We start from the raw sequence: 576,716 nt of genomic DNA, 5'->3' as shown, positions 1-576,716 counted from the left end.
TATCCAATGATGTCTTCTGCTGGCGTGAAGCAGTACCACATTGTTTGTTGTAACTGATACCATAGGCTCTATGGGCTGAAGGCAGTATTGCATATTGCTTTGGTGCGCTTTTATGAGAGACATTAATATATCGTTTGTTCACTGTAGATGAACAAAGTTTTAACGCTTGGAACATGTTGCACTAAGTTAAATACAATACGAAATCAGTAAATGTGACTGATTGCAGATGAAATACAAATAAATATTCCGATACACACTACTCTCTGTTTTTATGTCAGTGAAAAATGGCATAGTAATTTTTGCAACAAAAATAAAATTAGACGGAGGACAATATTATTTTCAGGCAGAGTCCCAAACGTATGAAGACAAGACCAGTTTTTAAGCTAGTCTAGTACTATTACGGTCCTTAATGCGTTTGGAGACGTCATGTTAACTGCTACTCCGCATCTGAACAGGCAGCTGCTGATCACTTTCTCGTTATCTCTTCCTTTCATATTACCTTCCATGATTTTAGTTTTCGGATATAGAGTTGTGTTATAATACCTTAGTACATTGTCCAGTCACATTAACGCGACAACCTGTCAAAAGCATAAATAATCACCTTTCGCAACGCAAACCACTGTGGAAGTTGCAGCAAGGGAGTCAACGAGGTTCTGGTAGGTACTGATAGGGATGTGGCGCCATGTCACGAGCAGCTGCGGTAGGTTTCTCGCTTGAGGATCCACAGTGCGAACAGCCTGATATAGGGGGTGTTGTCGTAGGTTCTCGATTGTGTTTAAATCAGTGGAGTTTGTGAAGTACTGAAAACTTACCATGGTAGTCTCCGAATCAAGCACTTATTCTGCCAGTTCTGTGAAACGTTTCATTGTCCTACTGGTAGGTGCTAGATGCCATTTTGTGGAGGAAAAACACATTGCATGTGGAGGTGGTCCCCAAGGTCAGATGCATACTTTTGTTGATCCATTCTGCCTTCCAGATTGACAAAATCACCCAATGGACCTTTGCAGGATGTTTGCCATCTGTCTGATGAAGCATAATACGTTCTTCAACCGAAAAGGTCACTGAGCCGTAGTAAAAATAGCTGTTTTGAAAAGCGCACCGCAGCGCGTAGTGTAAAGCAGTCGCTATGAGCTCCGCAGAGGGTCAGTCTGTCAGTCTCGTGGAGTCTGGTCAGTCGGTCAGTGGCTCCGTCTGGGAGTCGAGGCGAGTCTAGTCAGTTGGTCAGCCGGCTCAGTGTGGGACTGTCAGTGTCTGTCTGTCGTCGGAGTGCGAGTATGTCTGTCGTTAGGATCAAACTTTAAGTCAGATAATGAGAGTCTTGCCACTCCGCCAGTAACAGAACTCAACTAGTGGTCACCCGGTCGGGGCTGAGTTCCTGCATCTGAGTATGCGGGTTAGGCCACAAGTCTGCTCGAGTTGCTCGGGCAACGGTCATTGGCAGTTGGATTGGTCGGTTGGTTGGTCGCGCACTGAGACACGAGATGACTTGTCCGCCTTGAGCGTCGGCGCATGTAAGGTCCCCACGTGAGTCCAGTGAGCAATGCCGTATTGGAAGGGGTAGTGGCTTCGCGGTTCACAAGAGAGCAACAGGAGCGGAACCACAACATCGGGCTGGCCGGGGCGAGCTGCCACGCCGTGCGACGGGAGATCGGCGCGCCTTCCTGAATCCGTTGAAGCGGCTGGCAGCGGACGGTACGGGAGAGCGTAGGGGGTGCTGCACCAGTTCTTCGCCAGCAATCACAGTTTATTAGAAGTTAAGTAACTGGAGATATGTTGTTTCATTTACTTGTTAAATTCTACTTGTTTTCTTGGTGAGGTCACCAGCCGCTTTGTTTTGGGGTCGTCCCACCATTCTTCTCCGTTTTCCCACCCGCGGGAAGGTGGTTACTGTGAATTGGGTGGACCGTTTTTCCTTTGTGGAGATGGGGAGGCTTAGAGCAATCGGGGTTCGGATTGTTTAGTAATTCCCCCCCCCCCCCTGTCAATCTGCAATACGTTAATAGTTGCCTCTGTCATGTTTGTTGGATACGGTGTTAACGAAATATGTTTTTATCTTACCTATCACCTTGCGAGGCGGTATATGTGTGTAATGTAGAGCATGTTGTACACTTTACGTAAGTCTGAATTTCATGGGTTTTATTGAAATAGTCATTTTTATAAAGTTGCCACCCTTCCACCGTAAGACCTCTTTCAAAAACAAATTGCGCTTTTGGTGGAAAATAAGTTCTTAGTGTGAGTGTTTGTACCATTTCCATCCCTCTTAGCCGGCCGGAGAGGCCGTGCGGTTCTAGGCGCTACAGTCTGGAACCGAGCGACGGCTACGGTCGCAGTTTCAAAAATGGTTCAAATGGCTCTGAGCACTATGGGACTTAACATTTGAAGTCATCAGTCCCCTAGAACTTAGAACTACTTAAACCTAACTAACCTAAGGACATCACACACATCCATGCCCGAGGCAGGATTCGAACCTGCGACCGTAGCAGTCGCGCGGCTCCGGACTGAGCGCCTAGAACCGCTAGACCACCGCGGCCGGCGTCGCAGGTTCGAATCCTGCCTCGGGCATGGATGTGTGTGATGTCCTTAGGTTAGTTAGGTTTAATTAGTTCTAAGTTCTAGGCGACTGATGACCTCAGATGTTAAGTCGCATAGTGCTCAGAGCCATTTGAACCATACCTCTTACCGGGTGCAAAGTTAATGTGTTCGTGTGTGTTGTTAAAAATTTTAGTTTAAAGTAATCTAGTGTGTTGCAGATTTGCACCAGTGTAGTTTTTCAGAGGTCGTTGTGAGCGGTCGAGGGTGCTTATAAATTTTGCATAGAAATTTTAAATCTATTTTTGAAAAGGCTTTTATGAATAAAATTTCCATTGGTTGAAATTTAATTAGTTTCCATCCGTTACTCCTTGGTAACTACTTCCACGCTCCCATAGTTTGTTAATGTTCTTGGTGAATCGCTAGTAAATAATGTAAATTACATAAGGAAAGATTCTGTAAGTAAATTTTCACGGTTCAGTCACATCACCCTCAGTGTACGTCCAGCTGTGGAGGTCGAACACCGGCGGTGGTCGCTTCAGTGTGACTGGACTTTGTATATGGATCATTTACATAACATTTGACAAGTAACTGGTATCTCCAGACCATCGTTGGTGTGAACATGAAATATCAATTGTCGAAGTAATCGGTAATTGCCGCACAGGTCCCAGACTTGGTAGCCGATGAACAGCAGCCCGCGTGGGTGCATGAAGCAGGTGCTTGCTGCGAAGGCCCTTTCTTAGTAACGTTTGCTGAGCGGTCGTTAAGCAGACACAGTTGTTAAGCCTTTGGTTCATTCGGGCGCTCAGTTGCCCAACTTGTATTCACATTTATACATCTCCACAGCCATCGTTCAGAATAGCGCTATTTTGAAAGTCTCTTCGCATTTGCTGTCGGATCCTAAAATCAAATCGATTCGATATTTTGGCGATACATCTGGTCGCCATCTTCTGGAGAATGCTGCTTCTGCTGATGAGTCCCGCTGAGAACAGACACCGGGCTGCAAATCGAAGTCATATGTAGGCCACCGTACAGTACACGGCGCGTACCACGGTTGCTGCCCTCCAAGACCGGGAAGGGGCGCTGCCCTTAGCAGAACACTGGCGGCAACAATATATCGCACTCAGGGCCACGCAGAAGAACGTTTTGTTTTGATGCGGGATAGTTGTGGATTCCACGTCCTGCTAAGAGGAAACCCATTGTCTCTGTTAATGTAACTATCCGCCCACATTATTTCAGTTCCTCTTTATAGAAACTGTTCTTAAAACCGGAAGTGTTAGCAACTATCCCAGTTTCGTCAAAATTCACATAAGCAGTGCTCTGCTACTGCTGATTTATCCGGCTGTTGTAGCCCCGTGTGGCGCTGAAGTTCCACACACCTGCCATGAACTTTGCGAATCGAACTGCCGATGTAAGCCTTCCCACATTGATAAGGAATTTAGTATACACCAGCTTTCCGAAGCCCCGAATCATCTTTCCCAGAGCCGAGTAGTGCCCTAATCTTATAAGGTGGACGGAACACACTCTTAATGTTAAAATTACTTAAAATCTTTCCAATCTTAAACTATATGCTTCCAGCATAATGCAGAAAGGCCACCGATCTATTCTCCTCTGCATGCACCTCCAGTGATGGTCCAGAGTCCATAGCCCGCTGAATCTGCTTCTCAGAGTATCCCATTTTTCTTAAAAACAGCCATTAAATGCGCTAGTTCTTGGGTTAAGCTGTTCGCCTCGGAAATGACATAAGTTCTGCGCACCAAATTCCTAAGGACGCCACTGCGTTGGTGTGGTGGATGACAACTCTTAGAATGCAGATAGCGATCTGTGTGCGTCGGAATTCGGTGAACACTATGTTCCAAAGTACCACCTGCTTTTTATAAGCCATAACGTCTAAAAATGGGAGCATCCCATATGAAATCTGGCTATGGCTAGACAGAGCGGATCAGGTTATGAATGTGGAAAGGGGCCAAGATCAGTTACTGTTAGTCACACCGAACACACAAACATTATTTCTCCAAAGACACTTAATGACACATGCCCTTAAAAGGATTCAAAAACAATATAACTGAAGGCCCGAACACAATTTACTAAAATTGATTTAAACAATACACACGGCTGAATGCTTTATGTTGAAAATATTTGACGTAAAGGCTCGGCCGAAAGCCAGTTACCGAAAACTAAGACAAACTAAATTAATACACGGCTGAAGGCCTCGCACAGTACTTGAGACTAAAAGAAAATCACAATCCAAAACAACAGAACAGTGGTGCTCAGAAGTGTTCCAACGGTCGGCCTGGGTGGGTAGCTGTAACATAAGTCTGGGTAAGATAGGCAGCCAAAAGTAGTACTAAACAATCGGTAGGCCACTCGACCCAGGGACGGCTGAAGGACTGACCAACAACCTAATCAATCCCCTTCCGCCCGACCAACGGAAAACATCAGCGAGGACGAAGATACCAGCAGCAGTACGTCTTCAAAACTGGTGTTTAAATACAGCCAAGGCACAATAACCACTCAAAAATATAAACTAACACCAAGGCTGTCGAACTACACGCCATGCCGGACTCTGTCCCAACCGACCGACTGACAACTCCTGCGCACAGGCAGCATTAACATAACAGCTCAGTCGAAATTACACACGCTAGACACAGTTGTACGAAAACACTTCCACAAGAACTTATACAATCCTAAAAGCAATCACTGTGGAACAACAAGGAGAAACCACAAAACCACAAGCCGACACACACAGAAATTCCGTAAGTGGTCGGCGACCAAATACACGTCGTCCAATGAGACGACCGATCGAATGACCAACCAAGGTCGTCTCCACTCAAGTTATGTGTGTCGGCAACGGTCGGGCGAGTCATGGCTGTCCGGAGCTCACTGCAGCTCCATCGCGACTCCCTTCATGTCCGTTCGGAACTCGGAGACACGGCGACCCGGGCACACTGGCTGGGACCCAGCCATGCAGAGGGAACACTTGCCCGTTGACTACCCGACACCTCTGCACAAGGAAGGAAGCGACCCACGTTCGGGAAGATGACCAACTGACGAAGCCTAGAAACTGTCAAAAGACCAAATACACGTCTCCCGATGAGACGACTGACCGAACGACCAACCAACTTTTGTTCCCGCTCCAGTCTCCTTCCGTCGGACAGTACATGTGTGTCGCCAGAGGTCGGCGACTACTAACTGTCCGTACCTCACAGGCGCTCCGTCCCCGACTACTGCTTCGTCCCCGACTGAATTCCCGACAGACGACGACCCAGAAATACTAACGGCCGCTCCAGAGGTAGTACGACAGTGCACTTATCGATAAGCGGTGCTACTGCCACTCACGGGTAAGCAAACCAACAACTTAGTGACGCCAAAAATAATTTAATAAGAAAGAGGCGACTCAACCATAAAAAAAAGGTGACGAGCAATAAACGGGATGACTGCGAGCCGCGCACGGATCACCATCGCTTTCGACCTCCATGGTAAATTTAATGCGGGGATGAAGACAGTTGAAGTGGTCCTAAAATCTATTAAGAGCATCACGTTCATGTGGCCAGACGAAAAGGGTGTCATCCATATAACTCCAGAAGTACGTTGGTTGCAAAGCCGAAGTCCTCAGTGCCATATCCTCGAAGTCCTCCATAAATAAACTGGCTACTCTGGGTGATAAAGCACTACCCATAGCCACTCCGTCATTCTGTTCAAAAATGTTATCGTTAAATAAAATGTACGTGGATGTCAGCAGATGACGACAAAACTTCACCAACACTTCATCCAGTTTTTCACTAATCAAACCAATGGACTCTTCCAGAGGGACTCATGTAAACAGAGATACCACATCAAAACTCACTAATAGATCTGATGGGCCCAGCCTCAAAGATTTCAATCGTCGAATAAAATCCACTGAATTGGAAATACGGTGTTCACACTTGTCAGCATATGGACTGAGACCAAATGATAAATACTTCGCCAGGTTAGAAGTGGGTGTACCCAGATTACTAACAATAGGGCGTAGAGGAACCCCTTCATTATACAACTTAGGCATTTTGCCATCCACGGTATCCTTTAACCACGGCGGCTAGCGAATTGTTTATAAACTTAGCCGTGTCGGAAATTCTTCCATCCTTGTCCCATTGCCAATGATCATGCCCTTCTGGACAAAAGATAAATTGCTTTGTTTCCATATTACCACAGCGGAAGAACTGTTCTTCGCGTCTCCCGACACACTTTACGAGTATATACCATCCATTGCTATTGCCGTCGCCTACCATCTCTGGGTGGTTATTGCATGTATACGTGGAACAACGGGGTTGTTCGCTTTAACGTGACTGGACCGTTTATATACCTCATTTAAATAACATTTGCTATCGCCAGGCCATCGATGATGTAAACATGAAATACCAATTTTCAACGTAAATGTGCTTTTCACATAATGCTAATCACTGACATCAGTTACCAAAATCGTTAAAGGAAAATTATACGGACTTCTATAATGTGAAATACATCTTTCACTTATAGATGAAAAAAGGAAAAAAATGAGAAGAGCCGTTGGTCCACTGGCGCTGGCGAAGTCACATCGAGGCTAGACTTGGAAATGTGAGTACAGTATTTGAGAAAACTGCGTTTCTTCCTAAAAGACTGCCGCTTACCGTGGCGAGAAAGTTTGTGCACTCTGCTATGACCCAGAGAGCTGTACTGGACAGAGCACACGTTTTTGGCATGGCCACCCTAGCCAGAAGGGTCTTGTGAGCAGGAATCAGACGAATAACGATATGTAGTAATTGCTGTAGATTTCTATGTGAGGATGAGGGATCTGTAAATCTACCGTTAACGGTGTACTGGGGCCGCAGGAAGAACACACTAAAGACTACAGTCGAGATCAGTTAGGAGATTCTTTTGCCTTCAGCCACTTAAGAATAACCAATAGTTTTTCCCCCATAAAGATATTCATAAATTTACATGGAGTGCTAGGAGTATTACATCTGTAATAGCCTGTTATTACAAATAAGAAAGAGGTCCAATTAACAGAAGACACCAGAGGTTACTGAGGGTATAATGTTACTACTGAAAATTTTTCTGGTAACATCAAAACTAAGAATCTCACTGTATAGCAATAAAAATGCACACATCAAAAAAAGTACTGAATCACCTCGATTCCAAGAGTTCAGGAACCTGTACAGAAAACTGAAATAGAGACCAACATAAACATCATTTCACCCTTTGTATTTCTCATGAAAACTACACATTGCATGTTCTACCACTATACAGCGAAACCTCTAGAGCTGGTGGGCCAGATTGCTATACACACCGGTACCTCTAATGCCCAGTTGCACGTCCTCTAGCACTGATGCATACCTGTATTCGTCGTGGTACAGCATCCATAAGTTCAGCAAGGAATTGTTCGTCCAGATTGTCCCACTTCTCAACGGCGTTCCATGACGGTCCTTTTCAATCTATCCCAGACATGTTCGATAGAGTTCATGTCTGGAGAACATGCTGGCCACTCCAGCCGAGCGATGCCGTAATCCTTAAGGAACTCATTCACAAGATATGCACCTTGGGGGCGCGAATTGTCGTCCTCGAAGAAGAATGCCTCGCTAATATGCTGCCGATATCGTTGCACTATCGGTCGGAGGATGGCATTAATGTATCGTACAGCCATTACGGCACCTTCCATGACCACCAGCGGCGTACGTCGGCCCCAGATAATGCCACCCAAAAACATAAGGTAACTTCCACCTAGCTGCACTCACTGTACAGTGTGTCTAAGGTTCATGTCTGGAGAACATGCTGGCCACTCCAGCCGAGCGATGTCGTTATCCTTAAGGAACTCATTCACAAGATATGCACCTTGGGGGCGCGAATTGTCGTCCTCGAAGAAGAATGCCTCGCTAATTAATATGCTGTCGATATCGTTGCACTATCGGTCGGAGGATGGCATTAATGTATCGTACAGCCATTACGGCACCTTCCATGACCACCAGCGGCGTACGTCGGCCCCACATAATGCCACCCAAAAACATCAGGTAACCTCCACCTAGCTGCACTCACTGTACAGTGTGTCTAACGCTTTCAGCTTGACCGGGTTGCCTCCAAACAGGTATTCGACGATTGTCTGGTTGAAGGCATATGCGACACTCATCGGTGAAGAGAACGTTATGCCAATCCTGAGCGGTCCATTTGGCATGTTGTTTGGCCCATCGTTACCACACTGCATGGTGTCGTGGGTTCAAAGATGGACCTCGTTATGGACGTCGAGAGTGAAGTTGAGTATCATGCAGCCTATTGTGCACAGTTTGAGTCGCAACACGAGGTCCTGTGGCTGCACTAAAAGCATTATTCATAATGGTGGCTTTGCTGTCAGAGTTTCTCCGAGCCGTAATCCGTAGGTAACGGCCATTCACTGCCGTAGTAGCCCTTGGGCGTCCTGAGCGAGGCATCTGATCGACAGTTCCTGTCTCTCTGTATCTCCTTCATGTCCGAAAACATCGCTTTGGTTCAATCTGAGACGCCTGGACTCTTCCCTTGTTGAGAATCCTTCCTGGCACAAAGCAACAATGCGAACGCGATCGAACCGCGGTATTAACCGTCTAGGCATGGTTGACCTACAGACAAACTAGCCGTGCACCTCCTTCCTGATGGAATGACTGGAACTGATCGGCTATCTGACCCCCTCTGTCTATTAGGCGCCCTTCATGCATGGTTAATTACAACTTTGGGGAGGTTTAGTAACATCTCTGAACAATCAAAGGGACTTTATCTGTGATACAATATACACTGTTAACCTCCCCAGGAGTTCTGGAACTGGGGTGATGGAAAACAATTTATGTATGTACAATCAACGGGGGAAACATGAAAAGAAGTTTACAGAATACGATGTTGTTGTTGTGGTCTTCAGTCCTGAGACTGGTTTGATGCTGCTCTCCATGCTACTCTATCCTGTGCAAGCCTCTTCATCTCCCAGTAACTACTGCAACCTACATCCTTCTGAATCTGCATAGTGTATTCATCTCTTGGTCTCCCCCTACGATTTTTACCCTCCACGCTGCCCTCCAATACTAAACTGGTAATCCCTTGATGCCTCAGAACATGTCGTACCAACCGATCCCTTCTTCTTGTCAAGTTGTGCCACAAACTTCTCTTCTTCCCAATTCTATTCAATACCTCCTCATTAATTATGTGATCTATCCATCTAATCTTCAGCATTCTTCTGTAGCACCACATCTCGAAAGCTTCTATTCTCTTCTTGTCCAAACTATTTATCGTCCATGTTTCACTTCCATACATGGCTACACTCCATACAAATACTTTCAGAAACGTCTTCCTGACACTTAAATCTACAGTCGATGTTAACAAATTTCTCTTCTTCAGAAACGCTTTCCTTGCCATTGCCAGTCTACTTTTTATATCCTCTCTACTTCGACCATCATCAGTTATTTTGCTCCCCAAATAGCAAAACTCCTTTTAATACCTTAAGTGTCTCATTTCCTAATCTAATTCCCTCAGCATCACCCGGCTTTATTCGACTACATTCGATTATCCTCCTTTTGCTTTTGTTGATGATCATCTTATACCCTCATTTGAAGGCACTGTCCATTCCGTTCAACTGCTCTTCCATTTCCTTTGCTGTCTCTGAGAGAATTACAAAGTCATCGGCCAACCTCAAAGTATTTATTTCTTCTCCATGGATTTTAATTCCTACTCCGAACTTTTCTTTTGTTTCTTTACTGCTTGCTCAATACACAGATTGAATAGCATCGGGGAGAGGCTACAACCCTGTCTCACTCCCTTCCCGACCACTGCCTCCCTTTCATGTCCCTCGACTCTTATAAATGCTAACTGATTTCTGTACAAATTGTAAATAGCCTTTCGCTCCCTGTATTTTACCCTTGCCACCTTCAGAATTTGAAAGAGAGTATCCAGTGAACATTGTGAAAAGGTTTTTTCTAAGTCTACAAATACTAGAAACGTAGGTTTGCCTTTCCTTAATCTTTCTTCTAAGATACGTCATAGGGTCAGTATTGCCTCACGTGTTCCAACATTTCTACGGAATCCAAAGTGATCTTCCCCGAGGTTAGCTTCTACCGGTTTTTCCATTGGTCTGTAAGGAATTCGCGTTAGTATTTTGCAGCTAAGACTTATTAAACTGATAGTTCGGTAATTTTCACATCTGTCAACACTTGCTCTCTTTGGGATTCGAATTATTATATTCTTCTTGAAGTCAAAGGGAATTTCGCCTGTCTCATACATCTTGCTCACCAGATGGTAGAGTTTTGTCAGGACTGGCTCTCCCAAGGCTATCAGTAGTTCTAATGTAATGTTGTCTACTCCCAGGGGTTTTGTTTCGACTCAGGTCTTTCAGTGTTCTGTCAAACTCTTCACGCAGTATCGTATTTCCCATTGCATCTTAATCAACATCCTCTTACATTTCCATAATATTGTCCTCAAGAACATTGCCCCTGTATAGACCCTCTATATACTCCTTCCACCTTTCTGCTTCCCCTTCTTTGCTTAGTACAGGGTTTCCATCTGAGCACTGAAAGAAATAGTAAAAACAATAAACGTAACCGCTGGTGATGCTTTGGGGAAAAAGAAGGAAGATAAAAAGAGAAGGAGACTCCCAATCTGGAACAAGGATCTACCAGGCATCGTAAAATGTAACAAACAGTCCAACCTGACATATCTGCGATCGAAGAAACAAGAGGGAAATATAGATTATAAACGGCAGACAGCAGTGGTCAGAAGAGAGACAAGAAAAATAAAACAACGAAACTGGAACCAGAATGAGATTTTCACTCTGCAGTGAGTATGCGCTGATATGAAACTTCCTGGAAGATTAAAACTTTGTGCCGGACCGAAACTCGAAATCGGGACCTTTGCTTTTTGCGGGCAAGTGCTCTACCAACTGAGCTACCCAAGCACGACTCAGGCCCCGTCCTCACACCTATACTTCTGCCAGCAGAAGCTTCTGCAATGTTTGGAAGGTAGGAGACGAGGTACTGGCTGTGAGGACGGGGCGTGAGTCGTGCTTGGTCAGCTCAGTTGGTAGAGCACTAACCCGCGAAAGGCAAAGGTCCCGAGTTCGAGTCTCGGTCCGGCACACAGTTTTAATCCGCCAGGAAGTTTCAACGAAACTGGAACATTTTCCGAGTGAAATGGGCCACGATGTACACGGGAAAATATTAAAGCCTATAAAATAGTGAACCCTATCGATAAAGATGAAGGAGATGTGGTTCAAATTAAATCCATTTCATAAAAAAGTGTGGCAGGATTATTTCCTGAATCTATGGGTAGGTGATGAGCAAAATATGAAAGTTTCTTTTAGTGACGAGAATATTGATATTACACCAATGGAAGAACTCAGAGTCACAGACAGCAAAAACAGGAAATTTCCAGGGGAAGAATAACTCAATGTGGAATGGTTTCAATGTGGTTCGAAATCATAATGCATCAGATTACTGAATTTTGTGAATACCTGTTGGAAACAGAGTGACATACCAGAAGACTGGCAAACGGCATTGTAATTTCATTATTTAAAAAAGTTTCTTAAGGAAGAACAGAACGGGTTTCGGATCGGAAGATCTGGCTTAGGCATTTTCCAGTCGGTCAAATTACTGGAAAACACAGAGAATACAATCATTCCGCGTACCTAGCCTTTATTGGCTATGAGAAGATTTAGACAAAATAAACGGTGTTAAATTAAGGGAAATTTTAGATGAGAATGGTATACCCAAGCATCTACTAAATGTAATTAAAATATGTAATGGCAGCATAACGTTGCGCACCATTGTAAGCTTAGTAATAAAGGTATAAATACACTTCAGTCTGCAGGTGATCAAATAATCTTAGCATACTCAGAAGATAATTTAGATAGAGACATATCTAGAGGTGAACCTAAGAGAATGGCATTCCATGGTAAGGAACATTTAAGAGCAAAAATAATATTTGATGGTAAACCACTGTAACAAATATAGACCTTGAAATATCTGGAATATGAGAACTCATATATTAGAAGCGATGACCAAGAATACAAAATTGCAAAAGTTTCAGCAGGTGATAGATGCTACAAATCGTACGTACCTCAAGAAAGTTAGAAAAGAGACAGTAGTAAAATACTTTAATGTGACGGCAGTACCAGGTCTAATGAATGGACCACAGATGTGCCAGTCAAGGGATGAGGATTGAAGCAATAGGGATGAGACTCCTAAGGCCTCTAGATAGTTACAAACTGATGGATTGGATAAGAAGTACCGAAGTAAGGAATGAACTTAGTATTAAGAGAATACTTCAGAAAATAGAAGAAGACAGAAACACTTGGCACAAACACATCCCAAGGATATTAGAAGAACAAATACCTAAATTAATATACAAACAGACACCTCAAAGGAAAAGGGATATTGGGTGTCCAAAGAGTAGATGGAAGGACCAGCTATATTACACTTGAAAGTGGCTCAGAAAAGGCTGCCTAAACCATATCTGGGTATGGTGACGGTGAGTGCTGTATTTAAAAACGCCACCAGTCTCCACTAGAAAGGTAAGAGACACCTCAGACCTCAACGCACGAATTAAACGGGTCACCTACGGCCGATTTCTAAAGAGGAAACGGTGTGTGCCAACTCACAACCCCCGGAGCCAAAACACAAACAAACTAACTGTTGAGGGCGCACGCCACTCGCTACCGCATTTGTTCCCAACCTGTTCCGCTGGCGGTCGGAGGAAGTTTAATATCGAACACGGTAATCAATAGGTCCTCTCCCTTTGTGGGCGAGGACGAGAGGCAGGAAGGGAATAAAACGCCGCAGCCATCACCCCCACCCCCGCCGCCATCACCCCTGCCCCAGCTACAGTTAGCTGGCCGCGGGGCTAAGGTCTAACAGCGAGCAGTAAGTAATAACGGCAGCGTGGCGGGGAGGCTCTATGGCAGCGCGTGGTCGATGCCGTGTTGCGATATTAAAACCTGTAGCAGCCGCTTGTTGCCCGCTTCCGCTGCTGCGGCCGCACCCCGCGCCTGCAGCTATGCAGCCCGCGCTGCGGCACAGCCGTGTGGCCTGCAGCTCCGGCGCACGCGGCGTAGCTCCTAAATGAGAAGAAACGGCTCCCTAAACGAGGTGGGTGCGTGGGCGTCGGCCTGGCGCTATATTCACACAGTTAAACTCCCAGGCGTCCCGCCGACCCGTTCATCATGCCACCAGCTGGGCGCCTGCTGTAGTCGGCAATATTGCTTAACGAGATTTAGGGCACTGGTGCGACGCGATGGGATATAAAGGCGCGCCGCATAGGCGGCACCTCTCTAGCAAAATTCGAGAGTGATTCACTCAATTTCCATGGCCCTGCACGTGATACACGCATTTGGCAGGAAAGAACTAAAATTTGTGCTCTGGAGTGCTTGATGCGTGACGTGTGAAAGCTCGTATGGAAACGGTGCGCCTCCATGAGCTAAACAAATGCATTACGCGCGCGACAGGTACACAATAGTTGCTGATCGGTTCATTGGGCTGTGGGATGACGTCATTTTCGCTTCGTGCTAACTGTCAAAGAGCGCTCAGCTTGATGCAGTAATAATATGATTTAAGCCAACGCTCGGATTTTCGAAATTCAGTGTAATGCTGTGACAGTTCCAAGCTGGTGGCCCTACGCGACTCGATACTCTTCAGCTGGAAGTTATTACACGGAGCAGCCCTTACTAGTGTTCAGTACTTGTCACTTTTATGATAATAATCGGCACTAGTTTTCATTTTTCTATTCCTTCCAGTGTCCACTGATGTTTCTGTACTACTGATAACCATATGATACACTCCTTGACGGTTGTTACATGTGCAGAGCAATTGACTTGACGGACAGTTTAGAAAAGAATCTTCCACTAAATACAGAAATTCAACGAAATCCGTGTACTGGCCAAGGAGCCAGGGATGGTGAAGGGCTGGATGTGAGGGGCCAATGAATCTCAGCTTAGCATCATACCTTACATTCAGTTACAATCGCTTTGTACGTAAACATTTAAAAGAAGTAATTGCATTTAGTGATTGTTCTACTGTCGTGTAGTCATAACGCAATGGGTAAACGCACACTTTACATTTCTTTATGTTAAGGGTCAATTCCCATTCCTCCACCAAACGTAGATCCTCTGCTTGCCTTCCTGCATTTCGCCACAATTTTGTAACATTGTGACTTCTCTGTATAAAACAGCACAATCTGCAAAGAGCCTCATGGGACATCCAAGACTATCAACTAATCATTTATGTACTTGGTGGATATTATTAATGTATCATCGTTTCGAAGACGTTTCCTCCAAACCTAATATGCCAAATTACCTCCAGGTTTCTTTAGCACCTTAAAAGTGAAATTCGGCGCAAACCGAAAGATACGTATTGCATCATTTTGCCCGATCTACATATCCTCCAAATTTTATGCGCCTGTTCGACGACCACACTCGAAAATGAGAATGATCTGTTATTTTTTCCAGTCATTAGCAAGAATTCGCTCCGCAGCGTGGCTTGCGCCCAGCGTGAGAAAAAGAGTCCACATCTCAACGGCCAATAACTACTAATCGTAGCACACACTCTTATAGACAATGGACAACAGCAAATCCCCACTTGATTCGCCACATTAATCTATTACTCTAGTGTTTCGCACTCCTTCCGCCACAGGAGACCGGAAGCATTGTGTTTTTCTTTTTTGATTTACGACGTAATGTCAATCACAGTATAGCACTCAAGACAAAAAATGTCTCTGGACACAAAAAAAAAAAAAAAAAACAGTACAGGTCGAAGAAGACCACCGTTACCATTGTCGAAATGTTGTTTCATCAGTGATTCACGATTGTGATTTGAAGTATGATGCCGTACAACAATCAGAATACTTTCATGTTAACTGACTATGGCAGCAGCAACCAAGGCAATTATTTAATTCTTACTCTAGCTATTCATACATAAATTAATGTCCACCACCGCGGTTCCTGTTTGTGTACTCGGATTAGTCTCAGGAACTACTGTTGGGATTTTAAATCGATTTTCACAAATAGATTGTTTCACAAGAATGTTTGAGATTATAACTAATATATATGTTGTGAAATTTGGCTGAACTGTGACGAACTGAAGTCCCCCGCAGCTGTGCTAAAGATGCCATTGCCAACTAGTGGCAAATTGCAGAAATCCTGTTAATCGTCAATACCTTTTATAAATGAGGTACCTGCCACATTTTTCTAGCTGCCTGTGGAGGATAATATGAGAAACTACTGTAAGGATGCAAAAATAAAACAGTCTCACGAAATACTGCATGTCTGCTCCTCCTAAACCACTGCTTCGATTAACCTATTATCCGTAAACGAGCACTGTAGGATGAAAGCTATCTAACTACTGTCCGGGTGGAAGTGAAAATGTCTTGACATAGGAGCACAGCTCAGGAACGTCTGCCACCCTTTTAACCTTTATATTTACACAGTTTGAACCGAGCTATCAAGGAGTCATGAATACTTAAAGTCGCGCGGGATTAGCCGAGCGGTCTAACGCTCTGCAGTCATGGACTGTGCGGCTGGTCCCAGCGGAGGTTTGAGTCCTCCCTCGACCATGGGTGTGTGTGTTTGTCCTTAGGATATTTAGGTTAAGTCATGTGTAAGCTAAGGGACTGATGACCTTAGCAGTTAAGTCCCATGAGATTTTACACACATCTGAACATTTTTTTCAATACTTAAAATCAATAAGCATAACAGGAAATGGACTCGCATTCTGGAGGACGACGGTTCAATCCCGCGTCCGGCCGTCCTGATTTACGTTTTCCGTGATTTCCCTAAAAATCGCTGCAGGCAAATACCGGGATGGTTCCTTTCAAAGGGCACGGCCGACTTCCTTCCCCGTCCTTCCCTAATCCGATGAGACCGATGACCTCGCTGTCTGGTCTCCTTCTCCAAACAACCAACCAACCAACAATAACAGGAAAGGCGTTAATCTGAGTTGTTCCTCTATGTTGAATTTAGCGGTTGTGGAAGACTTCCATTATAGCTGTTCGGAAGACAGTTTAGTCGTTGCCTCTAATCAAGGACGCAGCTGTTCGAATGCTTATATACAGTTACACAATACAACTGGTACAGTCAAAAGCTTACACTGTAAAATAGTCATAAGACACAACTTGTTAACTCAAGCGAACATTGTGGAGAAACAGTCCTGAAAATAGAGTGAATACCGAAGAAGAAAATTGATTTCATTTCAGTGTATCTCCTCTAATCATCATAAGCCCTTTAACCAATAGCTTAAACCAGTAAGATTTTTAAACCAGTTTTGAAGCGGAAATGATACATGCATTTATAATGGAAGTAGGAAAACTTCTATTGATAGCTGTCGCATACAGTTTAGCTTAAAAATCTCTTTCAGTGGCACAACAGGGATTGCAACAGGTAGCATAGGGGCTATAACCATTTCCAAGATTAATCATCATAATATGAGCTATGATTTATAAAGAAACAACATAACTATTTAAAGAAAGTAATACTGAACGTGACTGTGTGTAATAACATCTGGGTCGTCTAAAGAATTAACCTTCAGTTATACTGTTAATACGAGGATGCATATGCGATGCTCGCCCCGCAGCCAAGTGACATAGGCGACATGCTTAAATTAACCTATCTCACTTATCGGCGGCTGGCTTGCTGCAGGCGTATGTGGCGTTGAATCATTGCGCAAGGAGCCGCGCTGACCGATATTTGCTTCGCTCCGCTAGATCTCAGTTGTAGCACGTAAATCACCAATCGATACTGGATTCGCGAATCTACACTGCAATCAGAACAGATTAACTCTCTGAAGGTAGTAGTATGCAGACCTTGACCACTACATCTGACAGGCTTACAGCAAATCGAATCAGTATAGCCACTGCCTCACTTGCAGATTTGCGCTTTAACTGCGCCAAGAGCAACTGACACTCAGAATATCAGTCTTACGTCACTGGGGCTTCGGAATCTCACTGACTACCCTCCTACCCCCCCCGCCCACCTTCTCATAGAGACTGCGAGAGAGAGCGTTTACCCACCGGCAACACTGTGTCAGTTGCGCCACCACCAAGCCACTAAGCAGGAGCTGCCACTCACGTAGGCCGTGATAGCGTGCAGAAATGATCAAAATCGATCTATCGTACTCGATGCTGTACCAGAAGGGTTCATCGTCCCCCCTCTGGAACTACTTTCTCTCGCTTCCCAGTGCCTTAACTTGGTTCATGAGAATAAAACTTTGTTTGCCCGTAGCCATATTCGCAACTACTAACGTAAGTGGGATAAGTGTCTCAGCTATGCGAAAGTTTCCGATAAATCCCGGAGCAGTTTACACGTGATGTTATCTGTAGCCCTTTCTGCATCTTTAAAAATTTTAAAGAGGGCAAGTCACCAGTTTTAGAACAGGTAGGACGCTCCTTGGTTGTACCTTTCTGCTTCTGACAGTGTGTTAATTTCCGTCTAATGGTGGAAGGATCCAACCTCTCGGGACGGGGGGAGGAAATCTTTTACTGCCCACAATTATGAAATGGAAGAAAGAGAATTAACTCTACAGACTGAGATCTAGTTCACTGGAGTAGTTTTTGTGTGCTTCATTTACAGCTGTACTGAATTCAGTTTAGCCAACTAAGTGATACATCTGTTTATTTTCAGTTATACTATGATAAATAATAAGAGCAGCCAGCCTTAATACTGTGATTGAGTTCGTCTCAAAGAAAGGCTGTGGATAGTAGGAAATTGTGGTGACGTGGTTAACCGCATTTTGGAAACAAAATTGTCTACACTCCATGGAAGTAAAGGCAAACGCATTAGCGCTGACCAGAATCCCTTGCTGGCCAAAACGTGCAAATGTACACTGCTAACTATAAATCGTGATGCCTGCAGTGATATCCTTACTGGTAATAAGCCAAGAATGCGACGGAAAGCATCAACAACCACAAATAGATATTTATTTCCATTTCTGGTACGTGGTAACTGCCCCAAACAATCCACAGATAACTTATCAACTGGCTTCTCATGCCGGTAAGACAGCAACAACCATTGTCAGATATTAGAATACGGCCTAGCACTTTTACAGTCCTGACACCTTTGTACCAACTTACGGATGTCAGAATGAAGAGAGGATTGGGTCCGGGTTAAATCCTTAACTTTCGATATCGTCTTAAAAATACCAATACCCCCCCCCCCCCCAGCCTTCCACCTTGCAGACGAACTAATGAAAATATCGAGATACCAGGTTTGATGGGGGACGTGTCTTTGACCTACCAACTCCAGTACTACGATGAAAAGGCATCTCTTATTGAAACTGAAACCTGGTAATTCTCCGCTCTGAGTAAGCTGTTGGAAAATGCTATTACTTTTGCGATACTCAACCTGTTTCTCAGCCAAATGCGAAACCAATTCAGTAAACTTACTAAAGGCCATGTTACACTCACCACTCATTATCATTGAATATTCCATCGAGGGAATCAGCCAGTTGATTAAAACAGAATACTGAAATCTGAAATCCAGGAAGCCCACCTCGCCATATAGCCAGTTTTTCGTGGCCTAGCTAACACCCAATTAAGGTCTCGATGATTGATTTCAAGTAACAGCGATCGATGTTCAAAACACAACCGAAATTATTCCATAGCGTAAAGCACTGCCATGGCCTCCAACTCAGAAGCAAAAGAATTATCTTTTGATAAGGCTCTGGATCCACTTGCCACAGGATGGCGTTCACCAGCACTCTTCTCCAGTAACACAGCTGCGACCCCCAAGTTAGAGACGTCTGTTTGGACTATAAGGTTTTTGTCAAAGTTGGAGATTGATAACATTCATGTCATACTAATGGCCATTTTAAGATATCACATGATGCTTGCTGACTATCTGTCCCCTGAAAGGGGAAGCCTTTACGACGAATGATGTTCAGTGGAGCTGCTAATTGTGCAAATTCAGGAATAAACTTCTGGGAGAAATTAATCAGTCTTATGACTCATATTATCCCTCTAAAATTCTTGGGCTGAGAAAAATATCTAATAGCACAAGTTCATTCTGTATCCACATTGACTCCACTTGCTGAAATTACATGCCCCAACAACGAAATCTCTGGATGTTATAAATTCAATTTACTAAAGGTAATAGTAAGGCTAGCTTCTTTAAGCCTGCCCAACATATGACGCAAATGCTCAAAATGCTCCTCAAACGGCTGACTATACACCATATCGGCGAAATATTTATATACAAAGCGAAATTTAATCTCATCTAACACAAAATCCAAAAATCTGGAGAGAGCAGCAACACTAACGTAAGCGCTGAAAGGAACGAGGTTAAATTTAAACAAATTATAATCAGTACAAAACGCTGTCAGCTGTTTAGAGTCTTTGGGAAGGAGTCTGTGGTGGTACACTTGGTATAGGTCTAACACAGTCAAAAAATGTGCCCCAAAAAACCGCGTATAGCATTCGTGCAGATCAAGAAGAGACACCGATTGTGTAGCGCTCTGTAGTCGACAACAGGCCTGTAACCTTCATCCCTAGATTTGGGAACAAGAAACAAGAGCGGCACGTATGGAAACGTTCATGATCTGAAGACACCATCTTAAAAAAGTCCATAGATATTCTTTCTCATCACCTCCTTCAAGTGTGGAGTAATCTATAAGGGTGGTGACGAACATGGAGGATGAATCTGAGATTGAAGGCGATTATTAACACCTAAACGCTCAGTAAGAACATTGGAAAATTCCTCCAATTACTGCAAATGTCTTTTTGGTTCTCCCCTTTCTAAACTATAATCATCAAAATAGGTTCACTAGCTTAAACGTAATTAGCCCCAAAACTAGGATTATTACAAACATGATGCCTCTGGTTTGGCCTGTACCTAAATCAAAATATCCAATACACAGTTTGCCTTAACAAGAAAATTACAGGTCAAAATGACATCCATGAACAAAGTGTTTACCAACCAAAACTTAATGGTCCACGAAACACCAAGGATTTTAATATGAGTACTAAAAGGACCAAGAACAGGAACAGAGTCGCCACTGATTAAGTGGCTCTTTTGCTGAACTGGATTTAATACTGAAAACTTACAAATGACTTTATATTACAAAAAGACTGCAACTTCATAGACAACAATTACTGCTCAGGTTTCACAGTGCACAAACTGGCCCTCAGTTAATTAAGGTGGACACACATGGCAATGAACCTTGAACCATGGCACCAATGCTGTTACACCTTGATGGCATATGGCGCACACACGACATTGAGGTAGATAGGTTTCCCAGAGAAAGAGATCCTCGAACGATCCTCTGCATGTATGCCCTAGTACATATTTTTAAAATCATGTTATTCACAGTATTGAAATCCTTAAGAAACTTAGCTATTCATGCTCTGGCCGCCCACTTCAGACATCGTAGCGCCTACTGCGTTGGCATCCCACGTCACGTCCAACCAACACTGGTTGCTTGCATCACTGAGCGTATATCATCAGGAATACCTACGTCGTCTGTGTTGTCAACACAAATATTTACTGGCGGTCATAACACAACACAACACCAGGTCTCCACCAACGGCCTCCAGGGACTGCTAACCGTTCGCGGAGCCTGGAGAACAGCTGCACCAGATGTTTCAGTTATCCCAGGAACTACTTTGATATACGAGGCATGCTGTCGCAAATAGTTCCGGCAGATACATCCACCACATGGGCGAAGGGCAGTTCGAAACACCGCTTGGAAGTATACAGAGCTGCCACTCCTGCAGCCACGGCCAGACGCCTCTTCTAGCTGGCCGATCTCTTGCAGATAGACTTCATATAGTCGACGAACATCTTGACACCGTAGAATTGTTTGATTGTGATCTCTCCCCGTGAAGAGTCGGGTCTTTTCTATTATTGTTAGTTACTGTATATTTGCGACGACCCGCAGTTGGGATCGAGCCTGTTGTTCTTCAGGAGACTGTATTATTGTTTCGTTTCAATGAGTCCAACAGATTGTTTTCGGACTTGTGTTTTCCGAATTTCAATTCTGCTAGCGCAGATACTCCAATTCCAATACTCCAACATAGTTGACAAAGGTCATCGTCAGCGACTGAACAAGAAAATAATATTGGTTAGTCAGCCCCCTTCTCATTTGCTCTGAAAGTATCTCTTCAATAATTGTGTCAAGCTATTATTGCAATGTTCAAGGTTCTTGAATAAAACTGCTAATCATTCGAACTAGCCACCGTTGAGGCAATGGACAAATCATTTTTAAAATAACAACATGAGCAACCTGAAAAATATTAACATGAATCATTAATACATCAAGCAACTACAGAGTTTCTGTAGTATCCACCCTAGTCTCAATAAGGTGATCAAAACCCTCTAAAATTGTTAATACCTGATACGACATTTCACTAAACGATTTCCTCAACATAGTTAGTTTACTATTCAATAACATGTCAACCTGGCTCCCAGAGTCCGACGATCATGCTACCTCGCCTGTTCCATCTTCCTACTGAAGCACATTTCCTTTTTGTTCAAAGGAAATATTTTTTTCTGATAACCGGGTTACTAATTTTTTATCAGGACTAACATTAGCTATTACCATGTCTCCAATCCCATTACAGAGAGGATTAAGATGAGTCTGAGTATGGTACAATTGAGAATGTGACAGGACATAATATTGAAGCAATTTCAATGTTACCCCTAGTATAGACGTGGAGCCTGTCATTTATAGTATAAATTTTTAATGTAGTAAACTTCACAATTAACAGCAGAGATAGTTGAACATTAATACTTTACATGAGCTGTAACAACTCCAGCACGCTGTCTTGAAAACTTGAAATCATTAAGTACAGGAAAAACGTAAATTTGAGTTATTTCACAATGTTAAATTTAACAGTTACAAACGACTTCATCGTAGCAGTTCGGAAGCCAGTTCGCTTGTGGAAGGGTTGGAAGTGTATGGAGGATGTGGTGACTGTAGTCACGACTCCAGAGAGTACCGCACCACAATCGATAAGTCGCGCTCGAAGCACTAGGTTGGCAGTACGAAATATACCGAGGTCCGTCAGGGGCCGCACTGCCAATCCATGGGCATCGCGTGCTTGGATAGCGATTGGTCGATGCCTTGTTAATTACCAGAGCGCGGAGCTGCGGCGGACACTTCTCTTCAGTACGCCGAGTCGTGTACAGTGTCCAGCTACAGGCCATACGCAGTTTCGCCATCTCCGAACCTTGGGCTCTGTAGGCATCATTCAGAGGGACCATGACAGGAGGTTTATATTTTAGAGTACTTGCAATAATTTCATTCGTCTAAGTGTGTTGGACATTTCATAAGAAGAATCATCATTTAAGTTGAATATTTCTTCATGTTTAGTAAATATCATTTTAATACTAATTGTTGGGAATCGTTTTTACTGAAGATGATCCACGCCGTCCTCCTGCATTTCTACTCGAGGATGTGTGAGATTTACCTAACAAGTCTTATGCAGCGTAATTGAAGTAATCTTGGCAACATGTAGGCCACACGGTTTTCATTTTATTAACCTATAAATCTTTATGTTGGAATTGTAGGTCGGAATAATACATTTTTGTGAGTCATCGGCCATCCGAATGGTCTAAGGCAGTCCGCCCAGACTTCCTCTGCTGCGCTAACCTCTTCATCTCAGAGTAGCACTTGCACTACCTGCAGCCCATTATTTGTTGTGTATATTCAAATCTCTGTCTTCAGCTCCAGTTTGTACCCTGTAGAAACACAGAGGTTATTGCCTGATTCTTTAATACAATTCCTGTCTTTATATTCCTTCTTCTTTTCAGTTCATTCCATGCTTTCTGTCCATCGACGATTCCATACCTTATCACTCTACCTGACTTTAAAAATTCTTCTCAAGCACCAAAACTGAAACTCTTCGATTTTCTGCTTTCCCGGATTTCCCAATATCGATGAAAAAATAAAATGAGTGTGGCATTATTGGCTGGGAGACCCCATCTGCGGAAATTTGGCCACTGGGTTGCAAGGTGACACCACATTGGGCGACTTGCGTGTCGGTGTGGATGAATGATGCTGAGGACAACCACAGCACCCTGTCCACGAGCGGAGAAAATCTCCAACACGGGAATCGAACCCGGGCCGGCCGCATGGTAGAAAAACACGTTACCACACTGCAAAGGAGACAGACTCCATATATCTATGATTCTGTACCCATGTTACTGGGCTCGAAACGTACATTCTCTAAAACATCATCCTCAAATTAAGGCCAATGTTCGATACAAGCATAGTTATGTTAGAAACGCCCTGTATGCCTGTGGTAGTCAGCTCTCTATGTCCTCTTTGCTTTGTCCGATATGTTTCCTAGGTATCAGAATAATTTGTCTACATCCGTAATCTAATCTGATATTTTCTGCTACATATCATTACCTTTGTCTTTTTTTTCTGTTATACTCTCAATTCATAGTGCATACTCATTACTCATTTCATTCCATCGAACAGATCCTGTATTTCTTCTTCACATTCACTAAGGATATGAGTGTCATCAATGAAGCTATCATTGATATCCTTTCACCCTGAATTTTAATCCCGCTCTTGAACATTTCATCTCTTTCCCTCATTGATTCCTCGATGAATAGACTGAACAGTAGGCGTGAAAGGCAGCATTCTCATACCCTTCTTAATTCGAGCATTTCGTTCTCGGTTGTCCAGTCTTATTGTTCTCTCTTGGTTCCTATACATATTGTACATACCGGCGTTCCCTATAGTTTACTCTTATTTTTCTCAGAATTTTGAACTTCTTGCACTATTTTATACCATCGAATGCTTTTTCCAAATCGATGAATGCTATATGCTATGAGCGTGTCTTGATTTATTTTCAGTCCTACTTCCATTGCCAAGTACTACATGAAAACTGCCTCACTGGTGCCTTTATCTCTCCTAATGCCTAAATGATCGTTGTCTAACACATCCACAGTTTTCTTTTCCACTCATCTGTATATCATTCCTGACAACAGCTTGGATTCATGAGCTATCAAGCTGATTGTGCAGTACTTTTCGCACTTGCCTACCGTTACTGTCTTTTGAATTATGTGGGTGATATTTTTCAGATAGTCTGGTGGTTCGCCGCCAGTCTCGGTTTTAAACACCAACATCAGTAGTCGTCTGGTTGTCAATCCCCACAACGGTCTTAGATATTCCAATGGACTGTTATCTATCCCTTCTGGCTTATTTGATCTCAAGTCTTCTGAAGCTCTTTTAAATTATGACTCTACTACTGGATCTGCTATGTCTTCCCTACTGACGACGCTTCCTTCCTCTAACACGTCATCAGATAAGTCTTCCCTCGCCTAGGCTTTCGATTTACTCCTTTCACCTATCCACTCTCTCCTTGTGTTTAACAGCGGTATTCCTATTACACTCTTAATGTTACCACCCTTCCTCTTAATTTCAACTAACGTTGCTTTGACAATAAGGCCTATGTATGCTGAGTCAGTCCATCAGACCATCATTTTTTATTCCATGTCTTCACATCTTCCCTGCAACCATTTCGCCTAGGCTGCCGGGTATTTTTCCCTTATTTAATTTCTAAGGAAGTTGTATTGCTGCATTCCTGTCTTTCCCTGAACGTTTTTGTACTTCCTTCTTTCGTCATCAACTGAAGTATTTCATCTGTTGACCAAGTGTTCTTCAAATTTACCTACTTTGTACCTATGCTAGTATGGCCAACATCTATGACTACGCTCTTAGAGATGTCCACTCCTTTTGGAATAAGCTACCTGTTTTTACCACAGTGTCCACATCCTTAACGATCTTCAAGCACGTCTCCTCATTACGCCACTCTCCCACTTCGTTCCACAAAAATTCTTTCAGAGGATTCTCTTAACCTTCAGCCTACTCTTCATAATTCTTAAATTGTTATTGGAGTCTATATCTGCCCCTGGATACACCTTACAATCCACTATCAGATATTGGATGCTCTGTTTGACCATAATGTAACCCAGCTTAAATCTTCCCGTGTCTCCGTTTCTTTTCGAAGTAAATTTTCTCTTTTTGTGATTCTTGTACATATTATTCCCTATTCCCATATGAACTTTGTTGCAAACAAACTCAGTACTTTTCCTCTCTCATTCCTGTTGCCCAGCCGATAACCTCCCATAATCGTTTCCTCTATTCCTTCCCCTACAACAGCGCTCACATCCCCCAAGGTTAAATCAATTAAAAATGAAATAAATAGGAATATCACGGCAACCCAGGCTAAATGGCTGCAGGAAAGATGTAAGGAAAGCGCCGAGGATATTATTGCTGGAAGGACTGTCTCAGCATATACAAAAGTCAAACATCCTTTGATGAAATTAAAAACATGGGTGATCTTAAGAGTGTAATGGAAAATCCACTGTTAAACACAGAGGAAAAGGTGGTTAGCAGGAAAGAGTAGGCTGAAGTGTATGAGGGGGAGAAGTTTTCTGATGTCGTGATAGACCAAGGAATAGGAGTTGAAAAGGAGCACATACGGGATCCAGCATTAGATTCAGAATTCAAAAGAGCTCTGGAATACTTCGAACCAATAAGGCAGAAGGGACATAGAGCATTCCATCGGAATTTCTAAAATTGTTGGAGGAAGTGGGAACCAAATGTCTATTCAGGCTGGTGTGTAAAATCTATGAAACAGGCGACACACCTACTTAATTTCTGTAAGGCTCAAACCTCGCATTTCAGAAAAAGGAAGAGCAGGTAAGTGTGCATCCTCGCAACTGGCGAGCATAGTATACAGAAGAACGAAAAAGAAAATTTAAGATCTTTTAAATGACCATCAAGTTTGGCTTTAGGAAAGGTTAAGGCATCAGAAAGACAGTTCCGACCTCGTGCTTATTACTAGAAGCATAAGTGAAGAAAAATCATGACATGGCAATAGGATTTCTCGGCCTAGGAAAAGCGCTCGGGAATGTAAAATGATGCAAAATGTTCGAAATTATGAGACAAATAAGAGTAAGCTACAAGGAAGGACGGGTGGTATACAATACATATAAGAACCAAGAAGGAATAATAGCACTGGAATAGCAAAAACGAAGTGCTCGTATTCAAGTGTAAGGTAGGAATGCAGTCTCCAACATATGCATCGATGAAGGAATGGTGCAAGTAAAAGAAAGGTTCAAGCGTTTGATAAAAATTGAGGGAGAAAACATATCAATGATTACACTAACTTTTGACATTGTTGTCGACAGTGAAAGTCAATAAGAATTATAGGATCGGCTGAATGTAATGAACAGCCTAGGGTGTACAGTATATGGATTGAGAGTAATCGGAAAAAGACAAAAGTAATGAGAATTAGCAGAAATGACAATAGAGAGACACTTAGTATCAGAATTGTAGGCCACGAAGCAGATTAAGTTAAGAATTTCTGATACCTTGGAAGCATATTAACCCGTGCCGGACGCTGCTAGGACGACGTATAAAGGACGAAGAGGCTTTCCTGACCGAAAGCAGTCCACTGGCACCAAACATTGGCCTCAGGTTGAGGAAGAAGCTTCTCTGTATGTACGTTTGGAACACGGCATTGTGAATCGCGGACAGTGGGAAAATCGAAGCAGAAGCGAGTGAAAGCGTTTTATATGTGGTGCTACAGAAGAAAGTTGAAGTGTGGGGGAAAAGGAAGAGGGACTGACAAAGAATGAGAACGTTCTCCGCACCATTGGCATAGAAAGGAACGCGTGGCAAAGAATGACTCGGTGCTGGAGGGAACTGCAGAGGTGAAAATTGCAGAAGAAGACAGATTCGGAAATACATCCAGCAAAAAACTGGGCAGGTTGTCAGCAGGTGCTACTCTGAGATGAAGAGGTTGGCATCTGCATCTACGTCTACATGGATACTCCGCAAATCACATTTAAGTGCCTGGCAGAGGTCTCATCGAACCACATTCACAAATCTCTATCATCCCAATCTCGTATAGAATGCGGTAAGAACGAGCACCTGTATCTTCCCGTACCAGCACAAATTTCCCTTATTTTATCATGGTGAGCGTCACTCCCTAGGTAGATCGACATCAACAAAATATTTTCGCATTCGGAGGAGAAAGTTGGTGACAATAATTTCGTGAGAAGATTCCATCCAACGAAAACCGCTTTTGTTTTAATGATGTCCACCCCAAATCCTGTGTCATTTCAGTGACACTCTCTCCCATATTTACATCTACATCTACATCTACATTTATACTCCTCAAGCCACCGAACGGTGTGTGGCGGAGGGAACTTTACGTGCCACTGTCATTACCTCCCTTATCTGTTCCAGTCGCGTATGGTTCGCCGGAAGAATGACTGCCGGAAAGCCTCCGTGCGCGCTCGAATCTCTCTAGTTTTACATCCATGATCTCCTCTGGAGGTATAAGTAGGAGGAAGCAATATATTCGATACCTCATCCAGAAATGCACCCTCTCGAAACCTGGACAGCAAGCTACATCGGAGTGCAGAGCGCCCCTCTTGCAGAGTCTGCCACTTGAGTTTGCTAAACATCTCCGTAACGCTAACAAACTTACCAAATAACCCTGTGACGAAACGCGCCGCTCTTCTTTGGATCTTCTCATTCTCCTCCGTCAACCCGATCTGGTACGGATCCCACACTGATGAGCAATAGTCAAGTATAGGTCGAACGAGTGTTTTGTCAGCCACCTCGTTTGTTGATGGACTACATTTTCTAAGGAGTCTCTCAGTGAATCTCAACCTGGTACCCGCCTTACCAACAATTAATTTTATATGATCATTCCACTTCAAATCGTTCGGCACGCATACTCCCAAATATTTTACAAAAGTAACTGCTACCAGTGTTTGTTCCGCTATCATACAATCATACAATAAAGGCTCCTTCCTTATATCTATTCGCAATACACTACATTTGTCTATGTTAAGGGTCAGTTGCCACTCCCTGCACCAAGTGCCTATCCGCTGCAAATCTTCCTGCATTTCGCTACAATTTTCTAATGCTGCAACTTCTCTGTATACTACAGCATCATCCGCGAAAAGCCGTATGGAAGTTCCGACACTATCTATACATAATAGTAAGAAGTGAAATAAGGTAGTAAGTGATACAACAAACAACTTCCACTAAGTTCGTAATAGCAACCGTGCGCCTATTACTTCGTGGAAGCAAGCAGTCGGATAACTATCTACGAAGCAATACATGTGAACATTCCCATACCAACCTTCCCTGCAAAAGTAACATTCGTCAGGTGACTGTGTCACACCTGATTCCTTGTGATTCGTAGTGTCCACTCAACGTCACGAAGTACTTGCTCGAATTCCTCAAGGTCGAACAACAAATAAATAACAATAAAGGCATGGTCCTTTCAAACGAGAAGGACCAAACGCCCAACAATTGTTAAGGAATACTATTGGTCACGAGTAAACCGTCTCACCCGAAGGACTTAAGTTTGTCACAGTGATCAGCTGCAGAGCTTGTACCCATAAACCAAAATTGGTTGTAGCAAGTTGTCTCAGAGTATAGTAAATGCAAGCATTGTGATTCACTTAGCAGTCAAATATATGGTAAGGAAGTAAAAGAGCTGAGTAATCTGGTACCTGTCAAGCTATTCGCAGCAGAACTAAGGTACCAAACAGGAGAGATGAGAAATACCATAGAGATCAGAAACAGAGAGAATGCGATTCCGATTTTGAGGGCTGTATACTTTAGAAACCAAGGTGCTACTCTTACGTCAGTGCCATAATGGCCACTCTCCTTCCCTCTATAATTCTGCGAATATGACGAGTGAGATAACGGAGGCGCTGGCGTCGCTTCCTACTCGTCGACTGGATACTGTACTATAGCGTGCAATTGTGTGTCATCAGCGGCGAGTTTTATGTAACATCTAAAATTCTCTCGTTGCCATGATGAAATTTGCACCTTTTTCTCAGGTCAACGCAGTTTGCAACGATTCACCTCACAATCATGGTAAGACAGTCGTAATTTCGAGGGAGTCCTGAAACAGTGTTTTACTGAACGAAAGACAGAAGATATGGCAGGTTAGTAGCTGAGAAAAAGCTCGTTCTCGGTATCAAAGTAAATGTCTAATTTCTACACTTGTGATGTTGCCAACTCGGTCGGATTTCCATTTCATCATCAATATCACTTAAAACATTACATCGTTCAATTGAAATAAATTTTTATTTGCTTGTAAATTTTTATAGATAGTAAACTATCGCATATTAAAAGCGCACAAGTTGTGATTCAGTGGCAGTCATGGGTTTGGACACCTTAGCCCGATCCATACGGTTCGTGGCCGTTTCAAGAGGGTGATCCAGGCACCCGTATCTGTTGAAGTTGATGTGTAGGCTGCACTACCTCATCCGACTATGGTTACGAATCGAGTAAAGTCCCCTGCAGATGCTCTCAGAAACGTGGTAATTCCTCTAGTTACTTCCGCTACTGCCGATAAAAGAGCTTCTTCGCAAACCGACGTGTGGATGGATGATGCACGTAAAATAACATACAGTACAGTGACTGTATTCATTATTAGTGAAACGTGGTATATGGTGGACAGAGCACTGTTTACCACGCTATTTTCCAGTGAGGAACAAACAGTAGTTAAATTCCTATCGGACGTTGTTCGCAGTTTCAAGTCCTTGCCAATTTCTGAGGATATAATGAAGTCAACATCTTCCGTAACAGTTTGGGTTCTAATATAGTGGCAGCTCTTGACGACCTCGCTAGATTTCCTTGTACCTGTCGTTGTCTTAGTACTTCTCTCAAAAATACTTCGCAGTAGGAACTTTTACCATCGTAGCCAGAACTAACTCGTTAGGAGAGAAAATAAATTCCTGAAAAGCGCTAGTCATATATTGTAAGAGAGTACTTCCTTTATAGAGGCTCAGAAAAACACTCAAACAACATTGCTAGACGTGGCGGTTTCAGTAGGAGGTATTCTGATCGAGGTGGGGCAGCTGCTCCAACAAACAGAGTAGACTTCGGAATGTAAACGAACAGACCCTAAACGAGCTTATCATGTTCCTCAGCCCAATCAAAAAAGCTAGTTGTGATCTGTAATGAGACATCTATCAAACGCTCCATTTGGTCCTTCTCTGGCGAAGTAAACTTCTGAATGATCACTTGGCTCTATTGAATTAGATAGTGATGCCATGTCAGTACCTAATGCAAGATACAGAAGTTACATGGGCGGAATGAAAAAAGACTTAAATTCACTTTTACCACAATATCACAACATTTGTTTGTTTCCTTGTAGTGATCTTTTGATGCTCAGCACTAAAGACAGAGACAAGTTTTTCAGAGAGGTCTGTGAGAAGTGTGTAAACATCCCAGGTGAGTGAACAACTATATACACCTTTTATTCTACGTCTTTAAAATGACTGTGACGGAATGTAGCTATAAATTGCACATCCGTTCTATCTAGCTACTGGTGGTTTATACGAACGCACATCAAGTCCATCAAGAACACTGACTTCTTTAAAATTCCAAAGGTGTGTGCGAAGTCTGGACCATAATTTAATTCTATTTTATGAGCTTGCAGTCTTAGGCTGTAATGAGAACTCTGCGGAGCAGAGTTTAGTGTTTGTTTATTCTCCTCGTTATATTGTGTACACATTTCAACTCAGTCGGCCGCAGTCGGAAAGTCTTCTTTTTTGTCGTGGTCTTTTTGCACTTTCTCATTTGATGTATGGATTAGCACGGGGCAATAGCCGTGGCGCGGTACGTTTGTATCGTGACAGATTTCCAGAATGAAGGTGTCCCGACAGGAAGACGTTCGAAGCAATTGATCGGCGTCTTAGGGAGAACAGAACATTCCAGCCTATGACTCGCGACTGGGGAAGACCTAGAACGACGAGGCAATTCTTCCTGCAGTTGACGATAACCCTAATGTCAGCGTCAGAGAAGTTGTTGCTGTACAAGTTAACGTTCACCACGTCACTGTATGGAGAGTGCTACGGGAGAACCAGTTGTTTCCGTACCATGTACAGCGTGTGCAGGCACTATCAGCAGCTGATTGGCCTCCACGGGTACCCTTCTGCGAATGGTTCATCCAACAATGTGTCAATCCTCATTTCAGTGCAAATGTTCTCTTTACTGATGAGGCTTCATTCCAACGTAATCAAATTGTAAATTTTCACAGTCAACATGTGTGGGCTCACGAGAATCCGCACGTAATTATGCAATCACGTCATCAACACAGATTTTCTGTGAACGTTTGGGCAGGCATTGTTGGTTATGTCTTGATTGGGCCCCATGTTCTTCCACCTACGCTCAATGGAGCACGTTATCATGATTTCATACGGGATACTCTACTTGTGCTGCTAGAACATGTGCCTTTACAAGTACGACACATGTGGTTCATGCACGATGGAGCTCCTGCACATTTCAGTCGAAATGTTCGTACGAGTCTCAACAACAGATTCGGTGACCGATGGATTGGTAGAGGCGGACCAATTCCATGGCCTCCGCGCTCTCCTGACCTCAACTCTCTTGACTTTCATTTATGGGGGCATTTGAAAGCTCTTGTCTACGCAACCCCGGTACCAAATGAAGAGACTCTTCGTGCTCGTATTGAGGACGGCTGTGATACAATACGCCATTCTCCAGGGCTGCATCAGCGCATCAGGGATTCCATCCGACGGAGGGTGGATGCATGTATCCTCGCTAACGGAGGACAATTTGAACATTTCCTGTAACAAAGTGTTTGAAGTCACGCTGGTACATTCTGTTGCTGTGTGTTTCCATTCCATGATTAATGTGATTTGAATAGAAGTAATAAAATGAGCTCTAACATGGAACGTAAGCGTTTCAGGACACATGTCCACATAATATATTTTCTTTCTTTGTGTGTGAGGAACGTTTCCTGAAAGTTTGGCCGTACTTTTTGTAACACCCTGTATACATAGTAGGGGGCCAGTGAAGTGAAACGGAAAGAAGAAAAGTATTTCTGGTCAGATGAGTATAGGGTAATATCAACTGCAGCAGAAAATGGTATAGCGTGAATAGGATTCGTCATGAACAGGGAGGCAGGGCAGAGAGTATGTTACAGTGAACAGTTCAGTGATAGGGTTGTTCTTACCAGGATGTACAGCAAACCAACACCGACAACAATAGGTGAGGTATACATGTCGACGTCGCAAGCTGAAGACGAATTCATAGAGAACTTGATTGCAGTTATAGGGGAAGGAGTAGAAGAAAAGGTTACAGGAGTATCTGAGCTTGTGGCAAGGAATGAGAGAGGGGAAAGTCTAATTGAGTTCTGTAATAAATTTCAACAAGTAATAGCGAATACTCTGTCCAAGAATCACCAAAGGAGGAGATGAAAAAGGCCGGTTGATATAGGAAGGCTTCAGCTAGATCACATCATAATCAGACAGAGATTCCGAAATCAGATACTTGACCTTTAAGGCGTACTCAGGAGTAGATATAGACTCAGATCACAATGTAGTAGTGATGAAGAGTAGGCTGATGTTTACTGCATTAATCAGGAAGAAACAATACGATAAAAACTGGGATACGGAAGTACTAAGGAATGACGAGATACTCTTGAAGTTCTCTAAGGTTTTAGATACAGCAATAAGCAATAGTAAGTAGGCAATACGGTTGAAGAGGAATTCACATCTCTACAGATGGCCATTACAATAGTTGGAAAGAAAAACATAGGTATAATCAAGGTAACTGCGAAGAAACCATAGGTAACAGAAGATATACTTCAGTTGGTCGATGAAAGGAGAAAGCACGAAATTGTTCGAGGAAATTCGGGGATACAGAAATACAGGTCGGTGAGGAATGAAATAAATAAAAAGTGCGGGAAAGGCAAGACGAAATGGCTGCATGAAAAATGTAAAGAAAGCGAAAAAGAAATGATTCTCTGAAGGACAGACTCAGCATACACGAAAGTCAAAACAACCTTCGGTGTCATTAAAAGCAAAGGTGGTAACATCAAGAGTGCCTTGGGAATTCCACTGCTAAATGCAGAGGAGAGAATACTCTGGAGGCCTCGATGAGGGAAAGATTTGTCTGATGTCGCAGGTGAAGAAACAGGAGTCGATTTGGAAGAGAAAGGGATGCACTATTAGAACCATAATTTCAAAGAGCTTTGGAGGACTTAATGTCAAATGAGTCAGAAGGGATATGTAATATTCCATCAGAATTTCTAAAGTCATTGTGGGAAGTCGCAACAAAACGACTATTCACATTGGTGTGTAGAATGTTTGGTATGAGTCTGGTGACATACCTTCTGATTTCCGGAAAAATATCATCCACACAATTCCGAAGACTGCAAGAACTGACAGGTGCGACAATTGTCGCACAATCAGATTAACAGCTTATACATTCAAGTTGCTGACAAGAGTAATACACAGAAGAATGTCAAAGAAAATTGAGGATCTGTTAATGGCGATCATTTTGGCTTTAGGAAGAGTAAAGGCGTCAGAGAGGCAGTTCTGACGTTGCGGTTGATAATGGGAACAAGACTAAGGAAAAATCAAGACACTTTCATAGGATTTGTCGACCTCGAAATGGCGTTCGACAATGTAAAATGGTGCAAGATGTTTGAAATTCTGTGAGAAATAGGGGTAAGCTGTAGGGAAAGACGGGTAATACACAATATGTACAAAGGGCAAGAGCGAATAATAAGAGTGGAAGACGAAGAACGATGTACTCGGATTAAAAAGGTGTAAGACAAGTTATGAGTCTTTCGCCCCTAATGGTCAATCGGTACAACGAATAAGCATTGATGGAAATGAAAGAACGGTTTAGTAGTGGAAACAAAATTCATTGTGAAAAGATATCAATGACACGATTCGCTGATGGCATTGTTATCCTGAATGAAATTCAAGAAGAAGAATTACATGATATGCCGAATGGAATGAACAGTGTAATGAGTACAGAATATGTATTGAGAGTAAATCGAAGAAAGACGAAAGTGATGAGAGGTAGCATAAATGAGAACAGAGAGGAACTTAACATCAGAGTTGATGGTCACGAAATAGGTGAAGTTAAAGAAGTCTTCTACATAGGCAGCAAAATAACCAATGACGGACGGAGCAAGGAGGACATCAAAGTCAGACTAGCACTGGCATTAAGGGCATTCCTGGCCACGAGAGGTCTACTAGTATCAAACATAGGCGTTAATTTGAGGAAGAAATTTCTGAGAATTTAGGTTTGGAGCACAGCATTGTATGGTACTGAAACATGGACTGTAGGAAATCCGAAACGGAAGAGAATCTAAGCATCTGAGGTGTGATGCTTTAGAAGAATGTTGGAAATCAGGTGAACTGACAGGGTAAGGAATGAGGAGGTCATGCGCTGGACCGGAGAGGAAAGGAATATGTGGAAAGTACTGACAAGGAGAATGGACACTATGACAGGACTTCTATTAGGACATGAGAGAATTCCTTCCGTGGTACTGGAAGGAGCTGTAGAGGGCAAAAACTGTAAAGGAAGGTAGAGATTGGGAAACATCTAGCAAATAGCTGAGGACGTAGGTTGCAATTGCTATTCTGATGTTGGTACAAGATAGAAATGAGTGGCGGGGTGCATCAAACCTCTCCATTAAGGCTGATTGCATGGCAATGGTAAAAGTCAAACATTAGACGCGTTTCGGAATTTATCCATCAGCAGATATCCAGGAGCGATTACCGCACGTAGATGTGACGTTCCAAGTTATAAGTGAAACAAACATTTCAAGTTTGACTTCGGGTAACAAATGACAAAAGAAATACTTTTTTCCGTATGATGTAATTACAAATTAACAATTTTAGGATATTTTGCCTTTACTTGTACTGTGAAGCAAAGTTTCATTATTATAGATTGGAGAGAAGTACGATTTAGCTTTTTGATGATTGAGTTTGCGAGTAACAAAACATGAGACCTAAATGGCCGTATGTTTGACTCCATTGACTTGGAAGCTTCAGTTCTATACCACCAAGGGACGTGAGCCTTAATATGTCACACAAAGTTTGAACTTAATACGTCCACCCATTCCCGAGGACAAGAGTCGGGCAGACAGACGTACGGACAGTTGGCGACCCTATTAAGGTTCCGTTCCTACCGATTGAAGCACGGAACTGTAAACATAAATATTTCTAGGCTAGTGTCTGTTTCGGAAAATTTACTTTGTTTCTTTTCGCCAATGATATTTCGATTATTTTGCAGTATATTTTTGTAGTTGCTGACATGGTAGACAGTAAGTTTCCTGAATGAGATTTTCACTCTGAAGCGGAGTGTGCACTGATATGGAACTTCCTGGCAGATTAAAACTGTGTGCGCCGACCGAGACTCGAACTCGGGACCTTTGCCTTCCGCGGGCAAGTGCTGCACCATCTGAGCTACCGAAGCACGACTCCGCTGCAGAGTGAAAATCTCATTCTGGAAACATCCCCCAGGCTGTGGCTAAGCCATGTCCACCGAGGGGTGGCGCAGTGGTTAGATACTGGAATCGTATTCGGGAGGACGACGGTTCAACCCCGCGTCCGGCCATCCTGATTTAGGTTTTCCGGGATATCCCTAAATCACTCCAGGCAAATGCCGGGATGGTTCCTCTGAAAGGGTATGGCCGACTTCCTTCCCAATCCTTCCCTAATCCGATGAGACCGATGACCACGCTGTCTGGTCTCCTTCCCCAAACCAACCGACCAACCAACCTAAGCCATGTCTCAGCAGTATCCTTTCTTTCAGGAGTGCTGGTTCTGCAAGGTTCGCAGGAGCGCTTCTGTAAAGTTTGGAAGGTAGGAGACGAGATACTGGCAGAAGTAAAGCTGTGAGGGCCGGGCCTGAGTCGTGCTTCGGTAGCACAGATGGTAGAGCAGTTGTCCGCGAAAGGCAAAGGTTCCGAGTTCGAGTCTCGGTCGGTGCACACAGTTTTAATCTGCCAGGAAGTTTCAGAAAATTTCCTATTTTGAAATGTTTCTCAGCTCCTGAGTCAGAACTGGTACTTTTGTCAATAAATCATCAATTCCTGCACAGGTAGTAGGGGCTTCGATGCGCTTTTATCTATACATCCATAAAACGTAAAAGAAAAGCATGAGTATACAGCATACTGTATCTCACGTACCCAAAAGACGCTTTTGTTGTCCTTTGCCCTGATCCATGAGACACTGCTTCAATCTTTTTAAGTAATGCAAGACATGTTGGAAAATTATGTGCAGGTAAATGAAGAAGACTGTTTTAGAGAACAAAAAAAAAGCTTTATCTGCAGTAATTATTTCAAAAAGTCACAGGACCATATTGATCCTGTACAGATGTAGTTCTGGACCGTTTAGAGTTTACACAAAATCGTGAATTTATGGTCAACCGTACTGTGGGCAGTTAAGCTGCCTTTCACTACCTCTTTTTACATCAACAATAACGATGAAAAAGGAAGGAAGAATAAAGTTGCAACGTCCCATCGACTGCGAGGTGATTAGAGAGGGAGTACAAGCTCGGATCACGAAAGGATAGGGAAGGAAATCGGCAGTCCCCTTTTTTCAAAGGAGCAGTCCCGGCATTTGATGGAGCGATTTAGGGAAATCATGGAAAACCTAATTATTGATGGTCGGACGGGTCTTTTTTGTCTTCCTCCCGAATGCAAGTCCACTATGTTAACCACCGCGCCACATCGGTAATAGACCAGAGTTCAGATACAATGATAATACCTAGCTGGTCACCAGTTTGATACATGGAGATTATTTCATCTCATAGTACTACATCGAACAGTTTTGACAGCATAACCTCGTAAACATTTTTCGAAACAAATGATGGCTAACTGAAAACCTCAGCTGCCGACAGGTGTTGTCGATATACCTCGATGTGGACAGCTGAAAATGTGTGCCCTGACCGGGACTCGAAACCGGGATCTCCTGCTTACATGGCAGACGCTCTATCCATTACATTTTAAAATTATGAAAAAATATTTATTGTTTTTATGAACTGGTCTACTAGATTCCAAGAATGTTTTAAATTTTTCAGTTAAAATTAATCCATAAATTTAATTCACAGACAATGAGACTTTTCCCACCGAAGATCGTATTCAGTATTCGCAGGTTCAGGGCCTTACTTACGCATCAGTATATCTTTAAAAAGTATATTGAGAATAAAAGGATACAACAATATGCATTTTTATAATTTTTTTGTGTTGGTCATAAAGTCGGTGGCAGACGTTATTGAAACGAGTTGATATTGCTAATAGTGTATTAAAAGTTGTTGTCCGCTTCTATACCCTGATTACACGTCAGAACTTCTTTAAGAAGTAAGCTGTTAAAACAACTCAACAACAAGTAACGAATTTTATTTCCTTGCATTTCTTTTAGCGTGCGCACAAAAGGGCCCCCCTCCACCTTGTTAATGCGCGTTTTGGAATATGCCTTGGTATTGCTAGAGGTAAGTCATAAATCATGATAGGAGATATTACCTGCATATCCATCTACATAGCCATTACGTTACAAACCAGACGATGACAGCTGCATCTGTCGAAAGCGGTTGTAAAAATTAAAAAGAATTTACGCGATCTTACCTACAGAAAGTTTTTTAACAAGTGTATTATGTATAGATTCAAATTTGGAAATCTGAAACGTCTGTATTACCGAAGCAAGAATCATGTGTACATGTTTCGATTTTACTGATATCAAAGAGATAGTGCTATATAAAATATTACTTGAGCCTGCACCAACACGACAAACACAAAATTTCGTTGATATGAACGTCATGTCTGAGCCTGCTCAAGGGTTCCCTTCTCTACTCGTATTTTGTCATCTTTGAGCCTGCTCAAGGGTTTCCTTCTCCACTCGTATTTATGAAAGTATACGTCTTCCCTTGAGGAATATATTTTGCAGCAAGAATAGTTTTCTCCGCGCGGCACACGATAGCCTACGGCTGGTTCGCGTCTGCCCCAGCTCCTGACGCGGCAGGCTGCCTCCTAAGAGGCTTTGCGCTGCGCCTAGTTCGCGCTCCGCCAAACGCGGGACGTATTGCCACGCCTAAGACGGCGCGCCGCCCAGTAACGACGTTTATACCGCGCCGGCAGGCGGCGCGGCGGGCTGGCAAGCGCCGGCCTTGTTATCGGCGGAAGCGGAGCGGGGGCGACGGCGGTGGGGGCGGCGGCGGCTCAGGGATTCCCTTTGTCCGGTGCGTCGCCGCCCCCACTGCCAGTAATGAGGAGCCGCCAGCGCCCGGCTGCGCCTCGTTACTCGTACAGCCGCGACGCCGACGCCGCCTCCGATGCCGCCGCTGCCACCGCCGCTGTCGCCCGTGGCGCTCCTCTCTCCGGTAGCGGCGGTGGCGCTGGCGAGCCAGAAAACTGAGCGCTAATAGCGCGCGCCGTGCCTGATTGATGAGGGTCCGAGTGGCCGCCGGGAAGAGGCCGCACTGCCAGGCCCTGTCTGCGCACCGAGACACGTAAAGGCGGTCGGGTCTGCGGACACTGTTCTCTCTGACAGATTAGTTGCTCTGACGGGCCATACTGTTCAAACGCTGCCAGCACTGTCCGCTTTCTACACAATGAGACAGCCACATCAAGCGGAAGCTCAGGACCTATCAGAGACCAAAATAGTCCACTTTCAGTTGAGAATCTTGTAACCTCCCCTTACTTATCGACTTATCCTGGTTGCGATATACAATATGACCGTGGATCGCGTGTATACCTAATGGAATTTTTCTAATTGTATAAGGCTATCTTTCCCGATAAGTAGCGGGAATGTGTACAACCGATCTTTCTGATAGAAAATGCTACTAAAAATAAAAAAGTAATTACACTGAACAGGGTTACAATTTGGAAAAATGGAAGTTATTTTGTGCATTCACTCACGAACAACACTGGACAGAAAAGGGGTACCACTGATCATGAATCCAAAATAATCAAAACATCCACGGGTGTACTGCCGGTCTACAGTGTCCAATGGGCACAATATTTCGGCGATCATACATGTCGCCATCATCAGGTGAACTGACGGATCTCTGGTGCCGGCACGTTCACAGGAGCTCAGTCCGTCAGTTCACCTGATGATGGCGACATGTATGATCGCCGAAATATTGTGCCCGTGGGACACTGTAGACCGGCAGTACACCCGTCGATATTTTGATTATCAAATACGCCGGGAGGAACTTAAGAATCACATGAATCCAAAAGTTACACTATTGAACGGAAAGGAAATAATTACGGTCGCCGTACCACTAGGGCGATTTACATCCAAAATCCAGTACAAGATGATGGGAAAGAAAAACATTTATTATTAAACACTGAAGTGACAACTGATGTTGTCACTTTTTTGACACCTATTTTAAGTGAGTATTTAATGATAAAGAAAACTGAGAATTCACTTTTACGTTAAGTTTTTCATTAAATATTGAAAAGGCAGTCGAGTAGTGATGGGAAAATATCCACTTTAACTGTATGTTAGTACTGAATTTCGTTACGTGAACAATGACTTTCAGAGACCTCAACATAACATCATCAAAGAAATTTAGAGAAAGGCAAGCACTCTTTACTTACCAGTTACTTAATTTTCAAATTGGACTTCATATTATTTTCTGAACAACTGAGACTTTTTTTACTGACTTGAACAGAATTATTTCTATAGAATACGTACCAAACCAAACAGCCATGAGCTCCGAGCTATATATAAAATAAATAAAACTTCCGCACTCTTAATTTGTGCATTTTCTTTAGATTTGAGTTTTTGCAGTGATAGAAACTCAAACTTCGTTTAGCATATAAGGAAAATAGGGAACAAGGACCCTGCTTGGTAACAATTTATGTCGGCAATGAGGACACAATCGCCCTGAATTTAACTGATCATTATTTAAATAAAGTTCATTAATCAAATCACTCTCAGTTGTGCTGCTGGGTTAGCCGTTAATACTTTCTATCAATGAACAGTATTACTTCAGTGCTGTGCGTGCGATGAAACTCGGAGCCGACGACTAATCTGTCTTGCTGAAACAGCTGCTGTTGTTGAAGAAAGTACCAACAAGTGGGGCCACGGCTAATTACAGGGACGGGCAATCGTAATTAATACAGCTTCATCCGCCCGTCCACTGTCCTTCCTCCTGCTTCTAGTCATCTGGCCGGCGCGCGTACATAATGCCGCCGAAATGGTGCTCTCTACTGCGAGAGCATTAACAACACACATCCGCACACTACAAGCGCTGGAACCCGTCTCTCCTCTCTCCGATCGCTCTGCACAACAACTCCCTACCCAGAGATTTTACAACGCACAAGCATTGCTATTATCGTTGCTAGTCGATGCAAATAACTATTCCTTTGGCTTTTTCCCAGAACTTATAAGTTTCACAGTAAAACACAGATAAATACAATGAAACGTCAACAGACTTCTACCTAAACGTATACATACAGTGAAACAGTGTCCTCACTTATTAAAAGAAAGCATTTAAATTACAAATATTTACATAAAATTAAAAAAAATATATATCGGTAGCAGGTGCCATGCATCAAGAATTTTCGGTGTTACAAGCTGTAGATCCAAATGTCTCCGAATGTCACACAAACAACCGCTTGTGAAAAAATACCATCGTCCAAGGCAAGGTGACACAGATCATTATTGGAAACAGTTGGTTAATTACAGTTTCGGCCCATGGAGAAACCGCTCCTATCGCCATCGTGTTCTCTGATTACATCACTCCATCCCTATTGCTCCACCACACCCAGACCAAAGTTGTTGTTTTACGGAGTGGATAATTCAATCCGCAACGGAGTGTGCAGTGTTTTGTAACTTTATCGTATCCTAAAATAGAAGAGTCCCTGAGTTGCAGCCGCGATGGTGTCTGTGAGTGCAAGCCACACCACTATGGGACATGTAGTGCAGCAGTCGTAGGCACCTGCCCGCGTCCACGCAGCCACATGCATGTACTCTTCAGTGTTCGCATTGCAGCTCGTCTCCATAACTACTATAAAGCTAGTGCATGTGTTCTAACGGTGTAGTGCAAACAGCCTGGCGCACCGCGGCGAGTCGGTGGGCTCAGTCTGCATTTGTCAGTTGGAGCACAAGTTCTCCAAGGCGCCTTAAAAGCGAACCTCTGCAGACAGCGCTCAAGGCAGGCAGGCGGGACGTGTTGGTTGCTGCAGTGGGACGCCATTGTACACATTGATAGGCGATGAATGCAAAGCTAATGAAGTGTCCTTTACTAAAAGGTTTAACATAGCCAAACTACGTACACCTGTGAGAACGAATATCCACACAGCTTGATAACAGAAATTTCAGTCCTTGACAGTACCTATCAGCTACAGTTGCACAGACACTGAAGTGGTGTGCATCACGAAGGATTAGTACCGGCACAAATCCACAAGGCTGGGAGCTCTTACACTGTCCACTGATGACATGCAATCTCCCACTACCCCATGGTCTCAACAGACAATACACTTCTGGGCGCGAATCGTGCAGTGCAGGGCCCTTACAACTACCTGACGGAACTGCAGCGTCACACAGAGGCCGTCGCGAGGGGAGGATTACAACTTGGCTGGCAGCAGCAGCAGCACGCATCGGATACGTGTCAAAGACTCATAGTGGCTGTCGGCTGGTTGGAGCCCAGAGTGTAACTGGCGGGGACGGATCGCCATCCTAAATATGCCTGTGTGGAAGAGAGTATGCACAGTGTGTCGTGGACACATGACTGCTGTACTACGACCTGCGATCTGATGTTGATTGTGCCTGCAGACGTAGTGGCGGCTACCGGAGGCTTGATGGTAAAGAATCCTCCAAGGTGAGGCAGGGTCCTTACTGGCATGCTGAGCACATCCATTAGCCCTGCACACACCCATATTCCCCTTAAAACAGATGATGTCACCATCTGAGAGAAGAGTAGCACCCAAGAGAGGAGGTGCAACACAGATTCCAACGCAGTCTCAACAGTACAGTTAGCCAACGTAACCAACAATTTGCTGAATACTGTAACACAACTTTGTATCCTACAAGCACTGAACACAACCAATACTTCCCTAATATACTGAAGCAGCAAAGAAATTGTAAGAGGAAAGCATGTTAAAATACAGAGATATATAAACAGGCAGAGTACGGCGCTGAAGTCAGCAACGCCTAAATAACACAACAACTGTCTGGCGCAGTTGTTAGATCGGTTACTGTTGCTACAATGGCAGATTATTGAGATTCAAGTGAGTTTGAATGTGGTACTATAGTCAGCGCACAATCGATGAAACACAGCATCTCCGAGGTAGCGATGAAATGGGGACTTACCCGCACGACCATTTCACGAGTGTAACGTGAATATCAGCAATCCGGTGAAACATCAAATCTCCGACATCTCTGGGGCGGAAGGAAGATTCTGCAACAACGGGACCAACGATGACTGAAGAGAATCGTTCAACGTGACAAAAGTGCAAACCTTCCGCAAATTGCTGCAGATTTCAATGCTGAGCCATCAACAAGCGTCGGCGCTAGTATCATTCAACGAAACATAAGCCGCAGGCTCTCTCGTGTACCCTTCACGACTGCACAACAAAAGTTTATCGCATCGCCCGGGCCCGTCAACACTGACAGTGGACTGTTCATTACTGGAAACATGTTGCCTGGTCGGACGAGTCTCGTTTCAAATTGTATCGAGTGGATGGACGTGTACTGTGATGGAGAAAACCTCATAAATCCATGGACACTGTATGTCAGCAGGGGACTATTCAAGTTGGTGGAGGGTGTGTAATGGTGTGGGGCGTGTGCAGTTGCAGTGATATGGGACTCCTGATAAGTCGAGATACTACTCTGACAGGTAACACCTAAGTAAGTATTCTGTCTGACCACCTGAATCTATTCATGCCCATTGTGGATTCCGACGATCTTGGGCAAATCCAGTAGGACAATGCGACATCCCACACGTCCAGAATTGCTATAGATTGGCTCTTCTGAATTTAAACACTTTCGCCGGCTACTAAACTCCCCAGACATGAGCATAGTTGAGCATATCTGACATGCCTTGCACCCCCCCCCCCCCGTACTCTTATGGGTTTATAAAAGCCTCAGAGGATTCATGGTGTCAGTTCCCTCCAGAAATACTTAAGACATTAGTCGAGTCCATGCCACGTCGTGTTGCGGCACTTCCGCGTGCTCGCGGGGGCCCTACACTCTATTAGGTAGGTGTACCAGTTTCTTTGGCTCATCATTGTAAGAGGCCCAAAATTGATATGAACATCTGACAAAAATGTAGAATACAGCTAACAAGACAATGATATCAACAACAAAAATAAACAGTGTCCACATAGAGCAGTGGCAAATGGCTATCGCAGGCGATAGCGAGGAGACGGCGGGTAAGTAGGACTTGCTGCAAAATTTCCATGAAAGCGCCACCCAAGGCCCAGAAGAACAAACGAAACGGTCTTCAGCGCAAGTGAGAACGGTGACCAGTAGCAGGGCCAGCAGCGTCAACTTGGATAGCCGTAGTGGCACCAGCTGGACGGCCTGGCTGCCCCAGGGGCAGCCATGGACGTAACAATGATGGAGACGGTGGCTGCGAGAGCGCCAGGCGTGATAAGGCCAGCGACGAATGCACTGAATTAAGAGTTGTCATCAGTGTCAACAAGGCTGGGAACAACTGTAGGACTGGCTGTGAAAAGGCTAGAGATGACTGGACTAAACAGACGAGGGGTCGGCCATAGTCGTCGATAGGGCAGGATTTCATAGGAGGGCAGGCTGTAACAGGGCTGGGAATGACTGGAGTGACGAGAGGGCTAACGTCGTCGTCGACAGTGCTGACGGAGACAGGAGGGCTCGCCGTGTCGGGACCAGTGACGACCTCACTGACGAGAGAGCTGACGTATTTGCCAGCAAGGCTGGCAATGAGCGAAGGCTAATAATGAAATAAACGCAGTCTCGGTTACGTTTTCAGATTTTTATTCGTTAGCAACCGGTTTCGGCCCTTTTCCTCTGACCGTCTTCAGTCTTTTCCCTGCCGCTATGGTTGCTGGTTATGGTAGATGGAGCGAGTTTATAAAAGTAAGGATGTAGCTCCTTCTTCGGATCTCGATCCGTCTGCTGCCACCAGCATTCATAATGGCGGGGAAAAGTGAGTAGATGGTCTAAGGAAAGGGCCGAAACCGGTTGCTAACGAATCAAAATCAGAAAACGCGATCGAGAGTGTTTTTATTTGATCCTTAGGATTTCATACCCATCGAGGAGGGCTGGCAGTAACAGGGTTGGCGACGAATGTGGTGACCAGAGGGCTCACGTCGTGGTCGGTGGTGTTGGCGAAGACAGCAGGGCAGGTCGTATCAGGGCCTGCGAAGACATGAGTGACGCTGAGAAGGTCTGCGTCTGAAGCCATCGCAAGCAAGGGCCATGCAGGGATCGAAGGCCTGCTGCCGCAAATCTCTGCGGAAATGAAACTAAGCGGTGCATTGCAACCAGATTGAAAGTGAACCAGCTTGCGACACGTACAATTCTTGGATGCCCAGTCTCAACGCTGTACATAAACACGCTCGCCTCAACACTGTGGGAAGTCTGTCCATAACTGATCAAAATAGAGTAACCGTTTAACGTAGCCGGAAACAACTGTCATTACGAAAACATGTATCTAATCGTTCCACCAATAAGTTAAAGCATATGTCCTGGGGACAAGAGTCTTGGGAAAACTGACAACGCAAACAAATATGTGTACCTGCACCTGTAATAAGGAGAGTACTGTAGTGCATATCTTGTAAACAGCATGCTATAAAGCCCGTTTCCAACTCTCTCCGGTACGTAGCTTAATCCTCTTTCTGGCCGTCGAACACACAACAAATCGGCGCAAGTATGGGACCGCCGTGCTGAGATGCGGCTTTCATAGCTAAACCTGAGTAAGCTCAGTTGCGCTCTGCAACGTTTGAAAATGTACTGACCCTGTAACTGAAAGGCTTGAGTCAAAGAGTGCTCTGACGTTTGGGCAAACGTGATAATTCAAACAAACACTCAAGTATTATCCGAAAATACTCTTCCATTGTGCATGGAACCGCTACTGTTGCAGAAATAAGAAAATTTATCAAATATCCATAGGAAATAATGCAGATCAAGAGCATCAGACAAGAGAATCCACACTTATACATCACTTGAATGCGCTCCCTGAACTACACAGAAAGTCGAAATATGTCGAGAAAATGGCTTCATTAAATTTCATACACTGAGAAACTCGAACACCATCAAGGGGAACTTCAGACGAGCGCATACCGAAATCGAGATAACGTACCATAGAAGACAGACTGTGACAATATAGTAAGTGTGCAGCAAAACATACTAGTACACGCTCAGATTTCTACTGATTATAAAAACACTTCAGCGATTAAGAAACCCTGCTCCAAGAAAAAGAAACTTAATACAGAGAGAAAGGTGAACACACGCTCGAATCTTTCTCGTTGCCATTTTACCTGTCCTTTACTGGCAGTACTGAGGGAGGCACTTCGCATTAACAATTGTTTATTAACATAGCTAAACTAGGCACATTATCTGAGAACGAATACCCTCTCCATTCGATAACAGAAATGTCAGTTCTTGACGTGCCTATCAGGTACAAACTAAACGAAATGTATAGATGTTGAAGTGGCAGTAGTAACACCACAGCCCCATGAGGCCGAGAGCTCGCAGGCAGCCTGTTCATGTGTAGCAAGGTGGCGTCCTGACACGGTCCCATGACCTGATGAAATCGTGGGCAGTCACATCCAGAACCTGTGGAGTGGTGCCCTCCGGAGTGGTTGACGGCAGTGCAGCGTCATACGGAGCTCACAACGAGGACGAAGCATCAGCTTGGCGGTCAGCGACAGCAGCAGGTGTTGGATCCGTATCGGACACTCGTAGTGGCCGTTGGTTGGCTAGAGCCCGGAGTGGATTTGGCCTTTGAAGGGCAGAGTACCTACATAAGTGGTCAATTCGAGGTCCACCTGAAAAAAATCAGGTGGTGGGTCGTTACAAATAAGAAGGAGAAGAAAGTCCTAATCACTGAGCTAGTTACAGTTCGAGCCTAGCGCTAAGAAAGTGTTTGGTACATGTATAAGTGATTGTGCATTGATAACAATGTTTATTATTGCCTGGTGAACGGTTCTTAATTTGTGACTGTTTCTCATTATGTTATCAGATTCTCATTAATTTTTACTTCAGCTCTGAGGATTAAGTTTCTTCTTACATGCTCTCTGTGTAATCTGCAGTAGTCCGTTCATTCGATTTTAGTATGTGCGTTTCTATGCATTTCCATTTTTAATGAGAAATGCCTTTTATAGTGGGAGCTATCCCGTATGGCCAGTTACTGATTACAATTATCAAGTTGGTAAATTCTTTAAATGTCGGCTTGGCATGAGATTGTCTCCTTGTTCTTATTATTAATATTCATTGTATATATTCAGTACTGCCTTTAAACATAAAAGAGTTGTTTCTTTGTCGTAAATATTTTCTTGGTCTAGTACTTCCACTCGAAGCCCTTCACTCTCAACGTTTCACATACCTTTCGGAACTAATACTAATGAGTAAAAATACACCGCGGAGAAACTGCTTAGCCACGGAATGGATATCACACTTTGCAGTGCAGTTTACGTTGAGTGTAAACTCCCTGGCAGACTAAACCCATGTATCGGAATGGGACTCAGGCAGGTATTTTGCCTTTCTCCGAAAATGGTCTCAGCGACTCTTATTAGATGTACGATGGTAACATGGTTCCAGTATGGTAGGTGCACTTAAAATGCCACAAAAAATTCTAAGATGAAGGAGATAACGGGCCTGTATGATTAAAAATCGAACATTCAGGAAATATTCCACTTGTCTTGTGTGAAGACGCTGATGGAAAGTACATCAATATGGCGAGACGAGGAACTAGGGCTGACCGTAATAGAACGCTAGTGATTGGGGAATTACATCGAACACTTTAAGTAGTAATGGAGTTTTGCTACTTGGGGAGCAAAATAACTGATGATGGTCGAAGTAGAGAGGATATAAAATGTAGACAGGCAATGGCAAGGAAAATGTTTCTGAAGAAGAGAAATCTGATAACATCGAGTATAGATTTAACTGTTAGGAAGTCGTTTCTGAAAGTATTTGTATGGAGTGTAGCCATATATGGAAGTGAAACATGAACGATAAATAGTTTGGACAAGAAGAGAGTAGACGCTTCCGAAATGTGGTGCTACAGAACCAAAGATTGTAATGTAGCTCTTATTAATTTGGTACTGCTATAGCTAGGATGTACTATAGATTCAATCTTTGACATGGCGTTGTCTTTGACTTTAGCCTTCAGTGTTTTGCCTGATAACATCTGTCAGTGTGTGGTTTTGCCTCTTAACGAAAACCATTGTACACAGATATTATCGTAAAAAATTTTTACTACTATGGTAGGCTCAAAAGACGAAATTACTCTTATTATGGTATAACATTCCAGCCGTTCATGGAAGTAAGTGATGCATTATTTAAGCTAATATTTAGGAAAACTGCGTACTCTCTGTTGATTCGATTTACTCATTGTAGGATTAGGCTTTATAGTGACCGTTTGGCCGAAACGAGTAGCGAAGCGAATTGTGCAAAATAAAGGACAGATGAAGATTCACCATGAATTTTAACGATTAGGGAATTCCCGATCCCGCAGAATCTTAAGGAAGTGGCAACCGTCATTGGTATCGTCCACTTCTTCAGAAAACTCGATTCCAGATTTGCGCAGAAAGCCGCATTCCTCAACTAGTTTAGGAAGGAAGGACATAACTTTGAGTGGGGTGAGCCACACAAAACTGTTTTAAAATGTCTTACGCACTGTTGCGTGCCCAAGTTTTGGTAAATTAGAATTTATTGTCTAGACTAATGCTTTGCTGTGACAGTGTTATACTGAAAGAAGACTAAGGTGTTAGGTATCCTATATAATATGGATCTCGTGGGTTATCACTGCTTCAGGAAAAGTATCGTGCACATTAGCTAGAGGCTCTGGCTGTATTATTTTCGAGCGACAAACTCTACTTTTAATTTAGTATACACAATTTTATCTCGAAACCAATAATAAGGCCTTGAGTTTTGACACACGCAAGGTGCTCAGGTAGGTTAGCAACATAGGCTACTCGAACATCTACTTTCCAGTTTGATGCCAAGAGTGTAAGAGGCATGGACAGTGTTATTACCGATGTAGTAAGTAGAATATTTTCGATTGGTGCTGAGGGAGACGGAAGTAAGGAAATTTGTGAGCAGCTGTCGAATTCTGAAATTGTTAACCCAGTTTTGGGGGAGTTTCTAACTCCGTTTAAAGGTATGAGAAGATGTCAGGAAAGAGATGGAACTTTGAAAAAGATAAGGGTGAGATTGGCGATTGGGAAAGATGTTAAGCCATATTCACTGAAGGGCAGATTTAGTTCAAATGGTTCAAATGGCTCTGAGCACTATGGGACTTAACATCTGTGGTCATCAGTCCCCAAGAACTTAAAACTACTTAAACCTAACTAACCTAAGGACATCACACACATCCATGCCCGAGGCAGGATTCGAACTTGCGACCGTAGCGGTCGTGCGGTTCCAGACTGAAGCGCCTAGAACCACTGGGCCACACCGGCCGGCGCGGATTTTGTATTGTAAGGCAAAGAGTGACCATTGCCCTAAGATAGTGGATCCCAGCAAACTTATTCTGATGTGTTTTGCATGCTATCATCAATTCCCGATGGTTGAACGTTTGGGTGTGTACAAAGCACGTGCCAAGATCTGTGACGAGTTTATTAGGTAGGACATGAAGTCTGCCATGACGAGCACGGTGCAGGCTCGCACAGTGTTTGGTACCTTGGATCCATATCAGCCTCAGCATCAGATAATGCTACAGCGTTCACTTCTACACTTTTCAACCGGTTTTTTTTTTTTTTTTTTTTTTTTTTTTTTGGCTACAGGTGAGGTATTATACCACCAATCTGGACTATCTGTATCTGTCACTTGATGAGAGGATGAATTAGATTCCTTTTGTTGTATTATATGTGTGCCACCTTTGCGAGCAGCTCCAATAAGATTAAACCTGTGACTCCAAGTGTAGCTTCCTGTATATCTCTTGTAGATTGCGAATATCGTTTATAACTTCCCCTACCTCGAAAGTTAGTCCCACTGTGCAGTGATGACTACACAATAATACATCTGGCTGCTTGTGAAACAGCCCTCTGGAGTTAAGTGGTTGTTGAGATATGCATTGTCCACTTCTCTGGTGTCGAGTAGCAGCGTCACAAATACAGTTATTCTTTGGGGTGTCCCTGATTTTACGCCACCTAGTGGGAAGACATGCCTGTCAATTTCCTTACCTTCTCCAAAAGAGCGTCCACGTAACTAAAAGAACTAATGTCTCGCACTAATATCGTGTTAACCCCTAAACTAATGTACAGGTATAACACCTCCGAAGCAAAGAAGGAAAAATGTGGAAAAATATACTCTAACCTAGTTTCTCGATATTGGGGTCGCACGGTGTCATGTTCACAGCACTAGTGTGCGTTAGCAAATTATCGTTAACCTTCCGCTGTATTTTGCTATGCTAAGACGTTGTTACTGGATTTTTGGTAAAGGATCTACTGCACTACTGAATGGCTTCACTCTACTACATTGTACGATGGAAGTAATTAGCTAATTGGATCTTCACAATAACAGGAGGGGTCGTCCCCATAACTTGATATGGACAGTCAGATTTCATTAAAAATTTCTTCGTTTTCATTTTTGGCATATATGGGATGGTGTTGTTGTTGTTGTTGTTGTGATCTTCAGTCCTGAGACTGATTTGATGCTGCTCTCCATGCTACTCTATCCTGTGCAAGCTTCTTCATTTCTCAGTACCTATTGCTACCTACAAGCTTCTGAATCTGCTTAGTGTATTCATCCCTTAGTCTCCCTCTACGATTTTTCCCCTCCACTCTACCCTCTAATACTAATTTGGCGATCCCTTGATGCCTCAGAACATGTCCTACCAAACGATCCCTTCTTCTAGTCAAGTTGTGCCATAACTTACTCTTCTCCCCCATTCCATTCAATACCTCGTCGTTAGTTATGTGATCTACCCATCTAATCTTCAGCATTCTTCTGTAGCACCACATTTCGGAAGCTTCTACTCTCTTCTTGTCCAAACTATTTATCGTTCATGCTCCCCAAGTAGCAAAACTCCATTACTACTTTAAGTGTCTCATTTCCAAATCTAATTCCCTCAGCATCACCCGACTTAATTCGACATCATTCCATTATCCTCGTTTAGCTTTTGTTTATGTTCATTTTATATCCTCCTTTCAAGACACTGTCCATTCCGTTCAACTGCTCTTCCAAGTCCTTTGCTGTCTCTGACGGAATTGTAATGTCATCGAGGAACCTCAAAGTTTTTATTTCTTCTCCATGGATTTTAACACCTACTCCGAACTTTTCTTTTGTTTCCTTTACTGCTTGCTCAATATACAGATTGAATAACATCGGGGAGAGGTTACAACCCAGCCTCACTCCCTCCCCAGTCACAGATTCCCTATCATGCCCCTCGACTCTTATAACCGCCATCTGGTTTCTGTACAACTTGTAAATAGCCTTACTCTCCCAGTATTTTACCCCTGCCACCATCAGAATTTGAAAGAGAGTATTCCAGTCAACATTGTCAAAAGCTTTCTCTAAGTCCACAAATGCTAGAAACGTAGGTTTGCCTTTCCTTAATCTATCTTCTAAGGTACGTCGTAGGGTCAGTATTGCCTCACGTGTTCCAATATTTCAATGGAATCCAACCTGATCTTCCGGGAGATTGGCTTCTACCAGTTTTTCCATTCGTCTGTAAAGAATTCACGTTAGTATTTTGCAGCTGTGACTTATTAAACTGATAGTTCGGTAATTTTCACTTCTATAAACACCTGCTTTCTTTGCGATCGGAATTATTATATTCTTCTTGAAGTCTGAGGGTATTTCGCCTGTCTCATACATATTGCTCACCAGATAGTAGAGTTCTGTCAGGACTGGCTCTCCCAAGACTGTCAGTAGTTCTGTCTCATACATCTTGCTCACCACATGGTAGAGTTTTGTCAGGACAGGCTCTCCCAAGGCTATCAGTAGTTCTAATGTAACGTTATCTACTCCTGGGGCCTTGTTTCGACTCAGGCCTATCAGTGCTCTGTCAAACTCTTCATGCAGTATCATATCGCCTTTTTTTATCTTCATCTTCATCCTCTTCCATTTCCATAATATTGTCCTCAAGTACATGGCACTTGAATATACCCTCTATATACTCCTTCCACCTTTTTGCTTTCAGTACTTTCCTTAGAACTGGGTTCCCATCTGAGCCCATGCTAGTCATAGAAATGGTTCTCTTTTCTCCAAATGTCTCTTTAATTTTCCTGAAGGCAGTATCTGTCTTACCCCTAGTGAGATATGCTTCTACATACTTACATTTGTCCTCTATGCATCCCTGCTTAGCCATTTTGCACTTCCTGTTGATCTCATTTTTGAGACGTTTGTATTCCTTTTTGCCTTTTTCATTTACTGCATTTTTATATTTTCCGCTTTCATCAATTAAATTCAATATTTCTTCCGTTCCGCAAGGATTTCTACTAGCCCTCGTCTTTTTACCCACTTGATACTCTGATGCCTTCACTACTTCATTCCTAAGAGTTACCCAATCTTCTTCTACTGTACTTCTTTCCCTCATTCCTGTCAATTGTTCCCTTATTCTCTCCATGAATCTCTGTACAACCTCTGGTTTAGCCAGTTTTTCCAGGACCCATCTCCTCAAATTCCCACCTTTTACAGTTTCTTCAGTGTTAATCCACAACTTACAATGTCTACCAATGTCTTACAATTTAAAACCTGGTTCCTAAATCTCTCCCTTACCATTATAAAATCTATCTGATACCTTCTAGTATCTCCAGGCTTCTTCCATGTACACAACCTTCTTTCATGATTCTTGAACCAAGTATTAGCTGTGAATAAGTTATGCTGTGTGCAGAATTCTACCAGGTGGCTGCCTATTTCATTTCTTACCCCAATCCATATTTACCTACTACGTGTCCATCTCGCCCTTTTCCTATTATCGAATTCCAGTCACCCATGACTATTGAATTTACGTCTCCCTTCACTATCTGAATAATTTCACTTATTTAATCATACATTTCTTCAATTTCTTCGTCATCTGCAGAGCTAGTTGGCATCTAAACTTGTACTACTGTAGTAGGCGTGGGCTTCGTGTCTATCTTGGCCAGAATAAGGCGTACATTATGCTGTTTGTAGTAGATTGCCCGCCCTCCTATTTTTTTATTCATTATTAAACCGACTCCTGCATTACCCCTATTTGATTTTGTATTTATAATCCTGTATTCGCCTGACCAGAAGTCTTGTTCCTCCTGCCACCGAACTTCACTAATTCCCACTATATCCAACTTTTTACCTATCCATTACCTTTTTAAATTCTCTAACCTACCTGCTCGATTAAGGGATCTGACATTCCACGCTCCGATCCGTAGAACCCCAGTTTCCTTTTTCTTGATAACGACGTCATCCTGAGTAGTCCCCTCCGGGATATTTTACCCAAGAGGATGCCATAATCATTTAACCATACAGTAAAGCTGCGTGCCTTCGGGAAAAATTGCGGCTGTAGTTTCCCCTTGTTCTCAGCCGTTCGCAGTACCAACACAGCAAGGCCGTTTTGGTTAGTGTTACAAGGCCAGAGCAGTCAACCATCCAGACTGTTTCCCCTGTAACTACTGAAAAGGCTGCTGCCCCTCGTCAGGAACCACACGTTTGTCTGGCCTCTCAACAGATACCTCTCCGTTCTGGTAGCACCTACTGTACGGCTATCTGTATCGTTGAGGCACGCAAGCCTCCCCACCAACGGAATGGTCCTTAGTTCACGGATGGCGGGGGGGAAAGGTGGGCGGGGGGGAGGAAAGGTAAACAATACATATTGGCCAACTCTGAAACGTAGAAACTGACTTGCTCACTATCCCAGTCTTTCTTGTCTTTCCTCTGCTTTTGTATTGGCTCGTCGAACCCTGTGCTATACTTCACATATTCTTTTCCCAAATTTCATCATTGGCTCAACGTAGGATCCTAACTTCGGTGTTAGTGCGTCGAAGGGAGATGGCGTTTTTCTTACACAGACCACCTCACAGGATAAGAGACCAGTACTTGTAAACTTCAGGATTGTATGCACTGGCAGCTAAAGCAAAGTGTGTTTCCTAGACTGTGTGTTGGATGTTGGCATACTATTTCACCATCTACCGTACTGCCTGGTGAACGTTCCACATATCTGTTTGATTGTGGCTGAAGTCGGCTCGTCAGTAACTTGTGAAGATAACATACATGGCATAGCCGTTTCATCAAATACATGAAGTTTGTATCATGATCAGTTAGTAATGTTCCCAACAAACCAAAATTATTCGCTAATGAGTAGCAATCATAGAAGCTTCGTGGTCAGCAATTGCTGCCATGGATATAAATCTAGAAAAATGGGCAATGATTGTTAATACTAATGTACTACGTAAAATTTCTGTGGAATGGGCCTAAAAATATCGATCTCTGTTACTTGGAAAGGTGACCTTTGAAAAGAAATATTTCTATGCCTGTGGTCTAGCTATCTATTTCCTTTTCCCACTTTTTCCAAATGGTTGCAATATTGCAGCTTTGCACCTCACAATCTCTACATTTCTAAACATTGTACCTGGACTGTGAACAACTACGTAATCAAACTTACTCATCTTCAGCGTCTGATTGTTTAATCTGCTTGATGGATCCTTTTAGATCAAAATCCCCTTTAAAGAAACGTTATCTGTCAGTACTTCGAATTTCTACCCATATAATTAACATCTACAATATGTGATCTGAAAGAGCACCACTAATATTTCCTTCTCAGTGGGAGGGTAATTGTGTTCTGACCTTTTTAACTGTCAATAAGCTTACACCACAGGATACTATTTCCACAAATATCCCAATTCAAAACACAACTGAGATCTGTATTGCTTGCATAGTATGAAAGGATTAATTCCTTGTCAACATCTGGAAACGTCAGTGCCGGGTGTCTGATTAATGCATTCTTTAATGCCTGAAAGGCACACTCCCACACTGTCGACCACTCATGAGGAATCCATTTTCTTAGTAAATGATTTTATCGCTCAGCAGTTTTAGCCAAATCTTTTATACTTTTTTGGTAATTATTACAAATCCACAACAAACATTGTAACTTTTTGGTTGTTTATGGAATTAAAAATTCAGAAAATGCCAATAAAAAATGGGGATCAGGTTGTAGACCCTCCTCACTAAAGACATGGCCCAAGTACTTGACCTGAGACTATATAAAATTACGTTTGTCAACACTTAGTGTAAGACAGGCTGCTCAATACTTCATAGGTGATGGCCTAAATGTAAAACTCCATCTAGCAATGTTTTAAACGTGGTGCATTTTTAAGCCTCAATGGCATCCGGAAATCTTGAAAATGCCCCATAGGACCGAAAAAGCTGTTTTAAACATGTCTTCTAGCACTGTCTCTAACTGGTGTTTCGAGGTACACAAATCCACTGTAGAGAAGTACTTGTATTTGCCCAAATTGTCAGGTGCGCCTTTGACATTCGGTATCGGATAGACATTGGTGGTAATTTGGAAAGTCCGATATCTGTAGCTGCACCATCACTGATATTTCTTTGCGACATCCATTGACGTTTTTTGGACCTGGACCACAGGTGTCCCCCATGGGCTATCACTGGTTTCAATAATACCCTCTGCCAGTTCATGGTTGATAAATTCATCCATGAGTGGTTCTAAATGCTTTGGTTTAACATATGGCTTGTTATAAACTATTGGTATGCGATGCCGGTTAATGGAATTTGCAGGTAATGTACCCTGTGTATTAAAAATCCTTAAACTATAACAACAGTTTTTCCATAACATGCCAGTCACTGCCTTGCAAATGACTTACTACATTTCGTAACACAGGTTCATTAACGATATGCTTGTGATTGTGATATCCTGTTCGTTTAAAGTAAAGGGCGCCCAACATTTGTCATTACAGGCCACATAACTTACGAAATGATGAGCATGGTTTGCACCAACATTCTGTACAATATTTGCAAGTTAAAACAAAAGCTCTGGGAGACAACGCGAAAAATAAGTTTAGCATTCTGTGCTAATCATGGATGAGCTACAGACAGGTTCACAAGAAACATGCACAACCAATATGCTTACTTGCTAAAAAGTTGTCAGAGAAGACGGCATTAGCAAAACAATCGGCATGTGAGATCTAATTTGTACATATCTGCAGCACACAAACTATGCAGCAGTAAACGTTAGTGAGATTTGCAGAACTGACGTTTGGATTTCAAGATAAAATCAGAGATGAAAGACAAGGCTCTTCATTCCCTGTAATTTCTAGTTCATTTCATTCGTGTGCGATGTGACTGAACAGTCTGACTCTACTGGCACAAATTTTAGAACTTAAACTTTCAGAAGTACACTCCTGGAAATTGAAATAAGAACACCGTGACTTCATTGTCCCAGGAAGGGGAAACTTTATTGACACATTCCTGGGGTCAGATACATCACATGATCACACTGACAGAACCACAGGCACATAGACACAGGCAACAGAGCATGCACAATGTCGGCACTAGTACAGTGTATGTCCACCTTTCGCAGCAATGCAGGCTACTATTCTCCCATGGAGACGATCGTAGAGATGCTGGATGTAGTCCTGTGGAACGGCTTGCCATGCCATTTCCACCTGGCGCCTCAGTTGGACCAGCGTTCGTGCTGGACGTGCAGACCGCGTGAGACGACGCTTCATCCAGTCCCAAACATTCTCAACGGGGGACAGATCCGGAGATCTTGCTGGCCAGGGTAGTTGACTTACACCTTCTAGAGCACGTTGGGTGGCACGGGATACATGCGGACGTTCATTGTCCTGTTGGAACAGCAAGTTCCCTTGCCGGTCTAGGAATGGTAGAACGATGGGTTCGATGACGGTTTGGATGTACCGTGCACTATTCAGTGTCCCCTCGACGATCACCAGTGGTGTACGGCCAGTGTAGGAGATCGCTCCCCACACCATGATGCCGGGTGTTGGCCCTGTGTGCCTCGGTCGTATGCAGTCCTGATTGTGGCGCTCACCTGCACGGCGCCAAACACGCATACGACCATCATTGGCACCAAGGTAGAAGCGACTCTCATCGCTGAAGACGACACGTCTCCATTCGTCCCTCCATTCACGCCTGTCGCGACACCACTGGAGGCGGGCTGCACGATGTTGGGGCGTGAGTGGAAGACGGCCTAACGGTGTGCGGGACCGTAGCCCAGCTTCATGGAGACGGTTGCGAATGGTCCTCGCCGATACCCCAGGAGCAACAGTGTCCCTAATTTGCTGGGAAGTGGCGGTGCGGTCCCCTACGGCACTGCGTAGGATCCTACGGTCTTGGCGTGCATCCGTGCGTCGCTGCGGTCCGGTCCCAGGTCGACGGGCACGTGCACCTTCCGCCGACCACTGGCGACAACATCGATGTACTGTGGAGACCTCACGCCCCACGTGTTGAGCAATTCGGCGGTACGTCCACCCGGCCTCCCGCATGCCCACTATACGCCCTCGCTCAATGTCCGTCAACTGCACATACGGTTCACGTCCACGCTGTCGCGGCATGCTACCAGTGTTAAAGACTGCGATGGAGCTCCGTATGCCACGGCAAACTGGCTGACACTGACGGCGGCGGTGCACAAATGCTGCGCAGCTAGCGCCATTCGACGGCCAACACCGCGGTTCCTGGTGTGTCCGCTGTGCCGTGCGTGTGATCATTGCTTGTACAGCCCTTTCGCAGTGTCCGGAGCAAGTATGGTGGGTCTGACACACCGGTGTCAATGTGTTCTTTTTTCCATTTCCAGGAGTGTATATCTCAAGTAGTAAGCATTAAAGAAAAGAGCGAAATAATACAAGGAGAGTGGGAAGACGATTTCAGTTTGGAAGCTATGTTTTATGTCAATAAGTAAAACCTTAGTGGAAAGTTGCCAACAAATAATAAAATATTCTACAATTCAAATCAATATTCATATTAATAGCGAACAGGTACGTAAGCCCCGTAAACCTAAGGCGACTGCGGCCACCCCTCAGGCAAGTAACATTAAAACAACCTGAAAACGGCAGTTAGTCTAAAACAGCTACACACAAAATTTTACTGATCAGTTACTTATTTGCGGTTAACGGTCAAACGAAGTGTATAACAGTTATTTTCATTTTCCAAGTGACCCAAAAATTTTAAAAGACACGGAAACTACTTTAGCACGTGTTTATTGCTACAGTAAAAATACTTATTTAAAATAAACTCCAAAAGGTACAACTGCACTATTTAAGAACACACAATAAAATTTCGCTTAAAACCTTAAGTACTGAATAACAGATACGAAATTTCATAGCTAAATATTACTGTGCTTTTTCTCTAAGGCAGTTTACGAGAATAAAGACAACCCCTCCTTAGGAAATGTGTTCAAATTACAAAACTCAGTTCTTGCTATTTTACCAACCGGCGCTACATGCGCCCCTGAAAATTAGTAAAAAAAACAGGCATCATCCATTCCTCTCTGTAGGATTACAGCAACGAATGCTCACCATAAAATCCAATTATGTAAGAAACTCCTTGGCTTTGTTTCCCACATAGTTTTCATCCACCGCGAAATCAGGTGGAAATTTCAAAGGATCAGCATCTCCTTCCGTGACGCGGCAGTGTTGTGATTCCGGTACTACAGAACCTGGCTAGTACCTAGCGTTTACTTCTACGCTTCGCTCAAGCTCAGATGCACATTTCGATCCAGGGCACTTTTCTTCCTTTTTTGAGTTTCGATTCGTCCCGAAGGGGGGCGGGCTGGCAGCTGCTTAGTAAGCCGCTCTTCAGCCTACGGAATTTTTAAAATATAAGAAGAAGATAATAAACAATAAAAGCAGGCGATAAAAACGGTGACTTAAATTGTAAAATGGCGGAAAACTATGGAAGTTAAAACATACAACAAAGGATTGGCGGTGCTAATAAAATACACAAGAAGCAGACAGGTAAAATAGTAGACACACAATTTAAAAAAAAACACGGCTTCAGTCTGGTTTATGTTCGCAAGAGATATAAACAAAATTACACCCAGCGACAGTATGATTTCTGCTCACAACACTTCAGAAAAGACGCACAACACTCAACACTCACTTAAAACACTGCACCAAAAAGTTGGCACAAGGATGACACACCGCAGCCAAGTGCAGATTGGGGGGGGGGGGGCTGTGGACCTGGACAGATGAGGGGAAACAAGACTTGAGGAGAAGAAAACCGAAGTGCGGGGAGGAGCTGACAGAGGGAGAGGACTCATTAAGGGGGGCAGGGCAGACACGAGAGGGAGTGGGGTAAGGTAGAGGAGGTGAATGCAAAAGGACTCTGGGGAGAGATGGGAGTCAAAGAGAGTGTAGGCGGACAAGAGGGAAAAAACAGGGTGGGAGGGGGAAAAAGGAGCCCAGGGGAAGAACAGAGGAAGGGAGGGATAATTGGAGGGAGAGAGGACATCATTCAGGAGGTGGAGTAGATGGAAGCCACCTTGGGAATGGAGATGAAGGGTGTTGAGGTGGTGGGTAGGGGGGACACAACGGTGAGGGTGCGGCAGAGGGCAGGGTTTGGAAAGGAGAGGAGCAACCCCATGGGATGAGGGGCTCAAGTCGGCGGGAGGTGTAGAGGATGTGGATATGTTCGAGGAAAAGGAGCAGATGGGGAAATGGAATCAGGTTTTAGAGGATCCGTGTGGGGGGAGGGGGAGGCGAATATGGAAAACGAGGTGGAGTGCATGGTGCTCAAGGATCTGGAGGGACTTACAGGATTTTGGGGGGGGGGGGAGCTATCCAGGCAGGACTGGCGTAACAGAGAATGGGGCAGATTAAGGATTTCTAGGTGTGGAGAATGGTAGAGGGGTTCATCGCCTATGACTGACCAGAGAGGAGTCGCAGGCGCCTGTGGGCTTTGGATTCGATAGAGCAGAGATGAGGGATTCAGGTGAGGTGACGGTCAACGGTGAGGCCATGGTAGCTGAGGGTGGGGAGGGCCCAGACACAACTCTCCTTTATTTCGAAGAGCACACAGCGTCAGGAACATATAGTTAAACCAGTATGACTCTTATATCGTCAGCTATATTGGGAGCTCTTCTTACAAACTGAGCTGTCAGTCAAAGAGCCGACTGCCGACGCAGTTCACCCATACTCGTAGATGCAAGCCAAAAACCAACTGTCACGAAACCATCTCTTCTTCCGTTCTTCAAGGCTTCACGCTATCTCTCCTGCCATCTAGGAGAGAGGCAAAACACGTGCGATGGCGATAACGTCACTGAAATTGATAGAGACCGTCTCACTAATGTCTGAAAGTGTGAATTAGCACAAGAATGAAAACGGGAAGATGTACTACAAACATCAGTAGCCTGCCAGCGCCAGAGGACACAGCAAGAAAATCCGAGCGTGTCTCGCCTGCCTGAAACACTATGTTCTCTCAACAGAACTTTCTGAAAATCCGGTACTTCCGAAAAAACAGCTTTCTTAGTTCGCAAGTCATTTTCTGCTTCCATCAAACACTATTTGATGTAGCTGATATTGGCCAATAGTTTTCCTCGGCCTGCTATCGTGTGCACCACTTTGTAACTAGAACAGCACATTCATTTCCAGAAAAGTCCCCGAGAAGCGAGCAGTCAGGTGATCTCCGCACTTATGAAGATCTCTCGGTGTTCTGATCATAGTATTTACCTTTGTGTTGTATCCTTATGTCTGCTGTTAAAAACTACGAGTTTTTAACAAGCAAATTTAGGTAGCATTGATGGGTCACATGGACTAACTCCACTGGCCCGATCTGGTCCTATAATATTTCCTGTGGGAAGTCTGTACCCACGGATACGCAAAGTAATTTCTCTGCTCCTGGTGGTACATTGTCGTGAGAACCAATTTTCATCATGCATGTGAGCAATGTAGTTGACAACAACCGTGACTGGTGTCTCTTTTGACATTGACTTGTTTGCAGTAAACTAAGTTCCTCAAATCTCGGACTGATTTTGGCATGATGCTTGGTTAGGATATCAAGCGCAAGAATCATAGAATGCCTTTGCCCCACTTGAGGCAACACGTCCACATGCTCAGATAAAGTCTTCGTCCCAACCTAAACTTTATTTGTGTTGTCCCCAACGAATCTGTGTAATTGTTACCCTGCACGTAATCTACACTGACAGAAAAATATCGCAACAACAAAAAAATTCGGGAATACATGTGTCTACATAACTCATTTAAGTGATTGGTGTTACAAGATCACAAGTTAATGAAACAACGGGAATTCCAATGGCAAATGTGAAATGCTGGTACATTAATAACCGGTGTAACCGCCAGAATGTTGAATGCGAACATGCAAACGTTCATGCATCGTGTTCTGTAACAGCCAGATGTCAGTTTGTGGAATAGAGTTGCATGCCTGTTAAACTTGGTAGGTCAGTGCAGGGACCGTTAATGCTGGTTGTGGATGATGCTGAAGTTGCCATCCGATTATCTTTCATATGTGCTCGATTGGAGACATATATCTTGATCGAGCAGGCCAAGGCAACTTGCCGAAACTATGTAGAGCCTGTTGGGTTACAGCAGCATTATGTGGGCGAGCGTTATCCTTCGTAAACACTCCACAGAATGCTGTTCATTAAAGGCAGGTCGGATCAAAAAATTAAAGTCTAGTTTTGCAGTCAGTTTCCTTGCATAATCACGAAAGACCTCCTGCTGTCAAACGAAATCGCAACCCAGACCATAACTGCAGGAGTAGGTACATGTGTCTAGGTTGGCTGCAGGCCCTCGAATGCTCTTCTTCTAACAGACACACGGCCATCACTGGCCCCAAGGCAGAACCAGATTTCATCAGAAAACACAACAGACCTCTATCCTGCCCTCCAATGAACTCACACTAGACATCACTGACGTCACAAACGGCGCTGGTTTGAGGTCAGTGGATTGCACGCTACTAGGAGTCTGGATCGGAATTGTATTTGAAGTAACAGATCTGTAACCGTTCGTTGTCTCACTGTGATGGCAACTGCTGCTAAAATTGTAGCTGCAGATAAAATATGATGCGTCAGGCCCATAACCCGAACACGACGGTCTTCCCTCCTGGCAGCTCCACGTGGTCGTCTGGAGCTCCTGGCGACCGTATGTTTTCGTGGAAACCGCCGTCACTAATCATGGACCGTGGCTACGTTTCTGCCAAGCCCTTCTGCAGTATCGCAGATGGGATATACAGTTTCTCATACCCCTATTACGTGACCTCGTTCAAACTCAGTCAGGTGTTGATGACCACGTCTTCGTCGCCTTATAGGCGTTCTTGACTAACATCTGGTCATGTCCAATGTCAAAGGTAACTAACGCTCAAGACTGTTACAGCATTTATTTAAAGCAAACCTAAAATGCATCCTATACTGGCGCTACTCTTATGCGACTGGCGCGAGACATGAATAGTCAACATCTTCCAGATATAAAAACGTGCCTACCAACTTTCATTTATGTCTCGCAACACCTTCTTCGTGTTTTGATTTTTTCCGTCAGTGTAATATTAGGAACTCCTAGGCTCTTCCCATACAAGTGATCTGAATCTACTACAGCAACCGTTACATGCGCCCCTGTATCCATGAACAACCTTTCTTCACTGCCATCAACAAAACCCCACGAGTAGCATTTCGTCTGTGCATCTAACGGTGCAGTCTCACATTTCATTGTGAACGTCTTCCACAACTGACCTGCTCCCGTTCGTGTTTAACGAACACTTCTCCACGAAACTAATTCCTCGTTTCTTGGCCCAATATTCCCAAGCTTTGTGACGCACTTGCCGACGTTCGTATTACTTTGGCTGATGACATTCTCTGGAGGTATCCATCACTCACACATTTGTGCCACATCATTGTCAAAACAAACACACGATGTTCCGACGTTCAGCACAAAATTTCATCGCTAGATCTACCTCCTCTAAGTAACTATCTGCTCTAACAGACACAGTCAATTTCTTAAGATTCTTCATTCTAAGCCTATGCGACTCTTCAACAGGAATACAAAAAAAAAAAAGCACATGGAGATACTTATTATCAGCTTATTAGTATAACTGCATTCATTTCTTGATTTAGTGTCAGGTAATAGGTCTGAAAACTGAGTATTTGGATTATATCTCAGAATGACTCGATTGATTCATTGTGCTTCTGAGTTAACGTGTTTAACTTTTACCTTAAAAATCTAGTACTGTTCTGATTGAGATATCTCTACCATAAACCCTGAGCTAATCGTTCAGATGTTGTGCAATCAGCAAGGATTCGTGGTAGTGGACATACGCTTTGCCTTCCCCAGTCACTCTCAAATTTTTCATATGATCGGTTGTTTCGGCAGACTATCCACACAGCTTGGCAGAATCAAAAACGTCCACTTTTCACAATCCAATACCAAATGACCACAACGTCGGTGGCTAATATATCTGACTGTCATAGCCTTGGTGCACCGCAATTTGTGGTCGAGAAAGATGCCAAAATGCATACCTGAAAGGCGTGAAATAAACTTCGTGACAATATGTCTGAACTCTGACAGCTCAGGAAGTTTTCAGTGCTGTATGACACTTACTAGTAGATTAAAATGAGCATGCCTGGGATTTGCCATGTCCAACAACTCATAGAATATTACATAAAGGCCAGCTGTAAGGTGAATAATTAATTCTCACTCACCACCCGTCATGAAGTGCAGGTGGCAAGATGAGTGAATCTGAGTGCAGCGATGTGAAAGTGATGACCATTTGTAACGATACTGCGCATTGGGAAGACCACGTGTAGATACCAGTTCTGGCGGTGGCTGGAATCAAGAGGCCCACCACTTATGATGTGGTAGGCCAGCTGCAATGATCGCACCTCAGTTCACGAGGTCAGTGGACGTCGAGGTTGGACTGGCAAAGTTGTGATGTTGCAAGAGTCGGTGGCCAAGCTCTGAGGGCTGGTGAGAGTTTCAGAATTATGCCCAATGGTGTCAGTGAAACTGTGGTATCTGTAATAGCATTTTATTACTATAGTGAATATTTTCTTCTCCGGTGAGCAGAAAAGCGCCGAGCTTTTCGCTCAAGCATCGCGAAGGAACGCTAGACACAGCACTCTGGTGGCGCACGTAGCTTGTCGCGAGTCAGGCACACTGCCCGACAGAGATGCGACAATGGGCCTCTGAGTACATGATGGCTTCAACAAAGACAGATGCGCGTTTCGACTTGTGCCCAGTGCATCTCCCGGATATCGTCCGTTGTGAAGGTAAATGTCACCTGCTATTACTCCATATTCTAGACTTTGCAGAATGACGCCCTGGGTACCATCATTTTGTTTCGTTAGCGCTTCTTGATAAAGTGCTACTTGCTGTGTAGCAATAACCTATGACCTTGAGAAATTGTAGGGCACTCACTTCTGATTCGGTGTCATGCCGCTGATTTAAGCGACTGCAGTAAAGGATCACGTCGACGGTGGGACGAGGGAAGCGTGTTTTCTCGGTGGAACCAGATTGGATACAAGTCCAGATGATCTAATTCCACTATCTTATTGAGCAGGCAGTTTGATTGGCGCTGGTCGGGAGGCAGCCGCGTCCAGGTAGACTGCCAAGAAATCACTGCTGCAAAGGTCAGCGCATTGTAGACTGGCAATAAAGCAGAGGGTGGGCTGTTATTAGGCAGGAAGCCGACAAAACAACTGCGAGCGTTCTGAGAATTTCCATGGGACAGGTCACTGGTGTCCAGATGTCCAGACTCTGTTACAAAACATATTTGTGAAAACACAAGGGTTTTAGCGAGTTTATGGCCATTCTTTGAAACTTTGAAATGGACATAACAGGGCAGATAACAAGCTTTTTATGGAGGGGTGTGGTTCCATCCTGGTCAAGTAGTTAGCAAAAGACATGGAGTAAACACGTAGGAAAGACGCCTCGAAGCTGAATCTTTTTTTCTTTTCTCCCAATTAACTTTCAAGTCTCTGATTGGTCAACTGGGTCCGAGCTTCGAAGGCAGTGCTCCATCTCGTGCTAAAGTGGGGGAAGTCTAAGATGTAAATACGCTTTTGGCTACCGAGCTGGGGAGGAAAGCGGACAGAAAGAAAAGATCACTCTTTTACTGGTGCTTTGCTAGCAATGAACTGCAGGTCTCTACCTAAACGGTGAGACTTGTGTCCTTTGCTTAGTGTGCCACTTAAATCCTGTGCCAGTCACCTTCTGAACCGTCAGAGGTACTGCTTCTAGTATCATGCACACGAGTGATGCGTGGGTGTACGTATTTGTCTTGAATCAGCCATCTAAACATTTAACATACTCCGGCACGCATAGTCGTGGCATGGAGTCAAATTGGTTTGACAGACCAGCAAACGGGTCCACCTGCGCACTGGAAACCAGAGGCTTCAGGGAAAGTACCTGCGTTCCGCATTAACCGAATGCGAGACCGCATACTTGCAATTTTCAGACGCACACTGTTAATAACAGATTGCGGCCGTCCATGACTTCAGTCGCCGAAGGCATCGTGGTGTGCCGCCCTGACCAGCAGGAGGGTAAATTTTTCGCTGCTATGGCGTATGGCTCCAATATATGTTTCTCAGGACCCTGTTCTTTCGAATGACTTTTTTTTTTGGACTGAAGGTGAACTCTTCCGCAAACTGCTGCAGATTTCAATGCTGGGCCATCAACAAATGTCAGTGTGCAAACCATTCAACGAGACATCGTCGATATGGGATTTCGGAGACGAAGTCCCAGGCGTGTACCCTTGAAGACTTCACAACACAAAGTTTTAAAGCTCGCCTGGGCCCATCAACACTGACACTGGACTGTTGATGACGGGAAACATGTTGCCTGGTCGGACGATCCACGTTACAAATTGTATCTAGAGGATGGGCGTGCACAGGTATGGAGACAACCTTATGAATCCATGGAACCTGAATGTCGATAGGGGACTGTTCAGACTGATGGAGGCTCTCTAGTGGTGTGAGGCGTATGCATTTGGAGTGATATGGGACCCGTGATATGTCTAGATATGACTCTGACAGGTAACACGTACGTACGCAAGCATCCTGTCTTGTCACCTGCATCCATTCATTTCCATTGTGCAATCCGACACACTCAGGCAATTCCATCAGGACAATTCGATACCGCACACTTCCGCAATTTCTACAGAGTTGCTCCAGGAACACTTTTCTGAATTTAAACACTTTCGCTGGCTACCAAACTCCCCAGACACGAACATTATTGAGCACGTCTGGGGTGCCTTGCAGGTGAGATCTCCACCCCTCGTACTCTTACGGATCTATTGACAGCCCGGCAGGATTCATGGTGTCAGTTGCCTCTAGCATTTCTTCAGACATTAGTCGAGTCCTTACGACATACTGTTGGGGCACTTCTGCGTGCTGGCAGAGGCCCTACGCGAGGTATACCAGTTTCTTTGGCACTTCAGTGTATTATTACAATTTGTTGAAACTATTTTGACAATTTTGAAGTATTCACATTTATTAGAGTCTGTTCTTCCTTCCTTAAGAACACAACTTGAAGACTATTGCCGTCTTCCTCATTCTTAAATCATCATCTGTTAGGGCATTAATCTGGCCTTGATACTTTGGGTGTGCCGTTGTCTACTTGTTCATTAAGTCCTCCTGTTATTTCAGTTTAGTAGTGAGTACATTCCTGCAAGTCACTAGCGTCCACATACCGTGCTATCGTCGCAGAGCTGGTGAAGCTCCCCGTCGGTGACGTCTGGGAGGATGCGTTCGCTTCCACCCTCTCCTAGAGACACGAAGGAGTTACGACTTCCCGTTTCTGACTGCTGCTAATGGATCCCTGTTCTTTCCCAGCCCTTCAAGCGATACTGCTACCCAACATAAAAATCTGCGTGGAACAGAGCTCTCTTTGTCTCGACATAATTTAGTCGAAGTTGCGTGGAGCGGCGGCGTGGTTTGAGGCGCCATGTCACGCATTGCTTGGCCCCTCCCGCCGGAAGTTCGATTCCTCCCTCGGGCACGGATGTGTGTTATTCTTAGCGTATAGTAGTTTAAGTAGTGTGTAAGTCTAGGGACCGATGACCTTAGCTGTTTGGTCCCTTGAGAATTCACACACATTTGAACATTTGAAGTTGCAGGTTTACGAACAACGATTGACAGTGCATGTAACGTTTTGAACACTTGTGTTTGCTCACATGCCAAAGGCAGTTCACCATATGGCAGGAGTCGCGTTCCGGCAACCACGAAATCTGCGCGTTTTCGATATTTTGAACATCTAAGTCCAAAGTTTTCCGTATATAGAACTGACTTCCTTGTAAGAGTGTAGATACTGTGATAATGAATAGCACAGCAGACAGTTTAGTTGAAGAAGAATGGATGTATCTAAAAAGTATAATCACAGAAGTTCATCATAGGAACATATGTACAATGATGAGATACACGAAGGAACTTGTGGTAACGGAAGAAATACTTCAATTAGTCGACGAGAGAAGAAGTTAGAAAAAAGTTCAAAGCAAGACTGGAGTATCTTATCAATGAAATAAATAGGAGATCCAGGGAAACTCCCAGAATTGCAGGTACTCATCACAGGGAAACGCACATATTTTGCATGAAGAATCTCTCCACTAAGAGACTAAAGGTATTTGGTGTGGTTTGTTGGGCATACTCATAATTGGTCCCCTGTTTTTCAGTTACGTCTTACACAGTGCCAGATATTTAGAGATCTTTCACTCTTTCTATGCACAGTTAACAGAGAATCTGTATGCAGTATTTCAACAAAATAGAGCAACCTCTCACACATTCAACTAAATATGGCTATTTTCACCAACGTGTTTCCTGAAGACAGACTTGTCAGCAGAGGCCTCTCACCCCAAAAAGATCCCTTGACTTAACCCCGTGTTATTTTTGTTTATGGGGCACACTAAAAAGCAAAATATATGGCGAGAATCCTTGCACGATAAACGGTAATAAATGGAAAATTACGTACTAAAGAAATTATCAGCATCACGCCTGCAGAATTACAGCATGTTTCTGGTAACATCAAACTATGGGATTCCTGAATTCATCGTTAAAGAAGAGCGTAAGGTGCACCAGTTTTGTGTGGGACACCCTATACATGGACAATATGCATAGGTACACTGAGAATAATGTTACTGATCTAAATAATAGTACTAAGTCATACACGAAACTCTCATCACATATTTATATATGTAAGACCGTGAAATGATTAAAAATAGATTCGAAAGAAGGAAAATAATGAAAATATGCGTAGTTTTCGTAATATTTCCTACGGGATATCAAATAAGTGACGAGGCCATATAAACAGATGGAGTGGAAACAGAAAACTTACAGAAAGAGAGATGTTCGCAAACGGAGGACAGAGAGGGGTGAGAAGCAGCCAGAGAGAGGGAAAGGTGGGGGGGAGGCGGAGTAGCAGATTGACAGAGAGGGAGGCGAGAAGAAAATGAACACATAGAGAGGAGGAGATGGATAGAGAGAGGGGAGAAAAAAATGGCCAGAGAGAGGGGTGGACAGAGGATATGAATAGGAAAAGGAGGCAGAAGGAGATGTGACACTCGCTGACAAGGGCGAAGTCACAGGTATACAGCTCGTATTGAAATAAAAATCTTGTAAAAATCATATTAAATTAATCTTGCTTGTGTCTCAATTTCATTTTTACTAAAATAGCAAAACACTAAACATTAAACATGTTATCAATATTAGATAGGTATAATACTATTCTACTTCAGGTATTAACAAGTGGAAAGACACTGAATCAAAACTAAATTCAACACATGTTTCTCATATCATCTAATCAACCTGTTTAAATTGATTTGAAAAATATGACGCAAACGATACTAAAAAGCAGAAAATAATTACTTACATAAAATTAAGTTTTTAATATACCACGCTTTTTAATAGAACCTGAAAATATAAGATCATTTCTTCTCGCTCCTACAGATTCCTTACCCCTTACAGAAATTCCTGAGAACCTCTGGTTGTTAATTTTTGATAACTAGGAAAACACCTGTAAAATTTAAAACTAAGATTGTTGATCGCATGCAGTATTTAACAGCAATGATGCTAGCTCTTCATGCACCACACCTCCGTTACGTTCACATTCGTCTTCCGGCTAATTTACTGTACAGTATGTACAGCTAGGCGGTGGCTCTGACATTCGTTGCAGCAGACATGCAACGGAATTTTACAAAATTAAAAATAAAAGGAATTTTTTTCCACTTGTAACTCCTCTTTACCACCACACAGAAACCATTTAAGATTCATTAACTGCCTTTATGAATATTAATTAAATACCGTAGGGAAAATTCCACTTGTTCCATTCCGAAACATGTCCCGACAACCAGGACAGGGTAAAATCTTGAAAAGAGGAAGCGGTCTCAGCATCCGTTTCGAGAATTGTGTTACTGAGTTTCCAACCGTTCCAGAGCGATCGTCGTCAGATCGGCAAGGTTCCCCCGGCAGCTGGCAGCAGACGTGGCGCCGCCACGTGACAGAGTGCCGGCAGTCACGTCACGTGATGCGGGCGCGCGATAACGCGCAGCTGTTTTGCGCCGGCCACCGCCGCCGGCACTGGCTTCGTTAATATTCCAGCTGTTTACGTGCTTTCATGACCTCCCGCCGATATTAATGACCTTTCGCCTCCGGCCGACATGGACCGCCCGCCGGCCGCCGCCGGGACAGCACGACACGCCCGGCAGATAACTTCGCCTTTGGCAAGAGCTCGCGCGCCGCGGAATAACAAACAGGCCCGACTTATCGTCATCTGCCGAGCGTCGAGACACAAGAAGCTGGACGCTTCATAGTATCTCATTTACATTTGCCTTCTGGCGACAGTATTGCATTGCAATACAGATCAACACCGTAGTCCACTGAAGAGCCAAAGAAACTGGTACATCTAACTAATACCGACGAGGTCCCACGGGAGCACGCAGAAGTGCCGCAATATGACGTGTCTTGCGCTGTACTAATGTCTGAAGTAGTGCAGGATGGAACTGATACTATGAATCCTGCAGGGCTGTCCATAAATCCGTAAGACATCTTCTGTACAACACGTCGCAAGGAATCCCAGATATGTTCATTAATGTTCATGTCTAGGGAGTATGGTGGGCAGTGGAAATGCTTAAACTCAGAAGAGTGTTCGTGGATCCACTCTGTAGCAATTCTGGACGTTTGGGGTTTCACATTGTCTTGCTGGGATTGCTCAAGTCCGTCGGAATTCATAATGGAAATGAATGGATGCAGGTGATCAGACAGAACGTTTACGTACGTGTCACCCGGCAGAGTCGTATCTACAAGTATCAAGGGTCCAATATCACTCATATGTTTCTAATCACCAACAGTCCAATGTCGGCGTTGACGGTCCCAGGACAGGCGTAAAGATTGGTGTCATGCAGTCATCAAGAGTACACAATTGGGCCTTCGGCTCTGAAACCTCATATCGATGATGAATCGTTGAATGGTTCGCACGCTGACACTTGTTGATTGCCCAGCAGTGAAATATGCAGCAATTTACATAAGGGTTGCACTTCCGTCACGTTGAACGATTCTCTTCAGTCGTCGTTGGTCCCGTTCTTGCAAGATCTCTTTGTGGCCGCAGCAATGACGGAGATCTGATGTGGTACCGGATTCCTGATATTCACGGTACACTAGTGAAATGGTTGTACGGGAAAACCACACTTCATCGCTACCTCGGAGATGCTGTGCCCTATCGCTCGTGCGCCGACTATAACACCAAGTTCAAACTCACTTAAATCTTATTAACCTGCCATTGTAGTAGCAGTAACTTATCTAACAACTTCACCAAACACGTGTTGTCTTATGTGGGATTTGTCTACCGCAGCGCCGTATTTAGCCTGTTTACATGTCTTTGTATTTGAATAGACATTCCTATACCAGTTTCAGTGTATTTGTGTTCACAGTGACAATAGGTATTATTAAAAGGACAATTAATCAGAAACCCTACTGTAAGAATCGAGCGCTCACTGGTTCTTCGGCGACATGAAACACGGTACCTAGGAATAATCATTGACGAAAGGTGGAACTTCGGGAAACACATTGACACCATAACCCAGAAAGCCCTTCAAACATTAAACAATCTCATCTCCATCAGACACAAAACATTTCATCTCCCCCCTCATCTCATAAAATTATACCACAATGGTATCTTAACATCAATAGTGGGTTACGGCTCGGAAGTCTGGGCACACAGGCTAACGAGCGTTGTGCCCGCCATGACAGTGAGAAGGGTTCAGAGAATTGATAGATCTGTGGGGGGCCTAAAGAACATCCCCTGGGGGAGCCCTATTAGTCCTAATTTGAGAGCAGGCTGCGTGGTTCTGGGTCAAGAAAGGAAACATCAATTGTGGCAAGAACTATGGGAGGCGGATGAAACGGCTTAGAACATTTGAATTTCTTCCAAGCGTTAGGGAACGACTGAAAATGAGATACTTTGAACCCGCTACAGGACTGATCCATTTTCCCACTGGAAATGGGACATACCCGACATATTTATGTCGTTTCGGGAAAAGGGCCACACCCACGTGTGAATGTAGTGAATCAGAGGGTACCCCCGATCATGTGATCTACGAGTGACCCCTTTTCAATGATGTTGCTTCCACATTACGTGACCAGTTACCTGACAGTGACACATACCAACTAATAAGACAAGAAGATAGTTTTCAAACTCTCAGTACAGTAGCAGATGAGGTATGACGAAAAGTGTTAATGGAATACCTGAGGGACATAAATTAACGAAAAATTTGAGACATACTAAATACTGAATACGCGCCCTCCTCCTATATCGCCTGCGCGTGGGTAGGCCGACTTTTAGTCTGGAATCCGCCACGTACAAGACTAGGGGGAGAGGGGAACAATATCACCAATACTAGAAAAAGCACCGGACTTGACTTAGGTTAGAACCAATTAGTAGGACTTAGATTAGGAAATTAGTTATTAGGAACCTGCAGCGAATAACATCTTGGCCTGCACAATGTCAGGGGCACGCCCATCGGGATTAGCTCGATGGGAAAGGCACTAAAATAGGTTTATATATTTCTGACACAACTGTGACGCTGCAGGCAGTAGAGTTTTAGTTAAGAGATTATACATTATATATTAATAATAATAAAAGCATAAATTTAACTGCCCGTTGTCATTAGTTAAAACTGTAGCTCAGAAATTAATGAAACCTCTAATTAGCTACATTTGATATTTTGAACAAATTAGGACCCACTAATCATATAAGGAAGTGGGTTATGTTGTATAATTATTATTATTAGTGATTGAAATAAAAAAATTTTAAAAAAATAGGTAGGCGAGAAGTAACCCACATTAAATTACAAGGCAACGAAATTCATATATAGGAAGTTCTGCTCACAGTGTGTGCTAGAACCGTGCCCGATTGTGAGTACAGGTCCAAATAGAACTTGACAGTTAGGGCACTGCTTTTGCCGGTCGCTTTGTGTAAAGAGATTTTCGGGGGTTGAACAAATATATCGAAGCCGGAAAACAAAAGAAAATAACCAGGCCTAATACAGCTAAACATGCATAATACCGCTCCTGTGTGGTATTCAAAGGAGTCGTGTACCAAGCTTCCTGCAAAATAGAGGCAGGTTCAGCTGACAATTATAGAAGTGGACAGCGATCACGCACCCTTCCCTGCAAAGGATAACACAACGGCTCGATAATACGGAGAGCTGGTGACTGGTTGTCAGGGGATATGCGACGATTCAGCCTGGTGCTCACAAAACCAGGACTGGACGAGGCGAGCTGTGCGAACAGAGGAAGGGGAAAGGGGGGGGGGGAGCGGGGCTGTCGTATTAGAACACAGCATTAGCATTGGGAAGCAAACAATGTACCATGGTAGGGCTCTGATCAGCCATTTTGCCCACATAATACTTGGAAGTAATGCGACATTCCAAAGTAACCCTGAGATTCATGGACTACCACAACACGACTGCCCAAACCTTCACTGAACTCTCGCCGTGTTCTACTCTCTCCATAGTATAGTTACCTTCAGGTAAATGGAGTACCACAATATTGGTGCCCAAATCGTCTTTGAACACCCACCATGTTCTACTCTCTCGACCGGATTCGAAACATTATGAAACAAGAGTCCTCCGACCACATGAATTCCTTCCATTGCTCCATAGTTAAGGATTTTACCATTTCGCAAATAACATTTTTCCGTCTTGTGACGATGTCAATCGTTGCTACAAATTTTATATGTCTACGTTGTTAGTTTCAAGCGGACGTATCAATATGGAGAGATGATCAGTATGATTGAAACTAGTCATCGAATTGAACAAGTAATTGCGACAAGGGGCTGTTTTGGTTTTTATGTATTGTCAAACTTCGGATCGTTGTTATCTTCAAGGTTACCATGTCAACCCTCATTTTGTAATTTTGATATGATCTCACAAATTGTTATAACATTCATTGATGTTCTGTTTTATGTACTATGACTATCATTCATCAGTTGCACGATTTATTGTGGCAGCTAGTCACCTAATTTTCATTTCGTTATCAAAGTCAAATAGCATTTCAAAACTGGTGCCGGCCAGAGTGGCCGTGCGGTTCTAGGCGCTACAGTCTGGAGCCGAGTTACCGCTATGGTCACAGGTTCGAATCCTGCCTCGGGCATGGATGTGTGTCATGTCCTTAGGTTAGTTGGGTTTCATTAGTTCTAAGTTCTAGGCGACTGATGACCTCAGAAGTTAATTCGCATAGTGCTCAGAGCCATTTTGATCAAAACTGGTTATTGGATCATGAATTTATTTATAACAAGACACAGTTTCACTAAATCTAGGCTTGAAGATTCCACTTGTTTTAATAGTCATTTCACTAAATGAATAACCTCTTTCCTATGCTCTCGTAATACCTAGGGCGAGCCATCAAAATCTACTAACTGAAGGGAAAAGCGCTCTTGAAACTGGAAACTTAGAACATTTTCATCAGAGACATGCAATAAATGTCCGATGACATTAAACTCTGATTCAACGAACAGAAATCAAAAGCAATGCTCATCATCAGATGATATGCGCCTTCAAATATTGGCGTTTAGCTTAAGAACAAAGAACTTGAATAATGAATCATTTAAAACACTTGGACGCATAATCGGTAGTATATTTACATTCAAGAAATATATTAAAAACATGCAGATTGATGTACGGGTTTAATTAGCAAAACAAGAGCACCAAAATTAATAGTTCAATGATAAAGCAATTTAAATATAGTGAAAACATACAGGACGATATCCAATGAAGCGCTTAACAGGCCTCATGCTCGCAACTATTCTGATTCGAGAATGACGTAGTCAAGTCTGAAGACGCCGGGCAGAATATAGCCATCGCCTTAGAGTACAGACACTGGCTTCACCCTGCAGACATTTATCGTTTCACTGAAATATGAAGGAAAGAAGTACTTCTCTGTTGAATCGTACACGTATGAATGCAAAATAGACGATGGAATGGGCTCAGAAATAGCTATATCTATCAACAAAAGCTTACTGATCAATTACAACTCAAACTCTATAAGGAATTCTGAAACAGCCGAGTATAATAATTTGCCATTATAAATACGCTTGAGTCGATAACCAGTCTAACGACTATTGGCAGAGTTGTAGCGATCCACACCAAAGGCAAGATAACATTGAGTGCGTTATGAATTCGGAGGAATCATAACTTCTTGCTTGTAGGAATACGATCCAGAATTACAATATTACAGAAGCACAACTATCAGGTAGATTGCCGTTGGGTTCACTCTCATGCGGGTGTATGGGTGAATGAACTAGCAGATAACGTAGCTGTGGGAGTAGTCGATCAATAGTAATAGGAAACTAAATAGAAGTACAATAAAGGAAGAGGGATATTGACTGGCAACGAACTAATGGGGGAAACATGAAATAGTATTTTACTACAATCTGCCAAAGCTTAACGATTAAGCTACCACTAGCAACCAGTTTTACAGCCAAGTTATCAAACCGCTGGAAACTGGGAGCCTGTTATAAACGGTTGAAAATAACTGAAGACGCACAATGCGCATGTAATGGAGGACACGACACTATTGGCCAACTGCCTTTCCGGCTGCAACATTTTAACAACAGGGAGTTGACAATCTGAAAATGCAAATAACTGATAAAGGAGGACGATTGTCCATCAGTAAATAAGACTCAGTTCAGAAATTCAAAACTGATTTTTGTAACTATTGTAATTCCATACGATTCTGCGTTGTGTGACTTCGTAAGAGTCCTGAAACACAAGGATGTATACTAGAGCCCAAAAGATTTATACTCCTAACTCTTCCAGTCCTTAACAAACTGGTTTCACAACGGAAGGGGCATGTACCCATACTTCATTATTCATTTAAATTGAACATGTGATAAGCTAATTGGTAATTCTAATTTTGTATTTCGAATAAACCTGATGTAACGATATGACTTTATGAACATTGTTGATCTCAAATTGTGTGGATAGCATTTTATGTTAACTTTCAAACATATAGTGTTGTAATAGGACACTTTTCATGAATAATAATGACAATAATAAAAATTGAAATCTTGCTGTTAACATTCTAGAGCTTTATTCTTCATGACTACATATTTATTTGTCAACATAGTCACCCTGGCGATGAGCATATTTCTCCCAGTGAGAGACCTAATTGTTGATACCGACACTGTAGAGTGTCTGGCGTTGTTCACAGAGCCACAACCTCACTACTGCTTTCATCACTTGATCACTGTCAGACTGAGGTCCTCAAAAATGTTCTTTAACTTTTGGAAACATATGAAAACCGGGTGGGGCAAAGTCGGGACCGTTTCGAGGATTATCGATGGCAGTGTACCCAAAACGTCGGAGTACTGCAGATGTCGCAGCACTCATGTGTGGTCAGGCAACACCATGTTGAAGGAGAGGGTGCTCCACGTGTCGATGAATTCTTGGACTTCGAATATTATTACAGTACGATGTTTCTCACGCACTGACACAGTTACGTCACACATCGCCATGTTACACGCTACAACTCAGAGCCCTCTAGCGTCAGAGCACTGTAAGTATGTAGACATGAAGAATAAAGACATAATTTTAATAAAACGATGGAAAGCCCAGTGTTGAAGGTAACAATATTATGAAAAGGATAGCTGCTACTAACCATATAGAGGAGATGCTGAGCCGCAGATGGACACAACAAGAAGACTGTCAGAAAGTGAGCTTTCGGCGAACAAGGCCTTCGTCATAAACAAACAACAGACACACACATACTCACGCAAACGCAGCTTGCACACACACACACACACACACACGACCAGTCTCTGGCTGCTGAGGCCAGACTCAACAGCCTCAACACCCAAGGACCGTGAGTTGCACTTTCGTGATTTCGTGTGTGTGTGTTGTTAATTTTCGCCGAAAGCTCACTTTCTGACAGTCTTCATCTTGTGCCTATCTGTGACTCAGCATCATATATAGTGAATAACAACTATCCTTTTCGTAATATTATAATGCTAATAATGTCTTTAAGAGTTGTCACGTAAAAAAAATTTGGAGGCATTACATTTCAGCAACCCCTCGTAGCTTAGTCACCGCGAATAATGAAAGACTTTTGTAATAGGTATTAAAATTCGTATCTGTTTTCATTTGTGTTTATGATTTTCCATGTCTATTTGTCTTCAGAAGCAGAGGGAGAGAGAGCTTTCCATATTTTGCAAAGAGTATTTACTTTCTCGCACACATTGTGTCTTCAGCGTTGATCGTAGGTATCACATTAACTGCGTGCCGGTAAGAGAAGAGACGCTGGAACTGATCAAAATCTATGACCACAGGAGAAGTGGTTTGTTTATGTGTCCACACGTAAACAGATATAACGAGCATAGGAGTCTTCAGCTAGGATACTTGTGAAGGAGACGCCGCGTTATGGTCACTCTGCCGCTGTTCTTCAGTGACAGGGCGATATTCACTATATTACACTACGTGGATTTTCCTCTACGTTAGCCATTACAGATTCACTCAGAGAAACCATTTGAGTCACATTTTTATAACTGATTCATGAAATAAATATGTAGTCTTTCCTTCAGTGCTGTTCCCTCTTAGCCTATATGGTCGTCAGACGACAAGTCAGTTATCACGTTAGTTTCCTCTTCTTACGAGTGATATGCCTTGCAATTATTCACTACATATGATTTACGTATGCTAATGCTGTGAACTTGTACGCGTTGCGTGAATTAAAATGCTGTTACAGACCTCTATCTCGTAAACGATTAGGATTTTGTTGTGTTGCAATGTGTGGTTGGCTCTTAACATTTCGAGAATAATATTCATTTCTAGATTTTACATTATTCATCCCACTTGGCTGTTAGTGACCGTCGTCTTACCTCTGAAAGCAGTGCTTAAGGTGTATTGGACCAGATCTACGTCTAGATACAAGAAGTCTTATAGATGAAGGTCAAAAAATGGCTCTGAGCACTATGGGACTTAACTTCTGAGGTCATCAGTCCCCTAGAACTTAATACTACTTAAACCTAACTAACCTAAGTACAGCACAGACATCCATGCCCGAGGCAGGGTTTGAACCTGCGACCGTAGCAGTCGCGCGGTTCCAGACTGTAGCGCCTAGAACCGCTCAGCTACCCCGGTCGGCGATGGAGGTCAACACATCATTCTTAACAGAAAAAATCGACATAGATAGAAGAAATTTCCGGAGTACCCCAAGGAGGTGTGACAGTGCGAGCGGTCACTTGCTTTAACCCCTATGTCCAAGTGATGGTAACTTTTATTATCTTTGCATAAAAAATATTAAGTTCTTAACAATCTTCAAATCGAAGGTAAACCCTTCATTTTTGTATATGAAATTAGTGAATTTACTCATGGTTCTTTGGTTGCCTCTGTCTGCAGTCGCTTTCAGAACTCGAATGAATACGCAAATTAACCACTTCTGTACGACTGAATTTTGAATTGTTGGTGTATCTGGGAGATCAGGTAACTATACTTCGTGGTGGGGCGTGAAGAAAACATCCTTCCTATGAACCCCAGATATAGTACTAGGATGACCTGTACAAAATAGGTGCAAAAACTGTGCACACAAATGTGGGGTTTGTGGAGTTCTTCCGGCGCCATTATCAGTCCTGGGTAAACATTCCTGTAAGGCGTGTTAATACTGAGCTGAAGAGGATGTTCCAAACACTGACAAAATCTCACACAAGTATTGTTCCAGTTGATGCTGCTTGTAGGTGTGGGATACACTACACATGGCCTGCACCTAAGTATGAATGGGAAAGATAAGTTAGCTTCTGTATTAGCAGATTGATTCCTGTGATTAATGGGACCAGGCGGACAGGTTTTTTAGGTTAAGGCCAAAGTCGAGACAGACAACAATCAAGAAAAATAGAATAGAAGAAGCTTCATGTACAATAAATGGGCATAAAGCTAAGAGTAATATCAGTTCACATCATCAAAATATGAGAGGAAAAAAAAAGTAGATGAGCTCTTAGTGTGTTTAGATGATCCCAAAAATAAGAATGAGATTGACATACTTCGTCTGTCTGAACACCACGTAACTGTGGGGTTGGAAAGCGTTAGTATAAATGGATTTAATTTAGCATGTTACACTTGCATATCTAGCATGGATAAAGTAGGAGATGTCATTTACACAAAACAAGGGTATAAGTACAAAACCTTACAAGTAAGCAAATTTTGTGTCAATCAGTACTTTTATGCTTCTGCATGTGAACTACAGTTAAATAATGTAGTTCTGATATTAGCAACAGTGTTCAGGTCCCCTTTTGGAGATTGAAAGTTATTCATAAAAAGTTTGACTTACTGTTATGCTGTCTATCCAAAAAAAAGTTTTTAATCTGTGGTAATTTCGATGTAAGCTTTCAAAGCAATTCTGATAGGGAAAGCGAATTAGAAGTGTTATTAATGACATATAACTTAGTGATCAGTTTCCCTACACATATAGCTAAAGAGAGTAGCAATCTAATAGATAACATATTTGTACAGTAAGATGATGTTAAACTAACTCATGCTTTCCCTGTCATAAATGGATTATCAGATCTTGAGGCAGAACAGATTAACTTCCAAACCTTAGCAGGGTGTAAAGTTCAGTAACCATTAGGTAAAACTGTAAGGCTGCTCATCCAGGTATCTATAAAGCAGTTCAGAGAAAGTTTAAGAAATTTTATTTGGGGAGATGTATATAATGAGCAAAGTGCCAATGATAAATGCAACATACGTCTTGATAAATTTATATCCCTTTTTTAACACTGTTGCGTCAGAAAAATTACTAAATGTGACACCAAACAGTTTTCAAAGGAACCTTGGATCACTACAGGTATTGAAGTGTCTTCATAAAGAAAACGAAAATTGTATGAGGGAGCAAGAATTAGTTAAGACACAGAAGTAATATTATACTACACAAATTACTGTAACATGCTGAGAAAAGTTGTCAGGAAATCAAAACATACGTATGGTAGAGATGAAATTAACAACTCAAGCAATAAAATCAAATCAGTATAGAATGTTGGTAGTAGAGAGACGAGAAATTACCACTGGGGTAGGTAGTATTAGTACTGAAGAGAATGAGACAAACTTAACCAACAGTACACAAGTAGCTACCGTATTTAACCATCATTTCTTAAGTATACGAGAAAAAATTGGTGAGAATAGTTCAAAAGAAAAAGCCAATCAGTATATGGAAGAGTCAGTTTTGAGAAAGCCATTTGTTATTGTGGTCTTCAACCCAGAGAAGGGGTTTGATGCAGCTATCCTGTGCAAACCTCTTCATCTTCAAGTAACTACTGCAACCTACATCCTTTTGAGTCTGCTTAATGTATTCATCTCTTGGACTCCCTCTACGGTTTTTACTCTCCACGATTCCCTCCAATACTACACTACTGGCCATTAAAATTTCCACACCAAGAAAAAATGCAGATGATAAACGGGTATTGATTACACAAATATATCATACTATAACTGACATGTGATTACATTTTCACGCAATTTAGGTGCATAGATCATAAGAAATCAGAACCCAGAACAACCACCTCTGGCCGTAATAACGGCCTTGATACGCCTGGGCATTGAGTCAAACAGAGCTTGGATGGCGTGTACAGGTACGTCTGCCCATGCAGCTTCAACACGATACCACAGTTCATCAAGAGTAGTGACTGGAGTACTGTGACGAGCCAGTTGCTCGGTCACCATTGACCAGACGTTTTCAATTGGAGAGAGATGTGGAGAATGTGCTAGCCAGGGCAGCAGTCGAACATTTTATGTATCCAGAAAGGTACGTACAGGACCTGCAACATATGCGGTCGTGCATTATCCTGCTGAAATGTAGGGTTTCGCAGGGATCGAATGAAGGGTAGGGCCACCGGTCGTAACACATCTGAAATGTAACGTCCACTGTCCAAAGTGCCGTCAACGCGAACAAGAGGTGACCGAGACGTGTAACCAATGGCACCCTTTACCATCACGCCGGGTGATACGCCAGTATGGCGATGACGAATACACGCTTCCAATGTGCGTTCACCGCAAAGTAGCCAAACACAGATGCGACCATCAGGATGCTGTAAACAGAACCAGGATTCATCCGAAAAAAATGACGTTTAGCCATTCGTGAACCTAGGTTCGTCGTTGAGTACACCATCGCAGGCGCTCCTGTCTGTGATGCAGCGTCAAGGGTATCCGCAGCCATGGTCTCCGAGATGACAGTCCATGCTGCTGCAAACGTCGTCGAACTGTTCGTGCAGATGGTTGTTGTCTTGCAAACGTCCTCATCTGTTGACTCAGGCATCGAGACGTGGCTGCACGATCCGCTACAGCCATGCGGATAAGATGCCTGTCATCTCGACTGCTAGTGATACGAGGCCGTCGGGTTCCAGCACGGCGTTCCGTATTACTCTCCTGAATCCACCGATTCCATATTGGATCTCGACGAACGCGAGCAGCAATGTCGCGATACGATGAACCGCAATCGCGATAGTCTACAATCCGACCTTTATCAAAGTCGGAAACGTGATGGTACGCATTTCTCCTCCTGACAAGGGGCATCACAACAACGTTTCACCAGGCAACGCCGATCAACTGCTGTTTGTGTATGAGAAATCGGTTGGAAAATTTCCTCATGTCAGCAAGTGGTAGGTGTCACCACCGGCGCCCACCTTGTGTGAGTGCTCTGAAAAGCTAATCATTTGCATATCACAGCACCTCTACCCGTCGGTTAAATTTCGCGTCAGTAGCACGTTATCTTAGTGGTGTAGCAATTTTAAGGCCAGTAGTGTATTTGGTGATTCCTTAATGCCTCAGAAAGTGTCCTACCAACTGATCCCTTCTTTTAGTCAAGTTGGGCCACAAAGTCCTCTTGTCCCCAATTCTTTTCAGTATCTCCTCATTAGTTACATGATCTACCTGTCTAAACTTCAGCAGCCTTCTGAAGCGCCATATTTCGAAACTTTATTCCCTTCCTGCCCAAGCTATTTATCGTCCACATTTTACTTCAATACAGGGCTACACTACACACAAATACTTTCAGAAAAGAATTCGTGACGCTTAAATCCATACTCGATGTTAACCAATTTCTCCTTTTCAGGGAAGACTTCTTTGCCATTGCAAGCCTACATTTTATATCCTCTCTACTTCGACACACAACAGTTATTTTGCTTCCCAAATAACAAAGCTCATCTATTACTTTCAGTGGCTCATCTCCTAATCGCGTTCCCTCAGCATCACCTGATTTAGTTCGACTATATTCCATTATTCACATTTTGCTTTTGTTGACGTTCATCTTATATCCTCCATTCCGTTCAATAGCTCTTCCAGGTCCTTTGCTGTCTCTGACAAAAGTACAATGTCATAGGCTAGCTCAAAGTTTTTATTTCTTCTCCGTGGATTTTAATTGCTACTCCAAAGTTTTCATTTGTTTCTTTTAGTGGTTGCTCAATATACATACTGAATAACGTTGGGGATAGACCACAACCCTGTCTTACCCCCTTCTCAACCACTGCTTTCCTTTGATGCCCTTCGACTCTTATAACTGTAGTCCGGTTTCTGTACAAATTGTAAATAGACTTTCGCTTCCTGTAATTTACCACTACCACCTTCAGAATTTGAAAGAGAGTATTCCAATCAACATTGTCAAAAGCTTCCTCTAAGTCTACAACCTACCTTTTAAAATAAGTCGTAGTGTCATTATTCCTCGCGTGTTCCAACATTTCTAAGGAATCCAAACTGATCTTCCCCGAGATCAGTTTCTACAAGTTTTTCACTCGCCTGTAAATAATTATTGTCAGTATTTAGCAGCCATAACATAATAAACTCATCGATCGATAATATTCACACCAGTCGATACTTGCTTTCTTTGGGATTGGAATTATTATTTTCTTCTTGAAGTCTGAGTGTATTTCGTCTGTCTCATACATCTTGCTAACCAGATGGTAGAGTTTCGTCAGGACTGGCTTCCCAAGGCTGTCAGTAGTTCTAATGGAATGTTGTCTACTCCCGGGGTCTTTTTTTGACTTAGATCTTTGAGTGCTCTGTCAAATTTTTCGCGCAGTATCTTATCTCCGATATCATCTTCATCTATGTCCTTTCCTATTTCCATAATATTGCCCTCAAGTACATTGCCCTTTTATAGACCCTCTATATACTCCTTCCACCTCTCTGCTTTCCTTTCTTTTTAAGGACAGGTCTTCCATCTGAACTCTTGATATTCATACAGGTGGTTTTCTTTTGTGCTAAGGTCTTTCTAATTTTGCTGTAGGCAATATCTTTCTTATCCCTTGTAACATATGTCTCTACATCCTTACATTTGTCCTCTAGCTGTCATTGCTTAGTCATTTTGCACTTCCTGCCAATCTCATTTTTGAGACGTGTGTACTCCTTTTCACCTGCTTCATTTACTGCATTTTTAATTTTACCCTTTCATCAATTAAATTTAGTATCTCTTCTGTTACCCAAGGATTTCTACTAGCCCTCGTCTTTTTACCTACTTGATCCTCTGTTGTCTTCACTATTTTGTCTCTCAAGGCTACCAATTCTTCCTCTACAGTATTTTCTTCCCCTGTATTTGTCAATCGTTCCCAAATGCTCCCTCTGAACCTCTCTACAATCTCTGGTTCTTTCAGTTTACCTAGGTCCCATCTCCTTACATTCCAACCTTTTTACAGATTCTTCAGTTTTAATTTACAGTTCACAAACAATAAATTGTGGTCGGAGTCCGCATCTCCCCCTGGAAATGTCTTACAATTTAAGACCTATTTCCTAAATCACTGTTTTAACATTGTATAATCTATCTTAAATCTTCCCGTGTCTCCAGGTCTCATCCACGTATACAGCCTTCTTTCATGATTCTTAAACCAAGTGTTTGCTATGATTAAGTTATGCTCCACGCAAAATTCTACCATGCGGCTTCCTCTATTATTCCTTACCCCTATTCCATGTTCGCCTACTACTTTTCCTTCTCTTCTTTTCCTACTGTCGAATTCCAGTCCCCCATGACTATGATATTTTCGTATCCCTTCACTATCTGAATAATTTCCTTTATCGCAGTATAGATTTCTTCAATCTCTTCATCATCTGCGGAGCTAATGTAAACTTTCACTACTGTGGTAGGCGTGGGCTTCGTGTCTATCTTGGCTACAATAATGCGTTCACTACGGTGTTCGACGTAGCTGATCCGAGCTCCTATTTTTTTGTTCATTATTAAACCTACTCCCACATTACCCCAACTTCACTTTGTGTTTATAACCCTGCATTCACCCGAATAATACCCACTCCTAGTCAGATTAATTTTCATCTAAAAACATCTTTTGAAATAAGTAAAATCATCGAATCTTTGAAAAATAAGCGTTCTCTTGGGATAGATGGCATCTCTGACAAGGTATTAAAACAATGTGGAACAGTTACAGCTGATGTTCTGTGTCACATCTGTAATGCATTACTGACGCAAGGTATTTTCACAGACATGTTAAAATATTCCATTGCCAAGCCTCTCTATAAAAAAGGGGACACCACAGATGTCAATAATTACTGTAAAGCATCCTTTCTACAGCATTTTCAAAAATCGTCGAGAAATTAATGTACTCGAGAGTGTTTAGCCATCTCAACAGTAATGTTATACTTAGAAAATCACAGTTTTGATTTCAAAAATGCTGTTCCATTGCGACAGCAATATACTGTTCACTGGCCACATAATAGAGTCTTTAAAATAGTAAAATGCTTCCAATAGGAATATTCTGTGACTTATCCAAAGCGTTAGATTGTGTGAACCATGACATTATGTTACAGAAATTACAATTCTATGGAATAAATGGAACAGCGGATGAGTGATTTGCGTCATATTTACCGAATAGGAAGCAAAAAGTTTCTTTATATGGTTTAAGTGATTTAAGGAAGTTTCCCACTTCATATGACGGGCGAAATTATATTAGGTCTTACACAGGATTCGATCATGTGTCTCCTTCCGTTCTTTATATATGTGAAAGACCTTCCTTCTCATCTGAAACAAGTAGCTATAATGAAACTGTTTTCTGATGATACAAGCATGGTTATTACGCCAGTAAAAGAAACTCCAATAGAAAATGATACAAGTAATGTCTTTGTAAAGGTTATTGATTGATTCTCTGCAAATGGACTTGCTCTGAACTTTGAAAAAAGACAGTAGATGCAATTTTGTACTCCAAGGAGTACAGCTCCTTCAATAAATATACCACATCAACAGAAGTCAGTAGCCAGGGTACAGCATAATACGTTTTTGGGTGTGCATCTTTATGAGAATCTTAACTGGAAAATTTATATTTTGGATCTCCTTAAGCGACTAGATTCAGCAGCTTTTGCAGTCAGAATAACTGCTAATTTTGAGGATATAGAAATTGGCAAGCTGACGTACTTTGCATACTTCCACTCTCTGATGAATAAGGAATAACATTTTTGGGTAACTCACCACTTAGGAAAAAAATATTCGCTGCTCAAATGAAAGTGGTTAGAATAATGTGTGGGGCTCATAGTCGCACTGTAGTCATATGTTTAAAAGGTTAGGAATTCTTACATCAGCCTCACAGTGCATTTACTCTGTAATGAAATTTGTTGTCAGCAACAAGGACCAGTTTAAAAACAAGTGATATACCAGAAGAAAGAAAGACTTATACTATCCTCTACTTAACCTATTTTCGGCACAGAAAACGGTAAAATTTGCTGTTGTTAAACTTTTCGATAAATTACCAGATGAAGTAAAGTGTCTGACAGACAGCAGTAATAGTTTTAAAAGTAAATTGAAATCATATCTCCTTTACAACTCCTTCTATCCCATAGATAATTCTTGAATAGGAATAAATAAATCTATAGGTATAATGTATGCATTTTGCGCCATTTAAGGGAATGGGATACGTAATAAAAATTTTATGCTTTTGTAAATATGAATCCTTGATTCATGAGTGCATTTCTTATGCACTTGACACGTTGCACATTGATCAATGGAACACGTAACCAGCTAGTTAATAAATGAAGAGCGGCGCATTACCTCACAAGATGGTTTAGTGTGCACGCGAGATTTTGACAGTCAAGTATATCCAGTTGCAGACGGTACAATACAGGCGTTGTACGTACATCACACATAGTTTTATTACTAAATTTCGAGAGAGCGCTTTCCGGGAAGAGTGGGACAACATTTCACTTACATTTTACATTCATTTGACGGAATGAGCAAGACGAGAAAACAAGAGAAATTAGGGGCAATACAGAGCCTTACCGAAAATCTTTCTTCCGACACGTCATTCGCGAGTGAAACAGGGAAGGAAGGAATCAGTTAATGGCACCAGAAATAACCTCCACCACATAAAATTCGGTGAATTGTGCAGAATGATGTAGGTGTAGATTTTTATTAATGAGGCCTCGAACCAGTGTAGTTTCTACGAAAAGAAATGCTCTCTCACATTATTGGGTCTTTCTAATGTTTTTAGGTTATGTTTTGAGGAGCCAATTATTTACAGCATGTAAAAATTGTGGAAAACTCATGGTTGCACAGCTATATTAACCAGTTTATTACAGAACCAGTTTCAGTCATTAACAAATTTTCACGTATGTTGTGAAATCGTAATCGGATGTGTGATAACTCTTAAACACTGTCAACCATCGTGACACAACTAGGCACAACTGGAGTTGTGCTCTACCAAAACAATGTTTCGATAGTTTTGGTACACTACAGGAATGATTAGTAATTGGTTGAATTATCGGCAGCGTTGGTAGAATTGGTAGGGAAAGAAACTTATTTGGATGTGTAAGGTAGAAACTGGGACCCAACGATTTCTTTCTCTTTCGTTTCGTTCTTATTTTTTATTTATTTATTTATTGTGCATATTTGGAACGGCACTTCATTCAGTGTAATTTAATGTTATTTTGTGCTCAATAGAAAGTTCCGCCCCATGATCGGAGACAAGAGTTTCCATTTATTATTGATGACGAAGAAATTTGATTATGAATAACGGAAAGATGTTTTATTTAAGTTCGACGAAGTATTGAAGCAAGCACTTCTGTTTCCGGTTTTTTTGTTTTACCTCTTTGTTGAAGAAATTGCGTTTTCTAGCCCTATATCTAAGTCTATATTTCTTTCTTTATTTGTGCTACAACATCCCTCTGTTTCGCGTCATAAATCAACAAGTTTCGAGTAAAACTTGAATCAAACATTGTCCATTTCAATTTTGCTATAAATGCTCACTTTCTAGATCGTTTACTGCTTCCGGTTCTTACGGAAATCTAGCAAGACACTGAATGCCTTTGTAAAGTAACTGAACGTTATGGGATAACTCCCGACAAGTATGCAACACATGTAACGTACATGTAACACTGGAATGGCATCAGACCAAGTCGACTAGGAAAACTACCGTAATTTACGTATAGGTATTACAGCTGCAGTAGTTTTCCAGCTCTAGGCACGCCACCATTTAACTATATTTCAGGAACACATGAACCATCCAGCAGTTCTGTGGTAAGGCAACTGATAATGCTGAATAATATATCAAAAATACAAAACTTATATAATTTTTCTGAAATGGACATATATCGATACTGTCTGTAAGTATGTCAAAAATATGTTCTTATATATTATTAGGGACGGAATTATAGTTTTTCTGTAAACAGGCTAAATTTGCGCGTCCAAAACGTTTTTGTACCTGAAGACCAACAGGCGTAAAGTTTGCGCGGTGGAAACGGCAACACAGTGGAAGCCCACTGTGCCAGCCTCCTGTTCCCGCACTGGTGGCAGTAGGAGACCATCTCACTACCTGTCAAGCGCTAACTAATTTAACCCTAGGATGCGTGGTGCCGAAAACACACATGAATGCATACGCAGGGCCTCCAAGGCCTGCCTAATTTAAAATTTTTCTCTTTTTAATATAATCATTCTTTGGAGTTAAATTTATTTCTGTCAAATTTATTGTCATATTGAAAGATTCCTATGATACTGTAACAGGATCTGGTGGGCCTGATTAACATTTTATTAATAAAAAAACTCTAAGAGTGAATTTTTATGAGTTACATCCATTTACCTACAACATATACAAATAATTTTATTAATTCACTTATAAGTTGTAGTTTACATTTTATAATATTTATTACAACCAGTTTCTTCAATTAAAACATACTCATTATTCACAATATTACGTATATAGTCAATATTTTGACAAAAAGTTATTATTCATTGTTCACATAAAATTGCATTTTTCTTGGTTTTCAACATGTGACAAACAAGAAGCACAAAGAACGCCGCTATGTTCCATACAAATGTTGGTTTTACACTTAATGCATGTCATAGCACTTTCCCTGTGTTTATTATATGGGCAATAATTGCATCTTCACCTTTTTCCTGAAACAGGCAGTTGGTTCGGCAATAGGACATCTTTTTAAACACCTCATCTTTGCATGACATGAACGATTTTCTTTGGAAGATTAGGGATCTGAATACGAAGTTCCATTAGTGGTCTTACCATTTCCTCTGCTAAATCTTATAGGAACTGACGCCTTTTATCACTTCTTCCACTATGGTACGTCAGATGTTGGGCGGAAAATAAAATTTCACTGTTCATTGCTGCGACGTCCATCATATTCATCCATGATGCAAATGGCCATCTTCTTGTATGTCTCTTGCAAGTGTAATAACGAATTTTCTGGTCGATTTGATCTACTCCACCCTTCGTAGAGTTATAGAACTTTATCATATCTGGTTTCTTTTTCATCAATGTTTCTGTCGTGATGCATTGTGCTAATGAGAACTACAGACTTTTCTTTTTGGGAACATAACTCACCATTGTAATGTTACCTCTAAATGCAAACAAAGAGGAATGAATCGCTCTTGAGGCATACGGTTTCATCTCATTAGGAATTTCTGTTTTTTTTTTTTTTTTTTTGTTTGATTGTTCCCACCAATGTAATTTGCTTCGGAAGCATCTCTTCTGAAAGCTGCACACTAGTAAAGAAGTTGTTAACAGTAAAATTTTTTGATGATCCTTCAATGCTTTTAGCAAGATCTTTCACCACATTCAATCCAAGATTTTTCTGAATAGGTTCCTGGGGCTTCCTTCCCGTGTAAGCAATTCCGTCTAAAGCATATGCAGATGTAGCATCACATGGCTAAAATATTTTCCTGCCATACTTGGCTGATTGAGAGGGCATATACTGGGTGAAGCTACATCTTCCACGGAATGGGACCAGCTGTTCGTCAACTGTGAGAGGATAATTGGGAATCATTCTATTTCTACACTTGTCAAGAAATAGTTCCCATACATACCGAACAGCTGCAAGTTTGTCATCTGCATATCGAGCATCACAGGTACGCCTGTCATGAAATCTAATCATTCTCCTTATATCCTCGAATCTATTTACTGACATGGTGGCCTCATATGTAGGATTTGCCTTTACATCCAAGAATAATTCTCTAATAGGGACATCCCAACTCTTCTCAACACCAGAAAGCAGTAAAAGACCAAGAAAACCCTCCAAGCGAAACGTTTTTCCACGTTTTATCACGTAAAGCAGCCACTCTTCTGCCTTCAATATTTGTGCAGTTGATGATTTCCTCTAGTATATCCTTGAAGATGAAATAGTCCCAGGCATCCTTAGCTTTACAGCCTTTCAAACCAAGGGCTGGACCAGGTGCCTTCTTTACGATATAATGGGCAGGCGTACGAAAAGTTGCAGAAGGATCTAATTTCCCAATCGCTCCATTCCGATTAATTTATGGGTGGTCTTCTATACCTTTTTGTGGTGGTTCTTCATTTTCAGACTCTGATGAAGTAATATTATCGGAAGGTCTGTCATCTGCCTCAATATTCACATCTGCAAGTTCATTGGCTGATTCTTCACTACTTGCATCTTCAAAAATATTTCCTTCCTCGCTAGAATCATCTTCTTCAAAGCAATGAGCCACAGCGCTTTGAAAATTAGCAGCATTTGCACGTACTGACTCTCTTTGAAAGAGGCGTGTGTCTCGAACAGCAGCTTGTGCAGCACTAAACGAATCATACTCGTAACAATATGGGCCTTGCAGCAACAAACAAACTACAGTAACAATGAGGCTGACTAGAGCAGCACAGGATAACAATACTATGCAATAATAAAACATTTGATAGCAAAAAGATCAATAATACACCGACATCGCCAATATGCGAAGGTAGTGTGTATTATTTTGTAGCTATACTATTACTACTACAGCTACTGCTGCTGTTGGCACTCCTGTTGCTGGAAATAACACTACAGTTATTGTTGAATTAATAACAGCTCCCAAACAAATGTTGAAGACAATATAGGCTAAAGAACATTTACAAATGTGTGAGGGCTTCTGAAGCCCTGCTTATGCATTCACGGCGTGTGGGTAAACGTATTGAATTATACAAAAAACTTAAAAAGGTCTCTCGTTCAGACTTGATAGGAGGAATGTCACAGAGTTAGTGAAAGAGTACGGGAAAGCAGTTTGAAATGAAACAAAAAATTACAGAAAGTTTTTTTTTTTTTTTTTTTTTTTTTTTTAAATGAACACATACAAGGGCCTCGGAGGCCCTGTATGTGCATGCTATGGTTAAATCGGACTATAGTACGAACAGAGTCAAGACAGAACGTACGAAGAAATAAAACTGAATAATGGTTTAAAATTAACCCGCTATGGAGAACAAGTTGCGACAAACGACGAGGGAGTAGGACAAGGTCGTGTGAGCGACGCCGGCTAACGCCAGCTGTAAAGACTTTCCGACAGCTGACAACAATCGGTCCGTAATTGCCCGTGGCGGCGCTGCGCACGGGAGACGCACCGCGCATGCGCCGTCGGCGTCGCGTGGTAGCAGGCGGCCTCGCGCCTCGCGACAGGAGGGTCAGTATGGGCGCGATCCCCGTCCGGGACATGTCGAGCGGCAGCGGGGTGCGCGCCGCGTGCTGCCTGCTGGCGCTGCTCTCGCCGGCTCTCGTGGGTGAGTAGCGAGCGCGCTGGGGGCACGCGCCGAGCGCTGCGGCCGGCGAGGGAGCCGCCGCCACCAAACGTAGTAAAACTCGGCGGGGCTGCACGATGTTTTCCTACTTGTTAGCACGAAACATCGTGTCTGTATTAAGTGCGCTGTCGAGGTATTTTACGAGGAGAATTAATGTCGTTTTTCTTTCTCTCGACGACGCAAACTCACAGAAACAACAATAACGTTACAATGTGTCTTGTTGTTTTGCAATTTCTTTATCAGGATGCCCAGTCAGTGGACTGTAACAATAATGATTTGGTTTGTTATTCATGGAAAACAGGAGGCAGAAATAATAGGTAATACTGTAATATTACCCTGAAAGTTTTTCACATTTGTCATCTCCTTATATCGCCGACGCGTGTACTCCCAGACACTGGCTACACTGCTTCGCCACATGTAACAGTCACCGCAGAGCACGTGTCTGTGTTATTTACCTGTCAAAACTTACAATACGCAGCTGATATATAAAATCAGTCTCTATTTGCAGCTTTGTACAGCAGTCCTGTAAGTACGACGAAATCTGAGACGACCGTTCCGGTTAAGAAAACAGCGAGAAAGTGAAGCATGAAAACTGATTTGGATACTTCTGACTGAGCTATAAAGGGCTCACAAATGATTCTCTGAAATTAAACTAAGATTCGCTAGTAAGAATAAAATCTCACTAAAGTTCCAGAAGAGGTCGTAATCAAGACAAGGAACTAGTTTGACAACAAACATATTGTTGACATAAGACTGTGCTGATACACATACACACACACACACACACACACACACACACACACACACACACACACACACACACACACGTTATCTTCTTCGACGCAATCGTTTTAATACTCTAATCACTGTCTCGTTGTTCTCCTCTGCACAATCGTTGTTTCTTTACACACAGATAAACGATTATATGTTATAGCCTTCCACTTTCCAAGCACTGGTACATCAACAGGAACGTAACAGTGCAGACAGAGAATGGGCTACACTTACGTATAACAAATTCAAATATCTGTTGGGGAATAAACTGCCACTAAACTCAACTGAGCAAATGAAATTATTATTAACTGATTTCATGAATGGCTGTTATGCAGTTTATTTCAGTACCCATCATTCTTGTTTCCTACTTATCTATGGAAACTGTTTTCTAGGAGCGAACTGTGACCTGCAACCTATCCCTTTGTATAGAATTGTATGAAACGTGACGAAATATTATTATTAGGTAATAGTTTGAAGGAAACATAACGAAACACTCATTTATAGCTTAAGCACATTTGTTTGTATTTACGCTTAAACAATACGTGTTTACATTATCCTATAACAAAAAATAACGTAGCATAGGGTATGCACACAACAGCTGTGATGCATTGCAACAATGGCTCCAAGTGACGACCACTAACGTTGTTTCGTTATGTTTCCTTTCGAATTGTTACCTAATATTTGCACTGCGCCGCGTCTAACTCAATTCCTCAGGCAGAAGTGAGTGAGTTAATCATTCGAATTGAAACCACAGTAGAACGCAGACGGTATGCTTCCGGGTATGGGTTCCTATCGAGAATATTACGTAATCACTCCACTCTACAAGTACTAGAAGTCTGTAACGGGCATTTTCTAACACATTGTGTTTATTGTGTCCTAAACTCTGCTGACAATCGGTCTACATTCGCTTCCATTTACCCTCCATATATCGTTCGCTTCTAACACATTTCGAGCTACGTTCTACACGGAATCTCCCACTTTGTATCAGACTAGAGATTTGCATGTACTGATGATCACGCAGGAATTATCGTGATGATGATGGGTAGAACTAGTAGACTGGTGTTGTTATCTGATTAACGTATAGTTATTTGATTCTGATGGCAGTTATGCCGTAGCCCCAATGGATTCTCTTGAAAATTCCCCTATTTCGTCACCATCTGCGAAGAACATTGTCAGACTCTTTAGATTGGATGCATGGCTTTGTGTTTCGTTCCTCGCTACTGAAGAAAAATATAAATCATTCTGACTTGAAATAGTAGCAGTTTACGTGACGGGTGTTAGTTAAATACACTGATAAAATCTATTACTAATATTCTCGATTAAAAAGTCCTCTGTAGGTATCAAGAAATCACGATACATCAGTATTTTTTTTGTTTGGTATGTATGTGAAAACGCATTTCATAGAAGGATCTGGCAGTCTACACTGACAACAGGCATGGAGCAGGCAGGATGTTTAAAAAAATGATGAAATCCACATTCGTAGCGTACTAGGTGACATCATGGTCGTACTGCATGGTTACATCACCATTTAAACTACGACTTAAGAACGCATTAACCCTTTTGGTTACATCCTTTTTTTGGGGCGTCCTGTTGTCACGTCCTTAATTCTGGAGACTGATTTAGTGACTCCAAAGCCTCTCCAGGGTTGCAGTTGAAGAAGGGGCGGCGGCGGCGGCGGCAGCGGAGGCGGCGGCGGCGCTTCTAAGGTTGTGCGTGACAGAAGTCCAGCTGCGCGACCTTGGTGCGCAACGAGCCAATCAGGCACTTACCGTTGGCCGCTGGCTGCAGCCGCTCGCTCCCTGGTCACGGGAGCCGCCGCTCGCCGGAGAATTCCTCAGGGTCGCGACGTGAGGCCAACAGCGGCTCGTCTGCCGTCAGGCTTCACACACGTGTACACATTTCAAAAACAATTCTTGTTGTGACCTTCACATGATAACTATGTTATTACTAATCCTAAAGCCTATCGAGACTTCCAGGAAATATTAAATAACCACATTTTCGGAAATAACTGGTTTACTCACTATGCGCAAAACCTTCTGCCCAAAGAGAACTGTATTACTATGTTTACTGATGAGAGTATCTCCTTTATTGCTGTACTGAATTACCAGTGTCTGCGTTCGGGCTCTAATCAATTGCTCCAAGCTACTGAGCTACTGAAACACTTCGCGTTAAGCCCGTGAACTACACAGGATGAATAGTATATTTACAATTTTTTGTGCCATGCCCGTAGTACTGTTTTATCTTCAGTATTGGGAAACATGCTCTGCTAGCGACATTAATAAGCTTCATTTCAAAGTAAGAGAAATAGCTTGAAGTTGTTTCTTGAGTTTCTATCAGAGTGTCAAATAATAATGAAAATGGCACGCTCTGGATTAAGGGCACTGGAGTAAGAAGATGTAGATAAGTGGTTCAAAAATGGTTCAAATGCATCTGAGCACTATGGGACTCAACTGCTGTGGTCATAAGTCCCCTAGACCTTAGAACTACTTAAACCTAACTAACCTATGGACATCACACACATCCATGCCCGAGGCAGGATTCGAACCTGCGACCGTAGCGGTCGTGCGGTTCCAGACTATAGCGCCTTTAACCGCTCGGCCACTCCGGCCGGCAAGATATGTGGTCACATTTAAACTGTTAATTTTATGTGTGAGTGGTTCTTCCCTCATGGGGTTCTGCAAAGATACATTTACCTCTCCCCCGCCCCCTCCCCGCCCCCTACCATATTTATGATTCTACTAAATAACGTTGCATCACATGTGAATACATATGGCTGGTTCCATGGTCTGCACATACCTGAACTAAGGAGTACTGAACGAATTCCCAGCAAGATGGAATAAAGTTGATCAGCAATTTTTGTTATTCAGTAGAGCGACAACCAGTCTGAGTTGGAAATTTTTACTTTTTATTAGTTCGGTGACTAGTTTAGTGCTGAGACCTGTTTTCAGATCATCCTAACAGAGTCTAAAATGGCATTTTCGAAGATGTCAGAAATGTGCAATGAGTTACTTGTATGCACTATAAATGTTTACAGCGCATTTCCGACATCTTCGAAAATGTCATTTTAGACTTTGTAATGATGATTTGAAAATTGGTCTAGGCCCGAAACTAGTCGTTGAATGAATAAAAAGTAAAAATTGGCAGCTTCGACTGATTCTTCGTTCTGTTGAAGGAGTTTTTTGTTTATCTACACATTTAAAGAGCTAAGCGTATATTTGACGAGCTACTTCAGGAACACATCGAAGAAGAATTTCAACGGTTGCTACAAAAATTTCTTTCTCCTGTTGAAGGGTGGACTGAAGCAGGCGGATGAAGCTTGGAAATCTGTAACGATGCATTACGACACTTGAAAAATCTGGTACAAGACGGTCTGTGTTTTATATGTCAAGTGTGCAATCTACAGCAATTTTCTTTCGGTAGATCTAACTGAAAAACGAGTTATTATCAAATGTAAGTTCATATAAAATTTCTTCATGTAGTGAGCCAATCGTCATACTTCGTACACGTAGTTCAGTAGTACATACTTACATAGTTTCACATATGGTTTACACTGGTAATCTGCAATACCTACCTCCCGAGATGTCACTGATAGTAGCAGATACATGAAAATAATTAGATAACAGTAGTTGCTTTCGTCTCAGTCCCCGTAGTTGAGTGGTCAGTGCGGCTGCCTGCCAGGCGAAGGACAGAGGTTCGATTCTCAGTACCACCGGATATTTTTCCCCTGTAGAGGGCTGCGACTGGGTGCACTTAGCCCAGCTACAGCAACTGAGGAGCCACTGGACCAATTAGTAGTAGTTGCAAGGTCAAGAAAATCGACAAAGACCGGGAGATTGCTGTGCTGACCGCTGTAATCTGCCGGTCTTTGTCGGCTTTCTTGACCTTGCAACCACTTGTGCTGACCGTGAGTCTCTCCATATCGCATCCAGCAACGACATTGGCAGAGAACTCGCAGTTTCACCCGTCTTTACGTTAGCTGGGGATCTTCGCTGTATCCTCCCAATATATACATATATTCACTTATGAGATTTGTTATTAACAATCCTAACGAATTCAAAACTAATAGCAGTGTACATGGCTACAACACTAGAAGAAAGGATGATCTTCACTACTCAAGGTTAAATCTAACTTTGGCTCTGAATGGGGTAAATTATGCTGCCACAAAAGTGGTCACTTACCTAATAGCATCAGTAGTCTGACAGATAGCCATGTAGCATTTAAAAGGAAATTAAAAGAATTTGTGAATGGTTACTCCTTCTACTTATTTGATGAATTTTTGGAAATAGTAAGTGGGTAATTTCCGCCCCCCCCTCCCCCCACCCAAAAAAATTAAGTGTCATGTAATATTTTGTGTAATGTAATACCTTGAATAGACACCTTTTATTAACCTGACATGTTCCACATGATTACGAAGTGTCCTATTCATGATTTATGGAACATGTAGTAATCTGATCTAATCTTGCTTTGGAGGAGGAAAGCCGGCCGGTGTGGCTGAATGGTTCTAGGCGCTTCAGTCTGGAACCGCGCGACCGCTACGGTCGCAGGTTCGAATACAGCCTCGGGCATGGATGGGTGTGATGTCCTTAGGTTAGTTAGGTTTAAGTAGTTCTAAGTTCTAGGGGACTGATGACCTCAGATGTTAAGTCCCATAGTGCTCAGAGCCATTTGGAGGAGGAAAATTGCTAGTACTCACAAATAAAAATGTGACGTATGGTTTGAAAATATATGACGAAATTTTTGTAAACGCAGTAAATTCGCCTTCTGGGGCCTATGGTTATACGTTCATATTCGTACTGTGGTTTGTGTTAAGTAAATTAACATTATGGACAGAAAATGAACTGCGGTATATATGTACAGCTTAGGTTTTATTCATGTTCAGTAATGAAACACGTCACAAGCACCGTTTGCTTAGTTCTTGTCGGACATCGCTTTATTTGCGTTGTTGACACCAATGTTTTTCCTTCACAAATTCCACAGACTGTAATTTGTGGACCGTACATAAACTGTGTTGTTTATTAGTGTGCAAATTGAAGATAAATGTATGAGAAAACTATTTAGTTAATATGTAAGGAAACGAAATGGTGTATCTTGGAATAATTTTTAATGCTTAATAGATTCGGCTACTTCCCTTCTACGTAACTATTCTGTTTTGGCTTGCGATTATTGGAATTTGTCAGAAGCATGGCAGGCTGTGATACATCTTCAGGTCTTAATTATCCAGATTTGATCTATTACTGTATTGCTTGTATGTCCTCGTGACGTTTTGGAGCGTCATAAACATAAGAAAAAAATTTCTGGTTGTGGGAGCACGTCATGCTGTGAGAAATATATACGTTTCGGGTATTATCACTGGCAGCTTTCATCAGGATATATACTTTGGGTATGTGCTTACTGATTTTTGTGTATTATTACCTCCCTATCCCTCCAGCTGAAGTGACTTCGCGTCCTGTCATGGTATGTGGCGATATATATGACAGTATATTGCACCAGATTACCTTCCGTTAGGAAAGTGGGTGCACTCAGCGACTGTGATATTATGTATAAATTATGGAGCGTAGCAGTCAGTCGTCCTTTTTCTTGCAGGTTTTATTTAGCACATCCAGATTTCGGCTTGTGCCTATCCATTATCAATGCACTATTTTCTAGTCTCGATTCATGTCAGTTCCCTGTTGTTCGGACGTCAGTCAGACTTCTTTGAATATTCAAAGACATGAATCAAGGCTAGAAAGTAGTTCATTGATAATGGCTACTCACTAGACGAAATATGGATTTGCTAAATAAAATCTGCAAAAGAAAAGACGACTGATTGCTACGCTCCATAATTTACAAATTTATGAAACGATATTGCACGTTAATTTTGATGTGTTCTCAGTGAGGAATTCGTGCAAAGTTCCGTCGTGACGTCGTGTTGTTTGGGTGTCATCCGATCACGCCTGACTCCTGTCAGTGCCTCCTGTTGTCTCCACCTCCGCAATCGCGGCCGGGCCTCCGGCCTGCAGTGACTGGTGACCAAGGCGACGAGGCTATAAGAATTTTCACGGTTCATGTTAGTCGGTCGCCAAGTTATCTTCGTATTACCTCTTATTTTTCTCCCAATGATAAGCGGGTAAATCACGGACTTGCTTAAATTACATTTATCCGTCACAATTAGCCGCCCCAACGAAGGCTGCCTGAAATATTAGCCAAAACGTTCGTAATTTTATCATATCGTGATGTGGTCACACTGTCAGAAGAATTTTATTGAAGTACGCTCTGGCCGCCTAAGCTAACGTTTATATCTATACAATTTGGCGCCGCTGATACGGAGAGACGCACAGAAACCCATAGTGCGAGAACCCACCAAGAAACGTGAGTTCATCACATGAAGAACTGATTATAAATTTCCGTCAAGTATTCCGCCGACCTTGCACTTACATGTTAGGATGACTGATTCGCGTGGTCAATCGTTTTTTTTCTCATGGAGTATCCATTAGCTGAACGGCACCCGCGCTAAGTATGGGCTCCGCAACGAACTTGTGACGTCACACTAGTTGCCTTGCACGACACGCGTTCAGAACACTCGGCTACGTCTGGACCCAGGCTAGAAAGCAGTATGTCAATGTTAATCTACTCAATATAGTAATTAACTTTGTCTCAAGTTATCGACAACATGTGTCCATTTAAATGCTCAGTTACGTTCACAATTACAAACACAGTTATGTAGTGTTAAACGGTCTCATACAATAACTCGCTTTCCTCTCGACACGGTTGCTGCAACTCATAAGACCTATAATCTCACGTGCTGTGACCTACGCCAATGTCCGAATATCTAGTTGGCACCTTGAGGTGAATTAGTAATGTGTACAGCTTACACTCATTTTAGGTCGCAAAAACAGGTATTTTGCTGGAGAAGAACGAGCAGATTTTCAGATCTGTTTCTGAGCCGCAAAATAAATTCATATTTAGAGAGACTTCAGAGTTTCTGATCGTCTGGCAGGACTGCATAAGCAGGGTTTGTGATCGAAGATAAAAACCATTCATAAACTAGACTATTGCGTTTCCGAATTTCATAAGAACATTTCCTTGATGGACGTATAAGATAAATATCGACACACGCAATCTTGTGAAAGACTTAGTTGACCGGGCAACCAACATATACCGTTTCCTTCATCATAAATCTCGCACTTACCATCATTCCTCCATTTTGTATAGGATAAGACCGGTAACAAGTTAGAACAATATATTTGTAGTCCTAATGACTACATCTCACACAAAAAAGAAACGCACCTTGCTCTGATGGACGTCTGAGTTATGTCGAGAATTGTTACTGACCACTACAACACAGCTAAATGTGGTCCACATGTTGTTAGCCGATATCACTATTGTGTTAGAAAAAACTGTCGGATGTAATCGCAGCTTTTGTATAACATACAAGTTGTGGATGCCACAGAATTGTGTTAATTACAGTCAGTTGTACGCTTACCGCGTCTTGCTTCTAGAGTCAATGAAACGTGCGAAATAGTTTCGCAGGAGGCCTACGACTGTGACATAAACTTGATGAGACATGCCAGTGCTGAAGAGGTTTCTAGAATAGCTGTGACTCGCTGTTCACATATTTTTATTACTCGAAACGCGTCAAATAAATAAGAATTTTTGGACAGATATCCTAGCAATCTGTTGAGCATACATCTCCTTAAACTCGTATGGTCAGTTTCGAAAGTTTCTGTCTTCTGTTAAAAGATTCTCAGAAATTAGATGGTCTATGACGTTAACAACTTGTTATTGCAGATCCCGTTAAGAGTAATTTTTAAAGTTATTCTGAGCGGTACATAACGAATCATTCGCCTAATGGACGTTTTTTTTGTTTTAGCACACACTGATGTGTATTGATAGAACAGTACTACCAGTGTACGCGGTACATAAAGATTCGTTTATTGGAAGCTGCAATTCTTGTGTCTGTAGGTGAACAGGTTAGACAGCTACTACGTCATTGTAGCTGGGGGTCGGAATATATCTCGCTCCAGGATATCGTAAGGCATCCGGAGGAGTAATAAGCTTCTCTTTTTTGACCAGGACTGGAAATTGAATTCCCTGTTAGAGTAAGAGCTACTCCCTATGAGTGCAGTTATCGAGTTAGCCTCTTTATCGACTAGCTGCGGCTGTCGCTGTCTGTGTTGTTACGCGAACGGAACGAACGGTCAAGCACGGCGGGGCTGGTCTCATTGGTGTGTTTCATTGAATGGCCGCGGTTTGGGTTGACTTGCCGGAACATCTGCTTTAAGGTGATATTAAAGAAACTAACATGCCTAAGCTCAGGTTGGAGTTTTTTCCATAACCAACGTATTCAGTGGAATACTCACAAAGCTGTATTTGCTCTTCCACTAAATTTATTTATGACTTTTTGTGTTTCTTTTTAATTATATTTTCAAAACTATACATGCTTCGTGGGGAAAAACCGTAACGAGGAACAGAAAAATCCTCGAAGCAAAAATACGAGGCGTATTCGGAAAGTAAGATCCGATTAGGCGCGAAATGGAAACCACTGTGAAAATCCGATGGAACTTTGCACAGATGTGTTGGACAGTGTCTTTACTGTGGCTGTCGATCGCTTCATGTCGCTCTTTTCAGTTCAGAACTCAAAGTGATCACGTGTAAATGCCAAAAACAATAGTTCCTCCCACCAAGTATGTGGATCTGATGAGAGATGTCTCCTGAAGCTATGCAGCCTACATAACATAAATGTCATGCGTTTCTTTCTTCAAGAGAATTTTCAGTCGCATTCTGCAGGGGCAATGAAGATCATCATGCAGTGTTTTCCATGTGAAGTGTTTGATCACCCACAATATAGTCCTTAATAGGCTCCCTCCGTTGTTCATCTCTGCTCACATGAACCGGTGACCACGAAGACAACATTTTGGTACAAACAACGGAAGGCAGACTAGCGTAGAGAATTGGTGGAGAGCACAAGCGGCTACTTTCTGTGAAGAGGGTACGAGAAAGTTTGTACAATTCCATGAAAAATGTCTAAACCGGCCAGGCGACTATTTAGAGAGGTAGCTGGAAAGTGTAGCTAACTTGAACGAATTACTGCAGTTTGAAGATCAGATCAGTGATAATATCCTAATAACATAAATAGTAGGCGTGCTCCATTCTAAGTGGGGAGTTCCTTTATCATTTGTCATGAAGTTTATTTGCCTCTTTATCACTTTTCTGCTGTTGAAAACGGTTCATGGAATTTTTCAGAAAGGATTTGTCGCTTGTAACCATAGGAAAGGTCCTGTTTCGCCGGTCAGTGTATGTAAATTTCCTGTTTAATGAAAATGCGAAATTCTGTTTCATAATTTTGCAGCTACTCGAAACAGACACAGCAAACCTGTGAAACATATTATGTGCTTTATTACAGTTCTCTATTGACAAGACTATATATCACAAACCATCCATTCATCAGATTGTGACAGCGGTCACTGACAGCTATACTGACTCAGTGCCTAAAGTTATTACAGTCATCCCTGTATCCTAATCGGTGGTACATGACCTTTCTCATCCAACGTCAGGTAATGGTGCAAAAATATGTAGTCGTTTACGCTGTTGGTATGTGCATCTTGTGGAGAAAACGTCCTGTTGAAACGAAGAGTAGTCCATATAAACAAGGGTGTTGGAGATCGTATCATTCTGTCATGGAAGGTGCCAAATTTAAAATGGTTAATTAGTGATGAACTGTATTCAGAATTACGCCTGTTTGTTGAGTGACGAGTAACAGTCACCACTTCTCGACCTTGGCTGCAGTTCAAAATGGTTCAAATGGCTCTGAGCACTATGCGACTTAACTTCAGAGGTCATCAGTCGCCTAGAACTTATAACTAATTAAACCTAACGAACCTAAGGACATCACATACTCCGATGCCCGAGGCAGGATTCGAACCTGCGACCGTAGCGGTCGCTCGGCTCCAGACTGTAGCGCCCAGAACCGCACGGCCACTACGGCCGGCTTGGCTGCAGTGTGTGCCTCTGCCATGGCACATATGCATATTAAGCTCACACTGAATAGAACTATGTTCTGAACTATTGATAGCTACGATATATTTTCACCGTTTCTGGAACAGGCGGTATTTCTGTATCAAATTATCGTCATGTAATCTTAAATATTCTGGACATAATTCAGTGTCTGAGTAGCATCAAACCATGGGTCGATATTACATGGGCGTTGGTTTACCAATTCAGTACACAGAGAACTTTTAGTGTCCTGGAAGGAACGTAACTGTCACAGTGGCACTATGGCCTAATTCAAGTCTCCGTGAGGTACCTACTAGCCTTTCATAGAACAACGAAATTAAACAAAACGAAATGAAGTTTTTGGGTATGAAGGAGATATTGGCTCAGATAGGAGTAAACGCCGTGGTTTCATCGCAACCGTAGCGATCTTCATGAGAAAAGACTGTATGAAGTCACTATACTTTTCTTCGTGACTAATCACTTTTTTTAAATTTCGTTACTTGATGTTCTACATCAGCTCCTCTATTGTATCTTCCTTCGTTCAATTCCATCTGTTCTCTGAAAATCATAGCTTTCGAAAATTCTTGAAATGAGTCATATAGTTGAATTGTTATTGAATTAAACTGCCCTGAAGAGGACTGACTGTGTAATACGCCTTTTAGCACCAATTCATTGGTCTCCTCTCCGTCCATCTCTTTCAAATCATTCTAACCACGTCTCTATTGCTTCTAGCCATTCATTTGTCAATTAGAGCAGCAATAAATGGTAAAAGTTAAACAACACGACGTCTTGAAGAAGCTACGTTTATTGCACATGCCAAGGTTCAAATGGCTCTTAGCACTATGGGACTTAACATCTGAGTTCATCAGTCCCCTAGAACTTAGCACCACTTAAATCTAACTAGCCTAAGGACATCACACACATCCATACCCGAGGGAGGATTAGAACCTGCGACCATAGCGGTCGCGTGGTTCCAGACTGAAGTGCCTGAAACCGAACAGCCACAGCGGCCGGCGCAGATGCCAAGGGTAAGGAATTAATATGTGATAGGTATAAGCGTACGACGGGGTTCAACTAATATGTAGTCTATTTACAATAAACAAGGACGCTAATGTTCAGTGCAAATTTTATCAGGCTTAACATGGTCAAGAATGTAAAAAGGCTATGTTAATTTTCATATAAACTATATTTGGCTACATCACGAGTTAATAAAATGACATGACTACTTCAGGTTGTGCTATGAATCATCTTCACATCATAAAATATCCTCACAGACCGTGAAACGTCACATGTTACACAATAAAGTGGGGAGTCATTAAAATATTTTAGTGAGTCAGTACTTGATACCACAACATGCAACATTTTACAGTCTATAACGATATTTTACGGTCTGAAGATGGTTGCTAACACAATCGAACCAGGAGGTATTTATTTTGTTTTACTTTGTGTGTCATGTTCCCTAGGAGCACGTTTCTAAGGTCATTGGACGAGTCAGTAGATTAAATTATAAGAGATGAGTAATAACATATTAAATGAAACGTATGTGAATCCTTTTCAGACATCAAGCAGTGAGTTTAAATAAACATTATCAAAAACGTACGACAGGAATTAGCTAATCTCTGTCTTTCTTAATTTTTCGAGGAGGAATGAGCCATGTGCAAACTTTTTAGTTTAGACTTGAAAGTGAGTCGATTACAGCTAAAATATTTTAATTCTTTCGACAGTTTGTTGGAAATGGTTGCAGCAGAATACTGCACGTCTTTCTGAACAACAGTCAAGAAGATGCTTTCCAAATGCGCACTGGATCTATGCCTGTTATTAACTGATAGGAAGCTGCTAACTCTTGGGAACAAGCTGATATTGTTAACAACAAATCCCATTAAAGGAAATATGTATTGAGAGGCCAGTGTCAGGCTTCCCCGAGTGGTGCACAGGGGTCTACAAAAGTTGTTACCTTAGACCACACATTGCTCGAACCGCTCGTTTGTAGGCCAAAAAGCAGTTTTTGATTGAGAAGAGTTACCCCAAAAAATAATATCATCAACCACAAGCGAATGAAAATAAACAAAGTAGACTAATTTTCATGTTAAATATAATGTTTTTCAAATACTCTTCTAATGGTAAAGGAAACAGAGTTTTGTTTTTGAACCAGATCCTCAACATGGGCTTCTCATGATAGGTTACTATACCTGAACGCCTAGGAATCTGAACTCTTCACTCTCATTTATCATATGCCCATTCTGTGTAAACCAAATGTCACTTTTTGTTGAACTGTGAATTAGGCACTATAAAGCTGTATCTTACTGTGATCTGGCATCAATTAATTTTCTCGTGATCCGAACAAATAAAGGTCACGTTGAACGCCAACTGAATTTCGAAAGTATCATATTGCCATGTGCTAAGAAAGAACGTAATTATTTTTGCTAAAATGTATGTAAATTTATTTACCGTGACCCTAGGCAGATATGGTCTTGAAACGATGATTAAATTCCATGTGGATGCCCACAGGACCCTGAGACTAGAAAAAAATAACGAGCACCATTTCGCCGCACAAGCCTATCGTAGAATAAAATTTTGTACTGGTCCGTGCATGCTTCCTTAACGTGTCTTTAAAGATTTAATGGCGGCTTTAAAAGACGAAAGCGTGTTTTAATTAATGGCCGACTCGGTCGCTTAATACATGGAAGGCGGTCCTACTTTTCATACACAGCTTGTCAGAGCCGAGTTTTCAACACTGCAGTCCGTATTTACTTAAGAAGAATCTTTCTCCCCCACGCTGCTCACCTCCAGCGCTCCCTCGCACTCTCCAGCTCCTTCTCTCTTTCCCTCTCTTTTCCTCCTTCCTTGGCGATTTTTATCCGCGAATGGTTCAGATTCACGTTCGCACAGGTAACGGTAAGCGCCTTTTCAGTGGTACATTCGTGCACGGGCGGAGCCAAATTGTCGCTTTTTATGTCGTTTGTGAGATACGTAATTTGCTTAATTGCCGCAATAACTGCGCTTAATGAAGTCTTTAATTATTTAAATTGTAACTCTAAAGCATGTGTTTATTTGCCGGATAAGATTCAGTCCCTCCCACTCTCTCTGCGAACGAAGCATTAAAAATTCATCTTGGGAAGTTTGCTGGTTGATCTTTCTTGTTCTTCTAATAATCTACCTCACGTCTCATCGTATTCACTGGACAGCACATGTTGCAAGGGACACAGAAGTTTTTAGACAGACACTTCGTGTTTGACATAGTATCACATTAAAATGCAAATGTGAAGCGGTTTAGTAGCCTACATTTGTCGTATCTGTCTAGTAAGCGTTCAGTCATACCGCTGCCTGCTTCTCACACCCCTCTACAACGGCCAATGAAATTGTTTAAAGTATGATTTACGGCTATAGGGTTTCGACGTTCTCGGTACCGGACGTGTTAAACTGGTTGTGCTTCATGGAATGTAAATTCATGTTCAAATCGTCGCTGTCGTGCTTAAGTATATTACAACAAGTTTTCGGATACGTGTAGTACGTCTGGAATATGTGTGTGGATAGTTATGTAAACATTATCGGAGTGTGTGTAATGTGTCATAGGGGTTATCGGAAGACGTGAACACGTACGTAGTTGATGAGTTCGTATGAAATATCAGTGTGAGACAAAATGCACGCCAAATGACGATATTTCACGACTCAGTGAACATGCACATCCTTCTTTTCTCGTGTCGCGACGATTGCGCACTCCCTTGTGAGCAGGAACTGAATGCTACTCACTTATTCTGATATCCATGAGGACTGAACATACTCACATACTGCAAAACTGTATAGATCAGGCAGAGATAGAATTGCTTTTAGAACACGGCAACAGTTACCATTAACATATGTATGGTTATGAACTGTGAACAGTGTGGCACATATTTACGTTATTTTTTTCTGTTCTCAGCAGACAAAACATATTACCAGATATTCACATGAGTGATTCCAGAACGTCTCCTGACCTAATCTAGGCATAAGTAAATTACAGGAATTCATGGTGCTGGCAGGAAAGGAGCACATGGCTGAGGGTGTCCCGGCAGAAGAGTTGCAGCATTCGTTGTACTGCGTTTCCTGGCAGAATACTATATTATCTGCCAGTTCGCTTACAGTCTGCTATTGCTTTGGTTGAGTAGGTTTCGGAGACATCTTAGTTCTAAAGCACATCTCTCCTGTGACTAAGACGTAACTTCTCGAATATTACCGTGCTACAGGCTTACATGCTCAAGTTTCGTACCAGTGACAAGATTTTGTACAATCTCAACTGATTTTGTGGAAATTTTTATTATGTATTACTTGGACAATTTGAATTTCGCTATGACTGAATCAGTTTTTCGAAGTCATTCGCAGCTTCCGACAGGAAGTTGAGTGCCTGTGTCCAAGTATGGGTTTTAGTAGAGAAACACAAAAGACAGGGTTGTTTCACTTTTTTCCGATAGCAAAACTGTGTTTGGTCCACAAACACAGTAAGGATACCTTGAGAATGTCAGTCGTAAGAAGTGATCTACTTCATGGAAACCTCCACCCACTCATCGTAGGCTGTACCAGCTGGCTTATTCCGTTGAAATGAAGAATCTTACTTTCTTTTTTCAACTTATTGACGTAGGACGACTCTAACTTATCCCTACATCAGTTTTTACTGGCTCTGAGCACTATGGGACTTAACATCTGTGGTCATTAGTCCCTTAGAACTTAGAACTACTTAAACCTAACTAACCTAAGGCCATCACACACATCCATGCCCGAGGCCGGATTCGAACCTGCGACCGTAGCGGTCACGCGGTTCCAGACTGAAGCGCCTAGATTCGCACGGCCACTCCGGCCGGCCTAAGTTATTATTAATGTTTTTAATAACATCAATGTTCTCAAGATATATTTCACTGTTGAATTCAGTGTTCAGTGTTCAGTCTGTGACTCCGGCTATGTCCATTGTCAGATATGTAGCATTCTGAGAGGGACAACATCAACAAGCTTTCAGTATTTTATCGGCATCCAGACTCTTCTTTCTACATTTTTTTTCTTTGATAGAAATCGATGATGGCTCGAAAGAACATAAAACGAGAAAATCATACATCGTCTTGCCTCATCTGCTCACAGTAGAGCATTGCTCTTGTCAGTGAGCAGTCGACAGTTATCTGTGGCATAGAAAATAGAGCGAACTCTTGCTGGACGCATCTGTCCCTTAGCTGATGTTATCATAAATTATGCATATCCTCTTTCAGTTGTTGCTACACTTTCTACTTTGTACATTACGACAAATGCTTAATATAGCTGTACTGTTCATCGTCTGTATCTTTGATGCTTGTTGCTTGTAGAACAAATTCTCTTTTCCTTTTTTTTAACCTGAGGAAGGAATACGTTCAAATAGTTATTAAAGGGATTATGATAACAAAAAATCTTCTGCAGTAAAACTACTACATTCAAGTTTCACTGCGGAGAAATGGGAAAATTTGGTTAGACAGTGATCAAACGATTCATTTACCTAGAGAAATTATTTATCTCTCATATTTCTCTCTCATATTTCTCATCCGTGTTCCTCCCACGGGTGGTTTTTTAACTTTGAGAATTACCTAATTCAAAGAAATCAGATCATTCTGGCAGTTAAAGAATGGCTATCCTTTATTGCCTTCATGAAAATCCGGACGGAATCGCAGCTGTTTTTGTCTTTCTCAATTTTAAGTTCTCCATAATCGCCTTAACTCGCTCCTTGTAGATTCATTTCCTTTTGACCACAATAACGTATCACACACTAGAAGAGCTAAGCAACTGGTGTTGTTGCAGCCAAGTTTATTCTGTACATGACACACAGAGCCGTTTTTGCATCGGTAGTAGCTATGTCCAGCATCTACTGTGAGGAAGTTTTATCGGAGAACGTTAAGGGGAAACGACACTATGACAGATGTACTCCAAGAAGTAACACATTGTAGAGTATCATGGGCTTACGCCTACTCGTTATGTAACCCACATGACTTCCGCATCATGCTGGCAGCATCCATATTTACGGATAATATTCTAGAGGTGCCAGGACACAGTCGGTCCCCAGATGGCGACCAAAGCACCACCAGACGTCGCCGACGCCATGGGCCTCTTCCTTACGCTAGTCACGTGACAGGATGCAACAACGGATGGTAACCCGGCGCCGAGCGCTGTACATAGGCCTGAGAGACCAGTTCACTGCTAGCGAACTTCCTGGGCTAGGCGCCGAATGGTTACGCATTTTGTCAATCAGGAGCTCATTCCGGAGCCGCCGCTACGCTATCACCGCCGTCCGAATCAGCCTTCTCGTCCAGGATCCTGAAGAAGACGGTGCCTTTACATGGTGGCCAATTCCAGGATTTGCAATAATTCTGTGATTACCTTTAATTTGGTTTTGCCGGACAGAAATTTTTCCTGCGGAAACCTAGACTATAGCTGTTCTCTCCCGGGCCCTGTGTCTACACGAGTGTGTCCAGAGCTTTAATCAAACTTGGTTCTACCTTATAAGTGTCCCGAACCGTTAATTGGGCCTGAAAGCCTGCGCCGAGGTTTCCCAAACCGCGGAGTTCCGACTGGTTACTGAATGCGCCTCCGCAACAGAAGGAACGTAGCGGACACTCACACCCACTTATTACAGCGAGCCGGAAATCCTGTGTTGCGCCTGAAGCAACAACTGTCAGGGAACATCCTCATAGGAAAAATGCACCTGCAACAAGGGGGGAGCGTTGTAGGGAGCCTGGGCCTTCTTTCCATGGGTAATTGCGGCAGTCCCTACGCTACGAGATTCGGACATTTGGACGTAAACTCCACCAACATGTCAACACCTACCTTCTGACACTTGATCAGCATCTCAGGGAAGAAGAAGCAAAAAGAATCAGAAAATAAAATTATTAATAGTGGACTGTATACTATGTCTGGGACGTGGTGTTAAGTCTTGGTTTATTAACGCTGCCTCCTAACGAAGGACACTGTGCTCTGAAGGTAGTTATCAAAATAATACTGGTCACCAAGTATGAGTAAAAAGAAACTTGGTTTGCTGCAAGTTATGTTTTTCACAATATAGGTGATAACGACATGTAAGTGACGTAAATACAGGGCTATTACAAATGATTGAAGCGATTTCATAAATTCACTGTAGCTCCATTCATTGACATATGGTCACGACACACTACAGATACGTAGAAAAAATCATAAAGTTTTGTTCGGCTGAAGCCGCACTTCAGGTTTCCGCCGTCAGAGCGCTCGAGAGCGCAGTGAGACGAAATGGCGACAGGAGCCGAGAGAGCGTGTGTCGTGCTTGAAATGCACTCACATCAGTCAGTCATAGCAGTGCAACGACACTTCAGGACGAAGTTCAACAAAGATCCACCAACTGCTAACTCCATTCGGCGATGGTATGCGCAGTTTAAAGCTTCTGGATGCCTCTGTAAGGGTAAATCAACGGGTCGGCCTGCAGTGAGCGAAGAAACGGTAAAACGCGTGCGGGCAAGTTTCACGCGTAGCCCGCGGAAAATTGGCTCATGCCACAGCTGGAGACCGACAACACCGACTTCATCTTTCAACAGGATGGTGCTCCACCGCAATTCCATCATGATGTTCGGCATTTCTTAAACAGGAGATTGCAAAACCGATGGATCGGTCGTGGTGGAGATCATGATCAGCAATTCATGTCATGGCCTCCACGCTCTCCCGACTTAACCCCATGCGATTTCTTTCTGTGGGGTTATGTGAAAGATTCAGTGTTTAAAACTCCTCTACCAAGAAACGTGCCAGAACTGCGAGCTCGCATCAACGATGCTTTCGAACTCATTGATGGCGACATGCTGCGCCGAGTGTGGGAGGAAGTTGATTATCGGCTTGATGTCTGCCGAATCACTAAAGGGGCACATATCGAACATTTGCGAATGCCTAAAAAACTTTTTGAGTTTTTGTATGTGCGTGCAAAGCATTTTGAAAATATCTCAAATAATAAAGTTATTGTAGAGCTGTGAAGTCGCTTCAATCATTTGTAATAACCCTGTACAAAACAAGTAAAATCTAAAGGAAATACGGAAATTTGCAGATATCCAACTAGAGTTATTTATTGAAATATTGTTAAGACTAATACCAAAGTTCCGCAGGAGAAAACAAGAGGAAGTAGCTTACAGTTACGTATCATCGAAAAAATTAAGGTTACTTAACTATTTTTCTTTGTTTATCAATCGTTTATGCAGTCCTACTCGATTCTGAAATCCTCATGCCACAGTGCAGTGGTATGTCTGTATCTACATACAGACTCTCTCCTTTCCTGTTCCACGCGCAAATATAGTGAGTGATAAGCGGTTGCCTATATTCTCCATAGGAGCCCTAATCTCTCGCATCTTAACTTCGTTGCTCTAACGGGTAATGTAAGTTGTCGACAGTGGAACCGTTCTGCAGTCTGTTTCAAATACCGGTTCTCTAAATGTTCTCAATAATGTTCTGTAAAATAGCGTCGCCTTTCCGTTTCAGTTCCCAAAGTATCTCCGTAATACGTGCGAGTTGTTTGAACCCACCGACAGCAAATCCAACAGTCCACCTCTGAATGGCTTCAATGTCTTCCTTTAATCCAACCTGGTGCCGATGGTGAACATTCTAGCAGCACTCAAGAATAGGTCGCATCAGCGTCCTATATGCGGTCTCCGTCCTAAAATTCTCCCAATAAACCGACTTAACCACTTGCCTTCCCTACCACAGTTCTCACAAGCTCGTTCGATCCCATATCGCGTTACAACTCGGTATTTAATCGAGGTGAAAAACAAAATGGTACGGACTATTTGCATTATTAAGAGGAGGATTGAGCGCGAGGGGGTGAGGGGGGGCGGAATATTGATGTGCACCTGGATAGGTGTGTACTTGCTACGAAACAAACATTCTGACATTGCTTCCTACTGTGTGGAATATACCGATTTGTAGGGTATTGGTAACTTTTTACTGTTTAATGACAGTGCTCAACTAAGACCATTAAGTTACTACATATGCGGTTAGATCACCTAGCGACGCATGCCGAAGAGTGGGAGTAACAAATGCAATAAGTAACACGTTTGAAATATATAACCTTTACAATGGCACATACGGGTAGGGTACAAAGCTCCGGATGTGGAAAGCCAGTGATCCGGACTCTTCAAACAATATAAACAATTTTGTTTCTCAACAAGTTGGCACTTTTAGCACACAACCAAACAATGTCAACTGACATCAACGGCTACTGCCCTAGAAAATTTTAACAGCTATAAAAACCCATCTGTAAAGGTGCAATTGAATCAGTAACTGACAGCCTTTACACATTCAGAGAGCTATAAAGCAAAGGGTTTGGAACAACAACCAAAGATTCTTAAATATTATTTATCTAAAAGAAAAACGCAACTTAAGCACAGGTTGCGTCCTCAATTGTTTACAGGAAAGGGTCATTCATTTAACTAAACAACTTGAATAAAGGAGAAGGCCAATGAGAATTAACAGCAAACCAATGAGATGGTAACGTATTGCTGAATATTGGAACTTCTTTAATCAGCGGTCGATATGCAACCACAGGTAATATTCAAGAACAATAGAGCGTGGCCTAAATTACGTTAAATAAGCCTGGCCAAGTTATAAATGAATTCTACAACACTTGAGAATAGAAAAGAAAACTCACATCAGTTTGTTAGTAGCACATTACGACCAAATTGTGACCTGAATACAAAAATTTTAGTTTAAAATAATTTCTTGTACTAGCAAATGTTTAACAATTGGCAAAGGCAAGTTGTTTACAAGACAAGCCACTAACTAGTGGCGCTTGACGAATACGACATATTCAGTAACACCAGTTAGTATAAAATCCACTGGAGGAATGTTTGCAGTTCATTATTCACAGTAGCTGAATTTAACCCCACAAATTGGAACATTAGCAGGGCACATCTTAACAGGTCATTCCTCAAGGCCGGCAGCTGTGACCGAGCGGTTCTAGGCGCTTCAGTCCGGAACCGCGCTGCTGCTACGGTCGCAGGTTCGAATCCCGCCTCGTGCATGGATGTGTTTGATGTCCTTAGGTTAGTTAGGTTTAAGTAGTTCTAAGTTCAATGGGACTGAAGACCTCAGATGTCTTAACATTTTAGGCAACCGCTTATCACTCACTATATTTGCGCGTGGAACAGGAAAGGAGAGAGTCTGTATGTAGATACAGACATGGCACTGCACTGTGGCATGAGGATTTCATAGTCGACTAGGACTGCATAAACGATTGATAAACAAAGAAAAATAGTTAAGTAACCTTAAGTTTATTACAGGAAATAATAAGAATAAAAAACCGAAAATAGGTTATTCCAGAAGGAGCGGTTTTAACAGTCACATTAAACTGGCGCGGAAAAAAACAATATAACCTAAATCCGGCGGTTTCAGCGATAACCGACTTTCCTGCAGGGACGTTTGGTGGCGCTCTATCAATACGAACGTATCAGTGTCTCACGAACCTGTAATAATGAACTGAAGTCATCGGAAACGTGGCTTCGTCTGCATGAGACCGGTTATCGGCTGATGTAGCGCGAAGCCCTTCAGGTGACGAGGTTCACTCACGCCAGGTAGCTCGCGTTTCCGCGTCCCTGACGGCCGCTCGCGGAACACGCGGCCAGTGCTCGGGGGTGTCGTGCAGCGCGCCTCGGCGACCCCGCATCGATTCCTCGCACGGGTCTGCGCGGCCGGCGGCCGGCGGCGATGGCAGATTGCGCCAAGGACGGCCGTAATTGCCGGCCAAATGCGCCTCTGTTTTCGCATTAGCGCCTCCGCCGCCGCCGCCACCGCCGGCACCGCGCGGCCATTTGCTCCCGGCGCTGGCTCGCTAATTAGGAAACGCGCGGCGGTGTCGTCGAACACGGGCGTCCGGGGTGCGGCCGGCGTGTACTGTGTGTTCTCCATCGCATTACGCGTGTGTACTGAAGAACGATGGCTACCAGCTGCCGACTGAGGCACTCCACTCTGCTACTCGACGCGGATCTCGAAGGCTGCGATTCAAACAAAGCGTTACTATTGTAGAGAGCAGTGAAAATGCTGTCCTAGACAACCCACAGACGACGTAGTGGCATGCGTTCCAAGACACGGGTAGATTTCAATTAGATTAAATCATGAATTCTGACGAGTGGGGACTTAGCCGCCTCTGCACAGGCCTCACAGCAAGCGGCACCAGTGCAAAGCGACAAAAGCACGTTTCACACAATATGTTGGCAGTGATTCTGAAATCAGATATTGGATTGCAAGGCGTAGCCAGTAACGGATATATAAGCAGATCAAAATATAATAGAAGCCTATCATTGCACGATCTATCGCAGGCAGCAAGACATCCGCTACTGTTCTTATCACCCGACCTAACTATCGCAGAGGTTTTTTTCTTCCCTTGGCTCTTGCCTTGGCACTTTTTTTCCTCTGCCCTTCAAACCACTAACTACCCTTCGTTCGACTTCGACCCAACCTTAACCAGGCGTACGCAAACATCGTAGTACCCACATCCTGCTCCACCTCACTTAAGTGAAAACTAACCATTATGCAGAGATGGCAGTAGCCCTATTGAGTTGGCCATGATGCCGGTGTGGGCGTGGAGGGGCTGCACCTCTGTTTACCTCTATTTACTAATAGTCATGAAGGGCAGACTGAAGTCTGAGACAATATTTAAGAAAAAATCAGTCCTCAAAGAATTGAGAAATGGAGGTACTAAGGAATGAGGAGATGCTTTTGAAGTTCAAATGGTTCAAATGGCTCTGAGCACTATGGGACTTAACATCTAAGGTCATCAGTCCCCTAGAACTTAGAACTACTGAAACCTAACTAATCTAAGGACATCACACACATCCATGACCGAGGCAGGATTGGAACCTGCGACCGTAGCGGTCGCGCGGTTCCAGACTGAAGCGCCTAGAACCGCTCGGCCAAACCGGCCGGCCACTTTTGAAGTTCTCTGAGGCAATAGATACTGCGACGAGATTAGGTTAGTAGGCAGTTTAGTTGAAGAGGATTGTTTATCTGTCTAAAGGGTAGTCACAGATGTTGGAAAGGTAACCGTAGGTACAAAGAGGATAGTTGCAATGAAACCATGGGTGACAGAAGAAATACTTCAGCTGGCGATGACAGATGGAACTACAAAGATCTTCTAGGAAATACAAGAAAACAAAAATACAAATCACTTATGAATGAAATAAATAGGGAGTGCAGGGAAGCTAATGCGGAATGGCTGCATGAAAAATGTGAAGATTTCGAAAACGAAATGATTGTCGGAAGGACTGACTCAAGTAGTAAAATCAAAACAACCATCGCTGAAACTAAAAGCAAGGGAGGCAACATTTAACAATGCAGTGGGAACTACACTGTTAAATGCAGAGGAGAGAGCGGATAGGTGGGAAGAATGCATTGAAAACCTCTATAAAGGGGAGGAGTTGTCTAATGATGTGATAGGAGAAGAAACCGGGCTCGATATCGAAAAGAGAGTGGACCAAGTATTACAATCACAATTTAAAACAGCTCTGCAAGACCTAAAATCAAATAAGGCACAAATAACATTCCAACGGAATTGCTAAAATCCTTGGGGGAAGCGGTAACAAAACGACTTATCACGTTGGCGTATATAATGGCGATACACCATCTGTCTTCCGTAAAAACATCGTCCACACCGTTCCGAAGATTGTAAGAGCCGACAAATGCGAGAATCATCGCACAATCAGCTACACAGTTCATGCATCCTTGTTGCTGATAACAGTGATATTCAAAAGAAGAGAAAAGAGAATTGAGGGAAAGTAAAGGCACCAGAGAGGAAAATGTGTTTGATAACGGAAGCAAGACTGAATAACAATAAAGACCATAGGTTTAATCATTTTGGAAAAAGCGTTCGACAGTGTAAAATGGTGCTAGATATTCGAAATTCTGAGAATAATAGGGGTGAACTATAGGGAAAGACAGGTAGTCTACGATACGTACAAGAACCAAGAGGGAGTAATAAGAGTGTTTAAGAGCTCCGATCCGGAAGGGTGTGAGACGGGAATGTAGTCTTTCACCCCTACTTTTCAATCCATAAATCGAAGCAACGAAGGGAATAAGAGAAAAATTTAAGAATATAATTAAAATTCAAGCTGAAAGGATAACAGTGAAAAGATTAGCAAAGGTGAAGAAGATTTACAGGATCTGCCGAATGGAATAAACAGTCTAATGAGTACGAAATATGGATTGAGATTAAGTCGAAGAAGGACGAAAGTAATGAGAAGTAGCAGAAAAGAGTGAGAAACTAAACACCAGGACTGGTGATCAGGAAGTAGATAAAGTTAAGGAATTCTGGTCTTAGGCAGCAAAAAAACACATGACGGTCGGACCAAGACTAGCACTGGCAAAAAGGACATTCCTGGCCAAGAGAAGCCTACTAGTATCAGACATAGGTCTTAATTTGGCGAAGAACTTCTGAGAATGTACATCTGGAGCACAGCATTGTATGGTAGTGAAGCATGGACTATGGGAAAACCAGAACAGAACAGAATCGAAGCATTTGAGATGTGGTGCTACAGAAGAATGTTGAATATTATGTGGACTGATAAGGGATGTGAAGGTTCTCTGTAGAATCCGTGATGTTACGGAATATGTGGAAGACACTGACAAGAAGAAGGGAGAGAACGGTGGACATCAGTTAAGACATCTGAGAATAACTTCCGTGGTCATACTGGCCGCTATAGAGGGTAAAAATTGTAGAGGAAGTCAGAGATTGGAATATATGCAGCAAATAATTGAGGACGCAGCTTGCAAGTGCAACTCCGAGATGAACCTGTCGGCAGAGCAGAGGAATTAATGCTGGACTGCAAGAGTCAGAAGCCAGATGACTCAAAATAAATAAATAAAGTTCTAAACCTTCCTTTTCGGTTCCACTGATATGAAACGAGCTTCAAACGTGGTTCTGAGTAACTGCAAGGCCTTGGCCTCAAATAAGGTAAAGTGCACATATTTCAATAAGATGTCAAATACCCTGTTTGGTGCCGCACTGCCTAGCTCGCTCCGACAACCAGTAGCGAAGGTATTTCTGATATACTTCTGAGATCGCCAGTGTGAGGCGCTCTTAGTGTTGTGAACAATGAACAAATTTGCAACTGCCAAGATCGCTAAAATGATGTATTGACATCTGTGACCGGTTTCGGCAGTTCGTAGCTCTTAAGGTATGCACTTTCTAGCCCATGGTTACTGGACGTTTTTTCTTGCTTCATTCCATAGTACCACCTTCCAAAATATGGAAAGCAATGAGCTTCCAGCACAAAATATTTATTTCACGTTATTTGAGATGAGGTCCTCATAATTCTCAAGGTATGCATTTTAGAACCCATACTTACTAGATTTTTTATTTCAAGTGATCGGGGCTGTCATATTCCCGAATATTCACTACTTCTTCAGGGACACCCTGTGTACATATTAATGAAGTACAAAATGTAGGTGATAAAGAAATTGCATGGAAGATTTTAATCTGTAGGAGGGACATATTAGTGGGACCTTTCATATTCTGCTTTCTACTTCATGCAGCAACTGTTAATTTGCACCAACTGTTAATTCGACGCTGGAATGACCGGTAACTGGAGAAAACAGTATAGGCAAAGAAAGACCAGAGAAAAACATATTACAAATGAAGGCAAGTGTAGCAGTTAAGTGCAGATAAAATGATTAGCGCAAGCAGGAACTATTGTACGACTGCGTGAAAGAGCCTGATAGACTGACAGCTTAAAAAAAATGCACCAATAAATACAGTATGCGAAACCCCACCTGTCCCGTTAAGTAGTCGTATCGCAGTGTATTCCTTCTCAAGAGAACACGAATGGGACGCATCAGTACGTAAAGAGAGTACAACTGACACCGAAACGTACATAGGTCTCTAGCGCTATACGTGACCTTCAAAGTGACGTCTGTAACTGACGTGCATTCCAGTCGGAGTGCTGTCATTGGGTTTCTTTTGACGGAAAGCATCGCAGACACTCATCGGCACTTGCAAAATGTCCACGGAGGTCTGGCTGAGAACAGCGAACTTCATTGGACAGTTATTCCCCATCCACCCTAAAGCCCAGATTTCGCACCTTCTGACTCCCAATTGTTTGGCGCAGAGCACTTCGTGGGAAGCAGTACATGGATGAAGGGGAGATTATTGATGCAGCAAGATGTTGGCTCCGACGTAGATCAGTAGAGTGGTAACATGCGTGCATAAAGGTCCCAGTGATGTGGTGGTAAGGCCCCCGCATTGAACATAAATAATGTTTGATACGTCCCCTTAGAAAAATTATACATGACTGTGTTTAAACTGACACAAATTATTTTTAGCGCAACGCAATCTGACTTTAAAAAATCCCTGCAAAAGAATGGCCCTGACTAACATTAACCTATACCTCTCACAAATCACTTACCTTACCAAAAATCTTCGTTTCTCGAACTACTGCAATACAGCGAGCGCCACTACTGCCAGCTAAATAAATGATTCAAACTACTGAAGGCACTAACTACTGATAGGCATAGTTAGCAAATGAAAGATTTAGATAGAGAACAAACAATGTATTTACCTTACTAGTGTTCGAAAGTCATAATATATATAGCAGTTCATGACATCCAGTCTTACAAATTTCAAAACTCCGCCATTTCTCTCCCCACATCCACCACTGCTGCCGGCTCACCTCCAAGTGCCCAACGCTACGCGCTGTTAACATCCAGCTGCCCAACACTAAAATGGCCGACAACAATGCAAACTAGCCACTGACTGCACACAGCACAGCCAGTGATTTTCATACAGTGCGCTACGTGGCGTTGGTAGGTAGGTCATCAAAGAGCAGACCCACTGTAGTTCTGGTAGAGAGTATGGTATTGGTGAGTCATCAAAGGTGCAGGCCAAGTGCAGTCCTTGTAGAAATAATGGTATTGGTGAGTCATCAAAGATGCAGACCCACTGTAGTCCCTGTAGAGATGGCCAGCAGCCAACTGTTGCGACTGTGTAGGTGCACAATCACCATCGTAGAGTCTTGCGGAGAATATAGCAAGTCCATAAACCACCACTTGTGTATTCACATAGTTTTTGGAATTGTCCTCAGAACCAGCAATGCTGTTAACCAGTCCCTTGCTGACTTATCAACACACGAGCAAACACTATGAGTCCCTACTTCTCACATATTGTCCATATACTATGACCAACAGAAATGTGTGCAGTGAAATGAATGCTTACAAGTTACTTAATTTGTTGAACTGGTGCCAATTACAATATTATAACATGAGAACACAATAACAAAGGTACAAAATATATCATTAAAGAACATAACAATACAGATAACATTTGTGGTAATACGGGCTTTACAAAAGAATTGAACTAATATATATAGATCAGTGTTACAAGAATTATGACATAAGTAAATACATAAAACATCAGAATAACTTTTGAAACATCAACTTTACACATGAGCATTAAAACAAAACAGAATAAATAATGTCTAAGCATATTTACAAGGTAAATAACATATTATCAGAAAAATTCTGCAACATAAATCTTATTAGCTAGACACATACAGACAGGAAAAACACAAATTCACGTAGTGTAATAACACAAAAATACAGGACAGGGTTTGTTTTCAGCGTAACATTTGTTACTGCAGTCCAACCCAAAACTTCATTCCATAGATCTTTCGTCTTATTTCAACATTTGTTTCCACCAAAAAAATCATATCCAAGCATGCTTTCCGTATTTATATGTTCACATATTTCTTACCTCATTATTTATTTTCCATTATCTTACCTCATCATTTATTTCCAAGAAAATCCTACCTAAACCTGTTGTCCCTAAAGCCTACTTTTTTGTTCATATCCTCTTTTAAATACTTTTTTGGCCAAACCATTTTCTTATAGCTTCTCAATGTATTTCTTTCCATTCATCACAACTCGTTCTCTTATATAGACTACCCCATCTTAAGCTAACTTAAATCTACTGAGCTCAGATGCTAAACTAAGGGATGAGGCAATGCAGCAGCACAAAACAATTAACACAAACAGCAATGACAAGAAAAATGCAAATTGGCAAAGCAAGCACCAATATTACAACTAATATATGGCAATGAACAGCAAACAAGAAAAATAAATCAGTAGTAAAACTGTCTTAACAGAGTAATGTAAAGTGAAATTCAGTAGCACTATGCCCGGCAAACAGCAGCAGCAAATGCAATAACTTATATCTAAACATGACATAGCTCAAGCAGAAAAAAATATTACACTAAAGACAACAATGCAGACAAGGGAAATGTATATTCACATCTTAATGTCTATGTAATTAAAGTCGTGCACCACAACTTATTCTACGAGAAATATTACCAAGTAGTTGAAAGGAAAATTATGTATGCAAATCTGTTGAAGGGAAATGATTATTTGCGCTCTTTTTTCTAAGAAAGTACATCATAAACATATTCTTTACTGGGTCTGTAGACAGAAAATAGTGATATTAGTACATCTATTAAATTTTATTTTAACCAATGTTGCAATGCAGCTAGAAACTTGATATTAAACAAAATGAGGATATATGAAGCATCATATGAAACATCACTCACTAGGCAAATGGCGGCCCCAAAGGCTAACAAATTCTCTCAACTAGAAAGACAATAGATGCAAAACGTTTCTCATCATTTCATTAGGCATTTTAGTAAATATCAAAAATTAAGAGCTCCACAGTGCAATCATATGTTTTCAAGTTTGAGCGTGTTGTATTTGGGATTCTTTCTACAAAGAAATGTCAATAGTGAGGATAATGGCCCCCTTTTCTTTTCTCCACCTGTGCCTCTGAAAGGCACACACTAATGGCTTTTTTCCAGGCGACTGTGGCGCAGCTGGGTGCCCACGACTCATTACGTGAAGGTGGTCACTTAATTTTCTTACTGAAATATTTACGACACCAGTTTTTATTATAGTGGCAATCTAACATAAAAAATTTCACAGGTCGAGAATTTGCGTTGCAAATGTGTAGAAACAAAATCCTATAAATATAATAGTGTCCAAAAAATTTTCGGCGGCATTGTGATACATTCACGCATTTACACACATTTCATAACTCTTTAAAGTACGATTCCTGGTTTCAATCATCCTTTTTCACAAGTCAGAGTCCCTAACCACTACTCAATATTCCTTGCCTTATTATAAATATACATGTTTGTCGACACTTCGTCAATATTTCATCATAAGAAATATATAGCATAATCAAATTCCTCATATACGGTGGCATCATCTTATTGATCATAAACATATCTCAACAGCATAAAACACATCATCGTCGTAATAATATCATAACATCTCAGTCAATTCTCAAAATCGTTGTAGCTTCCTCCAATAATTTCAAAACCTAAAAAAAATGTCTCTGCTCGTTTCAATAATGTCATCTACCTCAAACGTAATTTAAAAATCATGATCCCATACCAAATACATCATTCAAAGCTCTCATAGTATCACAAAGGTTCCAAAAAAATATGAACGGTTCACAAAGTACAGACAAAATAAAATTTCATAAGTGTGATGTTATCCAGCTGTGTAATTGCGTAAACATCTCACTGCGTAGTAAAAATATTGTTTGTCTCTCTCAGTTAAATGATCAGATAACTGTGTAATTTATGTGTTAGAGAAATATGGTGCCGATGTGTAAAGTTGTATAAGCAAATACCATATTAGCTGGGGCCCCTTGTGTTTGCCAGACACATGATACACAAAGTAAGCGTGTACCCCCCTGAGGATTAATGTAATTATACCCTCAGGTGTTACAGATTACAGCAATGGAATGAAACGTATCACAAAAAACGTTTATGTCATTATACTTCAAATATCTTTAAAAATAAGTGTTTTAAGTACAAAATTAATCACTCAAATACGTGTACTGTAGCGCTAAATGGTGCGTCTAGTTGTAAGATAATCTCTGTGGAAGTGTCGTAGTTATCGTCCTCTGAAAGCTAAGTTCTGTAGAAGTCAGTGTACTTACCTCATGATACACAAAAGTGAAATGCTTTGCGTATAGATATCTTAGTTATTACGCTTATTGCCGTGATGAAGAAAGTACTGTGCTGTAACGTATTGTTGTGCTACGGAAAAGGCTGTCTCATTGTAGCTATACCACAAAAGTTACTACTAAAACATATTTACTTTCCAGAATAATTCAGAAAAACTGTGCAGATATAAAACAGAAACACCGCAAAAGCAACATTGTAAATTGTCACTCATTAGTAGCGTCGTGATAAAATCGTGTAGCTGTCACATGAACTAACCACCATGTCATCTGGTATCTCACAGAAAGTACTTTAAATCCAGAATGTATTTTCAAGTAAACCAAAATGTTGCATTAAAATCTCATTGGTAGTACTGGTAAGTGTTCTAAGTATGTGTGCCTTATAGTCGTTACGTAATCGTGCAACTAACTAGCAAGAATGTACACACACAATAACACTGTGTCGTCTGTTCACTATAACAATGCATTCGTAATTTCTGTTTAAATAAGTTCTCTTGGTTCTTGACTGGATATTTAACTTCAAACATTGTTGCATGTTAACAGATTCTAAGTCTGACAAAGCATACTAGTAATGTAAAGTGAAAAGTTATATGGCAAAGACAAAGTTAAAAAGCACATTATCTTTCCATAAACGGTTTTACATGTGAAATGTGGTGTAAACCTTTACTCTTCCTAGTACGCAGAGTTTCAACTTCAACGCAATTATCATGTGGTATAAGTCGGATTCTGTAAGGTCGATTGTAAACTAGAAAGAATTTGTGACTCAAGTGTTCCTTCTTATTTGACAATGAATGAGCTTTAATGAGAACTTTCTGACGAATATTTAATTTCTTTGCATTTGCTTTACCGTGTAGTTTTCCCCTTTTGTCTGCTGCAGAATTAATGTTTTTAATAGCCAAATCAATTATGTCTTTGTGTCGAAGTTTACGTGTATTCGGAAAAGGTACGAGCTCTCCGATTCTGTTCGGTGATTCTTCATTCTTCAGTACAAGAATAGGTGGTAAAGCAGTGGAGTCATGAGGCATTTCATTCAGCAGGTTTTGAAATAAGTGTAAATATCTGTCCCAATGCTGATGCTTTCTGTGACAATAAAGTCTGCAAAGCTTATTGATTTCTTTCATAGTCCGTTCAGACGGGTTACAATGTGGTGAGTACAATGAAATAAAAACACGTTTGATTTTATGGTTCCGAAGCATGCGTGAACAAACACCAGATCTGAATTGCGATCCGTTATCTGAAATGACTTTACTAACGTGTCCAACTTCACGTAAGAAATTTTTAGCAAAGGCGTTGGATACAGACTGTCCAGTTGCTTTACGTAACGGAGTGAAAGAATTTTGAAGTAAGTTCAACAGCGACTAGAACGTACGAAAATCCATTCGTTGTTCTGACAAGGGGTCCCAAGAGATCACCAGCAGCAAATTCTTTTAATTTAGAAGGAATGATAGGAAACAACGGTGCACGATGTGAGATAGTAGATGGTTTCGCCTTTTGACAAAGTTTACAAATAAACAAGATTCTTCGAATTCTCTTTCCCATATTGTTAAAATAACAAGTCGTTCGAAGAATATGATAACATTTTCGTAGACCAAAATGCGCGTAGCTGAAATGAATGTACCAAATGAGCTTATTAACAAAATTGTCTGGAATGCAAAGTACCCATAGCTTGTCATCAACTGTGCAGCGTTTGAAGAGTATGTTGTTTATAACCAGATAATAATGGCGAATCTGAGTGTGCGGCTTTTCATGCCATTTACTTTTGATGTCTTTCCAAATCGGATATTTATCTTGTTCATGAGCAATGTCCTTTAAAGATGTGGTGATGAAGTTTTAAAAGGCGACTTTCTGAATGTAAAGAATACTGAAATTTTTCTCGAGGTTGCCTTCTGTGTTACATTTCTCAAGCCCAGCCAGTGCGCGTGACAGTGCGTCCGCAACAATGTTCTCCTTGCCGGGAATGTACAGTATTGTGAAGTGGAATTCTTGCAGAAACAATGCCCAACGTTTTAGCCTGTCATTATTTAATTTTGAAGAGATAAGAAATTGTAATGCTCGATGATCACTGTATCCTTTTACGTGCTTACCAGAAAGAAAGAAACGGAATTTGTTAAATGCCCAACCGATAGCTAAGGCTTCTAATTCAGTAACGGATTATTTTTTTTCAGATTTTGTTAGCACTCGGCTAGCAAAAGCAATGGTTTTCTGAACAGTAGTGTCATTATCTGTGGCTTCTTGAAATAAATGGGCACCAAGACCAACTTTAGAAGAATCCGTGCTAAAGCAGAAATCTTTGGATAGATCTGGATGAGGTAGTATTGGCACGTTACGTAACGATTCTTTCAAAGAATTTAATTCCAACTGTGCTTGTTCGTCCCAGTTCCAAATGGGAATTTTTCCAGTGAGAGAACAAAGTTTTGGTGTAACTAGAATTCACATATTCAGAAAACGACGGTAAAAATTTACGAGACCTAGAAAACTGCAGACTTGCTTTTTTGTGGATGTAACTGGAATGGCTCTGATTGCTTCTAACTTTTAGGGATCCGGCTGAATGCCTTCAGAAGAAATAATATGTCCCAAAAACTTCACCTTTGTCCTACCGAATTCAGACTTTTCCAAGTTAACTGTAATTCCAAATTCTGCAACAATATGTAACACGCTGTTGAGGACGCGATTGTGTTGTTCCCATGAGCCTTCTGCTGTCAGAATATCGTCCACATATAAGGTTATGTGACGTTTTAAGAACTCAGGTAATATGGAATTTAGCCCGAGAATGAATGCTGCCGAAGAAATGTTCAAACCAAAAGAAAGTTTCCGAAATTGATAACAAACGCAGAAACAAAGAAAATCTGTGTATTTTCTACATTCTGGATGAAGTTCGATCTGATAAAAGCTGGATCTGAGATCAATAGAAGACAACACTTTTACACCATTAAAATTTTGAAGAAGTTCTTCCATCGTTTGCGGCCTGTATGTTTCAGGAATGATGATAACATTGATTTGTCTCGAACCTAAGACAAGCCTGATCGATCCATTTTTCTTCTCAACGACATGTAATGGATTGTTGTATGAGCTTACTGCAGAGTGATTGTTAGTGTCTAGTTCCGTAGAAAATTCCGAACTGTTGTCTAACAGAAGGTAAAGCCGATTAATTTCCTCGTCATGATTTGAGAGCCAATCTTCAAATTTCAAAGCTATTGACTTACCTTCTTTCTCTAAACTTATTTCAGCATCGTGAAAGTTTAAGATTGCTTTGTATTCATTGAAAAAGTCTACTCCCAATATAATTTCCATCGACAATAATAAACAATAAGAAAGTTCATAGAGAAGCTGTGGCTTTGACAAAAGAATTCTAAGTTGGTTTGTTCGCGTACTTCTACACTTTTTCCAAAAATTGCACCTTGTAATTTAATCTTACGTAAAGGAAGTGTGGGGCAATCGTTCGATTTGTTGCATTTGCTAAAAACTGTTTCATTAATTACGGAAATGGGACTGCCAGAGTCAAGAACTGCCGTAAATTTTACGTCATTTACTGTAATGTGAGTCACAGGATATGTAATGATGTTATGTTTTACGTCGTGTTCCTGGAGTAAGATGTCCCTAATGTCTTCCATTTTTACGTAATTACTAGCTACGGCACCTGCGTCGTCAGTTTCAGAAGTACGTTTTGTGGCGTCCAGCGGTATGAGTCATTGCCTATTGTCTCTTTTTTGGCGCGCGTCATTATTGGGATTTGGAGACTTAAATTCTACAAATTCACCTTGTCCAGAGGGCCCCACCCTGTTTGAATCCCACCAGTTCTGATGCAATTCAGGTCTGTTCCATACGATCATATCGTCTGTCGTCATGTCGGTAGATTCCATAATTTCTTTCTTGTCGGTCACGTGGTGGAGAATTTCTCCCTGAATCGTAACTGCCCGCTAGACTGTTGTGTCTAAAGTTATTCTGTCTCCCATGATAATAATTATTTTGGTTCCCATATTGTCTGTTTCTCTGATTGTCTCTGTGATAGTCACTACTGTGGAGAGGTGATCTTTCCCTTTAATTATTACTACTCTGCCAACGGTTGTCATACGGGTGGTGTCTGTTTTGGTCACGATTTGTGTTGTGAGAATAGGCTTGTCGTGTCCAGTTATTATTTCTTTCATCGTGGAATTGTGATGGATGTGACCTGTAATAGTTGTGTTCCTGTTTTCGCGTTCTGCGATTGTCTGTGTCAATTTCCAATTCTTGTAACAGTCCCTGAAAAGCTTCAATGTCGTCTTTGTAACGTCCTGCCAAAATAATATGCCGTAAATGTTCAGGCAATTTGATTAAGCGAATGCAGATGAGTTCTGAGGGGCTGTATGGGTTTGAAAGGTACTGATTCTTGTGCAACATGTCTTCAAAATATTTCACAAGACTGGAAAATTCAGATTGTTCCAAATGTTTCATCATTATGATGCTATGTTTTACTCGGTCTTGTGTAGCTTGAGACCAATATGCTGAGAGGAAGGCATGATAAAATTCTCCTTCACTGTGACAATCGTGAATGACCGATCGCATTCTTACAGCTGGTTCATTCTCTAAATAGCCACACACAAATTCTAATCTGTGCTCTAATGACTAGTTGGGAGGAAAACAGTGAGAGAATTGATGAAGCCACGCTTGTGGATGGATGTCGTTGCTTTCAAAAAAAAATTTGTCGCATTACTTCTTGAACGCCCCTCGCATGTAAAATATCTGCATGTTTGTTTCAAAAACAACCTAGTAATTTTCATCACTATAATTTACTCCATACTGACTCTCTTTAGTATGTTACGTAGACACATGGCACCCAAGCTGCTCGGGGCTTCGGAGTAAAGCGCAGGCAGAGCGCAGTAGTGTATCGCTACTAAATGTCTGTCCTCATGAGTGATTGTTTCCCCTCCACTCCGAAAGCAATTGGCCCTGCATGGCTGCCCCGTTGTCCAGAGCTGCAGTGTTTGGTGCATAAAGCGCAAACGAAATAATCTGATCGAACGGCACTCGCTTTACTTCGTTAATTGACTTTGTGTAATGAACTGCGCACGCTACGGATCATTAGTGAAGAGTGATGGTCCATGCCAGGCCGTCCGACTATCGGACTCTGACTACAACGGCGGATACGTTGTGTTTAACGCGACGGCGCGGCGTCTGTGCAGCAGGGCCACTATTTGAAAAACAATAAACTGGTACCCAAGATCGCAGGAATTCTTTGTATTCCATGACTTCAGGTTTCTGCCAAACGGTAGCCGCCATCGTCGGACCTTAGGACACATACAGGTTACAACTTCAAGACAAACAATGGTGATATTAATAGTTGCATATAACACGCAGGCCTTACAAAATTGTCGTAAGTAGCACATAGGCGTCCAAGAGAGATGACATTATAAATGTTAAGTGTCTCCATCATATAAAAGCGCAAACTAGGTATTCTGTGTGTCCTAAGATCCGATGATGGCGGCTTTAGTTCCGCCGAAACCGGTAATCATGGAAACAATAGAATTCCTGCGATCTTGGCTACCATTTCATTGTTTTACAAGCATCTATATCGCTCCCACATGAGCACAATGTGCCTCCTAAAAAATGTTTGTATTTGAGTCGATGGTTCCTGCTTCAAGAGCTTCGCGGTTGTGACGACCTTCTGCGTTCCAATTGAGTCTGTAAGTACTTGGCAGCTCGGGCTGAAGATGTGTGTGTCATTACTTTATGCCGATCTAACACAGCTTGCTACACAGAATCGCTGGACTGACGTTGTGAGAAACACCTTCAGCTGCTGAATTAACCAACTTTAAACAATATCGGTTTTAGTCTACAGACCAGAGTTGTTTCTGCATGTCATAGTGCATTGATGTCGCAGGCTGGTCACAACAGTTAGTAATCTTCTCTATACTTCACACTATTATACTGAGTGGATACATAGTCTTCTTTCAATCTTTCAATCGTAACACAGACACACTCTCTCTCTCTCTCTCTCTCTCTCTCTCTCTCTCTCTCTCTCTCTCTCTTTCTCTCTTTCTCTCTCTCCGTCCGAACAGACCTCCGAGGGCCCAACGGTACCGACCGACGACCGTGCCATCCTCAGCCGATAGGGGTAAGTGGATGCTTATATGGAGAGGCAAGTGGCCAGCATAGCGCTCTCCAGCCCATTGTCAGTTTTCGTGAGCAGAGATGCCACTTCTCAGTTAAGTAGCTCCTCAATTGGCCTCACGAGGGCTGGGTGCAACCCAGCTCGGCTGACTTGAACGGTGATCCATTCAAGTACTAGTCAAGCCCGACGGCGCTTAACTTCCTTGATTTGACGGGAAGACGAGTTACCACTACGGTAAGACCGTGGGCTAATCATAATACTTTTTAAATACGTACTCGTGGTGTTACAGATGTTTCAACCATCATACCACAGTTCATGGGCTTTGGTATCGGTTCAGGACATTGTACACTCCTGGAAATTGAAATAAGAACACCGTGAATTCATTGTCCCAGGAAGGGGTAACTTTATTTACACATTCCTGGGGTCAGATACATCACATGATCACACTGACAGAACCACAGGCACATAGACACAGGCAACAGAGCATGCACAATGTCGGCACTAGTACAGTGTATATCCACCTTTCGCAGCAATGCTATTCTCCCATGGAGACGATCGTAAAGATGCTGGATGTAGTCCTGTGGAACGGCTTGCCATGCCATTTCCACCTGGCGCCTCAGTTGGACCAGCGTTCGTGCTGGACGTGCAGACCGTGTGAGACGACGCTTCATCCAGTCCCAAACATGCTCAATGGGGGACAGATCCGGAGATCTTGCTGGCCAGGGTAGTTGACTTACACCTTCTAGAGCACGTTGGGTGGCACGGGATACATGCGGACGTGCATTGTCCTGTTGGAACAGCAAGTTCCCTTGCCGGTCTAGGAATGGTAGAACGATGGGTTCGATGACGGTTTGGATGTACCGTGCACTATTCAGTGTCCCCTCGACGATCACCAGTGGTGTACGGCCAGTGTAGGAGATCGCTCCCCACAACATGATGCCGGGTGTTGGCCCTGTGTGCCTCGGTCGTATGCAGTCCTGATTGTGGCGCTCACCTGCACGGCGCCAAACACGCATACGACCATCATTGGCACCAAGGCAGAAGCGACTCTCATCGCTGAAGACGACACGTCTCCATTCGTCCCTCCATTCACGCCTGTCGCGACACCACTGGAGGCGGGCTGCACGATGTTGGGGCGTGAGCGGAAGACGGCCTAACGGTGTGCGGGACCGTAGCCCAGCTTCATGGAGACGGTTGCGAATGGTCCTCGCCGATACCCCAGGAGCAACAGTGTCCCTAATTTGCTGGGAAGTGGCGGTGCGGTCCCCTACGGCATTGCGTAGGATCCTACGGTCTTGGCGTGCATCCGTGCGTCGCTGCGGTCCGGTCCCAGGTCGACGGGCACGTGCACCTTCCGCCGACCACTGGCGACAACAGCGATGTACTGTGGAGACCTCACGCCCCACGTGTTGAGCAATTCGGCGGTACGTCCACCCGGCCTCCCGCATGCCCACTATACGCCCTCGCTCAAAGTCCGTCAACTGCACATACGGTTCACGTCCACGCTGTCGCGGCATGGTACCAGTGTTAAAGACTGCGATGGAGCTCCGTATGCCACGGCAAACTGGCTGACACTGACGGCGGCGGTGCACAAATGCTGCGCAGCTAGCGCCATTCGACGGCCAACACCGCGGTTCCTGGTGTGTCCGCTGTGCCGTGCGTGTGATCATTGCTTGTACAGCCCTCTCGCAGTGTCCGGAGCAAGTATGGTGGGTCTGACACACCGGTGTCAATGTGTTCTTTTTTCCATTTCCAGGAGTGTAGTTGCGTAGAGGCACGTAAGACGCCACATTCACATATTGTTATCTAATTTTAAAATTTTGCGTTGAGGAAGGAGAGGTACTCAGCAATCAGTTGCAATCTCATTAGTTTTTATTATTCTTGTAAATTTTACAAAAACAGACATAATGTTTGATAGGATAGCCGCATGTGAAAGTTTGGTCGGGTAACCGAAATATCAGATCTGAAGATGGTTCTAGAGGAACCGAAACCGGTCATAGGAATAAACATTTTGCAATCAAGACGGAATATAAGTACCATTCTTGTAAATCTAGGTATAGGCTGTAAACAGCCATCTTCAGTGCATTTGAACTACAGTTGAACAGACACGCACCACTACATGTCATCGTAGTTCTCACAGGTGTATAGGCGAAAGTAAACCTTATAGCCGAAATCTAGATTTGTAAGAATAATTAAAAACTAATGCGATTGCCACTCATTGCTGTGTGCCTCTCCTTCCTTATAGCGCCTGATCGCTGCGTATAACGGTTCATTATGGAGTTAAAATTGGTTATTTTATGTTGTTTTATGCTAATTCAGGAAGACAGTTGAGTTCCTTCGGACACTCCAGGAAGATTTCTTGCTTACAAACTGTGCTAATGTTCTGCCTGCAAATCTGTCTTCTTGTCAGACTTTGCTGTCTTCGTTCCTTTCTACTTTCCAACAACTTAAAATACTACCTGTTTTCGTTTGTTGCAGGATTAGCGCCTCTGGAATGATGAATAGTAAATATTATTGTTTTATATTGAGAGTTACGTAAATAACTAAGAAAATGGTTGAAATTGCTCTAAGCACTATGAGAATTAACATCTGAGGTCATCAGTCCCCTAGACTTAGAACTACATAATCCTAACTAACCTAAGGACATCACTCACATCCATGACCGACGCAAGATTCGAACCTGCGACCGTAGCTGCAGCGCGATTCCGGACTGAAGCGCCTACAGCCGCTCGGCCACCGCGGCCGGCGTAAATAACTCGTGCAGACTATATAGACCTACCAGCAGCCGATGTTGAGAACGATTCTGTGGTAAAAACCACATTAGAATCGTATTTGGATGATTTCACTTGTAGAACATTGTAGGAGTGTATTTGATTATCCCATACATTAATTAAACTGAAAATGGATACAAAATGAATACACGTAGTGAAAGGCACTCTTTTTTATAAAGCTGAGAGGGAGAAAGAGGTAGAGACAGAGAGGTGCAAACAGTTATAGCTGAAGATCTGCCGAAGCTACAGAGTACTTCAACGGAATCGTAGAATATTTAGTATCCATCCGCTTAACTCCACCGCATCAACAACGTACACACAGATATTCCCGTTGGTATTAGGAGTTTTGATAGCTGTGTTTACAGAGCTCCGTTGTCATTCGAATCATCCACAGCCGCGAAAGGTATAAAAACACAGGTCCGCGTTTGATGAGCGACAGAGTCGCGGGTGTTTTAAACACAAATACCAAATGAGGAAACGAATAGGTCAAACAGACAGAAACGGTTTAATACGAGCACAAAGCAAATATGGGTTGTTATATAAAACCGCAGCGCACATCTCTCCAACAAACGTAACGCTGTGTGCTATCTGACCTCAAAGTTCCGCCTGACAAGTTAACGGGAAACCCTGAAACCAGCCTCTTTGTGTGCATTGCTCTGGGACGTCAAATGACCTTCCGCGTCATCAACCGCCTTTCATATCCGTTTTTCTTACGCTTTTGTCACCACGAGCTGCAATGAAGTTTATGACAACGACGCATTAATTAAAATTATTCGTACAGTATTTATTTGTAGAGCGTTACGAGTGAGTCGATGAAGGTGGCTCGCTACGCAAATACAGCATTCGTAGACGAATGTACGTCGCCGTATGGTTACAATGACGAAAATTAGCTGTTCACACCCAGTTTCATAGGAGGCGTTTAATCAGGCCGATAAAGGATTAATTCGACTATATGCAAACAAGCAAGAAGTACAGAGGTGTGCAAGACTTACAATAGGAAGTTACTTTCCCATGTTGCGTCGCTGCCAAGTAACGTAGCTCGAGGAAACTTGAAACATACGTAGAAAGAACTGCCGCAGTTTTGTACAGTAAAGTGCAATGCAGTAGAAAAGGTAACTGAAAGAAATAGGCAGTGTGAAAGGCCCGCCAAACCCACTGGGCAGAGCAGGTAATAGGATTGTGTAAAGGTCCAACGGTTGAAGTGAGTTTCTGCTTCTAATTGTCATTTACTGTATTTTAGCAACTCTTTCCCGGCTGAGTGCCTCCAACAAGAAATCTTAACAAGATAAAAATCTAATTAAGATAGCAATAAAGTAATTAAAAAAAAACAACATATGCAAAGTGCAGTCCAAATGTCTGAGGGGCACAACTAATTTCCAGAGTTTTAGGATATATTACCATTGACCTTCAAAGGTCGAAGGCCAACAAGAAATCTTAAAAAATCAACAATTCAATTAAGATAGCAATAAAATAATTAAAAACCCAAGAGGCAACATATACAAGGTGCAACACAAATGGCTGAGGGCCACAATCAAATTTCAAAACTTCAGAATATATTACCATAGATCTTTAAAGGCAGATGGCCAGCATGTTTAACAACAAGAAATCTTAAGAAACAACAAGATAAAAATCCAATTAAGATAGGAAATAAATAATTTAAAGTAACAACGTATGCAAGGTGCAATAGCAATGGCTGAGGGCCACAATCAAACTTCAAAATGTCAAAAATATGTTACCATAATCTTAATTTAAAATTTAATTTTCCAAAATTTTAAGAAAACAAATAACCATAAGTCTAAAATTTACAGTAGCTGACAACAGATAATTAAACACCGGTGGCACTCAAAGTCTACAGGGAGGTCGGTCTGCCCTCGTTCACTTACGCGAGACAGGTAGTGAGCCCAACTACAATTGATCCGTCGGAACCCAACCAGGGGACAGCCACGGCCCGACCGAGATAACTACTTGCTTCTGGTCAGTCAGTACATGAGAACTCAAACCGGCAATGTTACAAACGTGATAAACCACAAAGGAGTATGTATAAGCGGTCAAATTACACAACTTCGACGTCCTGGGTGGGTGAACCACTAAGCTCGTAGCGATCGGACAGCTCCACACACGCTGAGACACTGCACAGGGTCCGGCAGCGGACACAGGCGCCTGCACCACACGGAGATGTCTTCCCTGGTCTGCACCGACCGACCGACTGCCTGCTGATCCGTACGCGACTGCTGCTCCGTCGCGACTGCACTGCTGGTGCGTCTCCCACGCACTTCCAGACACACGACGGCGGAAATACTGGCTCGGACCTAACCATGCAGGGGAAACACGCACACTGGCAAAACGACATCACTGCACCAGGAAAGGGTCGACCCAAGTTCCACAAGATAGTAATTGAAGGGACCCCGAAGCGCTCGGAGAACCAGAACACGTCGAGCGATAAGGCGACCGACCACTCAGTGGCAGTACGCCGACAACATTTAAAACAACCAGTCAAAGGATATAACGCGAACTACACACACAACGTGAGAAACACTTGTACGAAAACCTAAACGATACGCAACAGTAACTAAACACACACGTGACAAATCGGGAGTCGATGCGCGCGCACACGCACACGCACACGCGCACACACACACACACACACACACACACACACACACACACACACACACACAGCCGACTCACAAACGATCGACGAGCCAAAACGCGTCGTCCGGTAGGACGACCGTCCGACGATCCACCAGGACCGTGGCCCAGCTCAGGTGGTGCGTGGCGGCAATGATCGGACGAACCATGTCGACGCAGGCCTCGCTGCTACTCCAACCCGACTGCATCAGCGCCGCATTGCTCATAGTCGACTCATGAACAATCGGCGAGTCAAAACGCGTCGTTTGGTAGGGCGACCGACCGACGATCGACCAAGACCATGGCCCGGCTAAAGTAATGCATGGCGGCAATGGTCGGGCGAGCCACGTCAATGCAGACCTCACTCCTTCTCCAACACGACTGCCCCAGTGCCACATTGCCACTCCCCAACTGCCAGATCCGGACTGAGCTCCAGACGCGTTCCAACTGACTGACAGACCCGAACTCGCAATCCGAACTCTCGACACTAACTGCCAATCCGAACTGCGACCAACTCACTTACAACAGACCACGAGCGGGTAGTAATAGCAGTCAAGCAAAGATGCTACGAGAGGGGATATATCGATACGCGCTGCTACCGCCGCTCATGATCAAGCAAAGCAGCAACTCAGTGAAAGTAGTAATTGAAATTAACGTAGTGAGATGTAAGTACGTTAAAAACAGGGTGTAAAATACATGATGGCGGGAACGCGAGCCACGCACGCCTCACAGTGTGTCGAAATGACGCTCTTATTCAAAGATAATAATTACAACGAATGCACCGCTATTTGTGATGGTCCTTTGAACTTTATAAAAGGCGGAAAGTGGTTCTTAATTGGATGTATGACCACTAGGGACGACAGTGCATGCTCTGCAACGTCCTCCCAAGCTTGCCAAAAGTTTAATAAAAAGTTTTTGAGTTAGGGCGTTCTATTCCTCAACCAGCGAGGTTGGCAACTGCCGAAGGGTCGTTATTGCAGGGGCAAGTGTCGCAATACGTCTCAAATACATCCCACGTGTGCTCGACTGGTTTTAGGTCGGGGGAACAGGTAGGCGAGTCCATTCGCCGATAATCCTCTGGTTCCAAGAGCTTTCCACATGCGCTGTTCGATGCGATCGAGCGTTGTCATCCACAAAAATGAATTGATGGCCGAATGAACCACTGAAAAGATGCTTATAGGGAGGAGTACGCTGTTGAACGGTGAGACAATCGTGTTCAGACATTTAGACATCAGTAGGCTACTCTGTACCACCCCACACCATGACACAGACGACAAAAACGATCGAGTTCGACAGTGCTGGACGTATGCCCTTACGACGAGAGGTAGTATCACGAAATGCATCAGGGAACATGATCTTTTGGTGGTCCAAGCGGTTATGATTTCGGGAGGCACAAAGTTGCGTGGGCATACTGATCCAAATCTTTGAACACGGCACACTCACCGTTCAACGTTATTGTGGCGCTGGAATCTTTGGGTATATGCGTCTTTTTAGGGGTGTGTTCGGCTCTGACTTAATTTTTACGGAAGCCAATGCCCGACTGCGCCGAGCAGCACAGGTGAAGGAGCTCCTGGGATGAGATGATATTCACAGAGTGGACTGCCCTGCACGCCCCTCGACTTATATCCCATGGAGCACTGGTGGGATGCGTTAGAGAGACGTATTATAGCACGTCTACAGGCACTAGCCAGCATCTAGCAGTCGTCAGTCGTACTGGTGGATGAATGGAACGCCCGAGAACTCCATCCCAACCTTGCGACCAGCATGGAACGCGTTGTCGTCCGATTTGATCACACACTTTATTAACATGATTTCCTGCCTTTTGTGGTTATACGGACTATCATAAATGGCTGTGACTTCAGTCTACTTATTGTCAAAAAACAAAAGCCATTTCTGTTCGGCCTACTGCATACTTCTTTCAGTCATCCTCTGTACTGTACTGTATTAGTCCTATTTGTGTATGTTCTAAGTTTCATCGAGGTATGTTACGTGACATTGACACATAATGCGAAACTTACGTTCAGTCCTAAGTTCTTTACACTAGTTTTTATACATCCAACCTAATTTTCTCATGTTTCGTCTATAATCTATGAAACTGCACTTACCTCTCTCTTTTACACAGAACATTCGCTTAAACACTTGCTTTGTTATGAGTTATCTACGTCTGTTACACTCTAAATGCTTCAGTATGATCGGCGTGGCTGGTAGCCGTTATGAATACTACCACAGAAAACAACTCATATAATATATCCAGCGATGAATTTAATTATACACTGGATATTGAAAATCCCGAGGGACAACTATACTATACAGACACACGAGCGTCATAAACTCAGTACATTAGGATAAAGGCCTGATATTCGAAAATGCGTATCTAATCAATATGTATTATAAAAGTAATTGTACAATGTGCGAGCGGCTAAAACTCAGAAACCAGTCCCGGTACAAGCAAGGGGGTTATATGCCGTGGTAGCTGTCCTACCTCCATCCATGAATAAAATTCCCGTGTTCACCTGAAGAGCGTGGTTCTGAAGATAAGAGGGCTGGGAAATCTCGCTCTCTAGAAATTTTCTAGAACATTGCAGAAGATTCTAGTGTATTCGAGAACATTCTAGAATATTTTAGAGTATTCCACAACGTTCCAGGATGTTCTGGATTGTTCGGGAATAATCTCAAATATTCGGGAAGATTCCAGAATGTTGGGGAACGTCCCGGAATATTCCGGATCATTGTGGAGTATTTCAGAACACTCTCGAATATTCTACAATGTTCTGGAACATTGTGACCCATTCGAAGCCTTTTTGGTGTGTTCAGAAATTCACCACTGACGGGGCAACCCATTGATAGGGGTTTATAAAGAAAAACTCGTCGTTGGTTCGACGGTCAGTTTCTTATCAATGACGAACCGAAGAACCGAGAAAGTAGTACAATGAGGGAATAAAAACACAGTGATGTCTGATTAGTCAAAGCGATATAGTGGGGGGAATATAAATTGAAAATAAACTGTATACAGTATACTTAGTGTATTTATTAATAAAAAGTTGATTTGGTTCATGTTTTAGACAACGCCCAAACATAAGAGATGAGGATATATTGCCAGTTGTGAACCAAAACGGCGAAAACAAGAAGAACAGCTAAAGAAACGAAACACGAAGAGCGCGAAGCACGGTTCCCAACGAACGAGAATGATCATCGTGAGAATCAGAGAAACCGAAGAACAATCAAATGAACGGATTGAAGAATCAAGAATTGCGACACAATGTAACAATAAAAAATTGTGAACTCAAGCCAGCCATGAAAATATCACCCAACGAGAAGCACGGACGAGGACAAGTAAACAGTACAACATAACAAATGAAGAATTGCACTACGGCCCGATGAATATTACAAACATGTCGTATCCAGAAAAATGGGTAACATCTGCCAATTTTGCAACGCGAAAAAATTCAGTAGCGAAACACAAGGATTCTGTTGCAAGAATGGAAAAAATTCAGTTACCATCACTAGAAGCAACTCCGCACGAAATTTGCGTCACATGACTGGGGCAACTCCTGAATAAAAACACTCCTTCAAAATATAAAAGGATACAACAACTGCTTCCAAATGATTTTTTTCGGTTTCACTTCGATCAAGACTAACAGAGATGAAATCAATCGTTTTTTCCATCTAGGCACAAATCTATCACATGGGATCATTACTACCACAAGCAACACAGCCCATAAATTTCTCCAAATGCATTTCATTGGCAATTAAAATGCAAAAATTGATCAAGGATGCACAAAAATCAGGGGACTGAGGCTAGAAGTACTCGACGATGTGCAGAGCAACTCACACAAACACAATCAACTGGTTCACATACTTAAGACAGCGCTTGACCGAATGATTTCTGATGATTATAAAGCTATAATTCGATCCGACAAAGGACCACCTGGAGAACACGAACGTCGATTTAACACCTACAGATAAATGAAGTCGTCATTCTACTTGTGGACGAAGAAAACACAAACTGTTACATAATTGTACAACGAAGAAGAGGACTATACAGATTGCAGAGACACACTGCGCATATGACGCCTCCAATATCCACCAACATTTCTGCACAGTGGACGGATATCATTTTAATGTGAAACAAATCAAACCTGAGACAGGCGTATAAACCAACAAAAAAGTCACTTCCAACGAGTGTTACGTTTACCGTTTAATGATCGGAGACAACGAAACATGAAATCACATTCTAAACACCCGCAATTGGTTTCAACTGTTCTTGGTAGACATTTACCCAAAAACAGAATCGGAACGGATGCCTTACATACGACTGAATCAGAAGGAACTACGCAATGAAGAATACATCCACCTTCAAGATGCAGTCATAAATGACGGAAGCATTGACGACATGGGAACAATGTCATACAATCGGCATATATAGGAAGTCCGAGACACATATACGAATACACTCAAGACGCAATGACCTACATAAGAAAATATAGACGACGTGACCTGTTCATGACATTCAAATGCAACTCGTCGTGGCCAGAAATCAAAGAACAACTAAGATACGTACAAGCTTCTGTGCACCGACACGACGTAATATCCCGAGTTGCCCGACAAAAACAAATGGGTCTCTCGAAGTCATTACAAAATACCACTTCTTTGGAAACGTTAGATTCTGGATGTACACAATCGAATGGCAAAAACGAGGACTGCCTCGCTCACGGAATCTCATATTGATGCACGACAGAATTCATTTCACGTTTATCGACAGAATCATCCAAGCTGAATTTCCCAGTCTACAGGAAGATCCTGAACTGTACGACGTAGTACTGAAAAACATGATTCACAGGCCGTGCGGGCCGTTACTCCCCAATTCGCAATGTATGAGTGATGGAAAATCTACAAAAAAGTACCTAAAACCATAGTTCGGCGGCATACAAACCTGAGTTGATAGCTATCCCAAATACAGAAGACGATCACGCAAAAACGGCGACTTCACAGTAAAAATACGAACACGAGACACCGACGAACTGGAAATAGATAATGAAGTAGTAGTACCGTATAAAACTATATTCCAAAATATTCCAACCACACATAAACGTAGAATACTGCAATTCAGTGAAATCCATCAAATATGTCCGTAAGGGTGTGAACAAAGCCAGTATTTCAAATAGCCAAAGACAGCGAACAGAAACGACGACATCTTCACGTACCAAATGGGAAGACACATGAACAGTAACGAGGCATCGTGGCAGATGTTAGGTTTTCCCATACAGGCACGCGAACCAACTGTGAACATAAAGCAGTACGTTTGAAGAATAGATAGAGAGTTTACTTCACAAAAGACACCGCCGGAAAAACTGCAAGCGAACCACCTCAGAACACAACATTAACAGCTTTTTACCAGCCGTGCTAAAAGGATTCATTCGCGAAAACATTACAATACATCGACATCCCTACCAATTATACTTGGAACACAACAAGAGAAACCTTTCAGCATCGAAAACGAGGAATTCCAGTAGAATATCTTTCAGCAATCATGAAAAGAGGGGCACTAGGCCGGGTATATACAGTACATCCGAACAATGCCGAATGTTTCTATCTCCGGATGTTGCTACACGAAATACAGAAACCAATAAGTTTCAGTGATCTCTAGACTAATGACGGTTACCTATGCCAGACGTACAGAGAAGCACGCCAACGCTTAGGGCTACTGCAAAACGACAACCACTGGGAATTAACACTATCAGAAGCGTCACTCACAGGCTCAGCACAATAAATGAAAGACTTATTCACCATAATTCTAACTACACGTAACCCATCGAATCCAAAACAGTTACGGAACTTCTTCAAAAAGAGTATTACTGATGACATACTGCTCAAAATCCGACAAGCCCATCCTGAAGTGACCATCTAATTCAATTACGACATCTTCAATGCAACATTCATTTGTCAAGAAGATAAATGCTTAACAATAAACAACGGGAACTTAGTACAACTTGTGAAGGAGGCACAACGAAAAGATGCTATCAGTGTGCAAAATTACAAAGGAAAAAAAGCTGCAATATCAACGAACAACTTTATATCGCTCACAACAAACATCTTCTCACTGACAATCAAAAGGATATTTTACGTTATCATCGACCGGATCGACAATAGCACAGCGAAATTATTTGTTTGGACGCACCAGATGGCACCGTGAATAATTCTAACATTCTACGTGGTGTCTGTTTGTTCTACATCGGTCTCCCTACCACTTTCGCGCAACGACGCTCTGAGCGTGTTTTTTAGGGAATTGACTAGTTTGAACCTGGGACCTGTTGCTGGTAAGGAGACGTCAGACCACACATGACATGTACAATTCAGAAGAGTTCAGTGAGACTAGCGAAGATATAACCAAATACTTAATGATTTCAGCGTCAGCTCCACTGCACTCCATGTTAAAGAATCTTAATACTAACTAAATTTAGTGGAAAGGGTTCAAGGATTTCCTATTTTTAGTTAGGTGGTAAAATAACGTCGAAAAAGCAGTTAAGTTTACCATTGGAAATTTTATTCTAATCACAAAACATTGTTTATAAACTGCACTATTGATAAAAGGAAATGTTTTAATACAGGATGGTAAAAACTAACTGCGTTCAACAAAAATGTGAACGAATATTCCCTGAATGGGTTTCCAAGTTCTGCCAAGTTTCTGCCATATCATATCTATAATCTAGGTTTAAATTAAGTTTCACAAGAGAGAAAACTATCAAAATGGTCTACAGTGACCCTCAAGTATCTTTAATTACTTATCTAACTTACCGTAAATTACAGTGGCTGATGTGGCTTCTCAATAACTATATAACAGAAAAACCATCGCGTTTCAGATTTTTACTTCAAGTAGCAAATGTGAACACCATGAGCTTTAATTGACGATCGACACTAGTATTACGCAAAAAGGGGGTGTAACAGATGACACCTCTGCAGTTCTGAGTCAAGCTTTATGCGCTGTTATGCGGCATCGCGTGCGTTCATTACCTTGTCGGTGTTCGTCAGGGGGCGGCGGACAGCACAGATCCGCTCACCTCGCCGTCTCGGAAGCAACTCTCTCCTAACTTCTCCTTACTACAATTTACCGAAGTTGGTTGAAAAAAACTATCTGGCTGTGTTTTCATTTGACCAATCAGAGTCTCAATGTTAACCTTAAGCTCCACCTACAAAAATTCTGTCTATCCAATGAGAAACGTTATACTTTTCGTGGTGGGGCAATGTTTTTAAAGTTTGCAACGTAACAGAGACGCGAAAAAGTCTCACGCTAAAACTTGCAGCTGGTGTGGTCCTTTTGGTGTTATCGTGAGATCTATACTGTTCTTCTGGAGGGCTCTAGTTTTTAACATGGGCTGGGGGTGGTCCTGACGTAACAGAGACGCGAAAAGGTCTCACGCTAAAACTTGCGTCTGGGGTGTGGTCCTAGCGGTTAGCTGGCGACGTGGGTGTCCGTCCCTTATCGTAGGGCCTTCAGCTTAACACGGTTCTGCTCTCGGCTTCTGTTCTCGTTTCTCCCCTCGGAACTGCGTCTGTCTCACGATGGGAAGGTACGACATGCATTTAGGGATTCTTGTGTTAGTCTGTGTTACTCAATTTGCTCACTCGTTACTCGTATTACTTAGGTTAATTTAATGTCACGATTTATATGTGACATACTACTGGATTTGCTTATCATGTCAGGGTTTTCATGGAAGGTGTTGGATTTGCCTGACACCTTATATAATTAATCCATTCGTGGCGGAAATACGTGCTAAAAACACATCGCACTTAATCTGCCATCATCTGGCATTGCAGCCACACTCCTGGAGAGAGAATAAACTGCCCATTCCACCTTACAACTACTCTCGAATACAGCCGAAAACCTCAAGAGCTTATGGACGGGGTTAACCTCTAAAGCAAGCGAAAACTGTGTTCTAGAACGACTGCACAATGGCACATAAAATACCACTCGAAGCCATGAACAGATCATTACAAGACTTGCGAGGAAACTCGGAAGTAAAAACATAAATGTCATGTGAACAGGGCCTCCCGTCGGGTAGACAGTTCGCCTTGAGCGTCAATGGGGAGTAAATGATGATGATTAGGACAACACAACACCCAGTCCCTGAGCGGAGAAAATCTCCGACCCAGCCGGGAATCGAACCTGGGCCCTTATAACTAACATTCCGTCGCGCTGACCACTCAGCTACCCCGGGATGGTGGACAGCTCTGAAGTGAGGGGTGGGGCTCTATTCAGAGTCTCAGGAGGTTTTCGACGAAGGCTTCCAGTTATTCCGGAGTCCAGCAGGGGAGTTCAATGCATGCTTAAAAACTCACATCTCTGGCCACAAGTACAAATACTGCTACTAACAAAAACATGATAGTTGAATTGTCGAAAAATCAAAGAGCACAATCTGCTCAACAACTTCACAAATAGTCGAAGGCACTTATCCTGCTGACCACACAACTGACTCCTTAGACACAACAGTGATTTCTGCAACATAGCCACTGCCACCGGTAGAACTTTCAGAAGGCAGGTTGTGTAGCAGTGGGGTAGAGGAAGTGGGGATTCACCTGCTGGCTCTCCAATTTAAGACAACAATTGAGATTCTATCAGAACGCATTACTTTTACTGAAGTTTCATGTATCGACGTCATGTAGCCTTACAAAAAAAATTGATAGCAGTGAGATCCGAGAATTGTCCTGGCCAGGGAAATATAACTCACCAACAATGTGGGTATCAGATTTTAAGATGTATACAGACATTAGAAATGAGTTGAGAAGATGCACCATTGTGCTGAAACTCCTCTGGGAACTTCACGGACCCGGCCGAGCGGATCTAGGCGCTTCAGTCTGGAACCGCGCTGCTGTAACGGTCACAGGTTCGAATCCTGCCTCGGGCATGGCTGCGTGTGCTGTCCTTAAGTTAGTTACCTTTAAGTAGTTCTAAGTCTAGCGGATTGATGACCTCAGATGTTAAGTCCCATAGCGCTTCGCGCCATTTGAAAAATTTTTAGAACTTTCAAGGAGAACAACACGTACATTCTCCAGTGATAGTGACAGCAAATCTGGAATGGACATAACGTACTACATTGGAGCGGGATCGCATCAAAAACGTCCGAGTGTGATGAACTTGTACAATTTGTGTTCACAAGTCCGTAAAGAATAATTGTAGATATCGGTAAAGAATAATTGCGGAACATGTGAGACGAGTGCGACGTACAGTCATTTCTACAAGAAAGTGTACGCCATAATTTTAAATGTGACGTCTGCAGCGACATCTCTGGTAGTGGTGTCGAATGTGTTCTCATTGTGCTTTTGCACATTGTATTGATAAACAGTGTGAGAGTTGACTGTTTCGTTTTGTCGGTTACAGCTTAAAGTGAGTGCAAACATCTGAAGAGTCACGAGGCAGTGCAAAAATGTTCAATATCTATCGAAAATGCCTTCTGAGGTCCGTTAAGATGGTATTTGGTTCGTACCAGGCAAACTGGATGCTTCGAGAGGATAATGATCTGCAAAATTGCAGCCGTCTCTGTACAGCGTGGAACAGGACAATGGGATGTAAACGATGGATGGGCCTGCACTGTCTCCGGATATAAATCCGAACGAAAATTTTGCTCGTATGGTAAGATGGAGCTTCAAGGAAAGCTAGTATATACTTTGAAGCTCATATAAAATCAGGACGATATGGAGATCGTTACGGAGAGAATATGGAGAAAATCCCGTGAGAATCATTCCAAAAAGATGCCAAGCTATAAACGATAACGGCGGCGATTGAATTAACTATTAGGTAATTGGGCAGTTAGTAATAACAGATATTTTCATGTACTTATATATTTATAATAGTGTCTTTTATTTCACGCAGAAAAGGCCGTACACTTTCTTGTGGAACTGACTCTATTCTTTTGATCACTCTAGGCGCATACTACCTAAGAAATCCTTTTTAATGTCAGATAGCGAAGAAACAAAACACTTGTTCGTTTTCATAATATCTCATACACTTACGGCAATTGCAACACATAAAAGTGATTAAGAAATGATTAATTGCTTTGTACACATTCAAACAGCTGCTCACCTCTATCGAATATTTATTAAATGTGAGAATCAGTTAAGCCATCAACATAGAAGGATTCTCTTCGGCTACAGTTCCACTGCAACAGGCAAATAAGGAGTCCCCACTAAAACAGTTCGTAGTTTAAGCGGATTCCTACCGAATCAAAATAGTATGCGACTGTTCCATCTTCTGCGCAATTTCTGTTCATTTCTATTCTGTCGTTTGTGCCATTTCCTTTGCCGGACCAGAACGAATCAACAGCACATAGAGACGCGTCCGCCGGCGACCTGTAGTCGCAGCATTCTCCGTATTATGGGCGTCACCGAAATGCTCCAGCCAATAAAATCAGTCGTAAATGCGGATCCAGGGACGAGCACGTTAACTGCCCCTTTCAGCGCTGGCGTCGGAGGAAATATTAACCTCCGTCTACTTCGTACCACAGAGTGCATTCAGAAACCAGGAAAAAGTTTGTCTTTCCCTCACGTGAGTGTTCTGTTCCTCCAGAATTTTACACATCTGACACAGTTTCACATATTGCACCACACTTTTATACTGACCTAAAGCACTTCTAAGAAAGGTAGTGGTAGACAAAAGTTTTGTAAAAAAGCGAACCTAGTCCACTCTAAATAAATGGCAAATGAATTCAAATTCATATTCCGTTTTATGAAAAGAGGAGGAGCAAGACACCCGTTCTTGAAGCCAGTTACGCAATTTTCATCATCAGAATGAAAATGTATACATATAAATGTAAAAAGTGTTGGTCACACTCTTCAAAGGCAAGGAGAGGCGTCAGATATAGTTATAATTAGAGCAATTGAATACATTACGGTTTAACGTCCAGCTGTAAGAGAAGAATAAATTAGAATCAACTAAGGATAGCTCTGACTTATATAAAGTAATTATCCGCGAATTTTCTAGAAGAGATTAACGGAAACGTTGGGAAACAGAAGCCTTTTGGCCTGACGGGAACGAGCACGCCTCTCCTTCAGAATTCAAGTCCAATGCACCAGACTGAGACCCACCTCTCTCCCTTTAATATCACTTAGCATACATTCGTACTTGCAGAAGCCCATCGACCTACAGATATAGTTGATAGCAAATGGTGGACGAAGGTCCAAAATCCAACCCCAAATCGGGGTCAATAGTCTTGAGACAAGACGCTAAATTCAAGAAATAAATCGATACTCCGTAAGTTGTCAACGAACGTTGCGCGATTTAAGGACCTTCTACTTGACACACTTTCGGCGATATGCCAGAAAATAAACGTAAATGTAGATGCCGGAGTGGCCGCTAAAGTCTGGGACCGCGCGACCGGTACGGTCGCAGATTCGAATCCTGCCTCGGGCATGGATGTGTGTGATGTCTTTAGGTTAGTTAGGGTTAAGTAGTTCTAAGTTTTAGGGGACTGATGACCTCAGCAGCTAAGTCCCATAGTGCTCAGAGCCATTTGAACCATTTGTTGTCGACGCTTGTTATGATTGTTGATGGTAACAATGATAGAAGAAAAGAGATAGTGAAACTCGATGCTGGGACGTCTCCTCTCCCTTTCGGGTAGCTGAAAGTAGGTCGTTGTCGTTAACTTGGACGGTATGCTGTCAACTCCGTCACATATCAGAATTTTACGAGACACTACGCAAAGAACGAATAATAGATCCTGCACAATTGTGAAAATTCTGGTGGTGGGACAGCCTACGTCACTACCTCTCCTACCCTTGCCGAGAAATTATAAATGATAGTTTCCGACTATAATTTTCTTCCACAAGACCGAGAGTAAATGCACCAGAAACAATACTAAGTACATGAACCTCGGTGCTCACGACTCATATAGGCCAATATCATGAAGTACAATAGAGATGTCTAAATAATATTTCATAAAAAATGTGTCGGAAACCAAGGAACTAATGATTCGACGTGAATGGAAAAGTATGTTGCGTGTTTTTAGGGTAATACCGATTTGATTGATTACGTATCCAACAGCTCGAGTGGCTCCTTTTCTAAAAGAACTATATGCCAATGCCTGTGGAGGCTCGAGATCACTAGCGTGAAGTTCATCGTGAGCTTTATTGTCCGTGAGTCTTCAAGCAGTCTTTGCGGATGTGTCTTTTCTACTTGCTATCTGCGGTCGCTGTTCTCTGCAAGACATGTATCCAACATCCACTCATCTCATGGCGGATAATTACAAATAAACTAGCGATGTTTCGAGTGCTTCAGTGTGGGGTCTATGAGTTGCAGGACGCTGAATCATTTTAGATGTGTTTATTAATAGATTCTCTCGTGGAGTACATTGCAAAAATAATAGTTCCATTTTCAACGACCAGGTTGAAATATGGCTCTGTAAGCAGCCAATGTGAAATGTTTCCTTTTTTTGACGTCAGTGTGCTGTTTGTCGCTTGAGGACGGGTGTTGATTTCTTTTGTGTAGTGACTGCTGGTGCAAAGGGTTAAGGCGGTTGAAGTTTTCTGTACACGATACAACGGTTATTGGCAAGAAAAGCCGTGTCTGCTGGTGACGTTGTTTTAGCAGAACGCCAGCAATAGCAGCTCAGCACTGCTAGAATATCGCATACAGAAGCAGATGCGTTTCAATTAATGGGCTAAAGAATATGATAAAGAAATTAGAAGAAACATGCGATTAGGTGGTGCAGCAGGGAGAAGGAGGGGGCCCGTTCTCAAGGTGGTTGTTGATGGCGTTGCTTCAGATTCTGCAGTCAGCGCTATCTATTCCTCAGTCTTCGCACACATCTCTTGCCTCCAGTTTATATTCCATTGCTAGTTTAGAAACTGAAGACAGTGGAATACGAAGTACGTGTTCTCTCAATTTTTCTTTGTACTGCATTGCCTTTTGTGTTATTAATTACATCCTTAATTGCTCCTGTATTACTTCCTTTCTAATTTTGTCATCCCAAGTGCTGGCGTTTATAGATCTTAGAAATTTCATTTCTGATGCTGTGTCCAACTGTCCACTCCATATGATGAATTATCGTTATTTCTTTCCTTGTTCCACATGTTCTCTTTATTGTGGCACATGTACACTGCGAAGTATTAGTTTTTATTTTGAATACCCATATCCTGATCGTGTGCTACGTGACATCTTAATATTTAAAATGTGCTACTAGTTCTATCGGTTTATAATTGAGGATTACTTTTGTTCATAATTTGTCAATGCTTAAAGAGGCCATGGTTTTAGGTTTACTTATAGGTAGATAAAAGCTTGCGAGTGTTTTATTTAGTTTATGTAAAGTTATATGTAATTTTTCTTGGCTGTCTTTATCATAAGTTAATCACCTGTGAATAACATTGTGTTAATATGTTTATTCCTCTCAGTATTTACGTCTGACGATGGTCTATGTCTTTTCCGTTCCCTAATCATGTACAGGTAGAGTTGTAAAGCTATCGTAGGATACCGTTCACTATCATATGGAAATGTGGACTACCGTAGTTCTCCTAGCATTAGTCAGTTAATATCGTAACCGCGTTTACTGCTCATTACGCTTGTTTCATACCTGCTGAGCGATTTTTCATTTCTATCTCCTTGTTTATGTATGCTACTGGTATCTCACTAGATTCCTGAAGAGAGCGGAAACATTGATCCGTATAGAAACTGAGTGAGGATGTATAAAAGCCTTCGAAACACTTTCGTTCTACGTAGTGTTCCTGTTAGTCAAGTTTAAACACTGTTCATAGTAAATTTGCAATTACTGGACATTTATCAAGTTTTACTCGAAAACTGTTGATTTTTAACGTCAATTAGAGGGATGTTGCACTAAATGTATAGAAATAAACACAAATTTAACGTATAACGCTAGAAACGGCAATTTACTAAAAAAGGGTAAAAATTTAAAAAACGCAAAGGAGAGGATATAAAACATCACTCCAATACTTCGTCGAGTATGTGTAAAGTATTTTTATGTTATTGAAAACTTCTTTCTTATGAGAAATAACAGGAAACTCTTATCATGATGTGCAAACTACATGGTGAGTACAAAATGTCCGAAAGAACAGATACCATCTCAGTATATATACACTCCTGGAAATTGAAATAAGAACACCGTGAATTCATTGTCCCAGGAAGGGGAAACTTTATTGACACATTACTGGGGTCAGATACATCACATGATCACACTGACAGAACCACAGGCACATAGACACAGGCAACAGAGCATGCACAATGTCGGCACTAGTACAGTGTATATCCACCTTTCGCAGCAATGCAGGCTGATATTCTCCCATGGAGACGACCGTAGAGATGGTGGATGTAGTCCTGTGGAACGGCTTGCCATGCCATTTCCACCTGGCGCCTCAGTTGGACCAGCGTTCGTGCTGGACGTGCAGACCGCGTGAGACGACGCTTCATCCAGTCCCAAACATGCTCAATGGGGGACAGATCCGGAGATCTTGCTGGCCGGGGTAGTTGACTTACACCTTCTAGAGCATGTTGGGTGGCACGGGATACATGGGGACGTGCATTGTCCTGTTGGAACAGCAAGTTCCCTTGCCGGTCTAGGAATGGTAGAACGATGGGTTCGATGACGGTTTGGATGTACCGTGCACTATTCAGTGTCCCCTCGACGATCACCAGTGGTGTACGGCCAGTGTAGGAGATCGCTCCCCACACCATGATGCCGGGTGTTGGCCCTGTGTGCCTCGGTCGTATGCAGTCCTGATTGTGGCGCTCACCTGCACGGCGCCAAACACGCATACGACCATCATTGGCACCAAGGCAGAAGCGACTCTCATCGCTGAACACGACACGTCTCCATTCGTCCCTCCATTCACGCCTGTCGCGACACCACTGGAGGCGGGCTGCACGATGTTGGGGCGTGAGTGGAAGACGGCCTAACGGTGTGCGGGACCGTAGCCCAGCTTCATGGAGACGGTTGCGAATGGTCCTCGCCGATATCCCAGGAGCAACAGTGTCCCTAATTTGCTGGGAAGTGGCGGTGCGGTCCCCTACGGCACTGCGTAGGATCCTACGGTCTTGGCGTGCATCCGTGCGTCGCTGCGGTCCGGTCCCAGGTCGACGGGCACGTGCACCTTCCGCCGACCACTGGCGACAACTTCGATGTACTGTGGAGACCTCACGCTCCACGTGTTGAGCAATTCGGCGGTACGTCCACCCGGCCTCCCACATGTCCACTAGACGCCCTCGCTCAAAGTCCGTTAACTGCACATACGGGTCACGTCCACGCTGTCGCGGCATGCTACCAGTGTTAAAGACTGCGATGGAGCTCTGTATGCCACGGCAAACTGGCTGACACTGACGGCGGCGGTGCACAAATGCTGCGCAGCTAGCGCCATTCGACGGCCAACACCGCGGTTCCTGGTGTGTCCGCTGTGCCGTGCGTGTGATCATTGCTTGTACAGCCCTCTCGCAGTATCCGGAGTAAGTATGGTGGGTCTGACACACCAATGTCAATGTGTTCTTTTTTCCATTTCCAGGAGTGTATAATTATTTAGGTTCACTCACGTTCGTGCACTTAAACGGTACTTGCATTAAAAGTAATTCCTCTGCTTACGTAAAAGCCCAGGATGTACGCGATCAATCAATTTTAATTGGTTATAAAACGTTATTTGTATATTGTATGGACATAAAATGTTCTAACGGCCTTGCCACAGTAGTAAAACCGGTTCCCATCAGATCCCCATAGTTAAGGACTGTCGGGCTGAGCTACCACTTGGATGGGTGACCATCCGGTCTGCCGAGCGCTGTTTGCAAGTGGGGTGCACTCAGCCTTTCGGAGGTCAACCGAGCAGCTAGTTGACTGAGAAGTAGCGGCTCCATTCTCGTAAACTGACATACGGCTGGGTGAGCTGTGTGTGACCTCATGCCCCTCCATATTCGCATCCAGTGACACCTGTGGCCTGATGGTGACACGGCGGCTGATCGGTACCGTTGGTCCGTCCTAGGCCTTTTCGGACGGAAATTTAGAGTATTTACATGAAATACATAATGGACAAACACTGAACGATGTGATTTTCTAATTACGTGCAAAACAAAAAAAGAGAAATAAAAGTCGTCGGTTCCCAGTTTCTTTCTCGTACATTTATTTATATTTCATTCGTTGCCAATACTACCAGTACTACCGGTAATCCTACTGACGTACTGCACAAAAAGTACCGAACTGTAGTTTTCATGGAGCGCAATTGTACACTTCTGGCCATTAAAATTGCTACACCAAGAAGAAATGAACATGATAAACGGGTATTCATTGGACAAATATATTATACTAGAAGTGACATGTGAATACATTTTCACGCAATTTGGGTGCATACATCCTGAGAAATCAGTACCCAGAACAACCACCTCTGGCCGTAATAACGGCCTTGATACGCCTCGCCATTGAGTTAAACAGAGCTTGGATGGCGTGTACAGGTACAGCTGCCCATGCAGCTTCAACACGATACCACAGCTCATCAAGAGTAGTGACTGGAGTATTGTGACAAGCCAGTTGCTCGGCCACCATTGACCAGACGTTTCAAATAGGTCAGAGATCTGGAGAATGTGCTGGGCGGGGCAGCAGTCGAACATTTTCAGAATCCAGAAAGACCCGTACAGGACCTGCAACATGCGGTCGCGGCCGGAGTGGTCGTGCGGTTCTAGGCGCTGCAGTCTGGAACCGAGTGACCACTGCGGTCGCAGGTTGGAATCCTGCGTCGGGCATGAATGTGTGTGCTGTCCTTAGGTTGGTTAGGTTTAATTAGTTCTAAGTTCTAGGCGACTGATGATCTCAGAAGTAAAGTCGCATAGTGCTCAGAGCCATTTGAACATGCAGTCGTGCATTATCCCGCTGAAATGTAGGGTTTCCTCAGGGATCGAATGAAGGGTAGAGCCACGGGTCGTAACACATCTCAAATGTAACGTCTACTGTTCAAAGTGCCGTCAATGCGAACAAGAGGTGACCAAGACGTGTAACCAATGGCACCCCATACCATCACGCTGGGTGATACGCCAGTATGGCGATGACGAACACACGCTTCCAATGTGCGTTCAACGCGATGTCGACAAACACGGATGCGACCATCATGATGCTGTAGACAGAATCTGGATTCATCCGAAAAAATGACGTTTTGCCATTCGTGCACCCAGGTTCGTCGTTGAGTACACCATCGCAAAGTCTCCTGTCTGTGATGCAGCGTCAAGGGTAACGGCAGCCATGGTCTCCGAGCTGAAAGTCCATGCTGCTGCAAACGTTGTCGAACTGTTGGTGCAGATGATTGTTGTCTTGCAAACATCCCCATCTGTTGACTCATGTATCGAGACGTGGCTGCACGATCCGATACAGCCATGCAGATCAGATACCTGTCATCTTGACTGCTAGTGATACAAGGCATTTGGGATCCAGCACTCCGTTCCGTATTAAACTCCTGAATCCGCCGATTCCATATTCTGCTAACAGTCATTGGATCTCGACCAACGCGAGCAGCAATGTCGCGATGTGATAAACCGCAATCGCGATAGCCTACAATCCGACCTTTATCAAAGTCGGAGACGTGATGGTACGCATTTCTCCTCCTTACACGAGGCATCACAACAATGTTTGACCAGGAAACGCCGGTCAACTGCTGTTTGTGTATGAAAAATCGGTTGGAAACTTTCCTCATGTCAGCAAGTTGTAGGAGTCTCCACCGGCGCCAACCTTGTGTGAATATTCTGAAAAGCTAATCATTTCTATGTCACAGCATCTTCTTCCTGTCGGTTAAATTTCGCGTCTGTAGCACGTCATCTTCGTGGCGTACCAATTTTAATGGCCAATATTGTATGTTTAGATGACGTGATCATACACTCCTGGAAATGGAAAAAAGAACACATTGACACCGGTGTGTCAGACCCACCATACTTGCTCCGGACACTGCGAGAGGGCTGAACAAGCAATGATCACACGCACGGCACAGCGGACACACCAGGAACCGCGGTGTTGGCCGTCGAATGGCGCTAGCCGCGCAGCATTTGTGCACCGCCGCCGTCAGTGTCAGCCAGTTTGCCGTGGCATACGGAGCTCCATCGCAGTCTTTAACACTGGTAGCATGCCGCGACAGCGTGGACGTGAACCGTATGTGCAGTTGACGGACTTTGAGCGAGGGCGTATAGTGGGCATGCGGGAGGCCGGGTGGACGTACCGCCGAATTGCTCAACACGTGGGGCGTGAGGTCTCCACAGTACATCGATGTTGTCGCCAGTGGTCGGCGGAAGGTGCACGTGCCCGTCGACCTGGGACCGGACCGCAGCGACGCACGGATGCACGCCAAGACCGTAGGATCCTACGCAGTGCCGTAGGGGACCGCACCGCCACTTCCCAGCAAATTAGGGACACAGATGCTCCTGGGGTATCGGCGAGGACCATTCGCAACCGTCTCCATGAAGCTGGGCTACGGTCCCGCACACCGTTAGGCCGTCTTCCGCTCACGCCCCAACATCGTGCAGCCCGCCTCCAGTGGTGTCGCGACAGGCGTGAATGGAGGGACGAATGGAGACGTGTCGTCTTCAGCGATGAGAGTCGCTTCTGCCTTGGTGCCAATGATGGTCGTATGCGTGTTTGGCGCCGTGCAGGTGAGCGCCACAATCAGGACTGCATACGACCGAGGCACACAGGGCCAACACCCGGCATCATGGTGTGGGGAGCGATCTCCTACACTGGCCGTACACCACTGGTGATCGTCGAGGGGACACTGAATAGTGCACGGTACATCAAAACCGTCATCGAACCCATCGTTCTACCATTCCTAGACCGGCAAGGGAACTTGCTGTTCCAACAGGACAATGCACGTCCGCATGTATCCCGTGCCACCCAACGTGCTCTAGAAGGTGTAAGTCAACTACCCTGGCCAGCAAGATCTCCGGATCTGTCCCCCATTGAGCATGTTTGGGACTGGATGAAGCGTCGTCTCACGCGGTCTGCACGTCCAGCACGAACGCTGGTCCAACTGAGGCGCCAGGTGGAAATGGCATGGCAAGCCGTTCCACAGGACTACATCCAGCATCTCTACGATCGTCTCCATGGGAGAATAGCAGCCTGCATTGCTGCGAAAGGTGGATATACACTGTAGTAGTGCCGACATTGTGCATGCTCTGTTGCCTGTGTCTATGTGCCTGTGGTTCTGTCAGTGTGATCATGTGATGTATCTGACCCCAGGGATGTGTCAATAAAGTTTCCCCTTCCTGGGACAATGAATTCACGGTGTTCTTATTTCAATTTCCAGGAGTGTAGTTGAAGAATAGAAGGTAACAAACAAGTTCGGTACGACCTGACTTTGCGCGTATGTGCTGTGTTTAATGTCCGTATTTGCATTTGCCGGCACATCTTGGTACTGGTTGGCTGTGCGCCACGCCATCTCGGCGGTACATTTCTGCGCGGGGCCGCACGTTGTGCGCGCTGCCTGGGGACGTCATACGGCGGACTAATCCGCTGAATGTCAGCCCACCGGCCGTGCCGGCGTTAGCGGCCACTGAAACAGCGCCCCTGGGCACCTCGCGGACACGCCGGCATTTGTGCATTAATTACGACGCGGATTGCCAGAGGAGCGGCGCAGGCGGCGCCGAACGACACCGTCGCTGACGCCGGCATCGACCCGGCGAGGCTGGCGCGCGGCGCGCAGTTCTCCGCTGTGCGGAGCTCCGGCAGCAGCGGCGGCGTGCCTGCCATTCATAATTCACTCACTTGTTGGGACCGCTGGGCCGGGCCGCCGTAATGAAGCGCTTTCATTTGTTTGCTTCATTTGGGACGCCGGGGGAGCTCGAATTCCTGCGCGCAAGTGGCTGTCTACGCCCGTGGCAGGCGGAACGAGCTACCGCCGCTGCCGCTGCCGCTGCCGCCGCCGTCCGCTTCACAGTACAGGCACATGAATTCCGTCTGGAGCTCTGGAGGGCTACTAAGCGATGCCAAGGCGAGTACACGAGCTGCGGTGCTTGCCTGAAGCTACGTTTACACCAGCGTAAAGAATGTTAATTTCGGTGCTCGGTTTCCTTTCGAATTGTGCTGTCTTCTTCTTCCAGTGGACTCTAGCAATGTATTCAATGCAGAATTGTAGTAGCTAGAAGCTAGCACAGACACGGCATTAACCTTACTCCGCTTACGGGAGTGGACCAGGGAGACGCTCGATTTTGTAATTTATAATACAGGGTGGTTATAATTAAAGCTAAACTTTCAAAACGCTATAGAAGTAACACCACTGGCCAGAATAGCTTCAAATTGCAACGGAATATTATCGGGGAAGGGGGAAAAAGTATGGCAGAAGAGAAAAAAATTGTGAAAATTGATCAATAGATGGCGCTGTATGTGCCAGAATACGTAAATGAAAACACCTGTCATGCCCACGAACCACTGAAGTTGGTGCAAACACGCGGATTTTCCTCCTTTCGCGTCTGCGACGTTCGTCAAGACTGTCTCAATACAGGATCGCGCTCTGCTTGTAAAGCTGTATTATGAGAATGATTACTGTGCTCTGCAGAAGTTCCGGACACTGAAGGGTTTGAAAAAAATGCATATAACAGCCGAATGTCTGGGGAAATGATTCAGAAATTCGAGAGGACGGGTTGTTTCGGTGTGAAACCTGGTAGGACGAAACCTCATGTATTGTTGTATATTTGTCATTTGTGGGCGACCACTATTAATATATGATTCTTACAGCACCATCTATTGCAACATTTTGTAACTATTTGTTTTTCTTCTCCCATACGTTTTTCCCCTTCTCCGATAATATTCCGTTGCAATTTCAAGTCATTCTGACCAGTGGTGTTATTTCTACAATGGTTTGACATTTTAACATTAATTATAATCACACTGTACATCGCAAAAATTCCACATACCACATTCGAAAAGAAACACCGACTCGCCTATTAAAAGATGGTATAATTAAATTAAGACATTAAGAAATTCAGTCGTTGGTAATGAAACATGGACTGTGGGAGGCGAGAACAGGAGACAATCGAAGCATTTGAGATGTGGTGCTACGGACTAATGCTGAAAATTAGGAGGGCTGATAAGGTAAGGAATGAGGAGGTTCTGTGCAGAATCGGAGAGAAAAGATATATGTGGAAAACACTGACAAGGCGGAGGGACAGAATGACAAGACATCCGTTAAGACGTAAGGGAATGACTTCCATGGTACTAGATGAAGCTACAGAGTCCAAAAACTGTAGAGCAAGACAGAGATTGGAATACATACAGCAAATAATTAAGGACGTAAGTTGCAAGTGCTACTCTCAGATGAAGAGGTTGCCACAGGAGAGGGATTCGTGGCGAGCCGCATCAAACCAGTCAAAATAAAAAATAGCCGCCATTGTGCACTGATTCACGTCAACGGAGCAAGATTCGAGGAGGGGTCTCCTGCTTAATAGGTAGAAGCACTGACCGCTACCACATCCGGACAGAGAAGTCACCATAACCTCACGGACTATGCTAGGACGCCTCCCGCCAGACCCAAATGCTCATACCACACACACCTCATGCTGTGCCCCTCCTCATCATCCTCATTACTCGCTGCATCTCGCTTGTTTCCGTAAGAGTTCGAGCTTGGTGAAATTCGTGGTGAACCTTAATCTGTCCTTTATTTTGCACAATGCGCTTCGCTAGTAGATTCGGTCAAATGACTTTTATCAAGCTTAAGCTGGCTTGATATACTAGTATGGTGGGCCCAAAAGAGCAAATTACTCTAATTATGGTATAACTTTCCAGCCGTTCATGCCAGCTTATGTTTAATAATGGTCATTTGACTGAAACTAGTAGCGAAGAGCGTTGTATAAAATGCAGGACAGCTGAAGGTCCACCATGAATTTTAATAATTATTTGGCGATGGAATATCCCCACCTGCAAAAGTACATACGTTCGTGTTTGGTGTGCATCTGCCCTTAAGGGATTTTTGGTCGGCAGACACAGCATGTATAATGTAACTGCATGTACATTTCATGAGTTATAGCTACCGCCAATTAGAAAAATGCTGTTTGGAGCAAAAAAGAAACAAGCGTTTAAAATTTCCGCTTATGTTTTTAGTACTGAAAATAAACGAACATTAAACCGGCAAAATTTGCATCTAACAGTTGGCCTTCTTTGATGAAATTACATCGATGAAGTCGCTTCTCATTACAAATAGAAGCGTTTTTTTTTTTTTTTTGCACGAATGGTATTATTTTTCGAACCATTTCTATCCATACACATACGTTTGTCATTTTCAAGCATTCACGTTTTACTTCGTATAAAAAGTTTGCAAAATGGCAAGCAGAGGCAAGACAACATGTCCTTTAAGACTGCTTACCATACAAAAAATCACGTTACGAAGAGAAACTCGGTTGAGAATAGTGTTTCAGTTTATACTAATTACCTTTGGGATACTAATGGAAAATAACAGGACCCTATTTTGTCGGGGACGGTTACAGTATAACATAGGTTACATTCAAACATTCCAATGCATCAGACAGCCAGCTAGTAAATAGCAGTTTTAACGTATTTTAGCATTTACGGCACACATTATATGAATTAATCTTAAAAACAGATTCTCTAAGGAACACTTTCAGACATTAAAAAATATTCTACTCTAATCAACCACCTTAACACTCAAACACAGGCACTGTCGGCACCCGCTTCCCAATGGGTACTCCGCTTACGGACACTAACATGCTCACGTTTGTGCACACTTGATTATGTTTCATTCAGAAGAACCTTACTGCAGAACTGAAAAAAACTGAGTGATGAGCTGCAAGTACTCAGATAAAAGTAATTCCGTATGGTACACTTTTATTCTCTGAAGCTCCTCGCAGTAGCTGAGGGATTTTCTTTGTAATTTCTTCTTTGTTAGATTATTGTCTCACAACATTTTTCGTGTTCTATTCAATCTCCAGTTTCTTTCGTAGAACAATGTTTCAATCAGAAGTCTGTGACATATATGCTGACTCGTTCCACTACTAAGTAATTTTGCAGTGCACAATATCACGGAAGCTGATTAGTACACAAATAAAAACAAACTATGTGACATACACTGAAGAGCCAGAGAAACTGGTACACCTGCCTCATATCGTGTCGCGCCCCCGGAAGTGGCGCACCACGACGTGGCATGGTCTCGACTAATGTATGAAGCAGTGAAGAAGGGAACTGACCTCATGAATCCTGCAGAGCTGTTCATTAATCAGTAAGAGTATAAGGGGTTGGAGCTCTCTTCTGAACAACACGTTGCTATGCATCCCAGATGTGCTCCATAATGTTCATGTCTGGAGAGTTTGGTGGCCAACGGAAGTGTTTATAAACTCACGAGAGTGTTCCTGGAGCCGCTCTGTAGCAATTCTAGATCTGTGAGCTGTCGCATTGTCCTGCTGGATGTGTCCACGTCCGCCGGAATGCACTATGGACATGACTGGATACAGGTAATCAGACAGGATACTTACGTACGTGTCACCAGTCAGAGTAGGATACAGACGCATCAGGGGTCCCGTATCACACCAACTGCACCGCCCCACATCATTACAGAGTCTCCAACAGCTTGAAGAGTCCCTTCCTTACATGTAGGGTCCATGGATTCACGAGTTTGTCTCCATACCTGTGCACGTCCATCCCCTCGATACAATTTGAAACGAGATTCGTCCGACCAGGCAACATGTTTCCAGTCATGAACAGTCCCAATGTTGGTGTTGACGGGCCCAGGCGAGGCGTAGAGCCTTGTGTCGTGCAGTTATCAAGGGCACACGAGTGGGACATCGGCTCCGAAAGCCAATATCGATTATGTTTGTTGAATGGTTCGCACGCTGACACTTGTTGATGGCCCAGCATTGAAATCTGCAGCAATTTGTGACAGGGTTGTACTTCTGTCACCTTGAAAGATTTTCTTCAGTCATCGTTGGTCCCGTTCTTGCAGGATCTTTTTCTGGACGCAGCAATGTCGGGGATTTGATGTTTTAACGGATTTATGATATTCACGGTACACTCGTGGAATGGTCGTACGGGCAAATCCCCATTTCATCGTTACCTCCGAGATGCTGTGTCCCATTGCTCGTGCGCCGACTATAACACCAAGTTCAAAGTCAAAAGTCTTGATAACCTGCCATTGCAGGAGCAATAAGCGATCGAACAACTGCGGCAGACACTTGTTGCCCTATATAGGCGTTGCCGACCGCAGCGCCGTATTCTGCCTGTTTACATATCTCTCTATTTGGATATTCAAGCCTACACTTGTTTATTTGGCGCTTCAATGGACAGTCACATTCTCGAACAGTGTTGTTGTAGCAATGAAGCAAAAACTTGCTTGAATTACCAGATTTTGCCTTTCGCAAGACTTACAAGTGAGGTATAGAGCGTAACAGACTAAGTTCCACACTCTTTGAATGAATCACTTGCTATGTTAAACGAGCTAAAATAGGGAAAGACTGACTCTTGGGAAAGAATTGTTTGTAATGATGCAAAGTTTTTATGTAGATTTACCAAAGTGGGTGTATAAAAAGTCGCTAATGGAATATGATTTCCATTGGATGGAGTCTCTGGCATTCTACAGGGCCTTGTCTGTTTTTGTGTAATTGATTGGTAGGTTGATTTGCAGGAGGGGACCAAACAGCGAGGTTATCGGTCACATTGGGTTAGGGAAGGATGGGGAAGGAAATCGGCCGTACCCTTTCAAGGGAACCATCCCGGCATTTGCCTGAAGCGATTTAGGGAAATCATGGAAAACGTAAATCAAGATGGTCGGACGTGGGTTTTAACCGTCGTCCTCCCGAATGCGAGTCCAGTGTGCTAACCACTGCGCCACCTTGCTCGGTTTTATAAATTGATGACTACTTCAAATGAAGGCAGAGAACTTCTTTTATGGAGGAACAAGCTGTAAAGGGGGACTTACTAATATGAGATATGAGACGCACGGAATAATTTTACGTCTCTGTACATCCACTGATGACAATGGTAACAATGTTCTCCAGCCGAAGATTAGTTTGAATACCCCACTGCTTTACTAGACATGATCCTAGTGGAGGTCGTACCTCCGGTCTCCCGTACATAGGAAGCGTAAGCGTAAAAAGAGACTGTATTCAGCTACTTTAAGAATTTGTAAACGTTTATCTTCCGTCCTTGTTTGTGGCCTTCTCTCAACGGTAACAACTTAATTACACTAACCCTGTCATTGCACTGCGTGAACAAGTGCATTAGTAAATGTATTGTGCATTTAATTACAATTTAAGTTCCCCTGCTAACTGTGAAACTATAAAGACCTGATTTTCTCCTAAAGATATTTTGCTGAACCTGTCTCTCCTGGCACATATATGTAACATATCTGATTTCATGCTGTCTAAAACCTGTCAGTTTTTGTCTATTTTCACACTTTTGGAATAATTAGAACGTAAAGGCATGGTCGTGCACCTAGGTTTTACGTTTGCTACTTGGTCATCAAAAAGGTGATGGCAAATTTTGTTATACGTGTCTCCTTCTATATGAAGCACGCTCCTTAGTTTGTACTTTAAATGTATAGCTACACTTTAACCTGGTGACGCACTACCACACCACAGTTGTTGACTGGAACATTTTAATTATACAAAGGATGTCAACACAGACGAGTACAAGGCGTGCTTCATAAAGAACACGTAAAGCAAATCAGTACGGCATAATTTGCCTCGCAAATTTCTGATGGGCAAACAACCGCCAAACATATGTGGCTACTTCAAAATGAACAAAACCCTAAATTGCGCAAAGCTGTGAGAATAAACTTCAAATTACGACTAGCAGGTGGCAAGGAGTCATTTGAAAAAGTCATCACAACTGTAGATCCCAGTGCACTGAAAATGACTGAATACGTAGGTTCAAATGGCTCTGAGCACTATGGGACTTAACATCTGAGGTCATCATTCCCGTAGGACTTATAACTACTTAAACCTAACTAACCTAAGGACAACACACACATCTATGCCCGAGGTAGGATTCGAACCTGCGACCATAGCGGTCGCGCGGTTCCAGACTGAAGCGCCTAGAACCGTTCGGCCACAACGGCCGCCGAATACGTAGGAATTATGTTCGAGCCATCAGGATACTGTCAAAGGTTAGAGAAACGAAGCTGAAGCCAATATCCAGTTTGACCAGAGGCTAACGATTTTTGCCAATTATGTACGCCAATGTGTTACTGAAATGACCAGTAGAGGCAAACGGACCACTGAAAGAGCAATAGGTGCACTGAGCATTCTCAGAGGAACTGATTACGAATTTTTATACCTTTTTGAGATGTGGCCTTACGTATTAATAAGATTGGACTGTGATAACAAATCACTGTTTCGAGAGAGCATTGAGTTTACTACCTACTTTGGCAAAATATGATAATAGTTACGTGAAGAAGTATACAACCAATGCCAAATTATATTTTTCATCCTATATCCTAGCAAAATATTTTTGCTGTTGATATTTTGAGAAAGATGAACAGAAGCTAGAGAATAGCTGAATGCGAGGCACGTTCGTCCTTTGCTGAGAAAATGAGATAGAGCTCCTCGAAGTATTTTATGGTCTTGTAAGTAAAACTGAGACAAGTTTCACAAAGAAATGTCCCAGGGATGTGACTGGAACGAACATTTGAAATTGGAATTCTAGAAAACATGAGAATACCTTAAAAACTATGAGCATTTAATCATCTTCGGTACTATGAAGTAAATCTCTTCTACTGCAAATTCTTTGTGTTCTTTATTTTCGGAGCAAGTAATATGGAAAAATACGAGAAAAATTATCTACTAAACATGAGCTTTAAAATGCATAGCTTATGAAGTATGAGCACTAGTTCAGTTGATGAGTTATGTCCTTCATAGCTCTTAAGGGATCCATTTTATTGCCCATACTTGCTGGATATGTCTTTCTTGTTATGCTCCGTAAACCGCTTCTCAAAATAAGTAAGGCAAAGAGCTCGCATTAGAAGAGATTAGTTTCACAGTGTCGTAGGAGAAGAATTTTCATACCTCTTAAGGTACTCTGATCAGCCAGAACATATGGCCACCGACCTACTATTGATATAAAACCGTCCAGGCTATATCAGCGTTACCTGGCAAGGAACGAATGCTAGTCAAACACACATAGTTTGCATGTAGTATCAATGAGCGTGCTGTCCGTGTGTGGAATGGAGAAGCCACGCGGTCTATGTGAATCTGAACGGGGGTAGATTGCGATGGCCCGGAGGCTGGGCACGAGCATTTCGGGAACTGCGCGACTTGTACGGTGTTCGAGGGGTGCTGTGGTGAGTGTCTTCAACAAGTAGTGAAACCAAGGTGAATACACGTCCAGAGGTTGTGGGGTCTAGCTCTCGCCCCTCTCACCGGATGTCGGACGTCGTAGGCTGTGCGGACTGATAGAACAGGACAGCTGTCGAACTGTTGCTGAACTGACAGACTTTAATGCTGGGCAGAGTACAATTGTGTCCGAACACGCAGTGCATCGAACACTCCTTACGATGGGCCTCCGCAGCCGACGACCCATGCATGTGCCAATGTTAACACTACGACATCGGCAACTGCTACTGAATTGGGAACGTGGCCTTCCACACCGGACTTTGGTGCAGTGGCTGAACGTTGCAAGACCAGACATCGTACCTTCTTTATCATGCCGATGGGACAGCGTGAATCCGTCGTCTTCCAGGGGAACAGCTCCTTGACACCTGCATTGGAGGACGAAGACAAACTGGCGGCGTCTCCGTTATGTTCTGGGGAACATTCACGTAGGCATCCATGGGTGCAGTGGAGCTGGTTTGAGGCATGATGACGGCCAAGGAGTATGGTACACCCATTCATCGCGATCATGTTTCCCGACAACAGTAGTATTTTTCGACAAGACAATGCACCATGTCTAAAAATGGGTCAAGTGGCTCTGAGCACTATGGGACTTAACTTCTGAGGTCATCAGTCCCCTAGAACTTAGAACTACTTAAACCTAACTAACCTAAGGAAACCACACACATCCATGACCGAGGCAGGATTCGAACCTGCAACCGTGGCGGTCGCGCGATTCCAAACTGTAGCGCCTAGAACCACTCGGCCACTCCTGCCGGTGTACCATGTCTAAGGTCAGTAGTGTGATGAAATAACTCAAGGAACGCAGTGGCGAGTTCCAGCTGATATGTTGGTCTCGACAACCCGACATATCTGAACCCGATCAAAACATATGGGATATGATTGAACGTGGTGTCAGAGCTCATCGCTCTCCTCTCCCGAATTTACGGAAAGTTGGTGACTTGTGTGTGCAAATGAAGTGCCTGCTCCCCCCAGCGGCCTAATAAGGCCTCATAGCTTCCGTGCCACGATGCTTCGCCATTGTTATCGGTGATAAGTTGGACATACCAGTTATTAAGAAGATGGTCATAAATTTGGGGCTGATCAGGGTATACATTTTTTAGCTCATGTTTGCTAGATTTACACTCCTGGAAATTGAAATAAGAACACCGTGAATTCATTGTCCCAGGAAGGGGAAACTTTATTGACACATTCCTGGGGTCAGATACATCACATGATCACACTGACAGAACCACAGGCACATAGACACAGGCAACAGAGCATGCACAATGTCGGCACTAGTACAGTGTATATCCACCTTTCGCAGCAATGCAGGCTGCTATTCTCCCATGGAGACGATCGTAGAGATGCTGGATGTAGTCCTGTGGAACGGCTTGCCATGCCATTTCCACCTGGCGCCTCAGTTGGACCAGCGTTCGTGCTGGACGTGCAGACCGCGTGAGACGACGCTTCATCCAGTCCCAAACATGCTCAATGGGGGACAGATCCGAAGATCTTGCTGGCCAGGGTAGTTGACTTACACCTTCTAGAGCACGTTGGGTGGCACGGGATACATGTGGACGTGCATTGTCCTGTTGGAACAGCAAGTTCCCTTGCCGGTCTAGGAATGGTAGAACGATGGGTTCGATGACGGTTTGGATGTACCGTGCACTATTCAGTGTCCCCTCGACGATCACCAGTGGTGTACGGCCAGTGTAGGAGATCGCTCCCCACACCATGATGCCGGGTGTTGGCCCTGTGTGCCTCGGTCGTATGCAGTCCTAATTGTGGCGCTCACCTGCACGGCGCCAAACACGCATACGACCATCATTGGCACCAAGGCAGAAGCGACTCTCATCGCTGAAGACGACACGTCTCCATTCGTCACTCCATTCACGCCTGTCGCGACACCACTGGAGGCGGGCTGCACGATGTTGGGGCGTAAGCGGAAGACGGCCTAACGGTGTGCGGGACCGTAGCCCAGCTTCATGGAGACGGTTGCGAATGGTCCTCGCCGATACCCCAGGAGCAACAGTGTCCCTAATTTGCTGGGAAGTGGTGGTGCGGTCCCGTACGGCACTGCGTAGGATCCTACGGTCTTGGTGTGCATCCGTGCGTCGCTGCGGTCCGGTCCCAGGTCGACGGGCACGTGCACCTTCCGCCGACCACTGGCGACAACATCGATGTACTGTGGAGACCTCACGCCCCACGTGTTGAGCAATTCGGCGGTACGTCCACCCGGCCTCCCGCATGCCCACTATACGCCCTCGCTCAAAGTCCGTCAACTGCACATACGGTTCACGTCCACGCTGTCGCGGCATGCTACCAGTGTTAAAGACTGCGATGGAGCTCCGTATGCCACGGCAAACTGGCTGACACTGACGGCGGCGGTGCACAAATGCTGCGCAGCTAGCGCCATTCGACGGCCAACACCGCGGTTCCTGGTGTGTCCGCTGTGCCGTGCGTGTGATCATTGCTTGTACAGCCCTCTCGCAGTGTCCGGAGCAAGTATGGTGGGTCTGACACACCGGTGTCAATGTGTTCTTTTTTCCATTTCCAGGAGTGTATTTGTTTCGAGTGACCGTTCTGTCAAGGGCCGCTCGTCTTCTATTATCGCGAAATCGGGGAGAGAGTGTCATGGATAGGACAAAGCATGTTGGAATGGCATCATCGTTGCGACGAGACCTTTCCACAAAATTTTAATCACCAGCATTCTCATCTGAAGGTGAAAATATTTTATATTTTCAGGAGTTGGTGCCCCATAATTATTATATAACATAAAAATGTCATACTACTGTCTTGAGCTGCCGCTAAAATACTTTATTTATACACAACGAGCTTCAGTTGTTTGACCATAGCCACGTTCATAAAAGCATTCACAGCGTAATGTTAAGCGATATATAAAATCTTTATTATTAGGTGATAAAACCAACAATAACACATTTTCATCATATCGTAATATGAGTTACGTCATCAGTATATAAAAACCGCTCCAGCCTATATATGAGATGAGAGAAATGAGAGCTCAAACAGAAAGATGTAAGAGGTTCCGAAAACTTTCCCGCATCGTAATTTGCGATACTTCTGTCGGGTCTCCTGCCAAAACATTTCGTCATCTCGATACCATATTTCGGTGGTCCAGCTGGACGTCGTCTTCAGGTGCGTAATCCGTCGCATTAACTCTCCGGAACTGAAATCAAACACGCTGCTGCGGCACCTTTTACATCGACCTTACGTCCACCGCGCAAACATAACTGACCTCTAGTGCAAGGCACAACAGCCCACCGGTGGTCAAAGCTCGTGGAAACGATAAATCGGTATCAAACACTACTGGCAGCTTTTGATGACCAAAGCAGACACCGTTTTCTCTTAATGCCAAAACAAAACAGGTCTCCAACTCTTACTTAAAGGATACGCCTTATCTCTGTTTATAACATTGTCAGATGGCTGGATTTCAATGGCTTCTTTCACTACACAGTCCCTATACCGCCACATATTGTCGGCGTATCTCCAGAAACAATTTCGTTTTACTTGTTTCTGGAGATGCATCGACGGTACATGGGAGGCCACACGGGAGGGAATCCCTGGATCGTTTCCTAGATAATTTTAATTGCCTGCATCCCAATATTAAGTTCACGATGGAAGTTGAAAAGGATGTAAAACTTTTGTTTTTAGATATCTTGGTCTGCAAGAGGGATGATGGGTCATTAGAATACAGAACTTACCGTAAGCCCTCGCATACTGACCGATATCTTAATTCATCAAGTTGTCATGACACGTACGAACGCAATGGCGCCCTACATAACATTAGTAAAAAGAGCTTACGCCATCTCAGATGCAGATACTTTGACACAAGAAGTGAGTCATCTGAAAGCTGTGTTCATGCAGATTGTTTATACTGACAATCAGATCAGTTGTGCTCTACAGATTGGAGCTTCACGGTAACCTATAGAGGATAAAGCAAATCAGTGGAATTCCTACCTTTTGCGGGAAGCATATCTTCAAAAGTAGGAAGAATTTTAAAGAAATTGGTATTAAAAGTCTGTTCCATCCGCCAGCTAAGAAAAGAGCTCTGCTGGGCTCAGTGAAGGATGATTTGGGTTTTAGAAAGCCCGGGGTCTACAAGACTCCTTGCCTTTGCGGGAAAGCCTATGTTGGACAAACGATTCGTACAGTCCTGGATCAATGCGTGGGGCATTATCGGTACATGCGTTTATTTCAGCCAGGAAAATCTGCAGTGGCGGAACATTGTCTTACTGAAGGACATTAAACGTTGTACAATGAGACACGTCGAGGTTCTGGGACTGTGTTGGTAAAGACGCCATTTGAATCCGACTATCTGACAATATTATAAACAGAGATATCGGGTATTCTCTAAGTAAGAGGTAGAGACCTGCTTTGTTTTGACATTCAGAAGCAAATGTCATCAAAAGCTGTCAACAGTATTTGATATGGATTTATCGTTTCCGCGAACTTTCTCCACCGGTTCGCGCACGGGCTGTGGACCTACGGTCGGGGTATAAAGGAGCCGCCACGGCGTGTTTGATTTCAGTTCTAGCCAATTAGAGCGACGGGTTACTAACGTGAAGATGACGGCCAGCTGGACCGCAGAAATATTGTGTCCAGATCACGAGATGTTCCAGCTGGAGACCCAATGTTTATATCAGAATGATTTAAGTTTTCATTTTCCTCTGGATCTTTTGGAGAGTGGAAGGGTGGAGAAGTGGCCTGAAGTTCGTTTGAAGACCCTCCGCCAGGCACTTTTCGTGTGAATGACCAGTCATATAGATGCAGATGTGGATCTATGAATATGGACCACTGCTGCTGAGACATGCTATATATCACACGATTTAAAGCAACTTTAGTGTCAGAAAAATCTTTAAATGCAAGCTCTAAGCCACAACTATAAAAATGCATAGATGAATTTGCTGCCAAATATAGCAGAGATATTGATACAAGCCGAGATAGTCAACGAAACAGCTGTTTTCATGTTTCAGGTGAATAACTTCTAACAAAGTGACCACCACCAAGGGGTGGCGAGGGAGGGGGGGGGGGGGAGCGTGGGAGGAAAGGGGGATAGTTTTGTAAATTATGCCAGGAACGTAGGATCGCCTAGATAGATCATGAAAACAAGTTTCTCTAACATTGAACGTTGAGGAATGCTGTTTTAGATAGATGCTATAACATTTCCTGCTATATGAGTACCTGAAACAACTCCCTGTTTCCTGCTGATAATTAATATACACTACTGGCCATTGAAACTGCTACACCACGAAGAAAACGTGCTACAGACGCGAAATTTAACAGACAGGAAGAAGATGCTGTGATATGCAAATGATTACCTTTTCAGAGCATTCACACAAAGTTGGCGCCGGTGGCGACACCTAAAACATGCTGACATGAAAGTTTCCAATCGATTTCTCGTTAACAAAAGCAGTTGACCGGCGTTGTCTGGAGAAACGTTGTTGTGATGCCTCATGTAAGGAGGAGAAATGCGTACCATCACGTTTCCGACTTTGATAAAGGTCGGATTGTAGCCTATCGCGATAGAGGTTTATCTTATCGCGACGTTGCTGCTCGCGTTGTTCAAGATCCAATGACTGTTAGAAGAATATGGAATCGATTGGTTCAGGAGGGTAATACGGAATGTCGTGCTGGATCCCAACGGCCTCGTATAACACGCAGTCGAGACGACAGGCATCTTATCCGCATGGCTGTAACGGATCGTGCAGCCACGTCTGGATCCCTGAGTCAACAGGTGGGCACGTTTGCAAGACAACAACCATCTGCACGAACAGTTCGACGTCGTTTGCAGCAGCATGGGCTATCAGCTCTGAGACCATGGCTGCGGTTACCCTTGACGCTGCATCACAGACAGGAGCACCTGCGGTTGTGTACTCAACGACGAACCTGGGTGCACGAATGGTAAAACGTCATTTTTTCGGATGAATCCAGGTTCTGTTGACAGCATCATGATGGTCGCATCTGTGTTTGTCGACATCGGGGTGAACTCACATAGGAAGCGTGTAATCGTCATCGCCATACTGGTGTGATGGTATGGGATTCCATTGGTTACACGTCTTGGTCACCTCCTGTTTGCATTGACAGCACTTTGAAAAGGTGGAAGTTACATTTGAGATGTGTTACAACCCGAGGCTCTACCCTTCATTCGATCCCTGCGAAACCCTACATTTCAGCACGATAATGGTCGACCGCATGTTCCAGCTCCTGTACAGGCCTTTCTGGATACAGAAAATGTTCAACTGCTGCCCTGGCCATCACATTCTCCGGATATCTCACCAACTGAAAACGTCTGGTCAATGAGGGCCGAGCAACTGGCTCGTCACAATACGCCAGTCACTACACTTGTTGAACTGTGGTATCGTGTTGAAGCTGCATGCGCAGCTGTACCTGCACACGCCATCCAAACTCTGTTTGACTTAATGGCCAGGCGTATGAAGGCTATTATTACGGCCAGGGGTGGTTGTTGTGGGTACTGATTTCTCAGGATCTATGCACCCAAACTGCGTGAAAATGTAATCACATGTAAGTTCTAGTATAATATATTTGTCCAAGGACCACCGGTTTATCATCTGCATTTCTTGTTGGTGCAGCAATTTTAATGGCCTGTAGTGTATCATTGTAGAACACATACATGAGGCGATACGGTGTCACAAAGAATGGAATGACATGCGTGAAGAAATCGGACGTAACATGCTCGAAATTCTAATAGATTTATTGTTTATTAATAACACACTCTTTAGTGAATAAACTTATGGAAATCCCTGACATCTGGCAGTGGTTTTGACAGCTTTCAACTGCGAAATGCAAAAGGCTGTAGGCGGAAACCATAGTCGTTTACAGAGCTAGACGTTTACAAGTCACGTTATAGACGCGGGAAGCACCTGAGCCCATTGCACAGAAACTGTTCGTGATCATGCTTTGTTTTTCATTTTTCATGTTCTTCTTCCTTCTCCCTCATATTGCTTTGCATTACTGTACCACAATGTCAAAGGTATTTTCACGAACACACTGAAATAACGTTTTTTCGATACTTCATTACAAACACAGTTCATTTTTTATTTTCCTTTCTATTAGAAAATTGGCAATGGGCATACCGGCCAATGCCGGTGCCTCAGATAGAAAATAATAAAAAAAGCGCTCTAGCTCAATCAACAGAGAGCGCTGAGCTGTGTAAATGCGACGCAAGAGCGTCCGTAGCTTGGTGACAGGTGCCGACGTGACGAGGTGTGCCGTGCTGCGGCCTTGGACAGACACGACACGCGCCCCGCCCGCCGTTATCTCCGCGGCCGGTCGCAACCCGATACGGCTGCTCGCAGCAGACGCCGCACCACTGTGCCGCCGCCGGCGCTTCACGCACCACTGTGCCGCACATCGCGGCCGTAAAACGTCGAAGCGGCGTGGAGCACTCGCCGAGCCGGAAGCGTCTCCAGTCTGCCTCAGACCGGGAGCGAAAGCAGAAGAATGTGGAGGCCGGCTGGTGCGCCGTCTGGGCACCGGGGGCTTGTCGAATTATGAACGGTGGAATAAATTAAAAGACAACCCTCGCCGCTCAAATCACTTTCCGCGTTAGTTTCACCATCAAATTTCCGAGCTCTCACGTTACTACAAAGCCCAAGGCATGCTTAGCGGTGTTGGTAACATATTTATTACCTGCGTCTTAAAATCATGTCAACAAAACTGTGTCCAACGCTTCTTCCTACAACATTACAGCTTCACTGAAGTAGTAGCGAATATTATAACATGCATCAAACATTTTGGGACGGTGTTGGTACACTACTGGCCATTAAAATTGTTACGCCAAGAAGAAATGCAGATGATAAACGGGTATTCATTCGACAAATATATTATAATAGAATTGACATTTGATTACATTATCACGCAGTTTGGGTGCATAGATCCTGAGAAATCAGTACCCACAACAACTACCTCTGGCCGTAATAAAGGCCTTGATACGCCTGGGCATTGAGTCGAACAGAGTTTTGATAGCATGTACAGGCACAGCTGCCCATGCAGCTTCAACACGATACCACAGTTCATCAAGAGTAGTGACTGGCGTATTGTGACGAGCCAGTTGCTCGGCCACCATGGACCAGACGTTTTCAGTTGATGAGATCTGGAGAATGTGCTGGCCAGGGCAGCCGTCGAACATTTTCTGTATCCAGAAAGGCCCGTACAGGACCAGCAACATGTGGTCGTGCATTATCTTGCTGAAATGTAGGGTTTCGCAGCGATTGAATGAAGGGTGGAACCACGGGTCGTAACACATCTGAAATGTAACATCCACTGTTCAAAGTGCCGTCAGTGCGAACAAGAGGTGACCGAGACGTGTAACCAATGGCACCCCATACCATCACGCCGGGTGATACGCCAGTATGGCGATGACGAATACACGCTTCCAATGTGAGTTCACCGCGATATCGACAAACACGGATGCGTCAATCATGATGCTGTAAACAGAATCTGGATTCATCCGAAAAAGTGACTTTTTGCCGTTCATGCACCCAGGTTCTTCGTTGAGTACACCACCTTAGGCGTTCCTGTCTGTGATGCAGCGCCAAGGGTAACCGCAGCCATGGTCTCCGAGCTGATAGTCCATGCTGCTGCAAACGTCGTCGAACTGTCCCTGCAGATGGTTGTTGTATTGCAAACGTCCCCATCTGTTGCTTCAGGGATCTAGACGGGGCTGCACGATCCGTTACAGCCATGCGGATAAGATGCCTGTCGTCTCGACTGCTAGTGATACGAGGCCGTTGGGATCCAGCACGGCATTCCGTATTACCCTCCTGAACCCATCGATTCCATGTTGTGCTACCAGTAATTGGATCTCGACCAACGCAAGCAGCAATGTCGCGATACGATAAACCGCAGTCGCGATAGGCTACAATCCGACTTTTATGAAAGTCGGAAACGTGATGGTACGCATTTCTCCTCCTTACACGAGACATCACAACAACGTTTCACCAGACAACGCTGGTCAATTGCTGTCTATGTACGAGAAATCGGTTGGAAACTTTCCTCATGTCAGCACGTTGAAGACGTCGCCACCGGCACCAACCTCGTGTGAATGCTCTGAAAAGGTAATCATTTGCATATCACAGCATCTTCTTCCTGGCAGTTAATTTCGCGACTGTGGCACGTCATCTTCGTGGTGTAGCAATTTTAATGGCCAGTAGTGTATAATTATGTAGCTATGTCCAGTGCCATATGTGGACACTGTCCGCAAAATGTGCTGCGATTATAGTTAGCGGAAAAGAAGTAATAAACTTAAATGTCATGCAGAATTTGGCAGTTTTTCATTGCACCTCATGACATGTCACGAAGCGAGGTGACGCAGTGGTTAGCACACTGGATTCGCTTTCGCTATGACGACGGTTCAAAACCGCATCCGGCCTTTCTGATTTAGGTTTTTAGTGATTTCCCTAAACTGCATCAGTCAAATGGCAAAATGGGTCCTTTGAAAGGAAACGGCTGCCTTCCTTGCCCATCCTTCCCTAATACGATGGGACCGCCCCCCCCCCTCTCCCCCAAAGTCAACGAACCAACAAAATATTTCCTGAAATATAACAGCTAGGCAATTCTTACCGCAACAGTGATTGCTACCTGTATGTGTACCAAATTTGGTTGAAGCCAGTCCAATGGTTCAGGAGCAGATGTGGAACATACACATACATATATCCATATTTATAATATGTATGGATTACTGACTTTTCCAGGAGCTAATTTTTCAATTTCTTTATTCTGTTTTCCTTGCTTTCCTTTAATCTGTTACTAGCGTACGGTATTTCAGTCAGTAAAAGCGAAACCCTTATAGGACCACTTCGTTGTCCGTTTGGTAAGACCACTTTTTCTCAGGAACGGGTAAATCTATCAATTTGAAGTTCTTGTTAAATGGCAAGTTCTACGGTCACTTGGTGGTGTAAAAAATTTTAGCTTCCAAGTCAGTGCAATCAAAAGATACGGCCAGTGCGTCCACACACACGAATCGTTCAGTGCCTCTACGTGAGCATAAGGAAGTGGCGATTAGTGAGACATTTATGATTCAAGAGAACTTTGTACGCAAGTGTAAGGACATGAAGAGCGGCAAGTCAATCGTGGCGGGCCGTACCCGTGGACAAACGGCGTGTGAATTTTTTGTATTTGTTGATGTTTTCCGGCGGATAGTTTAAGGTGCCTACAAGCAATGATGTAATACACGAGGCCACCAAACGCGACATTGGAGTAGAGGTCGAAAAAAAGATGCTGACTCGGAGGGACCGGAGAATCGTTTCACGGCTTGTGAATCAAAATCACTTCCAAACCCGACAGGAATTGTCTCAGGCAGCGAATGAAGGTCCATCCGAATCTGTTAGCAGGAGAACAATACGACGGGAATAGAATGCAATGTAATGTACGGAGTCGATCACCTGGAAAGACGTCATTGCCCACAAAGGCACATAAAGATGGCAACAACAAAGTTCATTGTTTGAAAGTATATACTACTGGTTTCCTGAATACTCCCCTACTGCATTACATTTCCACTGGCCTGCAACTCACCTGACTCGAACCTTATGGAAAATCTGCGGGACATGTTGGAACAGTAGGTAAAGCGCCGATATCAGCATCCCCGCAATGTAGTGGAATTGCGAGATCAAATCCTAAGCGAATGTCTTAATCTGGATGCGACGTACCTGCACAGTCATGTGGACTCACTTCGTAATCGAATCCATGCGGTTTTCAAGTCTAGCAGAGGCGATATTACACGGTATCAAAGGATGCTTGTAATGATTTCTCTTGCGGTGACTAATTTTTTCCGGTTACCTTATTGAGACCTACGGTCTCTTAGCTTCTTGGTGAATGCAATCAAAAGATAGGGCCATGTATGTCACATATTTTCAAAATGACCTTATTGAGTTCTTTGGTCTCTTAGCTTCTTAGTGAATGCAATCAAAAGATAGGGCCATGTATGTCAATATTTTCAAAATGACCTTATTGAGTTCTTTGGTCTCTTAGCTTCTTAGTGAATGCAATCAAAAGATAGGGCCATGTATGTCACATATTTTCAAACTCGCAAACTCACCCGTCAAAACCTGTAGATGAACTCTCTATAGACTTTTCTTTTACCAGTCATCTGACCATTTCCCTATGGCCTGCCACGATTTACTCTGCTGTTCCATCTCGCAGTAGCTCTTAGAGATAACATCTTAAGTCATTTGGTGTATACGAGTATATTCTAGGCACTGCTACCCCTATAGCATTTCAGCTTTCTAACAGTCTTGTTAATGCACTGGGCGGTCGCTTAAGTAGTATAGGAACAGGACCAGAACAAACGACATGTGGCACTCCACACTTCAGAATCGCCCTTTCTACATCTATGCCTACACCTAAATCTGTCATTCCGCAGGCCACTTTATCTTGTGTGTGACGGAGGTTGCTTTGTGTATCTCTGTCACTGCCCCCTTTTCCTGCTCCAGTCGCAAATAATTCGCGAGGAGAACGATTGCCACCGCGCGGGATTAGCCGAGCGGTCTAGGGTGCTACAGTCACGGACTGTGCGGCTGGTCCCGGCGGAGGTTCGAGTCCTCCCTCGGGCATGGGTGTGTGTGTTTTTCCTTAGGATAATTTAGGTTAAGTAGTGTGTAAGCTTAGGGACTGATGACCTTAGCAGTTAAGACCCATAAGATTTCACACCTTTTTTTGTTTTTTAAAAATTGCCAGTAGGCGTTTGAAATATCATTCGTCCCTGTAAGTTAGTTCCTCATAGTGGTCGGTCTTTGGCTTTCTGTTGTGAGGGTACGACATTTCTTGTGACACAATTTTTATTTTCGCAGGTACAAATTCTCTTAGGTCAATATTTTACTGATCTGAAGCGAGGAAGTCTGGCAAGCAATGTTACGCGGACGTCGAACTGGGTATGGATGGGAAAGGAAATCTTTCATAAAGGAAACATCCCACTTATCGATTTAGGGAAACATCAAAAAATCTAATTTGAGAATGCCGAAAGGATGTCTGAACCGCCGCCCTCACCTTTGCGAGTACAGTGAATTACCACTGCGCCACCCTGCTCGGGCGATATATCTAAATTCCACCCAAATGTTACTCCAGGCGCACTCAGTCTAACGCCATAGCTCAGTTCCGCTTCTTTAGCCGTACTACAACAAGAGATATGTATTTTAATAGGCGACGTGACGGACGTAATACAGGTGGTGCTGGGAACGATGGAACTTGTTTCTGTATGAACAAAATAGAAGTTCTCACGAGTCCAGCCTTTGTGTTACTGCATATACGCGTACAATTCGAACTGGCTGCCGGGAAAGGAAGGCGGACCTCTTTGTGGACTAGAGGACGCTGGGGAGTGTCGACCCGCTCCCTGGAGCAATAAAGCGGAAGTACGTACTTGCTGTCAGCCGGAAGGAGGGTGCATTATACTGCCGCGAACACAGAACTGCATGCGCAGAGCGAAGGTGCCCCTGAACCGTGAAGGATGCTTGGTAATTGGTGATGTCGACATCTAACAGCACAAGGAGTAGAAATTTAAAACGATCAAGGGAACGGTATTACCTCGTACAATCGGGGACAGGCACTCACCAACAGTATCGTAGACTCTAACAGATTTCCGAACTTGGAGTTATACGCCGCCAACGACCTGGGCAGGAAATACATAAAGTTACCTTGAAGCCGCCGCCATTCTGTAGCCACGTATAATAGGACGTTCGGCCACTGTCACTGAATGGTTTATACATAGTCATTACCAGTGTTTTAATCCATACTGAACATGAGTTATTTAAAATAATTTTAGAAACTAAGAACTGTTTCCATATTATTGTCGAATGCAATGCACTTTCGACACTGTTGAATAAAGCACCGGCGCACAGATTGCTAATCTGCTTCGAAATTCAAAACAAAAGTTTGCTGATCTGCTTCGATAAACTACTGCACGCTTGAGCACCCATTGGTTTATTTCAATCATGGCATTTGGTTAAGATTGCATACGTCGGTCATCTCCGGCATTAAAATCATGTAGTGCTTCCCTTCACTATGCTGCTTACTTTGAATGTCCTCATTCGTCCTCTCCCCATAAGCTAACAGAACATTAGGCTGTACAAGGTTCTAGATCTTTTGTCGTTCCAGAAATAATGCCCACATGGGAGGAAAGACAATTATTATCCTTTCTCTCAACGTTACTGCCGTGACAAAACGGTCCGACATACCTACTGGAACAGTGAAAATCACGTGGCACTCATCGTCTCTTGACTGTACTTTAGACATATATTTGCAAATAATCACAAAAAGCGGTGCAATCTGAATACGGCATCCGCATTCCTGGGGTCAGATACATCACATGATCACACTGACAGAACCACAGGCACATAGACACAGGCAACAGAGCATGCACAATGTCGGCACTAGTACAGTGTATATCCACCTTTCGCAGCAATGCAGGCTGCTATTCTCCCATGGAGACGATCGTAGAGATGCTGTATGTAGTCCTGTGGAACGGCTTGCCATGCCATTTCCACCTGGCGCCTCAGTTGGACCAGCGTTCGTGCTGGACGTGCAGACCGCGTGAGACGACGCTTCATCCAGTCCCAAACATGCTCAATGGGGGACAGATCCGGAGATCTTGCTGGCCAGGGTAGTTGACTTACACCTTCTAGAGCACGTTGGGTGGCACAGGATACATGCGGACGTGCATTGTCCTGTTGGAACAGCAAGTTCTCTTGCCGGTCTAGGAATGGTAGAACGATGGGTTCGATGACGGTTTGGATGTACCGTGCACTATTCAGTGTCCCCTCGACGATCACCAGTGGTGTACGGCCAGTGTAGGAGATCGCTCCCCACACCATGATGTCCTGTGTGCCTCGGTCGTATGCAGTCCTGATTGTGGCGCTCACCTGCACGGCGCCAAACACACATACGACCATCATTGGCACCAAGGCAGAAGCGACTCTCATCGCTGAAGACGACACGTCTCCATTCGTCCCTCCATTCACGCCTGTCGCGACACGACTGGAGGCGGGCTGCACGATGTTGGGGCGTGAGCGGAAGACGGCCTAACGGTGTGCGGGACCGTAGCCCAGCTTCATGGAGACGGTTGCGAATGGTCCTCGCCGATACCCCAGGAGCAACAGTGTCCCTAATTTGCTGGGAAGTGGCGGTGCGGTCCCCTACGGCACTGCGTAGGATCCTACGGTCTTGGCGTGCATCCGTGCGTCGCTGCGGTCCGGTCCCAGGTCGACGGGCACGTGCACCTTCCGCCGACCACTGGCGACAACATCGATGTACTGTGGAGACCTCACGCCCCACGTGTTGAGCAATTCGGCGGTACGTCCACCCGGCCTCCCGCGTGCCCAGTATACGCCCTCGCTCAAAGTCCGTCAACTGCACATACGGTTCACGTCCACGCTGTCGCGGCTTGCTACCAGTGTTAAAGACTGCGATGGAGCTTCGTATGCCACGGCAAACTGGCTGACACTGACGGCGGCGGTGCACAAATGCTGCGCAGCTAGCGCCATTCGACGGCCAACACCGCGGTTCCTGGTGTGTCCGCTGTGCCGTGCGTGTGATCATTGCTTGTACAGCCCTCTCGCAGTGTCCGGAGCAAGTATGGTGGGTCTGACACACCGGTGTCAATGTGTTCTTTTTTCCATTTCCAGGCGTGTAAAACGTTCACAAGTAAAATAAATTTCCATTGTTATTGCAACGAGTCATCAACTGTAAAGAAAAATTTAGACGCCAAATGATCCAAATAGGGGCAAACTAGAAACGGATTAAGGAAACTATCAACATTTTACAGAAATTACCTCGTTTCACAATTAGCTTCTCAGTTGGCATGGGAGATGTGAATCAAGCCGCACGGGATAGCTGCGTGGTCCAAGGCGCCTTGCCAGGGTTCGTGCAGATGGCCCCGTCGGAGGTTCGAGTCCTCTCTCGGGCATGGATGTGTGTGTGTGTTGACCTTAGTTTAAGTTAGTTTAAGTTAGATTAGGTAGTGTGTAGGCCTAGGGACTGATGACCTCATCAGTTCGGTCCCACAGGAACTTGTCACATATTTCCAACTTTCCGTCTGAATCAAGTTCTCTGCTGATGTACCATAAAAATTCTTTACAGCCTGATAGGCAACTTTGAAAGTTCTAGGAACCTAAATAGAAAAAGCTAGTTCTTGCTTTATTTGATAAGGCGCTCGGTTGTCCAACAACTTTCCTAGTCGAGTGCCTCTTGTTTCATGAGAGGGGGGGGAGGGGAGGGGGACGTACTGTAGTGGAAATCAGTATAAAGGCATGGATATTTGTAGAAAAATTAAAATGTTGCCTGGAACAGTTGTGCACAATGTGTATGCAGTAGAATGAAACCCAGTCTACAGACCAATTCAGTAAAATTGTACGGCATTTGACGTCAGTAGTGCAGTATAGAACAACGATTTAGGTAGCAGAGGATGGAATTCAGCATGAAGACAGTCGGCTCTGTACGGAAATGGTGTTTGCGTACTTGCCTTTACTGAAGATAGAAAACAGACACCATTAGTGACAGTGCGCGTTGTGTACATAAACCGCGGTTATTACAGTGCCAGACTGAAAACTGTTATCATCCGACGAAACAAAAAAAATCAGTACATACAACGAAATGGGACACTCATATCGTCGAATTGCCAAGAATCTGAATTGTTCAAGTGCAGTGATTGATGACTTCATTATATTGGGCGCTCGATATCGACTGAACGGAAAATATGGGCAAAGTAGAAAATTATCTGCGGCATGGGAAAGGTTAGTTTTGCGCAGAACAAGGGCCGTAAATCATTATTCTTCTCAAATTATTGCTCATTTACAGTTGTCAGAAACTGTCACAAGTGTCACATGACAAACACCATGTATTGAAGAAGTGACTGCAGAAACCTATTCTAACACCGAAACAAAAACAGGGTAGATTGGAGTTTGCTGAAAAATGTATGTCACGGACTTCAGAATAGCGTACATTAATCTTCAGTAACGAGAAGAAATTCTATTTCGATGGGCACGATGGATTCCAATATTATTGGCATGATTTAAGAACAGATCAGGAGGTAAGACTGAGCAGAAATTTTGATGATAGAAGTGTTACGATTTGGGCGGCTTTCTGCGGTAAAAGTAAGTAACGTGATGCTTGGCTGAACACTGCAATGAACTATAACATGTGCACTGAGATTCCATAGACAGAAGTAATAGAGTGTAAGAGAACCCAGGAGACGAAAATCAGATGTTTAAACAAGGTAATGCATATGTATATAATATATAAGAGACTGTCAGCCTCGATTGCGGTAATGAAACCAACCTTTACCTAGGTTTCAGCGCAGATTATTGAGCTTTCTTCAGAAGATATACCTGAATCTATAGTTTGTCTAAGAGGGTATGGTCTAGAAATAAAACTAAAACAGCCTGAATAGGCGTAGTCACATTTTAAAAATTACCGCAATCGAGGCTGATAGTTTCTTCTATATTAGATTATCACGATTGCTGACCGGGCTGCAATGTTGAAAGTACAAAAAAGCATATGTATATGTTCCTGTTACAACCAAAAGTGGTTTGAAGACAAAGATATATATTTCTTATCCTGGACTGATCGTAGTCTCGACTTGAACCCAGTGGAAATCTTGAGTAATACTTACAAGGCATATTTATCGCAATGGAAGGCCATTTGAGGCCGTTTGTGAGCTGAAATGATCGGCACTAGAAGAGTGGGTGACAATTTCACAACAACAACTACGAATCACTACAAAATCAATGCTAAATATAATTTTTGAGGTAATTAACACTAACGAACGAACTACTAACAATGCACAAACACAACAGGGTATCGAGTGCATTTCTACGAGTTTCCATCCAGGAAATCCAAAAGATTTTTTATGTTGTGAAAGAGACTACACTGAAGACCCAAAGAAACTGGTACCGCGCGGGCCCGCAAAATTTCCGCAACACGACGTGGCAGGGACTCGAATACTGCCTGAAGTAGTGCCGGGGGAAACTCACTCCATGAATCCTGTCCATAAATGCGTAAGAATACGAGGGGGTGGATATCTCCTCTGAACAGTACGTACCAAAGCATCCCAGATATGCACAATAATGTTCATGTCTGTCACCTAGCGGCCAGAGCATGTGTTTAAATTCAGAATAGTGTTCCATGAGCCACTTTGTAACAATTTTGGACGTGTGGGGTGTCGCTTTGTCCTGCTGGAATTTCCCACGTCCGTCGGAATGTACAGTGGACATGGATGGATGCTGGTGATCACACAGCAAGCTTACGTTCGTGACACCTATCAGAGTAGTATCTAGACATATCTCCGGGGTCTCATACGGACCACACCATTACAGAACCCATCAGCTTGAACAGTCCCCTGCTGCATGCAGGGTCCATGGATTCATGAGATTGTCTCCATACCCGTACACGTCCATCCGCTTGATAGTTTTAAACGAGACTCTTCCGACCAGGCAACATATTTCCAGTCATCAACAGCCCAAAGTCGGTTTTAACGGGCCCAGGAGAGGCCTAAAGATTCGTGTCGTGCAGTCAAAAATGGTACACGAATGGGCCTTCAGCTCAGAAAGCCATATCGATGATTTTTCGTTGAACCGTTCGCACGCTGCGACTTGTTGATGGCCCAGCACTGAATCTGTAGCAATTTGCGGAAGGGTGGCAATTCTGTCACATTGAACGATTCTCTTCAGTCGTTATTGGTCCCGTTCTTGCATGAACTTCTCCTGGCCGCATCGATGTCGGAGATTTACCGGATTCCTGATACTCAAGGTAGACTCGTGAAATGGTCGTTAGGGATAATCACCACTTCATCGCTACCAAGGAGATGCAGTGTTCCACCGTTGGTGCTCCGATTATAACACAACGTTCAAACTTCCTTAAATCTTGATAACCTCCCATTGTACCAGCAGTAACCGATCTAACAGCTGCATCAGATACTTGTTGCCTTATATAGGGCCGGCCGCGGTGCTCTAGCGGTTCTAGGCACTCAGTCCGGAACCGCGCGACTGCTACGGTCGCAGGTTCGAATCCTGCCTCGGGCATGGATGTGTGTGATGTCCTTAGGTTAGTTAGGTTTAAGTAGTTCTAAGTTCTAGGGGACTGATGACAACAGATGTTAAGTCCCATAGTGCTCAGAGCCATTTCAACCATTTTGTCTTATATAGCCTGCAAATGGATCTAAGCACTATGGGACTTAACTTCTAAGGTCGTCAGTCCTCTAGAACTTAGAACTACTCAAACCTAACTAACCTTAGGACATCACACACATCCATGCCCGAAGCAGGATTTGAACCTGCGACCGTAGCGGTCGAAGATTTGCTTCTTCCAAAGTATTACGTCCTTTTTCCTTTTCAAAAGGCATAATTGTACTGGTTATGAACCGAAATAAGCACCAAATAAGGATTTTTGTCTGTTTTATGTACAACAACATAAAATGCAAAATACAGAACTAGCACTTAATAGTACGAAAATGTACAGTTTGTACTCAAATTTAAAGTATCGCACTTTCCAATTACACGAAGGAAGGGAAAGTTATATACATTGAAGTTTGAGCCCTAATCATGGGATGTGCATGTTAACCTTACGAGACTGTCCAGCAGAGTGTAACGACACCTTGCGCTTTTATTACCACTGTGCATCTGCTAACAATCAGGCGTCTCTCTGCATATATATGAGTTGTTGGGCCCCACACATATGTCCAATTATGTCTTTTTTTATTTGTACCGAGAAAAGAACTAATATCAATTTATCAGACCTGGATGACGACAGAGCTCTGTGTGCCTCGCAGTAACTAGAAATATCGCTGCGGTGTGGAAATTGCTTCATCCGCAGCGGCAGAACAGTGAACTGTTTAAATGCGGCCGAATTAAAAAAAACAGGAATTACAAGGCACCGGGCGCCGCTTTCGCTCATCGCACGTAATAAACGTCAGCGCGGGAGGTCCATTGCAGTCGGACAAGACGCGTCGGGCAGCGACGCCAGTAGATTAATGAGCACCCAAAGTAATTTAGCACCGAGCACCGGGGGACAAGTTGGCACGCGCGTGTTTTTGGTCGCCCCCGGCGACTCGCCACGTTTTTGCTCGCGTGACGTCTGTGTGCGGGCAGCGGCGGGCGGCCAGAGGTAGAGAGAGCCTTTGTTTGACCACGAGGTGCAGCAGGGCGCGCGCGGCAGGCACCATGCAGGCGCCAGGGCCGACCCAGCGCCGCCTCGCCAGCGATAAAACTCGGCGGGGCGCGTATTTACATCGGCAGCGCCTAATGGATGGCGGGCTTTGTCGCACCTGCGCGCCATTGTGCCGCGCCGCCAGCCGTCCGTCTCCGCGCCTGCTTTAGATGCTAAACACGACGCCAGCGCCAGGGCCCGCTTCCACGCTTTCTCCGGCACCGGCGCGCTACCTTGCGATCGCCGGGAGAGCTTATCGGCGTTGTAAACAATTGCTCTCGTAGAATAGAAAGAACTCCATTAGGTATCATCAAGTGTTCAGGTGGTTCTTAAGCCGGCAGTGGTGTGGCAAGGAATTCTTACGCTAGTCGTTTGTGGAGTGCTGCATACCTCACGTAGTGTTTCATGCACTTATTCTGCGTACTTTAACATTGACATTAGTGGCTTAACCAACCGTGAATTATCACTGTGGGCTAAAGTTATTGAGTATTATTAACGCACAATAATAAAATGGAAATTTATTTAGTCGACCGATGTGACCGAGCGTTTCTAGGTTCTTCAATCCGGAATCGTGCTGCTGCTATGGTCGCAGGTTCGAATCCTGCCTCGGGCATGGATTTGTGTGATGTCATTAGGTTAATCAGGTTTAATTAGTTCTAAGTCTAGGGGACTGATGACCTCAGATGTTAAGTTCAAAATGGCTCTGAGCACTATGGGACTTAACATCTATGGTCATCAGTCCCCTAGAACTTAGAACTACTTAAACCTAACTAACCTAAGGACAGCACATAACACCCAGCCATCAAGCGGCAGAGAAAATCCCTGACCCCGCCGGGAATCGAACCCGGGAACCCGGGCGTGGGAAGCGAGAACGCTACCGCACGACCACGAGATGCGGGCAGATGTTAAGTGCCATAGTGCTTAGAGCCATTTGAACAATTTGAAATTTATTTCTTTATTATTAGCCACATACCAATTATGAATAATGAGTTGGAGAGTAGTGAAATTAATGATTTGTGCCCACAGCTGTTGTACTGAAATAACTGTTGTTGTTGTGGTCTTCAGTCCAGAGACTGGTTTGATGCAGCTCTCCATGCTACTCTATCCTTTGCAAGCTTCTTCATCTCCCAGTACCTACTGCAACCTACATCCTTCTGAATCTGTTTAGTGTATTCATCTCTTGGTCTCCCTCTACGATATTTACCCTCCGAGCTGCCGTCCAGTGCTAAATTGGTGATCCCTTGATGCTTCAGAACATGTCGTACCAACCGCTCCCTTCTTCTAGTCAAGCTTTGCCACGAATTTCTCTTCTCCCCCATTCTATTCAATACCTCCTAATTAGTTATGTGATCTACCCATCTCATCTTAGGCATTAATCTGTAGCACCACATTTCGAAAGTTTCTATTCTCTTCTTGTCTAAACTGTTTATCATCCACGTTTCACTTCCATACATGGCTAAACTACATACAAATACTTTCAGAAACGACTTCCTGACACTGAAATCTATACTCGACGTTAACAAACTTCTCTTCTTCAGAAACGCTTTCCTTGCCATTTCCAGTCTACATTTTATATCCTCTCTACTTCGACCATCAATAGTTATTTTGCTCCCCAAATAGCAAAACTCATTTACTACTTTAACTGTCTCATTTCCTAATCTAATTCCCTCAGCATCACCCGATTTAATTCGACTACATTCCATTATCCTCGTTTTTGCTTTTGTCGATGTTCATTTTATATCCTCCTTTCAAGACACTGTCCATTCCGTTCAACTGCTCTTCCAGGTCCTTAGTTTTAATTCCTACTCCAAATTTTTCTTTTGTTTCCTTTACTGTATCCTCAATGTACAGACAAACATTATAACATCGGGGATAGGCTACAGCCGGCCGGAGTGGCCGTGCAGTTCTAGGAGCAGCAGTCTGGAACCGAGCGACCGCTACGGTCGCAGGTTCGGATCCTGCCTCGGGCATGGATGTGTGTGATGGCCTTAGGTTAGTTAGGTTTAATTAGTTCTAAGTTCTATGCGACTGATGACCTCAGAATTTAAGTCGTATAGTGCTCAGAGCCATTTGAACCATTTGATTTAATAGGCTACAACCCTGTCTCACTCCCTTCCCAACCACTGCTTTCCTTTCGTGCCAAAGGACTCTTATTAACCGGCTTATAGAAACATAAATTTGTAACGAGAGAGAGAGAGATTGACCTCCTCAAGGTCCTTTGCTGTCTCTGAGAGAATTAAAATATCATCCCCGAACCTCAATGTTTTTATTTCTTCTCCGTGCATTTTAATTCCTACTCGGAATTTTTCTTTTGTTTCCTTTACAGCCTTCTCAATATAGAGACAGCTTGAATAACATCGGGGATAAACTTCATTGCTGTCTCACTCCCTTCCCAACCATTGCTTCCCTTTCATGCCCCTCGTCTCTTATAACTGCCATCCGGTTTCTGTACAAATTGTAAGTAGCCTTTCGCTCCCTGTATTTTACCCGTGCCACCTTAAAAATTTGAAAGAGAGTATACCAGTTAACTTTGTCAGAAGAACTGAGGTTACAATCGAAAATATATTTTATGTACAGACAGAACCACAACACACTCATTATAGCAAAAAATATTTTTGCGATTCGTCATTTAATTTTCCTTACTGACACAATTTGCTCCTCCATGTAGTCGTCCGACCTTTATCCAGGTAATATCACTGATTTCTAACCTCATCAACTACGTCATCAGTCTGTAGTCGCATTTGGTCACCTTCAGGCCTGAAAGGATCCAACTATAACAGTATTTGCTCTTAATTATGCAATCAAAAGCCATAAATTACGCAAAATACACACAAAAATGCAGTGAAACAGCTATGTTCACTTTTTCTTCTTGACAGACGAGAGTGTGGCGTTGGGATTTCAGAAACGCCAGCAAGGTCAAACTTGTTTCAGCAGCAACTCACGAGCGTCGGAAGTGATTTTCCGCCCCCCCCCCCCCCCCCACAAACCTTTACTTGATAAATGAAACCATTTCACGTCAATGTGAACATTTTACCTTCCTCGTTGGTTAAGAATTTGTTTCTTATTATTCTGTCTCCTTTGGCATCAATGCATTTACATTCGATTACGTGAAAGAAGTGCCCTGACATATGGAGTGTTCTCGGTACGGCTGCTTCGCGCGGCTACCACAAACAGTCACCCGGATTTGTATATGTCACTGTGACAACGCCTCGATGTTTTCGAGGAGCTATACACGACTGTTACTTTCGCCAGCAGCTGTTTGCACATCGACGCAACAGCATATCCAGCTTTCAGAGCTCTGTATCGGCGTACGAAGCCTCACATTTTTTATTACTGACTGTATTTCGTTTTTTCCATGAAATTACGGAATACTGCCGGATGATGTCCATTTATTGCCGAGATATTTCGGCTGACAACATTTCAGCAATCTTCAGATGAGTGTTTAGGACTGGAGATTGCTTGTTCACATCAAAAATTTCCTACCAGAATTTGGCGCGGAGACGCATGCCCAAAACAGCCACTACATGTGTGACCTCTGTCGAATTTCGCGCGGTATTCGAATACTGTTCCATCTGTGGCATGCAGGAGCATGCGTAATCATGATAATGCATGCGCGATCTCTGTCGGAATGCGGGTCGCAGTTAAATTTGGAATGTCAAATTAATAAAATCGTCCCTAGACGTAAAAGGTTTTCTTCCTCAAGACAGTAAGGAAATGACCTGATTCCACGTCCTATCCAGCAGAAATCCACCATCATTATTAATAAGAACTTCCACTAAACGTACTTCCAACGATACCTTAGTGACCGAATCCGAGAAGGGTCCGCCAAAGCCAAGATCAAGATTCCCGTGACAAGATAATCCATGGAATGACCTTTGGAGAAGCAGTAGTCGGCTATTATTTACTAGGGTGCGACAGGCGAGCGTGTCGATTATGTTCGACGCTCCTTTCACTCACTGTGCGCGTCGTCTGACCAAGTAGGCTTTGGCACAGTAGCAAGGTATTCTGTAGGATTCCAGCCCTCCTCAACACCAGATCGTACTTCTCCGAACGCAGAAGAGCACAGACTTCGTAGGTGGGGGGCAGATTATTTTGACTTAAAAGTTTCCTTAAGATTCTGTCTAATTTAGACTAAATATTGCCGAGATATCGAACTTCAGCTGCTCCTTCTTCTTTTCTTCTTGTGGATGACCATCTTTCTTCTTCCTTAAAGCTTAGTTTAAGTGTTATTAAGTAGTGTGTAAGCCTAGGGACCGATGACCTCAGCAGTTTGGTCCCATAGGAACTTACCACAAATTTCCACATTTCTCTATCGTTACTGATGACGATGAATGGTGTCTTTATGCTCACATAAGGATAAGAAAAAAAAGGTTGATCCCAAATAAAGCAGTAACGCCCCATACGGAGACCAGCATGCATCAACAAATGATAATGTTATGCATCTGATGGAACGTGGTGTACTAAGAATTTCCGACGTATTTTTTTTCCAACCATTACTGCTGACATTTATTGTCAACAACTTGGAGGTCTTGCACATGTAGTCCAGGAACAACAACAAGAAAGACTGCGTGAAATAATGCTGCCCCACCATAACGCCCGCCCGCTATCTGCTCGACTGACAAAAAATACTATACAGGAGTTGGGTTGGGAAGTTAGTCCTCACCCACCTTACTCACCTGATTTTCAACCCTCAGATTTTCACCTTCTGTGTTCTCTATCGAGCAACCTTCAAGGAACACCCACTCCGGAAGAAAATGCGCTCCGATTACAGCTCGACGAATTCGTCTCTTCAAAACCACGTGGTTTCTACAGTCGCTGAATCGAAAAGTTACCTACAGTCACTGAATCGAAATTCTACCTCAGCGTTGGTAGACTGTTGTAAATAGTGAACGAGGATATTTGTAAATAGTGAACGAGGATATATTATTGATGACTAAAATCTCTGTTATGTGCGTCTGTCGTGTTCATTAAACGTATGGAACGACCCTAGGAACATATGCACTGACCCAGTATAACTGTCGTCTCCTTCTCATTTGCGCGTACCTTATAATTTTCTATATCCCTGTCTATTTCGAAGTAAGACGCAGACCTGTTTTTTCTCAGGTTTAGATTTCAGGTGGTTCGTAGTATAATACTCAGTGAAAACCTTTAGTTCTATTGCAAGAACGTATTCAATCTCCCCATACTTTTTACTTGGGTGGCTGAAGCAAGATTGTCTGCATATATGAAGCTTTTTCACGTATTAGAACTCGATAGGCCATTGGTGTACATACTGAAGAGTGTGGAGCACACAACATTTCATTTGGACAAGCCATTCTTAGGATTCTCCAACTCCATAAGTATTCTTCGACTGTACAATAAACTGCTAAGTATTTCTCTGAAGCTTTATATATATATATATATATATATATATATATATATATATATATATATATATATATATATATTGGGCAATGATGTCATCATCCCCAGCTTAAGGCACAGAACTGACACAATACTTCCACTTTTTGCAATGTTCGCTCTGTCTACCTCATATCCTACACCAGACATACATGCTTACTTTCCTATTATCTGATAATCACTTTACTTCATTCAGGGTAAAGCAAGAGACAGTTCTCAAGTATAACTCAAATTATTTCTACTGTGCACATATATACACATGTGTCAATCATGGAGACATAAACTGAAAACAATAAATATCACTTTTTACATTTTCACTTATTCATACACAGCCTAGACAAGTACTCATGTGGACGAAAAATAACTGCCTAGATCCTGGTTTTGATCTGATATGGTTAAAAAAATGTACACATTTCTACATTACCCTCAACAACGACAATCAACTCCTTACACAATCATCCATTCAAGGAAGCCTGGAAACAAAATCAGATTTTCAAATCATTTAGAGACATAAAATTGACAGCTTGCTCGCTGATGTGATATGAGTATCACGTTCAAGTCTCCTAGCGAACAAAACAATGTGACAGAACATTGTGGACGTTCATCCTCGTGAAGGCTATTCAACGAAAATTCGAGTCGGCACCACAGGATCTCAAGACTGACTTCATCTGAATCATGCATTAAGCAAACCGATCTCCAAATCCACAACACACACTTAACCTCACGATATTTCCATGTTGCTAGTCCTTTTAACAGTAACGTACTTTGACCAATAACTAGTCGAATCAGATCATAGACGTCACTTATGGACGAGGGGCGTTTCAAATGTCCGTGCACAAATGGAAACTACTTACGTGTTATGGGGGTGAACCTTTTTTATTTTTCGACATAGTCTCCTTTTAGACTTATACACCTCGTCTAACGCTGTTCTAATTTGTTGATCCATTCCGAATAACAGGCTAGTCTCCTTTTAGACTTATACACCTCGTCTAACGCTGTTCTAATTTGTTGATCCATTCCTAAAAACAGGAATTGTCCAAGTCTGCAAAATAGTTGTAATAAAATTTTTGTTCCGCCAGACATTTATTCAAATTGATTAACAAACGGTAGACTGAGGGAGCCAGGTCTGGAGAATATGGGGGACGTGAAATGAGTTAGATTCCGATTTCCATTAATTTTGCGACCACAACTGCTGAGGTGTGTGCTGATGCATTGTTCTGATGGAAAAGGACTTTCTTCGTTCCAGTGCAATCAGAATGTCCAATAACGATGAATAATATGCACCTGTAGTCGCTTTACATTTTTCTAGATAGTCGATGAGGATTATCCCTTGCGAATCCCAAACGACAGCCATAACCTTTCCGGCCGAAGGAATGGTCAACGTCTTTTTTGGTGCAGTTTCTCCCTAGGTAACGTATTGTTTATATTGTTCTTTGGTCTCAGGAGTATATTAATGTATCCATGTTTCATCCACAGTGACAAAACGACGCTTAAAGTTCTGCGGATTCTTTCTGAATAGCTGCAAACCATCCTTGCAGCACTTCACACGATTCCGTTTTTGGTCAAGCGTAAGCAATCGCGGAACCCATCTTGCGGATAGCTTCCTCATGTCCAAATGTTTATGCAAAATATTATGCACCCGTTCATTCGAGATGCCCTCAGCACCAATAATCTCACGCACCTTAACTCTTCCGTCATCCATCACCATATAATGGATTTTATCAATGATTTCTGGAGTCGTAATCTCCACAGGGCGTACAGAACGTTCAGCATCACTTGTGCGCAGATGGCCACTCCTAAAATTTTCAAACCACTTACAAACTATTCTAATCGAAGGTGCAGGAGCTTCTCTTTAGTCTCCTGAGGTGTATCGCCTTTCATAAACTAATGTGTAATCACCACACGAAATTCTTTTTCGTCCATTTTTTGACAATCGCTCGACTTCCTTGATTCATACGAATGCCAAACACACAGAATTTGACCAATATGGCTGACACTTGGTGTGCGTTCTTTCCAAAGATGTTACTTACTAAAAATGACCTCGATACGCACCGGTGGTGTCTTTTCTCGGACTTTGCACGGACTTTTCAAACGTCCTTCATAAAGAAATACACCCCTTACAATGGTCTGGGTTACAAATGTTATAACACAAACCTTCGTTTAGACTAGAAAACACAGTGAAAACCTTTTATAATCCATACGAGTATACGATTAATCAGATAAGTAATTGAAAGAGAGAGATTTTATCACAAAAAAATCTTCAAACCAAGGTTCCCCCGAAAATTAGAAAATAATATTCTCTAAATGTACATCATTTTCTAATCTCGGTGGAGGTCATTCGTTGGTCTAGGGACATTTCCAAAATGTGGTATCAGATAAGGTCGAAACCTCAGGATGGTCGCCCTTACAGAAGCAATAACACTCAGATTCATATTTCAGGTACCCTTACTCGCCTTTTCCTCCAACAACGCCTCTTGCATATCATCAACACCTAATGAATTTGTGTCAGTTGTTCCTAGGCATTTCATCCACTCATCCAGCTCCTTTACACCCATGTTGTTCTCCCATCGTTGTGGTTGTGGATTACCAGAGTTTTGATATTGCTACAGGTTAGGAGATCTAATCCCACTGATCTCAGCTCACTATATGAAATCTTCTTGTCCAAAGCTATACTCGCTAATGCCCTCAATATCATTCTATTTATACCGATTTTGTTGATACAACTGATAGTGCCCGCAGTCGCAAGATGGAAGGCATTCATTGCACTGCTTTTTTATAAATTCACTGGGGTTTGGTGGAATTTATTTTATGGATACCATGGTCGATTTCCCATATCGTTATCATCACATATATATTCTAATGATTCATGCAACAACTATGTGGACACCACAGTATCCTCTTTGCATCTCCCTACAAGTGTTTGTTGGCAGGTTGCTGACAACCACATGTACCAAATCTGAATTAATTCAGACACACTGAACAGAATGTCCAGAAACTATATTTTTCATAATACAGCTGTGAAGTATTTTAACGGGCAACGAAAGCTCAACGTCATTACGTTCAGTCCATGAATGTTGACCTTTTTTACTCTAACTTGCACATCGTCGTCTGTAAACTCCTTGTAGGTGCTGTATTCAGAATCTATAGAGTGCATTACTGTTCCGGAGTCATCCTCTAGGTACTCACAAGCAAATTCAAAATGGTGGCACAATGACCATTTAGGAGGCAGTGAATAAACAAGCTGCTTCATCCGTGCCTTAGGATTGAGTGTACTATCAAAATGAAAATATTATTTAATAATGAGAGGAGGTAGCCCATCCTCAGGCTGACACCACTGTTTTTGTTTTGTATCTGATAACTAACTGTTAATGTGCACAATATCTGTACCCCACAATATCTGTACCTACGTAATTTGCTTGAGGGATAAGAGAACTTCATTAAGTTTTAAATTTTGCCAGAGTACTTGTTTGAACGCAGGCAACACTGTAGTGTCTCTGTCGCCATTGTTGTGAATTTTATTTATTTATTTTGCGTTCGATATGCCAGATGCCTTACAGCACTATTCACATTCTGCATGGAAAACTTAATTAACATGCAAATGTAACGAAACGCTATTCATTATAAATTTAGTTTTACATACAACAGTACTTATAAACCTATAGTGTATACATGTTGTAATCTGTCAAAAAAATTAACAATTATACACCAGCACTAAAATTACAAAGCCAAGAAATGGCACAGTCCGTGAGTCTACGCAGATCTTCTAGTGAACCGTGCCGTAAACCATGAATTTCACACTCGATTATGAGTTGCATCGTCTGCATTTCGCCGCAGTCACAGTGACGACCGTCCACGTAGCCCCACTTGGCCATCAGCTCGTTGGACCGTTCGTCATCAGTTCTCATTCTGTTGAGTGCCACCCAGATTCTTCTTGTTGTGCATAGTAGTTGGAACGAACAATCGCATGACAGTACTGGACGGTGAGGCTGTTTCCACAAGTATCTAGATGTGAAAAGCTCTGACATATGTATCCAATAGAAAAATACCTGATGTCAGATATGGTGACGATGAAAGAGCAAGAAAATCAAAACAATGGACTAAAGATGAAATGACTGATCTATGACTTAAAGTAGAAAGACGGCGCAACGCCCGAGCCAAATGTGTTGTCTGCTGCGTATATGAGTGCTTGGAAATGGGCTCTAAAGTCAGTTATTGTAACTGCTGCAACATTTTAAATTTATCTTCGCCAGAAAATAACAATTCAGTCCCAAAGAATTCTTTAGGGGATTCTAGTACACTGTACCTACTGCCAAGTAAGTTGCTCTTGGAGGATTCCGTATTGTATGAGTCAGCCAGTTGCGACTCACCCAGAATTCTCAGTTGCCCCACGATCAAGCTAGAAATTTAGGAAAGAAAGTTTGATATTAAGCTCCTTCCAATAACTATATTGTGTTTGTTGACGGTCTGATGCATATTCTATATTGTTACACACATATCGCAGTTAATTCACAGTAATATTAATAAGCCTTTCAGAATTCCTTGCATGTTTCTACAATCTCTATATTGTGGTCGCTTGAATAAATCGATACTCACTCAGCTTAAGTTGCAGTGTGTTATTAACTTCTTTCTCCATGTTAATTAATGACTGCTTTCTCTGTTAATTATACTTTGGCTAGACTGGCAAAATGTTTCAAGCGTCACGAACGCCAGGTCAAGTATGTAACCGGAACGTAATAGCCGATAATGCTATTTGCAAACTGCAGAAACATTCAAATTACTTCCATAAGTAGTAATTTGCAATTCAATGTATTCTGCTCGGAGCTTCAACGTGCTACTCTTTCGGGAAAAATTAGTTTAAATTTATCGTTTCTTCCAACTGTCGAGTGGCCAAGTTCGTTCAATGGCGAAATTTTTCTTCGCTTATTTGTGGTAACTGCTATCAGTATATATGGCTACAGTAATTTCATTAACTGCTGCGCAAGATACACATTCACATTAGTTATGTACCGCGAAACGAATCTACATATACCAAGGACAAATGAAAGATATCGTCAGTAAAATATAAAATCTTTTGATTCCACGAGGGCACACTTCGATAGGGTGAAATTCGTTTAAAGGCGTGCTATTTTACACTCCAGTAATTCCTAGTTGAACGTAATACAGTAGTAAAATAAAGATTTTAACTAAATTATCCACTAAATGCATTTTAAATTGCAGCTAGTGATAAGAAGATCCAAATGAATGCACGACATTTAAAGCGCGGGGTGAATTTTTAATAATTTTGTCCTACCTTACGAAGTCACCGAAAGGAACCAGGCGCTAATATCACCATGCCCCTGAACAGATTCCATAAATACCGAATGTTCATCGCTTCAGATGTTCCTGTGATTCATTGCATTAACCATACAGAAATTTATTCTTAAATTCTCATAAAAATGGGGCCTTAGAAAGGCGTGTAAAAGTGTATCGTGACAAACTGAATATACATAGATCAAAGACTGTATTCTTTTTTTCGAATGGGATTTTCGCAGTTGTCACACATAACGCAACTTTAAACGTGTAGAAATGTACACGCACATTCTCAATATACATTAACTGGCTTCTTGTTGTTTTGTGGTCTTTAGTCCAGAGACTGATTTGATGCAGCTCTCCATGCTACTCTATCCTGTGCAAGCTTCTTCATCTCTGCAACCTGCATCCCTCTGAATCTGCTTAGTGTATTCACCCCTTGGTATCCCTCTACGATTTTTACCCCCTATGCTTCCATTCAATAGAAAATTGGTGATCCCTTGACGCTCCAGAAAGCTTACTACAAACAGATCCCTTCTTCTAGTCAAGTTTTGCCACTAATTACTCTTCTACTCAATTCGAATTAGTTACGTGATCAACCCAACAAATGTTTAGTATTCTTCTGTAGCACCACATTTCGAAAGCTTCTATCCTCTTCCTGTCTAAATTATTTATCGTATAGCTACACTCCATACAGATAATTTCAGAAAGGACTTCCTGACACTTCGATCTATCCACGATGTTAACAAATTTCTCTTCTTCAGAAACGCTTTCCTTGCCATTGTCAGTCTAGATTTTCTATCGTCTCTACTTCGACCATCATCAGTTATTTTGCTTCCCAAATAGCAAAACTCATTTACTACTTTAAGTCTCTCATTTCCTAATCTAATTCCCTCAGCATCACCTGATTTAATTTGACTACATTCCATTATCTTCGTTTTGCTTTTATTGGTGTTCGTCTTAGATCCTCCTTTCAAGACACTGTCCTTCCCGTTCAACTGCTCTTCCAGGTCCTTTGCTGTCTCCGACAGAATTACAAAGTCGTCGGCAAACACCAAAGCTTTTATTTGTACTCCATGGATTTTAATTCCTAATCCTAATTTTTCTTTTGTTTCTTTTACTGCTCTTTCAGTATACAGACCGATTAAATAACATCAGGGATAGGCTACAACACTGTCTCACTTCCTTCTCAACCACTGCTTCCCTTTCATGCCCCTGGGCTCGTATTAACCGGGTTATAGAAACATAAATTTGTAACGAGAGACAGAAATTGATACTTTCTGGATACAAGATACTAAACATTTGCATAATTTATAAGATCGTAATACTTTACGTTGGAGACATTACTTAAACTCCCGTTTTCCGGGAAATATGAACAACGTACTTGTGAACCACGATGGCACAGACCTAGAACATTTGCAGTAAAATAATATTTTGCTTCGTATTAGGCCCTTTGATAGTATTAATTTCAATCTAATGCTTCGTATTAGGTCCTTTGATAGGATTAAATTTAATCTAACGTTTTCTGCAGACACTAAAGCAAGCTGACTCATACAGTAATAAACCGGCACAATAACGTTATATGTAAACATACAAGATACACTGCAGAGTCAAAATAGATTCTGGTTACCTCTTATCGGAAAATGAAACTATCAGAAATCAATTTCTGTTGTTTCTGAAATCTGAAGAACAGAGATGGGAACGCAGCTTCAGTAAGGTGTCATGTAAGTGTTTCCTATCTGATCACTGAACATAACTTTAAATATAGATGGCAACATAATCAAGTGTCGAAAAGTTGTTGGTAATAGACAACAAATCATTTCTTGAATTTCAAACTGTACACTTGAATTCGGTTGTTGACTTTTTTATCAGAATACTTGGTAGTGTTGTTTCCAGAAAGCCGGTAGTTATCTTCAGAATAATATATTTTAACACTGGTGGTACGTGCAATCCAGTGTGGTAACATTTGACAACTAAGCAAAAGGATACGGTTTTCACCGTGAGTCACTGAGTCGCTGGTAATATTCACGCTGCATGCAGACGCATCTTCAGGAAGCACACTAGGTTATATGCGGATATAGGTCGAAATAGCCACCTGAAGGTGAAATTTACATGTACCTGTTTTAATATCTTTGAATCCCAGGAGTTGAATTTTCCGATATATCAGTTTAATTCCGTTTAGTTTCTAATTTTTTAATATTTCAGATGGAGAACTTGTGGCATTCGTTTCTCCACTTACGGTTCTGAATTAAATGCAGTGCATCAATATTCCCTGGTATGTGACACACGTTAACATATAATGTACATTTTCTCAGCCACTCACGTGACTGCTGTGCTGCTGCGTATTTTACCATCACCATTACATTTCGCACTGTTGGCGGCGAAATATACAGAAATATAGTTGTAGTATATATAAATAATTTCGTTTGTCTTTCGTTACAGTGATAAAAAACGAAAGGAATCTGAAGGTACAAGACATTCAGAATTTATATACTTTGCTTTCAGTCATATCTCTGTAAATCGAAACAAGTTTTGGAATTAAGATTAAGCTTATCCATTATGAATATCTTAGAATTCGTGACTGTTAACTGAATGTGAATACACAAAACTGCAACTAGTCATTTTTTGAATAGTTATTGATCATTCCATCAACCGGTTTTCGAATATTTTCAGGTTCATCATTAGATGCTTTTCTGAAAGTTACAACACTATTTCTAGCATAATGCTAGATGATGAGTTAAGGCGGTATGGGTAGCTTTTTTCTGTTAGTATCCATCTGTCTTCTGCCAGTTTGAGCGCTAGTGGGTAGTACATCACTTCACACACTTTTATACAATCTCTATGCATGATGGCGAAACTTTGTCAGCTTCCAGCATGCTGCCCATACTGTTGCAAGTCAGCATCCACTATTATGCTAGAAATAGTGATGTACAGTCGCGGACAAAACGAGCGAGACCCCTCGCCTTTTCGTTATGCTGATCCGCACAGCCTTAAAGTCTGCTACACAGCATAACAGGCAAGGCGACGAAGTGCTACCAATGTACTATGCACAGGTGTGAAATTGACGAACTATCCAAACTTTGTCAGACTGTTTTCAGTCATTTGTAAGACTATACGAGGGTTGGAACTTCAATAGTGGCAACTGTTTATTCACAACCGATACAAAAGAGTTACATGTTTGCACCTGTTACTGTCTTTCAAAGTAGTCACCAGCGTTGTGTAGAACCCGTTGCCGTTACTCGCAAATAACAGTATTTTGTTATTACGATAAACATACAGAATGATTTTCACATAAGCGGTGACATACAGGTAGAAAATTCATGTTTTAGAGTCCAGAGGGCTCTATGCAACAGAAACAGCAGATCGTTTTGCCATTTTCATTGCGAAATTGCCGGCTTATTCAAGTCTGGGGTAATAATAGAGGGGTGTTTGCCTGGGTTGTCTGTTAGCATAGTGAAAGGTGTTTGCTACAGCAAGGGAGGTCTGGTTTGTTTTCGGTGCTAATCTCGATACAGGCAGATAGACTATCAGTAAAGCAATTTTAAGAAATTCTCGCGCCCGCAGTAAGTTTTATTGCTACATTTATTTTGTACTGGCGCCCTGTGGATGTCAATATGAAACTGTTGTAGAATTTCATATTTGTTACTGCCTTCCTTTTTCTGATTCTGTCAATAACTGAATTGACTTACGTGTGGCACTGAACGATTTTTAACTGAATTTCGTTATGAATCTTCACGCATCGCTACAGTTGCACACTTTCATGGTAGTTCAGCAACGGTAATACACTATGACTGGTCTGAAAGTTGACACAAACCGTTTCGCGGCCGAATGCGCGTAATATTTTGCTAATTCGTAACGATCTGGGGTTCTTTGTCTTACTAGAACAGTTTTGTTACCTCGATAAGATGAAATTCATTTTTATTAGTACAGTTCATACTAATTAGCGTTTCTTCTTTCATTTATATCTTATATTTACGTGTTGTGATTAACAAACTAATCAGCATCAATATAGTCTTACACATGATTGAAAACAGTCTGACAGAGTTCGGATAGTTTGTCAGTTTCACGCGTGTGCGTAGCACTTCGTTGCCTTGCCTGTTACACTGTGTAGAAGACTTTAAAGTTGTGCGGATCAGCATTACGAAAAGGCGAGGGGTCTCGCTCGTTTTGTCCACGACTGTACCTTCGAGAAGAACAAAAAATGGTTCAAATGAGAACTATGGGACTGAACATCTGAGGTCATCAGTCACCTAGAACTACTTAAACCTAACTAACCCAAGGACATCAGACACATCCATGCCCGAGGCAGGATTCGAACCTGCGACAGTAGCAGTCGTGCGGTTCCAGACTGAAGTGACTAGAAACGCTCGGCCACATCGGCCGGCTCGAGAAAAACATCTGTAGATGAACCTGAAAAGGTTCGAAAACCGGTTCGTGGAATAATAAAGGAATAATAAATAACTGTTCAAAAAATGACTGACTGAGATTTTGGTATCATCTTAACTAAACCTCTAACAGAGTTTACAGACTCCTAGAATTCGCGAAAATCACTGATGTTTTCTTACACTGACAGAGAGTCCGCACGACAGCCCTTTGGGAAAATACTGGAGGAGACCGTTTATTCGGTATGGTTTCTTTCGCGTTTTCATTATTGTCTTTAGTATTTTCTTTACCTTTACAAACGTTATTTCAGAACGGCAGTTAGGAAGAAATGTAGAAAATTACTTACTGTCAAGTAAGCCGTGACAGGTTCCAGGAAGAGATCTTAAGGCGAGTTTTTTGTCGCACGATGGAAGTGAATTTTAAATGATGGATCATCCCAGGGAGGCAGAAAGTTCCCGATAAGGCCTGCCGGAGCATTTGACATGACGGACCAAGTTTTCCTTCGGAGAAGCGGCGCCGGCAGAATGGATGGGATCATAACGAGGTTACCGCCTGTAACGCAGTTTAAAATAATTCTGATGACGCTCTGGCGGTTAAGCGAGGCTTCCCGGCCGGCCCGGTGCGGATATTGCTTCCGCGATAAGAAACAGCCAACTCCCCGGCTCCATTCAGCCCCGAGGGGCCATCTCCATGAAAGCCAGCAGTGCCTTCCACGCTGCACTCTTTGATGTTTTTACACAGCATCCCGTGGGAACCACTATAATGATCAGGATGTATTTTATTTATTTCTTTTTTCTTCAGCGGCTGAGTTACTCAGAGATCACTCCCTGAGGGTAAAATTTGGCTTGATAGTTTTATCATTCAGTTTCGTGTGATTCGCAATGCGTGTCAATTTTTATGGCATTGGGTGACTAATTGGAAAGTTAAGTAACTCTATTACCTAGGCAACAAAACCACCCATGAAAAACGAAGCAGGGAGGACATACGAAACAGAGTAGCACTGACAGGTAGGGGGTTCCTGGCCAGAGATGTCAATTAGTATCAAGTGTGGGTCTCCTCTGGTGAAGAAATTGCTGTGAATGTACGTTTAGAGCACAGCATTTTTTGGTAATGAAACATGGACTGGAGGAAAATTGGAAAAGAAGAGAATCGAGGCATTTGAGATGTGATGCTACAGAAGAATGTTGAAAATGAGGTGGACTGATAGGCTAAGGAAGAAGGGAGTTCTCAACGGAATCGGCGAGGAAGCGAATATGTGGAAAATACTGACAAGAAGAAGGGTGAGACTGATAGGACATCTGTCAAGATAGCAGGGGATAACTTATATGGTGCTGGAGGGAGCTGCAGTGCGTAAAGACTGTAGAGGAAGACCGATTGGAATACATCTAACAAGTTGCTGCAGTTTTGTCATATGATGACATGATGGAGACCGTGGCTGTTGTTTGAAGACAAATGCTGATGGTGTTAGGACAGCAACCAGCCACAAATTTACTTTCAGTTCCCTTATTCAAAGGGTACCGTTACCGGTTTCGAATCGTTGTGAATCATCCTCAGACGGTTTACACGCAGGATATGTCATAAAGAAAGCGTGTAAACCGTCCGAGGATGAATCGAAACAACTCGAAACCGGTAACGGTACCCTTTGAATAAAGGAGGTGAAAGTAAATTCGTGACTGGTTGCTGTCCTAACACCATCAACATTTGTCATCCAACAAGTAATTAGAGACGTAGGCTGAAATTATGACTCAGAGGTGAAAGGGTCGGCAAAGGTTAGGAATTCGAGGCAAGGGTCATCAAACCAGTTACACAGATGACTGAAAAATGACTCTTCTAGAACATACACCGCCTCACTTTTTACCTTAATTAATGTGCGATAAGAAGTAGCAGTCAATTCTGTTCGTAATGTAGGTCTTGGTAGTGAATGTAGTCGGTAATAGGCAATGTAGGACGAGAATAAAAAATGCGACAATATATTTGTGTAATCACACGGCTGATGTAATAAAATTCTATTACAAATGACGTTATGTATTGTGTTGATAAATTTGTTCCAAGTCAGTCTAATGGCGAGGTAAAATTGTTTCCCAAATTGGGCCTTTCCAGTAACATTATGTAAATTAATATTAACTAATACTCTTTTGACCTGGATTAAAAATTAAAAATAAATTGCTGTTAAAAAGAATCACGGACTTATACATTGGCTTTATCTCTTCAATTGTACATTTAAATATTGTTGACCGGTGGTGAAGTATCAGGGATACGTAACCAAATTGAGCTGCTGTATCTTATATCACACCATTTGGATTAAGTTAATGGAATCTGATACCTTAATGATACCATGAATTAATATCGACAGTGGGTAAAACAATACTAGGCAGTTCATTACACCTCAAGGTGACGGATCAGTTATGAGCAAGAAGTAAGTTTTGTTTCTCTAACAACACATTTTTGTGCACTACATTCACATAACGCATACATAGACGTGATGGAAAAATAATAATAGCTTGTCTTGATGATTAAAGAAGATTGACAAGGAAGTTAATGATTTAACAGTGAAATTAAAAATCTGTAATGTCATTAGATATTTTACATCACGCCTTTGACTGTTTCTGCAGTAAATATGAACATTACGATAATCAGTGACAGAGTAGTTCTTGTAGTCATAAACGAGCTAGTAACGAGAATACGAACATTATGGATGCTGTTACTTGGTGATATATTCCACACTAGTTTGTGGATCGTGAAATGCTGACAGATGAAACCCTATAAGATGTTGGTGCGCAATTTAAGTAACTGAGCCACGTATTTTGTTGCTACTTGTTTGCTTGATGCTCTCCGTAACTAATTTATGGTTCCATGAACAGGTTTTTTGATATTGAGTAAAGGGGAAGTATAATCCACGTATCAATGAAGCTCAGTTAGTTTCAAATACATCTATGTCCAGGAAAATACAGTAACTTCTTAGAAAAAAATTGATACTAGCATGTACTCAAATAGAAAACTTTCTTTACGGTTTCAGTTCCGGAGACCAATATGAACGTGCAATACCTGGATTTTTCATTGGTCGCATAATCTCTGCATTAATGCCACGCAGCGATACAATTACGAAACATTCGCCTGCCTGATGCTTACCGCCACAAAGTCTGGGGTTCGATAACCAGTCGATCTCTAGGACTTTTTATCGTCACAATTCTTAAATCACCTCTGGGAGTGCTGTGTTGTTGTCAAAAATGCGAAATTCCATTGTTGTTCAGAGACTTCGTGAACTCTGTCCGTTCAAAGTTCATTGAAAGTTTAAGTTCGTACTACTTGCAAGTGGAACATGCCGAGAAAAGCACAGGTGTTAAAATGAACCGTCAGGTGATACCATTATATGGATTTGGAAACTGGTCCATGTTTATCTGCTTGTACTATACAGAGTGAAAAATAAGGGAAGATGTCCTGATAGTACACTCTTGACTGGAATAGGAACAAAAAAGTTCATAACAGTAAAGTACCGAAAGTGGATGATGACTCTGCACTGAGGCAGCTAGCAGTGGTACGTTGTACAGTACAATGTATGGTATTAATTTTTTCTATGCAACAAAATATGCTCATATTGACCTCCAAGGGATACAATTTTACACAATAATGAGACCAACCCCAGCACACGCTCTTGACATGTTGCCCGGCTGCATTGAGTAGTCTTAGGAAGGGTTTTGACTCTTCTGCATGAAAGGTAATACTGTCCCTATCGCCTGCAACGTGTGCAGATATTGGTATACGGAGGTTTGTTTATCGATATGTATTAAAAGGGGGAGTAGTACTCGAAGAATAACTTCAGAAGCGATAGCACAGCCCAGGCCAGCGCTGACTGCTATCGCCAAGCACCCGGCGCTACTTGAGTCGCTGCTGGATTGCTGTTTATTATTCATACTTTACTGTTCCTGTTAATACGTATATCGGAACAAACTCACCTGGGAGCGTTCTATCGAGTGGGGATGTAAAATTCCAATTTAGAATATTTATATTTGTAAAGGGAAACAAACCAACGGTTTCTGCTGACACTGGGCGTCGCATGGAAGATGTGACGAGCAGTGGGATCACTCCAGCTACGCAATGCCAATATGAACTTGCAGATATCTGCCGTAACACCAGAAAAAATTCACCTGAGGTCTCTTAGGAGCGACACCCGTTATACAGATGTTGTACGATATTATTTGTTTGATGGTTGCTTTATACGCCCTTGGGGAAGCCTCCTTCTATAAACTATCTATGTTATCAACGAAGTCAACTGAATGTTTATACAACGGCAAATAAATCATGTATAAAGAAGCAAAGGCCGTTTTGCTTTCTGCTTTGTAGTTTCTCCTTGCTGAAAGTATATTTCTGTCCTATCTCGCCTGTAACAACTTTAGGACAAACCTAGAACCCCATTTCTAGATTCATAGCACTTATTTTCTTTGACTGATAATCTATAGGGCTGTATTACAGTCTGATACATACAGTCGAAACACTCCATGGTGTGAAAGTTGTTACCATTTGGCAGCTGGAGCGATATTAGCGCTCCAAGCGATCAGAAAGCAGTCACTCACTTGTGTCATAAGGATGATGTATGTTTTAATTACTTTTCTACTGAACTAATTATATTATACTCATATTTTTCCTTTCTGTGCATTATTAAATGATCAAGAGACATGTATTATCATGAAATAAATTAAGAAAAAACCGAATTTCACTGATATAACGACATAAGCTAAAACTTATTCATTAAGTAATACTTTCGAATATGTGTTTACCTCTACCTTACTCCGCTGACAGCAAAAAATATAAATACATATTTCACGCATAAGAGACATATATTTCTGTTCTTGTACGTTATTATTAAGATAGTTACTTTCATTGACAAGCAAAAAAATTTATGGAACTTCCTGGCAGATTAAAACTGCTTCTGTTAGGTTTGGAAGGTTGGAGACGAGGTACTGGTAGAAGTAAAGCTGTGAGGACGGGGCGTGAGTCGTGCTTGGGTAGCTTAGTTGGCAGAGCACTTGCCCGCGAAAGGCAAAGGTCCCGAGTTCGAGTCTAGGTCCGGCACACAGTTTTGGCTCTGAGCACTATGCGACTTAACTTCTAAGGTCATCAGTCGCCTAGAACTTAGAACTTAGAACTTATTAAACCTAACTAACCTAAGGACATCACACACATCCATGCCCGAGGCAGGATTCGAACCTGCGACCGTAGAGGTCACGCGGTTCCAGACTGAAGCGCCTTTAACCGCACGGCCACTCCGGCCGGCCGGCACACAGTTTTAATCTGCCAGGAAGTTTCATATCGAGCTAACACTCCGCTGCAGAGTGAAAATCTCATTCTAAAAAAAGTATGGAGTCTAATGATTCGCCCATTCTTACAGTTCACTCGACTTTCTGATACAAGGATATTTTTGTTAATGTATTTACTTTCACTTCAAAAGCGAACGTCTTGAAGATTATTACCGTTTGTGGCTCAGATGATTCAAAAATAGTGAAACGGGTTTCTTCTCTGTTGGGCACAGTTTCGATGATTTGAACATTTTACATTGAACAGCCAGAACATTACGTACCTAATAGCCGGTATGACTACTTTGGCACGGATAACAGCGGCGACTTGTGTGGCATGAAAGCAATGAGTCCTTGGTGGGTCGCCGGAGGGAACTGGCACTACATTTGCATGAGCTCTGACTCCACAATGAGTCACATCCCAGATGCGTTTGATCTGGTTCAGATCTGTCGAGTTGGGAGGTGGGGGGTGGGGAGGCACATCACTTGCAACGCGTCACTATGTTCCTCGGATCACTCTATTGCATTCCTGGTCATCTGACATGGTGCATTATCTTGTTGAAAACTGCCACTGCCGTTGGAAAACATGATTGTTATGCAGGGGTGTACGTGATATGAAGCCAATGTACGATACTCATTGGCTGTCATGGTGCCTTGCACGAGCTTCGATGGACCTATGGAAGCCCACGTGATTGTTCGCCAGAGCATAAAGGAGCCGCCGCCAGCTTGTCTTCGTTCCATAGTATAAGTGACAATGAGCTGTTCCCTTGGAATATGACGGATTCGCAGCCTCCCACCTGTATTATAAAGAAGGTATAGGGTTTCATCAGGCCCTGCAACGCTCAGCCACGGTGCCAACGTCCAGTTTCTATGGCCATATGCCATCTTCAGTCGCAGCTGCAGGTATCGTGGTGTTAACATTGACTCTAGCTTGTGCCGTTGGCTGTGGGGACCCATCTTTAGGAATGTTCGGTGCACTGCATGCTCAGACACACCCGTACTCTGCCCACTACTAAAGTCCAATGTAACTTCGCCGCCTGTCCTGTTTTACCAGTCTTCCTAGCTTAACGACGTCTGGACGTAGTTGCACCCTGATTTCATCATGTTTTGAAGACACTTACCACAACACTTCTGGGACACCCGACAAGCTGTGCAGTTTCCTAAATGCTCGCGCCGTGCCTCCGGGCCACCACAATCTGACCTCGGTCAAACTCAGATAGATCGCGCGCCTTCCCCCATGCTAAACACGGACAGCACACTGTCTGATACTGCATGCACCATGCATGTGACCGACTAGCAGTCACCTCTCGCCAGGTGACTCTGCTGTCGCTTGGACGGTTCTATACCGATAGAACGTCGGTGGTCATGATGTCCTGGCACTGATGTGGCTGGAACGGAATCAGACAAAACTTAGCATTATTGGGTGCATTTTGTGCAAAATATCAGGTCTTCTGGTTTTTATCAGAAATTTCTTTGTTATTAAAAGAAACTGACATTTTTCAGTAAATATCTGTGCCTTACAAGAGAATTACAAGAGAATCGTAAATAAACTGTCCTGGACTGTACCGTTTCACATAACACAGGATCCTTATAAAACTAATGAATGACACATTTATTGTCATTTTTTGGTTATTGTCAATTTTTACAGCACTACATACGGTTCCTCTTGCGGATACTATGTTATAAATCAATATAAACGATAGACTTCCACTCATACAATGTCGTACTCAGGTATGTCACTTGGTAGGCGCTTGGCTTGCTGCTATCGTACTGAGTAAAAGAAATGAAACGGAGTGTCGCGACTCTTACGTTACACAATGGTAATATAATGTGTGGTTGGCAGGTAGTGAGCCCCGAGTTTCACCTTGCTACTAACAATAAAATGAAAGATTGTAGTGTTGTTTCATTCGTTGGTTCGTTGATTCGGAACCATCCTGCCATATACGTGAAGTGACGTAGGGAAATCAGGGTAAACCAAACTCAGGATAGCCGGATGCGTACTTAAAACGTCGTCCTCCCGAACGCAAGTCCAGTGTGCTAACCGCTGCGCCACGTCGATCGGTGTTGTTTTCTTCTTGCAATGTATATATGCCAGTACTTAGAACGTTGCTGCATATTGTATCTTAAGCTTTGGGATTCATATCGATGTGTGATGAAAAGAACGTGTTAGGTGAACTTCTCCTTTGGAGCTGAATGGCGAAAGTAAGAGTTAGAGTAAATAACGAAATTGTACTTACCTTACGTATACACTACAGTAAGAAGAAAACAAGACTAAATTTGTACTGTAGTTGGTGGTATATAGGATACAAAAATTGTGCAGAAAAGTACCAACTCTAGGAGCGATAACGGCTATAGTCCTTCTAGAAATCGAGTCCAAATGAGCTTGGATGCCAAATACAGGTAAGACATTCGTTTCTGCTTCAGCGCGGTGACAGAATTTATGAGTCTTGGTGGCTAGCGGATGTGCCACTCTCCCGCCAATCATGCCCAGTTTTTTTCAACCGGTGACGGATCTGAAGGAGGCACTGCCGTGGCAACCGTCAGTCATGTAGGTCGAGTAACAGGGGCAAGACCTATAAGATACGGCTGACCTGTCAGCCGTAACGCCTCAAGAATGTAACGATGGCAGTCCAGATTACCGACTACGCGAACTACTGGGTGTTGAGTTGTGTACCTAATGACATCCTACACCACAACGCCCCGTATGACAATGACAAATGCAATGTGACTATGTTAATTCGTGCCAAAGCCCCACACACTGATACGTACGTTGCAAAGTTCCACCCAAAACCAGGAATTACAAAAGAAGACGGCATGACAATACCCTGTGTCCAGTGTTGTCGTTGGACTTTTAGCACTGTTGGCGCACCTCTCTTTCTTGCCGCGTTAACGAAAGCCACGTAGTCGCTGTTACGTGACGGCGTCTGTTAAATTCCAACTTCTCGGTGTTGCAATGTTAACCCAATGTATCAAACTGTAGTGTACGAACTCGATTTGCTAAAACTACTTTTGAGATAAAAATTAAACAGTAGAAAGGAGTCCTACACTGAGGTGATGAAATTCATCGCATATTTCCTAATATTGTGCCGAACCTAATTTTGCCCGGTGAAGTGCAGCAACTCGATGTAGCATTGACCCCACAAATCGTTGGAAGTCCTCTGCAGAAATATTGAGCCACGCTGCCTCAAAGCCGTCCACAACTGCGGACCTGTTATCATGGCGGCATCTTGTGCATGACCTGAGCTCTCGATAATGCCCCATGAATGTCGATGGGATCCATGTCGAGGCGATCTGGGTGGCTGAAAGTTCGTTCGAAGAATCGAAAATATTCTGACAGGTCGCATTGTCATCCACAAAAATTCCATCGTTGTTTGGAACCATGAAGTCCATGAATGACTTCAGATGGTCTCCAAATAGCCGAACATAACCATTTCCCGTAAATGATCGGTTCAGATGGACCCAGTATATTCCATGTAGACGCAGCTCACACCATGATGACGTCACCGCAGCTTGCACCGTGCCTTGTTGAAAACTTGGGCCAATGGCTTCGTTGGGTCTCCCCAAACTCGAAACCTATAACTGAAATCAGGACTTGTCTTACCAGGCCTCGATTTTCTAGTCGTCTAGAGTCCAACAGATATGGTCACGATTCCAGGAGAGGCGCTGCAGGCAATATCGTACTGTTAGCAAAGGCACTCGCGTCGGTCGTTTGTTGTAGCGTATTAACGCCATAAAACGCCGCATTGTCCTAACGTATACGCTCGTCATACGTCCCACTTTGATTTCTGCGGTTATTTGACGCAGTGCTGCTCCTCTTTTATCGCTAAGAAGGCTACGCTAACGCCGATGGTCTCGGTCGTTACGGAATCCGGCCACTGCGTTCTCCCTTGTGAGAGGTAACGCTTGATATTTGGTATTGTGGATCTCGGAATACTGAATTCCGTAACGATTTCCAAAATGGAACGTCCCACGTGTCTAGCTCCAAATACAACTCCGCGTTCAAAGTCTGATAATTCCCCACTTGCCGACCGGAGCGGTTCTAGGCGCTACAGTCTGGTACCACGCGACCGCTACGGTCGCAGGTTCGAATTCTGCCTCGGGCATGTGTGTGTGTGCTGTCCTTAGGTCAGTTAGGTTTAAGTAGTTCTAAGATCTAGGGGACTGATGACCTCAGAAGTTAAGTCCCATAGTGCTCAGAGCCAATTCACCACTTGCGGCCATAATCACATTGTGAATCTTTTCACGTGGGTCACCTGAGTACAAATAACAGGTCCGCCAATGCACTGCCCTTTTGTAACTAAGTGCGCGATACTACCGGTATCTGTAGATGTGCGTATAGCTGCTTGTCACCTAAGTGTATCGGGAAGGAAATGGCAGGAGATAAAGTAATTTACAAAGATCGGACTGAGCTGAGGAGCCCTCTGACCCATGAAGACGGCTTCGCCCAGCACGTCACCCAGCGGCGGCGCCGCGTGACTGCCTGCAGTTAGCGCGCGGCGACTACAAACGTGTCGTTTTGAGGAGTGGCCCTGCCAAATAGGAAGCGGGCAGAGCGCTTGGCGACACCCGGCTGGGTGGGGCGTATCCGCGCGCTGCCCAACCTCAGGCCGCCACACACACACCCGCAGCGCTGCCTTCTACACGCCAGGCGCCGCTTAGCGGCAACTGCCGGCAGGCACGCTCGCCTCCCGCCTTTCAGCGCGATACTTAGCGGCCGCGAAACCGCGCCTCCAGCCGTCACGCACCGCCACCGCCACTGCGATCCAGGTCACCTCGGCCGAGGGGCCGCCTTTAAGCTCGTGTCGCTCTACTTGGAGGAGTGCGCCTTTAGTGAGCTCGTCGATTGTTTTTAATTTTTTAAAAGTGTCTGCTCTGACGTTGCCCAGTTCCTATCCTTGCGAGATCTATAGTTTCCATATGTACCAGGCATGTTCAGAAAATTCTAAATTTTTATATTTTTTAGAAAAAGTGCACTTGGAAAAAACAGTATGTCTTACGGGAATCGTCACCTTAGTGTGCGCGAGTAATGAGTGGATGGGAAAATATCAATTACGTACGTTACGTATGTAGATTGTGGGCAGTTGGGAATGTGGGACTCACGAGAAATTTGCAAGGGATAAGTCCTTGCAGTCGGGCTATTCATCTGTGTCCTCCGTTGCTCAGATGGATAGAGCGTCTGCCATGTAAGCAGTAGATCCCTGGTTCGGGTCCCGGTCGGGGCACACGTTTTCAGCTGTCCCCACCGAGGTATATCAACAACACCTGTCGGCAGCTGAGGGATTCAGTTCATTATCATTTATCCTAGACAAGCTCCACGGTCATCAGTGGTATCTGTTCTTTCGAGAACAGTTACTATCTTCAAAAAATGGCTTTAAGCAATATGGGACTTAACATCTGAGGTCATCAGTTCCCTAGAGTTTGAACTACTTAAACCTAAGGACGTCACACACATCCATTCCCGAGGCAGGATTCGAACCGGCGACCGCAGCAGCAGCGCGGTTCAGGACTGAAGTGCCTAGTACCGCTCGTCCAGAGCGGCCGGCAAGTCACTATCTTCATATATAAAACAGTATGTTGTTGATATAGTTGTTGACTATTTTTTCACATAATCGCTATTACGTTCAGGGCATGTGGTGAGCCGTAGCACAAGCCTCTTTATGCCCTCCTTGAAGAACTCTCCCACCAGTTCCTTCCTCCACTGGAACTATTTTTGCATCTGTTCGTCGGTTTAAAATTTAATTCCACTCGTGTGTGTCTTCATGGGGCTGTGAAGATGACAATCTGATGACGCCAAACGAGGGAACACGGGGGATGGTTCAAAACATCCAGACCAAATGAGTCCAAGAGCAGCTGGGTGTGAGGGCGGGCGTTATGCAGCAACAAGCACACTTCTCTCGTCAGAAGTCCCCTCCTTTTGTCCTGAAAACTCCTTCTGAGCTCTTTGCGGGTCTCTCAGTATCTCTGTGCATTGATGGTCTTCACCCGAGGCAGAAATTCGACCAAAATTATGCCTTTCAAGTCCCAAAACACAGAGGTAATGATTATACTGTCCTAAGTTGTGGTTTTGTTTTTTATAGCAAGTGGGGAATTGGTGTGACGCCTCTGTGACGACTGTCTTCTTTGTCTCAGGCGTTCATCTCCAGTCACAATAAATCTTGTAAAGATGCTCAACTTCTAATTCAAGTGGTTCAAGAAACTTGCGGACGCTATTGATCGTATTTTTCGTGTGCTGCTCTGTCAGCTGTTTTCGGTCCCAACTAGCCCACTGTTTCCAGTGTCTCAGCGTTTCTCTGATTGTCTCGAATTTTCTGGAGAGTTCTGGAAACGTCGCAGAAATTCCATCCACTGTCAATTGGTGGCCGCCACGAAGAGTTTCCTTTTCCTCAAGTTTCTCTACCAACTCATCAGTCAAAATGGAAGGACTTCCACTCGTCTGTTCTCCATTAACATTTCTTCCATCTTTACTAAACTCATTACACCACTTAAATACACGTTCTCTTCATAACGGCTCCGCCTAAATCGTTCGGATTCGCGAAAGAATTTCTGTAGGTGTTATTTATTCCGCGAAAACTAAGCGTACATACAACGTGGCTCGCACTTTGCGGGACTTCTTGCCGACATGTTTCACGCAACTGGACACTAGAGTGTGTGTTTATGGGGTACTAGGATGTTCCTGCGAAGGTCGTGCTGGTCAGGGAATCTCCCTCACTCTTTCTGTGTTACCAACCCTAAAAAAAAACAACAAACCACAGCCCGTTATGGTAACACTATACCTATTTTCTAAACATGCCTCCTGCGTACCCATTCCACACAACTTAATTACGTATAATCTATTTTATTGATGCTTCCTACTTAGTGCACCCCTCACCCCCACAGAAGACATCACGGTCTACATCTACATCTACATTTATACTCCGCAAGCCACCCAACGGTGTGTGGCGGAGGGCACTTTACGTGCCACTGGCATTACCTCCCTTTCCTGTTCCAGTCGCGTATGGTTCGCGGGAAGAACGACTGTCTGAAAGCCTCCGTGCGCGCTCTAATCTCTCTAATTTTACATTCGTGATCTCCTCGGGAGGTATAAGTAGGGGGAAGCAATATATTCGATACCTCATCCAGAAACGCACCCTCTCGAAACCTGGCGAGCAAGCTACACCGCGAAGCAGAGCGCCTCTCTTGCAGAGTCTGCCACTTGAGTTTCTTAAACATCTCCGTAACGCTATCACGGTTACCAAATAACCCTGTGACGAAACGCGCCGCTCTTCTTTGGATCTTCTGTATCTCCTCCGTCAACCCGATCTGGTACGGATTCCACACTGATGCGCAATACTCAAGTATAGGTCGAACGAGTGTTTTTAAGCCACCTCCTTTGTTGATGGACTACATTTTCTAAGGACTCTCCCAATGAATCTCAATCTGGTACCCGCCTTACCAACAATTAATTTTATATGATCATTCCACTTCAAATCGTTCCGCACGCATACTCCCAGATATTTTACAGAAGTAACTGCTAGCAGTGTTTGTTCTGCTATCATATAATCATACAACAAATGATCCTTCTTTCTATGTATTCGCAATACATTACATTTGTCTATGTTAAGGGTCAGTTGCCACTCCCTGCACCAAGTGCCCATCCGCTCCAGATCTTTCTGCATTTCGCTACAATTTTCTAATGCAGCAACTTCTCTGTATATTACAGCATCATCCGCGAAAAGACGCATGGAACTTCCGACACTATCTACTAGGTCATTTATATATATTGTGAAAAGCAATGGTCCCGTAACACTCCCCTGTGGCACGCCAGAGGTTACTTTAACGTTTGTAGACGTCTCTCCATTGATAACAACATGCTGTGTTCTGTTTGCTAAAAACTCTTCAATCCAGCCACACAGCTGGTCTGATATTCCGTAGGCTCTTACTTTGTTTATCAGGCGACAGTGCGGAACTGTATCGAACGCCTTCCGGAAGTCAAGGAAAATAGCATCTACCTGGGAGCCTGTATCTAATATTTTCTAGGTCTCATGAACAAATAAAGCGAGTTGGGTCTCACACGATCGCTGTTTCCGGAATCCATGTTGATTCCTACGTAGTAGATTCTGGGTTTCCAAAAACGACATGATACTCGAGCAAAAAACATGTTCTAAAATTCTACAACAGATCGACGTCAGAGTTATAGGTCTATAGTTTTGCGCATCTGCTCGACGACCCTTCTTGAAGACTGGGACTACCTGTGCTCTTTTACAATCATTTGGAACCTTCCGTTCCTCTAGAGACTTGCGGTACACGGCTGTTAGAAGGGGGGCAAGTTCTTTCGCGTACTCTGCGTAGAATCGAATTGGTATCCCGCCAGGTCCAGTGGACTTTCCTCTGTTGAGTGATTCCAGTTGCTTTTCTATTCCTTGGACACTTATTTCGATGTCAGCCATTTTTAACAATACGTCTAGCCTTGATAAAATAATGGCCACAGTTCAGCGAGGAAAGCGTCCTTAAGTTTGATCGTTTCATTAAGAGCGCTGTACCCAGATGAGGTCACTCATTGATCATTATAATCCATGTAGCAGGGGTACATTGGGTACGTCATGCTGGCCGCATGCGGTCAATCATTGATCTAATGGCAGCCCACCTCTCACCGTACGTTCTTGTGAATTCTTGGTTTTAATCATCCTTCATTCGCTTCCAGAAATGAGAGGGCGGGTCAATGTAGAAATTAGTTCTCGTAAGATTACATTGTTTTAACTACATTGGGTGAAGTGAATATTTGTCAAGCAAATGATGTGACGTAATTAACAAATGATGTTAAGTAATTCTTCTCCAAGTACTCACAGAGTCACTCTTTGAGACTGGGCAGTGTAGCGGGCCAGTTGAGATATGACCGGGTGTTTGAATTTTCGTCAGACCAGGAACTTACGCATGCAGCCTTGTAAACATGTGATCTAGAAAGAGCTAGCCTCTACAGAATGGTCTCCAGGAAAACGTAGCAGAAAGGGCAACACTTGGTCACAAAGATCGTTCGAATAAACATTTCAGTTGCTGTTCAAGAACGAATGGGTCCAAGTCATTGTAAGATAAATACTCCCACACTGTCACAAAACGAACTTTGACATTAACTTCACGATCCAAGCACTGCGACAGCTGGTAGCAGTTGAAAGGACATAAAGATCACGACTCGTCAGACTACATTACATGCCTCCTGTCACACACTGTCTGTGTGTTGATTAGACAATTGAGAAAAAAAAAATTTCTCGTTTGCGAGATGTCCGACTCCAAATTTCCGTTTCATGTGGATCTCTTCACAGTGTTACCTCGGAAACTTGTTAAAATGAACCTGTGTTCACTGATAAGAACAGTCCCCATTGAGCTTCAGATACTCACACATAAGGCATGACGACTACAACCTCTGTCGGTTACGGTGTTTTAATAACCACTATTGTTAATCGTTTCACACGAGTGAAGTGGCACGCACTTCCCTGTAGATATGTAGGGCAGTCTGCTTCGACACACCAAAGAATCGAGCAGTTTCATTGACGGTGTGTTCATGAGCACAGCAAAACACGACACCTCTTTCCAGAAATTCTCTCACGTCTCCATTGCCACCCATAATACTGCGTTATTCCACACAATGGTCTGGCACATACACACACCACTCCAGTGCCATAACGTATATAAGCGATGAAGGGTTTCATGAGCGCCAGATACCAGTTCTACACCGTCTACAGCCATCCAAGACGGTCAGTGTGATCGGTGCATTTACTCTCCCCTCCGCCAAATCATTGCGTCATCTTCTCTATACCTGGTTCATACAGCTAAATCCACAAGTACCTTCGAAATGCGGCGAAGAAGTAAGTCTAAGAAACAACCATAGAGCAGGAATGGACAGTTTCATCTGTTTTCCATTATGTATGTGTAACACCGACGCTACGTTTGGGTGTTACTGGATGACAGCAACTACATTGCAGCCATTAGTGAAGCAAGCAGGAAGGCACGGAGGCGTTGATAGGATATTTCACAAGCGAGGCCGTTTGTACAACCCAAGGCTATCAGAATGAGCTGGTGACGTTTCGGAATGCCATTCAATTACGAACTGGCCTGCGTAATGCTTCCGCACTATTGAGAGACAAAGGTATTCACCTGTACGTGGGCATACAGAGGCTAAGACAAAATAAAAGTTGTTATATCTTGAGGCAGAGTTTTCCAAGCCAAAGCCGGCCAGCATCACCGCATCTGAGCCCCCTGCCCCCACCCCCCTCCCAATTCTACATCATAGCAGACCCAATCCATTCAGGTCACTATAAATATTTCACTTACATACACTGATACACTCCGGGCATTGATTACAGGAAGCCATACAGTGTCGCTTCTTTTGATATTGGTCTCTCTTCATTTGGCCTAATCTTCCACCAAGTGATTGCATACTACCTACAAAGCGTATCTCATTCAGCTCTATGGTATTGCTACCCAGTTTTACTGCCCTGTGAGGATTCTGCCACGAAATGTTGTAGTAGAAACCATGGGCCGGTAAGTGCAGTGCGGTGATATGTGGATCAGAATACCATATATGCAAAAGGATTGTGACGTGGGCCAGGCATGCTTGACGAAATTTTCACCATGCGGCAACAGTAGCCGGAGTAGGCAAGATGATGTCACCATACCTAACGACATCCAGGCTGTGAGCTATATGAACGAGTGCTGGGTAATAGCGTAACAAATGCGGCCCAGATCCTTATATAAAGGTGCGTATTTTGAGGCAAATTTATTTTGAGTCCAGCAGCATCACCACCAGGCCAGGGCACTGACAGACGACGAGACGACAGGGCATAGCCAGCTGCAGACACAGGTTCAAGACTGGGTTGGGCCAGCTGCCAACTGCACTGATTCTCCTTACGAGAGAGCCTGCTCCCGCCACACGCTTGCCAGGGGACAGCCGGCCATGTCCCATGTACGGCAGTCACCACTTGCCTCCACGGAGGATGTGAGCCGTGCCCGAGTTACTGAGTACAGCTGTATCCCCGAAGACGCAACTGAAGCAAGAGAACATCACTGACGTGAGAACGCCACCGCCCTCAAGGCTATGACCTAATGTCAGACCGTCGGCCTTTGCTCGCTCTGACGTCAGCATCGCAGGACGGCTACGCATGTATCTTCTCACCTGGGTGGAAGGAGCCACCTGCTAGGCGATATTGGCCAGCGTCGGAACAGGGGGGGGCGTGTCTGCCTCACATCACTAGCGATGTTCAAAGTGAATAAAAGATTCTTCACGACAATAGTGTGTCACTGGGCTCACCAGCACGTAGCTCCACCACTAACGTTACTTACTGCTGTCTGCAGTCTATAGAGCAATATCAGCAGGGGATCTTTGAGCCCGTCAACACGCCATTCGGTGACAGCAAAAATATGCCTACAACCACTATTTGTGAAAGAAGAGGGTGACTCGACTAATGCAGGAGATCAGTTTCGTTGAAAGATGGTGGGATTAGTTCAGTCATTATCTTCATTTTTTTATCAACTGCAATTGTCATGGCAATTCAGCGGGTTTTGGCAGAGACTGAGTTGTCCTTATCAGTTCAGTTTAAACAGGTGAAGGCAAACGGTATTTCTGAGGAGGTGTAAATCTGTTAGTTTATCACCTGGTTGATACGGGCAATATCGGTGTCAAGAGCAAATAGTGTCATTTTTTACCAGTATGTACGCTGTTAACAATTCAGAGGGTTAGGCTAGCTTTAGTTACTGTTTCCGTATGTAGGACCGATTATGATTGGCCACTCGGGTAAGTGTAATTACATTACAGTGAGAAGTATTATGATAGTGTTACCGTTAAGTATTCTCGTAATTAGATTTTGAATTGTGCAGAGAAATCATTTTGGCTCGATATTTGAGCACATAAAAAATTAGGAAGCGTTAGTATAGTGGTATGTTTATGTGTTTTATTCGTTTATATTTGCATAATTAATGTTATCATCTCGTTGAACTGCCACCATGAGCACGGTTTTTCACACTACAAAGGCCTACCGCGAAGGAGGTATTGAGAATTACAAGAGATGAAATACACTACTGGCCATTACAATTGCTACACCAAGAAGAAATGCAGATGATAAACGGGTACTCATTGGACAAATATATTATACTAGAACTGACATGTGATTACGTTTTCACGTAATTTGGGTGCATAGATCCTGAGAAATCAGTACCCAGAACAGCCACCTCTGGCCGTAATAACGGCCTTGATATGCCTGGGCATCGAGTCAAACAGGGGTTGGATGACGTGTACAGGTACAGCTGCCTATGCAACTTCAACACGATACCACAGTTCATCAAGAGTAGTGACTGGCGTATTGTGACGAACCAGTTGCTCGACCACCATTTACCAGACGTTTTCAATTTATGAGAGGTCTGGAGAATGTTCTGGCCAGAGCAGCAGTCCAACAATTTCTTCATCCAGAAATGACCATCATGCTGGGTGATACGCCAGTATGGCGATGACGAATACACGCTTGCAACGTGCGTTCTCCGCGATGTCGCCAAACACGGATGCACCATCATGAAGCTGTAAACAGAACCTGGATTCATCCGAAAAAAAATGACGTTTTGCCATTCGTGCACCCAGGTTCGACGTTGAGTACACCATCGCAGGCGCTCCTGTCTGTGATGCAGCGTCAAGGGTAACGGCAGCCAAGGTCTCCGAGCTGATAGTCCACGCTGCTGAAAACGTCGTCGAACTGTTCGTGCAGATGGTTGTTGTGTTGTCTTGACTCATGGATCGAGACGTGACTGCACGATCCATTACAGCCATGCGGATGAGATGCCTTTCATCTCGACTGCTAGTGATACGAGGCCGTTGGGATCCAGCACGACGTTCCGTATTTCTCTCCTGAACCCACCGATTCCATATACTGCTAACAGTCATTGGATCTCGACCAACGCGAGCAGAAGTGTCGCCAATCGATAAACCGCAATCGCGATAGGCTACAATCCGACCTTTATCAAAGTCGGAAACGTGATGATACGCATTTCTCCTCCTTACAAGAGACATCACAACAGCGTTTCACCAGACAACGCCGGTCAACTTCTGTTTTTGTATGAGCAATCAGTTGGAAACTTTCCTCATGTCAGCAAGTTGTAGGAGTCGCTATGGCGCCAACCTTGTGTGGATGCTCTGAAAAGCTAATCATTTGCAGATCGGAGCATCTTCTTCCTGTCGGTTAAATGTCGCGTCTGTAGCACGTCATCTTCGTGGTGTAGCAATTTTAATGTCCAGTAGCGTAAATAAGGAGCAAGCGGACAATTGAAAAGCTGTGTAAGGGATTAGAAGCTCGTGATGCTGAGGAGATGGAATCGAAAACGTCTGGAGTGTTGTAAGAAGTTGCGGAAACAGCATGATGATTGGTTGATCTGGAAAGATCATCGGGCTGTGAGGAAAATATTGGTTATGTGGAGGATGTCAACGTAGTTCAATCCGTCTATACTATCAAGAGCACAGAATATCACCATTGATAGGTAACCGATCTTTTGAGTTAGACGATTAAAGTAATTGTATATGCGGTGATGATAAGTTCTTGAGAAGCTAAGCAAAGCACAGAATAAAATAGTGTAAGTTAATGATAGTAACGTAGGAGTACCAGCTCCCATATCCTGTGGAACTGTAGAGTCTGAGGTAGCAAGAATGAGTGTGAGCTGTACCAAAGGAATTGAATGCAGGGATAGTAACATTGGTGATTTAAGAGCAGTGATATCCACCCCATTGGATGATTATGGTTGTTACACTGTGCCAGAGAGCCTGGATCAGAGGCCTAGGGAAGTGCATGTACCAATTATTTTTCCATCGCGCAGAGTGGAACTGCAGAGAATGATGATGTCGTATGTACTACAGGGAATTCACAAGAAGTTGTTGATATTGTAGCAGGCATTTATGTTTCCTCAGAATCAGGGTGAACGGAGGAAGAGAAAGAGGAGACGCGGTCGTGGAGTGGATTATCAAGTCGACAGGGTTAAATCTGTTGCACAGAGTACGCCACGGGCTCAGGACGTTCGCGAGCGCAAGTACAGTGTCGCTGTCTTGCAGGCAGTCAGCTGATATGCGTAGCGAGCTATTTGCAGCACAGCCGAAGTCTGATGTACACGATGAGTACGAAGTGGGTGAAGGGCACAAAGCGAGCCTGGAAAACTTTCTGATTGAGCGTCATGCCAAAATTAACCCTCGTCGACAAAAGCCGTTGCCGGTGTAGAGCTGTCATGAGGTGAGTCGCTGTACAAGACAAACCATTTCAGCCATGTACAAATACACTACGAGGTTATTCGCATGGTATAGTTACCTGAAGTAGTTTTGGGTGATGAGAAGTAACAGAAAGCCAAGTATTTCGAGGGAAGTTGAGTCTGTATTAAGCGCTACATTCGGAGGAATAAGTGAAACTACTCAACGGAGTGTTGTGAATGGTATTAGGGTACGTGTTTTTCTAGTGAGTATAGTTCTGAGAGTATTTTTGCTGGGAAAACGTTTATGAAGTCCTCAGCCTTGATTTACCTTCTTGGACATTCTTGTCTGGATTTCACACCTATGCATAGATGATGTAGAATGATCCAAAGAATATTACATTCTACAACACAACAGCCAACGGTATGCCATAATAACAATTCTCACTGTAGCACACATTGTACACAGAGTCTATCTCAGTCCAAAGCTAATCTACCCTAACCACTGACAGAATTTGACGAACAGGTCATAGGTCAGCGAAACCACTCATTTGGTTGAACAGATGTGATTCCCGTCATACAGGTACTGCGTACTGAAAAATGATGCCAGGACACAATACTGAAATAGTATTTCCTTGGAGCTACAATAAGAATTCATGGCTACTAACAGTACCGGAACCAGTATTTCGAAACAGTTGTGTAGGGAATGTCACCGCGCTGAAACACTTCACCACCGTCCCATGCACGGTGGTACGCTCTGCGGATAACGTATTAGTTACCTCGTACCTATGATTTCGAAATATATTGCTGCATTTTTTGATTGCGCTGGTGTTATTGATACATTATTCTTATTCACATAATTTTAGCATAATTATAGCCTTATAGGGATGAAGTCACGACATGGAAACTCGAAAACCGACGTTCTGACTCCATGATTTTGTTGTTGCACAACTTCTCATCCCTGAGGTGCAGTGCCTTCTTAATGAACGCTCATCACAACCAGGCGACGATAGGTCTGCATCACAATGGACGCTGTTTTATAATACTCTGTAGCAATATTTCACTGTACATATTGCAATGGTTCTCCGTAGCGGTGTGAAGGAAAGCAGCAATCACATACACATGTCCTTACTTAGACGACTATTACTAAAGTTCACCTACCTGTGCTACTGTCACTGCGGTGACGTCCTTTAGGTGAGCGTCGTATTTATGTAATAAAGTCAAAACTAATGTGGCAGGGAATGGATGGCTGTGTTTTGCGTTAAAATTGCTATGACACCATTTTCCAGAATGTGTTTATTTTACTGATTATTATTAATTTATTGACAACTCGTACTGTAAAATATACTTGACACCAGAGTGAAGAAGATATCACATTCTACAATGGCATCTGAGTATCCTCGTAGATGCGACTAAAGTAAATACTAAGAATATCCGCACAGCTATCAGGAGATGCTTACTGCATCTGGGACGCTGTCAGTGATCTATTGATGAGATGTATTATACTGCACGGACACTACTCGGGATAAAAGCCGAAGGCCGGTTGCCGCTACAGGTTGAATGTTCTGCTTTCTTTACTTTACAGGAGCATTTTTTTTTAGTTGCTCTTTTCTTGACTGTTTTCTAATTTTTGTGCGCGCTTTCGTATCTGAGCGGTCAGCGGGACTGCTATACGAAGGCCCTGGGTTCGATTCCCCACCCGAGGTTGTTCCTTGGTGAGAGAATTGAAACAGGGTGCACTCAGTCCCGTGATGGCGATTGAATTGCTAACCGACCGAGAATGGGTACAGGTCACGAACTTATAAACGGCCAGCAGAGTGGTTTGCTGAGCCCACGCCCCTCCATACTGCATCCAGTGATTACACCAGTCTTCAGCTCGTAGTCTAGTGGCCATTGTTGCTGTCTCTGGAACACGGCGGCTCTTAGTGAACGTTTACAGATCTGGTGGCATTTTTAACAGCAAACCACCAAAATGTTTCCTGTATGCGGGATGTCTGACGCCGTGACACTGCTTGCAGGAGAAAAAAATAAGCAAATGCATGACTTACTTTGCTGAAAGGTCCCGACAGGCAGGTTCGGCAGCCAAGGGCCCCTTTCCTTGCTATGTGTGGTTGTTATGTTCATCTGTTTGAGCGCAGGTTACTGGAATGGATTTGTGCGTGGTTGAGGTGTCAGGCGTCATATTTGTGCAGTTTGATCATGAGGGAACTGAGAGGAGGAATTCTGTTACTGCTGTTCTCCAATAGCGTCAAAGAGGTTGGGAATTTATCGTAGACAAACTTCTAGTTATCAGGAACTATACAGTCCCTCTCCCATTTGCTAGTCAAATGCCGCTGTTGGAAATTTATTCCACCACAACGGAGTGCCTATAAATCATGTCAATCACAGATTCTTTACATGAAGCTCCAACGGAGATTGTTGAATATCTACGCTACGCACTTTTTGTGGCTGTTAGGTTGATTTTGGAGAAGGGACCAAACAGCGAGGTCTTCGGTTCCATCGGATTAGGAAAGGATGGGGAAAGAAGTCGGGTGTGCCATTTCAAAGAAACCATCCTGACATTTGCCTGAAGGGAAATTATGGGAAACCTAATTCAGGATTGCCGGACGCGAGTTTGAACCGCCGTCCTCCCGAAGGCAAGTCCAGTGTGCTTACCACTGCGCCCTCTCGCTCAGTCGCTTTTTGTGATCAATCCAGCCCGTGACGAATCGCGCAGCTGTAATTTCAATCTTCTCTATCTTGTCCCCTAAATTATTGTTGATAGAGGCCCATAAAACAGAAAAACACGAATCTTTCGGAAGAGTGGACTACGAAATAACTTCCCAGATAATATATTAGATATCTCTCGTATCCTCGCAATGAGTTCCACGTTAACTTCTGACTTTCTCTTAAATGGAACATTCACGAAAATGCCTATAATGTCTATTTACTTATTTATTCAATTTATTTATTTATTATTAAAACTCATGGAAAACAATATCTCAGAATTTCAATGATGAAATCGCATGAGAAGAATCTGAAAATATTTAATGAGTGACGCAATCGCCCACTTTTTGAAGTAAAATTTCGATACTAGCTCAGCGAACAACGATTTCATGAAATACCTTCAAGTCAAATTGCACGGGATGCATCTAGAAGGCTATGATATATACTTTTTTTGTTTTAGAGATCATATGTGACTGCTCTGTATATTCGAAATAGTAAATTATGAAGAAGCAACCCTTGTTTTGCCTTGTGCTACTGACGAATTTCATCCAGAACTGCAACTTATGATGCAGTTTTATGTAATGATGGGCACGTAGGGAGGATGAAGGTATTAGAGGGAATGGGCTTTCAGATAGGACATTTAATTCCAGACATCTTCAGACAAATAGATTTACAATACCTGCCTGCAACTGCAAAGTTAGTTGAAGAACTGAGAAATGATTCAACCTGGTAAATGAAAGAAGGCAGAAAGCAAGCAATCAGAAAGAAACCTTCAAGGTAAAAGGATCCCGAGTACAAATCTGGGGTCTTCTAAAGAGTTGACAAAAGAAAATATGTTAGCTTGCACTTTTTAAATTACATTTCCTGATAATTGTTTCTTTTAAAGCTTACATATCTTTTTCTCGGGATCTATGAAAGCTGGAATTATGTAATTTTGTACACTTGTTTCTATAAACTCAATATAATAAATTTTGAAATACTGAGTTTAAGCTGAGGTAACGAACACAGTGCTTGGAATCTTGAATTAACTTTATATTATGCTTACCGAATTATAATCAACAAATTGTTGAAATTCTCCTGTTCGATATATTTAAAAATCTTGAGAGAAGATTAAAATATGCCAGGAGATTAAACACAGATAACTTCGTAGAAATCTCTTCAATAGTTTCTGAGAAAACATACAAATATAATTCTTTGAAAATAAAATTCTCAAATCCCATAAAAACGTTAAATACGCAGGGTGTTTCATAGTTCATGTTACATGTCCAGAAGCTGTAGAGGCGACTTGGTAGATCAAGTTTTACGTTGGTAGTTATATCCAGATACGTCATCCAACGGCACAACAGAGCGTCAAAGCTATAGGCGCCGGTATCTCTAAATGTATGTAAACACAGGGAGATTCCGTGATAATTTTACGAACTTTCTAGGATGATGGGTAAAGATAAATATATAAATTCGAGGTAAGGGTACATCAACCAGAGTCGAGATTTATAAGCGAAAGCCGTTCTGTTACGTCTGACAGTGAAATACATGTAATAGTACTGTTGTTGCTAAGACTGTCGGTTAGGCAACTTTCAGAGGTTGTGGAATCGACCAAAACAAGAAAAAATGTCTAGTAAACCTGGGTTATAAAGTGCACACCGTAACAGCTATGGGCATATTTTCAATAGAGGCTACGTGTTTCACAGTAGGGAAGATATGTAATCCAAGGAACTTAACAGTAAATACATTTTCATGTAAAGTATGGCACAAAATTTCATTGCTGTTCCTTCAAAATTGTGAAGTTGGTGCATCTTTTAGATTCTAATTGCTAAGCTCCCTTCAAAAAGCGACTAGCCGTAGTTTCTGCGGGCCAGCGTATTTTGTTGATTAAAAAGCGCTTCGCGGCGTTTTCGCGCTTCTGACTATCGATATACGATGCTTGTATTGTTATTTATTAGTTGCGCAGACCAATGGCGTGGATGTGTGTCCTGTTTTCGCGGTATTTCTTCCGCTTTGAGTCATTGTTTTCGCCTGCGAATAGAGGATACTATTGCTATTCTGTGTAAGAGAAATGGCGCACAGTGATTTATCTGATGAAGAAACTGCCGATGTGCTAATTTTGGAGACATTTTCGGTGCTATAGGTAGTGAAGATGATTTGGATGACACAGGTGCCTTTGAATAAGACTGTACTACATTGTGTTGAAGCACGGAACTGTCAAATGGTGAGGAAACGTTTTTTTTTCATTTTTATTCATTTTGGCTTACTACGCGTATCAAATGCAGTTTGGTTACATAATTCATTTCAGGCCAAGAAAATTACAATAACTGATTTCACTACCAGTCTTACCAGCAGTTCCAAATAACCAGAACGGCCCTGCAGGCTGACTGACAGGCATTTCCTGCAGCATTTACCACCCACAAGCCAAAAATATGCCTCCCGTGTATTTCATGTTTGTTCTTCAAAATCAGAGGAAGAAAGTGAGAAAATATTGCGCAAGTGCAAACAGCGCTGTGTGACATTATATATTGAACACTGTTTTAAAGTATTTCATTAGAACACGCAGTATAAATCCATGTAGAAAGTGCTGTTGTACTTAAATACGATATTCAGCACTGATCATTAAGTATTACGAACTCATTTACTCTGTCTATAAGAATGTATAACGTTTTTTAAAAAATTGTTCAAATGGCTCTGAGTACTATGGGACTTAACTGCTAAGGTCATCAGTCCCCAAGAACTTAGAACTACTTAAACCTAAGTAACCTAAGGACATCACACACATCCATGCCCGAGGCAGGATTCGAACCTGCGACCGTAGCGGTCGCGCGGTTCCAGACTGAAGCGCCTAGAACCGCTCGGCCATTCCGGCGGGCAAATTTTTTAATTTTACGAAAACAATGTCATATATAATAACATAATCTGTCCAAGGCATACCAGACAGGACATAGTTGCATATTAAAGAAGACAAAATGGGCTTAAAATAGTGTTAATTTTGTATTTCTATGTTCGACATTTTTCAGCATATGAAATTCTGAACACAGGTAAAACTGCCTGGATTCTGAGGACATGGACAAGTATTGGGCAGGTCCCCTCTTAAGTGGATTTATGTGGTCGTTTTACGTTTAAAACGAAGTGAGTTTCACGTTACTTTTCCCACTGAAGCTCCAGAAGAATGTGAAATATGTCGCTGCAGTAGCTTGCATGCTCTCTCCAGGAAACGGAGACTACTCCTCGGCCAGTGGATGAAGTCATTACGCGTCGGCCGCCAGGTGGAACGAAATGACTGCAGATTGCCTCCCAGTCCAGCAGGGGGCACGCGACTGCCAGCGCCACGCGGCGCCAGCGGCGACTTGTTAAATTACCGCTCGCGTGATCCTCTGGCCCGTCCGCTTTATTGAAACGCGCCGTCCTACGTCCTCCTATCTGATCCGCGACCTCCTCCTACCCTCCCGAGGGGATAAGCGCGCGTCTTATTTTCTTGGCACGCCTCCCTCTCGTGTTGGCTTTGTGTCGGTTCGGGGGAGTGGGGCATGTTTATGCAATCCACGCGCCCCATGTCCGTATCTACAAGAAGACATTTTCCCCGACATTTCGCAATCTCGATATCACATCAGTGTCGCTATTGCAATAACAGTGGCAGACTTCCCTTTTGTACTATTATGTACGATATATGTTTAGCCATTTGGAAGAGATGTGACGAAACGTGGGGCAAAATGCCAGTCCATTGCGTACAAACATTGCAGATGACTGCTATCATTCAAATTATGCTCAACATAGGAAAAAATCTGTGGAAAGCTGCACCATTAAACACGCATAAAATTAAGTGTTCTTTAACTTTTTAGTGTATCCGCCACACCAGCATGAAATGATAAGGTGCCAGAGTCCAAAAGTCCACGGGTCCGCTGAAATCCTCGCATATGGTTCCTACGATCTCATTAAGAGCGATACAGCAGTGCCTTTGTTGATGCAATTGTTCCCTCTGACATGCATGCATCGTCCTTCTCAACAACACAGGCACTGCAGTATCGTATTTATTAGCCGACTCTGGGCAAGCGACTTTCAATTACAATATCTCCCACGTACAGGAATATACTTAAAGAATGTACGAATGCGGGTTGTAGACGCGTGGTTGAAGACGTATGGAAGTTTGGTCTGACTGTGAATCGCACTCGCATAGCCTAATGGTAAGGCGACCGCTCACGAAAAGCCGGAAATCTGTTCAGTCTGACACAAATTTTCATTGTCGCCATTCCATTACAGAAGAAGGAATGAAGGATATCTGAGGTTAATGACCTGTCGACATCGATGATATTGGAGACGGAACACAAGGCTGGTCCGTGTCAAGGATGGGGAAGGAAATCGGCAGAACCCTTTCGAAGGAACGACCCCGGCATTTGCCGGGAGCGATATAGGGAATTCACGGAAAACCTTAATCTAGTTGTCCCGACGCCGGTTTGAACCATCGTCCTCACGAGTGTGAATCATGCTGCTAACCACTGCCCCACCTCGGTCGGTGGCCTTCCATTATACAGCTGATGGTTGTCTATATTCGCAATTACAAATACATTTTATGTATCTAACTGTCTTCCACTGTTTGTAATACACTACCGGCCATTAAAATAGCTACACCAAGAAAAAAAGCAGATGATAAATGGGTATTCATTGGACAAATACAGTATACTAGAACTGACATGTGATCACTTTTTCACGCAATTTGGGTGCATAGATCCTGAGAAATCAGTACCCAGAAAAACCACCTCTCGCCGTAGTAACGGCCTTGATACGCCTGGGCACTGAGTCAAACAGAGCTTGGATGCCGTGTACAGGTACAGCTGCTCATGCAGCTTCAACACGATACCACAGTTCATCAAGAGTAGTGACTGGCATACTGCGATGAGCCAGTTGCTCGGCCACCATTGAGCAGACTTTTTCAGTTGGTGAGAGATCTGGAGAATGTGCTGTCCAGGGCAGCAGTCCAACGTTTTCTGTATCCAGAAAGGCCTGTACAGGACCTGCAACATACGGTCGTGCATTATCCTGCTGCAATGTAAGGTTTCGCCGAGATCGAATGCAGGAGAGAGCCACGGGTCGTAACATATCTCAACTGTAACCTCCACTGCTCAAAGTGCCGTCAATGCGAACAAGAGGTGTCAGAGACGTGTAACCAATGGCACCCCATACCATCACGCCGGGTGATACGCCAGTATGCCGATGACGAATACACACTTCCAATGTGCGTTCACTGTGATGTCGCCAAACATGGATGCGACCATCATGATTCTGTAAACAAAACCTGGATTCGTCCGAAAAAGTGACGTTTTGTCATTCGTGCACCTAGGTTCGTCGTTGAGTACACCATCGCAGGCGCTCCTGTCTGTGATGCAGCGTCAAGGGTATCCGAGATGAGAGTCCATGCTGCTGCAAACGTCGTCGAACTCTTCGTGCAGATGGTTGTTGTCTTGCAAACGTCCCCATCTGTTGACTCAGGGATCGAGACGTGACTGCACGATCCGTTACAGCCATGCGGATAAGATGGCTGTCATCTCGACTGCTAGTGATACGAGGCTGTTGGGATCTAGCACTGCGTTCCGTAGTACACTCCTGAACCCACCGATTCCTTATTCTGCTAATAGTCATTGGATCTCGACTAACGCGAGCAGCAATATCGCGATACGATAAATTGCAATTTCGATAGGCTACAATCCGACCTTTATCAAAGTCGGAAACGCGATGGTACGCATTTCTCCTCCTTACACAAGGCATCACAACAACGTTTCACCAGGCAACGCCGGTCAATTGCTGTTTGTGTATGAAAAATCGGTTAGAAACTTTCCTCATGTCAGCACGTTGTAAGTGTCGCTACCGGCACCAACCTTGTGTGAATGCTGTGAGAAGCTAATCATTTGCAGATCACAGCATCTTCTTCCTGTCGGTTAAATTTCGCGTCTGTAGCAAGTCATCTTCGTGGTATAGCAATTTTAATGGCCCGTAGTGTACAATTCCGGGTATACAATTACATGCTTGTGGGAACAGCTACCGAACGAGGCATATGGACGTTATGTTAGTGTTTTATAATGACGTGGCCTAATACTCAAAATTATTTTGTTCCAAAAGAGGTAGAAGGACGTATTTTTAAACGTTAAGGTTTTATTAGGAACTCAAAATATTTTTGCCAGAAGCTAGCAGTCGGATCATAGGAGAAATTGCTCAAATTCACGAGGGCACTGTACAATGAAGACGCTGAAGTCCTCGTGTAGCGGTTTAAATGACACCTTGTTCGTGAACTCTGTTTCCACTAAGTACGGCCAAATCACAGCTCATCCGACACACGCAGTCCCCATAGCAATTTCCGTTCTTGCATTGGCTCAGAAACTTTGATTTCCTTACTCCACTCGAATAACACCAGTTCCAACCACCAAAAACATTTCACTGTTTCACTTTAGGCATGGTTTAGATTTGGAGTCACATCGAAGGATGATCGAACACTCCAGCTGACGTCAGGTATACAGGGTGATCCTTATTAACGTTTAAAAACCTCTGAAACAACGTAGATCACATTGAGACGAGTCCTTTAAGACACTTTTGGTCGCAAATGTCGGGAAATAAGCCAAAAATGTTTGACAAACATTGAACCTGTGACGGCACCAGATGTATGTCACCGCACTTCTAACAGCTGATCCTGACGGTCTGTCGCACCTGACCATTCCAGTCCAAGGAAAGTAATCACGTCGGTGTGGCCAAGATGCGTTTCTTTACCACTTGGGGCTCAGGGTTCGAGACTTGTGTCTGGTAGGCAATTCTTTTTCCGATTATTTTAGAGAGTTACGTTTTTTCATTAAGGTAAGATTTATGATTTTATTTACCGGTCCCACAGTTGTGCCCAGTACAACCAGAAACCATTGTTTTGCGACACACGAAAGTGAATATAAGCTTCTTAGCATTTTAGTTGCCAGTAAATTACCTTCAAGTTTTGTTTAGTTAACAGCGTCTGTAAAAGAAAAGGGAAGAAACACAATGTAAGATCGTCTTTTGCTTAGGTACACCCAGGACAGTAATTTAGTATATTCTACCTTTACAACAGATCAAATTTACAAAAGGCTTACGAAATTTTGACCGCTGTGCAGTGATGTGTAGCACTACCCCCTACTGTCCCTTACAGGCTAGTGTAGGATCGACAAGCCCAATCGCAGCACGTGCGGCGAGGTGCATCATGTGATGAAGTCACATGTTCAGTAATTGTGATCCACTTTTGGAATATTTCCCGGCATTTGAGACCCAGTGTGTACTACATTGAATTACTTGTCGCAGTAGCGTCTAAATCTTAAACCTTAACAACAATCACTCAGTACACCCCGGTGGTTACGTAACAAGAGCTATTCATTGTAGTTTCTACGTTTACTATTTACGGTTCCTATAAAGGATCCACACACGTACCTGAGAAGATCACGAAGAAGAGATCAATTAAGTCCTACCTACTGGAATAAAAAAAAACTAAACTCCTCCCTAACAGACCATGAAGGCCCAAGGGTACCGACCGGTAGCCGTGTCATCCTCAGTCGATAGGCGTCACTGGATGCGGATATGGAGGGGCATGTGGTCAGCACACCACTCTCCCGGCCGTACGTCAGTTTACGAGACCGGAGCCGCTACTTGTCAATCAAGTAGCTCCTCAGTTTGCCTCACAAGGGAGCAGTGCACCCCGCTTGCCAACAGCGCCCAGCAGACCGGATGGTCACCCATACAAGTGTTAACCCAGCCCGATAGCGCTTAACTTCGGTGATCTGACGGGAACCGGTGTTAACACTGCGGCAAGGCCGTTGGCACCTACCAGAATATTGGCTTCTTAATTCTCTTTAATGAGAAACGAGTTGCATAAATTGAATGAATACATTTTCTGCGGTGATGGAAACACCGTTAGGAGTTCTCTGAATGGCTCTGAGCACTATGGGACTTAACATCTATGGTCATCAGTCCCCTAGAACTTAGAACTACTTACACCTAACTAACCTAAGGACAGCACACAACACCCAGCCATCACGAGGCAGAGAAAATCCCTGACCCTGCCGGGAATCGAACCCGGGAACCCGGGCGTGGGAGCGAGAACGCTACCGCACGACCACGAGAGGCGGGCGTTAGGGGTTCTCTGTGAGCCTATGGCCGTTAGTACGAATGGATACTAAAACAGGGAGAAATTCTGGCGATTGAAAAGAAGCAGTGACGGGAATGTTCAGCATTACATTTTTCGTTGAACAAAGGAGTTTCGTGACGCATATCCAGGTTACAGAACAGTGCCAAGTTGGCTCCTGTATTGTTCCTGTCGAATCTGAGCTTAGTCTCAATGTACAAGGACAAGAACTGGCCGCAGTCTGTACTGCTGCTTACATGGGAAACTCAGCATCTCACCCCTCTCAGATTTAGTGGTAAGAAGACACACTGGGAGGCCGTGAGAAACTGAACACAGACTAAGCACGAAAACACGAAGGAGGTGTACTGGACTCAGTCCGTAGGCGTCACTGGATGCGGATATGGAGGGGCATGTGGTCAGCACACCGCTCGCCCGGCCGTATGTCAGTTTACGAGACCGGAGCCGCTACTTGTCAATCAAGTAGCTCCTCAGTTTGCCTCACAAGGGAGCAGTGCACCCCGCTTGCCAACAGCGCCCGGCAGACCGTATGGTCACCCATACAAGTGTTAACCCAGCCCGATAGCGCTTATCTTCGGTGATCTGACGGGAACCGGTGTTACCACTGCGGCAAGGCCGTTGGCACCTACCAGAATATTTGCTTCTAAATTCTCTTTAATGAGAAACGAGTTGCATAAATTGAATGAACACATTTTCTGCGGTGATGGAAACGACCGTTAGGAGTTCTCTGTGAGCTTACGGCCGTTAGTACGAATGGATACTAAAACAGGGAGAAATTCTGGCGATTGAAAAGAAGCAGTGACGGGAATGTTCAGCATAACATTTTTCGTTGAACAAAGGGGTTTCGTGACGCATATCCGGGTTACAGAACAGTGCCAAGTTGGCTCCTGTATCGTTCCTGTCGAATCTGAGCTTAGTCGCAATGTACAAGGACAAGAACTGGCCGCAGTCTGTACTGCTGCTTACAAGGGAAACTCAGCATCTCACCCATCTCAGATTCAGTGGTAAGAAGACACACTGGGAGGCCGTGAAGAACTGAACACAGACTAAGCACGAAAACACGAAGAAGGTGTACTGGACTGCGAAAAAATAAAAGCAAAATAGAGAGAGCGAACAGTCTAAAAACAAGAAGGGCATGGTAGGGCAGCCGCCTAATCAACTGGCATTGTGTTTAATTGGTTAGGGTATTGGACAGCCACGCAGGCTAATCGTGTTTGGAACCTCCCTCGTGCCATTTTTTTTCTTTTTTTCCTCGCTGTTCACTTTATTTAAATTTGTGTCTGTGTCATGGCGTAACATGCGTTTGCAACAGAAAGATGTAAGGTAGCGATCCATAATGACAGCTGATTCTGCACAACTAATCTATCAGCAGCCGAAAGGAGTGGCTTTCGAATGGGAACCGCAAACATTTGATGACAAGGCGGCAAGCCAACCGAATCCTCCACCGGAAAACACGTCATGTGTCATACATGGCATTAGTGACAGTGCGTGTTTCACATGATAGGTTCTCTTACCGACGCACCTACTTTTTACGACTGGTAGTGAGGGAAATATGCCTCCTTCAAAAATGGCTTTGACCTCTATGGGACTTAACATATAAGGTCATCAGTCCCCTATATCTTAGAACTACTTAAACCTAACTAACCTAAGAACATCACACACATCCATGCCCGAGGCAGGATTCGAACCTGCGACCGTAGCGCTCGAGCGGTTCGAGACTGAAGCGCCTAGAAACGCTCAGCCACAGCGGCCTGCTATGCCTGCTGCCGCGATATAGGTGTTTGTATGGAAGTGTATGTGATCACTCCCATGGAAATTATGAAAACGTAATGGTTTGTCACAAAGGCTGCAACAAATGAATGGAACAATTTCACAACCACGCAGTTTCTCCCTGCTCTGTCTAAACATAGTTTTTAACGTTCCGTCCGGGTTGGAAGTTTTGACTGTTGAATTCCTTTGTTGTAACATAGTTCAAACCCGCTTATTTGTTGTTTTCATTTCTGTGAGACATCTATGTAGTATCTCGCATGCTCTCACTATTCATCACACTTACTTGCGACGGTAACGTATTCTTACCACATGACTCATATTTTATAACCAGTATATAGTATGACAGCTACTAAGAATACAGAAAGAGAGTAATCATTTCATTGACAGGGGCGGACAGTTCATAATGTTGCGAGGAAAAAGAAATAAAGGCACCTGAGAGTATCGAACGGATTTCTCACGGTTGGGAGTCCAACACTATGACCATTTCCCCACAACGCCGTTGCGGTTTCTGTCTGGTCTTCATTGCACTTCTCGATCTTCAACCGTTCACTATCTGGATTTTGCTTTTTTTTCACAGTGCAATACTCCTTCCTGTTTTCATGCTTGACCTGTGTTCAGCTTTTGACGGGCTAGCCACTGCGCCATCTTACCAGTAAATCTGAGGGAGTTGCGATTGGGAGTTTCCGTTGTTAGAAGAGAGACGGTTATGTGGTCTGGTCAGAAGAAAATGCTAACAGAAGTAAACTGCAGCAGAAACCATCGTAGTTTGAATTAACCGGCTCTGTAACTGATTCATTGTAATTCTATTGAGTTTGAGTTAATAAGATAACATATTGGCGCAAGAGTTTGCCCAGCTAGTGGGCTGACGTAACAGTTCCATAGTTCATGAGTAAATTTTTTTCATATTCCTATTCCTCAACTCAAGAGTTCCGTATTTCATAATTATTTTCGTTTTTCTAATCAATCTCTTACTTATACTTATTTTTCAATATTAAAAGTTCTTTCACTTAATACGTAAAGACACCTAAATCACTGAAAGTATAAAATTACTTCTGAATGTCCGTGAAAGATAATTAAAAATACATATGTTAAAAGTATTTAGAACTACGCTATCGTTTTACTATTGCTTCATATTTACTGTTTGCAGCAACTCTGACAACAGCAAAATGCTCTCGTGTAATTAAGAATTACCTTACTAACAGAAACACGGAACTTGAGCTGTAAATACTTATGTAATTATGTGTAAGGTTCTATCGAAATATCTTAATTCGGGTATCATTTTACAGAAGCAGTCAATGGAACGTCACAGTATGCACCTAAAACTACAGATGAACTGAAGTTAGCAGCTCACTGTAGTCCGTCAGGATTCTATGTAGATTATGCAGCTTTGGTCCTCCAAAATGAGTTTAAAAGTTAGTATGTGAATACACAGATGCGTTATGGAAGTAAACGTTCGGAGCTCACAGAAAGAAATAACGAGAGTTAGAGCTGTAGATATGGACCACTAGAGAAGAGCATGTACTATTTCCCGACTTGATGGCGTAAGAAATGAGGATATAAGAGAAAGGACGTAAACCCATTATAATATTACGGACAGAACAGAAGCAAGGCAGCTAAGATGGTTAGGACACGTCAAAAGACTAGATGAAGACAGGTGGCCAAAGAGAGTACTATCATGGTAAACTCCTGGACGGAGAAGAATTGGGAGACCGGGAAAAATGTGGATATGGTATGTCCAAGATGGGATAGAAAGAAGAGGAACAGAAGAGAATGAAGAAAAAATGGTGAGACTGAGGTGTTTGGCGAGAGATGTTGGATGCGGCGACATCTGTAAGACCGCCGAGAAAAGAGAGAAAAGGAAGAGATAAGAAAAAAAAATGCTCTAGACGACAGAATTGTTCAATTGTTCCAGATCGTTACGGAAATAGCATAGAATGAAGTGTGAACGAACTGTTGTTTTTCACCAGGGCAGTATTTGATATTACATTAATGGCTACGACCAAACGCTTGTGTATAACGTGATGTATACCTCGTAATTTTTTGTGTATGCAGGAATGGATAAAAAAAGTCAAACAACAGCGACATTCACGTAATAGCCTCCGTGACGGACGTGTGAAAAGCTGCAAAATGCCCGTCAAAATACTAATATAAAGTTTCAGCATATGTGGAAACGACGGAAGACGGGGTACTTCATCCCCGTGCTCATCAAAGAAATTTTCTGAAGAAGAAAGGTTTACAGCCAGAGTAACCATAGTATAATGTTGAATGAAACCACCTTATACTGCAACTGGTTGGCTAGTTACTTATATCAAATAGTTACTGAAGTGCAGCCATGTTAAAATTATTGAACAATAGATATTTTCTTTCGTGTCCATGAGGGCGTTATGGTCTTTGAAGACACCGCCCACAACAATAATTTTAGCGCTGCTGTATGAATATCTTCATCTAAGCCAGGTCCATACATTTTGCTAACCACTGTTTTTCTATGTACCCGACGCAGCCGCTGGAAACTGTTATGATAGGAACCCAATCTTTATACTGCTACTTCATAATGAGACGAAAAATTGCAAATTTGGGGTAAGTTCCTAGGGGACCAAACTGCTGAGGTCATCGGATTCTAGGCTTACACACTACTTAATCTAACTTAAACTAACTTACGCTAAGGACAACACAGACACCCGTGTCCGAGGGAGGACTGGAACCTCCGACGTGGGGTGCCGCGCGATCCGTGGCAAGGCGCCTCAGATCGCGCGTAATCGAAAGATTATAGTACCAATTTACCCTCATTTAGTAGTTTTCCGAGCCTAACTGATTTTTGGGATACGATATTTTGCAAAATTACTCGTGCGACTGCTTCAGTAATATTGTAGTGCAAGTGCTGTTCTTCTTGCGCGACTGAAACCTCATATTTGCCTTACGCTATAGTCCTGACAGGCATTTATGAAACGATCTAAAGCAGGGGTGGCGACGATTTTGTCCCGCGGGCAGTGTCCGGGCATGAGTGCCAAAGCGCTCAGTCTCATTTCAAATTGCTGACGCGCAGGGTTTAAATAGCAGTGCAATGGCCCTGCATACATACTATTTAGTTTTACATTTCGTATTTGTCAACAACGTAGGTCATAAACAAAACAAATTTTCAGTATTATTAATTATTTTTGACGTACTGAGGACATAATTTTTATCTCGCACAAACTGTCCGCATACAGTTAGACATTGACCCTTTTATAAACATTTGTACATATGTTACATATGTTATGTAGATTCATAATCCAAAAAAGGTCTTTCAAACAAGAATGTCGATCAAAGTATTGCTGCGATTTTACAAGCTTATTATGGAATTTGGGAACCCTACTTGAGGAAGGCAATGTAGACATCCTGAACAGTCTTAACGTAAAAAGATTTGTCATTACAACAGCAGTAACCTCGCAGGTCAAACAGGAACATCGACATATGCACAGGGCGCTTTCAACTGAAAAGACAAAGGGTATCAGCATTTTAGAGGATTGCGACGATAGATCGCTAGACTGCCTCTTTTCGTGCAGACAGTCATTGGAGCTGCAAACGCCATTTACACCGCAAACAAAAAAGCGAACGTTAGACAACGCTGACAGCACGATTCCGTCGAACTCTGGGAGTTAATGCCGAGCTAAAAATGCCGCAAAAGCAATAATAGATTTCAGCTATCTGTCGTCCTTTTTAAATTTTTGTTGGCAGATCTAGATTTCAGCTAGAAACTAGCTATTCTCAATGCACTATCATTTTTGATCAAGTCAATATAACAGTCGCTGCGTGCAACAGCCTTCTGAATGGAAGATAACCTGACTAAAAGGAATGTCGCACAGTTCCGGGTACTTCCGAGAAGTACCGAGCAAAGCCGAATGGCAGGCCAGGCCGTGGCCCGCCCGCAGCCCGCACGTGCTGCACACGTCAAGTTTGCTGGTCGTGACTGGGTCTGATCACAGAGTTAGATTTTCACTCTGCAGCGGAGTGTGCGCTGATATGAAATATCCCGCAAAATTAAAACTGGGTGCCAGACCGAAACTCGAGCTCGGGACCTTTGCCTTTTGCGGGCAAATGCTCTACCAACTCAGCTACCCAAGCACGACTCACGCCCTGTCCTCACAGCTTCACTTCTGCCAGTACCTCGTCTCCTACCTTCTGAACTTCACAGAAGCTCTCCTGCGAAACTTGCAGAACTAACACTCCTGGAAGAAAGGATATTGCGGAGACATGGCTTAGCTACAGCCTGGGGGAAGTTTCCAGAATGAGATCTTCACTCGCAGGAGAGCTTCTGTTAAGTTTGGAAGGTAGGAGACGAGGCACTGGCGGAATTAAAGCTGTGAGGACGGGGCGTGAGTCGTGCTTTGGTAGCTGAGTTGGTAGAGCACTTGCCCGCAAAAGGCAAAGGTTCGGAGTTCGAGTTTCGGTCTGGCACACAGCTTTAATCTGCCAGGAAGTTTCAGTACATTAAATTGTTCAAGTTTACGAAAATGCGTCATGCGTCTAAAAGTAGCAACACTCAGAATTGATGTCCCAAGCCTGAACACACTCGGAAGACACAACCATCAGGTTTCTACCAGGAAGTCATTAAGACGGCAGAAAAATGGTGTACATGGAACAACAATTTTGAGTGAACAGGAAGGCCAGTCATACCTCACTCAGTTCACGAACACAAAGTAAAACGCGATAGCAACTGGCTGCACGTGTCGTCAGAGACAAGGGCCACAATATCAGCATGCAAGTCAGTTCCGTGAGGGATCATATTATTGTCTGGGAAGTACAAGCGGAGGAGAGATTTGCCAATGATATGGCTGTGGCATTTCGGCTTCTAGAGAGAATATTGCTATGATGACGATATGTATGTGACTTTAGGAAAGAAATGCTATTTACAGAGTGATGGGCGAATGCTAAGCAACACTCTGTGATCATAATGTGGGATAACCATCTTTTCTGTATGTTATTTCAGCTAGCGTCACTGTTGGCTCAATGTTGGAGCACATCAACACCTCAAATGTCTTTTACCATACACAAAGCACAATAGTTTGCAGTGCGATCGTGAATGGCGAATGTGCTGAACTAGGTGGAGAAATATGCTGTGTTCGCACTAATCCCGCTTCGACAAGTAATACACTGAAGGCATCGTGTGTGTTACATGCAGCTTTGCGACTGCAATTGCGCTATGACATCTAAACTCGCTGCCACAGTACATAGATGAGACGAGCTTCCCTTGCTAGAGGGTTGGATGAATGCTAGTAGGCCGTCCAGATCTCATGATAATATCCTACCCAGTATCGGTTTGTGGGAAGGCATGGACTACAACACCACTTGCAGGGAGCCACTGAATTGAGTGGATAATAGAGAAAGGTGGTAGAAATCGCAACACTACATAGTTAAAGATTTAGATAGTAAATCGAAGTGATATATTGTCTAATAATTTCAGAATAAATTACTCTTAACGTAGGACAGGCTCCACTGATTTAAAGACATTACTGGAACGACCTACAGAAAGAGCATTGACCTGTAACTGTGCGTGTTTAACTAGAGAACATTTGGGAAAGAGTATTCTGAACCTTAGGAACTAGATTTAGGCAACAGTAAGAGGGATGGCAGACTTCATTAAACCTTACCGCATGGCTGGCTGGTGCCTCGCGATCGACAGACGACCGAAAGGACATTCTAATCCGAGAGTCATTATTGGATCGTGTCCGAAGCTACGAACGTTCGAATTTTACCGCAGCATGACGTGGAGTGTATCTGTAGACAATACGCCGTCTTCTTCCATGAAGGCGTTCCAGAATGCCACGCAGCTGCGGTGCTCAGGGGTTTCGTTAGCTGATCAGCGCCTCGCGCTGGTGTTCCTACGGCCGAAAACAATAGTTCTGATACCAGCTTGTTCGCTGGCCAAATTACTAGCTGTCGCCTACTAGACCATAGATCCGGATACTTCCTTTTTGCTCCAGAGATTTCGTAACATGCTACACCTTCGGCCATCGGAAGACTCGGCGTTTCTGTATTCGTGTGCGCCTCGAGATCAAGAAAGCGTTCCTTGTGAACTGGAAACATTTGAACGGCCGGTGCCATGATGAACAAATAATTAATTTCTCTCGAAATGATGGCAGGTTTCGTGTCCTCTGTGTGCTGGGAATTATTACTAAATTTCTTTCCTTTCTTTATTCACGGTCGTATCTTTAGATACTCCGAAATTAAACTGATAGGCAAATTGCGGATACAGCAGCAGTTATCTCCTCATTGAAAGCACTAGAATCTTTCAGCTCATTTAATATTCATTTTTTATATTTTTAGTAGAGTTTTAAGCGAACACACTACCATTTGACTGTTTCATTGTTTATGTAAATAAAACTCAGGTTTCGGATTTTGATGCCATTTTGAAGTATTCGATTTTATGTCTTTAACGTATACTACTTGACACTTAACATATTGTCATATTCAAAATTAAGAAAAATATTGGCCCCCACGAAATGCCACATGTAAAATCACTATCTTGTAAAAGTTCAGAAACTAATCGTGAGAGCACGTCATATTTGGTAAAAACAGATTTACGTTGGTAAATAAAGGATGAGTACATGTCCTTAAAACGTATGATAGTATAATGAAACAGTATGAGTATTAGAACAACTTTGATTTTACTATTCATTACGTATTAAGGATATGTGCTCATCTTTTATTTACCAGCTCTGTTCTCTCCAAATATGACTGCTCTCACGATTACGTGCTGATCTGTTGGAAGATGGTGATTTTACGTCTGGCATTTCGTGAGGAGCCAATATTTTTCTTAATTTATGGTCAGCTTTGAGCATGTCAACATAATAAGTGTCCTGCTATATATGTTGAAAACATAATATCAGATACTTGAAAATGGCATAGGAGGCCTACACCTGGGTTGTACTGAAATAAACAATAAAACAGTCAAATGGCGGTGTATTCCTTTAAAAAGATTATTATTCTTTAACTATATCTCGACTGATCCTTCGTTTCCGGCCTTGTGCGGCCGTTTACGCGCTCGTCACATTATGTGGTGTTCTAGGGAGGATTCGTAACACGATATTTTACACAATCTACAAGTCTGTATTGTTGAGCTACAGAGCGGAGAATCACAGAGCGTAACTGGAGCGCTTCTTTGTTGCACCATGTGGTCTCCCGATATTTGTCTTGAGGATAGTTTCAAAATCGGTCGCTTCTTCTCATAAATTTCCTCCAGGCAACTTTATTTGTCGTACCTCAGCATGATTCTGTTCTGCCAATCAATAACTTTCCTCGTAGACTGACAGACAGCAATGTTTCTCGATCCGCAGGGCTCCAATCGCTCATTTATTGTTTAAAAATGTGTTTTATGGTCTTCTACTGAGTTGTTAACTTCGTTTTCCTGCTCGAAATTTGACGATGGACCCAGTAGTTTTCTCCAGGTACTGCAAACTGCGTTGTTGAGCTTACGCGTTGTTGATGCTTCATGCACTCGCATACAATCCACATAGAGGGCGATTTCACTGGAACATACGAGACTTTCTTCGATATCATATGTGGGGAGCTCTGATTGCGCCTCGTGTTGCTTTCACACGGAATTCAATTATCGTCGTTAAAATTAAGTTGTGTGAACCTCCTAATACCTGCCCATAAGTACGAAAACCAGAGAAGTCTCGCCTCTGACTGTAGATGGATTCAAATTCAAGACTGGTGACCACTTCAAGTACCTAGGAAGTCTTTTTAGTAATAACAACAGAACACACATAGAAATAGATGCCCGTTAATCAACAGCAAAAAAGACAAAAAAATGGCTCTAAGCCTATGGGACCTAACATATCAGGTCATCAGTCTCCTAGACTTAGAACTACTTAAACCTAAGTTAACCTAAGTATATCACACACATCCATGTCCGAGGCAGGACTGGAAACTGCGACCGTAGCAGCAGCGCGGTGCCGGACTGAAGTGCCCAGAACAGCTCGTCCACAGCGGCTGGCGCAAACAAGACACTTTTTAGTTTCATCAAAATTCTAAGAAAAAGATCACTTAGCAGTAACTTCAAAATCCGCTTATATCGATCGACCATTATAACTGTGATGTTATATGGATGTGAAACATTAATATTTCGAAAGAAAGATGAAGAAAAACTGTTAATATTTGAAAAAAAAGTACTATGGAAAATTTTTGGACCTGCATATGACGAAAATAAAATTGAATGGAGAATAAGAAGAAATCAAGAATTAAGAGGGCTGTACAAACACTGAAACATCGTCGAAGTGCTCAAGAGGAAAAGGTTGAACTCGGCAGGCCACATAGCAAGAATGACAGAGACTACCAAGAATGGCATTCAACAGAACAATAGGTGGAACGAGAGGAAGAGGGAGGCCCAGAATCAAATGGTGGGATAACATTCGGGAGGACACAACTAGGATGAACAGCAACAGCAACTGGAAAAAAGCGCATTGGACAGGCAGAAGTGAAAGAGGCTCATAGAGGAGGCGTATGGTCGATAAGGCCCTTGCCACATGTAAAGAAGAAGAACCTCCTAATTTCGGTTTTTATGCAACACTTTTTTTTAGTTTTAGGAGCATTTGTTCATCTGAAAAATGTCGAGTTGCGGTATAGGTGAATCTGTATGATCCCCAATAACTGGTTAGCTATGTCTTTTCAAATGCTGGAGGAGGGCAATTTCTTACCTCCTCCCGTAGGGTCATAGATAGTGATGTGGGGTTGAAACCGAACTTCTGATTGATGACAACTCTCCACAATGAGATTTTTCACTCTACAGCGGAGTGTGCGCTGATATGAAATTTCCAGGCAGACTAAAACTGTGTGCCGGGCCGAGACTCGAACTCGGGACCTTTGACTTTCGCGGGAAAGTGCTCTACCAGCATTTAAGGTTTTGTTCTCTAGATTGAATTCCATTTAGGTTACATGTATCCTTCCGATAATGTAATGTGGCAAATTACCAAGAAAGAAAAAAAGGGCATTGGGAGTGATACAGTATCACTGTTCCTGTTTCTACCTTACACGGGAACAGTACCTGTGCCTTCCCGGCACTGCGCTTGGAGGGTGGCTAGGGAGGGGGTGACCAGTGGCGGCTCGACAGCGCGCGCATGCGCAGTGGGAGGTGGCGGCGCGTGCCGCGAGCTGCTGGTGGCAGAGACGCGCCCTCGCAGGCGGCAGTCGTTGCGCGACATGGGAGCGCGATGGTCGCAGGCACGCAGCGGCCGCCCCTGACAGCCGCCTCCGACTCTGCCTCCGCCCCCGACGCTTCCGCCGCCGGTCGCATGCACTGCCGCCTCCAGCGCGGTCCGCGGCTGCTGCTGGCGCCGCTGCTCGCCGCCGCGTGCCTCATACACGCCGGTGAGTCTGCAGGAACGCCACGGAGGGTGTAAATTGCCGGCTTTCAGCATTTCCCGCCGCTCAGACGATAACACTGAACGCCACCCATCACATTCCGTAAATGCGAGATCTGCTAGTCGCTGGCAACTGATACACATTCTGTCTTCGGAATTACCAGTTGAGATCATCTATACGATCGTACTACGAGTAAACCAGTGTTGGCCAACCGATGCTGTCTTTCACCTACTTACTTACGGCACAGTCAAATTATTTGGAAAGAAGAAGAAAGCAATTTAAATGCTGCCAAGTAGTTATATGCAGTATCAGCTTACTTCACCACTTTCCTACATCCTCCGAAATGTTGCTTAATTTATATTGCTGAAGACACTATTAACCACACTTCAATTACACACATATCTAATTATACCCACTCCATTGTGTGTGGTGAAGGGTATGCAAACCATCAGGATGATTACCCTCTCTTCCTGGCGTATTAGCTGAGGGCGACCTTGTACATATGTTAAATTTTCAAATTTTACTGACAATGCAGATAAAAATTGTAGGAAGTAATTTGTTTACTGCTTCTTTCTGAAAAGCATCTTTCTTTCAGCGTCACTCATCTGAGTTGGCTGAGGATTTCGTGAGAATCTCGTTCACACTAAATAAAGTTTCACCAACAAAACCTTTTGTGGATGCGAATAAAGTCGTTTATTTTCTTCTACGAGATAGGTAATTGGTGTCATTATGACACTTGTACCCATAAAACATTGTACCCTTGTTAATAAACCAAAATACAATAAACAGATTCGCTCCTGAGTAAATTCGCTATGTCCACTTTATTTTGAATAAGTAACGGCCTTATAAAGAAACTTTAATCGTTTTTAATAACAGCATATCGTCGTAACGCTCCTCCACCAATCTTGCACTTTGAAATATTTGAAAAAAGAAAGATAGATATTGGGTGAATTAACGGAGAGAACTACGGCATCACTAAGGGGACGAAATGCTTATATCCTACATGATCTTGAAAACTGTGTAAATTGATTTTACTCTCCTCTGTGATGATAATAGCAGAGCCACATAATCTTATGTGCACGAAGTTTTCATAGCTGTCCAAAGCCAAACAAAAGTACTTTGTGCAGGTCCACACTAGAGCGAAAGTCACGAAATAGTTGCTGTATGATCGACCTTCCTTTCGTGAGGGACGATGCAACTTCTGCTGTAGTTTAAGGACATTACTAAACTTCAGCGTACTGGGTACCGTGACGACGAACGTAATATACGTTTCATGAAATATGTATCTAGAAAGTTTCCTGTAGTTTTTTGCTCCGTGGGGTAACTAGGGAGGAGAATTGCACCGATACCGTGACCACACTGCATTACAACGTCGCTGGATTGTGAGTGTGCCAGAGGACAGTCGTAAGTTCTGAGATGCACATACGCGCACTTGTGAGGAATTATTTAGAAATTTACGATACATAGTCCTTAGTAGGTTTTGACATGTTACTACGGTCAATATTACATAGTTAACGGCTTTCTTATCATCACTAAGTAGTGTTTTCTATAATCAAAGGCATACTCGAGTGAACGCTAACATTTTTATGTTGGTGAAACTGTTTGCGCCTATTTTCCACCAATAGAAGTTTAGCCCAAACGCCTTGACAAGCAAAGAGAGAGGTTTATTTTGTGGTTTGATTGTTGAAAACCTGTTTCGAGAAAAACAAATTCTAGTATAACAATACAGAATTGATCTAACAGTCGCCAAAACAAATGACATGCAGCGCATTGTAGGCAAAAATTACAATGTCATAAAAGAGAGCTTTTGCTGAGGTTAATTTGCACTGAGTGATGGATTTTAAGGAGAAACGAGAGCGATAGTCCGTTGATTGTTAACAGAATCTAAGGAATAAAACATTCAAGTTCCTTTGTGCTGGAGGATACTTTCATTTACAGAAGATCCAATACATTAAGTATTCCGCTGCCTTATTTACTCTTTCCGCTTCGTGCTTCCTGCTATGTTAAATGGAACTCAAGGTGATATGACTTACATGTGCTGGCCATGTGGCGGTTGCGAAGTGTTAGGCAAGCGTCGATGCACTTCTTTTTAGCTGTCATTATGTCTTGACCCTTGTGGAGAACCACAACGTCTAAGAGCATTATAACCAATTAATGAACACGGCTTGTTTAATACACTGTTTTCGGAATTTACCAAATTTTGTGTATCGTTTCTTGCGAAGATCTATAATAATTACTTAAAGTGGCCCTCCTGGCCAAATATCGCAAAGTACCTTAGGAAAATTGCTTTCTTTCGTTAAACTTCTGATATAAATAGAATGTTGATGCATCAATATTTTCTCAGTGGCAGAAGGATTTCGTAAGGGAGTGGATGTGACCTTGATGAAGGAGGCAGGAATTCATGTCACTATTGTCAAGTAAGACATCAGAATTATTGTTCTTCTAAACATTGTTGCTAGTCCCTCCATCGAGACTCGTACGAATACTCATATGCTCAGCGCAAGTGGAACATTCAGGAACGATATGGTAGCAGAAATAATGACATTTTGATGTTCTGACTTGCACTCAGATTTGACACAAACGTTTGTGGATACGAATGGAAGTCGATTATATGGTTCTGTAAGATTGGTAATTGATCACATTATGACGCTCGTACCCATAAAATACTGTACCCTAGTTAATAAACCAAAATACAATAAACAGATTCACTCTCCTGAGTAAAATTTGATTTTCGACGTTAACAGAATCTGATTTAAATCCCAAATTCTTAGTTAAACAATAACTTTGTTGTACACCACAGCATCTACTATATTATGAACTTAGTGTATAAGATTTTTCTCGACAATGCCGACAAAAAGGAAGTTTACTGAGAGACGATTGTAAACTTTTAGGTCTCTGGACGTAGCGATTATTGTGTTATCCTCCAGTCGCCAATTTGAATACAAGAGAACCTCAAATAGCCCTGTGAAGTAGGTAAATTGTCAATTTGGCCAGTAAGAATATCCCTTAAGAATTTCTATTGACTTTGACAGTACATTTTCAGAAAAGAAATCTGTAAAACGACAGTAACACTTCTCCCTGTATTTCATAATGCCGTGGAACAATCCGAGACATTGGAGTGATAAAGAAACGCGAATACCAAGCGGAAAGAGGAAGTCACTTTGGTCCTCTAACTATCGAAATTTTTTGGTTCACGTGTATTATCATATTTTGTCTATCATAGTTTATATTACTGGCATAACCTGAACTTTTACTTCAGTGTATACTTCAGTAGCCTGTGGCTAGTTTCATATTTAACTGTACAGCAACAAAGTCGTGTCACCATATTCAAAAATGAAGCAGCGCGGAACACGAATTGGTTTCACGCGTTCACGGGCGCCCTACATGTGATATGGATACGCAGCGCCTCGAAATTGGCTAGTAATGTAGAATAAATGTAGACCTTACAATAAAGTAAACAGTCTATGGCAAATATAACGGTTATGATGTTGAGAAAATTCTGCAGTTGGTCGCGAAGAGTAGTCGCATTCATTGGCCCCAGGCCAAGGTCTCAAACCGTGACGGAGCAGCAGCACCACGCTATTGCCGCACCTTCAAGATATGAACATCTTCCAGTAGGATTACGTGTGGAGTGGGCATTCATATCCGCAAAACACAATTTTTAACGTCGACGTACATCGCACCCAGCGTCACGTGAATATGGTACGGTGTAATGTTTGCCCTATGCGTTCTGGGGATTTTGAATGTCATTCCACTGCTAGCACGGATATCTGGCTTAGACGTCTTCCAGATTGAGTACACGTAACTTATAGGCATCTTAACAATCTCCATTTGATATCTGCGATTTTCTTGGCATACGTGAAGCTTTTAAGAGATAACTGCAACAGCCTTTCGCTTCTTTGCGAGAGGTGCGACGGCTCAGATGTCGTACATTATTATTACTTTTTTTAATTTTTGAATTTGTTTTTAAGGGAAGAGGAGGAATAGCCGCCTCATCATTTCTTAAATTTTGTACCGTATCGTGTATGGACCCTGTCATAATAAATTATACAGTTGCTGTCTCTCGAAATAACTTCCCACCACGCCGAACTGAAAGTCTGCCGACGAACATCGAACTAGGAGCTATTACATGCAGAAAAACAGCGATTCACAACACTCTGTAATATTTTTAGGGGGCGATATTCTTTTGTTTTTACTTTCTGGAACCACCTTTTTCCTTTTTGTTTATCCTTACGAAAAACTAGATATTGGTCGTACATAATCATTCTCCACGATCTCTTTGTGTCTACTCTTAAATACGCGTAATGGCTTGCAGATGTGTACAATCAGGACGAAATGAGTGTTATATATAAATCTTAATTTTTATATATTCAACGTGGTGATTGGTAGCATACTTTCTCAAATGACTCTGAGCACTATGGGACTTAACATCTGAGGTCATCAGTCCCCTAGAACTGAGAACTACTTAAACCTAGCTAACCTAAGGACATCACACACATCCATGCCCGAGGCAAGATTCGAACCTGCTACCGTAGCGGTCGCGTGGTTCCAGACTGAACATGCTTTCTCACTACGAATGTACCTAGCACAGTGTACTCACGCAACTTAACCGAATGTGTTAACTCTCTTTTACACTCTGAAAAGATATTTTTCAGCACCTAAAGTATCTCGTACTATTATGGTAACCCTAACTGCTACCTATAGTATTTTAATCGAGATCCATAGTAGCAACAGCTATTTACATGTCTGTTATTATCAAGGTTTGTATTAAAGATTCGTTCTTTGCACATACAATCAATACTACACAAATGCCACGTAACAATCCCTGTTCGACATGGGCAGACACAATGTTGATTCGATAGATCCTCCTACTCTATGTCGAAAACTAAAGATGCAAGCAATATTCCGAATTGTCTATGGTCGGCAAACTGCGACCATGTTTTGTTACAATGTGCCTCTAATGGCTAACAGCCGAATCCAGAAGGGCCTATTAGCGTTAAGAGCTTCTTATGAGTACAGTTTTCTTAACGAGTAACAAATACAAACACTTACAGAGACAATAATATCTTAAAATGTGCTTAATTTTAGCTGAAGTTGGTCAACTTGTCCGTGAGCTTATTAAAGATTCTGAATGTGAGAGGAGGAGTGTTTCATTGTTGTCTTCCAATACTGGCATCTGAAAGGGGTGCGCGATTTGTACCGATCATCTGCTATATCATAAATTTCAAACGGATGTAAGATGGGTTCGTGTATGTGCATTATACAGGTACTCAAATGCGATCTATTTATAGCAAGGAACATAAACTACAGCTGTCGTAATACATCGCAATAAGTAGAAGAATAGTGACGATCAAAACATTTGCCGGCCGCTGTGGCCGAGCGGTTCTAGGCGCTTCAGTCCGATACATCGCTGCTGCTGCAGTCGCAGGTTCGAATCCTGCCTCGGGTACGGATATGTGTGATGTCCTTAGGTTAGTTAAGTTTAAGTAGTTCTAAGTTCTAGGGGACTGATGACCTTAGATTTTAAGTCCCGTAGTGCTTAGAGCCATTTGAACCATCATCAGTCCCCTAGAACTTAGAACAACTTAAACCTAACTAACGTAAGGACATCACACATATCCATGCCCGAGGCAGCATTCGAACCTGCGACCGTAGCAGTCGCGCGATTCCAGACTGAACCGCCTAGAACCGCTCGGCCACCGCGGCCGGCACTAAACTATGGATCACAAGTATTTCGGATGGTGCCAACTATTAACAATCAGTACTTGGGAGCCGGTGGGCACCTTATCGCTTCTTAGTATATCTAGTCTGCTAGGGGTTTATAACACTAATTTATGTAGGTTACTAATACTGAGATCTGAAAAATTTCATATTATCACCTTGAGCCTCTGGCAAAATTCTTTGTTTACAAAGGCAGTTTCGGTTGACTGAGCATCATGAGGTTCATAAAAATATTCACAGATTTACGTGAGGCGAAATACCGTTTCAGATAAGGTATTCAGGGGCATCGTCTCCTTAAAATAAAATAGTAAGATCGCACATACGTGGCCCAAGGTGCCGCATTATAAAGTCTGTTTTGTGTCTTGACAAAAACGTTTGATGAACATTGAATTTTATTGCCAACGCTGTAGACAGCAGTAACCTTCCGGCGTTCGTAATTTAATAAAGAAAAGCGTCGGAGGCAGAAGCAGTGTGACAGGTAGGGATGCAAATAAATGCTACATGTGCCTGTGGCGAAGTAAATAAGGTTCCAGTTGACGTCTGTGTGTTTCGCCAGAGACGGTGTTTGAAGTAAGAGAGCCTCTTCTGAGAGCGAGGCGTGTTTACGAGCGGCAGCGGCTGTTGACACGCCGCGCTGTTGCCGGGGCCTCGCGCCCGGCCCGGAGACGCGGCTGAGCCGGCTCCGCGGCGCCTGCACTCGGCTGCTCGGCTGCTCGGCTGCTGTTTGCGTGCCGCGGGCCCCCCTGCCGGCCGGCGCTCTTGTAATATCCTGATGCGGGCTGCCTTCCGGTATCTGATACGACGCACGCAACCGCCGCGCGCACAGCGCACAGCACGTTGCGTGGCGGTGTTCGCCGCCCGCGCCTCTCCCCTGGAGGACGGCGTTTCAAACGCACTCGCCCCTTGTGTAATGCGATAGTCCGTTCCCGACGTGGCTTGCAACTATTCCGCAAAAAATGCTGGCATGGCGTATTCAGGCTCCGTCAAGGTGGTATGCACTCTATTCTTTATTTTTCGAAATTTGAACTAATTAAAACAAGGAAGTAAAAGTTGATATACTCTTCATCTAAATCACTGAAAAACACCTGTGAAGAACATTGAGGCGATACAGAGCGTATCCTAGTTCCCTCATTCATAGCTGGTGGTTGAACGTTTGTAAGTAGGCTTTCGAACGATGGGTGCCTTCTTTCGAGTCTCTACCAATTCTGGTTTTGCAGTAAATGAAACAAACCTGTGACCTGCGTGCCACCTTCATTCCCACCTCATGGAGGGGATGGCACAGCAACTAGTGATATACAATGAAGAAACCAACAGTCTTGGTAATTTTTTCATAATCTGGGGCCACAGTCAATATATATATATTTTAAGTCAGTACCACCATTAGACTGTTTCTTGTTTGTAGTGTTACATTTACACGATCATGATTTCGGCTTTACAATGCCATTATCAAGTGTTTTAATGTTATAGAATCCCTAAGATGGCATACTGTCGTATTTAAAATACACTATTAGACATCTTGTCTAAGGAGCAATATTTTTGGTAAAAGCCTACTGCTATGTTTTATCACTGAGTTATGATGGTTTACTCTTCTCCGCTCGGGGACTGGATGTTATGCTGTTTTCATTACACGAAACTCGCCGTAGTTGCGTCGGCTAAAAAGACTTGCACCAGACGACCGGTCTGCACGACGTTTCATTTCACTGACAAACCACCCGTTTATGAGCACCACCTGTAGTAACCGAGGATTTTAGTGAGCATATCTGTGTATGAAACGTGCTGAGCGGTTAATGCTCTATGCCACAACAGTACTCGTTCCTGGACCCATATTTTTTGCAGGAGTTATTCTTACCGGCCCATCATTACAGCTTAAATTCCGCTAGTACAACTCTGATAGAGAAAAGACGAGACTAGATACATACCATTGCACGTTTGCATAATATCATCCGCATAATCCAGAAGGTACTAAAGACAGATAAATGAACAGATATTACATCCCTTTCATGCAATTTTTACACTTGGGGGGGGGGGGTAAAAACTCGAGAACGTGAAACAATGAAAAAGGACCTAATTACTCAGAAAAATGGATATGAACTATGAGGGTAATCGGCAACGTGCAACAGCAAATGAACTTTAGAGAGCAATAAGAATGGAATACCAAGACATTGAAAGAATTAAAACGTAGATAAAGTTGCTGTTTTTGTACCTTACTATTCAACTTCTCCACCGAGGATAAAATGACGCAAATAAAAGGAAGATTCAAAAATGGTTCAAATGGCTCTGAGAACTATGGGACTTAACATCTGAGGACATCAGTCCCCTAGAACCTAGAACTACTTAAACCTAACCAACCTAAGGACATCACACACATCCATGCCCGAGGCAGGATTCGAACCTGCGATCATAGCGGTCACGCGGTTCCAGACTGAAGCGCCTAGAACCGCTCGGCCACAGCGTCCGGCGCAGATTCATTAGTGTAATTTAATGCAGGGTGAGGTGATATAAACGGCGACATGTGCTGATGACATTGTGTTTTCAGAGAATGTGAGGAGGGAGTACAGGACCTGTCGAATGGAACGATCGTCTACTCAGCGCAGAATACGTATTCAGAATATACCGAAGAAAGATTGGCGTAATGAGTGTAACAGTAATGACATTAGCGATATAGCAGACGAAGTGAAGGAATTGTGCTATCTTGGAAGCAAAATAACGAGCTACGAACGGACCAAGGATAACATAAGGAACAGACTAACACAACAAAGAGGGCACTCCTGCTAAAATAAGTATACTGGTGTCTTAGGCCTTAATCTGATAAAAAAAATTTCAGACGAGGTACGTTTGGAGTGCAACACTGTCTGGAAGGGAATCAAGTGAATCGTGGTCAGCAGGAAAACCAGAAAAATTTAGGTCAGGAACAGAAGTATATTGTATACACCCATACAAGTAGATTGTAAAATTACGTGAGTATGTGTAAATACTTGAAAATAGCAAAAGTAGAAGTCAGCTAATCGTGTGAAATATTTAACTATGATCTTAATGTACCCAAGGTAAAAAATCAAACTGTCTTTCAATAAATGTGAGGTTGCGCCACGAGATATGAAAAAAAGAGAGAAAATAGAATATGTGCTTCCGAAATGTGGTCGCCGGACAATGGTTAGAATTTGGTGGACTGGTAAGATTAAAAGTGAGCAGGTAACTAGCAAAAAATTGTCGGACTACGGAATAAGCGGAAAACAGAATAGTTGTACGTGTTTTAGGACATCAGCGAATAACGTACACGTACTGTAGGGAGGGAAAAGGTGTGGGGATGGCATACACTGAAATAAATCCAACAAATAATTGGAGACATTACGTGTAAGTTCTGCTCTCGCAAGGAGGAGGAGTCTGACACGGCCAGCCGATTCGGCTCATATCGGCAGGTCACTTGTACACCATCAAAAATGATATGATCTAAGCTATTTTGGTTCATCACACCCACCCCTTTTCCCTACCCATTGGTTTTGAGAAAACAAACTCTGAAGTTCGTGTTACGTCATCGACTAAACACTGACAGGATCGGAAGATAATTGAAAATGGAGAGTCTTTCATCGTTATATATGTGGTCCGCAAACACTAGTTTCCGAAGAAATCAAGGAAAGAAACTACCATAAGGTAAATGCACTTTCACGAAAGCATCGCTGATGTAGCGACCAAGGCATCTGTCTGGCAAGAACAAAACATGTAACGAAGACCTGACATAGTTTCACGGAGGAGGCTAGCGAACCTGCTGGTGAATATGCGTAGATCTGTAGTTAAGCTTGGAGATCGCATAAAAGTCATACAGCAGACGAAGAATGACTTTATTGGGCGCAAAGTATGCATGATGCATTCTGGAATTATTTCCATCTTGAGAAAGCCAAGTGCAAAGGTGACAGAAGAACAAGTGCTTTACCAGTTGTGTACGTAACACGATTGACAGACTACTTAACTACAGATTAGTTAACTACAGATCTACGCATATTTATTTAATAACATGTGTGTTCGTTTCCCAAATGCATTCTCCGTATTTCTATTTGCATTTTTTTTCCGAATCCGAATCGCTACGAATGGGAGAATTAACAAGGTAATAAATCAGGAATCGTAACAAGGAAGTCAAATAAAGTCCCCAAACAACTTGGATTAGTAAAGAATTAAAATTTTAATCCTGGTTAGCTTACAATTTTCTGTTACTCACTTCTATACATGTCCTCATTTTCTTCGTACATCTTCGTTGATGGTACTTATCGTATAAACATTCGAAGAATAAATAGTCGCTGCACCAACGACATCAAATGCATGCAATCTTCACGCAGCTACATCGTTCCTTTGGAAGGTACGGCGGAAAATACACTTGGCCTATGTTTAAAACTACATCTGTATTCGGAAGTTAATTTTAATGCATACGGCTCATGTGATAACGTTGTTTGAAAATTCTGTGCTAAAAACTGATCACGTATTCTGCTTTGAATCGTTGCTGCATCCGTGCAGTTGTACAATTCCTACAAGGTTTCCAGAACACACTCTTTTGGAACCTCCTTAATAAAATTCTGTACCGAGCCTAGCTGTGGACAAGCATCACGCGATCGCCTCTTTGGATCTCCTAGTGACGAATTCGCAACAGTGTTACTCGGAATTCTTTTCAAACGACGAGGCTTAATACTTTGAGTCTCTACTAATCCTCGTCGTTAGAGAAGTTTACCTGCCTAAATTATTAGTATTCCTTATTGTTTACATTACTATTCGTCATATCCCTACCCTACGATACAGCCAGAAATAAATAAATAAAAATGAATAAAATAAAAGAAAGAAACTGCAGAGTGAATTTGAAAGTCGAACACAGATTGTCCGTTCTCGAACAACATATCTTGTTTGCTGTGCCAGCTTCACTTGGACAGCGTCTACCTCATGGCTACAAGAGATGCACTCCTAACAGTTACTTTCCTCGATTTCTAGGAAAATACTCGTTTGTGGCCCCACACATGATGATGAAAAATGCTCATTTTTCTATTATCTATAGAGCCTATCTGTTTTGAGTTAACCGCGCATCATGACATTTATGGGTGGTTTTTCTCAAAGCAAGAGAGGAGCTCAGCCAAAAGTATCTTAGACTTTTATTTTAGGTTGTACGTAAGTGACCTGCCAAAATTGAGCCGAATCTGTTCGGCCGGCCTGAGCCGTACCGCTTGTCGGAGTTAGAAGATGGCGGCAAGCGGAAAGCATCAGACATAAAAGGTAAATAAATTAATAAATAAAACACTACTCTCCTCCAGATTGATGATCATTGGTGGTAGAAGCATCTTGAGTGCATATTAGACAAAAAGTTATAAGTAAGGGTGTTTCGCAACAGCGCCTAGTCTGCTGCTGTGTGAAATATTAAGTCTATATTCGAAGTGGTAGTAGGTCTTTGTGACCACATACCGTAAATTCGAGCAAGACGAAACTGTCTACGTAGTAAATAAGCTCGTAACGCTGCACGGTCGGCGCTTGCGCCGTGCGAGCACCTAGCGGCGGACGCGGGCACCCCCGCTGGTCCTAGTGCGTATCGTGCTAACCGCACGCCGCCCGCAGGCTGCGCCGTGTGCAAGGGTAGGTTTGGCTAGGCTAGAGTGTGCTGTGGGTGGTTACAGCGGCGGTGGTTCTGGGCCGCCACACAGTTGATTTCTGCTTGATCGATATCCCACCACTAAGACCGGCCGCCCGCTGCGCTGTGGTTGCCGTTTACACGGCCTGTGGACGGCTCCCACATACATGCGCGCAACTACCTGTTAAGCTGAGACTGCCTGCCCTTTCGACACGGTAAACAGGCTGTCAGGAGAACCACCGGGCTGCTGCCGATGAAGTACTGCATGTAACACACAAAGCTGCACTGGCTCTTTCACTTACATCTTACACGCTACAATTTCGAGTAATTGACGTCGTTAGCAGGATACTTCTGGACAGGTGTCGATAGCTTGTGTCAATATTACTGGCCGAATTTTAACAACATGATCTAATTATTAATCTCTCTCTTCCTTCCTAATTATCTGAGCTACTTTCTTGCCAGTTTCATTTCCTGTTATTTTACAAGCAAATATCTCTTCTCTTACGTGTAGTTTACATTAAGTTCCTAATTAAGGCAACATAGCTTTAGCCGAAAAAATCATATTTATAACCACCACGAACTGCTGATAAAATAATTCTTCATTTACAGTCGTTTCCGATGATCTGATCATCTTCGGGTATCACAAAATAATTTGCAACTGCAAATGTTTTGCTGTGACGTCAGATGGGCATATAATGAGCTTTATCTGTCATTGCCTTCAATAGTAAAATACGTTATACAGACAACAGGCAAATGTACTGACATTCAGTTATTATTTGTATAATGCTTTCATCTTCGTAATGAAAAGTATATGGATGAGCTATTTTTAAGCCCAATATGTCTTACCCTCGTTTCCCATTCTCGTACTGAGCGAGGTGCCTATGCCAATAATTCCGGTTATTATGACCCCTACGAGCGGTGTAAGAGTGTAGCAGCAGAATGATAGTTCACTCTTTGTTGTATACCCGAAGTGAATTCGTGAAAGTAACGTCTTTCTTCCAAGGATCACCATTTAAGATACTCTGTTACTCAATCATGTGAGCTGTACCGACGTGCTATGATCCTAACAGCGCATCTCTAAATTTGTTCGAGGTCTGTTATCATACCTACTTGACGTGGAGTACTCACGGTGTTCTCCCTAATTTTATAGTCGGTTAACGCCGTATTCTATCTTTTGCACTAACGTAGTTATGCTGCTATCATGTTGTAACTTCCTTAGTCATCAAAAGAGTAGTATTTACACCAGTGTTTCCTCAAAAATTTGAAAAGTTGACAGGTTGTGGCTGAAAGTGCCTCCACATGAGGAGGTCGTCGGATATGGAGAGCACTGAACAAGATCGCTTATGTACTGTTCTGACGTTCAAATGAATCGATGTAGGACAGACTCGGAAAACGTGAATGTGGGCGGCCGGAAGACGATCTGAGAACCGTTCCTCCTTATAAGATTTAAGTGTCTTAACCACTACTTCACTGTTTTGGACAAACATATGGCATCCAGTAGTGAAAACACAGATGGACTGTTCTGGAAGTCACTAGCACCCAACGTCGAGCATATTGTTGTGTTGTAGTGTCACGTGGCATGTAGTGAATCACATCTCGATTGGAATTTTTGAGGTGACTAGTCGTATGTCTTTGACTTTCTACTACTACAAGGCCCAAACACGTTAACGTGACCAACACCTATGGTTGACGTGAACGTACAATGACCACTCACAGACGAAGGGTGGTAGCACTAGTAGTGGAGGGTATATAATGCGTCCCGGAGGGATAAGGAAAACAGCGCACACATTATCGTAATGTGGAAACTTTGCGATATGTGTAACGTCCAAAAGGACATGAACTTTGGCTTTTGGGAAAAGGCTGGCAGCATTTCCGAAACAGCTGAGTTTGTAAACTGTCCACGTCGTGGCATGGTTAGTGTATATCGTAGATGACAAAATTTCGGTATCCAAAACTGACCCTAGGCAACTGCTATGCACCACGAGCCACAGATGGTGAGGGTTGAAGAGTTGTGTACAGGAGAATAGTCGTTCAACTGTTGAGCAACTGATCGCCCACATGGACCAACGACTGTTCAGCGAACGTTACTGCGAACAAGCCTCCTTAGCAGGCACCTGGTTTGTGTATCCATACTGACTGCGGTTCATTGAAGACGAAGGTAGGAATTTGCACGTCAGTACCAAAACTGGACGACCACTGAGTGGTGACAGGTGACCTTTTCAGATGATTCACGTTTTATGCTCCTTTGGACAGATGGCAGTTTGCGTGTACGGTGTGATACGTCTGAAAGCAAACGCCTTGCAACAGTCGAAGGAAGCGTTCAGGCCGGAGGGTTTCCCTGGGTGGTGTCATCATTCTGGAAGGCACAAAGAACTAATATAAGTATGCGTATATCCTCGGGGACCATGTCCACCCCTACATGCAGTTGTTTTCTTTTTCGACATGATGATATCTACCAGCTGGACAATGTAACGTGTTACACAGCTCGTAGTGTACCTGAGTAGTTCGAAGTGCATCTGAATGAGTTTTTCATACTCTCGTTGCGCCATACTCCTCGGAGTCCACCCCAGTCTATAATCTGTGGGACCACCATGATCTGGCTGTTCACGCCATGGATCCTCAGCCTACAAACCTAGTGCAGCTGGCCACAGCATGGCTGTATATCCCTGTCGTTACCTTCCAGAACCTCATTGACTCTCCTCCTGCACGGCAGTCTGCGCCGCAAAGAGGTAGTCATTCGAGCATTTTTGAGAGATGTTAACTTTAATGTGTGTATCCAAGAGGACAGCACACTTATGTGCCACCGAAGGGTGTGCATCTCAAAAACATTTAACACTCTAAACACAAAGTGAGGGAGCTGCGACAGCAGATATATTGCCGGCCGGAGTGGCCGAGCGGTTAAAGGCGCTACAGTCTGGAACCGCACGACCGCTACGGTCGCAGGTTTGAATCCTGCCTCGGGCATGGATGTGTGTGATGTCCGTAGGTTAGTTAGGTTTAAGTAGTTCTAAGTTCTAGGGGACTTACGACCACAGCAGTTGAGTCCCATAGTGCTCAAAGCCATTTGAACCATTTTTGAACCAGATATATTCAGAACAGGTAAATTTGTCGTAACAGGTTTTTTGATAAGTACTGGCCGACAATTTGGCTTACAAATGGAAATGCAGGACAGACGTTAGAGGGGCTCTTCTCCTGACGACGACACAGTGGTACCTGAGCCACTGTGTTGTTAAACTGTGACTGTTCCACGCGTGTTTACTAGCTGAAGGCCTGTTTGAAGGCACTTTCTAATACTACTGGTAAGTATGTAAATAACAATACTGCATCTGTAAACGTTAAAAATTTCTGGCGCACATAAGAAAATTTGATACATTGTCAGCTTTAATTTGGAGAAAACTCCACCGCGGTACATACATAAGCTAGGTCTGAGTATCTTTTGAGAGGTTTATCTTAGCTTGTGATATGAATTTCATCCTCTGAACACAATGAGGACAGCGACCACGTGCACTTCGGCTGCAGAGCGTGACGACTTACACCAGTCCGAGGCTCTCGAAAATATCCCTCTTTTAAGTGTCACACAACAGACATAAGAGTAATTCAGCGTATAGTACACAACGAAAATCGTTCAGTGAGCTACCTTCTACTTTCTTAAATCACATTTTCTCGTCAACTCATGTTACACAACAATAGCTTCTCATAGTATATATTAAGTGAATTATAACGTAGACAGGCATTCTCTTTTATCACTGACGGTTGATTGTAGCCATGTTCCTTATATTTCTTATTTATATTGTTAAATATGGAAGGAAAAATAGCGCACCACCCACGTGGAAGTCGTCAGAGACAGACAAATTAAAACCTGAGATGATACATGTAGGCCTACTGTAGTCAGCCTACAAGACACTGAACAAGTTTTTCACAGTGAAACGTATTTTCACCACTAGCAAAAGTCATAAAACGTTCTTGGACAACGTTTTACTCAAGAGAATAAGTGAACAGGTTGTTGCAATAAAGCAAACTTTTAATTTTCGTAGTTAGCGATCTAGGTCAAAAATGAATTCTAGAAATCGAAACACAGTGATTTATACCTCCTTTCTACAGTTTTACAAACAGCTTTTGCGAGTAACATCAGATACAGAGCAGTGATTCATTTGAGTTAACATTACCGATAGGATCATCAGTTTTCTATTTGAAGATTTTTTCCCTCCATATGGATAATTCCAGTAGTGAATCGATGTCTGATACTAGTGGGTATTAGTCCGGTTGTTTAATCATTGGACCAGTCATCTCCATGGCTCGCAACGATGTTTTCTGTGACCTTCATTACAAGTGTCATTGCTAGGACGATTCCCAAGCCATGTTCAACTCAATTTGGCACTATCTGAAGCTGCACATTGAATCGAAACCTGTGATGTATATTATTTGTCCGGTTTCTCCAAATGTACCAGTATGGCAGTCATTGCGCTTTTCTGGATAACATTCGAACAACACTGAGAGAATGTCAGCCATGTCTTGTGCATATGCAACACGCCGTACCATTGGTATAAGAGGCTCTGAAGATCATAAATGGTGATAACGCTCAGCTGTCAGAACAGTGAGAGATACTGTTAATACATACGGAAACCCGAGGAGGCGTGCTTCGTCTACCTGCCACATATTGATTCATGTTCAGAACCGCTCAGCTTCGGCACTATCTACCACTGATGTTCGCAGATAATGTTGATATCTACCGCCCAGTGGTTCATTGAAACCTTTCTGTTGGAATCTGTGTACTCTAAATGTTAATTTATATCTAACTATGCACCAATACTGCGAATATTAATAATTATTTTCTCTGTAAATATACTGCATAAATTAATAATATGTGACTTACCACTGTGAACTGTATGCCCCCAAATACTCCTGCAATATCTTGCTCTTTGCTCGTAATCTGTTTGTACACCTGCTTAAGACCCTGGTATAGTTGCTCAACCCATATGTATGTACATGGCATCGTTGTTTAGAACAGTTATATTTTGACATAGGTTTATTGGAAAGCTTTCTTGTGAACGAATTTTGTGAAATAAATGAGACTTATCACTGTCAAAGATTACATTGCCCGGCAGCTATGAATAATAAAATGGCTACAGTGCGTATCTCCGTACACTACTGTACTTTTGATAAGGGCCTTACACGTATTACTGTGGTATTATTTCATTGTATATATGGTTGACTGTCAAAAGATAATCCACTTCTTCAAAATTATTATTAACGTCCATATTAACAGAAAAACCTAAAAATCAGGAAAGTAAGCTGAAATAATTTACCGATTTATTGAGGCTATTGTGGTACAACCATATCTGGCACAATTATTAATTAAAATTTTCGGTATGAAAAAAGTGATTGTATTCCTGTAAGCGTTTCCGAACGTACTGCGGATCAGCGATCGGGTAGTTTGGAGAACACAGTCGTTCGCTAATGATAATTGCATTTATAATTCAAATTAACAATCGCGACCGATATGTTTTGCACTCGTGACTAATTAGTTATCTGTGTGTGACAATTAATCTGGCGTTAATTACTCAAAGGCAGCACTCGTTAACGCTCTTGTTTTACAAGGGATTAGTCCGGGAGCTGCGCCGCCACCCGCATAGCAAGCAGCGCGGGTTGCGTGCCGCGCCTGCGGCCGCCACAAGGGCACCACTGTGCAAGCGCACCCGGATCAAGGGCACATAGGCGATTCAGCCTACGGCCAGGTTTCTGAACAACGATATGTGTCAAGCAACCGTCTCACCACTTGGCGTTTTTGTTTGATGTAGTAATGGCTGTTGAGTTGAAATACTCTGCCAGTGATTTAAATTGCAAGAGCAGGAAACAAACTTATACATTCTGTGCGTATACAGTACAGCAGGAAGAACACGTTATTATGTTTGTACATGAAATACGCGAAATTTTATACACAATTGTGGCTGGTAAGGAATGACATGGCAGTCTCGCCAGCCTGTGACCAGATATTTAAACTGGGAGACAGATCCAGAAAACATATTGAGCAGGGCAACAGTCGAACATCCCTTGTATAGAGTACAACATAGAAAATAGGGCACAGACACCAGACTTTACGATTTTCAAAAACATTGCTAGGGAAAGTCAGTGATTAAAATGTAATATTTGAAATCAATTGCAAAACAGATTAGATCGCAAAGGTATGTTTATTTCAAGGCGAACCTGTTCGGTCATCACATGATCATTTTCAGACTTTCAAAACCATTTAATGGACAGTGGCTGTACACGGAGTAGGAATCGCTGAATGACAATAGCCAACTGCTCTTATTGCCGATTCTCTGTTCTGTTCAATTGGCCTCCTGCGCCAGAGGAAAAGGGACACTCTACATGCTCTGTGAGCGACCTTATCTGTCAAATTCTCGTTCTCACTACCTGAGATATACTATGCTGGTAGCAGGATGGTCGCACTGTCATTAGCGAATAAAGATCCTCTACATTCACTCTAGAGGGCTTTGCGAGAACTAAGTCGTCTTTCTTAACATTTAACACCCAACAGAAATTCCATATGGACCATGCAGTCCTATTACAACAGTAGGAGTGCGTGGCTGAAATCGTCTGTGTCTGTTGTCAAGTCCCATTTTTGAGGGGTCCTAACAAACAGGATATTCCAGAAATGATCGCACTAAGGTTCTGCATGCGTTTCCCGTTACAGCTGCACTGTAACTGCCCAGAAGCCTTCCGTCAAATGTTCCAACAGGTATTCCAGTCCATTTCCCAATTATTAACTTTACCCAATAATCCCGTTTTAGGAGATGCCCGATATTTTGTAATAATATTTCTCCTAACTATTTGTAGAATCTAACTTTCTCTAGATGTTCAGCACTGATCGGGTAGGTGATCACTTTTTTTTTGAATCATCAGTCTTCTGAAGGGTTCAAAACGGCGCCACCCGCCACGAATTCCTCTCCTGTGCCAAACTTTTCACCTTAGAGTAACACGTGAAACCTCCGTCCACAGTTATTTGATGGGTGTATCCCAGTCTGTGTCTTCCTGTAAAGATTTTACACACCTTTTCTCGCCGATACTGGGCAGAACTTCCTCATTTCTTATCTTATCAGTCCACGAAATTTTCAATATTCTTCTGGAGAACTACATATCAAACACTTTGATCTTCTTCTCTTTCCGTTTTCCACAGACCATGTTTCACTATCTTAAAATTCTGTGCTCTAAACATAAATTCTCAGAAATTTCTCCTCAAATTACAACCTATGTTTGATACTAGTAGCCTTCTCTTGGTCAGGAACGCCTTTTTGCCAGTGCTAGTCTCCCGTGCTCCGTCCATCATGGGTTTTTTGTTGCTTAGTGCTGAAATCCTTAAATTCATCTACATCGTGAACCCCAATTCTGATTTGGTGTTTCTCGCTGTTTTCATCTCTGGTACTTCTCGTTACTCTCGTCTTTCTTCGATTTACCATGAGTTCATAATTTGTGCTCATTAGACTGGCCATTCCATTCAACACGTCCTGTATATCTTCTTCAGTTTCACTGACGACCCGAAATTGCGGGGCTCTTGTATAACTGAATGGGCATTATCTTAGGTATATCCATACAGGGTGTTTCCGTAAGAGGGTGCCAAATTTTAATAGGACATAGAGGATGCTCCACTGAACAATTTGAGGTAGGAAACCTGGGGTCAGAGAAGCCAGTTTAAGGACATAATAGGATTAAAATCACGTTCTTGAGTACTTTTTTATTTACATTAGTTACCGTTAACTGCAAGTACCATCGTTGACACAGTGAAAGTATCATCTGAACTGTATCTTACAAAATGTGCTGAAACTGACGGTCATCATCTTCAATGCAAGCATGACATCGGCGACAAAGATTCTGACGCACACTGAAAATCGTGAGTGCGAGCGCCCCTCATGTCTTTAAACCTGTACCGGTACTGCTCCATCCTATTGTACTGTTTATCTCTGAGTAGCACAGAGTAACGAATGAGTCTCTCGTTGATTCATAGCACGTTCTGTCATTGGACAGTGTAAATATGATGCAACAGAGCTACCTTATGGACAAGTAAATTAAACAAACAAGCAACATGAGTTCCTAGTAATCAGGCTCGTTCTCATTGTTTCCTAGCAGGAAATGAAAAATGCACATTTGAATAAACAGCACAGTACATGTAAACATGTACGCATGTCTGCTGTAAATGAGCTGAAAAACACTAATGCTAGACAAAGTGGTAGACACGTTTACTTCGATATCTTCCTAAAGTGGCTTTTCCAACCCCTGGTTCCCAAACTCAAATTGCTCAGTGGAGCATTTTCCATGTTCTGTTACATTTTTGCACGCTCTTACGGAAGCACCCTGTATTTAATGAGAGTTGTTTTTCATGGCACGAATTGGAAATTTATTAATAGTCTGTCTGCAAGTACGTTTAAAGGCGTAGAGGTTTGTAGACGGGTACCACGTGAGCATGTTTTGCAAATATAGATATGCTCGAAAACGCTTCGTTTGTGCGCTGGCGTCAATGGAATGTGTAAGAGGTCGGTGACAGCTTGAATCACACAATATGGCAAGGAGTAAAGGAGATAATGTAAACTGCAATCTCTCTCAGAATGCTGAAGCTTGAATGGAGGCAAACAAACCAACAAGACAAGTATGAAAGGGCATACTGTATGTCCTGTGAGGTCGGAGTGTTTACCAGTGATGTCGTTTCGTTTGTTAAAAGACACACACAGCGCTCCGCAGTGTAATGTAGACATCGGTAGAGTACAGTACTGTCTTCCGTTCCGTAGTTTGATACTGTGTGTAGTTTTCCATCAATCGTGTGGCTATCGTTAAACCGGAATGAACGATGGGGGTCGTGTACACAACGGGAGAGTATGCTTCTTGTGTACGGAGAAACAGAAAGGAATGCAAGAGAGGTTTCCGGCTCTTTGAAGGACATTATCACAACGGGAATCCCCCAGCCCACAACATGTCTGCAAGACTGGAGAGGCGTTTATGTGAAACGGGAAGCTTACGATCTGTCGAAAACCACAATAGACGTACGCAAACACACCGTACACCTTAGGCTGAAGAAACTGTACTTCAGCATTTTTCAGAGAAGCCTTCTACGAGTAACGGAGCTACAGTATTCACTACGGTTGTCAAGAGCGTGACACCGTGACACTCTCTGCACGATGAACGCTCTCATCGCCACTAATCCCACAGCACTCACGACTCACGGTGACTTTCCTCGTCGTGTCAACTTAAGCCGTTGGTTTCACGAATAAAGTGGGCAACATCCTAATTTCCTACGATAAACCACGTTTTCCGATGAGTGCACCTTTACTAGGGATGGCACGTTCAACACAATAAGCAGCAATGTTTGCATTGAAAGAAATATCACGCGCTTTATTCCCAAGGCCGCTACAAAAACGTGAGGGCAGGACGCATTGATGACCATATTATAGGGCGGAAACGTCACAAGGGCTCGTGTTGATCATCCCGGTTACCTTGTATTTCTGTGAGAGGTCTTACCCGAGTCACAGGGCGAGGTGCTTTTGGACTTCCATCACGTCATGTAGTTTCACCAGGATGGTGCTCTAGCACATGTTTCCAGAGCAGTACGGGGCCTGATGAGTGACACTTTGATAACAGTGGATTTGACGTGGAGGCCCAATACGCTGTCTCCCTCGCTCATGAGACCTAATAGCAGCGGATTCTCATTCCTGGTCAAACATGAAAACCTCGGTATATGAGACACTCGTAGCTTCAGCAGCAGGTCTTGTGGCACTAACACAAATGGGAATTTGAGTCATCCGTGATATGCCAGAAATCTTCCCAAGGCTTCGGAAAGTCGTCTTTAAGCGATACACAAAGTGTATCGAAGTTGGCGGCGGTCATATTGAAGTGAATTAAAGTAGTGTTCACGGAAAATTATGTACTTTGTCTCCTTTATTTATTGACAAGCTTGTGTGATCCAAACTACCCAAGTCCTCCTTCAAGTCTCAGAGACGCTAGCACGCAAACGAAGCGTTTTCGAAACTTGTCAGTATAAGTACTCGCGTGGTATCCATCCAACACCACCGCTTGGAATGTGCCTTTTGCAATACCCTGTATATTGGCGAAAGTACTGCGTGTGATTGTATCAACTTAAGCAGTCGAACATCGAGCTATGTACTTCTCTTGAGTTCCAGCACCCGTTAACCGCGTACTGCCCTCGTCTTTTCGCTGGTAACGTTGTAGATATTTCTGTCATGGCAGCGTGCCCTCACTACTTGAAATATCGTGGTATGACACGCCTATTTCCCAAAGTCAGAACACTCTGCCTCGTTACAACATGCTTACCCTCTGAATTTGGGTGTTTTGATTTCTACAAGGCACAGTGGCACATATATTAAGGCTTCACAACGTTTGTTGGCTCCTCGTGTTCTGAGATTATCGAAGTTGTGAACTCCATGGTAAAATGAGAGATTCCTACAGTAGGGCTTACGTGAACACCATGCTATCGCCGTCGAAAATAACTGCTTTAAGTGTCTTGTTCTAGAAACAGATTTCTTTAGGTTTATTTTATATGGTATGCACAACTTCCTTCAGTATTGGTTATATTTCTGGGTAACAAAAAGGACCAGTTCTTACATTCCAGTTCATAAATTTTGTGACATACACACTTTTGCTGAGCTAGATGTGTGACAATGATTACCTTCGTGCGGTAGTGAACGTAACAGGAGCAAAGATTCAGTCACAGACGCAAAGGCTTTATAGAATTGAAATTATTTGATAAAACTGCAAAAGAAGCACAAGTTTTACTTTGTCATACTTACACTCTTTCCTTTGGGCGATTCGGCAGTTAAGCTTTTAATTGCTTCTTAATGCAGGATCTCACGTCTATTTCCCTTACTTATCTTCTAGATTAGTAATATTCTCATAAGCAATGGTTCTAAGAGAAGATTCAAGTGCTTCGAACGTCAGATAATTCGAAACAGATATCTGCAGAAAGTCTTTACATTGCCCTAGTTAATTTCTACGAAAGACGAAATTTTTTAAAGAAGTATATGGAAGCAATGCCTTATTGTGAACTGTTTTGAGCAATGAAGGACACAATAAGTCAGTATAGTGTAGGATTTCAAATGAATACTTCATTGTAGCACCATGTTGTAGAATAAATGAAATTTGGAAAGTTGTGCAATACGTTAGTTATGACATCATTAACTTAAAAGAAGCAAGAGGTAACATAATATAAGTATTGTCCACATCTTTTTCTCAACACTATGGACTTTACAGTATCGTCTTGTGACTCTCTATGGACTTAAAGATTTAGACGAAGTCTAAGTGAACTAAAGGTACGTTGTTTTCTTTCGTGGACCTTTCTCCTTACAAACTTTGTCGTTGTGCTGTACACAAATGGGTAACGGGCTTCTATCGTTACTTGTTGAGATGTTCGGTTAGACACTCAAAGTACCTATAGGTTGTGTGTACAGAATCCAGTTGTAATAAGAACTGGAAATGCCTAAAACATTTTGACGCACTTAGAATACATAGTAACATACAATATTATTTACTAAACACTTAATGCTATCACTCAACGTTAAAAAATTATTGCGGCTCTTACAACGAAAAGAACGTCGTCTTCACTTTTGTAATTGGTCACAATCTGCCGTACAATGGTGCCAAACCATTTCATTGAGCCGCTCGGAACACCGTTTACGTCATGGATCTGTGTAACAAGTCCACAGACAGCAAAATGTCAGGATGGTTCGTGAGAAAGTTCACACCCAATTTCCATATCCATCCTTCCCCAATCCGATCATGTAAATCATCTCTAATAACCTCATCCTCAACGGGATGTTGTACCCTAACCTCCATTTCTTCTTTACGTACTGAATGCTGCCAAATGTTAAGAGCTGATAATCAACCAGCCTAGGAAATACTACCACGAGTAAAATATTACTTCAACTTGAAGGATATTTCTGTAGAATTAAATTAATGGTTTCGATATCTTTCCTTAAGCAGCGATCGCGAGTATCTCCAGTCGCACTTGTGTGTTATCTTGTTTGTGATCAACAGATTTCACAGTTGCAACTCCATTCTGATGGACTACACTGTAAGCATTTTTTGAGCGTTATATCTGCTTCTGAGTTTATCAATTTCTTTGAGCCGTGAAATGTTCAATTTCTTCAGCGGTGAAACCTTCCACGTAATGTTTCATAAAGACGTTAAATGAACTAAGTAAGAACACAGATTTCAAACTGCAGAAATGGCTATAAGAACACTACCCAAAAATTGTAGCAGAGCTCGAGATCTGATCAAGCCTTTGGGGTATTTTATTTACCAATCAGTAATACACATAAAAAGAGGCTAATTATTAACACGAAAGGATGGAGACTCCGAACTCCATCTGACCATCGTGTGTCGGTTCTCTTTCATTTTGCACTATGAGGGTCATTCGTAATTAAAGAGACAAACTGGTCTTGAGAAAAAAGCATTTATTTGTACAAAACAATATTTTCTCTACTTTTGAACATAATCCCCTTGAACATTTACGCACTTGTTCCAACGGGCTACAAGCTTTTTTATTCCGGCTGCAAAGAAGACTTTATGTTTGAACCAATTTCCCACAATCTTTTTCACGTCCTCGTTGTCCTGGAACATCTTCCCACGTAGTGCCTCCTTCAGTGCGACAAACAAATGGAAATCATTAGCTGTCGAATCAGGACTGTAAGGGGGATGGGTCACTACTTCCCAGGCCATTTTGTCGATGGTGTCAATGTTAGTTGACCAATATGAGGACGTGCCTTGTCTTGCTGGAGAATCACACCTCTCCTCTGAGATCCACGACGTCTCTCCCTCATGGCTGGCTCCACATTTCTTAAAAGCAAATCCGAGAGATATCGGCTGTTAATCGTACGCTGCTCTTCTAGATAATCACAAAAAACTGGACCTTCAGCATCCCAAAACAATGTCAACATTACTTTTCCTGGTGACACTTGGGTGTTGAATTTATTCTTGACAGGTGAGTTGATGTGCTTCCACTCCATGCTTTGTCTTTTTTTATTCTAGCTCATAATAGTGAACCGAAATTTCATCAAAAGCCACAATTTTGTTGAGGCAGTGCTTATCTTCTCTTCTTTAACGTTCCTTTAGCTCTATGCACACTCTCAACCTTGTTTCCTTGTGTAGCCACGTCAACTCCTTTGGGACTTCAGCTTGTTACAGATAATGTTATGAACTGTACCAGTACCAACTTGAACCTTATCAACTATCATTTCCACAGTCAAACGGCAGTCGGCACGAATAATGTCATCAGTTCGAGTTTCAAGTGAGGGAGTTGAAACTGCAACTGGTCGGCTGGAACGGTGTTCGTCAGACACTGTGTCGCGAACATTTTTGAACTGCTCTACCCCCTCTTAAAAATTTGCACGATTCATACAACCTTCACCATAAACGTTAGACCTTCTACAGTATATATTCACTGGTTTCTCACCTTTAGTAAGTAAAAAACGAATAACAGAACGCTGTTCAACTACAGTGGACGCTTTTGGCACACACGCCATCTTCCATTGTCCGCCGCTCGTGGTCTCGCGGTAGCGTTCTCGCTTCCCGAGCACGGGGTCCCGGGTTCGATTCCCGGCGGGGTCGGGGATTTTCTCTGCCTCGAGATGACTGGGTGTTTGTGTTGTCCTCATCATTTCATCATCATTCAGGAAAGTGGCGAAATTGGACTGAGCAAAGATTGGGTAATTGTACGGGCGCTGATAACCACGCAGTTGAGCGCCCCACAAACCAAACATCATCATCATCATCACGCCATCTTCCAATGTGTTTTTCAGGTTATAAACAAAACAATTTCGATACATCAGCTGATTAGGGGTCATCGCAGTGATGCCAATTTAAACCATGAAAGCACCAAACATGCCTTATAGACAGTTTTTACCGCAGACAATTTGTCTTTTTAATTATTGAATGACCCTCGTATAAGATCACGGACCACTATCTGTCCCATTCTTGTCAAACTATACGTTAATGTTTATGTATACGACGTCCCATTTAACTTCACATCACAAGTAACCCTTTGCCCCGAATAAAAAGAAAACGTATCAAGAAAATATTGTTTAGCTACCCGGGGGAGAGGTGTGCGACGGGGTGGGGGGTGGGGGTGTGGGGGAAAGGACTAACCAGCTGATTGCCAATCTCGTCCGCTTGCTAGAGTTGACAGTAAACAAACTGAAACATAGGGAAAACGAAAAGCGGTCATTCAGTCAACAGTCTTTTGTTGAAGATTTGCGTGAGTATTCAAAGACTTCCTTTACTGTACATAACCTACCGTTATGTAGTCCAACAGTAAGGGAATACACGTGCCCATATCGCAAACAGAAAAACGTTATTGCAGTTACTCTAATGCTAGCTTTAATTCTCCATAGATAAGTAGCATTTGTAATTTATCTCCGTTGGCATAAGCTGAACTAACACAAACCCTCAAATGAAGACGATTCGGGTGTATTTTTCTTGTGTTTATATAAGTCTACTGCCAACGCCAGCAGGTGGAACAGTTACGATCAACCAGGTACCTGCACTCTGTGAAAACCAACTCGCACTTTCTTCAAGTGACATCTTGAAAGCCACTGAACAAGTGCTTCAGAGGATGCGGTCATTTTTAGTCTTTGTGTCAGTACTACATTCACGCTTATTATCAAAAGTGCGGTTGTGTGGGGCCTCAGGAGCAACTTGTCACAGGACTGAGGCTTTTTTAGTAGGGATGGTACAGCATGTTATCTTGGACGGAAACTCATCGATATGTACCGGACGGTTAAAAGTAAAGTGAAGCTACTCACAGGGTTCCAGTGTGAGCTGTAATTACCGTGTGGTACCGAAACGTAGTTGATATTCTAATACCTTAATATGGAAGCAATTTACGTTGGAAGAAAATTAGTTGTAATTTTGCCCAGCAGGTGCGAATGTGCCACTGTGAATGCAAGAAAACGTATCGAAATGTTTCCACTTATATTGGATTAGCAGCGGGACGTGGGCAGAAAAGGTCATACAAGTTAGAAAGGTATAATTTTCACGTTATTATTAACCGCCGTTTCCACAGTTTGTTCAATTTGAGAACCGGCGGCGTCTACGAGAAGCTGTATAGCGCCCGATTTGCATCCAGTGGCCAAAACTGGTAGTAATTTTTTTCAGCGTAAATCGGTTCTTTATTAACTCATTAATATATCCAACAAGTGTCGCTGCCACAAGAAAATTAAAGCCCACGCTGGACATCCAAGAGTAGCTGTACTTTATTGACAACCACCCAGTAGAAGTGACTTTGGGTGTGCACCAGGAAGTGTGCCGGGACCCTTACTGTTCATGTTGCATATTAATGACCTTGCAGACAATTTTAATAATAACCTCCAGTTTTCCGTAGCTGATGCATTTATCACTAATGAAGTACTACCTGAAAAAAAGCACAATTATTGAGTCGGATACTCATACGATTTCAGAGTGGTTAAAAGATTGGAAAATTGCTTTAAATGTTCTAAAATGTAAAATTGGGCATTTCACAAAGCCGGAAACTGTATTACCGTTTGACTATACGACCAACAAGTCACAGCTGGAATCGGTCAATTCGTACAATCACGTCGATGTAACACTATGTGGGTTTGTGAAATAGAACGACCATAAATGATCATTCGTATGGAAAACCGGTACCAGACTTTTATTTATTGGTGGAATACAAGGGAAATGCCGACAGTCTACAAAGGATATCGCTTACAAATCACACGCGTGACCCATCTTAGAATACTGCTCAAGAGTAGGGGACGCGCACCAAATAGGGCTAAAGGGGATATCAAACATACACAGAGAAAGACAGCACGAATGGTCACAGGGTTTTTACCTGGTGCCGGAGTACCACAGAGATGCGAAAGAAACTGAACTGGCAGACTCTTGAACATATATGTAAACTATGCCGAGAAATTCTATTTACAAACTTCAAGAACAGATTTTCAATAATATATCTAGGAATATACTGCAAACCGTTACGAATCGGTGCCTTTCGGATCGTGACGATAAAGTCTGATTAATTACAGGGCGAGGCCTGCAAACATTATATCCGCGCTTCATAAGTGAGTGGAAATGGAAGAAACCCTTATAACTGGTACGATGGCAAGTACCTCTATCATGTACTTCATAGTGGCTTACCGAGTATGGAAGTACGAGGGACGTTCGATAAGTAAGGAAACACACTTCGTTTTGTGAAAGCTGGTTGGTTTTATTCAGGAGTCCAACATACCATTCCCCAAAACTTTGGCTACAAAACCTATTATTTTGACATAATCCCCGTTCAGTGCGGCGATCCTATGCCACTTTATTGGGAGGGCTGTATGTCCTCAGGGTACCACTGTACTGGTTGGAGGCAACGTGTTGCTATATCAGTAGCCCCCCCCCCCCTCCCCGCCATCCTTATTATCTAATGCTTCCCGTAAAGTGCGTCCTTCATTTGACCGAACGCATGGAATTCGGAAGGAGCTAGATTCGGGCTGTGGGATGGATGAGGAAGAACAGTCCAATGAATTTTTGTGATCTTTCGGATGTGCAGACCTGTGTGAGGCTTTACATTGTCATGGAGATGTCGTTTGTTCAGTTTCCCGAGGACAGCACAATACACTTCAGAGTTAATCGCTGCACCATGACGGAGGACATCGTACAGAGTAACCCCTTCAGAGCCCAGAGGACCTTCGCTATGACTTTACCGGCTGAAAGTGCAGCTCGGAACTTTTTATTTGGGGGAGAAGTGGCGTGTCGCAACTCCATGGATTGCCGGTTTGTTTCCGGTTTGAAGTGATGAACCCATGTTTCGTAGCTTATGACGATGTTCGACAAAATAGTGGCACCATCAGGCTCGTATTGGGCAACCAACTCCTCACAGATGGTCCTTCGTTGCTCTTTACATTCTTAAGTTTTGTTAGGTGCCGAGGAACACTGCAGGCACACACATCTGAGTACCACATCTGGTGTACAAGTGTGCCAGAATTACCAACAAGATGTCCATTTGTGCATGGAGGTGTTGGATTGCGATCCGTAGATCGCCTAGAGTGGGAGTGTTCACACGCCCCAACAGTGTAGGCACCACAGCTGTGTGTGGCCGGCCAGCACGCGGGAGGTGACAGACGCCTCGCTCAAAGCCTCACCGTGCTTTTTTTCACTGCCAGGTATCTGTACACATTCGGCAAGCACCTATGATGCTCTGGTATTCCGCCAAAAGGTGATCTCTGCTTGTAACGCCGCCCCGGTTAATAGACACCATTTTGAAGGTTCCTTACAGCGCCGTCACATACCGGAACTTCATGAAACTATTAGGACCAAGGCAGGATAATTCCACGATGTCCCACAACAACTTTCGCCCTTTTTCGACCAAAACTGATTGCATTTCTCATTGAACGCCCCATGTACATGTACACTACTGGCCATTAAATTTGCTACACCAAGAAGAAACGCAGATGATAAAAGGGTATTCATTGGACAAATATATTATACTAGAACTGTCATGTGATTACCTTTTCACGCAGTTTGGGTGCATAGATCCTGAGATATCAGTACCCAGAACATCCACCTCTGGCCGTAGTAACGGTCTTGATACGCCTGGGCATTGAGTCAAACAGAGCTTGGATGGCGTGCACAGGTACAGCTGCCCATGCAGCTTCAACACGATACCACGGTTCGTCAAGAGTAGTGACTGGTGTATTCTGACGTGCCAGTTGCTCGGACACCATTGACCAGACTTTTTCAATTGGTGAGAGATCTGGAGAATATGCTGGTCAGTAGAGCAGTCGAACATTTTCTGTATCTAGAAAAGCCCGTACAGGACCAGCAACATGCGGTCGTGCATTACCCTGCTGAAATGTAGGGTTTCGCAGGGATCGAATTAAGGGTAGAGCCACGGGTCGTAATACATCTGAAATGTAACGCCCACTGTTAAAAGTGCCGTCAACGGGAACAAGAGGTGACCGAGACGTGTAAGCAATGGCACCCCATACCATCACGCCGGGTGATACGCCAGTACGGCGATGACGAATACACGCTTCCAATCTGTGTTCACCGCCACGTCGCCAATCACGGATGCGACCATCATGATGCTGTAAACAGAACCTGGATTCATCCAAAAAAATTACGTTTTGCCTTTCGAGCACCCAGGTTGGTCGTTGAGTATATCATCGCAGGCGCTCCTGTCTGTGATGCAGCGTCAAGGGTAATCGGACCCATGGTCTCCGAACTGATAGTCCACGCTGCTGCAAACGTTGTCGAACTGTTCGTGCAGATGGTTGTTGTCTTGCAGACGTCCCCATCTGTTGACTCAGGGATCGAGACGTGGCAGCACGATCCGTTACAGCCATGCGAATAAGATGCCTGTCATCTGGACTGCTATTGATACGAGGCCGTTGGGATCCAGCATTGCGTTCCGTGTTACCCTCCTGAACCCACCAATTCCTTATTCTCCTAACAGTCATTTGATCTCGACCAACACGAGGAGCAATGTCGCGATACGATAAACCGCAATCGCGATAGGCTACTATCTGACCTTTATCAAAGTAGGAATCGTGATGGTACGCATTTCTCCTCCTTACACAAGACTTCACAACAACGTTTCACCAGACAACGCCGGTCAACTGCTGTTTGTGTATGAGAAATCGGTTGGGAACTTTAAAAATGGCTCTGAGCACTATGGAATTTCTGAGGTCATCACTCCCCTACAACTTAGAACTACTTAAACCTAACTAACCTAAGGACATCACACACATCCATGCCCGAGGGAGGATTCGAATCTGCGACCGTAGCGGTCGCGCGGTTCAAGACTGTAGCGCCTAGAACCGCTCAATCATTTGCATGTCACAGCATCTTCCTGTAGGTAAATTTCGCGTCTGTAGCACCCCATCTTCGTGGTGTAGCAATTTTAATGGCCAGTAGTGTAGATGCAGATGTGCTTCTGCAGGAAGTCGGTACTATGATAAGTTTTTAATGACCTCATATTTACCTGAGTACAAAATTGAATCAAACCAGCTCCGCTTAATGATCACAAAATGTTTGGTCTAGTGGCTAGCGTTGCAACCTCTGAATCACGTAGTTCCGGGTTCGATTGTCGGCCGGGTTGGATATTTTCTTTTTCCGGATGCTAGGTGTTTGTGTTGTCCTCATCATTTCGCCCTCATCATCATTCGTGACCGGGTCTAATTTGGACTGTGTAAAATTTGGACTATGTAAGAATTAGTTCTTCGTACGGGCACTGACGACCGCGCAGTTGAGCGCCCCATAAACCAGACAACATCATCATCACCACAAAATGTTTCAGCCCACTAGTCTAAACTCTCTTACACTTTGCGTACGGTGTTGTCCCGACTCGGCGTCATTGCATACCGTCCGTCTGGCGAGTCAGATGAAAGCGGACGGACGAGCTGTGGCACGTCTCTTGCGAGAGGCGTCCGGTGGGCAGGAAAGCGGATCGGCCGCTCTTATCTGAATGCATGGCGGGCGGGTGCCGCTTGTGTAACAAGGCGACTCGCCGGGCGCCGCCCGCCGCTGCAGCAGCCGCGTCGCACCCGGCGTTCCGCAGGGCGCGCACGGAAATTGGTCCGAGGCAGCTGGGCGCCAGCCGGAGGCCACGACTGGTGCCCCAGTGCCGTTCGTTTCATGTGGCGCCCCCGCTCGAGCTGGGAACGCGGCACTTCACGCGGAACAAACCGCCACAGCACATACCACCGTGCACTGGCCTGAAAAGAGGCAACATTACTCTTCTGCCCTCACAACCAAACTTGGAATCAAAACAGGCCACCAGCGGCACTTTTATTTTCAACCGCCAGCCCAGGTTTCTGTATGTACGAGGTGCGTTTGAAAAGACCGTGAAAAGTCCGAGAGGTGATGTCACCGACGCGTATCGAGGTCATGATTAGTTAGTAGCATCTTTTGAAAGAACGCATTCTAAGTTTGAGCCATATTGGTTTATTTCTTTGTGTTTGGCATTCGTGTGAATCAAAGAAGTCAAGTAATTGTCAAAAAATGGACGAAAAAGAATTTCGTGTGGTGATTAAACATTACTTTATGAAAAGCAAAACGCCTCAGGAGACTAAGGAGAAGCTTGATAAACATTACGGTGACTCTGCACCTTCCATTAGAATAGTGTATATGTGGTTTCAAAATTTTTGGAGTGGTCATATGGACACTAGTGATGCTGAAAGCTCTGGACGCCCTTTGGAGGTTACGACTCCAGAAATCATTGATAAAATCCATGATATGGTGTTGGATGACAGTAGAGTTACGGTGCGTGAGATTGATACACCTGTGTACATCTCGAATGAACGGATACATAATATTTTGCATAAATATTTGGACATGAGAAAGCTATCCGCAAGATGTGTTCCACGATTTTGCTCACTCTTGATCAGGAACGGAATCGTGTGAAGTGTTTCAAGGATGGTTTGCAGCTGTTCAGGAAGAATCCGCAGGACTTTAAGCGTCGTTTCCTCACTGTGGATGAAACATGGATACGTTACTATACTCTTGAGACCAAACAACAATCTAAACAAGAAATGGCTCTCAGCACTATGCGACTTAAATTCTGAGGTCATCAGTCGCCTAGAACTTAGAACTAATTCAACGTAACTAACCTAAGGACATCACACACATCCATGCCGGATGCAGGATTCGAAACTGCGACCGTAACGATCGCTCGGCTCCAAATGTAGCGCCTAGAACCGCACGGTCACTCCGGCCGGCTCACAATCTAAACAATGGCTTACCGAGGGAGGATCTGCACCAAAAATGGCCATTCCTTCGGCAGGAAAGGTTATGGCGACTGTCTTTTGGGATTCGCAAGGGATAATCCTCATCGACTATCTGGAAAACGGCAAAATTAATACAGGTGCATATTATTCATCGGGTGGGTACCCGTGGTCTAGGGGTATCGTCTTTGATTCATAATCAAAACGTCTTCGGTCCCGGGTTCGATCCCCGCCACTGCCTAAATTTTGATAAATAATCAGCATTGGCGGCTGAAGACTTCCGGCATAAGAAGTCAGCCTCATTCTGCCATCGGCCTTGTCAAAGAGGGCGGAGGAGCGGATAGAAGACACTCTCTTGTCCTAGGGGTGGGAAATTGCCCCTAAAGGCGGAAGAATCAGCAATGATCAACGACATGAGGATGCAGAAGGCAATGGAAAACACTGCATTATAGACACGTAACGTGTATCCACAGGACATGTGGCCTGTAATTGAAGAAGTGTCATGATGATCTCTCCATTGGCAAAAGATTCCGGAATAGTTACCCATACGGATCTCCGGGAGGGGACTGCGAAGGGGGAGGTTGCCATGAGAAAAATATTGAATAATCAACGAAAGGATAACGTTCTACGATTCGGGCCGTGGAATGTCAGAAGCTTGAACGTGGTAGGGGAATGCCAAGGCTCAATCTAGATATAGTAGGGGTCAGTGAAGTGAACTGGAAGGAAGACAAGGATTTCTGGTCAGATGAGTATCGGGTAATATCAACAGCAGCAGAAAATGGTATTACAGGTGTAGGATTCGTTATGAATAGCAAGGTAGGACAGAGGGTGTGTTACTGTGAACAGTTCAGTGACCGGGTTGTTCTAATCAGAATCGACAGCAGACCAACACCGACAACGATAGTTCAGGTATACATGCCGACGTCGCAAGCTGAAGATGAACAGATAGAGAAAGTGTATGAGGATATTGAAAGGGTAATGCAGTATGTAAAGGGGGACGAAAATTTAATAGCCATGGGCGACTGGAATGCAGTTGTAGGGGAAGGAGTAGAAGAAAAGGTTACAGGAGAATATGGGCTTGGGACAAGGAATGAAAGTGGAGAAAGACTAATTGAGTTCTGTAACAAGTTTCAGCTAGTAATAGCGAATACCCTGTTCAAGATTCACAAGAGGAGGAGGTATACTAGGAAAAGGCCGGTAGATAGGGAAAGATTTCAATTAGATTACATCATGGTCAGACAGAGATTCCGAAATCAGATACTGGATGGTAAGGCGTACCCGGGAGCAGATATAGACTCAGATCACAATATAGTAGTGATGAAGAGTAGGCTGAAGTTCAAGACATTAGTCAGGAAAAATCAATACGCAAAGAAGTGGGATACGGAAGTACTAAGGAATGACGAGATACGTTTGAAGTTCTCTAACGCTATAGATACAGCAATATGGATTAGCGCAGTAGGCAGTACAGTTGAGGAGGAGTGGACATATCTAAAAAGGGCCATCACAGAAGTTGGGAAGGAAAACATAGGTACAAAGAAGGTAGCTGCGAAGAAACCATGGGTAACAGAAGAAATACTTCAGTTGATTGATGAAAGGAGGAAGTACAAACATGTTCCGGGAAAATCAGGAATACAGAAATACAAGTCGCTGAGGAATGAAATAAATTGGAAGTGCAGGGAAGCTAAGACGAAATGGCTGCAGGAAAAATGTGAAGACATCGAAAAAGAAATGATTGTCGGAAGGACAGACTCAGCATACAGGAAAGTCAAAACAACCTTTGGTGACATTAAAAGCAACGGTGGTAACATTAAGAGTGCAACGGGAATTCCACTGTTAAATGCAGAGGAGAGAGCAGATAGGTGGAAAGAATACATTGAAAGCCTCTGTGAGGGTGAAGATTTGTCTGATGTGATAGAAGAAGAAACAGGAGTCGATTTAGAAGAGATAGGGGATCCAGTATTAGAATCGGAATTTAAAAGAGCTTTGGAGGACTTACGGTCAAAGAAGGCAGAAGGTATAGATAAAACTCCATCAGAATTTCTAAAATCATTGGGGGAAGTGGCAAAAAAACGACTATTCACGTTGGTGTGTAGAATATATGAGTCTGGCGATATACCATCTGACTTTCGGAAAAGCATCATCCACACAATTCCGAAGACAGCAAGAGCTGACAAGTGCGAGAATTATCGCACAATCAGCTTAACAGCTCATGCATCGAAGCTGCTTACAAGAATAATGTACAGAAGGATGGAAATGAAAATTGAGAATGCGCTAGGTGACGATCAGTTTGGCTTTAGGAAAAGTAAAGGGACGAGAGAGGCAATTCTGACGTTACGGCTAATAATGGAAGCAAGGCCAAAGAAAAATCAAGACACTTTCATAGGATTTGTCGACCTGGAAAAAGCGTTCGACAATATAAAATGGTGCAAGCTGTTCGAGATTCTGAAAAAAGTAGAGATAAGCTATAGGGAGAGACGGGTCATATACAATATGTACTACAACCAAGAGGGAATAATAAGAGTGGACGATCAAGAACGAAGTGCTCGTATTAAGAAGGGTGTAAGACAAGGTTGTAGCCTTTCGCCCCTACTCTTCTATCTGTACATCGAGGAAGCAATGATGGAAATAAAAGGAAGGTTCAGAAGTGGAATTAAAATACAAGGTGAAAGGATATCAATGATACGATTCGCTGATGACATTGCTATCCTGAGTGAAAGTGAAGAAGAATTAAATGATCTGCTGAACGGAATGAACAGTCTAATGAGTACACAGTATGGTTTGAGAGTAAACCGGAGAAAGACGAAGGTAATGAGAAGTAGTAGAAATGAGAACAGCGAGAAACTTAACATCAGGATTGATGGTCAAGAAGTCATTGAAGTTAAGGAATTCTGCTACCTAGGCAGTAAAATAACCAATGACGGACGGAGCAAGGAGGACATCAAAAGCAGACTCGCTATGGCAAAAAAGGCATTTATGGCCAAGAGAAGTCTACTAATATCAAATAACGGCCTTGAGGAAGAAATTTCTTAGGATGTACGTCTGGAGTACAGCATTGTATGGTAGTGAAACATGGACTGCGGGAAAACCGGAACAGAAGGGAATCGAAGCATTTGAGATGTGGTGCTATAGACGAATGTTGAAAATTAGGTGGACTGATAAGGTAAGGAATGAGGAGGTTCTACGCAGAATCGGAGAGGAAAGTAATATGTGGAAAACACTGATAAGGAGAAGGGACAGGATGATAGGGCATCTGCTAAGACATGAGGGAATGACTTCCATGGTACTAGAGGGAGGTGTAGAGGGCAAAAACTGTAGAGGAAGGCAGAGATTGGAATACGTCAAGCAAATAATAATTGAGGACCTAGGTTGCAAGTGCTACTCTGAGATGAAGAGGTTAGCACAGGAAAGGAATTCGTGGCGGGCCGCATCAAACCAGTCAGTAGACTGAAGACCAGAAAAAAAGGAAAAAAACCTAAGGACATCACACACATCCATCCCGGAGGCAAGATTCGAACCTGCGACCGTAGCGGTCGTGAGGTTCCAGACCGAAGCGCCTACAACCGCTCAAACACACTCGCCGGCTACAGTGTTTCACTTTCTAATCGCGTTCCCTTAGCATCGCCTGCTTCAGGTAGTCTATATTCCAATACCCTTCTTTCCTTTTTGTTAATTTTCTTCCTGTATATTCGTTTCAAGATATTGGCCATTCGGTTCAGCTGTACTTCGGAGTCCTTTGCTCTCTCACACAGAATTACAATGTAATCGGCAAACCGCAGAGTTTGATTTTCTCTCCCTGAACTTATTTCCTTCTCCAAATTTTTCTCTCTCTTCCTTTCATGCTTTCGCAGTGTAAAGGTTTAATAACTTTGAGGATAGGCAGCAACCCTCCCTCCCTCGCTTCTCAACTGCTTCCCTTTCATAACGTTCCAGTTTTGTAACTACCGTCTGGATTCTGTACAAGTTGTAAATAGCGTTTCGCTCCCTGTATTTTACCGCTGATAACTTAAGAAATTTAAAGAGTGTTTTCCAGTCAACATTGTCAAAAGCTTCAAGTCTACAAATGCTAGATATGGTTTCTCTTAGCCTATCTCCTAAGGTATATAATAGGGTTTATATTGCCTCTCGTATTCCAACATTTCTCCAGAATCCAAGTTTCCCCGAAGTCGGCTTCTACCAGTTTTTTCACTCTTCTGTAAATAATTCGTGTCAGTATTTTGCAACCATGACTTGTTAAACTAACAGTGCGTTAAAATTCACACATGTCAGCACTTGGTTACTCTTGAATAAGAATTATTCCAATCTTCTTGAATTCTCAGAGTGTTTCCCATGTGTACACTGTGTTCGAGGTAAACTGTCGAAATAATGTTACAGCATTGGGAAGAACGGCGTAAGTCAATAATAATGCAGCAGAACTTCGAAATTGCAAGAAAAAGAACGGCATACTAAATGACATTATCAACAGGTTCGTTAGGACTCTGTACTCTTAAACGCTAAACGAGAAAACGGTCAGAGAATATGCGACGTGGAGGAGGAGCACTTTCGGCCAACGCCTCCAGACGCTGAAGTAGGGAAGTTTCGGGCAGAAACCGCCTTACCTTATGCGCCAGCCGTCCATTGAGGTCACGCAAGCGCAGGAAAGGACGCTTGTTTAAAGACGATAGGTTACACTGAAGCAGGGCGTCGATGAAGCCACGTGTTCCAACGGATTGTCCAGTTAACGATGGTACAAACCCCGTTTACGGTAGCATTAATAATTTAAGCTCGGACCAAAGGATTCTCCTTTGGAAACAAAACTAAACGTATTTCCAAGCAGCCTTTAATTGACGAACAACAATGATATAACTTATTATTTAATACAGACGTCGACGAAAAAAGCCCCTATCGGGTTAATTACCGGAACAGCTCGTAGCGCTTTTAATTATTCGCAGCTGTACGTATCGTGGATAATCCGAATTAATTCAGCAGGAGTAGTGTACATAGCAGACGGGCTAGCTGACGGATTAGTTTCGCGTGATGTATTTTTGACAAAGCCTGAATAATAATTATACACATGAGATGAAGCAATTATTTAGTTTGTTAGTATTCTTGTGTATGTGAAACTAGAACTCTCTAAAATTTTCCTGTGTACACTGCAATAATCTCGAGAATTCTACTGTAATTGTCAGCGTTCCGTCACAGTCCGTCGAGTACATCAGGGGAGGTAGTGGTTTCGTTGTGCTTCAGGGCTTGCAGCTGACAGAAGTGCATTTTCGTTACAGAGTGAGGTGTGAGGTGCGCAGTTCGGCCGATGACGGTTGTTATTACCAACACAGTCACGGTGTGGGAGGCTGGCGCGATTCCCTTCCAATAACGGTAATAAGCTGTTACGATGCTCTAAGTCATCCTCCTTCGCATATAACTGTGAAGGGTTAGTCACTATAGAATCTCTTTTTGCAACCCATCTCATTCCTCGCTGGTATTTGTCAGGATCTCACTGTTATGAAAGAGAATGTCAAATTACCCAGGTTGCAAAGCGCATCCCGCTGTTGATGATTTATCCATATCCTCATTCGCACAAACTACACTTATACACCCTCCATTGTTTTAATTGTAGTGCTCACACAAACCTGCTGCAAGTGACATGACTATCCCATAATTTTTTGCTTTTCTAGTCTTTAGCGAGCTTTGTTGGTCACCCTTAAATATTCATGTTCTTTCGTCGCACCTTTGTGAATTACAGTGACGTTCTGTTTTTCTACAATTTTTCCTACACGGACTGTAACATCTCTAATAAATTGTTAACAGACGGTGAGACCACGGACTGTGCCAAAACATGTATGTCACCTCTGCAATTCTGTGATGAAAACATGGTTTTTTTTTCAGAGGACGAATACGTGAAGTCCACAATAACGTTTAGGTATCTACAGCGATCTCAGGAAGATGTGCACTCGTCGTACTGGGAAAGACTCCCTACCATTGAAGATGAAATCGAATTGTTGGGCTTTGTGACTCATAGATCGCCATGTTACCGTTCACAATGAGTGTGATTCAGAAATTTACTTCCTTATCAAGGGATATAACAATTGAAAACTGAATGAGGCACCCATATAAACGCATAAAACTACAAGAATGTACATTTCAGACATGAAATTGTAAAGAAAAGAAATAAATAAAGACAGAGGCAGTCTGTGAATGTATCTTTTATCTGTAAAAATGGGAAACGGCAGCTACAGGAATCTGCACGGCTATAGAGTTGCGAGAAGAGACAGATGTATTTGGAATTTACTGCTCGTAAAAATATGCAAGATCAGTTTAAGAAGTGATAATAAAAAAATTTCCTCGGGCGTCTAGTCACATCAAGTGGTTTAAAATCCACGAGTTTCCGACCGCGTGCTCCTAGGTCACTGCCAAGTTATGACTGTCGAATGACTGGTGCTGCCGTCCTCATACAGGGTGTAAATTTTAAGTGGAAAAACCTGAACAACTCGAAAAATAAGCTTCACACGGAAAAATTTGGAGAATCCAGAGTTGATTATTTTCGAGGGGGACATCTGCTGATGCTAAAATTAGCCCGTCACCTCAGCCTCTGGGGGTGGGGCGGGAGGCAACTTTAAAATTTCAAATGGGAACCCCCATTTTTTTTATTGCAGAATCAGATCCTACATAAAAAAAACTACGTACATTTTGTCTTAAACATTTTTTTTGATTCTCGGTAGCTAGCGCAGTAATTCATGAAAATATATGTTATCATTTTTGCGTGAAAATGGTTACGGATAAATAAAAAATACTTATCTACTTCGTAAATTTTGATTCGCTAAAACTAAAACTCTCCCTCTCTCCCCATAGGGTGGGGTTTGAGAGAGAGGAATTAGAGTTTTACGAATGTTGACGAACATATTAATTTTTTTCCGCAGATTCGGTTAAGTTCTGTTTGTTTCGTGGTCATGAGGCCACACAACTTTTAACTATCAAACAAATCATCTGATTAGCTATCTAACTATCCAAACATCCTACTTACTAACGAGTGGAACTCGTTAACTAAAAGAGTAACTGACTCGCGAACCTAATTCTTATTAGATTCGAAGTAATCACTCTTGTTTGTCGAGAAGTCGCACAACTGGGGTGCTTGCTTAATTTGAGTGTTTTAGTTTCGGGTGGAAAAATGTATAAAACGACATTCATAAATTTATTGACTTAAATCACATTGTTCACACCGTTGGTTTATTTCGGAATATCGCGGCTGTTACCTCGTTTACATTTTCAGAATTATGTACGATAATCGATATACCACTCAGCCCTGATCGATAATCGATGCTCTTATCCAGCTCTTGCTGATGAGCGGCGTAATGTTTCGGAGTGCCACCGATAGGTAGCAAAGGGACGAGAAATTCGCCATTCCTCTTAATAAGACTGGGCTTTAGAAATTGTAAGTACTAATGTAGTAAACGCACTGTATCTTTTACCCATCTGAGCATTCAGACAGCAGATCATCGTTTATAACGATTGTCTTTTGGGCGATTTATGTTTCATTACCTTGTGTGACCGCGTTCGCGGCTTTTGCTCGCTACCAGTCGCGTTTGATGCGGAGTTAGTATTGCTAGGCGAAATTATGCCGAGCGGGCCGAAGTGGCCTGCCTTTCGCGACTCCCCTTATCTTTCCTCTCTTGAAAGTAATAGGTGGCATACGTCATTATGGTTTATCTTTCTGTGGAAGAAAAAATTGAGATGCTGTACATTTATGGAGAGTTGGGAGAAATTTAGACGATGTAGTCGCGTTTCACGCGGAGCGTTTTCCTGGCCAACTACGATCACGGTACTTTTTTGTTCGAGTTATTAAACAATTTACTGCGGAAGGTAGTGTGAACCAGAAAAAAAGTCCGTGCAGCTACCTACTATTTGTGGAGAAAACAGTCAAGTGACAATCCAAGCTGCTGTGGCTCATAATCCAAATGCGAGCAGCCGGCCGCGGTGGTCTAGCGGTTCTAGGCGCGCAGTCCGGAACCGCGCGACTGCCACGGTCGCAGGTTTGAATCCTGCCTCGGGCATGGATGTGTGTGATGTCCTTAGGTTAGTTAGGTTTAAGTAGTTCTAAGTTCTAGGGGACTGATGACCACAGATGTTAAGTCCCATTTGAACCATTTGAACCAAATGCGAACACAAGGGAAATATGAAGGCAATCAGGAATTTCAAACATGAGTGTTCGGAAAATTCTGAAGCTCCACAAACTTCATCCATACCATGTATCTATGCATCAGGAACTACTCGGCGAAGACCTCCAAAACCGTCTAACGTTTTGTCACTGGGCACTTCAGCGGATGCACACAAACGAAAACTATTTTGCTAGAGTACTTTTCTCCGATGAGGAAACATTCACAAACCACGACGAAGTTAATCGCCATAACATGCATTACTGGAGTGAATAGAACCCACACTGGATTCGAGAAGTCAACCATCAGCGACCGTGGTCAGTTAACTTTTGGTGTTGTATAACTGGCGATAAACTGATCGGTCCATATTTTATCGACGGTAATTTGAATGGCAACTTATATCGAAACCTACTTGAAAATGAACTACCCGATCTACTTGAAGACCTGAGCATCGAACTGCGAGAAAACAAGTGGTTTCAACATGGTGGTTGTAAAGCTAATTATTCATAAGTAACGCGCGATGTACTAGATCGACTTTACTAAGATCGCTGGATCGGCAGGGCAGGTCTTGTGAGTTGGCCAGCCAGATCGCCTGACCTTACCTCGCCAGATTTTTTCTTATGCAGTTATCTAAAAGTCATCGTTTATCAGGAAACGCCTACCACTCGCGAATACATGATGTAAAGAATAAGACATGCTTGCGCTGCAATTATCAAGACGTGTGCAGCGATTTACAGCACGAGTCAATAAATGCATCGAAGTTGGAGGTCATCACTTTCAACATTTGATTTCTTAAAACGGTGAGATGCAAGGGATTTCCGGACAACAAGCAGGCCGAAAGTGAGAGGCGAGGGGACTCACTAGAAACAAGCACCCCGAAATGCATTTACTTTTAAGTATGTGCAAATAGTCAACAATAAAACGAAACCAATCGTTCGTTTCCATGACCACCAATTCTTAAATGCGAATACGTTCATCTTTAGTTAGCGAGTGCAAGTGGCATTTCTATCGTCTGATCTAACGGCAGAAGATAAATACGCCACGATAAGACCACGAGACATATTTCTGACACTCGCCTACTTCTTTAGAGCGACAAGTCAAATAATCCGATGGTGTGTGTACCGAAGGTCTTACAGTACGCACACCACAAGAACCTTCGACGTCTTCCTCATTTTTCTAGATCTTGAGTTCCTTCTGCAGCATCAAACGTATGATCTTGTCGTTGTCAGTTTGTTCCGTAATGATGACTTTATTGTCCTTTTCTGCTGGCTGAACTACTTGTCATGTTCAAGGTAGGCGGCTTGTATTTTGACGGTGGAGGTAGAGACAGATGATGCCTTGCCTGTCCTTGACGTCATGGTCCACCGTAAGGAAAATGGGTGTCTTAGCCAATGTGTTTACCGGAGACCCACCCACACGAACCGTCATCTGCATGCTACCAGCTATCAACACCCTTCGCAGAAACGTTCTGTTCTGAGGATCTAGGTGCATCGAGCAGAACCATTTCAGACGGTGAAAACTTCCGAAGGAAGTGAGCCACTTACGAAAAGTATTAAAGGAAAATGGCTACAACAACCATCAGATTTTTTAAGCCATCTTGCCGAATAAATGTAAGCAGAAGGACCACAAGGAAGATATGAAGAAGCTTGTGTTTCTGCCGTTCTGTGGCTTAATAGCGAGAAATATTAGTCGCTGCTAAGAAGGCATAAAATCAATTCGTTCTTCAGGGCCTCACCAAAATTTTGACAATGAGACCTCTGGAAGACTATGTAGGCACAGAACTCCAGGAATATTTAATTTAACATGTGGGTGTTGACAGACTGTGCCTCCTGTAGAACAGCGCCGTCTAGAACGCGAGACGTGTTTCCACCTACGGTATCCTAAGATACCAGCGGTAGCAAATGGCTCTGAGCACTATGGGACTTAACCGCTGAGGTCATCAGTCTCCTGTAACTTAGAACTACTTAAACCTAAGTAACCTAATGGCAGCACACACATCCATGCCCGAGGCAGGATTCGAACCTGCAACCGTAGCGGTCGCGCGGTTCCAGACTGTAGCGTCTAGAACCGCTCGGTCACTCTGGCCGGCCCCAGCGGTAGCAGAACATGCGCTAAAAACGGAAATCAAACTGAATATGTCGATACATCTGTTACTGCACGGACTAATAGTTTCTGGGACAGCGTCGTAAAAGAAGCATTCGAGGTAAAAATTTCTGGCGACACCCTTAAAATGACTATGGATGGCCTGCTGCCATGCACAGCTTGGAATCGGGCCATCGGAAGGTTGAAGCGGGCACAGCAAGTGCAGAACGGTATGTTTGCCATATATGGCGCTAGTGCGAGCATGAGGCCTATGAGAAAGACGGGTCGCTGCACGTATGTCACTAAGGCAGGCCGAGCTCGCTCGCTCAACTCAGCAGACGAACTATGCCTGAGTTAGATGTTCCTTTAGACTTCGTATAGTAGGGCAGATATTTACGGAACCTCTAATCCTGAGGACAGGACAGTGGTTTGTGGCGCTTTATTCGAGTTCCATACTTGTTATGTCATTGAAGTTCACTTAGATGCTTCTTTCAAATGCAACTGAAATAAGTATATAGTTCCATTACGAAAAAATAAACGAAGTCGGTGTAGTAATTCAGTGACTAGACGGTAATAATAGCGAACGTCTGGGAATTCACCATATTGTGCACTATAATTTGGCGAACAATAATAAAACTGACAAACTACGGGGACGAATTCCTGAGTGGAAATAAAGGAAGGAAAGTACTATGAACATCTGTCCGGAAATGCATCGTTCCGAAGGTAGATGGTACTGACAAATGACAGTTCCTCAGGTCACGTGGTGTGTTTTCTTTGTGTGTTACATGCCGTGAGATTGACGCAACGTACTGTTAGCAGCAAAATTGTGCGGTATTCATGTCGGGAACAAGCCGAGATGGTGTCTGTGTACGGCCAATCAGATGAAAACGGCGAGAAGAAGCACGGCTATACCAAAACAAGTGTCCTCAAAGGTACCAACCATATCACACAACATTTCAATCCCTTTTTGGGCGTCTGCGTGATGCTGGGTCCCCGCAGATATACGAAGTGGAGGGAGGCGGCCGAGTGCGCAGACGCCAGATTTGGAGGACCAGGTTCTACAGGCTTTTGAGGCGATCCTAGTTGTAGTTCCCGGCAAGTGGCTCGCCAACGTGAGGTAAGCCAAAATACGATTATGCTTATCCGACATGACAACCGCTACTACTCCTATCCTCTACAACCCCATGGTGGCCACTACGAATATTTGTTGTGACGTGGATGCGATGCCGTTCTGCACTGTCTTCCAAGACGATTTCTTGTCGTTGTACGCACACCGCCCATTTCCGGGCACATGTTTATAGGAACCTTTTTTCCTCGATTTCCGATCAGGAATCCGTCCCTGCGATTTTATTAAAGTTCACCCCGTCTATAGCTGACCGTACCGACGTCGTTTTATGCAGTCTCCATAGCAAACATGCTGGAAATTTTCATATTATCTCGCTCACTACATGAGAACTAGTGAACTGTTAGTTGTATTAAAAACAGGACCTTTTGTAGGAAATTTAATGTAGTTAAGTTTTGCAATGGGATACGTTTTCGCTTCAGAACGAGTTCTCGAGTTGTTCAAGGAAAACGTACAAAACTGATCTTGAAACTCACCCCTCAGCCCCCAGCAGTCAGAATTTTTAGTATCTTGATTGTTCATGGTACTCCCTGCTACAAATGAACAAAAATTTGTGACTGCATGAATTGTTTTCCACATTCGACCAGTTTGTGGTCTTAACTGACTGAAGTTTTTACCGCAACGTCCTGGTTAAAAACTTAATAATAGTAAATTTGATGTCTATGTAAGTTGTACCTAAGAGTTTTGTGAATTCCAACAGCTTAAAATAGACAATTATATCCTTGTATTCGTCAGGCCTTCGGATTACAAAACTACTGTGGTTGTAAGGGTTAAGTTTCGTTCGAAAGTGTCAACATAATTAATTTTACAGGAACATTTGCAAAAGCTTTTCGTTCACTACCTCCACGGACACGCTTAGATTAATAATGTTAACGAAATAGCCGACTATGCTCGTGGCGTAATAGTTCAATCAACAGACACAAAATAAATGTGCAATATCTGGGATAGATCGCGTGTCGGAAATTTTTGTACAATGGTAGGAGGGAATGCCACGAACAACTGAATGAGTGTGGGGTTGGAAATTGCGCATGAAGGTCACTTTTGAATAATACGAAAACCGCTGCCTCCACACACACCTATGTGTGTGTGTGTGTGTGTGTGTGTGTGTGTGTGTGTGTGTGTGTGTGTGTGTATAATATCGATCTACGAGGTGCATTCAAGTTCTAAGGCCTCCGATTTTTTTCTAGTTAACTACTCACCCGAAATCGATGAAACTGGCGTTACTTCTCGACGTAAGTGAAGGCTTCTTTAGGAGTCTGTTTTGACCACTGGAAAATCGCTGAGGCAATAGCAGCACCGCTGGTGAATGTGCGGCCACGGAGAGTGTCTTTCATTGTTGGAAAAAGCCAAAAGTCACTAGGAGCCAGGTCAGGTGAGTAGGGAGCATGAGGAATCACTTCAAAGTTGTTATCACGAAGAAACTGTTGCGTAACCTTAGCTCGATGTGCGGGTGCGTTGTCTTGGTGAAACAGCACACGTGCAGCCTTTCCCGGACGTTTTTGTAGCAGTGCAGGAAGGAATTTGTTCTTCAAAACATTTTCGTAGGATGCACCTGTTACCGTAGTGCCCTTTGGAACGCAATGGGTAAGGATTACGCCCTCGCAGTCCCAGAACATGGACACCATCATTTTTTCAGCACTGGCGGTTACAAGAAATTTTTTTGGTGGCGGTGAATCTGTGTGCTTCCATTGAGCTGACTGGCGCTTTGTTTCTGGATTGAAAAATGGCATCCACGTCTCATCAATTGTCACAACCGACGAAAAGAAAGTCCCATTCACGCTGTGGTTGCACGTCAACATTGTTTGGCAACATGCCACACGTCAGCCATGTGGTCGTCCGTCAGCATTCGTGGCACCCACCTGGATAACACTTTTCGCATTTTCAGGTCCTCATGCAGGATTGTGTGCTCAGAACCCACAAAAATGCCAACTCTGGAGGCGATCTGCTCAACAGTCATTCGGCGATCCCCCAAAACAATTCTCTCCACTTTCTCGATCATGTCGTCAGACCGGCTTGTGCGATCCCGAGGTTGTTTCGGTTTGTTGTCACACGATGTTCTGCCTTCATTAAACTGTCGCACCCACGAACGCACTTTCGACACATCCATAATTCCATCACCACGTCTCCTTCAACTGTCGATGAATTTCAATTGGTTTCACACCACGCATATTCAGAAAACGAATGATTGAACGCTGTTCAAGTAAGGAAAACGTCGCCATTTTAAGTATTTAAAACAGTTCTCGTTCTCGCCGCTGGCGGTAAAATTCCATCTGCCGTACAGTGCTGCCATCTCTGGGACGTATTGACACTGAATGCGGCCTCATTTTAAAACAATGCGCATGTTTCTATCTCTTTCCAGTCCGGAGAAAAAAAAATCGGAGGCCTTAGAACTTGAATGCGCCTCGTAGTGTAGTTTGATTGTTCCGAACAGCCCAAACGTTTCCACTGATCGACGATTCAATCACGACGGTCATGTGCACATTGCAATCGTAATTGGCGATACAGCTGGGTCAAAAAGAGAACACGGAGTGGTGGTCTACTTCAGACCTCCATGTTCAACAATGGACACCATAAATGGTATGCTCCTTACCATTCCGCACGCACCAGCATTGCAAGTATTTCGGCAGAGCTGCCACAGATCACCATCTATACTACTTTACAGAGCAAACAAGCTTCCGAGGCCCTCGTTCTGAGTGGACTACTCGACGCCCAACCATTTAGCGCTAGTGGTGCCTTCATGCCGTCCTTCGTCTTTCTGTAGATGCTCACGAAATAGCCTGTGAACATTCGATCAGGTTCATCGTTTTTGGGATACTCGTTCACAGACTCTGGGTAATAACAATCGACCGTTCGTCAGTCGCTTACCTCAAAGGATTTCCCCATTTGTAGCCCACATCTACACCAGGGTGATCCCCTCTCCGTGTCTGCTCCGCTTACACACTTCTGTCACCGCATCCCGTCAACACCGACTCAAAGGAAGGCCTCGGCAATTGTTCGTGACGTCACGTCAGCTAGGCACGGCGAACGCCAGGTCTGTTGCAGACATACTCATAATGTGAAACTATTGGCGGTAGTTGACCAACACACATTGTTCTGAGAGATTTCTGCAATCAATTAATTGTGCAATTCATTACACTTCTTAACAAATAGTGTACTCCTGAACTTAAATTTCCACCTGTTTTAAGGATTGACATACAAAAACAACTTCATGGGCCAACAGCAACAGAATTCGTGCTTCTTTACCTGATTTGTAAATCTGAGGAAGTTACGTTTGTACTGGGTTGCTTTTACAAGAAAATGTGAACATATTGGTGCTCTTCTTTAGGTATCTTGGTTGACTATGGGGTGAGGAGCACTGAATTTTAATGAAATATCTTGCGATTGTACACGTTGGGAGAGGGGGTGGGGTACAGAAGAAGAGGAAAAAGAGAGATACTTGTTTTACCGAATAAAATTTTTTTTATCTTATAAAGTTTCTCCTTTCAGTTGCAAGAGGGGAATATTTATCTTTTCTAATCTGCATGTTTATAAGAGTTTAAGCTCAGCAGTATTTTCGATGTATGAAGCTATTTTGTTTTCTGTTTAGAATTCCATTCGTTGAAAACGACTGTAATCTAATGACTGGAAGCAGTTGAACATTTACACATGTAAATTGGTTCACATTTCCAGTGACGATGTCAAACGAAAATAAATAAATAAATAAAAGAAACGAGTTCATTATAATGGGGTTGGGATAACTTTCGATAACAAAATGGATCAAGTAAATATAGTTACTTGAATGTAAAATTTCCGAAGCTTGCAATGGGGCAAAGCATCTTCTCAATATGAACTATGTTTGTTTCGACAGGATTCAGTAATACAGAACTATGATCTTTATTTGTAGCTTTACGATAGTAAGAAAATCTTTCATCTAAATAAAACTGCAGAATCCAAAACAGTACCAAACATTTTGTCCAAAAATAAGAGATTTATAGAGATAAGCACGCCCAGGCGTTGCTGCCTGCAATAGACCTGGCGTTCGCCGTGCCTAGCTGACGTGACGTCACGAACAAGCGCCGAGGCTTTCCTTTGAGTCTGTGTTGGTCACTTGCCCGCAACGACACCAGACGGCATCTAACATGCGGTGGACAGTGCTCATAATTTTTTGGTTTATCACTACTATTTTATTTTAGCAATCACCGTCATCCCCGGACGCTATGAAGAATTAATCTCATATATTGCAGAACTTACTAGAGACGACAGCAAAATAAGGCATGACGCCAGCAAGCCACCAGCGCGGCTTTTAAATGTGTCGGTAGGGGGTAGGGCGTGTATTTCGCGCGTTGTCACGAGGTGGCTGAGTGTGTTTCTGAGAATGAGCAGCAAACGAGTACAAAAAAAAGTAACAGCAAAACGTGGTGAAAAATAAAAGCAGCTGTTGAGGACGCGACATTTCCGCGGTTGGCCGGCAGGTGTCACCAGCCAGGTCGCATCTGATAGGTGTAATTAAAGCGTCAGCGCGGCAGCGGTGCGGGCCGTTTTAAAACTAGTGCCGCCTGGCGCGGAAAACACGCCGCCAGCGGCGGCCTGGCGCCAGGATAATGTGTGTGTGTGTGTGTGTGTGTGTGTGTGCACGCGCGTGCGTGTGTCTGTGTGAGTGCGCGGACGCTGCACACGCCCCACACATTAGCACACCCCACCCGAGCGCCGTGTGCACTTCCGCGGAAATGCACGCGGCAGGTACTCAATGAGGTTCACGCTACTTGGTTTTGTCCCTCCCTATGGGAGGGCGTAATTAATGAATTACCTCGCCTGTAGCAGCTGCCGTCCAGCTTCCCGTCCTACAGCAATATCAACCGGCAACGTCGTGTCTACGAGCTCACAGGCCACACCAAATAGATCGACAATGAGTAAATACGTCGAATTGTGGTTTTAGGTAAGTTAGGCAGGTACTGGCGCAAGCAAGTAGTTTTTCACTTGTATAGCTGTAGTATTATGGCACTAAATTTTTTAGTGCAACTACGAGTGGTGTTCATACATTTTTAACTATCGCTAGGAAAATCTGAAGTTACAAAAAAACTTTTATTTGTTTGGAGGTACGTTTTGGGCAAAATATCTGCACTTACATTCACATGACTGCCCTGAAATTTATACTTAAGTGCCTGGCAGAGGTTTCATAGAACCTTCTTCAAGCAAGCTTCAAAAAGCACTCCGGAAAAACGATCAGTTAAATCTTTTTATTATGGTAGTCATTTCTCCCTATGTAGGTATACGCCAACAAAATATTTTTCCACTCTCAGGAGAAAGTTGGTCATTGAAATCATGCTTCAACGAAAAACCCCCAGTTCACTTATCATATCCGTGACCTCCTCTCTCCTATTTCCCGATAGTACAAAACGAGCTGCCTTTCTTTGAACTTTTTCGATGTCGTCTGTCGATCCTGTCTTTTGCGGATCCCACACCGCACTGCAGTACTCCAGAAGAGAACGTAAAAGCAGTCTCTTTAGTAGACCCTTCGCTTTTTGTCAGTGTATCTGAAAATAAATCGTAGTCTTTGGTTTGCTTCACCCACAACATTATCTTTGTGATCGTTCGTACTTCAGTTAGACGTAACTGTAATCGCAAACTATTTAACTGAATTTACAGCCTTTAGATTTGTGAGATTTATCGTGTAACCTAAATTCAGTGGATTACTTTTGGTGCCCGTGTGGATGACTTAACACTTTTCATTATTTAGGGTGTACTACCACTTTTCGCACCATACAAATATTTTGTCTAAATCGTTTTCCAACATGATCTGATCATCTGATGACAGCATCATCTGCAAGCACTCTAAAAGTGCTACTCAAATTGTCACCTAAATCGTTTATGTGGATCAGGAAGAGCAGGAGGCCTATAACACTTTCTTGGGAACACTAGATATTAATTCTCTTTTATTCGATGACTTTTCATCAATTACTATGAACTGTGACCTTTCTGACAGTAAACTGACCCAAAAAATAATATATACTACTTAAGCCAGGCAACTCGGCTTATTTTTTCTGCTCCTGAGGCAAATGTAATTTATATTGCCTATCTAAATTTACACAATAGAAAACTATAGATACTTTTGTTGGTGACTCAGGACATTATACTGAACAACGTAACATCACTATTTATTTCATCTGCTGACTAATAATTATAGCTATTAGGAGTAGTACATTTTTAGGTTGCTTGTTACCTCCAAATACATGTGACAAGAGCAAGCTATTAATGCTTATTTTCCCATGGATAGCACGTCTGGTGTTGTAATGTGGGCGCTTGAATGAAAACTGTTACTCTATACTGCAGGAGCAGTCTACTTGGTGCACTTACGACCGTGCAGAAAATGTAAAGTAGCAAATTATGTGATGTATTTGTGGGAAGACCGTTGGACACTGAGATGTGTGTATGTGTGTACGTATGTATGAACATGTTAAAGTACAACATATAAAAGTATTTACGCTGATACCCGTCACACCCTACGATTTCCGAACAATTTTATTTCGCCCAACTTGTACGCGAATTGAATGAAACATGGGTCAAATGGCTCTGAGCACTATGGGACTTAACATCTGAGGTCATCAGCCCCCTAGAACATTGAACTAATTAAACCTAACTAACCTAAGAACATCACACACATCCATGTCCGAGGCAGGATCTGAACCTGCGACCGTAGCGGTCGCGCGGTTCCAGAGTGAATCGGCTAGAGCCGCTCGGCCACAACGGCCGGCCACTAGTTGGTTCTCGGTCGAAAAGTTGTAGCTGTGTAAGCCTGTCCAGATGACTTCATTAGCCATCTCGGTTGGCCTGACAATAGAACATAGTTTGCCGACAGAGTTGGCTGATATTTCCTTTCAATTCTGGTTATACATAGTGAACGAAGTATTTGATTCTGCGTAGTTCTATAAATGATCAATGTTACAATATGTCTCTGCTAATAAATAGATATACTTTCTGACAGGTCTCGCAATTTAAGACGTGTCTAGGTAATACAAGAAACATAATTTCGTATTGGGAGGAGCTAAACTCCAGCTTCATGATCTATATAATAGGTTTCTGATTACGTCCACCACATATACTTTAGCCACGAAAATCAGTCTTATTGCTTTATTAATTCACTGTTACCATCAGTTGCGCTCGCCTATCAGTCGTGTTTTTACGCTGATTGGTGATAGGGGCATCGCAGGATTGCGCAAGTGTGCAATGAGCTGCTGAAGTACATATACATTATACAATGTGTTCATTGTGCAACATTTTTTTAAAAGTAGTTTATGATGACTGAAGTAAAACGATGTTCCGCTTTCTATTTCACCCTCCTGGGGTTTAACTTTTTCCTTTATTTTTTAATGTAGCCTACGTCATTCCTCAGGTTTCAAGGTACTCTATAGCACATTTCCTCGAAATCTATGTAGTGGTTTAGCCGTGAAAAGGCAAGAAACAGACTTACTTCCACATTTACAATGTTAGTATGGAAGTATGGATTAAACACGTAGAGGATTCTATAAGTGTTGTGCATGGGGCCTTAATTAAATATAATGCTAATAATTTTAATTTTAGTAGCTGTCTGTCCGGTTACGCAGTCTCGTAACCGGTTGGCCCTGAGTAGTATTACTCCGCAATCTGACTGCATAGAATAACAACAAAGAATGAAAGGAAATTTCCGTTAACACAATTAATTAATCAAGTCCCCAGTAACTATAAAAGCTACGAAACAACAAAGCACAAGTGTAACTGTTCTGTGTGTGGAAGTGTTATTCAACGTACACATCTGGCACGGTTCTTCCTCAATACGACAAGATGCTTTAAATGCCATTTACAATGAAGTAATTTTTAAAAAAAAGAGAAATACTATGATTGCACATAGAAACCAGAATTATTCTCTAATACATGAACACAAGCCAGATTCTTTGTTGACTGAACCTGTGACCAAGAGGCATTGTTATTTAGGAAATTTGAAATACAAAAATTTTTTTATTACCTGATATATATTGACGAAAGATACACTCAGATCATTACAACATCCCCAATCGAACAGCATCGGCGGTCTAGCCCATTAGAACAACTGCACACGACATGCTCACAACTAGTACTGCAATCGACATCCTCTCAACAAGCACTGACCACGGCAACCTCAGAACTACTACTGCCCACAGAAACTTCTGAACAAGCACTGCCAGTGGAGGCGGCGGAATAAAACTCTTTGGCGCAATCTCTGGCGCTGTGACTCATTGTAGCCACCTTTCAGTTGTATTCGTTTCGTTGAATCGTACAATGTAGAACATATCAACCACCAAAAGCGTTTTCCAATTGCGATAAAGTTCGAAGGTCGAAGAGTAGATAAGTTTTTCAAACATTGAATATGTTTCCCTAAGATGCGTTATGTTATTGATGTTATTCAGATCACTGTATATGGAAACTGTATATGTTGTACCACACAAATTCTAAAGTAGATTACGTTCTTCCTCAGCGTTCAAGTTATCACCAGACCAGATTCCATCAAAACCGGTTCAGCCGTTTGGTTCAGTCTCATTTCTAATATTACTATTGATTAAGGTTTGGGTTAAGATACGCAATATCTCGCAATATGTAAGATGTGGTTCTCTCTTAAATATTCCTTTCAACTGTTGTACTGTCAAATTACAGATGGTGTCACTGAATCATGTACAAAGAAGTATGGTCAATCTTAGTGAATCGTATACAAAGAAATTATATTCTGAAATAAAATCTACATGCATTGTCATCAAGAAAAACTAAATTTACCATTGTGTCACTCATAGCAGCTCACCTCCTATGGGAAAAGTGTGTCGATGGGAAAGGCTTGGATATTCACAGAAAAGGTTTATATGGTTGCAATGGAAAATAGAGTAGTCGTACGCCCGTTTTTTTGTCACAGAAACAACAATGAAAGTGATTCTTCACTGCTAATAACCGCTACCAGTGGTACTGAGAACGTAACAGAGAATCTGTACTTCGACGCTGCACACTGCGAAAACTACATTAAATTATAGTTTACAAAAATCAACGAAAATAATCCTTATGTATACGTATTCGCTCTATTCCGCTAAGTGAGATCTATTCAGTGGTTAACAAGTACTGAATTTCGATTAACTCTGTGTAACAGGTGGCGGAACGAACAATTTGTGCACACAACAACCCGCCTCTTCTACGAAAAACCAACTGAAATAAGGAAAAATTTTGCACGTAATCCATAAGTGCTGAGGGTACAGATATATACTAAAGATTAGTTTAAAAAGGAATATTCGTACCATCGCTCACATAGAATAGTGGCTGAACATGGCTACCAATATTCCACTTCCAACAAATCATAAACACATAAAAAGTTCAACTCCACGGTTTGCACAATTATACTTTCTCAATTTACTTTATACGTCGATATCAATTCCATTTTAATAACGGTGCTCGAGAACAAAGTTTCTTTGTACTATATTCCACGTTGATCCAAACCAACTCACATACAAAGTACTTCTTATCAAAAATGTAACAATAATTAATTAATACACACAAGAGATTATCGCCACAATAAGTAGCATGATTTCTCCCCAATACCCAAAATTGTAAAGAAAGATTATTAAGTAGAAACTTCAACCTAAGTATACTGAAATACCTCATACCACAGAATGTCCGAAGGACACACATGATCTTACCAAATTTTGGCAGCAGAGTGCTCCAGACCGGACGTACCGCCACCGATTTCGCTTGTCGAGTGTGGACGTGGTGGCCACCAAAGAGCACCTGGGTTCAATGTTGCAATTAACTGAGTTTAACGCACCCAAACACTTATCCTGAAGGGCCAGTTAGACCTCTCTGACTTTCCACCTATGTTATTACTAGTGGACAAAACTGTGTGGCTATCAGCTACCCTTACTAAAACCACGCTTATCTCAATTACGCGTACTGGATGAAGTTAGGGGGAAAGGTTATAGAAGAAGCATATGTACAAAAATATCAATGTAAGAACTGCGGTTAAAGAGTGACTCACTTTCTTCCTAAGGGTTTACTTCCTTCGCGTACAGGTAACGTCTATCACCACAACACACGAATGACGTAAAATAGAATCAGAATATATTGGATGGATCTTACGGAATCCGTCTCAATGTTTGTAAATGGAAATCATTATTAAATGCCATTTAATACCAACAGTTTCGAGAGTACAGAAATAGAACTTTCATACATGACAGAACTAATGACCTTTCCTTCCACATTCATTTTCTTCTGTTCACCGACAATATTCTTATTCATCTGAATATAACGATAGTAGTTCATACTGTTTCTTCTCTGTTGGCCTTTCAAGTTACTGGGATGGAATGGCAATCGGCATCCGTATCAGTGTCGCACACTGATGCGACCTGTGTCGTCTTCTTGTAACACAAACCGCTGAATTTTATCAGTGTAAATTGCTTAGCAGCTGCATAGCTGATGCTTGGATTTGGTCCTTACTGTTACTGTCCATTGTTTTATTCCCGGTAACATTTTCCGATTTTCGTATGATAATAAGGGCATCAGTCTCGAAACAAAACGCTGTGTGAACGAACACGTAGCACCCTTGTTATGAGAGGTAGCAAGTGGCTTATGTCCAAGGGCTTGAACAATGCTGTGAGCACAGGTTCTCATCACTGTTATTGTCATTATCATTAACATTATTATTAGCAGTTACGTGTGACAGCCTACGGAGAGTTTCTGTACAAACAGAGCATAATTATCTCCTGTCAGCACCCAAATCGGCAACTCTCTTTCCTATCGAAGCTCGCTCATACCATCTGTATGCAACGATAAAAGACATATTCCTCTACACCTTAACTAACTTTTGGCAGTCTTTCCTTAACACTGTAACCGCGAAAATCTGTTTGTTTTTATACGATTTTCGTTCTAGCTACCTGCCATTTCTAGTGGAGCGAATTAAGCAGCCCCATGGACGAAATACGTGCAACGTGACTCTCCGACCTACCATTTGCCTCAGACGCAACAAATGAGTCACCAGTTTTGGAAGGGATAGTAAGTGCTTTCTCATTATTGCCCCAAATCAGAAACTAGAATGGAGGGCGCTAATGTAAGTCTCTGTTGTATATTTTAAATGTTGCGATTACCTTACACGCGAAAAGCTTTCAGCTGATGGAAATAGATGTGGACGTACAGAAGCGCAATCCAATCACCCATCCGACTGAAAATGAATCTGTGAATAAGAATTCGTTGCTTATTTTAACCGTATCGTAAATTATTGAAACTCTGAGAATCTGTAGTATCACATATGGATTTACTTTCAGAGAGCCAAATTACCACCATTGATTAGTCGTTTCGATGCTGCCTCTGAATTACACTCATTCAGTTGTTCGCCAAATGTTGCGAAAAGGCTACGACGGGCAGCTGAGTCGCGAGTCAATTAGAAGTAAGGGACGTAGCGGTGTAATTAAATAGGATTCAGAGAACTGATTCCGAAATATTTGTCAAAAAAGGGACGAACGACTACTGCGTGCATTCCCCTTACTGTTGACTTTTTTACACAGATTGAAAATCCCGGGTGATTGTGTACTGTTTTCAGAGACGTACTTTTCGCTGATTACTACCTATCTGAAAGGACCAGTTCATTACTTCCTGTCAGCGAATGTTTTATTACATCGTACTAGGGCACAGCAGGGTACGCAATTCATTGCTATCAGAAACAATTGCTCTCCGAATGTGAGCTACGTACACATGTACGAAACGTAATTATCAGAAAGCACAGAGAGCGGGACAGCAAGTATTGAAAAAAAAGGGGCTGTACAGTGCTGTAGGGCACCTATATCGAGGAGCACCAGATACTCATTACGACAGGAGCTCAGTATTTGCGGTCCTACACGGAGTTTGAAGGAAATGTAATTGTCTGGACACCGACGTAAGTCTCGCGAGGACAACCCTGAATATCGTACAAAAGTTTGCTTTAGGAACATTAGATATTAACAAAGATGTACCATAATGTAACATTCGATAGTGCTTTGAAATCGGTTATGAAAAAGACAAATATTTATTTAGAGAGACGAAGCCTCACTTTATCACAGAATTTGCCGGTTGTGCAGACAAATAGAAATATACGTTCTATACGCTACTCACTGTGAAACTGAAACGCAAAGAAATGTATATGTCACCGACGTAAATTTAATGTCGTTGTTTACAAACACAAATATAGCTACGCAAATGATAAGCACTAAGCGCTGCTTATGGATTCTGGTTCTGTAAATTCAGTAAGTAATGAAGCTCTCACGCGATGCACTCAAAGCGTCTAAACAGGAATGGCGAACCTTTGTACGTCCACGTGCCATTTTTCCAAAGAAATGTTTCCTGCGGCCATGGCATGCCATCAGACAAAAATTTGGATGCTGATATTACACTTTTTTTCCTTGCTTACTTTGTGCATATTTAGACATGATAATTCATAAATTCACTCGTATTTTAAGATTAATGGACAGAAATATGGGCTCACCTGAGTAATGAAAAGAAAAACCAGTCGCCTGCATTTGAATACCCTTTGTTTGCAACCAGTGATAGACCTTGTTTGCAGAAATCATAAAACAAACTTCTTTAGACAACTTCTATGGACAACTATGTGTCTGAAATTCAATTTAAAGTCGGTAGTTTTAATCATATTGTCTGATAGTCTTCATGATTCTTTTACCTCCAGTTCTTTCTTTGTTTCAATAATTTTTTGAGCTCATGTTGAACTAGACTGGAAGTCAATCATCTGCATTCCGATTTCCTCAATTTTCGACCTGTTTAATTTAGACAAGTTCAGTTTATCCAGTGAAGACGTATCCGGATAGATAACAAATTTTAATGGTCCCGGCAACTATTTAACTGAGAAAATTGCGATTGAAATTTTTCGATGGAAGAAAATTCCTCACTCACTTTTTCTTGGTCTAGCTTCTCGTGTAAACCCAAATCGCAGGGACTTATTTGTTTCATATTTGGAAAAATAATTATTGTTTTAGGAGATAATATCATTATTAAAAGTTTTCAGTTTAAATCAAAACTGCGAGTAAGACCTCTCATGACCATTCATGTCTTGTTCGTGCCTTGAAGCCTTAGGTTCAATTCATTGGAATACTGGCACACATCCATAGACAAAACATTTTGTGTTCCAATTTACATTCATTAAATGTGAATATTGCACAATGTTTCTAGCGTTTTGTAAAAGGCAGCCTTATTTCTTACAAACAATCCACAAATCTTTGAAGTGCTTTGCCCCTGCTCAACCAGCGAACACTGTTATACGTTAGAAACCCACAGTGAATCGAGCTGCCTTCAACCAACAACAACACTTCGAACTTCCTGTCATTAAAAGCCTGCGACGATAGAACGTTCATTGTTTTGTGTGACTAGGACCATTATATTATCAAGGGAGGTGAAATCACCCTTTGCTCACAAGGTTTGTTGATGTATGATGCAGTGCAAGCCAAGAATAAAATGTCAAATATGGGCTTGCATTAAATTAATACAACCATTTACTGTCCACCGTATTGGGAGCATCATCAGTTGTTGTAGAAACTATTTTTCCGAAACCTATTTCTTTTTCAGTAAGCAGATTTTAACAGCCGTACAAATATCTTGTAACGTTTTGCAGTTCTTTCAGATTTTCCGCCAATTTTAGGATTCTGTCTTTTGTTGTGTTTCGAAAAAAGGAGTATCTTTGATGCGCTCAGTTATCTTGTCTTGATTTTCTAAATTTTCAGAACGTAATTGGGCACATGCTAACAATCCTTTTTAAAAATTTTCTCATCGTCAAAACGATTACCATGGCAGGCAATGACATTGCCCAGATACTTACGTCACTTATATGACAATCCTTGCTAACACACTTTATCATAGTTACTGACTGTCAGTTCCTAGCTTTAATAGCACATGCAATGCATGTGTTTTGCTCTAGATCATTTTTTTGGCAAATACACTCCTGGAAATTGAAATAAGAACACCGTGAATTCATTGTCCCAGGAAGGGGAAACTTTATTGACACGTTCCTGGGGTCAGATACATCACATGATCACACTGTCAGAACCACAGGCACATAGACACAGGCAACAGAGCATGCACAATGTCGGCACTAGTACAGTGTATATCCACCTTTCGCAGCAATGCAGGCTGCTATTCTCCCATGGAGACGATCGTAGAGATGCTGGATGTAGTCCTGTGGAACGGCTTGACATGCCATTTCCACCTGGCGCCTCAGTTGGACCAGCGTTCGTGCTGGACGTGCAGACCGCGTGAGACGACGCTTCATCCAGTCCCAAACATGCTCAATGGGGGACAGATCCGGAGATCTTGCTGGCCAGGGTAGTTGACTTACACCTTCTAGAGCACGTTGGGTGGCACGGGATACATGCAGACGTGCGTTGTCCTGTTGGAACAGCACGTTCCCTTGCCGGTCTACGAATGGTAGAACGATGGGTTCGATGACGGTTTGGATGTACCGTGCACTATTCAGTGTCCCCTCGACGATCACCAGTGGTGTACGGCCAGTGTAGGAGATCGCTCCCCACACCATGATGCCGGGTGTTGGCCCTGTGTGCCTCGGTCGTATGCAGTCCTGATTGTGGCGCTCACCTGCACGGCGCCAAACACGCATACGACCATCATTGGCACCAAGGCAGAAGCGACTCTCATCGCTGAAGACGACACGTCTCCATTCGTCCCTCCATTCACGCCTGTCGCGACACCACTGGAGGCGGGCTGCACGATGTTGGGGCGTGAGCGGAAGACGGCCTAACGGTGTGCGGGACCGTAGCCCAGCTTCATGGAGACGGTTGCGAATGGTCCTCGCCGATACCCCAGGAGCAACAGTGTCCCTAATTTGCTGGGAAGTGGCGGTGCGGTCCCCTACGGCACTGCGTAGGATCCTACGGTCTTGGCGTGCATCCATGCGTCGCTGCGGTCCGGTCCCAGGTCGACGGGCACGTGCACCTTCCGCCGACCACTGGCGACAACATCGATGTACTGTGGAGACCTCACGCCCCACGTGTTGAGCAATTGGGCGGTACGTCCACCCGGCCTCCCGCATGCCCACTATACGCCCTCGCTCAAAGTCCGTCAACTGCACATACGGTTCACGTCCACGCTGTCGCGGCATGCTACCAGTGTTAAAGACTGCGATGGAGCTCCGTATGCCACGGCAAACTGGCTGACACTGACGGCGGCGGTGCACAAATGCTGCGCAGCTAGCGCCATTCGACGGCCAACACCGCGGTTCCTGGTGTGTCCGCTGTGCCGTGCGTGTGATCATTGCTTGTACAGCCCTCTCGCAGTGTCCGGAGCAAGTATGGTGGGTCTGACACACCGGTGTCAATGTGTTCTTTTTTCCATTTCCAGGAGTGTAGATGTGTGATTCTTTTTGTAGTGCCGTTTTAGAGACGATCTTAACAGAGGAGGAACTGTGTAGCATACGAAAGTAGGTTGGTGTGTCTCTACATTTGAATGATGGTGTCTATTCATATTTCACGCCATTCGCATAAGAGTGGCGCTAGTAGCCTGACTATGTGGATGCAAATGAAGTTTGCGTTACGTACACGCTGAAACTGTCGTGAACGATATTTACCTTTGGGACTGGACGTGGTGAGGTCATTTTAGTCAATAATGCCTTTAAGGCGAAGAAGACAAAATTTACAACTACTTACTGATTCTGAACGTGGTTGTGTGATATGGTTGCGATCAGCTGGACGTTCCTGCGAAAAGGCTTGAAAGGAATGTAGCCACTCTACATGATTGCTGGCAGTGGTGGTCACGGGAAAGTACGGATGCAAGGACACCGGCTTCCGGATGGCCATATGGCACTAGCGAGAGAGATGCTCAGCGTATGGAACTGGCGCATAGTACTGCCTTTGCTGTAACAATCTGAGCAGCAGTCGGCGCCTCAATGCTGCAACGAAATGTTACAGATTGGCCACTTCAAAGGCGCCCTGCAGCACGCATTCCACTGACCCCAAACCACCGCCGTTTGCGACTTCAGTTGTGTCAAGCGACAGCTCATTGGACAGCAGCACATTTATTTAAGGAGGAGACAAGCGATACGGTGACTGACCAGATTCTCATCAGGAAACAAAATACGATATTCAATTTGATTCGTAACACCTAATCTGTTGGTCGACAGCTCGGGAAATCCTAAGCAGTACTTCTACCGAGACCTGGCTTGACTGGGAGACAAGTGCGCTACATCAAAGTCAATGCAACAAATGCGATTATTACATGGACCTACCCCCTAATAAAGTTGCCACAAGCGGAAGTTCGGGCCAAATCCCAAATAAAACTGCCAGCACGCATAATCTAACGCGAGCCCAGTCCGATTAAAAAAAGTCGCATGCCAGTAAAAAGTCTGTACTGCGATCCTCCACCACCGAAACTTCCACAGGCCAAGAAAATTCCCCAATCTGACAAGAAATGCGTACACGGCCAACGAGAGGAAGTACTTCACCATTAAAGGTGCTACAAGATACGCCGACGGGTTTTAAACTGGATTGGGGGGGGGGGGAGAGCTTACATATCTTCCGGTCTCTGGAATACCATCCACGTCTCATTGGCACTCAAGGGCTCATGATGAACATAAGATCAAAGGAAAAGGAGAAAACTGTTGGTCACCACCTTAAGTTTATTGCACTGCCTGAGCAACACAAAACCGGTGCCGCATCGCGCCATCTTCTGGCGTCAGCTGTTAGGACGTTCCTTCCCGCCGGACTCGCACTGACGGGCAAAATTACCCTGCCGACGACAACGATAGGAACGACCTTCAACGGCCGGCAACTTATTAGCAGAACCTGCTCCTGGGATTGGCAAAAGCTTGAGACGACGCTCTCTCGCAGACTCTCCGTTGGTTTGCTTGCTTAAACCTTTCCACAAGAGTAATCAATCCAAGTTGCGATAGGGCATGGGTCTCTCAGCAAATAGATCCCTGGAACCGTCCTCGAGCTCAAAACCTTTCAAGATAGTGTTAACAACCTCAGACAGCCGTAGGTCGAAAGCTACGGCTACCATATGTGGTTCACGAATATATTCAACTAAATCCTCATCCCTCTTCTGAATCCGAAAGAAATAATAAAGTTCCCTCAGAACCTGTGCACGCAACTCTTTTGAGTACACCGCGACCATTTCAGCCGAGGACCCCTGACACAAAGGATAGATCACCTAAACTGATTCCCACCATATCTTGGAAACCTTGATTTGCTCCATTAGTTTAACGGAAAACGACAAAATACTAACTCCTGCTGCCTGTCAACAGCGAAGCGTCCTATGCCACACAACTCACTCAGAAAATAATTGGACAGTTAATCAAATCCGACGGGACGTTTTGCTATGCCGCTAGTTCTGCGTGATGGAGAGAATTCCAGATGTTCGGTAAGTTTGGTTTTCCTGGAATCGCTAATCCCCTGATCGCTGTCTCACTCTAAGGCGCTCAAACCAGTCTGCCAATTGACCGACCGGCTATAAAGCCGATCAGTCTCATGTTTGGGTTGAAGGTCAGTAACCGCTGTCGCTAAATCTTCGACCCCCCCCCCCCTTAACGAGTGTGCAGTATGCGCCTGAATTCGATACGCTAGGGCACAGGATGGAATGCTGGCTCTAAGGCAGTGGGGGGATTTTTGATGCTCAGAAGAGGAAGTGGTGCCGTATTCAAGACCGCCGCTCACTTGTCCTATCCCCTCTGTCGTCACCTGGACTAGTGCCCGCACAGCCGCACAAAGTCGCGCCGATAATTCGGCAATGGCTCCATCGTCGGTTAATCCAAGGATGGGACACTCCTACTTTAGCTGTTCCTTCCTCAAATATCCCCCTCTGACCCTGACTGAGAGCTCCGTGTGGAATGGAACGCACGTGGAACCCAAATTTCAAGAACAACAGCAATTGTGTCCAAGCAGGAAAGATACAAAATGGAGCATTAAATATTAACTAAATATAGTAACACGAATGATGCTCGATAGATTTCAGTTCTTCACTCCAAAGACCACCACGCTCTGCCTCCATGATTGTAAGCAATACCCGTGTCAGGCTTTCTGTGGTAGGAAGGACTGGGCCGAAAAGAGATACAACATCATTCGTGCTGTGAACTTCCTCTTTATTTTAACGGAACACGCTAAGTCAGATTTATTAAACGTCTATTGGACAAATAACTCCAGTGGTTCTGACTTTTAAGAAAGAGAATAATTTAAAATCATAAAACCGTATCAGATTAACAGCAGACAGTTTAGAAACAAGAATAAAAACTGTAACAGCAGAATAAAAGAGTTAAAAGTCTTTCTCGAAAGAAATTTTAAGCTGCACAGTCTAAAAAAGAAGTACAGTCCTCAAAAAGCACAACCAAAGAAAGTTGCTATACCGCTGAATAGTGGAGATGCACAAGGCAAACAAGAGAAATAAACTGGCAACATTAAAGTTAAATACTGCGTCCTGAATGGTACAAATGTCAGTGAGAACCTTAATGAAATTAACAGGTCTTAAATCTGCTAGTGTTTGGCCATTTCAAAAACCAACAGTGCCTACAAGGAATAAGAGAAAAAACAACTGAGTTGACCAAGCAACACTTGTAAAAAAAAAACACATTTAACAGAATAAATCTAGTAATTACTCAACTGGCAAATTGGCTGGTTCACGTCTCAACAGTTTATACGAGATAGAACTAAATGAGATTGGAAGGAGAGCTGCAGCAGTTGCGGAATGATTAAGAGACGAATAAAGACATGTTCTATAGAACCCTGTCTTGGAAAGGCGTAGTGGGCTCGGAAAGATTAAGGTGGTGAACGACCACCTGCACTCGGCTGGTCACTCGGCCGAGCGCGGACTTGGCTCCACTTTCGGACGCTGCGCCTGCTCTGTCAACCAGGCAGATTTCACTCAAGTCCCACCAAAAGAAACACATATAGTAGTCTAATTAACAGAAAAATACAGAATTTACTACAGGAACTGGACTAGGCGTCTCTATAGACGGAATGCTACGACACGACTGTCGCAATTGCAGCCACAAAGCCGGCCGGTGCGGCCGAGCGGTTCTAGGCGCTTCAGTCTGGAACCGCGCGACCGCTACGGTCGCAGGTTAGAATCCTGCCTGGGGCATAGATGCGTGTGATGTCCTTAGGTTAGTTAGGTTTAAGTAGTTCTAAGTTCTAGAGGTCTGATGACCTCAGATGTTGAGCCCCATAGTGCTCAGAGCCATTTGAACCATTTTTGCAGCCACAAGAAAAACAAGTAAATATCAACGGGTTAACGGAATCAAATTAATGAAACCTGTAAGGAGACCAACATCCGAACACAGTTGGTAAACGCAGTTACCGAGCAGGAAGTTGGACTGCCAACCACAATTTGTACCAACCTCGCACCACATGGGAGTGGGCTAAACGAGTAACCACTACTTGCACTAAACCCAAGCAGCCGCGTTCTGTTGGCTAACGAACCCCTGACTAACAGCAGATAGAACATATCCTTTCAGATAACATTACAACCACATTTAAGATAGTAGTAACAAACGCAAAATAAAGTCCTCACTGAGAGACATAATAATTAAGATAAAAAACAGTCAGACTTAGTGTTATAAACAACAAATAAGACAATATGTTAAAAAATTAAATTGTGCGCCTACAGTAATAGTACTCGCAGAGCGTGGCGCACGAAATGCACGCCGCCACAAACCCCACGTTTTACAGCAACCAATAAGGAAGTTGAGACCGAACTTAACAAGTAACTCTCAGATTAGAGCATTAAATAAAGAAACAAATTCAATAATTTTGTAGGAGTGCACACACAACATTCCTGCATAGAGACAGCAACAGTATTAATAACCCGAGGTCTGGTACGGAACCGGACGTGAACCTCGAACAAACAACCAAAAACCTACCGAATCAAATGGTCACAGAACTGGTAAATGGCAATTATAGCTATGGTTACTGCCAATGCTCGGCCCTCTTGCATCCGAAAGACCAAATCGGAAACTCACCAGACGTATCCGTACAATGATACAGACAGGAGAGCATGGATCCGACACAAAACTTCAAAACAGCGACGGTCCGCCGTCCATCTCCTGCTTTGGTCGGTCGCTGAAGCACGTAATACGCTCCTTCCTCGATACGCGCACCACACATCCAAAGGTTGGCAGCTGGCCGCTAACGAGTTCATAATACACTCCTGGAAATCGAAAAAAGAACACATTGACACCGGTGTGTCAGACCCACCATACTTGCTCCGGACACTGCGAGAGGGCTGTACAAGCAATGATCACACGCACGGCACAGCGGACACACCAGGAACCGCGGTGTTGGCCGTCGAATGGCGCTAGCTGCGCAGCATTTGTGCACCGCCGCCCTCAGTGTCAGCCAGTTTGCCGTGGCATACGGAGCTCCATCGCAGTCTTTAACACTGGTAGCATGCCGCGACAGCGTGGACGTGAACCGTATGTGCAGTTGACGGACTTTGAGCGAGGGCGTATAGTGGGCATGCGGGAGGCCGGGTGGACGTACCGCCGAATTGCTCAACACGTGGGGCGTGAGGTCTCCACAGTACATCGATGTTGTCGCCAGTGGTCGGCGGAAGGTGCACGTGCCCGTCGACCTGGGACCGGACCGCAGCGACGCACGGATGCACGCCAGACCGTAGGACCCTACGCAGTGCCGTAGGGGACCGCACCGCCACTTCCCAGCAAATTAGGGACACTGTTGCTCCTGGGGTATCGGAGAGGACCATTCGCAACCGTCTCCATGAAGCTGGGCTACGGTCCCGCACACCGTTAGGCCGTCTTCCGCTCACGCCCCAACATCGTGCAGCCCGCCTCCAGTGGTGTCGCGACAGGCGTGAATGGAGGGACGAATGGAGACGTGTCGTCTTCAGCGATGAGAGTCGCTTCTGCCTTGGTGCCAATGATGGTCGTATGCGTGTTTGGCGCCGTGCAGGTGAGCGCCACAATCAGGACTGCATACGACCGAGGCACACAGGGCCAACACCCGGCATCATGGTGTGGGGAGCGATCTCCTACACTGGCCGTACACCACTGGTGATCTTCGAGGGGACACTGAATAGTGCACGGTACATCCGAACCGTCATCGAACCCATCGTTCTACCATTCCTAGACCGGCAAGGGAACTTGCTGTTCCAACAGGACAATGCACGTCCGCATGTATCCCGTGCCACCCAACGTGCTCTAGAAGGTGTAAGTCAACTACCCTGGCCAGCAAGATCTCCGGATCTGTCCCCCATTGAGCATGTTTGGGACTGGATGATGCGTCGTCTCACGCGGTCTGCACGTCCAGCACGAACGCTGGTCCAACTGAGGCGCCAGGTGGAAATGGCATGGCAAGCCGTTCCACAGGACTACATCCAGCATCTCTACGATCGTCTCCATGGGAGAATAGCAGCCTGCATTTCGGCGAAAGGTGGATATACACTGTACTAGTGCCGACATTGTGCATGCTGTGTTGCCTGTGTCTATGTGCCTGTGGTTCTGTCAGTGTGATCATGTGATGTATCTGACCCCAGGAATGTGTCAAAGTTTCCCCTTCCTGGGACAATGAATTCGCGGTGTTCTTATTTCAATTTCCAGGAGTGTAGTTCGCAATCTAGGAACCCAACTGAGTGTTTCTTCCTGGCATCGCTGCTGCGCTCAGAGCCGGTGACTTAAGTACCGAACTTGTTCTAGCCATCAACTGACGGTCCACTATTCGCTTCGCCGCCAGGTTCCAACCCGGCCGCCGCATCCCGAGCAAACAGTTTCACCATCTTGGTCTCACTGTCACTGCCCTTCTGTCTCCGATTTCAGCGCCTTATAAGACAAAGATGTTCTACAGGAAAACCGTGGCACTACCAGTCGATCGCGCAACGGTTCATGTTGATAATGCAATTGTGAAGTGGAAACGCGAAGAATAAACCAAGACCGTGCAGATCTCGTGTACTGACGGGCAGATTACTTGGTTCCTTTACAATACAGTTAACTGTGGCGTAGCAACCACGTGATATTTAGTATATATCTGGACATTCAGTGTTTGCTGATGGTCGGTGAAGCTGCATCTTCCGCATCTGGTTCGGGATGGTAAGGCTGTTATAATGTAATATCTGAGAGACTATTGTACGTGGTAATAACAGTCTTGAAATGGGCTAGCATGTCCTGAATCTCGACCTGTAGCCAATGGCAAAACTTCAGGATGAGTTGACTCCAGCATCCAACATGGCTACCTTCACAAGCTTTTTCTCTTGAAGAACAATGGGGTTATTTTACTCCACAGACATTCAGACGCCTCACACAAACAGACCCCTCAGAGTTAAAGTAGTCATAAGATCGGAGGATGGATGCAACCTACATTAATATCAAGGGTAGATAAAAGGTACAGTATATTAATATCACTAGTAGATATCTGGACCCTTTTGGCCAGGTAGTGTAACATACTTGTGAAAATGTGAGAAACTGATCCTGTAAGAGTGAGGCATAAGGATAAAGTTGCAAGGAAATGTCTCTCGTCTTTTTCCTTGGAAAATAAGGAAGGATTACGAAGATAGAGCTCGGACATAATTCACATATTTCAAGCTGAGCTAAACCATAATGTAACGCCCATGGTTTGTGCTCTGCCGTTACCGCTGCTGGCTAAGTAAACGCTTGTTTAATGTATGTAGCTAAGATGTCTCAGCATTAAAGTTATAACTAACTTGTATCAGCAACTGTATTCTCATACATTGCTCCTCGAAACAAAAAGTATTAAACTATTTATCTCCATTGCAAGCATACACTTTACTGTAAAAACCACTGACACAGCCCAATACGTTGCTGAAGTAGTTAGGTCAGACCATTTTCTTCTGTCAAGATCCATTAATTTCTCGGACTTTTTTCAGTACCAGAGGCTTAATCGACGATATTATGACAAACGGCGAACACCGATTGAATGCAAACGGTGCGAAAGCACTTGACAAAATGCAGCGTAATACAAGCCTAAAGTCAAGAAATAAATCTTATTGTCTAAAACTTTTGACCAGCAGTTCTCATATTTGTTGTTCAAGAACCATCACTTTCCAAATAAAAATTACACTTGCACAAGGTAAAGCATCTGTAATGACTATTACGTGAAAGAATGAAAGAACGAGTACAGCTGGCACAATAGTATAAGTTACACCGCTGTGGTCTAGGTCTCAAACGATCCTGAAGCTTAATTTATTTGTTTATAGTAAAACAATCACGAAACTTTATTTCTGTTCATGAAAGCCTATTGGTGGGGACATAGCAGTGAAATCCATTGTACTGATTATTCGATGGATAATATGCAGGCATTAAATTTTCTTTCACCACACAACGAAGTTCAGGTTCGGAGGCCAGTAATGGGTGAAGTCACGACAAGCAATGAGAGAGTTGCATGTCGTGGCGTTTTAATGAGGTTTTTAACATTCTCTTGCGGAAATGACAATCACTTTGTTTCAAACTGAGTCTGTAATCCTCGGAGAGTTGTGAAAGCGCTGGATGGATTAGACGATGCGTAAACACACTCCACGAACTTCAGCCACGGAGCACTTTTGCGTACAGACCTCACTGCTCTCAGTGACATTTTGTTGTTAAAATTATTTTATGAGCTCCCTTCACTGATCTCCCTGCAATTCATGTTTGGCTTAAACTCTCATTTATAAAGAAGCTTTTAAAAATATTAAATGTTTTTAGAGGATCAATGTAGTCGGCGCTGATAGCCGCTTAGTGCCTTAACCAGCCAGTTTTACAACAGGACTGATCTTGGAAAAGAGGATTCGATCTTGGAAAAGAGGATTCGATCCGTCTGCATACACGCAATTAATTGGAAATTTAATATTTTCAAACATTTATATGCGATCAATGTTTTAAAATCATCGGACGTATGTGAAGAGGAACGGCTTCTAATATTCCTCCAATTCCTGTGTTCAGACGTTACATTATGAGTTTTCTTCTTTTCGTTACGATTTTGTTAGATATCAACCACAAATAACAAGGCTAAATGAATTCGTGTCCAGAAAACCAACAGACTTTCAAGGTTTCTTGAAATTACAGCAACCGGTCGCCATTTGTTTTCTTCTTCAATCTTCATCATCTCATTACCTGTTTCGTACCACCTAGCAATTCATTGACTGTTTAGAGCTGTGTGGCAATCGTGTAGGTGTGGCAAGATGTGTAAACAAGTCGTGTAATCACTGTGTGTGGCAGGAATTATTCACTTTATGAGATTAATATTTCTTCATTACTTACAATTATTAGTATCCGCTGGTTGCTTGCTGGTGCGCACAGTATTATGGAAAACGGAATAGATGTTTTCTAGTGACGTTTATTATACTGTACTTCACACTCTTAGCCACTGGTAACACGTTCCACATGTTTTATAAAACGTAAATAAATCAAGGAGTGTAGCCAAAGTTGTGTAAAAAAAAATTATTCAAATGGCTCTGAGCACTATGGGACTAAACTTCTAAGGTCATCAGTCCCATAGAACTTAGAACTAGTTAAACCTAACTAATTTAAGGGGCTCCGGAAAGGCTCAAAATCATGAAAAGTTCAATTTTTACTTTATTGCGTTTTCTGAATCTACAGACTATTACCTTTTAATATATATATATAATTTATTCAATTCCGAAGACTACAACTACTTTTAAATTTTTTTTGAAATGTGTTCTACATGGGCGTGACCCACTGTGGCACTGTAAAAATGCTGTCAAATTGTGTTATTATTAACGTCCGTGTTCATCAGGTACATTTTAGTGATGTGAGATAAAGTATCTGTTGTGGCTAACCTATTTTCAGAGACTTAGCTGCACCTGAACTGTTGAAAAAGTGTATTCACGGAAAAACTCAAAACCCCAATGAAAGTGTAAATAGTGTTATATGGTCGAGAATCCCCAAGACTGTATTTGTTGGAATAGAAACACTTCGCTTTGGTGTGTATGATGCTGTTCCGACTTTCAATAATGGCAACATTGTAAGGTGCAAGGTATTTAGAAATATGGGAATGAAGATAGGTTCTAACATGGTGCGAGCGATGCTTGCTTTAGACAAGGAACGCCTTCGGGCTGCTGACAGGGCTGTAAAGAGTCTAGAAATACAAGCAAGAGTAAACAGGAGGAGGAACAAGAGGAAGCTGGAGGAGGAGTTTACAGAGGATGAAGATAATCCATCCTACGGACCTGGAATGCACTAAAAAGTTAATCCAATCTTTGACGCTCGATTCCCAAAACTTTTATTTTCTCATACTAATTACATGTTTTCTAAGGATCTTCCAAACATATTTGTTTCAAACTTTCAGTAAATGTTACACAGTACCTTCTACATAATTTAACACAGCCTTTTTCCAAAAAACTGTATATTTTTGAATATATAAATAAAAAATTGCAAAACAATGTTGTGAATTTTCATTACAATTGAAAAAAAAACATCTTTAATAACTGAACTAAAATTTTGTAAAATCCCTGTGTTAAGTTGTAGCCCATATTCCAATAAATAATCTGTAAAAAGTTCAACTTCCTACCTGAAATACTTTGTGAGGAAAGATGTAATTTATAAGCGTTATTTTAACATTGCAAGTATAGGGCGTTCGGGAGCCCCTTAAGGACATCACACACATCCATGCCCGAGGCAGGATTCGAACCTGCGACCGTAACAGTCGCGCGGTTCCAGACTGTAGCGCCTAGAACCGCTCGGCCACCCTGGCCGGGATAGTTGTGTCAAAGAGCTTTTGCCTGGGTAGAGTTTGAACAAACTTTCAGTTTTTCGCTTTACCTAAGGCACTTCTAAACGGACATCATGATCTGTTTTCCCTCATTGTTTATGAAAAAGCAATCGTAGTTAATACACAGTTTTAATGCTTAACAATTGATACATCTATGACGCCTATCAAAATTCCTGTCAAATTACAAATTGTGTTTTTCTAGCTACAGTACCCACAGTTCATTTCCTTATAATAGGGTTAGCAATAGGACTACTTTATAATATTTCAGTGATGTTCCTTTCCTTGTTTATGAATTAAAGGTCTGTTAATTATTTCACAGGTACTTCGAAATCTGTTCAACTTCACTGTTTATTTCGTTGTGTTCATAAGAAGTTTTACATCGAAGATAAGTACAATGTTTTACCTGCTGTATTGTTTTACATCAGCTACTATCCTAGTTCTCACAGAGTGTCATTCACAAAACGCCACTGACTTACAGACTCTAGAAGATATTTTCATGTTATATGTGCATATATTTTATTTACTTCATTAATCGCTTTTGTAAATCGTCTTCTCTTCAGGAAACCAATTTTACATAGGATTAATTTCACCTTGGTCGGCGTACAGGATTGATTTTAGTTTTATCGAATTGTTTAGCTTTATTCCGAAGTTTGTCCTGGAACTCCATGTGCGAACTGCATTGGTAATGTAAGGAAAAGCAGCATGAGGAAATCCGTGATTTAAGTGTAGCATCTTCGATTAGTAATGAAAACGACCTAGGTCCTTGGTTTAAGCCCAGACATTGCATAAATGTTGAATAAAAATCATCAGCAACGGCGGCCGAAGACTTCGGGCGTAAGAAGACAACCCTCATTCTGCAAACTGCGCTATCGAAGAGAGCGGAGAGCGGGTAGAAATACAAGGCACTCTCTTGTCAATTGGGGTGAGAAACTGCCCCTAAAAGGCGGAATAATCAGGAGTGTTGAACGGCATGAGGTTGCAGAAGGCAATGGAAACCATGGCACTAAAGCCACATAATGTATATCCACTCAATATGTAGCTTGTAACTGAGAATGTGTCGTGATGATCTCCACGTTGCCAAAAGCTTTGTCGGAGCAACGAATGTCACAAGTGTGAATCTAGTACGAAAGCTAGAAAGTATGAAAAGGGAAACGCAGATGCTGAATTTAGATATGCTGGAGGCCAGTGAACTGAAACGGAAATAAGGACATCTGGTATGACGAACACAGAGTAAGATCAATAGCAGCAGAAAACAGTATAATGGCAGTAGCATTTGATATCAACAGGAAAGTAGGGCAGACGGTGAGTTACTGTGAACACTTTAGTGATAGAGATGGCCTCATCATTTTCGACAGCAAACCAACCTTGACAGCAACAGTTCAGGTACACACACCGACGTCGCTAGCAGAAGATGAAGTGAAACAGACAGTATACGGAGATATTGAGCAGGCGGTTTGTGTATCTAAAGCGATACGAAAATCTAATTATGACGGGGGATAGGAACGTAGTTGTTGCGAAAGGATTAGAGGAAAGAGTTGCCGCAGAAGATGGTCTAGAAGTAGGAATGTGAGAGGAAAAAGACTGAGTTGTGCAATACAGTTCGTATAGTAATCGATAGGACTTTCTTCAAGAACCACAGGAGGAAATATATTTGGAAAAGACCGACAGACTCCTGAAGATTACAGCTGTATTACGGAGATTTAGAAATAAGATATTGGACGGTAAGGCGGTCCTAGGAGCAGATACAGAGTCAGTTCACAACTTAATAATGACGAAGAGGCTGAAGTTTAAGACAGCCGGCTGGAAGGTTCAGTGTAGAAGAAAGTGTGATACGGAAGTTCTGAGGAATGATGAGACGCATTTGAAGCTCGCTAAGGATGTGAAACTCCGATAAGGAATATCACTGTAAGCACCTCAGTTGAAGAGGAATGGACATATTTAAGGAGGGCAATCGTTGATGGAGGAGAGACAAACATGGGTTCAAGGAAGGTAACTCCGAAGTAACGTTAGGTAACAGACGACTCAATTAAATTGTTCGACGAAAGAAGCAAGTGCAAAGATGTTACGGGGAAGACAGGAATACAATATAAATCGCTTATAAATCAAACAAATAGGAAGCACAGGCACGCCAGAGATAAATATCTGCAGGAAAATTAAGAAGAAATTGAAAAATACATGGCTGTTTGAAGGACTCAGTCAGCTTAGAGAAATGTAGAAGCAATCTTGGGTAAAATTAAAATCAAGCATGGTAACGTTAACAGTGCATTCAGAAAGAGGTGACAGCTGGAAAGAATACATCGAGAGTCTCTAGGAGACGGATGGATTTGACTGGTCACGTGGCAGAGGAAGAAACTGGAGTCGACATTGAAAGATTAGAGGATCCGTTATTGGAGTCATTTACAGGAACTCTGGAACACTTGAGGTACGGTACGTCAGACAAGCAGATAATATTCCTCCGGAATTTCTAGGAAGTCATTGGGGGAAACCGCAACCAAACGATTATTCACAGTTTTGTGTATAGAATTTATGAGATAGGTGACAAACCATCAGACTATCGGAAAAATATCATCCATACAATTCCGTAGAGAACAAGAGCATTTAAGTGTGAGAACTATTGTATAAGCAACTTAACAGATCACGCATCCAAGCTGCTTACAAGAACAACGTACCCAAGAATGGAAAGGAAAGCTGAGGATCTGTTACAACATTATTTTGGCTTTAGGAAAGGTAAAGGTACTAGAGAGGTAGTACTGAAGTTGCGCTTGATATTGGAAGGAAGACTGAATAAGAGTCAAGAGACGCTCATAAGATGTATCGATCTAGAAAAAGCGTTCGAAAATGTGGAGTGGTGCAACATGTTCGAAATTATTTCAAAAATAACAGTAAACTACAGGGGAATATCGGTGATATCGGTATGTACAAGGACCAAGAGGGAAAGACAAGACTGGAAGACCAGGGAAGAAGTGCTCTGATTAAAAAGGGTGGAAGGTAGGTATTCAGTCTTTCACGTCTACTGTTCAGCCTGTACACCGAAGAAGCAATGACGAAAACAAAAGAAAGGTTCAAGAGTGGGATTAAAAGTCAACGTGAAAGGATATCTGTTGCAAGATTCACTAACGACATTACTACTCGCAGTGAAAGTGAAGAAGAATTACAGGGCCTGTTGAATGGAATGAAGAGGCCCATGAGCAGAGAATATGGACTGAGAGTGAACCGAAGAAATGCAAACGTAGTGAATATTAATAGAAATGAAAGAATCAAGAAATTTAAGGTCAAAATGTGTGATCACGATGCAGACGAAGTTATGGGATGTTGCTACCTTGGAAGCAAAGTAACCCATGACAGATGAAGAAATGAGGACATGGAAACGAGAGTAACACAGAAAAAGAGGTCATTCATGAACAGGTGAAATCTCGTGGTATCGAACATAGGCCTTAATTTGAGGAAGAAATTTCTGCGTATATATCTCTGGAAGAGAGCATTGTGTGGTAGTGAATCATGGACAGCGGGGAAACCGGAACAGAGGAGAATCGTAGGGTCTGGGATGTGTTGCTACAGAAGAGCGTTGTAAACCAGATCGACTGAAACGCTAAAGTATGAGGAAGTTCTCCGCAGGATCGAAAGATAGGAACATCCGGAAAACACTGCGAAGAGGAAGGAACACTATTATACGGTCTGTGTTAAGTGTGAGGGGATGACTTCCGTGATGCTAGAGGGAACTGTGGAAGGTAAGAACTGTAGACGAAACCAAAGATTGGAATATATCCAGCAGATGAATGAGGACTTAGGTTGCAAGTGCTACTCTGAAATGAAGAGGTTGGTCCAGGAGAGTAATTTGGAGGGCCACGTCAAACTAGTCAGCAGACTGGTTACTGAGAAAAAATGCTCAGCCTGGCCTCACTCTATCTCCTATTGGCTTTGTATACATGCGTTCAATATCTAAGATCACTAATGTTTCTTTTTATAGGCTTTTACAGACTCTTGATAGCTGATAGAGCCTACAACAAACCTGTAAAGGCTAACATCTGTGCTCCATTATTCTCCATAACTTTTCTCTAACGACTGCCAAACACTTTCTCAAAATCCATAAAAGCAAATCGAACGAAGAGTCCTTTTAAGAGCGCTGAATAGAGATTTTGTCTGGTTAGCGTTGTATATATTGTCAAGGTATGCAAAAAGGTTTCATAGATGTATGAAGTAGCAGTATAATGAAGCTAAGGTAGCTTTACTAGCAGAATATTGAATATTAGCTTTGTAAACGGTATTAATACTGCCAGTCGTGTCTGCCGCGGAATTAGGAAGTGCAATAACATTTTAGAAGGCACTACAAAAAGAAGGCTTGAATCCGTGAGATTATTTAAAATCTGCTATGTAAAGTGATAACTTTTTGAGTACGTGCGATTAATCATCTCTAAGCTAAACCAGTCACTAAATCAATCCCTCGCACTTGCTTTCAGACGTACTTACACTTGAATTATTGAGGCGAAAAGAATGGAAAGTAAACGGGATGGAAAAGAGATAGAAAGGAAATAATTACTTCCAGCCTCACGTGGTATTGTGGCAGTGCGACAGCGTGAGTTGAAAATTTGCATTGAACCTCGCTAGAACCCGGATACTCCGCTTCTATAGAACGGGTTCCTTTTACGGGCAGGATTTTTTTTTCTTTTTGTAGCGGCGAGCGTCGTGTGACACCTGTTCCAGCTGATCGTTGAGCATTTCACTCAGTTTCTTTATTATAGAGGGCAGCCAGCCCTGTGACTGAATCGTCTTGGGCATCAGGAAACGCTTCCCGTCACCTCCAAATTCGACATCCCGCTCGCCGTACCGCAATGACCCCCCCCAACCCCCCACCCCCCGCCCATTAACTGCCAACTCGTAGATTTATGATTTTCGTAGGAGTTCAGACGTAGCTTGTACATACACACTGCAACTTTTTCATCAAATATCCGTCGCACACATAGATTTCTAGTTATGAGGGGTTTCTATTCTGTGGGATATATCCAACAGAACACACACCACTCATATCTACAGCCACATGCGCTTGCTTCTGGGTTTATTGCTTGCGACGACTGGGGGGGAGGGGGGATGCATGAGGACAGTGTCAAGAGTAGTTGATTTCCAGCTTGATAATGCAAAATCTCACACTGTTCTTCATTCTTATAACACCTTTAGGAATGTAAGGATCCTTGGCTGGTCTGCCCAGTCACTGTTTTGGCATCCATAGAACATCTCTTGGGTGTGGTTGAATGATATATTTTCATAACAGCATCGATCCATGTACCTTCATGAAATCAGGCAGCATGTGTTTCAGCCACGGCACGGTGTTCCTTAAGACGACGTATGGAGGCTGTTTACTTCCACGCCACAACGAATAAAATTGTGTACCTTTACAATCAGTTAGGGATTTATTTGATTAGACCTTAAAAACGGGTTCTAATGTAATCATAATAGCAGACAGCCTTGTAGGCTGGGCAACCACAGCTATAACTAATCACTTTGGGTATTGATAAACCACTTCAGCAGTATTTAGTCCTTTATTTTTAGATCACTACAGGTTTCATGCCACTAAAAGCCACGTTTTCAAGTGAACATCTACGTAACAATGAATCAAGAAGGAATTACAACAGTGAGACGTTCACTAATATGATATTTCGAAAAATTGTTTTTAGATTTTTAATTAAAGAAACTATAAGAACTTTTTCACTAGAATGTTAAAACCTTTATTCTCACATGCTTGACACAAAATTCCATGTCTCTTAGCTCTAATGTGTTAGTTATCTGAGTACAAATATTTCAATAATCTTACGTAAAAAATTTTTATAGCTTTGTTTATTTACTTACTTACTCACTGGTCATACCGGACTCTAGAGCCCATTACCGCAGCAACGTATTTTCGCCATCTGTCCCTGTCTTGGGCTATTTCCTTCCATTCGCCTTCAATACCTAGGCACCTCAAATCAGCCTTCACGTAGTCATCCCATCTGCGCCTCGGTCTCCTCATCGGACATTTTCCTTCTAGGTGCCCTACCAGTACTCTGCGAGCTGCCCTGCCGTCATCCATTCGAGCTACGTGACCCGCCCATCGCAGCCTACATGATTTAATAATACTGATTATGTCAGGGCTTGAATAGAACTCGTGAACCTCTTCGTTAAGCACTTTTCGCCACTCTCCGCTAATGTCATCCCTTTTTGCTCCGAACATTTTCCTCAAAATTTTGTTTTCAAATACTCGAAACTGCTTTTCATTTTGCACAGTGAGAGACCAAGTCTCACACCCACACAGCATTGCTTTGTTTAGAAAAATTAAAAATCTAGAAACAATTTTAGGAAATTATCATATCAGTGGATGTCTCAGGGTTGTTATTCCTTCTTAGTGTGTTTTATGCATATGTTCATCTGAATATGCGGCTTTTAGTGCCATTACACCAATAGTGATCTAAAAATGAAGGACTAATATACAAATGAAGCGGTTTATTAATACAAAACTTAATAATAAATATTTAGGGTTTTTCTATGTCGGTGGCCCCGCGCGAAAGCACATCTACGCGGCCCGACGTGTGGCGCATCTGGCTGGCTACGATCCTTCTGCTACGGTGTGACACGTTTCATCAGTGTATTTCTGCACCAGAATGGCAACAATGGGAATGTACTGAGGCTGTCGCGGGCCGCGCTGGCGACAAGCCGCGTCTGCAATTCCGGCTGAGATCGCGCCGCGCGCTGTCGCGGGCCGGGCAATCCCACCTGCACGAGACGTGTGGGGCGCTGTGCCCGCGTGGGCGCATTCCTGGCCTGGCGCACCAGTATTTCAGCGGCACCAGTGCGGGCCCGCCACTCCGAGTGTAGTGTGGCCTGTAATCGTGTCACCCGCCAGAGCCGGCAGCAGCCGCGGCTATCTGCGACCCCGGCCCGGAATGCAGGCCGCGCGGAATTCCGCAGAATTAACAGCGCCGCTGCAAAATTCGCGCCGATTTGCGACTTGGCCGCGTGCGACACGTAGGCCGTCTCGTGGGACGGCGCATGCAAATTCCAGCGCTGATGTGCCGCGTGCGTGGGTATCTGACGCCGTCCGGAGCCGCCGCGCGCTGTTTATTCACAAACTCGATTCCCACAGTTCACTGTTACAGTAGCGAATAACGAAGATGTAACGGGTGGTCGGTTCGTCATTCATGCGCTGTCACAAACTCCGACAATCTCCTTTCTTATTCATTCACGTGGTCGACATATTAATGTTTGAGGGTCACCAACGGCCTTGCCACAGTGGTGACTGCTGCTGCCGTCAGATTACCGAAGTTAAGTGTTATGTCTCCGAACAAGACACACCAGGGCAAAAGAACCACAAGCGCTAAGATGCGAGCTGGTGCCAGAGCCATAGAGACTCACCACTTGTGCGAATTTCACGGGCGGCGCTGAGGATGCAGATATCGACTTCGCCTCGGCCAGTTGGCAGCTGAGTAAAATCCGCCAATGCTCAGACAACGAAGAGCTACTCGGAAGATAGAAGAGCAGCTCCTGCCCACTTGATTATTGATCATCGTGCAGGGATGACATAGACAGGGAGCGTCGTATAGTGAACTCTTAGATGTAAACATATCGTTGTTGTAATTGTATTTGCTGTGTACTGTGAAGTTCGCCTACGATTATTTGCACTTAGCCATTAAGAGCCTTTTATGTTATATTACAAGAAGTGTTGCAGACAGTATTACTCAACTAGTAGTACGGATAAGTAAACCTTACTAATTTGTTGGCGTGTTGTAAAAATGGTTCAAATGGCTCTGAGCACTGTGGGACTTAACATCTGAGGTCATCAGTCCACTAGAACTTAGAACTACTTAAACCTAACTAACCTAAGGACATCACACACATCCATGCCCGAGGCAGGACTCGAACATGCGACCGTAGCGGTCTCGCGGTTCCAGACTGTAGCGCCTAGAACCGTTCGACCACTCCGGCCGGCGGCGTGTTGTATATCCATCGTTCTCCTATCCTGATACCTGACATTGGGGCATAGCTCTGGATTAGTGGCAGCGAGAAATTGTCTTAGCGGTGAGCTGCACCTGAAGCCTCTTTACGAGCTCACAAACTCGAACTACCGTAACAACAGTGGCAACTCGGCCTCCACAGCAGTAGCGACGAGGCCTTTACGAAACTGGCGACGAGGGTTTACAAAATTAAGAGCTTAAGGCTTGTCTAGCACTTGGGTAACCTTCCGGGACTAATGAGCGCTTTCGACAAGCGGGACGGATTCAGCACTTGTGAGGCTCAGGATGACACGGCGTTCGGTGGGTATCGTTGGGACTTCCGAGGCCTGTTCGGGTGGATTTAATGGTATACGCCATACCCTGACTCCCCCTCCCCCCCCCAAAAAAAAATCTCTCGACGGAATTTATTTACTCAATCTTCCTGGGCTTAGTGCTAACCCATGTGAAAAAGTGAGAATGATTCCCAAACGTTTACGAATCGTTTAACTGAAACGGTACATGGGTACCAGGCCAGTATTAACATATTCGGATGTGAAAAACCGCCAAAAAAGGACATGCAGGCTGGGCAGCAGACGGGTCCTCGCCGTTAGTTCGCCAGGCCGATGCGATACCGGAGGCGACGTACTGAGGCGCGTGGTTTCCTGGGCGGGTCACAGGGTAGGAGGCGCGTCGTGGGTTTGGGGACTGTAGCTGGGGCCACAGCAATATGCTGCATACATTTTACTATTGACGCTTCCAGACCCCAATCAATGCGATACAGCCTCCTGAAGAAGGACACTAGGTACTTGCAACCGGTAAAGGAATAAAACTTCTTTTTTGCGACTGGTTGCTGATTATTTCAATACACAGAAATACAGTTGCTTTTGACGAATATATTCAAATTATATACATTGAGGCTCTTTTTTAACATAATAATCGACTAGAGAAAACAGGAACTTTGTCACACCATCCAACATTTTTGGCGAATGCATCTCATTCGCAACTGTATCCTTTTTTTAATCGCAGTACCAGTTACAAGAAAATTTCTGCATTACCAGGGTTCAGCGCTAAGGCTATTTTCAGGCTGAACACTACAGCCAGCAAAGGGGCACCAGTTGTTAACTGTGACCACTTGAAAATCCTCTAAACGAATGAAAACCTTCGCCCGCATCTCGTGGTCGTGCGGTAGCGTTCTCGCTTCCCACGCCCGGGTTCCCGGGTTCGATTCCCGGCGGGGTCAGGGATTTTCTCTGCCTCGTGATGGCTGGGTGTTGTGTGCTGTCCTTAGGTTAGTTAGGTTTAAGTAGTTCTAAGTTCTAGGGGACTTATGACCACAGCAGTTGAGTCCCATAGTGCTCAGAGCCATTTGAACCATTTTTTTGAAAACCTTCCTGGAGAAATTTTAGTGCAATAGGGGCTGTGATTCAGTAGAAACAGTGGTGATGTTAATTAAAACGCAGAGAATCATAATGCTGTTTACCACATATTTGAGCTTATAAACTTCTGCCCTGGCTTACAGATTATTCCAGGATGATCTTTTTTCTTGTCAATGGGGTGTGTCAAAGAAATTAGTCGAAACCGAAGATCAGCGAATATAAATGTAGTTAATTTTTCTGTTCATGTTTACCTCTGTTGCTAGCTCAGTGTCTTTTACCTAGGAGATTACAGAAAACTTAGCATTATAATAAGACAAAGTAATGAGCAGACTGTTGAAATAGACATGGCATGAAGATGTGTTTCTCTGTAGGTAAGTGCCACTGTCAGACCATGAAGATTAATTTTCTGTCTGTTCTTTTTTATAAACAACGTTATTAATATCTTAATGTAGTGATATGCCAAAGTTAATTCTATATTAGTGGAAATACGCTATTTTGCACATTGGCTTGTAGTCATTTTCGCAAACAGTGTTAAACTGTAAGTCCCATCATAACTGGTATCGTAAGTTAAAGGTGGGAGGAAGACAAGGTGTAACACTCCCGAATAGGAATAGACACTTCAAACCAAACTTCGGGCTAAAGCAGGGGCAGCTCGCAAGCTGTGCACTGGGCCATGTGCCACAGTACTCGGCCTGGCTGCATATTTCTCCCACCACCACGCTATGCTGCCTCAGTATCAGGAAGGGGAAGAGAGGGAAACTGGCAACTTGCCACACTTAGATGGCAATGCAGTCGCACTGCTTACGACTTGGTTTCGTGTTTTATGTTTCTGAACAACATAAATCATAAATGGAAGAAATTTACAGTATTATTTAATTATATTTGGCGTGTTGATGCCATAATATAGTTTTTATATGGTACAGTCTATCGGCAGATGGATAGACGTAGACAATTTCACAGATTTTCGCTCTCACGTTGTCACATAATCCTGACTTATTTAGTTTCAAAAGTGACGAAACACGTTTAACACACACATTTGCTGAGTGACATATTTTATCAAATTTGCTATCTCCATATTGAGAAGTGGAAACTCTTTCTTAGGAAACAGTGTGGATATTCGGAACTGTTTTCACGTAAAAGGATTTGTACTTAAAACAGAAATTACGTTACAAATTAATCAGTTCCATCTGCACATGAACAGGGGCGCTTTCAGCTAAAACGTTAAACAGTCTCGAAAAGTGATCAAAGATTGACAGCGTCCTCGAAACGTTTATAAAGCTAGTCACATAATTCTTTCAAGCTCACAATGAGTGTTTCAAACCTCGCATTATCTTTAAAGCCAGTGAGCTGAGGGCACTGGACGTTTTTGTCAGAATCTATCCCATCTACAATGCGTTTTTCTTTTTAATGGTCTCCATCAAATCAGAAATAAGTTGTTTTTCACTTCCCACAGTTTTACTTTTGGTAGTGTGCAGACAAGTCCTCTTAAAATGCGACATCTAAAATCCTTTTTCGATGTCCTAATTTTCGTTCCTGCACTCCGTTTTCCTTTATAAATTCAACAATATCCGGTTGTAAATAGAAAAATCGTTCCTGGCATGCTCTTTGACTTAAGCAAAGTACTTTTCAGTAAAATATAAAGTCTACGTGCTATTCATTAACTTGCGTCGTAAACTAACGCAACTAACAATGGAAAAACGTGTGCGACATCAGAAAATTTACTACTCGTACCACCAGTTTTTTCATGTGCTCTATTCCTGAAAATGTAACACAAAGTGCTTTATGATGTACGTATCAATGACTTCCGTGTCATTCGTTTTAATTTTTTTTCTCTTTCATCGTCAACTAAATTCTTTCTGTGTAGTGTTGTGATGTCGTCTCATAGCAAGATTGCGGTACCCATCGGTTATGCTACTGCGTAATAGGTATTGAGAATTCTGCAACTCACTCTTCTGTCAATTTTAAAGGCTAGTAACAACAGATCGGTAGACTGACTCTTTTAGTGCAGATAACCGACTGGACGTGTGAACTACTTTTATACCATGAAAAAAAAAAAAAAATACCGAAGGGCAAACATCGCTGACAACACGATTCTGCAGAACTGAAGAGAGTCGTACCGTCCGTAAGAGATCGCACTGCAATGCTAGATAATAGAATGTTCTCGTGTTGAGAATTCAGAAGATGCGGTCTGTGTCTCACCTGGGAGGAAAAAAACATTCAGTAGCAAAGATCACATAAATTACTCTTTATTGTTGACAACCAGTTTCGACAGTTATAACTGTCATCTACTAGTCATATAAAATTATTATCATAAAATATGTTCCACTGTGCGTATTGTGCTATATTTCATCAATCGTAATCACACCATGCCATGAAGTGCTACCTCAAAATGGAATAAAGTAGCGGTATACGCAACTACGTGGATTAGTGGTGATAGTACAGGTTCACTGTTTAAGACCACTCCGTGGCGTCGGCCATTCCTAGGCGTCTTTGGTAATAATCAGTGTATCAGGCAGCAGCATAGGCTCAGTATGTAGACCGACCCCTTGTCTTGCCTTCCTTACAACAACAATACAACACGAGCTCTTTCTGTAGACGATACACCAGCAAACACAATGCGTTCCGCGAGATGTTCGTCTCCTGCCCTCAACAGTGTCATCAGCATTAGTGAAGTCTCCGGCGACACCCTCTAATCTCGTCTTTATTTTCAATAGTTGCGGTAATAGTTCTAAGTAACTTGCAACGATATCAATATCGTATAAAATGAGATCTAGCATCATTACGCTGTTACAGTACTAGGTAGATACTAGATATTAAGCATGGTACAGAAAACAGTTCAATGTTAACAGCTCATTGGTTCATCCCATTATCTACAACTAGTCTACTACTAGTCTATGGAAGGTTGGGTCCAGTAATACAGGGGCAAACAAATAACCTACAACATAGACAAAGCCCAGCCTTGTAGTAATAAAAGTGGAAATTCAGGAAAGAGAGTGCTGAGAAGTTTCCTTAGCCAAGGTCTGAGCTTATTACCCCTGCCGTTCAGCTTCTAAGACGAAGAAGCAGTGATATAAATGGAAGATAATTTTCGAAAGAGAAAAACGGAAATTTAAGAGGAAAGATGCGAAAGTTCATGTTCGTATACGACTTGGCAAGGTGTAACAGAAGCTTAGACATGTTGAAAGGAATGAACACTATGCTTGATACATCCTATAATCTATAAATATAAAAAGCAAAGACTAAGGCGAGAATTGAGCTAACGATAAAGTGATCGATTGTAGCATAACACAGTAACGAAGTTATATCTGGAGAAAATAAAAAACTGTAAACACTTGAATATTATGTTATCGAAGAATATTGACAATTACGTTCACAATTAAACTGCGAAATAGAGCAATACAATGATTGGGGTACCAGTCTACGGAAGAGCCTTACGAGAAGAACGAACAGGTTAATGAGGGTTACATAATCCAGAAATAGCTTGGAGCTGGAAGAAATAGTGGAAGGTAACATGAAAAACATATTACAGAAGCTTTCGGATATAGTAGTTACGTAGGAACAAAACGTTAGCACATAACATACAAGCAGGAGGCGTTGCACAACAGGTCGATGGCAGGATGACATAAAGGAAACCTGTATGATAGTGAATGGGCTTTCATTTATGTGCTCCCATTCAGTATTTTCACTGAAGCATTCCAGATGAAATGCATGCAGTCGTACCGCGTGCATAGTATTTTTCTGCATTGCGGCAACAAACAGTCGACTCAGAAGTATAAGATAAAGTACATCAGCAGAATGCGGTGTATTTGAACATGCATGTCTCCATCAGCGGTTTCGTGTGAAAAACATTTTTCAAAAATCGCTTATTTCATTCTCTACCGAGCGTAAGCTGTGCGCCTACATGCTCTTTTTGATGCCGTAATTACTTGTCCTGGAAGTAATCCTTTCATTCCATATCCGGCATTGTACTACCGATTGCATTTTGTCTTTTTTTCTCTGCTGAAAGTCAAATAACACTCGGGGCATAAAGGTGCTGAGTTTAATGTGATGACCGCGTCGTCCAACATTTAAAGAGGATTAACGATGTATTATTTGCGGAATAATGGGACTAGTTTGGCTTTACAGAGACTCAATATCAAATGGATGGTTTCACCGTATATTAGATTCAGATTCAACGAAGCTGTCCTTACGTAGTTACGTTAGAGCTCGGCCAAACTGGTGGGAATTTATTGGTTCCCATATGGCCTGGCTGAAACGACTTAGTTATTTAAGAAAAATGGAAGCTACAGTATCGTTTGCTTTTTCAAATGATGTTTCACAGAGATCTTTGGTTCTCGTAGCTTCCCAAGGAAATCTGGTTTCCTACCATTTATGATTTCCTTTTGATTTTTCAGAGGTCGCTGTGATTTGAACGGTTTTTGCATTGTGAGTTGCTCAGTATGTCTAGAACTCAGGAATTATATCTGTAGCTTTCGCCAATAGATAATTTGCGAATCTACTGCCACATTTTATTTCACACCATCCCTTTAACTTTAGCTTGATACTTTTGCTTTGTCGAATGCGATGGACTACGACTTCCCTTCTGCCACGTAGTAATACCTCGTCCTCCATCAAATAAGTGACTGGATAGAAATGACTTGGATGGTGAAGCTTGTAATAGGAGTATAATGGTACGTAGGAACTCGAATATACAGGGGGAGTCGCCAACTATTGCCACCTAGAATAACTCCGAAAGTATGATGATAGTTGAAAAGCTTGTGGGACAAATGTTGCATGGGACAACGGGGGCCTTAATGTGATGTTGGTTTCTTTGTTGTTAGGTGGGGTCGCGTCATAGATATGAAGGTCATCTTTGTATCTTTAAATGGGATGCTATAGATTGGTACTTATTTTCTGATAGCGGCTATCGAGACGAATTCAGTGATGTGTAACAGTAAAGTCTTTGAAGGTCAACGAAGGTCAGAAAGGTGGCATGAATGTCCATTTACAGAAGGTGTTCGAAGTAATGACCACTGGTATCAATGCTGTGCTTCAATCTTCTTATCATGGATTGAGTGGTATTCCTTATCACTTCGGAACTTAACGCAGCGCACTTTCTGACAATTTTGTCTCGTATATCGTGCAACTAGTAAATATTCGTCGAAATATGAAGTCGAAACAAGGCCCCGGGAGTAGACAACATTCCATTAGAACTACTGACGGCCTTGGGAGAGCCAGTCCTGACAACACTCTACCATCTGAAGAGCAACATGTATGAGACAGGCGAAATACACTCAGACTTCAAGAAGAATATAAAAATTCCAATCCCAAAGAAAGCAGGTGTTGACAGATGTGAAAATTACTGAACTATCAATTCAATAAGTCACAGCTGCAACATACTAAAACGAATTCTTTACAGACGAATGGAAAAACTGGTAGAAGCCGACCTCGGGGACGATCAGTTTGGATTCCGTTGAAATATTGGGACACCTGAGGCAATACTGACCTTACGACTTATCTTAGAAGAAAGATTAAGGAAAGGCAAACCTACGATTCTAAAATTTGTAGACTTTTGACAATGTTGACTGGAGTACTCTCATTCAAATTCTAAAGGTGGTATGGGTAAAATACAGGGAGCGAAAGGCTATTTACAGAAACCATATGGCAGTCATAGGAGTCGAGGGACACGAAAGGGAAGCAGTGGTTGGGAAGGGAGTGAGACATGGTTGTAGCCTTTCCCTAATGTTATTCAATCTGTATATTGGGCAAGCAGTAAAGGAAACAAAAGAAAAATTCGGAGTGGGTATTAAAATCCATGGAGAAGAAATAAAAACTTTGAGGTTTGCCGATGACATTGTAATTCTGTCAGAGACAGCAAAGGACTTGGAACAGCAGTTGAACGGAATGGACAGTGTCTTGAAACAAGGATATAAGATGAATATCAACAAAAGCAAAACGAGGATCATGGAATGTAGTCGAATTAAGTCGGGCGATGCTGACGGAATTAGATAAGAGAATGAGACACTTAAAGTAGTAAAGGAGTTTTGCTATTTGGGAAACAAAATAACAGATGATGGTCGAAATAGAGAAGATATAAAATGTAGAATGGCAATGGCAAGGACAGCGTTTCTGAAGAAGAGAAATTTGTTAACATCGAGTATATATTTAAGTGTCAGGAAGTAGTTTCTGAAAGTATTTGTATGGAGTGAGGCCATGTATGGAAGTGAAACAGGAAGAGAATAGAAGCTTTCGAAATGTGGTGCTACAGAAGAATGCTGAAGATTAGATGGATAGATCACATAACTAATGAGGAGGTATTGAGTAGAATTGGGGAGAAGAGGAATGGCACAACTTGACAATAAGAAGGGTCCGGTTGGTAGGACATGTTCTGAGGCATCACGGGATCACAAATTTAGCATTGGAGGGCAGCGTGGAGAGTAGAAATCGTAGAGGGAGACCAAGAGATGAATACACTAAGCAGATTCAGAAGGATGTAGGTTGGAGTAGGTACTGGGAGATGAAGAAACTTGCACAGGATAGGGTAGCATGGAGAGCTGCATCAAACCAGTCTCAGGACTGAAGACCACAACAACAACAACAATATGGCGTATCCATCTAACGTTCCATTGACATGTAACCACCATTCGACGGTTTCGCAATACAACACAAATAGGAACAGTAAGACCAGTATCGTCGAAAGAAGCGAATGTGAATGATCTATTCCTTCGAAGAACAAGTAGATTTGCTTCTCTTGTACGGAGAATGCCAACGAATTCAGTGAGAGTTATGAGAGCTAGAGACTTACATGCTGGAAGAAATTCTCTACATAAACACCCCACACGTCGTACTTTTGAATATGTGTATGATGAATTGAGAACAACTGGACCTTTAACGCATCGGAAACATATCCGGCAAAGGAAAGTTACTAACGAAGAAACGGAAATTGGTAGTCTTGCCACTGTGGTTCGAGATCCTTGTACTAGTTCGCGCTAAATCGCAATGGAATCTGGCATGAACCAGAGTAATGTTGTTCGTGTTCTGCATCGCCACAAATATCATCCTTACCATATCAATCTCCACCAAGAATAGCTGGTACGGATTTTATGCGGCTCATTGAATTCTGCTGGGGGCTCAACTTCAGATTCAGAGGGATGACACATTTACAAATTTAATTTGATTTTATTCACTGACGAGGCTACATTCACGAACCATGGACAAGTGCTGTGTTCCCACGTCTGTAAGCATGGTCATTTCAAAAGTTCTGTACACTGTAAGATAGAAATGAAGACAATAATTTTACAACATACCTCTACAACCCTTCAATCTTATCTCCATTCTTAATAATGACTGTGTCCGAAAGTTTTGGCAACTCGTACATTCCGGATAGGACACTTTCATCGTTGAGGTGTCCGATTAATCGGGCCACCTAACCGGAATATTCTTCAGTTGTACCGAGCGAGGTGGCGCAATGGTTAGACACTGGACTCGCATTCGGAAGGACGACGGTTCAATCCCGCGTCCGTGATTTCCCTAAATCGCTCCAGGCAAATGCCGGGATGGTTCCTTTCAAAGGTCACGGCCGACTTCCTTCCCCGTGCTTCCCTAATCCGCTGAGACCGATGATCTCGCTGTCTGGTCTCCTTCCCCAAAACAACCAACCAACCTTCAGTTGTACCAAACCGTTCACCACGGAGTTATTTTTTCAGTCTGGGAAATAAATCAAAGTCTGTTACGCTCGTATCAGGACTGTACGGTGACTGAGGACGTATCTTCCTTCCGCATTTGTTCAGCGTTTCTCACGCTAATACAGCAATATGCGGTCTTGCAGTGTCGTGCAAAATGACACAGGGACACCAGCTGTAAGCATGTCACTCCGTCTTTAGCGAATTTTCGGGTGCGAAACTTTTTTCAGAGCAGCTTGTAGTTCGCGCCTGTTACAGCCTCCCCTGCGACACTTTATTTGTAGCTATGACTTAATTCATGTCATATGCAAAGAAAATCATCAGTTTCACCTTTGAGTATTGAGTGCGGATTTTTTTCGGTCGCGAGGAGTCGGAGATTTCCATTTCCCATTGAGACTTCAGTTGGAGCTTTTCTATTGTGACGGCTGAGACTTACGTTCTGGCTCTAAATCTCGTCAGGTGCAAGAAGCGTTTTCAGAAATATTTCTCCTTCTGATCTATAACGTTGAAGAAATTCTTCTACGATTCTCTTGTGACATCTGCTCTTTATTCATATCAGACGGATCCCATCTGGCAGCAAATTTTCTCATGTTTAACTTTTTGTTATGATTCTGTAAACTGAGTTTACAGACATTCTGGCCTCGTAAGCAATTTCCTCACATGTGATCTCCACTAAGAATGTCATTCACTTTTGAGGCGCAGTCTATTGCAGTTGATGGGTTTAGCAAACACCTAACATACGACAGTCACGCCGAAGCTCTCGCTCAGAACTGACACAAATTTCAACTTGATCAAGCCACTGTGAGCTCTACTTTTGAAATGACACTAGTATGCTCTTGTTTCACCAGCACTCAGGGAAGTCTATTGCACCTCAACTGTCCCACTAAATCACTCGATCTTAATGCACACAAAATTTGGTAGCACCACAGAATATAACAGTCAATGAGTGTTTTCAACTCTGTCTGATATACCTGAAGACACTCCTTGAACTCTCTTCCTCGCTGAGTTAGGCAATTATCAAGCCATAGACCGTCTCACACAGTATCATCCTGATCTCTTGTACTCATTTCATTGCCGACAGTTCCTGGTCTCGCGTTAAATTTTGCCAGAGCTTCCTTTGTAAGTTATTACCTTAGCGCTATAAAGGAGTGTCTCCACAGAATCTGATTTAATGTTATCCGTTATTTCGGACCGCTGTTCTAATTTCGGTGACGAAAAAACACAAACTGACCCATTTCGCCTGTGCGTAGCGGATAGTTAACGCCGCTTGCTCCCATCGTATCCACGTTTACGCGGAAATTCATCTTGATTAATGGACGCACGCCAGAGACACTAATCGATTAGGGAAAACTCGGCGGCCCTCGCTCTGGTAGTTATCATTCGCACCGAAATAAAAGGTTTTTATCGACGCCATTAGTTAGTTGAAAGCACGCAGTCCTGGAGCGGAGATAGATGTGACATTTTGTTGTGTTTGGCCAAGCCAGGAACATATGTCTGGCGTTTATTACCGTTTAACGAGGCCTTAAATGATTTTTATGTTCTGCTACTTTTCAAAACGTAACTCCCAGTTCGTGAATGTGTCCCGCTTAAATATATTATCGCCTTGTGTAATACTACTGCACCAACAGAAACATTGATGCAGCTTCAGGGTCCTACTCTCCGGTTGGCTTTTGCAATCGAGAAGGTTGTGACGAGCCTCAAACACTGCGACCTGTACTATGATGAGCCATTTTCTTAAGGTTGAACAGGTTTATGACTTGAAATGTGCTGGTAAAAAAGCAACGGCCTAGAGCAAAATAAATAAGTCTCTTTTGCTGACGTCTCGAGAAAGACATATTTCCTACAAATGTTGTCTCGTAGGCTTTTGATAATAGCCCGCTAAATAGAAGTTCCACGTAAATTCCATCAGTAAACTGCAGCTGCAATTCTCGTGTCCCAGTGTCTCTAACAAAGGCTCTAGTAGAAACTGATTTAACTTCCTGCACTAGTATCACACTCCGGCTCATTTATGACGTCGGGCGAGGAATGCTTGTATGAAAGTTTCGTAATATTTGTCCTGTTATTAACTGTCCCAAGGTAGACTACTGGGATAGCATTATTCAAAAAGTTTTTTATGACATTCCGCTGCAGTCACATTCAGAAGATTTTATATTACGCGTTAGCAGGAGTACTTCAGGACATACAAGCAATACTCATTTTATAGCTGCTGCACCGAGCTCGTTTCCACGCGCAAGAGTGCAACTATAAATACAGAACGCGGCAGAATCACTGCATTTTCTAGATTAATGTCAAGTATTTTATGTGACTATCAAACGAATTTTATCTGCTTTAGGAAGAGGCCATTTCGCAGAAACGCAGTATTAATTGGACATATTATATTATGTTGATCATGCGTTAGGTGAGAATGAGAAGTTTTCTACATCATCCTAGATCAGAAACACTAGCGGTTGACTATCGTAAACGAAAAGCTGTGAATACATCAATCGACTGGAGTATGTCGTGGTGGTGTCATGCAGACGGGAAAATTTTACACAACTTCCTGTAGATTGTGTCGATATTTGCAACGGAGGCATGTTGGCAGTGCCATCCATCCCCCTTGAATCTAAGCTGCTCGTGATATTTCTCAGCAGCTTCTCAGAATCGGCCGGCCGCTGTGACCGTGCGGTTCTAGGCGCTTCAGTCTGGAACTACGTGACCGCTACGGTAGCATGTTCGAATCCTGCCTCGGTAATGGATGTGTGTGATGTCCTTAGGTTAATTAGGTTTAAGTAGTTCTAAGTTCTAGGGGACTGATGACCACAGATTTTAAGTCCCATAGTGCTCAGAGCATCTCAGAAGCGAGCGTCCGTTTTTATGCTCTACCAAAGGTTCCACGTTCCTGATTTAAGTTGTTGCACTTTCTTGTCTCGGTAACAGAATATCAGGGTGTCGATGATCGGAAAAACACTTTTCGTCTTATCACACATAACGCTATGGTTATTATTGACGTTGTGCTCACCAACAGTTGATTAATGAAAATCTCGTTATGTGCCCATCTTACTGGCTTTGAACGAATCGAGTAATAATCACAACAGGTGTCGCACTAACCTGAAATACTGTACATCTTAGGAACTTTGATGTTAACAATCATTTATTGACTGTGGCATCACGTTTTTATCATTTTGGGTGGCCTGAAAATAGCGTGAATGTCATAGACTAGCAGTTTTATTTTGGAGACAGGACGATTTACAGCTTTAATGTAATGTTGGAAAATCATAATTGTATAGAGCTCTTGTTGCTGTTGTGGTTTTCAGTCCAGAGACAGGTTTGATGCACCTCTCCATTCTACTCTATCCTGTGCAAGCTTCTTCATCTCCCAGTATCTACTACAACCTACATCCTTCTAAGTCTGTTTAGTGTTCTGATCCCTTGGTCTCCCTCTACGATTTTACCCTCCACGCTGCCATCCAATACTAAATTGGTGATCCCTTGATGCCTCACAATATGCCCTACCAACCGATCCCTTCTTCGAGTCAAGTTCTGCCACAATTTTCTCTTCTCTCCAATTCAATTCAATACCTCTTCATTAGTTATGTGATCTACCCATCTAATCTTCACCATTCTTCTGTAGCACCACATTTCGAGAGCTTCTATTCTCTTCTTGTCTAAACTATTCATCGTCCACGTTTCACTTCCATACATGGCTACACTCCATACAAATATTTTCAGTAATGACTTCCTGACATTTAAATCTATACTCGATGTTAACAAATTTCTCTTCTTCAAAAACGCTTTCTTTGCCATTGCCGGTCTACATTTTATGTCCTCTCTGCTTTGACCATCATCAGTTGGTTTGTTCCCCAACTAACAAAACTCCTTTACTACTTTAAGTGTCTCATTTCCTAATCTAATTCTGGCAGCATCACCCGATCTGATTTTACTACATTCCATTATCCTCGTTTTGCTTTTGTTGACGTTCATCTTATATTCTACTTTCAAGACATTGTCCATTCCGTTCAACTGCTCCTCCAGGTCCTTTGCTGTCTCTGACAGAATTACAATGTCGGCGGCGCACCTCAAAGTTTTTATTTTTTCCCCATGGATTTTAATAGCTTTTTCTTTTGTTTCCTTTACTGCTTGCTCAATATACAGATTGAATAACATCGGAGAGAGGCTACAACCCTGGCTCACTCCCTTCCCAGCCACTGCTTCCCTTTCATATCCCTCTTATAACTGCCATCTGGTTTCTGTACAAATTGTAAATTGCCTTTCGCTCCCTGTATTTTATCCCTGCCACCTTCATAATTTGAATGAAAGGATTCCACTTAACATTGTCGAAAGCTTTCGCTAACCCTACAAATGCTAGAAACGTAGGTTTGCGTTTCCTTAATCTATTTTCTAAGATAAGTCGTAGGGTCAGTATTGCCCCACCTCTTCCAAATTTCTGTGGAATCCAAACTGATCTTCCCCGAGATCGGATTCTACCAGTTTTTCCATTCGTCTGTAAAGAATTCGTGTTTGCAGCCGTGGCTTATTAAACTGATAGTTCGGTAATTTTCACATCTGTCAACAACTGCATTCTTTGGGATTGGAATTATTATATTCTTCTTGAAGTCCGAAGGTATTTCGCCTGTTTCATACATCTTGCTCACTAAATGGCAGAGTTTTGTTAGACCTGGCTTTCCCAAGGCTGTCATTAGTTCTAATTGGATGTTGTCTACTCCAGGGGCCTTGTTTCGACTTAGATATTTCAGTGCTCTATCAAAATCTTCACGCAATATTATATCTCCCATTTCATCTTCATCTACATACTCTTCCTTTTCTATAATATTGTCCTCAGGAACATCGCCCTTGTATAGACCCTCTATATACTCCTTCCACCTTTCTGCTTTCCCTTCTTTGCTTAGAACTGGGTTTCCATCTGTGCTCTTGATATTCATACAAGTGGTTCTCTTTTCTCCAAAGGTCTCTTTAATTTTCCTGGTGGCAGTATCTATCTTACCCTTAGTGATATGTGCATCTACATCTTTACATTTGTCCTCTAGCCATCCCTGCTTAGCCATTTTGCGCAAGTTGTCGATCTCATTTTTGAGACGTTTGTATTCCTTTTTGCCTGCTTCGTTTACTGCATTTTTGTATTTTCTCCTTTCATCAATTAAATAGAATATCTTTTCTGTTACCCAAGGATTTCTATTAGCCCTCATCTTGTTACCTTCTTGATCCTCTGCTATCTTCACTATTTCAACTCTCAAAGCTACCCATTCTTCTTCTACTGTATTTCTTTCCCCCATTCTTGTCAATCGTTCCCTAATGCTCTCCCTGAAGGTCTCTCCAACCTCTGGTTCTTTCGGTTGATCCAGGTCCCATCTCCTCAACTTTCCACCTTTTTGCAAATTCTTCAGTTTTAATCTACAGTTCATAACCAATAGATTGTGGTCTGAGTCCACATCTGCCCCTGGAAAATTCTTACAATTTAAAACCTGGTTCCTGAATCTCTGTCTTACCATTATATAATCTATCTGATACCTTACAGTAAAGAGCTGTACAGCCCTAAAATTATTGGAAACTGTTTCAGTCATTTGCAAACCATTTTATGATTTATGTTTAGATCGTTAACAGATGTGACATAAGACGGTAATGACTTGTCTAACATCTGATTACGATGTAAAAATACATCAGAATATGGCCTGTGAATGACTGAAACCAGTTGTGCAGTAAGACTGTGAGGAATAAGGCTATGTGGAATCGTGACTTCTCAACTAGCAATTTTGCGCGGACAGGAAGGAGCTCTACTGTTAAATTGGAATGGTTTAAAATATGTACGTTTTCAGTTCCTTCATAACGCTGCCTTAGTGTTTCGTTCACCAAAGGCATGAGCCCCGGAAACTTTCTGAAAAATTTTGATGACGGAGTAAACATGGGTGCCCTCAGTGCTTTATGACGCTAAACTGTAACGAGTTTTAAACTACTGTGTACGTACGACGAATGTATCCGTTAGGAGAGTGTGGCGTAATGGGCTATAACAGTGGATGATTCAGGCGAGTGCCTTTGCCAACGGCTCGTCACCTGCAACACCTCTCCTGGGCTCATGACTATTTCCCTCCGGCCGAGCGGTTCTAGGTGCTTCAGTCTGGAACCGCGCGACCGCTACGGTCGCAGGTTCGAATCCTATTCGGGCATGGATGTGTATTATGTCCGTAGGTTAGATAGGTTTAAGTATTTCTAAGTTCTAGGGGATTGATGACCTCAGAAGTTAAGTCCCATAGTGCTCAGAGCCATTTGAACCATTTTGAACCATTTCGGTCCGACCCTAGATGACTGAAAAACGGTGGCCTGGTTAGATAAGTCCTGATTTCACTTGATAAGAGCTGATGACATGGTTCGGTCGTGGCGGAGACCCAACTAAGCCTTGAACTCCAGTTTTCACCAAAGTACTGTGCAAGCTTGTGGTGATCCATAACGGTGTGGTCCGTGTTTAATGGAACGGAACGGATCCTTTCCTCCAACTGAATCGATCGCTTATATGTCTTTTCGGCTGCTTGAAGATCATTTAAAGCCATTCTTTTACTTCATGTTCTCAAACAACGATGGATTATTTATGGATGACAATGCGACATGTCACAAGGCCTCAGTTGTTCGCGATTGGTTTGAAGAACATTCTGGACAGTTCAAGCTAATGATTTGGCCAACCAGATCGCCCGACATGAATCCCATCGAACATTCATGGGACATAATCGAGAAGTAAGTTCGTGCACAATAACCTGCGCAAGCAACAGTTTCGCAATTATGGACAGCTATAGAGGTAGCATGGCTCAGTATTTTTTGGCTGACTTCCAATGACCTGTTGAGTGTATACGACGTCTAGTTGCTGTACTACGCAGGGAGAAAGGATGTCCGACACGATACTGAGAGGTGTCCCATAAGTTTTGTGACCTCAGTGTAGCGTGAGGCAGCTAAGATAAGCCTCTCAAAATTTGTCAAAAGTGAGTAAATAAGCGAAGGTGTGATTTTTGCTACGCGATAGCGCACTGTTTCCATTTTCCTGACTAATTTTCATCGCTTATTGCTGGAAAAAGTGAATATGGTTTTCATTTATAGCTCGTGCCGTCAATTTGTTACAGCAACGGTGCTGTGGGATGCTAAGCCATCCAGATTTAATTTGATAAATTACACATAATCTCGGGAAACGAGAAGTCTGAAGAATCAAATACGTCAACCAAACAGAAAGGCAAGCGATGACAGAAATGGAACTGACATTTTATATTAATTTTTTTTAATACACAGTATGCATGTCCGCACGAGATTACCTGTACGTGCGAATGCGATCAGATAAATGAATATGCTTGTGAATACAACATTCCAGCGCTGTTCACCCTTTCCACACTTTTCTCCTTTAACGGTTGATGATAATGACTGTGAAAACGGGATCCAGTTGTCCAGCTGCTAAGTTATGCGTCTTTTTGTATGAAAATTTCTGGTTACAGGTGAAGCATCGTTTGCAAAAAATGGTTAAATCAGCCGTTACAACATGTACTACTCGTCAGCTAAAAAGCAAGATGAAAATTCACATCAGTGGCCTCTATTTTGTAAATGGAACTTTACATAGCCAGAAGGATACGCAGTTCCTAAGTGATATCCTGTATCCTATATCTTAGGATATTTATGTCCGCAAGGAATAATAATTTTGTTGGTTTTAGTGAAAAGTCTAGCGTTTGAGCGTCTGATTCATATTATCAGAGAGAGAGCAATTTTTTTTATTTTACTTTACTGAATCGATCTTTGTAGAATTATCCTAAACTGCTTACGGGTGTCTATATCAATATGTCTATACAGAAAGTGCAACTGCGGCGTTCGAAGACACCTTGCATGTTTTATGATCATCTTCAATCTTGTGATGTCGTTGACATAACCTCAAATGTCGTTCATTTCCTCAAGCGAATGGCGCATGTACTGTACGAAATTCAAGGAAAGGCCTGAAAAAAGATTAGAATTCATGTATGGTTAATAAGCCTTTCGTAACACATTATACGAGGGTTGGAGCTTAAATAGTGGCAACTATTTATTCACCATCGAAACAAAAGAGTTACATGTTTGCACTTGTTACTGTCTTTCAAAGAAGTCACCAGTGTGGTGTTGAACCCGCTGCCTGCGATGTGGAAGGCGTAGTATACTGTTAGCAGAGCCTGTTCTGTTGATGGTACAAATGGAGCGTTCTAAAGTTATCGTGATTCTGGTGTACGACTGTGATGGTGTTACCCTAACGCATTACGTTCCTCCACGGCAGACGGTCAATGCACAGTATTACTGTTCGTTTTTGGAGGATCCCTGCGACCAGCTTTATGAAAGAAACGGAGACACTTTCTGCATAACCCATCCACCATTTTGGACGGGACGTCAGTGCGCGGGCGCATACCGCGCAATCTGTGGCTGCTCTGTTCGGTCGATGGGACTGGGAAGTACTGTACCATCCACCATACTCCCCGGACTTGTGACTTTGGTTTGATTCCAAAGATGATGGAACCACTTCGCGGCATTCGCTTCAAAACTGTTCCAGAGATTCGACCCGTCAACTGGGCAGACTGACATTCTCCAAACTGAGACAATACTCGTACCTTACCCGTTCGGTGTAGAAGACATGTTTGTTAACTGCTTCATATTCTAAAACATTGTCTGGCATGAAGTATAATTGCAAATGAGTGGTTTCTGCAAAAGGGGAAATCAAAAGTAGTTGAATAATGAATGAAGCGATGGGGTGCAAAACCAGATTTTGCTCAGGGTGAGTATGTCAGAATGCTAGAGGAGGAAAGATAATTCAGTTTGCCGCTTCTGTGGGGAACTTCAAATATAAAAAGAGACAGTTCTATTGCACGGTTGCTAGAACACTAGATGTAGACTAGATTGATGATCGCAAGTGGTCATTGGCCTAAAACATAAAATCTTCTCCGACCCAGATAAAGTCAAACATCGCACGCAGATGCTGCTGTCTCACATATACAGCCTGGAAGCGAAGTAGTTCGATGTCAAAGCACCAGCAATACACCACCTACTAATTATATATACGCAAGCACTCCAGGAAAAGTCCACCTACTAGTGCTACGGTTGTCTAAAATGTTATAAACAAATAAAATCCAGGAAATCTGTCCAGGCATTGTAATTAATGAGAAGGGCATATGTCATTTTTAAATTTAGTTTATGATAGAAAGCTGCTGGTGGTTATGCCTTTTATGCATCAGACTTGGGTATTATTAATTAATTCTGTAAATAGTAACTACTATCAGTTTATTATAAAACGGAAGTCGCTAAATCAAATGGTAAGAAATCAGTTACAATGTACATTAACCAGCATCCTGCAGTTTGTGGGTCTGGAACCGCGCGACCGCTACGGTCGCAAGTTCGAATCCTGCCTCGGGCATGCATGTGTGTGATGTCTTTAGGTTAGTTAGGTTTAAACAGTTCTAAGTTCTAGGAGACTGATGACCTGAGGTGTTAAGCCCCATAGTGCTCAGAGCCATGTGAACCATTTTTGCATTTTTTATACACAATTTGGCTCTCCAACATTAATACCAAAACCACGTAAATGGCTTGCCTAAGTTGCATGTATCACTTACTGGTGTGCAAAACAAAATGAAAAATTTAATTTTCAAATGATATGTCACTCCCAAATTACACACTTTGATCAACTCGATTCAAATATGGGAATAACTGCTGTATATAGAAAGGGCAATTGAAAGAAATGGACAACGAGACGAACAGATATGGCTTTTATTCAAGCCAGTAATTACTTGTGCTCTTCTTGGTTTATGATGGTACGCTGCATGTTATAAATGAGGCACTTGTGGTGTGTGACCACCATGGATCGCAACCCATGCTCTAGAGTGAGCTCCAATGGTGGCGCCAATGTTGGGAATGAGTTCGTGTGGGAGGGTGCTCCATTACTCCACCAGCGCAGTTGAAAACTGCTGGATGATCCATGGAGCATGTGGATGTGCTACAGTACATCTCTCCGACACATCACACTCGTGCTCGATGGGATTTAAGTCGGGTGTACGGGCACGTCAGTCCATTCGCACGATAATCTCTCTTTCAAAGATCTCCTCATCTGCGGAAATCGATCGCGTCGGTCACTCTCATTTATAAAAAAAAAGTCAGTGCCTAATGCACCGATGAAATGATGCGCCTGAGGGTAGGAGCTCACTGTCACAGAATCTCTGACCGATGAGCGTGCCGCGGTCAGAGATTTGGAGACCAGTACGCCCATGAAACATTGTGCCTGGCGCATCATTACACCTGTACCGGGGGAATGATCACGTTCGACAATGTTCCTGGATTGATCGCATGTTCCCACATCTTACCATATAATGATACATCCAGATTTTTTGAACGTGATTGTTTTGGTGGTCCATGTGTAACGATATGCGGAGGCATCATGTTGCACAGGCATACTGATTCCTAGCCTTTAAACAATATTTTAACACTGTACTCTTACCCCACGCGCGTCTGTTCAGGAGTGAATTCGGCCCTCACTCCAATTTTGTGCCGCGCGGAGTAGCCATGCGGTCTAGGGCGTCTTGTCACGGTCCACGCGGCTCCCCCCGTCGGAGTTTCGAGTCCTCCCTCTGGCATGGGTTGGTGTGTTGCTCTTAGCGTTAGTTTAAGTTAGACTAAGTAGTGCGTAAGCTTAGGGACCGATGACCTCAGCAGTTCAGTACCATAAGACCTTACCACAAATTTCAAATTTTTTGCATTTTTGTGGATGACATTGCCTGACCGCTCGAACTGCACAGTTGGAGGGATTCTTAGAACGAAAGGATTTTCGTCGAGTGGACTGGTCTGCCCGTCAACCCCCTCCCCCAACCCCCTCCCATTTAAATCGCATGGAGCGCTTTTGTGACGGCCTTGTAGACGAGTGGTTCTAGGCGCTTCAGTCCGGACCCGTGCTGCTGCTACGGTCGCAGGTTCGAATCCTGTCTCAGGAATGGATGTGTCTGATATCCTTAGGTTAGTTAGGTTTAAGTAGTTCTAAGTCTAGGGGACTGATGACCACAGATGTTAAGTCCCATAGTGCTTAGAGCCATTTGAACCATTTGAAAGGCTTGTGGAATGCATTGGGGACACGCTTTGCAGCACGTCCGCATGAACCAACTCCCATCCAGCAGTTGTCATACGTATTGGTGCAGGAATGGAACGCCCTACCAATAGACCTCCTTATCAATCTTGTGGCTAGCATGGGAGCACGCTGCAGAGCTAGGACTGCCATCCGTGGCGATGGGTCAAATAGCTCTAAAAACTATGGGGGTTACACTGATGACCTCAGATGTTAAATCCCATAGTGCTCAGAGCCATTTGAACTATGGGACTTAACATCTGAGGTCATCAGTCCCCTAGACTTACAACTACTTAAAACTAACTAACCTAAGGACATCACACACATCCGTGCCAGTAGCAGCAGCGCGTTTACGGACTCAAGCGCCTAGAACCGCCCGCATCAATGGTGATTACACACCCTGTCAAGATCCATGTCCACCCAACTGTAATGTGCGGTGTACCGTTATAAACAGTGGAGAGGTCAGTGTAATTAGTGTCTTTGAACAAAAGTGACATTTCAATTCGTCCCATTGCGCATTTCTTCCAGTTACTTTCTGTACTACACTATAGCAGTTCTTTCTGTTTGTGGTCTTAGCTTTATCGAGCTATGCTACTTGGCCTGACGCACCATGCGAAAGTTGATTCGTCCTCAAGTTTTGCAGACCAGTGTAGTATACTGCATGCGCCCTCTTCAACATAATGATCTATTGTTACTTATGAAATGCTGAAGACGTCTGGAAGAGATTTGATTAAGTAGTGAGACATGGGACAACAGCCACTTTTATGTTATCTGTCTTGAAATAATCCTTTGATCATTTTCGAACTCTGGAATAATATGTATTACAACTGAGGGTAAAATGCTTAATCTTCTTATTGCGTTTCTCTTGTCAGTTGCTCTGCTGGTTTTTACGAAATTAGCTACGTTGCCCAAAGAGGGGCACTAGCACTGCATACGTGATCTCTTCGGGACAGATATCACGACGGTCAAAACAGTTATGTTTCTGAAAAGACCGGAGTCTCTGAGTTCGTTCCCTCTTGATGCACATATTTCAGTGGTGCATGGGAGCAAATAGCGCGGAATGCACGGTAAGGGCCGACGCGAGTGCGTGGCAGCGACGCGACGTCAGCTACAGACAGGCTCGTCTGTAGCACTCTGCTGGGGGCGGCGTGGGCGGCGGCAGAGGTGGAGGCGGAGGCGGCAATGGCGAGTGTTTGCCGACATGAGAGTCACTCTCGCTCGCACTCCCAGTCAGGATGCAACTAGCTTCCTGAACGCAAGCTGGAGCACCGAAGGTAGTCTGAAGAGATACCGATACCTCTAGATCGAACCCTGATCTATCAAAAACCGATCTGTAAGTTCATACCATAAAAAACATGCAGTACATTTCGCACTGCGATTTATTGAAAAAACACCAGCTTACAGAGTGTTGGAACAGAGGTATCACTTTCTAACAGATGGAACTCTACACGTAGTTCTTAACTGGACGAAATTGCCTTATGTAAAGGTAATTTCATGAGTGTTGTTTACTGTCTACAATGCATAATAATAATGAAAAATCGCCTATGTCCCGGGATATAAAAGAAGGGAACTACCTTTTCCCGTTAGATGGCAACTTCAAAGACATTTAAACCGAAAAGTCTTGAAATACCTGCGCTTTTCTATGAGTTAACCCTGCTTCCCAGGCGCAACGGGTTCTCTTAGCTGCAAGATACTGGCACACCTGCATCTTGCAATTTACAGGACATACCAAAATCCAGGAGACTTGATATCCATAGCAAACAAGACATATGTGTCGTCTTATACGACATGACATTTGACACTTTGCATTATATTAAATTACCTGGATACTGATACTGACAAGTAAAAAAAGCGTGACTATGTCCAGATGTCCTTATTTAAATTTCTTTGAAGCTGTCAGATAAGACGAAAAACTAGTTCCCTTCTTTTACATCGGTAACTCTGCACAGGACATATGCACCATTTTTGTGCTGTGATACAAGCATTTTTCATAATTTTGACATCGGCAACCTACGAAGAGTTTAGCTGACTCGGGCGGCGACTCATCCGTACATTTTTTTTTACTGTCTTCCGAACAATCTTGCTTATGTCGTGGGAACGGGTAAACCTTTCAGAAACCAATACGACGACCATTTATTGCACGTGTTCGTATACTTTCTTACATAATTTGAACTAATTCGCACAAGTCTGAAAACAGAAGCGGAGCTCATTAAACACCCCACAGAGATCTCGATTTTTGAACTTAAATCGTAATGTTTAGGCGGTACTGTCTGCAGAATTGTTAGTTCTGCGTTTTCCTGTTCAATTTAAGGATGGTTCGCAGTAAGATTGACTGGTAGTAAGCCTCCGTGTGAGCTCGAATCTGCTCGGGTTTTAGCGACATGTATGTAGGAGGACGCAATATATGCGTTGACCTTTCCAGGAATATACGCTCTCGGAAACTAACACTAAACCATACCGTGATGCAGAGCGCCCGCACGATTTAAGCGCGAACGTCATACTTCCTCCGAAGTTGGGAACATGGGAGCGAGGTAACGGCGGAGGTGAAGCTGGGAAGGTGCATTGTCGGTCGTCCCAGGGTAGCTTACTTTGCAACAGCACTGTACACGAAAGGGGCAGGGTTCGAGTACGAACGTCAGTCCTGCACACAGTGTTGATCATCCAGGGTGTTTCAAAATGGCGCGTGCCCCACAGTAGTGGAAAAACTATTTATGGATACATTAATCTAGTCGTAGTAAAGGCTGATAACAGGATTTATGTTTACAGTTCTGAGAACTGTAAACCATTCACGAAGAAAATCTCTTACGTAACACTTGTTCGACAAATTCTTGAGTGTAGTTCGTCCTTTTGGGACCCATACCTCGCTGCAGATATGGAAGATATAACCATGGTTAATACAAGGTGTGTGCTTCGCCAAAGATTTACATTATGTGATCAAAAATATCCTGACACCTGGCTAAAAATGACTTACAAGTTCGTGGCGCCCTCCATTGGTAATGCTGGAATTCAATATGGTGTTGGCCCACATTTAGTTTTCATGACAACTTCAACTATCGCAGGCATACGTTCAATCATAACATCCCCGCCTCCGAATTTTACTGTTGGCACTACACACTGGCAGATGACTTTCACCGGGCATTCGCCATACCCACACCCTGCCATCGAATAGCCACATTGTCTACCGCTGTTCGTCACTCTACACAACGTTTTTCCACTGTTCAGTCGTTCAATGTTTACGCTCCTTACATCAAGCGAGGTGTCGTTTGCCACTTACCGGCATGATGTGTGGCTTATAAGAAGCCGCTAGACCGTGAAATCCAAGTTTTCTGACCTCCCGCCTAACTGTCATAGTACTGGCAGTGGATCCTGATGCAGTTTGGAATTCCTGTGTGATGGTCTGGATAGATGTCTGCCTATTACACATTATGACCCTCTTCAACTGTCGTCGGTCTCTGTCAGTCAACGGATGAGGTCGGCCTGTACGGTTTTGTGCTGTACGTGTCCGTGACGTTTCCACTTCACTATCACATCGGAAACAGTGGAACTAGGGATGTTTAGGAGTGTAAAAGTCTCGTGTACCGACGTATGACATAAGTGACACCCAGCCACCTGACCACCTTTGAGGCCCGTGAGTTCCGCAGAGCGCCTCTTTCTGCCCTCTCACGATGTCTAATGACACCTAAGGTCGCGGATATGGAGTACCTGGAAGTAGGTGTCAGCACAATGCACCTAATGTGAGAAACGTATGTCTTTGGGGATGTCCGGATACTTTTGATGAAATAGTTTATATGTTAAGTGCGCGATCATTGCATAAATGATCTACAAACTCCAACGAGTGGTGGAAATGGCTGTAAAATATCTGTCTGGTAGCATGTTAATGGTCACAGGATATTTCTGCACCCATTTATTATTCAGTATACTTTTCACATGATGATGACCTGGTGCACTTCCTGTCTTAAATTCTCTACCCGTCTGGTCTGTAGAAGTTATTGCAAGACTTCACCTTATGAACACCTGCATTTTTTTTATACTTGCGTGTTATTTCTTCGGAAATTTACTTGTATATTAGATTTTTTGGAGCATCGGCTATTTTTTAGGAGCGTGAGCCGACTTAAGAAAGAGAAATATGAGCGACTACAAATTTAGTACTTGCTGTTTGCTTCTCCACCTTTTTGAAATTCCAAATTGTTTCTTTCGATAAAGCCAGTTTTATAGCGCAGCCTGAACTATTGAGGCAATTTCCCTCTCAGCCTTATCACTTTTTAAACGAAGTTCTACGAGCCGATGAATGAATGAATGAATAACCTGTGGCTAGGTTAGTATTTCGATGTGACGCCATTTCGGTGACTTGCACGTCGATGGGAATGAAATGATGATGATTAGGACAACACAATACCCAGTCCCTGCGTGGAGGAAATCTCCGACCCAGCCGAGAATCAACCCGGGCCCTTAGGATTGACATTCTGTCGCGCTGACCACTGTGCTACAGGCGGCCGACTACGATCGGATAAAACGTTGAACTAAAGTAAGCTCGTTTATATGCGGCCAGATGATAACAACCTGCCAAAATGATTAAGTCCGATGCAGTGGGTTTAGGATAAATATCAGTATTTACTTTTGTACCCGTTCTCATCATTAGCGAATCCAAAAACCTGAGGGAACCGTCTGTTTAAAATTCTGCAATTAACTGCATTTTTTCCTACGTTGTGTGAAAAATCAGGGCCATTAATGAATTTCATAGTAACTGCCCAGGAAAATTACGTAACAAGCAAAGTATTGTGCAAGGCGGTCTTACTCTAAAAACTCCTGTACAAGTCAAAGAACACACTGCCGGTTGGCGTCTTCGTTGTCGCATTAGGACCAAATTACAGAATTTCAGGCTTATGCAGAGGACTGGAACAGAGCGTGTGTGGTGGGATCGGATGAGATAGGGAGACGGAAAGATGCAACTCTAGTACCCGTAGCCGTACAAAGTACAGATGTTTGCAGATAATATAGTGTCCAAAATTAGAGCAACAAACCGCTGTTTCCTTGTTCTTTGTCTAATTCAGTATGGCGCAGTGAAGACGCCTACCAGACTCTCTACGACGGAGGGCCACAGGAAGAATGGAAGCAGGACAGTTGCAAACTGATGTGGCCCGATGGCCGATGTGAATCGCTCTGTTGTTTCTCGGATGTGGCGACAGTTTCTAAAGGCTAAAACTGTATCCCGAAGACCAGGGGAGAGTCGACTACATGTGACATCAGAGAGAGAGGACCGTTATTTGGCTGTAAGAGCACGACGGTACCGCTGCAGTACTGCATGGCAACTGCCATCTGACCCCGTAGCATCCACTGGACGTATTGTATCAAGGCAAACGGTGTACGGAAGGCGTCAGCAGAGTGGCCTTTATTGTCGAAGACGTGCTGTGAGTGTACCTCTGACGCGTCTTCACAGAAGGGAACATCTGTAGTGGAGTCCTCAACATGTCACCTGGACGGTCCAACAGTGGGACGTTGCTCTTTTCACAGATGAGTCCTGATTTGGTCTTCAGAGTCGTTCCCCAAGGTTTCGGATCTGGAGGGAACGTGGAACACGATTTCGGGACACAAAGATTGTGGGAAAAGACCTATATCGAGGAGAATCCCTAATTGTGTGGGCAAGGGTTACGTTGACAACTCGAACAGCTCTTCGTGAAATTGTTCGGATGAATTGACAAGGTTTAACTGGTGTCATGTATCGTGACAAGATCTTGGGACCTCATGTGTGGTTGTTACGAGACAATGTGAGCCCAGACTTCGTACTGATAAAGGATAATGCTCAACCTCATAGGAAACGGGTTGTCAAAGTTTCCTTGGAAACGAAGATACTGAACGCATGGAGTGGCGTGCTCGCTCTGCCTATTCGAATCGCATAGAGCAAATCTGGAATGCACTAGGAAGACGGGTCGCATAACGTAAGCATTCACCACCCACTCTCCAAGACTTGTGTGCAGCTATACAGGAAGAATGGGCGTTATTGCCTCAACGTGAGACTGACGACATCATTCACAGCATGCCTCGACGTTCTCAGGCCTTCATTGCTGCCAGGGGTGGTCACACTCGATAGTGAGCGCATTAATCAGTTGTTGGAATAAGCGTACAAATCCGTTAAGTTGGAAAGAACGAAGAAAATTTTTGTCTACCGTTCTGCATGTTGCAGTTGTTTACATTATGTATTCTTTACATTGTTTCTACTGTACTTTCATTTGTATATACTGTTTTGTGGCAAAATAAACGCAACCTTCCTAAATTTCCATTTGTTGCTTTAATTTTGAACTCCAGTGTATATATAGAAACATATAAGGCTAAATCGGCCATTGGCAGAAAAGGAAATCTCTCTATCCCGTAATAAGGCTATTTATCTCACATTAAATTACGAGAAGTGCTATTTTACACTGATTTTGCAGTAACGGTGGTAAATGAATCATGGAAGCCACACACTCGTGCTACATAATAGACGCTTCATGGGAAAATCAAGTTGGAAGTAGAAGCCCTTAAATACATGCGGATGACATTGGATCAGTGTTTTCTTTTTTAATTTACGCCAGTGGTTGAGTCATCCTGCTACGAAGTGTTTCTGGCAGCTTCAGCGAAATAATACCGCGGATGAACCAGCTACACAAGTCACACGCATCTGTGCGCGTCCGCAGCTGTTCGTGATGGCTGTCAGGCACCAGATATCGGAATGGTGTATAGAGTTTTCGTTCTTTAAAACTTTATTTCAATGGGAAGTTGGAAATCAAAACGTTAAAAAAGAGCTGCGTATCATACGTCACCAGCACGTTCGTGCTGCATTGTTCTGACAAGCCTACCAGAGGATATTCAATAATCTTGAAAATCTCCCGCACTGTTGGATCTCTATTACTGGAGTGTAAACATATTTAACCCAGCAGCGTTAAGCATTATGTGGTTTTTAAGAACGACATCGTGAGACGTCAATCTTATGTGACATGTGAATAACATATGAACCTGGAATTTGAGAAGTAGTTTTCTACCGCTTTGTTTTTTACTGACTAGTCCTCGTTTAATCCTAATCTATATACTGCACAAACGGAACAGGACTGCTAAATCAGATGCCTGTATATACAGACCCAAACTTCATTTCCTATGTTTGTGTATCTTACTTGTGTATATTTCTATCTTTGTGACATGGAATACCATGATTTATTGTTCTTTTCGAGTTTAACATCTTACATCGATTTCTCTCATGACTTCTATTATAGTGTTGCCGAATTTTTTTCGTTCTCTAGTGCCGTTACTCGTATATATATCTCTTTGTCATCCGCTTCCGTTGAGTCATAACAGTTAGTTTACGTTACCAGAGCAATACCATCGTGAAATACAGATCAGATATCAAAATAGCACAAAGTAATTCAAGTTTTGTTTGGGAAAAAATGTAAAATAGTTCTAAGTAGACATTACATTCTATATGGAATAGCTTTGAATTAAAGTGATTGTTTGCTACTCAGAATTCCAAATCCTTAAAGGGAGTAGGAACGCCCTACCCCGACAATGTTAAATTTAGTGATCTGGCTTCCCTGTATTTCAGGAACCATTGTTGATTTAGACATGAAACTTTTATAGGACATTAAACTTTATGTTCTGAGTCTACTGAACCATAATAATTGCATTTTGGCCACTGCTTTCGGAAATAAAATTTTTAATTACAATGTTAAAATTTTGTTTACGTTTTTTGTACGTTATCCTAAATAATTTTAATTATACGTAACATTATGTTCTTCTTTTAGGTCAGTAGACTCACAATGTGTATGTTATTACTCCCAGAAAATTTGAATTCTCCACTCGAAATGGTTTCTGAGATTTAGGGTAAAATGCAACAGAAAATGTAAATTTTCAGGAACGGCATATAAAGTTTCAAAAGGCTGTAACTCAATATATGCTGAATTTTTTACTTTTAGTCACTAAGAAGCACCCTGCACCATATGTTAAATCATCCTCTTGATCTTTTTCCAAGCTTTTTCTCCTTTTCTTCTTTCTGAACTCATTAGTGGCCAACTGTGCTGCATACTCTGCTTTACCAATGCGAACCTTGTCCACCAGCTCAAGTTCTGTGATATAGTTTGCTCCACGATTAATTTCCATATGCTGTAGATCTTTCAACTTACCAATATTGCCATCATTAAAAGCTATAACAGCATCACTGACCTTCCCCACTTTAGCGTCTTCATCCAACAAAAACATTTATTAATAAAAGAGTCCATATAAGATTATCGAATGACTCATTGGGATTTTGAGACTGACCATGCAGACATTTCTCCAAAAATTCAGGATTTGCCAGGTCTCTGTAAATGGGTTTTATGATATCCATGACTGCTGCTGGTATGAAATGTTTATGGCTGTATGAACTGTATGAGTACTGGGCATTTCCGTAATTGCACCATGGATCAGGTCCGGGAGGGCAAAGGTGGTGTACTGGTTTTTCATCAGTTGACAGTCTGTGGCAGAAGGTAGCCCATACTTCCTGCTTGATTTTCAGCAAATCCTCATTATTATTTCTAATGGCAACCCCTTAATACTGTGGTAGTTCATCAATCATTTTGTCTGTCAGCCTGACTCTTATGGTTTCACCATCAGAAAGTTTCTTGTCTCTCAAACTTTGTTTCAACTTCCTTAACCTGGTGTCCATCCTCTTTTGGACATGGCCAACGCCTTCCAGTTTTGTGACAATCTTCCCACCATAAGGCTGAGCAGCTACTACACCGTTATATGCCCGAGTTCGAGTCTCGGACTGGCACACAGTTTTAATCTGCCAGGAAGTTTCATATCAGTACACTCTCCGCTGCAGAGTGAGAATCTCATTCTGGAATCGTATCACGTACTAGCTCTGGAGGCATCAGTTGGCTCTTTTAGAGTCTTGATGCGCTGTACCTATCATCATCACAGTCTTGAGCATTGTCACTATCTTCGTCTTTATGAAATATTCTTAATTTTCATTATCATCTCATTCATTTTCTTGAACATTATCTCTTTAGATTCATTATTTAAATGCACCTCTATTAATGCTTGACTCGAGCCTAGACTATAGCAGATATTTTAACGTTATATCAAATGCCTTACAAATGATAAAAAACTGACTTTACATCGCATAGTACTTTAAAGCAAAATGAATTAGTTTAGTCAACTGATTCTGCTCACCTATTCCATAGATAAGTACCAAGTGAATCACAGTTATTTCTTCCACTCGTTCGTGGTGAGGGAATCATAATAATTGCGCAAAGAATGATCTGCACTCCATACTGAATTATTTTAATAGCAATGACGCGGTAAGTGGAATATTCAGAATTTGCGAGAGTAAGGTATACGAGTACAGCACCGACTTTTTAGATACTGTCCAAGCATATCTAGATCCCCCATGTGCGAAGAAAGCTTTCCGGTTATCAGCGGATATCTCCATTCTAGCTACCGCGTCCAACGCGAAGTATCTGGTACTACTATTATTGAGATTCTACGACCTGGAACTACATTTGTCGACCAAAATATTATTGCACCTGGTAGAAAGGCCGCTTCGGTCACGTTATCGTGAGCTTTTATCGTGATATTTCGCGAGGACACGCTGATGTAATACTCGATAGTAAATGCAAAACTGTCTTGAAAACCTTCATAATATTATGCGCTTTTCCTTATTCAGCACTGTACTTCTTTACTGTTTACATCATTCCGGATTTCCGATGACGGACACGCGAGACCAAGACCAATAATATCATGGTCGGGTAATACGTTAACAACCTTTGAGTCAGTCTCGTCTTTCACTAAAACCAGTTCTACGTGGCTGACTGTTTTTGTCTATGCTTTAATTTCTTCAACGACAATATTGTGATAACCATTGACGATGCAATTATCTATCAACTTTTTTTTTACGTCATCACTCTTCTGACTGGGTTGATGCAGCCCGCCACGAATTCCTATCCTGTGTCAACCTCTTCATCTCAGAGTACCATTTGCAACCTACTATGTCAATTATTTGCTGGACGTATTCCGATCTCTGTATACCTCTATAGTTCTTGCCCTCTACAGCTCCCTCTAGTACCATGGAAGTTATTCCCTGATGTCTTAACAGGTGTCCTACCATCCTGTCCCTTCTCCTTAACAGTGTTTCCCACATATTCATTTTCTCTTCGATTCTGGGCAGAACCTCCTCATTGCTTACCTTATCAGTCCACCTAACTTTCAACATTCGTCTGTAGCACAACATCTGAAACGCTTCTATTCTGTTTCGGTTTTCCCACAGTCCATGTTTCACTGCCATACAATGCTGGGCTCCAGATGTACATTCTCAAAAATTTCTTCCTCAAATTAGGGCCTACGTTTGACACTAGTAGAATTCTCTTGGCAAGGAACGCCCTTTTTGCCAGTGCTAGTCTGCGTTTGCTCCGTCCGTCGTTGGTTATTTTGGTGCCTAGGTAATAGCATTCCTTAATTTCGTCTACTTCGTGACTATCAATTCTGATATTAAGTTTCTCGCTCTTCTCATATTTGCTCCTTCTCATTACTTTCGTCTTTCTTCGATTTATCTCAGTCCATATTCTGTGCCCATTAGATTCCCCATTCCGTTCAGAATATCATGCAACTCTTCTTCACTTTCACTCATTGTCATCATCGAATCGTATCCTTTCACCCCGAATATTAATTCAATTCCTGAACCTTTCTCTTATTTCCATCACTGCTCCCTCGATGTACAAATTGAACATTAGGGGCTAAAGACTACATCCCTGGCTTACACCCTTTTTAATCCGAGCGCTCCTCTCTTGGTCGTCCACTCTTATTATTACCCGTCTCTCCCTATAACTTACCCCTATTTTTCTCATAATTTCCAATATCTTCCATCATTTTACGTTGTCGAAAGGTATTTCCAGGTTGACAAATCCTATGAACCTCTCTTGACTTTTTTTTTTTTTTTTTGCTTCCATTATAAACCGCAACGTCAAAATTGCCTCTTGGGTGCATTTACCTTTTCTAAAGCCAGACTGGCCGTCATTTACCACATCTTCGATTTTCTTTTACGTTTTTCTGTGTAATGTCCTTGTTAACTTGGATGCATGAGCTGTTAAGCTGATTGTGAGATAATTGTCGCTCTTGTCAGCACTGGAGTCTTTGGAATTGTGCGGGTGATATTTTTCCGAAAGTCATCTGGTAAATCGCCAGAATCATACCGTCTACACACCAACGTGAATAGTCTTTTTGCTTCCACTCGCCCACAGTGCATTTAGCAGTGGAATTGCGCTCTTAACGTTACCACCCTTGCTTTTAATTTCACCGAAGGTTGATTTGACTTCCCTGTATGCTGAGTCACCCATTTCGACACTAATTTCTTTTCTGATTTCTTCACATCTTTCATGCAGCCATTTCGTCTTTGCTTCCCTGCACTTCCTGTTTATTTCATTCCCCAGTGACTTATATTTCTGTATTTCTGAATTTCCTTGCATTCTATTATAAACAGACAAACATCGAATCAAGAGAGGGGGAAATCAGTTGCATCGAAATGCTTAGGTTACAGAACGGAGCGCTTGGAGATATGTAAATCGTCTTACCTTTAAAGCGAACACGTGTGTGTGTGTGTGTGTGTGTGTGTGTGTGTGTGTGTGTGTGTATGTGTGCTATGCAAACTTATGACGCCATATCGGTCTTATGATGATAATTTTTACAAAAGAGATAATAAAACACTAAACTTTGACAAACAACCAATTGACACATGCCTGATAACTTTATTTTTTAGTGGCAAGATTCCACCCTCGGCAATTTGTCAATTTGTTTGAACGCGAAAATGAGTCATTGTTCTGCCACTTCGTTTGATGACTACACTGCCAAAACACTACAAAACTTGATATTTTACCCACCATTCCCCAGTACTCAGAAACATCAAGAAATCGGTGTTATAAGTACCGTTCTATCGTGTTTTAAATTAAGAGAGGTATTTACATTTTTCGGACGTATCACGTTCACTAGCACTTTTGTTGAAGAAGTCCGCTGATGACCAAATCCTCTCTGTTTCGCCGTTATGGTCGACTCAGGCGGGGCTCTACCCTTGAATTGGCTGACCGCGGCCTTAACATCACGTAATGGGGCCATTCGCTGCTTTCTTGCCATAAAACTGCTGCGCACTTTGCTTACCCGAACAAAGGATCCGCGCCATAAGTGAAGTGCTTTGAAGAAGCATTTCTCGGCTGGAAGGGGCCGCAGAGAACGATCTCTTTGAAGTCCTCGTTATCTACTCAGTCGTGACTAAGCCTCTTCTCAATGTGTTTTTATCACGCCAGATGCAAAACTCCGCACTAGCCTAGATGATTGACTAGAGAGCTGTTACCGAGGATACGGACAATGCACATTCTTCTGACCGTCAAAGGAATGAAAGCTAGATAAAAACATCCTCCCGCGTATTCCAGAGAAGCTTCTATTTTATTCTTTTCTTCTTATCCCACTGTCCATGATTCACTACCATACTATGCTATGCTCCAAAGGTACATACTCAGTAATTTCGTCTTCAAATTAAGGTCAATTTTTTACACAGTTGATATCTTCTGTCCAGGAATGGCCCCTTTGCTTGTGTTAGTCTGCTTTTTATGGCATCCTTGCTTCATCCTTCTTCGGTGATTTGGCTTGGAAGGTAGCAGAATCCCAGAGTTCCTCGTTGGCTTCATTTCTGCTACTTATTACTTTCTTCTTCCTTCGATTTAATCTCAACTTACATTCTGTACTCATCAGATATCATTCCATTCAACTGATTCTTTAATTATTCCTCTCCCTCACGAAGACTGCAATATCATTAACGAATCTTATCATTGCTGTTCATTGACCTTGAATTTTAATCACTCTCCTGAACCGTTCTTTCATTTCAGTCAATACTTATTCGATGTATAGATTAAGCACTCCCCTTACGCCCATCTTAATCTGAGTACTTCGTTCTTTCTCTTCCAGTCTTATTATTCTCTCTTCGTTCCTGTACACATTGCACACGAGCCGTCCTTCCTTATAAGTAACTTTTTTTTCTCAGAATTTCGGACATGTTAAAGTTTTTTACACTATCGAACGCTTTTTCCATGTTCTATGAACGTGTCATGATTTTTCTTCAGTCTAGCCTCCATTATTAAGCGCAACGGCAGGACTACCTTTCCGGTGCCCCTACGTTTCCTAGAGCCAAACCGATTGACATCTAACAGTTATTCAGTTTTATTTTCGTTTCTTCTGAATATTATTCATTTCGACAGCTTGGATGCGTACACTTTCATACTGATAGTTCTCCCAGGTCTCTGCTCTTACCTTATGAATTCAATGGACGGTATTTTTCGGAAGTCTGTTGGTGTGTCACTAGTCACCTAAATTCTGCACACAAACTTGAATAGCCGTTGGGTTATCCTTTCACCTATAACTTCAAAAATTCCGATGGAATGTTATCTATCCCTTCGGTTTCATTTGATCTCATGTATTCCAGAGCTGCTTTCACTTCTGATTCTAGTAAATATATCCCTTCCATGTCGACTACAACGTTGCATTCGAATACGTGCTTATTTTTACATATTTACTGTGAAACGTCCCCTTAGAAAAGTTATACAAGACTATGCTTAAACTGACACACAATATTTTTAGCGCAACGCAATCTGACTTTCAAAAATCGCTACAAAAGAATGTCCCTGACTAACATTAAACTATACCTTTCACAAATCACTAAATCACACCTCACAAAAATCTTCGTTACTCGAAATACTGCAATACAGCGAGCGCCACTACTGCCAGCTAAATAAAAGATTAGAACTACTGAAGGCACTAACTACTGATAGGCACAGTTAGCAAAGAAATATTTTGACAGAGAACAAACAATGTATTTACCTTAATAGTCATAATATATATAGCAGTTCATGACATCCATTTTTACAAATTTCAAAACTGCGCCATCTCTCTCCCCACATCCACCACTGCTGGCGGCTCACCTCTAACTGCCCAACGCTACGCGCTGTTCACGTCCAGCTGCCCAACACTACAATGGCAGACAACAATGCAAACCAGCCACAGACTGCAGACAGCACAGCCAGTGATTTTCATACAGAGCGCTATGTGGCGTTACCAATAAGAAAATGTATACAGAGCGCTACGTAACGTTGCCAATAAGAAAATATAAACAGCCTACTTACATAGCCTACTGACAACTGGAACGCCATATGGTGTACAGTGACGGAAAATAAAATCGCATCACCAAGAAGGAGGCCGGGCGGGGTGGCCGAGCGGTTGTAGGCACTACAGTCTGGAACCGCGCGACCGCTACGGTCGCAGGTTCGAATTCTGCCTCGGGCATGGATGTGTGTGATATCCTTAAGTTAGTTGGGTTTAAGTAGTTCTAAGTGCTAGGGGTCTGATGACCTCAGAGGTTAAGTCCCGTAGTACTCAGAGCCATTTGAACCATTTTTTGAACCAAGAAGAAGTTATGCGACAAAGACTAAAGTTCATAGGTGTGTTTCTACATCTGAAAGATGACGTTTATGCCAAATACTCGCCGGTTGCGCGAGAGCAGCCCTAGGATGCATATCAGGTTTGCGTTAAGTAAACGCTGTAGAGGTCGCTGACGTTTCTTACATTTGAGATCGGAAGTGGGGAGTTGATGTTAATCACGAATTTCTTTCGGGTGACTAAGACGCCATTATCAACACCTCATTGAGTTTGAAACAGGTCATGTAATACGGCTACGGGAAGCTGGATGTTCCTTCAGCGATACTGCAGGAAGACTTGATACGAGTGTAGCCACTGTACATGACTGTTGGAAGCGGTGGTCGCGAAAATGTACAGTGGGGATAAGACAGGCCTCGGGGTGGCCACGTAGTACTACCGAGACGGAAGACCGTCAACTTCAGCGTATGCCTCTGACACATCGTAGTTTGAGTAGCAGTTGGCATCAGAGAGACACAGCGAACTGTTACAAATCGGTTACTTTAAGGACGACTCCGAGCCAGAACCCCTGTAGCATGTATTCCACGGACACCAAACCACTGCGATTTCAGACATCAGTGATGTCAAGAGAGAGCTAATTGGAGGGCAGGCTGGAGTTCTGTTGTGTTTTCTGATGAAATATAGTTTAGCCTCGGTGCCAGTGATTGCTGTGTGTTGGTTGGAAGGTGGCCCATTGAGGGCATGCAGATAATTGATCAATGTGCTAGGCACACTGGACGTACATCGGAAGTTATGGTCTGGGGTGCGATCTCGTGCCTGCCGCGGTGGTGTAGCGGTTCTGGCGCTGCAGTCCGGAACCACGGGACTGCTACGGTCGCAGGTTCGAATCCTGCCTCGGGCATGGGTGTGTGTGATGTCCTTAGGTTAGTTAGGTTTAAGTAGTTCTAAGTTCTAGGAGACTTATGACCTAAGATGTTGAGTCCCATAGTGCTCAGAGCCATTTGAACCACTTTTTTGCGATTTCGTAGGACAGCAGGAACACTCTCGTGGTTATCCCAAGCAGCCTGACTGCAAATTCGTACGTCAGTTTGGTGATTCGGCCTGTTGTGCTACCATTCCCGCAACAGCATTTTAGGCGGTGTTTTCAACACTATGACGCGCGCCCACATACCGCTATTGTAACACAGCATTGTGCACTGAACATTCTGGCGGTTACAGCTGTTATCAAAGTACCAGCATTTCACATTATCAATGGCTTTCCTAGCGCTTGCAGTGTTAATCACTTAAATACGTAACCTAGACTAATGTATTCCGGAAAGCTGTGAGCTTGGAGTGTTAATCAGTTAAATACGTAACCTAGACTAATGAATTCCAGAAAGCTTTTTACTGTACAGTTATTACCTTTAGATGTTGCGGTTTTGTGCCCATCTGTATTCCAAAGAAATCTGTGAATAGCTTTCTGAGATTTAAGGTTTTGTAGAAACGAATATTTACATTTATATATGAATGTTCTTTGAAATTCTTACACAACATTGATTAGAATATGTGTTTAGACATACGTACCTTTGAGATGGATAAATAATTGTGTATATGTAAAGGATATGAAAGGGGAAAAGGGAACAAAAACCTCGGAAAGTTCTTGACCGATTTATTTCAAATTTTTTCTCGTTACTTTAATAAACGTTTGGATAAATAGGGCTTACAAATACATGCAAAAATACGTAGTAGTGAAACGTTGTTAGTGATAATCTCGAAAAATCTGAGCTGATTTATTTCAAATTTTACCCGATACTCTACCAAACTCTCATACTAACAAATGCAGTACAGTTTAAACTATGATCCACAGGCTTTGTTTTAAAACAGATTGCGAGTACGCAAATGCTCTGCTGTAAAAATGTGTGGCTTTGTTTTGATTCTCACAATCTGTTTTAACTATGACAGAGGGGCATTTAAATCTCCCATTTACATTCTTTCTCATTACATATATTTTACCTGCACATTCTACCAGGTGATCAAAAAGTCAGTATAAATTTGAAAACTGAATAAATCACGAAATAATGTAGATAGAGAGGTAAAAATTGACACACATGCTTGGAATGACATGGGGTTTTATTAGAACCAAAAAAAAATACAAAAGTTCAAAAAATGTCCGACAGATGGCGCTTCATGTGATCACGAAGCAATAATTAACATAACAAAGTAAGACAAAGTAAAGATGATGTTCCTTACAGGAAATGCTCAATATGACCACCATTATTCCTCAACAATAGCTGTAGTCGAGGAATAATGTTGAGAACAGCACTGTAAAGCCTAGGTGTCGGATGTTGTCTTTCAGAATCCCTAGAGATGTCGGTCAATCACGATACACTTGCTACTTCACGTAACCCCAAAGCCAATAATCGCACAGACTGATGTCTGGGGACCTGAGAGGCCAAGCATGACGAAAGTGGCAGCTGAGCACACGATCATCACCAAACGACGCGCGCAAGACATCTTTCACACGTCTAGCAATATGGGGTGGAGCGTTATCCTGCATAAACATCGTACGTTCCAGCAGGTGTTTATCAGCCAGGCTGGGGATGATGCGATTCTGTAACATATTACGCACCTCTCACCCGTCACGGTAGCAGTTACTGACGTTTTGCTGTCGAGCGCCATCTGTCGGACATTTTGTGAATTTTTTTTCTTTTGGTTCTAATAAAACCCCATGTCATTCCAAGCATGTGTGTCAATTTTTACCTCTCTATCTACATAATTCCGTGGTTTATTAAGTTTTAAAATTTATACTGACTTTTTGATCACCCGGTATATACAGCAATGTGCTGTTTTATTTTCTTACACTCCGACGGTTCTCTCAGAAAACAGGGATTTTGGGTTTATGGCTTATATACTTGTGAGTAGAATACCACAACAGAATACGAATTTGCAGTAACATAAGCAGGCTCAAGGTCAGACAGAGAAGGGATGGGAGATGGACAGAGGGGTGGGAGGAATGGACATGAAGAGTGGGAAGAGGGAGATATAAACGGAGATGGGCAGAAGGAAATGGGGAGACGGGTAGGTGAAGATGGACAGGGTGATGGGAGAGGAGGTGATGGACGGAGATCGAGGGAAGGAGGAGGGATGTAAAAAGGAGGAGAAGGATACAGAGTGGGAGAAGGAGGTTAGGACGTATACCAATCCCCATATACTCGTATATTAGAAACAGGTGCTATCTCTTTTCTTTTTAGCCAAACTGCGCCACAGCAATGCCTGGCCGGGTACAGCTAGCTTAGGTTAAAATTAATGCAATGGTGAACTATTGTTATGATGATACTCGTATCACATTCTTGAGTACAACGATTTCAGACTGTTACACACTTACGCCTTAAAATTCGTTCTGAAGTTATGTACGGAAGACTTTAACAAAGAAAATGAAATATATTTATTAATTGTTTTCATGCACAGAAAATTCTTTTTGACTGTATTTCGTTGGTAACTGATGCCTGTTTGAGCATCCCGAACTCCAAAGTAGTTAACTACTACTAGTTTAAATTACGAAATCTGTCTGAATCTTTCAGTAAATACACAAAAAATCCCATGTATTCCGTGAACATCATTCGACGATGTATTATATAACTGAAAACAGGACATATAAAAAATTACGTAGATCCGTTAATGGCCATTACTAAATGGGCTCTTCCGTGAACTGCACTGCACTTAAAATATACTAATATCAGACAGTGCCAGAAAGAGTTACATGTAGCGACCTGTCAATTAGTTCTTTTATTTTTGCCATCGGACGTATGCATATGGCCTCTATTGGTCATTGTGTCATTACTCTGAGCATTTTGCTCAAAATAGATCACAATGCTTCTAGCGAATGTAGCCTGTTACTTTAATATACCCGTTCTACGTATTGGCAGATAGAGTGTGACCAAAAGCTAACGTAAGGTAGCCGACGTAAGCCGTAATTACTCTACACGTTTCTGCTTTAGTAAATCTGAGTCACGCATTTATTATCCAACAAACTAAGGCAGATGGTGTCGAGGGTGAGGGAATCGTTACAAAGTCGATGACACTACTGTCTTTAATGAAGACAAAATTTTCGCAAACCGTAAAACTACGGAATTATTCTGAATACCAGCACCAAAGAACAGTAGAAAATGATTGTGCGTGTGCGTACGTGTGTGTGTGTGTGTGTGTGTGTGTGTGTGTGTGTGTGTGAGAGAGAGAGAGAGAGAGAGAGAGAGAGAGAGAGAGAGTATGTCTAAACATTTACAGAGAGGAGGAATGTTATTGTCCATAATGCATTGGTTTAAATATACTGCTTAATGACACGGTGCATGTTGATACAATCAGTGCCTCCGATCTATGCCTGTACTGCAAGTAGAGAAGGTGACAGAGAGAGATAGATAGAGAGAGATAGAGAGAGACAGGGAGAGAAAGAGAAAGAAAGAGAAACAGATGAGATTAAGGGAGAATACTTGTTTATAGACAAACCGTAATAATTACGCGCATGTATAAAATTGTTGAGGAGTGTCGGCATATTGAAGTAAGCGTGCAGTATTTAAACAATAGCCGGCCGGTGTGGCCAAGCGGTTAAAGGCGCTACAGTCTGGAACCGCGTGGCCGCTACGGTCGCAGGTTCGAATCCTGCCTCGAGCATGGATGTGTGTGATGTCCATAGGTTAGTTAGGTTTAAGTAGTTCTAAGTTCTAGGGGACTGATGACCTTAGAAGTTAAGTCCCATAGTGCTCAGAGCCATTTGAACCATTTTGAACTTAAACAATAAACATTATTCATTCTGAAGTTAAGACGTTCTGGGTAATTAGGCGGTGTCATATTTCTTCAAACGATTGACGTTTCGACGCCCCTGCTGAGATCACCTTCAATAACTTGTGGTGCCCAGTATACAGTGGACATCATAAGATGCTGAAGATTATCCCAGCAGACGGGTCGAAACGTTGATTGATTGAATAAGTATGACGCATTCTCGAAGTATGACGCAGTTTGACAACCCAGAAGATTTTTATTTCAGGAACAACGGCCACGAAACCTTGCTGACTGACATTGAGTCCATTAAACTTAATGAAGTAGGCAGTATGTTCTTAAACACGTTGAATAAAAGTTATGTGCACGATTTCTACTAATAAATATAAATTTATTGCGACAAAACCACCACTGACAGAGTGAGAATGTGTGGCGTATTTTGATAAACAGAAATTGTTTACGTATGCCAACTGAACGTAATTGTTTCTCTTTCTGATCTTACTGAAGCAGTAGATATTATTATGAAAATACTGTGAAAAAATTTTATTCACACTGGCACAAAATATGAAGTGGATCCAACAAAAGAGGCAAACATTACAGCATAATTTCCACACAGGCAGATTCTGACAATAACAATCGCAAAAATATAATCGTGACGCATCCATAGGACACTCATTCATCCAGATGTAATAAGCATGTGTTACAACACTTAATCAGATTACGCTAATCCAATATCTTTGACAGCATACGGTTTGCTTGTGGATAATAACTTGGAGCTGTGAATGGCATTCTATAAACACGATAGATATGAAAATGGTTGTTCCTGTTTTGTCAAAATGAGCTCGAGCTCCTTTTATAGCGGTAAATTTTTGAATTAGAAACCCGTGTAATCTACAGATATGATCAGATTGTTGACGATAACGGGAGGAGTGATGTCTATTAGCACAGAGTCAAACAGCTCATTTTTCAGTTATGGTAGCGATCCTAAATACTGACTGGTAGTTTAATTTTCGTTGAGTCACTCCAGTGTTTGCCTTGAGCGAGTTACTTTAAATGATCGTGGTCTTGAATACATTAAGATTTCACAGCCGTTCGATATTGTATTAGGTAACACCATCTTGGACAGTACTATTTCTTCTTGGGAGATTAGAATTCAAATGGCTGGGTGGAACTGCTATTTACGTCCACGAGAATTTCATAAATACGTTTATAGCTTTATTATAAGGCTTTGATTGGTAGGTTTTAAGATTAATTTGATGGTATGGGTTGCCAAGTGTTAGTCATAACTCCGCTACCTGATCAAAAGTATCAGGACACCTGTTAATGGACATTCATGTGGGGTGTCTCGACCCTTCCTTTTCTTCATGTCTGTGCAGGAATGACTGCTCATTCTTCCTCTAACAGGCAGATCCAAAGAAAGTATTGCTGTAGAACGCTCGAGTCTGGAGCGACATCGATGGCATAAACGCATCCATAGACGTGTAACTGGAGTCAAGTCAAGACTTACGCCACTCCGTTTCAGGAATTTTATTGTCCACAATGCATTGCCTTAAATATACTGCTTAATGACACGGTACATGCTGATAAAATAAGTGTCTCCGAACTATGCCTGTAATGCACGTAGTACACTGTGCTATAGAATGTTTCCATTTCCTCCCGCGTTAAGAGTTTTCTTAAGCGTACTAAGTGGGTCACACCATAACCACAAGAAACACGCCCATACCGTACCACCACCTCCCCCGTAGTTCACTGTTAGCACTACACAAGGTAGCAGGTAACGTTCTCCACGTTTTCACCAAACGCAAACCCATCTTCGGTTTGCCCCAGGGTACAGCGTGATTCATCAATCCGAATAACTCATTTCCATCATTCACTGTGTGGTGCAGTCGATTTCTACCCTAACTTCCCCTACTTCGCGATAATACAAAACGAGCTGCCCTTCTTTGTACTTTTTCGATGTCATCCGTCAGTTCCACCTGATGCGGATCCCACACTGCACAGCAATACTCCAGAATAGGGCGGACAAGCGTGGTGCAAGCAGTCTCTTCAGTAGACCTGTTGCACCTTCTAAGCGTTCTACCAATGAATCGCAGTCTTTGGATTGCTCTATCCACAATATTATCTATGTTATCGTTCCGATTTAGATTGTTTTTATTTGTAATCCTAAGTATTGAGTTGAATTTACAGTCTTCAGATTTGTCTGACTGCGCGTGTAATCGAAATTTAGCTCATCTCTTTTAGTACTCATGTGAATAACTTAACACTTTTCCTTATTCAGGGTCAATTGCCACTTTTCGCACCATACAGATATCTTATCTAAACCATTTTGCAAGTCGTTTTGATCATCTGATGACTTTACAAGACGGTAAATGTCAGCATCATCTGCAAACAATCTAAGACGGCTACTCAGGTTGTCTCCTATGTCGTTAATATAGATTATAAACAATAGAGGGCCTGTAACACTTCTTGGAGGAACGCCCGATATTACTTCTGTTTTACTCGATGAGTTTCCGTCAATTACTACGAACTGTGACCTTTATGACAGGAAATCACTAATCCAGTCGCAAAACTGAGGCGATATTCCGTAGGCAAGCAGTTTGGTTAGAAGACGTTTGTGAGGAACGGTATCGAAAGCCTTCTGGAAATCTAAAAAAAATGGAATCAATTTGACAGCCCCTGTCGATAGCACTTATTACTTCATGAGTGTAAAGAGCTAGTTGTGTTTCACAAGAACGACATTTTCTGAAACCGTGCTGACTATGCGTCAATAAATCGTTTTCTTCGAGGTAATTCATAATGTTCGAATACAGTATATGTTCCAAAACCCTACTGCAAATCGACGTTAGTGAAAGAGGCCCGTAATTCAGCGGATTACTCCTACTCCCTTTTTTGGGTATTGGTGTGACTTGAGCAATTTTGCAGTCTTTAGGTACGGATCTTTCTGTAAGCGAATGGTTGTATATAATTGCTAAATATGGAGCTATTTTATCAGCATACTCTGAGAGGAACCTGACTGGTATAGTATCTGGATCGGAGTCCTTGCCTTTATTAAGTGATTTAATTGCTTCCTTACTCCGAGGATATCTACTTCTATGTTTCTCATCTTGGCCGTTGTTCTTGATTGGAATTCAGGAATACTTACTTCGTCTTCTTTGGTGAAGGAATTTCAGAAAACCGTGTTTAATAACTCTGCTTTAGTGGCACTGTCATCATTGACTTCACCGTTGTTATCGCGAAATGAAGGTATTGATTACGTCTTGCCACTAGTGTGCTTTATGTATGACCAGAATCTCTTTGAGTTTTCTGCCAGATTTCAAGATAGAATTTCTTTGTAGAAATTATTAAAAGCATCTCGCATTGAAGTACGCGTCATATTTCGAACTTCCGTAAAACTTTGCCAATCTTGGAGATTTTGCGTTGTTTTAAATTTAGCATAATTTTTCGTTGCTTTTGCCACAACAATCTGACTCGTTTTGTGTACCATGGGGGATCAGTACCATCACTTATTAATTTATGCGGTATATATCTCTCAATTGCTGTCGATACTATCTCTTTGAAAACATTCCACGACTTTTCTGCACTTACATGATCAGATTGGAAGGAGTGAAGACTGTCTCTTAAAAAGGCGTTAAGAGCATTTTTATCAGCTTTTTAAATAAATATACTTTGAGTTTCTTTTTTGATGGTTGTTACGGTTACGGTATTCAGCCTAGCAGCAACTGCCTTGCGGTCGCTAATCCCTGTATTCGTCACAATACTCTCTATTTGTTCAGGATTATTTGTTGCTAGAAGATCAAGTATGCGTTCGCAACCATTTACGCTTCGAGTGGGCTCATGAACTAATAATTTTCTGAGAAAGCATTCAGTACAACTTTGTATGACGTTTTATGGGTGCCGCCGGCTTTAAACACATAATTATTCCAGGATATCGAGGGTATATTAAAGTCACCATGGACTATAATTGTATGAGCAGGGTACTTATTTGAAATGAGACTCGAGTTTTCTTTGAACTGTTGAGCAACTATATCTTCTGAGTTGGGGGGTCGGGAAAACAACCCAATTAATAGTTCAGTCCGATTTTCAGGTATAACCTCCACCCATACTATTTTACACGAACTATCTACTTCAATTTCGCTACAAGGCAAACTACCCCTGACAGCAATAAATACTCCACCACCAACTGTATTTAATCTATCCTTTCTGAACACTGTTAGATCGTTTGAAAAAATTTCGGCTGAACTTATTTCCGGCTTTAGCCAGCACTCTGTACTTACAACTATTTGATCTTCAGTGCTTTGATCAGGTGACATCCGATAACTTGAAAACTTTTAACATCGCAGTGCGTCAGCAATCGTGAATAATTTAAGATTATAAAAAATACGCATCGATTGCAAATAGACACCGGATTTTGATCTAGGTTTCGGCGAAGATAACCACGCCTTCTTCGGAACACACTAAAACCACAAACTGCCTAAAGACGCATGGTCCAACATTAATACAGAACGCCCAAAAAGGCAAAAAACTCGCATAAAATGTAAAATTAACGGTGCTTGTGTACCATGTCAATAGCTGTACTTAGCTCAAACCTCAGAAGCGTGCTTCTTCACCCCAGCCAACGTACGGTGTGCCGCGGGCTCTCAGGTAAACTGAGGTGGGTCCGCAGCTCGTGGTCGTGCGGTAGCGTTATCGCTTCCCACACCCGGGTTCCCGGGTTCGATTCCCAGCGGGGTCAGGGATTTTCTCTGCCTCGTGATGACTGGGTGTTGTGTGCTGTCCTTAGGTTAGTTAGGTTTAAGTAATTCTAAGTTCTAGGGGACTGATGACCATAGCTGTTAAGTCCCATAGTGCTCAGAGCCATTTGAGCCAAACTGAGGTGGCGACGGCAGCTAGGCTGTGAGAATGTCAGAAAGGAACGTGCATGTGCAAACTGAGAAATCGTCTTCTTCCATGTGATTGGAATAAAATGTGTTACGATAGTGATCCGATGACCGGGTCAAAGGCGCTATCCCACATATATAGTTTCAGCCTATCCACGTTCTATAGTTCTTTAAAATCAACCTCGTGCTAGGACGTTATACATACATACGCATTAACCTAATTAACGTTAAGGAAATGAGAATATTAGAAAACGTAAGGTATTTGCAATAACAGAAAAAAAATCGACACATGTAAGAAGTAATGAAAGCAACATGCAAATACTACAACAAGGCAGCTATCCTTACGCAAAACATTCCCAAAGGGGTACGGGATACGATGAAGTTGCGGGCAGGTTCCTCAAACCGAAACCATGAATGTAGGTAATGATGGTGATTATGCTGATGATGATGAGAACTACAATGTGACGTTCTCATTTTGTTGAATTCAGTGTGATGTAAGTGAGATTCCCTTGGAAATTATAAAAGTGTCATCGCTGCAGTGACATGTATCAACATGCATAGCTATCAGGACAGATCCTTTGGCAGACCTGCCTCATACTAGTGATAACTAATTTCACCCCTGTCTAGAGTAACAGACAAACTACATTCTGGAAAAAAAATGAAGATATTACGCAGGAGAGTGAGACGGTGATATTAGTGGAGAAAAGGAGCAGACTGTCGTGATCAGTTCGATGAAGAGAATTTTTGCATATAGAGCTGTATCCTCACTGTGCAGATGCCATACAACCTTGCACTTACAGCTAACCAACCTACCCTGCCTAACGGCGTGTCAAGTCTCTACAAAATCAGGTGACTTTGTACTATGGCCTATCATACATCTATCTTCGCTTGTGTGATTATATACGATGTAATGGGTACAATTGTAGATATCTTCATTAGTTAGCGAGGACGGTGTACTAAACAACATTACATCACGAAGGCTTTCCCGGCGTAATAATTGATAATATTCTTCTCGGCTGTGCAGCCGGATCATAACGTCATATTGACACAATATTTCCGGGGTCCAACTGGCCGCCATCTTAAGGTGAGAGTGCTGGTAGTATATCACATAGGTGTTTGCTGGAAAACTGTTAGTCGCAGAGAAAAAAACAACCAAGACAATAATGTGTGTACATATTAAGGCACCACATGTAAAAATATATACACTTGTACCCATTACACCCTGACTCGTTATTTTGTAGGCATTAAGTGAGTGGAACAAATACAAGGTATTACAGAATTTTACCTCGGAAGATGAAAAGAGATATTTTACAATAATTTTGAGAAAATGTAATATCTTTGCCAGACAGAGTACAGGTAATAAATATGGCCATTTTCCGAGCTGGTAGATCAATAGGTGTGACGGAGACAAAAGTCGTAGTTAGCAGTAAGAAATTCAGAGACAGTAGGAGGAAATTGTTTAAATTTGAGCGAATTCACTCTTGCTGGAGTAACTTCTTCACAGTTCAGATCACTGACACATTGGTTCATCTATAATTTTTTTTTTTATCGCGAGTACAGTTTTAAAGAAACTCTGACCGTTTTACACCACTAGTTAATAACACATTACTGTGTAGACAGTAAAATTGTAATAGTGTTGTGATCCTTTACTCCTTCCGTTGTAAACTAAACTATTGTCCCTCCATTCCCTTGAACAAATCCTCTTCCCTGTCCTTCCCTTTCCCCATAATCTCTCTCTTTCATTCTCTCACTCCCCCTCTATCTTGGAGCATATTGTTCTGAGTTAATAAAATGAAACTGTATCGAAAGTAGCTACTGTGCGCTTCCTTGAAAAAAAAATCTTAAAATGGTATCTTTTATGTTTAAATTGGTACATTCTTCTATTATTCACTTTCCTTCCAATTAGGCCGTACCAAAAATGGTTCAAATGGCTCTGAGCACTATTGGCCTTAAGTTCTGAGGTCATCAGTCCCCTAGAACTTAGAACTACTTAAACCTAACTAACCTAAGGACATCACACACTTCCATGCCCGAGGCAAGATTCGAACCTGCGACCGTAACCGCCGCGCAGTTCCAGACTGTAGCGCCTAGAACCGCTCAGCCACTCCGGCCGGCTAGGCCGTACCCTAGTGTTTCATAAATGCTCTAAAATTTACTTTGCTTGATGGACTGTTTATTGCCCCCTTTCCGAGTTGCAAATATGAAATTGTCGACGTGAGTTGTATCATATGTGTTGTTCACTGTTTATCTTAATTCTGCTTGGTTAAATTTAAAGGATTTGCATTGGTTCGTGTAATTTCCCATAAGCAGTGCTTTTCATTGTGTTGGCATACCACGGTCAGAAACGGGACGCATTCATTATAGCAACCAACTGCGAGAGTGTCGTTTTGCTTACGGGGAAGTCACGCATTTTAAAAGCTTCTCTCATCTCTTTGTGAGTGGGCTGGCTTCGGTACTGATCTACGTAGACTGTCAGAGGTGTAACATTCGAACATCAGTCGTAGGAGACGAGAACGTAGAGATAGATGAACCGAGACGAACCCTAAAACGCAAATTTACGATCTGCGCGTCCACTGCCCCTCCCCCGCACACTCACGTGCGCATTTGGATGATCAGCGTTAATTCAGGGCTCGCTCTCAATCACTGCCCGAGTGGACCGCCGCGTCACTCGGCGGATACCGCTGGGTGGCCGAGGACTGCAAAGAGCGCGCCCGCCCCACTGCGCGCGAATTAGCACCTATTTTCATTGGCCCGAATGGCGAAAACATCATTAAGAGTCGCGGCCGGGGGTGGGAGTTGGGGGTGTTTTAGGGGCGGCAATCAGCGGGAGTGTTTCCGTCATTGTGCGCCGGTAAACAGGACCATAGCTCTTGATTAGAGCCGCGGGATATAGTGGAGAGGTTGCGCGGCGGAATTACCCGCGCGGCGCTGCCTGGGGCCGCGCATACTAATCAGCGACCCCGCGCGCACCCACGCTGCTGTACTTTGCGCAGTGCTGCCACTCTTTCCCTCTGCTTTATGGTCTGCTACTGTGCAGTCACCACAGTTACACCTGCCGCTTTCTGTCACCTTGAATCTCTGACTTTCCTGCTGCGGTATAACAAGTATTTACGTAGTGTTTCAGTTCCTCCGCTTTTGTTTTACGAACATCGAATAGGACACTTTCAGTTCTGTGACGTCGTACCTTTTATATTACTTCTACGACGTAGAGTTTTCCTATATTTTCTGCCGTTGTAAATACACTCCTGGAAATGGAAAAAAGAACACATTGACACCGGTGTGTCAGACCCACCATACTTGCTCCGGACACTGCGAGAGGGCTGTACAAGCAATGATCACACGCACGGCACAGCGGACACACCAGGAACCGCGGTGTTGGCCATCGAATGGCGCTAGCTGCGCAGCATTTGTGCACCGCCGCCGTCAGTGTCAGCCAGTTTGCCGTGGCATACGGAGCTCCATCGCAGTCTTTAACGCTGGTAGCATGCCGCGACAGCGTGGACGTGAACCGTATGTGCAGTTGACGGACTTTGAGCGAGGGCGTATAGTGGGCATGCGGGAGGCCGGGTGGACGTACCGCCGAATTGCTCAACACGTGGGGCGTGAGGTCTCCACAGTACATCGATGTTGTCGCCAGTGGTCGGCGGAAGGTGCACGTGCCCGTCGACCTGGGACCGGACCGCAGCGACGCACGGATGCACGCCAAGACCGTAGGATCCTACGCAGTGCCGTAGGGGACCGCACCGCCACTTCCCAGCAAATTAGGGACACTGTTGCTCCTGGGGTATCGGCGAGGACCATTCGCAACCGTCTACATGAAGCTGGGCTACGGTCCCGCACACCGTTAGGCCGTCTTCCGCTCACGCCCCAACATCGTGCAGCCCGCCTCCAGTGGTGTCGCGACAGGCGTGAATGGAGGGACGAATGGAGACGTGTCGTCTTCAGCGATGAGAGTCGCTTCTGCCTTGGTGTCAATGATGGTCGTATGCGTGTTTGGCGCCGTGCAGGTGAGCGCCACAATCAGGACTGTATACGACCGAGGCACACAGGGCCAACACCCGGCATCATGGTGTGGGGAGCGATCTCCTACACTGGCCGTACACCACTGGTGATCGTCGAGGGGACACTGAATAGTGCACGGTACATCCAAACCGTGATCGAACCCATCGTTCTACCATTCCTAGACCGGCAAGGGAACTTGCTGTTCCAACAGGACAATGCGCGTCCGCATGTATCCCGTGCCACCCAACGTGCTCTAGAAGGTGTAAGTCAACTACCCTGGCCAGCAAGATCTCCGGATCTGTCCCCCATTGAGCATGTTTGGGACTGGATGAAGCGTCGTCTCACGCGGTCAGCACGTCCAGCACGAACGCTGGTCCAACTGAGGCGCCAGGTGGAAATGGCATGGCAAGCCGTTCCACAGGACTACATCCAGCATCTCTACGATCGTCTCCATGGGAGAATAGCAGCCTGCATTGCTGCGAAAGGTGGATATACACTGTACTAGTACCGACATTGTGCATGCTCTGTTGCCTGTGTCTATGTGCCTGTGGTTCTGTCAGTGTGATCATGTGATGTATCTGACCCCAGGAATGTGTCAATAAAGTTTCCCCTTCCTGGGACAATGAATTCACGGTGTTCTTATTTCAATTTCCAGGAGTGTATTTCACCTTCGCTGTACTGGGACAAAGATGCGTGTGCGCTCTGCCCGAATAGTGAAGAAGGTCCTCGACTCTTGTGTTTTACGCAATCTGTGGTGCGTCTGGTCGCCAGTCAGGGACGCAGCGTTATGACATTTTTATTAGAGGACAGTAACGAGAAGTTTTACAGGAGAGCTCATATTTGTGGATATGGGAGAAATTATCCTCATTACTTTATTAAGTGGACGAAAACTTGATTGTAAACATATTTACTTGACTGTATAGACGGAGAAGATTTCTGGCGAAATATTTAAAGGTAATCAGTGCACTCACAAGAATGAAATGTTTGTTTGTCATAAATATTAATTGAAACAAATCTACCGGCCGCTGGTGGCCGAGCGGTTCTACGCGCTTCAGTCTGGAACCGCATGACCGCTACGGTCGCAGGTTGGAATCCTGCCTTGGACATGGATGTGTGTGATGTCCTTATGTTAGTTAAGTTTAAGTAGTTCTAAGTTCTAGGGGACTGATGACCTCAGATGTTAAGTCCCATAGTGCCCAGAGCCATTTGAACCATTTGAAACAAATCTTGCTCGGTTAGAGAACTAATAACATTTTTGATTAATGTTAATTTGATCTCTTTGTTTTCATTATGGCACAAATCTCGCACTTGGTTTAAGTGTCTGTAATTTTTATAATGAGTAGATTTCAAAACTTTTACAGTCTTCTTACGTTGTACCGTACTTTTTGACAGTAATCACAGTTTAATTTTTCAAGAATCCTTTACTTGACACCAAAATCCTCCTCCATCCTTGTTAGTAAATTTTTAAATATTTAGTTGCGTGTGCATTTCATCTTACGCCACATGCAGCCACAGAATGTCCGTTACAAGCAAAAAGGTTTTTTGTAATTAGTACATTATCTTTCTTTAACTGCTGCATTTGCTGATTTCGACTTCCTTTTGAGAACGTCAGTACACCACACACAAAATAGCATGCTGGGCGAGAGGTAAGTTCCTTTCAGGGCAGATCTCACTTCCCATTCTTGTGAGAAAACAGTACGTAGTCAGAATTTTCAAGTGTTATGGAAGCAAGCATAATAATTTACAGTGAATTGTGACAGTAATCTTAAACAGTTATTTTCTCCTGTGTTGAGCAGTATTTTATTTTGTGGATATTTCAGATATTGCACTTCATCTTCCACAACTTTCGTAACTTTCTTCAGTATTGAGTTACAGTTAAATAGTTTTCGCTGAGTACGTAATTAGTTTCTCTTGGGATTAGTTTACCATTTCACTTAGATTAATGTTTTGCTTCACTGCGCAGTTCGCGAGGGCAATACAAGGCCAAGCAACAGTCATTATTGCTCAGCAGTTGAGTACGATGTCTTAGGGACAGGTTGCACGAGTTGAAAATTTTTGAGAAAGAATTTTCAGGATTTCATAATTAGATAAATTACATAGAAAGCTTACAACGAAACTTAGCGACGATTATGTTACCCCTACCTCAGCGTGGAAATTGCGGCTAGGAGTTGCAGGCTTTCCTGTGGTTTCCTGAATAATTTAACACTAACACAGATAGCCAGCAGTTAATATCTGTGTGCGTGAATTCCTAAGGGACCAAACTGCTGACGTCATCGGTCCGTAGACTTACACACTACTTAAACTGACTTATGCGAAGAACATCACACACACCCTTGCCCGAGGGAGGAGTCGACCCTCCGGCGGGAGGATCCGCGCAATCCGAGCATGGCGCCTCAAACCGCGTGGCCACTCCGCGCGGCCAGCAGTTAATAATGCTGTACTCAGAGTATAGTGTCATGAAAAGATATAAGATGAACTTCAGCAAAATTAAAACAAGTGTAACAGCATGTAGTCGATGCTGAGGCATTTATATTAGATAAAGTGACATTAAAGGTATATGTTGTGTTTTGTTAATTCGGCACAAATTGTTCATGGCAGTAATATAGTTGATGTAAAACGAAGCCTGTCTGTACCGTAAAACGCATTTCCACTTCATTTGGTGTTTAATGACCCTAAGACCAGTTTTGATCCTTGTCTGTCTAGAAGCCTGAGTGACTCCACAAAGTCAAGCTCCTAGTTAGCTTGTTTCATCTGTCACAAAACTCATTTAGACTTTTCGCCCGATATAAATGCGTGTATGAAAGATAAATACGTTTTAAATAATGAACTACGGTATTAACAAAGTCACATAGTACTGTTACGTATCCCAGATGTGAGCAATACTATGTTGTCGTCGATAGAAGGAAATGTTAGTGCAACCGGAGTGTACAGCAATTCATTGTTTTGAATATAATTCATTTTCCTACACTAATTTAAAACGAGATAACCGATTTGTAAAGACATCAACCGTCCTCAGATATAAAGGATAAATAAATATGCTTCTATACTAAAAGTGTTATTGTTCGGACTATCTCAAAATTAAGATACAGTACACTAAAGTTATGCCATATACTTGACATGCATCTCTAGCAAGTGGGTAGAATACGTAAAATAATGTGACAGTACTCTTATAAATTTACATCATTTAAAAGTGAAATTTTTTGAACGTTCCTTAAAATTTCATACTGAACAAGATATATCCTAGACTTAAACATTACTCGTAAAAGTAAACATTAAGCATATTTAGGGACTTCAGCGATGCAGTTAATTTTACATCTGATCAGCAGGCTGCATCGAAGTCTTCTTTTCTGCCCGCATGTTCATTTCCTTGTTGACATCGCTGTAGGTCACACCGCACGAGCAGGCATCAGGCGATCTCGACCCGTCCTGTAGTCGCAGTGTTTACATGCTTACCCAAACGGTAGGGTTTAAAAATTGTCAAAAAATTTAAAATAGAGGTCCTTTGTGAACTCACTGTAGTCGTTTAACAAGAGATCCGTGTCTTTTAGTTCAGCAACATGAATTTCTTTTTCATGAATGGAGTCAAATTGTGTTCCATTAGTAGTTTTGTACAGGATTAAGAAAATGTTAAAAATTTGAATGGTGTAAGTCTATCAGTGTACTGTTAAACCATTTTACCCACTGCGTTTACATGTTACAGATGCATCACATCTCTGTCATAAAGTACGGAAATAGCAGATTTGATAATGCAAGTTTATACATTTTACTGACAAACATATTTATATATTCTCTTTTAATATTTTTCTTAGAAATTTTTTAATTGAAATGTGTTAGTAGCAAATGAATAATTAATAACTCACCAGAGATTAACTTTTATGTACAGCAGCTACCTCACGCGTATCATCGACAACTTGTTTTCTGCAGTAGAGGATTCAACTACACCACATATTTTACGGTGTGACATTCATTTACTGTAGTTTTAATTCTGTGGTAATCTGCATAGCTAACCTTTTAATTTTTACATATCACTGTCTTTTAGATTTTGATGTGACAGATACTAGCCGAAACCGATCATTTCGCTTTAAATGAGCTTGATTGTGACATAAAATAAATTATTTTCACTATATTGTTTCGCTTGTTTCCGTTAACGTAAAATGTTAGTTTCGGAAAATAATGACTTGCACTTTTTCTCCACTCTGGATTATTAGGAGCTCATCCATTGCTGATCAAAATTCGGTTGACGTTGGGCATCAAGTTCCATCTCAGTGGTAGCTCGGGAATTCTCTGATTACCATCAGCGTGTACATTTCCCATTTGCTCGTTCAGATTAATGACATATCCCTTCTTCACTTATAGTTGCTCACGGTGACCTACCGTAATTCTGCTCCCTATTGTCACAAATCCCTACAAACAAAATGATAGCCTGGGATTTTTGATTGGGAGTAACTCATCTGGGTTTGCTCAGCTATCAGGCGCAAGGCTTTCAGTTTGACTAACAATTTAATGACGTTATTCGATTCACGTGTCAGAAATTTGAGGAGCTGCATGTTTGTCAGCTGCTGTTTAGGTAGCAGTGATCATCTTCAGAGGAAAGAAGAAGAGCAGAATACATTAGATAGATATGCAACACATTCACTTAACTGTACGTCGTCTATTGTACTGCTTCTCCGTTTTTCTTCTTGTGGAGGTGGTCACTACGACCAAAACCGGCAGAAAATAAATTAGTAATTTGTACAGATGATGGAAAACTTCTTTTGGACGTCACTTGTGAGACATGGGCACTGATTAGCATGAGATGAAATGTGGAGAACAACACGAACACCAAATTCCCGAGCGAAGAAAATCTCCGATGCGGCCGGCCATTAGACCCGGGAAAATGTGATCTTGAGCAAGCGAGCTAAATGAAAAATATCTATTACTTTAGGAGTTTATTGAACTGGCCTCAGAACGTTAGGGACTGTGAGCGCACTGTTGTTTTCGTAAACTGCAACCGATGAGCATTCGTAATCGTTCTTGTCGTCTCTGTGCTAAAAGTGCACTCAATCTGCAATGTTTGTATTAATTTACAGTTGACGTCTTACTACGTCTTGTTCCCCGACGATCCAATGCGTCATCTGCAACGAGATCGTCCATAGTATAGTTTGGATTTTTATCCTCCCTTTTTTTCCATTGTCATATGAGAGGGTGGCCGGGAGCCCTTCCTGTAGCCCTTCTTTTAGCCCCCACCCCCTCCCATACTCCGAAATTTGTGTATCGCAGTTGTGTGTAGTGCTGCCAATCTGATCGTGGGTGAAAGTTTTCTAAATTTTTGCGAATCATGTAACTGAGTCGGGACTTGGGTTCTAGCCCAGTATTCACTTAGGTGGATGTGGGAAACCACCTAAAAACCACATCCAGGCTTGCCAGTCCACCGACTCTCGTCGTTAAACCGGCAGGCAGATTCCATCTGGGGCCGGGCACATGCACGAATCCCGAAAAGGGAATGTAAACATGCTGCGACTGTCCAGGGTGGGGGGTGGTTAGGGGCGGCGTGGGGAGATACCGTAGGGTATTTGGGATTAAGTCCCATTAAATAGCAACTTCATTTTGTCTTAGCGATCAGTCGTCTAAACCCGCTTGACAACGCAGCTATGCCTCAACTCACGCAACCTTTTGGTTTCCTGTGGAAATAATTTACAATCTTGGTATTTATTAGCTTCTCGAATACCGTAGGAACACTGTGCAGCTCCACAGCGTAAATCACAAGAACGTTCAGCTACCATTCAACACGGTGGCGGTTTTTATTGTGATATGTTTGCCAAGTTATTAGGTAACTGACGGATAGATTTTACGAACCGAACTGGAGGAAAGTTGCTTTGGAAGTAAAGCAAAAATAAAAAAAGGGACACAGTCTATAAAAGGGAGTACGATATTGCTTCCAATTCGGGAGTTCTCAGCAAATATCGGAAGACGAACGCATAAGTTCGCGAGTTTATGCGACTTAGTAACAAAGAGTTCACTGAGCGCAGCGTTTAAGGGTGGGCCTAAGGGAGTAAAAACTGGCGCGATGTGCAAGACGGCGCGGGGTGACTCTCAAGTTTCCGGCATTCCGACGCCGACCGCCTGCGTTTTACAAGTTGCGCTACGCCGAGGAATTTTACGTATTTCCTTAAAGGAAATAAAACTAGAACGGCTGAGGGTCCCGGCCGAACGGCAGTTTGAAGACCGTTTGCGTGCCCGGCAGACAAACCAGCGGAAGTCAATATCGGCGGGCGGCAGCAGTAGTGTGCCTTCTCCCCCACCTCTCCCTTTCCCACTACCACCCTCATCTCCCCTCCCCCTCACCCCACAATCCGCCTCCTTTCTCTAGATCGGACACGCGTGCGTGCGCCGGGCCTTACGGCTAACGGGCTGGCTCTCACGAGACGAGGAGCGTTTTATAGGCTTGTTTTCGAGGTAGATGTTCCTTTCTGGCGCCGACTTCTTTTCTCGGGTTGCAGTCCTCCTCCGCCTCGTTTCCCCCGAAAGGACAGTTGTGGTCCTGTCATTCGCCGGTTACGGACTTTTCACTTTCCCGTTTTCTGTTTTCCAGTGCCGTCGACAGAAGAAGTGGCCGTTCGTTGCGCTGGTTCGAACTGCTGCATATAGATGCTTACGTTTTTGGGGTTAATATACTTGCTGCCGGCGGTAACCAAAATCAGTGACGGACGTACATGCTACGTCTGAGTGCCCTAAACAGCTAATTATGCTAAATAAATGACAGTGGTCACAATGTATCCATGACGTAAAATAGAATTATATTGTAACTTGTGGATGTCCAACGTAATCAAAATTATAAAAAATATTGAATTTGGTACGGTCTAAGAGCAGTTACAGCAGCTTGCTTTCAGTGGGGTGACTGTAAAAGCAGTCGTAGTAACAGATCCGTAACATATTTATTAAGCATTTTACCCGGGTAGGGCTTCATCAGATTATGTTAAAATTAATTCCAAGGGCATTCGTCACGTTCAAATTGGGGTAATATGATTGTTTTTGTCGTCGTAATTAAGTACATTCAGTTCTGACGCTTCTTTCGATGTGACGTACGCTGATCGCATTAATTTTAACTTAGTTGTATCCCCCTACCATTTATTTCACCACTGCCTGATGAAGCCCTATCCGGGCGAAACAATAAATAAATTACAAATCTGCATCCTACTGCTACAGTATTAGCATTTCGGGATGTAGACATAGCAGTCTTATTCGATGGAATTGAGTATCCTGTCCATTATTTTGCTCTACTTGCGGGTCACTTGCACAACAAATAGAATCTTGGTTAACTGTGGTATACCTTGAGTTGTGCCAACTTCGACTCCCAATTTTAGGTCGAACATAGGCTCCAAAGGAAGATTAATTTTAAACACCAACAGCCTCAGTTGCAAAGTTTACCTAGATTTTCCTAGGTTTCAGTCGGGATAACCTAACCTTCTTCAGATTAAAAGTAACTAACGTTTCTCCATAGTGGACATCGTCAAGCTAAAACTACATATCCATCAATTATCGTCAGACTGTAAAACCTTATCTGGAACTGCCTCGGCCCCACTTCGCAGTTTCAGATAAGTTTTTACAGTTGACGGTAACTCATGGATTTGTAGTTTTAACTTGACGATTTACACTACGGACAAACGGTAGTTACTTTTATTCTGAAGAAGGTTGGGTTATCACGACTGAAACATAGGTGAATCTAGGTAAACTTTGCAACTGAGTCTGTTGGTTTTAAAATTAAAATTAACATTTGTACAGTTGCTGACAGGGCCGCGAAATGTTGAAAACATCCAGACGAAGAACCTATGCCGTTTTAAACGTCGAACCGCATTCCTCAATTTTCCAGTAATCAAAATAGGTAGGGATTGCAGATGGCTGCCTTTCATGTCACTAGGAAATTTTTTGATATTGTCCAAACCATTTCAAATTGGACTTGTGTGCAAGTGTTGGTACAAATGATATCTTGCTAAAGGAATCCACGGCTTGATAAATCTACCACCAACATTACTACAAAATTGCTCAACCACTGCGTGGTCGTCGCCAGCAATTACACGGCAGTAGACGGACAAGCAGAGGTGATTGTCAACACAGGAATCAATCCATCCCCAGAGAATTACATGAAGCTGAAGTGGTTGTAACAGTGTACTGAGCCGCAATGGGAAAAGGGTGGGGCGGTTTGAGTAAGGACTACATTAACAGTTATAAGATCAAACTAAACAGAAATTTGATCACTGACGACCATAAAAAATAATTATCCGGCAGAGAGCAGTCTTTCTTCATTTTCTGTACTATCTTTATTTGAAAAGAGAATCATTAAACAGTTAGAAATGAAATTACTTTCTTTATAAAAACTATTTAAGACTGTATCCCAGCCATATCTATAATGATAATAACATTCACGGTTTAAAATCTAAAATTCGACCCTTTATGCCAGTTTTTGAATACTATTCTCGCTTTTCAAATTTCAATTGCGTTCACTTTACTGAAACTAGTGATTAAATGCCTTTCTCCACACTGATTCACGAGTCACAGTTAACAAAACTAAAAATCTTAAACACTAGAAAGAGTACCTAAGTTAACAAGCTCTAGTGAATGGAAAGTTTACTTGTTTCACAATTTGTAGAGCAAACAACGGCTACTAGCTGATATTAACGCCCAGAGGATTTAAATTTGTATATAATTAAAAATGGGACATAGCTTCTCTTTTAGCACAGTCTTATCGAGACCCAGCTGCTGCTTCGTCATATAACGTTTTCGTAGGTATCCTGCGTCCGGCCATCTCAGTTCCAACTTCCAAGAAATACTGCACTGTACAAGCTCTTCTACGTGAAACAGCTGAGTATTGAAGACCATAACCAACAAAAACTTCTAGAAGCCAGTTCGCTCAGACTAATTTCAATTTCTTTCACTTGCCACTATACCGACGGCAAGTAGCCTTATACCAGCCTCATTGATGAAAATCTGACGAAAGTGAGCATCAACCAGTTCCGTAAATAATAACAATTCACACTTAACAATTCCCTTTTGCAAACCATGTACTTGAGCAGCCATCTAGTCTTTGAGTAAATGACTGCACCGTCAACAGAATAAAAGACTTAACCACGAGGTTCAGAAGTATATCGACCCACCACAGAGTGATGCTCCACCAAAATGGTGCCTGTATAATATTGTCGAATGATAGTACCTGTGGAAAACATTCCGATCAACACAACATCTGCATCTGCACTTCACTTATCCGTCCTCCTGAGACAGGTTGAACAGGGTGTAAAAGAAATGTACGGCAAAAATTGTAGCACATATTTTTCACATACAGACGAAGAAATTATGTTAAATGAGCATGGGTAAGGAAACGCTTTGTGTCAATGTTACAGCTCATTCTCCCCAACACATTGTAAATTTTCACAATCGGCATGTTTGGGCAGACGTCAATCCTCACGCAGCTGTTGAAGGAAGTCATCCACAAAGATTTCCTGTTGATGTTTTGGCAGCCATATTTGGTGGCTGGCTGGTAGGGCCTCATTTTTTTTTCACCTAGTATCAACGGACACTTGATATAATTTCATAGAGAATGCTCTACTTGATGTGCTACCAGATGTGCCCTAGCTGTGCGACAAAATAGGTACTTCATGCAAGACGGAGCACCTCCTCATTTTAGTGTTAAGCAGATTCGGTGACAGATGGATAGGTAGAGATGAACCAGGTGGGTGGCATTCACGTTCTCTGGACGTAAGCCAATTGGACTTTTATTTGGTGAGGGCATTTGAAAGCTCTTATGTATGGAACCGCAGTACAAGATGTTCAGTCTCTGAGCCCGTGTTATGGAAGGCTATGAATCCATAAACAATACACCAGGAATACATCAGCACTTCCAAGATTCACCACGACGGTGATTTGGTGCACGTGTCAATGCGCACGGAAGGCATATTGAACCTCTCCTGTGACAACAAGCTGCATGTGGTACGCTGGAGAGTTCTGTTTGTGTATGTTTCCACTGATTAATGAATTGAAGAAAATGAACTGTAAAATGGAAACAAAGCGTTTCCAGACACATGTTCACATAAAATAATTTCTTCGTCTACGTTTGAGGAATCTGTCCTGCAATTTGTACTGTATGTTTTTGTTACATCCTACTTCAAGTCACCGTGCCTCTCTTACTTTCTAGGTGCGAAAAGCCAATCGCTCTCTATTATATCTCTTGAAAAAATAATGTAACTATTTATTTAGAGGAAACGCTCTCCTAGTAAATTTGTTTGTCCTTTGATTTATCGTGATCTGTTACTGATTTTTAGTTAAGATAGTTTTTATGTTTAGCTTTCAAAAAAAATTACAAAAGAGATATAATAACCAAATAATGAATTTCGTAGGTTGCCAATTACGTATTATATCTGGTTTTATCGAGCGCCCGGCTCCCTACAAATTACTGTAAATGCAATAGCATAGTATTACTCAGCTCCAGTTCACTGATCTGAAATTATTACTATCACAGGAAATAGACAAGTTTTAATAAAATTATTTCACTTGATTCTTTCAATTAATCTCACTGAATATTTTTACATAATTTCTTCCGATCCGGCTATCAGACATTGTGCTGTGAAAAAATATTTTTAAATGTACCGCGTAATGGCGGCTAATTGTTAACAGTCTGAGATCACTGTTACTCGCTCCGCAGCAGCTGGAAACATGCTAAATAATTTTCATTAAATATTCTTTTCATAAGATAAATATGGCGTAGGTTCTTGAAATAACACGCGGAGATCACTTTATACTAATATATTCTTACTAGGACACAGTTTACACCATTAAATATTTGCAAATAAGTTACGACAGAAACAAATGCTAGCGCAGCACAATAGCTTGGGTACCTTATTCCAGCTAACACCTCAACGAACAGAACAAAACAGACTAGACTGAAGACTGAGCATTGCATTGTGTTTTATACTCTGATAACGATAATATTACTTCTTTTAATTACTTACACATTATAATCTCATACAATAAAAATTATGTATTTTCTGCATCTATCAATCTATATTGTATATTTTTACAGTTAGTGTTATTACCTTTCGCAGGTAAATCGATGTTTGCAGTTCATTTTGAGTCACATACAGTCATTTTTATTTATGTTTCACCTCGATAATGGTGAATATTGCAAAAGGGACACTACATCTCCCCAGCGTAACCTCGACAGGGTAAACAGCAGCGCTTTAGCGTGGGGCCAGGCTTTGCACAAGTAACGTACGGGTCCTCGTGTCTCCGTCCGTCTGCACTCTCTCTCACATACTGGAGCCGACTTCCTTCTTTCTCAAAAGCATGCCCGTCCCCCAGACCAACCACTTCCTCCTAACAGGAGTTTCACATACGATGTGTAAGGAAGTACAGCCAGCCTAGGTCGACTAGTGTCAATGTAGGCCAACGTGCCAGCCGTACACGGCACAAGGTTTAATCTGTCTCGTATTGGCTAGAGACGGTACACCATCCATTGCGGAAGTTGTCTTAAGCCGTATCTTGCACTCCCCAATCACTCGTAGTTTTTCCACTGTAGTGGCTGCTCTGGAAGCGATGTTGGTGATACACCAGACTGAAGTGCTGAATGCCCAAACTGTGTTCTCAAACCTTTTCAAGGCTAAAAGCGACATGCCACTAGCCACAGTCCAAGAAACGTACCTGGTCACATAAGGCCAGAGAAGGCATGCCCTTCTCCATGACATTTGCTCTTGCGCAACCATCGACACAGCATCTGCGTCATTAGTAAAAGCCACTGTTATTTGCTCCAGCATTTTAAGCAATTTCTGAATAGATATTTCGAAGCAATGATACATAAGTGGTACAGACCCTCCCGGATAGCCGCGCTTGTTCAAGTGAGGCTTCCGGGGACGGAGAGGTGCGCCAGCCCCGGATCGAATCCGTTCGGCGAATTAGACGACGGTCGGTGTGCCGTCCAGCCTGGATGTCGTTTCTGGGCTGTTTTGTGCGTCTAACTAGGTACCGAAGTTACGCCTTAGTAAGAGCACAAGCAAAGAAAACGATACGTAGGCAGTATATCTGTATTTGTGAAATTTTCAACTAAGAAAATATGAAATATGATGAAAATGAAAAATGTAACGATGTACATTATGCGTGTATTTATCATCAACTCGAATTCATCCTGCCTCGGGCATGGATGTGTGTGATGTCCTTAGGTTAGTTAGGTTTAAGTAGTTCTAAGTTCTAGGGGACTGATGACCTCAGCAGTTAAGTATCTTTTTCTTTGCTTGTGCTCTTGTCCTGCAACAGCGCAGGTTCGGCATGGTTATTAATGGATTTGGTATGGTTAGTATTATGTAGTGGGCGGACGTCCTTTCTGTCGCCACCCCGTTACCCCTCGGGAAAGAATATGCGTTTCCCCAGCTGTCTACTACCCATGTTATTCATGTGAAAGTGAGTGAAAGATTTCCAAATGTTAGACAATCGTATAACTAAGGTGTAACTTCGGTACCTAGTTAGACACACAAAACAGCCCAGAAACGACATCCAGGCTGGCCGGCACACCGACCATTGTCTAATTCGCCGAACGGATTCGATCCGGGGCTGGCGCACCTCTCCGTCCCCGGAAGCCTCACTTGAACAAGCGCGGCTATCCGGGAGGGTCTTTACCACTTATGTATCATTGCTTCGAAATATCTATTCAGAAACTGCTTAAAATGTTGGAGCAAATAGCAGTGGCTTTTACTAATGACACAGATGCTGTGTCGATGGTTGCGCAAGAGCAAATGTCATGGAGAAGGGCATGCCTTCTCTGGCCTTATGTGACCAGGTATGTTTCTTGGACTGTGGCTAGTGACATGTCGCTTTTAGCCTTGAAAAGGTTTGAGAACACAGTTTGGGCATTCAGCACTTCAGTCTGGTGTATCAGCAACATCGCTTCCAGAGCAGCCACTACAGTGGAAAGACTACGAGTGATTGGGGAGTGCAAGTGCTCAGAGCCATTGGAACCATTTTGAACTCGAATTCTTCCTGTAGATTGCCGGCCGGAGTGGCCGAGCGGTTTTAGGCGCTACAGAGTGGAACGGCGCGACCGCTACGGTCGCAGGTTCGAATCCTGCCTCGGGCATGGATGTGTTTGATGTCCTTAGGTTTAAGTAGTTCTACGTTCTAGGGGACTAATGACCTCAGACGTGAAGTCCCATAGTGCTCAGAGCCATTTGAACCACTTTCTTCCTGTAGATTAGCTTTTAAGGCAAGAACTGTAAACTCCGGATAACTGTAGAAGATTTACTACAGTCAATACACTTACGCCGTTAGTGTTTGTAGGTGATCCACCGACAACGCCTGACAACATGCGTCAGCGCATTGTCAATGCATGTGCGAACATTACGGAAGGCGAACTACTCACTGTTGAAAGGAATGTCGTTACTCGTATTGCCAAATGCATTGAGGTTGACGGACATCATCTTGAACGTCGTTTACAGTTCTGCCACTGGGCACAAGAGAAAATACGCGGCGATGACAGATTTTTTGCACGCGTTCTATTTAGCAATGAAGCGTCATTCACCAACAGCGTTAACGTAAACCGGCATAATGTGCACTGTTGGGCTGCGACAAGTGGAACATCAGCGACCTTGGCGGGTTAATGTATGATGCGGCATTATGGGAGGAAGGAAAATTGGCCCCGATTTTATCGATGGTTGAAGCGGTACTGAATAGCATATTTCATGACACGCTTCGACGAGCAATCCACGTGTCATGAAATATGCTGATGTTCCACTTGTCGCAGCCCAATAGTGCATATTATGCCGGTTTACGTTAAAGCTGTTGGTGAATGACGCTTCATTGCTAAATGGAACGCGTGCAAAAAATCTGTCATCGCCCCGTAATTTCTCTTGTGCCCAGTGGCAGAACAGTACACGACGTTCAAAGTCGTCGCCATGCAATTCCTGGTGCATAGAAATATGGTACGGGTGCAATCGATGTTGATGTAGCATTCTCGACACTGACGTTCCTGGGATTGCCGATTCTAGCGCAAATTTTTTGCTACTGATGTGAAGTTTGGAGGTGACCAACGTTAAAACACCTACATGGGCATCATCATTTGTTGCAGGTCGAAAGCCAGCCGTTGTGGCCGAGCGGTTCTAGGCGCGTCAGTCCGGAACCGCGGTGCTGCTACGGTCGCAGGTTCTAATCCTGTATCGGGCATGGATGTGTGTGATGTCCTTAGGTTAGTTGGGTTCAAGTAGTTTCTAAGTCTATGGGAATGATGACCTCAGATGTTAAGTCCCATAGTGCTTAGAGCTATTTCATCCATTTTTTGCAGGTCGTGGTTGACGTTTCACACGTGACTGAACATTTCATGTTTCCTTAAATAACGTAACTATCCGGTGAACGGTCCGGACACTTGCATGAAGTCGTCCAGGATACCGAGCAGCATACATGGCACATGCCCGTTGGGCATTTTGATCACAGTAGCCATACATCAACACTATATCGACCATTTCCGCAATTGGTAAACGGTCCATTTTAACATGGGTAATATATCACGAAGCAAACACCGTCCGTACTGGAGGAATGTTATGTGATACCACGTAATTATACGTTTATCAGTAATAAAGCGCCTCCTATCACAAAGCGCAAAGAGTGGTCCACGTAAAACATTCATATTTCTTTACGTACTACACGAATATGTAATAAAAAAAACGCAGTTGATATCCGTTTTACCTATGGCAGCGCCATCTAGCGGGCCAACCATAGCGCCATCTGGTTTCCCCCTTCAAGCTAGATGGGTTTCGTTCTTTGTAGTTTTTTCGTTTGATGCTTATTTCGTAAGATATTTGGCCCGGTCACTATCGATGGACCACCCTGTGTATTTATTTCTCAACACAGCCGCAGTGGCAACGAATACTTTTCTCCCAACGAGAGACCAGTTTTTTGATACCATCACTGTTGAACGTTTACATTTTTGACTGAGATACAACCTCACATCTACTTGCACCACTTCTTCACTATCTAAGTGCAGTCCTTGGAGGCCTTCCCTGCGTCTTGGAAAAAGATGGAAATCGGCTGGGGCCAAGCTGGGACTGTATGGAGGATGATCGATGGCGGAGAATTCAAGACGTCGGATTGTTGCAGGTGTCGCAGAGCTTTTATGTGGTCTGGCATTGTGAGATTGAAGCAGAGGGTGCTCCATATGTGCCCCACCTCTTCGAATGGAATACCTGATTACAGCACGCTCTTTCTCACATGAGTTACATTGCACACAACCATGTTACAGGTTACAATTGGGACCCGTCTAGCGCCAGGGGCTATAGGTATGTATATATGAAGAATGAAGTTGTAGAAAGTTAGTAACATGTGTCTGACTTAAAAAGTTAGGAGTTTCACCTAAAAAGTTTGGACGCCATTACTTTTGATCATGCCTTCTTACTAGGTGATTGGCTCTGGATCGTCCACTAGGTCTATTTAAAGACGTCATTAGAGACGATCGTATTTCAACGTTAAACAGACTCAACACGAGATCACAACAGAAATGCGAGACATCCACCTCATGTTCACACTTCTTTCATCGTTACTTTATTGAGGGAGGACAGGTTCAGAGGCAAAACGAGTGCATGTAACTAGAGTAATGCAAAATTGAGTTTACTTGCACATCTAAAACACCATAACTGATTTGTTCGTATAGGTCGCTTTCTTTTATTCTGTATTCTACAATTCACTTCCAGATTTCTCTAACCCGTAATCATGTTCATTTGCAGGTTATACATATTTCCTGATCCGTAACTGAACAGTTTGATGTTGTTCGCACCATGCTTTTCGTGGTCGTCCTATCCATCTTTTACCTTTTAGTCTGTAATCATCGGTTTTCATCGGTATTCAGCTTATACCCTTAGGTAGGTCATACCACTCTTTTCGGTGCTGTTGGAGATTTTCTGCTATTCGCTGAACGTGAAGTTCTTCTCTCGCCTCACGGTTCCTCTTATGACTTGTGCCCCGTATTGCAATACATTTGGACTCCACTCCACGGGACGGGCGATTCCGAGCTATGCAGTGGTGACACGCTACCCAAGAGATCGCAGGCAGAGACGGGGGAACCGCCGCCAGCACCGCTCTGGAGGCGAGGCAGAGCAGACCGGGAGTTCGTTGATAGCCACCAAGGAAAACAGACTCGGGGAAGCGGAGCTTCGTGTAGCACACGCAGCGTGGAAGCAGCAGCGGGGGACTGCGACGGTCAGTACGGGCTGTGGCTGCCTGCAGCGCGAACATAGTCGAGCTGTGGTGGCAGATGGTGTCTTCCACACGGCGCCCAAAAGAAGACTGCAGCTCGTACATGTGGAGGGAGGACGATGGAGAGTTACAGCAGTATAGTGCAGAGCGTGAAGTGAAGTGTGCTTTTGTGTGTGCCTCAACTGCAGCTGTCGGGATTAGTAGTGGCGACAGTTTTGACCGAACAAAACGTAACGCAGCGTTGTGTGCCGGGGTTAGTGAAGTCGGTCTGGTTTGGTGTCTCGTTGTGAAAGCACGGCGAGTCCGTGAGGAATTTAATTATACCGCAGCTATATTTGATTGTATATGGACAGCATATTCGTGGTGCTGTCTGAGGGTACCTTCATTGTTTTGAATTCAAAACCCGGCGAGGCCATTGTGAGATCATTGCGAAATAGTGATAAGCCATTGCGACTTTTACTTGTTTACGCATTTTCCTTTCAGATTCTTCTGTAAGTTTTATATCTATATAAATTTTGTTGGCCTATCTCTTGTCTATCTGGAATGTAATAAACGTTTTTGTAGGAGTGGTCTATGGATTATTCTAGTGAGCCATTCCGTTTGTTGCTACTTTATTTCAGTGCCCACTTGTAAAGTCATCTGCAGGCAGAAGCATTATTGTTCTATTGATATAATTTATGTATCTTAGGGTAATTTAGTACTGTACATTATCGTTGTTCAAACTTCAGATCAGATTATTCTATTAATGTGAGGCGAATAGCTGTTTTATTTTTATATCTCATTTGTTATCCGAAGTTAATTATTGCAAGAAGGTGAGTGAAAAACGTTTTTTTTTCTTTTAATTCGCTTCCAGGACATGCCCATCCAGCCATTTCAATAGCGTTATGGCAGTTAGAAGGATACAAACGTAAGGACAACACAACACTCAGTCCCTGAACGTACAGAAGATACGACCCGGTAGCACAGAAGTTGCTGCACTCGTATGCGCTCTAGTATTATAAATTGCTATTAAATAAAATAATGATCGATCCTGTGCCGAAGATCTTTTAATCTGCACCTTGTCCAAAGTCTTAGCAGTGACATTTCTGCAGCTTCCGTCCACTGTAATTATTTGGTCTTTGAAGTCCATACTTCGATTTCATAGAGCGGTAAAGGTACAATCACAATATTATATATCTTAAGAACCGTGTAATTCCTGTTTCTGTTTACCAGCTGTCTCTTAATGGCACCTAACCTGTGTTTCCTTTGTTCATCTCAATGCAGACGTGAGCTTAGGGATTAGATACTAAATGTCACATGATGCTAGTTCGGGTGAATAAGGTGCGTGGTCAAACACTGGGATGCTGTACTTCACTAGAAACACGTTAACAGACAATGGGGTATGAGCCGGTGCGTTGTCTCGGTGCGGAAGCCACGGAATTAAGCAAGAACTTCAAGGTAGTAATGTACATTAATAGTTTAAACTTCAGAGACCCAGTGAAGATACACAATTCCAAAAACAATCGTCACCACTTTAAATCTCATTGGAGTTCTTTCGCTTTCGGTGAAGTTAGGCCGTTCCAGTGCCTGGAATGGAGCTAGTTCCTGGATAATAAGTAAAAATTCAAGGTTCTTCACATGTTATCACTCTTTCCATGAAATGAGGATCATTTATAGTGATATTCAAAGTGGCACTACAAATAGTTTCATGAGCATCTTTTTGTTGGATCGTGAGAACTCTCGACACCTGTGTGTGCACACATTTCTCATGTTAAATTGCTTATGTAACATTTGACTAATGCATTCTTTGATAATTCCTATGTTTTCAACTATCGATTGAATACTGAACCGAGGGCCGGATCGGATCAGATTACCTACTTTCTCGACATTTTCAAGTTTTTTTTTATGTTGAAGGGCACCTAGGGCGTGAATCTTATTCAGCGTCTTCTCCACTAGCTTGGTAAATCTTGAACCGCTTAAAAACTCCTGTAAGTGATAAATAGTCTTCAGCATACACTTAGTTTAGTGAAAAACAGGTTTCAGTAACAGTTTTCCAGGTTTCGTGTGAAGTTTCACGACAGTTCATTGCTCTGTTACTACACGTTTCATTTCTCTGGCAAAAAAAAAATGCACTACTTCTACGTAAACGAAGTCCACGGCTACACTCATTGTCTGCAGTTACCATAGGTGCCGCATTAAACTGAGAAGGCTTCGCGCTTCACAGCTATTGGTCGTTCATCTTTGGCGCATGTGCGTTCTTAGTCTGTGAAAAAATCAGTCCCGTTATTTTACGAATATCGCCATCTTTCATATACTGACATGTTCCCATATGTTATGATTATATCTCGAAGACTTTCGTTTCCCAAATGGCAAAGATTTTGGTTAGTACAAACCTTTTTATTTATTTTTGTCACAATATTGTATCGTAGTGCATTTTGTCAGTGCTGTCCTTGTTCCACCTTAATTGTAAATAAATCTCAATCGCTGGAATTTTCAGACAGCACAGTTACAAAGTTCTCTCTTGTTTAGTTTTGCACCCGTATGACCGCATCCATCTATCCTTGTGAACTTCAGTGTGCTGTATGTGTAAGGGAACTTCCGTCTCTACCACATATGAGGTATTGTTCCCGTTCCATTGCTTATGGGGCATAGTAAGAATAATGCTTAAACACCTGTGTGTGCGCTGTACATACTCTTCGCATTAGTGGGAGTTTTAGTACATCAGTAGATTCGTCACTTACGTTGTTTGTTGATACTTAGCAACCAGGCATTCTCAGGGTAGTTGATGTTTATCTTAAAGCGTATGTCTGTTCTGGTTTTCAGTACCTCCGACGCGCTCTCCTATGGATTTAAGAAACGTCTCACATTTGTTGCAACACTTCCTTGTGTAGGTTCATTATTCCCCATTGGTCTTACTTGGTAATAGTTACGCACACTTGAGCAATATTTTACGATGGGTCGCGTTAGTATTTTATAGGGTGCCTCCTTCGTAAACTGACAGCATTTCTCCAATATCCTACATGCGAAGCGAATTCTGACACCTGCTTAAGTACGACTGAGCCTGTATATTCATCAAATTTCACATCCCTACAAATTACTGCAAGCAGCAATTTCCATGAGCTGAGTGACTGTAATCGTGACTCAGTGATGTTGTCGTCATAGGACTACGGTGAGTAGATTGTACCACTAACCACCAGTCCATCACGCTCGGTTGCATTTCTAAAGCAGGTCTCATTCACGACACAGCAGTGTAGCCACATTTCTCCGCGCTCGAACGCTACCTTCGATGTGCTCATGGCGGTTTATGCCGTGCCGTTCGTTAGCGCTATGCTATGATCTGAAAAGTCCGCTAAAACTACACTGGCCGATATTCAGTGTCCCGAATGAGACGCTCTTTGCGTGTATGTCGTCGCCTATGAGGCTGCCAGGCTTCTGCAGATTTGTTCTTACAGTTCATGTTAATACTTCGCAATGTGAACAGCAGGTACCGTTGTGCATAGTTAATGTGCTACATAAGCTTGCAGAACAAAAAAATTTGTCGCCCTCAGAGAAATCATTACAAACATCATTTAATACCATGTAATTGCCCCGACGAACTTGATAACCGCCTGGATTCAGTTTAGAAGTAAGCCACTCGCTGAGGATTTGATCGCGCAGTCCCACCAAATTAAGGGGTTTCTAACGTCAGTGTTTCACCCACTGTTCAAACATGTCCCACATATGTTCTGGGGCGTCCAAGTGAGGTGATTTATACTCAGTCGGGATTGGAAGAGTGTGCAGAAACCCAGACACGCATTCTTCCAGCCCGATGAACTTTGCTGTTGTCGTCCCATGCGTGCGTAAGCAAAGATCTTTTGTAAGATGACCGATTCCAAATGTTCATATCGTGCAGTTCCTGTTGAAATGTTCCCTCTCGCTGGCAGGTGGTGGTGGACCGCCATTCACTGCCTTCATTAATTTCTGTCAGATTTGGAAGCGCTTTTAATTCACAAACCATGAAACGCTTCTCTGGTCTTTCTCAGGATCTTTCTCCGACCATATGCGTGTTCACCACTGCTTGCTTGAACACACGCTGAATATTCCACCACGAAACATCAACAAATCCAGCAACTCCAAACACCGTATAGCCATGGACACAGACAAGCGTCATTGCCGCTATTTGCTACTGTGTCACATTCTTACATTTAACCATGTTTAATTTTCCAAATCATGAAAACAGTAGAACCACTTCGACGTAATGATCACTGGGAGACGAAGAGATTCACCATGTGGATATCCAGTGACATAACATTTGTAAACATTATCAGCAGGCGTTTGTTGCTTTATGGACACTGTATGGATTAGCCCAAGGTGTGTTTCTTTCATTATTTCTTCTTGTGGCTCATTGTGTTATGTTTGACGTGTTTCTGCGGTTGCTATGTTGTGTTTACAATAAAGTACATCCGGAACATTTTGACGGTAAGTAAACAGTACAGAACCGCTTATGTTATTACAACATGACTTTAAAAAAAGTAAAGATGGCCTAAAAGTTGCCTGGATAGCGAAATTTTGTACTAGTAGATACATGTGCGTTGTCACGGAACATCTTGACCTAATGAAACTGTTTGTCGTGCCTGCATAAACGTAGAATTTGCTACGTTTACTGTGCGGCATTCCTGGATACATTTATCGGGTACAGCAGAACTGAAAAAACGAAAGCATATGGGTTCGAGTGCCAATCGGGCAAAGAGATTAAATTGGTAAAGCTACTTTAGCAGATTACTTATACATCTACGTCTACATGTACACGGACTCTCTACAATTCACACTTAAATGCCTAGCAGAGGGTTCGTCGAACCATTTTCATACTACTTCCCTACCATTCCACTCTCGAATGGCACGTGGGATAAAGGAACACCTGAATCTTTCCGTTCGAGCTGTGATTTCTGTTACTTTATTATGATGATCATTTCTCACTAGGTATGTGGGTGTCAATAAAATATTTTCGCATTCGGAAGAAAAAGTTGGCGATCGAAATTTCGTAAAGAGATTTCGCCGCAAGGAAAACCGCCTTTGTTTCATTGACTGCCAACTCAAATCGCGTATCATATCAGTGGCACCCTTAATCCTATTGCACGATAACACGAAACGAGCTGCCATTCTTTGCACTTTTTCGATGTCCTCCTGCCAGGTAAGGATCTCATATCGCGCAGCAATATTGCAGCACAGGACGGACAAGTGTAATTTAGGCTGTTTCTTTAGTAGTTTGGTCCCATCTTGAAAGTGTTCTGCCAAAGAAGCGCAGTCTTTGTTTCGCCCTCCCCGCTGTATTATCTATGTGGTCTTTCCAATATAAGTTGCTCGTAATTGTAATTCCTAGGTATTTGGTCGAATTGACAGCCCTTAGGATTGTGCTATTTGTCGTATACCCAAAATTAATCGGATTTCTTTTAGTACACATGTGAATGACCTCGCACTTTTCTTTCTTTACTGCCAACTGCCACTTTTCACACCATACAGAAATTGTCTCTGGATCATTTTGTAATTGGAATTGATCGTCTGATGATTTTACTAGATGGTACATTACAGCATAATCTGCAAACAATCTAAGGGGGTGCTCAGATTATTACCTAAATCATTTATGCAAATCAGGAACAGTAGAGGGCATATGACACTGCCTCGCAGAACGCCAGATATCACTTCTGTTCTGCTCGATGATTTACCGTCAATCACTACCAATTGTGACCTCTCTGAGAGGAAACCACGAATCCAGTCACAGAACTGAGACGTTACTCCATATGCACGCAATTTGATTAATAGTCGCTTGTGAGGAAATCTAGGAATATGGAATCGATCTGAGATCCCTTGTCGACAGCAGTCATTACTTTAAGGGAATAAAGAGCTAGCTGTGTTGCACAAGAACGATATTATCTGAATCCGTGATGGTTATGTATCAATAAGTCATTTTCTTCAATGTGATTCATAATGTTCGAGTACAGTATATGCTCCAAAGTCCTACTGCAAGTTAAGGTCAGTGATATGAGTCTGTAATTCAATGGGTTACACCCATTTCCTTCCTGAAATATTGGTGTGACCTGTGCTTCTTTCCAGTCTTTAGGAACAGACCTTCCGTCAAGTGAGCGGCTATTGTGTCTGCCTACTTGCAGTAAGAAAATCACAAAGACGAAATGTCTCAATGAAACGAGCTTTTCTCTCGGATACTTTCATTTCGTCTGTAGTACATTTGAACTCCAAACCTACAGTGCTGCACTCCCTGCGGAGGACACACGATGCGCGGCGCCAGATCTCTCCAAACAACTCGGCAGCCAGTACAGTGCCAAGGCGCGATCGATTTGTTAAGAGCAGCCACTCGAGGCGGGAGAGCTAATTCGTGAGGTGGGAGGCTTGTTTGTTTGCGCAGCCAGATAGAGCTGCGAGCTGTGAGTTGTAATCGGGGTGTCGGCTGCCGACAGCTGCGAAGTATCTCGTCGCACGCGGCAAAAAAGCGCCAGCGTAGAATGGAAAACACACACACACACACACACACACACACACACAGTGGCCGCCCTCGCGCTGCGCAGGTCATGTCAGCCGGGAGGGGGGAGCCGCTTGCGTCGCGTCGCGCCGCGGACAGGAAGTCCCAATCAGGACCTCTTGAGCGCGCGCAGCTGGTCCGACCCGCGAAACAAGCGGGACTGGCGGGCCCTCCGGCCGACAGCTGCTGGCGCTGGGCTCCCCCACGAACTCTCCCTGCTGGCTCAGGAGCAAGCAAAGCACGGCCACGCGACGGCAGACCTTCGCTCGAAATCGTTCAGGTCCCATCTTCTTCGAGTCTACTTTCGCACTGGATTCCGCCGATTTAACACGCGTCCACAAGCGCTTGATTCGACAGAGGAAAAAAGTACCGAGAACATTTTAGAGTGACGTAGTTATCTCCAGAGTCCATCATCGATGATTTACAGCGTCTCAAGGGTAATGTAATGGTGGAAGTCTACAGCTCACCAGAAGAAATTCTGTAATATCTGAATACTCCATTACTAGTGTAGCGCTTGACACAGTCACGTCGATTAAATATTTGGGCGTAACATTGCAGAGCGATATGAAGTGGGACAAGCATGTAATGGCAGTTGTGGGGAAGGCGGATAGTCGTCTTCGGTTCATTGGTAGAATTTTGGGAAGATGTGGTTCAGTCCGCAGCTCGTGGTCGTGCGGTAGCGTTCTCGCTTCCCGCGCCCGGGTTCCCGGGTTCGATTCCCGGCGGGGTCAGGGATTTTCTCTGCCTCGTGATGACTGGGTGTTGTGTGATGTCCTTAGGTTAGTTAGGTTTAAGTAGTTCTAAGTTCTAGGGGACTGATGACCATAGCAGTAGAGTCCCATAGTGCTCAGAGCCATTTTTTGTGGTTCATCTGTAAAGGAGACCGCTTGTAAAACACTAATACGACCTATTCTTGAGTGCTGCTCTAGCGTTTGGGATCCCTGTCAGGTCGGATTGAGGGAGGACATAGAAGCAATTCAGAGGCGGGCTGCTATATTTGTTACTGGTAGGTTTGATCATCACGCGAGTGTTACGGAAATGCTTCAGGAATTCGGGTGGTAGTCTCTAGAGGAAAGGAGGCGTTCTTTTCGTCAATCGCTACTGAGGAAATTTAGGGAACCAGCATTTGAGGTTGACTGCAGTACAATTTTACTGTCGCCAACTTACATTTCGCGGAAGGACCACAAAGATAAAAGAGAGATTAGGGCTCGTACAGAGGCATATAGGCAGTCATTTTTCCCTCGTTCTCTTTGGGAGTGGAACAGGGAGAGAAGATGCTAGTTGTGGTACGAGGTACCCTCCACCACGCACCGTATGCTGGATTGCGGAGTATGTACGTAGATGTAGATGTAGATGTAGATCTACAAGAAACAACTGGGGACACAACAAGGACACTACACAATGTTGCAATTTTACTTACGCACTCAGCTGCGGAATATCATGCCCAACATGAGAAAGCAGAGCACACTAATAATGCTGCGGTCACAGTAGCACCGAAATCGGTTGATTCCGCCGCCGACCGACGTCGGTCGAAGACGGCCGATCTGTTCAATCAGTACGCCGCTACGTGCGCAGTCACAAGAGTAGCCGATCTCATCACCCGAGCGAACATATTTTGGACGACAATCGGTGAAATTTTAATCAGTTTGTCTTCTTCGGTCATAACGGTTGATACAACACGAAACATTGACTGTGAGAAACTGGTAAATTTAGTCAAAAAAGGAATTTGTGGCATCCTGGGGCCAGAAAAAAATATCTTAATCTGGGTAAGTTCGGAATTTGTCGACTGAAATAGCCGGTATCTCGGATACCACACATAGGAAATATCGTTATTGGAGTTTTTAGTTGTGAATTATTCGTGTAATATCTAGAAATAAACTGTTAAAGTGGCTGATCCTGGCGGGGGTTCGAGTCCTCCCTCAGGCATGGTTGTGTGTGTTTGTCCATAGGATAATTTAGGTTAAGTAGTGTGTAACCTTAGGGACCGATGACCTTAGCAGTTCAGTCCCATAAGATTTCACACACATTTTTATTCTTTTTGAGAGGAATGACGTGTCTTATTCTTAAAGTTACTGTAGTGGACCTTTTTTGGGTTGTAGTAGATGGTCATTAGCAGCGTTCAAATTATAATTTTTTTTTCTTGGAATTTTTATGCCAGTAGCGTGACAATTCCCTTACGATAAGTGGCTTGCAATTTTGGTGTCGTTCAACCTTTCAGTGCTTCAGGTGTTCAGAGTATATTATTTTTTACTTTACGTTTGTCTTTCACACATAAGCTGAATGACAATCATTGAAGGTTAATTGATGTATGTCAGCACAACTTTAAATAAATTCAGTAACACAGAATGTCTGTAATCTTGTTTATATGGTGATCACGAATCATATCGAGTATCTAAATGCGAAGACCCATACGTGAAACGCTTTCGGATAACGAATATTAATTTCGAGTACTTGTAGAGGTGTGATGTTCACAGTAAAGATGCAATTGTGGTTCAAGTAAAACTAAAGGTGACATTTCGACATTTGACATCTGACCATTACGTCTTTCCCCTACTTAGCCCTACTCTACGTTCTGGAAATCACACTTTCAAAATTTTTGCGTGATCTGTTGGATGCAGTATACGAAGCCCAAAAGACTAATTTAGAAAGCTTCCTTTTTCAAGTCCACTTGGCAAACGTTTGAAGAGCATTGAAGTTTCCAGTACTAAAATCTGATTATCTCAATATACTGCCAGTACTGCATTAATTTTCACCATTTTTAGAATAAAATGAGCTACCGTGAAACCACAAACCTACCTTTAATTAATTAATAATACTTGCATACATACAAATTTTTCCATGCACCATGTAATGGAAGCATCATCTCCTTTAACTATGGCAGTTAATCATTATTTACTCATAACCTCATTGGCAAAACCTTTATACCCCGAGGTCGCTGTTCCTACCAATGTAATGCAGGAAACCATGCTCGGAACATCGTGTTTTCGAGTGATCCTTAATTCGTTGTGTTATTGAAATTACGTCTTTTCGTGACACACACGTATAAACATATAAACATCTAACATGGCATGTCAAGTTTCAGTGTGCTGGTAGAAGGAAAGTGACGTCACAAAGTTAAAGCTTTTTAACTTTTGTAGCATAGTGTTTCCCTCTTGACCTCACATATTCGTAAAACTTGTCTGGTAAACCCAGTAATGGAGGGCAGTGTACAATACTTGCCACGTTCTTTTCGAGACAAATGGTTCAAATGGCTCGGAGCACTATGGGACTTAACATCTGAGGTCAGCAGTCCCCTAGAACTTAGAACTACTTATACCTAACTAACCTAAGGACTTCACACACATACATGCCCGAGGCAGGATTCGAACCTGCGACTGTAGCAGTCGCGCGGTTCCCGACTGAAGCGTCTAGAACCGCTCGGTCACCGTGGCCAGCTCTTTTCGAGACAGATATAGCTCATTTATATACATTTGACATCTATTTTAATAACAAGCGTCACATTGCAGCTTCCGTCTCCACCCTTGGAGATTAAAATGTAATCTACTTCATACATATTTAATCTAACCGAAGCTCCTTGACTTCTGCAAATCATGGAGGACGACGCACCGTGACCACACTGTCGGCTGGTATTATTGGGCGACCTCTGGAGACAGCGTCTGACGACAGTTGCCGGTGCCACTGTGAACGCAGCCTGAGATGCACGTCTGAATGGGGCCAAGATGACCATTACTAGCACTATTACATTTTATTCCAAGCCTGTGATTGACTGTTCAATCCAATATTGCCTCTACGCCCGAAATAAAAACTGCCAAAGTGCTAATTCTTAAGAATGTAGAGTGCCATAATAGCTAAGTCACTGCAACGCAGGCTTGTCTGTGCTTCGCTGTATGATCTACACTTCATGGCAGGTAACGCTCTCCAGGCATTGGCCCAATACAAAGCTTTCACTTTCTCGCAACTGAGTTAGTGTGCTTCATATTCAAAGTCACCGAGCGAGGTGGCGCAGTGGTTAGCACATTGGACTCGCATTCGGGAGGACGACGGTTCAATCCCGTCTCCAGCCATCCTGATTTAGGTTTTCCGTGATTTCCCTAAATCGTTTCAGGCAAATGCCGGGATGGTTCCTTTCAAAGGGCACGGCCGATTTCCTTCCCCATCCTTCCCTAACCCGAGCTAGCGCTCCGTCTCTAATGACCTCGTTGTCGACGGGACGTTAAACAACACTAACCTAACCTAACCATATTCAAAGTCACTCGTTTCCGATCATCCACTGTCCAGTGGCATTGCTCTTTATGGCACTTCAAGCGTCGCTTGACATTGGCTACAGAAATGCATCGCCTATGACAAGCTGCTCCACAGTTTCTATTTTTATTTTTGATTCATTAGTCTTCTGACGGGGTCGATGGGCCCCTTCACGAATTCCTCTGCTATGCCAACCTTTACAACTCAGAATAGCTCATGCAACCTACGTCCTCAACTATTTGCTTACTGTATTCCAATCTCACTCTTCCTCTAAAGTTTTATCCTATAAGGCTCCCTGTACTACCATGGAAGTTGTTCCCTGATGTCTTAACAGGTCCTATCATCATGTCCCTTCTTCCTGTCACTATTTTTCGTATATATCTTTCCTCGCTGATTTTACGGACAACCTCCTCATTGCTTACCTTATCAGTCCACTTAATTTCCAACGTTCTTCTGTAGTACCACACCTCAAGCGCTTCGATTCTCTTCTGTTCCAGTTCTTCCACAGTACCTGTTTCGCTACTATTCAGTGCTGTGCTCCAAAGGTATCTTCTCAGCAATTTCTTCCTCAAATTAAGGCCTGTGTTTGATACTAGTAGACTTCACTTAGCCAGGAATGCCCTGTTTGCTAGTGCTAGTCTACTTTTTATATCCTTCTTATTCCGCTTGTCGTGTGTTATTTTACTGCCTGGCTAGCAGAACTCCTTAACATCATCTACTACGTGTTTATCAATCCTCATGTTAAGTTTATCGCTGTTATTATTTCTGATACTTCCCATTAATTTCTATTTCTTCTATTTACTCTCAATCACTAATCTGTACTGACGAGACAGTTCACTCCCTTCAACCGATCAAGATCTGCTTTTTCACTTTTAAATGACGATAGCGGCCTCATTAACAAATCATCATTGATATCCTTCCACCTTGAATTTTAATACCACTGCCACTCAACAGCGATACCTTCAGCTGATCAAACGTGACGAGAGGCAGACCCACCGGTATAAAGGAAGGCGGAGTGTATGGTCGTTACAGAAGCAGATTATGTAGTTAGCATAGCCCAGTGACTCCGAACGTGGACAATCCTTGCCATTCAAATCCATCTATAACTGGCCAAGTGATACTGATAGGGTTGCGAAACGAAAATGCGGAGGAGCACCACAGATAAAATAGTAACTGGACTGCAAAAAGTCGTATAAAATCAGCAGTGGTATTAAAATTCAAGGTGGAAGGATATCAATGATAAGATTTGTTAATGATGTCGCTATCGTCATTGAAAGTGAAAAAGTAGATCTTGATCGGTTGAAGGGAGTGAACTGTCTCGTCAGTACAGATTAGTGATTGAGAGTAAATAGAAGAAATAGAAATTAATGGGAAGTAGCAGAAATAATAACAGCGATAAACTTAACATGAGGATTGATAAACACGTAGTAGATGACGTTAAGGAGTCCTGCTAGCCAGGCAGTGAAATAATACACGACAAGCGGAATAAGAAGGATATAAAAAGTAGACCAGCACTAGCAAAAAGGGCATTCCTGGCTAAGTGAAGTCTACTAGTATCAAACACAGGCCTTAATTTGAGGAAGAAATTGCCGAGAAGATACCTTTGGAGCACAGCACTGAATAGTAGCGAAACAGGTACTGTGGGAGAACTGGAACAGAAGAGAATCGAAGCGCTTGAGGTGTGGTACTACAGAAGAACGTTGGAAATTAAGTCGACTGATAAGGTAAGCAATGAGGAGATTGTCCATAAAATCAGCGAGGAAAGAAATATACGAAAAATAGTGACAAGAAGAAGGGACATGATGATAGGACCTGTTAAGACATCAGAGAACAACTTCCATGGCAGTACAGGGAGCCTTATACGATAAAACTTTAGAGGAAGAGTGAGATTGGAATACATTAAGCAAATAATTGAGGACGTAGGTTGCATGTGCTATTCTGAGTTGAAAAGGTTGGCATAGCAGAGGAATTCGTGAAGGGACCCATCGAACCCGTCAGTAGACTAATGAATCAAAAATAAAATAAGAAACTGTGGAGCAGCTTGTCATAGGCGATGCATTTCTGTAGCCTATGTCAAGCGACGCTTGAAGTGCCATAAAGAGCAATGCCACTGGACAGTGGATGACCGGAAACGAGTGACTTTGAATATGAAGCACACTAACTCAGTTGCGAGAAAGTGAAAGCTTTGTATTGGGCCAATGCCTGGAGAGCGTTACCTGCCATCAAGTGTAGATCATACAGCGAAGCACAGACAAGCCTGCGTTGCAGTATGGCGGTGTGATCCACTTATTATGCCTAAGTAAATGTTAAGGGGAGGAAGGGTATGAACGTACTTCACAAACTTGTGTGTTGCTTACAGCAGACAAACATTTTGGGGATGCTGATTGTGTGAACATGGCAATACTCTCTGTTGTAAAGCAGCATTTGTAAGGCAAGTATTTGTGGGCAATAAAAGTCCTGAAATGGACTGGCCTGCTCAGTGTCCCGTCCTGAATCCTGTGGTACACCTACTGGATGATTTAAAGAGTCAGCCTTGTTCCAGGCTCCACCATGGAACATATGTACAATATCTGGATTTGAGGAGGAATGGTCTGCCATTCCTCCACAGACATCTAGACGCTGCACTGAAAAGTTCAAGCTGTCATAAAGGGGGAGAGTGGACCGACCTTGTATTATCGTTCACTGATAGATGCTCAGATACTTTTGACCAAATAGTGAATGTTTCAGAAGAGCACTAGAAGAAACGGTACCTTGATAAATTTATGTTCGAAAACATTTTCGAAAATTAGGTGTAATGTTTCAGCATGTCTTGTCTACTACGTTTTTCTCCGTCAGATAACCAATTGTTTGACGCGCTATGTGACAGCTGGAATTGTCATGTTAAAGTGTGATGTTGTTTTTCTGATTTCATCGGTGTCGTGTAGCAAACGAGCTATGTACCAATCTGTTTTATCTGTTATTCGACCCAATCAAGTAACTGTCGCTACATGCTCCGAGCAACAACAATAAAATAGCGATCATTATGCGTTAAGTGCATCGTAATGAACTACTTGTGTTCTTATCGCTACCAGAAGAAATTTTTATTTAGTTTTTGGCTCGTATGAATGTATTCAAGTTTTGTTTTACTTTACAATGTTGTATGCGGATTTAATAACACCTATGTCAAATTTTTTAAGCAATTCCTCCCATAAACTGGCACAAGCCTCTTCTTGAATTTCGATCTGACTGTGCGGAATACATGAAAAGCAGAAAAATCGGTTGACGTGGCATTCGACATGCTCAGGAATACCTCTGCCCGGTTCCAACACGTGGTAATTCTCTTCCATAAAGTTTCGCTCCTGTCGTTGTCTTTTTGAAACAACAATTGAATTTCAAGAAATCTATTACTGATGGAAACACGACCATGAAGAAATTTTGCAAAGCAACTGTAAACAGTTTTTTAATGTGGTTGACTAAAAACTGAACGAAGCGATTCGAAGCATTGTTGCTTAATTTGAACTTTTCTAAAATCATACATGAACGTACAAAGCAAACATTCAAGTGAAATTTCCATTGCATCGAGAACAGTGTTTCTTTAAACGCTCAACGTAAACAAGTTGTTGCAAGTAATGGTGTAGGTTGATGAACTTTTGTTGACATGCGTTCGGTGTCAGTCACAGAAAATGATCTGAAAATGCCGACATCTGCCCCTTGACAACCTCCTCCACATCCCCCTCTCCCTTCGTTACTACATTTTCCTCAATCCCCGAGCATATCAATGGTTTCCTTCGTCGAAAGAGCTAACTCTAGTAAAGAAATAACGTGACAAATGCAACGAGAACATTTAATACAACTTCGTCACGGAAGACTCCGTGGACATAGAAAAGGAGTTTTTTAATACAAGTAATTTCCATTAAATGCGTGACACACAGTTCATTAGATATTTCCTGCAGTGCCGTGGTCTCCTTTGATCTGGCACGCGATTATAAAGCCGCACCGTTACATCACCGCTCTGTCGTTTGTCGGCAAGTCTTCGGCCGGAGTCCGTCGAACTGCGCTTATTGGGAGGAGTATCTAGAAACCGTATTCATAACACAAACGAAAACCTATCCAAGCGACCGACTTCCGTGCGTTGAAATATAAATGCACTTAAATAAGTAAATGAAACGGCGTGAGTGGAAGCGTTACACCTTCTTCCTGATAACCTATAAAGACGTTCCAAATAATACTGTTGCTACATTGAGCTGTAACGTTGATTACTTCTGCATAATTATAGAATTTCTCCCTAACTGCATCAACGTATGTTCGATTCCTTCTTTAGGCATACTTCTGCTAATTAATCCAGCATGATGTTCGTTTTAAGAAGGTGAAAAATGATGAAAGTGGGGAACGGGTTGCTACTCGCTGTCCTTTTTATATCATTGGAGACGGAAGATAAACGGACTATTAAACGAGAACTGGAATGAGTTCGTCCGTAACGTTGTATAAGGAAACATTTGTGAAATTCTCTTGCGTTGATTTCAGGAAACGACGGAAAGTCTAAATGTGGATAGATGCACGGAGATATGAAGAGTAATCACGGCAAACATAATTCCAGTTTCCTAACATCTCGATCAGCTAAGTTAGGTCAGTTGAAGGATTCGTAACTGATCCTCTTGAGTCCTCGTGGCGTGAAACCCCAATTTACTACTCTTCTTTTCAAAAGTAGCAGAAACGTTTCAAGGAAAGACCTAGGAGTAATTGAAGTGACTAGATCTAGTAGTATTTTGAAGCGCATTTTCTTGGGTTTCCATGGTTACAAAGGGCCTTGAAAAAGTGAAGTCTTTACTGCAAGTAAAGCGTGCTAACGGAACCAATGTGCGAGAAGAAATTAAATGTGCATCGAATAATATAGCTTATTTATCCACTTAATCTTTTGTTAAGTGAATGTAAACTTTTTTTAAAAAAAGAACATTAAGAATTGGTACCTACAACTAAGGCGATACTAGATTAGATTTCCGATTTTTAACTCAAGACCTTCGTGTTTTCTGTATGGTCTTAACTAAATGTGCTCCAAAAAATGGTTCAAATGGTTCTGAGCACTACGGGACTTAACATCTGTGGTCATCAGTCTCCTAGAACTTAGAACTACTTAAATCTAACTAACCTAAGGACATCACACACATCCATGCCCGAGGCAGGATTCGAACCTACGACCGTAGCAGTCGCGCGGTTCCGGACTGAGCGCCTGAACCGCTAGACCACCGCGGCCGGCAAATGTGCTCCTGTCTTATTGTTTTTACATTGCACTTACCTCAAACATACATTTATTTTTCTTAAGTACTTGGGTAAAAGAACCATGTTGATATACAGAAGAGAGCGCAGAATACGTTTCAGAAACTTACAATTCATTGAAGTGCATCTGAACTTTTAGTTTACATCTTTCATTGCTTATTCGCGAAAGCAGAACGGGCTATTGTAGAACTTTATCCTTTTCAGCCCAATACACAACTACTCTGGGAAATGGCGGAGGGAATCATTTGAATATGGACATGCATTTCCGATATTTGTCTGTTAACCCGGGAACACCTTTCAAAAACGCTTCGTCGGAACTGGCAGATTGGAAATAGTTTAATTCATATCTGCGACAATGTTGCCGACTGACACAGACAAAAATCAAAACATATGTATTCTTATTCCCCAAATGTGTTTGTTTATATTCTAGTTTGGGATAACAATAAGGGGGCTTACAGTATCAGCATTCGCTTGGTAACACACGGAAAACTACTGAAAACCATATTTCACAATGAGCTGCTGAAACCGCAGTCTGCAAATCTGGCACTGAATACAGCCACACGATCTCTTGTAGTAGTACGTGCACACAGAATTTCGATTTCATTGTTCGGCAGTATCATCATGTACCGAAAAGTAGCTACACCAATAAACGCAACGAAATCATAGTCCCGGTGAGTGATGAAAGGAGCGTTTTATCTGAAAATTGTCTTTGTATCTAACAAATTTTGTAACACTGCAACCTGCTTCTATGCAACCTACGTGCTGAAACAGCTAATACACAATTCCGTGAACGGCTATGAGCTCAAAATGCCTTTTGTGATACGAATAAAATAAATTTAACATAGGTGATAGTTTAGTGATATTTATATGCGTTAAAATCGTCGACTAGTGTTAGAATAATTTCAAAGCACACTCCATCAGTGTAAGAAATTTCATTAAAGAGCGTAAGTGAACAAAAAGGTTTGTGAGCTACTGAATGTCAGAATTAAATGTTTCAGTGCTTACGGCGGAAAGCATTACATACTCACCCGGATTTTCTCACTTTATTGTTACAAGCTGTTACTTTTTTGGCGTAAAGTAGATCCTACCGTTTTAGATATTGAAGCCGTGATACCTAGATTTCCGGAAGGCTTTCGACATCGTTCCTCACAAGCGCATTCTAACCAAACTGAGTGCCTACGGAGTATCGCTTCAGTTGTGCGACTGGATTAGTGATTGCCTGCCAGAAAGGTCACACAGTTCGTAGTAATAGACGCAAAGTCATCGAGTAAAACAGAAGTACTAACCGGTGTTCCCCAAGGAAATGTTATGGGCCCTCTATTTATCGTGATCTATATTAACAACATCGGAGACAATCTGAGTAGTCGTCTTAGATTGTTTGCAGATGATGCTGTGATTTACCGTCTTGTAAAGTCATCAGATGATCAAAACGACTTGCAAAATGATTTAGATAAGATATCTGTATGGTGCGAAAAGGGGCAATTGATCCTGAATAAGGAAAAGTGTGAAGTTATTCACATGAGCACTAAAAGAAATCAGCTAAATTTCGATGACGCGATGAGTCACACAAATTCAACTAAATACCTGGGGATTACAATTACAAATAACCTAGATTGAAACGATAACATAGATAATATTGTGGGTAGAACAAACCAATGACTGCGATTCACTTTCAGAACACTTATAAGGTGCAACAGGTCTACTAAAGAGACTGCTTACACCACGCTTGTCCGCCCTATTCTGGAGTATTGCTGTGCGGTGTGGGATGCGCATCATGTGGGAGTGATGGATGACAATGAAAAAGTACAAAGAAGGGCAGCACGTTTTGTATTATCGCGAAATAGGGGAGATAGTGTCACAGACATGATACATGAATTGGAGTGGCGATCATTACAACAAAGGCGTTTTTCGTTGCGACGGGAGGTTCTCATGAAATTTCAATCACCAATTTTCTCCTCCGATAGCGTAAACATTCTGTTGGTACCCACCTACATAGGCGACAAATGATTATCACGATAGAATAAGAGAAACCAGGGCTCGCTCAGAAAAATTTAAGTGCTCGTTTTTCCCACGTGCCGTTCGAGAGTGGAACGGTAGAGTGACAGCGTGAAGGTGGCTCATTGAAGCCACCGCCAGGCACTTTATTGTGAATAGCAGAGTAATCACGTAGATGTAGATGTAGTATTGTGCAGTGCAGACGGAACCACTGAGGTCATAAGATCGACAGAAGTTATTCTGTATGAGTTCAGTAAAGGCAATGGGAATGCGACCCATAAAAGTTCCAGCACTAAAACAACACAAATAATTCTAAGAAGCACTCACTCTCCAGGCATATAGCACTTCTTTTTGCAAATTCTCTTCGTATTTTTTCATCAATTTTCTGATAGGCTTGACGCGGCCCGCAATGATTTCCTTATTTCCATCAAAAGTTTCCTCGCAGAATAACACTCAGAGAGAGACTGCTCAGATATTTGCTGTACGTGCTTCAGTGACAGGCTTCCACGACAATTTTTTACTCGTACAACAGTCTCCCAGCTTGCTGGATGCAGTGTGCCACTATTTCTTCTTGTGCGTCACCTTAAAATACCTCTTGGACGCAACGCCCTAAATCATGTGCATATTCCAATAGGGCACCTGTTTCCTCACATAGTTTGTGCCCTCTACGGCTCCCTCCAATAGCACGAAAGTCTAACCAATCTTCTAGCTAATATTTTCCACATAATATTTCCATGAACGATTCTGCGGAATACCTGCTCATATCGTATCTTTTCAGTAATCTACTGTAATACGGAATGTCAAATGACCCAAATATCTGCTTATCCTATTTCCCCGAAGTTCGCCATAAATTATCCAATTCCTTTCTCTCAATAACGCCAAGGACTGACCCTTTTCTTGGAGAACATCGGTCTCTTTGAGCCACTTTACCGACGTCCTCCATTCTTTGTCTGACACACTTTAATTTACTTTCGAGATATACTAAGTGATCAAAAGTATCCGGGCACCCTCAAAAACATACGTTTTCCACATTAGGTGCATTGTGCTGCCACCTAGTGGTAGGTACTCCATACTAGTAGCTGTACAGTAGAACCCCTCTAATCCGACCTTGGATGGTCCGTCACTCCTGTTAGTCCGACCACGCTCAGGCTCGCGAGCCTGTACCGACTTGTCACTGACTGGATGCCTGTCGGGCCATTGTTGCGGTATCTATCGCTGTGCATATTGTTATACTATACGTTCGTTATTGTACAGTGTGTACAGTTGTATGTTTTTCAATAAGTCTGGATACAAACGTAAACACTTAACTCTTTCACTAAATGAAAATTTAGCAGTGCTACAAAGGCTGGACGAAGCAGAATCGCTCCAAAAAATTGCAAAGAAAGTGACTGTAGGTGTTACGACAATTAAAAATTGGAGGAAGAATCGGAAAGACATTGAGTTCGATACAGTTACGACTGATGGTGAAAACACTCTGAAGAATCGCAAAACATTAAAAAAGCCTAAACTTGAACTGCTTGACAACGCATTGTGGATGTGGTTTTGTCAAGAAAGAAGCAAATGAGCTCTAATATCCGGGCCAATTCTCAAAGAAAAAGCGATAGTCTGGCACAAAAAACTGGAAGCCGAAAGTAAATTTGCTGCCAGTGAAGGCTGGATTGATCGTTGGAAAACTCATCACGGTGTCCGATTTGTTTCTATTTCCGGTTAAAAACAATCTGCCGATGCCGCAGCTGCTAAGGAGTTTTTTGTTAAGTTTCAAGAAATTGTGGAAGAAAATGAACTATTACCCTGACAAGTGTATAACATCGACGAAACCGAGCTGAACTTTAAAATGTTGTCAACAGAAACGCTCGCAGCTTCAAATGAATCAGTGGGAGGAACTTATAAAAGACAGAATAACAGTCATTCCTTGTAGCAACGCAGATGGTACCCACAAGCTCCCCTTGTTCGTCATTGGCAAATCTAAGAAGCCAACGGCATTAAAAAATATAAACTTATCTTCCTTGCCGGTTTATTACCGCAATCAAAAATCTGCTTGGATGGACTGCAATCTTTTTAAATCCTGGTTTTTCGACGAGTTTGCGCTATCGGTCGAAAGAGACTTGAAACAAAACAAAAAATCGGCCTGTTCGTGCTCTACTGCTGTTGCATAACGTACCATCACATCCATCTGAGGAAGATTAGGTGAAAGGGGACATAAAAGCTCTCTTTCTGCCTCCTAATGTGACCTCACTCATCCAACCAATGGATCAGGGCGTTATCCATTGGTTAAAAAGGCGATATCGCAGAAAGTATATCATCTCAATCTGAAGGAAGTTAACACTTATTTGAGGCAATGAAATCCCTCCACATCAAAGATGCTATCTACACAATTGCTGCAGCATGGGATGAACTAAAACCTGACACACTGCGGAAATCGTGGCGTAAGTTTTGGCCACAAGTTATGATTGAAAATGAGCATACCGAAGATGAGAAAAACAACGACGCACTGGAAATCGTTAAAGATCTACAAACTCTGGAGCCGAACGACCCTGCCAATGAAGCTGAAGAGTGGATCAACGAATGTGACGAAGACTGTGACACTTTTGAAGAGCTCAATGGCGACCTGATTGTTGCCGCTGTTAGCCAGGAAACCGTGAATGAGGACTCGGACGCCGAAGAGGTATCCCCCACCCTTTTGACATCGAGCAGAATCCAACTTCAACTCCAATGGACGTTTTGTGGATAAAAAAATGGAGGGACACTGCATGTAAATCTAGAATAACATCTGATAAACAAAAATGTATCACTGACTCTTTTTTCCATGTAATTTGTTTTCGTTTTTACTTTGAAAACATTGCGTACAGTATAATCATTTCTTAGTTTATATGTAAAGTAGTTTATTTCTTTGTAAAAAATTTCTTTTTTATATACAGTGCTATAAACATTTTTTAGTTTACAGTATATATCGTTTATACGTTATGAAGTACAGTACAATATTGTAATTTGTCGTTTTTCCTATTAAAACCAATACATATTATAGTGTGTGTAGACTTTTCTCGTTAGTATGTTGTTTAACACTGTGTACAAAAAATCTTTTTATATTACCGTAGATGTCTTTTAGTTCTTAAATCGTTTAATGTTTTTGTATTAAATGCCTTTCTATATTTTTTGCAATAAATATTAGAGTTTTCGGATAATCCGACCTTTTTTTCGTTCCGACCATGGTCCCGGTACCGAAGGTGACGGATTAGAGGGGTTCTACTGTACTTCAATAACTGAATTCGGGACTAAGTGCCATCTTAGCGTCGGTGAGCTTGTTTTGTGCACCACGGGTGGCGATACAGATAGTTACATTCACCTTTGTATTTTATTTAAGATGGTACCGGAATGGTTGTTTGAAGTGACGTGTTTCGAGCTTTCGTTGTCTTTCATGCTAGTGAATAAAGTTCTCCATGTTTTCTCTCCTCGCTCTCTCTCGTTTTTGAATTTCTTGACCGTCATAATTCACTGCTTTTTATATGAATGAATGATTTATACTCATATTCTAGCCCTGGTCTTCATGAATTCGCAGTTATCCCTTTGTATCAGGCTACCTCCCCAATTTATTATGTATCACTAGGGAAACAGTATAGCAGCTGTGGCTTCCCTCTGTTTTCCTACCCATTACGGTCATTAACCATCAACTGAATCCCTGTTGGATGAGGATTTGTTCGGTGCCAGTCACGGTCGGGACAGCAGCTGATAGGTAAGTGAATGACAGGCCTCACCATCTGCAGCAAAACAGACATCTTTCCAAATGAACATTCAATAGTATTCACTCCGTCCTCTGCAGCAACCAACAACCACCACACTATTCTCTTCTAGGCGCAGAGTAGCGTTCAGCAGGTCCTGTACTCCACTTTCATGGTGGATAGCAATGCCATTCATAAATCTTATCATCGACAGTCCCTCTACCTGAATTTTAATCTCGCTTCCGGCAACTTCACTGGTGCATAAATAACAGTCTTTAAAACTGAGAGCAGTTGCCAAAGAATCTGGAGACTGGTGCTTACTGACAAATGACGTCAATGTGCCAGTACTATTGTTGGACGAGAAAGCAGGTGTTTGGCGAGAGCGGAGGGAATTGTAAACTTACCCCGACCCGGCCCGGGACGGTGACGTAATTAGCACGGAAGCCGCGCAGCGCTGCGCCGGTTGCCGCTATTCAGGCGCGAGCCGCGCCTGCTGCCGACAAGAGGCGACGCGTAATCGATAAGTCCTTAGCGGCGTTCCTCACCCCCACCCCCACGGCCGCCCCCACTACCACCACCGCCGCCCCCGTAATTGCCTGTCAACTTTTGTCAGCATCTGACAACGCCTCGCGGTACAAATGGAAACTCTGACGCCGTAACAGGCGCCTTGCTGAGCCCGTCGACGCTGACGCCGCCGTCCCGTCAAGATCTGACGTGGCGGATCGCGGGACGCCCTGCCAGCTAAAAGTTTCCCCAGCGCGGTGCATTTATATTGTACGTATTTCGTCTTACATGAGACCCAGCCCCACGTTACCGTTTCCATAACGTTCAGCGGCAGCACCAGAGGTGCACAAGAAACTCAACTTTTCAATGTAGAGTGGTAGCGAACATATTTCTTCATCTTGATTGTGGATGTCAGCTCTGCTGTTTTGGTTTTTTATATGTTTATCAGGTTCCGTTGGGCCACGTGGCCTGTATCTACTAGAACCGGCCTCGAAACGAGTCAGCGCATACTTCATAGAATGCTGATTAGAAAATTTATAAACCAAAAATTAAACAGTCATTGAAATTGAAATTGGAGTGGAGAGAAAGGAAAGCAAAGGTATTATTGATGTCAGCTGCACCGGGACATTATGCGGAATCAGCTGCGGACACCGCAAATTAATATAATTAATGAATTATAAGAAACATAAAAATAGAGAATACAGAAAAGTAACACATTACAAAGAAAGAATCTCAGATACTGAGAGGAACTCGTTTGCACAGTAAAAGAAGCTACAGCAAGGAAACCTTCTAAATTGGATTTAAATTCTTTGGGTTAATCACACAAATACTGCAGCTCTGCAGGAAGCCTAAGGGAAAATGAAACCTGGTGAACTGTGCACGCTTTCCTGTGATTTGATCAAGGAAGTGGTATCCAAGTGTATACAGCTTTTCCGTCTAGTGTCCACTTAATGAATGTTGCAGTTCGTTCCTGGTAGCACGTCACCCTCAACAAGAAATTCCGTGATGGAATATATGTACAGAGACTGCTCACTCAGAATGCCGAAACACCTGAAGAACGGCACACCCGAAGTTCAATATCTGGCAGCTGCAGATCAGTCTGAGCGACTCTCTTTAGGTGAGACATGGCCATCTGGTCGAATACCATCTGTACTCATCAGTCTGTTCCACCACGCCGAGTGTGTCCGTTAAGTCTAGCTATCGTTTCAAAAAACCGTTAACTTAGAATCTGTTAGATACAGAAGCGTGGTTCATTGTAAAACATTTCCCACCTGTCAAAGTTTTATTCCTTTGTTCTTTGCTTTTGACTTAGTCCGCATCAGAATTCTGAGAGACCTGGAGAAGGCTCACAATGTCATCTTGTACGCTCGATCCATACTGTAGAACAGTATGAAAGAGTATCACCAGGAGAAACAATGATATGGAGATGGTTCAAATAATTTTGAGACACAGCCAGTGTCAAAAACCTTCCCCGGAGGGATTGTCCCCCTCTGTACGAAGAACGTGTTGACAGTAAAAGCTGTATTTCAAGGCAACCCGTAGAAGTCAATGCGTTATGCATCACGTGAATTGCAAGAAGAAACATGAACTGTCCATGAAGAGCTCCCTAAGATTTTACGCCTTTCTGCGTGCAAAGTGCAAATGGCCCAAGCATTGTAGTCAAATGGTTATTCTGTGCAGTATGCGCATGCGTGTTCCGTGTTGGTCACCATAGATGCTGACAATGACTGTCCGAGATTGCGCCTGCTGAAAGCTGAGGTGACCTTCCACATTTCGCTCTCTCCTGATGTCATGCCTTTAAACTTCCTTTTGTGTGTCTACGTCAAGAATCGCGTGATCACAAAAGTCATGCCCATAAACTTCCTTTCGTGTGTTTACGCCAAGAATCGCGTGATCACAAAAGCAATCAGTACACTGCCATGCTTCGTGTTTAACTTTGAGTTTAAAGTTTAGAAATATTTAAACTTGCAATATTATTAGTTTTTTAAATAATGAAAAAGGAAATAAGGTTAGTATATGTACAACTTAATATTATGATAACAAGACCTGTCGTAGTACAGGGTTTGGACAAAAATATGGAAACACTGCAAGAAATCCCTACTTTAACGTAAATTAAGATTTAAGGGAAACTTTGAATCTAAAGAAATATTACCTAGCCATGAAGTGAAAGCAACAATACCGAGGGGTGTCGAGATAAATCCTCCTGTTCCTAATATCTGCCTGCGACAAATTTCTTCTGCCCGCGTCTGTATAAACACGATGTATCACTAGTCCAGTGTCATTTCGTCCAAACAGCATTATAAGCAAACGACTGCCAAAGAGCAGATGTCCGTCGCCAACAGGGTTCTTGTGGTAACAATGAGCTTGGTTCACACAACAGCCTCTTACACAGCTCGCTCATTTTCAACAATGGAGTTGTTGCTGATACTTGGGTATGCTATGGTACAGGTGGTCAGCCCTTAAAATAACCGCCTGATGAACATTTTTTTGCCGCGCTGGCAGCCCGCCGGTGGCGCGCTGCTGGAGGTTTGACAGGCGACTGAATACAGTGTATCGAGTGCAAGTGTTTCAAGTGCAATTGCTAAATACAAGTATTCTATTCGCCAATGAGTGTTCACGTATGATTCATATCTGCCTACAGAATCAGTACATGCTGTAAGAACAATATTTCAAGACGAGTTTCCTGATATTCTGGTCCATAATAGGAGATTAATAAAGAAATTTCGTGAAATGGAAAGTGTTCTCCACAAGAACCATAGACAACAACGTTCAAACGGCTACGAAGTTACTGCAGTTGCAGACCTACAAAATGACTTGAGTGCAAAAACCTAATCTGCCCCTGCGAAAAGATTTTGGTTTTGTGAGTGGATTTTGAATATGGTGCACGATATTGACACTCATCTATCTTGGTTTTTCGACGAATCATAGTTTCATTTAAGTGGATACGTTAAGTTACGAAATAACCGTTGCTGGAGTTCTGAAAAGCCTAACGTCACACACGAAGCTCCCCTGCATGATTAAAAAATTGGAGGGTAGTTCGCTATTAGCGGTGAGAGAATATTAGGTCCAATAACAGCCTCTATTTCTTTCCGGGAAAGAATTAACAGCGAAAGATATACGAAAAAATTGTAGCTTTTTGTTGCCAATTAACTGATACAGGGCGTGGTTTAATAATCTATCAGCATGACTCTGTCGTGGCACGTACAGCCCACTTCTCATTACTGGAAATTTGTGACGTGTTTGAAGACAGGATTATCACCAACATCATATGGCCTCGTCTTTATCCTGATTTGGCACCCTGTGATTTTTATTTCTGCGGCATTAAAAGAGAATGTGTATATATCAAATCAGAGGGACCTGCAGAGTGTAAGGAGCAGTTTTCTAAGCAAATGTCAGAAATGCTTGAACAGCAAATAGAGGCAGTTCCAGCACCTCCTTGCTTAATTGACGTAGGTTAGTAACGTTCTTTCTTATGTATGTTAGGAACAACTTCCGCGACAAATCGTGCTATATTTATTGCGGATCTCCCGCCACCCACGCCGCCGGTATAACAGCCGGCCTCACGGGCCGGCCGCCGGTTCATCACCCTGTAGTATTTGAAAGGACGGCGAGTAGGTGCTGAAGCAAATACGCTACTTGACCGAAGGCTTCTGACATTTGCCTGTTTTTGCACCTTGGGAGAGTCACGACAGTGGAGGAAGAAGGCAAAGAATAGTCGTTTGTATACATAAGTATTTGAAAGGTAGAACTAACATATTTTAATGTCGTACACGCTGGCACAGTGACAAAATCCTTGTAAGGGCAGTGTTTTTCTCTTTTTTCATAAAGATTTCATATCTGTTTGCTTTGTACCTGTTACCACAATGACCATAAGAAACCTTTATTAAGGACATCATTAGATGGAGATTCCGGCACAAAAAAGTGTGGAAGTAACTATGATACTATATTTTTTTCTCACTGTGACAACTAACTTCAAGAATATAAACAATATAAGCAGGAAAGAAATTAAGATGAAAGGTATTTGCAATTTTGTTGCACCAAGGTTCGGTTAGTACAACCTGCTTCGTAAATTAAAAAGCGATAAATAAGAAAGCTGTCAGTAATGAGATTATGGGAACAATAGTGCCTCATTTTAATAAGCTTGCATAAAGTTAGTATATTTTTCAATGTGCTTACAAAAATAAGAGTAAGAAAAAAAAGTTAAGCTAATAGGGTATCGAAAGGAGGGCAGTCTTGGCGGTTCTGGTATGAACGCTGATTCCCATCGACATGCTCGGAGCGTCGTTGCCATGCTGTCCACGAGGTTCGTCGAGACGTTGCAGTTGAAGTGTGCCGTACTCTTCGATGGTGGCTCCTCTGAGGTCATTCAGTGTGTGAGAAATATTGCCGCGAAGATGCAATGCAAGTTTCAACTGGTCTCTAGGATACTCAAACGGGTTCGTATCATTAACTACCACAAAGCATTCCATTCGGTTTATTCCTGCGTCCATGAGCATTATATTCACGAATAGCGTGTGTGTGCTCTTCCTCGTGCATTGTCTTCTTGGAAGGCCAGAATGCTGACTGTAGAGCTGCACAGTAGATTTAAAGATTCTGTACCGACGCTGAAATCATCTCAAATTTTTCACCGCCATTGAAACCATGGACCTCCATGTCTTTTCGTCTCTGCTCTCTTCTACGCTGACCGTTGGACCTTAGACAATGCATGCACTCGCTTGTGAAGAGAAACCACCGTAGTAGATCTATGTTGCGTTACAGGTTGTAACCTCCTCCTCACTTATCGACCTTAATGACAGTGAAAAATTAAACCGCGTGCACCTAATGGAAATATGGGAAAATCTATCGTCACCAAAGTTAATATGTCGGTAAAGAGGGAGGAAAGGGTTACATCTAAATGAAAGGAAAAATGCAGATGAAATTGGTGAAAATTAATTTTGAGAAAAGGGTAAAATTAATAAAGAAAGTAAATGGGCTGTCGTTACATTAACAATTAATTGGTGTTAATTAGATATTTGAGATTTGTGGAAAATTACGGTCGCCAGTCCTATGGACAATTACTATAATAACTGAAAATGAAAGATTATTGCACATATAATTAGCACTAAAAGCGTGGCAACTGAAGGTTGACACATGTTCTGTGAAAACTGAAAGTTTGTCAGAAATAATAGATTTCACTACACTCTGACTTAATTTAGCAAAAGAATTAATAAAACCAGAAAATTGAAAGTTAATTTAGTGACTGAAATTAATAGTGAGGTTTGGTTCTGAAGCACTACGAAATTCAATAAAATAAGGTTAGTCTTGGGCTACCTCAACAATCATTTCAATAGCTACCTGAATCTACGCAATTTAGAAAAAAGAGATTTAACTTTGAACTTGAATTAAATTATTCTGGATAATTAACAATTGTAACATTTAGTACGTACCAAGCTGAGGTGCAGTCACAGGTAAGCTAAAATATGCTAACAAAACTCGCACTCTTAATTTGTGCTTGTGTAATCTAAATATTGTAGCCAGCAATGAATACCTTAACTGAACTTTCAAATTAAATCAGTGAGATGGAATGATATTACTTTAATGGTGGGGTCTGAATTTCAACGACACTCGAGTTCATTTCGGAAAAGTAAGGAACCCTGCTTGGTAATGCAATTGGGACAATGAGCAACAAAGGTCCATGCTAAGTTGTTGTAATTTTAGTTACGAAAATGGAATAGTTTGAAAAGCTGAGGTCTGCCATACAGTTCTAAAACTTTACGTGCTTCCAGTCATCCTTGTTGGTTGATTGAAGGTTTGAAGCCGTCGATCGAGGAGGTGGCGACAGTCACTCATTGTCGGCCGTCGCTGTTGAAGAAGCTGGATGTTGGCGCGCCTTCTTCTCGACACAGTCATCAGGCGAAACGGGCTCTTGATGTGCGCCAGCTAATGCTTCCCGTCAGCGACACCGTGTGAGAAACTATCATGGCAAGTCGAGCGCAATTACATGCTGATCAACGCCGAAAGCGCGGCAACTCGTGGGAGTGTCACACAACACACCTGCTCCACTGCACTACCCCAGCCAGACTCCCTCTGCCCGCGCTCCACGCGGCAGAGTTCACACTACCAAAGATCCTACATACTTTGATTCTTCACACGACTTATCGATGTAATCGTTCGATAGCATAGTTTTCCCTAGGCAAGACCCAGCGTAAAAATGCAAATATTGTTTACAAAACAAACCAATTATACATCGACATAAATGCACACACACACACACACATACACACACACACACACACACACACACACACACACACACACACACACACATATATATATATATATATATATATATATATATATATATATATAAACAATTACAATATATAAAGAGACAGAAATGCCACATCTTCAGGTGACAAAATATGAAAAAAAATTATAGTACAATAGATGGAAATAGGAGGATATGCATTTCCGGCGTTACATGGTGCGTTCATGCCATATTCTTAGCGTGCCATGATATTTGGAGGTCTGGTGCTAGTGCTCCCAATGCAAACTACAGGCAACATTGATCGTGTGAAATGAGATTAATAATTTGTGTAAACACGGCCCTTCTAGTTTCTTACGAAAAGAGGGCATTCCATTCCGTTGCAGCTCTTGCCCTAAAACTACGAGCCTCATAATACCTATGTTGTTGTTGTGGTCTTCAGTCCTGAGACTGGTTTGATGCAGCTCTCCATGCTACTCTATCCTGTGCAAGTTTCTTCATCTCCCAGTACCTACTGCAACCTACATCCTTCTGAATCTGCTTAGTGTATTCATCTCTTGGTCTCCCCCTACGATTTTTACCCTCCACGCTGCCCTCCAATACTAAATTGGTGATCCTTTGATGCCTCAGAACATGTCCTACCAACCGATCCCTTCTTCTGGTCAAGTTGTGCCACAAACTTCTCTTCTCCCCAATCCTATTCAATACTTCCTCATTAGTTATGTGATCTACCCATCTAATCTTATAATACCTATATAATGGTTAAAAGCTGGGACTGTTGACCGTCGACGCCCACTACAATGGTAAGCATTGATGTTTTGTGTCTGACAATGGCTGCTGAATACTCCAATGACGTCACTATTGTGTACACAAGTTTGCTGGGTAACTTCCTGCGCTGACGAAGTTTCGTGCCTTAAAGGTATAAAACGTGAGCGCGCTAACAGTGAAATTTTCAGGCATGCTGGCAGACTGAACGGGGTACGGAATTAACATTTTACCGTCCACGATTGGACACTTTGCGCGATCTGTTGAACTCCTCTGAGAATACTGTTTCACTTTCACCTCTATTGCGTAGTGATTTGCTACGAGTAACCGAAAACTGAGAAAGAGATTTCTGAACAAAATAACACAAAATAAGGAAGTCATAGTAGTGTTACAAATGGTTATGTCCATAAGCAACAAATTGTGATAATCTATTCTGTTTAAGACCTCACTGACTCGAAATATTTTTAAAACCAGAACATTAAAGTAGCAATCCAAAACCTGGCTTTTATTGTTGATGTTATTCACTGAGTACAGCGTTTGCAAGTTGAGGTCAATAGAACCGTACACTATGTTTTAGTGTCACAGCAAACGAGTTACACACCGAATTAAAATATTGAATAATTACTCCATTGCCATGAAAATCTCCTGTGATAAACAATATATTACATTAGTGAAGAGGCAAAAATAAAGTGTGTAAGTATCCTAAACAAAAAAAAGGAGAGTAGTGTTTAACATCCCATCGACCCGATGTCGTTACGAACGGATCACAACCTCAGGAAAAAGAAAATGAGCAACATCCTTTCTAAAGATCCGTCTAGTAATTTTCCTTCAGTTGCCTTAAGCAGTCTCAGGAAACGCCGGAAAATTTAAATTGGACAGGCATTTGAACCATTACGCTCTGGGATGAAAGCGCTGTGTCTTATTACAGCGGCTCTTTGACTGGTAGGAATACATTTAGGTTTGTCCTGGACAATTACAATAAAACACATTTACGTGAGATATCCTGCACTGAAATGGAAAAGCACGAAAAGGGCAGTCCTCACATTACGACCTCCAACCTGAATGACTGGTGAAATACGAAAGCAGACTTTCCGATACATAAGTCCTGTTACATTCATACGCGAAAAGTTAAGTTTCTAAACTCCGCTGACCTACTTTTTTTTTCATTACATTCGTCATTAGTAAATCGGTTTTGTTAGTGTTTCGCTGACTCGCATGTGGCTCACTGTCATTCGACAATGTTTAATTAACTAGACCAAAATTTAAAGTAAGCTGTAAAATTGAATTACATTGCTCTAAGTTGTGCGTAGATTATTGTCTTCCTTTCAGAATCTCAGTTTTGGTAGACAATTGAAACAGGAACTTGTTTTTGCGTGTGCCGTCCAAATCTTGACAGCTATAAGCTAACTTTGTGCTATGCTGCATATATCATTATAGAGTGTTGAGTACATAAATTTAAACGTGTGCTTCATGTGCATACATATAGGACCTTCACACTCGACATGTGGTTACCGTTGTGTGCAAGCAACGAAGTCTGGTCAAATTAAATTATAAATCCGCCACTGCATGTCTGCAGCGTAATGGAACGCTGTGTTTATCTTTTATTGAAGGAAGCCATCTTCTAAAGAACCAAGGAAATCATACGATTCTGTTCTTCAGTAATAAGACATTGTCCGTACCACCTGAACGGGCTAATGGTGGAAAACCAGCAGGTGCTGAGAAGGTCGTAGCACTTTTATATTCAGTTTGTAATCTTCACGTGAGAATGCCTCAGAATGTTTAATGTTTCAAATTGTACCCGTTTCTAGAAAAAAGTCAATCAATATGGAGTCCCTGCGGAAAATACCAGCTACCGCTACACTATTCCACAGGGTCAAGTTGACTTTTTACCGTTAGTTGTACCATATTGTAGCAATTCCTAGGCATTCTATATATTTCCCTAAAAGGTTACTGCTGAATCTTAAGGTAGGTATCATTTAGTGTTGAAATGTTACAGTGTCATTTTTGATTCAATCAGTACCTAGGGACGCTGGTAGATGGCTGAACAGCACCTGTTAACAGCTCAACTAATAGCTGCTTTCGAAGATTCAAATCTTCTCATACAAATGATATGAATTTAACATTTACTAAGTGTAACTAGTGTGCTGTGATTGCCCGATTGGTGTAATTATTTCGCTTGCGAAATATGCGTGAAGCTCTGTATATTACATGCCATTACAAATGATTTGTACAATTTGAATCTATGTAAGAAAATGTCTGATGGCATCGTGTCCCGGTCACTTAATTAATCTAAACTCTCTGTTCTTGCAGTCTTCTTGGCCTACAAAGAAACGTTTCTGTTACGTCATGTACTAAAGCGTCAGTCAGCAGCACAGGACGAACGCTTCGAATGGCTCTGAGCACTATGGGACTTAACTTCTGAGGTCATCAGTCCCCTAAAACTTAGAACTACTTAAACCTAACTAACCTAAGGACATCACATACATCCATGCCCGAGGCAGGATTCGAACCTGCGAACGTAGTGGTAGCGCGGTTCCAGCGCCTAGAACTGCTCAGCCACACCGGCCGATCTTCATTTGTCTATCAGGAAGTTTACTCAGGGTTAGAACCAGGAAGCGTTCTTACCCAAGGTAATGTGGAGCGGTAGAATTCAGTGCATAGGAACCGTGGAGACGAAGCTACTTTTAATACACAAAGTAACGCTCATCTGACAAAATTTCACGGTGGACATTATTACATCACGAGGCTATAGCCAGGAAGAAGCGATGCCTTCCTGTGACTTGGAACAGACGTAGCGGCTACCCTCATGTGGCACAAATGATGCCCTCCCTTAGCTTTTCCAAACTGTAAAGATCTCTATCGTCAACGGTTTCCACATACCTCAGTATGACAATATAACAAAACTCTGCCACGATGAACTCGTTCTGTTGGTCCACGAACCTAACATCTTAACGGCTACTGAGCATTTTCTAACGTCCTTACCGTCACTGGTTGTATATACACTATTGGCCATTAAAATTGCTACACCAAGAAGAAATGCAGATGACAAACGGATATTCATCGGACAAATTTATTATACTAGAATTGAGATGTGATTAAATTTTCACGCAGTTTGGGTGTATAGATCCTGAGAAATCAGTACCCAGAAAAACCACCTCTGGCCCTAATAACGGCCTTGATACGCCTGGGCATTGAGTGAAGCAGATCTTGGATGGCGTGTACAGGTACAGCGGCCCATGCAGCTTCAACACTATACCACAGTTCATCAAGAGTAGTGACTGGAGTATTGTGACGAGCCAGTTGCTCGACCACCATTGACCAGATTTTCAATTGGTGGGTGATCTGAAGAATGTGCTGGCCAGGGCAGCAGTCGAACATTTTCTGTATCCAGAAAGGCCCGTACAGGAGCTGCAACATGCGGTTGTGCATTATCCTGCTGAAATGTAGGGTTTCGCAGGGATCGAATGAAGGGTAGAGCCACGGGTCGTAACACACCTGAAATGTAGCGTCCACTGTTCAAAGTGCCTTCAATGCAAACAAGACGTAACCGAGACGTGTAACCAATGGCACCCCGTACCATCACGCCGGGTGATGTTCCAGTATGGCGATGACGAATACACGCTTACAATGTGAGTTCACCGCGATGTCGCCAAACACGGATGCGACCATCATGATGCTGTATACATAACCTGGATTTATCCGAAAAAATGACGTTTTGCCATTCGTGCACCATCGGAGACGCTCCTGTCTGTGATGCAGCGTCAAGGGTAACCGCAGGCATGGTCTCCGAGCTGATATTCCATGCTGCTGCAAACGTCGTCGAACTGTTCGTGCAGATGGTTTTTGTCTTGCAAACGACCCCATCTGTTGACTCAGGGATCGAGACGTGGCTGCATGATCCGTTACAGCCATGCGGATAAGATGCCTATCATCTTGACTGCTAGTGATACGAGGCCGTTCGGATCCAGCACGGCGTTCCCTATTGCCCTGCTAAACCTACCGATTCCATATTCTGCTAACAGTCATTGGATCGCGACCAACGCGAGGCAGCAATGTCTCCGATACGATAAACCGCAATCGCGCTAGGCTACAATCCGACCTTTATCAAAGTCGGTAACATGATGGTAAGCATTTCTCCTCCTTACACGAGGCATCACAACAACGTTTCACCAGGCAACGCCGGTCAAATGCTGTTTGTGTATGAGAAATCGTTTGGAAACTTTCCTGATGTCAGCACGTTTTATAAGTTGCCACCGGCGCCAACCTTGTGTGAATTCTCTGAAAAGTTAATCATTTGCATAACAGAGCATCTTCTTTCTGTCGGTTAAATTTCTCGTCTGTAGTACGTCATCTTCGTGGTATAGCAATTTTAATGGCCAGTAGCGTAATTAAGCTCTCTAATGATGTTAAATTGTTGAAACTTCGACAAGTTACTTGTCTACGAGGAGATTAATAATGTCAATTATGGACGGTAGGAATTTCAGTCAGAAAATGTTATGCACACCAGAAGACACGAAATTAAGTCCTAGTTAAGGCATTTCTGTATCTCTCTTTCGTCGTGAAGTACACTATCCGAATGGGACGGAAATCGGTAGATGTGATGTACATGTACAGACAAACAAATGAATACAATGTCAGACAAATTGGTTGACTTATTCAAGAGAGAGAGAACTTTACAAATAGAGCAAGTCAGTAACGCCTTAGTCCACCTCTGGTACGTAAGCACGCAGTTATTCGGCTTGGCAATGATTTATTGAATTTTAGGATGTCCTCCTGCGAGTTACCGTACCAGGTTCTGTCCAGTTCGTGTGTTAGCTCGTCAAAATCCCGAGATGGTTGCAGGGCCTTGCCCGTAGTGCTCCAAACGTTCTCGTTGGGAGGAGAGATCCCCGACCTTACAGGACAAGGTAGGTTTTGGCAACAAACAAGACATGCATTACATTGCTGAAACGTAATCGTGGGATGGCTTGCCGTGAATGGCTACAAAATGGGACGTAGAATGTCGTCGACGTACCGCTGTGCTGTAAGGATGGCGCGGGTATGGGACAAAGGGGTCCTGCTATGAAAAGAAATGGCACCCTAGAGCGGTACCCGTCGCTGTCGGTCGGTGAGGCACCACTGTCTGGGGGGTCTCTAGGCACATCATCAGACTGGAATATCACTGAATGGAGTAGAATTGTCGCCAGTGGTCAGTACCACGTTGAACTGAGGCCTGATGACCAGCGAGGACATGTCTAGGAACGTCCCAGACAGCGGGGGATACCAACCTGTCGCTCTTCAGACGCTGCCAGACGACTAGGAGTGATGTTCTGCGGTGGCAGTTCTTTTCATAGCAAGACCCCTTTGTCAGACTTCAGTAGCACCATTACAGCACAGCAGTACGTCGACGATGTTCTGCGCCTCGTTTCGTTGTCTGCCAAACCCCACTTTAGCCTGCAAGGTCCCCACATCTCCCCCAACTGAGAACGTTTGGAGCATTTTGGGCAGGGCCCTTAAATCAACTCGGGATTTTGATTATCTAACGCGCTAATTGGACGGAATTTGACATCATACCCTTCAGAAAATCCAGGAAATCTGTAAATCAATGCCAAACGTAATGATGGCTTGCATAACGGCCAAACATGAAACAAAGCTGTATTCACCTGCTCAATTCGTGAAGCTCTTTCTCTTGAACCAGTGTAACCTTCCAACAGTAATAATATTTATTCGGCATTCATATTCCGTACCTCCCAACAGTTTATTATTCAATAACCTCGCAATAATAACGTGGTAACCTCTCAATAAAATTGTGGCTCACTTATAACCATTCAATAATTGACTGAATTTAAAGTGGTAAATTTTGCAGTGTTGCGTCATGGCCCTGAAAGATCATTCTGAATAAATTGAAAGTTCTTACCTCAATGAAGTCGCCGGATAACGCGTATATATCTGCTCCTATAAGAAATGTTTTTGGCACAGCCCAATGCAAGGCTGGCCGCTAGATTTTTCATGTATAAAAGAACACGACTGATTTTTCTTTACGATAATCGGGATGACCATGGATTGCAGAAATTAATTATTCTTTGAATTCAGATTGTCAAAAAATTAATTTTATAAAAAGGGTTCCGATGGCTCCGAGCACTATGGGACTTACCTTCTGAGGTCATCAGTCCCCTAGAACTTAGAACTACCAACCTAACTAACCTAAGGACATCACACACATCCATGCCCGAGGCAGGATTCGAACCTGCGACCGTAGCGGTCGCGCGGTTCCAGACTGTAGCGCCTAGAACCGCTCGGCCACCTCGGCCCGCGTTAATTTTATAAAAATGATTATTATTAAAATATTTTTGAAACATTTACATGGGAATTGATATAACAATAGTACAAATTCTCTTGTAATAAACTACAGATGCGCGCGACTGCTTTTAACTTATATTACATCGCTCAGGCATCGCCATCGCTCCCCAACGACCGGCCCAGCCAACTCCACACACATGACTGCTAGCTTCAACTTACTCCTACTGACACTGATCTTACTGCAGCCAACACTGCTCTCTTGTCTGAGATTCTCTTATAGCTTACATATCGCAGGCAGCGAGTGAGCAATCCATTGAAATTACATCTGCTCGAGTGCGCTACCAATAAATTCTTTAGTCGTGGACCTCTTACACCAGTCATGCAATTTTTCTGAAATTTTTACCGTTTGTCTGTTTACGTACATCATATCTACCGATTTCCGCCCATTCGGATAATTCCTTCATGGTGTGTCGTTTTCTATTTTCTTTTGTTTCTTTTCTTTCTTCTTTTCATTTTTTTTCTTTCGTTCTCTGTTCTCCTTCTGCACAGCTCTTCCAATAGCAACATTACCAATGTATGATAGACACAGTACAGGTGGTTAAGCGCCTGTTTCCCTTCCGTGTTGCAGGGGTGGTGGGCGTGACGATTACGGACATGCGCGTCCCCTCCGAGGTGCGCAACGGCTCGACGGCGGCGGTGGTGCTGGACTGTGAGTACTCGCTGCGGCCCGAGGAGCAGGGCGCCGACTCCGGGCTGGTGGTCAAGTGGTTCTTCAACAACAGCCCCGAGCCGGTGTACCAGTGGATTCCCGGCCAGAAGCCGCAGGACCTGGGAATCCTGCGCGGCCGCCTCAAGCTGGCGCACCGCGCATCCACCAGCCACGCCAGCATGCACCGCGCGCTCTACATCGTCAGACCGACCACCGAGCTCAGCGGCGAGTACCGCTGCTCCGTCTCCACCTTCAAGGACGAGGACTTCATGACCAAGAAGATGATTGTCTACGGTTAGCACCAAACAGCTATTCTGCTAATAGACCGTAACCTTTTCTCCGTCAGTTCCACGTACGAGGGTGGCTGAAAGAGTAAGATGGCAAGTCCGTGTGCGAAGTTTACTGGAGAAAACAAAGCGACATATCGAGTTACTAAGCCATAGGTAAATAAAGTGATGAAGTCTAATGTTACATGTTGCTTTACAAAAACAGACATAATGTCTGATGGGATAACCGCAATAACTGGTTTTTCCAATGTTATTTACAATCCTTCTTGATTGAAAAAAATGTTTATTCACATGACCGGCTTCGGTTCCGCTAGAACCATATTCAGATCTGCAATTTCGGTTACAGGAATAACCCGTCCATACGCCTGTAACCGAAATTGCACATCTGAATATGGTTGTAGCGGAACCGAAACCGGTCACGTGAATAAACATTTTTTGCAATCAAGACGGATTATAAATAGCATGTTGCTTTGTTGTTGACGTTTTGGTTTGTGGGGTGCTCAACAGCGCGGTTATCAGCGCCCGTACAAATTCCCAAACTTTGCTCAGCGCAATCTCGCCACTTTCATGGACGATGATGAAATGATGAGGACAACACAAACACCCAGTGATCTCGAGGCAGGCAAAGTCCCTGACCCCGCCGGGAATCGAACCCTGGACCCCGTGCTCTGGAAGCGAGAACGCGACCGTGAGACCACGAGCTGAGGATCGACGTGTTGCTTTGTTGTCAGAACTGGACCTTATAAGAAACAAAACTGATTTTGGTCTGTCAGTTACATTCATATGAAAACAAAAAAGAAACTAAACATATTTCATATTGATAAATACAAACAAAAAACCAAAACTAAAACCCTCGAATGATAGCACAGCAAACATTACGCTTTCGTCTCAATGTAATCTTGAATAACACATCGTTTATCAAACAATAGGCCCTCCTCGTAATTCTTGACACTTTTCAATGCTGTCAGGCGTCTCCTTACCAGATTGCCCAGATAGGCCTTTGGGATATTGTCCCATGCCTACACAGCGTCCTCTATGATGTCCTGTGGTCTTTGACAGGATGAGACCATTTCAAATGGCACGTTCTAGCATGCCCCGTGCATTCTCAAGGCAGGTAACATCTGCAGAACTCCATTACGAAGGTGCTCACAAGATTGTGGCGATGTGGGGCGTGCACTGTCGTCCACCAGCGTCGACCACGCTCCAGTATGTTCACCAGCTAGAACCAGAATGCATACAACAATGTCGTCCTGATACTTCACACCAGTTATCCTCCCTTGCAGTGGCACAACGGGTATCGTGCGGCTATACATGATTCCACCCCAAAGTATGAAAGAAACGTTGTGATAAGTGTGGTGGTCTACGATACAGTTAGCTGGAAACATTGTCGTCGTTGCATCCACACACAAATATCAGTATTGTCAGGGTACTGTCAGTGTCCCACTGCTGCCTGGTCCCCGAAGAATGGTTTGGTGCTCATGCCACACGAGCCGCTCTCCAATCCCCATTTAGAGGATAAACGATTTTGGTCTTCTGGCACCAATATCGTATCGTTTGTGGTCACACCTTCATTCCTGCAGTTCTCTGTTACTGCCGCCGTAGATGTGTAGCATTCTGATGTGGGCTACTGCTTCTCTTATACACAGATATCGGTATTGCACCCCCGCATTTTTTCTCCTGTGGTCACTGTTGGGACGATCCTCAACGAATTCTGTCACTATAAACTTGTTCCAGATTGTAGAGACATCACATTGACTCACAGCAACATCCGCTGCGATGTTCACCAGTCTCATTCCCCGTTTCATTAGTCAGACTATACGGAGTGTATGATGAGGGTATCTGTTCCCTCGCATATATTAGAAAAAAAAAACAGATATCATCTTCATATAATTAAGGCAAACCAGCCATTGACCTCTTTCATCTGTGCGGATGCACACGTATTGCCCGAACTATTACGTTACTCGGCAAGATTGTCTGCCGCGAGTAATGGGCAGGGGCACTACGAAAGTAGTGTACGGACATTAAGTTGGGAATGTGGGTCTCACGGGGAGAGAGCAAGGTATAAGTCCCTGCAGTCGTACTATACTCTGTGCCGTCGGTGGCCCAGCTGGATAGAGCGTCTGCCATGTAAGCAGGAGATCCCCGGTTCGAGTCCCCGTCGGGGCACCCATTTTCAACTGTCTCCGTTGACGTATATCAACGCCTGTCCACAGCGTAGGGTCTTGATTTAATAATCATTCTATACGGAGTGTTGTCCGAATCATCCTGAAGCAGCACAAGTATCGTACTGACACACAGCACAAGAAATGCAATGTTTGCAGATGACATGACTGCCACAGGCTGCACATATTGCTTCCTCGATAGAAACATGGTCCACAAACAAATCAGTGTATTAAAGCCATAGAGTCTTTCTGGATCACAACGCTCAGTATTAAAGATTGGTTAATTTATTTTAACTGCTGTATTACTTTCCCACATAGTCACCCTGGCTGTCCCGCTATTTGTTCCTTAGATTCCAAAGAGTTGAACACGGCATAAAAGAAATCTGGCTGCAGCTTTAAGAGCCATTTAACAACTGTCTCCTCAACGTCGGCAACGATTCCGAAGTGGTGAGCTGCCAGGTGATTTTTTATCAATGTGAAGAGACGAAAATCTCTTGGTGCGAGGTCAGTTCGAAAGGTATTCCATTAGAGTTATCGGAAACGCTGAAATCATAGCGCGTAACCAATGCCATATGTGGTGTTACGTTATCGTGCAACAGCACGATAGCATATCTGGTGTGTAAGTCTAACCTTCCACCTTCAAACTATATTTCGAAGCGGAACGGCCCATCTATCTCCATCTAGTGGTAGCTTTCGAAAATTTTGATTGTCTCGCCTATTGAGAAATTGCATTTAATTCTCACGGTGATATTTATACACCAATGAGAGTTTTTTTGTTTCTTACTTGCTGAACCATTCTCGTACACAGACAGGGCCGTTGAAGAAAGTCATATTACCCGTAATAGTTTGTAAAAGCTACAGGGTATCAAAATAAGAATTTTCGGAAACAACGCTTTAGAAAAATATGGCTCTGTAACTAATGGCAAATACAGTTTCTTTCCAATTGTGCAAATTATTATCAGATATTTACGTACAGTAATTTAACAGACGTCAACAGATAGTGACCTACAACAATTCAACGACTTAGTTTAGTGTATTCTTAGAAATCATAGGACATCCCGTCTCCGCAGTTACTCTGGCTTTCAGTATTGTTTTCCCAAAGGTTCTATCCTCTTATGGAGTATACTTCCCTGAAGGCATTACCATTCACCGTGGCCAGCGAAATGGCTGACCCTTGAATTTAGTAAAAGTGACCAACGAAGTCTGATAATTTATTGAGATATTAATATAGTATGTTGTATAAATGTTGCTAAGCCTGGGCTCAATAACTTGTGAATCATGGAATAAATTTACGTACAGAAAGAAATTACTTGTCACCAGGTTAGAGCCTCCCATCATCAACAGGTATAATAAAGTGCCAACAACCGACCCATCAGAGAAGGAAGCGCAAATTCAGTCGTGTCTCTTTTTCGCGTATTTGACAATACTGTGACGTTTTACTGACCAACTGTCTTGCAGAGTCGATGTAAGTCTTCTGCTCAATATTTTGTTATCCCAGGTTTCACTCAAATATCTTCACTTATCCCTAACTGTTCTTGAAATAGTAAGGACAGATAAATGCCTTGTTTGGCTGTGTTCATGGTTAACCGATATTGAGAAAGTAAGATCGTATTTTAACCCCGTATCGACGTTTTCACTTGAAACGGTGCAGAAGCTCTCATTTGGAAAGGACGCGGAGAAAATCAGCAGTGTCCGTTTGATGAGAATATGTCAGCCAATGCATCAGCAAAAACTTAAGGGATTTGCAGAAAAAGTAAACGGGATTATAAGGAAGGGGCTTAGGAACCTCGTCCTCCCGATTGCAGGTCCATCACTCCAGGTGTACGGATGACCGGTAATGTGACAATTGTTCTTAGAAGTAACTTACTGCTGTTCTTACCTATAAACATCATTATTTATTATGGCGTAAAGCTACTTATTACTGTTATTAAAAATAGAGTTAGATAAATCAGTGAATGCTTTTGATAGTAGAGGGCCCACCTAAACTACGTTGAGAAAATTTGAGATATTGTCAGTTGAGTTTTTCCGACTAATCTGGTACGAGGGACTCGTGTTAGTGGATATTTGCAGATTTATTGCCTTCAATTACAGGCATCTGCTCTCCTATTCGCTTTTATCTTTGTGTTAGTATTGCATTGAAAATATCTGCACTGCAGTGCAAATGACGGTACGCGCCGAGTGACATGTTTTGAAGTTAATTTGATCCATTCACTCACAGTATTCGTTATTGACAACAGTAATGGCCAATATCCGCTTCAGCGTCTAGCCCTCATCGGTTATTGTTCGGTTCTAAGCAAAGATTGTTTTCCCGGCAGTGTTTCTTGTACGTTAAATTGATACACAGTAGTACGGATAGGTTTAATGGTGAAGAATTACCCGGGATCCACCTAGTGGACTGGTTCACTGAACACGATGGAAGAGCGGCACAATGACGCGATGATAAATTAGCGCCGGCAGCCACATCGGTGTGCAGGTGTCGTTTCGTGACTGTTGCCTTACTCTGTGTTTTGCGTTGTGTATTCTGATGACTAAGTATTATACATTGTTTTCACTGTCTGGAAAATATTTTTCCAGAAACTAAGGTAATGGGAAGGGGGGGTGGGGTAACATACCGGATAACTCACAAATAATGAGCCACCGGTTGCAACGTCGCTATATACTTTTGTGTGCTGCAGTAAATGTCCCACCCGCCTTGCGTTGAATTTTTATTCTGTAGTCGAGTTCCTGTCTGAACTGTTAGAAAATGAGTAATGTTCGAAGGCTATAGAACGCTGTAGCGGAAACGGGACGCAATATACAACTCTACAAGTCGTATCAAAAACTTTCCAGTGTCAGGTTAGCAGAGCTATTGAAAAATATATAGCATTTAAGTGAAAACTTTGATATATTGTCACTTTCCTTAAACAAAACACCGACAAGTCCGTGCTACGATACAATTACAGATTTGGCATTCACACACAACCAACTCACTCGTTATAGCGAAGCGGTCTAATGCGCTGCAGCCATGGACTGAGTGGCTGGTCCCGGTGGAGGTTCGAGTCCTCCCTCGGGCATGGGTGTGTGTGTTTGTCCTTAGGATAATTTAAGTTAAGTAGTGTGTCGGCCTAGGGACGGATGACCTTAGCAGTCAAGACCCATAAGATTTCCTATACATTTGAACATTTAAACAATAGCCAAATTAGGATATTTAACCAAACCTATTTCCAAACGGACCGTCTGTTACAGAATACTCGCTCACATATATTACACAACTCGATCCTTTTGTACGGTCAGTTCTCGATCCCGACTCGCACAAACCACCATGCGGATTCTGGTTACTCGAAAATCACATTGTACTCTCAAAAATCAGAATTTCGGAACTTAATATTTTTACCACGTTCTTGTTCACTTTGCGACACTACACGGTCAAGTTTAACTCATTATTCGGCAAAACTATCATATGCATTCAGAGCTCCTAATGTACGCGTCCGAAAATGATGATGGCTGAACTCCGAATAACCCTGAAACTTAAAGCAAGTCTTTAGCCCACAAAATACTCGCCAACGTACTGTACTCTGATTGGCTGATATACATCATAACCAATCCGATATTAGAATCAAACCGAGCAAACCCGCATCTTTTACAGTTGACTAAACTGAATGGTATAAGTTTTATGAACTATTTATTAAAAAAAATTATGATACCCATAAATACTAATATTAATCCCTAGTCAATAACTGAATTATCGTAAAATGTTTCTTGTTTCCCCAGCTCCGTAAAATGGCTAGTTACACTTCGCAGAGTTCCCTCCACAGTATGATTCACTCACTCTGTACAAGCATAGTTACCACACTATCGTGTATGCAGATAATGAACGTAACTATATTCATTTACTATACTGTGATAGACTGACACTGTCATTCACACTAATAACTAATAAATTAAATTAACAATAATTAATTAAAGTCGTAATACTAACAATAGATACCGTTTGTTTAAAAATATAGTTTTCTACGTGTGATTTCAGTGTCTGACATCACTCGGTTGTGGTCGTATGTACTTGCAGCCAGGTGCTGAATCGGATCGCACATCTGTCACGCTATATGCATTTGCTTGCTACTCACAACGTTTACTGCGACACATCGTCCAAAAGACGAAAACCAAATTTCGGAAACAGTTTTTCGCTGTCGAGCTTACATGTTAAGGCACGAAGGGGATTTGCAACTTTTCCAGTTCCTGATTTAGTCTGCACAACCTCTACATCTCTTTATTTAAATATTGTATTAAAAACAGACAGATTGAAGCTTAGTGTAATATTTCTACTTCTCATTCACTGTGCAAAACGTCACTCAATCTATATTAGCCAATTTTTTTTTTTTAACAGATCGTAACCTGGTTATTTTACCGGCTCATTATAAAATAGTTACTAAAATGAGTATTTTCGTTACTTACACAAATGTATGAGTTTTGAGTCTTTGATTCAGAATGCGTTTGTCTGCTTTCATCATTACGCGATAAAAAGAAGGGCACCCAAAAGTTTTCGATTAGGAGAAGATCGACAATGCAACGTAGCAAAGTTGTCGACTGTAGATTTTTTTTCTGTTTCCATAGAAAGACAGCAGAGGAGAGTTATGAGACGGCGGTTTGTTCGGACAGAGAGGCAGTATAAATACCGCGGAGCGACTAATAAGTAATCCGGAGGACGGACGCCGCGCTGTCATAACTCAGAGCGGGCCCAGAGCGAGGGCTCGCGTGCTCTGCGACCGTTGGCCGCCCTCCAGCCAGGGAAGCGGCCGCTCGGCCGCGCCGCGCCGCGCCGGGGCGCTTTCCAGACTCGGGGGCCATCCTTCATTTAGACCAGCCACTGCGAGCGCCGCCCACGTGACTCTGGCCGCCACAAACACGCCTTTTAGTGCCGTATCACTATCTGAATCTCCAAACTGTCGGGCACCAAGCGCAGAAGTTTCTGAATTAATCTAATAGCCCCTGGAGCACTTAGTAAAGTAATCTATTCGGATTCAAGCTGTCAAAGCTAAGGAGAAAAGTCTCATGAAACTGAAAAGTAGTCAGTCATTCCTAGATGCGCGCATTTCCACAGCCATAGATAATAGATTCGCCGCAATATAATTAATTGTGCCCATTACTCTTCACATATAGTAAAATAGGGGACGACATGGAAGCACATTATAAATATCCGCAGACGTAGTGATCAAAGGATGAAGGCTGTTAATCGACAAAAAAAATAGTAGCCTAATAGTATAGCAGTGGCAACGGCCTTGCTGATATGGATACAACGGCTCCATCAGGATCACCGAAGTTAAGCGCTGTCGGAGGTGGCCGGCACTTGGATTGGTGACCATCCGCGCCGCCATGAGTTGTTGCCATTTTTCGGGGTGCACTCTGCCTCGTGATGCCAATTGAGGAGCAACTCGTCAGAATAGTAGCGGCTCCGGTCACAGAAAACCATTATAACGACCGGGAGAGCGGTGTGCTGATCACACGCTCCGCCAGCCGGCCGGTGTGGCCGTGCGGTTAAAGGCGCTTCAGCCTGGAACCGGGTGACCGCTACGGTCTCAGGTTCGAATCCTGCCTCGGGCATGGATGTGCGTGATGTCCTTAGGTTAGTTAGGTTTAATTAGTTCTAAGTTCTAGGCGACTGATGACCTCAGAAGTTAAGTCGCATAGTGCTCAGAGCCATTTTTTAACCACACGCTCCTCCTATCCGAATCCTTAGCTGAGGACAACATGGCGGTCGAATGGTCCGAATGGGCCACTTGTGGCCTGAAGACGAAGTGCTTTAGTAGTATAGCAGCTGCTCTGGCCTGATTCCTTTTTTCTTTAAGTCATCGATCTTCTGATTGATCTGATGGGGCCTTCCAAGAACTCCTCCAGTGAGTAGCTTTTCATCTCAAAGTAGCAACTGCAACCTATCCTCCCAAGTAATCGTTGGATGTATCCTGATTTCTCTCTTCCTCTGCAGATTTTATCCTCTACAGTCCATACGGCACTATGGAAGCTACCCCCTGATAACAGATGGGCTATCATTTATTCCCTTCTTGTCAATATATTCCTTATATTCCCTTCCCTGTCTTAATTTGCAACGTTTTGCTGTGGCACAGAATCCCAAATGTCTCGATTCTCTGCTGCTCCTTGATAATGTCTTCAATTCTGCATGGAACCCTCTTGACGTAGGCATCATCCAGCTAAGGCCACTTCCACACTGATGATTAGATCTTTGAGAGCAGTGGTTACTAACCTGGGGTTAATTACCCCCTGAGGGGTAAAACGAAATTTTAAGAAGGGTAAAAACACGGTTCGATTACGGTTCGGTCACGTTACTAAATTGCTTCAAAAAATCAGTTTCTCATTAAGATCGGCTGCGTCTTCTAAAAGAGTCAAAAATTAGCATTAACGCATGACGGGACGTGGCGGTGGAACTTTGCGTGCAGTAGGCGATGACAACTAATTGCAGATCGTTACTTGCCTGTACTGTTGCCGCACTTCGTTATTTACTCCACAGAGTTACCGGTTCGCTCATTGTTCCTCTTTCGTTAGTCACCAGCTAAATCTACGGACATGAAGTGAGTGCCTCCGATTTCATTACCTCCTCAACCTATTTCGGACTGAAGCGAGAAGAAGGAAACAGATGAGTGAAGTTTTTCTTATCCAAGAGCTAATTGTTGGGTAAGAAATTCCTAATTGGCAGCACTACCTTTCTTTTACTACTGGGCATAAATAGCTGAACCGATAAGACGTAAGTAGGTTCGCAAGTTACTTTTTTATCTGTAGTTCTCTTGCCACTAAACATAATCCCATAAAGATCACTATAAATTATTTCACATTCGACTCGAGGCAGAAGAGTACAGTCTAAAAATTATTTCACAGTGACGGTAGTAATGGATTCAGCATGTGCCCCAAGACGACATTTTCACTGCAGACTAATTTAAATACGCCCGTAAACACAATTGCCACTCTCAGGCTGGTAACTGCACCGACCTTTAGCCAGCGAAAACTTATTATAAGATGGCTTAACTTGCTGACAGAATTAGAGCTAACCTTGTGCAAGAAAACATTACAACACAGTCCTGAATGAGTGACCACATGATAAACCAAAATGGAGCGTGAATTTACTCATAACCCACGACAGAATAGCGAAACAATTAAACTGCCAAAATTACACCTCCCATCGGACAGTAACGAGAGGAGGAAAGATCACTGTCTTCAATTACACCGGTGCCAGGGACAGGAGACCCTGTCGCTGGAGGCCACAAGCCAGAAGAGACGCTGGTTACACAAAATTATTATTTAATGATTAAACCTTCCACGAACTTAACCTGCAATTATGCTCGAACAGTCAGTACACGACCTCCGAGGGCAAGGATCCATACATCCGCCAGCGTACCCAACACGCCACGGTCACGCGACAACACGCTCTGTCACCGCAGTTCACGTCTTCTCTGCAACGTTGACGGGTAGTGACCGCTCCTTCATGTTAGGTGTCTCCTCTTAAACTCCAGTGTTGAAACGGAGGATTTAAAGAAGCTTGTTAACGTCCCACCTAGGCGAAATGAACAGCAACGACTCGTGGGACCATTCTGTATACAACCAACACGCGGGAAGCTCTTCCGTCAAGTCGACCCGCTCGTTACACACAACCAACATATATCATGTGGCGACACAGTACAACCGACCACGCCTGCTTTGCGCTGGAGAGCCACACTGCCCTCCCGTGTCCACCACACTGTGCGCAACGACCCTACTTCGCGCCACCACGCGACGTTACAACCGGTCAAAGATCTCACTTCCTCCATAGCAGTTTCCCGCAAGCAAAAACGCAGATATCGAGAGCAGAGGGGAAAGACAACCAAGCAGCCACTTAATGATAGACAACATATCAAACAAACATGTCAGGATAAGAAAAGGATAACCAATGCAATGTAAAAACAAGGTGTACCACGAGTCGATGCACGGCTCAAATATGTACACAAAAGATAGCATTTTAATGAAGAAGAGCTCTTTCAGGGTTAGAGAGATTCGTTTACTCCGTCTCACAGAACTCCTAGAGACACACTTGACATGTGAGCTTCTATATTAATGCCCATACACATAATATGACTTAGAGGGGATGATAATTTCGGCTGTAACACTCAGTCTTTTTATAAATGGTATTCAACAAGTCTCCGGAAAACGTAGCGGAAGTTTCTCACAGTCCTCCCCATTCATCTCTTCTCTCTCCCACGCATACAAAAGAACTAACAAAATTTATCCTGACGAGTAATATTTACATACCTCTTCCATTATTCAGGTAGTGAATAAGTAGCGAATCACCAGAAGCGGTTTTTCTTTTCGTCCTCAGTTATTTTCAGTATGTATTCCAGTCTCCGGTTTCCTTTATCGTTGTTACCTTCTACAGTCGCTCTAGTGCCATGAAAGTCATACGGTGATGTCTTAACAAACGTCCTACCATGATGTTCCTTCTTCTAATCAGTGTTTTCCATATATTGGTTTCCTCACCGATTCTCCGAAGAACCTCCGCATTCCTTACCTTAACAGTTCAACTAACTTTCAACATTTTTCTCTAACAGCACATCTCAGATGTGCTGTTAGAGTAATCCCGTAATCCATGCTTTGCTATCATGAAACACATTGCTCCAAATGTACATTCTCAGAAATTACTTCCCTATATTCCTATGTTTGATAACAGTAGACTTGTCTTGGTCAGGATCGCTCCTTTTGACAGACTTAGTCTGGTTTTGATGTTCTCCTTCTTCGACCGTCGCAGGTCATTTTAATGCTACGTAATAGAATTCCTTGACTTCATCTATTACGTGATCATCATTTCCGATGTTTTCTAGCTGTTCTGGCTCTTCTCATTACATTCGTCTTTCTTCGGTTTACTCTCAATTCATGTTCTGTAATCGTTGGATTGTTCATTCCATTCTGCAGATCCTGTCATTCTGCTTCAATTTCACTGAAAATAGTTATGTTAACATCGAATGTTATCATTGATATTCTGTCACCTTGAATTTTAATTCTACCCCTGAATCTATCTTTTATTTCCCTAACTGCATCTTTGATGTACGGATTGAACAATAGGCAGACAGACTACATCCCTGCCTGAACCATCTTTAATCTGAGCACTTTGTTCTTTGTCTCCCACTGTTATTGTACCCTCTTCTTTCTTGTAAGTATTGTGTATTACCGATCTATCCCTATAGTTTACCCCAATTTTTGTCAGAAATTTGAAAATAATCCTATGAACGGTCTTGATTTTCATCAGTCTTATTTCCATTACCAAACGACATTCGAAAGACATAAACAAACTTAAATAACGAACGAAAAATGAGTGGTTTATCTTTTAGAATTGTTCTGTGAAACAATTTCGATGAAAATGTTTGCGGCTGAATAACGGATGACCAGGAGAGGGCAACGTGTCAACTCGTATGAGAGATTGAACTGGTACGAGGATTCCTCCGATGTTAGATTACAACTCGGTCCACAGATTTCCTTTTTTTAAAGGCTTATCACTTCATACCGTCAGTAGTAATTTCTTAATGTGAAAACAGCCTAGCTGTGACGCGGTTCGTTACTCCAAACCACACTCTAAGTCCTCCTACACATGGCTGGGTAAATCAGTTCAAAGGTCGGAGGAAGGTCACGGCACGTCAGCTCCAACAGGACCGTGACCACTGAAGCATAGCAGTGTCCAAATTAACGTCGGGCGGAGGACAGCTTTACTTGCAGCGACCCTTACCCTTTCCAGTAAATGCTCTGGCATCTGATCGAACCCAGTCTGCGTTACAAACTGACGCAAAACCACTGTTTCCTCCAGTTCCCAGCTACTGGTCATAGATGAGTGATACCTCAGCTAAAGCCCTATGTTGAACATCAGTCACAATTCAGAATCATAATGTGAAGGGAGAACTTAACCTCTTCATTGATTTGACCGTGAGAACGCATAACTCTTAGTCTTTCCCTGTAGTCCCGATACGATTCTGTAAAGAATACGATAATTAGTCATGTGTTGTTTACTTTAATTATTAGTTGCTTGTGCTATGTAAGAATTAGTGTTAATTGCTTACCTTCCAAAATGTGGTTCTACAATTGCTTTCCTGACAGTGTGTGTATACGTGTTGTTTGATGTATTTCTATATTGCTGTCAACTTGATTTTTATATTGGAAAGCTTTTGAACGAAATTTTGCAGTTGTTTCGAATTCTCGTTGTTGAAGCCCAAAAACTCACAGACTGCCAGCGTGTCAATGGGAAACGTCACACGCGGAATGGTGTGTGGTATTGATGAGGTCATATAGTGGATCACTCGATTATGTCTTTCAACTACATTACAGTCCGTTTTTCCTGATCCGGCCGGTGTGGCCAAGCGGTTCTAGGCGCTTCAGTCTGGAACCGCGCGACCGCTACGTCGCAGGTTCGAATCCTGCCTCGGGCATGGATGTCTGAGTTGTCCTTAGGTTACTTAGGTTTAAGTAGTTTTAAGTTCTAGGGGACTGATGACCTCAGATGCTAAGTCCCATAGCGCTGAGAGTCATTTGAACCATTGTTTTCCTGGGCTTTCATCCGCGTATGCACACATAGAGATGGCAGTAGTATCACGCACACAAGGATAAAAGAGCAGTGCATTGGCAGAGCCGTGACTCGTTCTCAAGTGACTGATGTGAAAAGGTTTCCACGTGATTATGGCCGCTCGACGGGAATTAATAGGCTTTTAACGCGGAATGGTAGTTGGTGCTAGATGTTTGGGATGTTCCATTTTGGAAATCGTTAAGGAATTCAGTGTTCCGAGTTCCAAAGTGACAAGAGTGGACCGAGAATACAAATTTGTAGCATCACCTCTCACTACGGACAACGCAGTAGCGACGGGACTCACTTAACGACTGACAGCATCGATGTTTGCGTAGAGTTATCAGAGCCAATAGATGAGAAACTATGCATTAAATAAACTCAGAAATCATTGTATGACGCACGTCGAACGTATCCGTTAGGACATTGCGGCGAAATTTGGCTTTAGTGGGCCACATGACTGCAGATGACCAATTCGAGTCCATTTGCTAACAGTATGACATCGCCTCCAGCGCTTTTCCTGGCCTCGTGACCATAACGGTTGGCCCCTAGACGACTGGAAACCCGTGACCCTGTCGGATGAATCACTACCTCTAATGTTAGGATACGAGTGTGGCGCAGAACGCAGGAAGCCGTGGGAACAAGTAGCCAACAAGGCAATGTGCGAACTGGTGGTGGCTCCGAAATTGTGTCGGTTGTGTTTACGTGGAACTGACCCGATCATTGACTGGAAATGCTTATTTTCGGTTAATTGGTTCAAATGCCTCTGAGCACTATGGGACTTAACTTCTGAGGTCACCAGTACCCTAGAACTTAGAACTATTTAAAAGAACAACACACACATCCATGCCCGAGGCAGGTTTAGAACCTGCGACCATAGCGGTCGCGCGTTTCCAGACTCAAGCGCCTAGAACCACTCGGACACACCGGCCGGCTCCGTCAATTCGAAACCATTTGGAGCCATTCATGGACTTCATATTCTCAGAAAACGGTGGAAATTTTATGGCTGACAATGCGCTATGTTAACGGGTGACAATTGTTCTCAGTTGGTTTGAAGAATAATGTGGTCGATTGGAGCGAATGGTTTGGCCACCCAGATTCATCGACTCGTATTCCATGGAAAATCTGTAATCGAGAGATCAGTTCTTGCATAACATCCTGCACCGGCAGTTACGAACAGCTATAGACGGAGCGTGTCTCAGTACTTCTGCAAGGGACTTCCAACCAATTGTTGAGTCCATGCCACGCCAAGTTGCTGCATACTGTTGGTAAAAGAAGATCCGATTCGATATTAAGAGGTATTGGACTGGTTGGGTTGATTTGGGGAAAGAGACCAAACAGCGAGGTCATCGGTCTCATCGGATTAGGGATGGATGGGGAAGGAAGTCATCCGTGACCAGTCAAAAGCACCATCCTGGCATTTGCCTGAAGCGATTTAGGAAAATCACGGAAAACCTAAATCAGGATGGCCGGACGCGGGATTGAACCGTCGTCCTCCCGAATGCGAGTCCAGTGTGCCAACCACTGCGTATTAGGAGGTATCCCATGACTTATGTCACTCAGTGTATATAAACTAAGTGACACATACGGTAGCAGCAAAGAACCATAAAAGATATCCAATGTCTTCGTGACCAAAACTCAATTTGCGAGTCATTGAGTCATTGGTATTTCTAGGAATATCGGATTGTGTTGCTGAGGGTTCGTTCTGGTTCCCATATACTGTTAATGTACTCCGATTCAAATAACTGTGACTGAAAGATTGCTGTAACGGGGTACTATGTCACAGGCGTGCATCTGGCCACGTTAAAAAAGGAAATAATTATGTTTCGATCAAAATAACTTTCTTTCGGTAAGCCGCGTGGTAGGGGTACATAATCGATTATACCATAGAATCGTAGGCAAAAGGAATGCTTAATGAAGTATCAAAAACCTGTAAAACATGCAGCTGTATAATATTCGACGTACTTCGTGCTTTACAGGTACAGAAGAAGAGGTACTCATATCCTCATCTTGACAGTTCCCTTTATTCTGTGTAGGATGATCTGGATAGGTTGTATTTATGAGTTTGAGCCTCTAAATGTAAATGGACACTGAACTTAATGTACAAGAAACAACCGTTAAATTTTCATCTTGCTTCTATAGTTTTACTGATAAATCATGCCAGCTTTGTTAACGAACTGGAAAATTCTAAATTATATCAAGATATCAAATATACAGTATGATACATGTTACTTCTGAACAAATGTTGAACTATTAAATTATGAGTTATTGAATATGGATTTGGCAGATGTCTTGAGAATTACTTTGCGCCTAACCATATTAATGTTTTTTCACTGAAAAAGAAGAATCACATAACTATCTAACAACAGCGTCATGTTACATTGTACACGGGCTTCTGTGTTGGGGCTCCATTTTCTGGAGTAACTGCTAGCAATATAGAGAAATTTTCTGTGGACCGATTAACTAATAATTGGCGGAAAATGTATGTTTATAGCTAAAATAATAACTAGCAGAGTGCCTTGTATCGATCCATTACTTATTCAAAGTAAATGTTTACAATATAGGAAAAGAAATCAAATCAAAACTCAATGTTACTTAGTAGTTTTAATTCGTATAAGAGTAATGTACAGAACTAAAAAACATTATTTGTAAGTTTTCAGTAACATTAATTTAACATATCATTTCATCGCAACCATTATTGCACAACAATGACCTTGTGGTCAATATTAACAGTAAGCCTAGACTTTTTGCAGATGATGCAGCTGTCTATAATAAAGTTATGTCTGAGAGACACTGCCTAAATATTCAGTCGGATTTTTATTGGATTTCAAAGTGTTGCATAGATTGGAAACTTGCTTTATGTGTTGAGAAATGTAAAACTGTGCACTTAACATAACGAAACACGTACTACTCTCTGACTATAATATCAATGAGTCACAGTTGGAATCGGCCAACGCATAGAAATACTTTGCGTAACACTTAGTAGGGACATGAAATGGAGTGATCCCATAGATTCTAGGCACTTCAGTCCGGATCCGCGCTGCTGCTACGGTCGCAGGTTCGAATCCTGCCTCGGGCAAGGATGTGTGTGATGTCGTTAGGTTAGTTAGGCTTAAGTAGTTCTAATTTCTAGGGGACTGATGACCTCAGATGTTAAGTTCCATACTACTCAGAGCCATTTGAACCATTATGATCCCATAGGCTGAGTCGTGGGTAAAGCAAAGGATATACTTGGGTTTATTGGTAGAATACTGGAAAACACAATCCACCTACAAAGTAGATTACTTACAGGTCACTAATGAGACCTATTCTAGAACATTGCTCAAGTGTGTGGGACCTATACCCAATAGGACTAACAGGGGATATTGAACGTGTACAGATAAGGGAGAAACGAATGGTTGCATGTATTTTGGCCCATGAGAGAGTACCACAGAGGTGCTGGAGAAATTGAAGTTGCAATCTCTTTAACATATAGGTAAAATATGCCAAATAATCCCATTTACAAAGTTCCGAGAATCATTTTTAAATGATAACTCTAGGAGTATACTACAACCGTCTACACATCGCTCACATAGGGTCGTGTGGACAAGATTAGATTACCAGAATGAAGTTCAGACACTGCGGCCAAGTGTGAGCCGATATGAAACTTCCTCACAGATTAAGACTGTGTGCCACACCGAGATTCGAGCTCGGAACCTTTGGCTTTCATGTGCCAGTACTCTAACGCGTTTTTCCTTTCTTTTTTTGTACGTAAGGAACCGCTGCGGGAACAGGACGACGGGTAGGTCAGAAGTCAACACCCGAGACCTGTTCATTACGTCACCACGCCCACGCAACATGATCGAGGATCAAGGAGAGGACTTAGGAGGTTTATCTAATTTTCTTTATTTATTTTACTAGCAAAGGAACCTACAACTGCAGCAGCGAGCGTCCGAGCCATATTATCCTCTTTTGGTAGGTATTCTTCTTTAATCCGTCTGTAGGGGACTAATATGATACTGGAGTCATCTTCAGGTACAGCGTCTCATACCCGGAACCCCCCAATGTGCAGGACGGTCCGCCAGTAATGAACCTAAATAATTAGCAAAGTGGGTCCTGTAATTCTGGTGGCGGCTTAGAGTCGCATGTGCCGTCTTAATTACGGACCAAAAGTCGAGTGCATCACGAAATACGTAGAAAAGGGACATGCCTTTTAGCCAATTAACGGCATTCGTCGTGCTGATGGGCAATATACGCTGTCGGGGCGCAACGTATTGTCAGGGGAGATGGACACCTTCAATCTTCAAATGAGTAATGTCAGCATGCCCTGTGTGAACAGCCAGCACTTGCTGGTCGCGTCACAAGTCAGGCGATGCGCAACCAAATCAGCGACCCAGAATCTCAGACACAAGAGGGCCTCCGTCAGATGAGTGGAATGTTGTAGCGTTGCGTAGCGAGCTTCCCGTTCACAGCCACGCACCACATTGCACGCAGCGCCGTAGATAGAAAAGGCTTGTGTAGTGCTGGCCTCGCCGTGTTTCAGCCAACTTCGAGGTGCCGGTGTGCAACCGTATAGATGGTTTGTTGCTGTTGGTTAAGTCTTTCATGCTGGGCATCCGTGTTAACGGAAGGTCCGATCGTAAGTAGCTGAGGCCAATAAAGACTTCTCTGATGTGGGCGAGAGCAGGTGAAATGTGTCCCGCAGAAACTGGTGGTTGTAGGGAGCTTCGTGCCACTTCACCTATCAGGGTGCCTGTCAGATTGTCGTGGGCATAGGTCTAAGTGCGACGCATAATGCTCAGGCAGAGCAATTGCGCACAGACTAGAATTAAACCGATACTGACCGCCAGTTGCGGTAGTGTCAGGGCGGTGTACCGGACTTTAAAAATATGAACGGCGCCGCGAAATGTCCATATGCAGCTTGAAATTTTTCTGTCATCGTAACCGTTAGGGGAAGGACGTGTGTAAAATAGTCCAGTCTGGAGACAACATAGACGCTGACATAACGTGTTCTAAGGAGCACGTCCATTCGACACAATTTGTTGCCTCGTATCAGAGCATGTGTCTGGTGAAGTAGTCGGTGGTATGTAGCTGCCACTGGGCGGCGAACGTTGCTATACTACAGCACTCCCAGACATTTGAGTACGGGTACCTTGTCAAAACGAAGCGCTGTTGTTTGTAGAAGTTCCCCTCCGACATCCACATATGTTGAAAATGCTCCCAACGACCACCCCGTGCTGGGGTAGCAACTGAAGCGCCATGTGCATTTCATCCCCTGACAAGGCCAGGAACATCACATCAAAGGCGTATGCACCGCAGCGGAAGGTCACGTCCCGTGTGCAAATGCCTGCTAATCCGGGCCGTAGACCTTGGAACGCCGGTTCGAGCGACCGTCCAACAACGTGACCAGACTGATGACCGTTCATCATCATGCGTGAACGCGCTCCATGAATCAAACTAAGGACCACATTTGAAGACTCTGGAGAGAGGCTCATGCCTCCCAAAACTGTGCGTACGAATTCGTGGTCGAGGCGGTAGGATGCGTAGTCGAGATCAATGGCGGTAAGGGCGCCTCGTATTTTGTAGGCCTCCGTCAATGCTATTACGTTACGGTATTCTCGCAACGCCGTATGAATGTTGCTGACACCACATGAACATGTCTGACCGGTGTTTTCCCGAAAGCGCTGTTAAGACGCGCAAAGGATGCGGGCGAAGATTTTATGGTCATTGTTAAGGAGCGTGAGTGGGCGAAAGACCTGCCACCTACAACCACCATTCATTTTCGGTAATGGGATCAGGATGCCGTCAGTTAATTCCTGGGTGACAACGAAATAAGGGCGGGCAAGTTGCGGAACCATTTACTTGTTACCCACAAGACCATAGGAAGTGCGATAGAATTCATCGGGTAAACCGTCTGGCCCTGGCGATATGTTCGGTGCTCCCCGTGCAAATGCCGCAGGCACGGAGCTCAGCGTGTTCGGTCACATCAGCGAAAATCCTGAACGTGTGTCATGGGACGTCCGCCCCGAACAAATACAACGAACAATGTGCAACAACCTAAGATCAACAAAGAATAAAGAAAAAGGCCGATTTCAGCTCGTCGGATGTGATGGGCAACAGCAGGATACCATCAAGTGCGACGTCCCGAGGGGCGGGAAACATATGCAGCACCTCTTCATCAACAAGTAGGTTCCGCGATTCTTTTATGTACAAGTTCCCATAGCACCGGGCGAGCGTGTGCGCTATGTCCGTTTGTGTCATGGCGCGTCCGCCCGCCTCCGTGTTGATTGCCGTGATCAGCTGACGTTTGAGGTGGCTCCTCTCACGCGCAGTGTGATAGAGTGATGCCATTTCGTTGGGGACGCGGTCTTGCATTATCGCACAGATACGGACCCCGTGTACCTACTATGCTCTGATGAGCAGTGGGCGGGCTTTGGTGCGTTGTATGGAATCTACATCTACATCTACATCCATACTCCGCAAGCCACCTGTCGGTGTGTGGCGGAGGGTACCTTCAGTACCTCTATCGGTTCTCCCTTCTATTCCAGTCTCGTATTGTTCGTGGAAAGAAGGATTGTCGGTATGCCTCTGTGTGGGCTCTAATCTCTCTGATTTTATCCCCATGGTCTCTTCGCGAGATATACGTCGTAGGGAGCAATATACTGCTTGACTCTTCGGTGAAGGTATGTTCTCGAAACTTTGACAAAAGCCCGTACCGAGCTACTGAGCGTCTCTCCTGCAGAGTCTTCCACTGGAGTTTATCTATCATCTCCGTAACGCTTTCGCGATTACTAAATGATCCTGTAACGAAGCGCGCTGCTCTCCGTTGGATCTTCTCTATGTCTTGTATCAACCCTATCTGGTACGGATCCAACACTGCTGAGCAGTATTCAAGCAGTGGGCGAACAAGCATACTGTAACCTACTTCCTTTGTTTTCGGATTGCATTTCCTTAGGATTCTTCCAATGAATCTCAGTCTGGCATCTGTTTTACCGACAATCAACATTATATGATCATTCCATTTTAAATCACTCCTAATGCGTACTCCCAGATAATTTATGGTATTAACTGCTTCCAGTTGCTGACCTGCTATTTTGTAGCTAAATGATAGAGGATCTATCTTTCTATGTATTCGCAGCACATTACACTTGTCTACATTGAGATTCAGTTGCCATTCCCTGCACCATGCGTCAATTCGCTGCAGATCCTCCTGCATTTCAGTACAATTTTCCATTGTTGCAACCTCTCGATACACCACAGCATCATCTGCAAAAAGCCTCAGTGAACTTCCGATGTCATCCACCAGGTCATTTATGTATATTGTGAATAGCAACGGTCCTATGACGCTCCCCTGCGGCACACCTGAAATTACTCTTACTTCGGAAGACTTCTCTCCATTGAGAATAACATGCTGCGTCCTGTTATCTAGGAACTCCTCAATCCAATCACACAATTGGTCTGATAGTCCATATGCTCTTACTTTGTTCAATAAACGACTGTGGGGAACTGTATCGAACGCCTTGCGGAAGTCAAGAAACACGGCATCTACCTGTGAACCCGTGTCTATGGCCCTCTGAGTCTCTTGGACGAATAGCGCGAGCTGGGTTTCACATGACCGTCTTTTTCGAAACCCATGCTGATTCCTACAGAGTAGATTTCTAGTCTCCAGAAAAGTCATTATACTCGAATGAGTTCTGGCGACGGCGGTTACATCGCCAGCTAACGTAGAGTAAAATTCCGATGTCGTCCTCTGCCAGCTCACTCTGTCACAGCCACATACCATCAGCATCTTCCGGAGTGCAGCAACGTGGGAGTGTACGTGGGCAGGTGCCTGAGAAAGAGCCGCCTCGTGACACCAACTGCTTCCGACACGCTTCCTTGAAAAGTGGGGTGACGTTTAGCGTCCATGAGCCTCGGCTGCGTCGGGTGAGTTGCCAGAGTAGGGTGACAGAGCAGGTAAACGTGAGATGATCTGTGAAGACCGTCCGGCCAGATTTCTGCATCACGGGTGGCTGTGCGGAGGCCACGCAGGACGTATATGTCCAGGCGACTGGCAGAGTGGCCAGTAAAGTGTCTGCATCCGCGTTGGATGTTCAACAACAGGAGAAATACTTGAACTGATCGATGAAAGAAGGAAGTACAAAAATTTTCAGGGAAATTTAGGAATGTAGAAATATAAGGCGTTGAGGAATGACATAAATAGGAAGTGCTGTGAAGCTAAGAGGAAATGGCTCCATGAAAAATGTGAGGAAATCGAAAAATAAATGAGTCGGAAGGACTGACTAAGCATATAGGAAAATAAAATTTACCTTCAGTGATATTAAAAGAAGGTTGATAACATTAAGAGAGCAACGGCAATTCCACTCTTAAATGCAGAAGAGAGAGCGGATAGAAATGACAAATCTTCCCCCTCATATAGGCCTTCAGTGTACACTTCCAACCTATTCGCACTCTTTACATGGAGATTGTATCTGTTCTTTCGGATATGTCCTAAAAAACAGATACCATCTCCATACATAGTTAAGGCTAATCGGTCATGACCCTATTCTTCAGTGCGGATGCACACGCATTGACCGAACTCTTAAGGGACTCGGTCAGATTGTCTGCCGCGAGTAATGAATGTAGTGGGCAGGGGCACTATGAATGAACTGTGTGGACATTAAGTTGGGAATGTGGGTCTGACGGTAAGCGTGCAAGGGATAAATCCCTGCAGTACCACTATCCTCTTTGCCCTCGGTGGCTCAGATGGATAGAGTGTCTGCCATGTAAGCAGGAGATACCGGGTTCGAGCCCCAGTCGGGACACACATTTTCAACTGTCTCCGTTGATGTATATCAACGCCTGGCGGCAGCGTAGGGTCTTGATTTAATTATAATTTCTTTCTAGAGCGCTGCGTGGTCACGAATGGTATCTGTTCTTTCAGACGGATACCATCTCCATATAAAGAGAGCGGATAGGTTGAAAGTGTACACTGAAGGCTTATATGAGGGGGAAGATTTGTCTGATGTGATAGAGGAAGAAAGAGGTGTCGATTTAGAAGAAATACCTGATCCAATATTAGAATCAAAATTCAAGAGAGCTCTGAAAGACATTAGATCAGATAAGGAAGAAGAGATAAATAACATTCCATAAGGATTTCTAAAATCATTTGGGAAGTGGCAACAAAACGGCTATTCACGTTGGTGTGTAGAATGTATGAGTGTTGCAATACACCTTCTGACTTTCGGAAAAGTATCATCCACACAGTTCAGAAGACTGCAAGAGGTAACAAGTGCAAGAATTATCGCACAATTAGCTTAATAACTCAAGAATCCTAGCTGATGGCAAGAATAATTTACAGAAGAATGTGAAAGAAAATGGAGGATGTCTTAGATGACGATCAGTTTGGCTTTATGTTGCGGTTAATAATGGAAGCAAGACTAAAGAAAAATCGAGATACGTTGATACGATTTGTAGACCTGGAAAAAGCGTTCGGAAATGTAAAATGATGTTCGAAATTCTGAGCAAAATAGGGGTAAGCTATAGAGAGAGACGGATAATATACAATGTGTACAAGACCCAGGAATAGTAAGAGTGGGAGAAAAAGAACGAAGTGCTCGAATTGAAAAGGGTGTAAGACAGTGATGTAGTCTTTCGTCCCTGCTGTTAAATCTGTACATTGAGGAAGCAATGATGGAAATACGGGAAAGGTTCAAGAATGGGAGTGAAATTCAAGGTCAAAGGATATCAGTGATATGATTCGCTGATGGCATTGCTAACCTAAGTCAAAGTGATGAAGAAGTACACGATCTGCTGAATAGAGTGAACAGTCTAATGAGTACAGAATATGGACTGGGAGTAAACCGAAGAAAGACGAAAGTAATGAGAAGTAGCAGAAATGAGAACAGCGAGAAACTTAACATTTTGATTGTTGGTCACGAAGTAATTCTACGACCCGGTCAGAAAAATAATTGAGCCGTGACAGGATTGCTGGCGTCGCCTTACGAAATTCTGGCGCCACTTGCTCCAACTGTCGTGTAATGTTTCTCTGTTTTGAGGCCACTAAGATATTTGCTCGAGGTTGTTGATGGGGGGTGGTGCGTGATGTGGCATGGCGATTGGCGAGTGGTAACGGAGCGAGGACGACTGTGTGAGAGGTCCGCTCGGCGACTAAGGAGAGCACCTGGGCAAACGTCTTGGGCACGAAGTCCGGTGCGTGGTTGTTGGACATCTTTGTTGGTCGATTTGAATCTGTGGCTGACTTTGAATGCCGTCTTCGTGTGTAACCTGGCCAGCCTACTTTGCGACGTAGTAAAATGGCTCTGAGCACTATGGGACTTAACAGCTGAGGTCATCAGTCCCCTAGAACTTAGAACTACTTAAACCTTCCTAACCTAAGGACATCACACACATCCATGCCCGAGGCAGGATTCGAACCTGCGACCGTAGCGATCTCGCGGTTCCAGACTGAAGCGCCTAGAACCGCTCGGCCACTTCAGCCGGCTGTGACGTAGCACATCGATGAGAGAGTTAAAGCCAGTTTTTCTGTGCTGAATTATGGGGCCCCTTTGGAACCAGCAAGCTTCAGCTTCGGTTCGTGAACTTCAGTTACGTCTTGGATTTTGAGGTCTTAACTGTAATTTTCTTTTTGATACCTATAGGTTTGTTGCGATCATTGAGAGTTCTTTGTTGATCTATTTCACCTCCAGTTGTTTCCTTGAATAGTGGCTGTTGTTAGCGTTTCCTGAGTCGATGCTGGCCATGGTTGTTAAGGGGGATAGGACATCAAACTGACCGACTTGGAGCAGGAGAGGCATCACAGGATATTTTAAATTCCAGTGTCTATACTTTTACAAATAAATTCATAAAATTTGTCAGCATGTCCAGAAAGTATTCAGGATTCACACTCATAGCAGTGGAAGTTCATAAACATAACAAAACAATTTTTTTTACATGTGAAATTTTATCAATTTTTCACTTACTGTTGGCTGAATTTGTTGCTATTGGCACACTTTTCTTTGCAAGTAAGAGAGATTCGTCGACAAATTTTACACAGCATACAAACCATACTTACAGGTGTATGAAACTCTACAATTTATTTTATTCATGAAAAAATGAAGGAGTTGTTACATTTCCAACTTCATGTTTAGAAAACTCAAATTTTGTTGCTAATTATGTCAGTTTTTACCACAATTGTTAAGAGATTTCGAAAACTCTAGAGTTTAGCATTAAGGAGTTTGTGTTTAATAAGCAATGCAAAATTCATCGACGAATCGCTGTTACTTATGAAGGAAAATGTACCTATAGCAACAAATGTAGCCAATAGTAAGTGAAAAAATGAAGAAATTTGACATGTTAAAAAAATTTCTTTTCTTATGTTTTTGAACTTCCACTGTGAATCCTGAATCCTTCGCAGTCATGCTTACAATGATTTATGAATATATTTGTAAAAGTACAGACAGTGGAAATTAAAATGTCCTGTTGTGCCTCTTCTGCTCCAAGTCGGCCCGTTTGACGTCCTACCCCCACCTTAACAAAATATCTTAAACTGTGTGATACATAGTTGATGAAACTCACGTATATTTTTAAAGTCCGATAGTGGACGAAGGATGAGTAAGCTTAGGGCATTTAGGCGGCAGTTGGTGTATGGAAACACGACTGGACTGCAATGCGTGGCTAGCAGCTCCACTTCCTTGATGTGTGACGAGCTATTGATTGGACTATAAAATATAAGTTCCCGGCCCAAGTAGCTCATTAGTGCACCGTACGTTAAATTTCTGAGGATAAATGTACGAGCGCAGCGTTATGAATCAGGGATACTGGGTAAAACTGAAAAGGAGAGAACGAAGAATTTAAGACGCTGTGTTATAGAAGGATGAGGAAAATTTGGTGGACTGATAAGTAATGATCGAAGGAAAACAGATGGGAAAGGTTGATAGGAGACATGTTAAGATATCGAGGAATAGCGTCTATGGCAACAGACGAAACTGTTGAGGATAAAAACTGAACAAGTGGAGATTGGTATTCTCTTATTTTTCTTGTTCCTCTGTCTCACGGTGGCGCAAAATAACGTGGTAATTAATGAATGTGGCATGTTTGGTTTAAGGGCTGACCTGATGCCCGTACTATCGGCTCCCCTTTATTCCCAAGGAAAGATTATGTGAGCTCCACGTGTTTGCATGTCGCGTGAAACTGGGAGAAATTTTTCTTAATGTGTGTGAATCGTGTAACTGAGGGGGGAAATCCGGGAACAGCCCGGTATTCATCTAATCGGATGTGGGAAACCACCTGAAAACCGCATCCAGGCTGGCTGGCACATCGATCCTCGTCGTTAGCCCGCCAGGGGATTCCATTCGGGATCGGCGCTCCTCCCCACCCCTGAAGCGGCGCTTTAATACGCACGGCCGTCAGGGCGGGTAAGTTTGACTCTGGAGTACATTCAAGATACACCTGTTGACATTGTAAGGGCTAATCTGAGGTGAGTAGGCTGGAACGAGAGAGGGATTAGTGGTGGGCCGCAACATCTCAGTCAGGATACTGACGGCTCAGAAAGTATGTAACTGTCATACTGTCGTATGAGCGGCGCTAAGGCCACTAGTTTCTACAATAGACTAGTCTACATCAGTTGGCGTTGAATTTATAATAATAGCGATAAACACTGATAAAAGTTTCAGTGAGACCTTATATGGGTTTGAAAGGAAAAAAAAATATGGGCCACAAAATCATAAACATCGGTCACTGAAAGTAAATTATGGCATGTCAATTACAGTAAAGCACTTAGTTTCAGCCTCAGAAAACCTTCAACAAATACGTGAGTGGGTCGATGACTTCTTAAATAATATAACCCAATATGTTGTCGTCGACGGCGAGTGTTCATCAGAAGCGAGGATATCGTCAGGGATGCCCCACGGAAGTGTCACAGGACGGCTGTTATTCCCTATATGAATAAATAATTTGGCGGACAGGATGGGCAGCAATCTGCGATTGTTCGCTAATGATGCCGTGGTGTACGGTAAGGTGTCAAACCTGAGTGACTGTAGGGAGACACAGGACGACTTAGAGAAAATTTCCAGTTTGTTTGATAATGGTAGCTAGCCGCAAATGTGGAGAAATGCAGGTTAATGCCGATTAGTAGGAAGGTATAACCTGTAATGTTCGGATAAGTATCTCTTGTGCGCAGCTTGACACAATCAAGCCGTTTATATATCTGGGCGCAACGTTGCAAAGCGATATGAGATGGAACGAGCATGTGAGATCTGTGGTAGGGAAGGCGAATGGTCGACTTCGATTTATTGAGAGAACGTTAGGAAAGAGTGGTTCACGAGTAAAGGTAACCACATATAGGACTCTAGTGCGACCTATCCTTGAGTACTGCCCGAGTGTTTGGGATCCGTACCAAATCGGACTGAAGGATGACAGTGAAGCAATTCAGATGCGGGCTGCTAGATTTGCTACCGGTAGGACCGAACAACACGTAAGTGTTACGGAGATGCTTCGGGAACGCAAATGGGAATCCCTAGAGGGAAGGCGACGTTCTTTTCGAGAAACATTATAGAGAAAACTTAGAAAACCGGCATTTGAAACTGACTGCGGAAAGATTCTACTGGCGCAAACATACATTGTGCGTAAGGACTACGAAGGTAAGATACGAGTAACTATGACTCATACGGAGTCATACAGACAGTCTTACACGCGTGTGCAGTCAGTTCTAAGACATAACTTACAGGTGGTAGACTACAGACTGTTCCATTGCAGTAAATCGTGTGGTTGTAAGGAGCTAAATCACCCTAGAGACCGCGTATGTACCTCAACACGATGAAGAAGTTATGGGAGTTATAGAAGACGTGGGACTTATCTACGTTATTAGCAGAAGTTAAATATATTCCTTACTATCTCGTGTCATTGGCTGCTTACAGGACGTTTACAATTCTGCTATCTAGTCTACCTGAAATAGCTTATTACCGCTGTGTGAACATATCTAGGAACAGTAGATGGTGTCTGTAATTTTCATTCAGAGTGCGGATTTTTCCTGGAAACATAAGTGCCTATATTTATCATATCATGCCGTTCGTATCCCTATTTAGAGTGCTTAATACAACAACATAGCAAAAGTACTTTGTATTCATAAATTATGATAATGTCTTCACATCACGGAGCCTTGGAAAAGGTAGCGAATTTTATCGTGTGCGAAACCAAATTCAGTGTTAGTGCACACAAATTTTACATCAGTGTTTTAAACATGCATTATGTACATAACAGAAATGTTTTTCTCCTCTGATGTGGAAATGACACACATAGTTGACCGGGCTTTGGTGTAACAACGCGTGAGCAATATGCTAAACACATTTCACTACAAACAAACGCACAAAGCGGCTGTCAATTAAGTGCCGAGTTAATTCTGCAGTGTTCGCAACTACACATAACGCTAGTAAATAGTTTGGTTCCACTCTGTCCCCTATTCTGGAAGCAGAAAACAGTACAGCTACATGTGAATCTTCAGGTTTTGGCGGCGCAAAGACTGTTCCATTAACGTTCGGGTGTGCAGCCGCAAGAAATCTACTTCTTCTTCTAATATTTCGGCTGTATAATGTTCAGCCATCTTCAGAGTGAGCCGCAAGACTGACTCACTCTGAAGATGGCTGAACGAAATATTAGAAGAAGAAGAAGGAGATTTCTTGCGGCTGCGCATCCGAAACTTAATGGAACAGTACAGCTAAAGTTTGATTTGAAATTAATAATGTCGATTGAGGAGCAGAGAGAGAGAAAGATCACATGAGTAATGTGAAGTATACAAAACAGTAGCGCGTAGTTTGAATTTACTGAAATTTAAAAGAACTTCTACGCAAGAAATGCAGTTTCCTTGACGTACTCCTTACCGCTATCCCGAAACACACTAGTTAGTCAGTACTTACCCATAGTGCATGACAACACGCAATGTTAATATCATCAGACCTATGAAGTACGTCAAGTCATCGACTGCTGTTTAACAGCCTACATCTGACTCGGGGGATTGTACGTTCAGCATTAGAAAGGCGGTTTCAGTAATTGAAGGTAAGATTTTCGGTCATTATCAATATATGTGTAGATATAAAGACGCGTACTGGGTGTAGCATAATTAAGAGCGTAAATTTATACGGGTGAAAATATTAACTGTAAGCACACTGAAGTGACAATAGGCATGGGATACAGCTTAATGTCGTGTCAGACATTCGTTTTCTGCCGTAGTGCAGCAACTCGACTTAGGATGGACTTTACAAGTCACAGTGCATCAGTGTTAAGGCCATTTTCATTCGTCTCTTATCTGGAGTGACTGTACACTTATGGTATAAGAATTTTTATAGAGTAATGTGGTGGTAACTGTCCCGGATAGCAGTGTTTCTTACTTCCTGTTTCAAGAAATTCGCCAAACATAACTTCTCCGTGTGCCCGTGCCTCGGAGGCAACAAAGTGTACTGTTCTGACAAAACAAGACTGCCACAAACACACAGTAAAAGCAAAGGAGAAATTGCGCTCTAATTAGTTCTAACACTTAATGTGCACTTCTGGAAAAATCGCAGATGTCGCTGTGACTTTATCTACACGAAACCGAATTATTAATACACGTTAGTGTCATTATAAATGTATTCCGCCCAGCATAACAATTTTTTTCGACATATATCGGCGGAAAATTTAGTTAACTTTCTACTATCCTACCAGCTCTGTATGCAAAGTTTTCGAGTAACATTCCTGATTTATGAAAACCATATTTATTGCAAAACATTTCAGCGTTGTCTGCCAGTGTGAGATATACATGTCATTAACAACTCTCATGTAAATTACTTTCATTTTCTGCTTAATCGAAACTTATTGTCCAGTAGGGAAGCCAAATTCCAAAATCACATCCTGCGCCGTTTGTGTATAGCAGAGGTTACATAATTTCATATACGCTATAGTACACGTTTTTGTTGTTGTTGTTCTTGTTTTTAGGCAATTTTTATTATTTTATCTTCGACGCTGCGGTACAATCCAGCCATTAGACTATTTCATCATCATTACTACAGTAGGGAAAATTTTAAATATACAACATCCGTCACGATCCAAGGAGCAAAGTATTCGTGCGGCCAGTCCACTTGTTAAACAAGCATCAGAAATGAAATTCCAATATGAGACGATATAATAAGTGGTGTTTCATATTTGGGAATACTGTTCGCTGTAATCGATTGATTCTACTGCCTAATCATTTTTTATCTCGAAGTAGTTTAATTTCAGAGTTGAGAAATTAATTCTAACAGTGACGATAGAAATATTAAACCATAAATCTTAAAAACATCACGGTTGAGCATCGAATGCTATAAAACCATTCCTGCAAATTATGACTACTCTCAGCTGAACATGCGAAGATGTCATGTTTAAATGACATAGTGTGTGAATAGTACAACATTCCCACTAGCGGTACCGTTGTGTATGAAAGAATACATACAAACCAGAAAAGTATTCGTGAGTAGTACCTCTGAGGAATAAGTCATTCCATCACAGACAATGGAAACAGCATATCAACTAACAAAAAGTGTATAAAAAAATAATATCAGTTAAAGTCGATATACGAAATTACAACACATTAACACAACGGGGGACTCTATATGCTACTGAATGCGCTACTCAGAACAGAAAAGGCCGAATAGGGGAATCAGAAATAAGATAAAGGTCTTGAGGTAAGTCACAAAGCCCAATTAAAGAAAACTATGAATACGACACAACCTTGAACTCTACACACACGTAAAAATGACACCATTTGAAGGAGAAGGATTATTTTTTATGCAGGACAAGGATTATTTTTATGCCCACGTTTTTAGTATGACTCTATAGCCTCACGTAGTCGGGAATTCCAGTACATTTCCAAGAAGAACATCAAGGAGGCTTGGTTCACCGCGGTATTGCAAAACCAGTAATATGTGGATAACACTTGAAAGGTGGCGGAATTGAATGTTTCGTCGATTTTCACATTATCGATTTCTGGGATGCAAAGTGTATAGAGTGACACGTAGATCGAATTAATTTGATTTGAAAATAACCTATTTCTCTAATTTTATTAAAGATTATCCGGTAGTGATATCCAGTAAATGAAGTACTTGTAGGCGTTTTATTTCTTGTGAATTACATTTGGCTGGGCTAGCAGTTTCAAAGACAAGAGAGCAGATCAAAGCGGGCCGAAGGCACCCTTAACTTAACGCAGTTTGTGAAAGGTGACGCCGAGGCTGGATAGGAAAGCGTTCGCCGTAGGCTATTGTGTGCGCTGGACAGGACGAGGGGACTCATGTAGCGAACCGACACAATGCGGACAGCAGTGGTGTCGTCGGAATTGTGCACAGGATGACCGCCGCTCTCACATTCCTAAAGCGTTTCCCTTTGGTGAGGGCGTTGTAAAGTACAGTAAAGGTCCCAGAAGTTGGGCAACAATGAGCCTTGGGCGTTGAATGCAGACTAGACTGCCGACAGGAGAGCCACATACCGGAAGGGTCTGTGAAAGCTACAGGAATTTATGGCTCTACGATCTCGGCAGAACACGGTAGGCTAGGTGTGTGGATTCTATAAGTGTGAGACTGCAACTTTTTCTTCCCAAAATATCTGTAGCTGTCCCAATATATATATAAAGCAAATAGAAATCTCAGGAAAGTCTGGGAAACAACATACTGTAATACAATAACGCGCCCTTTTGGCACGGCCGGCCGCTGTGGCCGAACGGTTCTAGGCACTTCAGTCCGGAATCACGTTACTGCTGCGGTCGCAGGTTGGAATCCTTCCTCGGGCATTGATGTGTGTGATGTCCTTAGGTTCGTAAGGTTTTAGTAGTTCCAGGTCAATGGGACTGATGACCTCAGATGTTAAGTCCCACAGTGCTTAGAGCCATTTGAACCATTTTATGAACAGACGAAGCCACAGCGTTATCACTCTCCATGCATTCGTGGATTATACGGCAAAGCAAGGTAGTCACGAACGATCGGGACCTATTCACGGTGATGTAGTGGGCGTCAGATAATTAGCGAATCCTTCGCGCGACGTGTCGTCCTCCCACTAAGCCTCGTAGGCGACGCAGCACTCCATGTTTCAGTCTGTGTGCTTGTCTGTGAGTCGATGTCTAGACCCCCATTGGGTTTACTTCGAATTGCTTATCGAGGCCACATGTCAGCGCGTTGTTCACCGAAATGTAGTGCGTTGTTCACAGTATTGCACTGTGAAGGTGTTGCATAGTACCACTAAAATGTCATCTCACACGGAACCGGTGTATTTACGCATTTTTTCTTTGTTTAGTTGCAATTTATTCGTTACAAGTTCAGCGACAAAAAAAAAAAAAAGATTCAAATCGCTCTGAGCACTATGGGACTTAACATCTATGGTCATCAGTCCCCTATAACTTAGAACTACTTAAACATAACTAACCTAAGGACATCACACACATCCATGTCCGAGGCAGGACTCAAACCTGCGACCGTAGCAGTCGCGCGGTTCCGGACTGCAGCGCCTAGAACCGCGTGGCCACCGCGGTCGGCAGTTCAGCGACAATTTCACGTTCTCTTAGTTCGTAGGAGTTCTTATAAATTCAAGTAATTTCATTGTGTAGATCATATGCTACGGATATCGCATGTCACAGGGAATAAACGAATAGTTAACGATATAACGAAGTTATGAACAAAATATCTGTGTTGTGAAACCTGACCAAACGGATAAATGAATCCAGTATGAATCGACGATGAATGTCTTCAGACAGCGAGTGACAGCATAAAGGACGACCAAAAGACTTTCTGACGACACAAACAGCCAATGGCCTCCACTATTTTAAATTGTTTCGTTCTTATAGCTATAGAAGGAGGTAATACTTGAAAGCTGACAGTGATATACTGATTAATAACATTTGAAAGCTGTCACTCATATACTGATTAATAACACTGACATTATTATTGTGTTTCCTATTCTACTATTATAATAGATTGTATTAATTATAAATTATTACAGACAAATTTGTGTTAATTTCTCCCCCGCCCCCCACGAACTATGGACCTTGAAAGGTGGGGTGGCTTGAGGACCTCAACGATACTAGTAACTGTACCGTAGGTACAACTACAACGGAGCGGTGTGGGGAGTGGCCTGACTGACGGGCCGTATGATTCGCGGATCTACCACCATAAAATGTGCCATTGTTGGCTTGCTGTGCTCGTAATGCGAATGACTGAAAGGAAAGGTAAACTGCAGCAGTTATTTCTTTCCCCGAGGAAAAGCAGTTCTACTCCTTAGTTCCATGACGGTGGCATCATCTTACGTAATCTATTGCAGAAGTAAAATAGTCCCTTAATCGGATTTCCGGGCAGAGACTATTACTGATGTTGCCATGATGGAAAAAAACTGGCGTTATACGGGTCGGAGCTTTCAATGTTAGATTCCGTAATCGTGATGGTAGTCTAGAGAATTTTAGAAGAAGAGATTGATTGGTTGAAGTTACAGTGTCAATTAGTGAAGTGTGGTGACAGGAAGAACAGCTATTCTGGTCAGTTCAATACAGGATTGTCAACACAAATAGGGATGAGCAGATCACCCTCCACTGGGCTGATTACATCTCCCTCCAAGAACAACAAATAGAGATCATGCGATAGTTGGCCTACTAATCATTAAGAAAATAGTAATGCGGGTATGCTACTATGAACAGCATAGTGAACGAATTGTTGTTGTTGTTGCGGTCTTCAGTCCTGAGATTGGTTTGATGCAGCCCTTCATGCTACTCTATCCTATGCAAGGTTCTTCATCTCCCAGTACCTATTGTAACCTACATCCTTCTGAATCTGCTTAGTGTATTCTTCTCTTGGTCTCCCTCTACGATTTTTACCCTCCACGCTGCCCTCCAATGCAAAAGTGGTGATCCCTTGATACCTCAGAACATGTCCTACCAACCGATCCCTTCTTCTAGTCAAGTTGTGCCACAAACTCCTCCCCAATTCTGTTCAATACCTCCTCATTAGTGAACGAATTATCGTAGTCAAAAGTGACACGAAGCCAACATCCACTACAATACTAATGGTTTACATGCTGTCTAACTCCCCAGGCGGAGAAAAGATGGAAAGAATGAACTATGAGATAAAAGAAAGGTGGATATACACTGTACTAGTGCCGACATTGTGCATGCTCTTTTGCCTGTGTCTATGTGCCTGTGGTTCTGTCAGTGTGATCATGTGATGTATCTGACCCCAGGAATGTGTCAATAAAGTTTCCCCTTCCTGGGACAATGAATTCACGGTGTTCTTATTTCAATTTCCAGAAGTGTAGATTAGGCAGTGAAACACTACAATCAATAGATGATTTTAGCTTTCTAGGCAGCAAAATTACTAACGGCCATTTAAAATGGAATAACATGCAATCTGGCTATGTCAGGAAAAGTATTTCTGAAGAAGTGGATTTTGTTGACATGTAATGTAAATGTAAGTGCTAGGAACTCTTTTGGTGAGGTATTTGGCTGTAGCCTTGTACTAAAATGTGACGTGTACTATAAGCAGTTCACATAAGAAGAAAACAGAAACTTTTGAAATATGATGCAACAGAAGAATGTTGAAGAGCAGACAGGTAGATCGAAAAACAAATGAGGAGCTGTTGAACTGAACTGTAGAAAAAAGAAATGCATTGAACTCCTTGACTAAAATAGGCGCTCGGAAGATAGGACTTATCCTGAGTCACTCGTAATCGGTTTGGTAATGGAGGGAAGAGTGAGGCTGGAGACTGGAGAGGAACGCCTTGGCGTGAATACAGTACGCATCTTTGAATGGTTATGGGTTTGCATTAGTCATTTCTGAGATGAAGAAGCTTGCAGAGGGTATGGCTTATGGTGCTTATGCCACATTGCGGGCTATGTATTACTACATCCTATCCAGCTGCATACGTTGCTGTAGCTATACGAGCTGGTAGGAACGAGAGCAGGAACAAGTAGCAGGTGGTCATACCATAAGGAGAGAGAGGGTGGGAAAGCTATGAGGGTACGCGACATTGTTATCTAGCCTGGAAAGGTAGCAGGACGTCCTGTATTAAATTTGGTGCCAAGATGAATAATCTCAAGTTTTAACAGTTAACGTTTAAATGATTAACAAATTTTTCAAACAATTTTGAAAGCTTTATCCATACTGACATAACTAAAATTTCAGTTATTCGAAACTGACCTGCAAAGTTTAATAGGAGTCTTAATTTAATTTTGGGAGAGATTGGTGGATTTAACCGACGAATAATAGTAGTTTACCCTGTGTGGATAGACAAGGAAGATTTTGGATATCCTAGTATAAAACCTGCCTTCCTGCAGGCAACCTGTGTGCATGTTTGCTCTAAGAGTGCTTGTTTTATTTAATTAAAAGAGAGATTGACTTTCCCACGGGAAATATTTGCCCTCAGTCTAATACCGCCATTAAGATTGTGAACACGTAAAACTTGTGAGTATATTTCTTGCTTAAGAAAACAACATGAAGTTATTTGTTAGCTGATGCGTTGATTAAAAGTGAAGAAACATGGAAATAGATACCGCGTAATGTTTTGTGAATATTGTGGAGAACAGAAGGTTATAATCAGACCCTGTGATACTTGCTATAATTAATGTCTTCAGACTGGCTTCCAGATAGGGCGTTTCTCTCACTTTGTTTCGACTTTATTGTAGCATCTGAGTAGTATTCCTGAAAGCCATCTAAAAATTCAGTCTTTAGATCGCATGTTAGAAGCCGTGGCCTACAGAGAAGGAAGTCCGTGTTTATATCGAAACGGTTTTAAAAGAGGCGAGGTAAGCAAGAATCTTCCTGATGGAGGGGAGAATCAGGTGAAATTTTCGGGAAATTACCGTCTCGTTTCGTTCAGTCTTTCGCGAACTACAACTTGTGTGCTTAGTGCTTCCGACGTAGTAATGCATTACAGTAAGAACATTTTTACTAGCTCATTTATTTTTCTATCATGAACATTAATTTATATACACGCGAGAAAGAAATGTGAGAAGACCATCTGCAAGCATCCTTGATGAATACTTAATCCCCGATTGTCTTATCACGGAAGCTGCAGGTTATGCAAATTATTTTTACTATTTTATGGCTACTTACTTTATAGTATTCGCGAACTTTTGTATGGTATTGAGAAGTGCAGGGCTGGACAAAAACATGGAAACACCGCGAGAAACGCAGCATGAACAAAATTGTGTGTTTAGTAATCCTGACGGATAATCATTAAAGAGCGCTGTTACGAAAAATAAGTGCACGACACCACCAAAAGTCACTGCAGAACTGAATATTGGGTTCGAGAATTCTGTCAGCACCAAAACAACACGAAGGGAGCTGTGGGGAAGGCTAACCAAAGACTGATTTTTGATGACAGGACATTTAGAAAATGTAACAGATCTACTAAGGAGACTGCCTAAACTACGTTTATCCCATTTTGGAATACTGCAGCGCGGTATGAGGTCCTTACCAGATAGGATTGACGGAGTACATCGTAAAAGTTCAAAGAAGGACAACCCGTTTCGTATTATCGCGAACAGGGGAGAGAGTGTCACTGATACGATACAAGATTTACGGTGGACGTCATTAAAACAAAGGCGTTTTTCGTGGCGGCAGAATCTTCTCACGAAATTCCAATCACCAACTTTCTCCTCCGAATGTGAAACTATTTTTTTGACACCGACCTACACAGGGAGAAACGGTCACCATGATACCAGAGCTCGTACGGAAAGATGTAGGTGTTCGTTATTTCCGCACGCTGTATGACGTTGGAGAAGTAGAGAATTGTGAGGATGGGGTCCACCTGCTTAGCTGCGTGGTAACGTCCTCGCCACCCAAGCAAACGGGCCCGAGTTCGATTCCCGGCCGGGTTGGAGATTTTCTCTGCTCGGGAACTGGGTTTTGTGTTGTCCTCATCATCATTTCATCCTCATCATTGGCGCGCAAGGCGTCAAATGTGGCGTCAATTGGCGCCCGAACTTCCCCGGATGGGGCCTCCCGGCTCACGATGCCATACGCTCATTTCATTTCTTTTCATTTGTGAAGGTTGTTCGATGAACCCTCTGCCAGACACGCAGATGTGATTTGCAGAGTAACCATGCAGATGTAGATAATAAGGGAATTGCCGGGCCAGCTGGAATTCCAAAACCATTCAACAAATATGTACATAGGGTCTATTTGTGACAAGAGCACTTGGCGCCAAAACCGTAAATCCTGGACTATGTAGCAATGGAAGAGTGTCATGGTTGGATGAATCTTATTTCTCACTGTTTCCGCTTCTGGCCGATTTACAACCCAAGAGTGAAATATGGCGGGGTTTTGGTGATGATTTGGGAAGCCATATCGTGGTGTTCCACGGGTCCCATGGTTACTGTGCAAGGCCGCAATACAGCCAATGACTATGTGCCCATTTTGGCTCATCAGGTCGACCACATGATGTACGGTTTGTTTCTCAACTGAGATTGGAACCCTGTTCACAGAGTTCGCATCGATTAGCTTTGTGGGCGCGAGTATGAACTCTCTTATTTCCCTTCGCCACGAAAATCACCAGATCTCAATGTCACCCAGCCTTTGCGGTCTACTGCAGAGGGAAGGGTGCGGGATTATCCGCTTCTATCAGCGTTACCTGAAGTATTTTGCGGGAACAATGGTTTAATTTTCCCATGAAAAACAACTCGACCTCTATTTTCCCATTCCAAGGCGACTGGAAAGTGTTTTGAATGCCATAGTTTTCCTACACAGTATTAACCGTGGTTACGTGTTGTGTTACTGGTGTGTCCATTTTTTTGTCAGCCCGCCGTACATATTGCCCTGTATGAGTCTTCCAGTTTCCTGTAGGAACAATTTTCGACATCTGTGAACCCAGTTATTTCCGTTTCGAAAATAACAAGATAAAACTTAAGAGATTTAAGGTACAAAGAACACCAGAGAAAACCCACACACTATTAAACCCCCACGCTGTGCATCTACAATACTGCTTTATCAAAAATGTTACCAATTGTCAACGTTCGGATTATTGTGGCAACAGATATTGCTTCCCTGCAATGCCTGTTAAGCTAGGAGTAAAATTTGAAAACCTAATAGAAAGTTAATAAGCCTTATTTTGTGACGTTGGTGATGGTTCAAAGATATTCCATTTTGTACAGTTTGATCCCTTGCAGCAACGTTTAAATCAGTAAACTTTCCATGGATTCTTTGCATGTATGTCTTTCATCGATTCAGTTACAATGCTGATGAGCAAAAACGGCAATATCCATGGTTAAGGATGAGGTAGAATATCGGATGTATACTTTTTAGAGGAGCCATTGTAACGTCGGCGCTAACCGATTTTGGAGGATCCACAATAAAACTAAACACGGACACGCGGGTCTTGATTTGAACTACCATCCTCCTGAATACGAGATTACTCAGCCACTTCGCTCGACCTGCCTGCTAACGGCTTTGAATGTATCTAATATCATCACTTCCCACGCAGTTGTTCAGTCTCTCTGTGGATACGTTACATTCACACAATATATGCAGGAAAGACTAACTTCCAAATAACGAAGCTGATAATGACTAGTGCTTTTACTACAAAAGAAATACAGCAACAAGTACATTCATAGTCTGACATGAATTGTCAGTTTAACTCTGACAAAAAGCTGACGACATGATTATTGCTTTTGCTCAGAGAATGCTCCAAATCCAAGCTAAAATTTCTAGAACCTCTGCATATTTCGAAACCTTCATCCTTTCGTGGTACAGTCAGTTCCACACAAATGTTTATGCCGTTATTTGTATAAAATAAAGAACACTATTATGTTTATATTTTTACACGGGAATACATGTTATTACTATTTGCACAATAACCCAATAGTCAACCCAATCGAAGCCATTAGCGATCATAGCTTGGTAACTTTATGGCATGCTTTCCAAGAGATTTTCTGCACATTATTTCGGTAACGATCTTCATATGGTCCTGATTTTATATGACAGCTGCTTCAAAGTATACAGGGTGGTCCGCTGATAGTGACCGGGCCAAATATCTCACGAAATAAGCAAAATGGTTCATATGGCTCTGAGCACTATGGGACTTAACAGCTATGGTCATCAGTCCCCTAGAACTTAGAACTACTTGATCCTAACTAACCTAAGGACATCACACAACACCCAATCATCACGAGGCAGAGAAAATCCCTGACCCCGCCGGGAATCGAACCCGGGAACTCGGGCGCGGGAAGCGAGAACGCTACCGCACGACCACAAGCTGCGGACGAAATAAGCATCAAACGAAAAACTACCAACAACGAAACTCATCTAGCTTGAAAGGGGAAACCAGATGGCGCTATGGTTGGCCCGCTAGATGGCGCTCCCATAGGTCAAACGGATATCAGCTGCGTTTTTCTAAGTAGGAACCCCCAATTTTTATTACATATTCGTGTAGTACGTAAAGAAATATGGATGTTTTAGTTGGACCCCTCTTTTCGCTTTGTGATGGATGGCGCTGTAATAGACACAAATCACGTAGCATTCCACCAGTGCGGACGGTATTTGATTCGTGATACATTACCTGTTTTAAAATGGACCGGTTACCAATTGCGGAAAAGGCCGATATCGTGTTATTGTATAGCTATTGTGATCAGAATGCCCAACGAGCGTGTGCTATGTATCCTGCTCGGTATCCTGGACGACATCATCCAACTGTCCGGACCGTTAGCTAGATAGTTACTTATTTCAGGAAACAGGAAGTGTTCAGCCACATGTGAAACGTCAACCACGACCTGCAACAAATGATGATGCCCAAATAGATGTTTTAGCTGCTGTCGCGGCTAATCCGCACATCAGTAGCAGACAAACTGCCCGAGAATCGGGAATTTCAAAAACGTCGGTGTTGAGAATGCTACATCAACTCGATTGCACCCGTATCATATTTCTGTGAGCCAGGAATTGAATGGCGACGACTTTGAACGTCGTGTAGAGTTCTGCCACTGGGCACAAGAGAAATTACGGGACGATGACAGATTTTATGCACGCGTTCTATTTAGCGACAAAGCGTCATTCACCAACAGCGTTAACGTAAACCGGCATAATATGCACTATTAGGCAACGGAAAATCCACAAGGGCTGCGACAAGTGGAACATCAGCGACCTTGGCGGGTTAATGTATGGTGCGGCCCCATTTTTAACGATGGCAATCTAAATAATGCAATGTATGCTGATTTCCTACGTAATGTTCTACCGATGTTACTAGAACATGTTTCACTGCGTGACTGAATGGAGATGTACTTCCAACATGATGGATGTCCGGCACATAGCTCGCGTGCTGTTGAAGCGGTGAATTGGTCGTCGAAGCATCATATCATGGCCCGCACTTTCACCGGATCTGACGTCCCCGCATTTCCTTGTGTGGGGAAAGTTGAAGGATATTTGCTATTGTGATCCACCGACAACGCCTGACAACATGCGTCAGCGCATAGTCAATGAATGTGCGAACATTACAGTAGGCGAACTACTCGCTGTTGAGAGGAATGTCGTTACACGTATTGCCAAATGCATTGAGGTTGTCGGACATCATTTTGAGCAATTATTGCATTAATGTGGTATTTACAGGTAATCACGCTGTTCAAATGGTTCAAATGGCTCTGAGCACTATGGGACTTAACATCTATGGTCATCAGTCCCTTGAACTTAGAACTACTTAAACCTAACTAACCTAAGGACATCACATCACACCCAGTCATCACGAGGCAGAGAAAATCCCTGACCAAGCCGGGAATCGAACCCGGGAACCCGTGCGCGGGAAGCGAGAACGCTACCGCACGACCACGAGCTGCGGACTAAGCACGCTGTAACAGGAAGCGTTCTCAGAAATGATAAGTTCACAAAGGTACATGTATCACTTTGGAGCAACCGAATAAAATGTTCAAACGTACCTACGTTCTGAATTTTAATTTAAAAAACCTACCTGTTACCAACTGTTCGTCTAAAATTGTGAGCCATATATTTGTGACTATTACAGGGCCATCTTTCACAAAGCGAAAAATGTGGTCCAACTAAAACATTCATATTTCTTTACGTACTAAATGAAAATGTAATAAAAATGGGGGTTCCTATTTAAAACAAAACTCAGTTGATATGCGTTTGACCTATGGCAGAGCCATCTAGCAGACCAACCATAGTGCCGTCTGGTTTCCCCCTTGAAGCTAGACAAGTTTCGTTCTTTGTAGTTTTTTTCGTTTGATGCTTATTTCGTGAGATATTTGGCCCGGTCACGATCAGTGGACCACCCTGTATATTGGGTTTCCTCAAAAGCATCATCATAATATACGATCAAACATTTACGATCGGATTTGCACCCACAGACATTGTAGGTCAATCCATCGTGGACACCTCATTGTTTTGTTTCTACGCTGTAGGAAGACGGCTGTGATGTTTCGGACCCTATCCTCTTGAAGCACCCAGTCTGCCTCGTTCGAACCAAACAGCTTCATAACGGAACTCAGGAAGGCTTTTTTTGCTAAATATTGTACACTAATTTGCCATAAATAAGTGCAAATAGGCAAAACTGCAACGGACCAAACAAAACCTTCTACACTGCATATCTGTAGACTGTGCAAAAGTGAACTGAGTACAGATTCGAGACCACGACCAGAGATGTCGCTGCGGACGTTACATTTCACATTATGTCATACACTTTCTTGTGGCGCTGACTGTACATTTGTGTATTTTATTTTTCGTTTTTCTGCAGTATATCACAGTTTCATTCTATAACAACCATCCACTAGTCGATCTACTTAATTTTTCGCAATCCTCTAGTAAGAGAAATGGAAATCTTTGGTAATGAACGTTAATACACTTACTTCTTACTTCACGCGATCAGGGCCCGGAGGACCGCGCGCCACCACAGTTAGAGCTCTCCATCCGGCTCTGTCTTCTGCTATCTGTCTCCAGTTTTCCGTGACACCCAGCTGCAACAGGTCTTCTCTCACTCCATCGATCCATCTCTTTCTAGGTCTTCCCACTGGTCTGCTACCTGACGGGATCCAGTCCATTGTGATTTTGGGCCATCTTGTTGCCTCCATTCTAACAACATGTCCAGCCTATTGCAGTCTTTTGCTTCTCATCAGTCCCAAGATGTTAGGCTCCTTGTACAGCTCTTCTAATTCAGTGTTTGGCGTCTTCTCCATTCTCCAGTAGTCTGATCTCTGACTGGTCCAAATATTTTCCTGAGGACTTTCCTTTCAAATGTTAGCAGTCGCTTAAGGTCTTGTTTTCGAGTGCTCCAGGTTTGAGAACCATAAAGTACTACTGGCATTATTAATGTCTTATACAACCGTAGCTTTAGTTGTTGCGAGACACTTCTACATTTTAATATAGGGTCTAGAGAGTGATAGTATCTGTTTCCCGCCTGCAGTCGTGCTTTTATCTCTGCTTCAGTTGATGTTACTTCTGTAAAAAATGATCCAAGGTATTTGAACTCTTTCACATGTTTATACCTGGTATTGTTCACAATTAAATCTTGAGAGTTCTGGATCTTTCTTCCTATGGTCATATACTCTGTCTTTTCAGAGCTAATTTGTAGACCGATCCTAGCTGCCAATTACTCCAAGGTCTGGATACTTCATTTCAGATCTTCTTGTGTGCACGCTAATAGTGCAATGTCGTCTGCATAGGCCAGATATGTAATGTGTTCATTACCAATTTGAATGCCCTCGATGTTTTCTTTGTTGAAATCCCGCATTACCTTCTCAAGTGCCAGGTTGAAGAGGACAGGTGATAGCCCATCTCCTTGGCGTAATCCTGTTACAACTTGGAAGTTTTCTGTCATTTGATTGCCTACCTTAACCTTAAGTTTTGTGTCATTTAGGCATACCTCTACCAGTTTCACCAACTTCTTTGGTATACCAAACTCTGTCATAGTTCTGATCAGGCTAGGTCTATGTATACTGTCGTAAGCCTTCTTGAAGTCTACAAACAGGATATGTATCTCTCGTCCGTATTCGTACATTTTTTCACAGACCTGTTTTAGGACAAAAATCTGGTCCGTGGTTGATCGCCCTGCCTGGAAACCTCCTTGGTATTCTCCAATTATGTCTGTTGCTATAGGTTTTATTCGTTCTAATAGGCAGTTCGAGGAGATATTATAACAGGTGTCAAGTAGCGCTATGCCCCTGTAGTTGTCACATACGGATTTATCTTTCTTTTTATATATGGGGCATGTCACAGCTACCTTCCATTCCTCTGGTATTTCATGTTTTACCCAAATTTGCACGATTAACTTGTGGATTTTGAAACAGAGGATTTCGTCTCCAGCCTTGAGAAGTTCAGCAGGAATACCGTCCTCACCTGGACTTTTACCATTCTTAAGGTTTTTAATCTGGTTCCTAATCTCTTCAATGGTGGGTGGAGGATATTCTGGGTCTACTGTTACTGGTTCATCAACTGTCGGAAAAAAGTAGAGCAATGAAATTTCAGGAGAACATTTGTCTAGGTAACACATTTAAGTGATTCACGTTCCACGCTCACAGGTTAATGTAAGCGGGAGATAAGCCATTGCAGATGCGAAATGCTGGTACATTGATAACAGATGTTAAGGCCAGAATGTTGAATGCAAGTATGCAAGCGAGCATGCCTTGTGTTACAAAGGTGGCGGATGTCAGATTTTGGGTAGAGTTCCATGCCTGTTTCACTTGCTCTGTCAATACAGGGACGGTTAATGCTACTTGTGAATGACGCTGGAGTTGTCGTTCGGTGATGTTCCATACGATCTCGGCTGGAGACAGATCTGTTTATCGAGCAGGCTAAGGCAACATGTCGAAACTCAGTAGAGCATGAAACTTCCTGGCAGATTAAAACTGTGTTCCCGACCGAGACTCGAACTCGGGACCTTTGCCTTTCGCGGGCAAGTGCTCTACCATCTGAGCTACCGAAGCACGACTCACGCCCGGTACTCACAGCTTTACTTCTGCCAGTATCTCGTCTCCTACCTTCCAAACTTTACAGAAGCTCTCCTGCGAACCTTGCAGAAGTTCTGCAAGGTTCGCAGGAGAGCTTCTGTAAAGTTTGGAAGGTAGGAGACGAGATACTGGCAGAAGTAAAGCTGTGAGTACCGGGCGTGAGTCGTGCTTCGGTAACTCAGATGGTAGAGCACTTGCCCGCGAAAGACAAAGGTCCCGAGTTCGAGTCTCGGTCGGGCACACAGTTTTAATCTGCCAGGAAGTTTCATATCAGCGCACACTCCGCTGCAGAGTGAAAATCTCATTCTGGACTCAGTAGAGCATGTTGGGTTGCAACAACGTTATATGGGCGAGCGTTGTCCTCTGGGAAAACACACCCTGAACGGCAGCACAACTGGTCAACAGATTTACATACAGATTTACAGTCACTGAGCTTCGGATAACCACGAAGGTGCCCCTGCTGTCATACAGAATCGCACCACAGACCGTAACTCCAGGTGTAGGTGCAGCACGCAGACTGGTTTGTTGCTGGCACTCTACCGGTCTCCTCCTAACCGACACTCGGCCATCAGTGTCACCGAGGCAGAACCAGCTTTCATCAGAAAACACAACAGATCTTCACTCTGCCCTCTCGATTCATACCACTGAAGTCGCCATTGGCATTCGTTTGGGGTCATTAGAATGCAGTCTGCGGCTCGTGGTCTTGCGGTAGCGTTATCGCTTCCCGCGCACAGGGTCCCGGGTTCGATTCCCGTCGGCGTGAGGGATTTTCTCTGCCTCGTGATGACTGTGTGTTGTGTGTTCTTCATCATCATTCGCTCGCAAATCGCCGAAGTGGCGTCAACTAAGAAGGACGTGCAATACGGCGGCCGAACGTCCCCGCATGGGGCCTCCCGTTCAACAATACCATACGATCATTTCATTTCATTAGAATGCACGCTGCAGGACGTCTGGCTCGGAGCTGTCTTTGAAGTAACCGGTCTGCGAAAGATCGTTGTATCACTGTGGTACCAAAGGCTGCCCAAATTGCTGCTGCACCTGGGCCATACTCTGAACACGCTGGTATTCACTCTCTCTAGTGCCACGTGGCTGTCCGGAGACTGGTCTTCTTGGGACTATACATTCTCGTGACCACCACTGACAATAACTATACAGGATATAGTGGCTACATTCCTACAAAGTCTCTCTGACATATCACAGAAGAAACAGCCATCTTCTGGTAGCCCTGTTCACCACCTCGTTCAAATTCAGTGAGGTGTTGACAGTGGTGTGTTTCAGAATGAGATTTTCTCTCCGCAGCGGAGTGTGCGCTGATATGAAACCTCCTGGCAGATTAAAACTGTGTGCCGGGCCGAGACTCGAACTCGGGACGAAAGCCAAAGGTCCAGAGTTCGAGTCTCAGTCCGGCACACGGTTTTAATCTGCCAGGAAGTTTCAATGGTACCTTTGTTTCCTTAAAGCCACTCTTGGCTAACATTAACTCATCACGTTCAATCTCAAAGGTAACTAACGATCACGACAATTATACCTTGAATCTAAATCAACCTTATCTATATCACACTAACAGAACATATTTTTTATTGTTTATATTATTTTTGTAATGACAGCAGCTTATTCGTTCTGGACTCAGTTTGAGAAATTCAGTTTATCGCATTTAAATGACCTTTTCGACACAACCGTAGAGGTGAACCCGCCTATAGGTGCGGAAGTAAGAGAATCATTTATTGCAGTATTATTTATAAGTGCACTTGCCATCAGAGCGTCACAGAACTCTTGTAATTCGGTCTTTCAACACCAGTACTTTGTGCTCTTAGAAATTATATCGCGTAAAAACGATCAACATTGATGTCAACCAGCCAGGTAAGAACTACAGCGAGTCACATATTCTTGAACTATTACTGCCTAATTGTATGTGTGTCGAAACAGCAGGGCATAACATAACGAGGCAGCGAAATTAAAAATTTGTTACGTGCTTTTTGCACTTTTAATGCTCAGAAAAACTTGGGAATCCAATAAATCAGCAAAAAACTTTCATTAAATTTGATAGAAGAATGTGGGTCTCTAGCAGCCACCTCTTCTACAATATAAGCAATAAAATTTAGTGCCGGCCAATGTCAGGCTTACAACACACAAGTAAAGTAAATACTACAACTATATTATTAACATCTACCTCCACTAATATATCAGATCCAAAGCAAACGGACTCATTTGTCACGAATCCAGTATATTATTGCATAAGTCAAAATAGCTATTTCTCTACACATACTAATCGTACGGTGATGATTGAGGTATAGTTACAAAGGTTTTTCAACATGATTCAGACATTGCGTACCGATTTTGCCCTAAAGCTCACTACTTGCGGAAAACTTTAACATAAAAGAGACTGTTAACTGCCATAGGGAAAAGAACATATACTTCTACATCTCCGTGTTTACTCTACTAATCACAATAAAGTTCCTGGTAGAGGGTTCAATGAACCACCTTCAAGCTGTCTCTCTACCATTCCACTCTCCAACGGTGCGCGGGAGAAACGAGCTCTTAAATTTTCTTGTGCGATCCCTGGAATCTCTCATTATATCGTGATGATCATTTCTCCCTATGTAGGTGAGTGTCAACTGAGTTTTTTTCGCAATCGGAGGAGAAAACTGTTGATTGAAATTTCATAAGAAGCTCCCGTCGCAACGAAAAAGGCCTTTTTTTCATGATTGCCACTCAAATTCACGTATCATGTCTGTGGCACTATCTCCCCTATTTTGCGGTAGTACAAAACGAGCTGCCTTTCTTTGAACTTTTTGGATGTCATCCGTCTGTCCCACCTGATGCGGATGCCACACTGCACAGCAATACTCCAGAATAGCGCGGACAAGATTGGTGTAAGCAGTTTCTTTAATGGAACTGTTGCACCTTCTAAGTGTTCTGTCAGTGAATGGCAGTCTTTGGATTGCTATACCCACAACATTATCTATGTGATCGTTCCAATTATGGTTATTTGTAATTTTATTCCCTAAGTATTTAGTTTAATTTAAAGCCTTCAGATTTGTGTGACTTATAGCGTAATCGAAATTCAGAGGAATTCCTTTAGTACTTATATGAATAACTTCACACTTTCTTTATTCAGGGTCAATTGCCACTTTTCGCACAATACAGATATCTTAGCTATATCGTTTTTCTATTCGTCTTGATTATCTGATGACTTTACAAGACGGTAAATGACAGCATCATCCGCAAACATTCTAATATGCCTACTCAGATTATCTCCTATATCGTTAATGTAGATCAGGAACAATAGAGGTGCCCATAACACCACTTTGTGGAACGCCGGATATTACTTTTGTTTTACTCAATGACGGATTCCAGCTTCGTATCTATATTTTACTACGTTAACGTATCAGTCACGACTAAGAGAGACGCTGTTCATATTATCTTATTACTAATACCATTTTATTTGTTTTAAATTACTTATAACTAGATAATTTGTATACGATTTCGTCATATAACCCTGACCACTGTGTACTCCATTAACTCTGCCCATCATACAGAAGTACTTTCCCAAACGAATATACTTGGGGTCGACAATCGACTCCTGCGAGATATCACACGTATCAACAAAACCTTTGGAAAAAATTACGATTTTCGGCGGAAATATCAGACAAGTTTTGCTCGTTATTAGGCACGGAAACACAACGACCGTTCTTGATGAGAATGTACAACCATAACATTATAGTCCACAGCTGTAAAACGAAAACTCGCCAGAAATATGTGCACAGATGATCAAGATACACTCGCCTCCTACAAGTAGGTAACGGACAACGTGACATCCAACAAGAGGTATCGCTGGACACCGCCAAGATTCCAAAAACGTCTACTGCAGACAGAAGAAATAATACAGAGTGTATTTCGAACCAATACCATTAATTTTGAAAATGTGACCGAATTTATCAGCACATCAATATTGTGTCCAAAAAATTAAAACTACACTAAAGGAAATGAAGAGTTTGTGGAGGGAAATGAAAATATTTACTACAGTTGTGACTACTTGTAGTCCGTTGAGTGGTCTGACAACCAGTTGTACCATGTATAATTCTCACGTTCATTAGATGCGTCATGATTACCGCCACATACACTTATACTGAATAAAAACGCAATTGTTATGTTTATAAGAAACCTGAACGCTAAACGGGATTTATTCAATGGAGCACGTATCTTTGTAACAAAACTCAATGAATTTACAACTAATGCTCTGTTCTTTTACGTTGGCAGAACTGTTATAATACCATGGATAAGCTTAACATCATCTGATCCAAACATGTCTTTTCGTTTGATAAGAAGGCAGCTGCACATTAAAACTGCATTTGCTATTACTGTGACCAAGTAGCAGGGACAAACTCTTCAAAGAGCGGGATAATATTTACCAAACTCCGTCCTTATTCACGGACAACTGGATGCTGCTTATCCAAGAGTAACTAAATAAACTAAAAATTTTTAACTAGTAAAGAAAATTAAAAACATTAAGTACAAGAAGGTGGCACTCTTACGTCAGATACCTTATACACCGAGGTACTGTAATGCCCCGTAAGGAATTTTTTTCAGAATTATAGAAAGATACACACAAGAATGTATCATAAAATCATGATAATTTCAAGTTGCTTGATTCATTTTTAAAGATGTTTTTTTCTCATTTTCCAAACTGCCGTTATTCTAACATTTACACTTCTTCTAAATACTGCCATTATTTATAACTAAGAAAAGTACGAATTTTTCACATGCGTCTCCTGGTTATTATCGAGGCTTGGAATTTGACGGCAAGGATATCAAGATGTATTTGTTAAGTACAAAATGAAAAATAGGCCGAAGCAGGAAGTGGCCGGTCATGTCAGGAAATGGTGATTGTTGCGTAAAATGACAAGACATTGACCGGTGTTATATTTATTTCGAGATTCGGCCGGCCAATTCGGCAGGAAGTGTGAACCCAACGGTTGAAGTTGGAAGAAAAAAAAAAAAAACGGAACCTATCTGTAGAGTCTGCATAAGTTCAAACTGTATACAAGCTTAATCAGGCTTAATCAGTCTCACTTATTACAGTCATCACTTAACCTGCAATATGAATTTTCGTGATATTTGGAACTGCACAACAGTCTCATACATCTACATTTGTAGCGATTTGTTGTGGATTTCCTAGCGCAATTGCATCGAGTGTACCGTTGGCCGTCGGTCAGTGGTTGTGAAGTAGAGATGGTTGATAAAGCCTTTTCCTATGTAACCACGGGATCCAGCGTGAGCAGTCTCTCGTACAGAATGGAAAACTAGTTTCTGGAATACTGTTGCTTTAGAACACTATTCTGTTCCTAGCTTGCTGAGAGCACCATTGACTTTCATGACAACTGCGGGAACGTTTCTGGGAAACCACCACCTGCGTCAACATCTGGAATACGGACGCAAACATTGTCTCCAGCTTTTGCTAGTGAGAATTTGGCATCCAAATTTTTAAGAATTTCCGCACCTTGTGTTGGCAAACTAATATGAGATATTGTCCTCTTTTTCCTGCTTCCTTATTTATTTCGACATAGTCTGCAAGCAATCTTTTCCGCATGCCTTTTATCCACTTCGTTACTTAGTCCACAAACTGCATGAACATCTTTACCGCAGGATACACAACAATCGGCTGTACCACACTCAGCGCACTGACATACCACATACAATCTTGATACTGTGAGAAAACTGCTCTGTAGATTCCAATGGTTCCGTCGTCACGCGACAGCTGCATTATCAGGCTGAGTTCCTGCATTTATAGCATCTTTCATTTCTTTTTCGACGTTGGCGAGGGCTTCATCTGTTACTGTGTTATCCATAACCTTTCTGAGTCGGCCTGAGGTATCAGACGCACTTTTCCTTTGCTGCCAAACATGGCCTCGTATGGCGACTGCTGAATGCCTTAATGAAAAGAACTGTGTTTTCATGAAGTTAATAAATCGGAGAGTCTCAGGCCATTCTGTTTATTTCTTCTTCTTCTGCATGCACGTCACTGTCATATTCTCAACATCCTGGTTGGCGCATACGATGGTACCTTGACTTTGGCTATGTCTAGGTTTTTCGTGTACCAGTTTCAGTTAAGGCCACATACTCTTCAGTTCATTTATAGCTCTCTTCGAAAATTCTCTCCCTTTATGTGACTGAAGCACACCTGGAGCTCCTGTTGTGGGGAAGATACCAAGTAGTTGGTAAGTAACTTATTTAGCTCTTTTGCTTTTCAGGCGTCGCACCAACACAAACATGGTTAACTGGTCGAGATAATTGCACATAAAATTGTTGTCACTGTCAGGTTTACTTTTTAGGTCTATCACATCTACCTGGCATCTTGACTTAAATTCCTTGGTATCAGACAGTTTGGCCTGACAAAGTTATCACAAGGGTAGATTAAACGTTGTGACTTCTTTGTTGACACTTCTGTCTTTAGTTTGCAGTTCATTTCACATCCATGTCCAGTCTTCAAATGAGTATCGTGTAGGACCTAGAACAGTTCTTCTGTATTCACGTAGTATAAAATAACGCTGTTGTCTTTTGCTACTGGCACAAAAAGATTTTCTTTCCCGTTAAGTTCAATAAGTCAGATTTTCTTGGCCGACGATACTCAAAACTCTCGTTTCTCAGCTTTGCTTTGGCTTATCTAATGTCCTGTATAAGATAACAGATCTATCTCCGGCGAGGGTTATGCTATTATTTGCTTTTTATTACGGCAGAGTATTCAGAGTGACCGAGAACCTGTTTTGACATCGAACATTGGTTCCGCATCTGCTTGTATGCCAACTTCGCCCTGCTGCTTACTCTCGTGTGAAGTAGCGATGCGATAACCCTCGGAAGAACAACGCGAATAACTGAAATAGAGGTACCGTTACAGACGATAGGCCTACAGTCCAAATAATTACCTTCCGCTGCTGATTTACCACGTTTGAAAGAAAATTCAGGAGGCGCAGAAGTATCACAAACAAAAGAATACATCACAGGCCCTGTCATCCGACTTTCACTAATCCAGCCTTCCATTTAATCCAAACCGGTCAGCAGGAAAAAAGGAAACAAAAAAATTGTAAAATTCATGTGTTTTGTTAGTTTTAAAGGACGTATTTGTCACTTTCCGCACCATCTGACCTTTCCGTTCATCCGACGAAACTATGGTTAACTCAGAATGTATAAAGTGGGCTCCACTGCGTTATGACCACTGCCCACCGCGACGATGTATGCCGCTGGTAGCGCTGCGGGCGCGTAACGCGATAACAAAAGTATGTAAGCGGAGCAGACACGGACTAGAGATCACCCTTGCAAAGATATGGGCTGTAAATGGGGAGATCAATTGAGATAAACCGCTTTAACGAAGAGCAAATTATTATTATGCAGAGCCGGTGAACGAGTATCTCGCAAACTGCGGAGCTGGCGGATTCTTCACATGCTACTTTTGTGAACATCTTTGGAAAGAGGTAGAAAGAATGAAACTATCACTAAGCGCTAAATGGTTGGACGTATACGACTCTGAACAGAACGTGGTGTTCGGAGACTTGTGTGCTCTGTAAGATTGCTTAGAGAAAGAGCATAATGCTGGCGCACGCACAAGATTTTCGCAACACACCGCTCATTATACACTGTTGAAAATGGAGCTCCGCAACAGACCACTCCTACGTGTTCACATGTCGACCCAACGACATCGTCAGTTACGATTGCAGTTGGCACGGGACCATTGGGAATCGACCACCGGTCAATGGAAACGTATTCTCTCTTTGGATGAATCCCGTTTTTGCTACTCTTGGTAGACGTTAGTCTCCACAAACGTCGTCATCGAGGTGAGCGGCGGCTCGAAATATGCAGCATGCGACGGATGCAGGCTGGTGAGAGCACCATTATGCTATGAAAGACGTACTGCTGCGCTTGCATGGGACCTATGGTAGTAATCGACACACTGACAGCTGAGGAATTCCCCTCATGTAAATCCTGTGGAACCCATCTGGGTCGGTATCGGGTGCCGTCACCGAGTACGAAAATCAGCGGCCCTCAATTTACGTGAATTACATGACCTGTCGGTCGACATCTAAAGCCACACACCTCCACAAATCTACCAAGAAACTGTCGGATAATTGATACGCAGCATCAATGATGTATTTCGTTCCAAAGATATAAAAACAAGATGTTAAGCAAGTGGTCATAACATTTGAGCGTAACTTGTACATTTACTTTATGGAACTACTACAAACAAGGAACAAGGAACCGTGATAAGAACTGCCGGTTCTAGGCGCTACAGTCTGGAACCGAGCAACCACTCCGGTCGAAGGTTCGAATCCTGCATCGGACATGGATGTGTGTGATGTCCTTAGGTTAGTTAGGTTTAATTAGTTCTAAGTTCTAGGGAACTGATGACCTCGGAAGTTAAGTCGCATAGTGCTCAGGGCCATTAGAACCATGTTTTGAACTGCACCTCATTTGTCATTTGAAGGAGTTAAAGCTATTTGAATTAGCTTTTAAAACTTTACCTACACGAGGAAAAATTCTTTCATTACATTTAAATGTTTCTTTTTTTTCCTAAAACATCAGGATTTTTTCAGAGAGCAAACTATTCGCACATAGCGGCTCTTTCGTGGAAGTCTCGGCGAGATACGGCATTGAGTAAGAAACTAACCCAATGTTAAAAAAGTTAGGACATTTACCGGTCACTTTATCTAGGCCATTTTAATAAATTTCCCTATTTTAGGGGACAACAGGCTCCCAAGCACTGTAAGTCTTGGTGATTGTAATGATTTGGGGGTGAGAAGATGGAGTTTTCAATCTCAAACATACTGAAGAACATTACCAGATACGTACAGTCCCCGCAGATCTTCGCACATCATAACCCTAAATTGGATCAGTGTTAAGGACATTTTTGTTTGTCTCTTATCTGGAGTGTCCTTACAGATAGCAGTGTTTTATACCGCCTGTTTCAGTAATTTCGCCAAACATAACTTCTCCATGTGATCGTGCCTCGGAGGCAACAAAGTTCACTGTTCTAACAGAAACAGACTGCCACAAACTCACAGTAAAAGCAAAGCAAAAATCAAGACCTAATTAGTTCGCTCACGTAATGTGCACTTCTGGAAAGATCGCAGATGTCGCTGTGAGTTTATTTACAGGACACAGAATTATAAATACAAGCCAGTGTCCTAATAAATATATTCTGTCCAGCATAATAAATTTTCCCGCCATATTTCGGCTGAAAAATGAGTTAACTCTCTACCTTCCCTCCAACTCTACATGCATAGTTTTCGAGTAACGTCTCTGCTTTATGAATACGATATTTATTGCATAACATTTCATAGTTGCCCTCCAGTGTAAAATATACATGTCATTAAAAACTCTCATGTAAATTACTTTCATTTTCTCCTTGTTCGAAACTTATTGTTCAGTGGGGAAACCTAACATCCACAATCACGTCCAATGACGTGCGGGTATAGTAGATGTTACATAATTTCATATTCGCAATAGTACACGTTTTTGTTGTTTCTTCGCTAATTTTTATTATTTTATCTTCGGCGCTGCGATACAATACAGCCATTACACTGTTCCATCATCATTACTATACCTCTAAATACAGTAAATGCTAGGGGAAATTTTAAGTATACAACATCCGTCACGATCCTAGGAGCAAAGTGTTCGTGCGGCCAGTCCAGCTGTTAAACAAGCTTCAGCAATAATATTCCAACATGAAACGTTGAAACAGGTGTTCTTTCATATTTGGGAATACTGTTCGCTGTAATCGATTGATTCTACTACATAACCATTTTTTATCTCGAAGTAGTTTAATTTCAGAGTTGAGAAATTAATTCTAACAGTGACGAAAGAAATATTAAACCATAAATCTTAAAAATATCACGGTTGAGCAGCGAATGCTAGAACACCATTCCTGCAAAATAGGACTACAGTCAGCTGAACATGCGAAGATGTCATGTTTAAATGACATAGAGTGTAGATAGTAAAACATTCTCACAAGCGGTACCGGGGTGTATGAAAGAATACATACAAACCAGAAAATTAGTCGTGATTAGCACCTCTCAGGAAGATGTCCTTCGCCGGCCGGAGTGGCCGTGCGGTTCTAGGCACTACAGTCTGGAGCCGACCGACCGCTAAGGTCGCAGGTTCGAATCCTGCCTTGGGCATGGATGTGTGCGATGTCCTTAGGTTAGTTAGGTTTAATTAGTTCTAAGTTCTAGGCGACTGATGACCTCAGAAGTTAAGTCGCATAGCGCTCAGAGCCATTTGAACCATTTGAAGAAGTCCTTCCATCACAGATAAGGAAAACAGCATCTCAACTAACAAAAAGTGTCTAAAAATAATATCAGTTCAAGCTAAGATACGAAATTACAACACATTAATACTACCGGAGACTCTATATGTTACTGAATGTGCTACTCAGAACAGAAAAGGCCGAATAGGGGAATTAGAAATAAGATAGAGGTCTTGAGGTAAGTCACAAAGCCCAATCAAAGAAAACTGAGAATACGACACGACCTTGAACTTTACACATACGTAAAAATGATGACAGACCCCATTTGCAGGAGAAGGATTATATTTTATGCAGAGGAAGGATTACTTTTATGCCCACGTTTTTAGTATGACTCTAAAGCGTTATGTAGTCGCAAATTCCAGTACTTTTCCAAGAGGAACCACAAGAAGTCTTGGTTCACCGTGGTAATGCAAACCCAGTAATATGTGGATAACACTTGAAAGACAGCGGAACAACGGATTGGTAGCTTTTCACATTATCGATATCTGAGATGCAAAGTATACAGAGTGACACGTAGATAGAATTAATTTGATTTGAAAATAGCCTATTCCTCTATTTTTATTAAAGATTATCCGGTAGTGATTGCCAGTACATTAAGTGCTTGTAGGCGTTTAATTTCTTGAGAATTACATTTGGCTGGGCTAGCAGTTTCAGAGACAGAGAGCAGATCAAAGTGGGCCGAAGGGGACCCTTTACTTAGCGTAGGTTGGTCTAAGATGACGTCGACGCTAAATAGGAAAGCGTCCGCCGTAGACTATTGTGTGCGCTGGACAGGACGAGGGACTCTCGTCGCGAACCGACACAATGCGGACAGCAGTGGTGTCGTCGGAATTGCGCACGAGATGACTGCCGCTCTCACATTCCTAAAGCGTTGTCCTTTGGTGAGGGCGTTGTAAAGGACAGTAAAGGTCCCAGAAGTTGGGCGACAATGAGCCTTGGGCGGAGAATGCAGAGAATGAAGGGAGAAACGATAGAGGTACTCAAAGTACCCTCCGCCACACACCGTCAAATGGCTTACGGAGTATGGATGTAAATGTATATGTAGAAGACTGCCGATAGGAGAGCCATATACCGGTGGGCACTATGCAGGCTCTGTGAAAGCTACAGGAATTTATGGCTCTATACTCTCTGCAGAACACAGCAGGCGAAGTGTGTGTATTCTATAAGTGTAAGACTGCAACGTTTTCGTCCCAAAATATCTGTAGTTGGCCACTCATATGCATAATGCAGATAGAATCTAAGGAGTGTCTGGGAAATAACATAGTGGAATAAAATAACGCGCTCTTTTGACGCATCCAGAGGACAGAGCCGAAACAAATTCTTTTCTTTAGTTATAGAAAGGTTCATAAATTCAGGGTGAACGGATATCAATGAGACGATTCGCCGATGGCATTGCTATCCTGAGTGAAATCGAAGAAGAATTACATTATCTGCTGAACGAAATGGACAGTCTAATGAGTACAAAATATGTATTGAGAGTAAATCGAAAAAAGACGAAACTAATGAAAAGTAGCAGAAATGAGAACCGGGAAAAAAGAATCAGTGTTGATGATCAAGTAAGAAATTCTGCTACCTAGGCAGCAAAACAACTCACGACGGACGGAGCAAGGAGGACATGAAAAGCAGACTAGGACTAGCAAACCGAGCATTACTCTCGTAGAGAAGTCTGCTAGTGTTAATAATAGGCCTTAATTTGAGGAACAAATTCCTCAAGTTACGTTTGGAGAAGACGTTATGGTATTGAAACATGTACTGTGGGAAAATTGGAACAGAAGAGAATCGAAGCATTTGAGATGTGGTGCCAAACGCGAATGTTGAAATTTACTTGGACTGATAAGGTAAGCAATGAGGAGGTTCTGCGCAGAATAGTAGAGGAAACGAATATGTGGAAATCAGTGACAAGCAGAAAGGACAAGATGACAGGAAATCTGTTAAGACATTAGGGAATGACTTCCATGGTACTAGAGGGAGCCGCAGAGGGCAAAAACTGTAGACGAAGACAGAGACTACGATGCATCTAGCAGGTAATAGAGGACTTAGGTTGTAATGCCACTCTGAGACGAAGAGGTTGGCACAAGAAAGGAATTCGTGGCGGGCCGCATGAATCCAGTCAGAAGGCTGATGACCAAAAAAAAAAACTACGTGCGAGAATGCCGGAATTTTTTTGGTCAGCCTGGTCAGAAGTAGTAGTTTTGGAACGTTGTTGAGAAGTGGGAGGACGCTCCAAGAGGACTGATACTTGTCTTTGGATGACTGCTCATGAGAGTCTGGGACTGGCTCTCGAAGAAGGGATGAAGGTTTACGGGGTGCTTCTAGTGAGAGAGTCACTTCGAATGCTGCTCACAGATTTCGGTGTGGAAGTAGTCATTTCACTTTGCAGCTCCAACTGGAACACAACGTAAAGTTTGCGTGAGGTAGTTTTTCGGGATTCACGGGCACGTCTAACACAGTGGCCACCGACTTCAGCACTGGCGTACAACAGAACGACGCTGTAATTCTAAGATCTGCAGTCAGCTTCAGCGTGTTTATGTCGCAACGTACTCATTAAACGTTAGAGTGTTGTTGAGTAGGAGGAAGACGCCCTTCTGCATGCATATTTTTGTTACGAACTTAAATTTTGACAACCACTGTTGTCAGATCGCGGAAACAGGTCAGTGTGCTAAAAATGTCGTTACCCCCCATTCGGTTTCTTGTTTTGAATCTCCACCAACCTTAGTTACTTGTAAATGTTTCATGTTGTTGTGATAAATTGTCAGTGAACGGGATAACTAATAATAAAATTTTCTGGGCTATTCTGCCGCCATCGAATGGATTTCACCTTAAAACCCGACATTTCGTCCCCATTTGCGGAGGACATTTTCAAGGGGATCGTAGCTACTTTGAATGTCCGATTCACACCCTGATAAGCCACTGGCAACAGCAAAATTCCGCTTCCGCATGTCTTCAGCGCAGTGCCGTGACGTCATATGTTTTGAAGGCGCGAGCGCCATTGGCCGTAGTCGAATACCGTGTCTGCCGATGCATCACTCCATGGTGGAAGACTGGTGCACATCTTCTTCAGCACCGGGATCAAGATGTCATTGCGTTTCACGCCGTGAAATTGCTGACTGTTTAACAAACTGTATGACCTATCTCTAAGACATTTCGTGGTATCCGCTTGGTGAATGCCAGTACTTGAGTCCTATCAAAAGGAATGCGGTGCTCTGTTGGTTGCAAAGCATATTCTGCAACAGCTAATCTGTCAGTCTCCACTCTTCTGCAATTGCCCTTGTGTCTTCCTGACTGTTTTTTGACTGTTGTTTTCGTATATGTGTACCAGTCTTCCACCATGGCGTAGTAACAACAGCGAACGATGGCAGCCAACAACGGTCAATTGCGGTCGCCCATTCAAAATATGCCACGCCACGCCACTGCGTTGAAGCACGTGGAAGCGAAAGTTTGCTGTAGTCAGTAGCAAGGCAGGGTGTGAGTCCGGCCTTAAGAGTACTCCGCTGATTGGGACGAAACGTTAGGTTTTATGGTGAAATATAGGTTAATTAGAAATTTTGGATATTTGTGGTAATATCTTAAGGGACCAAACTGCTGAGGTCATCGGTTCCTAAGCTTGGGCACTGCTTAATCTAACTTACGCTAAGGACAATACACACATGCATGCCCGAGGGAGGACTCGAACCTCCGGCGGGGGCAGCCGCACGAACTGTGGCAGGACGCCCCTGACCCCGCGGCTATCCTGTGCGGCCAGGTTAATTACCCAAAGGCGTAGGTAGTTGGTTAGGACATTTTGTGGAGGATATCTTTAAGCGCATTCTACTCAAGAGGAAGCTCCTACAGCACACTGGTTTTCAAGGTAATCCAAAACTAAAGAGCATCTACGAAAACAAAGAAGGATCATCGTAGGAAATGGACGTGGGAATATAGGGTTAACAAAAGCAAGGAAAAGGCAAAATTGCAGTTGAACCAGCACGATCCAGGGTTGTTCAATAATAAAAGGAAAATCAAATGTGTATACAATATTTTGACACTGTCAGTCGTACAAATTGTTTCTCAGAAGTGCCTTTTATTTTACTGTAGCTAGTATGTGTCAAAACTGGGAATACCTTTGGAGTCGCTTCTTGTTGACACCGTTGACAAGCTATGCAACACATCAGCAACTACTTATTTGGTTTCCAGAGGTATATGGTACCAATTCACGCAATTCCTGTAAATTGTGGGCTGATAATTTGTGAGTGCGGATCTGACACCTGATAGCGTCCCAGATTCGTACCAACGGGTTAACGTCAGGTGCACATGGTAGCCAAGTTATCAACGTGAGTTCTCTACAATGCCTCTTAAACCACTGTAGCACGATTCTGGCCCTGTGACAGGGACAGGTATACGTTTTGGAAGATGTCGTCACCATCGGGTAAATCATACACCAAGCAGATGGTCCACAACACACGTAGTCCGCATCTATCATGGTAGTGCTATTGATTACGGGAACGTCTCCCATAGCATAATATTGATCCCCCCGTTGCCTACATTGTTGGCGCGATGCGCGTTTCGGTCATTGTCCTACATGATGGCGAATCTAGACGCGACCATCGACCTGGTGTAACAAAAACATGACTATTCCGCCCTAGTTACACGTTTCCATAGACCGTTCTTGATGATTAGATGGCCACAGCATTCATAACAGACAATTTTGATGTGTCATCATGGGTATACGTTGTGCTCCTCGTCTACTACCGAGCCTCACGTTAAACATTGTGAGCTTGACGGTGTGCTCCGTAAACACTGGGATCTGTGTCTGCGTTGTCCTCTATTACGCATCCCTGTTTATTCTGCTTTACAGAGCGGCGAAGTCTCCAACCTCCCCATTCTGTGCTGTGTGGTCGTCAGACATCTTGCCTACTTGTGCTTTCACAGTCCTTCAACCACTTTTTATAAATGCTCACGATAAAAGCACAGTAACAGCCGACCAGTTTCACCGTTTCTGAGATATTCATTCTCAGGCGCTAGGCCACAACAATCTGCTCTTTGTCGAAGTCGCGTGTGTCAGGAATTACCACATTTGAAGACATATCGTCGCTAGAATGATTCCCCATCCAATAAAAGTCAAATTGAAAACACCTTCAGCCATCTGTATATCTTATTTTATTTTACTTATGCGACCAGTTCAGACTTTTCACTAAGCTATCTTCATGTCTCCCTGACCGACGTATAGGAAGAATCCAGTCTCAAGTGTAATCGAAATAGGAGCCACCATTCAGTAACTTGTATCCGTAGCCTACTTTTTTTAACAATGCGATCCCTTTGTTCGTCAATTGCAGGCTCTGCAGCTGGTTCATTTACGACAATCGAATTGTTATATCCATATCAGTAGTGACAAACTACAAGATTTGGCTTTGGTGACCTTTCCCCCAAATAAACTTTGATAAAATCCTATTTGATGAAGAACTTTTTCGACACTAAATTTGTACAAAAGTTGTTTTTATTCTTTTTATTTTATTCATTCAAACATTCATGTCAAATCAGTTCCAAGCATTAACGTCGATCATTTGTGGCTACCTAACGAATAGCAGATCACTTCTATAACCTGGCACTGTATATCATCAATAATAAATTAGAGCAGTTCAGTCTTTGTTAATTCTCAAAATATACTTACATCATACATGGTCAGTGAGTTTCAGAATGCACTATCTGTTCAGTCTGTTGTTATGACATACTGAAGTGTAAGACTGGAACAGGTAACATCATGAACCCATCCACATCACTCTGTGCGTACAGACGTAACCATGTACAATGGTGTATCGCTTTTGAGGCACAAACGCACAGAAGACGTATTCTTGTTCACAGTTTTAAATTTTGCTGAGCAACAGTCGTACAATAATTTTTAAATGAACACACCACCATTTTACTGTATTGTTGTTTATTTAATTGCGACCCATTTTCATATGATTGAACTGATGTCAGTAACATATATTTCAGGACATCCAGCTTAAAATTGGCCATAAATTAAGGAAAATATTTTCCTTAAAAAGCAAGATGACTTTACATCTGGCATTTCACGGGGAGTGAATATTTTTAAGATGATGATGGTACATCTGGCATTTCGTTCGGAGCGAAAATGTTTCTTAATTTGCATCCAGTTTCAGGCTTGATGTCCTCCAGTATAAGTTAATGACATAAACTCAGCCACTTAAAAATGGCATAAAAGGCCGAAACTTGGGTTACAGTTAAATAAACAACAATACAGTCAAATGACTTTGTGTTCATTTAAAAATATTCCTGTTAACATGCACCAGCAATGTGTTAGAATGTGAAATGAAGCTGAAAGCTTAAGATACGTACGGGGAAATGACCATGGTTGACAGTGGCCGATCGCACGGACAGTAAAAGAAATACAACCTACTTCGACCATGTGTTCATTCTCAAAACCTGCTACACAATATCTGGCTGTGCATGTTCAGTGTAAAATGTATCGTGCTATGAACAGTCCACTGCTCCACCGCTGCTTCAGTATATAAGCACGAATAACGCCCGACAACATGCGAAATGTAATCATTTAACTAACGCTAATTAAAGCTAGGAGAAGTGCATTTGAGGGCACTATTGACGCTGAATCTCATGATGGCAAACTAAGAACGTATCTATACTTCCTATTCTGTGTAAACTATGCCACGCCAAGAACTTATATCTACATGGATACTCTGCAAATCACATTTAACTACCTGGCCGTGGGTTCATCGAAACACCTTCACATTAATTCTCTATTATTGCAATATCGTGCAGCGCGTGGAGAAAATGAACACCTGTATCTATCCGTGGGAGCTCCTATTTCCCTTATTTTATTATGATGGTCGTTTCTCCCTCTGTAGGTCGGTGTCAACAAAATATTTTCGCATTCGGAGGAGAAAGTTGGTGATTGAAATATCGTGAGATAATTCCGCCGCAATGAAAAACACCTTTGTTTTTTCATGACGTCCACCCCAAGCCTTGTATCATTTCATTGACGCACTCTCCCCTATTTCTCGATAATACAAAACGTGCTGCCCTTCTTTGGACTCTCTCGACGTACTCCGTTAGTCATATCGGGTAAGGATCCCACACCACGAAGCAGTACTTTGAACGAGAACGGACAGGCAGCCACAACATTTTCTATGTGTTCCTTCCATCGTAAGTAGTTCGTAATTGTAATTCCTAGATATTTAGTTGAATTTACGACCTTTAGATTTGACTCATTTATCGTGAAATCGAAGTGCAACATACTCCTTTTAGCACTCTTGAGGATGACCACACACTTTTGTTATTTAGGGTCAATTGCCAATTTATGCACCATACAGATTACGTTTTCTAAAGAGTTTTGCAATTTGTTTTGATCTTCTGATAACTTTGTCAATAAAGGACAGCATCATCTGCAGAGAATCTAAGGCAGCTGCTCAGAGTGTCTCCTAAAGTTTTTGTACAGATAAGGAGCAGCAAAGGGCCTATGACATAACGCTGGGGAACGCCAGAAATCACTTCTGTTTTTCTCGATGACTTTCTGTCAATTACTACGAACTGTGATCTCTGTGACAGGAAATCACAAATTCAGTCACATAACTGAAACGAATTTCCATAAGCACGCAATTTCACTACAAGCTGTTTGTGTGTGATGGTGTCAAAAGCCTTTTGGAAATCTAGAAAAAAGTAATCAATTTGAAATCTCTTGTCAGTAGCACTCAGCACATCGTGTGAGTAAAGTGCTAGTTGCGTTTCACAAAAACGATATTTTCTAAATTAGTGTCGGCTGTGTGCGTCAATAGGCTGTTCTGTTCGAGGTAACGCGTGATGTTCGAGTACAATGTGTGTTCCAAAATCTTAACCGAGCGAGGTGGCGCAGTGGTTAGCACACTGAACTCGCATTCGGGAGGACGACGGTTCAATCCCGTCTCCGGCCATCCTGATTTAGGTTTTCCGTGATTTCCCTAAAATCGTTTCAGGCAAATGCCGGGATGGTTCCTTTGAAAGGGCACGGCCGATTTCCTTCCCAATTCTTCCCTAACCCGAGATTGCGCTCCGTCTCTAATGACCTCGTTGTCGACGGGACGTTAAACACTAACCACCACCACCACCAAAATCCTGCTGCATATGGACGTTAATGGTGTAGGCCTGTAATTTAGTGGATTACTCCTACTACCTTTCTTGAATATTGGTGTGACCTGTGAAACTTTCCAGTCTTTGAGAATGGATCTTTTGTCGAGTGAACGGTTGTATGTAGTTGACTGAATAAATGAAAAGAAAAATACAAAAGAAGCATTTTTCGACAGTTGACCTTTATCACAACACCAAATCTGCGCAGCATACAAGCTTTCAAGTGCTCAAAGTAGTTTTTCTTTCCTACTTTCAGCTTTCGAATTCAATGTACACAGAGGGATTTACTTGCCTGTTTCTGATACGATACGGCCCAGTAGCTTAGCGAGACTCTTGACGTGAGCCGGACGTGTAGCTGACGTGCCCCTCCGCCTGTGTTGCAGCGACGGAGAAGAGCCTGCGGCTGCAGCCCTACAAACCAACCGGCGACTCGGTGAACGTGTCGTGCCGCGCCCAGGGCGTCTTCCCGGAGCCAAAGATGGTCCTCTACAAGTACAGCGACGGCGACCCCAAGTAAGTACCTGCTGCCCCTACGCAAAGGCCAGCACACTTGTTCTGGGTAGAAGAGTTGTGAGGTTAACGTGATGCACGATAGTGTAAACACTAGTAGAGCTCAGTTATTTGCTGAATTTTAGCCGTCGATGTGTTATGTTACTTAGTAGTTCTCAAAACTACGATCTATCATGTTCTACCTCGTCGAGTAAGAGTGGTAAAAAACGCTAGATGTGGATCGGGGATACACAGTTTACATTTCCGGAAATGGGAAGACTCATAAACCTCTGCGATTGAGACAGCTTTCCACGATTTTCTTTCTTGCGACCATCTGTTCATTCAACCCAAAATCCTCAGTATTTCATTGTTTCCATAGGCTACATGCAAGGGGGAGGGAAGGGGGGGCACATGTGTACACTTGTCTCTTCCGAGAATCTGGGTACACCCTTTTATATCCATTACAGAATTATCTCGTATTTCTAGTAGTTGATGTCTGCTACTCCATTAAACAACAGATTCACTATTGCCGATCGCGACGAGAAATACTGCATCCTTATCAACGACTATACAGGGTGTTCCCAAACTATTCGTTCAGATAAATACAGGAAAACAAATATGCTTAGTTAAGGTACATATGTTCAAAAAAAAGGGCTCTGAGCACTATGGGACTCAACTGCTGTGGTCATCAGTCCCCTGGAACTTAGAACTACTTAAACCTAACTAACCTAAGGACATCACACACTCCCATGCCCGAGGCAGGATTCGAACCTGCATCCATTGGATCTGCTCGAATGTGCCCGTGTGCATCACACACACCCATGCCCGAGGCAGGATTCGAACCTGCATCCATTGGATCTGCTCGAATGTGCTCGTGTGCATGTAGTATATTGTCGGACAACTGCCATGTCCATGCGCAGACCCCGGGTCTTCTTCTCTTTCCACACCAGTTTCATACACGGGCTGCTTCATATGCCCCCCAGAGGAAGAAATCTAGACACGTGTGGTCAGCTGATCTGGGTGGCCAGGCCACAGGGACCTGTGGTCGACTCGTCGATTCCAAAAGGTGGCTCTTCGACGATTCCCTATAGCAATGCTCAAAAGGCTGGCGCCCCATCGTGCTGGAAATGCATACTTTGTTTAACATTCAGTGGTACGTCCAACCAGTACAGCTAACCATCGGTACACAGAGCAGTTTTGTATATCAGTACATATTCGCAGTCAGCGAGAATAACGGAGTAGGTTACGTCAGCTCAGGACCACTAATGTAATGTTCCCTAGCTTTACAACTTCAAAGACCATAACTACCTGATCAAAATGTATTTATTTTGATGTTCTCTACCTTCTACATTAATATGAACTAATTGTTTAGTAACACACTGTATACCTTGGGTTTGCATACTTTTCACTCTCTTCAGGAGATACTAAACAGATTCCTCGGTGCGGCTGCGGTTTCGTCTCTGTTCGGTAGTCATGCTGAATACGAAGCTTTACAGAACTGTGATGAAATAATGTTTTCAATCTTTTTCTGTCGGTTTCTCTGTCAGACATCAACGACCTGCAGAACGGGGCTGGTCCAACTGCCATGCACACGGATTCCGTCGCCGATTCCCCCAACACATAAACATGGCAACTGCGTACATGCCAGTCTTCCGTTCCCATTTACCACAATGACGTCATCTGCATTTGATCCAAAACAGAATTACGAGAGTAATTTAACATTTGTCAATGGAAAAAAAAAACCACGATGGCTTGACGGTTCTGCGTTCAGTCACTCAACGTAGGTCGGTATTTGTGATATAGCTGACATTTGATATATCAGCAATAGGCTGTTGTCCGAGGCATAATTCCCTGTCTAACGTTCCGTCTTCTACTGCTGGAGATTTCATCACAGTCGTTAACGATTCAGAAAGCTGTTACGGACTCAACAAAAGCTCAAGAAGCCGAATTCTTAATAATTATGTATCCAAGCAACTGTCCGTTCGGGATGTTATCAAATGGCTGCCTAAGATCGCTGACGAGGGAACGTTCCTATGTGTCAATAAATGACTTGATGAAACTTTTCGAGTGCGTAGAGGGCAAAATAATGGAATACGTATATTTTGTTTATGGCCCAATTGCACTTTTAAGGGGTATATCACACTACGAAAGATAATTTGGCGTATTAGGTTTGAAGGAATATCTTCAGAACAGTGACATATGGATAATTTTTCTGATATAAAAGTAGATACGTAATTAGCATTCTTGAAAACTGTCTAATCGAATTTTGTATTAATATGAAATTTTGCAAAATACTTTACCACCATCAATTAATTTTGTAAAATGGAAACTTTTGTTACAATATAAATTAAAGAAGCTCTCAAGTTCCATACATCCATTTGTAATAAAACTGCTTTCTGAAATATTGTAATTCGATAATAAGGTGCACACATGAGCTGTCGGAGTATTTACAACATATCTGATTAAAATATCTAAACATTCAGTATTAGTCTAGTTTATTTTGCTCATATTTGTTTCAAATTAGAATTGTTATTTTTAGTTTTATATTCACTTTCTTTCATTTTATTTTGTTATTATTTTATCGTTTTACATAAGTATATTTTGCTAAGAGAAAATAATAAATAACTCGTTACTATGATACAAAATTGTTAGAAAAATAACGATATGTAAATAAATGCTGAAATCATAATGATTTCTTACTCCAAGAACGTGAAATAAACGAGGGAACACAATGGAAAACAAAATCAGCGAGATTTCAAGTTGTCACGGATAGTTCTAAATATTCTGATTTGTGTCAGGCATGTTTCAGTACACAGGTAAGCCATGGCGAAGAGAATTGATCATGTACTAGTGACTGCAGATTCATTACATTGTTTCTCAAGTGTTTGTTGAGATCACAATCATTCAATATAGCTGCATTTGAAAATCAGCACGCACAGTTCTTCAAACATCGCAATTCATCTACATCTCATGATTATACCCGTGCCGTCGAAGCTTTTGGGATCACGAGGTGAACGAGTTCCTTGTCATCGGGTACGATGGTCTGTACAGATCTTTAACACTGACCACTAGGCTTTTCATAGTTTTAAAAGAAACTAAAGGTATATTTGGACCTAGAATCTCTTTTTGAAGCCCCAACGATGTTGGAAGCAGCTTGGGAGAAGATTTTCAGATCTAATTCTGCTGAATGATTTTGATGCCGGTCTCCACTTGAGAAACAATTTAATAAAACTACAGTCACTGGTACATAATCACTTCTCTTTACCATGGCTTGCTGACTTTTGTTTTATATTATGTTCTCCGTCGTGTATATTGTGCGAAGAAATTTCGTTTATTTTATCTTCAGGGTATAAGAAACGTTATGTTTTAAGCATTCAGTTGCAGGTTATCATTACTCTAATAATTTCGTATCGCAATGAGTTACCTTTTCTTCCCATTAACAAAATACACAAAGGTGAAATGGTAAACTGTGTTCCGCTAAATATCCTGTATTCTGTGGTCCCCTCTGGTATCCTGTTTCATCAACCCGCCCATCTCTCCACATTTCCCGTTCCTCTCGGTTCTTGAGGAGAACCACTTTATTTCTTGCTGTATGAGTCCATTTAATTTTACCAAGTGAGTTGGCAAAGTGGGAATAGATTAGATTCTGAGAGGGTGGCAGGTCAAACGGAGATGACGGATATTTTTTTCGAAAAGAATCACCTATTTCCTTCCCTGCCCTTTCGAATCCGTATTTGTCACCCATTGGCGTCGATAACGCTGCGTTAAATCATGTCTTCCTCCACCACAAAACAACAGATTTAGAAGAGAGTTACCAAGTTCAGTCAACCAAGAATGTTTTGTTAACTTGTAAAAACCAAAACAGTCTATGATCGCAAGTACACTACTGATCATTAAAATTGCTAAACCAAGAAGAAATGCAGATGATAAACGGGTATTCATTGGATAAATATATTATACTAGAACTGACATGTGATCACATTTTCACGCAATTTGGGTGCATAGATCCTGAGAAATCAGTACCCAGAACAACCACCTCTGGCCGTAATGACGTCCTTGATACGCCTGGGTATTGAGTCAAACAGAGCTTGGATGGCGTGTACAGGTACAGCTGCCCATGCAGCTTCAACACGATACCACAGTTCATCAAGAGTAGTGACTGGCGTATTGTGACGAGCCAGTTGCTCAGCCACCATTGAACAGATGTTTTCAATTAGTGAGAGATCTGCAGAATGTGCTGGCCATGGCAGCAGTCGAACATTTTCTGTATCCAGAAAGGCCCATGCAGGACCTGCAACAAGCGATCGTGCATTATCCTGCTGAAATGGAGGGTTTCGCAGGGATCGAATGAAGGGTAGAGCCACGGGTCGTAACACATCTGAAATGTAACGTCCACTGTTCAAAGTGCCATCAATGCGAACAAGAAGCGACCGAGACGTGTAACCAATGGCATCCCCATACCATCACGCCGGGTGATACGCCAGTATGGCAAAGACGAATACACGCCGCCAATGTGTCTTCACCGCGATTTCGCCAAACACGGATGCGACCATCATGATGCTGAAAACAGAACCTGGATTCATCCGAAAAAATAACGTATTGCCATTCGTGCACCCAGGTTCGTCGTTGAATACTCCATCGCAGGCTTTCCTGTCTGTGATGGAGCGTCAAGGGTAGCCGCAGCCATGGTCTCCGAGCTGATAGTCCATGTTGCTGCAAACGTTGTAGAACTGTTCGTGCAGATGGTTGTTGTCTTGCAACGTCCCCATCTGTTGACTCAGGGATCGAGACGTGGCTGCACGATCCGTTACAGCCATGCGGATAAGATGCCTGTCATCTCGACTGCTAGTGATACGAGACTGTTGGGATCCAGCACGGCGTTCCGTATTACGTTCCTGAATCCACCGATTCCATATTCTGCTATAAGTCATTGGATTTCGACCAACGCGAGCAGCAATGTCGCGATACGATAAACCGCAATCGCGATAGGCTTCAATCCGAACTTTATCTAAGTCTTAAACGTGATGGTACGCATTTTTCCACCTTACACGAGGCATCAGAACAACGTTTCACCAGGCAACGCCGGTCAACTGCTGTTTGTGTATGAGAAATCGGTTGGAAACTTTCCTCATGTCAGCACGTTGTAGGTGTCGCCACCGGCGCCAACCTTGAGTGAATGCTTTGAAAAGCTAATCATTTACATAATACAGCATCTTCATTCTGTCGGTTTAATTTCGCTCTGTAGCACGCCATCTTCGTGGTGTAGCAATTTGAATGGCCAGTAGTGTATTTCTATTATTCAGTGACCGGTTTCGATGGTAATGATCATCTTCAAGTTGATCTGTCCCCTTGCAGCTTGTAGTTAGTAAAAAAAGGAGTCACATCAATCCGAAGATGGTCTTTCCGATCTTAACTAGTCATTGAATAAACCTGCGACCATTGACTGTTTTGGTTTTCACATGTTGTGAGGCTGTGGGTGATTGTTATCGCGAATGTGCCCACGTCAGCTCTCATCAAGAATATTTTATTTACGTAGTTTTCCTCGTAATGTTCTCGTTGGGACTGTGTTCTTTTGGCACCTCATTAACTGAGCAGTGGATTTCGTGGCAACGGTCTTTCTTTTTGATACTCAGTAACATCATCCGTTCTCCATCAGCATGATAGTTTTTATCAACTGTCGTATAAGGGGCGATGAAAAAGTTTCTGTTAAAAAGCCGCATTAACCCGTTGTCTCTGTATCGCTGCTCATACGAATACACATATCTGTATTGCGTACGTCCTACACCATAGGCTCCACGGGGAAACTTTTTGATCGCCCCTTATAATTAGTATGAACTATGTACATTGGGTTTTTCATTGTTTGTACAGATTGCTTCAATTTTACTGGCCAGAACATTATGAACACTTAAATGATAGCGTGTATGTCCACCTTAGGGTCGGATAACAGCGATGGCGCGTCGTGGCATGGAAACCATGAGGCCTTGGTAGGTTGCTGGAGGAAGATTTTAACACATCTGCATGCCTAAATCCTGTTAACAGAATATTCCGTCGGTTCTTGGAAGAACAACATTATAATAAATAAACAGCACCAGTTTGCTTTTATTCTACAATTCTACTTTTATTGTTAACCAGTTTTCGGCTTACAAAGCCATCTTCAGACATTTACTATTATCACCATCTCCTAAATCCCATTGATTCCGAGGATGTGTTCGATCGGGTTCAGATCTGGAGAGGTGGGGGCCCAGCATATTGGAACTCGCCACTGTGTTCCTCTATCACACTGTTGGCCTTGTGACATGGCGCAGTATGTTGCTGAAAACTGCCACTGCCTTGATCGTCATGAAGGGGTGCATGTGGTCTGCAACCAGTGTATGATTCTCCTTGGCCATCGTGATGCCTCGCACGAGCTCTACTGAACCCATGGAAGCCCACGTGAATGTTTTCCAGAGCATAACGGAGCTCTCGCCTGCTTGTCTCTGTCGAGCAGTACAGGTGTCAAGGAGCTGTTCCTCCGGAAGACGGTGGATTCGCGCACTCTTATGGGCGTGATGAAGATGGTATCGGGATTCATCAGACCACGCAACACTCTGCCACTGCAGCAACGTCGCAGTTGCCAATTTCGTGGTGTTAACATTGGTGCATGCACGGTTCGTCGGCTGCGGAGGCTTATCGCTAGGGGTGTTCGGTGCATTTTGTGTTCAAACACACTTTGCCCAGCGCTAAAATCTGATGTTAGTTCCGCCACAGTTCTCCAACTGTCCTATTTTGCCAGTGTGACGTCTGTAATGATGGGTGTTTGCCCAACCACACGACATCTGGAAGTGGTTTCACATTGGTTTCGTCACGTGTTGGAGACACTCACAGCGGCACTTCTCGAAGACCTGTCAACTCGTGCAGTTCCCAAAACGCTCGCGCCGAGCGTCCGGGTCATCACAATCTGCACTCGGTCTGACTCACATAGATAGCACGTCTTCCCCATTTTACACATGGACAGCACGCTCACTGATAACTACGTGCACCATGCTTGTCTTAGACTAGCAGCCAGTCTTCGATAAGTGACGCTGTTATAGCCTGGACGGGTTTATAGAGATAGTAGGTCGGTCGTCATGACGTTCTGGCTAATCAGTATAATCCTTGTAGCGTCTGCCACTGAACTTTATTGAGCGTCTCCGTAAAACTATAGCGTCAACTAAATGATACCTTGACGTAACGTGCGCTCTTCGTTGGGTTACTTTCATCCCCTTTATTGCTCCTACTAGGTTGGGAGGGCAGACTGATAGAACATACTCAAGAACGCTCCAAAAAATGTTTTTATAAGCCTCTTCTTCGTGGATGAACTAAATTTCTGTATGGCTCTATAATTAAATCTGATCCATACCACTTTAAATCTTTTCAGATAGTTACTTACAGACATTTTATAGAAGTTAGTGTTTCCAGTGATTTGTTATCAACAATGGAATCTAAAATAATTGTATCTCTTCGCCTTTTTATGTGCAGTACGTTATTACTAGGCAAAGCAAAGTGGTAGTTTCGCCACGGTGGCAGGACCGTCGTGTTTATGCCCGAGAAAGAAGGAAGGAGAAATAATATTGGCTTACACCCCAGTATCCTTACAAGTGGAGCGCTGTCAGACGCCGCTCGTTTATCACCACGTATACAAGCCACACAGTTTGCCGAAGGCGACAATCTCATTTCAGAAACTGAATGCGATGTTCGCTATCGCCTGAATCTACTTTGCTAAATCTATCAAATACCGGTTTCAGAGTGTCAATTGTCAAACACGGGCGGAGTATGTGGTGATTTAATCAGCTCTGAGAAGATAGAGAAGGAGGAAGAGGAGGAGGAGGGCAAGGACGACGTTGTTCAAGACGAGAAATTCAAAATTCTTATCCATGCGAGACTGTTTTCTCACTCCCGCCAGATCACGTACATTATGGAAAGTGAAGTGCCTGAACATAACTACAATCAAACATTTTGGAAATTTACAATGGCTAAAAGTACTCCGAATGTTTGAAGACATAGCGAGTAATTAACAAAAGGTATTTCGCATTAAAATTAATGGTATTTCCTCAAGCAGTGGGGTAGCGTATGGTTTTAGAATTACTCGTTATAAGCAAGAAAATGTGAGTTAGTACAGCTTCAGGTGCATTTTTATGTTTAAATGTTTTTCAAAACGACTTTCATCATTATTTTTTAAATTAATTGTATTTATTTTATTTCCAGTCCTCCACCATGTCGTTTTAATCATCGTATTAAATTTTAATTTGACCACCACCTCACAGATGGTTTCGAAAAGTCGTGTTCACCCCTCCCCTTGTGAGTTACTGAATCTCTGACAGCAGTAAATGAGTGGAGACGTGAACGACAAGTGGGTAAAATAATTTACAATTCTCCTGCTACGAAGGATAATACGGTTGTCGCCATTTGTTTTTCTTTTCTTAATTCAGAAGTTATTCCAGCGTTTGCGTATCTTGTTTCGTCAAAGAAAGGTTCACGCGTAGCAAGTAGATAATTTTGACACCTTTTAAAGCTAAATATCATCGACAGAAAATTGTTCTATGAGTTTCCTTGCTACCTTAGAAGTTCAGTTCTGTGTGACAAAACCTACGTAGTTTCAGCAGTATTCTATATTGTTCGTATTAGTGCAGAAATTGTTGCCTGGTAATACGTTTATGCAAACCTTTAACGCAATGCCTAATGTGAGTTCCTTGCTTTTCCTTATTTGGTCTGGAAACTTGGATTCTGTTCTGCTCAGGATTCTATTCTTCCTCCCGTAATTTGCAGCCCACCCTCTCGTTCAACTGAAACGTTTTCGCTGTTCTTCCCGTCACCTTCACTGCCGGCACGATAAATCCTGTTCCTCTCTTACCAACAGCAAATTTAATCACGTTAGCTGCAAGTTGTCACGCCTGTACCCGAAGACATACTCCTTGCAAACCTTCTGTGCTTGCACTAAGACGTGACGAGGCGTACTTTAATCGGAGTGTACCTGCACGTAGTCAAGTGACCATGTTAGTTCCTTCTCCTTGCCGGTTAATTAGAGTTGTAAAACTGCCATAGGTGAACGTAGAAATCATTGATAGTAGTAGATTAGCGTAGTTTTCCTAATAGCTTTGGTCAGTTAAGGTCGTACAGCTTTACCTGTACATCAGATGAGTTTCATACCTTTCGGAGGTTACCCCTTAACGATCGCTTTCTTTACGTGAGCCATCAATGTCTTATAAAATTCCCCTAGAAACAGGAAATGGTGAACCGCCTAGAAACTGAGTGAGGATATACTCGTACAAAGGGCCGTGTAACTTATGAAAAATGTTTGCTCTAGCTATCCTCCTGTATGTTAATTAAAAATAAACAGTACTTACAGCAAAATTGAAATTGTCAATGCCCAATTCAGGTTTGCTTTGAAAATTGTTTATTTATACCGTAAAACAGAGAGATATTGAGGCAAAAATAAATAAAGCATTACAGATTTCTCAGATAGCCCTAGAAAACACAAAACATGTTATTTATAAACAACTTTCGCATTATCAGTAATAACAGAATATTTGTGCCTATGATCATTATGAAGATCGTTCCGTTGGGCACAAAATACCAACAATAATAGCATCCAGAATAAGATTTTCATTCTGCAGCGAAGTGTGCGCTGTTATGAAACTTCCTGGCTGATTAAAACCGTGTGCCGGACCGAGATTCGAACTCGGAAACTCTACCTTTCGCGGGAAAGTGCTCTACCATCTGAGCTATCCAAGCACGACTCACGACTCATCCCCACAGCTTCAGTTCAGCCAGTACCTCGTCTCCTACCTTCCAAACTTCACAGACGCTCTTCTACGAACCTTGCAAAACTAGTCCTCCTGGAAGACTTCTGGAGTCTCGGTCCAGCACACAGTTTTAATGTGCTAGGAAGTTTTATATCAGCGAACGCTCCACTGCAGAGTGAAAATATCATTCTGGAAACATCCCCGAGGCTGTGGCTAAGCCATGTCTCCGCAATATCCTTTCTTTCAGGAGTGCTAGTTCTGGAAGGTTCGCAGGAGAGCTTCTGTGAAATTTGAAAGGTAGGAGGCAAAGTACTGGCAGAATTGAAGCAATGAGGACGGGTCATGAGTCGTCCTGAGGTAGCTCAGATGGTAGAGCACTTTCCCGCGAAAGTCAAAGGTCACAACGGCGAGACACGGTCCGGCACACAGTTATAATTTACCAGGAAATTTCAATAATAGTATGTACATATAGAATTGTGTTTCGCATGTAAGCTATACTTACATCGAAATTTTTTGCTTTAGTTCCGTAAAAGCACAGAAGTTACGCTATTAAATAATATTTATTACTTATAAAATACATTTATAGTCTGTAACGATATAAAACACGACGGACTAATACTGGATGATGTGTAGTTCTAATTATGTCCAAACTGAATAATCAAACAAACAAAGAGAAGTGGTCTGCTCCCAGTTCCTCTGTCACAGATTCGTTTATGTTGCTTTCCCTACAAATGACCACAATACTACCGATAATCCTACCATTTACTACGTCATTTGTGCACTGCCAAACATACCTATTCCGTTAATTTGGTGGAGCGCAACTTCACGCGTACTTCATTTTAATTTAATTATCAGACGCCAGTGGCCACACTATTTATCTGTCCACTGCAGGTTTTCCTATATTCGCTACGGTGTTCTGGTGTTTCATCCTTCCTGTGCACGTCATCATCTGCGAAGAGAACCACAATACATACAAGTGTTCCACAGTATCATCGATGTAAATAACAAATAGTTGCGACTCTGCAACACGACCTTGTGGCACGCCTAATATTATCTTTACATGTGTCTGTTTGGTTCCGTTAAGAACGACGTGCCGAGTTCATTCTGCAAGGAATTTGTATATCCAGTCGCAGAAGAATTCGTAAAAATATCGGATATATTTCACTAAACAATAGTGGAAAACTCTTTCGAATGGCGTCTGGAAGTATGATATCAACCATGGAGTTTTGTGTACTGCATTCTGTATCTCATGGACGAATAAAGCTTGGCCTTCAAGCAGTCTTTTATTTCAAACATGTTGTGTATGTTTTTCGTTTAATATTATCGTAATGTACATCACGTGAAAAAAATTGTAATGTCCTCTGTTTAAATAGAATGTCCAGAAACTCTTAGGAACATAGTTACTAGGTTTGCCACAATGTAAGTAAAAGACGCCCAGATTCTTTGAGGTGAGTAACGTTCGAAGGACGCACATTGATTTCTGCCACATTACTCGCATATAAAAAGAAATTAGGACTCCTATTTCAGGGAACGGTTCTCGGAAAAGTTATTTTGGCGTAATGCGAGGCGTAAAAGTGTGGCTTCGCTGGCAGGACGAATCGAACATCGGCTGTGACGAACAGACCGTAAAACGCCGAAGTATATGGAATTCCATCAGAGGCGTCGGGACGTAGTATCGTTTTATGGGCGGGAGTGCGTGCAGCCAGTGTTTATTACCTCGGACAGAGCGTATGCCATAAACGGATTCCGTCGATAAGGAGCTGATGGAGGGGCCGTAGGGTGGGGGGGTGGGGGGGGGGGAGACAGGAGGGTAAAAGGAAGGCAAGAGAGATAGAGCCGGAAGGGTTCCGCCCTGCCATTCAGTGCGCGCCGTCTTATGAGGACCACTGGTGCGGCGAAAGAAAAATCCGAATGTCTGAGAGGGAAAGGAGGCGGGTTATCTGGGCGCTAGCCGCGTTCTTTAAGCTCCGGTAACGAGAGGGGAGAGAAGGAATAGAGAGAGAGAAAGCCAGAGCGAGGGGAAGGAGGCGGCGATTAGGCCGCGCTGATCCTGTGAGCGCCGCCGCCGTCAGACCAGCGCAGCAGAGGGTGCTACAGCGGAGGCAAATCCCAAGCGCATTATGCCGGCCTGCTGGAGAACACGGATGTTGTCGATAGGGTGGCGGGGCGCCAGCGTAACTCAGTGCACATCGGCCCTTACGGCACGTTTTACAGCTCATACGCCGAGAGAAAGCCCCACCATGTTTTTGTTCTACCCGGGTGTGTTTTATCACTTGAAATCCTTCCGACGCCGATGCCACAGGGAAACACCGGTAGACGTCAAAGTGTTGTTCTCACAGGTAATATCGAGACCTGGACTCCCTTTCACCGTGAGATTAATCGTTTACAGTATCCTGTCGTTGTTACGCAGTGGAAAAGGATCACCACAATAGTTACGGGAAGCTTGTCCTACAAAATGTTAGCCTCTTATGGAGAAATAAAGACAAAATCAATGGAGTTCTCGACCTGGAAAAATATCGGCACTGTGTAATGATAAAAGACGTCAAACATTCTGTGAAAAATTGGAGTAAGCTTTATCGAGAAAGTGGCAATATACAAGGCGTAGAATAATATTCACATGTACCACGTCACAGCAACATATATACGTTGATGTCTGTTGCGAAATGATGTAAATACTGATTGTATCAGTTATTAAGTTGTAACGGTGTAATACCCCGGTTTTTTGGCTATAATTCAATAGAATTATGAAAAGCTGTTTTTAATTATGTAGTTTATGGACTTGTCATTTTAAGAAAGATTTTAACGTTATGTGAAGCGTAACGGCACTAACACCAATGAAGAGTTTTTTATGATTTTAAGACGGCTAGATTTTTTGCCCCGATTGGTAAAAAGTCCAAATAAAGAATATTTTATGTGCGACCCTGACTTCATTGGTACTCCGATACTGTATTTCTGTTTCCTAAGTCAGAATGATGTATATGGGCCTTTATATGTTAGTGAGCCTGGTACTGAACCAACTGCCGATACTTCTAGTAAGCTGACATCCAATAATAACTTGATACATTAAATTGAATAAATGTTGCGTGCTCACACACACCAAGGAAATGCTGTCCTGTCCTCTAGCATTGAGATAATGAGACAAAACACTGAAAAAATACTCTACATGACGTAACATAGTCTTAAACAGTTTCTCGAAAAATGTGCAAGTAGAACTATGACCATTCGGAAGATGCCTCAATTACAGAACGTATTGAATGAAATAGAGAGTCTGATGAGTACAGAATATGGACTGCAAATAATTCGAAGAAACAAGAAAGTAATAAAGAGAAACAGAAGTGGGATTAACGTTGTATTTGACGTCAGATTTGGATAACAAGAAGCAGTCTAAGTTAAGGAATGATATTACACAGGAAACATAATTATACGTGATGGACGAAACAAAGAGGGTATAAAACACAGACCAGTTCAAGAAAAGAGAGTTCTATTAGTGCCATAGAAAGGCGTTAATCTGAGGAAAAAATTTCTGAGAATTTGTATTTGAAGCCCAGCATTGTATGGTAGTGAATCATGGACTGTTAGAAAGCAGGAATAGAAGAGCATGTGAGGGTATGCGAATTGAGGTTATAGAGGGATGTTGTAAATTAATTTTACATAAGATGATCTATGTGGCCGAGCGTTTCTAGGCGCTTCAGTCTGGAACCACGCGACCGCTATGGTCGCAGTTTCGAATCCTGCCTCGGTCACGGTTGTGTGTGATGTCCTTAGGTTAGTTAAGTTTAAGTAGTTCTAAGTTCTAGGGGACTGATGACCTCAGATGTTAAGTTCCATAGTGCTCAGAGCCATTTGAACCATTTTTTGAATTGGACATATAAGACAACCGAAGAGGAGAGGAACGGAAGGAAATCAGTTAAAGACGGTTCAGGAAGATATGAGCCATGTTAAGACATTAGGGAATAGCTTGCTTAGAAGGCAGACCATGGAAGAAGAGGCAAAGACTCGAATTCATCTACAAATAGTTGAATACCAGAGATACCAATGCTGCTATGAGAAAAAGAGAGAAGTTCATGACGGACCGCTTCAGACGAATCAGAAGAGTGGTGACAGGAAGAAAAAATATAATGAAGACCGATGCTGATATGTGTGAATATTACAGAAACAAAATACTGGCTTTTACCTGTTTTTCCATCCCTTGACTGCCTGTTTTGTGGGGTGCCCCTGCCAACACAGCAGCATCTACATAGTTCTAATTATTCGCAATGTTATTTAGCATTACATTGAACAATACGCAGCATTAAGTAAATGGAAATTCTCAAAATAGGTGCAAAATTCCGTTTGAAAAAACTACAACTCTGGTTCACACGCCATCATCTTGGGATTCAGTACAAAGTAGGCGGCCGAGATTGCGTTTGAATGGCACCTAGCTCTAACTGTGGAAATATGTAAGTTAGTGCAGACGAGTAAGAAGAACAGACTTGTAATGTTCGGATACTGGATTACTAGTGCCCTGCTTGACACAGTGAAATCGTTTAAATATCTGGGCGCAACGTTGCAAAGTGATATGAAATGGAACGAGCATGTGAGAACTGTGGTACGTTTATTGGGCCAAATTTAGGAAAGACTGGTTCGACTGCACAGGGGACCGCTTATAGGACACTGTTGGGGCATATTCCTGAATGCTGCTCGAGTGTTTTGGATCCGTACCAGGTCGAACTGAAGGATAACATCGCAGAAAATCAAAGGCGTGGTGCTAGGTGTGTTTTACTTTGGTTCGAAGAACAAGTAAGTGTTACGGAGATGCTTCGGGAACTCAAATGGGAATCGCCGGAAGACGAAATTCTTTTCCAAAACACTGTTCAGAAAATTTAGAGAACCGGCATTTGAAGTTGGCTGCCGGACAATTCTACTGACTCCACCGTACATTGCGTAAGGAACGCGAAGATAAGATACGAGAAACTGTGGCTCATACGGAGGCACACACACGGTCGTTCTGCCCTCGCTGTATTTGCAAGTAGAACAGGAAATGAAATGACTAGCAGTGGTGCAGGGTGCCCTCTGCCACGCACCCTACTGTGGCCTGCGGAGTATCTATGTAGATCTAGCTGGGCATTAGAATAAACAGCAAGAATTATAACGGAGACAAGGTATACGCGGTTAGTAGAGAGAGATTTGGATACTGAATGGAAGCAAGGACAGATGTTTCACGCTTGCAAGGAGGCGGGAGCCTCTGTTTCAAACGTGATGCCGGCTCTGGGCACCATCTGACGTCGTTGGGTCCCGCGGAGATGAAGACCTACTACATTAATTTTATTTATTTGTGAAGTTCCACGAGACCGAAAGACCCAAACCTACTTGGTTATGAACTGAATTAGTTCACAGTTTACTGATCGCTGATTAGAAACTTTATAAACAAAAAGTTAAAGAATTAATAAATCACAAAAACCAGGATATGATTAAATATCACATTACAAAGAAAAGTTCTCAACTACTCCAAAGAACTGATGTACAGAACGCAATGGGTGTGCCGCAAGAAAACGCTTAAATTTGGATTTGAATACTTTTAGTTTATCATTTTTTTTCACTTCTTCTGGAAGCCTTACGAAAAAGAAACCTGCTTTATGGTGTACATCTTTCTGTGTAGGTTTTAGTGAAGGGTTGTTCAAATATATATCGTTTTTTCGTCTAGTGTTCACTGAATGAATGTTAGAGTTTCTTCTGAAAGAGTCACCGTTGTCAACAAAATATCCCATGATGGAAAATTTGTACAGAGTCATAATTTCGAGACAGTTGAACAACAATGTACACGAAGTTTGAGAAGACTCTTCTTGCAACTTAAGTTATACGATATGTACGAACTGACAACGCAGCTCCGTCGGACCTCCCTTTTCTGGGCTAAGAATATCTTTTCCCCGCACAAAGTTACTCCAGAATACAAAGAGGTGGCAAAAGTAAGGAATAGCGATATGCATACATACATATGAACATAATATCATCTACACACAGTATAGATGGGCAGTGAATTGGCGGAGCTGCATTTGTACTCTGTTGATTCATTAGAAAACGTTTCCAGAATTCCTATTGCTTCACGACGGGAGTTAACTGACTTTAAACGCGGAATGGTTGTTGGAGCTAGACGTGTGGGTCATTCCATTTCGGATATCGTTAGGGAATTCAACATTCCGCAATCCGTAGTGTAATGGTAGTGCTGAGAATACCACATTTCAGGCATTAACTCTCACCATGAACAATGAAGTTGCTGACGGCTTCTGTTCAACGACAGAGAGCAGCTGCATCGGGTAGAGAAAAGCAACACTGCCTGAAATAATTGCAGAAATCAATGTGGGACGTAGGACGAACGCACCCGCTAGGTCAATACGGCGAAATTCGGCGTTAGTGGGCGATGGCAGCAGGCGACCGACACGAGTGTCCTTTCTACCTGCCCGACACGTGGTTGGACCGTAGATGAATGGAAAATCTTGGTCTGGTCAGATGATTCTTGATTTTAGTTGGTAATAGCTGACGGTAAAGTTCGAATGTGATAGAGACCCCACGAAGCCGTGGACCCAAGTTGTTAACAAGACACTGTACAAGGTGGTGGTGGCTATATAATAGTGTGGACTGTGTTTACATTGAATGGACTGCTCTGTCCAGATGAACCAATCATTGACTGGAAATGGTTATAATCAGCTGCTTCGAAACTCTTTTCAAAAATGGCTCTGAGCACTATGGGACTTAACATCTGAAGTCATCAGTCCCCTAGAACTTAGAACTACTTGAACTTAACTAACCTAAGTACATCACACACATCCATGCCCGAGGCAGGATTCGAACCTGCGACCGTAGAGGTCGTGCGGTTCCAGACTGGAACGCCTAGAACCGCTCGGCCACAGCGGCCTATTTTCAGCCATTCATGGATTTATGTTCCCAAACAACGATGGTGTTTTTTTCGATTTCAATGCACCATGTTAAATGTTATAATTGTTCGCGACTGGTCTGATGAACACTCTGGACAATTCGAGCGAATGGTATGGGCACCCAGATCGCCCAACATGAATCCCACTAAACATTTATGGGACATTTCCAGAATGAGATTTTCACTCTGCAGCGGAGTGTGCGCTGATATGAAACTTCCTTGCAGATTAAAACTGTGTGCCCGACCGAGACTCGAACTCGGGACCTTTGCCTTTCGCGGGCAAGTGCTCTACCACTTGCCCGCGAAAGGTAAAGGTCCCGAGTTCGAGTCTCTGTCGGGCACACAGTTTTAATCTGCCAGGAAATTTCATTTATGGGACATAATCGTGAGGTCAATTCGGGCACAAAATCCTGCACCGGCAGCACTTTCGCTATAGAGACAGCATGGCTCAATATTTCTGCAGGGCACTCCGAACAACTTATTGAGTCCATGCACTACGCTGGGCAAAAGCAGGTCCGACGCGATACTAGGAGGTATCCCATGATTTCTGTCACTTCAGTCTGGAACACCATATGATGTTGTTGTTGTGGTCTTCAGTCCTGAGACTGGTTTGATGCAGCTCTCCATGCTACTCTATCCTGTGCAAGCTTCTTCATCTCCCAGTATCTACTGCAACCTACATCCTTCTGAATCTGCTTAGTGTATTCATCTCTTGGTCTCCCTCTACGATTTTTACCCTCCACACTGCCCTCCAATGCTAAATTTGTGATCCCTTGATGCCTCAAAACATGTCCTACCAACCGATCCCTTCTTCTAGTCAAGTTGTGCCACAAACTTCTCTTCTCCCCAATCGTATTCAATACCTCCTCATTAGTTACGTGATCTACCCACCTTATCTTCAGCATTCTTCTGTAGCACCACATTTCAAAAGCTTCTCTTCTCTTCTTGTCCAAACTATTTATCGTCCATGTTTCACTTCCATACATGGCTACACTCCATACAAATACTTTCAGAAACGACTTCCTGACACTTAAATCTATACTCGATGTTAACAAATTTCTCTTCTTGAGAAACGCTTTCCTTGCCATTGCCAGTCTACATTTTATATCCTCTCTACTTCGACCATCATCGGTTATTTTACTCCCTAAATAGCAAAACTCCTTTACTACTTTAAGTGTCTCATTTCCTAATCTAATACTATCAACAGCACCAGACTTAATTCGACTACATTCCATTATCCTCGTTTTGCTTTTGTTGATGTTCATCTTATATCCTCCTTTCAAGACACCATATGATGTAATACAGTAAAAGTAAGGAAACTTCATAGTCTTTGAGTTTCCGTTTCAGAGACAGTAGAGATCACTCTCATACTGCAGAAAACAGTATTGAGAATCTGGACGAGTTCCTGATCGTAACACTGCTAGCAAAGCCGTCCATACAGCCTGAGTCCTAGCAATTTAAAATTGTCGACTTCACAGTCTGACCATCTTCGGACAAAAATATGTTGCTTTTGCAAGATTTCCATGTCACAGACAGTATTCATTGCGTTTTGTTACAGTTAAACGTTAATTGGTTCTCTGAAAGCCACTTGCTGATCACACTGCATTTCCTGTCAGCTACGTTATTTATCTTAAGTTCCACGTGATTCATAATAACACTTCAGTCATTGTAAGGCAAACAAATTGTGTGTGTTGTATGATCAACAGAATAAAATGAATTTGTTAAATAAGGAGATACCATCGCTTCAGCACTGCTAGTGCCTCAAACACCTAAGAATAAGTAGACTTTTTATGTGGATACCCCCTTTCTAAAGCCTAACTGAGAGCCTGACAGCAAACTATATGTACTGAGATGCATCACTGCTATTCTACTAATTGTTTCATAGAAAAATACTGGAAACACTGGTGACAAACTATGGTCGATACCTCTTTAACCTTTTATAGAAAATGGTTTCACCAACGGACCTCTCAGACTACCAGAAACCTGGCAACACCTAAAAGATTGAGTTGACAGATGACAAACTACATGAAACAGTCTTCTACTAGGGAATAGGGAAACAATAGGAAGGGACCCCTTTTGTTATCACTCGTTTTATTTAACAATCATATCAACAAATTCCTTAAGAACAACAATATCTTAATCCTCATTACTTTAGGTAATAAGAACAGTAAGTCATAAGAATTTAGTCAATCTGTTACCAACGACTTTCTATGAAACAAAGTCTATCTCATATATAACAAAATTTTAAAACCACTGACAACTATGCGCCTGACGGATTAAATTAAGACACACAACATTTCTGGCTAGTCTTCGGACACTGAGAACTGATGTTATCAAAAACATTTACCTAAATAACAACCTGCCAAGAGATGCACTCAATAAAGAGCAGGATGAAGTTAATACAAAGGCACTTCTTTCACACTTAAGAGTCGATCTATATCACTAAGGCTTACTAAGGTTCCAAACTTTGGCTCCAAGGCCTGGTAACACAATTAGTTAGCGCAAGGTCTTACTAAGAGTAGCACAGCCACAACCTTTCACAATTACATGTTGCTCTTGAGACAAGGTTTATTAAATATAATAAATACCTAAGTAAATATAATTAGCGCCATAATTAATTAGCGAGGAGTGCCGCCAGGTCGCTCGAAGGCAGAACGAAAACTCAACTTGGAGAAGCCAAGGCGGAAGGCGGCAATTCGTACAAGACCCACTTCTCGAGCTTCGACCCGGAGTCACCTCCCGCGGATTTCACCTCCCCGGTACCCATAGGTGGTACGGTAGCGCTTACTCCAAAAAACCAGCCAGCCAGCTGTAACATTTAACAAGTGCCCAGAACAGGTCCGCAGGGACAACGTAAACAACCACCAGAAGATATTAAATAACAGGTTAAATTATTCAGTAGTAAAACGGCACACTGCCTTTGCCCCACTACGAATGAACTACACTGGCAAAGTACAACCAAGCGCCAATCTTATCAATAACCATAAGTAGAATTGTCTGCTATTAAGATATTAAAAAAACTTACAATTACTAGCAACGCCATCGGGCATTCCAATCTTAGTCACAATTAAATTACGTGAACTCTTATGCCCCACTGTTCAGTGGAAATCGTAACTAGCACAATTCTGAAAATTTCTTTTTACTGAACTCCCTACGCTAAGGTTACCAAATACTCGAATGCAGTATATTTGATAAATTTGAATCTGATTACGTATTACAACTATTTCCCACGAGCTGGAAGAGGCACGCTCGTGCATTATATTAACATTCAACACCTGTCTTAAACACCATGAACTCATCATAGGCACAACTCTACTTCCATGGTAACACCCATGCACTTACAGTTATCAGAAGTGAGGTAGCAGCCCTCAACACCTTTACGCACATTCCCTAAGTACTGTCTCACTTAACTTTTCGTTGGACGTCCGATATGGCTTGCGTCGGATACAGCAGGCGGCAATAAGGCAGCGGACGACCGTAGATAGCCGTGTCTGGAGCTAGCAGCACGCAACCCAAGGCAGCGACAAGCCTCCCCACAGGCGACAGGAAAGGCTCTCCACCAAGCTGCCCCATACACGTCGTCGGTTCCCGCTCCACCACAAGTGCACTCCGGCCTCAGGTAACATCGAACGCCAACTGCACCTGTTCTTGGCGAGAGCTTCCAGTTAACTCCTCCGGCAAGGATAAGGCAGCCAAAACTCAGTACGCGTCACAAGCAAAGATGAGAGCGAGAAGGCGAGGTACTTGCAAATACGCTGGAGCGCCAACAACGCGACGGCTCACTACACAACTATACTGAAGAGCCAAAGAAACTGGTAGACCTGCCTAATATCGAGTAGGGCCCCCATGAGCACGCAGAAGTGCCGTAACACGACGTGGCATGGATTCAACTAAAGTCTGAAAGAGTGCTGGAGAAAACTGACGCCATGAATCCGGCAAGGGTGTCCATAAATTGTTAACATTACGAGGGGGTGGAGATTTCTTCTGAACAGCACGTTGTAGGGCAACACAAGTATGCTCAATAATTTTCATGTCCGGTGTGTTTGGTAGCCAGCGGAAGTATTTATACTAAGAAGACTGTTCCAGGAGCAACTCTGTAGCAATTATGGACATGTGGGGTGTCGCATTGCCCTGCTGGAATTGCCCAAGTCCGGCGGAATGCACAATGGACATGAATGGATGCAAGTGATCAGACAGGATGCTTACATACGTGTTACCTGTCAGAGTCGTATCTAGACGTATCAGAGGTCCCATATCACTTAAACTGCACGCGCCCAATACCATTATAGAGCCTCCATCAGCTTCAATACTCCCCTGCTGACATGCAGGGTCCATGGATTCATGAGGTTGTCTTCATACTCGTACACGTCCATCCGCTCGATACAATTTTAAACGAGACTCGTCCGACTAGGTAACATGTTTCCAGTCATCAACCGTCGAATGTCGGTGTTGACGGGCCCAGGCGAGGCGTAACGCTTTGTGTCGTGCAACCATCAAGGGTACACGAGTGGGCCTTCGGCTCCGAAAACCCATATCGACGATGTTTAGGTGAATGGTTCGCACGCTGACACTTGCTGATGGACCAGCTTTGAAATCTGCAGTAATTTTCGGAAGGGTTGAAGCTGTGTCACTTCGAACGATTCTCTTCAGTCGTCGTTGGCCCCGTTCTTGCAGGATCTTTTTCCGGCCGCGGCGATGTTTTACCGTATTCCTGATATTCATGGTACACTCGTGAAATGGTCGCACGGGAAAATCCCCACATCATCGCTACATCGGAGATGCTGTGTCCCATCGTTCGTGGCCTATTATAACACCAGATTCAAGCTTGATTAAATCTTGATAACCACCCATTGTAGCAGCTGTAGGCGATCTAACAACTGCACCAGGCAGTTGTTTTACATAAGCGATTCCGACCGCAGCACCGTATTCTTACTGTTCACGTATCTCTGTATTTTAATACGCATGCCTATACCAGTTTCTTTTGTGCTTCATTGTAATAAGCAACAAATTTGGATAAAACGGCACTAGTATATCATTTAGGGGGAAAAGGGAGCTGTATCACAATACGAAGGACAGTCAAAACCCACTAATGTTGCTACTCCCAAGACTACGAAGTGTTGAGCAATGATATCATATTCTGTATATCGAAGTTTACAGCCAGTTGTTAAGATGAGAATGTCATCCTATATTGTACCAAGTGTTAGTCATAGAGTTTAGCGACATTAATAAATGCATATTGTTGTTCATAAGGATAAGAATTGCTCGTAAGTTAAGTATTGATTGTTGAAATAATAAGAGAGTCATCTAACATTTTTAACTTGGTTTGTTTCAACACTGTACAGTGTCGACAAAAATATCTGAAGTGTCTATCCCTACACTTAATAATCCCACTTGAAATTTCATGTTACCTACGGAGTCTTTATTCATAAATGATGTAATAATTGATTAAATTTTGTCTTTAGTTACTTCTTGTGGCTGCATTTGATGTAGTTGTCTTGGAACGTCAGCTTTCAGAAGTAATACCTTATTACCTGCAGCAACAAAACTTTTATTTAAATTGCCGATCACTGAAGGGAAGTGATCATTAAATATTTTGCACAACTCTAGTGGATCATGAACCGTATTATTCTTACACAAGATAGGTATAGCATGTAGAGCAGCCACATTCTATCCTGATATCTCTTTCAGAACTGAAGATATAATACGAAATTTGCTCTGAGAGTTTCCTACTCTTTAAGTAACATATTGTTTTAGCCTCTCTAAAGCCACTGCTCAGCACTACGTAGTTTTGTCTGTAAAAACATTCTGTTATCGGTCTCCGACTCTTCTTATTTTATAGCTCCCGTTTCATCCTACATGATATTCTAATGCCGTTAGTTATCAAAACATGTTGCTTACTAGTACTTCGTGTGTTCCTACACTATTCTAATAGAAAAGTGTCGCTAAAAATTGATATATACTTGAATATATGTGTTATATTTGTCATTCAAGTAGACTGCATTTTAGACTCTTTGTCGAGTTAAGACCTTCTAGATTGGGTTTAAATAATAGCACTGCAAATGAATTCACATCCCTAAATCCTTTACTACTTTGGTACATGACATGCATCGATTGTTTTCATTGTTACCACCATGCTCTGACAGTCCGTTACTAATGTTTCTCCGCTGTCCTCTTCAACAAGAGAACATCCTATGAACATATTGTCTATGAACGTCCTGCTATTTAGCTGGGTTCTAGATGAAAAGTATATGTCTGCATCAGGTTGTAAGATTCAAGTGAATCCATTTACATTCTGTTCTCTGGAGAATCAGATAGAAAATTCATTCTGAAATGCATACATCTCATTTATTTCTGAAGAACCGATCCATACACAGCACAAAGGCTGTAGATAAAAACTCTAGTCCGAACTGAGGGATCTTTTGATCCTTATAATCAATAGCTTTTGTCTTGAAAATTCAAACTCTCCTGCGCAACTTTCAAATATTTGACCTTCACACCGTTTTGATATTTGAGTTCTGGTGAATGAGATACCACATTTGACATGAATAAACACTATCCCATTTACAACGAATTAATTGAATAGATATCAGATAATTCATCTATTTAGTCTTCAATCACCCTTATAATTTTATGAGATATGTTTACTGTACCTTCTGATTTGCATTTCCCATATAATGAATTATCTTCCAGCTTCAAAGGAATCTTCGTCATCAAGGATACCTCCTACCCGATTTCATTCTATGAAAGGTGCATACCTCCTGCATCACACAAATTTAGCCCTGGGTGATCTAAGGCGCTGCAGTCTGGAACCGCAAGACCGCTACGGTCGCAGGTTCGAATCCTGCCTCAGGCATGGATGTTTGTGATGTCCTTAGGTTAGTTAGGTTTAACTAGTTCTAAATTCTAGGGGCTAATGACCTCAGCAGTTGAGTCCCATAGTGCTCAGAGCCATTTGAACCCTTTGGAGCATGCGTCAGGCGCCCTGGGTGAGCTAAGGTCCAATATCACCAAAAATTCATTCACAGCCCTATTTAGGTACAGCTCCCAAAACTCCTCCTCAGAAACATGAGTCAGGCGCCCTCTGTGAAAGGTTCCAGACACTCTTATCGCTCCTGCATAAGCGAACACCATTCCAGCTTCGGCATTCAGTGGTTTTTACTCCTGACGACGATGGTGATACCAACTATCGGAAGCTTGAGGTGTTTTATTCAGTGTGATGCTGCTCGAAATATGAGAAAATTTCATCGGCATGCCACTGCGAAAGGGTCTGAATACAAACTAATATATAACTCAGGAAAGTGTAGCAGCTGCTAAATTTGTATGGATGTATGGCAATTGAATGTGTTTTCAGACGTACTTTAAACCCACCATTAAATTCAGATGTTAGTTCCGCCACATTTCGCCGTCTGTCCTGTTCCCCCAATCTGCCCAACCTAAGACTTCCGACATCTCTGATGATGTTTGACCGCCCAACCCACGACGTCTGGAATTGTATTCACTTTCATTTCGCCATTTGTTCAAAAATGGCTCTGAGCACTATGGGACTCAACTGCAGTGGTCATAAGTCCCCTAGAACTTAGAACTACTTAAACCTAACTAACCTAAGGACATCACACACATCCATGCCCGAGGCAGGATTCGAACCTGCGACAGTAGCGGTCGTGCGGTTCCAGAATGTAGCGCCTTTAACCGCTCGGCCACTCCGGCCGGCCTCGCCATTTGTTGAAGACGCGCACCGCAGTACTCCTCGAACACCCGGCAACTCGTGCCATTTCCGAAATGGTAGTGCCGAAGCCTCCAGGCCTTCACAATATGCCCTCGATCAAACTCAGATTGCGCCTTCCCCATTGTACACACGTACAGCACGCTCACTAACACTACATGCACAGTCCATGTGTCTGAATAGCAGTCGCTCCCCGCCAGGTGGCGCTACTATCGCCTGGACAGGTTTATATAGATAGTAGGTCGGTGATCTTAATTTTCTGGCTCATCAGAGTACATAACACAACTGTCCTTGGCCACAGAACCCTTTGGGATCACTACATGAATGAGTTCCTTGTCCTCTGGCATAATGCTCAAAACGGTTTTTGCACACTGATCACCACCTTTTCATGGTTTGAAAGGAACAAATGATAAGTTTGGATCGAGAATTCCGAGAATTCATGAATTCTATCTGAAGCCCCAAATGGGCTTTTGACAGCATCGAAATCTGATGAACAAACATCTGAACAGGTTGATATTTATTTCCTAGGAAACGAGAAAAATCACTATTATTGTTAGACTGTTGGTGATGTCAGTGTGAAAGAACTGAATAGATCATCGTACCCGGAAATAAGGAATTTTTTCAGCTGGTGATCCCAAAGGGCTCGACGGCAGAGGTACAGTTGCGAAATGTATACACCTTTCGATGCTGGAATAACTTTGTGAGAATATTTTCAGATGTAGTTCTGTTGAATGATTATGATATCTCCATTAAGAAGCAATATAATGAATCTGCAGTCACTAGTACGTAAACAATGCTTACAAATGTAGTGAAATATGTCTGATACATATCGGGACGTTAAGAGGGTCACCTGCGGCAATAGGAAATCCTGATGAATTTTGTTTATATTATGCTGTCTGTCGTGTATACTATGCGAAGAAATGTCGTTCATTTTATGTGCATTGTGTAAGAAACTTTAATTTTTAAGCATTTGTTTAGAGATTATCGTTATTGAAATGATGGTGAGTTACTTACTATTTCCGACTAAGAAACTACACGTATGTGGAACGGTGAACTAAAAATCAAAAAGAAGAAACGAATAAATGAATTTTATAAATAAATAACAATTTTCAATCTAAAACAAATGTAAGCAATGTAAATAACTAGACTAATAATGAACGTTTAGATACTTTAATTAGGTATGTTGGAAATACTTTGTCAGGCATTATGTACAGCTTGTTGTTGTGGTCTGCAGTCCAGGGACTGGTTTGACGCAGCTCTCCACGCTACTCTGTCCTCTGCAAGCCTCTCCATATCCGAGTAATTACTGCAACACACATCCTTCTGAAGTTCTTTAGCGTATCCATCTCTAGGACTCCCTCTATGATTTTCACTTTCCACACTTTCCTGCAATACTAAATTGGTTATCCCTTGATGCCTCAGAATGTGTCCTACAAACCGATACCTTCATCTAGTCAAGTTGTGCCCCAAATTCTTCTTCTCCTCAATTCTATTCAGTACCTCCTCATTAGTTACGTGACCGACCCGTCAAATCTTCAGCATTCTTCTGTAGCACCACATTTCGAAAGCTTCTATTCCCTAGAATGAGATTTTCACTCTCCAGCGGAGTGTGCGCTGATATGAAACTTCCTGGCAGATTAAAACTGTGCGCCCGACCGAGACTCGAAGTCGGAACCTTTGCCTTTCGCGGGCAAGTGCTCTACCAACTGAGCTACCGAAGCACGACTCACGCCCGGTCCTCACAGCTGTACTTCTGCCGAGTGCGAGTCTCGGTCGGGCACACAGTTTTAATCTGCCAGGACGCTTCCATTCGCTTCTTGTATAAACTGTTTTTCGTATGGCTACACTCCATACAGATACTTTCAGGAAAGACTTCCTGACACTTAGATCAGTACTCGAAGTTAGCAGATTTCTCTTGTTTAGAAACGCTTTCCTTGCCATTGTCAGTCTGCATTTTATATCCTCTCTTTCGACCATCATCAGTTATTTTGCTTCCCAAATAGCAAAACTCATTTACTACTTTAAGTGTCTCATTTCCTAATCTAATTCCCTCATCATCACCTGAATTAATTCGATTACATTCCATTATCCTCGTTTTGCTTTTGTTGATGTTCATCTTAGACCCTCCGTTCAAGACACTGTCCATTCCGTTTAACTGCTATTCCAGGTCGTTTTGCTGTCTCTGGCAGAATTACAATGTCATCTGCAAATCCCGAAGTTTTTATTTCTTCGCCATTGGTTTTAATTTCTACTCTACATTTTTCTTTTGTTTCCTTTACTGCTTGCTCAATGTACAGATCGAATAACATCTGGTTTCTGTAAAAATTATGAATAGACTTTCACTCCCTGTATTTGATCCCTGCCACCTACAGAATTTGAATGATTCCAGTCAATACAGTCAAAAGTTTTCTCTGAGTCTACAAATGCTAGAAACATAAGTTAGCCTTTCCTTCATCTGTGTTCTAAGATAAAAAAAATTCGTGTAACTAGGGCCTCCCGTCGGGTAGTCTGTACGCCGGGTGCAAGTCTTTCGCTTTAACGCCACTTCGGTGCCTTGTTCTAAGGATATGTCGTAGGGTCAGTATTGCCTCTCGTGTTGCAACATTTCTACGAAATCCAAACTGATCTTTCCCGAAGTCAACTTCTGCCAGTTTTTACGTTCGTCTGCAAAGTATTCGCGTTAGTATTTAGTATTTTGCAGCCGTGGTTTATTAGACTGATAGTTCAGCAATTTTCAAACCTGTCAACACATGCTTTTTTATGATTGGGATTAGTGTATTCTTCTTGAAGTCTGAGAGTATTTCTCCTGTCTCATACATCTTGCTCACCAAATGGTAGAGTTTTGTCATGGCTGGCTCTGCCGTGGTTATCAGTAGTTCTAATGGAATGTGGTCTACTTCAGGGGTTTTGTTTCGAATTAGGTCTTTCAGTGCTCTGTCTGATTCTTGAGGCAGCGATATCTCCCATTTCGTCTTCGTCTACGTGCCCTTCCATTTCCATAACATTGCCCTCAAGTACATCGTCCCTGTATACATCCTCTATACACTCCTTCCACCTTTCTGCTTTCACTTATTTGCTTAGAACTGGTTTTGCATCTGGGATCTTGATATTCATACAGGTGGTTCTCTTTTCTACAAAGGTCTCTTTAATTTTCCCATAAACGGTATTTGTCTATCTACGCATTATTTTGCCCCTGCACATACCCTCCAAGCTTCATCTATATTGTTTACTGACACTTGGAAATGTTCCCCTGTAAGTGTAGTGCCAAAGAATATTTACTTGCCGGTGGAGTCAGCGCAGACCTAACCAGTTATGCTCAGGTGACATGCTCTTGTTAGTTAGCAGGACCTGCAGAGCGACTCCTGCGTTTCATTTGTTTCCGAATTGACAATGTTTTTCCTTGTTCTCGGCTTCCGTTTCAAACTGCTATTGTCGAAGTGATTGAGTCTGATCAATAGCGAGCTATCCGCATATAATGCGGCCAGTGATTACAGACCACGGGGCGATCAATTCGCATTAGAAGGCTTTGTGCAAATGCCCTCGGCACGGAGTTTTGTTGGCCCATACGGAGGGAAATCCCCACGACAAACAACATGCATATCTGATCAAAAGCATCCTGATATCACCGGTAAATTATAGCCTTCGTTTTCGGATGTATGTATGTATCACCTTTCCCCGGCTCAAGCTCGGATCCGCAACAGCGCAATAAAAATTTTTGTTGAACTTGTACAAGTGCAAGCTATTGCATGATATTGTTATTACCGGTACATCCAGTTTTTGTTCAAATTGCGTCTCATATGAGCATAATGCGTTTAAAAATGTTTTCTTCGGTTTAACGTTACATAGTTGCACGTGAATCACATTCGTATAACATTTATACATGATATTCGTTCCGCACGTCAGTTGCTGACATTTGTAGATGAGTGGTGAGTTTTTACCTCTGTATTTTCGTTTGCCATCAAATATTTTAAGCTTGAAGACTATTCCATAAAACTGTTTTGGAAGACTTGTCTATATTTTGTGCTTGTTCTCTGATAAGATGGAACTTGTCTGGTCATCATTCTTTTCAAATTACATATGTGTACGCGATCCAGGTAGTTTTTTTCAACATTTTATTAAATTACGTATGATCGCTTACTTCTCCACTGAAAATGGCAGGCATTACGAACAGTCTTCTATTGAAGGGTAATTTCTACTATGCCTATAATCGATGTAGCTATTCTATGATCCATCTCGAAATTAGCTACAGAAATATTACCTCCCATTCTTGAGTAACTAAGTGGAAAATAGTAGAAAAAGAAGTATTTTTCATTGGAATGTGGAAGAATTCTCGGTTGTTAAAAATGGATATCGCGCATGGAAACAGAGAAAAAATATCTTCAGACCAGCACCACATAATGTGTTATCATTGTACGTAATTATCGCACACCAGTAGTATAGTTACCATGACTCTGATTAACAGACACACAGACAGCAAAAATATTGGGACATTTGTAGACTGGCATGTGAATTTTTCAAATCTGTCACTCCGAAGGCTGCACGGAATACAAATAACTGTTAAAGTTACAATGTTGGAGCACGGTTTGATGCAGTATATGTTTCCTAAATAGTCTTTCACATTCTTTCATTTCAATATATAGCGAAGTCTATTGTATTTTCATTAAAGATATATTAACATTTAAGGGTATGTAGCGAATTAATGAGCAATCGTAGCGCAACAGGCTCTGCAAAATCGGATCCGATGCCGTTGGCTGGGCAATCTTCCTGTTATATAATGGAAACTGCTCCAGCGCGTCTGACACCTGTGCATCAATACTTCGGATGCGTCGTATTCCGCATCCGATCCCGGAGGAAGACACGACAGCGTGTCTGCATTGGCATGCTTGGGTTTGAGCCTGTGCACTATTTCGTATTGGTAGCGCAGTTTCTGTACATTGCGGCTCGGAAAGGGCACGTCCAGCTTCAAAAGTGACTACAAAGACTTGTAATCGGTGACCAAGTAGAACTTTAATCCGTACAGATACTGATGAAATTTAGTCACTCAACAGGTGATTGCAAAAGTCTCCTTCTCTGCGAATAATTGCCTTGTTAAGCGCTTCGGAGATTAAGGGTATTGGCGCATCGACAGAACAAATTCTGTGTCATGATACAGGACCAATGGCGTCGAAGAGGAATTCACGGCGAAGGATCGAAATGACCTACGCAACTGTCACTGAGCAAAACTTCTTTTAGTCATCGAAAGACAATGTTACATTGCGGGGACCACATAATAGGTACATTCCTGGGACGAAGGCGGTGCAACCGTGCGAAAACAGAGCTGCATTCGGAACGAAGGGAATGTAATACGTCAACTTCCTTCGCACTGATTGCAATTCAGTAACGAAGTAATGACCAGAAAAAATTCATCGTTTTCGAGGCATTCCTGTCTTGAAGTGAAGTCCGGTGACGCAAGGCTATGATCTGCTTAATGGTTTGACTACAGTTTGAATGTAGCCTTTTATTCGCCGCGTCACTAGGAGCATGAAGATGGAAGGCCTATCACCCCAGCATCGTTTTACCCCTGTAAAAGTCCCGTTACACTTGACAACACGCTCTGTTAATCTAAGGCACTTCTGGAAGTAGTGTAAGGAGGATAAGTCCCCCACCCCACTAATTATCCAGGTATAAATGTAGCACCCAGGTGCCGGAGCCTAGTGATACACTAGACCACCATAAGTGTCTGCTGAAGCCGTTTAATTTTAAGTGCTGAGATATAAGTGAGTGCTTCAGAAGTATATGGTTTGTTTAAGCATAATCGATGTGAAGTCAGAATTTGTCATGTCTGCTGACCACGGTGGCCTCTACATGTATGTAGAATGTAGTCACTAAGAAACTGTTATCTTAGTAAAGTCATACCTGATCTTCATGTTTGAAAAGTTATATCATCTTGACAAAATCGCCATCTTTTGACGATAACAGTGTGGTCTTATGATACTGACACGAAAACACCAGAGTGTAATGTAACCTTTGATAACAGGCATTGTTTGTTTTCACAAAGAAAATTAGGCCTAATAAATTAGACTAAACGGTTAATATGTTACAGTACAAAGGTTTATGATGCAGTTGCTATGATTTTCTGATGTTTATTGCCCGATTTTTTTTTACTGAGTACCGACGACATACGAAAATATGCCTCGACACTCATGATGAAAATGATGTCCGTCAGGAGTTGCAATATCCTCTCTGCAAACATGTCTTCATATGGAATCGTTTTGTTACAGGTCTTGCACAGCCATTGCTTTAGACACACGTTAAGCGTATTCGCAATTGCGAATACGGACAACCATAAGCTGTCGAATGGAATAACGACAATGAAAATTTGTGCCAGACAGGCTCTTGAACCGGGATTTCCCGCTTATCGCGAGTCGTCGGCTTACTAGTTGGCTAACCGTGCATGACTCATAGCCACACCAAAACTTCGATATGTCGTCAACCATGTGTCTACGACCCCTACTCGTACATACGTTATGGTCAGACGTTGTACTTGAGAGTCGCTTGCCCGGTATCGGCAGAGAGATACGATATTGCAAGACCTGTGTTATCCTGATGACGATGAAAATTTTCACTGTCGTCATTTCATGCTAAAACTGATGGTTGTCCATATTCGCATCTGGATATAGACGTAATGTATTTCATAACGGCTGTAGTCGCCGCAGTGCCTTTGCATCGTCATCGGAATAACACAGGCATCGCAATACCGTATTACTTTAGACAGACAGAAACGGAGACTGAGTAAGATTCTGCGAACTGACGCTTCTGTCAACCGAAGAGGAGGGGCGCGGCGCAACGCATAACGACAATGGGCAGCCGACAACCTCTTGTCGTGACTTTTCAGTGTTTCACGATGTCCGTACATGTCTAACATCATTCCGCGCATTTCTGCTCTCAAAGGTCCCGTCCACACCGTAATGGTCTCCCGGTATAGAACGCGGCCACGACGACCACCGTTAAAATTGTTTCGAAACAACGCTTTTCAAAGTAGGCTTCTTAGGCAAACGAAAAATGTTCTGCAAACCTTCTCCCCATTGTTACTAAAATAACATCTTCCAACGCACGCCTATAAGACATTCCTAAAACATTGCAGCCCATGGAAAACATAATACGTAATTATATATCACGCTACCGAGTGAGTTGCTCTGTGAATCAGTATTTCGTAGACGTGCAGAGTCCACTCGCTCTGTAACCTTGATTCTGTAAATAACTTTCTTTTTACGGTTCCGCACCTCCATCTGTAAAAACAAAACCCTTGTAAGATAACTTCGTTGTCTGTCTGTCCGACTGCTAAGAACCATTCCTCTAAGGAACGGGTTGCCGTATCAAATTTAAATTTATGTGACGTATTAAAGTCTATGGCACCTTGTCGATGTAAAAGTTTAAGGCTGCTACATCAATGCAGTCAAAAGATACAGCCATTTACGTCACATACTTCGCTATTCGCACTTATAAAACTCTATCCACGTAAGACTAAACTTAACTCCACCCGAAAACAAAGGAAGTAGGTTACAGTACACTTATTCGCCCACTGCTTGAATATTGCTCACCAGTGTGGGATCCGCACCAGATAGGGTTGGTAGAAGAGATAGAGAAGATCCAGAGGAGAGCAGCGCGCTTCGTAACAGAATCATTTAGTTATCCCGAAAGCGTTACGGAGATGATAGATAAAATAAAGTGGAAGACTCTGCAAAAGAGACGCTCAGTAGCTCGGTACGGTTCGAGAACATACATTCACCGACGAATCAAGCAGTATATTGCTCCCTCCTGCGTATATGTCGCGAAGAGGTCATGAGGATAAAATCAGAGAGATTAGAGCCCACACAGAGGCAAACGGACAATCTTTTTTTCCACGAACAATACGAGACTCGAATAGAACGGAGAACCGACAGATGTACTCAAAGTACCCTCCGCCACACATCGTCAGGTGGCTTGCGGAGTATGGATGTAGATGTAGAACAGGCACTGAAGGCCGAACGGTACCGACCGGCGCCGTCTCATCCTCAGCACACAGTAGTCACTGGATACGGATATGGCGGGGTGTGTGGTCAGCACACCGCTCTCCCGGCCGTATATCAGTTTACAAGACCGGAGACGCTACTTCTCAATCAAATAGGTCCTCAGTTTGCCTCGCAAGGGCTGATTGCACTTCACTTGCCAACAGCGCTCGGCAGACCCATCCAAGGGCTAGCCCAGACGGACAGCGCTTAACTTCGGTGATCTATCACGAACCGGTGTTGCCGCTGTGGCAAAGCCGTTGGCATTCCTGTCGACCTAGAATCACAAAATTTGTGCAGAAATCATGGTTCCACAAAACAAGCAAAAAAGAAAAAAAATCCCTACCTCACAAGATTTGTTTCATCCGACTGTGTGTTGAGACCCCTTTCTCCGGAACGGGCAGACTTTAAAACTTGAAAATCATATCAAATGCTAAGTTCTACGGTCACTTGGTGGGGTACAAAAATTTAGGCTTCTGCGGGAATGCGGTCAAAAGATAAACCCTTCTATGCCATACATTTTAATGAGATTGGCTTCCATTCGGAAATTTTTGCACCATGACACCATAGCAAGTATTGCAAACAAAGGAAACTCCAGTAATGGTCGTATAAATTTCTAACAGTTTCTTATTATTGTGTTTCGATTTTAGTCAAAAGGCGATCATCTTCAGTGCTGGATTAAGTCTATTGGGCTCAAGTAAACATACCCTACTGGCCATTAAAATTGCAACACAAAGAAGAAATGCAAATGTTAAAACGGGTATTCATTGGACAAATATATTATACTAGAACTGACATGTGATTACATTTTCACGCAATTTGGATGCATAGATCCATATAATTCAGTACCCAGAACAATCACCTCTGGCCGTAATAACGGCCTTGATACGGCTAGACATTGCGGCAAAAAGAGCTTGGATGGCGTGTACAGTTATAGCTGCCCACGCACCTTCAACACGATAAAACAGTTCATCAAGAGTAGTGACTAGCGTATTGTGACGAGCCAGTAGCTCGGCCACCATTGACCAGACGTTTTCAGTTGGTGAGAGATCTGGAGAATGTGCAGGCCAGGACAGCAGTGGAACATTTTCTGTATCCAGAAAGGCCCATACAGGACCTGCAACATGCGGCCGTGCATTATCCTGCTGAAATGTAAAGTGTCGAAGGGATAGAATGAAGGGTAGAGCCACGGGTCTTAACACATGTAACGTGCACTGTTCAAAATGCCGTCAATACGAACAAAAGGGGACCGACACGTGTAACCAATGGCACCCCATACCATCTCTCCGGTTATACGGCAGTATGGCGATGACGAATACACGCTTCCAATGTGCGTTCACGGCGATGTCGTTAAACACGGATGCGACCATCATGATGCTGAAAACAGAACCTGGATTCATCCGAAAAAATAACGTTTTGCCATTCGTGCACCCAGGTTCGTCGTTGAGTAGATCATCGCAGGCGCTCCTGTCTGTGATGCAGCGACAAGAGTAACCGCAGCCATGGTCTCCGAGCTGATAGTCCATGCTGCTGCAAACGTCATCGAACTGTTCGGACAGATGGTTGTTGTCTTGCAAACGTCCTCATCTGTTGACTCAGGGATCGAGACGTGGCTGCACGATCCGTTACAGCCATATTGATAAGATGCCTGTCCTCTCGAGTGTTAGTGATACGAGGCCGTTGGGATTTAGCACAGCGTTCCGTATTACCCTCCTGAACCCACCGATTCTATAACCTGCTAAAAGTCATTGGATCTCGAACAACGCGAGCAGCAGTTTCGCGATATGATAAACCGCAATCGCGATAGGCTACAATCCAACCTTTATCTAACTCGGAAACGTGATGGTACGCATTGCTCCTCCTTACACGAGGCATCACAACAACGTTTCACCAGGCAACGCCGGTCAACTGCTGTTTGTATATGAGAAATTGATTGGAAACTTTCCTCATATCAGCACGTTGTAGGTGTCGCCACCGTCGCTAATCTTGTGTGAATGCTCTGAAAAGCTATTCATTTGCATATCGCAGCATCTTCTTCCTGTCGCTTAAATTTCGCGTCTGTAGCAGATCATTTTCGTGGTGTAGCAATTTCAATGGCCAGTAGTGTAGATGTTCACAGAGAAGAACATGCCGACTGCTGGTAAGGTTTGAATGTTATCCGCTGCACGATTAGATGGATCCACTAGACTTAGTCTGGCACTGAAGATGATCTCTCCGTGATTGAAATCGATATGCGATGCTAAAAAACAGTTTCAAATTCATACGACCAATGCTACAATTTCCTTTGTGTGCAATACAGATTTTAATGCTCACAAACTCACTCATCGGAACATATGTGGTACTTCCCGTTGACCTTGAATCATCAAATTTGACAGAAAGCAAAGTCTTGCAGGAAATGCAAATAAAAAATCCCAAAATTGTTAATTTGTTACTATATTACTGGAAAAAAATGTTTTTTATCGTGTTGCGTGAGTCTCTGCCCGTCCGTCTCTTAAGAGCTATTTTTGTTGGAAACGGGCAGACGTATCAAGTTGAAATATATATAGCATACTAAAGTCTAAGGTCCCCTTGCACTGTAAAAATTTTACCTTGTACCTCAATGTAATCAAATGATGCGGCCATTTATATTGCAAATTTTGTCATCTTACCTCTATCGAAATCCTCTTCTCACTAACCCGGTTTTTTTTTTTTCCAGCCACGGAAGCATCCTGCAGTTGAGGACGGGGCACCATACTCTGTTGTATATTTCACTCTTCCATCAGATTCTCTAATGGCGTTCTCACTGCTTCTTTAATAGACACCAAGAGTCAAACCAAAAATATTACTTAGTTACGAAGAATCAACTGATACCAAGTGACAACTAGGAAATTAGTAATGAATTGTTTTGTATCAGGGATTATGATAATACCCCAACTAGTCGTCAAGATTATGCAGAATTTAAGCCGTAAGTAGAGCCTGCCTTGTCCACAAACTACACGCACTGCAACCGAGCGAGATGAGAAAGTGCTTAGCTCGCTGCACTCAAGTTTTGGTGGAAGACGGTCAGATCCCCGTCCGACCGTCCATATTTAGGTTTTCGTTATTTCCGTGACACTCTTAATGCGAATGGCGATGTATATTCTTCCTTCCGTTATCCAAGCTCGTTCTCCGTCTCTAATAACCTCGTTGTAGCTGGGACGTTAAACACTGATCTTCCTTATTTGCTACCTACATGTACTGCTGTCGAGCGGCAGAAACATTCAGCAAGCAGGAGTTTTGTAAGTTCTGTAAGTGTCCATTCACACAGCAATCCCAGTATTACCGGGGAATAGGGCCGCTTCATCAGATTTTACGGACCAGCAAAGTGAACAGACATGGTCATATGACATTTTTCAGATGTTTGTGCGTGAGCCATATTCCCTGTGATCCTTGGCACTGTGTGCTCACTATCAACTAATGGTCAGGTATCATACAATACTAGGATTTTGAGAGCAATGACTATTACTTCGAGGCCTAGTCAGCAAGCACCTGCTGAGGATCAGCTCTGATTGCAGCCACGCACACGATACCGCGACCATCTTTGTACAAACGACAGCTAGCGCCCTGATATACTGCTTCACGATTCATACGCAGCTGTCATCTGTTCCATTAAATCTGCGGCGCAGGGTCCAGAAAAGACAAACACTGTAGCACTCGGTTAGAAAAATGACTTTATTTCAGACTTATATCTCACATGTAGGGAACTGACCCTTAGAGAGCAATCAATAAAACAAGTTCATTATTAATTATTTTATGTAGTTGTGATGTGAAGATATTTATTGTTTCACAGGTAGTTTGGTAAGCGCTACAGATATTAATTTCATGTTGTCTGCTAAGTTTCTTATATGTAATCAGCCTGACCCGAAACAAAATTGTAAGATACTACGCAGATGTTACACAGAGTATAACGAGCGTAGTACACCATTATTTGATAAAGCTTTTTTATGGCCCCAGATAATGATGGTAACGATAAGTACCATGACGAAGTGACATACAGGGAACGTGAAGCGCAGCTAGTGAGTAATGCATATACACTCACATCAAAATAAGTTTTGCGTCACCTCGGTTCCGAAACCTGTACAGAAAAATGGAATCGAGATCAACATAAAAATCATTTCCGTCTAATTTATTGCTCGTAAAAGCCACACATTCCATGTTGTACCACCATACAGCGAGACCATCAGAGGTGGTGGTCCAGGCTGCTGTACACACCGGTACCTCTAATACCCATTAGCACGTCCTCTTGCATTGATGCATGCCTGTATTCATCGTGGCATACTATCCACAAGTTCATCAAGGCACTGTTGCTCCAGATTGCCTCATTCCTCAAAAGCGATTCGGCGTATATCCCTCGGAGTGGTTGGTGAGTCACATCGTCCATAAACAGCCCTTTTCAGTCTATCTCAGGCATGTTCGATAGGGTTCATGTTTGGAGAACATACTGGCCACTCTAGTCGAGCGATGATGTTTACCTGAAGGAAGTCATTCAGAAGATGTGCACGATGGGGTTGCGAATTGTCGTCCATGAAGAATGCCTCGGCAGTATGCTGCCTATATGGTAGCACTATCGTTTGGACGATGGCATTAAAGCATCGTACAGCCGTTACGGCGCCTTCCATGACCACAGCGGCGTACGTCGGCCCCTCATATTGCCACCCTAAGACAGCAGGGAACGTAAACATTGCTGCACTCGCTTGACAGTGTGTCTAAGGCGTTCAGCCTGACCGGGTTGCATCGAAACATTTCTCCGACTATGGTCTGGTTAAAGGCACATACGACATTCATCTGTGAAGAGAACGCGATGCCAATCCTGAGCGGACCATTCGGCATGTTGTTGGGCCCGTGTGTGCCGCGCTGCATGGTGTCCTGGTTGCAAAGATGGACTTCGCCATGGACGTCGGGAGTGAAGTTGCGCATCATGCAGCCTATTGCGCACAGTTTGAGTCGTAACACGATGTCCTGTGGGTGCACGAAAAGCATTTTTCGACATGGCGGCGTTGCGGTCAGGGGTCCTTCGAGCCATAATTTGTAGGTAGCGGTGATCCACTACAGTAGTAGCCCTTGGGCGGCCTGAGCGATGCATGACATCGACAGTTTCTGTCTCTCTGTACCTCCCCATGTCCGAACAACATCGCTTTGGTTCACTAGGAGACGCCTGGCCACTTCCCTTGTTGAGAGACCTTCCTGGCACAAAGTAACAATGTGGACGCGATCGAGCCACAGTATTGACCGTCTACGCATGGCTGAACTAGAGATAGCTCGAGCCGTGTACCTCCTTCCTGGTGGAATGACTGTAACTGATCGGCTGTCTGACCCCCTCCGTCTAATAGGCGCTGCTCATGCATGGTTGATTACATCTTTTTGCGGGTTTAGTGACACCTCAGAAAAGTCAAGGTCTGTGTCTGTGATTCAATAACCACAGTCAACGTCAGGGGTTCCTGAAAGCGGGGTAATGCAAAAATTTTTTGATGTGTATATTACATATCATTAAGAGACTCCACTTGAGATATTTTGTGATATGTTCTTTGAGGGAAATACAAAATATTTTCGAACACTGAAACTGTAAATAAGTCTCTGATTTTTTTTTCTTACAGGATAACACAGTTTGAAGGGTCTTAATTCAAATTCCAGACTGATATACAGTACCAAGTTGTCAGTAATGTTCAACACAACCATCACTTTTTCACAAGGAAGAAGATTAATACTTTGAAGGCACATAATTTATTTAAAACTCTCCTGAACTCTTACCAGAATCGTTGTATAGCAATAATCTGATACATTACATAGCTCCAATTTAAGTGGAATGGCCATTTCTGTCCAATGATATACGCGTTTGCAAAACGTTCATCACATGAATATGAGACTCTGAATGATACACTTTCGTGATTTTCAAAAAAGATACACACTTAATGGCACTGCGCTCTGGGTGTAGCTGCTCTGGTCGACCGCTGTGAGCTATCCGCTGAGAAGAACGACAGATTATTGTCCATTGCTCAGACAAAGCCATTTTAACTTGTGAACATTTTTGTGTTTGTGATTAATGCGTTCTACGCTTTTCTGAATGTGTTGATAACATAGGATATTTTACAGAGCACAATTAAGCTATTATCGCTTAGAAACCTTCATGCATTTATAAGAGTAGCTTAACTATGTGAATGAAGTACTCGAGAAATTCGTAATGGAACAAGTGCAGACAAACGAATTTTTAAAATTTCAATAGAGTTTGGGTGATCACAAATTGAGCAAATCAATAACGCGTTGGTTCATCTTTGGCCCTTATGCAAGCAGTTATTTGCCTTGGCATTGATCTATGGATTTGCTCGGCAGAGTGGTATCGTGCCAAATTACGTCCAATTGGCGAGTCAGATCGCAAACTCCCGAGCTGGTTGGAGTGCCCTGTCCATAACGCCCCAGATCTCCGGTGGGGAGAAAGCCGGTGACTTTGCTGGCCAAGATAGGGTTTGGCAAGCCAGAGACAAGCTGAAGAAACGCTCACAGTGTGCAGGCGGCCAAGGTTTTGCTGAAAGGTGAGCCTAGGATGGATTGCCATGAAGAGCCACAAGACGAGGCGTAGCCTACGATGTACCGCTGTGCTGTAAGGGTGCCGCGGACGACAACCGAAGGGTTCTTGCTGTGAAAAGAAATGGCGCCCCGAACCATCAATCCTGGCTGTCAGACCATATGGCAGGCGACACTTGGTTTGGCATCCGAAACGATGCACCCCACCAACTAAGCCTACAGCTCGGTAGTAGTCGTATTTGCCCGCAAGTAACACGTAAAGCTAATCAACTATATGCATCACAAAATACGTTAAGGAGTGTGACGTCTCCATTTTTGTTTCTGCAAATAACGCTATCTGCAGTACATGCAGGGCTGGGCTGTTGCATATTCGATCACCATACTGGCAGATATGCTTCGCGGGCCAGGCGCAGCCCTGCGTTACCTCTGCAGGCTGTTGTCAGCGAAGGACGCTGCATTGTTTACCACGAAGCCTGCTTCAACAGCTACGGCATCTGGAGGTACGAAGCCGCGCTGATACGTGGCGTGCGAATCGCGGTAAACAGCGCTGCAGTCGTATGCACCTGTTTGAGTCCACCCTGACATCACGCCCGTATTACTCCGATGGCCGGTACTTGGGTCGTTGCTCACCCCTCGACTGCCAGGTCAGCTCGGCTACAGACCGATCGCCAGCCGCACTACAAATGGTTCAAATGGTTCTGAGCACTATGGGACTTAACTCTGAGGTCATCAGTCCCCTAGAACTTAGAACTACTTAAACCGCACTACAGCCAACAATTAGGATCACGACGCCCGCCGATGTAGCTACCCAGCCGAAAGTGCCGGCTCGCCCATTTGCCATGATTCCCGGCGCTACTGCTTGACACCCGCTCCGGAAGGCCCCACATCCTTAGCACATTGGCACCGCCGGACGAGCGTGGAGTTCGTCACACTAGACACTTGTTACTAATCACAGAAAAGCATTTCGGTTGTATTTTTGCTTGGAGCTTCTTTCTTGCAGCAGCTCTGAAGGACATTTCAATTGTATTCTTGTGCGGACGTGCTTCCTCGAAACTGCAATGAGTTCAGTATTTTCAGTAAAAAAATGTTCAAATGTGTGTGAAATCTAATGGGATTTAACTGCTAAGGTTCAAATGGTTCAAATGGCTCTGAGCACTATGGGACTTAACTTCTGAGGTCATCAGTCCCCTAGAACTCAGAACTACTTAAACCTAACTCACCTAAGGACATCACACACATCCATGCCCGAGGCAGGTTTCGAACCTGCGACCGTAGCGATCGCGCGGTTCCAGACTATAGCGCCTAGAACCGCTCGGCCATAACTGCTAAGGTCATAAGTCCCTAAGCTTACACACTACTTAACCTAAATTGTCCTCAGGACAAACACACACACCCATGCCCGAGGGAGGACTCGAACTTCCGCCGGATATTTTCAGGAAAGAATCAGTGTTACTTCAAGCTTGCATGTCACTCGCCACCTCGGTATACCACTCACTAGGGTAGTACACCACTCAGTAGGGTACTTTACTACCCTTAAAGAATACAACACAGATTTCAGAATTCAGTGTTCCAAGAGGCATGTGCGTACGTAAGTTCCCATCTCACTACGGATTTACTATTTGAGGAATTCTCCCTGACAAAATTTGTATTTGGTCCTATCTACATGACTCTCATCTTGGTGCTACACTGTGCAGTTTCTGCATCAAGTCTTTCCCGGAATGGGTTATGGCTTCGCTCAAACATTCGAAGACACTCAGCCAGCACGAAACATGCCTCTGTCAGTGTAAATGGAAAAAAGTTTGTCAAGATTAAACGCCTCAGAACAGTTCGCAAATATGGCCTTGACTGCACCCATATCTGCGAGACAGAGCTTACTGCTGCCCTGGGATTTTAAGATCCCCGGCAATCTGCATGTAGGTCGCTCAGAGACTGGACTGGTCAGTTTTCTGAACCCAGTCCTCTGGAACATAAACGACGTGTCTGAATAGCTTATCAATAATGTCTTTGAAGCTACTGAACTTGAGCCTCATATCATCTAAATGGTTCACCAATACATATCGAGGTTCTGCCGCAAGAGTTCTGCCACATACATTTCCTACTGTTTATCCAATGTACGTCCTACACAGAAGTGGCATGGAAGTAACAAGGCTATGTTTATGGGAATGTGAGCTTTAGTTTTGATTTCAGAAACATCCCACATAATCATTGTCTTTTATGCAACCTATTTGTCTTTCACCTCTCTTAACTTATCAAGTTTCATATACGGTACTCTCTGTTCTGTAGTTCAGTTTCATTAATGTGTAGGTCGCTTATGTTTAGTTAGAAGGTGTAAATGTATATATGACCAGACAAGGAAATGATAGACGGAAATGAATATTTCTTTTATTATTGACATATACTGCTGCTTATCTTACAGTAAACCAGTCCTTTATATATATGTTGGATCACACTGTTCATATGAAGTGTCGTTAAAAGCTGCCTCACCGATATCTAGGATATTCATGACCGTTTGGACCGGAAACACAACCATATTTTTGTTGCTCTGCACTGCTCATTTGTTATCTAGGGTTGCAAAATAATTTAGTGTCTACATCATGTATGTGGTAATAGTAGTAGTAGTAGTAGTAGTAGTAGCAGTAGTAGTGCTTCATAATCGGAGTTTGATCTGAACCTCAAGCTACAGAACGTGCTTCATGAAAAAGATGACAATGAGGATCATACAGTTTTGGAACACGTCAGAGCCGTGTATTTAGTGCATTGAGTACCTGTTCGCTATGTTCTGATTCTAGTTTCACATTAATTACAAACATTTACAACTACCACTAGCCAATATAAGCAAATTTTAGGATTTAACGATTATGATAAATATAATGCTAAATTGCTAAATATCAATCAATACTTCATATTGAAAAGCAGGTATCTTAATTTTTAATAGGAAATATCGGTTGTTGAGACGTGGTTAAAAGGCGGTTCAGATGTATGAGACGGTTGGTTTGTTTACAAAATTGATTTTGACAGACTTCTCTTTAACTCAAAATATTTTGTCTGTGCATTGGGCTCTTATGGTTTTCAATGCCTCACTTGAATTGACGCGAGTATGCCGATACTCGTAATATTTATTCGGCGGAAGATTTTCTTGCTTCTCGTATAATGGCAAGAGACGAATTTGCAGTTTTGATTGAAGTCATTTACATCATTGGAAATAGTTATCAAGCGAAGAAAACCCAGCCAGGACCACCTTTAGGATCGCTAGAATTATGTGCTGCATGCTTGCGTGCTCACACGCACATTTCTGATGTCTTTGCTCTCCCAAAGTTGTCTTCAGTTCACAGACGGAAGCGGTGGGCTCAAAAATAGGATACCTCTCACCAATGGGTAGAAGGAAGGAAGGATGACTTGGTTTAACGTCCCATCGACATCGAGATCATTAGATTATAGGCTCAGATTGTGCCAAGGATGCGGAAGAAAAACGGTCGTGCCCTTTCAAAGGGACCATCCCAGCATTTGCCTAGAGCTATTTAGAGAATTCACGGTGAACCTAAATCTGAATGGCTGTACGAGGGTTTGAACCGTCTTCCTCCCAAATGCGAGTCCAGTGTGTTAACCACTAAGCCACCTCGCTCAGTCACTGGTTAAGAACGCTCTCGTACAGAAACAAATGGAAAGTCTAAGGGAACAGAGAAAAGTCAGACACAATCTTCTAGAAAAGGGACAAAACTCTTTCTGCAATACGGATATTGTTCATAGCTCAAAATTTTCTCAGGTTGCGGGTGTAATTTTGATGATGACTAGATGCAGTGTGATAGACGTATGGAACGCTGGCATGAGGCCCGTGTAGATTTCGAAACTGTAAGTCGCTAGCATTGTGTCCACTACTGAAGAATATTACGTGCGAATTCTCAATGCCTGTGCTAGTAGAAGTACGCAGATAACGCTTTTGTACTGTAACTATTATTGTGTGTATCTTACGATTCAAAATGGGTTAGTCTTTGCAATAATTAACGTGTAGGAGTTGAAACAATAGACCAGTGTATGAGGAGATTACCGTAAGAGTAAGTCGGTTACACATTTTTTCTTACCTGTGCACTCATACCCGAACCTCCCTTGCATGCTGCGAGCATTGGCCGGCTGTGTGCCTTAAACAACGCTGTTTCCCATAAGATTCTTATCACAGCGATAAATGTAATACACTTACGATGATATCCGTTTTTAAACTCTTAGATTTAGATTCGTTCGATATTCCTGGCCCAACATCATTCTGCACTATTGTTAAGTACATGCCTCCTAGTTCTTGTAAGGAGTAAATGGTCCATCTTCGTCGAGCATTCATGAACTTAAGCAGTCGCGTTACGAGATGTCCGCCGCCAGTGGGGCTAGGGGCATGGTATGTCTGAGCGTACAATGGAATCGTACTGGTCCGACTACTTGGACAGCCACGTACGAACGCATCCGGCCGACCATTCCCAAGGCATAGCGGCATTGGCATGCGTCCACTGAACAAGATCAAATCGGCCGCGTATATACACACACATACACGGCCAGCTGACGGACGGATCCCAGTGAAATGGGATTGGTCGGACGTAGTCGGTGCAAGCGAGCACCTGTTGCTGCTTGTGTCTGGAAGTGTTTCGCGCATCATTACTAGCTATGTTGCTTGTGTCGAGATGTTTTCGCACTTAATTACCTTAATTACCAACATCGAACTTAAAGAAGCTTATACGGCTTGTGAAAGACAACAGGCCACTGTGGAATGTGTGGAAGAAAAGTATGATCAACGCGACTTACGGAGGGAGCTGTAACTGAAAGTTGCAGAGGGCATGAGTGTAAAAAATAACTGGATACGGTGATCATAGCGTAACAAAAATATGATACTGTGTCATCACATTTATTGGATATTGTACGTGAGCCGATTTAATATAATCCATTATGGAGCCGAGGTAGCAGTTGTCGTTATACTGGTTATCACTGTCAGCATTCAACCGCGATTCTTATACATGTATTTTAACAACGCGTTTCAAGAGACAATGCTCCCATCATCAGGTTGTAAAATCGATGTCATTAAATTAAACGGTCTTTTTAGTCCGTTTAATTTCATGACATAGGTTTTACAACCTGATGATGGGAGCACTGTCTCTTGAAACGCGTTGTTAAAATACATGTATAAGAATCGTGGTTGAATGCTAACAGCGATATCCAGTACGTGAGCCGGCCAGAGTGACCGAGCGGTTCTAGGCGCTTCAGTCTGGAACCGCGCGACCGCTACGGTCGCAGGTTTGAATCCTGCCTCGGGCATGGAGGTTTGTGATGTCCTTCGGTTAGTTAGTCTTAAGTAGTTCTAAGTTCTAGGGGACTGATGACATGTTAAGTCCCATAGTGCTCAGAACAATTTGAACCATTTTTTGTTGTACGTGACGTACAATGTACATTCTATAAGACGAAGATTTCTACAAACTCTGTTTAAAAACAGAACTAAGGGGAATCTAAAGACCCGCCGCGATATATATATATATATATATATATATATATATATATATATATATATATATATATATATATGGTGTTACAAATAGGTACGGCCAAACTTTCAGGAAACATTCCTCACACACAAATAAAGAAAAGATGTTATGTGGACATGTGTGCAGAAACGCTTAATTTACATGTTAGAGCTCATTTTAGTTTCGTCGTCCACCTATGCTCAATGGAGCACGTTATCATATGGGATACTCTCTACCTGTGCTGCTAGAACATGTGCCTTTACAAGTACGACACAACATGTGGTTCATGCACGATGGAGCTCCTGCACATTTCAGTCGAAGTGTTCGTACGCTTCTCAACAACAGATTCGGTGACCGAAGGATTGGTAGAGGCGGACTAATTCCATGGCCTACACGCTCTCCTGACCTCAACCCTCTTGACTTTCATTTATGGGGGCATTTGAAAGCTCTTGTCAACACAACCCCGGTACCAAATGTAGAGACTCTTCGTGCTCGTATTGTGGACGGCTGTGATACAATCCGCCATTCTCCAGGGCTGCATCAGCGCATCAGGGATTCCATGCGACGGAGGGTGAATGCATGTATCCTCGCTAACGGAGGACATTTTGAACATTTCCTGTAACAAAGTGTTTGAAGTCACGCTGATACGTTCTGTTGCTGTGTGTTTCCATTCCATGATTAATGTGATTTGAAGAGAAGTAATAAAATGAACTCCAACATGGAAAGTAAGCGTTTCCGGACACATGTTCACATAACATATTTTCTTTCTTTGTGTGTGAGGAATGTTTCCTGAAAGTTTGACCGTACCTCTTTGTAACACCCTGTATATATCAAAGACCGACTGCAAGCACTCCGTTCAGAAAGACTGTTTAGAAATTCTACCTAAAATCACAATTGAGAAGAACATCTTCAGGTATACATCCACCCTATGTAACAAGTATTCTTTAAAGTACTCAAAACGCACTCATGTGCGCACTTTCTCTCAGCAAAATGACGTCAAATATATCTCAGATGGAATACGCTGCTCTGGCCCCGCGTTTCTCGACGGTAGAAATGTATATTTTCGTCAACTGTGCTAGCTGGAAAGTGAATGCACCTGCTGGTTCTTTCCCCTGCTTGTCAACTAGGATGTTGTGTAACCACCATACACATTTGAGAATTATGCCGACATTACCAGATTTATCAATTGCAATACTTTTTGCAGCAATTTACTAGTCAGAATTCCAAACGCACATTCAATCAGTTGTCGAGTCTTAGAAGACTCTCTTGAAAGCAGTTTGTATTGCTGTCAGTTATGACTGTGGGAATGGTCTGAGTGGGTAAGTCTTCAGTTAAGTAGCCTTGCGAGTTACTGCTTACCGAGATACTCGGCTGCAGTGAAGGAACTTCATCGGTCGGTCGTAGTCGCACGACCATGGGAACAACCAGTCAGTCGAACGAATACGGCCCCGGTGGACTTCCGGATAAGAGTAAAATACCCTGTGCGTATGTGCAACACCAGTAATGCAGTTCTACTGGAAAACGTCAGCTGTTGGCTGGTAAGTGGGCCTGAGATCGCTGTTTAGGTTGTAGATTCGGTGCCAGCCCGTGTACCTACCTGATCTAGACAGCTATATACTAACTCGCCCGTGGTCCCGTCACAAGTGACTGCGTACAGAAGCGGCACCACTGTCCATGAAGCAGGTAGTCGTCCGCTCCGAAACACAATCAGGATACTAATATGTGTCACACTGTCTGTTTGTTCTTGCCGCCAGATATATTTAGTTCCCACATTTGGTTATTTAAAGATATCAGTGCATTTTTCACCCAAATATGTAGGATACTCCATATGATGCTTTATTATTATTATTATTTAGTCTGCGAGTTTACGCAGAAGCGAAGCACATGTGCTGACAGCGTGTGTCTGCTCGCAGGCCGCAGCCGATGCAAGACGTGACGGTGTCGACGCAGCGGCGCGACGGCGGCTTCGACATCTCGGCGCACAAGCTGCTCTTCGACCGCGACCTGCCCGACTCGGCGACGTTCGCCTGCGAGCTGCGCGTGCCCAGCACGCGGTACTCGGTCCGCAAGAGCCTCGTCTACTACCCCGGTACGTGCACCAACCCACCTGCCACCTGCCACCCGGCGCCAGTCGCTGCCGTAGCGCCGCTCACTTCGTTACGTACCACCGAGGCTGAAGAGTGTTTGAGCCGGTATCTGTTGATGGGGTGGGGCAGGAGGGGGGGGGGGGGGGGCGCTGGGTGAAGCTCATCTGACGGGAAGACCCAGTCCCTCGCTAAGCCTAAGCCCACGAAATTAAATTCACCGGCTCCGCTGCCTGTTTATTTTTTGCCACGGGCTCAATGAAGGCAAATGTTTGCATTATTTCTTGTGGGCGTTGCTCCTCAGGAGAGATAATGTGCTCTTCTGCATCTCAGCTGCGGATACACTGTGCACGAGCGCTGGTAGTGGTAGCGAATCTCTCGAAAGATAACGAGGCTCCCTAATTCTAACAAATCTTTTGTACCCCCGCCATTAATCAGCTGATTATAGTCCAGTTTAGTTTCAGCATTTATTCGTAGTGGCAATATACATAAGGCCCATTTACACCTAAAAAAAAAGAATATTCGATTTATTCTCTATGATACCTGTCAGAGAATCCGTCTTCAGACTGCAGATCGAATTTCGCTCCTGAAGCTCACAGTCTTTCCACTAACAAGCCACAATATTCTGAACAAAAATCATTACATGCATAACAGAGATAAAAAGTCAGTCCTCAGGTTGTAATGCAATTTAAAAAAAATTATTATATCTGCTTTGATCGCTTTTAATAAAGTGATGTCAGAACAAAAGAGAAATAACTCAAGTAATACTATGATCAGTGTAATGTAATTTAATTTAGGCGGACGCGGATCAGCAATCAGCAAACTAGCTCAGTGCTCACGGTACTCACGGTGGTTACGGGATCATAAATAACTAATTGTCTCTCTCTTGAATCCTCACAGATAATAGTTAAAACTCATGTGCTTATAGCATTTCGTAGTTCAGTTTGAAGTAATAAAACCCGTAACTTCATATCGTGGTTTCGTCTCGAATACCAATACAAGGTAATCTTTGGCAGATGACATCTTATAATAGAACTAGAATCCTGTGAGCAGGCCTTTCTGCCTGCGATATTATCTCGCAACCTTGAGAAAATCTGAAAGAGAAATATATTAAATTATTTCTAGAGGCCACATACCTAGTAGAATCTGAAAGAAAATTTATTGTCCTAACCGGCGGCACGTCTCGAAGATGAGCTGAAAGAAAATTATTAATTATTTTCTATTATGACGCTTAACAATGGTCAATATTCGGTTAAGGCCACGTCTACTCAGTACAAGAAAGGATGAAGAATTTACATTATCGAATACCGTACACAAATTTTAAGTTATGAACAACTATATTTTTTCTTCGTTTTCAACTTACTTAGATTGTTACAGCAAGATGAACTTCAGCAATCGTTCTTTTCTCTTTAAGTCCAATAACACAAGAAGACGACAAAAGAAGAGAGAGTTCTGACACAGAATCTCGAATGTCCATGGAATATACTGCACCATAATGCACTTGACTACTCTTCGGAGCACCGCGCCAGAAATTCATAACTACTAGCAAATGGCGCTCATAAATTTCAAATTCATTACCACATCAGGAAACACAGTACAAGGTGCACAAGAAAACTATTTCTTGGTTCGCCGATTAAAGGATTCATTGTGCAGCTGACGACTGACTTCTTATCTTTGTTGAAGTATTCCGCAGCTGCTGAGCTACCATTATGAACAAAATCATTACAAGCACCAGAAACGCGCTGCTAATTTCTGCAGGTATCATTGCAGTTATATAAACCACTTTCTAAGATTACCATGGCTATGGTTAAAAAATCAATTGGATACGTTATTTGATTATTTAACACAAATAATTTAGACAAGAGGATTTGAAACTCAGAACAGCTCGTGGTTGTGCGCTTCCAGTCTATATTCTAAAGTAACTGCGAACTTTCGACTGCAAGCTAATAACTACTGAAGTGCTTAACGTTTAAGATTGAGTGAAACATTCTTGTAAGGAGACAATATATTCATGATTGGTGTACCAATGCGATGCATCAGCAGATGGATGACGAAAAAGTTCAAGACAATACATATCTGTGTGTGAAATGCCATCAGTTGTGTGGTTACTGAATTCATACTAGATTCGTATCTCTCCTCCAGACGGAGCCGCAAGACCCTCATAAGGAGTCGAGAGGTCCAGTCAATACCCAACAGTGAGTGGAAGATACAGGACACCATTGTGTTCAGGCAACAGCAGGTAGACGCCAGCAGGCTATTCAGTGACAAGGACGATATGTTTGTCATCTCAGCACACCATGGCCCGCAGTCGCTTGGAGCCAGAGGCCGAGAAAGATGACACAGAACGCCTCCAGAATATGCTGTATGTCCGGACCGACCGGACGTATAACCAACCCATGTTGCTAAACCTGGAGTGAAAGCATACATCTGTAAAATGTAAGGCAGTCTTCCCAGGTAGAGGTGACAAAACGACATGCATCGGTATAATACGCAACATGCCAAACGGAACAATAGCTTCTCCGAAAAACAACCACAAATTCTCCTCTTTTGTCATATTTCCTTAAATAACGAATTCCAAAATACTCCAATAAAATAAAGATTTCGAACAAATTTTTGTCACTTGATTATTTCTACTATACGCAGCGTCGTTCTTCGCTTCGGGACTGAGAAATATCTTAGCAAAAATATCGAGCAGATATGCACATCCACGAATCAGATACACTTCGTAGAGAATGTCTTATACCCTCAGATAGCCGGCTTTTCAGTAAATATCTTACAGTATGGCTTCTTAATTAAAGCATAGCTACACGTTTTTGCAGAGCGTATTAAAACTCAGATTCGTCCCTGTATGTTTCTCACATGGTTAGCTACCTTTACAAAGTGGATATTGACTTTTCTGGAGACTAGAAATCTACTCTGTAGGAATCAGCATGGGTTTCGAAAAAGACGGTCGTGTGAAACCCAGTTCGCGCTATTCGTCGACGAGACTAAGAGAGCCATAGACTTGGTTCCCAGGTAGATGCCGTGTTTCTTGACTTCCGCAAGGCGTTTGATACAGTTCCCCACAGTCGTTTAATGAGCAAAGTAAGAGCATATGGACTATCAGACCAATTGTGTGATTGGATTGAAGAGTTCCTAGATAACAGAACGCAGCATGTCATTCTCAATTGAGAGAAGTCTTCCGAAGTAAGCGTGATTTCAGGTGTCCCGCAGGATAGTGTCGTAGGACCGTTGCTATTCACAATATACGTAAATGACCTTGTGGATAACATCGGAAGTTCACTGAGGCCTTTTGTGGATAAAGCTGTGGTATATCGCGAGGTTGGAACAATGAAAAATTGTACTGAAATGCAGGAGGAGCTACAACGAATTGACGCATGGTGCAGGGAACGGCAATTGAATCTCAATGTAGACAAGTGTAATGTGCTGCGAATACATAGAAAGAAAGATCCTTTATCATTTAGCTACAATATAGCAGGTCAGCAACTGGAAGGAGTTAATTCCATAAATTATCTGCGAGTAGGCATTAGGAGTGATTTGAAATGGAATGACAATATCAAATTAATCGTCGGTCAGGCAGATGACAGACTGAGATTCATTGGAAGTATCCTAAGGAAATGCAATCCGAAAACAAAGGAAGTGGGTTACAGTACTCTTAGTGGCCCACTGCTTGAATATTGCTCACCCGTACCAGACAGGGTTGACAGAAGAGCTAGAGAAGATCCAACGGAGAGCATCGCGCTTCGTTACAGGGTCATTTAGTAATCGCTAAACCATTACGGAGATGATAGATAAACTCCAGTGGAAAACTCTGCAAGAGACAAGTTCAGTAGCTCGGTACGGGCTTTTGTTGAAGTTTCGAGAACATACACTCACTGAGGAGTCAAGCAGTATATTGCTCCCTCCTACGTATATCTCGCGAAGAGACCATGAGGATAAAATCAGAGAGATTAGAGCCCACACAGAGGCATACCGACAGTCTTTCTTTCCACGAACAATACGAGACTGGAATAGAAAGGAGAACCGATAGAGGTACTCAAAGTACCCTCCGCCACACAGCGTCAGGTGGCTTGCGGAGTATGGATGTAGATGTAGATGACATTCATTAGGAAGTGAGAGTTGTTTCCTTTCTTTGTGTTAGGCTTCTTCTTTATTCTAGAAGGCCTTTCGGAAATCTGTGGAAGCATTCTACACCAACGAAAAGGATTATGACAAGCCGGAGGCACTTGTGCTAAAGGTAGTAGGAAAAATTCCGTTTTAATACTGAGAAACGATACGACAGCCAAGCAGAATATCTTTATGGGTTTCATTAGAGAGAGCGACTGGTTACTGAGTCGGATACAAGAGAGGTGCCGCCTTTCTTGTGAAGCCTCGCCTTTGTACCTGGCAGCATTGTGCTCCTGAAAGTAAAATTAGTCCCAGTCGGTAACAAAAGCGGGAGGCACTTTTTTGAAGCAAGCCTCTCCGTAAAGAACGGGCAATGTTTTATAGCAGCACGAGGTGACGACGTACCAAGTCGCGCCTCACGGCTACTGTAAGCCCTCCAGAAAGACCGCTTCGGAGGCGGTGTACCAGCTTTCACCTCTCCAGATGTTCTCGGATTTGGTAAATGAGCTGCTACTGCTTTGTAGAATATTACTGCAGCAGGAACTGTCAAACGAAAGTAACCGAAATATGAGTTTGTCTTTTAGTAACTGTTATTATCCACAACGACATTTAATTCCAAATGGACTATCTGTTCCGATCGGGTTTTATACAGTGAGCATTTATGACATCGGATGATCGTCACAGCCAGTGTATACTGGACAGGGACTCGAACGCTGAGGTCTGCAGCCACAAAGAGTTTTCTCTCCAGCAAGGCTATCTGAGTATGCACGATGGGCCACCTTACATCTTCATCCGCGCCACCTTACAACTTCACCTTATCACTATAGCCGAGCGCTCAGTGTTGTGGTTTGACGTTGTGAGGAGATCACTAAATCTAATCTGTAATCGGAAAGCCAATGGTAAACACCATACAAGAAACACAAACTGTTGACACAGCCTGAATATTTAGTTTTTCCGTCGTGGGAATTACGAGAACGAAAGCTGGAAGAAGCACTATATCTCTTCACCTGATTTGAGACTGATCCTCCAGAAATATCACGTGTGTTGCTCTCTATTGTACATGTTCCTCCTCTGTAGTACCGTATTTGATTTTGTGAAACATGTTAAAAAGAAAGGCAATAAAAAAAGAAAAGTGGAAACAAAGGAGTGAGATAAGTGTTTAAAGAGCCGTCAATTAGGAGATAATTACCGATATGTCATTATCAGTGTGTGGAAGAATGGGAAAGCAAATTAGCCCTGATTTTTCAGCGGCATATTCCCATCATTTGCATTAACAGATTTGAGAAAATTACGAGCAGTCTGAATGCGGACGGCCGTCGCAGTCTCTATTCTTCAGAATAGAACCCCAGTGTTTTATCATTGCATGAACTTGCTCGGTGAAAGTAAAACGATAGAGCAATGTTGTTGATAAGATATACGTAACGAGTATTCATTGCATTCAAACATGGGATAACCCGGGAGAGAAGTCGCATTGGGCACTCCTCGTAGTTTTGGCAAACCCCGACTGAGTGTGTGCATGTCGACAATGCAATTGCTCCTAGGACGCCAAGATACAATGAAAGTATTTACGTTTCGCTCGACGAAGTTGTACATAATCATTTGGAGAATAACTGAGGTAAGTGTACAAATATCCCTTCAAAACCTTTCTCAGCGTCACGAATACTTCTTAGTGTATGACAAATAGTCAGATTTTTCGGTAAGTTTGAGTAGTTGTATTAATATTTGAGTTCTGTTACGCGTGTTCTGATTCTAGTGTGGCTATCTTGACTACTGAGGTCATGAATTTATAAAGTGCAGTGTCTCTCCCCTGCAGATCGGAATAAACGTTGCTGTAAAATTCGATATATGTATATGACACACATTGTTTCGTTAGCGATACTTCCCGCACAAATCAATTAGCAATTTTAAATAAGTGAAAACATTTCTGTTTTATTTGTATTTTCGTTCAAATGACATAGAACGCACGTTTAATATACCGATGTTTCGGAATACGATACAAGATAATCACAAAAAGTATTCCTAGATATCTGTAAGGAGTGCGGAGAATGTACCTGAAAACAGCAAAAAGTGATTGATTATATTGCACAACTTGTACTTGTTGGTTACACGAAGACAGCACAATTTCTGATATATTTCATATCGATTGCTGCTGTGAAAATAGAAAGAAAACAAAAGGAACTAAGTTAGTAACTCTTACGTTTTGTTTTTTATTTAATATTTCACCGGAATTTATGGAATATATTAACACAAAGTAAGTGGAATACTTGTCTTAGTGTCTATGCCATACAATTTTTGACTTATTTCAATGTAACATTTAAACATAATATTTGACTATGAAAACATCTTTGCATGCAGCGTCTATCACCTACGCTATGGTGATGTGCTGGATGCTAAAATCAGCAAAACTACTGTGTTTAGTCGATATATATATATATATAAACACAGTAGTTTTGCTGATTTTAGCATCCAGCACATCACCATAGCGTAGGTGATAGACGCTGCATGCAAAGATGTTTTCATAGTCAAATATTATGTTTAAATGTTACATTGAAATAAGTCAAAAAAATCGTATGGCATAGACGACTGTCGTGTTTAGTCGTACAAAAGTAAATTTAGCTAAATGTGCAAGGTGCACCGTCTCTACGGGATTTACTCTGCAGCCCCGTCGACAGTTATCGTTGCTTAGTTCGTACAAAGTCTTAATCTACTTACGATGTTTCCTTTGCGTCTCTTCTTAGAAGGACGATGAATTACAATATTTTTACTAACTGCGGGTCATTAAGAAAACCAACAACGTGTCTACCAGTATCCCCTTTTCTGCTAAGAATACTAAAACTTACAGGATGTTGTTAAGTCGACTTACAACGAAACCACACATTTCCACAGATATTGCAATTAGCGAAGCGGAACCGCTTACCGAAACAGCATCTTCTTACGCTGAGTAATCCTTCATATAATATTTCATTCGTGTTCCCTGAAATTCTAATTTCTAAAATCTTTCTCCTATACAGACCCAAAGATCCTAAATGCATAACCAATCTGCTAAATCGGATTTGTGACAGACTGAAAATATATTGTTCATTTAATTACCATAAATTTTACTTTGAAATTAATTTTATATAATTTACTTTGTTTAAAACTATCCTAATCAAGCAGTGTTATATTTTTAAATATTCCTATTCCATCAATACATCTCAAGCTGCTAGATGTTTGATCATACAGCGGAGGCTTTAAGGATCTGTATTCACGTACTTGGTGATGTTTGTTTTATGGAAAATAGGCCGTCGTTTCTGACGAGATTCAGTGCTTAAAGTTTCGTTTCCTAATGCTGGAAGTTCCTTAACAGACTGTGTTGGTAAAGTGTTTACATACACTGCCCAGTCACATTATTGTGATTATCTGTCAAAAGCCTGAATAACCACCTTCTTCAGCGCAGACCACTGCCAGACGTGACGGAAGAGAGTCACTGGGTTTCTAGAAGGAACCGACAGGGTTGTGGAGCAATGGTGACTCAAGTGCCGCGTCCAGCTGCGCTAGGATTCTCAGTTAACGATCCATGGCGCGATCAGCACGATCGAGATGGTCCCACAGATTCTCGATTGGATTTAAATCCGGGAAGTTTTATGGGCACGGGAGTACGACCAACTCATCCTGGCGTTCTTCGAACTACGCACATACACTGCGAGCTGCGTGACACATTACATTATTCTGCTGGTAGATGCCATCTTGCCGAGGAGAAACAAACTAATTTGTATGGTTGGAAGTAGTCCCGAAGATAGTTGCACACTTGTGCTGATCCACTGTGCATTCCGGAATGACTAGATTACCTCGGGAATTCCGCCAAAACGTTCCCCAGACCATAACTATTTCACCGTGCTTGTTTTCAGGCATTTCACTCTCTGCATGCCAGCTGCCATCTGTTCGACTGAGCGTTGGAACCTGTCACCACTCAGTGAACTTTCAGTTACGGTATTGGCGTGCAAATTCCAGCCTTAGTTGCTGACGAACGGCAGTCATCTTGGGTGCATGATTCAGTCGCCCACTGTGGAGGCCCATACGCAGCAGTGTTCGCTGAAGCGTCGTCGAGGAGAGGCTACCAGCAGCCCCTTGGCTTATAGAGGCTGTCAGCTGCTCAACAATTGCACGTCTATTAGCCTGTCCACATTTCTGCACCTATAATTCAGCCATGTCATCTATGGCGCACGGTACTCTGTCTGGTTTGGCCCCAGTTTTAGACAGCGACATTTTTTAAGCACGGAATACTTTAACCACGGCGGAACGTGGACAGTTTAAACCTTACGCTCTTGACTCGAAAGCGAGTGATAATGCCCTTTTGGACGTCAAATAAATTGCTCCGTTTCCGCGTTACGACAACGACTGCACTGTTTTCCGCGTCCCCCGCCCCATCACCCACCCCTCGGTAACCGCCACCCCGACAGCACGGTTTATATACCCTCCACTACTAGTGCTGCCACCTGCCATCTGTAAGGTTTTATTGCATGCTGACGTCGAACACAGTTGGTGGTCTCAGTAATGTGACTCGATCGTGTAAAACAGTTCGGTTTGAGTAGCTCGTTTAAGTTTGAAAATAAACTAACGACGTCTTTACATACCGTGAGGCTACCTTTTACAGTTGGAAAACGAAACCCTAAGCACTGTGGCGTTCCTTAGACCATGGCCTTGCACACATCACAAATAAATCAGAAAGGATGTCACAATTCACTTTATGCAGCCTAATACATATGTAGTTTAAGGCTAACAGGTAGATTACATTTTACTGAAATTTTACTCTTTGTTTCAGGAGCCGACAACCCTCTTCCTAGTAAGTATTCACATTTAATTAATATTTTTATCATTTTCCTCCATTTTGTTACACAGGTATTCTCTTTAATTTAAACCTTTCCTTCTCTCAAGGGCGTCCGAATGAGAAAGACATGCCTCTCTTTTTGTCTGATGAGAGAAGTTAATATTACGCTCTTTGCCTCTTCCTTTCGTAATTTTCAATATCAGAACATTTCTACATCGTATTAAGGTGCCGAAGGAGCTATGGAAACAGAATGAAATTTGTTTCTCGGAAGCTTGTTGTTTTTAAATACAGCTATTAATTTAGGTCAACGAAGTAATGATGGCATTGCGAATGGGGATGCGCGTTATTACCCGGGTGCGTCGCACATCATGTGGCGAACGAAAGCTACAAAATATTCAAAGCATTGATTGTAATTTCTTTCACACTTCAGCTTAAAATACAATTATAATCTTTCTAGTTAACTGTAAGTCGATGTTACAGTTTTAATCTCTTATAAGACTGGACCGAGACATTTTCAACTAAAAGAAACCTATTAGTATCAGATTTTCGGTTGATTGGTTTGGGGAAGGAGACCAGACAGCGTGGTCATCGGTGTCATCGGATGAGGGAAGGATTGGGAAGGACGTCGGCTGTGCCCTTTCAGAGAGACCATCCCGGCACTTGCCTGGAGTGATTTAGGGAAATCGCGGAAAACCCAAATCATGATGGCCGGACGCAAGATTGAACCGTCGTCCTCCCGAGTGCGAGTCCAGTATCCAACCACTGCGCCACCCCGCTCGGTTTAGTATCAGACGCAGGATTTAGTTAATGGAGGAAATTTCTAAGAACGTTCATCTGGGACACAGGACTGTGTGAAGTGAATCGTAGACTATCGGAAACCGAACGATAAGAGAATTGAAATGTTTGGTTTATGATGACAGAGAAGGAGCCCGAAGATTATGGTTTGTTAAGCAATGTGTGGGTTATCAGCAGGGTAGGCGAGGCAAGAAAGTTTTGGAAAACAGTGACTAAGAGAATGAATGGGATGCAAGGTATACGTTAAGATATCAGAGAATGACTTTCACGTGACTGGGACCCGCAGAGGGCAAAACTGTACTGACAAGAAGAGATTTTTATATATTCGACACAAAATCGAGGACGTTGTGTGAAAGTGCTATTCCGAGCGTAAGTGTTTGGCATAGGAAATAGTGGAGGTCTACATCAAATAAGCCAGAAGGTCAATGACCCAAAAAAATATTCCGGTCTTAGTAAAGAATATTCAAAATCTGAACATGAAAATACACTCCTGGAAATGGAAAAAAGAACACATTGACACCGGTGTGTCAGACCCACCATACTTGCTCCGGACACTGCGAGAGGGCTGTACAAGCAATGATCACACGCACGGCACAGCCGACACACCAGGAACCGCGGTGTTGGCCGTCGAATGGCGCTAGCTGCGCAGCATTTGTGCACCGCCGCCGTCAGTGTCAGCCAGTTTCCTGTGTCATACGGAGCTCCATCGCAGTCTTTAACACTGGTAGCATGCCGCGACAGCGTGGACGTGAACCGTATGTGCAGTTGACGGACTTTGAGCGAGGGCGTATAGTGGGCATGCGGGAGGCCGGGTGGACGTACCGCCGAATTGCTCAACACGTGGGGCGTGAGATCTCCACAGTACATCGATGTTGTCGCCAGTGGTCGACGGAAGGTGCACGTGCCCGTCGACCTGGGACCGGACCGCAGCGACGCACGGATGCACGCCAAGACCGTAGGATCCTACGCAGTGCCATAGGGGACCGCACCGCCACTTCCCAGCAAATTAGGGACACTGTTGCTCCTGGGGTATCGGCGAGGACCATTCGCAACCGTCTCCATGAAGCTGGGCTACGGTCCCGCACACCGTTAGGCCGTCTTCCGCTCACGCCCCAACATCGTGCAGCCCGCCTCCAGTGGTGTCGCGACAGGCGTGAATGGAGGGACGAATGGAGACGTGTCGTCTTCAGCGATGAGAGTCGCTTCTGCCTTGGTGCCAATGATGGTCGTATGCGTGTTTGGCGCCGTGCAGGTGAGCGCCACAATCAGGACTGCATACGACCGAGGCACACAGGGCCAACACCCGGCATCATGGTGTGGGGAGCGATCTCCTACACTGGCCGTACACCACTGGTGATCGTCGAGGGGACACTTGAATAGTGCACGGTACATCCAAACCGTCATCGAACCCATCGTTCTACCACTCCTAGACCGGCAAGGGAACTTGCTGTTCCAACAGGACAATGCACGTCCGCATGTATCCCGTGCCACCCAACGTGCTCTAGAAGGTGTAAGTCAACTACCCTGGCCAGCAAGATCTCCGGATCTGTCCCCCATTGAGCATGTTTGGGACTGGATGAAGCGTCGTCTCACGCGGTCTGCACGTCCAGCACGAACGCTGGTCCAACTGAGGCGCCAGGTGGAAATGGCATGGCAAGCCGTTCCACAGGACTACATCCAGCATCTCTACGATCGTCTCCATGGGAGAATAGCAGCCTGCATTGCTGCGAAAGGTGGATATACACTGTACTAGTGCCGACATTGTGCATGCTCTGTTGCCTGTGTCTATGTGCCTGTGGTTCTGTCAGTGTGATCATGTGATGTATCTGACCCCAGGAATGTGTCAATAAAGTTTCCCCTTCCTGGGGCAATGAATTCACGGTGTTCTTATTTCAATTTCCAGGAGTGTATGTTAGCTGAAACAATTTCGACTTCTACCATAACGCAGCTATGGGATTTCCCGTTGTGATCTGTACTCGCCGTAGTATTTCTCCCTGGCAATACGAAGTGGCTGATGATTTGTCACACTATAAGGAGGTGTAAGTATATGGCAGATTATTTAAAGACAAAAAACAACTGATGACACTGACCTGTCGACTGTACACAGGCATGAGTTGAATCATCTGGTCTATGAGGAATGGACTGCGCCATTATTTTTGTTCGGACGTCCTTGGAAAGTACTGAAAGGGCTTCAGTCTCAAAGGGACATACCCAGGAACAGGTTACACACACCAGGGAAATGTACTGCAGATGTATATTGTCGTAGCAGTGTCGGGAAAGAACTAGAGCGCCAAGTGCTAGTAAAACGCACTGAAGCTCAAAACGTTACATGTACCAGACGCTGGCTAAGGCCAGGGATAAACTCAGCTGAAATGTTTAAAAATACCTAACGGTGTTAAGATGGGACAAATTAACTACAGCTGGTGGCGGCGTGTTTGTTGCTATTAGAAGTAGTTTAGCTTAAAGAGATTGAAGTAGACAGTATGAGTTCACGTTATACTTGGCAACTGGAATAATGTAATAATTGGCTCATTTTACCGAGCGCCTTCGGTTCCCCCCCCCCCCCCCCACCTCGCCACAAAAAAGAAAAATGGCTCTGAGCTCTATGGGACTCAACTGCTGCAGTCATCAGTCCCCTAGACCTTAGAACTACTTAAACCTAACTAACCTAAGGACATCACACATATCCATGCCCGCAGCAGGATTCGAACCTACGACCGTAGCAGCAGCGCTGTTCCGGACTGAAGCGCCTAGAACCGCTCAGCCACAACGGCCAGCTCATGCGCCAGAGACATAAGCCAAATGTGATGGTCTCCTTTCGGTAGCGCCACATGGCCGTCCGGAGATCGGTCTTCGTTCGACTGTACATTCTCGTGACCAACTCTGCCACGAATCATGTACAGTGGTTACCTTCCTCCCAAGCCTTTCTGCAGTTTCGCAGAAGGCATATACAACGTTTCATAGCCTTATTATACAGTCGTGTTCAAACTGGGTTGCGTGTTGATAATAGCATCTTTTTTCACCCTGTAGATATTCTTGACTAACATATGTCTGCTAATTAAGTCCAGCCTGAAAGTTAGACTCGACAGCAAGAAAAGTGGGTCACCCCTGAATTCCAACGTGTAGGCTGCACCTGAATGTATGCGACCAACATAGCATATCTGTGTTGCACATAGTCGCAACCCTCCACAGTACAGTCGTTGTAAGATAAACAATGGGTACCACTAGAGACTACAAGAGAACACCAGTCTTTATGACAGTCCATCCAGATGTAAAGTAACACCACGATAGTACAGAAGAGATCAGATAGTCCTTAACGTTTGTAAACTAAACTTAATTACAATAAGTGACATTTCAAATGTTATGGGACAACTAGTTTTGTCACATAAATCGTTCAGTAATCCGTAGGCACAAATAAATTTTTGAGACAGTATATGGATTTATAAAGTTGTATGGCAATTGGAAACAAGTTCTTTGTTGTCTAAAAGGTTTAGCCAACACATGCTGAACGTCGTTCAATGTTCAATGGGGAGTGGTTTCGCATCAACTTTATGTAATACTAAGCAGTTAAAAGAAAACGTGATTAACGGCGGCAAACACTCTACGGAAATCCCAACATTAACAGCGAATCATAAGTAATATCATTGTTCACATTACTCATCAACAGTTACTTGTACACGAAGTTGTACTTTAACTGACATGACCAACGTCTTCGTTCTGGATCTGGATGCAAATCCAGAACGTAAAGCCATTGTTAACCAAGCGAAGCCTTGTGCCTTATCGACACTCGATCACTAGGCAGAAAGAGACGTCAAATATCAACGTTTGCACCAGTATCAGTTATCAATTCTCAACTTGAACGAAAATGACGATAATGTTTGTACGAAACCAGGAACCCTAACATGACAGTTACCTTCTTGGTAATTAACCTCGAAAGACGTTGTATAGTGTTGCATTGTCAAGGAATAAAGCATGCACGTGTTTAAAATTGAAATGCCATCATGTAATGCTGGGGACAAGGATGCGAACCCAGCACCTAGTCGGATTGTTGAATAAGTACGTAAAATCAGAATGTAGAAATCACAGTTTGTCACCAGTAGTGGGGTTGGAACATTAATGACGACTGAAGTTGTATTACCTGACCGGGATTCGAACCCGGAGCCTACCACCGTCGTTGTCTAACAAGGAACAGACGAGAAATGTTCAATGTTGGTCCACTATCAGCGAGATGTGCACACGTTTAACTAGAAATAAGGTGACGAAAACGTCGGTACTGACTGAGAGTCGAACGCCGCACACATGGTTATGAAGACACGTTAATAATCAACTTCATATTCAGTACTAGCTAGGAGTAGCATGTTTAGTTGCAAACCTTAAGGCCTTACTCATCCCTAGTAAGGTGTTGCCTAATATCTGCGATATCATGGTGTTAATTTACAAGTGGATTGACTGCCGTAAAGAGAAATGTTCTCTAGCAATCGTGTATCATTGAGATGTAAATGAAGTTCCTCTGCAGAAAGTAGTTTCCATCATGCAGCACGTATTGTTTCAGATACACTGAGTACATGTTATAAGTGCACAAAACGTGTATTACATACTAAGTATATACTATTATTTGGAGAAGCTGCAGCCAAACCTGTTTACCTTTACATTCCGCTTAACTGTCGTGGTTCAATACAGGTTTTCTTAAGGCTACATCTAATGCACAGCGCTTACAAGAAAGTATAGCTTCCTGCGTCATGCTATTTCTAGTTAGGTGAAATATTTTGTGGTAGCTATGTTTAAAATGAATGCATTTTTGAATGTATTGTACGTCAAATATTTGAGTAAACTGTAGGTGTGCCTGCACATGTTATAGCATAATAGCTGTAGCTGCGTTAGTTTGTACTACAGACTCGGATAGGTTAGGTGTAACTTTTGATCCTTCAAGGGGTGATCGTGGCCTTGCGGCCCGGGTCTGTACTAGCCGCGGCTCGCGAGCTGCGGGCCAGCCAGGCTGGCCGAGGCGAGACGCAAGTGAGCGAGCTGGCGGTGGCGTTGGTGGGCCAACAGCCCGTGACGAGCCACCACGGCAGCGCCGCATGCCTCTGCATCTGCCGCTCCGTTTGACGTAAATATGTTTACCTCCTCTCCTGGAATCAGTATAAGAGCGGCAAACAGAAATACACATCAGGCTGTCTGCCGTAATGGCTCACTGGAAGAGGTCTATTCGAGGTAGAGTCAAAAAATGGTTCAAATGGCTCGGAGCACTATGGGACTTAACATCTGAGGTCATCAGTCCCCTAGAACTTAGAACTACTTAAACCTATCTAACCTAAGGATATCACACACATCCATGCCCGAGGCAGGAATCGAACCAGCGACCGTTTGCGGTCGCGCGGTTCCAGACTGAAGCGCCTAGAAGCGCTCGGCCACTGCGGCCGGCCGAGGTAGAGTCGTAGCTCTCACTGAAAAAGGAGGATGTTCCATCAGAGAAGCTGGCAGGCGGTATGGCGTACCACACACCACTGCAACGAGATGGTGGAGGATTTGCCTTGAAAGAGGCACCACCAACAGGGCTCCTGGCTCAGGCAGGAAGAGAGTCATCTCACAGCAAGAAGACAGGGACCTAGGTCTAGGATCAGAGAAAATCCCTTTCTGAACGCGAAGCAGTTGCAGCGGGAGACCAACTTCCCCGGCTCCGGTGACACGTTTCGCCGAAGGCTGAGGACGCTGGACAGGGACCTAGGTCTAGGATCAGAGAAAATCCCTTTCTGAACGCGAAGCAGTTGCAGCGGGAGACCAACTTCCCCGGCTCCGGTGACACGTTTCGCCGAAGGCTGAGGACGCTGGACTGCATGCACGACGATCCGCCGTGAAACAAGAGCTCAGCAAAGACAACGTTTTATACCGGCTAGCATTTGCGGAGCTCCATCTGAGGGCGTCGTGGGACAACGTCATTTTCAGTGATGAGAAGGTGTTTTCCACCAATAACGACGGTTCACGAATCGTTTTCAGGCCGCAAGGGACTCGCCATCGACGCGAATATGTAACCACGACGAGAAGAAGTGGCCGGCTATCTGTTACCTGCTGCGGTTGGAGTTCTGCGAGAGGGTCGGGAATACTTCAGAGGATAGAAGGAACTCTGGACAGCGCGCAGTATGCCCACATATTGGAAAATGTCATGCTTCCGTCAGTGCGAATGCTGTACGCAGAAGGGGACGTCAAGTTGGAAGAGGACCATTCTCCCATTCACAAGTCTGCATTTGTTCAGCAGCGGCCCTCCACGATTGGCGTCAACGTCATAGACTGGCCGTCATAGACTGGCGGCTGAGATGAACTCCACGGAAAACATGTGGGCTGAGGTCGCCACAACATTAACAGAGAACTGGCCACGAAACCAACCAACTACTGCGGGCGCTCTTTGGGACAGCGTCCTGGAAGCCTGAGAGGAAGTTGCTTCTTCAGGCTGTTACGTCCGACGGCTTATACACTCCTGGAAATGGAAAAAAGAACACATTGACACCGGTGTGTCAGACCCACCATTCTTGCTCCGGACACTGCGAGAGGGCTATACAAGCAATGATCACACGCACGGCACAGCGGACACACCAGGAACCGCGGTGTTGGCCGTCGAATGGCGCTAGCTGCGCAGCATTTGTGCACGGCCGTCGTCAGTGTCAGCCAGTTTGCCGTGGCATACGGAGCTCCATCGCAGTCTTTAACACTGGTAGCATGCCGCGACAGCGTGGACGTGAACCGTATGTGCAGTTGACGGACTTTGAGCGAGGGCGTATAGTGGGCATGCGGGAGGCCGGGTGGACGTACCGCCGAATTGCTCAACACGTGGGGCGTGAGGTCTCCACAGTACATCGATGTTGTCGCCAGTGGTCGGCGGAAGGTGCACGTGCCCGTCGACCTGGGACCGGACCGCAGCGACGCACGGATGCACGCCAAGACCGTAGGATCCTACGCAGTGCCGTAGGGGACCGCACCGCCACTTCCCAGCAAATTAGGGACACTGTTGCTCCTGGGGTATCGGCGAGGACCATTCGCAACCGTCTCCATGAAGCTGGGCTACGGTCCCGCACACCGTTAGGCCGTCTTCCGCTCACGCCCCAACATCGTGCAGCCCGCCTCCAGTGGTGTCACGACAGGCGTGAATGGAGGGACGTATGGACACGTGTCGTCTTCAGCGATGAGAGTCGCTTCTGCCTTGGTGCCAATGATGGTCGTATGCGTGTTTGGCGCCGTGCAGGTGAGCGCCACAATCAGGACTGCATACGACCGAGGCACACAGGGCCAACACCCGGCATCATGGTGTGGGGAGCGATCTCCTACACTGGCCGTGCACCACTGGTGATCGTCGAGGGGACACTGAATAGTGCACGGTACATCCAAACCGTCATCGAACCCATCGTTCTACCATTCCTAGACCGGCAAGGGAACTTGCTGTTCCAACAGGACAATGCACGTCCGCATGTATCCCGTGCCACCCAACGTGCTCTAGAAGGTGTAAGTCAACTACCCTGGCCAGCAAGATCTCCGGATCTGTCCCCCATTGAGCATGTTTGGGACTGGATGAAGCGTCGTCTCACGCGGTCTGCACGTCCAGCACGAACGCTGGTCCAACTGAGGCGCCAGGTGGAAATGGCATGGCAAGCCGTTCCACAGGACTACATCCAGCATCTCTACCATCGTCTCCCTGGGAGAATAGCAGCCTGCATTGCTGCGAAAGGTGGATATACACTGTACTAGTGCCGACATTGTGCATGCTCTGTTGCCTGTGTCTATGTGCCTGTGGTTCTGTCAGTGTGATCATGTGATGTATCTGACCCCAGGAATGTGTCAATAAAGTTTCCCCTTCCTGGGACAATGAATTCACGGTGTTCTTATTTCAATTTCCAGGAGTGTACATTCTATGCCAAGCCGCGTGATAGAAGTACAAAATAATGAAGGATTCTGTATAAAATATTAGAGTTCTTAAAATGTTTTGTTATGTCTTCTTTTTCGTCATTATTCCTTTTTGGGTGCTAGTGGAAGATCGCGTGGCAACAGAAAAGATACAATATGGGTTAGCTCTCCTTTGAGTTGCCCTTCTAATTCAAGTGGATATCTTTTGAATATACAGTTTGTTAAGTATTCTATTTTGATTTCATTTATACCCTGTCTACATACTTACAAACTAATCAGCGTAGATGGACTCTTTCACAGTAGTTTTTGTTATTCCAAATACGTCTCTCTCTTCCCCTCCATCCATGAATACACCCTCAGTCCTCCACACAATGCGCCAACGATTTCATATTATGTTTACTCGCCGCGCGGGATTAGTCGAGCGGTCTAGAGCGTTGCAGTCATGGACTGTGACGCTGGTCCCGGCGGAGGTTCGAGACCTCCCTCGGGCATGGGTGTGTATGTTTGTCCTTAGGTTAATTTAGGTCAAATAGTGTGTAAGATTAGGGACTGATGACCTTAGCAGTTAAGTCCCATAAGATTTTACACACATTTGAAAATTTATGTTTACTCGTTGTTAATATCTCTTCTATTCTCTCTCACACTCTCTCTAAAAAATGGTTCAAATGGCTCTGAGCACTATGGGACTCAACTGCTGAGGTCATTAGGCCCCTAGAACTTAGAACTAGTTAAACCTAACTAACCGAAGGACATCACAAACGTCTATGCCCGAGGCAGGATTCGAACCTGCGACCGTAGCGGTCTTGCGGTTCCAGACTGCAGCGCCTTTAACCGCACGGCCACTTCGGCCGGCCACACTCTCTCTCTCTCTCTGACACTATCGCCGCAAGTGCCCTTCTATTACACTTCCCCAAAACTTTGTAAACAAATCTAGCGGTTTCCAATGACGCTACATTTTCTCTTTTATTTGCTGCTGTCTTTACTCTCTATCATACCTCTCACCACCTATGAAACCGTATTCTTTGATCTCCCATTCTCTATAACCCATTCATCGTTCTGAGAACAGTCCTGCCTTATCTCTCGGTCCTAAGATAAAACGAACTGTGGCACACATCTAAGTAAGCAATACTTTGCAAGCATTTCACGCTTATATTTTGCACTTCTGCACTTCTATCCATTCCCAGATCCCGCCCACCTTCCTATTACGCGTCCCTTGACATCTGCATCTACATCTAAATGAATACTCTGCAATTTATAATTATGTGCTTGGCAGGGGGTTCTGTGGTCTGGTGGATTAATCTTGAGTTGCTATGTAAAACGCGTAGGTTCACATCTCACGTCAGGCGTACATTTTTAACACACACAAGTAGCTCTCCTTCACCCCTAGTAACGCCAAGTGCAGAACGCCAGTAAGCTCCGTAGTTCAATATCAGCAGTAAAGATAACATCCCTTCGCTGCCGACTGGGGATTCGTTTGAGCTGTGACAGATGGAGAAACCCCGTAAGGCAGAGACTCTCTCACCAGCAAGCCGTCGTAAACTAGAAAACGTATTTCATTTAATTAACCAATGGCCATGTAAGTTTACAAGGCTCTTACTTTATTTGAAACTGAGACGTTTAAAAATTGTAGTGCTGGACAGGGTAGAATTCGATTTCACTGTGTTCCCGAAGATTGCAAACTCTTCTAGGCGTCATCGAAAGACACCTATCTGATTTCGAATCCTGATCAGCACAAAATATTCATTATTTCATTTCAAGCCCTAGCATGTGCACTCCGAACTACTGGTGAAAAATAGTTGCATTTTCAACGTCTCTTCGTGCGTTGTCAGCTGTGTGTTCGTTTCAACTCTCAGCCACATGATGAGCTTTTTATCACAACATTACAAGATCAAACGTTTCCTTACATCTTTTCAAGTTCAAACATTCCACTCCATCCTACTGGTGAAAATGGATTTGGGTTTGACGTTGTGTTCGTTGTGATCACCAGCGACGACATGTTGTGGATTCAACTTCTAGCCAGCAGAGTATTTTCCATGATATTATTGAAAGTACAAACATGCCATTCCTAGCTATTATTGGAAAGGAATTTGATAGTTAAACTTTATTCATGACCACGTGTGCGGGGTTTGAATTCCATTCAGCACAGAACTTTCCGTCGCCTGATGTCTAGCTAAACATACGCCCATCTCGCTACTGGTGAACAAACAATAGCTATTTATCGTCTGTTCCTGGCTAGAAAACGACGGTGCTAGATGCTGGGTTATAATCCTAGTCAGGCAGAAACAATTCTATCGTCAATTAAAGTTCTAGCATTTCGCTATTGGTGAAAACATTTGATATTTAACTTCTGATTTTATGTACAGTCGTTATCAAAACTATCCGAACGACCTGAATTGCATTTTACCTGATTCCCATGCGATCTACATAACGCAGCTGTCTAGCATGTCCTCTAATCGCTCCTTGGTACAGACGTTTGACTATTGAAAATGGTTCCAACAAATCACCACTGGAAAATACTGCTCTGTGTCGCAATAACTCAAGATGCAAAGTAATACCACGATAGTATAAATAACAGGGAACACCTCATCACAGAAAAGACTGTCCTTAAGGCTTGTAAGCTCGCATTTATTGCAATAAATGACATACCTGAAATGTTAGCACTCTCATTATTACGTCAGATAGGTAATGCACGTTGTAAGTTCGTCGTATTCATGATTTCCTCTTCAAAGTAACAAAGCATACTTGATATTTAACACAAAATGTCATTAAAAATTTACGTTATTCACGAGCAGCTAGTAGAGTATATGTATGAACGTCAAATGACGCGACGAACCGCCTCGTTCTACATATGGATTCAAACCCAGGTCATGCAGGCTAGGCCGCGGTGGCCGTGCGGTTCCAGGCACTTCAGTCCGGAACCGCGTGACTGCTACGGTCGGAGGTTCGAATACTGCCTCGGGCATGCATGTGTGTGTGATGTCCTTAGGTTATTTAGGTTTAAGTAGTTCTAGGTTCTAGGGGACTGATGACCTCAGATGTTGAGTCCCATAGTGCTCAGAGCCATTTGAACCAATCAAACAGGCTAAGATTTCGTGGCTGACGGAAATCAACAGTCATTCCTGACTAGGCATAAAGACAGTGATATACCTCATTTTTGGACAGTATCAGTTAGCAAATATCAACTTTAAATTACATAACGTAACATTTTTAACGGACGCGAATTCCTACCCAGCATCTATTGTCCCTGATAACGAACTACGAGAGATGTAAAATATTGCTATTTCACAAGTAACTTACTTGAAATGCAATGAGGTAAAGCTTTGTGATGGACAGGGATTCGAACCCAGAACCTAATCGGATTATTATCGAAGCACATACAACTTTGACATATCGGATTTTCTCGGCAGTAGCTACATGTGTTAACTGAAATGACTTGAGGAATCATTAATTTTTCCTTCCCAGGACTCCAACCCGGCACGTATCGCTGTTACATTGTAGAGAAAAGAAACGTTAAGTATGTGTTTGTTACACCAACAACGACATGTGAGCATGTTTGAACTAGAAATAATATGACAAAGAGTTCAGTGCTGACTAGGAATCGAACCCCACACATATCGTTGTTGACTACACACAAAGAGACGTCAGCTAACGAATTTTTCTCCACCAGCAGCTCGGAATAACATCCTTGAACTTACAGTGATCTCGCAAATTGTTGTGTGTCTCACTGGGAGTCAAAAACGTCAGATATGATTAGTGTTGACAATGAATGAAAATGCATTAAAAATAAAAATTATTATCCACCGGCAGATAGGTGTTCTCATGCTAGAGCTTGATAATACATAGTGAAAAGTTTAGTGCTGAGCCAGAATTCCAACCCATTTATGCGCAATACGTGGAGATGTTCAGGAATCTTCAGTTTTGAACAAACAACAAGTTGTAGTCGAGCTTTTTGTCACGAAGGGATCAAATTACGGGTTAAGGGCGATCTGAGTTGCATTCCCAGTTCAAAACCATTCTGGAAACATCCCCCATGCTGTGGCTAAGCCATGTCCCCGCAATATCCTTTCTTTCAGGAGTGCTAGTTCTGCAACTTTCGCAGAAGAGCTTCTGTTAAGTTTGGAAGGTAGGAGACGAGGTACTGGCAGAAGTAAAGCTGTGAGGGCAGGGCGTGAGTCGTGCTTGGGTACCTCAGTTGGTAGAGCACTTTCCCGCGAAAAGCAAAGGTCCCGAGTTCGAGTCTCGGTCCGGCACACAGTTTTAATCTGCCAGGAAGTTTGAGATATTACCTGTCAACTATCCTTGCTTTAGATCACAAGACGAATATGGCGTCACTGAGCTGATATTTTAAATACATTTCTGTTTTCTCTCTCTGTCTCTCTCTCTCTCTTTTTTTTTATTTTAATTTTTTGTGGAAAGCATCGAGAAGCGCGATAATAAGCAAGTAGGCATGTAACCTGTTTAGTTATTTTCGTCGGGATACATAATGCAAAAATACAACTTTTAAGTGTGTTTTTGCGTAATTCCAGTTATTGACAATCTATTCGTGATCTTGCTTGCATTCAGTGGGGAGAAACCTATCACAGAAGCAAGGAAAACACAAATATTTCTTGCACCGTGGGCAACACATAATCGAAATCTCGCTGCACTGACGTGTTGTCCGATATATTGCACGGAAAATATATCTGATTCTTGTTGCTACATACAGCTCTATCAGATATCAATTTGGAAGCGTACCAAGTGTATAAAAGTATATCTTGAAATACGCAGAAAGGCCCATAGACCGAAACATAGCCATTACCAAAATTGTAACTGGGGTCGACAGCATCGTCGTCTACCACGTTGACAACTCGACCGGTGACAGTGCTCTGCCGATTACTTACGTAACACAAAAATGTTAATAACCCGAAGATCATTAGTTGTGGAACACATAGAAAGTAAAGCAGTTATCAGTCGCAAGAGTGGTTTGAACACCACAGTGCTTTAATTGGCACGCACTTTTGGGTGGTATGCTGTTGCTTTCATCCGACCTTTGAGTTGACTTACCTAGACTGTTAATAGGGGAACCTACAGTTTTACGTGGCTTTCGGACCAAAGTGCAACTCAGCATTTTTCACATCAACAAACACTGCCCCAGGGGAAATATGTGTAAAACGGCACATAAAAATCGTATGACTGGTGAGAGATCGAACCTGAGACCTTCGTATCCATAGTCTTGCTCTTTATCACCTTGCCACCATGCAGCCAACTCTGTGGTTTCTGCTTGCCATTAAAATTAAGGATCTCTCATTTGTGCCTGCGTTGGCATTTGCGTGTCGCTTAGGAGACCTCACCTTTGGGATTACCCTCGTATACGTGTGTGTAAACACCTTACAATGCCCACTCAAGGAAGACATGGATACCTAGTCTAGCTTCAATATCACAAATACGCCTCTGTTTGTGGATGAACGCAGACTTAGGTTGATAATCATTTTGAATATTTATCAGTACTGTACCCATTGGTGTGAAACTCGTTTTCTACCAATGATTCCCACAGGTACAGGAACACTACTTTAATACCTCTTACACAAAATACTTACGCAGTGCTATCAGACGAAAAGATCAACCTGACACAAACTGTGGGAAGTTTGTTTTACAACCTTCGTACCTGGGTAACTTTAATTTTGTATTGAGTGTCTCTTATTTTTATGTCTTTTGTTATATATATTACTTCGCCGGCCACGGTGGCCGTGCGGTTCTAGGCACTCCAGTCCGGAGCCGCGCTGTTGCTACGGTCGCAGGTTCGAATCCTGCCTCGGGCATGGGTGTATGTGCTGTCTTTAGGTTAGTTAGGTTTAAGTAGTTCTAAGTTCCAGGGGACTGATGACCACAGCAGTTGAGTCCCATAGTGCTCAGAGCCATTTGAGCCATATACATTTCTTCTTTGGTGATTTATTATAGAGAGGATTATATATCAGGAGAAAAGAATATTTGAGATATCTATGAAAGTTGCTGAATAAGACGATTTAAGAAGAAACTAAATTCCTACAACTACGCCAGTGTTTAAATAAATCATGTTAACGGCACTAAATCGTGGTTTATAAATCGTTTACCAGCCGTACTCTGCCGCATTTCGCTGGTTCGAAGGCAAAAAGCTTACTGACAAGTTTCACATGAGGAAAAGGGGGTCGAAATGTCTCCCACTCGAAGGTCATGTTCTTTTACTTAAATGATTACAAAATCGGGTAAAACGAACAATGAGGTTGTCAGTATAAGCACATTACTGTTGTCAATAAGATGTTGCACCGCCCAGGGCTTGTAATGATAAAGGGCCCGTTTAGGTCAGTCATATTGAACACAGAAGTGGAAGAGAGAGCGCCACTAAATTCTACACTCCGTATGCATTGCATACATACAGAAATTACTGTTACAGTGTACTTATTGGCCCAATGAGTGAATTGGATATTTTCCGGTGAGAAAGAGCACTGGTAAACAGTGTTCGCTACATTCGGTTACTTAAACTGGCGTAACTTTGAGCTAGAATTTATGGCCAGCGACTAAGTGTAAGGACAGTGAGTCGGATGCGGGTTTTGCAACTGTGAAACACTTTCCTTACATTATGGAAGCGAATATTAAATTTGAACTAATATTGCGAAAATTTTGGGCTTGGATAGCTTTGAATGAAAATCTTTCTGTTTATTGCAAAGGAAAACAATTGATTTTCTAAAACATTGTGTCATACACAACTTGAAACAGGTCACGTCGACCAAATCATATGGAAGAACCGCCAGCGACGTATATTTGAAGGCAGTAAGATCCCTTGGCTTTTGGTTTGGCAGTATTCGACAGCCATTTCTAGAAGCAAGTAAATGAAGAAAGGCAGCGCGTTTTCGTTATCAAGTAACGTCTTCATCAATTACTTTAGTTTTAATGTGATCTACGAGTAATTGCTGATGTTTGATATAAACATGAAAAGGATTCCGTAGACAGGGAAAGAACTTGTTCTTGGGCAACTACTTCTATAATGACCAAAAGGACTTAAATGATCTTCAAGCACATGTGTTCCAGCAGCGGTATGAAGAAAATGATAGTAGTAATGACGGTGATAATCGAATTATCCGGTAACTTCACACTTCACAGTGGATTTTCTGGAACTAAGAAATTTCCTGCATTAGTGAAAATTTCAAAATGGCTTCAAATCGAGGCTATGACGCCTAGAAGAGTCTTTACATCCAGCTTACATGAGATTTGCATAATCTCCACGTCAGTAGTTTGCTTCTACTTAACCATTTAATAGACTCGGGTTTTTTTCCATCGTGACTAGTTTAGTAAGCTAAGCACATCATCCATTACAGAACACTCCTGGGGCTGGGAAATGTGGCCACAATGGTCTGGTGGAACGAATTATCACAAGTGCAATGCGTGGGTTCAGGCATTTACCTTTAAGAGGCACAAACAGATTTACTTTACCTCTGGTAACCTCAAGAGAAAGCTGTTATAATCCAGAATCCGCATTAAACATCACGTTCCTTCATTCCAAACTGGGCAGAGCCGGTTTATGTTGGAAAGTGAGAGGTGGAGGTCAGGGTAAACAGAAATACTGTCAAAAATGTTCAAATGTGTGTGAAATCTTATGGGACTTAACTGCTAAGGCCATCAGTCCCTAAGCTTACACACTACCTAACCTAAATTGTCCTAAGGACAAACACACACACCCATGCCCGAGAGAGGATTCGAACCTCCGCCGGGACCAGCCGCGCAGGCCATGACTGCAGCGCCTAAGACCGCTCGACTAATCCCGCGCGGCCAGAAATACTGTCACCAGTAAACTTACTTACATTAAAAAATTTTATTTTATTTGATGAACTGATAGCCGTCTAAAGGAACAGGGCGCTTATTTTACTTGTACTTGACTGAACTAGAGACGTTGAAAAATTTGGTGCTGGACTGTGATTCGAATTCGTATCCCCTCTTTAGAGGATCTGAATCTCTCGGAACAGTATAGTTCAATCATTTCATTCCTTTTCCCAAGACTGCAGTCTTCTCTAGGTCTCCTCCAAAGGTAAATATGTGAGTCCTAATCCTGATCCAGCACAAAAATATTCATAATTTCATTTCAAGCCCTATCACTTGCAAACTGGCCTGCTAGTGAAAATTAACGTGCGTTTTTAATGTCTGTTCATGTTGCCAACAATTTCTGGACAAACACGCACACATCTTACTGTTGGTGAGTAAGCAATTGATACTTAAGCAATATTCGTGGACAATAAAGAAGAACGATAGGAGTGTGGTTCGATTGTCGCTCAGGCACAAAAATTTGTGTCCTTATTTTAGATTAAACACCTAGCAGCTGGCAAGAAAAACCGATACGTAACATTTGATTTTACTTAGTTAACAATCCGATTACGTCTTGGGTTCGTATCTCCGTCGCAGAACTTTACATTATGCGCTCCATCTTTAAGTTCATACACACTTCGTTACATCTGAATTGAGGTATGTCAGACATCTCTCATGGTTAGTTAACAGTAATGGAAGGGTCTTGATAGGAGTCACGGTTTATTGCAAAAACCGTCGTCTTTTATTTTGAAGTTTAGATTTGGTTACTGATATAGGCGAAAATTTCGGTACTTCATGACTCTTCATGGATAGTCAGCAATATGATATGATTAGATTAGATTAGATTAATACTTGTTCCATAGATCATGAATACGACATTACGTAATGATGTGGAACGAGTCATTTTAATGAAAGATTTCTTTACATACCAGTATTCAATTTCTTTACAACAATTTTTTACCCTCTCTCTCTGTCTCCCTCTCTCTCTCTCTCTCTCTCTCTCTCTCTCTCCCTCCCTCTCCCTCTCCCTCTCCCTCTCTCCCTCTCTCTCTCACACACACACATTCTCTTTTTAGTTTTATTTGTTTGTTGTGCTCGACTATCGGCGAGGCACGCAAACGTCCGTGAATGAGTTTCTTAGTTTTGAATACAGTTACGAAAGAAATATAAAAACAACTATGAGAGTTACTGATTTATGATGCTTAGTAGCAGTCATTTCTGAGTATTATTAGCAACTAAGCTCCAGTCCCTAAACCTAGTTACAGAAATGCGAATCAGACGCATTACGTATTCCAGGCGTAACAGCCGCGTCTTTGAGGCGCCAGCTATGGTCACTTCCCAGCCCGCTGTAGGATCACATCGGTTGCCGGCCAGTGTGGCCACGCGGTTAAAGGCGCTTCAGTCTGGAACCGCGCGACCGCTACGGTCGCAGGTTCGAATCCTGCCTCGGGCATGGATGTGTGTGATGTCCTTAGGTTAGTTAGGTTTAAGTAGTTCTAAGTTCTAGGGGACTGATGACCTCAGATGTTAAGTCCCATAGTGCTCAGAGCCATCACATCGGTTCGCCTTCTTCCTGCTGGTAATGTAACTGAGATTTGGCAACAACGCAAGGTACGTTTGGCAACTCTGTGATCGATGCTTTACTTCCTGGTGTGCACGGAATTAAGCCTCAAAGTTCACTTCATTTCTCGTGTCATTTCCATTGAATAACCTGAGTTACTATCGCTTGAGGTGTAACAGAAGATTGTAAATTTATGGTTTCCAGCCCAGCAAAGTCATTGAACGTGGCAATAGCAACTAATATCGTCCTTTAAATAGCGGTTTACGAGTTCTAGCCACTATTGGCCTCATAAGAGGAAGGCGGAAGCCATATCTATCCGCTAGCTCTGTGCTGACGTGCTGACCTGTGAAATCCCGACTGTTATGGTTCGCGGTTCCAGCCTCGCTGAATGTAACGTTTTTATCGCTTCTGTGTAAGAGCCGCAAGCAGTCAGATCAAAAATCGGTAAGCAAATCGTACGAAAATATATTCAGCTCATAGTGCAATGGTGAAAAACTTACAATGCTGCACAACAGGTAACGCCTCTTTCCGCTGCTGACAAGCTAATTTTGGGTTTCTAGGAACCGTGCAGATAGAGGCACGCTTGTGTACAGATACTCAGTTTTGTTAAAACAGACTTACTTTCGTCGTAATATTATCGTGGATAGTTTTATTTCATTTCTTACAATACAGTTCACAATTTTCGTAAGGTTTTTTTGTGTTGTTAAAACAATACTAAACAGGAGAGAGAACTTAATCATCAACGATATATGCGAATTCTATGATGTTATCTAAAACAGTCTGACAATGCACATGCAGTTTATTGATTACATACATGTAGAAAACTTGTTCTGAGTTAAAGCTGTCAAACAAGGTTTGAAGGAGAATAAAATGCCACAACCAGACGACAGCTAATGTAGAAAATACTTTTCTGACTATTTTGGCACGATGCGCTCTCCCCATACATCATACAAAAGCTTCGAGCGCATCTGCTGCCTGGCCGTCTATTAAACCTGAAAAGAACAAAATGACGCAGAAGTTACCTTCTCTCCACATTCGACAATTCTGGGTTGAGAAGTGAAGAGAATTATGTTCAAAGTTACATTAAATTGCTAACTTCAGCAGACAGCAGAATTGCATTTAATAAAATTGTAGTAGCGAATGTAATAGAACACGTGACGTCTTATCAACACAGCACGACATTTACCGTTACGCTACTAGATGTGACGTAGCTACAGCACCTCTGGAAGTGAACAACAGTTCCTCCTGAACTTAGGCATTCCACAGTACTGTGAGATAATGCATATGGCCGGATATAGACTTCTGAGAGACAGACAGTTACAGCACCTCTTTTGCACTGCACGATGGTTTCAACAAACACATAGCGCAATGGAGTAGCTCAAATGGAAAGGAACACTTCCTATTTAAATTTCTGCATCCTACACTGTTGGAATTCTGTGTAGGTCGCAGTTACGTTATTTTATTTCGGTGATTACAAAATAGAGTCGAATGTATGCACTGGGTAGCCAAGGCAGCTAGTTAATGGCGATTCGGTCAACCAAGTAAATGAATGTACTGAACATCCTGCGAACCACTACAGGGAGCCTGTGTGTCAGAATTCTCATCTTGTGTGCCGCAACGGTGTTATGATCGAGAAGTGAGTCGTGCAGAAGAGGCTTTGGTGGTCTGTTGCTTTGATGATAGTTTCATATGGTGCTGGTTTCGGTTCGATTCTAACTTCTGCCGATGTTTTTTGATAGGGAGAGGCAGATTCTATTCTCGTCTGGCTACGCCAAGTGAAGAAGGTATAATGGCATTGTGGTCTGAAAATCGCATTAAAGATGATATTCCTTCTCTACCAAGTAGACGTTAGGTGGAACCACAATAAAGTAAGGAGTGGCGACATGTAGAAACTTTATCACCAGTAACCTTTCTTATACTAGTTATTTATTTCTAGTGACGAAACAAACACTGTGTATGGTCACAGGACACTTATTCCATCTTTTATTTGAGCTTCTGTATGTCGATAAAATTGGTTTTGAACTGGGAATGCAACTCTAGTTAACGCGGAATTTGATCCCTTCGTGACAATACAGCTCGACTACAACTTGTAGTTTGTTCAAAACTGCAGATTCCTCAACATCTCCACATATTGCGCATAAATGGGTTTGAATCCTAGCCCAGAACTAAACTTTTCACTATGTATTACCAAGCTCTAGCATGAGAACACCTATCTGCTGGTGGATAATAATTTTTATTTTTAATGCATTTTCATTCGTAGTCAACACTAACGATATCTGACGTTTTTGACTCCCAGTGAGACACAGAACAATTTGTGAGATCACTGTAAGTTCAAGGATGTTATTCCGAGCTGCTGGTGGAGAAAAATTCGTTAGCTGACGTCTCTTTGTGTGTAGTCAACAACGATATGTGTGGGGTTCGATTCCCAGTCAGCACTAAACTCTTTGTCATATTATATCTAGTTCAAACATGCTCACATGTCGTTGCTGGTGTAACAAACCCATACTTAACGTTCCTTTTCTCTAGAATGTAACAGCGATACGTGCCGGGTTGGAGTCCTGGGAAGGCAAAAATTAATGTTTCCTCCAGTCATTTCAGTTAATACATCTAGCTACTGCCAAGAAAATCCGATATGTCAAAGTTGATTGTGCTTCGATAACAATCCGATTAGGTTTTGGGTTCGAATCCCTATCCAACACAAAGCTTTACCTCACTGCATTTCAAGTAAGTTACTTGTGAAGAAGCAATATTTAACATCTCTCGTAGTTCATTATCAGGGACAATAGATGCTGGGTAGGAATTTGCGACCGTTAAAAATGTTTACATTGTGTAATTTAAAGTTGATATTTGTTAACTGATACCGTCTAAAATCGAGGTATATCGCTCTCTTTAAGCCTAGTCAGGAATGACTGTTAATTTCCGTCAGTCACGAAATCTTAGTTTGCATGACCTGGGTTTGAATCCATGTGCAGGACTAGTCGGTTTGTCGTATTATTTGAAGTTCATACGTATTCTCAACTAGCTGCTCGTGAATAACGTAAATTTTAATGACATTTTGTGTTAAATAACAAGTATGGTATGTTACTTTGAAGAGGAAATCATGAATACGTCGAAATTATTACGTGCATTACCTATCTGATGTAATAATGAGAGTGCTAACTTTTCAGTTATGTCAGTTAATGCAATGAATGCGAGCTTACAAGCTTTAAGGACAGTCTTATCTGTTATGAGGTGTTCCCTGATATTTTTAGTATCGTGGTATTACTTTACATCCTGAGTTATTGCGATACAGAGCAGTGTTTTCTAGTGGTGAATTGTTGGAACCATTTTCAATAATCAAACGACTGTATCAAGGAGCGATTAGAGGACCCTCTAGACAGCTGCGTTATGTGGGTTGCATGGGAATCAGGCGAAATGCAATCCCGGTCTTTCGGATACTTTTGAGCATGATTGTACTTCGTTAACAATCATATTAGGTGCTGGGTTCGCACCCCTGTCAGAAGCTTTATATGATAGCATCTCAATTTTAAACGTGAGCATACCTTGTTCCTTCTGAATGACACCATATTAAACGTCGTTGGGTGTAGTTCCCAAGACGGTAACTGTTATGACAGGATTCCCAGCTCAGTACCAACTTTTCGTCATTTATTTTCAGGATCTGAATTGATAACTGCTACTGGTGCAAACGTCTTTATTTCACGTCTCTTTATGTCTAGTGATCCGGTCTCAATAAGGCACAAACAAAGCTTAGCTTAGTTAGCATTGGCTATAGGTGCTGGGTTTGAATCCAGGTCCAGAACGACGTCGTTGGTCATGTCATTTAAAGTTAAAATATGTGTACACGTAGCTGTTGATGTGTTACGAGAACAATGATATTACTGGCGATTCGCTGTTAATGTTGAGATTTTCTTAGAGTGCTTGATGCCGTTAATCGCGTTTTTCTACTGGTTCGCCAGATACTGGATATTTATCCAGTTTACAGAGCCACTCGCCGTTGAGCGACCTTCAGCACGTGGATGGAAAACCTTTTAGAGAGCGAAAAACATTTTTCCAATTGCCGTACAGCTTTGTAACTCCATATATGGTCTCAAGTATTTAATTTTGACTAAGGATTACTGTACGATATATGTAAAATAACCCATTTTCTCAGAACTTTTGGAATGACATTGTTGTAATTAAGGTTAGTTTATGAGTGTTATGGGGTGTCTCATCGCTAAGAACGTGCTTTCTAATATGTTTTGTATGACGATATTAGGTGATTCTTAGACTGACTGCCATAAAGACCTGTGGTCTCTAAGTAGTCTCTTGTGGTACCCATTGTGTGTAGTCAAACGACTGTACCCCACGGGGTTTTGGTGTTTAGAGGACCTGCAACACAGCTACGTTATGTTGGTTGTATTTGGAAGAGACCCACTCTTTTTGCTGTCAAATGTACCTAACGTTCACGACCCTTACAGCGCGTATTTAAAGCAAACTTGAGTTGCATCCTCATAGTGGCGCTGGCTGCGCCACTCTTACGTGACTGGCGCAAATACTGGAACAGACTTCATCTTTCAACTTCGTTTACACGACGCGACTCGTTCTTGTGTTTTATCGTCACTATATTAATGTGCAGATCAGATGTGGTTAAATTAAAAGAAATAGTATAGCGGCAATTGAGAGATTAATAAAAGGTCATAGTGATTCACCATGGTACAGAATAAAAACCAGAACACTTTAGCAGAAAGAACGATACAGGCATGCACAATTTAAAAGTACACAAACATTCCAAGATAGGCGTTGTTTTAATAAAACTCGAAACCAAGCACGGCATCAATGCGTGATGGTTCTAATAGCTTCCACAACCAAACTCTGTCTCTAAATAGTGAAGAAATTCCAAAAATATTCTGGCTGTATGTAAAGTACCCCCCCACCCCCCATGAACCATGGACCTTGCCGTTGGTGGGGAGGCTTGCGTGCCTCAACGATGCAGATAGCTGTACCGTAGGTGCAACCACTATGGAGGGGTATCTGTTGAGAGGCCAGACAAACGTGTGGTTCCTGAAGATGGGCAGCTGCCTTTCCAGTAGTTGCAGGAGCGACAGTCTGGATGATAGACTGATCTGGCCTTGTAACCCTAACCAAAACGGCCTTGCTGTGCTGGTACTGCGAACGACTGAAAGCAATTTTTCCCGAGGGCATGCAGCTTTACTGTATGGTTAATTGATGATGGCATCCTCTTGGGTAAAATATTCCGGAGGTAAAATAGTCCCCCATTCGGATCTCCGGGCGGCGACTACTCAAGAGGACGTCGTTATCAGGAGAAAGAAAACTGGCATTCTACAGATCGGAGCGTGGAATATCAGATCCCTTAATCAGGCAGGTAGGTTAGAAAATTTAAAAAGGGAAATGGATAGGTTAAAGTTAGATATAGTGGAAATTAGTGAAGTTCGGTGGCAGGAGGAACAAGACTTCTGTCAGGTGAATACAGGGTTATAAATACAAAATCAAATAGTGGTAATACAGGAAAAGGTTTAATAATGAATAAAAAACAGGAGTGCGGGTAAGCTACTGCAAACAGCATAGTGAGCTATTATAGTAGACAAGATTGACACATTCCCATGCCTACTACAGTAGTACAAGTTTATATGCCAACTAGCGCTGCAGCTGACGAAGAAATTGAAGAAATGTATGATGAGACAAAAGAAATTATTCAGGTAGTGAAGGGAGACGAAAATTTAATAGTCATGGAAGACTGGAATTCGACAGAAGCAAAGGGAGAGAGGGAAACATATTAGGTGAATATGGATTGGGGCTAAGAAATGAAAGAGGAAGCTGTCTGGTAGAATTTTGCACAGAGCATAACTTAATCATAGCTAACACTTGGTTCAAGAATCATAAAAGAAGGTTGTATACATGGAAGAATCCTGGAGATTCTAAAATGTATCAGATAGATTATATAATGGTAAGACAGAGATTTAGGAATCAGGTTTTAAATTGTAGGACATTTCCAATGGCAGATGTGGACTCTGACCACAATATATTCGTTACGAACTGTAGATTAAAACTGAAGAAATTGCAAAATGCTGGGAATTTAAGGAGATGGGACCTGGATAGACTGACTAAACCAGATGTTGTACAGAGTTTCAGGGAGGGCATAAGGGAACAATTGACAGGAATGGGGGAAAGAAATACAGTAGAAGACGAATGGGTAGCTTTGAAGGATGAAGTAGTGAAGGCAGCAGAGGATCAAGTAGGTAAAAAGACGAGGGCTAGTAGAAATCCTTCGGTAACAGAAGAAATATTGAATTTAATTGATGAAAGGAAAAAATATAAAAATGCAGTAAATGAAGCAGGCCAAAAGGAATACAAAGGTCTCAAAAATGAGATCGACAGGAAGCGCAAAATGGCGAAGCAGGCATGGCTAGATGACAAATGTAAGGATGTAGAGGCTTATCTCACTAGGGGTAAGATAGATACAGCCTACAGGAAAATTAAAGAGACCTTTTTGGATAAGTGAGCCACTTGTGTGAATATCAAGAGCTCAGATGGAAACCCAGTTCTAAGCAAAGAGGGAAAAGCAGAAAGGTGGAAGGAGTATATAGAGGGTCTATACAAGGGCGATGTACTTGAGGATAATGTTATGGAAATGGAAGAGAATGTAGATGAAGATGAAATGGGAGATACGATGCTGCGTGAAGAGTTTGACAGAGCACTGAAAGACCTAAGTCGAAACAAGGCCCCGTGAGTAGACAACATTTCATTATCAAATAACTTCCGGGAATTCAGCCAGGTAACACTTTCAGCGACCGCCGATATTTCGGCGGGAGAACACCCCGCCATTTTCAAGGCAAACTGCAACGGACTGGCGGCGTACATGCAAATTTAATACCTCGGTTCTCGGACCGAAGCAGGAAAGATAACACACACACACACACACACACACTGAACACTAGTGCCCCCAAAGATGACCAAAGTCAGAGCTATCGATAGTGAGACTATGAATTCGCAGGTGAGGCAGCATTGACTCTGTTCCTCTGTTTTTTGACAAGGGAGAGAGCCGGATTCCAAACAGAGTTTAAACAGAAACCTCCATCCCTGTTAACGAGGTTGCTCGCTAATTTAATCTCAACTGCCTCCCTAATGACACTGTCCCAATAGCTGGACGTGCATGCCAATATTTCGGTGTTATCATATAACATGGGGTGACCAGTATCCAAGCAATGTTCGGCAATAGCAGATCTATTTGTCTGCTGTAATCGTGTGTGCCGTTTATGCTCAGTTTGCCGTTTATGCTCAGTTTGCTGCTGACAAGGGCAATGCCACCGTTGTTTTAAATAAACATGATTATGTACAAAAGATGCAACGTTTACTATCTGATTCAACGTATTGCAGAATCGATGCTGACCCCACGAAAAGTGTTGAGAGAAAGACCAACAGCCTCCTGAAGAAAAGTGGTTTGTCGCAGGACACAATCAAGTGGCTTAACACCTATAGTGCGTTTGCCCCTAGGTTATATGGCCTTCCAAAGGTTCATAAGGAAGGGGTTCCTCTCCGTCCTATAGTGAGTAACATCGGCGCCCCGACATATCGTGTATCCAAGCATCTTGCTTCTCTGTTGAGACCACAAGTAGGACGGTGTGAACATCATATCAGGAACTCAGCTGATTTTTTACGTCGTTTGGAGGGACTGAGGCTGAATGACTTTGATATTTTAGTGCGTTTCGATGTGGTCTCTCTCTTCACTCGTGTTCCTCTGTCTGATTCGTTGCGGTTAATTGAAGCCAGGTTTGGTGCTGATTTAACTAATCTCTTTAGACATGTGTTGACATCCACTTACTTTTTATTTAATGACCAGTATTACGAACAGACAGATGGAGTTGCGATGGGTAGTCCGTTGTCTCCTGTGATCGCAAATTTGTTTATGGAAGACTTCGAGGAACGTGCATTGGAGTCGGCGCCTTTAAAACCCGCCTGTTTCTTTAGATACGTTGACGATACCTTCGTTGTTTGGCCTCACGGTAGGGAGAATTTGAATTTCTTTCTAGAACATCTGAACTCGATCCACCCGAACATTCGTTTTACGATGGAGGTGGAAGAGGATGGTTGCCTTCCCTTTCTCGACGTGTTGGTTAGGAGGAAGGATGATGGATCATTGGGACATGCAGTCTACAGGAAACGTACTCACACCGACTTGTACTTACAAGCTAATAGTTGTCACCATTCGGCTCAGCGTGAAGGGGTACTTCGTACCTTGGTACACAGGGCACATGTCGTTTCTGACGCTGAGACTTTGCCAGCTGAGCTGTCCCATCTTGAAGTTACATTTCGTCAAAATGGTTACAGTGATAGACAGATTTAACGTGCGTTGCGCTATCGACCAACTGTACATCGGGTGATTGATGATAATTCTGAGTCAACACCTAAGTCTACTGCCTTCTTGCCTTACGTAGGAAACACGTCCAATAAGATCGGTCGTATTTTACGGAAATACGATGTGAAATGTGTTTTCCGACCTCCATCTAAAATTAGAGCACTTTTGAGTTCCGTTAAGGATGATCTTGGACTGCGTAAGGCGGGTGTATATCGTATTCCTTGTAGCTGCGGCATGGCATATATTGGTCAAACTATCAGGACCGTGGAGGACAGTTGTACTGAGCATAAACGGCACACACGATTACAGCAGACAAATAGATCTGCTGTTGCCGAACATTGCTTGGATACTGGTCACCCCATGTTGTATAATAACACCGAGATATTGGCATGCACGTCCAGCTATTGGGACAGTGTCATTAGGGAGGCAGTTGAGATTAAATTAGCGAGCAACCTCGTTAACAGGGATGGAGGTTTCTGTTTAAACTCTGTTTGGAATCCGGCTCTCTCCCTTGTCAAAAAACAGAGGAACAGAGTCAATGCTGCCTCACCTGCGAATTCATAGTCTCACTATCGATAGCTCTGACTTTGGTCATCTTTGGTGGCACTAGTGTTCAGTGTGTGTGTGTGTGTGTGTGTGTTATCTTTCCTGCTTCGGTCCGAGAACCGAGGTATTAAATTTGCATGTACGCCGCCTGTCCGTTGCAGTTTGCCTTGAAAATGGCGGGGTGTTCTCCCGCCGAAGTATCGGCGGTCGCTGAAAGTGTTACCTGGCTGAATTCCCGGAAGTTATTTGAAAGTTGTATACGCCAGGAGAAACTCAGGTCTAACATTTCATTAGAACTACTGACGGCCTTGGGAGAGCCAGTCCTGACAAAACTCTACCATCTGGTGAGCAAGATGTACGAGACAGGCGAAATACCCTCAGACTTCAAGAAGAATATAATAATTCCAATCCCAAAGAAAGCAGGTGTTGACAGATGTGAAAATTACCGAACTATCAGTTTAATAAATCACAGCTGCAAAATACTAACGCGAATTATTTACAGACGAATGGAAAAACTGGTAGAAGCCGACCTCGGGGAAGATCAGTTTGGATTCCGTAGAAATGTTGGAACACGTGAGGCAATACTGACTTTACGACTTATCTTAGAAGAAAGATTAAGGAAAGGCAAACCTACGTTTCCTGCATTTGTAGACTTAGAGAAAGCTTTTGACAATGTTGATTGGAACACTCTCTTTCAAATTCTGAAGGTGGCAGGGGTAAAATACAGGGATTGAAAGGCTATTTACAATTTGTGCAGAAAGCAGATGGCACTTAAAGTTCAGAGAGTGAAATTAAAATCCTTAACTTTAGCCTAAGGCACTGTAATTTTGTCAGATTTGGCAACGGGTTTGAAAGTGTAGTTGAATTGAATGGAGGGAGTCAGGAAAAGAGGTAGTAATGTGAATATCAAAACAAGTAAAAAAACCGCATTGGAATCTAGCAGAATTAACTGAAGCTAATCTGAAAGGATTATATTAGGAAATAAGATACTTAAAGTTGTAGATTATTTTAGAAATCCAGGAAGCAAAATAACTGTTCATAGCCGAAGTAGACAGGATATAAAATGCTGGCTGCCAATGACAAAGAAAGCAATTCCCATAAAGAGATAATTATTAATATCTAATATCACTTTAAGGGCCACATAGTCTTTACTTAAATTATTTGCCTGGACCGTAGCTTTATTAGGAAGAGAAACTTGGCTAGAAGGGAACGGAAGGTTCTCAAATTTGGTACTACAGAAGAATACCGGGTGTATATAGGAAGATTGAATAAGTAATGATTGGATAGGGAACAGAATTGGGGAAGAAATGTATTTCTGGTGCAACTTGTCAAAGTACTGATCAGTGACAGGACGTACCTCCGTCGGCATCTTTTCGTAAACCGAACTAGTGCTCCGTCGGTAATAAGTCGACATGAAGTTAAACTCTGATCTAATAATCCTCCTTTCCTTCCTTCTTTCCCGCCATCCTTTCTTCCATCCAACAGAAAGAATATGCCACGGCTAGAAATTAGATTCTGTGGGTGGTCCTCTATGAAAATACCAACGGTTCCACGTTCTCATCTGTTATTATCCTCTGTTATACAATAGTTGCAACCAACCTCAGAGAAGCACTGGTCAAATCACATCTCAACAGCGTGAATCAAGTTCCAGTTATAGATTTCGTTGATGCTGTCGTCAGAAAACACAATTAACGTCATTAACTATTATGTGGCCCATACATAGAAATTCGCTGCTGTAGCTGCATGTTGCCCTCACGTTTCCGAGCTAACTACGTGAAAGATATAAACTACGCTGACACAACTTATGAAACAAATCACCTCGCATTGTCTTTGGTTGATTTTCGTGGGGTAAAACTTTACACCGTCTCTATAGATATCTAATCCTTTAACGCAGGAAATTGTACAAACAGCTTGAATCTGGTTGAAAACACGATTACACATTTTTGAAATTCCTTTGTTGCTTCTCTCTATAGATAACTAACACCAAATACCATATTAGTAGTTAACGTATTCTTTATTAGATCACAGACTTACGACACCAGAGATGCTACATCATCGTGTAACACACCCGCGCTTTTAATATTATTTCGCCAATTGGAACCGAGTGAAACATTCGCTCAATATACACTCCTGGAAATTGAAATAAGAGCACCGTGAATTCATTGTCCCAGGAAGGGGAAACTTTATTGACACATTCCTGGGGTCAGATACATCACATGATCACACTGACAGAACCACAGGCACATAGACACAGGCTACAGAGCATGCACAATGTCGGCACTAGTACAGTGTATATCCACCTTTCGCAGCAATGCAGGCTGCTATTCTCCCATGGAGACGATCGTAGAGATGCTGGATGTAGTCCTGTGGAACGGCTTGCCATGCCATTTCCACCTGGCGCCTCAGTTGGACCAGCGTTCGTGCTGGACGTGCAGACCGCGTGAGACGACGCTTCATCCAGTCCCAAACATGCTCAATGGGGGACAGATCCGGAGATCTTGCTGGCCAGGGTAGTTGACTTACACCTTCTAGAGCACGTTGGGTGGCACGGGATACATGCGGACGTGCATTGTCCTATTGGAACAGCAAGTTCCCTTGCCGGTCTAGGAATGGTAGAACGATGGGTTCGATGACGGTTTGGATGTACCGTGCACTATTCAGTGTCCCCTCGACGATCACCAGTGGTGTACGGCCAGTGTAGGAGATCGCTCCCCACACCATGATGCCGGGTGTTGGCCCTGTGTGCCTCGGTCGTATGCAGTCCTGATTGTGGCGCTCACCTGCACGGCGCCAAACACGCATACGACCACCATTGGCACCAAGGCAGAAGCTACTCTCATCGCTGAAGACGACACGTTTCCATTCGTCCCTCCATTCACGCCTGTCGCGACACCACTGGAGGCGGGCTGCACGATGTTGGGGTGTGAGCGGAAGACGGCCTAACGGTGTGCGGGACCGTAGCCCAGCTTCATGGAGACGGTTGCGAATGGTCCTCGCCGATACCCCAGGAGCAACAGTGTCCCTAATTTGCTGGGAAGTGGCGGTGCGGTCCCCTACGGCACTGCGTAGGATCCTACGGTCTTGGCGTGCATCCGTGCGTCGCTGCGGTCCGGTCCCAGGTCGACGGGCACGTGCACCTTCCGCCGACCACTGGCGACAACATCGATGTACTGTGGAGACCTCACGCCCCACGTGTTGAGCAATTCGGCGGTACGTCCACCCGGCCTCCCGCATACCCACTATACGCCCTCGCTCAAAGTCCGTCAACTGCACATACGGTTCACGTCCACGCTGTCGCGGCATGCTACCAGTGTTAAAGACTGCGATGGAGCTCCGTATGCCACGGCAAACTGGCTGACACTGACGGCGGCGGTGCACAAATGCTGCGCAGCTAGCGCCATTCGACGGCCAACACCGCGGTTCCTGGTGTGTCGGCTGTGCCGTGCGTGTGATCATTGCTGGTACAGCCCTCTCGCAGTGTCCGGAGCAAGTATGGTGGGTCTGACACACCGGTGTCAATGTGTTCTTTGTTCCATTTCCAGGAGTGTATGTAGAAAAATATCTACAAATACATGTCTGTATTTCCAAGGCTACCTGCAATCATCGTTCAGATGCATCTGCAAACCACTTTCAGTCTACTTCTCTACCGTTGTGGTTTCCAACAGCGCGTGGGAAAAATGAACGCTTAAATCTTTCAGTACGAGTTCTCGTTTCCTTATTTTATGACGATAATCATTTCTCTGTATGTTGTTGGTGACAAGAAACTATTTTTGCATTCATAGGAGAAAGTTGGTGACTGAAATTTCGTGAAAATATCACGCTGCAACCAGAAAGCCTTTGCTTTAATGTTTGACACCCGAACTAGTTTATCATTTCAATGAGAGTCTGTCCCCTATTTAGCAATAGTACAAAACAAGCTGCTCTTCTTTGGATTTATTCGATGTCCTCTGTCAGTCCTGTGTGGTAAGGATCCCATACAGGACAGCAGTACTCTAACATATGACGGACAAGCGTAGTGCATGCAGTCTCTTTAGAAGACCTTACAATAAAACGCAATATTTGGTTTGAGTTCCCTACAACATGATCTATGTGATGGTTTCAGTTTATGCTGTTGGTACTTGTAATTCCTAGGTATTTAGCTTAATTGACAGCATTTTTATTTGTGTGGTTTGTAGTGCAACCAAAATTTAATGGATTAATTTTGTTACGCATGTGGATGAACTCACACATTTCCTTATTCACAGACAAATGTCACTTTTCGCGGCATACATACAACGTGTCCAAGTCATTGGAATTGGATTTGATCTTCTCATGAGTTTACTAGACGGTAAAAGACAGCATCATCTGCAAACGTTCTAAGAGGCCTCCTTAGATAGTCTCCTAAATAATTTATATAGATTAGAAGCAGCAGATGTCCTGTAACACATCCTTGGAGAACGTCGATTCATCTGCAGAATATCCAACAATTAATATGATCTGTGATCTTTTCGAAAGGAAATAACGAATCTAGTCTCACAACTGTGGCGATACTCCATGGGCGCGCAATTAGTTGGGAAGTCTTTTTTGAGGAGTGGTGTCAAAAGACTTCGAGAAGTCTATAAATATAGCATCAATTCGAGATCCCCTGCCAATAGCACTCACTACTTGGTCCGTATGAACAGCCAGTTATGTTTCACAAAAACTAAATAATCTGAATCCCTGCTATGTGTCAGTAGACACTTACCTTCGAGGAAATTCTTAAGATTCGCACTCATAGTATGTTCCAAAATCTTGCTGTACATCGATCGCAGTGGTATGGGTCTGTAATTCATCAGGTTACTCCTACTTCCGTTCCCGAGTATTGGTGTGACGTGTACCAATTTCCAGTATTTTTGTACAGTTGTTTCATAGAGCGAGCCGTTGCATATGATTTTAAGTATGGTGCTGTTGCATGAGCATACTCTGATTGGCACACTATGTCGAAAGGAAGATTAGTCTTTACTATGTGATTTAAACTGCTTCGCTATACCGAGAATATCTACTCACTCCTGCGAATAACTCTTGTTGTCAACTGTTCTTGATTCGAACTATAGAATATTTTACTTTGTCTTCTTTGGCGAAGTAGTTTTGAAAATTGAGTTTAATGATCCCGCTTTAGTGGCGCTGTTATCGGGAATATCTTTATTGGTATCGAACGCTGAAGGTATCAATTGCGTCATGCTGCTGGTGTACTTTACATGTTGTGTTGTTGTGGTCTTCAGTCCTAAGACTGGTTTGTGCAAGCTCCTTCATCTCCCAGTACCTACTGCAACCTACATCCTTCTGAATCTGCTTAGTGTATCCGTCTCTTGGTCTCCCTCTACGATTTTTACCCTCCACGCTGCACTCCAACACTAAATTGGTGATCCCTTGATGCCTCAGAACATGTCTTACCAACCGATTCCTTCTTCTAGTCAAGTTGTGCCACAAACTACTCTTCTCCTCAATCCAATTCAATACCTCCTCATTAGTTATATGAGCTACCCCTCTAAACTTCAGCATTCTTCTGTAGCACCACATTTCGAAAGCTTCTATTCTCTTCTTGTCCAAACTAATTATCGTCCACGTTTCAGTTCCATACATGGCTACGCTCCATTCAAATACTTTCAGAAACGACTTCCTGACACTTAAATCTATACTTGATGTTAACAACTTTCTCTTCTTCAGAAACGCTTTCCTTGCCATTGTCAGTCTACATTTTATATACTCTCAGCTTCGACCATCATCAGTTATTTTGCTCCCCAAATAGCAAAACTCCTTTACTACTTTAAGTGTCTCATTTCCTAATCTAATACCCTCAGCAACACCCGACTCAATTCGACTACATTTCCTTATCCTCGTTTTGCTTTTGTTGATGTTCATCTTATATCCTCCCTTCAAGACACTGTCCATTCCGTTCAATTGCTCTTCCAAGTCCTTTGCTGTCTCAGACAGAATTGCAATGTCCACGGCGAACCTCAAAGTTTTTATTTCTTCTCCATGGATTTTAATACCTACTCCGAATTTTTCTTTTGTTTCCTTTACTGCTTGCTCAGTATACGGATTGAATAACATCGGGGAGAGGCTTCACCCCTGTCTCTGTCCCTTCCCAACCACTGCTTCCCTTTCGTGCCCCTCGACTCTTGTAACTGCCATCTGGTTTCTGTACAAATTGTAAATAGCCTTTCGCTCCCTGTATTTTACCCCTGCCACCTTCAGAATTTGAAAGAGAGTATTCCAGTCAACATTGTCAAAAGCTTTCTCTACGTCTACAAATGCTAGAAACGTAGGTTTGCCTTTCCTTAATCTAGCTTCTAAGATAAGTCGTAAGGTCAGTATTCCCTCACGTGTTCCAACATTTCCACGGAATCCAGACAGATCTTCCCCGATATCGGCTTCTACCAGTTTTTCCATTCGTCTGTAAAGAATTCGCGTTAGTATTTTGCATCCGTGACTAATTAAACTGATAGTTCGGTGATTTTACATATTTCAGCACCTGCTTTCTTTGGGATTGGAATTATAGATATATAATTATAACGTTATAGATTGTTTAAAAATAATAATGTTCCTAAATGAGCCAGACTCGGCACCCGTAGCACAGTGTTGCGAGCATGGCCTGAGCGCCGGTACCCTGTGTTGACAGTGTTGGACAACGGCGCGTGGAGGCGGCGCGCGCCACCCCTCTGGTCGCTGCTGATGGCCTCCGCCTCCGCCCTCGCAGCCGCCGGGGCCAGCCTCTCCAGCTCCGCCGCCCGCTGCTGAGGACTCAGGTACGCACCATACGCTCTCTTGCTGCATTCGCTGGACCCTGTATCCAAAAGGTCGACGTCAATATGTAGTTTGTAGTAATGTCAATCACTTATACAGTATAAACATGAAATCATTTAGCTGGTTGAATGAGTGCGAATTAGCGATTCTAATGGTATTACAAAGCTCATCGACAAACTATTAGTCTCCACTCAAACACAGTGGGTGCTTTGGAACACTGTAGACAGTGTAGGACTCGTGCCGGGGATCTTCCACTGCTGACGTTAATCGTGGCAATGAAGTGGTGTGGATGTGTCGGTCTGTTAGACAGACAAAGGGCAATGAGATAGGTCGACGTTGAGATGTGACAAATTGGCAGAAACGAGCTGCTGTGTTGGGACTAATAATGACGATACCTTGAACAGTGGTAGTGAAAAGATCCCAAGAGACAACAGCCGTATAGGAGTGGCACATCTACATCTACATCTACATCTACATTTATACTCCGCAAGCCACCCAACGGTGTGTGGCGGAGGGCACTTTACGTGCCATTGTCATTACCTCCCTTTCCTGTTCCAGTCGCGTATGGTTCGCGGGAAGAACGACTGTCTGAAAGCCTCCGTGCGCGCTCTAATCTCTCTAATTTTACATTCGTGATCTCCTCGGGAGTTATAAGTAGGTGGAAGCAATATATTCGATACCTCATCCAGAAACGCACCCTCTCGAAACCTGGCGAGCAAACTACACCGCGATGCAGAGCGCCTCTCTTGCAGAGTCTGCCACTTGAGTTTGTTAAACATCTCCGTAACGCTATCACGGTTACCAAATAACCCTGTGACGAAACGCGCCGCTCTTCTTTGGATGTTCTCTATCTCCTCCGTCAACCCGATCTGGTACGGATCCCACACTGATGCGCAATACTCAAGTATAGGTCGAACGAGTGTTTTGTAAGCCACCTCCTTTGTTGATGGACTACATTTTCTAAGGACTCTCCCAATGAATCTCAACCTGGTACCCGCCTTACCAACAATTAATTTTATATGATCATTCCACTTCAAATCGTCCCGCACGCATACTCCCAGATATTTTACAGAAGTAACTGCTACCAGTGTCTGTTCTGCTATCATATAATCATACAATAAAGGATCCTTCTTTCTATGTATTCGCAATACATTACATTTGTCTATGTTAAGGGTCAGTTGCCACTCCCTGCACCAAGTGCCTATCCGCTGCAGATCTTCCTGCATTTCGCTACAATTTTCTAATGCTGCAACTTCTCTGTATATTACAGCATCATCCGCAAAAAGCCGCATGGAACTTCCGACACTATCTACTAGGTGATTTATATATATTGTGAAAGCAATGGTCCCATAACACTCCCCTGTGGCACGCCAGAGGTTACTTTAACGTCTGTAGACGTCTCTCCATTGATAACAACATGCTGTGTTCTGTTTGCTAAAAACTCTTCAATCTAGCCACATAGCTGGTCTGATATTCCGTAGGCTCTTACTTTGTTTATCAGGCGACAGTGCGGAACTGTATCGAACGCCTTCCGGAAGTCAAGGAAAATAGCATCTACCTGGAAGCCTGTATCTAATATTTTCTAGGTCTAATGAGCAAATAAAGCGAGTTGGGTCTCACACGATCGCTGTTTCCGGAATCCATGTTGATTCCTACATAGTAGATTCTGGGTTTCCAAAAACGACATGTTACTCGAGCAAAAAACATGTTCCAAAATCTACAACAGATCGACGTCAGAGTTATAGGTCTATAGTTTTGCGCATCTAATCGACGACCCTTCTTGAAGACTGGGACTACCTGTGCTCTTTTCCAATCATTTGGAACCTTCCGCTCCTCTAGAGACTTGCGGAACACGGCTGTTAGAAGGGGGGCAAGTTCTTTCGCGTACTCTGTGTTGAATCGAATTGGTATCCCGTCAGGTCCAGTGGACCTATTCCTTGGACACTTATTTCGATGTCAGCCAATTTTTCGTTTGTGCGAGGATTTAGAGAAGGAACTGCAGTGCGGTCTTCCTCTGTGAAACTGCTTTTGAAAAAGGTGTTTAGTATTTCAGCTTTACGCGTGTCATCCTCTGTTTCAATGCCTTCATCATCCCGGAGTGTCTGGATATGCTGTTTCGATCCACTTACCGATTTAACGTAAGACCAGAACTTCCTAGGATTTTCTGTCAAGTCGGTACATAGAATTTTACTTTCGAATTCACTGAACGCTTCACGCATAGCCCTCGTTACGCTAACTTTGACATCGTTTAGCTTCTGTTTGTCTGAGAGGTTTTGGCTGCGTTTAAACTTTGAGTGAAGCTCTCTTTGCTTTTGCAGTAGTTTCCTAACTTTGTTGTTGTACCACGGTGGGTTTTTCCCGTCCCTCACAGTTTTACTCGGCACTTACCTGTCTAAAACGCATTTTACGATTGCCTTGAACTTTTTCCATAAACACTCATCATTGTCAGTGTCGAAACAGAAATTTTCGTTTTGATCTGTTAGGTAGTCTGAAATCTGCCTTCTATTATTCTTGCTAAACAGATAAACCTTCCTCCTTTTTTTTTATATTCCTATTTACTTCCATATTCAGGGATGCTGCAACGGCCTTATGATCACTGATTCCCTGTTCTGCGCATACAGAGTCGAAAAGTTCGGGTCTGTTTGTTATCAGTAGGTCCAAGATGTTATCTCCACGAGTAGGTTCTCTGTTCAATTGCTCGAGGTAATTTTCTTCTCGACGACAATCAGTTTCAAACTCGACTGCAATTGCTGCTGCCAGTGAATGTAGGCTCATCACAAATTGTTTCCGAACACTGCGAAGAAAATGGCTTGCAGCTGAAATTTGGGATCGGGTTGATTGCAAAGGACTATTGTTCACAGCGGCAGAAAAAGCTGCCCATCCTTAGCGAGTAAGTTTTTTGAGTCATCAGTTTTCTTTTTCGTGCCAACCCCTCCATTACGGAGTTGCTCTTGCACGCTACGTCCACATTATTTATTGGATGTATTCCAATCACTGTCATCTCCTATAATTTTTACTCCCCAGAGCTCCATAATCTTGGAAGCTATTTTATGTTGTCGTAACACGTGTCCTGTCAGCCCGCAACCTCTTCTTTTTTGTTTAATCCGTACGTTTCTTTCTTCGTCTGTTATACGGGGAACAGCATCATTCCTCGTACTACCTAAATGTCACACCCTTCCATAGCACCGCAAATGAAACAATTTAATTGTCTACATTTTCGGTTTCACTACAGTTGATGATTTACTACCGTACAATCCCGTGCACTAAAGGTACATTTTCAAATGTTTCTTCCTTAAATAATGGTTTATGTTTCACACTAATAAGGTTTTTCAGCACAAATATTCTCTTTGCCTGTGCTAGTGTGCTATGTATGTCCTCCTTGCCTCGTCCATCATGCGTTTGTTGCTTCCAAAGTAGAAGAATTCTTTGACTTCATGTAATTGTTGGCCACAGGTTTGGATGCGAAGTTTCTTGTTATTTTCATTTCTGCGACTCCTCATTGCTTCCGTCTACGTATTCTCAAGTCATTTGTTGTACTCATTAGCAAGATCATTTCGATTACGAGGTCCCATAATTTCTCTCAATTTTCGCAGAATACATTAATGGCATTAGGAATCTTGTCATTGATATCTTTTCACCCTTGAATTCTACCCCATTCCCTTAGTTTTAATTGCTTCCGCTATTTCTTCTTCTGTGTATGGATTGAACAATAGGGGCGAAGTACTAGATCCTTCTCAACCTTTTTAATCTGGGAACATTTTTCTTGCTCTTCTGCTCTTATACTTCCATCCTGGTGCTTGTACACATTGGGTTTATTCGTCTTCTCCTATAACTTATTCCTACTTCTCTCAGAATTTCTGACATTTAACATAATTTTATGTTCTCGAATGTTTTTTCAGTGTCGGTATATCGGATGAAGGTGTCTCGACTTTTATTAAGTCTTGCTGCCATTATCAAGCGCGTAGTCACCTTTCACCTTTTCGAAAGCGATATGGGTCGTACAATACTAGAATTGCGAAGAAGCTGACTTCAGGCATGTGTTGTGGTCTGAGTAGTTGCGGCTTTGCCTGTTTTCAAATAACGCGAGGTCAAGAATTCCCAACGGCCGAAAGAGACGTTTAACCCTCCGTGGGTGGAAGGCGAAATTCGAGTGTGAGGCGGTCCTGTGATGCTTTATGGAGGTTTGTCGGACCTCGACTTACAACCATCACTGAAGTCTCCGTGAACGTGAACCAGCGAGTTTTGTTTAACATTCAGGTGCTGTCCTTCCTTTTGCTTCTGATTAATGAATTATAGGACTGTGTGCGTACGTTCTTGAGTTGACACCGCATCGCACGTCGACTGGACCATTGTATCTCACGATCTTAGTTCTAAGGAAACGTGTGGCGTTTCCCAGAACAGACTGTAGCACCCCTCAGTTTGGTATCTCTATGAGGAAGGTACAAAAGGAAAATGAAACAATCGCCAATCGGAATGGTTTATGTTCACCAAACGAGACTGAGAAGCAGTAGTGTCATATGTCAATGAGTAATTTCATCTTTAAGCGTAGGACACGAGCATGTAGAGAAACTATAGGTCAAGTTTAAGTGAATAGTTGACCATGAACTGGACAGACTGACATCTACTAAACATAGGAGAAAGCATCCATTGCATAACGTCACTGTAAAGAAACAGAGACTCCTGCATAATGATTATTAAAAGTAACATGGAGCTATGGATGGAGAGATGCTGATCGAAACGCGTTTGGCAGTCAAGACAGCAGTGCCTGCAGTCTTCATTGACTATTTTAGCCGAATATTGTCGAAGGATCTTTGACAAAACCCAAAGAAATCCTCCTCGTATGTCTAGTCACTCATGGACAAGGCAAGAACAGAAATTGAGAGTGGCAAAACAAAAGCAGAAATGGTCAACTTTGTGTCCAATGTTCCCTCACGAAGGAAAACCCAAGAGAGTTGCCCCACTGTCGTCATAGTAGCACTGGAAAGGTGATTGAATAGATTTTAGTGTCCGTGGCGTTCAGAAACAGCTGAAATCGTTAAAACTGGATAAAGTCCCAGGGCCCAATGAAATCCTGGAAGATTCTACGCCCATTTTGCGGCTGAATTAGCCCCTTTCTTAACTATATCGTAGATCCAGCGAACAAAACACCGTGCCTAGTAGCTGGAAGAAACCACAGGTCATACCTGTATACAAGAAGGTTCGCAGCAGTGACCCACAAAACTTCCGCCCACTATCCTTAACATCCATTTGTTGTAGAATCTTACAACTGAATTCAGACGTAATGAGGTATCTCGAATAGAATTGCTTCGTCCATCCTAACCAGCACAGATATCGAAAACATAGATCATGTTAAACCCAGCTCGCACATTTCTCACGTAAAATCCTGAAAGCCATAGATCAAGGCAGTCAAGCAGATACAGTATTTCTCGGTATCCGAAAATCATTTGACTCACTACCAGAGAAATGCTTATTTTCAAAATTACATCGTGTGTGGTATCAGACGAAATTTGTGACTGGACTGAGAATTTTTTGGTAGGGAGGACACAGCATGTTATCTTGGATGGACAGTCATCGACAGGTGCAGAAGTAACTTCGGGTGTAACCCAGGAAGTGTGTTGGGACCCTTCCTGTTCATGTTGTATAATAACGATCTTTCGGACAATATTAATAGGAAACAAGACTTTTCGCAGGTGATGATGTTATCTACAGTGAAGTACAGTCTGAAGAAAGCTGTACAAATATTTAGTCAGGCATTTATAAGATTCCAAAGTGTTGGAAAGGCTGGCAACTTGCTATAAGTGCTTAGATATATAAAATTATGCTCTTGAGAAAACAAAAATCACGCTGTCATATGGATATAATATGAGCGAGTCAAAGTTGGAATCTGTAATGTTATACAAATTCGTGCCTGTAACACTTAGTAAGGACTTGAGATGGAACGGTCACATAGGCTCAGTCATGGGAAAAGCAGGTACTAGACTTCGGTTTATTGGTAGAAAACTAGGCATTCAGACTACAAACGAATCACTCATGCGACCCATTACAGAATACTGCTCAAATATCAGAGACCCGTACCAAATTAGGCTGGCAGGGGATACTGAATATATATGGAGAACGGCAGCACAATTGGTCAGAGGTTTGTTTGACTCACGGTTGTGTGTCACAGATATGATGCCAGAACTGAACTGTCTTGAAGATAGACGGAGACCTTCCTGAGAAAGACTACTAATAAAATTTCAAGAACTGACTTTAAATGATGACTCCAGAAATATACTAAAACCTCCTACATATTGCTCCCACAGGGACTGTGAGAAAAATTACATAAATTACAGCACACATATAGGCATTTAAACAATCACTCTTCCCGCGCTCCATATGTGACCAATAGAGTTGTTGAAAGTCTTCCGGAGGGATATAGAGCCTAATTCGGGAGTTACCCGTAATGATCCAAACGTTCTCCATTGGGGAGAGATTCGGAGACCTTGATGGCCTAGGCAGGGTTTGGCAAGCACGGAGAAAAGCAACAGAAGAAACTCTCACAGTGTGCTCAGAATGGCTTTCCGTGAATTGTAACAAAATGGGAATTAGAATATCGTGCACGTACCGCTGTGCTGTAACGTCAGATTCTATAATATCCGAAAGAAATCCTACCGCTGCGATTGGAACGGAACAGTTCGTATGCTGGTCTGACCTCACTCGCACTTTTTCGCAGCCACAAATTCACAAACGGTGGCATTCAGGTGCAAAAAAGATTCTCCTTTTTCTTTTAAAAATTTGCCTCTTTCCTCGGAATTCTTCACAAGACTTTTTCAAGTCTGAATTTTCCAAATAAATTTCTTTTTAAATAAGTTTGTATATTGAACAGAAACTTATCTCTCGGTGCTAAAAATTCAAGCATGAAACATCGACTTGTCAATATTCAGTCATTTCGACGTAGGGAAGAGTCTTGAATGTTGGGACGCTATTCGGTCTATGGTCTCTGCCCACCTCAGGTAATAGAAGTTTGATATATTTTCCTTAAGCTTAAAAAAGATGCTCCGGAAAATTAAACTTTTTAATGTAAAAACATGTTTCAAGGTGCAACAGTGTCATGTACCTAAGAACAACTACTTGACTAAAAATTAAAATGGCTCCTGTCGAGAAGGTTTACTCTAGAAATTTTGAAAGAGCTCTTTTCAGGAAGAGTCGAACAACGTATTACTTTCTCCCACATTCATCTTGCGTAGCGCAGACAAAGAAAAAAATCGAGAAATTAGAGCCTATACGGAGGCTTACTGACAGTCATTCTTCCCACGCGCCATTCGCGAAAGGAACAGGTAGGAGGATCAGTTGGTACCAGAAGTATCCCCTACTGGGTGGCTTGCGGAGCACGTTGTATATGCAGGTGTAGAAAATCTTTTCGCTAATGTATTTCATCATGTATCTGTTAGATTATGTCAACTGCCTTTCCGCAGTGGTAACAGTGGTTCCCGTCAGATCACCGAAGTTAAGCACTGACGGGATTGGCTAGCACTTGGGCCGTCCCGGACTGCCGAGTGCTCCTGGCAACCCGGTTGCGTTCAGCCGTTATGAGTCCAATTGAAGAGCTTCTTCACTAAGAAGTAGCGGCACTAGTCAAGAAAGCTGACAACGGCCTGGAGAGCGGTTTGCTGACCACATGCCCCTCTGTATCAGCACCCGGTGACGCTTAGGGCCTGAGGATGACCAGCAGCTGGTCGATCCTGTTAGACCTTCATGGCCTGTTCGGACAGTGTGTTTGTTACCTGTTACATTACTGTGACATACACCAATTAGTCGAAGTAAGCACAAGTAATATCAAAACCCAGTTGCAAGTTAAATACATTTTGAAACTGAAGCTATTGTAAGGAGACACACTTTCCCATTATCAACACAGGTAAAATTGTTAGGACATTAGAGGACCTTAGTTAATTTGCAAAGATCACACGTCCGTAGTAAAAGGCCTTCTTCTGCTTCAAAGCAGAGAACGATGAACAACATACGAATTACGGAGTTAGCCGTCAGACGTTGAACGACTACTTTCAAAAATATCAATACTTATTTGCCCTAAAATTCTGTAAGTCCCACATAAAAAACTTCAAACTCCGTCCGAACAGGCCACGGAAGACCCATAGGTGCCGACCGACCACCGTGTCATTCTCAGCCGGTAAACGTCACTGGATGGGGATATGGAGGGGTATACGGTCAGTACACAACTCTGCCGGCTGTTGTCAGCTTTCGTGGCCCAAACATTTCAAATATCTTTAACATATTATACAAAATTACAATTTCTGCACCTCGAAATATTTGCGAAAGCCGCACTAAACATCCTCGTGTGTAGCAACAACAAAACTGTAGAAAATGGCGAACGCTGCTTATGGTGGACTATAGTGTGTATTAATTCATGTCATTCTAAAATCAGTTACTAGACTAAACTCTTGACCAAAATACCTCCTGTTTTCGTAGGTACATTATCCTCTAGGTACGACACTTTCCCATGCGTCCCATTAAAGTAGTGGTGTACTAAGCGTTAGGGGAATATGAAAAGTGACTTTACAGAACTTAATTTCTGTTGAAAATGACTGAAAATTAACAATATTTTAAAAGAGACACATAAATTTTATAAATAATTTGATCAACAAGAAAAAATTGAAATCGTGTTATATGGAAAGAAGAACAGGTTATCACATACATTTACGTAAATCGTCAAACCAGTGCAAGCAGAAAATCAGAGACATTCACAAAGTCCTGTCGGATGTAGTTCAGTTGCGCACCACACATACACTATGTGCGCATCCGGACACGTGGCTGAAAATGACCTACAAGTTCGTGGCACCCTCCATCGGTAATGCTGGAATTCAAAATGGTGTTGGCCCACCGTTAGCCCTGATGACAGATTCTACTCTCGCAGGCATACGTTTAGTCAGGTGCTGCGAGGTTTCTTGGGGAATGACAGTCAATTCTTCACGGAGTGTTACACTGAAGAGATGTATCAGTGTCGGTCGGTGAGGCCCTGCACGAAGCCGGCGTTCTGGTCAGTACTCTGTCCAGGCCAGTCCATTACATGAATGTTACTGTCGTGCAACCACTCCGCCACAGGCAGTGCATTATGAAGAGGGGCTCGATCATGTTGAAAGATGCAATCGCCATTCCCGAATTGCTCTTGAAGAGTGGGAAGCAAGAAGGCCTGTGCTGTGATAATGCAGTGCTAAACGACAAGGTGTTCAAGCCCCCTCTATGAAAAACGCGAACACACCATAACACCACCGACTCCGAATTTTACTTTTAGCACTACACACATTGGCAAACGACGTTCACCTGGAATTTGCCATACCCACACCCTGCCATCGGATCGCCATACTGTGTACCGTGATTCGTCACTCCACAAAACGTTTTTCCTCTGTTCAATGGTCCAATGTTTACGCTCCTTACACCAAGCGAAGCATCGTTCAGCATTTACCGGAGTGACATGGCTTACGAGCAGCCACTCGACAGTGAAATTCAAGTTTTATCACCTCCCGCTTAATTGTCATAGTACTTGCAGTGTATGCTGATGCAGTTTCGAATTCCTGTGTGATGGTATGGTTAGATGTCCGCCTGTTACGTATTACGACCCTATTCACCTGTCGTCTGTTTCAGTCCGGCAACAGACGAGGTCGTAAAATTTTTGAAATTTTGTGCTGTACGTGTCCCACCACGTTTCCACTTCACTATCACATCGGAAACAATGGACCTGGGCGTGTTTAGGTGTGTGGAAATCTCGCGTACATATGTATGACACAAGTGATACCCAATCACCTGACTACATGCGAAGTCCGTGAGTTCCGCGGAGCACCGCATTCCACTCTCTCACATTTTCTAATGACTACTGATGTCGCTGATATGGAGAACCTGGCTGTAGGTGGCAGCACAATGCACCTAATATGAAAAACGTATGTTTTTGTGGGTGTTTAGATACTTTTGATCACACAGTGTATATGGCTCAGAAGTTAGGGAAATAGTGCTACTTGTACTCCAGTAGCGCCTTCCCCACACTATACAGTAACTAATGGAAAAATCACATACTATGAGAGTAGATGAGCCAACAGCTGCAGAGAAATGCAGGAAGATCTGCAGCGGATAGGCAGTTGGTGCAGGGAGTGGCAACTGACCCTTAACATAGACAAATGTAAATGTATTGCGAATACATAGAAAGAAGGATCCTTTATTGTATGATTATATGATAGCGGAACAAACACTGGTAGCAGTTACTTCTGTAAAATATCTGGCAGTATCCGTACGGAACGAATTGAAGTGGTATGATTATATAAAATTAATTGTTGGTAAGGCGGGTGCCAGGTTGAGATTCATTGGGAGAGTCCTTAGAAAATGTAGTTCATCAACAAAGGAGGTGGCTTACAAAACACTCGTTCGACCTATACTTGAGTATTGCCGCCGGCTGTTGTGGACGAGCGGTTCTAGGCGCTTCAGTCTGGAACCACGCGACCGCTACGGTCGCAGGTTCTAATCCTGCCTCGGGCATGGATGTGTGTGATGTCCTTAGGTTAGTTTGGTTTAAGTAGTTCTAAGTTCTAGGGGACTGATGACCTCAGATGTTAAGTCCCATAGTGCTCAGAGCCATTTGAACCAATTGAGTATTGCTCATCAGTCTGAGATCCGTACCAGGTCGGGTTGACAGAGGAGGCAGAGAAGATCCAAAGAAGAGCTGCGCGTTTCGTCGCAGGGTCATTTGGTAAGCGTGATAGCGTTACGGAGATGTTTAGCAAACTCAAGTGGCAGACTCTGCAAGAGAAGCGCTTTGCATCGCGGTGTAGCTTACTGCCCAGGTTTCGAGAGGGTGCGTTTCTGGATGAGGTATCGAATATATTGCTTCCCCCTGCTTATACCTCCCGAGGAGATCACGAATGTAAAGTTAGAGATATTCGAGCGCGCACGGAGGCGTTCCGGCAGTCGTTCTTCCCGCGAACCATACGCGACTGGAACAGGAAAGGGAGGTACTGACAGTTTCAATTAAAGTGCCCTCCGCCACACACCGTTGGGTGGCTTGCGGAGTATAAATGTATATGTAGATTTAGATGTACTCATGTTGAACTGAAATCAAAACTCCCACGCTGCAGGCAGTCGTTTATTGAAAATGTCATGTGAGAACCTGATGACTGCTTTGTTTTAGTGGTCCAGGACTACCGTGTAACTCTTAAGACCGCTTTGTGTCCGTGTGTTTCACAGGTCGGCACGAGCGCAGCCCGAGATCAACTTGTTGGAGGCGACCGGTGTCGACAGCAGCGCGCAGCCCACGGCGGCGCCAGCGACGGAAGCAGCGGCAGTGACTCCGCTAGACATAGGCGCGCAGTCGACGTCGTCGATGGCGATGCTGGGCGGGCGAGTGCCGGTGCTTCGAACTGAGCGCGCCCCGTGTCGCATGGCTGGCCGCAAAGAGCAGCAACATTAAAAGAGACTTCGTCAGAAATATTTTTGCTCTACTTTTTACATGGTTACCGATATGTAGTGTGTATTTTTTACCTACTGCTTTGTAATATATAATTATCTATTGTATAGAACTGCTAAATGTATCGACAGGGTAAAAAACATTAAAACTGATGCCAAAAATGTTGATAAGAATATTTGATTAAATATTTTCAAACTGTTATAAATAAATATTAATGTGTTGAAATGTAACAAAAAATCGATCATTTCATATATGCCTCTTATAATAATGTTGTTAAGTATTGATTATTTAACTAAGGTTACCATACATATGTTTCAATTCAAATTATAATATGTGATATCAGATTTAAAATATAATCCTGAACTGTGTTTTGAAATTGATATGTTTTCTCCTTTTGGCTGATACCAAGTAGTGCCATGACAAACTTTGGCTGAAGACAGATGTTTCAATATATATCTGAGATCGACAAATCACGTTTGTAGCATCTCCCCATATTTTTAATTAATCAAGGCATTTATGAAAAATAGCACAGAACAATTGATGGTAACAGTAAGGGCACAGAACAACGAGGAAATATCACAGTCTACGTGTGTGGTGAATGAGATTCCTATTCAGTGAACATATATGCCTATTACAGACGAAAGCGCACTATGGGTAGAAGAATAGCCCCCAGTGCCACAAATAAATCAAACTTAAATCAGCTGCGCAAAAAAACCCACACCTGCTGATTCAAAGAGCCACTACAATGCGGTACAAAACAACTTACACCATTTCGAAGCTGAACGTATACCTGCCCGAGTTGTTATATTCCCATAATGGCTAAACTTTTTTCACTGCTGGTGTGTGACACTTAGGATATATCCCACTGCTACATTAAAATTAACAGTTCACAAGATCTTAGGTTGAGTTTTTGCAACGTTAACTATAGATATGAAACGTGATATTGTGGTTGTCGTTTGGCAAGAGCAAAGGTACGTTTTGACCCATGTGTGCCATATGAAATGCTGTTTACAGCTGAACACTTACTGCAAATAAAACAGTTACTAAGATCACATATAACATAATTTCTATGCTCCATATCACATTTTTACAGATGTTTACACTGTTTACCAACATTCAGGTAAATTTTTATCGTGAAAATAAACCATAATGTAAGTTATCTGGATAGACCAAAGTTTGAATCAAGAAACAATCAGTGTACTACGTTCCAAACCAGCTCTTGCACTACTTTCGCCGAACATTCAGTTCTCTGGTAACTATGTACATTGAAGCACCTCATTTCCTTGTTATCTTCTGCGTAGGTCCCACAACCTCAGCAAATTGCAGCAAGACATTATTATTGTATACGTCTAAATGGAAATGAGGTATGAAAAAAGACATAATCTGGCATGTTGTGTTATAATTATTTTATTTGCACTACTAGTTTCGGACACACTCCATTTGCAACTGCATCTATAGTAACCAATTTGAAAACATCGTTGTCAATTCGTTGAAAAATCGCGTTCCATGCGTATCTTAGAAGATGACCGTTGACGACCGTGGACTGCACGAATCGGCATGGCACACTGTTTTCTATTTTCCTTTTCTTTAATGGATTAACAACGACGTATCCTCATTGGTTTCTGTATATGCACTTGAGAATGGGCTGCAAAAAAAGGGATTTGATACGCAATATCGTGGAATCATGTCATTTTTCTTACCTCATTTTTCTTTCGTCGCATCATTTTACACACTTTGATGCATCCATCCACTAAAACGAAATATCATTGAGTAACAAGTGAGCCTGTATTGATACCAACAACAAAAAAAAATATTAGAATTAGAAACTTTTAATTTCATGAATGCAGCACGTAATGGCTTTAAAATTGGATCTGTTTAATAAATTTACCAAATTTTAGTTTCCGTGAATGCAATAAGTAGCAGATTTACGGTTTCATTCATTTCACACTTTTAAAATTCTACTCAAACACGTCAAACCATGCGCCACTGTCTGGGCATTTGAAAGAGCTCTGATGTGTTTTGTGATCTGTGTAATTGTAAATAACTGCTACTCTCTACAGAAGAGGAGGCAGTAAATAGCTTTTATTTGTTATAATGAGTTCACTCATTTGGCCGGCACAGTTAGTGCCATTTGAATTCCTAGACATTTATCATAGATATTAAGTGATATATTGCTCCAGATATGCGAAGCATTCTTTGTACGTTTCCTGAATAAATGATATTTCGTGAACAGTTACGATTATACTTCTAAAATTCTACATACAGTGCGAAAAGTGGAAACACTACTTTACGTCTTGTTAAAGTTATTCAGTTAATGTCTATAAATGGACTTACTGAGGAATTTACAGCTCTATAGAATAGGTAACAACGCAGAGATGGTGATTACAATGACAGCACGTACAGTCTGCATTTTTATTGCTGATGATTATAATTAACGTATTAAGCTATTGAAAGCTAGCACCAGTAGATAATCTACTGTAAAACAACATTATTAAAGAACCTGACTAAGTGACCACCGTATAGGATATCTTATTTGTCATTCATCAAGAGATAATAGAAATGAAGCTGAGTCAAATGAAAACCGTAATTTTCAATACAACCTATAGTCTGCTTAAAAAATGGTATAAAGTTTAGATATAATCCCCCACATGCTCAGTGCAAGCTCTACAGTGCCCTGCAGAATTCCTAAACTCCCATAGGAATGATTTTGTTTGTCAACCTACGCAAAGAGTCGTGCACCACGAGACAAACGGTCTCATCAGAATATACATTCCTCGCCCAGTGTTTCCATATGCTGCGAGCTCAAATTA

The 576,716-nt window shown here is 42.9% G+C and overlaps 1 protein-coding gene across 1 annotated transcript; it reads left to right on the top strand.

The window, feature by feature from the left end:
* The first annotated feature begins 89,689 nt into the window (after positions 1-89,689).
* Positions 89,690-573,855, top strand: LOC126188211 (uncharacterized). Its single transcript, XM_049929762.1, has 7 exons — positions 89,690-89,778; positions 411,427-411,801; positions 473,182-473,311; positions 519,654-519,829; positions 528,733-528,753; positions 562,339-562,465; positions 573,687-573,855. Exons 1-6 carry the CDS (start codon positions 89,712-89,714, stop codon positions 562,455-562,457), a joined length of 888 nt encoding a protein of 295 aa, XP_049785719.1. The 5' UTR covers positions 89,690-89,711; the 3' UTR covers positions 562,458-562,465; positions 573,687-573,855.
* The last annotated feature ends 2,861 nt before the right edge of the window (positions 573,856-576,716 follow it).

This window comes from Schistocerca cancellata, chromosome 5 (assembly GCF_023864275.1).
Source record: "Schistocerca cancellata isolate TAMUIC-IGC-003103 chromosome 5, iqSchCanc2.1, whole genome shotgun sequence".
NCBI classification, from domain to species: domain Eukaryota; kingdom Metazoa; phylum Arthropoda; class Insecta; order Orthoptera; family Acrididae; genus Schistocerca; species Schistocerca cancellata.
This window is presented reverse-complemented; position numbering and strand designations above follow the sequence as displayed.

What these genes read in the sequence shown, in the direction of transcription:
- LOC126188211 (XM_049929762.1), top strand. Translation starts at nt 89,712, where the DNA reads ATGTCGAGCGGCAGCGGGGTGCGCGCCGCGTGCTGCCTGCTGGCGCTG. An exon ending in CAAGAAGATGATTGTCTACG is followed by an intron (nt 411,802 to 473,181) that starts GTTAGCACCAAA and finishes CCTGTGTTGCAG; the next exon opens with CGACGGAGAAGAGCCTGCGG. An exon ending in AGCCGACAACCCTCTTCCTA is followed by an intron (nt 528,754 to 562,338) that starts GTAAGTATTCAC and finishes CTGTGTTGACAG; the next exon opens with TGTTGGACAACGGCGCGTGG.